We start from the raw sequence: 570,317 nt of genomic DNA, 5'->3' as shown, positions 1-570,317 counted from the left end.
TTGAAAGAGCTATTTCGAAGGTGTGCTATTGCTGCATAGCCAGTGTTAGCATTAGCAGCTGCTTACCTACCGGTCTAGAAAAAATGTTGCCAGTTCAGCATCAAACTTCATCCCTTTACTCACCAACAGCAGTGGAAAGCAATGCTAATGTTAACTCTTGTCTTGTGCTAACCAGCTAGCCCATCTCATCACTTTCTGATTGTGACTCACTGTAGCCTCCAGTCTGTTCTGCAGACATAGCACTGCTCAGAGGGTGTATTGTAACTTCTTGTCTGGTAAACACAAAGACGGCCGAAGCTCTAGTCAAGCAACAATCACCACCACCTACTCCTGATAAGAAACCACGTTCAGCTGCAGAGAAAATCTACAAAAAGGCCCTTTGAATAGTCAAATTCATGCAAACTGTACACAAGAGAAGTTTGTGTCTACACTCCTAAACAAGGCAGCTTAAGACATTCGAGTAACAGAAATTGTGACCCTTACAAAGTTTAAGGGACACCCTCTAAAAAGAGGAATCCCCAGCAGCCCCCCACAGATCAGTGCCAGTTCTCTCGCTGTGGCCAACTGAGGCTTTTCCCATGAAGCAATATTATAGAAGAGATATCTGTAAAAGTACTTCCAGAACACCTGGAGCTAAAAGGCCAGTTATCACTCTTTGTATAAACCCATGCTCATTAAAAGCTCCCCAGGGGCCTTTTAAAACCAAATATACACAAAGTGACCCAGACGGAAACATACAGGGCATCTTCAACACATCAGTGCAACTTTTAATTTGTAAAACCATGCAGGAGCAGCTACAAAAAACACTTCTGAACTGTTTTTGATGAGAAGAAATGCTTGATTTGTTAGTTTTTTCTTGTTGCTCATAAATGAACGCTGGAATGAAAACTTTCCCCTGCGCTGTGACAGCCGAGGCCGTCTGCTTTAATCGATTCCCGTTTCATTCCTCGGATATTTTCCTAATGATAATCATCTGCTGGAGGTTTTAGCTCACCCACATCCGTACATTCCACTACATCACCGAGCGCCTTTGTGTTTCACAGACTCAGCAGCAGGGAGAGTGATGCTGATTGTTTTTTTTTTTTCAAGATGTAGTGAGAAACAGACTGTTCAGGAAAATAAATCCTCTTATATTCTATCATCTCCACTGACCCGGGCCCCCTCACGCACACGCGCACACACACACACACACACACACACACACACACACACACGCACACACACACACACACACACACACACACACACACACACACACTATATCGTCCACTTCCATTTCACAGGTTTCCCATCAGCGAGCTCTAGTTGTAATGAGACAGTCATGAATAAATTAGCATGTCATTGGTGAAAGAAATCACTCAGATTCAGCTGGGCATGGATTCAGGAAATTATGTGAGGCCATGTGCGTGTGTGTGCGTGTGTGTGTGTGTGTGTGTGTGTGTGTGTGTTTGTGTTAGGCAACAAGAACCAAAAAGGACAAATCAGGCAAAGCAAATATGATGAGAACAAGAAAACAGAGGGCTGAATGGATACAGTTACTAAGGAGCAGGTAAACTCAGTAAGCCCCACGCACCTTAGTTACAGTTGCTATGCCCATCAAGATTTCCATTCCATTAATCCACGTTTAGATTTCACTCACTAATCAATACCATCTCCAGCTGATTTATTTATGTTTATGTTTTTTTGTTTCATCATTTTAGGGGTGAAGGCTGCAAATTAGCTTAGCTATCACTGAATCTGCACAGTACCTGTTAATGACACATTCACACATGACATAATGCAAAAATGACAGAGGCAAAAGTTAACATGTCCCAGGCAAAGAGTCAGCGTCCTCACCTGTGGATGATCTATGTAGAAGAGGTGTAAATACAGAGCGCTGCTGTTGTTATTCTTGTACTGCACGCTGCACAAGCTAACGAGTACAGCAGACAAACACGTGGTTTAATCTGTGAGATGCTTCAGGATCTGTGTGTAACTTTGGTCTGTAACCAGAGATTTAACGGTCACATTGGAGTCAGTAAAAGCTAAAAGCAAAATCTATCACTGTTGACTTTAATGAGCGAAGAAAGAGCACCACCTCCTGCTCCTTTATCTGACCAGTAAACCACACACTGGCCTTTTCAGCTGCCTAATTAAACTGATTAACAGTCAAGGAGTCTTAATCACACTGACAGAGGATCTCAGTGTGTGTGTGTTCGTGTGTGTGTGTGTGTGTGTGTGTGTGTCAGTCACTGTATCTGGTTTCATTGACTGTTTGGCTGGCCTGCTTTGACAAGGCGTTACAGGTTAATGCAACACCAGCACCAGTTCATCCCTCACAGCTCTCATCTCGCCTCTGGGTCAATCCTTTGTGAACGAGTGTGTGTGTGTGTGTGTGTGTGACAGAGAGAAACAGATCCTTCACCATATGCAGTGTTTTTTTCAAGCTGTGGGTCTGCACCTGAAGGCGAATCCTGGTATCTGACAGCTCACGTTACCCACAGAGTGACAGATTTGCTGCAGTCTGGTTGTTTACATTAGTTTGGTAATTCACTTATAGTGTGTGAGTATGTTACTGTCACTGATTGCCATCAGTGGAGAATTTCTGTGAAAGCAGTTTTGGTGTGAAATGTCAACTGAAAAAAATCTGTCCATGTTTGTACATTCATGTCCTTTTCTTGTGAAACCACATATTAATGTTGTGCAGGCATGGCCGAATAATCAATCAGCCAAACAAGTCTGAAAATAACATAAACATCTAGATGTTTTGCTCAAGTAAAAGTAGCAATAAGATAGACTCAATAACAAGTTGAAGTCTTGCATTCGACATTATACTTACAGATTTACAAAGTCAACAGAGCAATAGATTTAATGCTGCTCCATACCATAGGTTCACATTAACAGAGCTGTAGTGACATATGTTGGAGGACAGGAACACTGCAGGACAAGAAGGGGCAAATTGCTGTGAACAGACTGTTAACATGATACTTTTTTTTCAATCAATAAAGAAATACAACCCTACATGTAAAAACATCACATATGTTTTATTTGTGGCTGTAACAGAGTGGCATATTTGCTGGGACGTGGTTTCACCTGCACTAACTTTATTTCTGTATCATATGTTCACTCCCTAGTCTGTCACCACATTTTTGCAGCCGCTGGAAACCACTAGCTCTTTACTGGCAATTAGGCTGGAAATTAGTTAGCACTGTAGCACTTCCTGATCCCATGTTTCTGGGTTATTTGAGTGGGTTTTTAGTTAAATGGCTGAAATAAGTTCTGTGGGTAACACAAGCTGAAGACATTTTCACATTTTATTCTACAACATAAAATACATCAGTAAATGCCCAAGTGGTGATTTCTTTATACTTAAAGGTCTGTTAAAAAAGGACAGTTGTTAACAAGTGTCTAAATGAGACTACAGAGGTTTTCAGGGACGTTAAACGTCATCAGTCCAAACATGAAAACGGATCTATTCACTGGTCCACCTTTACAGCTTCATTGTGTTTCTACTCTGTTTCTCACTCTTACAAACTGTTACTAACTTTGTAAGGGGAAAGGCTTTTGGAAAAGAGCTCAGAGCTAAATCAGTTATTGTGTTGGTCACATTCAAATCAGGTGACTGTGGTATAGTTATTGCCAAAAATTAGCTTTTTACCTCTGGTGATTGTATTTGGGCTTCAAACATCAGTGGTGCTCATTTGGCAATTAACCTCTCACATATTACTTAATATAGTTCAATTTACATTTTCTAGAACATCAAAAACCGCTACAGTGTAATTTCTTTTACAGACAAATGGATCTGACGATCAATGGAATCCATCAAAACACACACAAAGCTGCATCAGCCTGATTACAATCAGCTTCAGAAAATCTAACTGTGATGTGCCTCATCATCAATCCTAGATTAAGCCAATTTGTGTGTAAAAAAAAATCTTATCTTGCAGCTTTAGGTTGAGTTTTATCAGAGTGGAAAGTGGTTGTCAGGCTGTATTGGATGCAGCCCTCTCTCCTCCCCTCATCTCTCTTGTTGGTGTTTAGTGCATCAGGCAATGAGGCTGAAAGACCATTAAAACTGCTTTAAAGAAGGTGATGTTTTGGGCCCGCCAGACTTCATTGGCCAGTTCAGCTTTTAGCTGCAAAAAGAAAAACACACAAAGAAACACGTGTGTTTTGACCAAACACACACACACACACACACACACACACACACACACACACACACACACACACACACACACACACACACACACACACACACACACACTGAAGTCTTTGGACTCAAAGGCAAAAGAATCCTGTAAATGTACACACACATAACTGTAAATATGCATAGAATTATTAGTTTTAAATAAAACCTGAACCTGAACGTATTTAATCTTTAGAGGATTAAACACTCCCCACAACCCTTTTGACTGTATTCAGCACAAGTTTAATTAGTTACAATAAATATAAATAAATTTTTGTGGGAGAAAACCAAAAACTTCTCAAATCACTTCAATCAACGAGACCAGACCTTCTCCCCAGGGAAGGGGGATCAAGGTTGCAGAAATAGAAATGAATTCACGGGTTGCTGAAGATATAGAATAACTGGATTGGCACTACAATAGAAGTGTTAAAATGCTAATTCACTAAAAGTACTTTAAGTACCACTTTCTGCAAACTGATGACTGTGCGATTCAAATTTAAAGTTTGGATTCAATGGCAGGCACAGTCTGTAATTCCTTTGTGCTCATTCAAATGTTTCCTAAGGACAGTTGTGTCAAAAGGATTGGGAATCATTATAATATAATGTGACAGATGTCTCCTAAGGAAAAGCAGAAAATTGACAGAGTCATGTAACAATCTGAAACTATGGGTATACAAGGGAAGAAAAAGCTCTGGACATCCTAAGCTCCTGTAAAAGAGCTGCATCTTTTGTTGAAAGTGTGACCACAAAATCGAAAGTCAAGCATTGAGGGGGATGAATGATGAAAGCAGAGAGAGAGTTAAAAAAAATAAAAAACATTAGAGGAGATGTTTCAGCCATGATTCCATGCAGAGCCAAAGGAACAGAGTGAAAGCCATAGAAAGAGACACCACTTTAACAGTGAGTCAGAGAAAATACAGAGAGTGCAGCATTCAGTTCAAAGCAACACAATCACCAATGCGTCAGCCAGAAACTCAGAAAAGCACAGTCTCACTGCAAGCAACAGAGATCAGGGGCTAAATCCAAGATCTAGCAAATAGAATGCAGGCTAAGTGTTGATTCCACGGAGGAAGTACTCTGATGTATAGAAACAATACAAGTGATCATGAAATGATCAACTCTCAAACTTCTGGTACAAATGAATGTGAAGTGTTTGCAACACATCGTCACAAACAATTCATCACGCACAGTTATACTGATTTAAAAAAAATCTAAAGATCCAAATTGCATGTCAGAACAACCAAGGCAACTCTGTATGTTTGTCTGATCAACACAAATTATACAAATCAAAAGCATCCACATCGAGACATTTCCTAGGGTTAGGGCTAGTGCATGCTATTATTTACCACACTACATTTGGGCAGCAAAAGAAAATCATGATTCTTTGACTTTCCAACAATCAACAATTGGACCACAGGTAACATGGGCCAACACAATGAAAAGTGAAATGCACCTTAAACAACACAAGCAAACCCCTGTATAGATACATGAACTTGACTTAGGTAAATACACAAACCTTGAAAGGGCTTTTGACAAACATGCAGGTATATAACTTGAATAAACCCTACCTACTCTATTGAGAATGAAACTTCAGTGAATGGTAAATGGACTGCACTTACGTAGGACTTCTCTAGCCTTAGAAACCACTCAAAGTAGTTCACAAAAATTGCACCATTTACCTATTCACTCACACATACCTACATCACACTCACACTGATGAACAGCTTGGGGTTTAGCATCTCATTCTAGGATTGAACCACTGACCTTCTGATTTGTGGACTACTCTACATCCTGAACCACAGAATCTCAATGGTGATGGTTAATGGTTTTTCTTACTGTCCAATGAAGAATTTTATCCACACCTGCTTTAACCCCAGATGAAGGAAAAATGTAATTTACCTACAATCGTAGGCTCCAAAATTAGTCTCTGTTTAATCTCCACGATCTGGACTCTTACAGTGTCTTACTGAAGCTCAGATACAGCAACAAATGTGACAACTTGAATTCCATTATGTCAGAGTTACTCCTTTATGTGACCACCAGACAAACAGAAGAGCTGCTGAGAGAATCTGCAGAAAACATCTGACAGAGGAAGTCAGAGGGCGAGGCTCTCAGGGGCCAGATGTTGGAGAGAGAGATAACAACAGGTTGTACAAAAAAGCTTATATTCCAATGTAGTGACAGTTATAAGAGGTTGCTTTGACATATACGGATGAAATTGCACTTTGTCACAACAAGGACTGGAAGGATTCAGAACCATGTAGACAGAAATGAATTTCCCAAAGGATTAGAAATGTTATCAGATACGCAGAGGACAATGACATCACTCAGTGTTCGGCTGGAGACAAATCCGGAAACCAACATGAGTTGTTTCACAAGAAGATGGGGAGACGTAATTATATGAAGGCCAGTAAAGTAAGGATTAGGAGCTGCAGTATCAATATACAAAAGGAAATGAAATTCTGTGGAGCTTCAAAGCAAAAGATTTGAGGCAAACTAGTTACAAAAAAATGACTATTTGCTGTGTCAAATATATTTAGATGAATCCGCATGTGAAATATAGTGCTGATGGAAAAACAAAGAATAAAACAGTAAAACATGTTCTATAAAGTTTCAAGTTTTCTGTCAGGTAAGGATTATTAGTGACATATCAGCTGTGCTCACTTTCAGTTTGACCTCCAGATAAACTGGTTTAGATCATCTCGACAACCTGCTGCTGTCTCCAACCTGCCTGAAGACAGACAAATTTCCAATGTCGGAATAAAATCATGAGAGTTTTGTTGAGAGTTGCAGTGCATCACTGTCATCTTGATCGTTTGACGTAAGGTCTTTTTTTCCATCTTGATATTCTAATAAAATCAAACATGTTTAATATCATCTTTTTTTCAGTCTTGGCTCATGCAGAATAGTGATGAATGACACTTTCAAATCGAGTTGATTGTGAGCATAGAGGCGACTGTGGGTAGGGACAAGAATGCAAGTGTTTTGATGTGATGTGGGGGTGGGTCAATGTCATTTATTAATTCTTTTCTTTTTAATACCCCCCACCCAGAGCTGGTCATGACCTCCCTCAGGCCCTAAGCAAAATTCTTGCTTAAGGAGTCCTCCTACCTGACTCGTGATCCATTTAATCATTTACCACTGCCACACAGTCATGCCTGAACCCCCCCCCCAGTGCTCCCAGTAAAGTCCAATGTTGCAGTGGGTGACATGTTCCTTCATTACCATGAGCACACACTCAGTCCCTCCTGCTGGCCCAAATACTCACTACAGCACTAAATGTAGATAAACTGAAACTGAAAATAGTCCCAAGCAAAAACTCTATTTCCTCCTCTTTAGTTGGAAAACTGCAGTGAGCAGCTGTTTGTGGAAATGACCGAGCCTTTTTAAAAACTAAATTATACATTTGTGAGGTGTTTTAAAGATTTACATCTTCAGTAGAAATCAATGGTTTGAATGTTTCGTTTTGGTCATTTTATGAGATTTATTGACTGTAACAAAAGTGTATAACATTGCTACTCTTATTCTTTATTAAGTTCACTTTGTGGACATTTGTGTGATGTGAACAGATGCGACCATATAGACCTGGTTTGATAAAATGGGATCATTTGGTATCTGATCTGAGACAGGCTGCAGGAACGCTTAGAAAATAAATAAATGCAAAATGTAACAGAAAAAGATCTTTCAAAGTGAACTTTTTCAAGTTTTCAAGTCACTACATATTATGTTATGTACTTTTCTGTTTTCTCTTTCTTGGTGCTGCAGTGAATCAGGATCAATAAAGTTTCATCTTATATTTCAAACTTGCAATAACATGTCTTCTCTGACACAAAGGCTTACTTAAAGGCAAGTCAGAGGAGCATGAAGTGAGACACCTTGTCTTACAAGCTGCCTGAAATACCAACCTCCATCCATGCCCCTCTCACATTATCAGTCTGTGTACAATATGTAAGAAGTGGAGAAGCTGAATAAAGCTCTATTTTCTGTTTTGCATTTGCACATGTGATTCACATTTTACAGCTTTGAAGCGTGATGCACTGGCTACGAATCATCTCACTGTGTTTATACTCTCACTGCAGGAAATGAAACTTAAACCGGGGATATGTTCACAACAGAAGCTCTTGGGGCCGAATGAATGTCTGGTAATTTGATATTGTACTGAACAGGTTGAAGAGATACTAGAAAATTGGCCAACAGAGAGTTAATGTTGAAAAATAACCTTCAAAACAAAAATACTCAAAACATAGAAGCAAACGTCCATGTTTGAGAAAATACCTTTAAAGTATGACGTACAAATTGTTGCTAAATACTTTTTCATTATAGATACATGACCTCGGGAGGCTTTTATCTCAACCAATTAGTAGTTTGCTGCTTTGCTGTCATTCAAACACATTAGCATACTGAGAGTAGAATTAAAAAGTGGAGTCAGCTCTCTCTCAGTTGGGGAACTTTTCCCAGGTTGAAGGTTTCTGATGAAGTAAATTTGACAGGCAGTTTCACCTACACACGTTCTGAAAAACAAATTTAGTGGAAGGACTTTCTTCCTGATTGAGTCCCACAGTGTGGAGCCCATGTGGGATTTCCTCCAGTGGAAGTGGCCCTAACATGGAGGATCAATCATACTCAGTGTGTGTGGAGAGTCACGCAAGTCAGCTTTCCTTCAGTAATGAGCTCCCTAATCTGCTCTTCACTGACATGAGCATCTTACTTCCAGTCTCTTGACTTTTTTCTTCTCCCATCTCTTTGTATGTCTCTCACCCATCTTTCATTTCAGTCCCTGCTGTCTCTTTCTTTCCTGCATTGTTGTCTCTTGCTTTTCGCCTGTCTAGACAGATGATTCCAAATGTGCATAAAACTGAGGGTGACACTAACAGAGGACCTGAAAGAAAGAGTAGTTTCCACCAGCAGTGTCTGCATGTGATGATTATACAATTGGACAAGTCCACCATGGCTTATGAAGGGACTGGTTTCAGCAAAAAAATCCACATAGAACAAAAGTAGACTATAGCAAGAATATTTGGCCGAAACTGCTTATTGAGCAAAGGGAGGAAAGTGGAAAAGCTGCCAGAGAGTATTAGCTCGAAAGAACTTTAGTTTGTATTTGTCTCTTTACTATTTAAACATGACAGTGTCACCATGCACAAACCTAGCGCCACAGAGAAATTGTTTTCCCAGTGTAGTGTCGGGCTTGGCAGGCCTGCACAGAGCCCTGACACCAACCCCATCCAAAACCTTTGAGCTAAACTGGACCTTATGGACACAGAGTATTTCAAACAGTGCTTGTCAGATAGTCTCACAATGTTTGAAACCCCCTTTGTGGTGGCTGACTAAGAACAATATGTCTAACTTTTATGTTACTTTCGGAAACCAACAATACAACAATCAGTGATTTGCAGAGTACAAAGTCATGATACCCTCTGAAAATCTTTACTTTTTGTCACACTACATCCCAGAATTCTGACAATGCATTAAAAAGTAATGTGTGAAGTTCCTAGTCTAAAACAATCAGCCCCGTAGATAATGCAATTAACTTGCTCAGGTCAACCAATCAATTTCCAGATCAAACACCAGGCTAATTGCCCAAACTGACCTCAATTGGTTTTGAATACATCAGAATAAAACAAGCTGTTTCTGGAGGATTCCACTACATGGTTTCCCATGGTTGGGAAAGCCCTTTCAAAAGACCCCAGGATAAAGTTGTAGAAAGGCACAAGTTAGGAGAAGGCTTTAGCTATCCCTGTGAGTACCATTCAGAGCATCATTTAGAAGTGGAAAGTGCCCTTACCCAGGGCATCTATCCAGACTGGATATTCAAGCCAAAGACATTGATCAGAGAAGAAGCCAACAGCAACTTTGAAGGAATTAAAAGTCTTTATGGATGGGACTTTATGGATTGTCCATTTTGGACTGAACTCCAAGTTCTTTGTTTGGCAACAACCAAACACAGCACCCCATCCAAAAACCGCTACACCTACTGTGATGCATGGTTGTGCCAAGGTTATGGTTTGGGGGTGGTTCTCTTCAGTGGGGACTGGGCAATTGTTAAGGATTGAAGGGAAAATACATGCTTCCTAGTACACCCAAATTATTGAGGAAAACCTCCTTCCCTCTGCTAGACAGCTGAAGATGGGCATGTTGTTCATCTTCCAACACATCAATGGTCCTAAATATACTGCCAAAAGAACAACACAGTGGATTAAGGATAAGAAAGTTAATATCCTTGAGTGGCCAAATTCAGAACCATGACTTAAATCTGATGGAGTTGAAGAGAACAGTTCATTGCTGGTCACCATGGGATTTGACTGAAGAACAATTCTGCAAGGAAGATTTCACAAAAAATTCCCCAATCTAGGTTTGTTCAGCTAGTACAGCCATATTCAAACTGATTGATGTAGGCCTATGTAATTAAAGCAAAAGACAGCTCTGTGAAGTATTAAACCAGGCGACTGATGACTTTTCCAACCTTGATATTCTAGTTTTTCATTTCTCAATATATTTAGAAATGGCACAGTGGGGTGCCATTGTCAACAGACAGGGGCTCTAGGAGGGCTCTAGTAGTAAAATTGAACCTGAATTGACTTTGCCTGTCATTTGAAAAGGTGCTGCACTGGCTGGCAAATGTAATACGTGCAAGTGCACATTCCTGGTTGTAGCATAAGCACTGTCTTTCTACTCTGTACCTCCCCCTCGCTGGCAGATGTACCACTGTACATTTCATTTTAATGTTTGTGTATAGCCATAACCCTAATTTATGCCAGTGTTGCCATTTATTACTTCTGTTTGGTCGTACCTGCCAAAACTCAACTGGAAACGCAGTCCACCCTTTCATTTCCCCTCTCAGAGTCAACTGATTCAGGTCTGTCAAGGCTGGCACCCGCACAAAGGTTGTACTATCTTAAAATGTGGCTTGATTTTATCACGTCAAAGCCCAGACAACCTGAGAAGGTGAAGACTCCCCTCTTGTCAGCACTTCCAAAGCTGACCAGAAGACAGAATGACAGGCACAATAGCAGTTTTATTATTCGGTTCAATCAATGGGCTTTGGGACGAGCAATAAAAATAAACAGAGTGAAACTAAACTGAAGCCCTTAACTGCATGATATGACATCTAATTAGAATGAACAAAGTGACAGATTGACAGTCCAAAGTGGCAATTTTATTATTCTGTTCAACCAAAGGATGAGAAATGCCAACTTCCAACTCCCCTAACAGGAATATAAGACAATAAAGATAGAAGCCGCTAACACATCTCCACAACCAGACAAAATTGCGCTGGCACTGAAAAGATCTCAGCATCCCACAGACTCGTCTCTTTTGACAGAGACACCAGCAGTGAAATGAAGGCATTTCATGGTACATTGCAGTTGTTTGGAGAAACTCAACCTAAACCCAAACTTTGGCTATTTGCAGCGGTTGAGTGCAGTTTGTTCCTGCAGGATGTTTGCAGTGTTGCTACTTTAAAATAGACATGGACAGAATTTTTACATTTTAAAAAACTGCAACAAAACTTGAAGATATAATAACATGCACCCACGGGATAGAGTGCCACAGGGATGAATCTAAAACCTGGAAATTAGTTAGCATTTTAGCACTTCTGGTTCTCTTCTTCCAAAGTCTCTGGGTTTTTTTTTAAAGTGTTTTTGGTTAGATGACTGAGAAGAGGTCTGTGGTTAACACAAGCTCATGTTTTACTCGATAACATAAAATAAGTCATCTCTTGAAAAGGACAGTGTCTAAATGAGACTACAGTGGTTGTCAGGGATGTCAAACATCATCAGTCTGAACATGGAAACCAATCTACTCCCCAGTTCAGCTTTTCAGCCTTGTTGTGTTTCTATTCGTGCTGTTACAAACTGTTACTAACTTTGTAAAAGGAAAGGCTTTTAGAGAAGAGGTCAGAGAAATTTAGTGGTGGTGATGATGAAGTCATGTGACCGTAGTGTAGCTGGTTTATAGCAAAACATCAGCTTTTTACTTCTATTGATTGTATTGATTATTATTGATTGTACTTCAGAAGTGAAGATTATCCTACTGAATAAAATGTTTGCTTTTTGTCAAGGGAATCATGGTGATGCTAACTTCAGGTTTGGCCTAGAAAAATACATCATCCCTGCAGTGCGCTACTGACATGAACAGAAGTTTGAATGAAAATGTGAGGAGGAGAAAACAGGTGTGTGGTTTGAGAAATGAGGAAGGAAGTACGCTGGTTCCTGACTGTTCCGGTGAAGACCTAGATGGAAACACATCAGCCAAATGCTTGCTCAGATGACCACTACCAGTTTTACCAGAATTATTATGGAAAACAAATATTAACTGCTGTTTCAGTACTATTTCAGGCTTCCCTCTTAAGATGTTTTTTTTCACTTTTTAAATAACTATTTCTGTCATGTATCATGTGTGTAACAAAGTGCAACGCTATGACTTCCAAAAGAGTCTGTCTGAAAAGGTTTGCCATTGTCCCTATATTTTCAAACGTCCCCCATCTCTATATGATGACAAGCTTTTCACTCCACCTGTAAGTGTCGGCGTTGGGAACAGCTGTAAACATTTTTCATCTCTGATGTGGTTGGGAAACGTGTCATATGTGCCAGTTTTTTTGTCCCTCCTGTAACCTGGCCTCTAATTATGTTATCCTTTAAACTGAGATTTGTGGCTGTTCTGATAGCACAGCTCTCTCATTACTTCAGGGCACTGCTGGAGCGGATCTTCACCACCCCTGTCTACATCAAAACCAAAGCATTATACATCACTCATTGCTCGTATCAAATGAGATCAAGGGCAGAATTTGTGTGTGGGAAGGGGTCCAGAGTCTGTCTGGCACAGTGCCGTTTTGTCTCGGATGGGTGGAGGTTCCCCTCCATTTAATGCGACTCATGAATCGTCACATGCTGCTTGTACCGACCAGAGTTGGTGGCTTTTAACATGGAGAGTGGTACTTTATAGAACAAGGTCATATGATATGTCTTTCCTTTTTTATTTAAGTAGACAGTCCATACCCACAGAGTGGAGACATAATGAAATGTCAATCTTATTGCTCTGTCAGCTGACTTTTACTCACTGTGGATGGAGGCATCTGTTAAATGCTTGAAATATGAAATGTAACAAGAGGGAAATGAGCAGGGAGGACATCTGCTCCCTCTATTGGAGCTAATTAGCTATCTTCAGTGGGCCAGTCAGAGGCATTGTTAGAAAAACTGTCCACTAATAGCTTAGAAATCCCACATGCTATCATTGTGTGCTATTTACTTTTTTCTCCACATAATGATGTTTATAATGATACAGTTACCCTGATAATGTGGTAGTGAGTGCTGAAAGCTTTCCAATGCCAGGATTTCAATCTGATCAGTTTAACTGTGATCTGATTGTTCAGGCGACATGACGTGCCTCGTGGCAGTCATACCAGATGTCATATGGTTTGGTGTGGAGTCGAGTCACGAGACTGAGACTCATGAATTTAGTGACTTTGGATTCAACTTGAGAAAATCCAAAAAGAACTAACTTGACTTTCACTTATTCCCCATTTGGATGGAATTGACATCACAAGGGGAGGGGGGAAAAGAAATATTCTTCATCGCTCTATTGCCCCTTGGTAATTTAAGTCTTAATGTGCTGGATGACATTTAACAACCTGTAAACTGCATGATATGGTTTGTAATAGACATGGACATTGATCAAAACGAAAGCCAAAAGAGAAAGAAGAAAACCACATCAGAGGGGTGACAGAGAGTACAAAGGAGGTAAAGATACTACATGGGGTGACTTTCAGTCAAAGGTCATCCTCCACCTGAGATTCATAACTCAGTCAGATTTGAACAGATTCAATAATATAATTTAGTGTGGCTTATATTTCCTGAAGATATCATTGTATTTAAGTATTGTATGACCTGCCTGTGAATCATCAGGTTGTTTGAAAAAATAGAGGGACAGGCAGCTGTTTATAGGGAGATAACTCAGAGATCCACTTTAAAATAGAAGGAAGTCGCTCCAGGTGAAAAATTACCCTCATCACACATGCAGGATTGAATGCCACCACCACAACATTAGATAAATGTAGAATACCGTGTGTTATTGATAACTGAGCACAGTTTAACAATTTCTGTTGTTCTATTCACTAAGTTGGGGCGGCACACAGTGTTCACAGTGAACAGAGTCTTTGCAGATTGAGTCTTTCTTCGACTGACTTGCTCATTCTGTCTTCAGTGTTGGAAACTTAACAGAAAAATCATAGTCCTCTCCAGTATTTGATACCCTGTCAAGTAGTTAAACACACTTGTATATACAGCACAAATTTGTGCTCTATATAAAAAAAAACATGCAATTGAATGAAACAATATGGATTCTTTGATTGCTATAAATAAGTATTTATTTAATTTTAATTTCCTCCTGTTTTTACCTTTGATCGTCCCACAGCCACAAAAATAGCAAACCAGTGGTGACGAGAAGAGAACCATTCACAAGCAAGTATGGGTGTTTTTTTCCCCCTCTTTGTGTAGTGTAAAATAAGAAATAAATGAAAAGTCCTTGGAATGGTAGAGAGCAAGGCATTAACACTGAATCAACTTGTAAGTGCTGTAATTCAGAATCCCCCGTCAGGAAGCCAATTAATCCACCTTCTTTCATGAAGTCATAATGAACTTGTTGTCCACTCCTGCCCCTTAAACAAATTTAAGGCCAGAAACAAAAGATAAAGGTAAAATAACTCTTAAAACTGGACATAACTGGGGCAGAGTAATTTGATGCAATTTTGAAAGAGGTATTCAATGCAAACAGTCCAGCATCAAATAATATGTTTCTCTTTCCAGAAGGATTAATTGCATTTTTGTCGACCCTGGGCTCTAATTGAACATCTCTCTGCAGCTAAATGCATTTGTCTGAAAATTGATTAGACTGAAAACAACTTGTGTTTCTGAATGATATGACAGCAAATGATGCATTCAATTGATTGCAAAAAAAAGGACAGAAAGGAAAAGAAGATGAGGAGGTGGATTATTGAATGAAGGAAGAAAATGACATCTAATTTAATCCACTGTGGAAATAATATTCTCTAGATGGAGATGTGAATGAATGAAAAGGCTCATTTGTTTGATGTGGGGGTACAGAACAACATGAATCACCTGCACAACCCATCCCTCTCACCAGCTCCTCCCAGTCCATGGATATAATTCTGTCCATTAACCATTTACCAAATGAGTCACAAAACCACCACCAGCCCCACATTTATCCGCCTACACATTTCACTGATCCATGAACAATCCAGCAAGTCAGAAATTAGCTGTAGCTCAGAATGAAAACTGCCCTTTAAAGTTCACAAAACACAACTGACAAGAACAATGAGGAAGAAAAATACGCTCCTAATAATTAGCAGTGTCACTCTGTTCGCATTTAATTTAGGAAAATGTAATGATGCTTTTACAGAGTGGGTGAGAAAAATGGGAGTATTGTTTAAACTGAAACAAAAGGGAAAATGATGAAATAGAGAACAGACTTTAAATCTGTTATTTTGGGGGCATTTTTGCCTTCGCATGAAAGTGACAGTGTAGAGGTGACAGAAATGAATACATGCAACAAAGTTCCCCAGCTGGACTCAAGCAATGGACTTTGCACTTACACAGTCAGCACCTTAAACCCCTAATAGCTCCACTGTGTAGAAATCCTGAATCTGCATTTGGATAAAGTCCTATCACACAGATCGACTGGTAAAATATAAGAGATAAACATGGACAAAGTAATTCTGACATCATAAGTGAAGGCCAGTCCAGACAGAGCACCCACTAGATTCCATATGGTGTTCCACAGGGCTCAATACTTGGTCCCCTCTTTTTTTGTTTCTTCACACTTCCCACTCAGCAAAATTATAAAACAACATGGTACCAAAATTAAATGAGGACAAAAGTGAAGTGGTGATTATTGGTGCTGATTGTAAAAGCAGACTCAAACAGAGGTAAAACACCTGAGTGTCGTGTTATCTTACGTTTAAACTTTGGTATCCACAATGACTACATCACTAGGACTTCATCTGCACCAAATAGTGCAAAAGCTAAACCATATCTTCTGCTTTCCTGGTGCAAAATAATTGATTCATGCATTGGTGGTCTCTCATTTAGGCTGTTGTAGTGCTCTTTTTTTGTAAATCAGTGAGCAGACTTCAGCTTATACACATGCAGCTTTCAGTTTTAACAAGCAGGACCCCAAAAGACATCTTATTCTACAGTTGTGACTTTCTACAATCTTCCACCTGTTTCCTCTTCAGCTGTCAGTGTGGCTTACACGATAGTAAACACTACCAACAAAACACACACACATGCACATGCGCATGCACACACACCAAGTTAATGCACAATATCTTATGCTTCAGAATGTGTTATACTGATGAAGACAGGAGGTGAAAAGCTGCAGAGTAAGAAAAATGATGCTATTTAGTCAATTAAACGTGGATGGTTGGTTTACATACTTCCCCCTCCTCCCTTACTCATCTCACTCCTAAAACAGTGGAGCAGGATTGAAGTGATGAAATTAGAAAAGGATACAGGTAATGAAAACAATAATAAAAACGTGGTTTATCACAGGTGGTTTATTCTTTTTTTTTACTGTTTTGAAGGATTAGGCTTAAACATGAATGTTTTCTTTATGAATGCTATTGTCCTTTCAACACAACATCAGTTTTACCAAATAATTTCTAGCCCGTTTCTAAGGTTTGAATCAAATTGCACACTGCACCGTTATTTGCTACATGTCTGGTGAGTCCAACACTGTCTCATAAGGAGAATAACTGTGCTCAAGTTTTTAACGTTTTCAAGTGAGAACTGAGGCATCAATTTCTGTTCTATTTTGATGCAGAAACAGTCATCCCTGTAGCAGAGGACACTTGAGCAAATTGTCTCCCCGAGCTAAAGACTACAGCAGGTGATTTCACTCATTAGCTCCTCTGTGTTCCCCTCTCTGAGTGCTAATCAGTGAAATCACCTGCTATGGTCTGTGGCTCCACAAATGGCCAAATAGGCCTGTGCACGTCCTCTTCAGTGGCTTTCATCTTTCCTTTAATCATACTTCTGTCACAATGTGCTGTGATTTATGTGGCCAGCTTTTAAGACCTGCTTGAGCTTAAAAGAAAATAGTTATAGTTATAGTTTGTGTCAAATTAAACTACACCAAAATGTCCACAGATACTGATGGCTGGGTACACCGAATGTAACACAAGGAAATTCACCAGCTCAACTCCTGGAAATATTTGGTTCCAGTGACTTGGTAATGTTCACTACTCACAAGCTTGCAAGCTAACTGCTTACATGCTAAGCATCCGGGAGCACACTAACAATAGTTAGCTCTCAGAACTCCCTTCTATTTCTGTAAACCAGGCTGTTTACTCCCCTCAAGATTGTACATTATGTCATTCAAACAAAGAGATCAAGAGTAGGGAAAAACTTACCTCTTTACTTAGCAAGCTTATTTGCAGGAAGTGGATTTTCTCACCCCTTTGATTAGAAATGTATTGATTTCATCACAAATGTATCCATTTTAAACGCCTTCAGCGAAGAGTTTATTAGGCTAAGAGAGTGTAAAATATAAAAAAGGACAAAACACTGAGCTCCAGTTCTTAATGGAAATAAATGGACTGTCAGCAGGTGCGAGGCATTATCATCAGTCTCACCTGTGCTCCATCAATCACCTGAGCAGAGTTTGTGTGTGTGTGACAGCCAGTTGGTGGTGTATAACATCCAATTGATCTAAATCTTCACATTTTGACAACTGTAAGTAGCCCTGACCACAAATATAAAACCACACACTCACCTGCCTGTCTGCCTCACACACTCGTCCTCTCACTCTCTTTTTTAGTGACTTGACAGGATTTAGAAGTTGTGATGTCAAGGCAATATGAGTTCAGGTGCACACCAATACATCTCAGGCAGGGACCAGGTGTGTTGCTCAAATTGCTCTATGATATAAATATCAGTTTATTTGATAACAAGCACCTTATAGTCTGTGTTTTATCTGGCCACAGATCTTTCAGCATGGTGGTGTGTCTTCTGAAACATTACGCCAGCTCCTCAAATGCAACATCAGCCTTTGTACATTACAAAAAAATTAGAATTAGTCAGAATTTACAAAATTGTGTAAATCATCCTGGTAAGCATAACAAATATAATAAAGTAAATCCTCAGAAAAATAAATCTCATCTTAAATCATCTTAAACATTTCAGGTTATTGCAAATTAAATCCCATTTTCTGTAAACTGGTGTGTCTACAGTGACCTTAAGATGTTAAATTCTTGCAATTTAAAGGTCCCATAGTTAACACTTGTCCGGTGTTTTATTTGAAGTGTATTTGTGGTTTTAAGTTCCAAAAACTGAATGTAGTTTTTCATCTCCTCTCTCAGGCTCAGCCAGTAGAGGCTCTGAGCCTCTTTTCTGATTGGCTGACTGTTTTCTGAGTGATCAAATAAAAATGTGGCAGGTAAACACTCAGACAAAACAAATCCTGCAAGGTTGGATGGTGGGTCCAGGTGGGCGTGGCTTGGGGCATGGCTGGGGGCAGTGACTGTTTTGTTGTGACATCACAAAGTAATAGAAGTCCTGACGGCTTTTTTTAAGGCTTAGTTTCTGAATACAGGCTGTGTGCCTTTCTCTGTGGACTGAGGCTTTGGTACTTTCACATTATTAATATAGAATCTAGACTTGCTTTATAATAAAAAAAAAACAAACTCATGGACATCTACCTTTATACAATATGGGACCTTTAAAAAAACACAAGCAATGAACAAAACACTATCACTGATTTGGCAACACATACACAGCATTAAGAACCATAAAGAAAATACAAGAAAATACATAAAGAACAGAACACGAACATCTCTTCTCACCTCATGACAATCCATCCAGTAACTGTGACATTTCAGCCTGGACCAAAGTGGCAGACCGACTGACGAACAATTCACCACAGTCGCGTTCCTTAACAACACATTTTTACTCCTGGTATTTACTTTCCAGCTCTGTCACCTTCATCACTTCAACTCACCACTCTGACTTCTGGTGCTAACGGATGGATATTAACTCACAGGTATTTACACACAGCTGTGTATTCAACAGTGTCTGAGATCATGCCAGAGCCAAGTCAACAAAGATCCTCCTCAGCAGCAGCATAGGGAGGTGAAATGGGCACAGATGGTTCTTATGGATGTTTATGCTTCAGATTTGTGGTTAGCCATATTTTAGATGTAATCCAACCCTCATGAATTTATTAGAATATTTGTATGTGTGTGTATGTGTGTGTGTGTGTGTGTGTTCAGCATGAATGAGTCACTGAACGTGTTTGTGTCTGAGTGTTTGTCACTTTATTCATCACAGCTGACAGATGGTCAAGAGTATGAAAAGCTTATCTAAGATGATGCCATTTCATATAAGATAAACACAGATTTATTATATAAGAGTGTGTGTGTGTGTGTGTGTGTGTGTGTGTGTGTGTGTGTGTGTGTGTGTGTGTGTGTGTGTGTGTGTGTGTGTGCGCGTGTGGTGTGTGGGCTGGAGTTACATATCACATGAGGGAGCATCTAGAGAATTTCAGAAACATAGTTAATTTTTTTTTTTTTTTATTCCAAGGGACAGATTAGAAAACCTTAATCATCTTGTATTTCAAGACTTTTATTTATAGTCAATTGACTTTCACATCCATGTAACCAAGACAATAGATAATAGGAAAAACATATCTGATCTATTCCCCCTGTCAAAAACTGTAAACTGTAGCTGAAATAAGAAACAGCCATAAAGAGAAGTGTATATATCTTGTTTCTGTGTGAACAAAATCAATCAATCAGGATGAGGATGAGAAGTGATTCCTGGGTTTTAGGATTCATTTCTGTAGGACTCTATTCTAGTATCTTATTAGAGGAATATTAACTGCCAATAAAATCGTAGATAAAGGATTCATCTTTTATTTTCCTATAAAAAATGCAGAGACGGTGGAAATGCTGCGCAGTGAAATCAACCTCCGCTAATCAGATGTTAGGGAAAAGTGTACGTAGCCTACAAGCTAAAACCCTGGGCAAACTCTGGGCCATGAGTGCATGTTATTAATTGATGACTGTGATGAAATTGTTATCAGCTTCTCTCTTCTCTTCTTCATCATGTTTTTTTTTCAGCTGCACACTCAGAATATTGTGTAGAGAGATTTTAGTACATCACACAAACAAAGAGCAAATATAAAAAGTTGACAAGTGACGGTGCCTTGGCGACATGAAAATGTAATTTCATCTAGAAAGAATAAGACAGAATAAGACTCTTAACGTTCAGTGCAGTCACATGATTGACCTGTCCGCTGATGCTGCACGTCGTTGTGAAGTGTCACCTGGAAGTGTTGACAGACTTCTTCTCTCCCTCCATCCCCCCATCCCACTCTCTCCTGTCTTCATTCATCATTTCACCAATCAGTCTGGAGGCTGTCAGGAGCTGTTCAATAACACACAAATAGAGTCACACACGCTCACGTAAAAGGTACAGAGCTATGGACACACACACTTATAATCCACACACACACACACACACACACACACTTTTGCCATTTTGGCTGCACCTTGGGAACAACGTGTTTGTCTCACAGCCTGGTTTATTGGCACAAACATTGACCGTGTCACAGCAGGGACAGTGGTGACCTGTAATGCACTGGGGCAGGTTGTGTTCAGAAATAAAACTCGCTTGCCTACTCTGTAAGAGGAAATCGTCAACAACAACTAATGGGAGGAAAACTACACACCGTGTGTTGGTTTTATGTCGCACAGCCTCGTATATTCATTGAACACAGCACACAAATTTTAGATCGTTTTGAAATCTGTAAACTAAATGACATTGAAACGATGCATTTTCCCTTTATTTTAAATTGAAAATACAGATAGGGGAGAACCTATGGTTAATTCAACATATTACTTGTGAAATTCATTAATACGTTTCTACAAGTGAAATACAGTGTCAGTGAACAGTTTGCAGACATGTTCAGTACAAGCTCTTTTGGCACATTTCTTAAAAAGATTTCCCCACTTCCTGTCATCTGTTCTCTGTCTGCTCAGGTATACAGTGAGATATTACATTGAGGTGGTACTATGTCTCCCTGAAGAAACAAGCCCCACCAATTAGACAGAGAAATGAGTGCCTGAGAGGTCAAAATCAGGGCAAAAACACCAAAGGGCCTGAAGATGCTTGTTTGAGCTTTTTGGTTTGAGCAGAGGGTAACTGGCAAATATGTCTTTTTTATTAACACACAATTGGACTATAAATGTGGTGGGAGTGAAATTTCCTCAACCTGGTCTCTGATGAATTGCTTTGCCACTTTTCCAAGCACACGTTACTCTGAACACAGCCCTGACGAGCGCACTTCCTCTGCGCCATTTCAATGTGTCGACAGAGGACATGCGAATGGTCTTGTCTTTGTCTGAGGGTGTAGTTCATCAGAAACCTGAACAGGCTGTAGAACCTGGGAAATCCAGTGACAGTGGGGACGGTCTTTGTTACAGAGAGCAGGAAATAAAGTTAATAATCACAGAAGAAGCTGTGTGGAAACAAGCTGCTGTGTGGTTGTTTTCTTCAGGGGAAGCAGATAATAGTTTGTTGGGTGATGGAATGAGCTGCCTTCAGCTTCACTTTATACCAACCAAAGAGAAACACAATACTATGTCTGCTTCTCCTCCATTTCTTTCTCTTAATCTCCCCACTCATCATCTTTTCCCTAATACTTTCCTCACTTTTCCATCACGGCTTTATCTTTCTGTTTTGATTGCTGTTTTCCTTCTTTCTTTCCCCTTCTTTCTTTCCCCTTCTCATCCCTCTTCCTTTCTTCTTTATATTTCCCATTTTCTACTCTTTCATAGTCCTTCCTGCTTCACTTTGACTGACCTGTGCTCACTTTTTCTTCTTTCTCATCGCTGTCACTTTTCTTCTTCCCTTCCTTTTCCCCCATTCCTTGTTTCCTCACCTCCTCCTTCTGCACACTTCATCCTCTTCTCCTTTCTTTATTCTTATTACTTAATCTTTCCAGTTTCTCTGTATATCCCTGACACACTTCATTGCTCATCCATCTTTCCTCTTCCTCTTCCTCCTTTCAGCTCTGTCTTCATGTTGCTGACTTTCTCCTCCATGCGTGTCGAAAACAAGTCACAGTGGGTAAAGTCATTAGACGAGATGGATGTGTTTGGAGGCAGACGAGGAGGCCGTCTGTCCTGGTGACTCAAGGGCCCTCGAGCTAAAACACCAGCACAGCTTGTCCTCCCCATCTTTATCTCTGCAGAGTTCAGCTGTAAACATAACACAATGACACTGAGAGCCCTGTTAAAGACTCCTAGAGGAGACACTGCTCATTACAGCACACAGGAACAAACGTATCTGCAAGTAACTCACAGAGATACTGTCAGAAATGACGGACCAAAAAAATAAATAAATAAAATAAAATAAATAAATAAATAAATGATAACAATAACAATAACAATATGCTGTCCTGACTAAAGGCAGGAAAGAAATTGTTTTCAAGAATCAAGTTAAAGGAGCTATTTCTAAGTTTTCTATGCCGCTGAACGTGGTTTCTTGCCGATCGCATGTGGTGGTGATTGTCACTTGACAAGAGCATCGGCCATCATCACTTTTACACGACAAGAGGTTATAACACGTCCTCTGAGCAGCGATATGTCTTCAGGGTAGATAGGACACTACAGTGACTCGGTATCAGAAAGTGATGAGATGGGCCAGGGCTAGCTGGTTAGCATGCTAACTTCAGTTAGAAGAAAGGATGCGATAGAGACAAGACAGCTGTTGGTGAGTAAAGGAATGAAGTTTGATGCTGAACTTGCAACTTCTAGACTGGTAATCAAATAACTGTTAATGCTAACATTAGCTTTGTAGCAATAGCAAAACTTAAAAATAGCTCCTGTGATGTATCTTTGCGAAAGCAACCACTAAGTCCTTGTCCTTTAATGCACTTACATGAATCTATCTCTATGAAACAGTTCATGAAGGCACTGGCAAACACTTTTGCAGACTTTCTGCAAGGAACTCTATCGAGTTATAAATATCAATCCACCCATTTTCAACCACTTACCGAGCTCTTGGTTGTTGTGGGAGCAGGCTAAATGAGCTGCTCCGCATGTTTTTCTCCCCAGTCATGTCCTTCAGCTCCTCCTAAGGGATCTGGACCTGTTCCCAGTCCAGATGCAATATATGCACTTATTCCAGTATGCTATCGGTCTCCAAGTTGGACGTGTCCAGAATGTGGCAGCAGGGAAGCATCCTGATCACTTCAAGTGGCTGTTTTTGATACAAACAAGCTGCTTCTTCTGGTTATCTGAGCTCCTCACCATTTCCCTTAGGACAGCCCAGATGCCCTGTTCAAGAAAATCAATATATAAACATGCAGTGGAGATAACATAGCCATTCAAAAATACATCAAACTGACTGAGGTTTAAAAGGAAAAAGAAAATACCTTAGTATTCAGTATCAGTGCTGCTTCTTCATATATTAAGTATTAAGTAGTTTTAGTTAAACAAACTACATTTCTCCTTAGCATAGCTTTGCTGCAGTTCAACTTTTCCCATTATAAAGTAATTGGTAGCTTTAAGTAGCTTCCCCAACATTAAAAAGAGACAGACTGACAAGCCACACTTGAAAATGATCACTCTTAATTGAATCTGGATTGATGACGAACCTTTAAAGTTTAAAACTCTTATCATTTTCATAAAATCAACCCCGAATTTTCTCACAGTGTTCATTTATGGTACAATTAGTATTTTTTTCAACATTCAAGTTGCCCTCACATGCAGGAGAGATGTCAGCCTCACTCTTCACTGTTTGCACAGCCGTATCAGAGCCTTTGCTGCTTCAAATTAAAAACATTAAATGGTGAGGCTTTTGTAACCTGACAGCTGACAGACAACACGCTATATTTGATCATCAATGATGCATCCACAACACAAGATCAGGTTTCCTCTTGTTTGTGGATCAGCAGGGAGCAGCACTTGACTATAATAGAAGGATACTCTTTGTCAGTCTATTATTTCATGTGTAAATAAGGGTTGTGTGAAAATTCTGACCCAGTAGTGAGACCTTTTCATCGTCAAGGGAAAAGTATGGACACAACATCAAGGATAGGAGCCAACGCATTCAACATTATGGACAGTGCTGTGCTGGAAGGATGTAGAAATAGAGCAAAGACTCCAGCTGCCTGCTAATGAAGGGCCGTGATGTGAGAAAAGAAACATCAAAATCAGCCGATCGAACTCAGTTAAACACAAAGACAACTTGATACGTTTTACTTATGGATTTAATTACACTCTTGTGTTTTGGGGGAGAGGTTACCTGGCACTCATAGATTTCTATTATAAAATGCATTTTGATCCCTGCACCAACATCCAGTATGCGACGACTAAACATCTTTCATAAGTGAAGTATTTACCAGAGTTTGATTGTTATCAACATTTTCAGTCACAGTTAGTATAACTTTTTGAAAATAATCAATATCTAATTTTCAAGAAACAACCTTTGATTATCCCCAAACCAAAAAGTACTGTTTCTAATTGACTGTTGTGAAAACAGTTTTTGTTTTCATTTGTTACAACTACCACTGAACAATCACAGATGTAAGTTTGTATTATTGAGAAATCTCTCCTTTTTATTCAAGTGCAAAGGACTTAAATGAGAAAGAGTCCTGGACAGCGCTGGATGGAGCTCATCTGAATATATAAATTGAAGGTTTCTAATGAGAGAAGACAACAAACGGAGACAGCCTTTGTTGCAGGAAGTCAGTTTAATAGAAATTTGATAAATGTTTTAAGCTTATAGAGGAATTGTTTCAATCTATATTGATTACTTGTATTCTTTTGCTAACAAATCTTCTGACCAGAGCCAACTGTGAATTGAAGCTACTGAGAAAGCACAGATGATGATTATGTGCCTGGATAATTGTGGACACCCACTCAGAAAGTGGTTATGAATGGAGTAAAAAACAGAGTCACATGCTTTTGGGTGATTTCTATTATAAAATGTTGTGGTGGAAAAAATATCACCCACAAAAGAGGGTCCAAGGTTAAAGATTTATTCCATAGAAGACCTTACTGTCTGCACAGAGTACAAGACTGAAGACCACACGAGGATAAACTCAATATATATCAACAAGCACATACCTCAGGGGCCCTTATCGTGAGAGTGGTCCCTTAATCTTAGTCCCTCAAGCAAATGTTGCCCTTTCAATGTACATCTCCTCCTTTTCTGTTGCTGTATATCTCATGGCCTCAGCCCCCTGATGTCATGCACCTGCCTTTGCCCTAGTCCTCATAAACCACTCACAGGCTCACAGTGTAACTATTGTTTATGCATCTCTTATCTGTTACCTAACTCCGAGAGGTATACTTTGACCTCTGCTCCAACATTCAGTATGTGAGGACTAAAAATCTTTCATAAGTTAAGTATTTAACAGAGTTTGATTCTTCCTGTAAATTTTCACCAGGAGAATGATGGGAAATAATCTAGCAAATAGTGACCATTCATGGTCCCCAGTCATTAAAGAATTTTATCGTCTGAGGCTAAAAACTCATCTTTGTCTTTAGATGTAAGATGAAATCAGACTTGAGTCTTTTAAAGGTTTGGATCAAAGGTGATTTACAGACAATCAATCACACTACCTTGTCACCTGTTTTGTGGTTTACAGATAATAATGAAAGGGATTTCCCTTTATGTACAACAGAAAAGAACAGTTTTGCCTGAACTGTCAGATATACCCCAGCAGTCTGCACCAGTATTGTTATAGCGTGTCAAATGACAAAGAGCCATTGATGAGATCACTGCCAAATCCTAAATCCTGAGTATACATCTTGTCTTTATCCTGTATTTGTATTGCAGAAAATCCTTCTGATCACATAATCCAAAAGATGTTGTTTTTAAAACCACTGAGATGTCGCAACCTGCTCACTTCACCATATCGAAGAACCAAAACCCAGTCATTTCAGTTATTGATTGTCCACCACCAAGGTTAAAGAGACTTCATGTTTTTATACAACCTAATAGAATACAAATGATGAGAGGCTGCCAGGCGAAGCAGTGGAGGATAACTATGGCTCTGCTGAGGTTGGAAGGATCAATTATTCAAAGAGGTGGTGGCTGTGACTTGATTGATGTCTCTTTGATGGTCATAAATGTCAATCATTAGTGGCAGCAAAGTCAAATAAAAGATGTGTTTGAATATAGACATTCATGTGGTCCAGCTCTGCAGTGTAAGACTTCTGTATTTTCTTAAAGATAATGCACAAACTAATTGTGGCAAAAATGAAGAGAAAAAACATCAAGAGATGAAAAAAAAAAAAAAAAAGTTGAATCTCACTTAAACCAGGAACAAAAAATGATGACCAAGTCAAGAAAACGATAAATCTGAACCCAGAGAGGACGAGAGGAGCAACGCCAAAGAGTCTGTGTCCCAGTTGTGTTTATGTGGATTCAGAAATATTGACACCCTGTCATTTTTTGCACATAGATTTAATTGTAAATGATACAGATGCCATTTATTTGCCCATCAATCTACACTCAGTAGCTCATGATTGAGCGTTTCCTCTGGTAGATCTGATCTGTTTCTGTTTGTGTGAAGCTCAGTAAAATTGTGTTAAATTATGATGACGTAGATGTCTCATCTTTTCAGTGTTGTTTTTGCACTTATTGCCCACATCACCCATAACACCTGAAGCCTTATGTGATTTTTTTTAACTTTCTAACCAACTATGACGCAGGATAGAAAATACATATAGCCAAGATGGTTTTTGGTAACACTTTTATTTCTGCGCTCTATAATTTTCTAGTGGGAAGAAACAATGTAATTTGGCAATAATTATAGGAAAAAGAGAAACAATGAAATAAGTGCGTATTATCATCAGAGATTTTATTCTTCACAGTTGATGAATTTTATGTTTTTTTTTGTTATGTTGTGCCCACCTGGTGTGCACTGATTAAAAAATGTCATAAATATTTAATCATAATAAATGAGTTTCAGTACAACGGTCAAGGAGAATGAAATGACTAAAAACTCCCCTGAGAATGATGTGAATGAAATGTTTCTGTGTGAGTGTAGGAGGAGTCGGAGAGCAGGTGGATGTGAAGGTTTCCTCTATGTTTCCAGCGACTGAACATTTTGACCCCGCGGCTCTTCCTCTCCACTGATGTTAAAACTGAAGCTCGGTGCGTTTGCTGACGTTGGTGGGATTAGTGGGAGCAGCCAGAGCGTCAATATGAATCGACTCTGACATCTTGTAAGGTCGTTGCTGCTGTCTGGAAATGGGAGAAGTGGTACATGCAAAAGGTCTCAGTGCAGAGCCCAGAGCTCCCCGGGGCACGGTGGTGAAAAAAAAAAAAGTGCCACAGACAGACATACATATATTCATGACCATACGTGTATTCCCACAAGCCACACATACACTGAAAGAGGACAGACTAAAATGGTACTTCCTCACAAGCAGTTTTTAATTTGAATCCTCACCATCAGATCCATTTATGTTTACTCAACCGCAGCTTGACCGAGCAAATATTTGACTTTATATATTTGTATGCTTAACTGGATTCACACCCGGGAGCTGCTCAGAGTAACCTGTGATCTGTCTGACACAATGTCCATTTAAAAAGAAGCACCTATCTCATTTATAAAGGCAACACCAGGACAGTAGAAACAAAAACGCTATCAAAAGAAAGGAGGCTCAGGTAAAGGACTACTGAAATCAATGTTTAATTAATGTTTAAAAAGATGTTTAAATGTGATTTTATTTTGGTCAACAACAGCTGCTAGGTAGAGAGAAAATAGGATAATAATTCCAACTATCAATCATTTTCAACAAATCTCACATCAGTGAAACTGATCAACAAAGCAAATGTTGCTCATACATTGTCAGAAAAATTACCCTATAAATAGTGTCTGCTTGGACCAGAGAGTAGTGATTGTTGCAGAGGGAAAAATAAGTAATCTTGATTCACATTAACAGCATCTTTGCTGCTACTGCACTGAGTTTAAGACGAGCTGTAAAATAAAAGTGAGGTTATGACAGAAATATGACAGATCATACGGTAAATGCTTTTTTTCTCCCTTATATTAATTTCTGTTTCGTCCTCTCTCTCATTTCACCATCTGTCCTTCCTGAATCACAGATCAGCTGTGGTCAAACTCAGAATGTGATCTTTATCTATTTCATCTTTTAGCTTAAAGGCGCTATATCTAAGTTTCCTCCCAAATGTGGTTTCTTGCCGGGAGCAGGTGGTGGTGATATGGAAATATGTCACAAATGGCACAATGTGGACAGACGTATGGGGCTTTTACATGTGTTTAGATTGGCTGTTAGTTCTTTCCTGAAACACACCTTTGAAGACCAGTAAAGCAAGGTGCAATATAGTATGAATGTAATACTAAGCACAGTTCCATGAGTGTATGGATTCTCCAGGATCTTTATTTGTTCAGACGAGTTTGCATCCACAGTGTTTTTGTTCAAGGTCTCTCATGTGGATGATTATGATGACTGAAGTCTGCTCTGCAGGACAGACTCAGAGAAAGATAGAGGGAGAGAGGGAGAGAGAGAGAGAGAGAGGGCAGGCGGGTGGATTAGCAGAGATGATATTTGGTGATGACTTCGGAGAACAGCTTCAGAGATTGCTCAGTGTGTGAAATACGTAGAATCCAGTTTTCACACCATAGTTGCTCAGTCGTGAATGACAACATGCTGCAGACACAACAGACCACTTAATGATAATAACTCCTAGATTTAAGTGTTGACACACTTTAGTTGCACCAGGAATAGGCTTCACGCTGTGCAGAACAAAACAAGCTGAACTTTACCTCAGACTTTTCCAGACTTCTGGACTTCACCACATGCTTGTATGTATATGAGCAGCACCGCAGACAATGAAATGCAGACAGGTGAACACTACATTCAGATTAATCTGTTTCTGTTTCTGCCCCTTTACGAAGTTCACTCACTCCTGTAGCTTGAAACTTTCCTCCCACAAAGTCAGGTTTCAGGTTTTCATTAAGTGATGATTTCATCTGATGACAATGCAAGAAATGATGACCTGGATGTTTGCTGATCTATAATCATAAGGTTTCACACTGTTCCTTCATGACACACAGACAGGAGCACTACATTTATGTTTTTAACTGAAAAATAAAACACTAGGGAACACTGGGTAAACTGAAGGGGGACACAAGGAAATCCCAGGCAAAACTGAAGAGAACTACACAGGGAAAACAGGAGTACAACAGACAGACTGACAAAGACAACTGGGTTAGGGTTAGGTGAAATACATGAATGCAGGGCAGACAATCACTAGAGAGGGAAACAAGACAAAGACAGGAAGTAAAACTAACATGAGACAGGGGAAGCTACTTCAAAGTAAAACAGGAAATGAACAAATGACCAAAAACAAAGAGTCCCATCAGGGCCAGCGTCTGACCATGACAGTGCCTCTCTGCCACATAAACACTTTTTTAATGTATTATGCAGCCCCTGAATACTTCAACACTCTCGTGCTCATGGTCAGCTCTTGGTCCAGGTCATTGTTATCTCTTGCTTTGACTACTGCAATCCTCTTCTGGCAGGCCTCCCTCTGTGCACAGTGAACCCCCCTACAGATGGTCCATAATGCAGCAGCCTGCCAAAAGGGCACATGTCACTCCGCTACTCATTGACCTACACTGGCTATGCATGGCTGCCCAAATCAAATTCAAGTCACTAATGCTGCCTTCAGAGTGACTTCTGGGTCTGCACCATCTACTTGAACCCAATCATACAGCCTTATGCTCCTTCTCAGCCACTGCGGTATCTGAATGTCGTCTGACATTGCCATCCCTCCACACGAGACAGTCTCGGTCCAGATGGTTCTCATCTGTGGGTCCCCGATGGTGGAATGAGCTACTGAATTCTGTCAGAGCAGGGGTGTCCCTCTCTATTTTCAAGAATATCTTGAAAATTAATTTCTTCTGAGAGCACCACCTTTCCTAAAACCTTAACTTTTCTAAGTAGCACTTACTATTCACTTTTGGTGCACTTCCTTATACAATCTCTTTGCACTCATTAAATAGATGTTGTACTTACACCAAGGTTTCCTACTGCGCTGAAACTTTACTGATGTCCTTCACTTGTAAGTCGCTTTGGATAAAAGCATCTGCTAATTGAGAAAATGTAAATGTAAAAAAAAAAGTTAACTGCATGAAGCACCATCAGTAAATTCACAAGTGGGTACAGAGGACAGATGAATGGATGGATAGATATATGGTCATTGCTGTAAGTAAAACTCAAACTTACAGATGTGCTCACTTTTTCAATTCCCCAGCTTTTAGACCAAAAAGTTAAATCTATAAAACATATCTATATGACTTGAGCAGAAGTCATAACCTCTTCCTGACATTGTAGGAGGCAGAAAGAAGTCAGGACTATAAAGTCAGCATGAACAGGGAAGGTTCGTGACAGCATCCAGAGAAGCTTTTGCACACTGCCATCGAACTGTCACTGTAAAAGCAATTAAAAGACCTCTCTCTGGGACCCCCTGAACCTGAACTATCTCAGTGTAAGTGTTAAATATGTGCATCACAATGTGTTTACGTGACTGAGAGAGACTGCAAGAAGTGTGAGCCAGAATGCAAGTGTGAAAACCAGTGACATGCTGAAGGGTTCATGCTGGGTCAGGATCTTTAATGAGGTCTGATTAACGTCTGTACTACGTAATATGTTGCAGGACACCAGCAGATCTCAGGCCATGTATGCAACTACAGTGCCAGAAGATATATTTTAAAAGTACACATGAAAAAGGGCCAACCAGGAGTAAATATTGGAACAAAACCTCATAATAAAATATCTGTGAAAATTACACCACACTCAAAACACCCAAGAATCCTGATGGGGCTAAAACACCAAGATCCAAAAGGACCAAAAGGGAAAAGCACCTGAGGACTCTGGTCCAAATCAAGGCTAAAACAGTAGAGTATATTGGACCAATCTGAGACTAAACCACCAACAATTTATTTGGTGAATCTTGGATCAAACTGGTTCTAAAACATCAGAGAATGTTGCACTAAATTGGGGCTATGACCTTAGTGTATGTCAAAGCAAACAAGAGCTAAAACCAAAGTGAATATTGGACTAAAACATAGAAGAAATATTGACCAAAACAGGTCTAAAACACCATAGATTACTGCACAAAACTAAAGTTAAAAGGCTAAACCAGGTTTAAGCAATGTATATTGGGCCAAATCAGAGTGATAACACCTGCTAATACTGGGCCAGACTAGGGCTAAAATACAGTGGATACATGACCAAACCAGAGCTAAAAGCAAAGCAAATACTGGACTAAAGAATGGATAAAAGACCAAAGAATATGAGATCATACCATGACTGTTCCAAAGTGAGGCTGAAAAACATGTATGGTGATGCCCAGTGGCGACTCAGTTTCATGGTGTACACACACACACACACACACACACACACACACACACACACACACACACACAGACAAAAATGTACTCTATAAGTGTGTGTAAGTATGTGATCTATAAGGGTATGAGTCTGTGGATCTGTATCAATATCCTGTTCTTCTGTTAAAGCAAACTGTCTGGTGTTGTGATGTAATGAGGCTGCAGTCAGTACAGATGTTTGCATCTGTGCCCTATGAGAGCCAGAGTTGACAGGTTGCCATTAGTTCTGTCAGTGTGGGTACAGCATGACTCCTCTTGGTCTGATGTTGGTTTGGTTGTTGTTTTTGATAAAATATGAAATGGTGATGGAGAATTTCATTTAATCTTGTCCTCTGGCATTTTAAAGTGTAATTACAGTCTCTGTTGTTTATTTCTTTTTATTCTCTGTCTTGTTTTCAGGATCTGGCTTTGAGAAAGTAACCCAGGAGCCATGGTTGTATCGGGGTGAGAAGGCAGGCCATATTTCTTTTGACCATTAGATACAATATGAGATTCGGATATTGCTATGATGTCAGGTTTATTAATGATATTCATTTGGTTATTTGCAATGAAAGCTTGTATGTAAGTTTGTGCATGTTTCAGTATTGCATATCAGAATCTTCACTTTTTAAAAGTTCAATATTTTACACTTTTCCAGTGTTTTTTTATTTTTTATTAAGTGTTGATGTCCATAAGAAGATATGTTTGTAGTTTTAAGAACCAAAATATAGAAATAATTGATCAGTTTCAGTTTCAGAAGACATGGAAATTTCACTTTATACAGTATGGGACCTTTAAGCATATGGCATTAATTCCCCCTCAAACCTTCAGTAAACACAGCTCCTCCTTCATCCACATGACACATCTCCTGCAGGTTATCAGAGCGAGAGAGCTCTCTGACTAATTAATGAAGACAGGGCTTCAAGCTATAGACACACTAAGACAGGGGCTTTAGTTAAAGCCTGGTAATTATAAAATCCACCTGGATCACTGGTTAAACAGATTATCCTCACACCCTTTTGAGCTGAAGGGTTCAATACGCATTCTTTTAAGGTTGGAAAAATGTCATGGTTCCATACGTAGTACATAAATTATCTTTAAACTCCCGATTATGCACTGTTATTGTATTTTACATACTATGTTATCAGATGATAACTAATAGAAATATCAAATATCTAACAAATATTGATATAATCATATATATGCTTGTGTTTTATGCAATTTGTGGTTTATTTTATTTTACTATAATTATGTTGGATTGAATCTGTCACGTTTATGTATTTGTTTTTGCGAATATCTGGACAAGTGTGTTTTATGAGGGTTGATTTTAGAGAAATATGAACAAATGGAGCTTTCATTGGAAATAACCAAATGAATATCTGACATCAGAAATACGAATATCAAACTGGAGGCAAAACTGGAGTCATGAAGTGGGTTCACCTCCCCCACAGTACAATGAAGCTCCTACAAAGTCAAAATGGCAAGAGATGCAAGAGACAAACTCTGGCTCCTCAATAGTTTTATTTGTAATATAATCAACAGAATGTTTTTTTGTTTGTTTGTTAGTTTTTTCTCAAAGTCAAGTATTAACCATTGATCAATGTTTGGATATATACTCTGTGTGATGAAGTTGAGTTGAGTCTGACGACAGACCAGGTGCAAAGAAACAGAGAGGGATTAAGTTCTTACTGCTCATGTTTCCAGTTGCATAATGTTTATGTCTCAGCTGCACTCAGTGCCTCATCTTGAATAATCCAAGTGTGTAGTCTGTTTTTTATTGACTGCACATTTATGACCTGAAAACTCCTCTACTGATTCACAGACACTTTTTTTAAAGTGGCTATGAAGTGTAAATATTATTTCAGTTTGGATGACATTAAAGGTCCCATATCATACACTTCTGTGTTTTATTTGAATGGTTGATATCCATCAGAAGATATATTTGTGGTTTTAAGAACCAAAAACCATCTCATTGCAGTTTTACATCTCCTCTCTTAGGCTTCTCTCTGGAGCTCTAGTAACAACAGGTCAAATTGTGATCAGAGTGATGCAATAAAAATATAGCAGATTTCAGGTAAACACTCAGAGAAACCAGAACTGCAACATTGGATGGTGGATCCAGGTGGGCGGGGCTTGGGGTGTGACTGAGGGTGGTGACTGCTTCATGGTGACATCACAAAGTGACCAAAGTCCTGTCGGCTGGTTTTAAGGCTCAGTTTCTGAATACAGGCTGTGTGCATTTCTCTGTGGACTGAGGCTTTGATACTTTCACAGTATTAATATAGAACCTAGACCTGCTTTATAATCAAAAAACACATGGAGATCTACTTTTATACTCTTTGGGAATTTCCTGCAAACACAGAGAAACACGATCATCCCATTGGAACTGTGTTTGTGTCATCTGATGAATCTAAGTCCACTGCTCCCTCTCTTTTACCTCTGTTTTTGGTCTCCACCACCTCCCTGGAGAAATATGTCTCTTTAGCTGCTGGATGCTCCACTTTCTTCACCAGCTAGTTTCTAACTGTATCTGTCTGCAGTTTGGTTTGGGATTAAATGCTTTAGCATGGAGGATGGCTTTATTTGCTTTTTTTTCCTCCTGTGAAACCTGCAAAAGTCAGAAGTTCGATTATAGTTTGTGAAAAAAAACAAAAGGTCACCAAACCCACAAGGAAACACTGAAGCAAACAGCCTCCGTTCCTCAGGAAAGAGTGTCAACACATGACATTTATTCAGGGCTATCGCCACACTTGTATTTTTCCTATCACAGATGGTGTCCTGAGGAAGAGAAGGCGTTTGAACCGGAGGAGTCAGCCAGGACCGTGGGTTTAAAACATTTTACTTCAGATTTAGAGAATTTCACATGAAGTGAATAATTCATGAGCAACATCTTTAAAGGGTTACTCATTTTGCATGTTGTTCGATAGAACTCAGTGTTGTTTTTTTTTCACTTATCTTCCTTAACATCCTCCTGCAACCAGAATGACGATGTGGTATAATGTATTCAGACCAGCAGGGTGCAGCAGGAAGGTGGACACATCTCTTCAAACTCACAGGTTCAGTTAGAAACCTGTATTATTTGTGTCAGATCTATCTGTAAACCACGTCTCTCTTGTGCAGTGGTTTCATTTCAGACTCTCCATTTCTCCGTTCTCTCAGATGTTCACAAAGGAAAATGTACTTGAATTTACTCAACTTTTTACTCCAGTGAAACCATAAATCTGGATTTTAGCATGAGGACTGGACTGGGCTGCCGCACTGAAGCTCCAAACTGTGCCTGTCGGTGGTTTTCCAGAGGGAAATGTTGCCATCCTCTCACACCAGCTGTCCTATGGTTATAACTAGTCACCCACTGGACACACAGAAGCCTCAGAAGTAAAGAAGTGGTGTAGAGATCCATACAGACTTTATTGACTTGGCAGGCTGCCCGCACCAACAGCCTGCCAAGTTGCTCTGGATTCATTTCAGATGCTGGAATGAGTCAGAAGTTCACAAAAGGCAAAAGATCTACGATCAAACCATACATCACCATTACTACTTAAAATTCCAGCTTAGAAAAATGAATTGCTAATGCTATAATTGAAATGTCGTTACACATCCTACAGCACCTCCCACTGACGCCTGCTGGGATGAAGGTATGTAACATGAAGGCACAGTCGTCTCTTTACTGTAAGTCAACCAATTTGTGCTTGTTTTGCTGTGAAATGTGTTGTATTCTGCCTGTTCCCCTTCTTGCAGAAATAGCTTCTCAGAAAGGCTATTGAAAACCGTAAAGGTGGGAGAGTCAATTTATCGGTGACTGAGTCTAAAGGTAAATAATCTGTAAATCAACGATACTGTTGAACCCGACATTACAGGAAGTCTGAGGCCATTTACACTGAAATAATATCAAGGCAGAGCAGAGCTGGCTGCTGGCACAGGCAGGGTGGGCGAAAACTGAGGGAGCAGTGCAAATGATGAGAGACAGAGAAACAAAGAAGAGGATCAAAGCAGTGAAATGTGCAAATTGTGGAAACACAAAAGCTCCAATCATGTTATCAATAGATATGTTTATAGCCGTTTCCACCAACTCAGACCACCCTGCAAAGAGCAATTTCCATGGTTTGTTGCTTGAGGCACACACACACACACACACACACACACACAAAAAGGCAGTCAGTCAGTTAATATTTACATTCACATTACCGGTTTGGCAGACACTTGTATCCAAAGCAACTTAAAAATAAGGGGCATGACTAAAACTCGGGTTCAGTAGGAAACCTTGACTAAGTACAACATCGACTCAACAAGGTGAAGGGCAAAAAGATCAGATAAAGCAGGCGCTGTTCAGACCTACATTAACATATGTCTTCAGTGATCCAATCACAAGTGTTCAGCTCTAAGCATGTCTGTTCACACCTGCTTTAAAATACGTCTCGAGTGACCACTGGTGATCCGATCTCACTGCCCTGCTTTATATGCAAATAAACAGGTATGTGGTGTTGTTTTTAACCAATCTGACAGACGGGTCCATTGTCAGTGTGTGTGTGTGTGAGTGTGAGTGTGAGAGAGAGAGTGAGAGAGAGGGAGGGGCAAGGAGGGGTTGAGGGAATCAGTGGGCTGGGTTACTATGAAACTGTTTTGGGACTAATCAGACTGTGGCAGAAGACATCAACAGATCACAATTAACACAATTAACACAATTAACACCAGGGTATCAGATTCTTTTTTCCTGTATTTGTTATTCAAGCCATTACCATTTCCTCTAAAAGTGACCTGAATTCTTTTTTGAAGGGAGAATGCAGTATACTGATTGCTTGTTGTTTTTGGTGTTGACAGCTTCCCAGGGTTTAGTGAAGAAAAATAATGTTCAACTCATCGAAGACGCTGAGGAGTGAGAAAAGAGCGTCTCTCAGATTTTTCATTTGCCTCACAGGCGAGGTGCTGCCTCCTCACAATACGTTTAGTTTTATTGCACTGATTGAACTCCATCACGGTGAGGAGCAGCTGCGTCTGTGATGGATGCTACGACAACAGGGAGTTTCACAGTAATGAACAGGTCAAGGTTGTGAGCACGTTTGTGGGTGTGCCGGCGTGTGAAATCTTTACACCATCCACGCCTTAACGTTTTATGAGATCTGTTGCTGTATAATCGGCTGCATTATCAGCATGTAGGTTGAAATCCACCACAATAACCACGTTGTCGTAGCATCAGAGGAATCCTGTGGGAAGATGTAGAGCTGTGTTTATAGGGACAGCATGCTATTACTACACACAGTAGAGATGCATTTCAGATAAATGGTGTACTACTCAAATTGTTTTTGCCTCTTTTTTTACAAAGTTAAAGTGCCATATGTCTTAGCTAGCTTAGCATTTGTTGTTATTTTTGAAGGTCCATATTTACTTATTTAAACTGTTGATATCCATATTTGATATATTGACATATTTGTGGTTTTAAGAACCAAAAACCATCTGAGTGTATTTTACATCTCCTCTCTCAGGCTTCTCTCTGGAGCTTTAGTAACAACATTTAAAAAAAAAAAAAAAAAAAAACAGTCAGCGAATGGCTCTGAGCCTCTCTTCTGATTGGTTGACTGTTTTCTGACTAATGAAATAAAAATATAACAGATTTCAGCTAAACACTCAAAGAAACAAATCCCGCAAGGTTGGATGGTGGGTCCAGGTGAGCAGGGATTGGGGCGTGACTGAAGGCGGTGACTGCTTTGTTGTGACATCACAAAGTTCCAGAAGTCCTGACGGCTCACTTTAAGGCTCAGTTTCTGAATACAGGCTGTTTGCGTTTCTCTGTGGACTGAGGCTTTGATACATTTACAGTATTAATATAGAACCTAGACCTGCTTTATATTATAAAAAACAAATGGACATCTACCTTACTCTCCTTCAGTTTTCATAATTTCCACTCATTAATACCTTGTTTTTCTGGACTCGACCAGTTGTTGCTTCAGGTTCATTTTACATAGTGTAGCTTTAAATAGCTTGTAGTGATTACAGTAATTTATTTTGACATTGATACAGCCGTGTGTAATGACAGCTTTTGTTTGTTCTTTTTTTGTCATGGTTTTCATTGTTTTGGTTTTTTTTTTATCTTTTATTGTGAAAGATTTTAAGACACCTGGTCTTGAAAGGTGACACAACAATAAAATGTACTTCTTTACTCAACAGTTGGCATCACTGTTAACATCAGCTGAGCTATAGTGACATGTATAATCTTTAATTTTTACTGTTGTTTTTGTATCTATACTCTGCTCTAAGACTCTGTGAGTCACAAAGAAACCTGCTGGACCTTATGACCCATAATCCTCCAGTCCCCACACTGTGTTGTCTATTCTGCTCCACTCTATTCTTCTCCTTCACCATTAAAAGCAGATGTATGGAGCAAAAAGGAAGAGAGTTTTATACCTTTTCTGTAAGTGTTGAAGCTTTTGCAGATTCTCACCGACGTGAACAACAGGAGCAGAGTTCAATTAGCATCAAAGCCTTTACACTGTCATGGCTTAGAGGTACATTGTGTACAGACACGCGTGAGCCCCCCTCAAATCGTTAGATGAGGTCTGAGGAGCCGAGCTCAGCAGATGACGAGAACACAAAAGATGTTGATCAAATTTCCTCTCAGGCCTAGAAATAAAAGGAATCAAATTAGACGCCTCCATTACACAGATTGCTCATCCTGGGGACGCACTCTGAAATGTTTGACAATTTGATTAATTAAAATTGGTGTTTTAGCCATTTTAGCCTTTTAGGTGATTCCTATCCAGAGTGACAATGAGTGACAGTGGTATACAAACAAGTCTTTTTTCTGCTCAAAGCTAACTACATATAATTATTTTAATTCTAGTAGCTGATGGATTTTAATGCTTTAGTTCCTATCCATGCTGCTAATTGCGTGTTGTCATCATTGCTGAATGTTTAACGATTTTCTTCTTTTTCTTGCTCCCTTTGGGATTCTTGAATTTATTTGTATTGATTTTCTACTTTTTCACTGAGTAGTTTCCACGTTTCCAGGTTATTATCTGGATGTGCACCAGGTTGTACAAATTCATAGATATCCACACCATAAATATGTCTGATTATTTACATTAAGATCTAAACATTATTTCCTGAGAAATTGATCCTGAATCTGCCCCTTTAACCAGATTGGTGTCTAAAAATAATGGGTTCTTCTCTGGCCTATGCACCACCCCTGCACCAAGTTTGTTGCAAATTGGTTCAACACTTTTTGCATAACCCCACTGACCAAAAAACAAACATGGGTGAAAACAACCTCATATTGGACATAAATACCTCGGAAATCAATGCTGTCTTGTCAGATATGTAACAACAATCAAACTCTGAATGTTCGTCTCAGAGATACAGAATGAGGCATTAAGCTGAACGTGAACTGCTAATTTCTCAGCCAAAATCCATTCAGAAACTAATTTTGGTGATTACTTAAGGAGAAAGTATTTCTACTGTGTCTGACTCAAGGCAGATAGTTCAACCACAGCCCTGAGAGAATCACAGTAAGCAGAATGAAAAACATTGCCAGTACGGCCAACAAAAACACTTCAGACTGTGTGAAGTCTGCACAGCCAAAGGACAATCAGTACACACTAACGGTTTCAAACAGGTGATCTGCCTCCACTGTGACATGAGATTCAGAGTTTACACCGAACAGCTTTAATCATACCGACATGTCTGCCCTGAGAGAACCACACACACACACACACACACACACACACACACACACACACACACACACACACACACACACACACACACACACACACAGTCTGCTAAAACATCACTGATGTACCTGAGGGAGTTCATGTGGCTGGCCAGTTTTTGCAGGAACAGTCAGACAAAGTGATGTATTTCTCACTGCAGCTTGTTGCATGTTGGTGTGAAATGTTGGATTAAAAAGTCCTTTTTCAAACAGCTGAGATGATTTTAAAAATATATAAGAAGAATGTATAAGAAGCTTTGCATTTAGTTGTTCATGCTGTGGAGGGCCTGTTTAAGAGCAACTGTTGAAAATGAGCTACGACCACCAGTTTTGAGAACGGCCATTTTAAAGCAGATCAAATGGTCAGACATGCATAATGGCCCTCTCTTATTAGCAGAAGTGACGTAGTGTGATGCCTCTAGAAGTCTACATGCCCAATAACACCAGCAGGAAAACATAATTTCAAGCCAAAATGAATTACCTTCAACTTTATTTTCTTTTTGCTTGTGGGGGCAAAGTGAATCAGCACAAATCTTTCACCTATAAGTTCAACTTTCTGCAGTTTGATGCATGAATTTGCATCATTGACCAATAACAAACCATCTCGACAGTGCTGACCTTTGAGGAAATGATGAATCCAGAAGTGATCATACCTTATAAGCAATGATGCTCCATCTAGCTTTATATAACCAAAACAAAAAAATGTTGCTTTAGTTTCCAAGCAACAGTGGCAGTTAGTCATCTAGGACAGCTATTGAGGCTGATTAGCATGCACGTGTTCCCCACTGGTTAGCATGTTAGCAGGTATCTCACCAGCTAGGCTTACTTCACTGTCTACCCTGCGAATCAACACATCACCAAACATCCAGCTCAACCTATTTCATGAGGAATAAAATTCTAGTGTGACCAGGGCTTTACACTCTTTCCACACATACAGACAAAGTGGCAACCCACCGTGATCCTACTGTTGATTTGTAAATTGCCATTTTGAAGCCTCGAATTTGTAATTTGGCCATCGCCATCTTCGTTTTTTTGAAGAACCCATATTTGGATGAGAAGATGGAGCTGAGGAGGAGTGAGGGGTGGATCTGACCTGCTCTGTGCTCTATCCTGATTGTCAGGCAGGTCGCTGTGTGTGGTACAGTCTGTCAATCACACGGTAGCCACAACCTAATGCATACCAGTCTATTTTCCTCTAAATGGGACCATCATTTAAAAAATGGACATCATGTTGTATTGAAGAAGACTTAAAACTAGTGTTTGACATCATAAACTCATTAATAAAACCTTTTTTTTTTTTGGTGTTAAATCAAATAAGTAGTGATGACCCAACAGTAGAGTCAAATAAATCATCTTACTACCACTGTCTCATCTGCCAGCTGTCTAATGAGCCAGCGCTTTTGCCTTACAAGCCATCGGCTCTTTCCTGTTTCACATTTGGCTGCATCATTTCCTGACTGTGCATGCATAATTTCCTGCAAATTCCTGCATGAATTTGAATATTGGGCAGGAACAGCAAGGGCTAACAACGATATCTTAAGAGTTAATGTGGAAACGTTGTCCTGGCTACATGACATGACCCTTAGCAAGGTTTCTACACAAACTAAATTAAATCAGATGCAGCTTGGAATCTGGGCACCTTGGGCATCATCTCAGGGTGTTGGGCAACCATGTTTAAATTTATTATCAGGACTGGGTTTTTTGTAATTGCCATAGCCTCAATATTTATTCAGTGAATACCACTACTGAACAGAATATAAAAATGTGCATGTGCTGTGATTTCCCTGCAGCCAGGTTTGATCAAAGAAAATGTGGATATTAGAGACTTGTTTGGTTTAAGCTCTGGGGAACCCCAGTTTGTTTATGTGTGCGCTTAAATCTCCCTCGTCTGCACACGTGGGAGTTAAATTACACATCAGTGAAGCTGAAGTGCTTCATCTTGTAAACTGAAATGAACAAAAGTGCATTTAATTGGCTTTGAGAATGGCTTTAATTGGCATAATTGGTTTGAATCACTGGCTTTGGATAATATAGAGCATACTGTAAACTGCAGCATGTCAAGGCTTCACCTTTAATTTATTATGTGAACACTACACAGTTACTGACAGCTGTAGCTACTCCCAAAAAGTGCATAGTGAAATGTTTAGCCCTGAGCTTAGCCATTCCCTCAGACTCTACATACAGACTAATCCTGCTCTCTCTAACCAGCAGAATAATAATAATCCCACATCTGAGAGGAAACTGGAATGATTGACAACCCAACATGTTCACAGAAGTCATACAGATCACATTTATGTAACTAAACTATGGATTTTGAGTGTAACTCTTTCTCTGAAATATCCTCCTTAAACAGCGATAACTGATATTATACCCTGTAATTACGATTTCCTGATTTGCTGGCAGGTGCATGCAAAACTAAAACAGTAAACCTGGACAAAGTTACAGTCAGTTTAACCACAGATCAATGTGCAAGGTGTATTAAAGGGTTGGTTGTCTAACTGGCCCTTTAATACATGGGTATTGTGGTATCTCACCATCAGTTTTAGTTTTGTTTGCTAAAAAGTCCTCAGGACTAAACTTTAAAGTGCACCGTTTGGAATTGCCTTCCAAAACAAAAGACCCATATGAGCGTTTTCTGATATCGACATTTTCTAGATGGTCCTACATGTGCAGCTAGCATGGGCAGAAATGGACGATGACTCAGTGCAGGAATGAGCTGCTCACACTATATTATGAAGCAATGTATCACATCACAACAGTCACTCCAATCTGTCACTTTCTGAGTCTGTTACAATGCTGTAGATGCTCACACGAGTAAAAGCTTGGCACAAACACTGTTAGCTTTGTTCTGTTTGTCTGAAGACCCCCGCTCATTTCCTTTCCCACTCTCCGCCAACCTGCTCCTCAGCTCTCCTGGGAGCAGTTGAAGGACAGACCTTCTCTGACTCTCTCAGGGTAATATGCATTCATAAAACAAAGCGTTGCACACCCACATCTCCGCTGAAGAGGCCTTTCTCTACGACAGCTGCATCTCAATTGAAATTTCACACCTTTTGGCTTCCATCGAAAGCCCAGGGGGTGATTTGAAATCACTGTTGTTACCAAGAAGACCTTGGAGAGAGAGAGAAAATTAATTATCTCTCAGGCAGGCGGAAAGACTTTGGAGTAATATCATATTTTCCTGCCATTGTGTAAAACAAAATATATTCACATAATTGGTTATCTATTGATAAACATATTCATCTTTAAGCATGTTGCAGTTCAAGTGTACTGAGAGCAAACTACACATCAGCCCCTCCTCTTGGTTCTGTTTTTAGAAAGTCAAAAAAAAAAAAAGAAAAAAGAAAACTGTACCTACCGCAGCTTTAAGATGCTTTAGGGAAACAAGGCTCTGATCCTTTCAGACACTTGGATGTGATTGGCTTCAACATTCAACTGCAATGGTTGCTCCTTGTAAACACTTCAGTTCACCATATTTAGGCTCAAGCCTCCACTGCGGAATCAACCTGAAATATCTGCTGGTGATGTGAACTCCAGAAATCAGCATTTTTTTTACTTTAACTTTAAGTTGGAAGTTGAACTTTTTCTTTCGTGTAAACTGTCTTTTAAAACAACAGAATGAATTCTGATACAAACACCAGCGGCAGTAGAAGTGCTTCGAACACCATCTGTCCTTTTCTCACAGACGTTGCTGTGTTTTTTTTTTTGGTTTTTTTTTTTTATCTCTTCATGATTTCCATTTTCTTATCTTTTGATCCTGCCTCTCAGCTGGTGAGCTCGAGATTAAAGGCCCAACGTCTGAGATATTAAATCTATAGAGGTATATGCAGTATTAGGATTGTACAATAAGGTTTTTATAATGCACTCAGCCAGGTGTATCTCAAGGTAAAAAAGTTCTTTTTATGTCAATGCATCCAAAAGGTACAGATGGGAAAAAACATTGGCTTCCTCTATCAAACATCTGCCCTAAAATAATGATTTGTGCTGAAACAGCTGCAGCAGAGTAATTTAAAGGCTGTGCAATTATGATAGAGACATTTGTCCAAGATCTTATTCATATAATTATTAAAAAGAAACAATGATGTCTTCCTCTCCAGCAGGATGGACTGCAACGGCCTATTATCTTGTTCTGTCTATATTAGATTTCACTATGTTTTTTAAATGATAGTTCTATGTATTTCTATGCCTTACTAACCCCCAAAATTTTATACATGGTTGTTTTATGTCCATGGTTCTTCTTTTCCTGACCTAAATGTGTGACTGACAGGCCGTTATCATAAAATCAAAATAAATAAATAAATAAATAAATAAATAAAATCATCAAAATAATCTGGGAGGCCTGCTGCCGACCACTGCTCTGGAGAAAAACACCCTGCACACCTGAGCAGGTGACCTCGGCTGTTCTTGCTGCGTAGGTTGAAGCTGGCGAGTCCATGCAGGGAATTACACAAGTTCAACAAACTTCATAAAACAAATGAAATCAACCCTCTTTCACCGCGGACTTTTCAGATCATCATGGCAGGAAAAGCACAGGTGCACTGTAATTGGTGCTGTACATGCTGGTTCACTGTCCGCCGATGGAAAAAGCCCCACCCTAACAGATGCAACAAATCTGACAGGAGTGGAAAGAAAATGTCAGTCAAGCTTAGGTTTGGAGGTTTGGTTTAACTAGGCGAAATAAGCAAAAAGCACCTGTGTTGGTAGACCACAGGGGTGTGTGGGTGCTTTAAGCATATTAAGGCCTTTTTATTTGCTTTAAATTGGGTAAAATTGGGAAGCGTTCTATCTTTTTTATTGAGATTTTGCTCTTGCAAATGTTGGTGGACGGCACTGGTTGAAGTTACATGAATTAATTCTTAAGGAAGAGTCACTAAACTGCAAATTGTGCCTTTTATGCTACAACTCACAAGTCTGTTCTCTGCAGTATCTGTAGGCAGGAACAGATTTTGGGTGGTGGCCACAGTCAGAAGTGCAGGTCATGTGACTGACTCAGGGCCAGAACCAGGCGTGCTGTGTCAGCTAACTGAGAATTACTACAGTGACATTTTCCTAAAATATAGACCCTTCAAAGTCAACCGGTGAAACAGCAGAACAGTGTGATAAAATGTGAACAGGAGCTGTGAAAGAGCATCACCTGGCCCGGGCCTGAGGAAAACCAGACGACTGAGATAAAGACAAATTGAGGACCCAGCAGAAGCAAGTCTGTGTATGCACACACACACACACACACACACACACACACACACACACACACACACACACACACACACACACACACTCCAGGTGCTGAGTGTCACTGCTCATATTGACAATGATTGAAGCCTCCTGCTGTACAAATAGACTCCTCCAGTCTTTGTTGTCAAGTAACCAAGAGGTCAAGAACAATCTTCCAAGTGACGTTCAGCTGATTGGTTTCTTCTAAGTTGCACTGTCGAAGAGGTCTCAAGCAAATAAATCAGCCCGAAGCTTTTTTTTGTTTCTGAGACTCTGAAGAACTGACTCTAAGCAGAGAGCCTTTGGCTTTACTGAGCGTGGAGAATATATTTCAAGACTAAAACTTCTCATGTTGTCGTTATGACCTCCAAGCTCTCAGACAACTTTGCTAACCTTACAATTAAATTTTTTTCAAAGCCTTTTTTAACATCTGACCAGGAACAACAGAGTACAACTGGCCTTCCTACAAACTAATGAAATAATGTAAATAAAGCGGATGTGGAGAAGTTTATTTATATATATATATATATATATATATATATATATATATATATATATATATATATATATATATATATATATATATATATATATATATTCTCTTTTCTTTTAGCCTTTTCTATATATATATTCTCTTTTCTTTTAGCCATGATTTAGTCTCTACCAATTCCTGAGGGGAAATATCTGCTTCTTTAGCTGCTAGATGTTTAGGAGCAACGCTGATCAGAGATCAGATGGGTGACTGAAACAAAATGTCCCAGAAATCCAAAACTATCATCCACAGAGCTGCAGAGCTGATGATAATCCGTGGGATTGTCGCTACAAGCAACTCCGTTCACACTACAAGTGTTCATTTACTGATTTGTGCAGCGTGAACAAGTTACAGAAAGTTAAATCAAAAGGGATTAGTGAAAAGTTTTTTAATGGGACTGATTAACATTGTGAAATGTGGCAATTTCTCATGAACAGCTGTATTTATTTGAGTGAAAAACATCTGGCACATGTATCCTAGTGCTGTCAATCACTATATGCCGCCATATAAAATATCTTTTGGAAGCATTCCTCCATCCATCAAGTCCACATACTTGGAGAATCAATGCTGAGGTGCATGTGCTGATTCTACACGTTAGATGCCATTGATTTGTGTTGTCCTTGAGAATCCTGTCCTTATGAAGATCAGCTGGTTATTGTTTTATTGTGGTCTCTTCAGTCAGTACACTCTATGTTGTGTGGCGCTCTGCTTATCTCTTTTACATGTACCTATTTTCTGAGTCTCACGATCAAAGCTGACGATGGTGGCAATGACCTCAGCAAGCGTGACGCAGTCTTGACACAAATGAGAAAATGAGGAAGGGGGTCCGTCTGAGAGTCGAGTCGACCGCTGGGCCCACAGACAGATTGACCTCAATCTGAGAGTAATGGAGAGAAGATTGATGTGAGAGGACGAGCAGAGACTGGGCGACGCTCCTCTGTTACTGTGGGAAAATGACGAAGTCTGATGAACTAATGGAAACACACAACAAATCCTGATAACAAGCGGTAAGCAGGAGATGAGCAGCAGCTGATTTAGAGAGTGCTCGGACACAATGTGTGAGTCAAGCTTACAATGGCTCAAAAAGTGGACACACACAGAAAGATGCTCACATTAGTATATTTGTGAGGACCTCTCCATATGTTCATCTGTCAAAAGCAAATTTCCTAATGCCTGGAGTTTTGATAATTTCCTTCATTTTCCAGCGGGTTTCCATCAATGTAATTTTAGTGACAGCATGAAAAATGGCAGTTTGACATTTTATTTGACAATAATTTAATTTCCTTTCAAAATGGCACAAATAAGTGGTTTCTGATCTGATCTGACATCCCTATCAGCAGGAAGACATTGATTATCAGTGCCTATCATTTTAAAAGGTCCATATTTTACACTTTTTCAGGTGTGTTTTATTTAAAGTGTTGATATCCTTAAGAGGATATAGTTGTGGTTTTATGAACCAAAACCCATCTCAGTGTAGTTTTATATCTCCTCTCTCAGGTTTCTCTCTGGAGCTCCAGTAACAACAGGTCAGTGAACCTCTCTCAGAGCCTTTCCTCTGATTGGCTGGCTGTAGTTTTTAATAAACAAACAGGAAAGGTTGACCCGATAGCTGAGTGGTTAGGGTGCGTACAGTTCAACTCCCGGCCGGTCGCACTTTTTCCTGCATGTCATCATCCTTCTCTCTGTCCCATTTCCTGTCACTCTTTACTGTCCTGTTGAAAAAAGCCTTACATATGTCCCAAAAATAACTAAAATAAAAGAATAAATGAACAGAAGATATTGGTGCATTAGTCTGGGACTATTTTCAGCGGTGGATTCATCTACATTTGGTGTTACAGAGAGTTAACGCCACGTGAAAACAGATGGATGACTTTATTGTGCCAAGTGTGCAGCAGTTAAACTGAGGAGCCAGGCTGATTTAGAAGAAGTTATTCACCACTGCAGTAAAGAGAAAGTCAGCTGTCACCTCGCTTTATGTCAGCCATATTTAAGAACCTTAAATGGTCAGAGCTGTTCACTTATAGGCTCTCAGGGCTAGGAGATCATAAAGGTGATAAAAGGCGCACACAGTTATTCATGAACTTATTCATGACGACATTTAACAGACAATATATATGGACTTTCAGTTTTTAACACTTTGATCCCCGGGGCCCACAACTCCCTTAATAGTTTCAGTATGAAATAAAAGTGGCTTATTGTTGTGTTGCTAACAAGCTGTCCCTGAATGTGTTTGAATGTTTTTGTCCACACATTAGTTCTTGTCCCTGTATTTAAGTGTCCTGAGCATCCTCAGCAGTGAAGGTGGCTTTTAGTGAACAAAAGCCATGGTTCTTATCCTCCATGTATAATAGATGGTGGAGGCAGGTGGTCAGCACTGAAACCCAAACAGCAGGGAGAGACCAGCTGACAACGAGCCAAGGACTGAAATATTTAGTGCTGCTCAGAAACAGTTGTACAAATAAAGACATTTAAGTGCTGCTTAAATAATGTAAAGAGATGATAAGCTGCAGTGAGGAAGAGAAGAGTGGCGGAAGAGCCAGCTGGGATTTTACACACAGTCTGTTCATTTACATACAAATCAGGCTTTACAGATTTGTGATAATAAAGCACACACACACACACACACACACACACACAAAATAATAAGGATGTAGTGGAGGAGCTCTCAAACCCAGTTGAGTTGCAGTCAGGTTCAGTGAGTGAAGACGTCTGTGTTGCCACACTGACCAGGCTATTTGTAAGTTTTCTCTGCTGCTGAATGTGGTTTCTTGCCAGGAACAGGTGGTGGTGACTGTCGCTTGACAAGAGCTTTGGCCATGGGTGCGTTCACAACAAGAGGTTATAATACGTCCTTTGAGCAGTGCTTTGTCTTCAGGGCAGACTGGAGGCTACAGTGAGTCACTATCGGAAAGTAAGACGGGTTGGGGCTAGCTGGTTAGCATGCTAACCTCAAGAGTTAACATTTGTGTTCTTTTCCACCCCTGTAGGCAGCTCTTGGTGTGTAAAGGAATGAAGTTTGATGCTGAACTCACAACACTTCTTCTAGACTGGTAAGTAAACAGCTCTTAATGCTAATGTTGCTATGCAGCAATAGAAAAAAACTTAACTTACAATGATGTGCAGCCAGAATGATTATATCCCAACACTCACAAACAGAGCATTGAGAGTGGACATTTCCTAAAAACCTTGGATTACACTAAATGATTTTTAAATTATTATTTTTTCAGTCATCATTGTGAATACCCACTTATATGCGTCATTCTTTTCTTGATTTTCCTTTAAATGGTGAGGGCATGACCCGCCCTAATCTGCCTCTGAGTACTCATTGCCTTCTGGACAGTAGTTTGAGCACTAAGTGTCTGCAAGAATAGCATGCATTTGTTTTGTCAGAATTTAAAACAAGCTGTTGACTGTAGATCTGCCTCATAAGAGAGGAGTATTTGAAGAATTTCAAGAGGCACAGAAGCTGTAAGTCTGACTGAATCTAAAAGTATGTGTATCTTGCCTGTGTGTTCAGATCTGACTTGGAGGAGAGGATAGCACAGGTTTTACAGTACATTAACTGCCTCTGTGCTGCAGCTCCAACTGCAGAACATGCTGATAAATGGGCCAAATCAACCAGAACTTGTTTTCAGACCCCCTGCGTGCGCCTGTGCCTCTCACCTCTAACAGTACCTTCTCATCTTGTCTCTTCTGTCCTGCCTCCCTCACCTCTGACACCCCTCTCAGAGTTTAATGACCCTTGGGGTTTTACTTCTTTTGTTCTCTTTAGTGTATTATTTTCTAGGTTAATGTAAATCTATATATGTGAATATCAGACTTACAAAACTTGTCTAATCCGCAGGAAAACTCAAGCGTTGGGGAAATGATTCAATCACAGCAATAAAACAAAATCTTTGGGAGGTTTTCCAGGTGGAATCGATTTTCGTTGACGCCTCTTGTGAAAAAAAGAAAGACGTCAAAAGGAAAATAAAGGCAGAAAAACAGTTAGGTGACTCAGAGCATCCTGAATCACTCTCCACAGGTCTCAGATCTTTTGTGCTTTATTACATCCAGTCACTACCCATTTTTTTTGTGCATGTGTGTGTTCATGCCCTGCTGCTGCATGCTTTCTATAATAATCAAAGCCACAATGTGAGTCACACACCAAACAAGCTCAGGTTTTGTGCCTTAGATTTATTTCCAGCTTGTGTGTAAACTGCAGCATTTGACAGAAGTTTACAGATAATCATCACAGGTCCTGCTGGATCCTGACGCCTGACAGCGCCTTCTTCGTTGTGACTTGGAGTTTTACATCATGAAGCTATAGTCAAGGGCACCAGACATTAGACGTGAAATTATTATGTCTAACCATCTTTGCTAGAGATATGTTAGACCACCTCTATCTTTCATCTCCCACTTCAAATCTCTAGGTTGAGTCTGCCATCTCGAGACGTCCTTACTCATGTGACATTGTCCGCCATCCACAACACACACCAACACACCAAGTGTAGTTGCAGTTGGTTATCAGATATTTGTCAATTAAGGGTAATATTGATTTTTATTAACTCTTGTCTGTATCATGTCTTTTCTTCAACTGAAGTTAGCATGCAAAACCAGCTTGCCCCAGCCCATCTTGACACTTTCTGATAACAAGTCACTGTAGCGTCCAATCAGTCCTGAAGACGTAGCGCTTCTCTGAGGGCATATTACAGCCTCTTGTCTTGTGAATGCAACAATGGTCAAAGTTCTTGTCAAGCGATAATCACCACCACCTGCATATTATCTGTGATAACAGCTGAGTTGTAATGGTTAGTACTCGGATTCCATCCTTCACTGTTCACCCCATAAGTGTTAAAATCCTCCAGGTATTGACATTTACAGGTGAAGAGAGGTTTGAGACTGCATCCATAGTTTGGTTATTGAACTGAAGTTATCAGGGTGGTGGTAAGTAATTATTAATTGTATAAATAATTTTAATTAATTCAGAATTATCATTGATAGCAGTTAATCATTAGCCAATAACCAAACCTGCCTCTACCAGCACACAACCTGACCCATCCCTTAGCTATGCTGCTATAGAGCTAAACTGCTGGGGGATTCCCATGATTCACTGGGCGCTCTCTCCCTATTTCTGTCTCTCTCCCCCGCTCTCTCTCAATGACTTCATGCCATTAACTTTGTTTTTTTTTTTTCTCTCCCGTAGTTTTGTGCTTCTCCTCTCTCTCCCTCTCTCTGTCCTCATTCTGCAGGTATCTCTGCCTCGGGAGCAGCAGGATCCAGATCCACCACTACTCATCTTTACTATTACTATTACCTGTCTTTATTATTAATAACGCCATTACCGACACAGCTGTTCCTGGTCTCTCTCTCTTCTCTCCCCTCTCCTCCCCCTCCCCCTCTTTCTATCTTCCCCTAAACCCAACCGGTCGAGGCAGACGGCCGCCCACCCTGAGCCCGGTTCTGTTGGAGGTTTCTTCCTGTTAAAAGGGAGTTTTTCCTCCCCCCTGTCGCCAAGCGCTTGCTCGTTGTGGGAACTGTTGGGTTTTTCTCTGTAACAAAGTAAGGTCTTGACCTTACCCTGTAAAGTGCCTTGAGATAATGTATATTATGATTTGGCGCTATACAAATAAAATTGAATTGAATTGAATTGAACATTAGCCAATATTGAACTTCAGCAGGAGCATGAAACTGGGAGCTTCACACTGTCGCTCAGTTTTGGTAGAAAAATGTTTAGTGAGAGAATGCTAGCACAAGGTCTTTGTGTGCTGTGAGGACATGTTTTATTATGTTTCTTTTTACGTCTTGAGGACTACATGAAGGATTTTCAGTTCTTCAACAAGTAACAGAAATGCTCCATGCATCCACTTTTCTAAAGAACTACTTCACCTTTACTCCTCTTCTAGCCTTTGAAGAGTTTCTCTTAAATGGCCTCTCTGGATTTCAAACTCTTCTAACCATGCAAATGGAGAAACATTCAGTGTGCTGCACAATAAAAAAATATTGTGAAGCTAAAATCCGGTTGTGAAGCCTGGTCAAGGAAAAATACAAAAAAAAAACATGTGTGACTCAGAAGGGTAAACTAACATCTTGTATAATTCTTTATATGCAAAGACAGTTATGTATATAGTGGCTTCTTCAAGGTTTCCAACCCTTTTGTGCTCAAAAGAAGCAAGAAGCTGAATCCGTGAAAATTAAACCCCCGAGCAGCAACAAGTGGGTTTAAGGCCTGACAAAGCCAAGCAAAGTCACTTCAGGTAGTTTTATTCTATTTGAGGATTGACAACAAGCCCACACTTTCCTTTTCTTCATAACAAAGCCTGACGCGTTTCAGTGATTGCACACTCCATTTGTTTAGTAAGGATTACTCAAAGTCAGCTTCAGTCATGAACAAATATGCGATCAGCCATGCCCACTTGTACTAATCAATATGCAACTTCAAATTTTGATGAATACTTGCCCCCAGAACATGCACATCACTTTTGGTGAAATGGGGGATCAGTCCCCCAAGGCTGTTTAATTTGTTGTCACAATCAAAAAAACGTTGCATTAATTTTACTGTTTTGGCTAAAAATCCATTGTGATGGCCTAAATTATCAAAAGAGACTTTTAATAGATTATACCCATGTCCCAGTTCAGGGGCCACAATCTTCTGGAGGCCACAACCTATGAAAGTATGGCCCTTTGTGGACCACAAAGTCTGAAATGAGATGAGACAATCAAGCCTATGGAAGATTTTTGCTTTGCGTCACCAGCTGTTCTCAGACTTACCACTACATTGCAAAGCGCAGCATCTATTGCCTAGCAACCTCGACAAGATGTACGTTTTTTCACAAAAACTTGAGGTTTTAAGGCCTGTGGTTTTAACAGTTGTACCATTGAAACCCAACACTTACATTTAAAAGTGTAATCATCCGGCTGTCTGTGCTTGTTTGCTTTTATTGCTGGCACACAATGAATCTTGGAATAAGTTGGGCCATGAAGGAGCCACCTGTTAGAGCCTCATTACCATACTGCATTTGAAGGAGCCTTCGAAATGGGACGGCCTAGTTGCTGTGACCCAATCGGTCTTCAAATGCAGCCTCAGAAGGATGCGCCCCCAGTATTGGGATGAAGCTTATATTAACTCGTAATTATGTTCTACCCCTACGGGTTTAGAACCCTAATTACTTTATTCTGTAAATGTTCTTTTTTCTACACATGAATAAACAGAGCTGTGGTTAGTGCTGTTATTCTGGCTCCAATGAGTAGCTTGTCTACTCTATAGTACTGTGTAACAATGATGTCAGTGTTGTATTAATACTGCTGTTTCCACAGTGCCCATCAAAGCATCTCCTCTCCTCTGAGTCACATTCAGGTGACAAGATCATCCTTTAATGATGGTGGATCTCAATTGATTGCTTGGTCGCCGACTGGAGGACAGAGGAGCAGTGATGAGAGGAGGCAGAATTAGTTGAATGGGGAGGACTCACCGCTTCCAGCTGCCCGTCACTATTGTGACCTCAGCAACCGAGGGCCACATTATAGCTGTCATGCTTCTTCAGCCCGACAGCCTCAACGGTTTCCGTGGTGACCCTGTCTGAAGAGAGGCCGTCTCAAAACACTAGGAGTGCTATGCTTCTTGAGACTTACCATCATTAAGAAAAGTGGTCTTTGCAGCCCTTCACCTCTGAGGTCATGGACTTCACCACACTGTACCAGCTGTCTGCCGAGCCATTAAAAAGGTCACACTGATTATAGGTTGCATCCTATTTTCAGATGCAGGACATAAACAGGAGACAATATTGTGAAACATCTAAATAGATATAAAACGTATCAGACACAGTAAACCATCTGGTCATACAAGAAACTGACAGTGGAGGGCTGGAGGAGAAGCCATCACAGCTCCATTGATTAAAAAAAAGTTAGAAAATGAGCAAACTGCTTTTTTATTATCACTTCTGTTGTCCAGTCTTTGGGGATTCAACCCATGGCAAAGTTTTTTGTTCAGTATTCCAGATGCTCAATGACTAATTATTTATTTGATAGCATTCAAACCAAGTGATCCCTGCAAAGATTGTTTCAGACGTATGGGGTGTTGATTAAAATAACACTAAGACATCAAATCAAGACTTTTAGTGATTCTCATGTTCATTCTCTAAGTTTCTGGGTAAACACATCAAACCATTCACTTTTCATTCCCTTAGTTTTCAGGCTTTTGGGATTACCATTCCTAGTCAGAACCAGACATCACTCATTGGTTTCCACAGCGCTGTTTTGAAGCTTAGAGTGAGCTGCTCCACCATTGCCATCTGAACAGTGCCTGATTCCATCTAACTCTCCACTAATTCAAAAACGGGCAAAGAGCTGGGGCATGTGTGGATACGAGACTTTGGTGCATGCCAGTTTGTGGCAAGCATACGTTCACCCACCTGTCACAACCCAACCCCATCCCACGCCTTCGCCGCTTCCTCCCATCCAGCGCGGCGGGCGGGGTCCGATAGCTGCGCCTTAAATGGCAGCGGCTGCGGCTGGCTGCCTGTCTGCACTGGAATCACCTCCTCCCCCCTTTACCCCCTCCCCTGGAGCAAATTGTCTTGAGTCACTGTGTTGTAAGATGTGTTTGTTTATATATGCCTATGTTGCTGAGGTTTTTTTCCCGAATCCCACACTGTACCCCCCCCCCCCCCCCCCCCCAGGAGTATAGTTTGGGTTCTGTTATTTTTTCTCCTCTCCTCTCCACTTGTTTTTCCCCATTCCTCCTTTTTAAATGGCGCCGCAGATGGCTGCCTCGGTGTTTTGGTGCGCTCTGCACCATTCACCAGAACAAATTCCTTGTACGTGAAAACATACTTGGCAATAAACCTGATTCTGATTCTGATTCAAAGTGACCACACCCTTAATGATGCATAACTTTAAGCCTTAAAAAAAAATTTGATGGATGAGTTGTATAAAAATTCACCCCCTGTGCAGTTGTCATGTTTTTTGTACCAGGCTGTAAGCATGTTTATTTGTGCTGTAAAGTTGGACATTTTAACATGGGAGTCTATGGGGACGGACTCACTGTTGGAGCCAGACTCTAGTGATCATTAGAGGAACTGCAGTTTTTGGCACATCGTGTTCAGGCTTGAAGAGGAAACACATCAGCAACAGTCTCTGTAAATGGCTGTGTTGATGAATAAACCTGGAGATGCTGTGCAGATTTCTTCACAGACAGCGCTTGACCCATGGATAAATCAATTCATCCTCTCTTTCCATTCATTCACAAGCAACATGTCTGCTATAGTCATTACAAAATGATGTACTTCAGGTTTCCACATCAAACTCAGCCCGAGAAAAGATGCGAACAGAAAGCACGATGTACACTGTACTTAATACATAATGACTGCACACTGGTGAATGTAATGCACGTAATCATTTGCTCTATAGGTTTTCATCACAGTATCATCAGGGTGTATCTCTAGCAGTGGGAACCATCTAAGAGTTTGAGAGACTCTTGAGGATAAATGATCATGGGCTGCATTTTTATTGTGCTTTTATCCAAAGGACTTTGCATCTCATTCACACCCACACTTTTGTTTTGCTCAAGGACACTTAGACATGTGGAGCAGTGGATCAAACCAATAAACATGCAGCCAATGGACAATGGAAGTGATGGAAGCAGCTGAACTACCATTAGCGCCAATGAGAAAAGCCAAGAATCAGCTGTATGAACACTCTGTCATCTCATTGATCCACTGAAGAATTAAAAGCACAACCCTGATAATGTCTGAACTTAAGAAATAAGGTAACTTATGAATTCATGGTGTATTTTAACAATAAATCCACTTTTTGGAGTAAATTATGCAGCACATAGTATAAGTGATGGGAGGCCATCAATTGATCCTAATCCCAGTCTGTACTGGTAGTTATTTGCCTTTGTCCAGAGAAGATAAAAAAAAATTCAGCTTTTTCTAAACCAAAACCAACAAAACTCAGTGACACCAACTGAAACTGCTTCCTGGACTTAAAAACTGAAATCATTTCTCATGTGTGTGGATGGCTTGAAATGGTGACGCTTTTCAGTTTAAAGAACACTTCCTGCACAGATGTTTCACATTTAAAGTTTACAGTTGTTCATAATCACTCTCTTTTCTTATGTGCTGAGTTTCATTAAATATGACTGAGAACAGTTTGTGCCAAAAAGAGCAGCAGAGCAGATTTTTTTTTGACAGCTTATATTTGACAACTTCTGGCGTTTTTATTGTTCAACCCTGAAACCAAACTCTTGGCTATTGCACGTGCATCAAATGTTTTGCATGGAATATATTTACCTGAAAATTAACTAGTGACCTCAGCTGTCAGATAAATGCAACAGAGTCTGAATTGGAGTGAAACATATGTATACAGCAGCATAATATCAAAGTGCATCCCATAATTTTACTTAAGTACAGTCTTTGAATATTTAAAGTTCTGAATTATGAAGAACTTGTTTTCCTCTTATCCACATCTCACTCACTCTTCTCAGTTTCTCTCATCAAGCAGCAGGGACACATCGTAACGCCTGGTGGGCCCTCTCGGCTCCAGCTGTTGCCCCGCAGCTAGAGATGAACACCCAGAAGAAAAGCTTTCATCCTCCCTCTTCTCCTCACCCAGAGAGGTGGAAGGATGTCAGGCTGTGGCAGTCTCAATCAGCTCAAGGATCAGGACTTAAGATCAACAAGAATCTAGTCATTATGCCAGCTATCAGTAAACCCTTTAATACCGCTCCACTAAATGTCAAGCCTCATGACAGCAAACACTTGTTTCTGCCAAAGATTTAATATTAAAAATGATTTAAGTTCCGTTTTAATTAGTGAGTCAAAGAGCACTGATTTATTATAATTCACCTTCACTGGTTTTTCTTTTGACTCTTTCAGCTTTTGATTAACTGGACAGGTTCCTGGCACGTCCTTTACTACTAACATCCATTCTGATTACTAATGATGATTTAATTCTGTCATTTGAAATCCAGTAATGATTCACTCTTATTCACACGGAATCCTCTTGTTAGCCAAAAAAAAGGTCCTTGTTGATATCACAGTATGTTCTCAAGACTGTCCTGTGAAAAACGAGCCCATAGGTCGTCTGTGCAGCAGGTGATTATGACCCAGTGTTATGTTTTGTTGTTAGGTGACATCTAGGGTCAGTTAATTGGAAGCGCACGTCTGTTTGGCGGCTGCTCGGGAGCTGCTGGGAAGCCAGGCTGTGGTTCACACCATTGTTGTGCCAACAAGGTGTTGAAAATAGCACGATTATATTGGTGGATTTATTCAATTAAAGCAGTAGAAATGTACATTATGCTTAACTGACATGCCCATCATATGACAGGCATCAGGAGCGTATCCCCCTCTGGTTTCTATATCCCTGCCTCTGCTGAATTAATGTAAATAATTTTAATAAAATGTATCATCTCCCCTAAAATGATAATGGCGGCAGCAGCTCATATATATGATAGAATAATAATATAAATTGATGTGCTATATATGTATGGTATCCCAAGATATCACATGGTCACAGCAGACTGACAGACTCCAACTCTGTGCCTTGCAAATCATATTTATACTACTTGTTTTGCCAAATACTTGTATGTATGTTTAAGTGTAAATGTAATATCTGGTTTATGCTTTGTGTTAAGTTCCCACTTGTTCCTGCTCAAAACAAGTGGCCAACCCTTATGCTCTGATCTTAAACATGATCATACAGTATGAAAGTAATAGAAATAGTAATAGAAAAATAAGTCTGAGCATTTGGTTATATGTTCAGCATCAACATCTCATAGCTTGAAACATAAAATTAATTAGAGCATTTCGTCATTATGTTGATAGAAAAGCTCATTACATGTCTTAAGTGTATGTGGTGCTCCAGATTAGTAAATAAAAAGCTGCTGCTCTCTCTCCCTCTCTCATATACAGTATGAATATATAAATATAGACACTTTCTGCTGAATGACTGACAGCTGGCTGATAAGCTGTAACAACAGGTCAGCAGGCAGTACGCACACACACACACACACACACACACACACAACAGGCGCTGTTTGATGAGTTGTAATGAGAGTCAGTGCAGTGGCTGCATGTCCACACACACACACACACACACACACACACACACACTTCTATCTTTGTGAGGACACTCATTGACATAATGCATTCCCTAGCCCCTTACCCTAACCTTAACCTAAACCTAATTCTAACCATAACTCTAAAACCAAGACTTAACCCTCAAAATGTGATTTGAAGGTGTCTCCAAAAGTGAGGAGCGGCCAAAATGTCCTCACTCTGTTAGTAAAATACTTTTTTTGGTCCTTACTATGTAGCAAGTACAAGTACACACACACACACACGTTTGATGAGAAATAATGATACATCAATCAAAAGCCCCCCCCTCCTTTCTGTCTTCATTACAATTCTCGTTAATCTGAGTCTCAGCAGCTACTGGATCCTGAGGTCCCATAAAAACCTCATAACAAGCTCTTATACATAATATAGACTTCACCTGGCAGACAGTGCAAGATAATAAAGAATTTACGGGGACACTTATGGGGCACAAAACACTTGGAAGTCTGAGCAGGTATATGACGTTTTCTTCTGCTTGTGTCTCAGTTTCTCTCTTGGAGCTGATTTGGTTTTGTCTTATGGTCCATTAAGTCTCTCGGGGTGTGGCTGCATCGGAGCTGTTCTCACCCTTGTGGTCCTGGTGAGAAGCAGAGCTGAGTGACGACTTTGACAAACTGCAGGACAAACCAGTCTTTATCCTTTAAAATGTGGAGTTAAGATTAATTTATTGCCAATTTATTTAATTAAGTTCCCTTTTATTGAAAAATGAAGTCTTTAATACATCTCAATGTTAAATTCATAATGATACTGAAGATAAAGATACAGAAGGGAAGTGATGAGGAAAAAGTGCACAGTTGACTTTTCCTGAAAAGTAAAACTTTTTTCCTCATAGGTCTTCATTAAGGATGATCATCCTCTGCTGCACACCAAGGGTACATTTTACATTTGCAGCTACAACCCAATTTACACAGATAAAGGAAACTGAACTCTGACCTCAATCACAACATGTAACTCTGCTAGCACCTGCTGATCCTCTAAAACACTTGTGACATCTTATTAACACTTTGCAAATCATGCTGCTGTTGAAAATCAACAAAAGCAGGAAAAGATGAGATTTTTTCCCTTTGCTTTTTTGACCAAATTTTGTTTTGTCCCTATTGTACAATATTTCTTCTTGCCATATGCTCTTCTTGTCTTTTGAAAATATATTGGCTGTCCGGTTGCTATGGAAGCGTAATGCATTCACTTCAAGAAGAAAAAAAAAAAAAAAAAAAAAAAAAAAAAAAAAAATTATATAACCTATCAAGTTTTCTTTAGGATGTCACTGTTACCTGCTTATGTGTTCTTGCAGGAAGAAAAGAAAGCAGCTGGCTTGCAGGTAGGCTACCACAGACAAACCAGTCCTCACCCTGGTGCTATGTGCAATCGGTGTGGTTGCAGACAATAATATGCACAGGGTGTGTGCGCCAGCCTTTACTCTGTTATTATGGAGGTTTGCAAGTGTGAAAAACCAAGGAAAAAGACCTTTTTAAAAACAGATGCTTTTAGTTTAAATCTATTTTTATTATTTAAAAAAAAAAAATTAAATAAAAATAATTTAATGAAATATAAGAAAAGGCAAGACAATGCATTTTAATTAGATGAATAACTTTTTATAATTGCAGCATAGGGATTTGTTCTAGACCTTGGGGACACAAAAAAAAAAAAAAAAAACTTTCAAGCATATCCCACAGCCCTCCTCAGACCTTGACTTGGTGTCTTTTCTAAATACACAACCTTTATTGCACTGCACATGTATTCTAACAAACTAAAACTGTACTTTGACGTAGTACATGGAAAACATAATGATTATTTTTAGACTGACCTTTAGAATCAAGTTTAAAAATCCATTTCAAATGAGATTTTTCATTGAGTTTTTCCTCAGTTCCCTAACGAGCTGATCTGATTATGATCTGACCATCTCTGTCCCAGCACTGGTGGTTATATGAGTATGTGAGGAGGATAATGAGAGCTGCAATCACTTAGTCTGGAAGGAGCAAATTCAGGCTCCACGGGAAGAGGCAACAGCCACACCTGCATGGCAAGTGTGCAACACAGTGAAATGGATTTGCCTGCTCTGAATCTGCCATTGTACAACAGCATTACACACAAATCTCTTCCTTCTTTTAGTGGGGAATCATTTTCTCCAATCCACTGTGTGCTGGGGAAACTACAAGCTGATTAAATTTTGAAATTCATATTAGTTATTAGAAAAGGGAAGGCTCATGTTGTCAGAGATTCATAAAGATAAATTTTATGTTTGTCTGACTGTTTAGTTTTTTTTTTTTAAAGCCTTCCCTATGACTGCTGTACATGAACAGTTTTTAAATGTAGAATTTAAATTTTGTACATAAACAAAAATATATGCCTGAGATTTACAATGAATTAAAAAACACTGAACTATTTTAACATATTTTTTACACATATCCCCAGGCCTGTTTGTCTCATCCCTTGTGGTCCAGGATGCTTTTATCTTGTCCAACTGCAATAAACTGAAAGAAAACATGGATGTTTCCCCCTCTCAGCCACCAGGAGCAGTATTGAGCCCATTCTGACTACTGTAGGTGCACCAGAGAGAGGAGAAATACCACATCAGTTGAAAAAAAAAAAAAATAAAAAATTACTACAAGCCATGAAATGAGGTTAATGTTTTTTGAAAATGTTTAACATATGTCCTGGTATTTTAGAGGATGGATGGATGGATGGATGGATGGATGGATGGATGAAGACTAACAAGCTGGTTTGGAAAATACATGGCATCCTTAACTTCCCCATCTCTGATAAAGAGCTAGCACAAAGCCTAGCTTAGCTTCGCTGTGGGAGACATCAGAGACTGTCCCTAACAATGTTCTCACAGGAACACAAACCAACAAGACTGAGAATCTACAGCTATACTAGCAGACTTATGAGGCTGCACTTTGTCATCATGCTAACAACCTTACAACCATAATGCTAACACGATGTTTTGCTGGTATAATGTTAACCCCGTCAATCATTGTCAGTTTGTACATTTTTTTTGTCATCAAAATTAGTCAGGTAACACTGCAGAGTAATGGGCTTGTCAACTTGTTTTTCTGCCAACTAGTGTTCAGAAAGTCTGTTGAAGTTGCAAGTTAACAACATTTTGATTCTCTAAAAAGAACTCAGCTGAACTGTATATACTCTGACTTAGAGGCCAAAAACCTTGCAAATGACAACTCTCTGCAGTGCACCTCCCCGGGTGGGAAAAAACAAACAAAAAAAAGGTTTTAAATTTTCTAAACAAGATCTTACTGTTGAACAGTGACTAAATTTGTAAGGGTTCCATGTTGGAAAAATAAAGCTCGATACTGAGACCTGAGCATGAAGCAGCAGCTCATATGTTTCTGCTCTGCAACATTTATAAATATCCTGACTCTGTGAATGAATCAGCTCAGCGTCCCAGCAGAAGAGCAAGCAGAATCCATTTTCGTAATTCGAACAAAAAGTACTTTGGTTTCAAAGTACTTTGAGAGTCAAACTCCTCATAACTACTGTCAAATATCTAACAGGCTGACGTTTCCCTCAAGGCTCTAAACTCTCCAAGAGCAAGACAACACCGAGAGATGGAAAATAAAAATGGAATACACCTCCCTCTAATCATGCGTCTGCCTGCTAGCACTCAACCTCCATCACCATCTCCTTCTCTCCTCCCCCTCCAACTAACACAAATTAAAAGCCGTGAGCTGTGGTTTGATCCATCATTACCATAGATTACTCTAACATTAACAGATGCTGCCTCCACAGACTGACTGCCTTTTGCATGCAACATGACACTTGTGTCTTTTATCTCAGACCAACAGACACAGGAGGGCAAGAGAAAACCAAGCTAAATAAAGAGCAGCACTTTAATTATGCCATTTAATGTATGCATAGGAAAAATTAGTGGAAAATTTGATGCTGAAAATGAACTAAGGCACTTTACATAAGTAGTGATTTGTAATGAATTTGAGTGTTATTCCCTCAAGAATTAATTGTCTGCTTAAAATTAGTACAGTCAGTTTTGTAAATCCATTCTGACCTATATACTCAGTGTGGGAGGCTCAGTTCTAATATGCAATTAACAACAAGCAGAAAAGTAGTCAACAACTTTTGTTTTTCTATTACGTTTTTTTTTTTGTTTTTAAACAACCTAACAGAACAGGGTCAGAAAGTAGCCTTTGGAAGTTTAAAGTACCAACATGTTCCACTTTACATTGTGAGTGATCAAAATTTCTGTCATGATCATTTACAAATATCTTGATCAGACATTGGTTGGTTGGTTGGTTGCAAGTTCAACTTGCCCTGTGTCTACTCTCCTGCTGCATCAGTGGAGTGGTCCCATTGAAATGAATGAGGGAAAGATGGGCCCAACAGTGGGGTCTCAAGATGATGACATTTATAGATTCATCACTCGTTCTGTCAACAGAGCAAGAATACTCAACTAATTTCCCTTCGGGGATGAATAAAGTCATCTATCTATCTATCTATCTATCTATCTATCTATCTCCCTCCAAGACTTCCATGAGATTAGCTGTGGCTGATGTGATGATTCCTAATGATTTTGATGACACCATCAGACCTGATGGTCTCCTTTACCAACTCTTTGGTTAATGTGAAGATGCCTTGACAAGTAATGGTTTGCCATGGAATCTGCTTTAGATATTCATGTTCACCAGAGGATGAATCATAAGGATTCTGGTGACCCTCTGACCTTTCCTTCAACACAACCCCTGTGCCAATACTTTCACCTGTACAGAGAAATGCCCAAATGTAACTTCCCAGAGGATGAACTATTCCATTTTGGACAATCTGAGGTTCATGCTATCACAGCTGTTTGATCTAACTATATCCCATATATTTAAATACATGATATTTATCTTCCAAAGGGAAAGATGAATCTCTGTCAACAACCTTCACAACTCTACAATTTTAGTCCGTCTCCTGCAACATGTGGCCACACTTATGATGAAGGCCAATGTGTGTTGCACTCAAGGCTCTGAGAACAGGAAATTAACAGTATGTTTTCTGTCAGACTTTCACATTGTAGGGTACAACACTGCAGGCTCTATGAACTGCTGGCAGGGTTTAAAACTTTTTAGTCTTATCAAAATGGGGTTTATTAAAATTACAGATAAAGAAATACCAATCCTACAGAACCCCAACTGCTGCCACTGTGACCTGGACCCAGATTAAGTGGTGTTTAATAGACAGGCAGAAAAAGTCTTTCCTGTGGCTTCAGTATGACATTATCATTTAAGGGAAAAAAAAAAAAAAAAAAAAAAAAAAAAAAAAAAAAAAAAGCATCAAAAGATGGAAAGGGAGATTTTAAACTTGGAGCACAGTAGCCGAAAGGAGGGAATAATGTTAATAAGAACCAGCATGAAAAACCCAACTGTTGTTCTGGGCCATTTTTTGAAAGAGCCTTTACAGAGGGCCATCATAACGACTTCTAGTCACCACACACAGGCCTGTACCTGCTTCACTCCATGATCTCATTAAAATATTTGTGCCTACTGTGAGATTCAGGTTTGTGATCAGTGAATGTGATCATGAAAAAGGTAAAGCAGAAAAACAGAGGGAGTGAGAGAATAGGGAGATGGAAGGCTTTTGATGTTTCCCAATAAGCATCTTCTTAGTTAAACATAAATAAAAAGGGCCTTTAAGGAGCAGGGTCAGTTTCCAGTGATGTGGTTCAAACCCCTGCTTACCAGGATCACTATTAGATACGAAGATAACACCAGCTTTGATGCAACACCAAACATTCTGCCTTCTTCAATACCAAGGAGTACATCCAATGACAATGTTAATTGTTGTTTTTAAGCAATGCTGGAGGCATGACTACAGGGGCTGCAACACTGGTTAGTCTGTGCACCTTTGGTCAAGACTGAAACATCTCAACAACGTTTGGATGGATTGTTTTTGCATGGTTCCCAGAGGATGAATTGTGACTGGCTTTGATCAACCCCTGACTTGACCTCAAGTACCAGATTCATTTATCAAGTGAAATATCTCAGCATCTACTGGATTGGCGGAAAATCTGTTTGAGATATTTATGGTCTCCAGACAATCTATCCTAGTAATTCTGATGATCTTGTTACGGCTTGTACTTTTGTCAGGATTGGACCCCAGAGCAGATTCAGACACAGACAAGCAGATCAAAGAAAAAGGAAGGTTTATTGTCAGACTTCAGCAGATCTGAGTGGTCAAAGTCTCTTTTCCAGAGATTAAGCTTAGAAGCTGATGATTCCAGCTGGTGAGTGGTGTGGCAGGTAATGGCCGTGGAGTGTGGAGACAGAGGGAGAGTCAGGGTTGCGGGAGCAGGATCGGTTCTAGAGAAAACACAAAGCGAATATCTAAGTTCAAACACAAGGGACCTGCAGTGTTACCACTAAGCAAGCAGAACAATCTGGCAGAGAGTGGGTGATGAACCGGGGGTTTTAAACTGGCTTGATGAATGATGGGGTGCAGGTGTGTCAGGCTGCCAGTGCTGCACCACACCCCTGCTGGAAGGAAACGCACAAGAACACGGGGGAGGAGACAGAGGAAAGACACACAAGCAAACACTGGAGGAAAAACCCAAGCCAGGCTGTAACAGATCTTCTCCTTTTTCATCCAATGGTTAACGTCTGGTGACTATAATATTTGGACCAGGTTAAGAAAAGACATTGGCCTCAGATACTACTAAATGTGAGATATCATTAAATATCAGTCTCCCTATGGCGAGGAGAAAATTGGTGGGAATCACACTAAGGCCAAAATGTGTTCCCTCTATTGTACCTTGTGCTTGGCAAATTTAAAGAAAGGATCCCATCAGTACTTAGCCCACTGCCATGTATCAATGCAGTAGGGAACAGCTCTCTTAACTTCACAGCCACACAGGTTGATGATTTTGTTGATAGTACTGTAGCCTCACTGCGTGCAACTCTAGATACTGTGGCCCCTCTGAGGAAGAAGGTAGTGAGTCAGAGAAGGCTAGCTCCATGGTACAACTCAGAAACACGAGCTTTAAAGCAAAATTCAAGGAAGCTAGAAAGAAGGTGGCGTTCTACTAACCTGGATGAATCTCTAAAGGCTTGGAAAGACAGCCTGTTGGCGTATAAAAAAAGCCTCCGTAAAGCCAGAACATCCTATTATTCATCATTGATAGAAGAAAACAAGAACAATCCCAGGTTTCTGTTCAGCACTGTAGCCAGGCTGACAGACAGCCACAGCTCTGTTGACCCATCTATACCTTTAGCCCTCAGTTGTAATGACTTCATGAGCTTCTTTACAGATAAAATTGTCTCTGTTAGAGAAAAAATTCACCATCTCCTCCCCACAGCTGGTTCAGATGTACTGTCCAGTTCAGCAGCCTCAGAGTCAACTGTAACTGGCTTATATTTTGACTGTTTCTCTCCTGTACATCTCCCTGAGCTCACTTCAACAGTTTATTTATCTAAACCATCATCCTGTCTTCTTGACCCCATTCCAACAAGGTTGTTCAAAGAGGTTTTTCCTTTACTTGACACCTCTATATTAAGTCTGATTAACTTATCTTTATCAACTGGTTATGTACCGCAGGCTTTTAAAGTTGCAGTAATTAAACCTCTACTTAAAAAGCCTACTCTTGATCCTGACGTTTTAGCCAATTATAGACCTATATCCAACCTCCCCTTTATCTCCAAAATCCTTGAGAGGGTCGTTGCAAGCCAGTTATGTGATTACTTGCACAGGAATGGTTTGTTTGAAGACTTTCAGTCAGGTTTTAGAGTCCATCATAGCACAGAAACAGCTCTGGTTAAGGTTACCAATGATCTCCTCATAGCCTCAGACAATGGACTTGTCTCTATACTTGTCCTACTAGATCTTAGTGCCGCATTTGACACCATCGATCATAAGATTTTATTACAGAGACTAGAACATATGGTCGGCATCAAAGGAACCGCACTAAGCTGGTTTAAGTCATATCTGTCAGATAGACTCCAGTTTGTTCATGTTAACAATGACTCCTCTATCATCACAGAAGTCAGTCATGGAGTTCCACAAGGTTCTGTGCTAGGACCAATGCTCTTCAGTCTATATATGCTTCCTCTGGGAAACATTATTAGGAGGCACCAGATGAATTTCCATTGTTACGCAGATGACACCCAGCTGTACTTATCCATGAAGCCAGGTGAGACTAACCAGGTAGCCAAGCTTCAGGTGTGTCTTAAGGACATAAAAATCTGGATGACCAGTAATTTCTTACTCTTAAATTCAGACAAAACTGAAGTTATTGTAATTGGCCCAAAACACCTCAGAGATACACTATGTGATAATATACTGACTCTGGATGACATCACCTTGGCCTCCAGTGCTACAGTCAGAAACCTTGGTGTCATTTTTGACCAGGACTTGTCCTTTACTTCACATATAAAGCAAGTCTCTAGGACAGCCTTCTTCCACCTGCGCAATATTGCTAAAATCAGACCCATTCTATGTCTAAAGGATGCTGAAAAACTAGTTCATGCATTTGTTACCTCAAGACTGGACTACTGTAACTCTTTATTGTCAGGATGTCCCAAAAATTCAGTAAAAAGCCTCCAATTGATCCAGAATGCGGCAGCACGAGTACTGACAGGAACGAGGAAACGAGATCACGTCTCTCCTGTGTTAGCCTCTCTGCATTGGCTCCCTGTAAAATCCAGAATCGAATTTAAAATCCTCCTCCTCACCTACAAAGCCATTAATGGTCAGGCACCATCGTACCTTGGAGAGCTTATAGTTCCCTATTTTCCCAATAGGACACTTCGCTCTCTAAATGCAGGTCAACTTGTGGTTCCCAGAGTTAGTAAGAGTAGAATGGGGGGCAGAGCCTTCAGCTATCAGGCTCCTCTCCTGTGGAACCAGCTCCCAGTGTGGGTTCGGGAGGCAGACACCCTCTCTACCTTTAAGATCAGGCTTAAAACTGTCTTGTTTAGTAAAGCTTATAGTTAGGGCTGGCTCGGGTATGTCCTGACCCATCCCTTAGCTATGCTGCTATAGAGCTAAACTGCTGGGGGATTCCCATGATTCACTGGGCGCTCTCTCCCTATTTCTGTCTCTCTCCCCCGCTCTCTCTCAATGACTTCATGCCATTAACTTTGTTTCCTTTTCTCTCCCGTAGTTTTGTGCTTCTCCTCTCTCTCCCTCTCTCTGTCCTCATTCTGCAGGTATCTCTGCCTCGGGAGCAGCAGGATCCAGATCCACCACTACTCATCTTTACTATTAACCACTGTTACCTGTCATCATTATTATTGATAACACCATTACCTACACAGCTGTTCCTGGTCTCTCTCTCTTCTCTCCCCTCTCCTCCCCCTCCCCCTCTTTCTATCTTCCCCTAAACCCAACCGGTCGAGGCAGACGGCCGCCCACCCTGAGCCCGGTTCTGTTGGAGGTTTCTTCCTGTTAAAAGGGAGTTTTTCCTCCCCCCTGTCGCCAAGCGCTTGCTCGTTGTGGGAACTGTTGGGTTTTTCTCTGTAACAAAGTAAGGTCTTGACCTTACCCTGTAAAGTGCCTTGAGATAATGTATATTATGATTTGGCGCTATACAAATAAAATTGAATTGAATTGAATTGAAACATGTTGAGCCTCCTTCAAAGTTAGGTTCATTTTGTTCTCTAGCTATTCTTTTACCAGGAGGAGAACATCTTGGAGCAACCTTGGGGATGTAGGCTGCTCATTGGAGTAGCCTGTCTTTTTTCCGAAATTATGCTGTGGTTTTGTGTAATTCCACAGTTGCGATTTTGTTACACTTGAAAAACACAAGTCCATTTAAATTAAAACACATTAAAAAACTCTTCCAGTGCACCATGCTTTATTCACCAAAGACCAGAAAGAGTCATATAGCCTTCTCAGGCACCCACTGAGGAATTGCTCCTTTTCGTAGGCCTGTGAATATTCTCATTTGTGCAGGTCATAGTATCTCAAAGGAGTTTTAAATCGAAAGCAACTGGACTTGGTTATTTGTCTAGGAAGACGTTTCACCTCTCATCCAAGAGGCTTCATCAGTTCCTTCTCGCACCTGACCAGGCCGGGACTGGTCCAACTATCTGGTGTGGAGACCCAGGTATTTAACCTCAGGGAGGGGCTTTCACAAGGCTGATGATGTCATTGGTTCCCTTTGTGCTCCATGTGCCAACGACAGTCGTTAGAGTGACTGTCTTGGTGGAGAGTTGGTTTCGACTTCGTTAGAGCCCTATTGTGTTATAACGACAGTCGTTAGAGTGACTGTCTTGGTGGAGAGTTGGTTTCGACTTCATTAGAGCCCTATTGTGTTATAACGACAGTCGTTGGAGTCGTTATAACACGTAGTCGTCAGGTGCGAGAAGGAACTGATGAAGCCTCTTGGATGAGAGGTGAAACGTCTTCCTAGACAAATAACCAAGTCCAGTTGCTTTCGATTTAAAACTCCTCCTTTTCGTATCATATTTGCCTCCCACCAGCGTAACTTGACATTACTGTTACATTTAAGGCTTTACAGCTCCATTTGTTGCAGAGTTGAGAAAATGCACCCTGACCTTTACCCAGTCTTGGCTTGAGGTCGGTGACATGAAGTGGAGAGAAAAGTTTGTTGAGCTTATGTTGCAAAAGCCTGGTGCCAGTCATTCAAGATTTAATCAAACTAACAACTGCAGATCTGTTCTACGTACTCACACTTTGACAGTGCTCACCAATCAAATTAGAGACAGCTGGTGAAAAACATACCTGCTGCGAAGAAAGTTAATTGAGTAAAAAGGGAAGGTCTTCATACATGTGAGCTATAGTGAATGAGAGATGATGTTAAGAATGAGACATTAAGCTTCATTCTGCTTTCCCAGTATCTTTATCATTTTAATAAGATGGTATTTTTTTCATGCAATTAGATTTCCTGTTAGTAGAAGAATGTATGATGGGAGTGAAACAGGCAGGGGAATGGATGATGTGGGCACATCTCTACCAATTAAAGTAATTAAAAAACCACTGAGCATGGGTGTGTTGCAAGTTATTGACTTGGTCTGAGCTTATGGTTGATAGAGAGTGTAAAAAATGTAAAATGACACTGGAAGCTTGGCAAAGACCCTCCCATCAATGTAGTCAGGATAAGGATAAAGCCACTAAAAACTTTTAGTTTAGGAAAATTTGGTTTTTATGTTATAGCAGACAGCATTAACAATGGTGTCTCTCTGGGATCAATAAAGTATGAAACTGTGTCTACTTGGATTACTGCAGTTCCCTCTTTTCTGATTTTCCAAAAAGGGCTGCAGATGTAGTTCGGCATCAGGGGATAAAAAAATAAGTTGTGTCATGCTTTGAAAAGACTTTATTCTCATGTATTAAAAAACTCAAAAAGTTTGTTAACACTCAGCTTCCCCACCCAACAACCTGGAACCAAACAGCTTCAAGACTGAGAAGATGAATTGTATTATTTGTGATTATTCAGTTAAGTCATGTAAAAGTATACTAACTCAGGCTCATTCAACTTACAGCCCCTCCAACACTTACACTGTACATGAATTAAAATGTTGAACAAAGAAAAAAAAATTATAATGCCTATGTAATGATTCTGTCTGGTTTCCACTGATCCTTTCATGGTTTGGAAATTGAGTCTTCTCACTATTTTATGCCTGAAGCTCAGTTTTTACATTGTATGAAATCATATCCACCTAATGAAATATGGGATCGGACTGAACAAAGGGAATGGCAGGCTGACAGATAAATGAAGACCTGCGTGTGTGTGTGTAAAAAAAAAAACAAAAACCCAACAGCCCTGAAAAATTAGCTAGGTAGTGACTGCTAATGGAAGTGCCAGGGACTGCTGTTTCAGCTAGGAAAATGACTGAAGCTGTTTTTGACGTCAGTTAGAAATAAAGGGGGTCTTGTTTCTTGTCTGTCATGAGCCAATGATATGAACTTGTTATGAGGTCGAATGAGGGCCACCAACATTTGAGATTTTCAAGTGGGCCATAAATAAAATGTATTAGAGGTCATACACACACACACACACACACACACACACACACACACACACACACACACACACACACACACAGCAGCCAAAACACAGAATCAAAACAACATCAAAAACTGTCTAATCATTTTGTTGCAATTTGTTGCTGTTCACAAAAAGATAAAAAACACATTACCTTCAGAGGACATTACCTTGCATGTTAATCAACCCACCCACAGTCGCAGCAATGAAATCTGTTCAACTACTCTAGGATTTTATTTTGCCATAATTGTTGTACAGCTGTCTTTGTTATATTAGACACTGGCACTCACACTTAAAAAAAACCCCAAAACACTACAAACACACACACACAAAATACATAACGCGTCCTAAACATACAAAGAGAAAAACTGTCAGATCACGACAGAAAAACTGCAGGCTGTCATTAGTTTTACAAGAGGAACAGAGAGCCTGACAGAAAGCTCAGGGACCCATGAGCACTTTGGCTTCCACAGTCAGAAAAAAAGCATCAAACTGAGAAGGACCAATCAGAAAAGGTCTGAGTAACACAATGAAACAAACGTCGCACAAGAGCCTCCAGTTGGTGTAACGGAAGGAGACAGAGGCACGCAGCTGGATGTCACACAGCTGATGGAGTTAGAGGAAACACTCAGGGTTGTTGATGTCAACACCAATAACATATTTCTCATAAAAGATTTCTGGCTTCTAAACTTTGGTTAAACCTTTCAATCAAATGTAGTTTGAACCAACACATTTTGACTGAATTAATTTTAATCTTCACTGATTTATGTGTTTGCATTAAAAGAAAATAACCCAGTCTCATGTCAGTTTATGTCCAGGTACAAAATTAAATCTCTTGATTTCATGTAACTGGACACAAATTGTACATTTTGACACTCAGCACAACTTCCAGTATGTGCAATAGTAATGAAAATTAATGTTGTGATATTCCTGTACATTTTTTTTCTATTGTTTTACAGCATTTACATTTTTTTGTGTTTCTGTTTAGCAACTGACAGCTTGTGCCACCATGGACCACCATGATTTGATGCCTAATTCCTGTTTTTGGCGTTATTAAAGCTCAGCACAAGGATGAATTTATAGCTCTGACAGCAACAAGAATTTGGCAACCAAAGGATGTAATGAAATTGAAATCTTACAGAAATATCATCATTTCACCAAATCTGGTGAAAACTGTATTAAATAGATCAGAGTAGAGGTGAAACCCCCGTTTTATAAAGTAGATGAGCACAGCCAGGATCACTGCAGCACACACACGCACACACACACACACACACACACACACACACACACACACACACACACACTTAATCACTTGAGGCTGTGTCTTGTTTTCACCTAAAGTGATTCTGTAGAGGCAATTTTGATTCTTTGACACGATGTTGCTCAAAATCAAAGATGGGCGTGTAGACAGGACACACACCCTGGTCTGTTTCTGATTGCAGCCACACCTCTTTATTTAAAATACAATCCATGCTGTGGCTGTTGTGGGTCCTGATGGATTTCTGTGTAATTAATTGAACACTGGTGCAACCTGCAGCTACAGGAGGAAGCCTTCATCCTCATCCTCAGACTGAAAGCAAAAGGCAGATGTTGACCTTTAATGTTGTAAGATTTCTTTGTACCCCCCCCCCAATTCTTCTGAATTTTGCAGGTCTGCGGCCTTGATGTATATTTAAGTGGGCTGGAAAAATACCTTTTCTTCAGTTGTATTTCCCCTTCTTTGGACTGTGTTGCTCAGTTTCTGCTGCTGGTCGGTGTTCTGCAGAGGCCAGGTTTGCAGCCTGGAGTGTTTGGATTGAAAAGGGAGTACAAACCCCTTCAGGCCACGATGCCAGGAGCCTTTAAACCTTTCATTCTTCGTAAGTCTTCAACCACTCCATGTGGGAGGCAGGAGCCTCTGTGGCAGTCACCAGCCTCTATTCATCCTTCGTCTTTCCAGCTCAACCTGTATAGTGGTCCCACACTATGTTATTGCTACTGTTCTGATTTATCCACCCTCGCTCCTGTCTCTACATTTCTGGCCTTGTCCTCTTCATCATCGTTCCTGCTGACACAAACACCTGACATAGAGTCAATCAGCTCACAGCTCCTCTTTTGACCTTGTTGTTGCTGTCAACACCTCTGGTTTGCTTTTGTAAATGGCACGATGAGCAGTGTATATGGTGTGTGTGTGCAGGCAGACTGAGGCAGGGAGGTAAGTCTGCAGATTGAGATTGGCAGGAGACAGGAGCAGAGAGAAAAAAATTAACAGGGCAGAGACAATAGCTGTGTCCCAATTAAGGGGCTGCTCTTTCAAATCGAAGGAGGCCCAACCTATCGCATTGGTAATCAGAATCAGAATCAGAATCAGGTTTATTGCCAAGTATGTTTTCACGTACAAGGAATTTGTTCTGGTGAATGGTGCAGAGCGCACCAAAACACCGAGGCAGCCATCTGCGGCGCCATTTAAAAAGGAGGAATGGGGAAAAACAAGTGGAGAGGAGAGGAGAAAAAATAACAGAACCCAAACTATACTCCTGGGGGGGGGGGGGGGGGGGGGGGGGGGGTACAGTGTGGGATTCGGGAAAAAAACCTCAGCAACATAGGCATATATAAACAAACACATCTTACAACACAGTGACTCAAGACAATTTGCTCCAGGGGAGGGGGTAAAGGGGGGAGGAGGTGATTCCAGTGCAGACAGGCAGCCAGCCGCAGCCGCTGCCATTTAAGGCGCAGCTATCGGACCCCGCCCGCCGCGCTGGATGGGAGGAAGCGGCGAAGGCGTGGGATGGGGTTGGGTTGTGAGTTGCATATGTACATGTAAGAGGTGTCCGTGAATGTGTGTGTGTGCATAGGCCTGGGGAGTCGCTTCGTCTAGTTCACAATCAGTGCCTCAGTTCGCAGGGTGTCATCGCGATAACACAGCAAGTTGCCATGGAGACATCCTTGATCGGTTCCTGGACGGAGTCAACAATCCACAGGTGTCCGTGGAGGAGGGGGGGGGGGGTAGGAGTAGAAGCGTCTCACTGCAGCGATCTCGTGGGGGAGTTGTTCCAGCACCGGCCTTGGCCAAGGCTGGTGCTGCGGGGGCCGGAACGCAGATTAGATTATGATTGTTTGGGTTAGGGCGAGCAGTCGTATTTCAATAGACACGGCTTACTCTGTTAGTCCATTCTGGTCATCTCCATCCATTCTCCTATTCAAGATGAAAGCAAACAGCACCGACAGACAGTATCAAGTATTGGGTACAACTGTTAAAACCAAGGGCCTTAAAACCTCAAAGTTTTGTCAAAAAAAGTTACATGTTGTCAATGTTGATAGGCAACAGGAGCCACGCTTTGTGATGCAATGGTTAGGGTGGTCACAGCTGGTGATGCAAAGTGAAAATCCTCTGTGGAACAGACCGCCTCATTTCAGTTCGGGTTTCATGGTCTATGCCTGGAAGGATGCGAACTTTGAGCTGGGACACAAAAGCTCCCAGATCTGTCTGTTGTTTTCCTGTAGTTTCTCTCCATTTAGCTCTTGTTTGAATTAGATCCATTAAATCTGATGATGAGCGAAACTTTTTCTCAAGTTGAAAATACGAATCAGCTCCCTCAGACACTTCTTTGCTTCAGTCCTTCACTTCACATGCAGTTGTGTAGCCTCTGAAACTGGCGAGTCAGCCACTACAAACTTAAACTGTGCTGCAAAACTTTGTTCAAAGCCACACAACTTCATATTTCTGCAGAGAGATCCCAAAGTTTTCAGAGATGCCAAATATGTCAGGCTGAATTTTGGGGAAATGTGTATAAAATGATGCATAAGACATGCAGAATATTTCCATTTAATAAAAACATGCGTTTTGGGGTTTTTTTTGGGGGGGTGTTGAGAAGACTCCTTGACGATGACAGTGTGTGACTGGGTTTTACTTACTACACTTTCTCCTGTGTATTCTGCAAAGACCTTGGACTCCAAATTAAAAGTTTCATTGTGTTTACGGTGAGTACAGTTAGTAAAAGGCTTCTCATTTTTATTCTCCTTGTGTATCTTTCAAGAGCATTGACATTTTTTCTGAGAAGCTGCTGAAAATGTGAATCAAGTTCAGTTTTTTTTCTATAATATTATGTAATCCTGCCTGTGGAGGCGTCTCTATGAACAGAATGAGTTATGAGTTAACACACTTTAATATTGGGGCCTTTACACTGTCCTTAAAAACCTTTAAAAGTTTGTAACCAGATGCTGGATTGAGGATTTGTTTTGATGAAGAGGCATGAATCATTTCTCTCTGCTGTCCTGACAACACTTCCCATGCTGAGGGAAACCTGCTGATGGAGATTGGTGTTGATGCAGCAGCATTTTGAAAATGAACCAAAGTCCAATAAACAGTTCTTTGGATGGATAGTTTATTGGATGGGAATTGTTCAAAGATGGATGATATGTTATATAGTAATATTAGAGGCCTAGATGTTTTCCTTGAACTCTAACTGCTTGGTTATTTGCACCTTCCAGGGGACAAGATTTCAACTCCACAAAATCACTTAAGTTTTTATTGAATATCAGCATAAAAATTTGGACCTTCAGTTTAAAAATGCACTAGCATCAGTTTAGGTTTGTGTGTGTATATTGTATGTGACCTCTCCAGGTTTGTGCTTCCTTGTTTCCAGCTATCCATCTACCTGTTCAAATAAGCCTCCCTGTTTGCCTCCATCTTTTATTCATACAACAGAACTTTCAGTCCTCCTGAACCAAGCCAGCTGGCCTGCTGCCACAAACCACCACCAGCAGACATGCACTAACTAAAAGACAAGAGTTATATAGGAAAGGTTGGGGAGGGAAAAGAGGGGGAGAAGTGGGAAAGGGCTGATGAACAAAGAGGGCAGACTACTTGAAGACTATGAGTGACACAAACCTGAGACACTCGTTGACAAAATATAAAATGATTAGCGCAAGTCCAGGTTGTCTTCATCCTGTGATTTCAAAATGAATCTCCTGCACTGGGACTGCCTTGTTCGTCTGTTGTCTTCTGTTGTGGTCATTTGCTGCAAACAGCCAGTGATGTAAGGGTTAGTTTGATTTGTTTGTTTTGTTTTTGGGGGAAAGCTCATATTTGCACATCCTCTCTTTTCCTGATCTTTGTCCTGAATGTAGAAAAATGTAAGTCAACGTAATGTCCTCTGAAGTCATGGAGCTATGACTCTGTCTGTGTGTGCATGTGTGCATGTGTGTTTCTGTCATAAACTACCTTTGGGAGCAAAGCTCATAACTGGGGACGGTTTGTCCAATTTGGGACAAAAGGCGTGCTCACAATTGCTTAAAAGATACACTTTAAATTTTCAGTTGTTGATCACCATCTGTCTCTTGACTCTCTTTGCTTTTAAGTCTTCCTGTTGCTATCCAGCTATCCATTATGACACTGAGGTTTATTTACATTTACCAATGAGTACTAAGTTCTAAAATAAAACCCTGAAAGTAAGCCATTCTTCACAGTTGGTCCTTGAGACGCAAAAGTCATTGCAAACAATAATACAAATGCACAGTAAACGAACAAACACAAGCTGTGTTTCCATGAGGGGTGAGTCTAGGACCAGACATTCAGGTGGGCTCAACCCCCTATGACAATGTGACCACAGACTGTACATAAAGATGGATGTGGCCTTTGTGACATCACCCACAGGTTTCTGAAGAGCGGTGTTGCAGCTCAGAGTGGGCTGCTTTACCATCACCATCTTGGCAGTGCCTGACTCCGCCTAACTCCTGGTTAATCCAAAAATGGGCAAAGAGGTGGGGCATGGATCGATCTTAGACTTTCACTCTCAGTTATACATACCGTAGCCTTTGATGTAGGTGAGTTATATAAAAATTCACCCCTGTACAGTTGTCATAAAGGAGGAAAGTAGTTCTAGAGACCAAAACTGTTCTTTTGTGCAAGGCTGTAAACATGTTTATTTCTGCTGTAAAGTTTGGCATTTTAACATGGGAGTTTATGGGGATTGAGTCACTGTTGGAGCCAGACTCTAGTGGCCATTTAAAGAATTGCAGTTTGTAGCACTTTCATGCTGGCTTTATTTTTCACCCCTGAGAGGTTGCTGCTTGAATGTGACATATATGAACTGCCTTGGAAAGGTGTTAAATCACCCATTTCGCAGTTTCATACTAAAATAAGGAATTATACTTTATATTTTCATTAATTTTTGTTGACATTTCAGCAGGTGTGCTGATGTTTCCGAGGTTAAAGATAAGAGATTCACCTCCACCTTAATTCTCAAAATTGTCATTGCAGTTCTGCACTAATATTAAAATCTGCCACTTCTGATACCACATGACAGAATGCCATCACAATGATGGAAGACTTTTAATGGTTGAACACATTCACCCTGTGAAGAGGAGAGAAAGACAGCAATGAGTTGGGAGGTCGGGAGAAAGTGTGTTTCAAGCTGACGTTTGTCTGGATTACAAGTCAGTCCTGAATGACTGGATGTGATTGTGTTTAATTAAAAGCTTTGTCTGCCTGTCAGGTTGGCTGCGTTTTGGCTTGTTGTTCTATTGTTTATGCCAAATCTGAAAACAGCCTACACAATGGAATATGCAGCGAGCTTTCATAGTTTTTAATAAACCTCCGGTCTGCACCTGCAGTGCAACACTGAAAGGTGCCCTCATCATGTCCTTTTTTTACACCCTGATTCGTTGGTGCGTCTTGTTTGCAAAGAGAGACAATAGACTGAATACAGATGAGCAGTGGAGTATAAAACAACTTTTTTTGATTAACTTTTTGAAAAAGCAAGCAATTTTATTCACATGGTAACCATCAGAGAAGGTGGAGGCTACATATGCACTATATAAGTCACGGCAGATGTAGGCCTTATGGAGGACATTATGTCAATAAGTTAATGGTGCTCCACTGTGTTCACCAGCTGCTCTCTCACTGTGTCTGTCAGCTGTTTGCTGCTGAGCAGGTAGTGGACAGAGGCTGCTGCTTGAAAAGGGCTTAATGATAGAGCTGAACTAAATATAAACCCACTTTAAAACCAAAACCAAGAGTTTAAACAGCACCAAAAAAGCCCATTGATCTCAAAGTTTAAATGTTATTTGGCGTCTTCAGTATAAAATCTGGTAAAATCTGCATTTTCTCATGATGCTAGCTGCTTCTCCAGTGTGTTTATTAACCTACTTTTACAAATTGCTTTGCACATTGACTCAATGAGCATCTTAACAAATAGAGATAATCCAGCCGATTGTCCTCCCACCTCAACAGTCACAGCTCCAAATCTATCCTCATCAATCCCCTCATTATCTCCTCTCTGCAACCCAGTCAAGCACAAGCTAATTTAGGAAATGCAACCCCTTTAAATGGCCAATCAACAGGTTGGTTCACTGTAGTGCAGTGGTCCACAGGCCTGCTGACATCTGTCAAGAGACGACGGCTCCTAATTTATTTAACACTTCAGCTTAGTAATGAAATTAAAATCACAGTGTTGGACTATAGGACAAAGTGTCTCTGACACAGGAAAGAGAAATTCATCCCACTCATAACAGACATGATGCCCTCAGACCATAATCGGCATTAAAAGGCACAAGACAGATGTTTTAGAAAACAGATGCAACAGAGAAACAGAAGCACATCAGGTGTTTTTCTCCTCCACTTTTCCCTCTCTCTGACTTTTTCTGCTTCTCTGTGATTCAGTGTAAGACTCAAGAAAAAAAATATTACAAACTGTTCCCTGTTTCAAGCATCAGCTAGTTTCTAGCTGTTTTTTTAAATCTTAACAGGGGGAACCAAAAGAAAATAGCAAGGATGAGTTCTGACAGTTACCATTAACCACCATAGACGTCGTTCTCTTTCCATGACTTCAGACAGTTTCTGTATACACAGTCCAATTATAATGTACCTCAGGTGCAGAATTATTTACATATAAATAAAGATGCTCAAAGGATTCGTTCAGTATCGTAACGATAGAGTGATTTATTTGTATGTGCATTCAGGTGAGTCATTCACCTTCATCAAAATGATCCAAAGAAAATCCAACCGCAAATGTTAATATGCTTTCAAAAACTTTCTACAGTGAACCAGCTGACAAACTCTGTTCCACTGCTTGCATAAAACTGTTTTCTGAGTTCAGTGTCTGGATTCTTTTACAGGATGTGTGTGGGCCAAAAGTGGCAAATCATTGGTTGAAAAATGAAGCCACAACTTTAGTGACAAATACTTAAGTTCCTCAAATGGCCACTTGAGGCTGGCCCCAACAGTGAGTCATAGACTCCCATGTTAAAATGTCCAACTTTACAGCAGAAATAAACATGTTTATACAACAAATGACAACATGCACAGGGGGAGATTTAAAAAATATATATAATTCACCTGTTTAAATTTTATAAAGACTTCTAGTTATGCGTAATTTAGAGTGTGGCTCTTTTGAGTGACCTGTGAGTGAGTGTGAGCTTGGCACAAACCGGCTTGAACTGAAGTCTCGATTCTGCCCACAACCCACCTCTTTAATAATTTTTGGATTATCCAGGAATTAGGCGGAGTCTGGCACTGCCAAGATGGCGACGGAGAAGCAGCTCACTCTGAGCTTCAGAACTGCCTGTCAGAAACCTATAGGTGATATCACGGAGGCCATGCCCATCTTTATGTACAGTTTATGTGCAGACCAAGCAACCAACATAAACAGAGGTAAAGATTAACCCTTTATTTAGACATTGTGGCTAGAATGCATCACAAAGCGCAAGTCATCACAACAACCAGAGCTTGAACTGGAACAAAAGTGATCATGGTACTCTGAACCAGTGGTGGGGTTGATTTATGGCAGCATGAATATGAATATATCAGTCCTAAACCAATCAGACACTTAAATTCTCTGTGTGGTTTAAAGCCTTTGCTTACTTAACAAACCTGCAGCAACAGTCCAAGTTATCTCACTGTATAAACTTTAACTGTTTGGAAATTGAGCCAGTCCATGTACAGAAGATCAATTACCATTGAATCACAGAGCAGTGTGGGAAGATCTGAATAATTAATGAAGGTGCCAGCACTGTGCAGGATTGTGGAGGTCTGTGCTGGCACCTCCTCTGCCAATAAGTTGGTCTGAGCAGAACTCATGTGCCCCAGAATCTGCACATATCACTGCACATGTCCAGGCCAGCCTTTCTGTGTACCGTGTTCAACACGTAACCTCAGCAATTCAACCCACTTGTTGAGCACAGTGCTATTGTGAAAAGAGGTACTGGTAGTTCAATTCTTTGTATAGTGAATTTGTAGAGCAAGGCACTAACTGTTCCAGGTTCAGGCTGACTTCTCCACCCATATTCTGATTGTGTCTGCACTCTTGTTTCTGAAAGTGGTTTTTGATGACAGTGAAGTGAAGTTAGGAGAGTTATGGAGGAACATCCACACTGTTGCTTTCCTTTGATTGCTTCTGCCAATGGTTAATCAAACCACTGAATGGGTCAAATGGTATTACTGCTGATTAGATGGACCTGGCTCGGCCATCTAAAAGACAACATGTCCTCAAACTCACTCGTCATTCACTTTCTCTCCGTTTCTCTGCCCCTGTCTTTCTCTCTCCTCTCTTTTCATCTATCACAGGTTAACTTCATTTTTGCCTGTTGCTTTTCCTTTTTCATTTCTTTTCATTCTATTTCCTTTCTCATCTTCCTCTCATTTGCTTTTCAGTCATCTATCTTGGTCTTTCTTTGGCAATGACAGTGACATTGTCAAACATCCCCTGCTAATGTTCTGCAATACTGATGCATGACATGTACTGTAGGGTTCAGGGTTGGGACAAGATTGTGGTTATGATGAATACACTATGGTTAAGAGTAGGTAAGTAAAAAGCTTGGTTAAGGTCATAGATTGTGATGGCAAACTCTGGTCTATGGAGTGAAAGTCGCATTCACTGGATGCCCATTTACCATCTCAACCTCAGATTAAATGAACCCTGAACCCCTGTCCCTGTGCACGTCTCCAATAATGTATCTGCACAGGATGCATCAGAAGATTTGAGTAACTTTCGGAAATGGACAATCTGACAATCATGCCTACTTTACACAGGGATTGGTCAGGTGAACTTCTCCAATAAACTCTTTTTTTCATTCTTGACATATCTATGTGATTACAATGTCATGATTGTGTCCGAGTAGAGACAGCCTGAAAATGTCCCCGTTTGTATCATTCATCGTGTCTCTACAGCAAAAACCATTTCGCTGCATCTTTGACTGGCCTTTCAGAGCAGCTATAACCACTTTCGCTTTAGACGTGGTTGGACAACACTTTCTACACTCCCTCAGCACAGGAGGTGAGCACAGCCTCCTGGGCTGAAAAATTAACGGTCTCACTGGACATAAATCTTGCATTGCTGAATTAACCAATATTAACATAGTTCTTCAGGGTACTAGGTTGCATTCAGGCTGATTTGAGTCTCAGCCTTTGTGTCCTGTTTGCACCTGCAGCCAATATTTCATTTATTATATTGCAAACATTTGACAGACACTTTTACCCAAAGCATACTATAATGAGAGCACTAAAAACCTGGAAGTGCATCCCTCTCAAACTGAGTGCCACGGTATAAGTGCTTGCAATGTGAGTGTGGTTCTACATTCCTGGGAGACCTCATTTGGGCAAAAATCATATAACCTTTATTGTGTTGTTCTAACCCCCAACCCCCAGGAGGAGGACTTTGACCCAGCAGACAAGCACTGATGGTTGTTTTTGGAGACTGTTGTTTTTGTGCAACAGGTTGAGCAGATATGGAAGGAGCCATCCGTCATAGCTATACCTTTAGCTGCATCATTGTTTTTCACATGGAGTAGAGGTTTTCAATCTGTGAGACACGCCTCCCCAGGATGATGCAGAGCTCATTCAGTTTATTTTTAATGGTACCACTTTGCCAAAAGGTGGCAAACTAAGGACTCCAACTTTGAAAAACCCTGATAGAGTTTAGATGCAGTATTTCCCTTGGTTTATGCAGCCTTAATCCACATCCACATCACCTTGTTTACAGGGATTTGTTTTATCTGTGCAATGTTTACTCATTTACTTCAGCTCATATGGTAATGTAGGAAAAAAATGTCATTCAAGCTGAGGGCAAAATCGTCCCGTGCGGTAGCAAAGTGTGTTTAATAGTAATGAGATTTTAGCAGAGGGGTGAAAAGAGGTAATCAGCCAGGTAAGAAGGTGGAAATTCTTCCTTGCAAGGACACACAAGCAGCTTTAGACTGGCTGCGGCTGAGTGTCCACTTAGGAAATTGTGTGGCAAAGAATTTGACGCAAGTCTATGAACGCTGGAGGTCAGAACCAAAACACTGCTTTGTTTTCAGGAGAGGGAACTACATCCTTGGATAGACTGCAGCAACATTTTCATCACGACAAAGAATAAGAGACTGAGGGCAGTGGAGTCTCCACGAAAAAAGCTCTTATCAGTAAAGTATATGATCCATATTATTTTTGGATAATCACATGATGAGATTTTATTTATCATGTTGTTTCTTGAGGTGCAACATTTTCTTTCTACTCTTTCTGTTTCCTCTGCATCTCTGACTTTCACTCTGTATCTTAATCTTCACTACAAGGCAGCTCGGATGGTTTTTCATATTCTGCTGTGCTGCGGTACATCTCACACTCAAATGCCTGCACTGCTTCACTCGTGCAAACAGACTCATTCAGATTCAATGCACACACACACACACACACGCACACACACACACATGCAAATGTGCTGCAAACTGATAACAGATCCTCTTATTTGTCTTTGTGAGAATGAGTGAGACAAAGAGGGGAAGGGGAAGTTTGAGACACTGAAGTGGAATGAGGGGGAAAAACGTTAAAGACACTGAATAAAAAGGCAGATGGAAAGTGATAATGTGACGGAAATGCAAAGGTAGAGAGAAAGAGAGACAGAGAGAGAGAGGAAAGGAGGAAACGCAGTAAAAGAGGAACTGCTAAAGAGGAAGAAGGAGAGAATGGATGAGAGACAGAAAAAATCTGCAGCTAGTGAGCCTGTTAGTATGTGATACTCATTACAAACCAGACAACAAAAGAGTTAGATGGATGAAAAATGGATAGACAGCCTCGTTATTCTTATAAGTGTGGCAGAAGAAATGCATGTTCTTATCTGCTCTCATGTTCTCAGTCACAGCCGGTCCAAATGTCTGCCTCTTTTATCAGGGAGGCTTTGGCAGCTCACTGTGTGCACCCATGAATCTGATTGGAGGTCTTTAGAGATCCACCTGCCCCAGGACCTGAATCTGAATCTCACCAAGTCTAGATTCTATAAATTGTTTGGATTTCAACAATGACTTTCAGCCATTTATATAAATTTTACTTTTAAGCTTACGTAAACTATTTTAGTGTAGGATATTATTATTATCATTATTATTATTATTGCTCTTTTCCATCATTGCTGTTTGTTGATTGATCAAAATAATTGATAGCTCTTGACGCTGCTGCTGGTGTTTGTACTCTCTCTCCTTGGTCTGTTTGGGTCAACAACATTTTGTATTGAATGTAATTTTTCTTTGAGTCAACTGGGGTCTGGACTGTACGGTCAATGTTCATCGCCATGTGGAAATCCTCCTTCAGTTGTCGTCTGGTGCAGAACAGTGACATCCCCATTCTTAACCCCACCTGTACAGTTTTGATTTGGTTGGTTTATTTTCCCAGTAGGAGAACAGATGTCTGTGATGCCAGCACCCACATGAATCACTGAACACTCTGTAGATGTGGGCAGTGAGACAGAGGTCTGGAATTTTCATCTTAGAGAGAAAATCCCATAATTGTGTTTTAGAGAAACCCACTGAGTTACAGACGCCGGTGGAAGAAAGGCTAACAAGGTTAGGAAATGAGTTTACAGGTCTGTATAGAGAGGAGCAGAGCAGATGTGACATAAAAAAATGTTTTGCATTAATATACAGACACTGATGGGCACTGAGAACGAAAACGAAAAAAAAGTCAGAGGAACGAGAGAGATACAAAAAGGAGATGAAAGGTGAAAGAGACAAATACAGTCTGAATGAAAGTGTGTGGTTCACTGCAGTGATGAGGAATAATCTCCAAGGCCGAAAAAAATGTATTTTTAAAAAAAAAGTGTTAAAAAAAAACAAAATAATCTCCTCACATTCCCTGTCAATGGTCAAAGTGAGAGGTGAAAAAATTCTGAAAGGATTTCTTTTACCACAGAATGAGAGAGCTGGAGAAGAAAAGGAAATCCAGTCAATGTTATCAAAGAGGAGGGAGCAGGAGGAAGGAAGGACAGAGGGAAGAAAGAGAGGGGAAGGAAAGAAGGAAGACAGGATGAGGTAGAACAGGCAACAAAGACGATAAGGAAAAGAAGGAAACAGAAAAGGAAAGGAGAGGAGGGATGAAGGAAAAAAGGAAGACAGGGAAAGGAGAAAGGGAGGAACAGAAAAGGTAAAAAAGAAATAAGAAAGAAAGAAAGATTTCATAAATAATAATAATTTAAACAATTAAAAAAAAAAACCAACAACTTTGGGCTCAGAAATGGACAGAGTACAAGAGTGGCCAAAAGAGAGCAAATGACTGACAGAAACCAAAATGGGGGAAATGAGAGAGGTCCAGCAAGAGGAAGAGGAGGGCTGTGTGAGAGAAGAGGGAAGAGACAGAGAGAGGGTGACACCTGAAGATCAAAATAACCAAAGTCAGTTATTGAAATGAGAGGAAAGCTGCTCACAGTGAGCGGCCGGTGAACTTTTACTTTAAAAAGATCAGCAGACACCCTTACTTACTTTACTTTGAGACAAGATCAGAGCGCTCTCGCTCAGAGAGCCTGTCACAGCGGTGCTGATGGATTAATCCCAGCTTTCTCTGCTAAACACGTCTCTCAACAGGTTTCCTCTGACAATGAGCAACACTGCAGATCCATGACAGACCTGAACAGGAAGTAATAAAACAACTGATTTTCTGGAGCTCTCAGGGCCACAATGTAGATCATCATTGTCATGGTTATAATAATAATAATAATAATAATAATAAACATAGGTTGCATAACAATTAAACATAACTTAGGGTCATATGGGACTTTTTAACTACTGAACACAGAGAGTGGACTCAAATCTGGACTCGAGACACTGTGAAGGTCACAGTCTCTACTTAGAAAATAGGTTCAATCTTACATGTAGGGAAAAGTCAGGTCAGGGTCAGGTAATAACACAGGAGGGCAGGAAGTGCAGGGACCTGGAAACAGACAAGAGGTAAATATCAAAATAAAACAGGAAACACAAATAGAAACATGAGGGAGGAAGATAAGAGGGATGTGACAGTTTTAGTGTCACATCCCCCTAGTGTGAAGAACTTTGTTGTGTGGGTTTAGAAAAGTGCTCTAAAGATTATTGTCATTCTTATACTGATGCTCGTTTTTTACAGTCTTTTGTCAAGAGGAGCTCACAGCACAGTGAAGCAAAGTACAGTATTAAATGTCAATCTGCTGTACTCCAATCAGTATTTTGTTTGTTTGATGTGTGTGTTGTATCATTTTATTTCTCATCTGAAGAGCTCATCTCTCCAGTGACATGGATATAATTACAGCTCAACACTAATTATCCCACAGTGAATGTCAGCATGCTCTCTCCATACCTCCACAGCTGCAGTGGACCTGTCTGCGGTGAACACAGACAAGTGACCAGACGCAGTTGCTTAACTTCTATTAGCATCTGAGTCTTTCCTTTGCATATGACTCCACAGCGATCACAATGCTTCCGGTCAGGACCATTTGAGCATTTTGCAGTTTGTGTTTCTTAGATTTGTGTCCTCACTTTGGTAAATGGACATAAAAATTCAATAAGTCACACCAGGATTGAACACACAACTTCAAAATTTGTCTCAACAGTCTGAACAGGAATCTGAACCAGAGTCTGAGCTCATGGCTCACTGCTGCCACCAGCTGGTCAACAACAGAATACATTTCATACAAATACTGATAATAACTTACAGAGTAATGTACTGATAACAATATGGTGTCATGGTGCTGGCGCTGCTGGTACTTTCAATCATTTTATTATAACTAAGACTACCTCCTCTAGTACTGCTATTACTGTTGTACAGTGTATATCTCTGGGTGGATTTCCTTCTTTGTTTGTTGCCAGAATCCGAGTAGATGTCAGATCCTTTTCAGATCCAGATGAGTTTATTTCACAGTGGTGTTTCACTACAGCCAGTAAGTGAAGGGGAGTTGGTCTTTCATTCCCTATTTTTTAACCCTAACCCTTTTTTTCTGGTTTCTGTATGTGATAAAAGTGTCCTTACTCGTTAATTTGTATATTTGTAAACAAAGTTTTTTTCTAATCTCTCTCTCTCTCTCTCTCTCTCTCTCTCTCTCTCTCTCTCTCTCTCCCTGTCCCTCCCTATCTTTCTATCATTATCTCCTAGTTGCAGGACTTTTTTTTCTTTGCTTCCTCTTCCGTCTGTCGTGCTGCAGATTTTTTCTCCATGCAAAGCTTTGGTAAGTGACAGTTTTCAGTGTATAAATGAGTGTCAGCTGCTCTCTGATCTCTCCCTCAGTTTCACGGGACTGTGAAAAGTAGAGGGTGCACGTGTGTGTGTGTGTGAGAAAAGCTGCTGCTTGTCTAAACAATAGCTCAGCTCAGAGCTAAATGTTAGCCACCATGTTTATCGGCATAGAGAGCAGAGGGAGGGCTGGAGGGGAGGAGGCAGGGGTACTAAGGGACTGTCAATAAATGACTTTCCACATGAAACAGTCTTTTTCATCGCACTAACTTATAACTGATATTTCAAACGTCCCACTCCTGAAGAATCAGCGACTGGAGGAAGTATTCACTCTGTGGACTGCAGTAAAAGTACCAGCACTACATGTATAAATACTTTGTTACCAGTCAAAGTTCTGCCCTGAAAACTGAGTGAAAAGTTCAGAAACATCAGATAATCAGCTAAATCCAGTTAAAGTAAGCGTACACATGGCAGTAAAATATTGTATATTTACTGTGGAGGTACAGGTTACATTTCCTTTTTCTGTTATGATTATGTTTTCAAGGAAAGACCAGACCTTTCAATAAAAAAAGAACACAGAAATGTTCTGTATGTGTCACGCTTCATGTTCATGTTACATACAGTCCCTCTCCCACTGGGCGGGTCCACACTTTCTTTGCTCTGTTCGCTTCAGTGTTTTTGCTGTTTATGTGCTGTTCACCTACATTAAACAAATGTGAGGTCAATGTATTGACAGTTTTACACAGGAAAGCTTCATGTTGATTTGTTTTTCTGTTTATTATATATTATGATTATATGGTGTCTGTGTGTAGCAGGGCTGTTGTGTTGAGCCCATGTTTACCACTGTGGGATATTGAGTAACATTATTCATGATGTCGCACATGTTTTTCATTAGTGATCAGTCTGCTGGGATTTTCAGTGAATGGTTCGGTTTGTTAAAAGCCAGAATAAAATGAGAAACACTCATCATCTGCACTGAGCTTGTGTCCTGTCAATACTTAGAACCCCAAAATGATCCAGTTTACTTTCATTTAAAAGAAGGAAAAACTGCAGAGCTTCACTTTTAAGAGGCTGGAACTATGAAATCTCTGGTGTTCTATATGAAAATGACTGAAACCACTTCAACTCAGTAATAACAAATTGAAGTTGTTTAAGACCTTTAAAATCAAAGATACAAAGTCTTGAAAGAAAAAAAGCCTGCAAAGAAAAGAATTTGAAGGAGGGGTTTCAGGTTTCAGGGGTTTCAAACATCTACAGCGCCTGAGCTTCTGCAGCCAGGAGCCGATGGGCCCTAACAGAAAAAGAATGGCTCCCCTTTGTTGGTGGTCATGACTGAAGAACAGAATGAAGGGTCCTGCTCATGGACTTTCTGTAAGACCCCAACATGACTGTCCCTGTTACGTTTTTATGTACTGAACTGAGCTGTAGCTCATTAAATGATCTGTTAGCACCATCTAGTGGACAGAGAGTAGAACTACACCATCTAATGTGTGATTTTTCTGACACCACCTGAGTTTCTTCCACAGGCTTGACTGGTTTTGATATGGCTCTGATGTTCTGTTTTTTTGTTTTTTTGCGTTGAACTCTGAAGTTCTAAGTTGTGACTCGTCCTCAGATCAAACACACACAGACTCCAGGACTGATGAGGGAGAATGAGCAGCTTCTTCTCTCCAAATGTTTCCTCTACACATGAAGGTGGAAAGTGTCTGTAAGTTGACCTGAAGTCAGTTCAGCAGGTGAGAATCTGTAAATGACAGGATCACTGTGATCACATTATGCTGCATCACGTTTTGACTTGACAGTTGAAATGTTTTTTGATGCTTTACAGGAGTCAAGGATGGAGATTTGATAATAAGACAAGCTTGTCTTTACTGGAGCATTCACAGTTTTGTATATGCACTCTGTGAGGCCTTTTACTATTTAAAGATAAACTTGTTAATGTAAGTGCTCTTTGGTGGAGAAACTGTAGTGGAGATATTTTTACTAAATGCCCTCAAATATATAGAGGATCTAACACATTTTGTAATGACATTTACTGTTCTGATGTAACAGTTGTGCTCTTATAATTTGTTGGATGGATCAGAACTGTGTAAGATTTAAAAGTGAACTTGTTACAAATCCATCAATCAATCAATCAATGAAGTTTTTGCTGTGAAGCTGTGAGGTGGACTGAACTGAGCCAGGGCCGGAATAACAAATTTTAGGGCCCTTGGGTTGGGCCCCTTTCTTTTACAAATTCCTATCATGTACTCCTACAGTGAAATATTACCTGGCTTCACATTTTCTGCATGGATGTTAAGTTGTGTTAATATGATGAAAAACTGCTTAACTTTGGTTTACAATGGGTAAAATTCTCTGGTTAATATAAACACTAAAAGGAAAAATGTTTCTTTATTTTGACTCTTGGCAGGGTGAAATATGGCGACACCTAAAGAGGTTCTCTTGGGAACTTTGGAGGATTTGGGAGCTGAGGACTTCAAAAAATTCAAGTGGTATCTGCAGCAGCAGGAGGTTCTGGAAGGCTTCCCAGCAATCCGCAAGAGTCAACTAGAGAATGCAGACCGGCTGGACACTGTGGATCAGATGTTGAAGACCTACTGTATAAACACTATTAGGGTGTTGAGAATGGTTTTGGGAAAGATAAATAAAAATGACCTAGTAGAGAATTTATCAAACACCAAGACAGAACCTGCAGGTAGGTCATGAACAATGGATATGACCATTCATGAAGTTTTATATTACACAGGCATCCCATGTCATTTTTAGACTTTGAAATTGTAATTTATTTGACAATAACAATGACAGTGACAGTAACAGATATAGTAGAAAGAGTTCCCTTTAATCCGTTTAATTAGTTCTGATCTGAGATTAGGCTCAAGCAATAGGCTGGGTAACCTCAAGGTACAATTTGTATCTTGCAGCATGATACAAACAGTATCTTCAAGGTGGATAATGTTATTTAATTAAAGATAGAAATTTGACACTTATCTGGAAATGTGTTTGATGACTCAAATTGTGATGTCATTTTTATTCATTCAGACATTCTTGCTAAGTGCCAGTATAAACTTAAATCCAACCTGAAGAAGAGGTTTCAATGTGTGTTCGAGGGGATCACTAAAGCAGGAAAGTCAAATCCTCTCCACAAGATCTACACAGAGCTCTACATCATGACAGAAGGAACAGGAGAAGTCAACATGGAACATGAGATCAGACAGATTGAAACAGCATCCTGGCAACCAGGAACTCTAAAAGTATCGATCACATGTGAAGACATCTTTAAAGCCTCACCTGGAAGAGATGAACCAATCAGAAAAGTGATGACAACGGGAGTGGCTGGCATTGGGAAAACAGTCTTAACACAGAAGTTCACTCTGGACTGGGCTGAAGACAAAGCCAACCAGGACATACACTTCACATTTCCTTTCACTTTCAGAGAGCTGAATGTGCTGAAAGAGAAAAAATTCAGCTTGGTGGAACTTGTTCATCACTTCTTCACTGAAACCAAAGAAGCAGGAATCTGCAGGTTTGATCAGTTCCAGGTTTTGTTCATCTTTGACGGTCTGGATGAGTGTCGACTTCCTCTGGACTTCCACAACACTGAGATCCTGACTGATGTTACAGAGTCCACCTCAGTGGATGTGCTGCTGACGAACCTCATCAGGGGGAAACTGCTTCCCTCTGCTCGCCTCTGGATAACCACACGACCTGCAGCAGCCAATCAGATCCCTCCTGAGTGTGTTGACATTGTGACAGAGGTCAGAGGGTTCACTGACCCACAGAAGGAGGAGTACTTCAGGAAGAGGTTCAGAGATGAGGAGCAGGCCAGCAGGATCATCTCCCACATCAAGACATCACGAAGCCTCCACATCATGTGCCACATCCCAGTCTTCTGCTGGATCACTGCGACAGTTTTGGGGGATATGTTGAAAACCAGAGAGGGAGGAGAGCTGCCCAAGACCCTGACTGAGATGTACATCCACTTCCTGGTGGTTCAGTCCAAAGTGAAGAACATCAAGTATGATGGAAGATCTGGGAGAGATCCACACTGGAGTCCAGAGAGCAAGATGATGATTGAGTCTCTGGGAAAACTGGCTTTTGAGCAGCTGCAGAAAGGAAACCTGATCTTCTATGAATCAGACCTGACAGAGTGTGGCATCGATATCAGAGCAGCCTCAGTGTACTCAGGAGTGTTCACAGAAGCTTTTAAAGAGGAGAGAGGGCTGTACCAGGACAAGGTGTTCTGCTTCGTCCATCTGAGTGTTCAGGAGTTTCTGGCTGCTCTTCATGTCCAGCTGACTTTCATCAACTCTGGAGTCAATCTGATGTCGGAAGCATCATGGTGGTCTGTACTATTCAGAGACAAATCCAGATTCACACGTCTTTACCAGATTGTTGTGGACAAGGCCTTACAAAGTCCAAATGGACACCTGGACTTGTTCCTCCGCTTCCTTCTGGGTCTTTCACTGGAGTCCAATCAGAATCTCCTACAAGGCCTGCTGACACAGACAGGAAGTTGCTCAGAGACCAATCAGAAAACAGCTCAATACATCAAGAAGAAGATCAATGAGAATCTGTCTCCAGAGAGAAGCATCAATCTGTTTCATTGTCTGAATGAACTGAATGATCATTCTCTAGTGGAGGAGATCCAACAGTACCTAAGATCAGGACGTCTCTCCACAGATGAATTGTCTCCTGCTCAGTGGTCAGCTCTGGTCTTCATCTTACTGTCATCAGAAAAAGATCTGGATGTGTTTGACCTGAAGAAATACTCTGCTTCAGAGGAGGCTCTTCTGAGGCTGCTGCCAGTGGTCAAAGCCTCCAACAAAGCTCTGTAGGTGCTCATATATCCATCTAGATTAACTGTATTTTCTTCTTTATTCAAGACATTTTTTTAAATTGGTTTCTCTTGTTTTGACAATTCTTCTTCAGAATGAGTGGCTGTAACCTCTCAGAGAGAAGCTGTGAAGTTCTGTCCTCAGTCCTCAGCTCCCAGTCCTCTAGTCTGAGAGAGCTGGACCTGAGTAACAATAACCTGCAGGATTCAGGAGTGGAGTTGTTGTCTCCTGGACTGGAGCGTCCACACTGTGCAATTGAAGTTTTTAGGTTAGTGTTCAACTTTTTTGTATTCATGACTGTGTGAACTGTTATTTACTTGAAATATTTAGTATGTGGATGGTTTGTGTGGTTTTCCTCTTCAGGCTGAGTAGCTGTAACCTCTCAGAGAGAAGCTGTGAAGCTCTGTCCTCAGTCCTCAGCTCCCAGTCCTCTAGTCTGAGAGAGCTGGACCTGAGTAACAATAATCTGCAGGATTCAGGAGTGGAGCTGTTGTTTTCTGGACTGGAGAGTCCACACTGTGCAATTGAAGTTCTTAGGTTAGTGTTCAGCTTTTTTGTATTCATGACTGTGTGAACTGTTATTTACTTGAAATATTTAATATGTGGATGGTTTGTGTGGTATTCCTCTTCAGGCTGAGTAGCTGTAACCTCTCGGAGAGAAGCTGTGAAGCTCTGTCGTCAGTCCTCAGCTCCCATTTCTCTAGTTTAAAAGTGTTGGACCTGAGTGGCAACAACCTGCAGGATTCAGGAGTGAACCTGCTGTCGGCAGGACTTGAGAATCCACAGTGCAGACTGGAATTTCTTAGGTTAGATTTTAGCTGTTTTGTATTTATGACACTCTGACCTTTGTTTTCTTACAATATTCAGTATGTGAATGCTTTTCTCTGGAAAACCTGTTTAGGGTGATTGGATGTAACCTCTCACAGAGAAGCTGCGGAGTGTTGTCCTCAGTCCTCAGCTCCCAGTCCTCTAGTCTGAGAGAGCTGTACCTGAGTGGCAACAGCCTTCAAGATTCAGGAGTAAGGCTGTTGTCTGCTGGACTGGAAAGTTCACACTGTACACTGAAAGATCTTAGGTTAGTGATTAGCTACACTGTATTCATGACTATTCTGTTATTTATTCAAAATAATCAGTGTGTGAATGGCTGGTCTGGCATTCCTCTTCAGGCTGAGTGGCTGTAACCTCTCAGAGAGAAGCTGTGAAGCTCTGTTCTCAGTCCTCAGCTCCCAATCATCTAGTCTTAGAGAGCTGGACCTGAGTAACAATAACCTGCAGGATTCAGGAGTGAAGCTGCTGTCTGCTAAACTTGAGAATCCATTGTGCAGACTGGACGGTCTCAGGTTAGTGTTCAGATGTTTTGCATGTATGACTTACCTGTTGTTTATTAAAAACATGCTGTTTATGAATGTTTTTTCTGGAATTCCTCTTCAGGCTGAGTGGCTGTAACCTCTCACAGAGAAGCTGTGAAGCTCTGTCCTCAGTCCTCAGCTCCCAGTCCTCTAGTCTGAGAGAGCTGGACCTGAGTAACAACAACCTGCAGGATTCAGGAGTCAAGCTGCTGATTGCTGGACTGGAGAGACCAAACTGCACAATGGAAAGTCTCAGGTTAATGTTCACGACTTACTGAGCTGTTATTTACTTTCTTTGAAATACAATGGTAAAAAGCTAGGTGAACCCTTCAATGATCTGGTTTACTGCATTGGTTGGTTATTTAATATATAACAATTAAAATCCTTTTTGTCTTTGTTGAAGACGCTTATGACACATCCACACTACTGGTGAAAAACACAAGTGAGGTCTTGAATATAAACCGGTTGCACCTTTTGTGGCACTAATACCCCAAACAAGCACTTCTAGTAGCTCCTGTTTGAACCTGCGCAGTTTTGGATCATTCTTCATGACAGAAGAGTTAACAGTCTACCACATTCTCAGGATGTCTGATGTGAGCAGGTCCAGTTGGGTTATTCAACAGCATCTCTACTGGGCTGATGTCAGGGCTCTGACTGAGCCACACTTGATGGACTGTCTTTGTTTGCAGAGATTTACTTTGACATTTAGGGTCATTTAGCATCTCCCAGCTTCTACCAAACAGCAAGTGGACAGCAAACCTGATACTGTCCTGTAAGATGCCTTGATGAACTTGGGAATTCATTGTCCCCTTGATGATGGGGAGCTGTCCTGGCCCAAAGGCAGCAAAACCCCAAAACATGATGCTCAGGCAGGCAGTACCTTTCTTACACCACACACAGTGCTGCATGTTCTTACCAAACAACTCAACTTTAGTTTAAATGGTCCTCAAAACATTTTCCAAGTAGTGTTGAGGAGTGACAGGCTGCTCTTTGGCAAACTTCAGGGCTAAGCAATGTTTTGTTTTTTGTTTTTTTTTGGGAAGCAGCAGATTCCTCCGTGGTGTCCATTGCAGGACACAATGTTCCATGCATACTAAGGTTGTTCTTGGTACATTGCAGATGACTTTGTAATCCTTTCAGCTTTATGCAAATCAAAACTTACTCTTGATTGTAAATCTTCTGAGAAATCTTTTTTGTGAAGCATAGAGATTTATGCATTCAGCAGATGTTTCTTGTCAAAGAAGGAAAGATGTGTTTTTGTGAGTCAAAGTAGCCCTAACCCACACCTCTAACCCTGATTCATCCATGTTTGATAACTCCAGACTCCAGTTAGCTTTTGTGAAAGCCATTAGCCAGGTTCACTTACTTTTTCTTGCCACTGTATTCAGTGTTCATTTGTTTTTTTCTGGAATTCCACTACAGACTGAGTGGGTGTAACCTCTCAGAGAGAAGCTCTGAAGCTCTGTCCTCAGTCCTCAGCTTCCAGTCCTCTAGTCTGAAGAAGCTGGACCTGAGTAACAACAACCTGAAGGATTCTGGCGTGAGGAAACTGTCTGCTGGACTGGAGAGTCAATATTGCAGCCTAGAAGCTCTAAGGTCAGGACACATTTTTTGTGAGCAGTCAATTTTTATGATCTTGCATTAAATGTAGTGGTAATATTGTTCTGAAGAGGTTTGCTGACTCAGGAGATTGTCACCAGTTGGTTTGGAACAGACAAACTTGAATTGTTTATATAAAACACAGATTGATCAGTTACTTTTGCTACCTTTACTGAAGTATTTCCTGACATGTAGCAAGTATTATATTTTGCTATATGTCAGGTCATACATCCATAAGAGCCTGACAAACGACAAAGCAAGCATAAAGCTTTGATACCTTTGCCACAAAGTCTTAATACTCTTGCTAATGCAATCACAAGGTGTTGGGACCATCTGGAAACCCTTAAACCTTCGGCGCAAAGAGAGTACATGATATGCATTCAACAAAAACCCAGACTGATCAACTGGTCAAACCTAACACACCAGGAAGCATATTCATCAGGGGTACACGAGCCCTTCACTTGGAGGATTGTCAAAAAAACAGAAAAGGCTTAATTCAATAGTTCAAGTCAAAATTCTGACTATGAGTTTTTATTACCAAAACAAGGCTTTGTTTTTCAGTGTTCTACACTATGGAAACATTAGGGACTTTAAGCAGCAACAGTTGGAGGGACAGCTACAGCATGATGTGATATGACATGGATTCTATCTTGACACTTCCTACCGTTGCAGCCCAACTGTCTACTACAGAAGAATGACCAGTGTAAATGTTATTCTTAAAAAAATATATTCTTATGTATCTGTTGTCTCTTGTCTGTTTTTATGCTATAATCTATAATTTGTGGAACCTTGTAATGGTGTGCTGTCTTGGCCAGGTCTCCCTCGAAAAGGAGATATTAATCTCAGGGGAGTTCCTGGTTAAGTGAAGGTTAAAAAAAGAAAAAACTTCACAACCAGAGTGACAAGGTTTAGGTGCAGGCTGGCAAGGTTTGGATCTTGATATAAAGAGTCAAACATTTTGGTGGAAGAAAATCTTAACCCTAATCCTTAGCGGAGGAATGCTCTCTACTGAGGACTCAACCTCCTTTTGGACACAGCATGACCTTTTGGAAATATGATTTTGTGTACGTGTGTCTCTCGGTGTGTGTGTGTGTTCAGTCTATCAGGCTGTCTGGTCACAGAGGAAGGCTGTGCTTCTCTGGCCTCAGCTCTGAGCTCCAACCCCTCCCATCTGAGAGAACTGGACCTGAGCTACAATCATCCAGGAGACTCAGGAGTGAAGCTGCTGTCTCCTGGACTGGAGGATCCACGCTGGAGACTGGACACTCTCAGGTATGGACAGATGGACAGACAACAACAGCAGCTCTCACACTGTTTCTCTGTCTCTCTGACTAACTCAGGAACTCTGCTTCATGTTTCATGGTGGATATGAGTGAAGGTGGATGAAGTTGATCCTGACTTTGTTTCTTCCTCCAGGGTGGACCATGGTGGACCACAGAGACTGAGACCTGGTCTGAGGAAGTGTGAGTGTGTTTTAACTTTGATCCATGATTCACAGCTGCACATGTTACACTAGCTTTTTACATTTTCTTGACTGAAGTACAAAGATGAATTTCTCCAGAGTTTCATTCAGGATTCATCTTCTGTTTTTGTCAGTGTGGATGGAAAGTTAGAATTTAATCAATCAATTTAAAATCCATAAACACAACTAACTGAACACAGTGATCCAACAAAACTAATCAATACATTTTATTAACAGTGAAGCCAACAGAAAGCTGACTTTTATTTTGGTTTTTTGACTTTTGTTGCCTTCAGGTACTGCTTGTAAGCTTGTATGTCACACATTTTACTGATATAAATTTGTTCAAGAATCCTTCTTTTTCTTTTCTTTTCTTTTCTTTTCTGGATTGATTCAATAAATCAGTGTTGGAAAAGCTACAAGTCATAGACACAACAGGCCATAATTAATATCATACTGATGTTAAAAATGACAGACCTAGGGTCAGAGTTGCCATGGCGCCGCGGATGGCTGCCTCGTGTGTTGGTGCGCACTCTTTTGCCTCATTTTCTTTGTAAATCCAGTTTTCTGCTTTGGTTTCCGGAGCTCTTTCACCAGAGAAGAGCTCATTAACATCAGAGAAACAACTCCAGAGGATTTTTTCCACCTTTCTCGACTCACCTGTGGAATTATTGGACATTTTGGTCAGAGGTCACTGACCGTTGCTCTCGCAGTGAAACGCCGGAGGAGAGGAAAACGTGCTGGTGCGTTTGCGCGTCTCCGCCGGCGCGGACTCCGCACACCGCTCCCAGATATCTCTCTCTCCAAGGTGCGTTCACTGCCCAACAAGCTGGATGAACTTCAGCTACTGGTGCAGAAGAACAGAGACTTTTCTTCATCTGCCGTCCTGTGCTTCACGGAGACGTGGCTGTGTGGATGGTTCCGGACTCTGCGCTGGAGCTGGCCGGCTTCCAGCTCTTCAGAGCGGATCGCGACACAGAGCTGTCCGGCAAAACCAAAGGTGGAGGAATCTGTTTTTATGCAAACAGTGGCTGGTGCAGAGACGTGACAGTGATCCTGCAGCACTGTTCTCCTGACCTGGAGACTTTCATCATAAACTGCAGGCCCTTCTACTCCCCCCGTGAGTTCACCTCATTCATCCTGGTCGGTGTTTACATCCCACCACAGGCCACAGCAGATACTGTGTGTGGAGCGGACCAACCCGGACTCCGTAGTTATTGTCCTTGGTGACTTTAACAAAGGTGACCTCAGCCACGAACTGCCCAAATACAGACAGTTTGTTAATTGCCCGACCAGAGAGGGGAACACTCTGGACCACTGTTACCCCACAATCAGTGGTGCTTATCACGCCGTCCCCCGGGCTGCACTGGGCCACTCTGACCATGTCATGGTCCACCTGATTCCCACATACAGGCAGAAACTAAAACTGTGTAAACCTGTTGTTTACAAGAACCTCCAAGAACCTCCAACTGCACCAATCACCAGAACAAATTCCTTGTATGTGGAAACATACTTGGCAATAAAACTGATTCTGATTCTGATTCTGATATGTGTGATACATCTGGACAAATACCTGACATACTTCATTTTTCACACAAAACTGGTGTTTCTATTAACACAATGTGTGCACGTCACACACACTTCAGACCAGTGTACACATGGTTTTCCAGAGCCAGCTGCAGGTGATCAGGTGGAAATGGAAAATAGGCGCAGAGACTGAATCTTAATAATAAAACATTATTGAAGCTGTTGTCAGTTTCAGAGACGACAGTTTGAGATTTGATGCCAAAGGTGTGAACTTTGTGCTGAATGTGAGCTCTTTGGTGGAGCTAATGACAGTTTCAGAAAGCAGATGGTTCAGAGCTTCTTTGTGCTGCAGTGGAAGATGATGAGCCAGTTTTATTAGTCAGACTTTATTCACTACATGTGTTTATTGATGTGGATCCATCAGTCGTCATCCTCGGGTCCACAGCAGAAAAAAAGCAGAACATTGCTGACATCTTGACTCATGTTCAGTAACTGTTGATGTTGTTAGAACTGGATTGTTGGATTTTCATTTAAATGTAGTCAAACATTATTCACAGTTGAATATGAAATGTACGTTTGAATAATTCACTTTCAGTAATTGTCAGTAAAGTTGTTGATAAATCAACAGATGATAAACTGCAGCTGTGTTGTGTCTTGTTCTCTCCATCAGATGCCTGTGAACTGGAACTGGACACTAACACAGTAAACCTCAAACTGTCTGACAACAACAGGAAGGTGACGTGTAAGAGAGGGTATGTATCCGTCCAGCAAACCACTGTCCGTACCACTCGACCTTTTTGGGTTGTGAAGCCGGACAAGAACCAACAACTCAGAAAGGATGAAAATAAATTTGTAGGGCTGGACTACTGGTCTCAGTTGCTGTGTAGAAATGGTCTGACTGGTCGCTGTTACTGGGAGGTCGAGTGGAGAGGAGATGTTCATATATCAGTGAGTAACAGAGGAATCAGAAGGAAAGGAGCCAGTAATGACTGTGTGTTTGGAAGAAATGATCAGTCCTGGACTCTGAGCTGCTCTGATGTTCTTGGTTACTCTGTCTGGCACAATAACAGACAGAAATCCATCTCCTCCTCCTCTGTCTCTCACAGAGTAGCAGTGTATGTGGACTGTCCTGCTGGCTCTCTGTCCTTCTACAGAGTCTCCTCTGACTCACTGATCCACCTCCACACCTTCAACACCACATTCGCTCGACCTCTGTATCCTGGGTTCTTGTTCTGGTTTGGTTCCTCAGTGTCTCTGTGTGGTCTGTAGGTCTGAGAGTCTCTCCTGTGGACAGAAACTCTGCTGACTGCAGCTCAGCTGCTGAAATCAAAGTTGACTCTGTTCACACTCTCTGCACTGTGAAGCAGATCTGTCTCAGACTCAGACACTAAACATTCATCTGTCTGATTTCATCACTTCAACATGTACAACTGTACATGAACTGTCCACAGAAAAAGAAGGGCCACAGTTACCTGCTGCAGGACACTGGTGGTTCTTCACTCTCTGCATGTTTCCCATTAAAACCAGTTTGACAAACATCATGTGTTTGTGAAACAGCACATTTATTAAAAAGCTGCATCATTCTGTGTTTATACTGCGCTCAGATCAGTGTGTAAATGGACGTCACTGCTCACACAATGAATGCACAGGAAACATTTCTACTGGCAGCAACGTGTTTTTAATTGATTGATTGTTGGAGTCAAAATGTTTTCATGTTCAGTTTGTAAATTCAGGATTTAATAATCCAGGTTGGGATTAAAAATCCCAAACTAAATGGTTTGTAGAAATTATTGATGTTTTACGAGAAGTGGAAATGAAATAAATATATAAATAAATATATCTGGCATCAAACTGTACAGTTTCTCAGTAAAATGTGATGATTAGTGAAAGACTCAGACTCTCCTCCTCTCTCAGAATATATTCTCCATGATACAGATCACAGAGAAAAATCTTCCTCATCAATAAAGAAAGTTGTTTCTTCTTCTTTTATTAATCCGACCTACAGATCCACTGTTTTCAATCTGATGCTGAATCTGAAAAACAATCACATCTAAACCTTGGGAGTGAATCTGTGATTTATCCACTTGGGTCTAAACCTGCGGTGGTGTTGTGATGTTGATTCAGATCAGTCCAGACCAGCAGGTTTCTAATAATGGCCTGTGTCTGTCCTTCAGTGAAGGATGGTCTAGTGCTTTCTGGCTCGTGCCTCCTCACAGTCCTCCCTCCTCAGTCCTCATCCTCAAGCTTTGCTCCTCACAGCAGAGATAAGAGCTTTAGGACGGCCTCCAAGATGTAGGACCAGAATCAGGAGAGAGATATGACAGCTACTACACTCCTCGGCTGTGGGACCTGCTGTGAGGATCTGGAGGGATTTCTCTGAACTTCCTTTTGCTTTTTAAGTATTTATGTGTTTTACTCTCCCAGGCCAGGAGCTATCCTGACTTTCAGCTTCTGAATTAAGTTACCCGAGTTTAGATGATCAGGTATGTAATACACACCTTCCACAAACATGAATATTAGGCTTTGTATCATGTTCACTGGTTTCTGTTTCCTGACAAACTTTCTCTTGTGTAGAAGTGGCAAACAGCTATTGCACTGAATAATAGTAATAATAACAATATGTTTAGTAGTAGTAGTCCATAATGGATATGCATATTGTTTAGTTTTGTCTTAACTTCATTTTCATGATGAAGTGAACACATTCTGGCCTCCCTGAAAGGCCTGTTCCTCCTGTGCCTGCCTGTTTCTGGTGCTATCTCATGGAAATATTCAAGTAAATTTCAAGGTAAGAGAATTGGGATAAAACACAGAGCACATAAACACATCATAGAAATACAAAACAGGAATGAGTTAAAAAAAAAAAAAAGAAAAGGGGGATCAAACAAGAAGAGAGAGAGCGATTTTCAGGAGTGCAATGAAAATATGTTCAGGTTTAAATGAAGTCAAGTTCCTGAGAGGTTTGGTGTCAGATCCAGTGAGGAGGAATGTTTCCAACACTCTCGCCTGCTGTGTCACCACCCTCTGATTTCTGTTCCATCTAGTGGACAGAGAGTAGAACTACATCATCTAGAGTGCAATTTCTCCTATACTGACTGAAGTTCTGCCACAGGTTAGACTGTTGTTGACATTACGCTAATGTTTTTTTATATTTGGAGTCCCAAGGTATGAGAGTATGCCTCGTCCTGGGATCAAACACACACAGACTCCAGGACTGACGAGGGAGAATGAGCAGCTTCTTCTCTCCAAATGTTTCCTCTACACATGAAGGTGGAAAGTGTCTGTAAGTCGACCTGAAGTGAGCTCAGCAGGTGAGAATCTGTTAATGTCTGATGAACAGGATCACTGTGATCACATTGTGTTGTATCACTGTTTGACTGGACAGTGGAAATGTTTCTGTATGATCTGTTTCATTCTTCAGTTTTTAAAGAAGAGTTTTATTCTTCAGAGTTTCCCTCTGAGTTCAAGCAGAGTGGTTTGAGAAGGATTTTCATGTTTTACTGTTGGCAGTTTGATTGTAATCTGAGCTCATATGATCAAGAATTCAGGGCATGTCACAGCTGGTTGGACAGTTTGAATCAACTTGGCTGAGGTACATTTTAACAAACAAACATAACAATCCAGTGAATTCAATTATTTATTTCTTTTTTCTCCCAAATGAAAACTGCCAAAGTGATTACTTAGTACAAAACTGAGGAGAAACATTTATTTCGTAGGGAGACCAGTTTCTTTTTTTTCACAGACATTGGAAAAAGTATGTATCAATGTATCAACTTCATTGATAAGGATAACATGCATCAATATTTAGCCAATCATGGCCAACTGTTCACCTGGGTTGTCAAAGCTATATTTACTGCAATAGATAAAAAATGAATTTTTATACATCTAAAAAAGCATTTGATGCTATTAACCCCAAACTTTTCATACACACACACACACACACACACACAAAACGTATAAACAACACTCTGTGTGGGGAACATGAGAGCCAGACCAAAGCTCAGAGGTGAGATGAGGATCTCTAACTGTCCATGACTCTTCTCCATGTCAGAGCTTAGCTCTCAGATCACTGCTCCATCATTATTTACATTATTCATTGTCACATCTGCCATCAACTACAACTACAGCCAACAAAGAGCGAGCCACTGATTAATCAACTGATCAAATGAGATGAGGTCAGATCTGCTCAAAATTCATCTTTTTTTCAGGTTAAAAGTAGTAAAAGTCTGGTTTTTCACTTGTTTGTATCAGGATGCAGCAGCAAAGACCAGACTTTCGTGAACCAGACTGTGTGTCCATGAAGAGTGAACGGTCTATGGGTCATTCTATTGGATTTAAAGATGGACAACCCGCTGATATAAGGTAAGAATTTAAAACTGAATTGTGTGTTTTGTAATCAGAGTTTCTCTGTGTTTGGTTTTGGCAACCAGGCTGGGAATGTGGGATGTTCGTGCATTTGAGTCCCACTTGTTAAACCATTGGCCGTAAAGGAGAGAAAAACTGCATGGTTAAAATAAAGACTCTCCATCAAAATGTACTAATTCTCAAAAATGTATAAGTTATAGGTCCAGGTGTGGATATAATGGTGATCCAGACCGTGGTCCACCTTTTAGTGACCACAAACATAAAATAATAGCCTGTCATTCTTCCTCTGCTCTTTTCTGTCTCTCTTCATCCGGCTGCATGAATGATGAGGAGTCGTGGCACTACAGCAGGGTGAGTAGTTTTGAAGCAAGATATATGACCTTTATATTTTGACACAGACATCTTCATATCAAAGAGGAGCAGCTCCCTCTCACCTTCAGAGGTTTTTATTCAGTACCGGATGCTGCCCTCTTCTGGGCAACACTCAGATGTAACACACCTCCTCTCTGTCTTCTGCGCTCTGATGTTGCAGGGAAAACAAGGAATCCAGTTATTCAGTTATAAGCCAAAGAAAAAGCTTTTCTTTTTCAATTGTTTGACATTTAATCATGAAACATAAGATGTATAGTTTAAAGGAAATATGTGTGAAATTGTGTATTGTAGGGAGTATAAAATTTTCAGCAGTCAGATCAAAATTGACTTAATTTGTCACATTTGCATCAGGATGCAGCAGCAAAGACCAGACTCTCCTGAACCCAGCTGTGTGTCCATGAAGAGTGACCGGTCTATGGATTGTCCTATTAAATATAAAGTTGGACAACTTGCTGATGGAAGGTAAGAATTTAAAACTAAACTTAGTTATTATCTCATTTGTTTAAGAATAAGAATCATTTCTTGGTCCAGAGCTTCATAGTCGAACGATAAAAAGTTTAATCGTCAACATCACAGTGTCCACCTGTGCAACAGTCACAGTAAAATCAGATCAGAACATAGAAAACAGTGATTTTTTTGTCTTGTCTATTCTATGTTCGTTTTGTCTTGCCGGTTCTTTGTTACAGCAAAATCCATTTCATTAAAACTGCAGACAGTCACAGGTGGGTGGAGCAGCCAACAACTGTACTCAAGTAAAAGTCCTTTGACTTTGTAAAATAAAGTACTCAAGTAAAAGTATTCATCAACATAACTTCTTTAATTCGTGCACAAAGGTGTCAACTGAAAAAAAAAACTCTCAACACACCACTGTCTTGACAGGATTATTACAGCCTAATATATAATACAATTAAATCCATAACAGAAGGCTTTTGAAATAAAGAATAAAGTTCTTCATTTTACAAATGAAAGTGTAGCTTGACTTTACTTGATTTCTTTTGGAACAAAACCATACACACATGCTCCATCTGAATTATTCTTTCAAAGCAGTAACAACACACTGAAAACTTAACACAGGATGCTGCTGTCTTCCCAACTTTGTATATCTTTTGAATTTTGTCACACAGGTTTCACACAACACAAAAATGGAAAATATTCAGAAAAAAACTTGTTTTGCCAGAACAGTAGAACTTCTGTGCCAGAACAGTCTGTGCAGCTGCATCAAAGTCAATGTCTACAATGTCTACATTTTCACATACTAGTGCAGGTCACATGCTGCTTTGTCTGAATGTTTGCATTGGCAATACTGCACAATCTACTCACATTACTCTATTACTCCACATCACAGTGATACTTGCACATATTTATAGTGAAGGCCTTTTCCTCTAACACTGTTCCTCTCAAACTAGCATTTGAAATGTGTGTCCATCTAATGCCAAGTCTTCTTTGTTCTGGACCTCATCCTCTACCATTTCTCACACACACTTTTTGTGTATTGGCAATCGCAAAAAACTGTAATAAGTTGTGACAGACTGGAGTTGTTTTACGTAAAGTTGATGTTATGTCCACAGAGTTCATCAGGAGAGCTCAAGGGTCCACAGTGATCAGTCTGCCCAGCAGCATCAACCAGACCTGGACTCCATATTTATGGTCTGTGCAAGTACAGTTACACTTTTACTAGATTACACTGAGGTGCTAACAGTCTCCATGCTGCTCTGTTTAAGCCAGCAGACCTTCAGACTGACACATCAATCACATGTTGTTTTCTACCAGTTTAAATGAAATGTTCAGTTTATCATTTGTTCCAGCTGCTGGAGGAGAACATTGTCACTTTTGTGAAGAACGAGCTGAAGAGAGTCCAGAGGGTCCTGAGACCAGATTACCCAGAATGCTTAGAGAGTCAGAGGGAGGATGAGGAGGTGCTGGATGGTGAGGATGAAGAGCAGAGGAGCAGCAGAGAGGCATTTCTGAAGATCACACTGAACTTCATGAGGAGAATGAAGCAGGAGGAGCTGGCTGACTGTCTGCAGAGCAGTAAGAGGATTTCTTTAATGATGTAACTTGATGGATAAATTAGACATTTAATGACATCTCAAGAAATGGAGGGGAAAATAGTCATTCTTTAGGGGAATGAAATGATGAAAAAATGAATTTGTTTATTCATTGATCTTGCTTGTTGTTTCTTCATTCAGGAACTAGAGCTGCAGTGTGTAAATATAATCTCCAGTCTAACCTGAAGAAGAAGTTCCAATGTGTGTTTGAGGGGATCGCGAAAGCAGGAAACCCAACCCTTCTGAATCAGATCTACACAGAGCTCTACATCACAGAGGGAGGGACTGGAGAGGTCAATGATGAACATGAGGTCAGACAGATTGAAACAGCTTCCAGGAAACCAGACAGACCAGAAACAACCATCAGACAAGAAGACATCTTTAAAGCCTCACCTGGAAGAGATGAACCAATCAGAACAGTGATGACAAAGGGAGTGGCTGGCATTGGGAAAACAGTCTTAACACAGAAGGTCACTCTGGACTGGGCTGAAGACAAAGCCAACCAGGACATACACTTCACATTTCCTTTCACTTTCAGAGAGCTGAATGTGCTGAAAGAGAAAAAGTTCAGCTTGGTGGAACTTGTTCATCACTTCACTGAAACAAAAGCAGCAGGAATCTGCAGGTTTGATCAGTTCCAGGTTGTCTTCATCTTTGACGGTCTGGATGAGTGTCGACTTCCTCTGGACTTCCACAACACTGAGATTCTGACTGATGTTACAGAGTCCACCTCAGTGGCTGTTCTGCTGATAAACCTCATCAGAGGGAAACTGCTTCCCTCTGCTCGCCTCTGGATAACCACACGACCTGCAGCAGCCAATCAGATCCCTCCTGAGTGTGTTGACATGGTGACAGAGGTCAGAGGGTTCACTGACCCACACAAGGAGGAGTACTTCAGGAAGAGGCTCAGAGATAAGAAGCAGGCCAGGAGGATCATCTCCCACATCAAGACATCACGAAGCCTCCACATCATGTGCCACATCCCAGTCTTCTGCTGGATCACTGCTACAGTTCTGGAGGATGTGTTGAAGACCAGAGAGGGAGGAGAGCTGCCCAAGACCCTGACTGAGATGTACATCCACTTCCTGGTGGTTCAGTCCAAACTGAAGAGCATCAAGTACGATGGAGGAGCTGAGACAGATCCACACTGGAGTCCAGAGAGCAGGAAGATGATTGAGTCTCTGGGAAAACTGGCTTTTGAGCAGCTGCAGAAAGGAAACCTGATCTTCTATGAATCAGACCTGACAGAGTGTGGCATCGATATCAGAGCAGCCTCAGTGTACTCAGGAGTGTTCACACAGATCTTTAAAGAGGAGAGAGGCCTGTACCAAGACAAGGTGTTCTGCTTCGTCCATCTGAGTGTTCAGGAGTTTCTGGCTGCTCTTCATGTCAATCAGACCTTCATCAACTCTGGAGTCAATCTGATGTCAGAGGATCAAACAATATCCTGGTGGACCAAAATGTTAATTGGCAAATCAACACGCTTCTACCAGAGTACTGTGAACAAGGCCTTACAAAGTCCAAATGGACACCTGGACTTGTTCCTCCGCTTCCTCCTGGGTCTTTCACTGGAGACCAATCAGAATCTCCTACGAGGCTTGTGGACACAGACAGGAAGTAGCTCACAGACCAATCAGAAAACAGCTCAATACATCAAGAAGAAGATCAGTGAGAATCTGTCTCCAGAGAAAAGCATCAATCTGTTTCACTGTCTGAATGAACTGAATGATCGTTCTCTAGTGGAGGAGATCCAACAGTCCCTGAGATCAGAACGTCTCTCCACAGATAAACTGTCTCCTGCTCAATGGTCAGCTCTGGTCTTCATCTTACTGTCATCAGAAAAAGATCTGGATGTGTTTGACCTGAAGAAATACTCTGCTTCAGAGGAGGCTCTTCTGAGGCTGCTGCCAGTGGTCAAAGCCTCCAACAAAGCTCTGTAGGTATCAGTCTACATTAACTGTATCTTTTTCTTCAACCAAGACAAAAACTTTTTTTTTTTTGTTTGTTTTGCTGATTCCTCTTCAGACTGAGTGGCTGTAAACTCTCACCGAAAAGCTGTGAAGTTCTGTCCTTAGTCCTCAGCTCCCAGTCTTCTAGTCTGACAGAGCTGGATCTGAGTAACAACAACCTGAATAATTCGGGAATCAAGCTGCTGTCCGCTGGAATAGAGAGTCTACACTGCAGACTCGAAACTCTCAGGTCAATATTCATCTCTTTTTAGTCAAGCTAATCATTGAGGCATACTATACATTTTTTGATGTTGCATTAAATGTAAAAAATTACATTTGCTCTTGTTAATACAACAAAATATGTAATTCTTATATGTTTTATAGGTCTTAAAAAGCATTGAAGGGGCTATTTATAACTTTTCTCTGCTACCAAAGGTGGGTGGTGGTGATTATTGCTTGACAAGAGCTTCAGCCATCATTGAATTTTCAAGACAAAAGGTTATCATATGCCCTCTTAGCAGCACTACATCTTCAGGATAGACTGGTGGCTACAGTGGGTCATTATTGAAAAGTGACAAAATGGGCCAGGTTAGCGTGTTAATTTCATTTGATGATAAGACATGACAAGATTAAATGTTGGCGTTGTTTTTCTTCGTTGGAGACAGCTCTTGGCAAGTAAAGGAATGAAGTTTGATGCTGAACTCACAATGTTTCTTCTAGACAGTAATACGTGAACAGCAGTTGATGCTAACACTGTCTATGTACCAATATCAAAACTTACAAATTGTACATTTTACATTACACATTTTCTGAAGTATCTGTTATCTCAACTTTTATACTTTGTAACATCATTATGGATATTGGATAATGCACTACTCAGTGATCAATTTGTAAAAGCAGGAAGCTCCCAGCACACAGAAAGGATGCTGTTTTATGCAGTGATTGCCCAGTGAGCCCACTTGCCATTTAGGTTGATGGCTTTAAAGAGAAAAACATATGAGTTCTGAGTTTGCCACACCACAGAAAAATGAAAAATGAAACCCCCTGCCAAATTTGAATGGATAAAAATATTGCCAAATATATAAAATTAGGTTTCAAACTTGTTAGAAAATAACCAGTATTATCAACTCTGGAACGTTGGGGGCGTGTCTGCTGGAGGCACTGAAACCACGCCCACCGTCAGGAGAGCTTCTGCATCTCTTCACAGTCTAACAAATTTATGCTGAAAGGAAACATGACTGTGTCCAACAGCTATATTAATTGTACACAGACATACACACACGCATTGTGCATATTTTCACATTACAAATTGCTCTAAATTGTCCGATGCCCTGGACCTTACCTGCATCGGTAAGAGAAATAGCTTATAGGCTATACATGGAGCTAACTTAGCACATTTTCCGCCGGTCAAAATACCTGCTAAGACCCACTAACATCGGACTTTTGTCGGCAGTGATAAAGGGTTTAATCGACATTCACAGCCGGGTTAAATGAATTTGCAGTAGACACGGGCATCTATTGGCTCCTGCTCCCATCGGCTCAATCGGCTCAGATAGGCATTGATGTAAACACAAAACCCTGGTGAACCCGCTAATTTTTGCCTCTTTTCCTGCTGTCATGTCTGTCAGAAGACATAGGCACACACCTGTCACCTGTCTGGCATGGTGCCATTACACCAGAAACTCCACAGCTACACTGATTGTGGGGATGAATGAGTGAGCTGCAGCTCTGAAAGTTTTAAAAACACACAATCACAGATTGAAACATCTCATACGGAGGCTCCGACACTTTGACAGACTTTCACCAGTTTGCAGGGCGGCTAGCAGCTCACTCTCCCTCCGACGCTTCTGTGTGTGCTCTAAGTGCAGAGATGAAATCGTTCCCTGCAGTTGTGTCCTCAGTCCAAACAGAAAGACAAACTCAACTGGCGGAGTGTATCGGATTTTAATACTGGGTTTACCTGTGTTTAAAAAAACCCACTTATACCCGCTAATTTTGGTGGAAAAGGGTATTTGATGAGACGGTGAAGCAAAACTATCCTGGACATGAAAAGAAGGGAAACGTCATGAGTGAATAAAAATGATTATCTCTTCATACATTATTCTCTAATTACTAATAACACCACACTGTTGGTATTGCAGCCTCTAGGAAAGACACATTCTGGGAGGCAAGGCTCAGCTAACCAGCAATAACACTGAGCGGGAGAACCACTGATGCTGGTACACTTCAGACTTTTATACTGTTACAGCTTTAGGGGTGGGATATGCTAAGTGGGGGTCCAAGTGCATCACCACTACCCCGTTTAGGGCCCGCCCAAAAAAATGCTCAACACAAAAATTATGAAACACAGTTTAACGTATAACTGCACAATTCAGTACCACACAAGTTTCACATGTTTTCAGGAATATATCTCCAACATATATACTGATTTTATAAACAAATCTGTGAATTTGCTTTGCAGGATCTTTAAGTATTAGGCATAACTATTTTCTGAAGGAGTTTATGGTGGGTGTGGTCAAACTTTTAGGAGGAGTGCATCAAATTGTAAAAAATGATGTTTCCTGTTGCCCTAAGGCGGGGCTATAAGTATAACTGCATATTGGCATGTAGATGTCTTCAGGCCAAGACTCTTATCAAATATATAAAGTTTGAGCCACTTCTGACAATGTGTGCTGGAGTGAATGTAACTTCCCGTTTTGTGGGGAAACATCGAAATATGTTGTGTGGCCACAGACAGGCTGTTCAACAAAAACTCAAGCTAAGCAATTTAGCAACGTAAAGGTATTTAAGTTAGACTGACCAAATATGATGTCAATTTGATCAATTCTGAAGGAGGAGTTCATTAAAATATGATGCCCGTAAATTGCAGAAACCACACCAAAATTACAGAGAAAATTCAAAATGGCTGACTTTCTCTTGGATTTAGGCTTTGGGTGAAACAATTTTTCCACAACCATGTGCAAGACCCTATAAAATAGGATGATGGGAAACACCACTAAATGCGTGCATGCATGCGTGTGTGTGTGCATGTGTGTGTGTGTTCAGTCTGTCAGGCTGTCTGGTCACAGAGGAAGGCTGTGTTTCTCTGGCCTCAGCTCTGAGCTCCAACCCCTCCCATCTGAGAGAACTGGACCTGAGCTACAATCATCCAGGAGACTCAGGAGTGAAGCTGCTGTCTGCTGGACTGGAGGATCCACACTGGAGACTGGACACTCTCAGGTATGGACAGATGGACAGACAACAGCAGCTCTCACACTGTTTCTCTGTCTCTCTGACTAACTCAGGAACTCTGCTTCATGTTTCATGGTGGATATGAGTGAAGGTGGATGAAGTTGATCCTGACTTTGTTTCTTCCTCCAGGGTGGACCATTACGGACCTGAGTGGATGAGACCTGGTTTTAGGAAGTGTGAGTGTGCTTTAAATTTGATTTATGAGAACACACTAGGTTTTTACATTTTTCACACATAAACTGGTGTTTCTATAAACAGAATGTGTGCACGTCACACACACCTCAGACGAGTGTACACATGGTTTTCTAGAGCCAGCTGCAGGTGATGAAGTGAAATGGAAAATAGGCTGAGTGATTGAAACCTAATAATAAAACATTGTTTGTTGATGTTGTTGTCGTTGATTGTGTGTTTTATCAGTCTCCATAGCGATCTGAGAAATCACCAAACTTAATGACTTTAGCTAAATGTGACCCATCAGTGGACAATTGGGCCCATATGTACAAAAGTAGAGACAAAAAAAACTAGAGCTGAAAATGTATTCATTTGTGCCTTGATTGACTGGACCGTAATGTTGCACTCTTGACAATCAATCAGTTACTCCACATCAGAACATAGTGAAATTGATCTATCGTGGACCTAACTTCTAGTCCATGTATCATGCATAAAAAACACAAGTACTGACAAGTTGGGAGAGAAGAAAAATTAGTCGCTCCAGGTGCCACAAACTGTCTCAGTATTGTTGACTTTTCATTGGGTGGTGCTGCTGCTAGTTCTGCAACCACTAGTGCAGATGGCAGTGTGGATGCCTAAGAGACAGGCCCCAGTACGAGTGGTGACAAAGGTGAATATGAGTCCACTGGGACAGACAGAGGGGAGACAATAGAAAAACAATTGAGTCACATCCAGCACAGCCCTTGGCAACCCCAGTCAAAGCACCAGTGACATGGTTATTAGGTTGTTATGATAAGGCTTATTTGGCAAGCTTGCTTTTTAGCCATATCAGTTGCAAATGAGATAGCTAAAATTTATACAAGTCAGACTTAAGACTAAACACAAGTCAGATCTTTTCTCTGGGTTTAATGAAACAAAAACTACTAAAATTATAAATCTTGGCCCTGTATTTCTCAACCTGCTGTAACTACTGTCTAGTTGAAATTAGCCTGTCAAATACAGTTTTTATTGAAATGGCCTGTAGAGTGATGTTTTGTTGCTCTCAGCATAAGCAGTATCATTGTACTCCATGTTTCTAGCCTAATTCCAGCTATAAAAATTTAAATCGCAGAAGTCCATACAGCCACAATCGTTACCAACCCCCCATCCCTCATGTTCAGTAACTGTTGATGTTGTTATAACTGGATTGTTGGATTTAAATTCAAATGTAATCAAACATTAGTTGACTGATTACAGTTGAATATGAAATGTAAGTTTGAATGATTCACTTTCAGTAATTGTCAGTAAAGTTGTAGATAAATCAACAGATGATAAACTGCAGCTGTGTTGTGTCTTGTTCTCTCCATCAGATGCCTGTGAACTGGAACTGGACTCAAACACAGTAAACAGAAAACTCAAACTGTCTGACAACAACAGGAAGGTGACATTGGTGAGAGAGGATCAGTCATATCCTGATCATCCAGACAGATTTAATGGCTGGTCTCAGCTGCTGTGTAGAAATGGTCTGACTGGTCGCTGTTACTGGGAGGTCGAGTGGAGAGGAGATGTTCATGTATCAGTGAGTTACAGAGAAATCAGAAGGAAAGGAAATGGTGAAGACTGTTTGTTTGGAAGAAATGATCAGTCCTGGAGTCTCATCTGCTCTGATGCTCATAGTTACTCTGTTTGTCACAATAACAGTGTGGCATCCATCTCCTCCTCCTCCTCTGTCTCTCACAGAGTAGCAGTGTATGTGGACTGTCCTGCTGGCACTCTGTCCTTCTACAGAGTCTCCTCTGACTCACTGATCCACCTCCACACCTTCAACACCACATTCACTCAACCTCTGTATCCTGGATTTGGATTCTGCACCAATGGTTCCTCAGTGTCGCTGTGTTCTCTTTAAGAAGGAGAGTCTTTAGAAGTTACAGCAGCAGCTTCAGTCCTGTAGTTTAAATGTTCTTGGTGGACAAGCTGTACGTCTCACAGGAAGTAATAATGATTTCAGTGCTGAACTTGTTGTATACACACTGTAATGACTTTTATACTGAAGTATTTTTGTATCATCCTACATGTTTTTGTGAACAATTGTTTTTTTCTTTATTGCAACCCAGTAGAACTTAGGACATATACATTCTGGTCTTCTGTTTTGTATAAAATCTCACAAGGGGTGTATGGTAGGCCTTATTACACAACTTTTATTACACAAACTGTCCTTATACATTTGTTAGACAAACACACTGTACCCATACACACCATTAACAACATTGTCCTCATACACACTGTAGACAAACACACTGTCCTCATACATGCTGTAGACAATCACAAGGTCAACAACACTGTGTTTATACATATGTTTGTTTACATACTATAGTTTGTCTACATACTGTAGACTCTGGCATGTGAGAACACAGATGCAATAAAATTGTCTTCAACAACTCTTATTTCCTGAAACTAAAACTCCCTAATGATTAAACTGTGACGTCAGAGCTGCTTTGTGATCCAACTGATAAGGATTCTTACTGTCTGATAATGATTGACTTCAGTTGTTCATTCCAAAGGTCAGAACTCCTCCCTGATCAGATATTTCGAATACATTTTCAGTTTGAAGAGGAACACAGAGGGTTGAGACTGTATGTGGATCAGCAGACCTTTGAAAACCTCCTGCTCTCAGTTTCTTGTTTGTTCTGGTTTCCTGGTTGAAGCTGCAGTTTAATTTCACCTTCATTCACCAGCTTCACACAGATTATTTTCACCATCAGAAGGTAATATAACCAAACACTTTTATCATGTTTGTGTCAAACAAACAACAACACAAATAAACTTGTTGTCACAGAGTTTCACTGCTAGTCTTTATTGTTATTAGCATTATTATTATATTATTGTAAACATGTAATATATAAGTAGATATATTTGACATTCCACCTTGAGGCCATTGTGGTCATTTTCAAACAGCACCCTTCCCTGATAAAGGGTTGCAGCACATGGCAAATAAGCTGGATAAAATAATAGAAGAGAATAAACTGATTAGTTTTGTTTAATGTTAACCATCAAAGGAAACTGCTGTTTTTTAATGAAAATGTTGCAGTCAGTAAATCTTGACCATGACAGTTCACTGTTCACATTTCAGAAAAAGAGTGTTGGGTTGTTCACAGGCAATGTGGTTAGTTATTAACAAGCAATAAAAAGTCAGATACAGAGATCGGTTAAAATATTTGTGTGAAAGACGTCTCAGAATTATTGTTGAAATCATCTTTCTGATATTCATTTAACCATGTTGGCAGCAAAATGTTCATACTGAGCATGCCAGTAAAATGTTAATTGACAATGTATTTCAATATGTTTTTCCTATAATATCTTATCATCAAATACAATATCCACCCAAAGCAACTAAAGCACAATAAAAAAATTTTGATTGTTTTTAGAAACTGCCAGCTCTTAGTTAAAGTTCAGGAAAAAGAGTAGTCTCTGTTAAATACACATAACATATATAATGCATTTACATAACTGTCGAAACAAATGAGTAGGGTACAGGCATAACTTGTGGGGGATGGGGTTGTTGAGAAACAAATTGTGAAAAAGATGCTGTGTTCAGGCATCCACATTTAGGGTATGACAAACATTCAAGACAACCAAATTTCACAGTGTTTCACATGTGAATATTACATTTATGATTATGTGACTGGATATGAACCAGGATGATTGGCTACAGAGAACTGTGGTTTCATGTCTTGATTTTTGTAGATTTGACTGTGAAGTGATGAGAGTGTGACAAACAGTTGTTCTCCCCTTCAAAAGACCTTGTCCCAGAAGTGTCTCTGAGACTGGAGTTTCTGTAGTTTATTCTCTTTGTGTCACCTCCCATTATTTCAGAATCAGAATCAGAATCAGTTTTATTGCCAAGTATGTTTCCACATACAAGGAATTTGTTCTGGTGATTGGTGCAGTTGGAGGTTCTTGGAGGTTCTTGTAAACAACAGGTTTACACAGTTTTAGTTTCTGCCTGTATGTGGGAATCAGGTGGACCATGACATGGTCAGAGCGGCCCAGTGCAGCCCGGGGGACGGCGTGATAAGCACCACTGATTGTGGGGTAACAGTGGTCCAGAGTGTTCCCCTCTCTGGTCGGGCAATTAACAAACTGTCTGTATTTGGGCAGTTCGTGGCTGAGGTCACCTTTGTTAAAGTCACCAAGGACAATAACTACGGAGTCCGGGTTGGTCCGCTCCACACACAGTATCTGCTGTGGCCTGTGGTGGGATGTAAACACCGACCAGGATGAATGAGGTGAACTCACGGGGGGAGTAGAAGGGCCTGCAGTTTATGATGAAAGTCTCCAGGTCAGGAGAACAGTGCTGCAGGATCACTGTCACGTCTCTGCACCAGCCACTGTTTGCATAAAAACACATTCCTCCACCTTTGGTTTTGCCGGACAGCTCTGTGTCGCGATCCGCTCTGAAGAGCTGGAAGCCGGCCAGCTCCAGCGCAGAGTCCGGAACCATCCACACAGCCACGTCTCCGTGAAGCACAGGACGGCAGATGAAGAAAAGTCTCTGTTCTTCTGCACCAGTAGCTGAAGTTCATCCAGCTTGTTGGGCAGTGAACGCACCTTGGAGAGAGAGATACCTGGGAGCGGTGTGCGGAGTCCGCGCCGGCGGAGACGCGCAAGCGCACCGGCACGTTTTCCTCTCCTCTGGCGTTTCACTGCGAGAGCAACGGTCAGTGACCTCTGACCAAAATGTCCAATAATTCCACAGGTGAGTCGAGAAAGGTGGAAAAAATCCTCTGGAGTTGTTTCTCTGATGTTAATGAGCTCTTCTCTGGTGAAAGAGCTCCGGAAACCAAAGCAGAAAACTGGATTTACAAAGAAAATGAGGCAAAAGAGTGCACACCAACACACGAGGCAGCCATCCGCGGCGCCATGGCAACATAATAAGCTGTTACAGAATGGAGCTTTCTTAGTGGGTATACAGTGTATACGTGTGTATCATGTGGACTACACCACCGCTCTCTGCCCCAGTTCGCCCCTGGTTAATCCTGTTTATAGGAGATTGAAAATAGCCGCTCCACAGTCAGGATATGAAGTTACAAACTAATAATAAGGGAGATTTTAAAACGGAGGCAGAATTCCAGCTGTGAGCAGCTTTTTTATTTTAAAGCTGTGTGAAAACTGTAATCTCTGTTTCCTGTCTTTACTCGCCTCCTGACCCTGTTCCTCTGCACACCTGTCCTTCATTACCACATTATTATATTCCCCCGATCCCCAACTGCACCAATCACCAGAAAAAAATCCTTGTATGTGAAAACATACTCGGCAATAAAACTGATTCTGATACTGATTCTGATGAGGCCCTGAATATATACACCTGTCCAGTCACATTTCAGACTGTCACTGATGCCATCTGGTGTGAGTGTTCGAGCCTTTGTTTGTTTCTCTGCTTAGTCCTGTGCCTTGTTCTTACACCTCTGTGTGGCCTTATTGAAATAGTTCACCAGTTTTAATGACGTCCAGTTGCCAGTCATGACTCTGCCAGTGTTGTTTGATGTTTCTTATATTGAATTTAATCTATGAGACTTGTATATCTTCATAGTTGTACCTCACATCCACCTTTCTCTGCTGAGCTGATACTCAATACATTAGATGGAATTTGCACCATCTAGTGGACAGACAGTAGAACAATATCATCTGGTCTGGGATTCCCCTGACACAGACTGGGTTTCTCGTTGGCCTGGTTTTGACATCACTGATGTTTAGATAAACTCGTCCTCAGATCAAACACACACAGACTCCAGGACTGACGAGGGAGAATGAGCAGCTGCTTCTCTCCAAATGTTTCCTCGACACATGAAGGTGGAAAGTGTCTGTAAGTCGACCTGAAGTCAGTTCAGCAGGTGAGAATCTGTAAATGTCTGAACAGGATCACTGTGGTCACATTGTGTTGTATCACTGTTTGACTGGACAGTAGAAATGTTTTTGGTGCTGATTGGCTGGTTTAAAGAAAATCTATCTAATGCCTGCAAGTGTAAATATTCTGAAGAATTTCTATCACAGTTAATGTCAATGATTTGAGTGTGATCTGCATCTATTACTGCAGCTGCACTGTAAAAACATGGAGTTCTGTCAGTTTTATCGAGACGAGACTTCCAGACCTCTAAAAGTGTGAGTTCACTGAATGATACTGAACAGTTTGTTCACTTTGTTCATTGTTCTAATCTACGATGAGATTCACTGAGTTAACTCAAGGTTTAAATCAACAGACTTAAACTTGATTTTTGGTTCTGAAACGGCTCCAAATGTGATCATTAGAAATTTAAATTAGACTGAAACAGAAAATGTTTAACTTCAATGAGGTTAGATGATGAAAGTTTGGTTGATTTCCTTAAGCTGTTGTGCGGTGTTTCTGGGAATTGACTACAGTTGAGCTGTAAACTGAGCTCCCATCATAACTGAAAAACATTTCATAACTGGTCTGACAACTTGGATCAACTTGGCTGCAATAAATTTAATTAAGTGTTACTATTAATAGTGTTTACAACCATTTACCATCACAGAGGAAAACCTGTTTCTCAAAGCAAGTTGAACTTAGTTTGGCTCCTTTGGTGTTTCCTGCTTCACTGAGCTGAACACTGGTGATCCTGGATAACTGGTATCCTGCAGCTGGTTATCAACTGGCTCTGTTAACTCTGGGTTTAGTGATCAGGCAGAGTTGTTAATTATATAAACAGAACCATGAATGAAGCACTGAATTTAAATCACTTTAACAGCAAAATAATTTGACTGAGCCATAAAAGCATTTGTTGTTTGTTAGTGAACTGTTCACTAAGTGGCTGCTTAGGGCTCCTCAGCAGTCAGGAGCCCCCAACAAGCTGAAAATGGGAACCATGTTTGGGTTTCTCTCTTCAGTTGAAATCACAGTTTTAGTGCTGACAAGTACAATAAATCCATTGAAGGTCTAAAGCTGCACTGTCTGCTTATGTAGTTGGGATTAACTTTGGGGTCAAGTTTGTGATCATCATAAATAACAATTAAGGAATCATGACAAATTTTGCAGGTGCTCAACCAAAGTTTGATATATAATAAGAAGATTTTGTCAGTCAAACAAATAAATGTTGGTGGGCATAATTTTAAATTATATAAAATACGTTTTGCAGGTGTTACACCAAACAACTGAAATTGTTGAAGCAGCGCTGTTACACAGATATCAGTTCCTGCTCAGGGCCCCAAAAGCCCTGAACCAGATCTGAGGATTTGTACCATGTTAGTGATGGTAATAAGAAACTTATGTACCCCTTGATCATTGTGATTAAGTCTATTCTTATTAAACTGTGCTTTTGGAAACAGTTGTGCGTTGGGTTATTGTATATGGATACTTGGAATAACTTTAGGCAGTGAATAAAGAAGCAGGTTTTCTTCCAATTCATCATTTCTTTTGGCGTCTGTGGGTGTTTGGGAGTCATACACCCACTGTCCACTCATAACACAGATTATTTTTCAGTATAAATTGCTTTCTTGCAAATGTATGTGTGTTTTTAATAATTCAGTGTTTGTACTAATGATGTGTCCCATACACAGTGTTGAGTGTTCGATAAACTACCACAAAATTTAAAATATCTGCATTAAGGATTGTGCTTCATGTAACAGGCCAAAGTATATGACACAATCAACTTACTGACAGAAAGTCAGAGTCAACAAGTCTCTGTGATGAGGAGACACTGAAGATGCAGTGAAGTGTATTTTGTTACAGGCTCAAACACAGAAATTTTCACTAAAATACGGTGGAACAGTATGTAAATATTTGAATCATCACATTTGGTCTCATCAATAATATGATGTGATCCAAACTGCTGCTCTTTCATTGATGGTTTTTAGACTTGGACTCTGAAGTTATGAGAATGTGACTATCACTATTTGACTGGATAGTAGAAATGTATCTTGATGGTGACTGGCTGTTTCCATGTTAAAATATTGTCAGTAATTTTTATCTAATTGACAATGACAGTCACAATTATTTTTTTTGTTAGTGTTTGTTGGAAGAATAAACAGTTGATTCAGTTCAGATCATTAATGAAATATGTAGTTAGAGTCAGAACTGGTCAGACAGCTTGGATCAGCTGTAGGTATTTTCTACAGTGTTTGTGTCATGTTACTGACAGTAATAAGAACTAATGTTTCCTGTTAAGGGTATGCTGTAACTAGAAATTGCATTTCCTGCAGAAAATGCTGTGTGAATGCTACGAGCTGAATGAGATAGCTGAAGCAATGCTAAAGTAGCTGAAGCAATTGTTGAAGCAATGCTGAAGTAGAAAAAAGGCAATAGCTGAAGATCGAAAGCAAACATTGTCAGCTGGAGGCTGAAATGCATGTGATGGCTGAAAAAAGTTGAATTGTTGAAGCAAAATCCTGAATCAGCTAAAGGTTTGAATTTCAGTTGCAGAAAATTAAAAGCAGAAAGTCTTATCTTAAAGCAGAATGGCATGAAATAGTTGAAAAAAGTTGAATTGTTGAAGGAAAAAGTTGAATTGTTGAAGAAAAATCCTGAAAGAGCTCAAAGATTGAATTTATTATCAATTGAAGTGGAAAGAAACAGATTTCAGTTGTGAAATTTTATAATTTTGAATATACAGTATAATTTGAACTGAGCACAATCTGTAGGGCTGTGTGCGATGAGTCAGTATGAGAACAGTATGAGAACTCAAACACGTTGTTGAAAAAGCCGTAAGACAAATAATTTACTGCCAAAAGTGTAATCACAGGGACAATGTAGGAAACTGAGAAGTATGTGTTAAAGTAAAGTGTAAAACACAAAACAAAATTGTATAAAAAATTTACAATATACAGTGAATGTTGTTGAAATGCTGTATGTAGACGTGACGGTCTGTTGGTGACAGAGACTGTGTATCTGTCTCTGTATGTATGTTCTGTCTGTGTGTGTGTGTGTGTGTGTGTGTCTTGGCCTGCTAACGATCAATATCTTACACCTGTGTCTACCTGGAAGACATTGAGCTTACATAGAGATGAGTGAGAATTTGGCTCTCAGATGCGTCTTAATTTATCAACAATGGTACCTCCTATCAGAATACTTTTTAGACCATTGGCAGCAGGAGACTTTGCTGAACTTGTACATGTGGTGTTGGTGTTTCTAGAGTCAAAAAGGTATTGTGTTTAAAAATAAATTGTATTTTTACAGTGAAAAGTGTGGCCAGGAAGACGGGTTGTTTGGATTTTTTTTTTGGTCAATTTTACTCCCTCCTCCACTCCAGCTGTGATGTCACCCACTCAAGCTCTGAACATTCCACATAATACACACCCATTATAAACTCAGAAATTGTCTGAAAAAAGCACAAAACTTAAACAGGCATAAATAAAAAATGGCTGAAGACATCAAAAAGCTGAATACAAGTTAATAGCTGAAAGTTTGCTGAAGTAGTTGAAGTTCAAAGTAGCAGAAGAACTTTTTTTCAACTCACTTCTATGGGAGAAAATTTGCAGAAAAAGTCGAATATTTCTAGAAATATAAATAATATCAAAAAGTTGTACACAAGCAGGAATGTCCTGAATGAACTGAACGTTTTGATATTTGAACAGTTTTTATAGCAGGTCAGATCACATGTTGATGGACAGGACAACGTTACTCATCCACTGTCTTCTTACTGATTTTTTTTTTCTGCTTCTAAGATTTCATCTGGTGACAGTCTGTTCAAAATTCAAATTTTTTCAGGTTAAAACAATTTCATTTGTCACTTCTTTCTTTGTATCAGGATGCAGCAGCAGAGACCAGACTCTCCTGAACCCAGCTGTGTGTCCATGAAGAGTGAACGGTCTATGGGTCATCCTCATAACTTTAATGTTGGACAACCTGCTGATGGAAGGTAAGAAAAACTGCATTACATTATTATTTGTCTTGTCTGAGAAAAGGAATAATCATCATCTTGGTCCAGAAGTTCAAAGTCTGCTGTAGTACTAAACAATAAATAGTCCTATCATCAATATCACAGTGTCCACTTGTACAACAGTCACATTAAAATCAGATCAGAACACATAAATCAGAATGAAAAGTTTTGTTACTCACTTCTCATTAAACTGCAAACAGTCACAAATGTAACCAAACATACAGTCATTAGTACTGTCCAGAAGAGGTTAAAGGAGGCAACAACTGTACTCAAGTAAAAGTTCAGTTGCTTTGTAAAACCAGTACTCAAGTAGAAATAAAGTAGTCGTCAACATAACTCCTTGAGTTGTGTTGAGAAAAATGGTTTCTATTGAAAAATAACAACACTTGAGTTGTTTGTAACTTAGCAAAGAAAACGTCTCAGCACACTACTGTGTTTCCCCTTTTCTTTATTTGATGTGGATATTTTGTTTTTATCAGGATCCAGAGTCCAGACTCTAGTGAACCCAGCTGTGTGTCCATGAAGAGTGACCGGTCTATAAATCACTATATTGACTTTAAAGTTGGACAACCCGCTGATGGAATGTAAGAATTAAAACCTGAACTTCATTATTACTATGAACCATCAGATAGTTCTATGAACAGGCAGCTGCTGCTCTTGCTCCCTACAGACTCAACATTCGTTGGTGACATTTTGAAAACAAAAGAAAAAGTCAGAGGGATGCCAGAGGACATTCGGGCTTTAAACTTGTCAGGTAAGCCTGACTTGTCCTCATCAGTAAGCTGGGCCCTGAGTTCCTGCATAATTGACTACACAGCACCTGAATCTCCAAGATTGTGCTCAGAGATTTTGTCAAGGCTCCTCCGACTTGTCTCTTTGAGATACATGGAACTGGGGTGCCATCAAGAGAAAAGTGGATTTTAACCACATCTCTGTCACCAAGCAGGACCAGAAACCCGGATTTAGCTGGTTTGAAGCGCATCATTGCCCAAGTAATGAGGTTTTTTCCATACCCTGGACGATTGCTCTGCTGCCCACAACTGATAGTGTGGTCACTATGAGGTCATCCATGAAAGTCCTGGTTGGGGGTTGTTGCACAATGTTTTGGTGATAGCGACCCTCTGCACTGTGTCTCAGATTTTAAGCTGAATTAGATGCAACCAGTTGTTCTCCCGTTCTCAAGATAATGTTATATAATATAAAAGATTCTCCCAGAAGTGACTCTGAGACTGAAGTTTCTGTAATTTCTTCAAATTAATGTCTTGGATCTTTCAAGAGGTTCAGTGCAGTCTCCATTGGCTTGTGTGCTATGAACCTATGTGGATTTTTGAGGTCCAAACAAAGCACAACCAGGTTTCCTTTGTTTTCACATCTCTACTTGACTAGCTGGGTGAGTTCACCTGTGTGTTCCAGGTGCTCTGGCATTCTGGGAATCCTGCACTGACTTGTCAATGTGGTAGTTATTGAGGAGGAACTCTGTATACCTCTGTCAATGAGAGCAAAGAGTATCTTCAAATCTAGAAATGAATCTAAACTGATCCACAGTCTTAGAGTTCTTCTCCTCAAGAGTGATGTGACCAGGCATCATTGGCCATTTATGGTCTTTTAGCATCAGACGCCATGAGTGAGGTAACCCAGCTGAATCTAATGAGACCGTCACTTGTGTCCCAAGCATTACCATCCCACAGATCACTCCTTCTCCTTTCAGCATGTCCGGTCTTGGTGGATCACCTCTTTATCTCTGATGTGGTCCTGATGGCTCTAATCCTTGACAACCCTGTGATCCCTGCAGTGTGAATATGCTGCAGATCTACTGGCCATTGAATCCTCTACTTCTCCCCTCTATGTGTAAACAGCTAGCTCTCCATTTCTTTCACTGTCACTGCTCCACCAGCTCCTTATATTTGGCCTCAGGGTCAAAGCTCTGTGATGCTGAGGTCTTCTCTCTGAGGGCTGATCAGGATGGCAGCTGTTTGGATCCACAGGGATGGGCACAGATTGTAACTAAACCAAACAAATCCTGTGAAAACATTCTCATTTCCTTCTTTGTCTTTACTCATGACCGAGTCGTCTCCCAGTCAACTGCCATCCTCATTTCATTACTGGGGAAAATTGATCTCTTCAGTCACCTTTTCATAAGTTCTTTCAAATTGAAGTCATTTACTTTCCTTAAAAGTGATGTTTTCTCCACAGAGTTCATCAGGAGAGCTCAGAGGTCCACAGTGATCAGTCTGTCCAGCAGCATCAACCAGATCTGGACTCCATATTTATGGTCTGAACAAGTACAATCACACCATTACTAGATTACGTTCAGGTCCTAACAGTCTCCATGCTGCTCTGTTTAGACCAGCAGACCTTCAGACTGACACATCAATCACATGTTGTTTTCTACCAGTTTAAATTAAATATTCAGTTTATCATTTGTTCCAGCTGCTGGAGGAGAACATTGTCACTTTTGTGAAGAACGAGCTGAAGAGAGTCCAGAGGATCCTGAGACCAGATTACCCAGAATGCTTAGAGAGTCAGAAGGAGGATGAGGAGGTGTTGTACAGTGAGGATGAAGAGCAGAGAAGGAGCAGCAGAGAGACATTTCTGAAGATCACACTGAACTTCCTGAGGAGAATGAAGCAGGAGGAGCTGGCTGACTGTCTGCAGAGCAGTAAGAGGATTTCTGTAAAGACTTAACATGATGGATAAATGAGACATTTACTGACATCTCAGGAGATGGAGGGAAATATATTATTATACTCATTCTTGAGGGGGATGAAATGTTGAAATATTGACCTTGGGATTTACTTATTTATACATTTGTTGTTTCTTCATTCAGAAAATCATGCTGCAGTTTGTCGACATAAACTCAAATCTAACCTGAAGAAGAAGTTCCAGTGTGTGTTTGAGGGGATCGCTAAAGCAGGAAACCCAACCCTTCTCAATCAGATCTATACAGAGCTCTACATCACAGAGGGAGGGACTGGAGAGGTCAATGATGAACATGAGGTCAGACAGATTGAAACAGCATCCAGGAAACCCGACAGACCAGAAACAACCATCAGACAAGAAGACATCTTTAAAGCCTCACCTGGAAGAGATGAACCAATCAGAACAGTGATGACAAAGGGAGTGGCTGGCATTGGGAAAACAGTCTTAACACAGAAGTTCACTCTGGACTGGGCTGAAGACAAAGCCAACCAGGACATACACTTCACATTTCCTTTCACTTTCAGAGAGCTGAATGTGCTGAAAGAGAAAAAGTTCAGCTTGGTGGAACTTGTTCATCACTTCTTCACTGAAACCAAAGAAGCAGGAATCTGCAGGTTTGATCAGTTCCAGGTTGTGTTCATCTTTGACGGTCTGGATGAGTGTCGACCTCCTCTGGAATTCCACAACACTCAGATCCTGACTGATGTTACAGAGTCCGCCTCAGTGGATGTGCTGCTGACAAACCTCATCAGGGGGAAACTGCTTCCCTCTGCTCACCTCTGGATAACCACACGACCTGCAGCAGCCAATCAGATCCCTGCTGAGTGTGTTGACATGGTGACAGAGGTCAGAGGGTTCACTGACCCACACAAGGAGGAGTACTTCAGGAAGAGATTCAGAGATGAGGAGCAGGCTAGCAAGATCATCTCCCACATCAAGACATCACGAAGCCTCCACATCATGTGCCACATCCCAGTCTTCTGCTGGATCACTGCTACAGTTCTGGAGGATGTGTTGAAATCCAGAGAGGGAGGAGAGCTGCCCAAGACCCTGACTGAGATGTACATCCACTTCCTGGTGGTTCAGTCAAGGCTGAAGAACATCAAGTATGATGGAGGAGCTGAGACAGATCCACACTGGAGTCCAGAGAGCAGGAAGATGATTGAATCTCTGGGAAAACTGGCTTTTGAGCAGCTGCAGAAAGGAAACCTGATCTTCTATGAATCAGACCTGACAGAGTGTGGCATCGATATCAGAGCAGCCTCATTGTACTCAGGAGTGTTCACACAGATATTTAAAGAGGAGAGAGGGCTGTACCAGGACAAGGTGTTCTGCTTCGTCCATCTGAGTGTTCAGGAGTTTCTGGCTGCTCTTCATGTCCATCAGACCTTCATCAACTCTGGAGTCAATCTGCTGTCAGAAGAACAGTCAAGTTCCCAGTGGTCTGCTGTATTTAAAAACAAAACTAAATTATTACACTTCTACCAGAGTGCTGTGGACAAGGCCTTACAAAGTCCAAATGGACATCTGGACTTGTTCCTTCGCTTCCTTCTGGGTCTTTCACTGAAGACCAGTCAGATGCACCTACGAGGCCTGGTGATACGAGGCCTGGTGACGCAGACAGGAAGTAGCTCACAGACCAATCAGAAAACAGTCCAGTACATTAAGAAGAGGATCAGTGAGAATCTGTCTCCAGAGAAAAGCATCAACCTGTTTCACTGTCTGAATGAACTGAATGATCGTTCTCTAGTGGAGGAGATCCAACAGTACCTGAGATCAGGACGTCTCTCCACAGCTGAGCTGTCTCCTGCTCAGTGGTCAGCTCTGGTCTTCATCTTACTGTCATCAGAAAAAGATCTGGATGTGTTTGACCTGAAGAAATACTCTGCTTCAGAGGAGGCTCTTCTGAGGCTGCTGCCAGTGGTCAAAGCTTCAAATAAAGCTCTGTAAGTGCTCATATATCCATCTACATTAACTGTATGTTTTTCTTTTGTTCAGTGATATTTAGTATATATTACACACACACCTCTAGGTTTTATACATTACAGATGGTTATTTTAAATGACACCAACAGTAAAATACTGTAATCCGACAACACCGCCCTGGGAATTTCACCCAAGGAATTATGAACCCTCAATTGATACCAAATATTTCAAAAAGGCATAAAGGTTCATTACACTAAGGAGGCAAGAGACATGGTTCCATCCATAATATGTATTAACAATTTATTAACAATTTATCAACATAGGGATAATCATTAAAACACAATCATTCAGTGGCAGGGTAAATTAATATAACTGGAGCTGGGGCTTACTAGTGGCAGGGTAGGCCCATTGAAACAGGATCACAGGAGAAGTCACCCTAAAGCACACTTGCATACACACCCACACAAGTGGTCAATACCGGGAGACTCAAGACATAGCACACAGGAAGAGGGCTCCACCACCAGAGGAGGACACCAGCCCCACCACCACAGGTGCCCAGCTTCTAAAAGAAACAAAACATAATTAGGGGATTACACTTCCAACACAAAATATAAAAAACATACAGTGGCCAAATGCTGAAACCTGGACAGTGGTTATCAGCAGCTCTAAAAATGGCCTCCTTCCAGTGGTGTAACCAAGGGAAAAAAAGAAAAAAGTCAACTGAAGAAAACAAGAAACTTATGATTACTGCTAAATGGTCAACTCAATTAATAATCAGAATCAGAATCAGAATCAGAATCAGAATCAGGTTTATTGCCAAGTATGTTTTCACGTACAAGGAATTTTTTCTGGTGATTGGTGCAGAGCGCACCAAAACACCAAGGCAGCCATCTGCGGCGCCATTAAATAAAATTTAGTATTTAAACCATATATAACAATACACAAATTAAAGTGAGATGAAAGGATGAAATCCCACATTACAAATCATACATGTAACAAAATAAACTACACAAAACTATTTGTAAATAGACGGCTGTATGACTGCAACTCACAAAATAAACTATACCTATATAAGGCTATTTGGATGGTAGTTGTATTACTGCAACATAAACAACAAATCACATAAATAATACAAACAACATGAAAAATAGACAGGCTGAAACTTAGATACAAAATTCCAAATAAATCAGAACATCGCAAATAGAATCCTGCTCACAATCACATATTTTTCCATTCACACTTAAAACGGGCCCAGGTTAAAAAAAAAAACAAAACACATAGGACATTAAATGATTACAGGCCAAACAACTAAGAGGAAAACAAGCAGAGGCAAAGCAACAACGTCCCTGCTGTGTGCACCACGACAGCAGCCCCCGCTCCAATAAGGCTGCGAACGCCAACAGCAGGCCAGTTCCTATGATGAATAATAAGTCAGATTAACCAAAATAATGAATAAAAGACAATAGAAAACTGATGCCAGAGTAGGCTACATACCAGTCGGGCAGTGTCAGCTCTCACGCGCAGGAAGACAAGGGAATCTGCAGGCCCTAGTCTGCTACAGCAGTCATTACCAGCAGTGATCAGCAGGAAGGTCACTGCTCTGAGCACAGGAAGCAACAGCCAGGAGATCTGCAGTAGTGCAGAAGCAAGGTACAGAGAGTGACCTGCTTTTATACTGTATCCCCTTGTGGTAATTGGCCAATGATCACCAAGCGAAAAGCCGCTACAATAAATCTTTATTCTCTGCTGTATTATTTATTTTTCTACATTTTTACTAATTCCTCTTCAGACTGAGTGGCTGTAACCTCTCAGAGAGAAGCTGTGAAGCTCTTTCTTCAGTCCTCAGCTCCCAGTCCTCTAGTCTGACAGAGCTGGACCTGAGTAACAACAACCTGCAGGATTCAGGAGTGAAGCTGCTGTCTGCTGGACTGAGGAGTCCACACTGTACACTGGAAACTCTCAGGTCAGAATTAATCTCTGTCATTTCAGTCAAGTTAAATATTAAGGCTTTTTTCTTGCATTAAATGTGGTAGTAATATTGTTCTGAAGCGGTTTGTTTGTTCTGGTGGCGACAACATTTATAGGTTGGTGTCAGCTGCATAGCACTGATACATTATTAAACTAGAGTAATGTGAAAGTTTGACATGCAACTAGTGTTAATTTAGAGAGTTTTGCACTAACGATAAGATTCTCTTCTTTTGGTGTGTGTGTGTGTGTGTGTGTGTAGTCTCTCATACTGTCTGGTCACAGAGGAAGGCTGTGCTTCTCTGGCCTCAGCTCTGAGCTCCAACCCCTCCCATCTGAGAGAACTGGACCTGAGCTACAATCATCCAGGAGACTCAGGAGTGAAGCTGCTGTTTGCTGGACTGGAGGATCCACACTGGAGACTGGACACTCTCAGGTATGGACAGAAGGACAGACAACAGCAGCTCTCACACTGTTTCTCTGTCTCTCTGACTAACTCAGGAACTCTGCTTCATGTTTCATGGTGGATATGAGTGAAGGTGGATGAAGTTGATCCTGACTTTGTTTCTTCCTCCAGAATGGACCATGGTGGACCACAGAGACTGAGACCTGGTGTGAGGAAGTGTGAGTGTGTTTTAACTTTGATTCATGATTCTCTGCTGCACATGTTACACGTTACATGTTTCTTGACTGAAGTACAAAGATACATTTCTCCAGAGTTTCATTCAGGATTCAGTTTCTGTTTTTGTCAGCATGGCTGGGAAGATGTTTGAATTCAATCAATCAATTTAAAATCCAGAGAAAAGTTTGAGATTTGATGTCAAAGGTGTGAACTTTGTACTGAATGTGAGCTCTTTGGTGGAGCTAATGACAGTTTCAGAAAGCAGATGGTTCAGAGCTTCTTTGTGCTGCAGTGGAAGATGATGAGCCAGTTTTATTAGTCAGACTTTATTCACTACATGTGTTTATTGATGTGGATCCATCAGCTGTCATCCTCAGGTCCACACCAGAAAAAAAGCACAACATTGCTGACATCTTGACTCATGTTCAGTAACTGTTGATGTTGTTATAACTGGATTGTTGGATTTAAATTAAATGTAATCAAACATTATTCACAGTTGAATATGAAATGTAAGGTTGAATGATTTACTTTCAGGAATTGTCAGTAAAGTTGTTGATAAGTCAACAGATGATAAACTGCTTGTTCTCTCCATCAGATGCCTGTGAACTGGAACTGGACACAAACACAGTAAACAGAAAACTCAAACTGTCTCATAACAACAGGAAGGTGACTCTAGTGACAGAGTATCAGTCATATCCTGATCATCCAGACAGATTTGATAACTGCTGGCAGCTGCTGTGTAGAAATGGTCTGACTGGTCGCTGTTACTGGGAGGTTGAGTGGAGAGGAGAGGTTCATATATCAGTGAGTTACAGAGGAATCAGAAGGAAAGGAGACAGTGATGACTGTGTGTTTGGAAGAAATGATCACTCCTGGAGTCTGAGGTGCTCTGATGCTCACGGTTTCTATGTCTGGCATAATAAAATAGAAACATCTATCTCCTCCTCCTCTGCCTCTCACAGAGTAGCAGTGTATGTGGACTGTCCTGCTGGCACTCTGTCCTTCTACAGAGTCTCCTCTGACTCACTGATCCACCTCCACACCTTCAACACCACATTCACTCAACCTCTGTATCCTGGGCTCTGGATCTTACCTTGTTCCACAGCGTCTCTGTGTGGTCTGCAGGTCTGAGAGTCTCTCATGTGGACAGAAACTCTGCTGACTGCATCTCAGCTGCTGAAATCAAAGTTGACTCTGTTCACCATCACACACTCTGCACTGTGAAGCAGATCTGTCTCAGACTCAGACACTAAACATTCATCTGTCTGATTTCATCACTTTAATCATCAACATTTTAACACTTTTGTAAAATGATTTTCATTCTGTCTGATGATTATTTTTGTCTCCATTCACTCTGCTGTTGTTACTGTCAGGATCCAATGAGCAACATCCAGCTCTGTTCATGCTGTAATAGAATCAAATAGACTTGGAAATCTGTCGCCCTATGGAAGCCCAGCATGACCAAATTTTGTTTTTAAACCATCATCTGAAAACCTCACTTTATTTAGTTATTTACTTTCACTGTGCTTCAGTGGTTCTTGTGCATTTTATCAGAACAGTATCAAGATATAACAGCTAACTTTCTGTTTCCCAGTCCACTTAGTTCATAGTGACACAGGCAGCCTTCACCTGTCATTACAGATACTGTTCATAAATTCATATCAACAATGAGATTTTTTGTGAGTCAGTGTGCAATGATTCATTTGATAAGTGTGAAGTGTATCTATTCTGTGACATGGTGAGTGACAGATGTCAGAAACTCTTTCTGTGTGGATTTTTCCTGGTCCCAGACCACGGGAAAGACGGATGTGGAGAAAGAATTCAAAACTGACTGAAGCTGTGACGGTGAAAATGAACAAACTCACACTTTAAACCTCTAATAAAATTTGAAATTTGTCATATAAATGATTCACTCACACTCTGCTGCATCAGTTTATACAGGAATCGCCAGTTCATTTGTTTCTGTATTGTTTCTCATCATGTCATTGAAGACTAACTTCTCCCTCCTTTAAATCTTGTCATGTCTGACCTCCAGTACTTCTCACCTGGCTGCAGTGATGTAAAGGTGGTCTCCAGGACACTGTGACATCATCACTGGGTGTGGTTACAGGTGGAACAGAGTGTAAACACAGCACTGATGTTCACTTAGTGTTTGAAATCTGAGTGGAGCCAAACATGAAGAATACCACTGTCAGACAGCAGTGAAGCCAGTGGATTATTATTACACTTTCACTTTTCCTCTCTTGGTGTATCTCACTTCCACAGTGCACACTCACTGTACACAGTGTACCAAAGCACTTTTCATAATGTTTTGTGTCTACAATTAGTGTACAACAATGTTTCAAAGATTTACTAGATATTTTTGTTCTGCCTCTGCACCAACGACAGCCAGAGCCGGAGGCATGTTGTTTTCAGGATGTCCATCTGTCTGTATGTCCGTCCATCCCATTCACATGGACACAAAATCTTGGTGGTCAAAGGTCAAATGTTAAGGTCAATGTGATCTGACAAAACACTTTTTAGCCATCACTCAAGACTTCACACAGCAATTATGACAAAATTTCACACAAATGGTTAATGTTTTACACGACTCTTTACGTGACCGTCCCATTCTCATGGACACAATGTCTCAGTAACGCATTCACAGAACTTCTCCAAATTTGGTACAAAAGTTCTCTTGGATTAAAGGACAAACTCATTAGATTGTGGTGGTCAAAGGTCAAAGGTCAAGGTCAGTGTGACCTCACAAAACACTTTTTAGCAATTACTCAAGACTTCTCTAAGAAATTAGGACAATTATGACAAGATCAGTTCAGCATCATCGGCCGCTGTCAGACATCTCTGACCAACAACAGAACTCAGCAGCTTGGTTCATAAAATTCATAAAAAATGTGTGAAATTAACCATTTCACACAAATGTTTAATATTTGATATGAATGTAATCTGACACTCGTCGGAATGGCAGAGGCACACAACCATACACAACACAGTTCTAGTTGAATTTATTACACTGCTGTTTGTGTTTGAAAATTATTTGTGGTATTCTATATGTACATAATTGACCTTTTGATGGTATGAAAACACAGGTTTCATGGGAGCTATAGCTTCAGTAAGACTGGAGTTTTGAGGCTGTTGCTCATATAGATATCTGGGAACAGAGATATTGATAAGGATCAATCTGTGGGGTGAGAGTTCTTGGTTTGGATCCCTGAGCAGAATAAGACTCAAACAAACTGTTATGGTGTAATAAAGATTTATTGTTATTATCAGAAATGAATCAGATGAGTAGAATGTTCTCAGGGAAAAGAAGCAAGCTGGAGTCTGTGGTCTCCAGGGAATGGTGGTAGGTATCCACTGGAGAGTGATGTGGGCCGCAATGGTCCTGCGGCATGAGGAAGGCAGGAGTGGCTGGGGTTGGCGGTGCGGCATGGCTGTGGCAGGTGGGTTGCGTGGCAGGGTGTAGGCAATCAGAACAGGAGCAAGCAGCAGCACTGGAGCTGAAGAAACTCTGGAGCAGGGAGAAACACAGGTGAGCAGTAGTAATCAGGGGAAAACAAAGAGCAACTAGTTGAGGGTTCAAACACTAGTGACTAGAGAGGCCTGAAGTGTTACCACATGGCAAGCAGAACAATCTGGCAGAGAGTGAGTGATAGTGGAATTTTGTTTTGGGCCTATGTCTAACATGTGTAGTACTTATATAACTGGCACTTGACATGTGAAGATGTATGTTTTCTTACATGGCAGCAGGGGGTCTGGCAGACATTCAAGAAGATGCTCCCGATGCATGTTCCCTGATTATTGACCCGTTCATCATCGATAATAAAATTTTCAACTGACCTTTGACCTTCCAGTGTCTACTATATTATTCCAGAGCTATCAAATTCTCTGGCCTCAAATAAGTTATTCTCATCTCCTTAAGAAATCATCCTTACAGTGAGTGAACAACCGAGGCTTTTCAACTGGCTTGATTGAGTGATGAGCTGCAGGTGTGTCCAGCTGCCAGCGCTGCGCCACACCCCTGTTGGAGAGAACACACACGAGCACAGGGGGGAGGAGACATTGGGAAAGACACACAGGGAAACACTGGGGAAAAAAGGCACCAAGCCCAACCAGGATGTAACACGATCATCTCATTGATTTTTAAACAATTGTGAGTCATATGTACTAACTGGGACATTTTACAGTGTGAGAACGTTTACAGTGTGAAACACTTCACTGGACACACTGTAATGGTGATGCTTATTTAAAGTTACCTCAAATCTAATTTTGCAGTTCAGGACTGCTGTTTCTTCTTCCTTACCAGCCAAAACATACAGTGATAGGACATGTCTGCCTGCCTGATTTATCAGTGTAGTCCTAGTTAGGCAAAGAAATCAGGAAAGAAAGCAAGAAAAGGAAAACAAACAAAAATGTAAGAAATCTATCCTCAATAATTGAATCAAAAACAATTTTAACAAATTGTCCACCTCTGCAAAGGCCAAGCTCTGGATTCAAAAGCACCTTTGATGTTTGACTGTTTGCAGAATATTTTCGGATAAAATGCAAGTTAAACCAAGCTGCTGTTTCTCTTGTTGTTAGGACTGCAGATACTGCTGAGCTGATCTTTAACTCATTAGATGTTTAGTTTGCACCATCTAGTGGACAGATAGTAGATCTGCAACATCTGATGTGGTTTCTCTGGCACAGACTGAGTTTCTGACACAGGTTAGACTGGTTTTGACATCACTCTGATGTTTTTTTCATACTTGGACTCTGAAGTTATAAGTTGTGACTCGTCCTCAGATCAAACACACACAGACTCCAGGACTGACGAGGGAGAATGAGCAGCTGCTTCTCTCCAAATGTTTCCTCTACACATGAAGGTGGAAAGTGTCTGTAAGTCGACCTGAAGTCAGTTCAGCAGGTGAGAATCTGTAAATGTCTGAACAGGATCACTGTGGTCACATTGTGTTGTATCACTGTTTGACTGGACAGTAGAAATGTTTTTGGTGCTGATTGGCTGGTTTAAAGAAAATCTATCTAATGCCTGCAAGTGTAAATATTCTGAAGAATTTCTATCACAGTTAATGTCAATGATTTGAGTGTGATGTGCATCTATTACTGCAGCTGCACTGTAAAAACATGGAGTTCTGTCAGTTTTATAAAGATTATACTTCTAGACCTCTAAAAGTGTGAGTTTTCTGAATGATACTGAACAGTTTGTTCACTTTGTTCATTGTTCTAATCTATGATGACACTCACTGAGTTAACTCAAGGTTTTAAAGCAACAGATTTAAACTTGATTTTTTGGTTCTGAAACGGCTCCAAATGTGATCATTAGAAATTTGAACTTGACTGAAACAGAAAATTTGAACTTAAATGAGGTTAAATGATGAAAGTTTGGTTGATTTGCATAAGCTGCAATGCAGTGTTTCTGGGAATCAGCTATAATTGAGCTGTAAAATGAGCTCCCATCATTACTGAAAAATGTTTCATAACTGGTCTGACAACTTGGATTAAGTTGGCTGCAGTGAATTTATTTAAGTGTTACTATTAATAGTGTTTAAAACAACCATTTACCATCACAGAGAAAAACCTGTTTCTCAGCGTGAGTTCAACTTAGTTTAGCTCCTTTGTTGTTTCCTGCTTCACTGAGCTGAACACTGGTGATCCTGGATAACTGGTATCCTGCAGCTGGTTATCAACTGGCTCTGTTAACTCTGGGTTTAGTGATCAGGCAGAGTTGTTAATTATATAAACAGAACCATGAATGAAGCACTGTATTTAAATCAGCACTTTAACAGCAAAATAATTTGACTGATCCATAAAAGCATTTGTTGTTTATTAGTGAACTGTTCACTAAGTGGCTGCTTAGGGCTCCTCAGCAGTCAGGAGCCCCCAGACGAGCTGGAAATGTGAACCATGTTTGAGTTTCTCTCTTCAGTAATTACAGTTTTACTGTGGGCAAGTACAGTAAATCCATTGAAGGTCTAAAGCTGCACTGCCTGTTTATGTTATTGGGATTAATTTGGGGATCAGATCATCATAAATAACAATTAAGGAATCATGACAAAATTTTGCAGGTGCTCAACCAAAGTTTGATATATAATAAGATTTTAGAGACAAATAAATGTTGGTGGGCATAATTTTAAATTATAGAAGATACATTTTGCAGATGCTTCTCCAAATTGATCAATTGCTGAAGCAGCACTGTAACACAGATATCAGTTCCTGTTCAGGGCCCCAAAAGCCCCAAACCAGATCTGCGGATTTGTACCATGTTAGTGATAGTAATGAAAAACTAATGTACCCCTTGATCATTGTATTGATTTAGTCCATTCTTATTACACTGTCCTTTTGGAAACAGCTGGGGGTTGGGTTATTGTGTATATGTGGAATAATTTTAGGCAGTGAATAAAAGAGCAGGTTTTTATTCCGATTCATCTTTTTTTTTTGGCATCTGTGGGTGTTTTGGACTCATACATGTGTTCCATGGGTACATGGCCAAAAAACCTAAACTGCCACAATATATAAAATATCTGCATTAGTTATGAAAGGATTGTGCTTCCTGTTACAGGGCAGAGTATGTGACAATCATCTCACTGACAGAAAGAAAGTCAGAGTCAACAAGTCTCTGTGATGAGGAGACACTGAAGATGCAGTGCAGTGTATTTTGTTACAGGCTCAAACACAGAACTTTTCACTAAAATACAGTAGTACAGTATAAAAACACAGTTTGTTTAATTCCTGATGTGATCCAAATGACTGCTCCATCACTACATCCTTCTGTGCTTTATTCATTGGATGGTCAGTTATCACCATCTAGTGGACAGAGATAAGACGTGCATCATCTGATCTGTGATTTCTCAGAAACTGGGTTACACAGGTTAGACTGGTTTCTAATGACTCATTGATGTTTTTCATACTTGGACTCTGACGTTATGAGGATGTGACTTGTCCTCAGATCAAACACACACAGACTCCAGGACTGACGAGGGAGAATGAGCAGCTTCTTCTCTCCAAATGTTTCCTCTACACATGAAGGTGGAAAGTGTCTGTAAGTCGACCTGAAGTCAGTTCAGCAGGTGAGAATGTGTAAATGTCTGAACAGGATCACTGTGGTCACATTGTATTGTATCACTGTTTGACTGGACAGTAGAAATGTTTCTTGGTGCTGATTGGCTGTTTCAAATATTTGATGCTTTCATGTGAAAATATTATCAGTAATTTCTATATAATTATATGACAATGATTTGTATGTATTATTTATTAGTGCTTGCAGGAAGGATAAACAGCAGTGTGATTCAGTTCAGATTATTAATGAAAAATGTAGTTACAGTCAGAACTGGTCAGACAGCTTGGATCAACGTGACAGTTGATATTCCAGGTATTTTGTGAAATGTCCAAGTCATGTTACTGACAGTGATTAGAACTTATGTGTCCTGTGATATAAATGCTGTTGTAATGAAGCATGTTGTTGTGTCTGTGTGAAGGTGGGGGCTCTGCTATGAACCAGTGTGAGGACAGAGAGGAGGGAGCCCCTCCCTCTAAAACCACTCTGTGTGGGGAACATGAGAGCCAGACCAAAACTCAGAGGTGAGATGAGGATCTCTAACTGTCCATGACTCTTCTCCATGTCAGAGCTCAGCACTCAGATCACTGCTCCATCATTATTCGCACTCACTGCCACATCTGTCATCAACTTCTCTTTTTATTGTCTGTTGATGTTTTTGATTCTCTGCGTTGATTGTGTGTTTCCTGGAGTTGTACAGCATTTTGGTCAGCTGTTTGCTGTTTTTTTAAATGTGCTTTATGAATAAATTTGATTTTGATTTGATTCTCAATAACAGCTTAGAAGAACTAATAATCAACTACTAATTGTCTGAGTGAACAAAGAGGCAACCACTGATTAGTCAACTGATCAACTAAGATCAGGTCAGATTACCTGTTGATGAACAGGAGAACGTTACTCATCCACTGTCTTCTTACTGATTTTCTATCTGCCTCAAACATTTCAACTGCTGACAGTCTGATCAAATTTTTTTCAGGTTAAAACTACTTTTAATTTGTCACTTGTTCGTTTGTATCAGGATGCAGCAGCAGAGACCAGACTCTCCTGAAACCAGCTGTCTGTCCATGAAGAGTGACCAGTCTATGGGTCATCCTGTTGATGGAAGGTAAGAAAAACTGCACTACGTTATTATTTGACTATTCTGAGAAAAGGAATAATCATCATCTTGGTCCAGAGCTTCATAGTGTGTTAGTAGGACGAAACAATAAATCGTCAATATCACAGTGTCCACTTGTACAACAGTCACATTAAAATCAGATCAGAACACATAAATCAAAATGAAAAGATTTGTTACTTACTTCTCATTAAACTGCAAACAGTCACAAATGTAACCGAACATAAAGTCAGTAGTACTGTCCAGAGGTGGTTAAAAGAGGCAACAACTGTAATAAAATAAAAGTACTGTTACTGTGTAAAAACAAGTACTTGATGAAAAGGAAAGTAGTCATTAACATAACTCCCTGGGTTAGAGCAAAATGGTTTCTATTGAGAATAGCAATACTTGAGTGGTATCTTAGTAAAGAAAACCTCTCAGCACACTGCTGTGTTTCCCCTTTTCTTTATTTGATGTGGATATTTTGTTTGTATCAGGATCCAGATGCAGAGTCCAGACTCTCCTGAACCCAGCTGTGTGTCCATGAAGAGTGACTGTTCTGTAAATCACTATATTGACTTTAAAGTTGAACAATCTGCTGATGGAAGGTAAGAATTTAAATCTGAACTTCATTATTATCTGACTCCTGACAAAAGGAATCGTGTCTTGGTCGAGAGCTTCATAGTCTGTTGTTGGACCGAACTACCTACTCAGGCAGCTGCTGTTCTTACTCTCTACCAACTCCATAGTTGTTGGTGACACTGTGGGGGGAAAAAAAGAAAATGTGAGTGAGACATCAGAGGACATTCAGGCTTTAAAATTGTCAGGTAAGCCTGACTTGTCCTCGTCGCTAATCTGGGCCCTGAGTTCCTGAATAATTGACTGAACAGAAGCTATATCTCAAAGACTGTAGTCAGAGATTTCATCAAGCCTCCTGACTCATCTCTCTGAGATACATGGGGCTGGGGTGCCATCAAGAGTAAAGTGGACTTTAAAAACATCTCTGTCACCAAGCAGGACCAGGGATCTGGATTACTCAGCCTTGAAGCTCATCATTGCCTAAGTAATGAGGTTTTCTAAACCCTGGACGATTGCTCTGCTGCCCAGGACTGATGGTGTGGTCACTGTGAGGTCGTCCATGAAAGTCCTGGTTGGGGGTTGTTGCACATTGTTTTGGTGATCATGGTCCTCTGCACTGTGTCTCAGATTTTGAACTGAATTAGATGCAACCAGCTGTTCTCCCCTTCTCAAGATGATGTAATGTATTGTAAAAGATTGTCCCAGAAGTGACTCTGAGACTGTAGTTTCTGTAATTTCTTCATATTAAGGTCTTGGATCTTTCAAGAGGGTCAGTGCAGTCTCCATTGGCTTGTTTGGTATGAACCCATGTGGATTTGTGAGGTCCAAACACAGCACAACCAGGTTTCCTTTGTTCTCACATCTCTACTTGATTAGCTGGGTGAGTTCATCTGTGTGTTCCAGGTGCTCTGGCATTCTGGGAATCCTGCACTGACTTGTCAATGTGGTAGTTATTGAGGAGGAACTCTGTATACCTCTGTCAATGAGAGCAAAGAGTATCTTCAAATCTAGAGATAAATCTAAACTGATCCACAGTCTTAGCGTTCTTCTCCTCAAGAGTGATGTGACCAGGCATCATTGGCCATTTATGGTGTTCTAGCATCAGACACCATTAGTGAGGTAACCCCACTGAATCTATGAGACCGTCACTTGTGTCCCAAGCATTACCATCCCACATCACTCCTTCTTGTCCATCACTGCCTGGAGGCTTTTTCAGTTGGTCCGGTCTTGATGGATCCACTCTTTGTCTCTGATGTGGTCCTGATGCCTGTAATCCCTGACAACATTGTAATCATTGGACTCATTTCTGATGGCGATGAGTCTGCCTACAGGTGGGAGACTGACTGTCTGGTGACCTGATGCAGGCAGAACAACCTAGAGCTAAACGCTCTGAAGACAGTGGAAATGATAGTGGACTTCAGGAAGAGCCCAGCCCCACCCACCCCCATCACCCTGTGCGACTCCCCCGTGGCTACCGTGGAGCATTTCTGCTTCTTGGGTACCACCATCACAGAGGATCTCAAATGGGAGCTGAACATCAGCTCCCTCATCAAAAAAGCTCAGCAGAGGATGTATTTCCTGAGGCAGTTGAAGAAGTTCAACCTGCCAAGGACTATGATGGTGAACTTCTACACCTCCATCATTGAGTCCATCCTCACCTCCTCCATCACCATCTGGTACACTGCTGCCACGGAGAGGGACAATAACAGACTGCAGCGTATCATCCACTCTGCTGAGAAGGTGATTGGCTGCAATCTTCCATCCCTCCAGGACCTGTACGCCTCAAGGACTCTGAGGCGTGCAGGGAAGATTGTAGCTGACTCCTCCCACCCTGGACACAAACTTTTTGTGACACTCCCCTCTGGCAGGAGGCTGCGATCCTTCAGGACCAAAACCTCTCGCCACAAAAATAGCTTCTTCCCATCTGCTATTAGCCTTATCAACAAGGCTAGAGAGCCCCACTGTTGCTGATCCCCCTGATCCTCAATTGCACCAATCACCAGAAAAAAATCCTTGTATGTGAAAACATACTTGGCAATAAAACTGATTCTGATTCTTATTCTGATTCTGATTCTAATCCCTGCAGTCTGAATATGCTACAGATCCGCTGGCCATTGAAGCCTCTACTTCTCCCCTCTATGTGTAAACAGCCAGTTCTCCTTCCACCTCTCTGACACTGCTCCACCAGCTCCTGATATTTGGCCTTAGGGTCAAAGCTCTGTGATGCTGAGGTCTTCTCTCTGAGGGCTGATCAGGATGGCAGCTGGTTGGATCAACAGGGATGGGCACAGATTATTACTTAACCAAACAACTCCTGTGAAACATTTTCATTTCCTCCTTCATCTTGACTCATTACCGAGTCGTCTCCCAGTTAACTGCCATCCTCATTTAATTACTGGGGAAATTTCATTTCATCAGTCACCTTTTAATAAGTTATTTCAAATTGAAGTCATTTACTTTCCTTAAAGTTGGTGTTTTCTCCACAGAGTTCATCAGAAGAGCTCAGAAATCAACAGTGATCAGTCTGCCCAGCAGCATCAACAAGACCTGGACTCCATATTTATGGTCTGTGCAAATACAATCACACCATTATTGGATTACATTCAGGTCCTAACAGTCTCCATGCTGCTCTGTTTAGACCAGCAGACCTTCAGACTGACACATCAATCACATGTTGTTTTCTACCAGTTTAAATGAAATGTTCAGTTTATCATCTCTTCCAGCTGCTGGAGGAGAACATTGTCACTTTTGTGAAGAATGAGCTGAAGAGAGTCCAGAGGGTCCTGATACAAGATTACCCAGAATGCTTAGAGAGTCAGAGGAAGGATGAGGAGATTTTGGGCAGTGAGGATGAAGAGCAAATGAGGAGCAGCAGAGAGTCATTTCTGAAGATCACAATGAACTTCCTGAGGAGAATGAAGCAGAAGGAGCTGGCTGACTGTCTGCAGAGCAGTAAGAGGATTTCTATAAAGATTTAACATGATGGATAAAAGAGGCAGTTACTAATGACTCAATAGGTGGAGGGAATATATTAATATACTCATTCTTTAGGGGGATGAAATGTTAAAATATTGACTTTATAATTTAGTAATTTGTAAATTTGTTATTTCTTCATTTAGAAAGTCATGCAGCAGTTTGTCAACGTAAACTCAAATCGCACCTGAAGAAAAGGTTCCAGTGTGTGTTTGAGGGGATCGCTAAAGCAGGAAACCCAACCCTTCTGAATCAGATCTACACAGAGCTCTACATCACAGAGGGAGGGACTGGAGAGGTCAATGATGAACATGAGGTCAGACACATTGAAACATCATCCAGGAAACCAGACAGACCAGAAACAACCATCAGACAAGAAGACATCTTTAAAGTCTCACCTGGAAGAGATGAACCAATCAGAACAGTGATGACAAAGGGAGTGGCTGGCATTGGGAAAACAGTCTTAACACAGAAGTTCACTCTGGACTGGGCTGAAGACAAAGCCAACCAGGACATACACTTCACATTTCCTTTCACTTTCAGAGAGCTGAATGTGCTGAAAGAGAAAAAGTTCAGCTTGGTGGAACTTGTTCATCATTTCTTCACTGAAACCAAAGAAGCAGGAATCTGCAGGTTTGATCAGTTCCAGGTTGTGTTCATCTTTGACGGTCTGGATGAGTGTCGACTTCCTCTGGACTTCCACAACACTGAGATCCTGACTGATGTTACAGAGTCCACCTCAGTGGATGTGCTCCTGACAAACCTCATCAGGGGGAATCTGCTTCCCTCTGCTCGCCTCTGGATAACCACACGACCTGCAGCAGCCAATCAGATCCCTCCTGAGTGTGTTGACATGGTGACGGAGGTCAGAGGGTTCACTGACCCACAGAAGGAGGAGTACTTCAGGAAGAGATTCAGAAATGAGGAGCAGGCCAGCAGGACTATCTTCCACATCAAGACATCACGAAGACTACACATCATGTGCCGCATCCCAGTCTTCTGCTGGATCACTGCTACAGTTCTGGAGGATGTGTTGAAGACCAGAGAGGGAGGAGAGCTGCCCAAGACCCTGACTCAGATGTACATCCACTTCCTGGTGGTTCAGTCCAAACTGAAGAACATCAAGTATGATGGAGGAGCTGAGACCAGGAAGATGATTGAGTCTCTGGGAAAACTGGCTTTTGAGCAGCTGCAGAAAGGAAACCCGATCTTCTATGAATCAGACCTGACAGAGTGTGGCATCGATATCAGAGCAGCCTCAGTGCACTCAGGAGTGTTCACACAGATCTTTAAAGAGGAGAGAGGGCTGTACCAGGACAAGGAGTTCTGCTTCTTCCATCTAAGTGGTCAGGCATTTCTGGCTGCTCTTCATGTCCATCTGACCTTCATCAATTCTGGAATCAATCTGGTGTCAGGAGAACAGTGGTCTGTTGTATTTAGAAACAAAACTAAATTATCACACTTCTACCAGAGTGCTGTGGACAAGGCCTTACAGAGTCCAAATGGACACCTGGACTTGTTCCTTCGTTTCCTCCTGGGTCTTTCACTGGAGACTAATCAGATTCTCCTACAAGGCCTGCTGTCAAAGACAGGAAGTTGCTCACAGACCAATCAGAAAACAGTCCAGTACATCAAGAAGAAGATCAGTGAGAATCTGTCTCCAGAGAAAAGTATCAATCTGTTTCACTGTCTGAATGAACTGAATGATCGTTCTCTGGTGGAGGAGATCCAACAGTCCCTGAGATCAGAACGTCTCTCCACAGATAAACTTTCTCCTGCTCTATGGTCAGATTTGGTCTCAATCTTACTGTCATCAGAAAAAGATCTGGATGTGTTTGACCTGAAGAAATACTCTGCTTCAGAGGAGGCTCTTCTGAGGCTGCTGCCAGTGGTCAAAGCCTCCAACAAAGCTCTGTAGGTGCTCATATATCCATCTAGATTAGCTGTATCTTCTTTATAACACAAAAACATATTTTTATAATTGGTTTCTTGTGTTTTACTGATTCCTCCTCAGACTGAGTGGCTGTAACCTCTCAGAGATAAGTTGTGAAGCGCTGTCCTCAGTCCTCAGCTCTCAGTCCTCTAGTCTGAGAGAGCTGGACCTGAGTAACAACAACCTGCAGGATTCAGCAGTGATTCTGTCTGCTGGACTGGAGAGTCCACATTGTGCACTTGAAGTTCTCAGGTTAGTGTTTAGCTGTATTGTATTGATGACCCTGAGATTATTTACGTGAAATATTAGGTAATTGTTTGTCATAAATTTCTCTTCAGACTGGGTGGCTGTAACCTCTCAGAGAGAAGCTGTGAAGCTCTGTCCTCAGTTCTCAGCTCCAAGTCCTCTTGTCTGAGAGATCTGGACCTGAGTAACAACGACTTGCAGGATTCGGGAGTGAAGCTGTTGTCTGCTGGACTGGAGAGACAACACTGCAGACTTGAAAAACTCAGGTCAGGGTTAATCTTTTTGTATACATTTCAGTTAAATATTGGTGGTGCTTTGATTTAAAACAGAGAAATTTCCATCCATCCATTTTCTATACCGCTTATCTGCAACCGGGTCACGGTTAGCACAGCTGACTTCAGGCAAGGGCGGGGTACACCCTGGACAGGTCGCCAGTCTATCGCAGGGCCGACACATAGAGACAAACAACCACACACACACTCACTTACACACCTACAGGCAATTTAGAGTCACCAATCAACCTAACAGGCATATCTTTGGACTGTGGGAGGAAGCTGGAGTACCCGGAGGGAACCCACATAGACACAGGGAGAACATGCAAACTCCACACAGAGAGGCTCCAGGCCCAGGGTTCAAACACGGTGATGCAGCTAACCACTGCACCTCTGTGCCGCCCACAGAGAAACTTGACCTGATCATATAAACCACTGATCACAGCTCCTCAAGTATATTAATCTCAACTCAAACGTGTGGTCTAAAGAGAATAATCACCGCAACTAATGAAGTAAATTACAGTTGAATGAAACATAATCAACTGATAAATGAAGAGCTTTATCCTCAGGCTCACCACAAGGCTCCTGCTGGACGTTAAAGTACCAAATTGCATCAACTTTTATTACTAAAACAACCATTTTTATTGTTATAGACATTTTTATAATTATATTGTTACTTTTATTATTTATTATGTAGCTCAAGTACTGTTGTTTGCTTCATGTCGGGTCACTGACATCTGTTAAAGTGTAAAATTAAAATGTCATGAACAAGTCCTGATAAACTGTGTGAGAATGAAACAAAATAAAAGTGATAAATCAGCAGCTGAAGCTGTTTCCAGAAGGGTGACCACCAGCACTCAGCTGACACTCTGTGAAACTACAATGTGTATATGCTTAGTAAGTGACCCAAATCAAATACCTCTTTAGGAGGCAACGTCTACATCAGACAGACAGGTGAGACCTAGACAGATGAATGACTGGCTGCAGTTAAACAGACAAATTTCTTTCCTAACCACTTTTCCTTGACATCGATGGAAAATGTCATGAGGTCAAGGAAAGATGTGAAGATGTGGACTTCAGAAAAGACAAGTACAGTGCTATGGGAATCCAACTGTACTTACACTAACAGGACTGAAACTTTGAAATAATATAACATGGAAGGAATACACAAGCAGAGGAATTTGAGCCAATAAAGTAATAATCAAATAAAAAATGTGAACGTGAGCAAGGGGCCAGAATACATTTAGACCCTAGTAGTTTCCTGCCAAAGGCACTCTTGACCTTTTTTATACCTTTGTTATTTCAGTGCATTCCAACTGGACAGTTTTTTAGAATGCAAATGAATTCTAGTGCAGAGGATAAGCTTGAACACAAAGCAATGGAAAATGACTGAGTACTTCTTGTTCAGAGCCTGTGGAAAGGGAAATTTTGACAGCTACTCAGAGGCAGAATGGAAATAGCCCACCCCCTTAACAAATCAATATGCTTGCCTACACCATGCCCCTGCCTCTCCACTGAGTTCTCTCCCTTAGCTGGAGAAATAAAGAACATTTAAAAAAAAAAAAAAAAAAAGGCACATCCCACAAGCAATCTCACTGCATTAACTGTTCCAACTCTTTGGACTTGGAAATTTTTTTTGCCCCACCTACAGGCAAAAAATACAACATTTACTCCTTCTTAAATTGCAATTCTACTCATCTATATACTGAAATGTCCATGCAGCATGATCTATGTGGGTCAGATCCAACACCCTCTTGGATGAATGTATTCAGTAACAGATTGCTGAACACAAAGCTGCTATTCTGAATCAGAATATGGACTACACAATAGCCAGACACTATGCTCAAGCAAATCATGCATCTACTACATCACTGAAATTTTAGGGTGTGTGTGTGTGTGTGTGTGTGTGTGTGTGTGTGTGTGTGTGTGTGTGTGTGTGTGTGTGTTTTCAGTCTGTCAGGCTGTCTGGTCACAGAGGAAGCCTGTGCTTCTCTGGCCTCAGCTCTCAGCTCCAACCCCTCCCATCTGAGAGAACTGGACCTGAGCTACAATCATCCAGGAGACTCAGGAGTGAAGCTGCTGTCTCCTGGACTGGAGAATCCACGCTGGAGACTGGACACTCTCGGGTATGGACAGATGGACAGACAACAGCAGCTCGCACACTGTTTCTCTGTCTCTCTGACTAACTCAGGAACTCTGCTTCATGTTTCATGGTGGATATGAGTGAAGGTGGATGAAGTTGATCCTGACTTTGTTTCTTCCTCCAGGGTGGACCATGATGGACCACAGAGCCTGAGACCTGGTCTGAGGAAGTGTGAGTGTGTTTTAACTTTGATTCATGATTCACAGCTGCAAATGCTTCACTAGATTTTTACATTTTGACATTTTGACTGAAGTACAAAGATGAATTTCTCCAAGTTTTTATTTAGTATTTAGCTTCCGGTTTTAGTCAGTGTGGCTGGAAAGATGTTAGAATTCAATCAGTCACTTTAAAATCCAGACGGCAGTTTGAGATTTGATGTCAAAGGAACTTTATGTGAACTTTATGCTGAATGTGAGCTCTTTGGTGGAGGTAATGAGAAAGCAGATGATAAACTGCAGCTGTGTTGTGTCTTGTTCTCTCCTTCAGATGCCTGTGAACTGGACCTGGACCCAAATACAGCATACAGACACCTCAACCTCTCTGACAACAACAGGAAGGTGACATATGTGACAGAGTATCAGTCATATCCTGATCATCCAGACAGATTTGACTTCTGGCCTCAGCTGCTGTGTAGAGATGCTCTGACTGGTCGCTGTTACTGGGAGGTCGAGTGGAGAGGAGAAGTCCGTATATCAGTAACTTACAGAGGAATCAGAAGGAAAGGAGCCAGTAAAGACTATGTGTTTGGATGGAATGATCAGTCCTGGAGTCTGAGGTGCTCTAATGTTCATGGTTACTCTGTCTGGCACAATAAAACCAAAACATCCATCACCTTCCCCTCACCCTCCCCCTCCCCCTCCTCCTCCTTCTCCTCCTCCTCGGTCTCTCACAGAGTAGCAGTGTATGTGGACTGTCCTGCTGGCTCTCTGTCCTTCTACAGAGTCTCCTCTGACTCACTGATCCACCTCCACACCTTCAACACCACATCCACTCAACCTCTGTATCCAGCGTTTGGATTTGGTTTCTTCTCACCACGTTCTTCAGTGTCTCTGTGTTCTCTGTAGGAGGGAGAGTCTTTGGAAGTGACAGCAACTTCACTCCTGTGTTATAAATGTTGGTGGTGAACGAATATTGACGCCTCAGAGAAAGTAAAAATGATCACCAAGTACTGAACTTGTGCACACACTGATGATTTATACTCACTTCAGTAAAGTTTTGGAGCATCATCTGCTGCATAAAGTGTCTTTGAAGATGAGCTGGTGTTGGAAACAGGCTGACAACCCAAACCCTCCGTCCACCCCTGCCCATTATTTTTCTTTTAAACATCCATCCTTGGAGAGCAGAGTGGAAGATCAAACGACTGCTACCTCTATCCTCTTACTGACAAAAAGCCTCCTTGTGCCAGATTGAGCCATCCATCCACCGTAGCCCTTCTGTTTTCTGTGTTCAAAGCAGAAGTGTTCAGTAGGTTAAGACAGGAGGAGTCTGTATCATGAACAATAACTGGTGTAATCCAAATGACACTAGAACTTTGTCCTGCTCCTGCTCACCTGGCTTTGAGCATTTGATAACTTCATATCATCCATTCTGCCTTCCCCGTCATCTTCACTGTATGTATACCACCTCAGGCAGATACTGAAGTTGCATGGTGACCTGTGCAGGTCCTGCTGACCTCGTCATGGGGATTTCCCCAGTGTGCTGATGAGTTCACTGCTGAACGTCAGCACATTACATTTCTCACCAGAGGGAGGAGAACTCTGGACTATTGTTAGTCTCCATTTAAGGAGGATTACAAAGCCAGTTGTGTCCCATTGCTCATCAAGCCACATCAGGTGACCACCTTTCTCACACCATAATATAAACAAAGGATGGTACAGGAAAATCTTGTGATGAGAGAGCTCAGTGCTGCTGTCAGAGATGTGGATGAATACAAAGGTGTGTTTTACATGCTGAGACACCCCCACCTCCACCCCCACCCCCAACATACACACTGTAAACAACACTGTCCCCATACACACTGTAGATAAACACTCTGTCCTGACACTCACTGTCTACAACACTGTTCTTATACATATTTTTGTTTACATAATGTAGTTCGATGTCTAATAAAATGAAAACAGTAAGGATCATTTATGCATATCACATCACAGAGGTACAATAGACACCAACCAAAATTTGTTGTAAATAAGAGTCACTGAAGATAAAACTGTCTCATCAGAGCTTTGTGAACCAACTGATAAGGATTCTGACTGTCTGTTAATGATTGACTTCAGCTGTTCATTCCAAAGGTCACAGCTCCTCTCTAATTTCCCTTAATAAATCATCAGTTTGAAGATGAACAGAGAGTTGAGACTGTATGTGGATCAACAGACCTTTTAAAAACCTCCTGCTGTCAGTTACATGTTTGTTCTGGTTTCCTGGTTGAAGCTGCAGTTTAATTTCATCCTTATTTATAAGCTTCATGCAGATTCTTTTCACCATCAGAAGGTAACATAACCAACAGATTTTATCATGTTTGTGTCAGCAGGTGTTAAACTGATCTGATAACAGAGATTTCAAAGGCAATAAAATGCAAAATAATCATAGATGGAATCACCTTGTATCAACATGGCAAATGTGTGAACTAGATAAAATAATAAACATACACCTGTTAGTTCTGTTTAATTTTCACCATTAAAGGAAACTGTTGTATGAATAAAAATATTGCAGTCGGTTAATCTTTTAATCACTATTCTTAGCTAGCAAAGCCATAACAGTTCATTGTTCACATTCCAGAAAAAGAGTGTAGAGTTGTTGTTCCTCCTCTGTCTCTGACAGAGTAGCAGTGTATGTGGACTGTCCTGCTGGCTCTCTGTCCTTCTACAGAGTCTCCTCTGACTCACTGACCCACCTCCACACCTTCAACACCACATTCACTCAACCTCTGTATCCTGGGCTTAGGTTCTGGAGGTTTGAGTCCTCAGTGTCTCTGTGTTCTCTGTAGGAGGGAGAGGAAGTGGAAGTGACATCAGCTTGAGTCCTGTTGTTTAAATGCTGGTGGTGGACGAGGTTCCAAAAGGTCCCCACATAAATCTGAGAGGTTGTCAGATAATTCATGGGGGAGGAAAGAAGAAAAAAGTGTAATCAACAATAAACTACACACTGATTTTATATGAGACATAACTATACACTGACTGTTGTGTAGCTGTACTCAGATCTGTTACTTTGGCAAAAGTAGTAACACTACCATTAATACTAACTTGAGTAAAAGTACAAATGTAAAAACACTCATGCTGACCGAGAGATTCACAGATTTCAGATTCATATACAGTTTTATAATTATAGATGCATTCATGTAAAATGAAATATTAGTTTAATGTTTAATGAAATATTAGTTTACTGTTTAATGTTACAGCAGTTAAAGGTGGAGCTGATTTAATGTCATTATATTCTGCTGAACAGTCTGTGAATCAATAAAGTTTTGTCAAAACCTGTTACAACACCTCATTATTTATCTGTTGATTATATTAAGTACCTTAGATTATCAAGTAAATATGTACAGTAAAATATTTGCCTCTAAAAATAGTCATGTAAAGTATGAACTAGTATAAAGTAGCATAAAATGGAAATACTCAAGTAAAGTACTTCAAAACTCTACTTAAGTACAGTACTTGAGTAAATGTACTTAGTTACTTTTCTGCACTGATTTTGTAGAAATCACATGAAACTACTGCTGCAACCTTTATGATAATCATATGATTATCATGTTTTTTTATTTTACATTTAAAACTGAAATAAAAGTAACTGCACCTGTCAGATAAATGGAGTGCGGTAAAAGTATACCACAGCATAAAACGGAGCTATTCAAGTAAAGTACAAGTACTTCAAAATTCTACTAAACTATTTTTAAACTGAAGACAATTTCAGAGGGAAATGATGATAAAGCGTGATGCTGTCACTTAAGTGATGATGAAGATAAAACTGAACCAACAGCTAAATATAACATTCAGATCCATTAGTTTTTCTGCAGGATTCTTTCAACATTGATCACACTGATCTTTAACTAATAACTGCCCAGGGATCTGAGGCTTCACTCTGCCTCATAACAAACCACCCTGCTCACAATCTAGTGCTGTATGCATGTGGTCCAAACTGCTGCTCTTCCATCACATCTTTTCTGTGCTGAGCTGATTTTTAGCTCATTAGATGGTCAGTTACCACTATATACTGGACAGAGTAGAACTACACCAACTGATGAGCGCTTTCTGTGACATTGACTGTGTTTCTGAAACAGGTTAGACTGGTTTTGGCGTCACTCTGATGGTTTGGATTTGGACTGTCACGTCCTCAGATCAAACTCAGACAGACTCCAGAACTGACGAAGGAGAATGAGCGGCTTGTTCTCTTCAAATGTTTCCTCTTCACAAGAAGGTGAAAAGTGTCTGTAAGTCGACCTGAAGTGAGTTCAGCAGGTGAGAATCCTACCACAGAGATCTGTAAAGATCTGATGAACAGGATCAATTTGACTGCATTGTGTTGTATCACTGCTTGACTGGTAGAAATGTTTCTGGATGATCTGTTTAATTCCTCATTTTTTATAGAAGAGTTTTATTCTTCAGAGTTTTCTTCTGAGATAAAGCAGAGTGGTTTGAGAAGGATTTTCATGTTTTGCTGTTGGCTGCAGCTTGGTTGTAATCTGCGCTCACATGATCAGTGAAGCATTAAGGGAGTGTCAGAACTGGTCGGACAGTTTGAATCAACTTGGCTGAGGCACATTTAACAAACAAACACTGAGACAGACTTGGTTTGACTAAAAGGTCTTTGTCACAGGCCATGTGTCCACTGATACAAATAGAAATGATAAAGTGATTACAATGAAGTCCTTTTTTTTTTTTTTTTTTTTTACTACATGTGGGCCTGAACCTGCCGACAGCTGTTATTGTACCAATAAATATAGAAGGTGTTTAGGAAGTGAAAGTGGATAATAACTTTTCCACTGTCTGTCATGGTGTAAATTAATATGTAATAAAGTAATGATTAAAGGTAAAACTCTAAAAGGTAAGCAGTATATAGATTGAATGAAACTGACTTGAGTTGAGTATTGTATGGGAGTATGGGAGTTTGGTTAAACCACTGACAGATATCTACATTTTTTTCCTTTACAACAGTTACATTTCCTGACCATTTGAAAACTTCCAAAGTGATTCTTTTGTTAAAAGAACTTCACAAAGAGCCAATAAATCGTACATCGTACATAAAGATGTATTAACCTGATTGATTACAGTGTTGCACAGATATTAAGTAGAGCACAAAAAAATGAGTTACCAGTAAATATTTGAAACATGTTTGTTAAAAGAGACATAAATACCCACCTAAAGGATTATTTATGTTTAAAGCATTATGGACAAATTAAAACAATAAATGAATTTGAATTAAAAGTGGTGAACCTATGGAACAACCCTGAGGATGAACACAAAATGTGAAGTAGAATTCAGACAATTAAAGTATTTTTTTAAATTAATACAATAAACTGTCTGTCAAGACCTTCCCTTGTTCGGCTCCAACCCCTTCTCCCAGGTCCTTCTCGTTTCTCCCAGGCCATAGGTTCTCCTCACACATGCCATTCTAATTCTGCCCAGACTTGTCCCCAGACTTTCTTTCTGCTACCGTCCGCTCACCTGTTTTCCATTCTCAGTCATCTAAGACCGAAGGAAGCAGCAGCAGAAAAGACTAGACTCTCCTGAACCCAGCTGTGTGTCCACATAGAGTGAGCAGACTATGGATCGCTTTAATGATGGACAATCTGCTGATGGAAGGTAAGAATTTAGAACTGAACTTTACTATCTGACTCCTGAGAAGAGGAATCATGTCTTGGTCCAGAACCTCATAATCTGCTGTCGGACTGATCCAAGTATCTCTCAGATTGCAGTCAGAAATTTTACCAAGACTGTTTGACTGACTGGTCTCTCTGTGATACATGGGACTCGGGTGCCATCCAGAGAGAAGCGGACTTTAACCACATCTCTGTCACCAAGCAGACCTGGGTTTAGCTGCCTTGGCATAATGAGATTTTCCAAACCGTGGACGATTGCTCCGCTGTCCAGGACTGAAAGTGTGATCATTGTGAGGTTTCACATGAAAGTCCTGGTTGGGGGCTGTTGCACATTGTTTTTTCTAATACTGCTGCGCTCTGTCTGAGCTTTTGCAACTGATTTGGTGCAAATAGTTATTCTCCCCTTGTTGATGCGATAAAAATACATCACAGCAGTGAGGCCTGAAGGTTCTGTAGTTTTTCATATGAAGGTCTTGGATCTTTCAGAAGCTCCAGCATAATCCTCAGTAGATTGTCTGCTATGGACCCATAAGAATTTGTGAGGTCCAGCCACAACACAACCAGGTTTCCTTTGCTCTCACATTTCTCCCTGGTGAGCTGGCTGACCTCACCTGTGTGTTCCAGGTACTCTGGCATTCTGGGAACCTTTCCTGCACTGACGTGTCACTGTAGAAGTTGTTGAAGAGAAACTCTGCAGTCCTCTTTAGATCTCGTGCACTTAGCAGTGAGATGAATCTAGGCAGATCCTTGGTCTTAGAGTTCTTCCTCTGATGAGTGACGTGACCTGGGGTCATCAGGCATTTTTGGTCTTTTCGCGTCAACCACCTTCAACAAGGTGACCCAGCTAAGGCTGAGACCCTGTCTTGTGTTCCAGCATGACCATCCCATAGATCACTCACACATTGCCAACTGGAGGCTTTTTTGGCGTTCTGATCATGATCCCAGTAGGCACTGGACATCAGCATAATGTCCGAAAGACATTGGACTTGTCTAAAGCTTTAACTTTAGACAAATGTTAAATTTTTAGCTGAAAATGAAAATCAGATTGACAATAAAATGCAAGTGCCAACTGACATTGTGACGTTTAAAAGACGTTGGGTTTTGGTAAAGACTATAATGTCGATATCTAATATGTGAAATTGCCATTTTGGTTGTGCAACAACATTGCTTAAAACCAACAAAATAAAATCACCTATTGTCAATATTCTGCATCAAATTAACATTGGTGTTAGACGTTGTCCTGACATTGAATTTTGGTCACCTGGCATCACCAACTACCTTCAACTATATATCGATGTCTAACAACATTTGTGGCCAACTGTGTGGCCCTGATGACTGTAATCCTAGCCAACCCTGTGATCCCTGCAGTGATAATGCTATGCAGATTGAGTGGTCTCCAAAACCTCTACATCTCCCCTCTATGTGTACACAGACAGCTCTGCATCCCTACCTGTGACACTTCTCTACCAGCTCCTGATATTTGACGTCTGTACAGAATCAAAGCTCTACGATGCTGAGGTCATGATTGAAGTCATTCATTTTACTTAAAGTTGATGTTTTCTCCACAGAGGTAATCAGAAGAGCTCAGAGGTCCACAGTGATCAGTCTGCCCAGCAGCATCAACCAGACCTGGATTCCATATTTATGGTCTGTACAAATAAATTCACACATTTACTAGGTTACATTAAGGTCCTAACAGTCTCCATGCTGCTCTGTTTAGACAAGCAGACCTTCAGACTGACACATCAATCACATGTTGTTTTCTACCAGTTTAAATGAAATGTTTAGTTTATCATCTGTTCCAGCTGCTGGAGGAGAACATTGTCACTTTTGTGAAGAACGAGCTGAAGAGAGTCCAGAGGGTCCTGAGACCAGATTACTCAGAATGTTTAGAGAGTCAGAGGGAAGGTGAGGAAGTGGTGGATGGTGAGGATGAAGAGCAGAGGAGCAGCAGAGAGGCGTTTCTGAAGATCACACTGAACTTCATGAGGAGAATGAAGCAGAAGGATCTGGCTGACTCTCTGCAGAGCAGTAAGAGGATTTCTCTATCATTTTAACATGATGGATAAATGAGACATTTACTGACATTTCAAGAGATGAAGGGGAATATATTAATATACTCATTCTATAGTTGGATGAAATGTTGAAATATCAACTTTATAATTGATTAATTGAAGTATTTTGTTGTGTTGGCATTTAGAAAGTCATGCTGCAGTTTGTCAATGTAAACTCAAATCTAACCTGAAGAAGAAGTTCCAGTGTGTGTTTGAGGGGATCGCTAAAACAGGAAACCCAACCCTTCCGAATCAGATCTACGCAGAACTCTACATCACAGTGGGAGGGACTGGAGAGGTCAATGATGAACATGAGGTCAGACACATTGAAACAGCATCCAGGAAACCCGACAGACCAGAAACAACCATCAGACAAGAAGACATCTTTAAAGCTTCATCTGGAAGAGATGAACCAATCAGAACAGTGATGACAAAGGGAGTGGCTGGCATTGGGAAAACAGTCTTAACACAGAAGTTCACTCTGGACTGGGCTGAAGACAAAGCCAACCAGGACATACACTTCACATTTCCTTTCACTTTCAGAGAGCTGAATGTGCTGAAAGAGAAAAAGTTCAGCTTGGTGGAACTTGTTCATCACTTCTTCACTGAAACCAAAGAAGCAGGAATCTGCAGGTTTGATCAGTTCCAGGTTGTGTTCATCTTTGACGGTCTGGATGAGTGTCGACTTCCTCTGGACTTCCACAACACTCAGATCCTGACTGATGTTACAGAGTCCACCTCAGTGCACGTGCTGCTGACAAACCTCATCAGGGGAAAACTGCTTCCCTCTGCTCGCCTCTGGATAACCACACGACCTGCAGCAGCCAATCAGATCCCTCCTGAGTGTGTTGACATGGTGACAGAGGTCAGAGGGTTCACTGACCCACAGAAGGAGGAGTACTTCAGGAAGAGGTTCAGAGATGAGGAGCAGGCCAGCAGGATCATCTCCCACATCAAGACATCACGAAGCCTCCACATCATGTGCCACATCCCAGTCTTCTGCTGGATCACTGCTACAGTTCTGGAGGATGTGTTGAAAGCCAGAGAGGGAGGAGAGCTGCCCAAGACCCTGACTGAGATGTACATCCACTTCCTGGTGGTTCAGTCCAAACTGAAGAAAATCAAGTATGAGGGAGGAGCTGAGACAGATCCACACTGGAGTCCAGAGAGCAGGAAGATGATTAAGTATCTGGGAAAACTGGCTTTTGAGCAGCGGCAGAAAGGAAACTTGATCTTCTATGAATCAGACCTGACAGAGTGTGGCATCGATATCAGAGCAGCCTCAGTGCACTCAGGAGTGTTCACACAGATCTTTAAAGAGGAGAGAGGGCTGTACCAGGACAAGGTGCTCTGCTTCGTCCATCTGAGTGTTCAGGAGTTTCTGGCTGCTCTTCATGTCCATCAGACCTTCATCAACTCTGGAGTCAATCTGATGTCAGAGGAACAAACAGTATCCTGTATGCCTAATGTCTTCAAACTAAAACAAACTAAACTAAAAAATCTCTACCGGAGTGCTGTGGACAAGGCCTTACAGAGTCCAAATGGACACCTGGACTTGTTCCTCTGCTTCCTCCTGGGTCTTTCATTGGAGACCAATCAGAAGCACCTACAAGGTCAAAGATCTGGATGTGTTTGACCTGAAGAAATACTCTGCTTCAGAGGAGGCTCTTCTGAGGCTGCTGCCAGTGGTCAAAGCCTCAAATAAAGCTCTGTAGGTGCTCATATATCCATGTAAATTTACACGATCCTTTTCTTGATTCAAGACAAAAGTAAATTTTTATAATTAGTTTCTTTTGCTTTGCTGATTCATCTTCAGACTGAGTGGCTGTAACCTCACAGAGAGAAGCTGTGAAGCTCTGTCCTCAGTCCTCAGCTCCCAGTCCTCTAGTCTGAGAGAGCTGGACCTGAGTGACAACAACCTGCAGGATTCAGGAGTGAAGCTGCTGTCTGATGGACTGGAGAGTCCACTGTGTAAACTGGAAAGTCTCAGGTTAAGATTTCACTCTAATAACATACCACAAGTGAATCCATCGTAACTTACCTGAAACCAAACATTTGTGTGTGTGTGTGTGTGTGTGTGTGTGTGTGTGTGTGTGTGTGTGTGTGCGTGTGTGTGTGTGTGTGTAGTCTCTCATACTGTCTGGTCACAAAGGAAGGCTGTGCTTCTCTGGCCTCAGCTCTGAGCTCCAACCCCTCCCATCTGAGAGAACTGGACCTGAGCTACAATCATCCAGGAGACGCAGGAGTGAAGCTGCTGTCTGCTGGACTGGAGGATCCACACTGGAGACTGGACACTCTCAGGTATGGACAGATGGACAGACAACAGCAGCTCTCACACTGTTTCTCTGTCTCTCTGACTAACTCAGGAACTCTGCTTCATGTGTCATGGTGGATATGAGTGAAGGTGGATGAAGTTGATCCTGACTTTGTTTCTTCCTCCAGGGTGGACCATGGTGGACCACAGAGACTGAGACGTGACATGAAGAAGTGTGAGTGTGTTTTAACTTTGATTCATGATTCACAGCTGCACATGTTACACTAGATTTTTAAATTTTCTTGACTGAAGTACAAAGATGATGTTAGAATTCACAAAAATCCACAAATATAACAAAATGAACACAGTTATCCAACAAAACTAATCAATGTTGATCAAAGATGAATTTGTCTTCTGTTTGGTTTTTTTTTTGTTGTTGTTGTTTTGTTTGTTTGTTTGCCTTAGTTTTTTGTTGTTTTTTTTTGACTGTCAGTGAATTTATAGAAGAGTTTTGTTGCATTCAGTAGTTAAGTTATGTAAATGACATTTTTAAACAATACTACAGCAGTAAACAGCTATTTTCTATGTAAAGATATCGTGTAGACTGAAGTCCCACTACAAGTCAGTGTTGTAGTCTCAGTTTCTCTGTTCTCTGCTGTGATAACCAGCCTGGGAAAGTGGGATGTTTGTGGATTTGAGTGCGTTTAAAATGTTGGCCTTCCACATGTTTAAACACGCAGGTACCACTCACATGCGAGCTGACACAGTGCAGTATACAGCTTTCAGGTGAAAGCAGCAGCAGTCAGGTGAAGGACACCTTCCAGAATTTCCTCCACTGAAGAAGCTACTTTTTTGTCTAAACAGGCTCTGACAAAGAAAGAGTTAAGACCAGAGCACAGTCAGACTGACCATGGGGAGTAGTAGGCTGATGGATTGTCAAAACATCCAGAAAGTTTTTGCCAGCTCCATCAGTGTCCTTTGTACCACAGTGTTCCCACTGGTCCAAGGCTGAATTTCTTTCCCAGTCAGAAAGCTACAATAGTAGCAGTATTGGCCCCACTGTACTGCATACTGGTTTAACAAAGAGGCCAGAGGTGTGGCCGAAGCCTTTGTTTCGGTCTGAGATGCTGGTGGTTATTTTACAGAACCTTTAAGCTAAAGAAAAAAAAAACAAGAGCATCACAGCTTCTGTTACCTGCGCTACTTGCAGCACGTTTCTGTATTTTCTTGTGTTGTGTGTCTTTGCATGTGTTTACTTTAGTTGCTATATGTTGAATGTGTAAATTCTGTTGTGTCTTGTTCTCTCCATCAGATGCCTGTGAACTGGAACTGGACACAAACACAGTAAACAGAAAACTCCAACTATCTGACAACAACAGGAAGGTGTCTCTAGTGACAGAGTATCAGTCATATCCTGATCATCCAGACAGATTTGACTACTGGCCTCAGCTCCTGTGTAGAGATGGTCTGACTGGTCGTTGTTACTGGGAGGTTGAGTGGAGAGGAGTGGTCTCTATATCAGTGAGTTACAGAGGAATCGGAAGGAAAGGAGACAGTGATGACTGTTTGTTTGGAAGAAATAATCAGTCCTGGAGTCTGATCTGCTCTGATGATGGTTGTTACTCTGTCTGGCACAATGACACAGAAACATCCATCTCCTCCTCCTCTGTCTCTCACAGAGTAGCAGTGTATGTGGACTGTCCTGCTGGCTCTCTGTCCTTCTACAGAGTCTCCTCTGACTCACCTGTCTGTCTCTACACCTTCAACACCACATTCACTCAACCTCTGTATCCTGGGTTCTGGATCGGGTCTGACTCCTCAGTGTCTCTGTGTGGTCTGTAGGTTGAGAGCCTCTCTTGTGGACAGAAACTCTGCTGCTGAAGTCAGTTAGTCAGTCAAGTGACTCTGATTTCAGCTGTGAAGAAGATCTGTCTCAGACTCAGACACTAAACACCTAGAGACAAGTGATTTTTGTTTTATTATTTTTTTTCATTGATGGGGTTAGAGTTAAGAAATTATATACTTTATTTTACATTAAACATTACAGATGTGACAGGTCTGTCTGTTTCTGTGTGTGTCTCTCTCTCTGGAGCTTTCAATTATATAACATGATCTGTAATAGATGGAGCCTTCCAGCTAAAAAGAGCTAAGAACTAAAAACCACTTAATGGGAAAATTTATAATTTATATTTATGAATTATAAATTTACAATTTAAAGTGCAACAAATAGTTAAATGAGTTCATGTCCAGGTGTGACTGGATAAGTGTTTACTGATGGTGCCAACTCTCACAAATGAGCACTGATATGTTAACATACTGGTTGTAAAACACTAAATCATCGTAGCTGGTTTGAACAGTGTTGTGGTCATTTCATCCTTAAAATCTCATTAAGTGCAGATGAAGATCAGAACAATGGAAATAACAACTAAGTGTTTCTTAAAGCTCCAACTACATCTTCTTCCTTTTTCAAACTGTTTTCCTTCAAGATAATTAAAAGTTCAGTTGGATGCAGGTTTTGGAACATAACTGGAATAATTTTAAATCCAATTTCTGAAGCAATAGTCATTAATTAACACGTGGATTTTCCTTTGGACTTTCTAGTACTGTACAACATTCATTGTAATCTGAATCTTTTACCTCTGGTCACAGATTGGTCCTTTAAACAGATCAAAAGGCCCAAAACATGAGTTCAGAGAAGCATAAATTTCATCACCTGGTAAAGTGATCAGTGATCTATTGATTGATGACCATCAATTTAATGACACCACCCCCCCCCCACACACACACACACACACTTGCGAGGAGCTCTGAGTGTGAGCTGAGCCTCTCAGGTTATTTTGGGGGTCAGCTGTCATTTGTCCCGTCAGCATGACCCTCCCCCTACTCTTCCTCCTCTTCCTCCTCCACCTCCTCCTCTTTCCTCCCTTTGCCTCTCTCTGTCTCTTCTTCACCTCCTCTCCTTTACTCCACTGATCCTGGTAAGACTTATTTCACTCTCTGCCCTGTCTGAAATCTCTTGTTTTACTGAAGTGTTTCTTCATGTTTGTAAAACTGTATCTGTAGAGGTGTCACTTTCTCTGTCTCTGTGCTTCGGCTTATTTCTTCAGATTGACTGGTTGGATAAAACACTCATAATTATCTTTTTTTCCCTCCATTTTTCAGGCACTAAATTGGCCTGATAGTTGGTTTTAGTGGATAACTATATGCTACTTTACTCATTTGTTTTACTGTTTGGTATTAATGTCTTAACACTCAATATAGAAACACATGGAAGTTTTCCATGATGGCCGCCATGGCACAATAAGTTGCTTTGTCACTGTCAGTGTCTGTGAATCTGTAAATACTCTGCCATGTCACTGCGTACTAACATTTAAAAGCTGTCAGACTTACTGCAAATTAAAATCATTATTAAAACAAGTGTATTTAAATACTATATTTTTAAAACATTTGATGGTACAGTGTGCAGTGGGTAATGGCAGGAAGGGTTAGGGTTAGAATAAGAGAATATGGACATGACACCAAAATTGTGTCATAAAGATGTTGATTAAATTCACATGAGTGTTTTGTGTGTGAGGTATTTTATTTTTATGATTTTTGTAGAAATTTAGCATCAGATTTTTCCCATTGTTCAATTAGCCACATTTCTGGCCTCTGTTGTGTTGTTGTTGTTGTTTGGGATAAAACTAAATTTTTTGCTTTTGAAAATAGTACCAATCTTTGTTTTTCTTCTTTCCACCTTCCTCAGTCATGAGTCCTCATTGTCTGTTCAGCTATTTCAGATCAACCTGACTATATGTTGTTATTTTGGAAAGTATGGACATAGAGTGGCAGAATACAGTAGATATAAAATATTTATGTTAAACCTAATTTGAAGGATTGTATGATGTGTGTTTAGGGTTTCTTCATAAAACTAGTCAGATATCCTAGAGATAGCTGACAGTAGTGATCCAAAACTGGTGACTGTCACAACCTTTTTAGCATCAGTCCCTCTAGATTAATTTAGTTTTTAGCCTTAGATTAGATTCTGTTATTCGTCTGTTTCTGTGACTGTGATTTGGCATCGTCAGAGATGAGATGAGGTTGTTTTCATGCTTCCATTATTTTGTCCACAGTCTGTTTGATTCAGGGTCTGAACACACGTTTGGATTTTACATATTCGAGTAAAAATATTAGCACGAGTTGTTTATGTAGATGTGGTCAACAGCTTGACATTCAGGGGGTGGGGCTGTGATAACAGCGGGTGGAGCCTAATTGTTGCCAGGGGTGGTGTGGTGTATGATAGACAGCAGGTAAAGGGACAAAGTAGCTGAAGTTACACAAACACAAAGTCATAGTTCCATGGTATGTATAGTATGTGCGTACATACAGTGTGTGTGTGTGTGTGTGTGTGTGTGTGTGTGTATGGCTGAAACAGGCAGTTCTACCATATTTGGATGCTCTCAGAATAGACGGGACCACAACAGGTGTGGTCTGAAGTGTGTGTGTGTGTGTGTATGTGTGTGTGTGTGTGTGTGTGTGTGTGTGAGTGACAGAGAGAGAGTGGGGGTTTGCTGGCTTAGACAGCTAATTTTAACTCGACTGATAATGGTGGTAGCCGTCATTGCAACAGAGCTGTGAGGATAAACAGCCACTGGACACGCTGAATATATTCCACAGGAGATACACACACACACACACACACACACACACACACACACACACACAAAAGCTTCATCCTCTGCAGATTCAGAAATACCTACAGCAACTGCCACTGTGTAATGATCCATAAAGGTTATAAATAAAGGTACAGCCATGATGTTGATAATAACAATCATTTTTTAAGAAGTTTAAGAATTGACTCCATTTTATGATCAACTCAGATTTTCTTGGACATAAAATCAGAAAGGCTGCTGGGAGTCACCTGGGGCCACAGGAGTTTAGAGGCGTAGTATGTTCCTTCATTTAAATCCGTGTCCTTTTAATAACATGGCAGACATGCTGCCCCCCTGCTGTGATCCATCACATCAAACCCGTTTGAATCTGAAGAGATTCCTCTGACTCAGAGTTGAATAAACCCAAACAAACAGACACAAACTTTGGCTAAAAGTAGGTGTTGACAAAATCAAAGAGACAAAATCAAAGTTTCTGTATCTTGAAGATCATGTCAGTCTCTCAGTCCTGTCAGCAAAGAGCCAAACACCAAAAGCACATCCCTTTACATTTCCAGTTCAGCTTCCTTATAAATCTCTCTCTCTCTCCATTATTTCCAGAACACTGAGGATGGAAACGTCAGTGAAAACAGCAAAGGTCCTGGTGTCCCCCCAGTCTGACATGGCGTCCTCCTCACCAGATGATGAGATCACTGAAGGCGAGGTGGCGCCTGCTGCCCGCGGCTCCTCCTCTGACCTCTTTGACCCCATGCTGGAGTTCAGCAGACGGCTGGAGGACATCATCAGTACCCACGGCTCAGCAGCCGGCCTCCTGGACAAACTGGTGGGTCAGCGTTAACGGGAATCAGCGTTAAAAAAAAAGCTGTTGATATATTGAAATGTACACACAAGCAAAGTTTGGTTTTGTTTTGAATGTATCAGAGTGTGGTGGAGGCAGAGACAGAGAAGATGACGCAGGAGGCAAAGGATGATGTCACAGTCACTGTGGAGACAGGTGAGGGTGGAAAATGCAAAGTGTGCTTAGTATAAAAAGAAAAAAAAACAACACTGTTAGTGAGTTTAATTCACTTCACAATAAGTTGTATAGACCTGATGTTTGAGTAACATGGTGTGGCGGCACAAACGTAAACAGTGTCATGATGACTTCATAAGGTCAATTGGGTAAATGCAGTAAATACATGAAACAGTAATAATAAACTGCAGATTTTTTTTTTATTAAAAACAGTGCAGTGTGTTAAAGGTCCCATACAGTATAAAGGTAGATGTCCATGTGTTTGTGATTATAAAGCAGGTCTAGGTTCTATATTAATACTGTGAAAGTATCAAAGCCTCAGTCCACAGAGAAATGCACACAGCCTGTATTCAGAGACTGAGCCTTAAAACCAGCCGTCAGGACTTCTGGAACTTTGTGATGTCACAACAAAGCAGTCATGGCCCAAGCCCCGCCCACCTGGACCCTCCATCCAACCTTATAGGATTTGGTTTCTCTGAGTGGTTACCTGAAATCTGCTATATTTTTATTCAGAAAAGAAGGCTAACAGCCTCTCTTCTGATTGGCTCACTGACTTGTTGTTACTAGAGCTCCAGAGAGGGGCCTGAGAGAGGAGATGTAAAACTACATTGAGGTGGTTTTTGGTTCTTCAAACCACAAATATATCTTTTTATGGATATCAACACTTCAAATAAAACACTGGAAAAGTGTAAAATATGGGACCTTTAATACAGAAGTATTTTTCTACAACAGTTTTGCAGGTCTTGCCTTGACCTCATAGCTTGACATATGTGGGATGAAATATTAGTTATCTATTAATAAATGTATGAAAGCTTAAACAGAAAAATTTAATAGTCTATATAATAATAATAATAATAATAATAATAATTACATATATTACAGAGTAACGAATGAAACATGGTTTTTTATGAGAAATTATTGGTCACTCTATAACATTTTTTTTTTTTTACTTCTGTCTCCGTTCTTCCTCTTTCTCCGCAGACGTCTCTGTTGTCATGCAGAGTCTGAAAAACCTGTCCTCCCCAGAGGAGAAACTGGAAGATGTGGTCAGGAAATATGCTGAACTGGTGAGAATCAGTCTCGTTCTTCAGTTATGACATTTACAATGTGTAATAGAACTCTTTGCCGTCTAGAACAGTGGTTCCCAACCTCTGGTGGTCAGATTTAGGCCACCAACATTTTTGAAATTTTCAAGTGGGCCATGCGTTAGAAAAAGTTAGGAAACGCTCTCCTATGATTACCCACACATATAGTTTCAGCCACATAAACCCTGCTTTCTCTGAGGTGTAGAGACTCCCAAACAAATAATCTTGTCATATATTGTGCTTGTAGCCATAACATAGCAAAAACAAGCCTGTCACCTTCACTTTGTGTGTGTGTGTGTGTGTGTGTGTGTGTGTGTGTGTGTGTGTGTGTGTGTGTGTGTGTGTGTGTGCAGGCAGCCCTGCGGCGCTGTGACGAGAAGAAGCTGTGTGTTCTGCAGCAGAAGTTGTCCGTCCTGCTGGAGGAGAAGCAGCTGCTGCAGGCCGAGCAGCACAGCAGCGTCGCAGCTCGAAGCAAACTGGAGAGTCTGTGCAGAGAGCTGCAGGCTCACTACAGCACGCTGAGGGTATGCACAGAGAGCTGGAGATGCAATGTGGGAAGTTATTTTGCAGTTTGGGGACCAAGAGACTAAAGATATCTGTTGGTGTAAAAATAGATGTAAAATCAGATCCTTGAAATATTGACTCTCCATAATTACCATGGGAAGGAAACGTTCTGCAGGTCATTTTGAAGCCACAACTCATCCCCTTCTCCTTTCCCGTCCCTCCATCCATTGTCCCTATCCTGCCCCCCCCCCCCAGGAGGAGACCCTTCAGCGCTGCAGGGAGGATGAGGAGAAGAGGAAGGAGATCACCAGCCACTTCCAGAAGACACTGACAGAAATCCAGGCTCAGATCGAGCAGCACAGCGCCCGGAACGACAAGCTGTGCCACGAGAACGCCAACCTGACCGACAAACTGGAGAGCCTCATGAACCAGTGTGAGATGAGGGAGGAGGTAAGGTCAAAGGTCAACACATTAGTGTTTTACAGATCATAACAGGCCATTAATAGAAGGTCTGATGGAGAATCAATATCCGAACAACTTTTTGAACAGCAGACCTGATGAGTTTTTAATGAGGCATCAAGATGAAACTGAAGAGATAAAACACATTATGTCTTATTATCTCATGTTATATCTATATTAACACAGGTTACTGAACAACCAGGCAAATACATCTTTAAATCATTAGTAAAGACAGATTTTATAAAAAGTAAAATAATTTGACAATTAAATGACATGTCAAATCAACCAAAAAAATTATACGCAGCTATTGTGATTATTGATTAATCAAATGTGAATTTTTCAGTCATCAGTCACAGTTAACTGAATATGTTTGGGTTTTGTTCTGTAATTGGACAACGGCAACATAATTTGAATGTGCCAGTTTGGGTTTTAGGGAAATGTGATTTCTGCTATTTTCTGACAAAGCATTAAAATCATTTCATTGATAAACTTGTCAATAGATTAATCAGTAAAGAAAGTAACTGTTTCTATTAAACTCAACTCTTTCCACAGAGTTTGGAGAAGATCAACAAGCACCGTGACCTGCAGTACAAGCTGACTGAAGCCAAACTGCAGCAGGCCAATGCTCTGCTGGCTGAGGCTGAGGAGAAACACAAGAGAGAGAAGGAATATGTGAGTAAGAACAAACCGATACGTCCACTGAAAGCATGCAGACATCTCCATCAGTCAGAGTAACTTTTAACAATAACAGAAATTCAGTGACAACAGCAGTCTGTTCAGATTATATCGTTTTTTTTAGTGCACACTGTTATCTTCCACACATAATGACTGTACTTGAATTAAAAAATGTAAAATGTGCAAACATGAGGATGGTTTTTAAAGGTCCCATATTTCAAATTTTTCAGGTGTTTTATTTGATAGGGCCAATTTAAAGTAAACACTCAGAGAAACCTGCAAGGTTGGAAGGTGGGTCCAGGTGGGAGGGGCTTGGGGCATGGCTGAGGGCGGTTTTGTTGTGACATCACAGAGTCACAGAAGTCCTGACAGCTGTTTTTAAGGCTCAGTTTCTGAATAAAGGCTGTGTGCATTTCTCTGTGGACTGAGGCTTTGATACTTTCACAGTATTAATATAGAATCTAGACCTGCTTTATAATCAAAAGAGACATGGAAATCTTACTTTATAAAATATGGGACCTCCAAACATTTCAGTATCTTACTGATTTTTTTAAACATTAATTTAAAGTTTTTCATAAACTGACCTCTTGTAATTGAGGAATATCATGTGATCTTACTGCCTTAATGTAGCAGTCAAAATTTTAAATCATTCATGAATATTATTATCATTAACAATTAATTATTAATTATACATTTTTATTTTTCCTATATTCTGCATTAGATGTGATCTTTATTGGTGTGTTTATCTTCTACAGCTACCTTAATTTCATATAATTTGATATCTGTTGTGATTTGTTTTTATTGATAAACTTATTAATAATTGTGCCTTTTACTGAACTGACTGAAGCTTGTAAGAATTGGAGACTTGATTTTAAAGGTTTTTTTTACACATCTCCCTCCATGTTAAACATTATTTTCAGTCTCAGTAGTGGTAGAAGTCTCATTTTCTTGTAACACATAACAGTAATGCATCAAGGCCACTCAGATTGACTGTGTATTGTCTCTGTCACTGTAGTTGCTTAGGGAGGCTATTGACAAAACAAAGAAATGCTTCGCTATGAAGGAGCAGGAGCTGGCCATGAAGAAGAAGGTAAAGAACCGTCTGTAATGTGTCCCTGTCTGTTCTCTTCTAACCAGTTACTGGTTCAGGCTGCTGAGTGGAAACTGCAGGCTAAGACACTCACAGAGCAGGGGACTGTCATGCAGGCACAGGTGAATATTCACGGACAAAACTGTCATACTGACCAGCAGCACACACCTGTCAGCAGTAGGGCAGATTACTGTACAGTACGTCTTGTAGAAAGACAGGGTCATTCCTCTCAAAATTTTAAACCAGAGAAGAGTAACATGTTTTTAATCTTTAAAAAAATACCTTTTTTGATTATTTAGTTAACTGATTATTTACATTCTTTGTTAATGTACATGAAGACCTAGATACATTTTATAAAGCCTTCCCCACACTGCCAGGAATAAACTTCTAGTCAGAAAATTTATGAGAAAAATCTGCTAGAAGGTCAAATGACAAGACTGTCATGTAAAAACTATGGTGTTTGTAAAATGTGATGCATTGCATTGCACCATCATTAGCAGAATCACTACTTTTCTTTCCATTCCTCTGGACGGTAAATATTGAGCACTACAGAGGAAACATGCATTGATTTCATACACAGCCCTAATATGTGTTTAATTACAAACTGTAACCTGAGCAGGAAGCAGACAACAGGATGCTTCACATTTGAAATGAACCAAGATATTTGTTCTTGAAAAGTCAGGTAGAAACAAGAATTGACTGAACCATCAAGATTTTCCTCTATTTCAATTTTAATGTTTCAAGAGCTTGAAATTAGCTTTAGTGTGATCTCCCTCATTTGTAAATCTGAATGTAAACTCATGCAAGTGTGAATGATTAATAGCCTCCAGCAGTGTAAATGGCTCATAATTAATGGCTGATGCAACTTGTAATTCATCACTTAGAAGCCTGGTCATTATCTGATACCCCACAATTCCCAATATTTAGAGCAAAACAGGTTTTGATTCCTTAATGTATAGTTTTGGACAATGATTTTTCAATGACAGAAACATCACATTTGTTGTCAGTACTTAGCAAATAGTATTGCATCTTTTTTAATTGAAGAAGTAACATTATAATGAGTCATTTTAGGTCTCCAGAATGATCAGAGTGAACTGCAGTGATTTTGCTGGTTTTGTGTTCCTCTTAATTGTCAGTCAGCTTCAAGGAAAATAAAAAATAAAAAATTCAAATTAAAGCTTCCCTGTTGTCATAAAACTGTGACTGGACTGATTTAGTGACAAATTGTTCAAATATTATTAAGTTAATTATTATTATTATTATTAAGTTAATTGATTCATATATTTGATGCTCTATTTAGCCGCTCCTTACTGAAAAGATAGAGAATGGCTGTACTATTTTCAAATCAACCTGATTTGAATATTGTGCTCATGTTTGTCTGCATCTCAGTCTAACTAATTTACCTCTCCATCTGTCCCCAGCTGACCCTCTACGGCCAGAAGTTTGACGAGTTTCAGGCAACACTCGCCAAAAGCAATGAAATCTACGCCCGTTTTAAAAAGGAGATGGATAATGTAGGTGGTGAACATAATTATACATGAAGCCTTATTGGTGTAAATGAGGCTTTCAGGTGCCTTGAGGAATAAATTGCTACTGATGGTTGATTATTAGGAATCCATCTGTGAGAAGTCTGGGTATCCAAATATGGAAAAAGTGTCGAGTGTTCTGTTTGACCAATTCTCTACAATCTTAGAGATTGTGTTTAAACCATTCTGTGTTTCTAGTCCCAACTCTGCAATCATCTGACCTTTTTTAAACACTTCCCCTTTAGATGTCAGCCAAGATGAAGAAGTTGGAGAAAGAGTCAAATCTGTGGAAAACGAGGTTTGAGAACTGCAACAAGGCTCTGACTGACATGATGGAAGAAGTATGTTGATGACATGTCTTTATCAGTCTGAATTCCTGTTAAGCCTTAAGGTTTTGTTGAGTCCTGACAGAACCTGGCCCAGTGTCCCTGAATCTATTAGTCTGAACCAGAAATAGACTGAAATTACAACTCAGCTGAAGACAAAAAGAAAAAAATGTGAATGAACAACATAGTGATAACAAATCTTTGAACTGAACTTAAAATTATTCAAATCAGCAAAGTAATTCGTAATTTCTTCTGTCTTTGCCGAATCATTCATTCTGATTAGAGTGCTGCAGGAATGAGTCCTAAAACCCAGAAATTTGTTAGCATTTTAGCACCTCCAGTTCCTTCGTCCCAAATTCTATGGGTTTTTTAAATTTGTTTTTACTTAGATGACTGAAATAAGATCTGTGGTTAACAATAGCTTAAGACATTTTAGTGTTTTGTTCTATGAAAATAAGTCAGTAAATACCCCAGTCATGATTTCTTTAAGCTTTTATGTCTCTTAAAAAAGGCAGTTTGCTAATGTCGAAGTGGTAGTTGTAAGGTTAGTGGTGACGTCATGTGACCAAAGTGTAGTTCATTAATAGCCTAACATTAGCTTTTTACTTCTGGCAATTGTATTTAGGCTTCAAAAATCATAAAGTGGTGTTCATTTGTAAAGATTATTGTGCTGAACAAAACTTGTGAGTATCATAACATTTTGTTTGCCACAGAGTTTATTATAAATTACGATACAGCAAATACTGAATAATTACTTACTCTTCTGATATTATTCTTATCATATCTCACGCCAACCCTCGTTCTGATTTTCCAGAGATCTGAGAAAAGCAAAGAGTACGACTTGTTTGTCCTGAAGATTCAGAAGCTGGAGAAGCTGTGTCATGTCCTACAGGATGAGAGGAAAGTCCTCTATGCCAAGATCAAAGACGTCCGCCAAACTAACTCAAACATCCCATCAAAGGTTTTCAGCAGCTCTAACGCCTCTGATATAGCCAGCTCAGAGGGTGCTGATAAATGTGATGTTCTGAATCCTGCGGAGGTCCAGGAGCTTGAAGAAGAAGACCCGGTCCTGACAGAGGATATGGCTCGTCTAAGGGAGGAGCAGACCAAACTGCAGGAGTTTGCTGCTTCCTTGTTTACCACACCTGAAGACAATGACGAAGTGAACAATGATGATATAGACCCTGAAGAAGACATGGTGGCTTCTGCGTTTGTCCAGTTCAAAACCAAACCTCAGGTCAAGGAGGAGCCGGTTTCAGTCCCTGAGCAGGTTGTAGAAGTAAAATCAGAGGCAGCAGAAACTGATCCTCCACTGCCAGATAAAACGGAGGAGGTTCAAAAGCCAGAAGCTCAAAAACCTGAGGAGAAGCCTTCTGAAATGATTCAAACAGACCCACAGCCAGAGGCAGTAAAAGTTCAAACACAAGTTGAGGTCAAAGAGGTGCAGCAAGTCAAACCAGAAGAGGAGATCCAGCAGCAGCAGCCGTCTGAACAGGAACCAACACCAGACACTGAGAAAGTTGAGACTGATCCAACAACTGGAATCTTGGAGGAGACTGGTGAGGTGAAACCAGTGGTCCCAGTAGAAGCCGAGAAGCTCCAGCAGCAGCAGCAGCCAGCTGAACCAGTGCAGGTGTCAGAAGAAGCACCAAAAAGCTCAGCCCCACCATCTGAAAACACACCTGAAACAGCTTCCCCCTCCAACGCAGACTCCTCCAAGAAGCAGACACCAAAGAAAAAGAAGAAGAAGGGTGGCAAGAATGCCAGCTAAAGTTTAGGCTATGCAGAGGGTGTGTGTGTGTGTGTGTGTGTGTGTGTTTGTGTGTGTGTGTGGTGTTATTTGGAATAGTGTGTGTGCGTAACTGAAATTATGTGGTGCCTTTGCATCTTTTGCAAAGGTTAAAATCTTTAGTTTGTCCCAGCTGGTGTAGTGGAAGTGCTCTCCCAACATTACCTATAGTTTTAGTATCATCAGATGAGGACAGACAAATAAACCGACTGTATTTTACAGTTTAAATGTCAGAATAAAGATTTAGTTTGGCCTGTCAGGGAGAGTTGAACAACGATGCTGACAGGGATGTTCAGCATTAAAAATAAGTGCCTTAAAGAGAAAATGGTTCTGTCCTGTGTCATGAGCTAGAATCTATGCCAATAGTAAGTTGTGTCTCTTCTACACTAAAACTCACAAAGCATTATGACACCTCTAATAAAGTGATTCATTGACAATTTGAACTTTTTTTGGGTGATTTTTATTTTATTTTTAGCTATTTGTCTGAATGTTTAAATCCAAATTCAGTGTAACAAAAGCTCCACTGGATGGAGCTGCTGTCCTAGGTGAAGGGTTTTACATCTTTTCATTATATTCACATCGCAGTTCAACCTTACAGTCACTAGATGGAGACTGAGTTCTTCATATCACATCTGTATTTAATCAGTAAAAGAGGTTTCTCATTGATTTTGTCATTAAAATGTAGATGCTCTAAATTCCTATTTTTCTTATCAAGGACTCTATTTGCCGATGAGGCTCATGTGATGGCTTCAGAACAGCTACAAAACAGGAAGTGACATTGTCACCAACAACCAGAATCAGAATCGGAAGAATCAGAATCGCCTTTATTGTCATTATACATAGTACAACGAAATTTGAGCGCTGCTCCCTTGGTGCAAAACAATGCTAATTAAATAAGATAAATAAGAACCTAAAGAGAACACAAGAATTTAAAAAAATAGAGGAGGTATAAAAAGGCAAGTGATATGTACAGATATATTTACACGTGGTGTGAATGAAACCCGATTATTGCACATTAGGCCCAGTTTTATTGCACAGGTAATTGGAAGTTATGCAGTGTGAACGACCGGTCATCCGGATTACTTTTTGTCTTTGTTGACTGCAGTGATAGCCCTCGGGAAGAAGCTATCCCTGAGTCTGTTTGCCCTAGTTTTGTGTGACCTGTACCTTCGGCCAGACGGTAACAGGTCAAACAGTTGGTTACCGGGGGGGGAGGGGTCCTTGATGATGTTGCCAGCTCTGCTCAGATAGCGAGAGTTGGCAATGTCCTCCAGGCTGGGCAGAGAGCAGCCAGTGATCTTCTGGGCTGTGCAGACGACCCTCTGTAGTGCTCTCCTGTCAGCTGCTGAGCACCCCGCGTACCACGCTGTGATGCAGTACGCCAGGATGCTCTCTATGGTGGCTCTGTAGAAGGTCACCAGCAGCCTCTCCTCCAGGTTGTTCCTCCTGAGTACTCTCAGGAAGTGGAAGCGCTGCTGGGCCTTCCTCACCACCGCCGAGGTGTTCGCAGTCCAGGAGAGGTTGTCGGATATCTGCACACCCAGGAATCTCATGGTGTGGACTCTTTCCACACAGTCCCCGTGGATGTAAAGTGGGGCCGGGTCCCCTCCGCCCTTCCTGAAGTCCAAGATGAGTTCTTTAGTTTTTGTGGTGTTCAGTTGGAGGTTGTTTGCTGAACACCACGCAGTCAGTCTTTTGACCTCATCTCTGTAGTTGGACTCATCCCCTCCTGAGATGAGTCCAACTACGGTTGTGTCGTCTGCAAACTTTATGAGGGTATTTGAGAGGTGTGTCGGGGAGCAGTCGGATGTGTAGAGAGTGAACAGTAGGGGACTCAGAACACATCCTTGTGGAGAGCTGGTGTTGAGTGTGATGGTGCTGGACAGGTGGGGGCCAAATCTGACAGTCTGTGAGCGGTTTGTCAGGAAGTCCTTAATCCAGAAGCAGATGGGGGTGGAGAGGCCCAGGTGGGACAGTTTCTGGATCAGGATCTCCGGGATGATGTTGTTGAAAGCCGAGCTGAAGTCCAGGAAGAGCATCCTCACGTAGCTGCCCAGGTGGTCCAGATGACTCAGTGCGGTGTGGAGCGCTGTGGTAATAGTGTCCTCGGTGGATCGGTTTGCCCTGTAGGCAAACTGGTGGGGGTCCAGAGTGGGAGGCAGACAAGTCCAGATGTGCTGAGAGACCAGTTTCTCGAAGCACTTCATGACCACAGGCGTAAGTGCAACAGGCCTGTAGTCGTTGGGGCTATCCACTGCTGTCTTCTTGGGGATGGGGATGATGGTGGAGGTCTTGAGGCAGGGTGGAACGATGGCCAAAGACAGGAACAGGTTGAAGATTGTGGTGAACACTCCCGCCAGTTGGTCCGCACACGCTCTAAGCACCTTGCTGGGTACTCCGTCCGGTCCGGGCGCCTTCCTGGGGTCCACTGTCCTAAGCACACGTCTCACTTCCTGCTCCTGAAGTGGCAGTGTGCTAGTGCTGACGGGGGATGGGGGTGATGCGACAGCTGAGGGTCTGACCGCCTCGAAGCGGGCAAAGAACTGGTTCAATTCTTCTGCCAGCGAGGCGTCGGTCCTAGCCGTCGCCTGGTTCTTGCTTCTGTAGTGTAACCAAAGTGTAGGTACCACTTTGCTTGGAAGCAAAAAAGAGAACTTAATCCAGCAGTGGGATAAAATATGGTGGCCATACTGGTCTGTGGAAATGATTCATTTCCTTCCATTTAATGCAGCATTTCGATCTAATTGTTAAGTTTGTCTGGTTAACTCTTATCTGACATTTAGCAAGGAGTTTAAATGTCAATAAATGTACTTTTTCTTGGTGATCATAAAGAAAAGACAATTTTACTTTCTAAGCACTAATCCACAATTATACAGGTTATTACTGCAGTTTTGTCCATATGTCAAATGTTCATTCTGGGCCACTGGTGTGGTTTTATTTCAGGCTATTTTAAGCTGTTGATCTGATCCAAAAAAGGTACTTTATATTAAGTTTAATAGTGGAATAATTTTAAATTTCTTAACAGTGAATGTGCGCAAGGGTCAGAGGTGACTGTTACAAATTGTACCACAGGCTCCAGAAACGGCATGAATAGTAGGGAAATGAAATCAGCTGCTGAGGAGATAAGAAGAAAGAGACATGGATGGGAATAAATCCTCTCTCACTCAGAGACTTCAAAAATTAAGTGTTTCTGAGTTCCACATTTTGTGCAGGAAAATAAAAAGATCGGTATTAGAGAAAAAATAGAAAGAGGAAACAGTTGAGAAGAGAAGGAAAGGATTTTTTTTAATTTCAAGATAAGAGCCAAATAGACAGAGAGGAAGACTAGCGAATAGAGAAAGTGGGATTTGACTTGAGGTAGAAGTGAAGCATTTTGTGTTTCAAACTTGTAAGATAATGAGTCTGTATTGATCTGTGAGCAGGGGCACTTTTTTAATAAGTTAGATGTTAGTTAAGCAATTGTTCTTTTCTTTAAATAGAGTTTAACATGTTGAGATTCATCCAACCAGGATGGGAAATAAACATCAGGTTCTTAGCAAATTTCAGCTGATAAATGAATCTATTTAAAAAAGGAGATTTAGCACAAAACAAATCCCAGTCAGTACAGGCCAATGTCATTTCCACCTTTAAAGATTTGATGTCATTAGGTGTATTTTCATCCAATCATCACCAAATTTGATCCACAAAATATCTAAATACTTTTTAATTTCAATCATATTACATGAACTTCATTAGCCCAGTTGTAAGTGGTCAAATTTCAATTTATTCTTAGTTCTTCAACATTGTTCTGATTCTCCAGCCTTATCCTTTAATCATAAAATTACCAGAATTTAAAAAAAAATAAAATAAAATAAAAACAGGAGATGATTTGTGTCTATAATTATAGCTACAGCTCTGACCTTATGTGGCCCATTTCACATAAAGTGCTAAAATTATTGAATACATTAATGTGACGGGACGGTCAATTCCACAGTTCAAAGTTTTTTCCGAAAGCTTTTGAAGGGTTTTATATTTAAATCCTGGCTATGTAAGTGTTCAGTTAGAAACTGCAGGTGGGAAACGTAAATGAGTGGAATGTATTGTGTATTTGCCCTGAGTCACACACAATCTTGCCTATCTGCAGGAAACATGCATTTGGTTTCTCATGTGCTGCTGGATTAAACTAAACTGAGCTGCATTTTCAGTGACATGAGTCTGAAACACATGGATGTGGGAAATTACACTGACAGACAGACAGAGGAGAGAGCAGTGTTAATGCTCTACCATGCTGACCTGTCTTTAATCATCAAAGTCTTCATTGCATTTGCACACTTATTCTTCTACAGCATCCGCTCTTCCGGCTTCAGTCTTTCCACCAGATGTTGAACCTGCTGAAGAGATTTGCTCCCACTCAGAGAAGAACATTGTTGGAAGGTGTTAGATGGGTTCTAGTTCCGTCAAGTTCTCCCACATCAAACTGGGAGAACCATTTCTTTAGCAACGTGGTTTTGTGCACAGCAACGTCATCATGTCAGGCTTTCAGCAAGGCAAGCTCGACAAATTGGCACCATGAGCCCATAAGTCGTCTGTGCAGCAGGTTATTATGACCCATAGTAACATTTTGTTGCTAGGTGACATCTAGTGGTCGTAGTAATGATGACAGGAACAAAGGGAAAAGTGCGGTGACGTATTTTATAGAGCGACAAAGTCACATTTATGTTGTTTCTATAATCCATGATGATATTATTGTAACCATGACAACAAAGAAGGTCTATCACCATCTTTTCCTAAACATTGCCACTGCACTGCCACTTTGCTGCTGTAACACCGTGAATTTCCCCACTGTGGGACTAATAAAGGCCATCTTATCTTATCTTATCTTATCTTATCTTAAACCTAACCAAGCCATGACCCTTATAATAGTAACCATGGCAACGAAAGTAGGTAGACACAGCTCTGAGTGAGTAAAGGACTGAAGTTTGTTGCTGAACTTCCAATGTTTCTTCTAGACTGGAAAGTAAGCAGTTGTTAATGCTAACAATGGCTATGTAGTAATAGCAAAACTTACAAAGAACACCTTTAATGGCTCTTTGTTCTGTGGACTTTTTTACTTTGGCAGCAAACAAGAACTTGTTGGATACTAAATTATTGTGCATGAGCTCCAAGCGAAACCTGCACAAACAGAACTGATCTAAAAAAATGGTTCACCTCTATAGTGTGTCTGTGATGCTCAGGATTTTAGATATAAAAAAGAAGCAAGGAAAGATATTACAGCAGTTAATCACAAGCTGTTTTGAGACCACAGTTGAGACATACACAGGCTTCTGGGTATTTCTCTCTGACTGCTCCCTTTGTTTTTTAAAATCCTTCTGTGTGCTGCTGCTGCCTGATAAAAATCACCTCCAGCCTGATGACCATGTGAAATTCTCCCAAATTTATAAAACTCTCCTCACAAAAAAAAGGAAAAAAAGGTCACATTTCAGCAACTAAGATGAAAAAAAACATGAAAAAATATTTAATGCATTTCCTCTTTTCTCTGTCAGTTTCATGTACGTGTGGAAAAGAAGCATTTTTACGTTTGTGACATTAATCTTTTATCATCATTCTTCATGTTACTGCACGGCAGAGTTGTGTTTGATGTGGACATGTGTGTGTTGAACGAGAAGATTAGCTCATGTATCACACACATTCACCTCTGTCAGACTCGTGTTTCTGTCTGACAGCTGCTGCACTCCAGAGGAAATCCACATCACTCCAGGGGGTTCGGGGAGTGAGTGTGTGCTCTGCTGTCTTTGTGAGGACCTGATTGAACCAGGATGAGACGTGTTTGACAGCCTGGTCTCTTATGTTTTTGTGTGGCTAATTTTTTCTGCCAATGACATTTATGCTTTTTCCTGTGACAAAGTGCTTGTACCACATGCACAGAGCAGGAGGTGGTTCATGATGGACAGTGGATGTACAAAGTTCAAACTTTAAAGGTCCCATATTGTATAAAGGTAGATGTCCATGTGTTTTTTGATTATAAAGCAGGTCTAGGTTCTATACTAATACTGCGAAAGTATCAAAGCCTCAGTCCACAGAGAAATGCACAAAGCCTGTACTCAGAGACTGAGCCTTAAAACGAGCTGTCAGGACTTCTGTAACTTTGTGATGTCACAACAAAGCAGTCACTGCCCTCAGCCATGCCCCAATTCCCACCCACCTGGACCCACCTTCCAACCTTGCAGGATTTGGTTTCTTTGAGTGTTTACCTGAAATCTGCTATATTTGCATTCAATCACTCAGAAAACAGTCAGCCAATCAGAAGACAAGGTCAGAGCCTCTCTTCTGATTGGCTGACTGACCTGTTGTTACTGGAGCTCCAGAGAGAAGCCTGAGAGATTGGATGTAAAACTACACTGAGATGGTTTTTGGTTCTTAAAACCACAAATATATCTTCTTTATATCTATATATATTAACACTTCAGATAAAACACACATTATCTAATCCAGTTCTTATTTATTTCATGCATCATTTTGATGTAGTGGAGGTTTTTCTGTTTGGTTCAAACCCAGTCCAGACATCTCAAAATAGGAAATCCTTAAACATCTCTCTTCCCACAGAACATCTATCATCGAACTTCATCTCCTGGCAGCTCCTTACAGGTTCTGATTCCTCATGATGTCTCCTAAACATCAACCAGATAATATCCACATTTCTGTCTGGACCAACTGAACCAGTTGCGTTTCCAAGTGTGGTCCAGAGCTAGATACAGGTCTTGGGCTCTGATCCTGGAAGTGTTGGATTTATCTGGGTTAGGGTCTTTTGTTCTGTTTGTGTCAGTGTATAGCTCTCTGTGGGGTTCCTGTTGTTACTGATGCTTTGTGTAATGGTGTTGGCTGTACAGAGCTGCTCACAGCTCAGCGCACAGCCAATGATGTGTGTCAGGACCAGCGAAGAAGAGACGAAGAAATCTGCTGGATGCTGCTGCCTGTAATGAATACTGAGACCACCACTGTGGACACACACACACACACACACACACTCACACATAAAATGAGTCTTACTAAACAATACACAAGCAAATTTTTGAGCAAAAAGAGGGTCATGCTGCCCTGAAGCTGAGTTTTTTTTTCTATCCTAAGATATCAGATTTTATTCTTTGAAACAATGGTTGTTTGATCAGACAGCTGAGTGCAGTTGTAATTTCTGCCTGCCGGACCCTCAGTACAGTCTGACACGCTGCTCGGTCGTGATCACTCCCACTGTGCCCATTATTACCACTTTGGTGTCAGACACTTTAGCTGCGTCCTATTTCAGCAGCCATCCACATTTACAGACCGAATCATCATTACGAGTTGACAAGTTTTTATTCCCAAAGCTCTCGCAGGAGGAGGACGTTCAATTTCAGCCTTCATACGATGCATCATTGGAAAGAATCGGCTCATGAAATGTGACAGAGCTTTTGACGGCCTCTCACATTAACCAGGAGTCGTGTTCAGTCAGTCCTCTCATTAGCTGCTCAATCTCAGGACTCTGAGAACAATCAGGTGCAGGTAGTGACTCGGATTTAAAGCTTTAGAGGAAATCACTCCCACTCTGAGTGGCCTTTTTGCATTTTTATAAAAAAAAAAGATAAAAAGCTGCAAAATCAACTGGTGACACGTGTACTTGCCACGTAGCTGCTGTTTTTTTTTGTTTTGTACTGCATGTTGCATTGAGTCTCTTAAACTTTTCTTTTTGACCTACAAAAAAATAAAAAAGAGACAGAAACCTTCTAGTGGCCGAATGAATTGTGACTCTTGTCCGTTTGGAGCAGAAGTGTCACAGCTGGTGGTGGGAGCACAGGTGAGGAGATCCCCAGCACCACAGGTGTAGTGCTATTTGTTTAAGTACTGGGGCACACCTATGACATTTGTGCACGTGCTCCGTTGTGAAGGTTATGTAACCAAGTGGCAAGTTTACATCAGTCCACTATGATCACATGATCAAATGTTAGATTGTCTTCATGAACAGTTTCATCATGTTGAGCAAATGAAGCCACATTTGAAACATTCGGAAAAAAGCTGCAGTTAAAGTTACATATTTATAATTTTTCCAGAAAATAAAGAAAATGAGATAATAAATAGTGTTTTAAATTTAAATGCAAAATCATGGCACAAAACAAGAGCAAGAGTTTTGTGCCACGTGGGAAAATGTCAAGTCACAAGGTTTTCAGGATCAGATTAATACAAGTCACTCTTTAGTGTCTTTGTTGCAGTGAAAAAAAACATTAACTGCTTTAAACATCTGTCCCACAAATCACTTTCTGAACGAAATTAGGTTTGTCCTCACTGAGAATCATTTAAAGTTTCTACACTGATGTTCAGTGTTTCCTGAAGTAAGGTCTAAAGTTTAGACTTAATGGCTCGGGCCTCACTCACTGGAACAAACCGTAGGTAAGAGTCGAGTCAGCTAAATGACTACATGCTCGTGCTGGAGCTGCGTGCTGTGTGAAATCACTCAGTGTGAACAGTGCTGCAGCAGCAGGAGCAGCTCGCTGCCTGGGAAGCGTTACAGCTGATGCACCTTAACTTTGACTTTGAACGCTCTCCGACAAATCAACACTTTACTTTCACTGCACCTGCACCCGGAAGAATGGGAGCCTTTCTTACAAACACATATAGACATCAGTCTGCTCATTTCTCCTATTTGTCACTTCTACCTGTGCTAGTACAGTTTAGCTCTGGTGGTGCTAATGTCTCTGAATCCCACGAGGTTCACCTTTGTGGTTTTCAGAGAAGTATCTTGACAACTGTCGGATGAATTGCCATGAAATTCGTAACACAGATATTCATGTTCCTCTCAGGATGAATTATGGTGAGCCCCTGATTTTAGGCCTCAGGATTTATCCTAACCTGTCAGGAGCTGCCAGGAGGAGAAGTTCAGAGGTTTAGAGATGGGAAGAGTTTCTTTATTTCTTCTTCTGAGATGCTTGATAAAAACGGGCCTTGGTCTGGATTTGGTGATGGATTTTGTTTTTTGTGCTAATTAGTAAATGTTTGCACGCCAACAAGCAAAACTGGGACAGTGAACATGGGAGGCATCAGCATGTTAGCATCATTAGCTTTTAGCTCAGAGCACCTTTGTGCCTCATTGAGTTGCTAGCATAACTGCAGATTTTTAGTTTGGTGTCTTCATAGTTGAACCACAACACAATAAATCATCCACAAGCACAAACTGTTAATTATTTTCTTTCATCAGAGTTTATTTAAAAAGTAAACTGTCATTTCGTTTCATAGAAGAGTGTGTTTTGCTGTCAGTAAGGATTTACCAGTTCTTGAATTAAAACAGTTGATAAAATAATGAGGTTTTGTTTGTTACTTGTGGTTCATGTTTGTCCTGTTTTACAGTACGGCTTTATCTTTTCAGATGTGCTGCTAAACTTCAGACTCGACAGGCCACTTTCCATTAAATTCACAATTATTCACGTATCATGTTGAGAACAGCATCAGCTACAGCTTCTTTAGCAGCCGAAACAAACAGTGCTCAGGGTCTTTTTCACTGTTGCACTGTGACGACTTATATTATGGTTGAAGGCAGATGTTTCTCTGCTTTATACTGAGTTTTGTTTTTGTTTCACCTCCCAGCATTTTATCCTCTAAAAAACGTCAAGCGTGAGCATGCAGCCTCTCCACTTTATATTGTTTCCTTTTAAAGTTACATGAAAAAAAATACATAAAACATAAATCTGTTGAGGATGCAGCTATCTCACAGGTTTCCTGAGTTTTCCTGCAGGTGAATGTGTGCCTGCCCTTCTTAACATTTGATTGAAATCCATGGAGAAGAAGCAACCGACCCCCCCCCCCCCACCCCCCTCTCATCTCCCCCCACTTTAATAAACTGGTTTACAGGACAGGAGGCACAGAGCCAAAAAACTAATCCCAAATGAGTCTGAAAGCCTCTGCAGACATGAAATCACTGCTTGTTCTGCTGATGAACGAAACAGAGTCTGAGCCAAGTTCAATTTCACTGAGAAGATAAAAGCACTGTCAGATGTGTCCTCCCTTTCTCTATTTTACTTTTACTACTCTATTTTACACCTGTTTTTTTCTCTCTCTCTTCTTTTTGTCACTTTCATTCAATCTCTTCCTCCTCTTCAACCCAGTGAGTTCACTCACTCCTTCCCTGCAAATGGCTCATTATCAGCAGTCAGACAACCTGCAAATTGTACCATTATGTGCAGGTGTGTGTGTGTGTGTGTGTGTGTGTGTTGCAGTCCCACTGAAGCATTTGAAGGACAGTTTTCAGATGGATTTTCCTGCAGTAAAGCGCTGAGTGGGCACAGACAATTTTCTCCTTATTCCTCACTTGTCTTACGTCCTCTCTCCTCCTCCTCCTCCTCCTCCTCCAGCACCATCAGACCTCCTGTAGGAAAACTTACCTGAGAGTGTGGAGACTCAGCTGTGCCCCCGAGCAAGGCATTAACCCCCACTGACCCCACAGAGATGCTGGAGTTTGTATTATTAGATACAGAGAAAACCACAAGCAGCAACACCAACTCGCAGGCAGGATGTCGTCGACATTACAGCCCTATTGTTTTTTTCATTTGCAATATCAAATAATACATTACAACTTACAACTAATTATTAGCTTTCTATTTCCAATGGTCGTGATGTCAGAAAAGCCAGGACAAAATGTGCAACAAAAAGTCTACATTATTATCTTCAACTTAAAATGTTAGCCTTAAAACAAGTTATTATAGGCAAGCAAACTCCGGACCTTTTAGTCTGGCTTTTAATTACATTTTATTTATTTGTCTTTTTATTTATGCATTTTAGGCTGTTTAACTGGAATGTCCTTTTATTCTATGTTTATTGTCTGGAATGTTTTTATTCTAATACCCTATTTTCTATTTCTGGATATTTATTTATTTTATTTCAACCTTTTGTTTCCAGTTTTACTCACGTCAATACATCTTGTCTGTCTCGGTATTTTATTATTTTAACTTTATCATTCTATCTTTTTCTTCATTGTCCCATCTTCAGTGTTTCCTCAATGCAAATCTATGAGATTCATGATAGTGTTTCCTCAGATTGTCAGTTCTGGTTGTTGGGAGGAGAGGGAGGTTGTTTTTATTGCTTTTATTCTGTAAAACCCTTTGTGTTGCACTGTTTGTTTGAAAAGTGCTGTACAAATAAAGTCTGATTGATTGATTGATTGAATGACTGATATATATCTGTGTCTATGAGGAGTCAATATGAAGTGAAAAACAGACATGAGTGTTTAAATGGAGGTTGTGCAGTGTTGGAAATCAGTCACAGGTGTGTGAGTCTGCAGAAACACCTGAACCAACTTATCAACTCAGAGTCATGGCAGTCGGACAGAGGTTAGTGTGTCTGCGTGAGAGTAAAGCTTTGACATATTGTCAGTAAGTTAAGAGATTATTGTACGAAATCCTGGATCTGATCCATTAACAATGTTTTTACCCACAGTACTGACCCTGAAGTTTAGTCAGGTTTAGAGAACTGAAGCTTGGTTTAGGAAATTATGATCGTCATGGTTACAGTCCGGCACAAGAGGCAGACGTGCAACTCACCTTCCTTCACCTCACTTTCCACCCCCTAAAAACATAATTTGCTTTTTGTCCTGTTGTTACTCAATGGACAAACTATGTCTGCTTTGGCACTGAAACTCGGCAACATAAATCATCTAAAAAGGACACAGTGCTTAGAGAAACTGGGCTGGGTGTTCAGAGTGGCCACGTTTTTAATCACTTTATAGGCCTTTTAGAGCCAGTTGTCATATAAAATAAATCATTTAATCAGGGTGTTACGTGCCACGCAGGGGCATAGTGTTTTTTTTGTTGTTTTCCTCCTCCCTCTGTTTCCTGTTTTTCTCCCTCACCTAGTTTCCCTCTAGGTGCTGATGAGATGATTGGATTGCACCTGAGCAGACTGGAGGACGGCCTATTGGTCCCCAGGCGGTCCGAGTGGCCAATCATCTGCCGGGGAGTTGACATAAAGGGGAGCCTGGAGGAGGAGCTCTGTCTCTCATTTTCCCCTGATTGCCCTACCAGACTGCCTGTGTTGTGTCGTGTTGACTACAATTGTTATTTGAAGGTTTGTGTGGGGGAGAAAGTATAGGTAAGTTGGGGGTACCCTTTACATTTTCACCCGTGTTTTTGGTTTAGATCAGATTTGACAGGTTTTCTTTTGTGTATTTTGTTTCAGTCAGCAGTTAGGGGTAGGCCTCATTCTGTTTTATTGGTTTTCATTCCTTTGGCACACCACCTTCGCCTTTCTCCCCCCACATTTGTTAACCCCGCTTGGTGTTTTGTGTTAAAGTTTACATTTGTATAATAAATCATCAAACTACCCTCTGGCTCATTACAAATCCTTGATTGTCCTGTTTACTGTCCCTGTCCACCCCTAGACTACACCAAAGGGACGTAACAAGGGGAAAAAGCAAAGGTTGGTCCACTCTTAAAACAGCATCGGCTCATGTAGATGCCTCTCTGAGTTTACCTTCTAGGAGTTATGACGTGTTGAAGTGAATGTGAGGCAGGTCTTCGGTTTTTGCAGAAGATCAACATCAGTAAAGTGGGCGTCATACCAGACTGTTGCGTCAAAGAGGGAGCTGAGCTGGAAGGCAAAGCTCTTGATTTATCTTACTTATTGTTTGAGCGAGTTTCCTACATAAGGTGGCTGGACTCAGCATTACAGACAGGGTGAGGAGTTCAGTCACTGGGAGGGAGCTCGGAGTAGAGTCGCTGCTCATTCATGTCGAAAGGAGCCAGTTGAGGTGGTTCCGGCATCCTAACCGGATTCCTCTTGTCCATTTGAGGTCTTCTAGGCACAATCCAACTGGAAGGAGGCTCCCAGCAGACCCAGAACATGCTGGAGAGATTATATTTCTCATCTGGCCTAGAAACACCTGAGGATCCCCCAGGAAATGAAGGAATACGTTGCTGAGGAGAGGGACGTCTGGACATCTTTGCTCGCCACCTTTAGGCCAGACCTCAGAAAAGCGGAAGAAAATCCATAAACACAGTTTCAAATCCAGTCTGGGGTCATTTTGAAGAGCATATCATCATCATGACAATACATAGATGTTGTTTCACTAAGTTCCTCATTGAAGCATTATTTTAAAGTCTCATCTCTTTCTATTTTTATATTTCTTTTATCTATTCATGTGTCTTCCCTTGACCTCGTGACTTTTTCCACAGAAATCAAGGAAACTTGGTCATGAAAGGAGATTATTTTGACTTTTCGAACGCAGCCTGGGAGTCAAATGTCCATCAGAGCAAACAGGAGAGAAGTAAATCATGTAGCCTGATGAAAACTGATTCAAATGAAGATCTTCAAAATACAAGAATAAAGAGTTGTTTGTTTTCCCCTGGAGGACGATAATGATCTGTGTCGCGATGATGAAACGCTCAGCTTCACATAGTGAGAAGGTCTCCTCTTTAAACCTCTAACACAAACACAAATGAGGCACACAAAAGAAATGTGTGTGTGTATACACACACACACACACACACACACACACACACACACACACACACACACACACACACACACACACACATAATGACCCATATCATAAATACAATAATCTAATGATGTCCTCAGGCCTCCACAGTCAATCTTTTTTGTGCGGTGAACCACGTCCATCACTGCTGTCTGTTGCCACACCACCATCATCATCATAGATATACCTTTATAAACAATGCCCTCCACACACGCACGTAAACACTGGAGAGACCTTTTTGTAAAAAGATTTTCAATTTACTTCACAATTTACTTTGCATTGAACATGCAAATTGAAGAGCAGATGGTCTTTTCCCTTCACCAGACACACGTCAGGAACAATACAGACTCACAACAAGTTTACGTGCAAACGAAAAAAAACACATTATCATAACAATAAAACCAACCTGGGAATTATTGTTTCTAAGCATGTGTGCCTCTCCGCATTTCTTAAAACAGCCTGGGGGAATCAGTTTACATCCACCATGTGCTGCCTGTGTGTGTGTGTGTGTGTGTGTGTGTGTGTGTGTGTGTGTGTGTGTGTGTGTGTGTGTATACACTTCTGTACTATATTTGTGAGGAACAATTTTTAGAGCTATAGAGGGAGGCCATTTTTCTGGAGAGTGTTGTTTTGGAAAGCGAGGACATCATTGAAGAGAGAGGATATTTTGTTTGGCTCTTACCTCCTCAAAGGGCTGTTTGAGGATAAAGGTGAAGATTAGGTTTAGCTTAGCTAAAAGGCAGCAAAAGGATCAAAATTACTTTAGGTTGTCTTTAACAGGGAATTAAGAAGGAAAATGACTTCAGACCATTTTGGTGGGAGTAAGTAAGTAAGTAAATAGAGTGGCTGGTTTTAATTTGCCAAGGAAGTTTTGGCTGTAATAATGTCCCTCAGTCGACACTGGAACACATTTCATGAAATTTAAAATCAACAATTTTAAAGAGCGAATGAACACCCCTTAAAGACATTTTTGCTTCTCACTTGGCTGCAGTGCTGCAGAAGTGTTCTCCAGTACACCATGACATCACAGGGGGGTTCTGGTTGCAGATGTAACAAAGCCTTAAATGTCCCACACAGTCCAAAGGTAGATTTGCATGTGTTTTTTTTAATATCATTATAAAGCAGGTCTAGGTTCTATATTAATACTGTGAAAGTACCAAAGCCTCAGTCCACAGAGAAATGCACACAGCCTGTATTCAGAAACTCTGCCTTAAAACGAGCCGTCGGTACTTCTGGAACTTTGTGATGTCACAACAAAGCAAAGCAAGGTTTAAAGCCTCTCTCTGATTGGCTCACTGACCTGTTGTTACTAGAGCTCCAGAGAGAAGCCTGAGAGAGGAGATGTAAAATTACACTGAGATGGTTTTTGATTCTTAAAATCACAAATATATCTCCTTATGGATACCAACACTTAAAATAAAACACTGGAGAAAGTATCAATCCTTTACGTTATTCTAAAAAGAAACATTAATCTTGCATTAAAATACAATATTTGGCCCAAGTTTCCTCAATTTGTTGTATTTTAATACATTAGACTACAAGAGCAAATATGTCCATCACCTTCAATCACACTCATAAGCTTAGAATGAGGAATGAGGCCTAGTCTGTAGTTTCAACCCTGTCCCCTAGAGATGACTCTCATAAATTATTCAAATATGTTTTGAGAGAAACATAATGTGACTCAGATTATTCGATTATGATCAACATAAAGAGGAAATGTTTTAATGTTTGCCAAGTTGCAAAATCTTGACACCGAAAACATTCAGTGAAAACATATTTCATATTTGCTTATAGCAACTGAAGCATTATTACACTTGTTCATACTCTGTTATGCCACAGCGAGAAGCATGTTGCATTATTAAGATTTAACCAGAACCACAATCATTCCTCTACATTAATCAAAGGGCTTTTGTTGTCTTAACTCTACCACACATGTGACTCTGGATCTGAACTTCTGACTTGTTCTTTAACTGAAAATAAAATGTACCTCACAAAACTCATTTGTGGTATTTCTAGGAGGAGGTTGAGGAACATATTATGTCAATGGAGGTCCTCACAAGGCAGGTAGAAACTGGTGTGTGTGCGCCTCATTCACATGAATGCAGAGTTAACTGCTTCACTGACCTGGTCCCATCAATACGAAGCTGTCAATATGACTGACTGTTCAGTAGAAAACATTCAACCTCCTGACATGAGCACATTAACACCCCTGCAGGTCCCACAGTCACTCTTCATGTGATCATATGACCAGAGCTCCAGTGACATCAACAGAAAACTCCAAACAGATACATTTTTTTGTGAGCAGCTCCACTCTGTGTTATTGGTCTTTGTCCCATGCAAGTGTCAACAGCCATTATTTTAACCACAGTGAGCTAACACTAAAGTTAACTACGTTAAACATCTTATTTAAATATTGTTTAGTAAAGTTTTTTTTTCTTAATTTTGCCAAAGTGCCAGAAGATTAAATTCTACAAAGACCAAATCTCTTTGCATTAATCAGTGAATTGATGTTATGAGTGACCAAGCGTTAACATTAGCTCTGAGATCAGTGAAGCAGAAAAATAAAGGCTGTTATAAAACTTTAAACAGAGTTCCTCTGCATGATACATTAAAGTGTCTGCCGGCATGTTTGGAAAAGTGACAACATGAATAAACACTGCAACATTATCACAAGTCAAATTTCACTACCATCTCTGAGGATTTAAATTATTTTTTTTTACTGCCCAGCAAAATGAGCTTTAACATAAAACATAGATACAAAGTGAACCTTATATTCATCCTAACAGAAAGAAAATATCCAGGCTGCTGAAAAAATAAAATCAAACAAATATAATTCAAGGTGTGAATCATAGTAAAGTGTGCAGAGAGAGTTGCAATGCATATCTTTCAATCATGACACACATCATCTCCTTTCAAAAGACTCATTTCACTAAACTCCAGAGGTCTTAACTACAAAGCAAGTTCAACACACACAGGATATGTTTTCATTATCCGGTTTCCCTGAACCTAATCAAACGATGGTGGTTATCAGCCCACTGACACAACCCAGAATTTCCTGAGCACGTTCACAGAAAAGAGGCGGGGTTTGCAGCATGTGACCAATCACAAACATGGATAAGTCCACTAGCAACAGAGCAGCAAATTTTCAAATGTAGAGAAAACTATAATATTAGATAAATATTAAGATATTAAACATGATCCAGGCTAAAAGGGAAAGTTGCAGATGCCAAATGCAGGAAGGACAACTGGCAAACAACAGAGCTGATTGGTCAGTAGCTGGATGTATCCCAGTAAGTGAGCCACCATGGTAACCCTGACAACTCAGGCTTAAACCTGAAGTTATTTCACTAACCACAGATCCAGCTTCGTAGTTCAGGCCTCTGGAAGCTGGGCCGTTCATTTGCTCATCTCTCTGTCAACAGCTGAGAAACAAATGCACAGAGAGAAAAATAGAACATAGAACAATGACAGAAAGAGAAAACACCAGATGTGCCAGATGTAGAAATCCTGCATTTATTGCATGAACATCTGCAGCACACATTCATAATAATTTTCAAGGACATTTCCTGGAGAGAAAGATGTAAGCTTTGGCGTTAATTTCCATGGGAGGAAAGCTGTATTCAAACCCAAACTTATATTCAGTCATCATTCACGGATTATTGGGAAACTTAATCCTCTACATATATTGAATTATATAACATTTGTGGATGTCCCGCTGTCCTGCTGTGCACTAATCAAACTCAGTGGTTATTTTAATTGGAATTAATTATGTGTAGGAACTGATTTTATAATTAGTCGCAAATTAACTGGTTCTTTCCAGGAAATACCTTAGGAAATCATTAAGAAGTTGTGGAACCACAGCATAAAAGTAAATCCTAATTTTTATTCCTTTTTTTTTTTTAATTGAACAAATGCAGTGGTAGATATGAGCTACAATAAACTAATCTGGCTGTGATATACTTTACATTATTTAAAACAGGAGTGTCTACAATGTGCAGAATGAACAGGACAATGCGTTAAAGGGGGAACTTGTCAGCTGCCTCATGTTTATTGTTATATGCACTTGTTGTCTGTATATTTCAACTCGTGTCAACATCCAGGCTGTTTCAGCAGGTGATTCTCAGCCTTTATATTTGGACGTAAGAAAGAAAAAAATACAGATTTCAAATACATTCATGCACTTTTGGCATCTTAAATCAAACATACAAAAGGTCTAAAGGCAGAAATTAAAATAATTCAGTGAACGAGATTGTAAATATTCACATTTTCCCTTCGAGGAGGCTTCACTTCAGTCACAAAGTCACAGCCAAACATCATATATCAATAGTTTATCATGGTGGTGCCCACTGACTCATTATAAACTCACATCTGAAACAACAAACAAGTCACATGTCATGCTTTAACAAGTATATTTAATCTTTTTTTAAAGGCGTTAATCATCAAAATAATATGTAAACCAGGCTGCTCCGAACAGCCCACACTCTGCTCTCTGCAGCCCGAGGGGACATCAGGTCTCTGTCACCGTTAAATGAAGTTTGGGGAGCGTGAGAGAAAAAATCAATATCGATCAATACAAGGGGTTGACAGCTTTTTCTCTCCACACAATTTAAGATGCCTGAAGCTTTTTTTCTTGGTGATAGAGACGATATTTAAAGAAGAGGAGATAAATGTTTTCTGATGCTATAGACACAGGAGTCCAGTCAGATAAATGCTTGGCTGCAAAATGCTGCCGATTCACTACACCACAGTAAGTGTTATGTGACTGGGTGTTAGAGGAGGAAGGGGGGGGGCAGTCAAACCTCAATACATTTTAACACAGGCCTAACTGTGTCTCTTAAACTGGGGGAATTTGTTGATACTGATTGTACCAAGCACTTTAATTAAATAATATTCTGTGGTACATTTCTTGCACCTGGTTTTGCAGGAAGTAGTGTGTCCTTCATGTAGACAAGAGAAAGGTCAAGGAGGTGGATCGTTGTTACAGGAGAACAACCGCAATTGTTCCTTCAGCCTAACACTTACTTTTATCTAGTTTATTTGCCATAGTGAGGATCTTTCTCTAACCTCAACCAAACTATGTTTCCATGTGTAGATGTTGCAGAAAGTGTATTTAAAATACTTAAACTATTTAATATTAGGGACTTTTGAAGTATTATTTAAAAATTTTCTTTAAATAGCCCATTGTTTATGGTTTGTGATAGTGTTAACTTGTTAACTCAGAGCTCTTTCAGCAGTCACCGTTGCCTGACTGAATAAAGGAGTGTGTGAATTTAAATAGAAACAAAATACATTTCTGTGGGTGAACATTAACTTCGGCCTGGCCACGTTATTTTTACTACATAAGCAACATTCAACTGTGGCATAATCGTTTCTGACTGGTTTGTTAGCTTGTCTGTTGAAGCGAATCTTAAAACTTTAAAATTTTCAGAGAAGTTTGGTGGAGAGACTCAAGGAACTATTTAAAATATTTCTTGACAATTCCTTTCAGTATTCTTTCAGGAATCTTCTACATCCTTGAGCCAACCACAGATCGGAGCCAATCACCTATCATATTATTGAAATAACACATATAAAGATGTTGTAATATTAACCATTAACCAAGTCCTGAATTTTGCAATCATTAGCACCGAACCCTAATTCAAAGTGTCTGTCCATAATGCTCCAGCCCACACGCAGAGGAGACTTGACTCCAGCTGGCTGATGTGAATAATGTGAATAATTCTTTCAGACGTTTGGTCAGCTCGCCGGCCCACACATGTCCCTGAGAGAGGCTGATTTTGACTGATTTTATTAGAAACTGTGTCTGAAGCGCCTGGAGGAGGGCAGCCTTTTTCCATAGAGTACACTTGAACAAACACATCGAATTTGTGGTTTTACAGGGAGTATCTTGTTGTCAGGTGTAGTTTTGAACAGAGCCAGACTATTTTCCTCAGCTTCCAGCTTTTTTTATGCTAAGATAAGCTAATTGCCTGACTGAAGATGGTGAATAAGTCGGTTTTTCTCTTGGTTTACAGTCAAATGTGGCTTCACTTCTGCGTTATGCCCTGCACCAGCTTTCTGTTTGAGGAAGTAAAGATAACCATTTTCATATCAACATAAATTAAAGGACAATGCCCTTTAAAAGACCTGGTTGTCGAGTTGTATTGTTCATCACAAGTTTCTGATTGCATCTTTATTCAGAGTAGATATGGCTGGCAGAAATTTCTTTCAAAGGCTCAGAGCTCACATTGAGCCTTGTGTCCAAATCTGACCACCTCTCCTGCCACCACCTGTCCAGATGTTTTCTCAAGCTCTGTATTCACCAGCACAGTGAGTGGCAATAGATGTAGATCTGTTTCTAAAAATAATGAAATAGAAGAAAAGAGAAGGTGATAATCCTCAACAAGGTGTGCATTAAAGGATTTAATTTAAGGATTTAAGGAGACAACCACTATTTGCCTTGTGTTGCATGCCTCTGCACAGACTTTAAAGTGGGAGGGAATTATTGGCAACTATTTATTACTATCGGTAAAAATACTAACTGTTCACAGTCATATTGATGGAATATTCAGAGTAACCACGACGTTCCTGGAGAGACGTGTTGCTGTTGTGTGTTTTTGTGTGCATCTGCAGAGATCTCAAATCTTAAACTGAAACTGCTGAACCAAGCTAACTAGCTTGCTCACTAACCAAGCTAGTAAGCAACTGTTACTTCCTGACAGTAAAGCTATGTTAAAGAGCTACTATGACTAGCATGCTCCAGGCTACCAAAATGAATCCGGCCCACACATGGGTCACATGCTCATATTCTTCTAGCCCAGTGTACACCTGGTTCCACAGCCCAAATCTGGCCCATATACAGCATGATTGTCAGATGCTACCTCCTCATCTGGGCCAATTCTGGCACACACACACAGGCAATCTCCAAGCTGTCAGCCAATATCAGAGGATAACAGCCAGAATCTGCCTTCATGTGGAAGTACATGGGCCAGACTTGGGCCGAGATCCCAGGCATGTGTTGGGCCAGAAGTTTCATTTATCTTTTTTAGCTATACTAGTCCACCCACTGGCCCTGTGAGTCGTCCTGTGGATTAATATTGTTGTGTCACTGAGTCATGATTATTTCATTAGTGGCGCCACAAGGAAACAAGAAATATAAAATAATAATAACATTTACTGATACAAGCAGAAAATAAAAGTGAAGCCCAACATGACTCCATCATTTTTTTCCCCTCAGAACAGGCGCTGACATCGTTTTGTGTCTATGCTGATAAACAGACACATGAATGTAAACAGTAGAGAGCGACCGTGGACCTGCCGGGTTACAGGGAGGCAAACAATCAAACTCATGTCCAGACTCAAACAAACCCAGTGTGAACGCAGCCGTAGATTAGTTTGTCTTTGTGGCCAGCGCATGCTTTTACAAGTGATTGAACTTGACCTGAACCACATGTGCGTTAAAGGTTTTAAGTCACTCCCCCACAGCCAATCAGAAACAAGAATTCAGCCAGGTTCCAAGGGAGCAAAAAATAAAAGAAACTTTCAGGTGTCTGCTGTTTGTTTTGCTGTTCCCTGATTGGATGTGATATTTCAGTTTGCACAAGATGCAATTGTTTTTCTTGTTTGGCTAGCTGTCTAATCAGTGGGGATGCAAACCAAACCAAATCATGCTACACAGTGGCTAGCCTGCTCCCCGCTGCTCGCCCCAGAGCTGAAGGAGAAAAGAGGCAGAATTTATCTCTGACAGGCAGCTTCACCCAAAACTCATCATCCACGTTTCTCCACCAGGAACCTTTTTTTTTTTTCCATTCTCATCATCAATGAGGAAAAGCGACATTGTTTCCTGCCCATGACAAAGCTAAGAGCCTGTTTTTGTGCTCAAAGCCCTGTGTGATGAAACTGAACTTTTAGCACAAAAACATTGAGGCAATTTAATTTAATGCTAATAAAAGAGGTTCCCGGTGGACAAGCTTCAGTTTGTCCCTGTTTTTATTCTACCCTTCTTCTTTTCTTCTCCTCAGGTTTCCTCAGTATGTTTGACTTTTTTTATCCTCCCATTTGTTCCCAGTTTTCTTTCTGTCCAGGTCTCTGTCCTGCCCTTACGGACTCTGCTGCTCCATGTTATCGATCAAAGGTTCTTTCTTCAAAAACTGCAGATGTCTGATGGACCTCCACACCCCAACATAGCTGTCACTGAGCGACTGTCCAGGGGTGGTGCTCTCCTTGTGGAGGTGCTCCCTCTGCATCTCCAGCGCCTCTTTTTCTGTCATCACACGAGAATTCACACCCGCTTCTACGTCTCCATGTCCACCATCTCCTGTCCACAACTGTCCGTTAGCCAAACCAGCCGGTGCGGCATCCTCCTTCCCATCACCGCTCAACACTCCCTCTATCTGTGGTTGTCCTGGATCAGATCCAGTGCCAGTAGAGGGCTCGTCACCGTTCAGCGGCGGTTTCTCTTGGTAAGGCTCCCCGGGCAGCGTGCCATCCTTCCCTGCCTCCTCTAGATCCTCATACAAGCTTTTCTTCTTCGTCTCAAAGTATTTGACCACGCAGTAGGTGATGGAGCCAACGGTGTTCACCACCACGCCACCGATAAACAGCCCAGTCGGTGCGACATCGTTGAACGCCAGCATGCCAACAGTGATGGTGGCGATGCTCTTGACCACGCCGACGAAGCTGGTGGTGACTGCAGAGTTGATGTAGGTGCAATGGAGCGTGGTGAAGTTCATAGCGCAGCCAATGAAGATGCAGAAGACGAAGATGACTGTAATGTGGGGGTCGTTCCAGCCCTCATATGACCACATGTTGATGGCGTCCATGGAGATGATGGAGCACACCAGCAGCACCTGGGAAAAACAGTGACACAAAGAAAATGTTAGTAAGGAAAGTAGAGACAAAACTAAAGCTCAGGGAGAGTGAAGGTAGAGAAAGAACAAGGAACAAAAATAAGACAGAGGTGGCGGTAACACGGCAAGATATGCTGCAATGTGCCAACAGAGGCAGAGGCCTGATGGAAAGTGGATGGAAACGATGTTTGATTTAAAAGATAAAAAAATGTTTTTGGAGGAAGGATATGTAATCAACACGTCTGTTAAACCTTAAGGACAAAATGTGCTTTGGTGAGTAACACGCACTGTAAACACAAGAAAACCCCACCGGACAACTTTCAGACAATTGGAGAAAAGGGTCATAAAAAAAGTGGTGAGAGAGGAGGAAGAGAAAAAAGCGAATCAGGAAGTAAATAAAAAGAGTTCAAGTAAATACGAGAGGACAAAAAATGCCAGAAGAAAGCATTAGATTAAGAAAAAACAGACAAAGAAGATAAAGACAGAGAGAAAAAGACGAAGAAAGAACAGAAAGAAAACTGTGAGAAAAACTGACAAGGAAAGAGGATGGAGAGAAAAGAAGAAAAAGAAGAAGTAAAGAGAAAAATCTGATCTTAAAATGAGGCAGAGTTGAAGCTGAAAAAAAGAAAATGAAGTAGAGAAAGAGAGAACAGTAAAAAAAAGAAGACAAAGGGTAGGTAAAGAACAAAGAGAGAGGGCAATGAGGAGATAGAAAGATGTAGAGAGGAAGAAACAACAGAATAGGGAAAGGCAGAGAGAGAAACAATAAAGAAGAGAGCCAAGGGGAAAACAGAAAAAGAAGTATAGCGAAAAGAGAAAAAGAAAATGACAGGACAGGAAAGAAAGGCAAAAGGAGGGAAGGTAAGAAAAGGATAAGAGGTTGACATAGACAACAGTAAAAATTTTACAACAGATGCGAGGAGAAAGAAAGACAAAAAAAACAAAAGAAAAAGAAAGGGAAAAATAAAGAAACAAATTGAAAAAGGTTGAGCAGACAAGGGAAACAAAAAAAACCAACATAAAAGTAGAACTTACCATCAAAAACTCCTCAGTGGGAATCCAAACCCCCAACCCCTCACAATCTTAATGCCTTGCTCAACAATACTCACTGGTGAGGCCATGATGGCGATGGCGTACTGTGCCGTGAGCGGCCCGTACTCGCTGTCCAGACTGGTTTTCTGAATCAGGACCAGGTAGGAGGCGTGGATGATCACGGCCAACACGCCAGTGACGTAACCAAAGGGGTCGCCAGTGAGATCGCCAGCACCTGTGTGGAATAGGGACATTTTAAAACAAAGACAAAAATGAAAAAATAATTATTTTCAGAATGAGAACTCTGAAAAATGGGTTTAAATATGCACTTAGAGTTAAAGCTGCAGGATTGTAGTGCAGGGTAGAGCTAGTTAATCATCATACTATAGTACACTACAGTTATAGTATAATTATAAAAATGGAATTTATTAATGCTATTTGTTCTAACATCCTCATCTTTGGATGGTCACCATAGATAAACAGCTTGGACAAGCATCGCAGAGGTTAGCTTTATACTTTTCAAATTAGATTATGAGGATTTACTGATGTGTTCAGCAAACATGACGCAAGTTGAGTTTGTTTGGTGCCATTGGAGCATAAACTTCCCTAAAGAGAAAGTCTCATCTCTGATATAGTTGCATCATGGTTCCCACATAGGGAAAGTCTGAGTCCATGAAGAGGTATTTCTATAATTTAACCTGCAACTGCTAGAACTAGAACGCTCAGAAGAGCACATACCTCCACCAAGGCCATACTCTTCCACCAGAACTGTATAAAGTTATAAATCTCAACAACATGATTATGTCTGATTTTTTTACATAAAGATCCAAACAGTATTTCCTGACAAACTGATCAAAATGTGAAAAGGAATTATTATTCAAATGATTTTCTATTATTATATTTATTATTTATTTATTTAAAAAAATTCTTGGACCCACCCTTTTAACCAAATCAGCACCAAAATTTAATGAGTTCTTGCCTGGGCTAGACTCCATCCATCCACCAAGATTGGTGCAAATCAGCTCAGTATAAGCCAACAGACACAGGTGAACATAACACCTCTTTGGTGGAGGTAACAAGGCCACGTTACTACTGTAGGTAGCTAACTAGCTGGCCATACTAATGTCAGTAGCTGACAAACATGCTAAAAAAAAAAAGAAAAGACACCATCATCCTCTTTTCACATGCACACCATCTCAACCTGTGGAGGAATCTGAAGACGGACAGACCTGCCATGCCTACATCTGCAAAGCTGGACAATCACTCTTCAGAAACGAGGTTTGGCTAACGAGGCAATTGTGAACATGTGTGTTTCCTTGAAAAAGCACAGTTGTGTTTCATTTGATGTCATTAAAAGCTTTGAGGTTCCCTTTGCCAAACATTTTCTCTAATGGAGATCCAGTGAAAGGTTGGGCTCTGTCATTAAAACATGGATCAGACCAGAGTTGGTCTCCTTTTTCTTGACCTGATTTGTTCCTCAGAAATGTATCAGTCAAAAACAGGAAATGACAAAAACAGAGAATAAAGGAAATGAAGCATGTGGGAGTTTGAAGGTGTGAAAGACGAGGAATCAGGACAGATGATGAATGGAGTTCGAGAATGAAGCAGGAGGAGGTAAAAAGAACATACATATAAATCCTGTGCTGAGTCTGTTTGTAGGCTGGAAACTTAGTCAGCCTGAGAGTGAGACGCAACACACACATCTACTCACACAAAAATACACAACTTCAACTCTAAATCTGTCTGAGTTTCAGATGGAAATGTGGATCAGATCTGGACTCGCATAATCTTGAGACGTGTTGATGTTCATAAAATAGAAAGTATTTATCTGATGGAAAAGTCTCTGAATCTACATTTGAACTCTGAGACACTAAAACTGAAACTAAAGGCAGTAAAAGTAAACATGTCCAATCATGTTTTATGTGGGATCTGATCAAAACGCTGCATAGAATCAATCAGGATCAATCATTTTAATGACTTCCCACATATGAGCTGTGTGGGACTGGATCAGTCACATGACAAATATCAAGAGGACAAAGACGCTGACTGGCTCCAGAGTGTGTTTGTCATGATGACACATCCCTCATTTCTCTCTCTCTCTCTTCCTTCAGCCTCACAGACGTGTCCAGACCCTGTTGTTCTCCACCTGTCCACCACTTCACCGCCCTCTGTCAGTCACCTGCCGCTCCTCTGCACACCTGTCCCTCAGGTGGTAGCTGTCCCTTACTCTGGTATTGCCCCATCTCCCACTCTGCTTCTCTCTCTATTGACTCTTTTACTCTCTTTGTCCCATTCTCATTTTTCCAATCAGTTTCATCTATGATCTATTTCACCTGTCTTTAACTTCCATGAACAAAAATGTGTGTTAAACTGTTTAACTGTTTAATTTCCCTGTTGTAAAAATCATTTTTCCCAGCATTAAATTTTCATCATCCATTTCCTGTTAATGATCCTGAAGTCATAATAAATAAATAAATAAATAAATAAAAAAAAAAAACACAGATTATTAATTTCCTGAATCAATTTCCTCTGCTTCTCAGTGTTTGTCAGGCAGGAAGGGGGTCCAAACATTAAGTGTGAAATGTGCATTTTCTGAATCTAATGGACAGATTCATCATACTGGCTTTAATCTTGATGGTGTAATAATCAACTTTTCTCCTGCGAAAATGGATATTTGCATCTTCCAGGCGTCTTCCATGGATTAATGAAGTGAGGTGATGTCATTTTCAGGATCACACGAAAATATTCTGTTTTAGGAAACTAAAAAAAAAAACTTTTTGTGTGTGTGTGTGTGTGTGTGTGTGCTGCATGTGTATGCTGTGTGTTTACCAGCCAGTGCAGCACCACCGGTGGTGATAAGCACAGCAGTCACCACCCCAATGGACGGCACACCATTCCTCAGCACACACACTCCGATACTGAGCGTGAAGAGCGGCAAGCAGCGTTTGAACACGACATACATGGGCAGGCTGAGGCCACGCAGAGACCACAGAGTGAGAGTGGACTGCAGCGTGGAGAGGATACACACCGAGGCAAACTCCTGCACAGAGAGAGGGAAACACACACACATTCACATTTTGGTCACTTAAGAGGACACTGCATTGCTTTACACTCACTCCCTGTAGGCTTTACTCTATAGGGGTTGTGGTGCTGGGGGTGAGTCCCCACATGGTGCATAAGACAGGTTTTCATGCAACATCTTCACCATGGCAATGCTACAATGCTGATGTTTAACAGGTAATTTTTACCTATAGTCAATACACAACAGCACGGTAGCATGCTAACATTTTCTTGGTTGCTAATTATCCGTAAACTTTTCCTTTAGCACATCAATCAGGTCAACATTTCCTTGAGTTCATGACAGGATACTGTAGCTGTGCATCTACTGACCAATCAGATAAACTTTGAACATTTGTTCATGCAACTTATCTCTCAGGTTTTAGTTTTTAGCGTAAGGCTTATCTTATACTTCAAGTTTTTCAAGAGTGTAACAGCTGTGATGGGGAGAGATGTTCATGGTTGGGGAAAAAAATCACTTCTGCCACTTTACACTCACCTGGCATCATGTTTTCCCCACCAGCAAAGTGGCTAAGAAGATTACCCACCACCCGAGAGGTTTGTACTCCCACCACACTTTACTGTGACACATTTCACACATCCCAGAGAAACTAAAATGTTCAATTTGTGACATGGTTATCCAGGTAGAACAGTCCTAGACCAGGTCTAGGAACCACAGAGCTGTGCGAACCAGAATCCACTCTGCTGTATTTTTTTCTTCTTTTAGGATCTCAGCCAAAGCAGCTTTATGACTAAGCCTGAACATTTTGCAGGTATTTTAAAGTCAAATTTAAATTTCAGTTCTCACTTCTTGAGTAAGGAAAAAACCTGCAATGAAACTGCAGCTAGTATGCATATTTGTGAACATGCAGTATCAATGAAAACTGTATCTACGGTCTGACAAACAATGAATGCATGTCCTTCCTCATAAAACATCTGTAAAGATGAGTTTTAAAATAATGAAGCTCTAGCATAAATTCAATCAGGAAGACCTATCCTCTTGCATGCATATGCTGTATATAATCCTGATTATGGCACACCCCTTCTCACACATTCACTCATTATTCCCTCATTCTTCCGGCCCATGGACGTCATCGTCCTATCAGCTGTTCACAACTAACCAATAGCAGGGCAACACAATTTCTCGTTAGCCTATCGTTTGCTGGCACCCCCTTTTTAAAGATGTTCCTTCTCAGTTTTAGTTTCCTGCTCCTCTGATGTGCGCCCCTCCCCCTCCCCAGTCTCCACCTGGTTCCAGAGTTCATCAGCCATAATCTGTCTCAGAGGGATCTTCAGTCAGAAGGTTCTTTGGCATCTCTACGTCAGGGGTCTCTCAGCCATCCCATCAGCGAGGGATCTTTAACCTTATCAGTTTCGGAGCATTCTCAGCCATCGTCAGCATCAGAGGTTCTTCAGCCATCGTCAGCATCAGAGGGATAGTCAGCCACCACCACGACCAGTGTCTGGTCTCGGGGGGATTATATTCATATACGTACATGTATTATGCTGCCACTCACCCTGAACCTAAAGATCTCCCCCATGAGACCAAGCCCCAAAGTCTATAATTTCAGCTCTATTCATCACGTCTTGTCTAATTAAAATATTTACTTTCACTTCATTCACTTGTCTCTCCTGATAGAAATATGTTTATATTCATGTGTGCCTTGTTGTTGCTGTTTGTTGGTATTTCACTGCCACTGACTCTCAATCAGTGTAAGAGTGTGAAAGAGCAACAGCAGAAATGTCCGCTTACACACAGAGCAGGGACCCGCTCATTAAAAAAAAGTCCTCCACAGCACCTCTAGTGGTCAAAAACTCCACAGGACACCTTTAACTGACACCTGAAAACTGGCGCTGCTGGGATACGCACTGTCAAGCTGTGCTTCGAATGCTCCACAACAGCACAACGACTAGCTTACAAACAGTGATACAACCTTTTCTCCCCTTTATAATGTGTCCATATAACATTAGCTATCAAATGTTAGTAAGTTAATCCTGTTTCTTTACAACACTAAATGTTTGGGAGAATTCACTGCTGTTTGTTTTTTTTTGTTTTTTTTTTTTTAACTCCTGCTGAGTCATTGGCAACTCCTGCACAGCTCCTGGGGGCCTCTAGCTCACATTGGCTGTTTGTCTTTCATGGGTCATGTGGAGGAGATGGAAAATAACCAGCCTGTGAAAAGTCAGAGTGACCGGTGGGCCTGTAATCTCTGCACACCTGATGTTACTCTGTGGCTCCAGTGACAACACCGAGAGCAGAGCACTGGAAACCACAGCTGGTTAACTGGAACTGACTGACTGGCTGTTGGAATTGAAGCAGCATAACTATTCTGATAACACCAATCAGAGTTCAGTACTAACACTGTCAGTCAGCACCAAATATTCCCAGTCCCTGGAGAAAGACAATAGAGAGGGGAAGCCAACATTTCCTCTTACTGACAATAATTTTTTGGCTGTAGTCTTTTTGATGAACAGTCCTGCCAATAACAGACTGCATCAGTCATCCAGCTGCTCAGCCAGTCTGTCGTCAGTTCAGTCAATCAGCCAATTTGCTGTGTAGGTATCAAAACCATCATCTGTTTTTGTTTTTTTTCTTTAAGAATTTCCATGTTTTTCACATGAAATGTACATTATTAATTATTACTAATGCAACAACGTACTGATAGTGTAGAAACCTTTTTATCACTTTTTCCCCTTTGGCACATGAAGGCTTCAGTTTGTGAATCACTTAACTAGTCTGCTGACTGTCTCAGCTGCAGGTTGAAAACAGGAATAAAAAGATCAAAAAGTTAAAAAAAAAAAAAAAAAGACTGCGGGGCATTAAAACCAGCAGGCTTCAACAACTCCTTTTACTTTCATTATTTCTGTATTGTTCAAAAATGAATGTAGATGTGTAGAATTTATTAGATAAAGCTGATTGATATTCAAAAGGGTATTTCAGTTGAGTATACTCCATTTCATTTAAAGACAAATACATCAGCAAGCTATTTCTGGATAATTTCTCTATATATTTTTTAGTATTATGTTGTATTCTTAGCCTGATTTAACATGATTAATCTCAGGGACAAGAGCTGCACTGCAACTACAAGGACTTCAGTTTTGGGAATCACCAAAACCCACTGAAATTTCAGAATCATTCTTGGTCCGTTTTTACCTTGGAGAGCTGAAAGCTGAACGGGGGGATCTTGACCTTCCCCAGCCGCCTGAGGGTCTCCAGAGTGATCGCCGCGGTGCTGCTGGTCAGGAACTGGATGAGCGTCAGGAAGTTGAAGTGATAATTAGTGATGAGGAACTTCAGCAAGATGTTCAGAGAGCCGGAAAAAACGCCGTGCGCAACGGCCACGGAGATACCCAACAGCCGGCTCTTAAACACATCCATGTTGGTCTGCTGGCTGCTGTGCAGAGAGTCAAGCGGGAGCTTAAAGAAGTTCCGGTACGGGTGAACCCCCTCACTGCCCGGCTGGGAGAGGGTTTGTGTCTGGGATGAGGGGGAGGGTTTGGCTTTTACGCACAGCCGCGACGCACTGCTGCTGGACGGAGAAACGGGAGGAAAGGGAGGAAGTGAGGCTGTGAAAAGCACCGGTTAGTAGCGTCTGTGGAGGGAAATGGATCTGCATTCAGGAGCTTTCAGTAAAAAATACATTAAAATGAGATCTGAAGGAAAGGAGGAGCGCTTCGCTTCTGCTGACTCTCCGGTTTTCTTTGTTAAAATTCAGTTCAGTTCAGGACTCCTTTTCCCCGGCTGGGCATAAAAACATTCAAAACCTCTGTCATTTTTCTTTTCGTATTAGTTTCCACTCACACATTAAAGACTTCATCAGTGACTTTTTCTTTGCGCTTCTGTTTCAGGAAGAGAGAAAATCCCTCCTGCTAAACTATCAGAGGGAATAAAAGAGGAGAAGAAGAAGAAGAGGTGAATCCCCTGGACTGAGAGCTGCAGCAGAGCAGCACAGCAGGATGTACAGGAGCGTGTACAGTAGAGGGGAGGTCGTCCTCTGAGAGCTGCCAGTGAAATATGACATTTTGCCGCAGCGCCTCTTGGCTGTGTACCCGGGGGAGGGAGAGAGAGAGAGAGAGAGAGAGAGAGAGAGAGAGAGAGAGAGAGAGAGAGAGAGAGAGAGAGAGAGAGAGAGAGAGAATTGTGTCATTGAGGTTCATTCAACTTTTATTTGTACAGCGTTGCATAATGAGAGTTCACTCTCTTTTGCATCTGCACTGTTTATAAAAGGCCAAAAATACATAGGCGACAGTAGACTTACAAAACTGCAGGGGCAGAGAGGGAAATCTGAAGACTGAAGCCTTGAATGAATCTCTTTAAGAGATCTCAGTCATAGTCAAACAACCAAACAACACAAATAAAGCTGTATCACCAACCACCAGGAAACCAAAAGATTTTTTGTGTACACACCCAAAATAATGGTTGCTGAAAAGGTTGCTGTTCTTCAAGCCTTTTGGTCAAAGTCATAAACCTGGTCTCTTCCGAAAGGACATTCTTCCAATTTTACAACTAAATAGTGAGAGTGAGGATAAGAGACACTGAACCAATGTTAGAGATACACAAATAAGATAGATTTGCTCATACCAATAAAGCAAACTTGAAGAGAGGAAAGAAGAACTGACCAAGTCAGACAAAGTTCCGGTTTTCATACCAGGATTTTTCCAAGGAACCCTCAAGGAAACTTAAAAACCCAACCAGGGTCTACATTTGGTTCTGGGCCCCAAAAAGGTGCAAACAAAGAGGACTATTTGGTTCCTGAAGTATTAAGTCAAAAGTAGATGATGGAGGCGGCCCGGTAGTCGAGTGATTAGGGCGCGTACCATGTTGAGCGCAAGACGCTCTTAGCAGGCAGTCACCGGTTTGACTCCCGACCGGTCCGACCCTTTCCTGCATGGCATTCCCCTCTCTCTACCCCCTTTCCTGTCAGTCTCCACTAAGCTATAATAAAGGCATAAAAAGCCCCCCAAAAAAAAAAAAAATAGATGATGGAGAAAAAGAGGAAGGGTATTTCTCTCCCCTCCTGAAACTGTCTTCAAAGTTGGAATAAGTTGACCTTTGAACTTTAATTATTCTGTATTTCTTAAGTATTTCTACTGTATATGTTGTGAGAAGTTCACAACAGAAAGAAAATCAGTTGGTTTAATAAACCAAAGTGAGATGAAAGGTCAGAGGACCATCAGACCCCCACAGACCACGTCTGTCTACAAAACCACAAACCTCAACCTGGTGATGCTAGAGGAAAAGTCAGAGGATCAGCACAGTCGATGGATTCATCATCAGGGAATCATGAACATCTGGACAAAGACACAGCAAATTACAATAATTGTTTAAACATCTGGATCAAAGTGGCGGGGCGACTGACTGCACGCTGAGTTTCATCCTGCATCATATGGACTACAGCAAAATGCACAACCCCTGCATGTGTCCAGGAAAATGTGCCATTTTTCTGTAGCTCCAGTTGACGTCACCTCCCTGAGCTCCCCCGCTCTCTTCTCACTGTTCAAATTAGTTCAGGTAAAATCTGTTTTATGGGCGTGACAGATAAAGGTTTTATACGATGAAATAAATCAGAAAATTAACAGATACAAGATTAAGCCATCAACAGATTCTGTAACAGCACATTAGCAGAGAGAGGCAGCTGAGAACATTCAGTACAAGTGAAATCAGTTCACATCAACACAGAACATGAGGACGAATGGAGTTTGTTGACAGATATAATTGGATTTTCATTTTCCCTTAATCAATTATTTTCCTCTCAATTAATCAAATAGTCTATAAAATGTCAGAAAATGTCTGATACAATTTTTCCAGGGCCCAAGGTGACATCTTCAAATGTCTTGTTTTGTCAGGACCCGTCAGGAATTCTGGAACTCTGTGATGTCACAACAAAGCAGTCACCACACTCAGTCATGCCCCACGCCCCCGCCCACCATCCAGGTGGGCGGGGGCGTGGGGCAAAAATTTTACCTTGTTCAATAAAGAATTGAAAAAGAAGATCTTCACGCGTCAGCTGTCTTTCTTGAGTTTTAATAAACATTCATGAATGGAGTCACACAAATACAACCGAACAGCAGTACAGTCAGTGAGTGAGTGGCCTGAAGATGTTTCCCACAGTCTTATAGTTCCAAAAACACATTCCACAAAGACAAAATACAACACAATGTCACTGTAACTCACAGTCTCCACAGGGGTCAAATGAGCAGCACTTATCATTAAGAGAGGGGCAAAGGCATCCACATATATTGTCTACATGTGTTCTTCATCAGTTCACACAGAGGTCTCTTACACAACCACAAAAGGTATACATAGGTCACTTCAAAACTTCATCAGAAATAGACACACAGTTTTTGGTTACACAGTTTTGAATAGGCACACATGACTTATATCAAAATTTCCCATTACAATCTCCTATGGATATCAAAACTTAAACACTGGAAAAGTGTAAATTATGGGACCTTTAAGACAGAAGATGTCAAGTCAATTAAAATGTGATTGAAATATTTGAATAAAAGTATTATTCTGAAATCCATCACATGGCCAAAAGTTTGTGGAGATCCAAACAATACAGCTACAAAATATCTAGGTTAAATAAATTGTTGTCCCATGAGGGTGGGGGACTATTTCTTCCTGTAGACACTGTGTTCTGTGGATGTGGACCATCCATGACTGAATTGCCACCATCTAAATTAATTAATCTCCACTATATTGGTGAAATTTCAGAGACAGTCCTCACAATTTGAATCTGTCTAAATGTCCACATGTCACTAAGGAGAAGCCAGAACATTTTCATTTTTATTTCCTGGTGAAGCAAACCTTTAAACCAATCTGACAGGAAAACAGTTGAGCTCCTGGAGCCACTGTCAAGTCCCAAAACACACTGATACAACACCACAGATATAAAGGCCTTTACCCAAACCTCTGCCAATAGCAATACATTTACGGTTCATAAAGCACCAACAGCTCATGTGTATAAATACACACACCTCTGCAGTGAGGCAGTAAAGGCAGCAGTGCAGAAAATAGTGCAGTAAAGCCTTATCTTTATTTACTTCAGTGATGAGTGCCATGCCATGAAATATCATCCTGCACATGAGTATAACAGCCATATGTGATAGCTGAATGTGATGTGGAAGTTTTGTCTCTGTGAGTAAACTGTTTCGATGTTTGTCCTCACGTTGGGGAGCTGGAGAATTTTCTTTTAAATTTCAGTGACTCTCTTCCTCCACCTCCCTCTTCCTCCTCCTTATCAGAAACAGAGACATCACCATCACTCATAACAGGCGTGGAAATGGCTTGGACAATATTTTAATTGAAATATTTCATCAGAAAATCAGCTTCCAGGCCACGGGGGAGGAGGATCCGCCCTTATCGAGCACAGACCATTAGCTTCCAATTAACACGCAGAGACAGAAGAGGACCGAGACGCTTTCAAACACGAGGAGATTAAGACCAGGCCGAGGATTTAGACCCAGACTGTTCTCTGCAGGGACAGAGGGGAAAAAACACCCAGAGCCTGCATCCATTATTCCACAAACTATAGGTAATATAGATTAGGCTGAGTAATTTAACTTAAGACAGAGAATGGAGGAGGCTTGAATCCATTTTAATATGGATTTTCAAATTAATATGTAGCACACAATCATGGTGAGTGAATGAGAAAACACTATAGTGCATCCAGAGATGTGTGCATGTATATGTCATACTCCAACATGCTGCTGGTTTAAATGCTGTGTGCTGATGGATTTTTCTCAGGTGGAGTTAGTTTTGTTATTTTGATCATTTTCTCTTTTCTTTTCTTAACAGTTTAATCAAACTGGAAAAAACTACACAGCTCTTAACTCTTAAAAATCTTGATTTTTTTTTTTTTAAACTACATTACCCATAAGTCCTGCAAGGAGGTGGCAGAAAATTGTTTATGCTATAGATGCCGCAAGACTGAGATCTAAAACCCAGAAATTAGTTTGCATTTTAGAACTTCCTGCTCCTTGTCCTGAAGTTTTTGGTTAGCTGACTGAAATAATGTCTGTGGTTTTCATGTTTTATTCTACATTTGTAAATACCCAGGAAGCAAATGAAAGAAAGGAAGGAAAGGAAGTGGAATGGAGGAGACTTGGAAAGAAGGAAAAGGAAAGAAGGAAAAGGAAAGGTAATGGAAGGAAGGAAGGGCAGGAAATGAAAGAATAGAAAAGCAAGGACAGAGGAAAACAGATGAGTAGACATACTAGGAAAAAATGAAAAACTGTTGGTGAAGATAAAGAAAAAAGCTAAGAAGGGGCATTAAAAGACAGAGGTGGAGGAGTGATGAGGAGCAAAGGATAAAGGAGACAAGGAAAAGGAGGAGTAGGGGACCTGAGTGGACGACTGAAGATGGTGACAGGAAAGAGATAAAAGGAGAGGGAAAAAGAAACGGGTGGAGAAGAGGAGGAGGAGGAGGAGGAGGAGGAGTGGTGTAGAGAATCTGTCTTCATGGGTTTTTTTTTTTTTATATTAGCAGTGAAAGCGAGGGCGGTTTTTCCCTGCAGAGAGATTGGCTGCAGAGAGGAACCCTTCACGCATCATCAGCAGGAGATCTGTGATTGGCTGCTGCAGGGGCGACTCGTCACCATCATCATCATCATCATCCTCATCATCATCAGTGATATTTACAGCCAGACCACATTTCATAGGATCCTCACTGTATGACTGGCTCTAGTTTGTGCCACTTCACACTTCTACTCCACTGCACCTGAAAGCAAATATACTTTTTCTTTTGCAGTTTTAGTTACTTTTATTTTGTAGATTTAAAATATGAATGATTTATTTTGACTCAATCTAAGCCGTCCTGCTGCCTGAAATACTCACTAGTACAGCAAATGTGGATTGATCTGCCACAGAAAATAGACCCTGACAAATGCTCAGTTACTATACAGTATATTCATCTCCAGACATATTTTACATTATGTAAAAATACTCTGCTGTGATTAATATTTTGTTCAACATGGTTTTCCCAAACTTCCCAAGCATATTTTATTTGTTTGTGTTGTTTGTTAGCTTGTAACTGGCAGTGGCTGACACAGTGTTAGTCCTCAGAAGGAGCTGGTGGTCTTAGAGCCAAAAGCCACTGACATGTTAGAGAAGTCATGAACTCACGCTCGGTTGGTCTTTTCATTGAGATTTGTTGGCAGTAGGAAAAATACAGAGTGACGCTTTAAGTAAATAATGATATGCTTATTCAAAATATTAACTGATAAGATGAAGAAAAATGCTCCATATTTATCAATGTTCTCATGTGATATTTTCTACTTTATTGAAGGCACTGCACACACACGTCATAAACGACAACAATATCTAAACTGATGACATTTACACACTGAAATTAGTCACAGTTGACATTTGTTCTCCAGTTTAACTGAGACAAAGAACACGCAGTGTTGACACGGATGTCATGGATCACACTCGGTGTAAAATATCCTGATTTACAACATTAATTCGCAATAAAGTCAACATCACCTGAAAGTGAGACCTGAAGCGTAGCAGATGCTTAATCGGTTTCTGTATTTACTAAAACAAACCAATCAGAGGCTCTATTTACTGATATCACTCACTGTTGCACCATAATGAGAGTAACAAAATTATTGACGTACTTAAATGTAATTGACTGGGACCTCGGTTGTCTTCTAATGCGTCAAATCAAATTCAAGCTCTTACAGTAAATTCGTTTTATTCTTAACTTATGAGATTGAACATTTTGAATTATTTCAGTGTAGAAATAAAATGAAAAGTACATTTTCCAAAGCCTGCTGTTGATAAACCTGTGTGTGTGTGTGTGTGTGTGTGTGTGTGTGTGTGTGTGTGTCTGGGTGCATGTTGGGGGGGGCTTGTATTGCCATCTATGTGAGGACCATGGGGACTTTGGCTGGTCCTCACAACTTCAGGAAACTGTTTGGAGATTAAGACCTGGTTTGGATTAGTGGCTAGGGATTGCATTGAGTCAGTGAGGGTCCTCACGAGTATAGATGGACAAATGTGTGTTCTACGGTGCTGTACTGTGTGCTCCAGCAGTCAGACAGGCAGGTGTGTAGATCTTCACCGTCTCATCCCAGGAACAGTCCACCACCTGCAAACAACACAACATAACACAACACATATTGTCAGAGACGAGGTGGGGTTTGAGTGTTCACTGTGTGTCACTATCAGACAGCTCAGTACTGCAGTACCAGCAAAAGCTGATTGACCCAGAGGCAGAAGACCACCGAGCCAGAAATTTTGCTACTGGGCTGCAAGGAAATGAAATGATGTAGCCATGCTAGCGTTACGGCTCCAGACATGGCATTGTCACTCTGGTCCAAACTCAGTTTCATGGCAACCCATTCAATAGTTTTGTTCAGACATTCATGGTCCTCAGAGGATGAATCCTACTTTTTCTGACTGAACATTGTTTGTAATGTCAGCTAGCATGCTAGCTTCACACATCTATTTAGTGAGGCAGCTGCGGAGGAACAGGATGAGTGCATCTGAAGTAGCAATTAAAAAATCCAGCGCACTGTCTAATTTGCAATAAATTATTTATTTGTAATGTTTTGGTGACAACCAATTGCATCACACCAAGTGCATCAGAAAGTGACAATTAACAAACATCAATTTACTATATAATAGCTTCTGAGGTCATGGGAAGCAGACGAAGATTAGAGACTCTATAGATGGATGAATAAATAGATTTTTGACCTTTTTTTGTTTTTCTTGCTAACAAAACTGAATAGACCACATGATTTTGTTTTTTCATTTTTGTTTCAAATTGAAAAAACTAATAAAATCATGTGAGTTTGGTTTTTGGTTTCAAACCACTATAAAAGGAACTGCCAGAAACATAAAAAGTTTTTACTGTTTTCATTTTAAAAGAGATTTATGATTTTTTTTTTTTTTTGTTTTGAAATCACAAATGAATTGAATTATGGAATATCTGCCCAGGACCGCCCACTGACACACACACACACACACTGTGTAGATGTCGTTATACTCAACACACCTAGTTCATAAGACGTGTTCTCCAAATATATCAGAAATCAAAGGTGTGTGTAATTGTTCTGAGCGATCATACTGGAGGGTGAAAAAGCCGCTCGTCATAGAGAAGGTGGAGGCGCAGTATTGTTTAAATGTGGAGATAACGATGCACATTTTCAGACGGTGTTTCCTGGAAGACATTCATAGTGATGCACTAAGTTGTTGTCAGGAATGTCACAAGAGCTGAGAGAGAAGTTCAAACCCTGGCTTCTTCCTCATCTCATCCCAGCCAACCGCTCACTGAGTGAAGTGGGTGTAAATGTCAGATTGTCTGCTTTGCTTGTTCCACTCTCTTTTCCCCTTTTCTTTTTACTCTGTTTTTCAGTGTGTGGTTTGTCGTGATCAATGAGATGTAAAAACAACACACAAAATCCTGGTGCTTTATGACCACATGGACTGAATGTTCTCTACTGCAGGAGAACAAAAAGTGACTGGGCAGGAGACAAAAAATACACACACACACACACACACACACACACACACACACACACACACACACACACACACACACACACACACACACACACACACACACACACACACACACACACACACAGTTTCTCTGCAGACCAGAGTGAGACCTTGCTTTTTTAACTGCAGTAACACCTGAGTTTCAAACTGAAATGACCTGAACGGTTCTGTGCCTCTGTGCTGCAGGTGGATTGTGGACCGAGAGGACAGACGTTCAGCTCCCTATCTCCTCTGACAAACACTTACATCAAAGTGAAAATTACCTTCCATTACCAAGTCTGGGACAAAGACATTAACAGAGACTTGGCTGACGGAAAAGAATCGGTCTTCTTTCCTTCTTTTTCCTTTTTTTTTCCCAGGAGAGGTCACAAAAGCACAGAACACACCCTTTGGGTATGATTTCCTAAAAGATAGTTTGCATTTGCATTTTCCCTCATTTAGTGTAATTCATCCTCTTGCTTTCATCATTCACCACTAATGTACAGACAACAGACTGACAGTCACCTTTCATCTTGCTTTTGATGTTAAAAAAAAAACTTTTTGTAAAAAACGTATTCATTATCAACAACAAGAATTGGTATAAACTAGCGTTTTATATTTTTACATTTTCTGTATTTTCTGCAGCTCAGTGCCTCCTGTTCAGAGGGTTCCATTGGTTTTTGCACTGCAGATTGTTTTTATGTTGGTGACTGACAGTACAGAACATTCAGTCCATTTGTTCCTGAAGCTTTTATCTCAGTTGAAGTGTGTTTTTAGTTCTAACTGTTGAACACAATTGTTCTCCACAAGCCTTCAGTACACTCACAGGAAAACAGGGGTTTGCAGGCCCATTAACGAATCGTATATGTTTTGGTTTCAGGTACAATATCTGTCTTTACTGACCCAACCCAGCCCACAGATATGCCTTTATACATTTACTGAATAATAGAGACTGAGAGGGGAACATATATATAAAGATGAATGTAGCCTCTGTGGCATCATCTAAAGTTTTCTGAAGAGAGGTTTTGAAGCTCAAAATGGGCTACTTTGCAGTTGCCAACTTGGCACTGCCTATCTCCACCCAACTCCCAGCTCATCCAACAATGGGCAAATGGCCACACCCTCAATTGTGCAGAACTTTAAGCCTTAATAAAAATTTTAACGGATGAGTTATATAAAAATTTACGCCCCATACAGTCATTGTGAAGGAGGAAATTAGCTAACTTTTTGGACCAGGCTGTAACCATGTGTATTTCTGCTGTAAAGTTGGACATTTTAACATAGGTGTCTATGGAGATTGACTCACTGTTGGAGCCAGACTCTAGTGGTCATTAGAAGAACTGCAGTTTTTAAAACTTAAATGTTCAAAATGATCACTGTGGTTATAGTCACAAATACACTGACACCTCCAGCTAGAGTAAATTTTGTTAACAAAAAGCTGATCAAATATATTCACCAACGAACCATTTTTCCATGACACTGTGGAGAAAAAACTGACTTCATTACACAAATACTGTGACGAAATCTTCATAAAGTAATGTCAATAAAAAACAGGGAACTGAACTACAGAGAAAACCTGGAGTTAGCTGATGATGGGGAAAAGTACATGACAGTGACAGCCAGAGCCAGAGGCATATTGTTTTTTCAAAAATCAGATTACAGAGGGATTTTCACAAGTAAGACTGCAATGATTAGTCAGCTATCTGAAAACAATTAAACTACTTGATAATCAATTAATTGTTGATTAATTGCCATTTTTCAAGCAAAAATGTCAAATTCTTCTAGGTTCCAGTGTCTAAACTGAATCTTTAGGTTTTTGACGGTTGGTCCAGACAATAAAAGTGATTTGCTGTCTCAGTTTGAAGTTCAGGGAAACGTGATTTATCCAAATGTGATTTATTCACACAATTGGGGGAAATAATGTGCAGATTATTTAGTAATGAAAGTAATAAACAATTGCAAAACAACAATAATATAAGCAAATAGAAAATTTACAGGCAGAAACTGGAGAAACTCTAGTAAAATTGATAATAAATCTTCCTCAGCAGGTAAAACTCAATAGTCCAGACCATGTGAAGCTCTTTCCTTTCTACACTGTGAAGTTTCAGACGATAAGATGGAGGAGAAAGTCCAGCTGTGTCTCCACCTCCCTCTCTTTACTCTATAATCAGGTGGGATGTGGCTATCATTTGAATGACATGCCTCCGCGGGGACGTGGCTATCATCTGAATGGTACACTATACCCCTGTTATCTCTCCTGGCTGTGGAACACGAGCCGGCTGGTGACTCCAGCCTTTGCTCACAGCTTTCAAAATAAAACACCGGCTCCGCTTCAGTTATTGATGACACACATCCTCGCAGGTGTTAGGACCGGCTTTGTGTTTGGGTGAACAGTGAAGAAGAAGGGACAGCTGCAGCCTGCTGACAGGGGGAAGTGAAATTATAAATACATGATTGATGGTTTGGATCTAAAACAAGAGAAATCCTGGTCCCTTGTGTCATTCTCCAGGTTTTTCCTACTTAGTCAGTTTCATTTGAGTGCGAAGGTCCTTAAATCTGTACTCAGCTCAGCCAATCAGAAATAAGCAGTCAGCTCAGTCAGGAAAATGTATTAACATGTCAGCGGGGGTTGTGCTAAAATTAAATATAATCCATCACTGTGACAGACGTTAAAAATGTGTCACAGTTTATTCTGACATGTCATATTTGGTGACTGGTTTTATATCGACCTGTTCACTACTGCATTTTGTATGTGTGAATTATAAAAGGCTTAATTCCCACAACACTATGGGCTGTGTCACAGTGGCTGCACTCAAGAAAAATCTTAAAAAGACACTGAAAGATTTAAATGGTGTTTTATTCATGCTGGAACAACATCTGTCAGACAGCTGTTTGTGTTAGCGCTCTAGCTGTGGTGCTGAGAACCATTTCACAAAAGCGATTTTGAGCTCTGTTAACACATAGATCGCAGATGGTGGCAGTGTCACATTTCACAAATGATTAATGATTCTATATTGCACATACATTGGCAATAAAGTCCTACAGGCTACTAACATGCTTATGCAATGGTGCTTGCTTTGTTTAGTGTCGAGATTAACAGCAGAGGAAATGATCTCATGTTGCACATTGCAGCGTGTTGACATGACCTGACGCACTTCTTCTCCAAGCCAGTTCAAGCCAAGTCTATGTTGTCTGTGTAACCCAAGATCACGATTTCTCTCACACCTCCACACCCCTGGTCAGTCACCAGGTGCAAATGTTGTACGGTGATTTTCGAAAATCTACAGCTACAGCTCCTGCATCAAGCTCATCACCATCATACAGCAGGAACAGTTTCAAATAGTCAAAATATAGCAGCAGCGTCGGAAAATGAATAATGTAATGTAACCACTTAATGTGGTTGTTGTTTTAGACTGTGGCCCTCAGGTGAGAACTGATCCACCAAAGCTCTCCAAAACATCCTCCATTTTTGTTCTGACCATTGACTGTGACGAACACTAGGTGATGAGTCCCCCAAATTAAATGACTGAATATGTCATTTGCCCTCTTGAATGAAAAAAATAAGTGTTTTCTGCTCTGATATCAGGTTATTAAAGATGTTAATGATAGTTTTATTAGGTTTAGACACAAAATCTAATTGTCTGTAGATAACATTTTGTTGAGCCATCCATGACCTCCTCCCTGTGTGGACTACAAGACTCTTAAACGCCCTCACACTACTCAGTCATAATTCCTACGGCAGATAAATGGCTTTGTAACTCGAACCTAAACGTGTGCTGTTTTGGGGGCAGATGCTGAAATGGCTAATGCTGCTGTTTCTTGGCAGAAAAGTCTCTCAAAAGACTGAGACTGAGCTCTGAGGTCTAAAGAGGTCAGGAAGCTTGAAATAAAGTTCTGGATCAGAGAACAGCGTCTGAAACCCCTTCTCTCCACACCTTTCTCACATCAGAATTTACAAGGCTGCATCCAACAATAACTGTAACTTTACAAAGCAATCTGGCGACCATGCCCACTCGCTGTGATTGGCCTACCATGTGCCATAAGCAGCTAACAGTCTGCAGGTTTTCATTCCCACCGATCACCTCAGCAGGTGAATTCATTGATGAGTTCTAGGTTTTTTGATTGGACACTGCTGGGTCTCTACAACACATGGTTGGCCACTCCTGCTTTACATCCTGCGTTTGGTCTGTACACAAATGCAGCATCATTACACTATCACCCTCCCCCCTGGCCATCGGGCTTCCCTTCTACTCGTTTTGTGCTCCTGATCAGATCTTTGAATTAGTGAGTCAACAAGCTGAACGGCCTTTGAGGGCATGAGTAAGCAAAGTAGTTGTGCAGTGAGTCAGCCATTGAGAAGCGGAATGCCCTTCTTTAATTAACTTGAACAGTCGACCATAATGGAAAACCACGCACACCGGCCAAGACTGCAGCAAAGCACAAAGACAGAGAGAGAGAGAGAGATAAAGAGGGAGAGAGGAATGAGAAGATGTGTAATGGGGAGGGGAGGAGCTGTAGAAAGGAGGAGGAATACAATTTTTAAAAAAGGCCGCAAGACTAAAGGGAATATAAAAGCGAGACAGAACATTCAAAGTCTGACCAATGTTCAGTGTCTTCTTAAATGTCTTTTTAATTTCAAATAATCAGAAAAGGATGAATGAAGCAAAAATAATTAAAACTCCATTAAGCTTGTGGCAGATATGTAGTCTTGTGGGAGAGCGGTCATACAGTACAATACACTCATTATTGCTGGTGAATTGTCATGGTAACAGTGTTAAGTGGCAGCTCCAGGACACTTCCCCGTTAACAATGTACAAAAGGAGCAGTTAGCTTAGGTAAGCAGCAAAAACTATGTTGGTTTCAGATTGATTGGCTTTAATAATAATGACAACTTTTATATTAATATTGATAGAGCACCTTTCAAAAACAAAGTTACAAAGTGCTTTACAATAAAATCTGATAAGGCAAATAAATCAGATCCAAAATATAAACATAACTAGATGAAATAATTTCAGGCAGATGCTATTTACAGCCAGGTGTCCCTTCGCCAACAATGCTATTTACACCCAGGGTGTAAATAGCCAATATGACGAATGAGTGAGGTAAAATAACCACAGTAATTAATCACTGTAATAGAACTATGGTTATAATGAGAATTAAAATCTAAATGCTAATAATAACCACCTGGCATTTTTACAGTGATTTTAGTGTGAAACCATTTAATATCTAGTGGCTATTTACACCTGTGTTTTAGTCTCTCTTGAACCGCTTCAGTGAGTCACATGGGAGAAGTTCTGGTAGAAAGGCTTTCTAACACATGGTAACATCATGAAAGGATCTGTGTTAATCCAATCTGATCTTTTCCTAAAGATAACCAAGTAGTTTTGGTGCCTAGATCGTTTCATGTACTTCAGGTATCACTGTAACCGTGGCAGTTACAAGAAACATTTTTTTTTTTAAATAACCAACCTACAACCTGTGAATACTTGTCATCCTGCATTCCTGTATGATTTATCACCTCATCCTATCTCATTCACACACACACACTCTCACACACACTCTCACACACACACACACACACACACACACACACACACACACACACACACACACACACACACACACACACACACACACACACACACACAAGGCAAAGGTCTTCTATGCCCAGTTTGTGTAAGTGTGTGTGTGGTTTGGCCTGCAGTGCTGTAAAGAGGGGCGATCCATCAGCCACTTCCACGCCTGGATGAGACCAGAGACCACACCAGTAAGGGAGTGTGTGTTGTGTTTATTGAGGGAGAGAGTGAGTGAGAGAGAGAGAAGTGAGGAGGGGGGGGGCAAGTGATTAGTGCAAAAAGTGATTAGAAGAGAGGAGATAAGAGCAAGTTCACACTGATATAAGAGGAAGAAATTAATGCAGAAAGGGTGTTAAGACGAGAAGAAGAGCAGAAACTGGGGTAAGAAAGACCAGAGACGAAGTTAGAGTAGAGACAAAATGAGAACAGAAGTGCGGGCAGGAGGAGAGGAGTTTGATATCTCACAGTGGGATGGATAACGTAGCATCACTGAGTTCATCACTGCAGATTAGCTTGACGTCTGGATTGCTGACCAGGCAGCCATGTTTATGGAAATGATGTGATGTGAGTTCACTGTAAGTTCCTTCAACAAAATACTAATGCAGCACAACATTTTAAATCCTCTACTGTACGTTGGCTTTGTGCAGCTGGACACTCAGCACAGACGCTCTACATTAGAAATATTTTTTTGTGTTCTGAATTTTTAGACTGGGTGCTCCTACATCTAACACTGAAGAGGGTCCTCTGGCAGCCATGGTGGATGTCCCCAGCTCTTCAGAACATTTCAAAAAACATCCATCCATCCATTTTCTTTCACTTATCCAGGGTTACGTTGCGGGGGCAGCAGGGTAATCAGGGCACTCCAGACGTCCCTCTTCCCAGCAACATTTTCCAAAAGCTACTAATCAAATTAAATACAGTGTCAGATAGTTTAGCGTTATCTGGGGGAAGAAAAAGTCAGATTGGAGAAAAAGTGCACCCCTTCTTGCTTCAACTTTAACCTGCTATACAGCAAAGTTATGCACACAGTTCAAGATTATTAGGGATATTCTAGATGCAATCACTTTGAGACTGACCTCCAGTTTAAATGGATTTGATAATCTGAATGGATGGAAACGGTTGGTTTAATTGGAACCTGTCTGATCATATGACTGCTCATATTTCTTGAATCACTGGACTATTTCTTTTTGGTGATATCACCATAATCACAAAAATGAACTTAGTGAGTACAATCTTTGTCTTACTAATGGAAATAGTGATAAAAGCTACAAACCAGACCTGATTTATAATAAGCAGGAATTATCCTTTCAGAAAATACAGTGGTTGGTGTCAATAATGAATCTAGTATAAACCCATATGCTGATGATACTTTAATATATATTTTATGAAACTGCAGTTGCAACACAAACAAAATGAATCTCCACCATAATTTGATCTAACCTTAACAGCTCTGCACAAAACAACAAATTCAACAGTTGCTAATACAGGACACACTGAACATGTTCACATTTACATTATCATTATGCTTTTGGCATCACTAAGGTTGTTGATGCTTTGTTTATAAATCAAAGTAAAGAAATGGCTCTAAAGATGCTAATACTTGACACTACAAGTAATATGGCCTCATGTTGGAGAATTTTCTTCATTTTTCAACACCTTATCTTTCTATATTTTGTCCTCGTGACGACAGAGAGGAGATGGACAGGGCATGCCCTTTCACCTTTTGACTTGAGAAATGTCTGAAAAACTGATTCTAAAAATTTATATTTCAAGTAGGAAGACACAATGTGGCACTGCAACCTTCTGTAGTCAATGGAGACGGTGTGGAAAAGCTTTCTTTTGCAGAACTTGTCTTATTGAAGGTGAAAAGACACACACACACATATACACGTAACCACCCACAGAGAAATGCATGTCCTGGTCAGTGGTGTCCATAGAGAACAAAGAGCTGACTCAGCCAATCACAGTGATGAGGAAGAGACAGTAGATCACAGCTGTCATGGCATATACACACACACACACACACACACGGGACAGTCCCCAGCTACAATTGAAGCAGGGACACTGCCTATGTGTCTCAGACCACAAGAATATGAGGACACCCTGTATTTTTGTCATTCTTATCTAACGTAGTATATTAAATGAAAACTGTTACTTTCTTTCCATATGCATAACATCTTTATAGATTAGAATAAACCAACTCCAAGTGAAGGTAATTCAACAACAACATTCAACACTTGCATTGTTCCTAATAATATGACTGATGATTAATTATTACAGTTTAATTGCTTTCTTTTTTATTATTAATCTAATATCATTGTTAGATACCATTATTAAATGTTTAATCTGTGAAGGAGGAATAATTCTACTACTTTCGGTGTGATTCAGAAGCAGAGATTCCCTGAAGAAACCAAATGGAGTCAAAAAAAAACAGTGGAAAATAAAAAACCAGCCAGAGAGAGAAAGAGAAAAATAAAGATGGAGGGGGTGGAGAGAGAAAGCAGGACAGAAAACAGAGGGGAGATCTGGTCTGTGACGTCTGTGTAAGGGTCCTCAACACTGTCGCAGCTATTTGTGTGAGTGTGTTATTTTACAGCCCGTTTCCTGTAATGACATGTCTGATAACAACACAGCTAACAATACAGCTCATTACTGTTGTTGCTCCTTGTCTCTCTCTCTCTCTCACACACACTCACACACACACACACACACACACACACACACACACACACACACACACACACACACACACACACACACACACACACACACACTCAAACACTGACAATACAGCTCATTATCTGAAACTGCATTATACACATACACACACTGCTCAAACGCTGCCTGTCAGACTGAAAATGGGAACTTTGAGTTGGCAGCCGGGGCAGCTTGGCCTCTGTGATTGGCTGCCGAGGGTAACTGACTGTTTACCTTGACGTTGTGGGTTCAAGCTCCAGCCTGTGAGGCGTTATCTCGTACGCACGTCCACCTTGTCATTGTCTGTGTTCTGGAAAAGTGCTCAATCAGATTTTCCAGTGAGCTATTTTTGGTTCCAAGTGAAAAATCTGATAAAGTTGGATGCTGAGAAAATTAGGTTGTGTCAAGTAGAGGCAGAGGTTAATGTAATGGCAGTTCAAATCTCAGACAATGTGTCAGTTCCTCTCTCAAAAGTTTCTGACTGTCCAACCCTGTGGCTCTAAGCTCCAACTCCAACTGCTTCATATTAAAGATGTAAACCTTTCAAACACCTCACAAATATATAGATAGGCTCAGTGGTTTCTTCAAACAGCTGCTAACTTCAGTTCAGGACATGAGCAAATGAATTTGTGAATTTATTGGGGACTATTTTCAGCAGCGGATTAATCTACGGCAGCAGGACGGTGTATATGGGAGTCAAAATAAACTGTGTGTGTGTTCATGGTGATGAAGGAACAGTGTGTTTCACTGATGTGTTTTTAACAGATTTGGAAACAATGGAGCTCTATGGCTCAGAGGAGTCAGATACATCAGGGTGTATACACACACACACACAGTACTTGTTAGTTTGTGAGGAGACATTCATTGCCAGTTACCAGTTTTGTTGATAATAAATGAATATGTTATTATATTACCTGACTTATCCACTACTAGAAGTTTCAGCACTACAGTTCCTGTCCTCTCCAGTCATTTCTTTGGTTTGTACATTTAAAAAAAAAAAAAACTGCTGTATCATACCAGTGTTTTTAGCCTATCAAATACAACAGTGATGAGCAATCTTTTTGGCATGTGTTCATTTAAATCAAAGCGCTGCCACACACTCCATATGAGCTGTGAGATTGTTTTGATGCAAGCAATCCAGATTGATATTCTGAAACCTTTTCTCCACCATTAAGTTTCATTCACTTTTCCCTGGATATTCACAGGAGGACAAATCCTGATGTTCATATATATTGACCTCTTGACCTAAATAAGACAAACACAATCATTTATAGATGATGTGAAAAAGATAACATAACTTCGTTTGTTTCTTCCATTAAAAAGTTTCTGGTTTGGCAACCGACTCATAACTTGGACGTTGGAGATTCAAATCTCGATCTGCAACACTACAAAGTGTAACTGAAATGTGCAGAGTCCACTGGCTGACTGGAAGGTAGACAATTAATCTCCAAACTAATGGTATGGTTTGGAAAATGGTCAGCAGTGATGTATGCACCATTTGTAGTTAATGGGCTAAAACAAGCAAAGCCACTCTTGTTCTTCTGAGGTGTGTGGCCTGAGAGGCACACCGCCCGTCTAAATTAGCAGAAAAACTGAATTAGACATGAGTGGCCTTTTCAATTCACTGCTTCTTTACTTCGACACATTCGAACACGCTGCTCCCTGACAGCCATGTGTTAGAGTGTGTGCGAGTGTGTGGGAGTTAACTTCAGTCTGCTCGTGTGCAGACAGACTGATGGGTGGTTTCAACAGCTGCAGCAAACACTCATACAGGTAGAAACCAGATGTGGACAAAGTGATTCGATGGTCACTCACACAGTTGGAAAAAAGACAAAGAGGTGAGTACAGAAGGGGGGGGGGTCATCCTAAAGCTGAAAATAGAAGAAATATATATAATTTATATGACTATATGAATGTGTGTGTATGTGCTACCTGGTTGGGGATGTGCAGGTTGAAGTCTAATCCACAGACAAACTCTGAGTGATGTTCCACAGTGTCCAGAAGAGGCTGGTTCCTGCTGTAATCCCAGAACCTACACAAACAACACAAACTAATATTTAACTAACAGCCTTCCAAAAATATATAGACTCTTTCATGTTGACTTTTTGTGATCAGTGCTTTACCACATTGCCCTTCAAGGGTAGTTTAACAAAATTTCATTTATAAAACTACAAAATAAGACAAAAGGCATAATGGCTGCCAAACTGTACTGAATATTTCACCTAATTAAATCGCCTTGGCAGCAGGGATGGAAGGTAATGGTCATCTGTCCAAGTATCCAATGATTTATGTCAATATTAGACAATTCTAATAATATCAGACAGTCAGTTAAGTGTCCTGCAGTTAATGTATTTTTTTAACTGTGATTACAGTGTTTCCCTTTAGAAACTTTTGAAAGTGGTTTGGTTGTTTAATGTTAACCATGTGCCATAACTTTCTCTGACCTTAATCATACTATGCTGGCAATTTGTTGGATTATAGAAAACAAGATAGCAGAAAAAAATTGGCACAGGATGTAGAAAAACCATCTCTGAATGTAATCCAAGGTCCAACACTGACAGTGTCGTCTGAGGATATACTCAGTTTGTCCATCTGTCCATCCAACATTTGATCCAGATCAAAGTATTTATGCATTTGCGTTGGATTTTTCATGGATCCAGAGGAGGAATCCTGAAGTTTTGGTCAGTTTTTAACGTCCTGTCTGGTATTTTGAAAACCAAAGGCTACATTTTAATTTTGCTGTTGATATGCATGGTACCCAGAGGATTTTATGGCTCTAACCTTTGCTCACCACAGCCTTTGCTCTGTTGCTACTTTAAAGTCAAAACTACCATGCAGCAAACAGATTTGCTCAAAAGATATTTCATCATCTACTACAAAAACTGACATGTATTTTGAGGAGCACATTCACACTTTCAAGAGGATGAACCATTTTAATAATAACAATGCTGTGACCTTTCCTCCAGGAGCAAACTTTATATTTTTGGTCCTGCCACAAGTAAGGGTTTAAAAAAATAGAAATTATTAGAATCTTGAATAGGTTGTTCATTTCATCCAATACAAGGATGTTTTCAGTTGCAATGAAAAGTGAACCCTCTCAGGTTCTTACTTGGATGTTTAGTCTTTTTTCCATTTAATGAAAAATATACAAAAATATAAATAAAAAGTCAGACGTCATGTGATATCTGGGCAGTGTCTGACAGCTCAGTGACTGTATGTGGTGAGAAGACACAATGAAGAGAGGAAGCATGCACCTGTCCACAGCGTCCTCTGTAAAACAAACAAAAGCTCACTTTTTCATTACTGTCCAGGATTATAGATCATAGGTTTTGCATGAGCGGGATTTAATACAGAAGAGACAAGAGAGAGATGAGCAAAGGAAAGGAGAGAGACACCCAGAAAAAACAGCTTCAAAGACATGAAGAGGGAGGGATGTAAAGGAGACAGTGATCTACAGAATGAGATTACGAAAACCAAGGATGACAAAGAGAAGTGAGAGGGAAAGGAGAGCACAAGTCTGAGAGAGATGAGAAGTGGAAAGAAAGAGAGGGACAATAAAACACTGGCTCCAAACCTCGAAGAGCAGTGGCCAATCAGACTAATTGAAAGACTGTTTCTCCCTGGTCTTGACAGAGTGGCGTATATGCGTGTGTGTGTGTGTGTGTGTGTGTGTGTTGGCCAAAGCCCTGACGCAGCAAACACTCCCTCCAGACTCATCCACTTTGCAAATGTAATTAAATCATTTTCAGAGGGAACACTTCAGCTCCCATTGGACTCCATTAGGCCTGTATTAATACTGGAGCTGCAACACACACACACAGACACACACACACACACACACACACACACACACACACACACACACACACACACACACACACACACACAGTGAGCAATGGGTGTCTAGGGACAGTCGGCCATTGAGAGATATTATATATTGAGTTAGTTGTTAGTGTAAATCACTGCTCACATACACTTCTCCCTGTGTATACACGTTCATTTGTGTGTGTGTGTGTGTGTGTGTGTGTGTGTGTGTGTGTGTTGTACAATACTGCAGTGCAGACTGATTAATGTTCAGTCCTAATGAGCAGGGTGTGTGTGTGTTTCGTGGAACTGTTGAAGTAAAAAAGTTTGTCTCAAGAAGTTGACCGAGAAGTCGACCAATCACAGTGAAGATCGTTTATGAGATGCGACAAAACGCAGCAGCACTTTGACAAAATTAAACCATCTATTTCCAAGGGGGAGTCGAGTTGTTGCATAACAGCAAAGAGAAGAACCATGAGCAACAGGATTTAGAAGCAGGACAGCTTTTTCTCACTGAGCAACTTAACGTCAAGCAGGGTGTATATTAGATGGATGAGAAGTGTCTTTTCACTGTGGCATCACCATGAAGCTTTCTACTAGATGTCTGATCAAATGTTCGCTTCAGTGTTTCAATGTGAAAAGCAAAGGAGCTGCTGTGGAAAAGACAAATGTCTGAACTATCCAACAAAATCAGTTTTAGATTCCTGCTTCATTTTATGTCCAAAACAATAATCAAAATAGTTGTTAATATGGTAAAAGTGTTTTAAACCTTATTTTGCAACAAAATCACCAAACTTCAAACTGCATTTAGATCTGCACCTGGTCTTGTTAGCCTGAAATAACTGCTAGGGGCTGTTGCCAAGATGGCTGCCGAGGGGCTAGACTTCCCTTTAAGGTCTTTGTTGTCATGACACGACAGTGTGGAGCTCCACTCACTGAGAAAACTACCTCGTGAGGAAAACTGTGAGATGCAGTAAAGCTCGTAAATCAACCTGAAGTTTTTAAGTTTTTTTTGTTTGTTTGTTTGTTTTTTTCAAACTTTCAAGGTCAACAGTACAATTTGGTACAATGAATTTAGCCTGTTAGCATGCTAATATTGGCTAACAATCAGTTACCACAATGTACACCCAAGGCAGATGGGATCGTCATTAGCTTTGGAGATATTTGGCCATAAATCAAAGTATTGTTCACTGGCTGGCTGAGGGCAGTGACTGCTTTATTGTGACATCACAAAATTCCAGAAGTCATGACGGCTCGTTTTAAGGCTCAGTTTCTGAATACAGGCTGTGTTCATTTCTCTGTGGACTAAGGCTTTGATACTTTAACAGTATTAATATAGAACCTAGACCTGCTTTATAATCAAAAACACATGGACATCTACCTTTAGACTATATAGGACCTTTTAGAGGAGCAAAGTTTTCTCTCCTTTTGTCCAACAATGTTGGTCTCTTTGAAGAATGCTGAGCATTAAAGCCTTAAAGATGTGTCTGTGTTTTCAGTCTTACACAAAAATAAACTGTAAAAGTGGGTATCTGCTTAAGGAGAGTGGGAAAAGACCCCAGTGTAACCCCGAAAAAAATCAGTTTTCTTTTTTGTGAATATCTCTATTCTGAGTCATTCCAGGTATCTAAAATGGGGTTCATGTGCTCACTCATGCACAAATATAGGCATGAAGTGAAACACATTCATCACCCACAGCACAGAGCAATGCGTCTGCAGCGTAATGAAGTGCACTGGCAATAAAAAATCTCAACTGAAATGAATGCATTTCTGTCACAGTGGTCCCATTCAGTGCATTAAGAGGCAGGAGTAATATTCCTGCAGCTAAGAGCTGCTGTAGCCTTGATTGGCTTCATAAAATGAGCAACAGCAACGATTTACTGTGATCTGTGGTGAGTCGGCAAATTTAGACTCCAATAACGTGAAAAGACGCAGCGGAAGTGGAAGCAGAGTTTAGGTTTTTTTCTTATTTACTACCTGGGAAATTTGTGTCATGAGCCTCAGGTTCGAAAACACTGCTGAACAGAAACATGGTTGAAAGTGGAGATGAAATGATTCGTGTGCTAATCAATGAGTATAGAGAGAAGCTCACTCTAAGGATCAGTGTCAGGGCTGACGTGTGCATATTTTAATTTTAATTTTAATGCATCAGTATCGACTAAAATAAAGCAAATCACTTCATTCTGCCAGTGTTGCAGAGCTGCTCTGCTCTATGACATCCTACTATGAGCCCTCCTCTGAATATGGAAGTGAAAATTACAGTGTGTGAATGTGAAAAATCTTTTGAGTGCAGTGGTGCAACTCTGAATTCTGACGTCCAGGTTGGCGAAATACATAGATTTGCTAAGCTCCCACTCTAATGCTCTGTTCCATCATCGATTGATGGTTTCAGTCATTTTTTGAGCAAAAATAACAAAAATTTGCTGGTTCTAGTTTGCAAAATAGAGAATTTCATCCTCTTCTCTGTTTAATCTCACTGTAAACTGATGAGCTTTGGGTTTTGGACTGTTTATCAAACAATACAGGACATTTGATACATGATTAAGTTTTACTTGAAAGTTGAAAGATTCTTTTTCAGCTGATTTTTAAACAGAGTATTTTTCAAAAAGCATCAGTGCCTCTCTGAGCTGCGAGGAAACAAGTGTCAGATTCATGTATGACTCAGATTATAGGTTTAGGGGTGTAGATGATGTTAATGTGCGTGTGTGTGTGTGTGTGTGTCTGTAATACCAGATGACAATCCCACTTAGACAAATACACCATGTTATTTGTACAAATGAGGCTTGCACTGTCTTTTGTCCGTAGTTTCCATGGTAGATAATTACTTAGCTTCTATTGTATTTCGTTCTGTGGAACCCTCCATTCACCTGTCAGGTTTGTGTGTGTGTGTGTGTGTGTGTGTTTGTGTGTGTGTACTTGTACTTGCTACATAGTAAGGACCAAAAAAAGTATTTTACTAACAGAGTGAGGACATTTTGGCTACATACTCATTAAGTCACAGCAGAAAGAAAATATACGAGGACAAAAAATAAAGGAAAAAAGAGAAGGCGTAAACAAAACATAAGATACATCAGAAACGAGAAGAGGATGATTTACTCCTCCCATGAACCGATGTCACTGATGCCTTTAATTCAAACAGGAAATTAATGTTAAGAGTGACACAAACACACACAGCAGATGAGGGGAGAACATGTTATCTAAAGCAAACACGAGAGGTCTAACACAACCTCAAAGTCTCTGTTTCACATGAAACACTAATTCTGATTGGGCTTTAAATAAGTGCATTGCCACAGAGAGACAAAGACAACATAAAGTGAATTAAAATGTGACATATATATTCAAAAGTGCTGCAGCAGATGAACATTATGGACACTACTCCTTCACAGTGAAACAGAAAGCAGGGAGAAGTTCAAGGCCAGACCATAGTGGTGTGTGTACATTTGTAGACCATCACTGTTTGCAACACAACTCATTAATCATTGATAAAAAATTTTACCATACAGTGCTGGAGAAATCAGAATAAATACAAATTGAATAATCCATCTTGCTTTTCAGACAAAGTTAATAAGCCCAAACCAAAAGCCAGTCCAGTTTTTAGGGTTTTCTTGAGCCATTTTCATGGAAAATTAACTTGTCTATTATTACAGTTTACAAAAGAAAATGGGAAACGTTTGAAGCGATCGACCTCACAGCAGATCTCAACTTTGCAACCAAAGATCAGCATCTAGATAAACTATTGTTCATCACCAGAGGTCCATGTCTAGTAGAGACAAGAGGGTCTTTTTAGACACTGGTCTTGTATTTGGACGCTGATCTGCATCCAGATGTAGATGATAAACGTCTAAATTTTTTCATTATTGGAGAACATTTAGACAATTGCTTTCTTGCTGTAATTTGTTCATTTGATGGCTTTGTGTGTCACAACTTATTAAATTTACCAGCTCATTAAATGTCACTTTCTCTGGAAAAAACAAAGGATTGAGGTTGGTAAATTATCTAACTCCATTTCAAAATAAATGTCTTTAGCTTCACACCCTGATGAATGCATGCTAATAAAAGTCTACAATTTTCCTGTAAACTAACAGACTCCAACATATTGTGACATCCAGCTGCAGGGAAAAAGACAGAGGATGGTATGCGTCAGTTATAAATGGTCAAAAGTCCCAGAATGCTCCACTCGTCATTGAGATTCAAGACTACGACTGAATAAACAGACTGAGGAGAGAAAGGGAGCGGGCTGGTGAGCGGAAATGAGGGATGAAAAAAGGATTAATAGACTTCTGTGTGTACATGAAGGTTCACATGTGACTATAGAGGAGCGTGTGCCTGAGTGAGCTGTATGTGTGCATTCATGTGTTGTTCTTTGTGTGTGTAGGTGGAGTAGATCAGTATGTGTCCTAAACACACAGGAAGGTCTATAAATGCAGGAGTGTGTGTGGACACACTGAGTTTACACAGTGGAACGGGCTGAACACACAACAGGTGGATGTGAGGACACTCAGATTTAAGATTTAATACATCCTCATGTCTAATTATCTGGATGATTGACAACCGAGAATGTTTTAGTGGTGCTGAGGAGTAATTCAAGAGTTGTTTCAAAACTTAGCAACAAGAGCTCATACATAAACAAGAAATTTTATTTAAATCATTTGGTTAGATGCCTTGACAGTTACTTAATATTACATAAAATAAAATATGTGGCATTTGAGGTATGAAAGATCCCTTCTACTGTTTTTCTCTGTAGATTAAAGGAACAGTTCAACATTTTGGGAAATACACCAATTTGCTTTCTTGCCGAGTTAGATGCGAGGATTGATATTACTCTGATGTTTGTACAATAAATGATGCTACAGCCAGCAGCTGGTTAGCTTAGCTTAGCATAAAGGTAGGTAACAAAATAAAAAAAAACCAAAACCCGCCAGCATCTCTGAAGCTCGTTAATTAACATGTTACTAGAGTGTAAAATGTCCGTTTTTAACAAGGGGCTATGTGACAAGGCCAATACCAGTTGCCAGGCAACCAGTGGCTGTACTAAAGTGACAAATTAACGTTTTTACATTTCAATATTTGTGCAGGTTACATAAACAAGATATATCATGTTTATTACTGAGCTGTGAAGTGCTGGTGGGTAGACGTTGTTGAGCCAGGATAGCTGTCTTTGTGCTAAGCTAAGTTAGCCACCGGCTGGTGGTAGCTTATATTTACTGCACAGACATGAGACTGTTGTTAATCTTTGCATCTAACTCAGATTAGAGATAAAATAATCATGTTTCAAAAATGTTAAACTTTTGCTTTTATGAATTATTACTTAGAAGTGTACATTTTGTGACGTTGGCAGAGCTGCTCTTTGTTTCAGGTGAGGTAGAAAATAAAATATACACTATTTTTCCAGTAAATCAACAAGAAAGCTCCATATTCATGTATTTGAAAATTTCACATTATGTTCAAAATACTTATTTTACTAGTGCACGGTGACATATTCAAGAAGTAGCTTGGTTTGTCAGAACATAAGTCCAAAACACAAAGATGTTCAATTTACAAAGACATAAAAAAGACAAATTTATTTGATTAACAGTTTCAGCACTAGGACTAGGATTTAAAGGAAGTTAAAAACTGCAGAGATGCTCCTTATCAACAGAAGAGACTAATGGTTGACGAGTCTCCTGTTAATGAGGTGATTAAAGCCTCCTGTACCATGCACACACACACAGTCTCAGGCTGGACTCAAGTTAAGAATAGGCAGTAATTATCTTGATGTTTGGACTGGTGTGTTTGGATTATTCAACACAAAGCAAACATACATGATGTGTCTATGGGAGAAAGCACAAACACATGGGACACTAGTGGGTCATTTGTGGTCCTGGCTCAGTACCATTCACAATGTTTTATTAAGATAACATCTGATGAAGTAAACCCACTGACACGGTTTTATCACAGCGGTAATGAATGGATTAAGGATTGTCTCAGAGGATGGGCAGCAGGCAAGTTAATAAAGGAGAAGACTGAGTATAGATTAAATTAAAGAAGCAGTGTCCATACAGTACGATGCTTGAAAAAAGAAAGCTTTAAAACGTTCCCCTGTGTCGACAATGCACTGATTTCCTCATGAAACCCACTTAGACTGAGATGTCAGAGAGAAACTTATATTGTCTTCACCGTTCACATCATCAGGGCAGCTGAGGGCCTGTCAGACCATAGAAAGTTGTTCTAGCCAATGTGTTAGCAAACACTTTCATATTTATACACCCAACAGCTACAGAGTTACATGATGATTCATGTTTATGTCCACCGCATGAATCTAAGTCCTCTGTTCCCTCTCTTTTAGCTCCGTGTTTGGTCTCCACCAGCTCCTGAGGGAAATATCTGGTTCTTTAGCTGCTGAATGCTCCACTATGTTCACCAGCTGCTCTGTAACTGTGTCTGTCTGCTGTTTGCTGCTGAGCAGGAAGTGGACAGAGGCTTTATCAGAGTTTGTTTGATGAATACAGCTGCTGCAGCTGGAAACAGAGACTGAACCAGACAGAAAATGTGATGTAAAACATCAACTGTGAGCTTAAAGAGGCTAAAACACTCTGTACATATCAGTACATTAGTAGAGAAGCAGTGACCTAATGGAGGCATCTTCAGCTTCAGGTTTAAGAAATTTAAAGGTCCCATATTTTATTCTGATCCTCTTCTCTGATTGGCTGAATGTTTTCTGAGTGATTAAAAGAAAAATATAGCAGACTTCAGGTAAACACTCGGACAAACCAAATCCTTCAAGGTTGGATTGTGGGTCCAGGTGGGCGGGGCTTGGGGCAGGACTGAAAGCAGTGACTGCTTTGTTCTGTTGCAAAAGTTCTGACGGCTCGTTTTAAAGCTCAGTCTCTGAATACAGGCTGTGTGGATTTCTCTGTGGACTGAGGCTTTGATACTTTCACAGTATTAATATAATATAGAACCTAGACCTGCTTTATAATCAGAAACACATGGAAATCTCACATCATAAAATATGGGACGTTTAAATGCTAACTGTTCTGTACTGGACAGGTAAAAGGTATGACTATGTGATCAGATGCTGAAACATTTGTATTCAGCAAACTTCCCCTTGCACAAATGAAGGATTAATATTTATTATGTTCCATTTTATGTCAGTTATCTGTTCACTTTGTTTGCAGCCGCTGGGCTTCCTCTTCACCGGAAAACAAAAATAAATGTTGTTTGCTGCATTTCTTATGCGTTTCTGAGAATCATCTCCACAGATGCTGTTTTCATTCCTTAAAAAGGTATCGAAGCAGCCACAGGCAAGAAAGAATCCAGCAGGTGGTGATTCCCCACTGTGTGTGTGTGTGTGTGTGTGTGTGTGTGTGTCTGTATAATGAAATCAGTACTCAGCATAGAGTATTTGAGCCAATAAAAAACTGGATCAATAAAACACAAGGTTTGGCACAGAGCCGGCTCTCACCACATTTATCTTTCAGCCTTCTTTCTCTGCCTTTGGCATTTTATCTCTCTCTCTCTCTCTCTCTCTCTCTCTCTCGCCTGGCATTTATTTCAGCATCATCCATCTTCAAGCTTGTCACTATTCATCCCTCCATCTTTCATTTGGTGTCTCATCGGCAACAGCAGAAGTTGAATTGAGCCATTTAGAAACATTCAGACAAAATGATGGAAAAAAGAGATTTCTCACACAGAAGGTTGAAATATTTGTTTCTGGACCTTAGGGCTGGGAAATAATTTTTTTTCTCTTCTTTAGGCCTGTGAATATTCTCATTTGTCCAGGTCATAGTATCTCAAAGGAGTTTTGAATCGAAAGCAACTGGACTTGGTTATTTGTCTAGGAAGACGTTTCACCTCTCATCCAAGAGACTTCATCAGTTCTTTCTTGCACCTGACCAGGCTGGGACTGGTCAGGTGCGACCAGTTAGGGCCGCTAGATTTAACATGAAACCACCACTGAGAGGGACAGAGAGAAGAAGACACAGGAAGAAGGGATAAGATTAAGAGGCAGCATATTCTCCTAAGAAACACAAAGGCGGCCTTGCTTGAAATTACTGATTTTATTAACTCAGCCGCTGCAGCTCAATAGAGGAAGAGCCCATCTCGTCTCCATCTCCTCCTCCCGCTCTCTCTCCATCTCACACACCAGTTCACTTTATCACACATTATCACAGTGTCCTTTCCCATTACTACTTCTAGGATGACACCATCCATCCACTTTGGGTGGTAATTGAAAGAAAAGGAGGCGTAAGCAGAAAATACGGGACCACATCCACCACTTCAGTCTTTTAACCTCTAGAAAAGTTGGTGTCACACAGTTAAACTCATATGTGAGGTGAGAGAAAAACGCTTTTACAGGTCTCATGAATAAAAAACACGTTACAGGCCATCGAAGTATCACCACCCCCAGAAAAAAAGGTGCTGCCGAGTGAAATCAATATCTGGATCATTTCTTTGAGTGTGTCGCCTTGATGTTTTTTTTTTTGAGAGAGAATAAGCTCTGTGGTGTTTCCTGCTTCAGCCGCGCTGTTTGTGTTTGTGTGCAACCTCCTTCATTTCCATGGCTCATTAATTAACACTTTAAAGGACTAACTGAGGCGCTCATGTTATGACTCTTTTGTTTTTCACTGACATAACACAACCACCAACCAATGACCAAGAAGAAGAAGAGATCATACCTGACAGTGAAGTCGTACGAGCAGGATGCCAACGCCATCCTACTGAACGGAGAAAACTGCAGAGAAAGGAATAAAAACTCAATCAGGAAAAAGACAATGATCAATTATTTCATTTATTTATTTCATTGATCTCAAACTTAAACAAAAAGCAGAAAAAATGATGAAAATCCCTTTAGGTGGATTTGAAGAGCTGAACAGAACTAACTAAATACAACATAAGATATTTAATTATGCACATGAGATGTTAAAGATACTAAGAAATACAACCAAAATTAAGAAAAATAAGAATGCAGAATGCAAACAATGCAGAACCAATCAGCTGACAATGATCATACCAAAGAACAATTTGAAAATTCATCAGATGCCACTGAGATGAATTCAAATTAAATGTAATGACAAGATCTAAAGAACATGTAGGGTGACTTTTAGTATTTGTGCCTCTATTGATTTTTGTGGATCTCAGAAGGCACAAGAGAGGAAGTTATTCTGCAGAAGACCTGCAGCGTTGTTTACAGTCTGCTCTTTCAAAATAAAATAGAAGCACATTTTCAGGGATTCCTGCTAAGCAACACATTTTCATGTGTTCTGAGTCTTTTTGATCTTGTGGAGCAAGAGCTGGAGGTTGTCCCTCATCTTGTTAAAAAAAATTAAAAAAAAAAGTGACAGAGTGAAATACAGCTTCAGGCAGGTTGAGCTGAGTTTTCAGCCTCTTTTCTGCTCAGCAGTTTGAGGAGTGAAAAGAGTCCACAGAGAGTCATTCCACTGCCTGTCAGCTAAGCGCTCTAAAATTAATTTATTCGCTCATTTGTTCCCCCTCTGCGCTTCTAACGGCCTAACCTTTCTCATCAGGTAGATTCAAACTCACTCTCTGCTGTATTTCTCTTTTTCTTTTTTCTCTTTTTTTCTGTCTCTCATTTCCAATTACAGCTGCTTTTTTAACATCATCAGTAAATGTCGTTTGTTAACGAAGCAAAAACAGCAAATACAACCAGACTCTGAGCAGCTGTGATGATGGATGTAGAACAAAATGATCTCGGAGCATATCTGCATTTCTCTGTTAACAACCCTGAGACGGTTCAGCACAGACTTCATCTGGATACATTTCCCTTAATGTTTCATTAGACCACTGTGGCCTCGTAAGGATCCACACCCTCAGTTCATAACACTGTGGTAACACGACGGCATGATCGCGGTTTTTATCTCAGACTCCTTCACTGGCACAGAGAACATTATATAAGTACAAGTCACAATTGTTGTTTAAAATCATTTGCGTAAATCTGTAACTGTGGGCGACCCGATAGCTGAATGGATAGGGCGCGTGCCACATGAGCAAAGATGCTCTTAGCCACTGATGCTCTCAGTCACTGGTTCGATTCCCGACCGGCTCAACTCTTTCCTGCATGTCATTCCTGCTCTCTCTGCTCCTTTCCTGTCACTCTCTACTGTCCTATCAAATAAAGGAACAAAAGAACAAAACATTTCTTTAAAAAAAAAAAAAAAATCGATGACTGTTAACTTGATGACCACAAATACAAGATCCAGGTTAGAAAAAACTTGAAGACAGAGCGGGATCGAAAGTGTCTGACTCTGAGTTTATTTTTATCTCTTCTCTCTTCTTCTGCTGATCATGAATCCCTTCACCTCCCTCTCTGCCCCCTCCAGTAAATCGATACAAGCTGACAGATTTGCAAACAACAAACAAACACAAACACACACACACACAGTTTTAGACCAAGTTCTCTGGATCGATCGGTGTCACCTGTCCTGGAAAAACCCGGCTTGAGCAAAACAGTTCCTTGATTGGGTGAACTCAAGTGAGTGTGTGTGTGTGTGTGTGTGTGTGTATCTGTGCATATTCATGACGCCTGTGTGTGTGAAGTGACGTGTGCCTAATCTGAGTAACTGGGATGTGTTTGGGGACTCCTCTGCAGCTGTCTGTTCTCTCACACACAAACCCACGCATTTCTAATACGTGTGTGTGTGTGTGTGTGTGTGTGTGTGTGTGTGTCGTCTTATTAGGTCCATTTAAGTGGGTGTTTTGATGCTGTCAGTCCCAGCGCTGCATCTCTTGCCTCGTGTGAACACACTGTTGTTACACAACATTTGACGGAGCATGTGGTCGGAAAGGGAAACCAGGCCGCGTGTGTGCGCGTGTGTTTGTTTGTGTGTGTACCTTGACTCTGCGGATGGCGTAGGTGTGGCCTCGCAGCTGACTGACAGGCTGCCGTATGTTCCTCAGGTCCCACACACACACACTGCAGTCCACTGAGCCTGTGGCCACAACGTTCTGCACGCAAACAACAATCCACTTCAGTTAAACGTAATTAACAGCTTATTATAAGAATTATAAGGAAGAATAAAGCTCTCTTTAAACATACAAATAAAGAATGGAATAGGGCTTTTATTTTGAAAAACACTAGTTAACTGTACTTTAAACTACGATAAAATGGCTGGTTAGATGTATTTTATACTAACTGCTAAATACCTGTATTTTAACGCAGAATTGACAGAGTTTAAGAATTGACATAAAGCTTATTAAAAGAGTTTAAGGTAGAATGAAGCTGCTAAAATGTGTTTTAGCTAAAATACCAAAAGATTACAACCAATGAAATTCATATAGTTAAAAATGTCTCTTTAATGCTGACTAAATTCAGTCAGATGCTAAATAAACTGCATCTGTTGGTCTGTGGCTTAAACCAAAATAAGGCAGGATATATGCAATTTAGACTAAAAATGTATTTTCAGCTGAAATAAAGTGAAGCTGGCTATGTGCTCCTGAGATACATGTATTAAGAGTTAAGGTACAGCCCATTTTAACACCATCTACATGAAAAAACAATGATGGTGCAGCATAAGGTGGGCAGTTACCTGGTCATATTTGCACCAATCACAGCTAAGAATCTCAGCCTTGTGCGCTGGGATGGCCAATCGACACACGGCAGCCTTCAAATCCCACACTCTGAGAGTCCCATCACCTGTGAGCAGACAGAGACAGACACAGCAGATTTACCCAGAATTCCCAGTGCAACAACCACAGCTTTGGTGTCAAAGAGAGAAGCAGAAGTGCCTGTTTGGTCATATTTCCGATTTAAACCCAAAGCCAAACATTAATGAGGCTTAGGTTAGGCATTTGGTTGTGATGGTTAAGGTTAGGATACGGGGCTAGGGATAACTTAGGGATACCCAAAAACCAAGAGCCCTCTATACTTGTGGGGACCAAAATGCTGGACCGCACAAGTTTAAATGGCTGTTTGAAGTTTTTGGGTTAGGATTAGAATTAGGTTTATGTTAGGGTTAAGTGTTGTATTATGTCAATGAAGGGTCCCCATGAATTTAGAAAGACAAGGATGTGTGTGCGTGTCTGTGTCCCAATATAATATAGTCTCTCTTGAACCATTCATTCATTCATTCATTTCAGGGACCACTTCATTATGGCATCAACCCAACAAAGTGTGTGTGTGTGTGTGTGTGTGTGTGTGTGTGTGTGTGTGTGGTTGTACTGGGCAGAGGTTGATGGTGTGCCAACACACTGCGACAGTCATCAAGCAGCACCTTTACACACTGTTCTCCTGCCTTCTCCTCCTCATTCATTTCACAGCAGCAGGTTCTGAGTTCTTTATTCAAACGCTACAGTTTTTCCTCCTTTAAGCTAAAGTCACAGTGAAGGGATCAGTCGGCTTCACACCAACCAGCGGTCATTTTATTAACTAAGCGGTCGTTTAATAAACTTGAGTGGAAATAGAAGAGATTAAAAGAGGTCAGAGTATTGAATTCATCTCTTTATGTCCTTTTCTTCTGCAGTGCTTTAATGGCACCAGCTGGAGAACTATCTCAGCTGTGGATGGAAACATGCTTTAATTCACTTTGCCAGTTTTTTTGGTTTTTGGAATTTACCCTAGATTGTTCACATGAAAAAAAAAAAAAGTTACAAAAGAGTTACAAAACTCTCCAGACACAGCCACGCCCCACCTCAGTATTTAGTCCATCTTTATTGATAAAAATAGGATAGACAAAATCCTGTCAACATAATTTCTAGGAAACAAGGTTGGGCAATGGGCAACAATTTTAGTTTTCCATTAATGCTGAAATTGCTGCAAATATTTCACACTGCTGAATTTATAATGACAAGTTTTATGTTTTCATATTTATTTTCTGTTTACAACTCATACTTAATTCATGAATGTGATCAAATCATTTCTGTCTTATCGCCCCTACATTCATCACGGTACGAGTTATTGCAGGGACATTCCACTGATCTGCACTTTAGCATCTTAGTTTTTGCTCGGTGCACCTTATAAACTGTGTGTATAGTCATGATTGTGTGATCCAAAGAACAAGGTGGAGGGATGAGAGTTTGGGACAGCTCTGAGTCACCATCTGGAAACCACAAACAAAATTAATTTGCTCAATAGGATTATGTGACTGGGACTCTGGAATGCTTCTTCTGAAACAAGGCCACCTGAAGTCCCCCCGAGGCTGACGGCAGAGGTAGACCGGCCGGAGCTCAGTGAGAGCGAGGATGGCCCGCACAGTTTAAATAAACAGCTCGAACAAATCCGGACTGTTGGAGGGAACAGATTAAAGAGTACACCGAGGGAGCTTCTTCCTTGGCGTCCCCTCATGTTTACTGACCAGCGGATTAATCCTTTCCTCCCGTTCACCACTGCCTCCTCATCCTCTTTGAGCCCAGCGAGGGATGGAACACACCCTCCCAGCGTCAGTCTCTTCCACGCACATCATCCCACTCTTTATCGATTCTCTCATTACTGATTTAACCCTTCATGTCCCTCTTTTATTTATTTATCCTCCTCCTCTCTTTTTCCCTTTTCCTCACTCCCACAGTCCACCTCTCAGCCATGCATGGAAGCTCCTCTGGCATCAGCAAGTGGAAATGTGCCAACTACGCAGTGTGAGTTTGTGTGTGTTTGCATGAGTGTGTGTATTTGTGTGTGTGTGTGTGTGTGTGTGTGTGTGTGAACAGATGTGTACGTGCATGTGTCACCGTTAACAACAGCAAAACAGTTTAACATTGTGTTTCTTTTGCTGCAGCAACAAAGAGCGTCTGGCTCTCCATGCAAGTGTGTGTGTGTGTGTGTGTTCATTCTGCAGTGCATTAGAAGCTGACTTCTGTAAAAGGGTCTCGCTCTATTACACTTGGTATCTCTGCTGTATCAGCAGGTTCAGCTCGCTCGCTCGCACACACACACACACACACACACACACACACACACACACACACACACACACACACACACACACACACACACACACACACACACACACACACACACACACACCTCCCATATGGAGCCATATGGACTTTCTCACTGATGTGTCACAGCGTCTAAATTGTGGCAATATATAACACACACCTGACCAGTGAACTACTCCTGACACACAGGAAACATTACAGGGCTCATTAGTGTTGTTTCATTTTTTCAAAATTAAAAAGAGTAGTAGTAAAAGTACATTTTATCTCTTTATTTGAGTCTTTATAATTTCTGTTTGATGATTGCTGATATTTTTTCATTTAGTTTTAATATAATCCGTTTGCTGCTAACTGAGCTAGCTATTATATTAGCAGTCTAGCACTAATATGTTGCTAATACAGCTCTTTAAACAACTCTTTTAGTTTTACTTAAAGGTCCCTTAAAATGAGCTGTCAGGACTTCTGTAACTTTGTGATGTCACAACAAAGCAGTCATGCCCCAAGCCCCGCTAGGCTTAACCCTCCATCCAACCTTGCAGGATTTGGTTTCTAGAGTGTTTCCCTGAAATATACTATATTTTTACTTGCTCACTCAGAAAACAGTCAGCCAATCAGGAGAAAGGCTCAGATCCTCTCTTCTGATTGGCTGACTGACCTGTTGTTACTAGAGCTCCAGAAAGAAGCCTGAGAGAGGAGATGTAAAACTACACTGAGATGGTTTTTGGTTCTTAAAACCACAAATGTATCTTTTTATGGATATCAACTCTTCAAATAAAACACAGTATGTGCAGAGCAAATAGTTGAGTGATTAAGGATCTTTGTGCTTTAGTTACTTGCAACTGCTGAAAAAAATCAGATTTGATAAAGGATGCTGATTCATAAGCAGATTTGATGTGGATTTTAAAAATGTTGCTGAAACCCTGTCTTATTTTTCTCAACGACACCTCTCACCCTGCTACATCTCCTTCAGAACTGTTGTGATAAAGAATATTGACTTTGCCTGCTGAACACTGGATGTGACTCAGAGAGTTAAGCCATGAGAAGAAAACACTTCACTGATTGGCTCATATTGATCTGTTCTGACCAATCGAGCGCAGCAGTCATCGTCTACAGCCCCGTACCTTCCTCTGAAAGATGGATGCATTTGCATTTAGTTTTCCAGAGCTGACTGAAACGCAAGAAGCTCTGCTCAAAACATTTGGGAGAGGTGGTGCCCAAAAAATGGCCGATTTCCAAACAACAAATGCATTTGCATTCAAACACATTTTCTTGTTTCAGTAAATTTCCATAGGCAAGGCTGAATGTGATCACAGCGGGCGTGTGGGTGACTGTAGCAAAAAGGGTTTAAATTTAAAAAAAAAAAAAAACAGACAGCTGCAGTCACACAGATTTACATGATTGTTTTCATTGGCCGCTGACACTGAGATCAGCCACCTCCAAAGCTTATCTAAGACACCAGTATCACAGGCCTGAAGAAAGAGGATGGAGACATGAAGACACTGTGCCTCTTTTATTCTGAGATTACTTTTCATTAAAGCTGTGACACTTTCTACAGTGTCCTGATGCAGATGCCTTTCTTTGAGGGGCTTAGATAAGGTTTAGGTCTTTATTCCTTTTGTTCAAAATGCTCTGCCATGATCCTTGATGAGCCGCCTCAAACATGTCTCTGCAGACCTGTTGCTGCACCCACACTTTCTGCTGCCATTCCACATGTTGTTATCGTTTACCGTGTCTGCCTTCCCTCTTCTTCCTCATCTCTTTGCATTTGTAGGTGTTATAATACTGCCCTCATCAGTCCCAGAAGAATCACAGCTCCACTACCTACAACACCTGCCATCCTTTTGGCACAATAATACAGCATCAATCCTTAATCCCAGAACTAACATAAAGGTTGTAACAGGAGATAGAAAAGTCTAGCTGCAGTCTGTGGTGATTTTATGGTTTACAGTTCACTGATGGTCAAGTGAACACAGAGTGAACACAAACCAAAACTCAGAGTCTCCTGTTTGTTAGTTATCAGTTATTGTGCTCATTAACAACAGCCTAATTTCCTCCTAATAATCACTTTTTAATTATATATACAACATGTATGAAAACAGGAATGCGTGCATAGAATCAAAGACACTAAGAGTTGAGCCTCTGAGATGAAAACACTTCGCTGATTGGTTCATATCGATCTGTTCGACCAATGAAGTGCTGCAAGCCATCATCTCCTGGACTGGACTGACTCCTGTGACAGCAGCTCAAACACTGATACAGCTTCTTCCGACACGAGTCGCAACATACGGTTCAGTGGAAAAGTAATTTTACTACAATTCAGCTCAAATTTAGATGAATTTCTCAATGATGGTGATACAAAAAATAAAGATACTTGGAAAGATTAGAAAGTGGCAAGTGGTGATGGCAAAAGAACAGGACAGGACAGGAAAGGAAAGGAAAGGAAAGGAAAGGAAAGGAAAGGAAAGGAAAGGAAAGGAAAGCAAAGGAAAGGAAAGGAAAGAGCTTTGTTGTTGTTTACTGAAGCTCTGATTTGTTGCAGAGCTGAGAGCAAGATGAGCTGGCACCACAAATGACACTGTAGGAGATCTGGAAGGAAGACTGAAGCTTAACACACACACACACACACACACACACACACACACACACACACACACACACACACACACACACACACACACACACACACACACACACACCTCCTGATGATACTGGAGGTGGGGATCTTGTGTGGCACTGAACCAAACTGGGGTGGGGGGTAGAGAGGAGAGAGAAGAAGAGGAGGAGAAACATGAGAAGATGTGAGGAGGAGAAGCAGAGAGGAGCATGGGAAACCCAGATAAGCCTACCGGAATGAGACGCCATCTGCCCCCCTGCCTCCCCCATATGTCCCACTTTCTCCCTCTCTCTCGCTCTGTTTCTCACTTTCTCTCTCTTCAAAGTCAGACACTGGCAGTAGCCTCTCATGCTAAACGCTAAATGCCACCAGAGGGGAGGCCTCCGCGGGGAGATAAGGCAGCAATTCTCCACGCTAACGTACGCTAATGCTAGCTAGCACTGTTTGACAACTCATTATCATCCATCCATCCATCCATTCATCCATAAGACCCACCAGAATAACACATCGCTGGCGCAGTTCACACCACTGAGGGCTGTGTCATGTTTTAGTTTCAGTAAAATAATGTCAGAGCAATAAAAATGTTCTAACATGACACTGTGTGATGCAGTCTCTCTCTCTCTCTCTCTCTCTCTCTCTCTCTCTTATGGTCTGTAGGCTTTTCCAGTTATTATGGAGTTGATAACTGAGTAATGACGTATCACACTGTTTACTCTTGTAACATTCATGTTCATTTAAAAGATAAAACAAGTTCACTTTACGTTAACGACTGTTTGCATAAATCCTATTTTAAATTTTATTTTAAATGTGACCCATTTTGTAATTTTCTTGTAAGTTTTCTCTGCTGCCGAACATGGTTTGTTGCTGGGAGCAGGTGGTGGTGGCTGTCATTTAACAGGAGCTTTGGCCATCGTTGTATTTACAAGACAAGAGGTTATCATACGCCCTCTGAGCAGCGCTACGTCTTCAGGTTAGATTAGAGGCAACAGTGAGTCGCTATCGGAAAATGACCTCTCACATTTTTCACAATGACTGAAGAAATATTTTATTCTAATAGCTCTTATTTCCTGTACAGCTGCAAACATCTTATCCTTAACTTTGTGACAATTCTGTGTCACCAATTTCAGTACAGGACAGAGTACATCCGACTTAAAACTGAAAGACCAAACTCTCCTCAAAAAAATTCTCTCTGAGCCACATTTTATCAATTTCTTTTTTAATTTCTGCACATTTACTGCTGGCTGACTGCATCATTTACACAACTGACTAATATGAAAAATCTAAAAACAGACCTTCGTCGCTTCAGGCTTCTTTCACAGCAGGAGAAGCCCAGATGCATCTAATAACATTAACAATGGCTCAGTTCCAAGTGTCTCAATAAGCCATCGTGCATGGGGCCGTGGGTCTGGGAAAACTAAATGAAATGCAGTCACTATGATTAAAATCAACTGCTGGGGCAAGATGAAAAAAAATCTATTTACCAATATTGATATAACCACTATTGATTCTAAAAACCCTGAGCTGGATCTTTGCATTTGCACCTTTTCTTAGTGAACATGTACACGTGTGTTAAATGATCTGTGTGCTGCTGGTGGTTACTTATTGTAAGTGCTTCAGTTACAGCTGCATGATGGGTAAAATGTCTGCTTTGTGGAAATCCAGTTATTACAATAAGCGCGAAAAGGTTATTTTAGGTTAAACAGTAACGTAGATGGCCTCTGCACACTGATCTGAGTTCAGTTTGTGTCTGATGATGAGACTACGAGGCTACGAGATGTGAGGCCGTGGAAGTGGAGTGAACTGGGTGGATTCTGCTCTATTGAGTGTGTGTGTTGGGGAGTGAACACCAGCCAACAGCTGGTGTCAGGCTGGGGTCCTGTCCACACAAACAGCATCATGACGTATTTTACAGCATTAACTGTACGAAAAAACGCACTGTGCTATTTAAGACTTTTCACTTTGAGGCAACATTTGTTGACAGCTTCGTTGCTGCTCTGGGAAATACAATAACGCTGCATTACATGTTAAATTCTGATGAACGAAAAGACAAAACAAAACATGAGCTCTCCTTCCTCAAATATCAATAAATGATCAGCTTTTAAAGCTGGTCCACGCGGCTCACTGTTGCTCCTTGTGTCGGGGGAAAAAGAAAGAAAAATTGTGATATTGACAATAAGAATGGCAGATCCTAACACCTCTGTTGTTTTTCTCACCTTCCCTCTGCTCTCTGTGGAGAGCAAACAGGTTCGTGCGTGTTAGCAAATTATCACGACTTATTGATTCAGAAAATCTCTGAAGTCGTGTTATAGCAGGACCATCTCTCTCTCCCTCTTTCTATCGATCGCTGCCTTCCTCTCATTACAGCTCTGACCAGGCCTGCAGCAACGCTCTGCTGTCAGACAGGGCCCCTCTATCAGCAGCAGCCCTGAAGAGAGAGGCCCCCCTGTTCAAGCGTGTGCTATCACAGCTGATAGCTCCCAATACGGGCCGTGAAACCTGACTGTGTATCTGTGTGTGTGTGTGTGTGTGTGTGTGTGTGTGTGTGTGTGTGTGTGTGTGTACGACTCTGTGTGTGTGTGTGTGTGTGTGTTTAAGCGTGACAGAGAGAGAATTTCTTAAAGGCCCTTCCTCCTCACTTTATGTCCATCTGTCCATCGTTCTGTCTCACTCTTTTGGTTTTTCTATTCTATGCGTCATATATCCGCTTTTTATTTCCCAAGCTGTTGGACCCCAGTTAAACCTGGTCTTCACATGCGTTCTGTATCTGGATAATTGTCCAACAGTCTTCACATTTACACCTGGTATTAACATCTTGATTTTGCCTTCATTGTGATTGCATCTTGATGTGTTTATAGGGCACCGCTGGTTGCAACAGGCAAGGCTTGCTAGCTAACGTCACTGCTGCCATCTGCAGCTTTTTGCCGATTTTGTTTGAGTTGCAGCAAGAGACGACTCCTGACCTTTGTTGGGTGTTTTTTTCTAAAACATATGATCAGGCTGAATCAGACTGTATTTGTCTCAGGCTGATCCCCTCTAGATGGATTCTACATGCATTTACACCTGGTATTAACATGCATTTTAAATGACCATGATAATGTGTCCGGATACAGTTTGCATTTTGTTGCCAGGTGTAAACTGCTGCTGGAGTAAGTGAGACGCAACATCAAGAAACACACAGGATTTTTTTTTTTTTTTAACAGGTCTTTTCCAGCAGCTCAGTGTAACATCTTTAAATGCCTTGTTTTGTCCGACCAACAGCCTGAAACCCAAAAATATTCTGTTTACCCTCATGTACGACGAAGGAAAAGGACCAAATCTTCACATTCGACAAGCTCGAACAAGCTAGAAGTCAGAACAACGGAAGAATTCTTCAAGATATAGGAAACGAAAAGATGTTAATGTTGGTTTTTCATCATGACGGTTTGTTTTTTTCCTGTTTCTCTAAGTCACGAGTTCAGGGTGAGTTATTTGTGTGGGAGGTTAGTGCAGACTGACTTAATTCATCTACATTTTGTTTGGTGGTTTAGCTGTTTCCACCTGGTGCTGGTCATTCTTGGAAGCAGAGAAAAGTGGAGGGGGGGTGGTTACAGTCCATGTTTTGTCGAAGTTTCCCTGAGGGCAGAACACACATCTTTGATGCTCAGTGAAGTCAACAACAACACAAATGTGACAGCATGTATATGTGTGTTTGGCGATGAACTTTTGACTCTGACGGACGCCTGCTATCAATTATTTAACCAGACACTATCTGGTATCATGGAGCAAACACAAACAAACGCAGGTAGAATTAACAGAATGGATGTTTGTGTTTCAGTGTCCTGCAAAAAAATCATTTGGCTGGTGAGCACTTTAGTCTCAGGCAAACCGTAGACAAACACACTGTGCTGTGCTGTTGCTGGGGGAACAGATAGACGGAGCCAAGGCTCAGCCACACATGCAGCTGGACACGAATACAATTAATCACATTTCAGTGGAATCGGGTCATGATAATACGACGATATGGTTACAAATAAATATGGTTACAAATCAACATGTGAAAAATGATTTGTCTGTTTTAGTACACAACTGAGGGTTTCTTTCTTTAAACCCAAGTTTGATTATTTTAAAAGCACTAAAACAGAAAGTTTAACACTTTCAACACTTCATTCATCTCTCACTCTTCAACTGCTTTCAGTATCTTCGTGTCAACTGACACGTCAACTTCATCTCACATTTCAGACCTATTGTAACATGTGGACTTCATGTGACACTTGAGTTGCTTTCATCACTCACACTTCAGCTGAAACCTCCACTCCTTTCACCATTTACACTTCAAACCAACCGTTTTACATCCATTTAGTGCTTAAAACTCAATTAAACATTCATGTTTTCTGATTTTACGCTTTCAGTAAAAATCATCTGACATTTCCTTTTACCACTTGAGCTGGATTTATAGTTAACACGAGGAGTTAAATTGAGTCCTGCTTTAGATACCTGCAGTTTAGGTTTTAAATTTCTTGTTCAATTTTATAGTTTGACAGTTTGCTTTAATTATATTCCTGCATTAACTACATGTTCACTCATTTATTTTGTGAAACAGATCAACGGTGGGCTGCACATGTACTAATAGAACTGGAGTAATCTCCAGGTAACTTGATGATGTTGTTCTGCCTGGTTTCATTACTGACTCGGAGATACCTGCCGTGTAGTGGATGTTTTCATTCATTTATGCACAAAGAGTGACGAGTGGAAGGAGCAGAGGGTTTGTAGTTGAGATGTCTTTTCTAGGTGTGTGTTACTGAAAGTCTCTCTTAAACTTCTTTCAAGTTGTCTTCACTCCTCTTAATAATCTCTATCAGCATCCGAAACCTGCCAGAGAAAACACAGCAGCTCAAACTGCCCTCACTCGGGATCTGCGCGCAACAGGTCGAAATCAACCTCTGTTCAGCAGCAGCTTCAGTTTTTATGTTTGTTTGCTTGAATCAGTGGCTCCTCCAGAAAAACAACAATGCAGCAACTAAACTGCAGCAAGACTGTGCTCAGTATTTGAAGATTATCTGTCACTTCACATCCTGATTGCAGGACAATTTTGTCGAGGAAAGTCGGAGTGAGCCTTCAGGGGACAGGAAAGGAAAAGAGAAAGAAAGCAGAGCAAAAACAGGAGAAACGACTGAAGTGGACTCAGTTGCACTCTACTGAAGCAGGTGGCACAGACACAGAGAGAGATAAACACAGGGTCATTTATTGCTCTGTTGAATGACTGCAGCTGCAGGTCAGAAGCCAGAGCAGAGCTCCAGACCTTCACCTCAGGCTGCTGCAGTGAACCACTCATCAACTGAGCACAAGAAAAGCACCTCCCTCTTACTTCCAGGTTATTTTCATATTTCATACTTTCTGTAAACGCCTAAACTAGACTCACATGGTTGTATAGTAGCTGTTTGACAAAATTACTGAGAAATAAATTCAACTGTCCTCACACTTTAATGTTTAACAGGTTTGTCAGGAGACAGACCAGCTTGAATCAATATCGCGGCCGCTTTTAAAGGTGCAGTAACGGCTAAAATTAACCTGATCAAATGCTCATCCTTTCTTTCCTGCCACCTCAGCCTGCTATTGTCACAGCGCTTTTCTCCTCTGTGACGGCTGGACATGTCACTGGATATGAAAATGACAGAGCTTCTGAATTCAGACCAGATCCAGGTTGACATAAGACACAGATTATCTCCAAAGATCAGTGCGTGGAGGATTAAGGCAACAAAAATGACAAAAGACTCCTGTGACTGATATGAAAGGACTCTAATCAGGATCAGGGCCAGATAAAACACGATCAGGAGAAGACTAGTTGCACTGTATATACCTGATAAAGACAGTTTGATAAATAAAACAACAGTAAGTGAGACAGTGTGGATGTTTTTGACTTTATTACTACAGGGGCCTGTTCTCCAGTGAGTCGGCTGTGACAGGGGTTTCTGGGCGCAGCGGTGTGTGGCTGTAGCTGTTGGCAGGTTGATGCGTCAGATCAGATGTGAACGTGGAGGTAAAGCAGCTCTAACTGTTTCACGTGGACAGAAATGGTTTTATTATGGAGGTCAGTGCCCAGTAAACCACTTAGCTGCAGAGGTTAGCAGAGCTCCAGAGCCGCACTCGAGGACTTATCTGATCTGAGCTCAGTGTGCTCACAGATCTAATGAGCTCTGTGTCACTGGGCTGAAACGCCACAGATAACACCTCACCTCTGAAATCTGCCATTAAATTACTCTCTGAATTCAAATAAATCTTTATTTGCATCTGTTTTGTTGTGATGCACTGGCTTTTTGAACAAGTGTGTCTATTACTTTTGGATTTATTGCATATTTTATTTTGGTAAAGTTGGTTTGGATTGATAAAGCACAATATTAAGTGTTTTTACATGTTGATATTTTCTGCAACAACAAAAAAATCATTAAAATCTGCAACTTTTTCAAGTATTTAAAGTGTCTGTTACAGAATCTATCATTTGAGAGACTAAAATAATGTGATTATGTGACTTGATGGACAAAAAATGGTTCAGTAATTGATCAACCCTGTCAGTTATGACGAAAAACTTGCAAACACTCATTGTGAACTGTAGTTTGGACTGGGACCTAAGACATCCGGACTCAAATAAGGGAAAATACAATTTTAAGCTTGTAAATGAAAAGATTTGAGGATGTAGAAACAAACTGAGAATGAAAGTTTCATCAATGACGTCTAAGAAAAAAAAAAAAAGCTGCTTCTGTGAACATGTGAAATACCCCTGAGCAACAGGGGCTTAACATCTCCCTGGTTATAAAAGCTCATCAGAGATTTCCGCTCACTCTCACAAACCAATTAACCCAAACTCATTAGCCAACAAGTTTAAGTCAAACTGAACTAAAGACAGCAGCTGCGAGATTTGATTCCAGCTGGTCCGCAATCTGATCAGAGAGCTGACGAAACGCACATCCATCACCGGCTCGGCTCCACCCTTTGATAAAGCCGGTGTGCGCACCCACGCAGACGGATAAGATAATCCCAGCTCTCCCTCCGGGTCCAAACTGATTGTCTTAATGGTCTTCTGAATGACGCTGATTTCTAAAACTCACTTCCTCGACAGAGCGGGAGGAGAGGAGAGGAGGAGCTTCAGCATCACCACTCGCAGGCCGACTTTTCAGTTCAGTACCACTGAAGTGCTGTTTTTTTTTGTTTTTACAGGATGCTCTGAGGACGTTTTTCAACTCTCCTGCAGTGACAGCTGAGTTTTTGAAAACTGAAATTTCAAACACGAGCAGCGCTTGATTAACAAACTTCTTCTGACAAGTTTGCATCCACTGCAGGACCCAGTTCCACCAGCTCCTCATCAGTTCAAACTTCAGTTAGATACAAGTGTTTACTGACAGGAGATTTACTCATCACTAAATCCACACAGGCTCCACTGCACAAACTAGTTCTTACATAGAGACTAGTTACCTGCACCCAGTAATAGGTAATATCGTGAAGATAATACAGTGTTCAGAGCCTTTCTGTTTTAAACAGTGCAGTTTTTCAAGCTTTTACAGCACTGATCACATGACACTACTCAGCCAATCGCTGCGAACCAAGTCAGAGAGTGAGATACACACACAAGGTGAGAGACGACGTGTTGAAGCTGTTCAGTTGTTAAGATGTGAGATGAGGCTTTTAGAGTCAAGAAGAAGAAAAATGGAAATTCAAGCTACACTTGGATTTTTGTAAAACTAAGCACTTTATCATAATTTTTCAAAAGCCCTCTGTAATGTAGTTATTACTTATAACAGCTGTTGTGTTCCTTGAAATAACAAAAGTTAGTCTAGTTATTATTATATTATTATGTAGGTTAGGTCTTATTATCATCATCAACAGTCTGGGCTTTGAATTTAATGGACCCCTGATATAAAATGTGAAATGGCTCAGATATTTGACATTTGTTTGATTTGTTGTTTAAAAAAGACGTGAAGTAAAAACATTTTAAATTAAAATTTGCAAAGATAACACAAATTACAAATAACATCAGATTAAGTAAGAAAATATAAAGTCAGTTAAGTTACAATAATTAGACATGTCTCACTATTTATAAAATGAATATTACTAACTCTGAGACACACGCACACACTTCTCCACAGATACAAATAACACTAAGTTCAACCTGCACTTACCTAGTTTACCTACACACATCTACGTCCTCTTTAAACTCCACACACACCATCACAACACTGTTTCCCTTGTGACCTGAACATCCCACAGTGAACTGACAACGTCACATCCTCTACAGCATCACCTGAACGTGAATGAACTCAACACAACAGAGAACCGCTGGAATAACACAGCAACACCGCCACCTTGTGGTGAGGTTGTGTTTCAGTTTCCCACTCAAAATTATACAGATACTCGCTCCCATCTCATCCCTGCTGACTGTGTGAGGGCTCACCTGAGGCTGAAGCAAAGCACCCTGGGATGTGAGGAGACCAAATGGTGCTGTAGATGACCCCTTCATGACCTCTGAGTGTAGTCAGCGAGTGGCTGAGGGCAGGGTCCCACTGGAGGGAAAAAAAACACACACAAAAAAAGAAAAACATCACTGGCAGAAGAAGGAAAAGAAATGAAATTCACAAAGAAGAAGAGAAACAAACCAGTCTCACCACTTTAGCCGTGTGGTCCCACGATCCAGAGACGACGAGGTTCTCTCCTCTGGTCTGACTCCAGTCTACAGCGTACACCTTCACACACACACACACACACACACATTTGTTCACAGAAGGAATGAAACTTTTTGGCTTTCATAAAGATGCTTTATTTGACTCCTGTGCGCGTGTGTGTTTCATACCTCTTGTGTGTGTTCTTTGGCTACCCTCAGCGGAGCGTTGTGGTTGGTTACATCCCATAGCTGCAGGCTCCCATCTCCACCCCCAGCAACCAAGACGTGTTCATTGGTTTCACTCCACGCCACATCGAACAGACAGTCACTCCACTCCCAGCTGACACACACACACACACACACACACACACACACACACACACACACACACACACACACACACACACACACACACACACACACACCTCTCTACATTATTATATTGACTCACAAATATGGAAGCTTAATGTATGAATCAAATCAAGGCTTACCTTCTCACGAGAGAAACCCCTCTCTCCGTCTCCTCCAGGACCAGGAGTGTCCCACAGCCTGCAAATGTGCACAAAGCACATTCATTTTTTAGGCCAATGTTGTCCAACCTCAGACTTGCAAATGTCAACTACGCAATAAAAAAACACAACATATCTATAATCAGATGACCTGTATGGAAGTAACTGAAGTTGCTGTGTTTATTCAGGTTGTCCCTTAATAACCCTGTGTGTCTCATATTGTATGTATTATGTGTGTGTGAACTACTACAGCTGTACTGACCAGCTAGCCCATAGTACTGGGAGGCAGCGCAGGCCACTCTGTTAGGGATGAACGGAGACACTTCCACAGCGTAGCCGTGACGGGCCGGACTGCGAAACACCTTCATCATCATCATCAGCTGTAACAGCAGCTACCTGCAGCCCCACCGGGCCCCCTGCTGGAAAAACCAGGGACTGTGTTAAAAAGGAGGCTGTTGTGGAGGTTAAGACTAAAAGGAATCGTATCAAAGAGTTATACAAATATATTTGTTCCATTCAAAAGCGTCTGAGCAAGGATCCAACAAGAACTTAAAAATCATCATTAAGGAGATTTTTATAGTTTTGATGTTTCTCTGTGGCTCATATGCATAAAATATGGAAACAACACATTTTGTGAAGATGACCATGGAGGAAAAGCGTGTTTTATTTTTCACTTTTTCTGTGGTTGTATGAAGGAGTATGTAGAAAGTGGCATTAGACAAATATGACAATGCTGAAGTTCCCTGTTTCTTTCAAACACAGGATAAAGGTCTCACACATCTGAGACACTCTGGGTTAATATGATCCAGATTTTATTCACATAGTGGTCTTTGTACCTGGATCTGGACCTGGACTGATAGGGTCTACTTGGGGGGAAAGCTGTAAAATCAATCCTTTTTAATGTTTTCTCACAAATACTAAAGGTTCTACACATGTGAAACCATGTTTTAAACCGTTTTTTACAGTCTTCCTGTTAATGTAGTCTAGATTTGACAAGTCTAGACACAGTGGTCTTTGGTCTGGACCTGGTCTGATGTGGTCCGGTTGGAGGAAAAGCATTTAAATCGACCCCTTTTCCTTGTTTCTATTTCATCAAACATGATAAATGCTTCATGTATCTGTCCTTTAACACATTCAAACCTCTTCTTATAAACCAAAGTATTGCAGAGGTGGAGTTATAACACTGAAGCCGGTCACTGACCGACGGTACTCACAGATAAAAACAACCAGCTTTCACAGTCTAACGTCGCGCCGCCATCTTGAAACATCTGTAAACTGTATAAATCCACCGGTGAGGACGTTTCTCCGGCCCGACAGCTGCTCCTCTCCGCCTCACGGTGCCTACCGAGCCCGCTGCTGTCACCACTTCCGTGTTTTCATCACCTGACCTGCTCACCCGGATGAAACCCGGATGCTGCCGAGGCGCCGCTAGAGGGCGGTGTTTCTAAAACCTGCAGCACAGTTTTAGTCTTTTATTACAACACTTTCTCTATTTTTTTTGTTTTGTTTGTTTTTGTCATTTATCAGCTGCAAACAAACAACAACAATAAATCTGACAATGAATTGATTCAGTCACTGTCTGCATCACATGTCATTTCATCCCTGTTTATAGTCTATAATCATAAATGTATTAGCTTGATGTTCATTTCCTTTTTATTTCCTGCAAATATATAGTTTAAATACTTCTATATGTTCTTTAAGAATAAACCATGAACCTACTATATGGCAGACGTGGGGTCAATCAATATCTCTGATTGGCTTACGTGTCATTTATATGTTTGTTGGAATGAGTGGGTGTGAAGGATGGAGAGAAGACTTGAGCAACTATTGATTATTTTCACCATCAGTGTATCTGCTGATTATAGTCTTGATCTATAAAACATCACAAACTAGTGAAAAATGTTAGATGACATCATGACTTACTTCCTGTAATTTGAGGAGCTAGAGCCGTGATACACTTTGGCTTTTTCTGATTGAAAAATGACTTAAATGATTATCAGTGCAGTTGCCAATTAATTTCCTGTCAATCAGCTGATCAATTAATCAGCTAATTACTAGATATCTGATACTTTGCAGCTGTCTGTAAAGCTCCTGCATGATTTCACGTTTTAATCGTCACATGAATCATGTAATCATGCATTTTCCACACAAAGAAACACTGAAGCCATGTTTACTTCACTTTAATACACAAAAAAAACACAAATTACTGTTACAAGATTTTATCAAAAACAGCACAAAAACACAGAAGAGGAGAACATCAGCTGAAGTATTATAAAAAGGAGATTACATTAATTCTCTGTGGGTGAATTGAAATGTTATTGAAGTCCTCCAGAACATGATCCACGCTGAGTAAAACAGTTTGAGATCACTGGAAATTCGTCGCACCAAACTCTGCCTCGTGAAGAAGCTGCTGTATCTTGGTTCTGATCAACGACTGCTTCTCTGCGCAAAGTCTTCTCATGGCAGGAGCCAAGCTCAGCAGGAAGAGGGTAACATCGTCTCTCTGATCCATGTCCAGGTTTCTCTGAGCCTCCCTGGTCTCCATCCTCCTCAGGTACTCCTCCAGCAGACTGTCGCTGCTCTTCCTCTTTGCTCGAGGAAGTCTGGGAGACACGCTGAACTCTTCCTCCTCCTCGTCTGTTTGGTCTAAAAACTCCCTCGCCACAACTTCCTGCTCTTCTGTTTTCAGCTGGTTCATCCTCGATGTGGCGCTGGGCGGCGGCGGGCTGCAGCGAGCCTGACGCTGCTGGAGCAGCTGCAGGTCAGGCTGCAGGAGCCCAGGGAGCGTCGGCTGATCCGAGGACTGCAAGGAAGAGTGCGAAGAAGCTAAGGACGAAGCCAAAGATGTAACCGACTGCATCATCATCTCAAACAGTTCCTTCATGTTTGCATGTGGGACTTGGTGTGTTTGTATACTGTCGTCTGCAGCAGCAGTGTCTGAGGTCACCTCAACCTTCGCTTCTTTAAGTCTGACGCCGTCTCCGTTGGCAAGAGACGGCCGCTTCCTCTGGATGAACTCTGAGTAGGACGACGATGACGATGATGTTGTTGTTGTCGTCGTTGTTGCGTCTGCTACAGCGATGCCTGAAAAGACACATAAAACACTCACGTTTCATTTCCATCTCATAGCTGTGATCCAGCAGTTAGGAAACCAAGACAAAACCACGGTCCCTGTTCTAAGGGTTCCTTAAAGGTCCCACATAGTACAAAGATAGATGTCCATGTCTTCTGATCAGCCAATCAGAAGAGAGGCTCAGAGCCTTGTGAAATTGTTTCTCTTTGTCACCGTCCTCTGGCATTGTCCTGTCAATATTCAAGTAATTAGTCCAATAAGTCATTTTTTTGCAGTACAAGTTTTTCAATACTAACAATGAAAAAAAGAATTTGCCATCCAGTGGTGTGTCTTATTTTGAAGGAGGCAGATCATTGGTGAAAATTCAACTTTGTATAGTAATTACAAGTTCTAGAAATCTGTCTTTCGATGTTCCCCAGAGTCTTTGCCAAAAGGCATGAGTGAGGGAGTCGCTCTGAGTGCCACACTTTAAACATCAATCTGAGGAGGGATACTCATTAATGACACTGAGGTCATTAAGAGGTGGTTGTACATATTAATGCACTGCAGCACATGCTCTCCCAGTAACACTCACGGCAAATGGAGATGAAGGTTTTATAACCTTGAGGTAAAAATGCAGCTATTTCTTCCACTGTTTAATATTTCAAACCACAACTAACAGGAACAATATCATCCTCAGGATTTGTCCTTTGTGTGACTGTTGTAAAACACTGACATCCTCCTCTGTGCCGTCACTGAGCGTAGGAAGTGTCTCAGTGTTTTCAGCCCCAGGTTCACTCTCAGTCTGATTCCTAAGAGCGGATCTGAGACAGTTAGATAAATATGGACCCTGCTGCTGAATCTAGCCCCCGTATCTAAAACGAGCGTTGCACACAATGGCAGTTTTTTGTTGTTGTTGTTGTTGTAGCTGTTGTTGCAGATGCAGTGGTGAAGTCCCAGCTGTTCACTTTGCACAATAACAGACACAATAGCTATTGTGCCTCTGGGCAGGCTGCACAAAAACAACAGCTCAGCACAGTGAAAAACAGTGAAGAGCAAAGTGAAGCTCATGAAAAGACCAGCAGATTAATACGACACACACTCAGCTGCCTGTTTATTACCGCAGACTTAATCCTGCATCAGCATGGATATAATGATCAGTTTTTAATGTTCAGAGGTGCTGAGTTAACTCTCTGATCAGTCTGGAGGTTGTGTATATCCTGGATGAACTGCCCATAATCTCTACCATCTACTACCACACAATGCATTGTGGGAAAATTGGTCAAAATATCTACTCTCTGAATACCTGCCATTCCAGTACTGCTTATAAAACATCATGCATTAACTTTTTATGACCATTTCACCTCAAGAGCAGATTTGTAAGAATTCAGTAGGAACCTTCAGCTACAACCTACGCTTTGTTGAGTCTGTGCAGTTTTACGGCCTCTGAACTGATCTGTTTTACAGTGATGCTGCTTCTATTTTACTCGTAATCACTTTAAAAACTCTAATAATCTTCTAACAAACGACTGAGTCAGTTTCTTAAAGCTGCAGTGAACTTTTCTAGACAACAAAAAAAACTCCACTACAAACTGAAAACACAAAATCAAGCATATTACTGCTTTAGGAAGTTGTTAGAGAAAATAAAACTGTTAAAAAGTGGAGAAAAACACTGATAATATTCACTTTACATTGATATAAAACAGAGAAAAGCAGCAAACATTCATGTGATAGGCTGGAACCATTAGAGTTTTTGCTTAAAAAATGATTTTTGTCCAGTTATTTTCCATAGTTTTTCATTTGATTATTAATAGGGAAAATATTGATTACTGGACGATGTGACAACTTTCCTCTTTTCCACACAGTTATGAATTAGCCACAAATTATAAATTGTTGTAAATCCTCAGACTAACCAAACTAAATCATTTGTTTTTGTTTCATTATTGATCACAGTCAACTGTGTAGTAATGTGCTGTTATCTGTTTTCATTTAAATATTCTGGATTATTCTTAAACTTTACACAACCTGCTCTGTCAATACTTGAGAAATGGACATCAAGGACTCCGTATAACCTCCATTTTTATCTGAGTGTATTAAACATCCTCGTCTACAAACCGTAATCGTCGTCGTCGCTCCGCGCCTCTGTGGTCGTACTGCAGCCCACCATTTCAGCCGCATGGAGGTGCGAGGGCTGCGGGTCCAGAGCCCAGCCGTTGGTGCCTGCGGCCCTGGCGTCAATGAACGGGTTTAAAAAGGACAAAATTGATGAGTATCTCCACGGCCGGTAGTTAAGGAGCCCGATGCCACTCTCTCGTCTCTCCTTCTCTCGCTGCCTTTCCCTCCTGTGCTGGTCTCTCAGCGTTTTCCACTTCCTCCTGCATTCAGACTCTAAACAACACATGAAGAAAACAATTCACATGACTACATATTCATCAGTAGATTTTGTCTGACAATATTCTTTCTTTATTCCAATCCTTTTTTCTTAATGTCTCCTGCTAAAACATCTTGTGTGTGTAATAAAGAGATTGGTTTTTTGAACGCAGTCCAGTTTAATACTTTTACCTAGTACTCTGTCCGGCTCCCTGTCTCTTTTAGGACAGATTTAAAACTTGTGTTACTGTTTTACAAGGCAATGAACAGTTTTGCATCTTCATACATAGTCAACTCTTTCTCTCTAAGCATCAAATGGACCAAAACTGTGTGACAGCCTGCTCAGAAATATCCACCACGCAACTTCTATTAATATCTCTTACATCTACATCTCTAATCTTGTTTTTAAGTTGTCAGTAGCTTGCCTATTTGACTGAGGCTCACTGAACTATTTTATTTCATTAATTTCTGTATCTATTTTTACACTATTTGATTACATTTCCTTGTTTACTTTGCAAATTTATGATTTGTTTTATGTTTTTTGTTTTTTTGTTTTGGTCCAGACATATTTGACTCATAATGTAATTACATTTACAAGGTAAAAGCATTTTCTTTGGAATTTAAATAACACATTATGGTATTCGAACATCTTATCATTAATAAATATAGAAAAATAACATTTAATCCATTGCACTATTAGTGGTCAAAGGCTCCTGAAAACAGTCCCCATTACTCCAGTGACCTGCAGTTTAGGAAATTACAGACTTTTTTCTATGAAACTACACAGCATTAAACCCTCTATCATGGAGTTTATCATGTTTGAGAGGCTGCAGTTGTGTTGTATTATACTGAAACCTGTTTCTATTATTTTGTCGGTGTGTGCAGGTTAAAAATCAGAAACACTTGTATTTAAAGTGTAATGCAGTTCAGCAGCAGAAAAAACTACATCCTCCATCAGCACCTCTTTCACACAGTGTCAACACAGACTGAACATTATAATCTTCATAAGGGAGGATGTATAACAGGACTGCTGTATCAGACTGGATTAGTTTTGGCTGGGTGTAACTAAGATTTACGCCCTCGGTAGGAACCAATGAGCTCGGAGCTGAGAAGCCACAGGCAGCCGGAGCATATTTAAACATGGACGCTTATTGTTTTGATCTTTTCAACAGGGGATCTGATGAACATTACAATAGATAAAGTGATTTAATCGAGCCTGGCGGCTCGGCCTCATTTTCACCGTGTCTTTTATGTGAGTTATGTGAGCACAGCGGATGTTGTTTGTTGTTCAGCGGCGGAAAACTTGAGCCACTCACCGGGAACACCGACGATCTCCGCGACCTGCCTCCAAGCGTCGCTCCGCATGTTCAGGTCCCTGTAGGTCAGCGAGTTAGTGTCGTAGAGACTCGGGAAGCCGGAGACCGCCATGATGAGTTTATACTCCATGTTTGTTAAAAAAAAACTTCTGTACCTGCCTAAACCAGCTGAGCTAGAGGGAAAAAAAAAAAAAAAAAAAACAACGGTATGATTCAGTTTCCGGTGCGGATGTAAACAAACGCTATTGGCTGCCGTTCCGCGCGTCACAGGTCATTTGCATAAAATCGTGCACAATGTTTTTTTTGTTTTTTCTTACTTTTTTTCCATTATACTATTTGATGTTATATTTGTAAGTTATATATAATAAGTAATTCCTCAACTTTTTATTCATGCATTCAGAAAAAAGTTAGGAATGATAAAAAAATAATAATCTTCAAAATGAGTACATTTGTAAATAGAGATATTTAGTTATCTCATAATTCTGACCTATTATCTTATAACTGTGGTCTAGAAAGTAAGATTCCTTACCTCAAAAAGATTTCACTATTACATGATTTAGCCTGAGAATTTAATTTCGAGGTCCAATGTCATAAATGGTCGCCTACTCCTTTGAAGACAGAGCAGATACAAAGAGGCAGGATGTCTCTTTCAGGCACTGAGTGTGTTATTTACATATTCAGCTGACTGGGCGGTTGGGCAGTTGTGAGCTTTTGTTTGTGTATTGTTTCTTCTGGGCGTGGCCTAGTGCCTCAAGATGTTTGCATAACTTCCTGTCCATACTCTAAGGCACAAAGACACAAGAAGCAGCAGGATGTCAAGAGATTTGAGGATGTAAAGTGGCAACAAGCAGCACAAGAACTGAGGGTTGGGAAAAGTTCATCTTGATGTGAATCTCCTCCACTTTGGTTTGGCTACATCTTAGATTAAACTATGTGAATGCATGTGTATGAATACCTCTGAGAGCAAACACACAGCTGTTCACAGCCGCTCAGTCTCAGCTCTCCTGCTCAGTGCAGCGTTTGCAGCAGATGGTCAACATGAAAAACAGTGATTATTGTAAGACTCACAAGTTCCCTCTAGGGGGCGACATTGCTCCAAAAAGTCCTGAACTCTGCTCCCAAAACTGTTTTAATGATATGATGATGTACAGATGCAGGGAAAGTCTCTTCTCTCTTCACCTATCAGGGGCCAAGATGTTGAAACCCACCAGGCTGAAGAAAGTCTGGCCCACGCTCCTTATCTAAGTCTTAAGCAAACATCAGTGATTGATTGAGGATTGAGTTTCTCAGTAATTTCTAATGATCAGGTTGTATATTCTGTCTCACAGGTGGGTGGTTTAAGAGCTGGATTATTGCCCCTTAGTCCAGGGCCTCAGAAACCTCCAGGCCTACTGTGTGTGTCAAACAATTTGTGTGAATAAAATTTTGCAAGTGAAAATGCACTTTGGGATGAGATAGATAGATAGATAGATAGATAGATAGATAGATAGATAGATAGATAGATAGATAGAGGTCATGTTGTGAAAACTCTTTCTGTCAAAGTCTCATTTTAAGAAAGCCCTCATTTAATTAACTTAGTCCACATCCTTAAATTTATCAAATGATCACACATTCAAACTGGTGATAGATGGTGCTCCAGTGCAGAAAAAGTGTACAAATGGCACAGAGAGTGGGAAGAATGGAGATTTAATAGGTGCCCAGCAGCTCATTTTACCCCCCCCCCCCCCCCCCCCAGTACAGCATCCTAAAAACTTCCCAATGATCCTTGAATTGTGAAAAGTTTAAAACCTTTTGAGATACTGTTCAACATATTTACTAAAACAGACACACACAACATTCCTCAGAAACTATTATAGTCTCAGTATTTGTATGTTAAACTCAGGTTTCTCATGAGAAGTTGACACTTTGTACTGACAGAAAAGTGCAAAAATGTACATCTAAATTTATGCGCAAACACACTTAAGCACATGCAGAGAGCTGGGGAAATCCCTTTAAGTTTCCCAGACTGTTTTCTAGCCTAAATAAAGCAGCAGGGGTCAAAGGTCAGCAAGTCTAAAAATAGAACCACCAGAGGTCAGAGCAGTGAACTGGGCAGCAGCAGGAAATCCTGAAAACACACAGATTCAGACTGAAGAGAAACGTGGACGTAGGGTTCATGATGTCACCCAGAGGTTTGTGAAGAGACAGAAAATACAAATTTCTGCACAGAGGCTGAGAGTGGAACAAAAAAAAAAAACAGCAATAATTGTGTTTGTGAGGCTGAGAGCGTCAATGCAGTAGCAAACTCCGAATAATATGGCAGCAAACAACACTGACAGAGGCAGAGGATTGCACTTTTAACTGGGTTTCAGGTCAGTTCAACAGCTAATGGTACAACTGTTAAAACCAAGGAGAGAAGGTTATGTGATGTGAAGGGTGCTAGGCGACAGGAGCCATGCTTTGGGTTACAACAGTAAGGGAGGGCACAGCTGGTGATGCAAAGCGAAAATCTTCCGTAGGCCAGACCGTCTCATTTCAGTTCGGCTTTCGCAGTCTACGATGTTCAGACCGCGTCCTCAGAAGGATGCGGCCCCTGAATTAGGACACAGCTTGAGAAGTGCGGCCTTCCTTTCCTTGGCAACAAAGCCTCTGACAGATGGATCCTTCATCCTTCTATCCCAAGATTCACTGCATCCCAGTAATGATAATATGGAAGCTAACACCACTGACAGAGAGCCTGAGGATCACACTTTTAAACTGAGTTGGGTGCTGAGTTTCAGCTCAGTTGAACAGCTAAATTTCTTGCTCTATCTTGAGGTTTAACTTTTTGGTGCGATACGGTACAACCACAACCCGAGCTGTCAGTGTTGCTAAGCGACAGGAGCAGTGCTTTGCGTCGCAGCAGTTATGGCAGGCTCCTGAGGCCAGACCATCTTATTTCAGTTTGGCCTTCACGGCCTACGAAGGGTGCAGCCCCTGAACTGGGACACGCTTTGATCTGCCGACTGGAAACACCGAATAACCCAGACTGGAACAGTCGTCAGGTCTGAATCATATTAATAATTGGCTCAATAGTTCTAATGTGTGTCAGACTTAAAAGTTGATTGTGGCTTAAGAACATTATTGCTGCCCCCTCCCGCTCATGCTGCTCTACACCCATAAACAGCTCTGACTGACAAAAAAAAAAAAAAAAATTGCTTTGCTGTGTTTACTCCACAAAACGATGTTTCAGGTTCAAGTTGGTCATTCCAACTATACAGAACAGAGCTGAGGTGAAAAAAGCACAGTACGCAAACAGAGAATGAAGCATGACATCAACCGAAAATGGTCTTTTTGTCTCTTTATTCCTCTGTTTCCTTTTTGCTTGTATCACATTTCTTTCTCTTTGTTTCTCAGTCTCACTTTGTTTCCCATCTTTCCAACATCTCTTGTTTCCTCTCCTCCCTTTTTCATTCTTCCTCAGTTCTTGTTATGCAACAGTGTGGTGGAGGGCGGTCAGCAGACGGCAGCAGCTCTGTGTGTGTGTGTGTGTGTGTGTGTGTGTGTGTGTGTGAGACAGTGAAGTGTGCGCCCCAGGGTGTTGGCAGTATCTTGGGAATGGTGTGATCAGGACACACACACACACACACACACATACTGTACGCAGACACATGCAGCCACAGACAAGGCTGAGAAACGGGTCAGTGTTTGCCAGAGATATCATTACACACACACCCCTCTCTGCTGTTCGGACACACACTCGAACACACAATTCTCATCATACTTTCTGAAACACCTTCTGTGACCTCACTAAACATCATCGTCAACATTTTCCAGCCCACTGACCTTAAAGGAATGGTTCAACGTTTTGGGAAAAAAGCGTATTCACTTTCTGGTGGAGAGTTAGATAAGAAGCCGCCAACAGACGACAATTACGAGACGACCACAAAGAGACACAAACCAAACAGAAAGAGACACAGAAACAACTCCAAAGAAATATAAAATGACCACAACGAGATGCAAAACAAATACAACAACTGCAGCTGTGTCATTTGTCGTCGTTTTGTCGTCAGTTTTGCTCCTAGGTAGAGGGGCAGGGGGCCTTTTACATGTCTGTGTCCAGGGGCCCGCGGTCTCTTCTGTCCACAGCTGTAGGATACTTGAAGTTACAATTATCAGCTATTTATTGATATTATTACATAATAATGTAACTATCAATAATGCAGAGCTGATTATAGCTAAGAACCAGAGCTTTTCTCCCACTGGGCTAGCTGTTTACCCCATTTAGTATTTATGTTAAGCTAAGCTAAGCTAACCGGCTGCTGGTGGCATATTTAACAGACTTTAGCAGAGCTAGCGTGCTAATAAGAGATGAATATTTATGCAGTGTGCAACACTTTGACACCAATTGGCTTTAAATTGTGTGAGAGTTGACGTGATGCCAATAAGCAGCTGTGTTTGCTCCAGCAGGGACAAAGTGCAGGAAACTTTTTTGCAGATACAGATCAGAGGCTGAGTGCACAAGACTCCATCTGATTTTCTACCAAATTAGCTTCAGGCTAAAAGTAAAACTGACCTCACATCAGCTGGGTGGAGCTTCAGAGTGTGTGTGTGTGTGTGTGTATGTTTGTGTGTGTGTGTGTCCACTAGTGTGAGATCTTCTTATGTAAGAAAGGAGTTAATTAATGACATTAAAATGAAGCCAAGCAGACAAGCCAGGATACACACGTCATATTTTCACACATGAACACACACACACACACACACAAACACACACACACACTCAAGAGCACATGATACACAGGTGATACACACACACTCATACACACAGTCAGGTGTCTACATGACCGTCTCATGAAGATTAACAGGAAGGAACGTCAGGAAGGCTGAGAATGTGGGTGTGTGTCTCTACATAACTATACATTGGTGAATAACAGTCAAGAGAGAATTAGTTATTATATTCTCATTAATACCTTTAGATTTGGTTTCATAATAATGCTTATATATGAATATTTGAACAAATGCAGTATTACCCTCTGCTGTATTGTTAATGCACTAATCCAACTTAAATACATGTTTAGTTTCCTTGATTCTTTTTCAAATACATTTTATTAACATCTTTAAAGCGAATTCTAAAAATAAGTATTTTGAAAAAAATTTAAAAGTATGGTTTGTTTGTGGTTTTTATTATGACAGCTCAGTTGAAAATACCAAAATTATAGTTAAAGCAGTCATTAATCATGTCATTTACGTTTAATATCTTACAGAGAAACTAATCCTAATTACGAGTCTTTCCAGTAAACCAGTAGGTCAGGATGTGTTTAAAGCTGTTCAGGACTCTGAGCCTGAGAATCTGACTGCAGAAACCAAACAATCACAGTTGTGCCGCTCGCCGCCTGAATCAACAAACACACCACCAGCTACCCGACGGCCACACACACACACTCTCTCCGACACACACAAACACACTCCAGCCACCATGCACCACTTCCTCGCTTTCTGCTTCTTCAACATCCTCGCACTGCCCTCACGTACAGCTCTCTTCTCCCTGCCACTGACTCTCTATGGCTCTCTCTCTCTCTCTCGCTCTCTCTCTGATTAATTACCACTAAATCACCAGCAGTCACGAAACGACGGGCAGCCTTTCGTTCTACAAGTCCTTCGCTCTCTTCCTCCCTTTCTCCGACTTCCCTCCTTCTTCTGTGGTATTTCAGATGGTCCTCCTCCTCCCTCATTGTTCGGGAATAAGCTGGAGGATTGCTCATTCACTGGCGCTGAACTTGTTTTTCTCCACATTTTATTTATCCAGGGCATGAACGCCCCTCACCACATTCACGCTGTGCTCACACCTGGGAGCTTCCCAGCACAAACAGTCCTCCACCAGGGTTTTATAGTCTGTTAAAACAAAGACGAAATGACACACACAACTAAAATAACGACTAATTGTTCAATAAAATGTTTCATCTACTGTGTGAAGTAACAGTAACTATTATAAAAGAGTCTGCAGCCATGTTAGTGGCTCTGTTAGGCTGTTAGGCTTGGGAACATTTCATCTCAGTCCATCCATTAGATGTTGAGATATTTCAGTCTGAACCAAAGTGGTGGCTGAAAGAACACCCCCAGCCTGCGTTATCTAAGGGACCAGGCCGACAAACAGGCTTCGTTTTTTTTATAAGAGCTAGATTCATTCAAGTCAGAGTGTTTTGTTCTGAGGATTTTCCTGAGGTTTTACAACACGTACAAAGTGGTTTATCTCAAGCAACTGGAAAAGAATCAAAATAAATAAAAATAAAGAAAGAAAACTGAAGAAATAAAGAGTTTTAAAAAAGGAACTAAGGAATCAGCAGTTACCTTATTTTGACTTCCTGATTGTGACAAAATAAAGTCTCAGTAAATTCTGAGGCGCTGTGCACCAGTGGAAGACAGTGTCTATACTGGGCCGTTCCCAATATGAATGTGTTAGAGCGTGTGTGTGTGTGTGTGCGTGTGCGTGTGTTCAGTCAGCTCGACATTGATCCGTGAAAACAGTGTGTGACTGCATTCGACTGGTTTTCCCCCTCAGTCACAACAGAGGCACGAAAGGAAGTGTGTGTGTGTCCGTGTGTGTGTGTGTGTGTTTGCTTTGTATATGCCTCTTAAGGACTGTGTAAATGTGTGTGTGTCCATGGGGGGGTGGAGGTGGGTGCAGACTGTCGAGGATGTGTGTGAGCGTGTGTGTGTGTGTGTGTTGGGAAACATAGCAAAGTTTGCTGATCTTGATAGTACTTAACAAGGGTGGAGGGCTTGAGCCATATCTGTGTGTGTGTGTGTGTGTGTGTGTGTGTGTGTGTGTGTGTGTGTGCATGCGTGTGTGTGTGTGTGTGTGTGTGTGTGCGCGCGCCTGTGTGCATGTGTGTGTGTAGGGGGCTCATATCTTTGGGGACATCGCCTTCAACAACAGAGGGAAGTGGTTCAGAGCGAAGGCCATTGTAGTTGTAATGTTGTGAGTGTGTGTGTGTGTGTGTGTGTGTGTTGGATGCGCACACACACACACTTCATGACACAAATCTAAACTGCAAGAGAAAAAAAATAGAATAAATAGATGTTGAATGTAGCGTGTAACGTCTGTGTGTGTGTGTGTGTGTGTGTGTGTGTGTGTGTGTGTTGTAGATAAGACATCAGTGTGTCTGATCCTTCTTTCTCACTTTCTACAGACATCAGACAACACCAGCGCTTTTCTCTCAGCCGTCTCCATCCATTTAAAGTCTGATTTGTTCGAGTGACTCGGCCGCTTTGTTGCAAATAAAGTTACGTTCATGGAGACACTTGTATTTTTTTAGAGGATTATTTCCTGGCATTTTCCCATTTATTTAACAGTCGACAGTTATAGACAGGAAGCAAAGGCAGAGAGATATATGTCCAACAACAACAGCAATAAATCAAACTGTGGTCATAACATCAGACGAACTGAGAAACTGATGTTAAGAATGGATCTATTTGTAAGTTTTGCCAAAGTTAGCATTAGCAGCTACTTACCAATCTCCCTCCCTGGCTGTCCAACAGTGTAATAAATTATTTTAAAAATGAGGTCCACATTTATTTAAATGTCCAAACTAAATATCAAATTTGTTGTAATTTAGGTGGCACCCTGCAAAATAAGGGAGTGTTATTTATAAAATGTATAATTTCCCAGAAAAATGACGAGTGCCTTGATTTTTTTTCTTAGATTTGCATTTGCCTTGTATGCATGTGTCAGCCTGTGTGTATTCACTGTGGTGTTGTGTGTCTACCCGCATTTGGTTTGGTGTCACGCAAATTTCCTCATGTTTTAATGTGCATATTTTTCATATGTGTGTGTGTGTGATGGGCAGTGACAGGCGTAGGCTCCGCTACAATAAGGGCCTGTGTAGCTGCAGCAGGGGGCAGGAAGCACCGAGAGGGGCAGAAAGAGGGCAGAGAGGGGCATGAAGTCAGGTCAAACACCCTGGGAGAGCAGGCCTGGGAAAGCCACGGGAACAGAGGGGAGGGCGCGGTGGAGAGGAGGAGGGGAGAGAAGCCGCCATGTTGACAGTCAAGTTTAAATCAGAGGATATTTACGAAAGTCAAGGTTCTTAGACTAAGGTCCTGCTTTCAACTGCATGCCTGCTAGGAAGGAGTCAGTCTTCTTAAAGCGGCTATTTGTAAGTTTTAAAATTGCTACATAGCTAACGTTAGCATTAACAGCTGTTTACTTACGGGTCTAGAAGAAACATTGCGAGTTCAGCATCAAACTTCATTGCTTTACTCACCAAGAGCTGTCTCGCCAGTGTTTACTTTTGTCTCTATATGACTTTCTTTTCTTCTACTGAAGTTAGCATGCTAACCAGCTAGCCTCAGCCCATCTCATCACTTTCCAATACCAAGTCACTGGAAGACATTGCAGTGCACAGAGGGTGTGTTATAACCTCGTCTCGTAAACACAACGATGGTCAAAGTTCTCGTCAAGCAACAATCATCACCACACACGCTCCGCAAGAAACCACGTTAGCAACAGAGAAAACTTACAAATAGCCCCTTTACAGATGCTCAATATACTTTAATATATATTAAAATGTTTCAGGGAAACTTTGTTGTCAACACAAAATGAAAAAGTGTGGCTGATTATTGACTTTAATCCTTAATATATTCTGTGGCACGTGCAAATAGCCTTTAAATGAAAAGATGTATCACGATAACGGACAAATAATGTGTTTTGTTGCTTCCCTCCTTTGCTTCCTATTGCCAGAGAGGAACGATGACACTGGATGTTACTAGAAAAGCCCGGATCATGTTTAATGCTGTGGCTTGGCTGAATCTCAGATTTGCGGCCGAGGCTGATCACAGTTTTGCGTTGAATCGGGGAGATAATCTTGGGTAAGCCTCCTCCAGCAGCTTGCGGAGATCAGGTCTGAGGGCGACTATCAGGATGCGTGATCTCAGATGACCGGACCCACTGGTAAACTGCGCTCAACAATGACCGCCTCTCAGCATCGCCAAAGAATAACACTCTTTCACTGCAGAAACACACAATTATCCTTTTCTCTCCTCATCCTCTGGCCTTTCTCCCTCAAACTCTGTCCGTCCTTCCTTCCCTTCTTTCTTCGGTCAGGATGTTAATTCACTTATAGTTCGACTGTACTCACACAGAAATCCCCTTCATTCTCCTCATGAGTGTCAAACACCATCAAAGCTCCTCTGCTGCTCTCTGTTTATTGATGTTGATGGGAAATGAAGAAATGGGACTTTTCTGCTGTTTGTGTCTTCAGGTCCATTCTTATGTTCATCAGCCTTATAGCGTCTTGCTCAAAGGCACATGTGATGGCAGGCATTGAGCTTTGCCTGCTTTTGAATCCAAACTAAAGCAACTAAACCTAAACCGAATGTAAAAATTGAATTCAATTTTTTAAATCTGTTTATACATTTTTGACCAAATGAACCAATTTCCTGTCCAACAAACCCAACTATTTACAAAAATAAAACCTCTCAAAAAGAAAAAAAGAAAAATACTGGGGTTTGGTTTGTGACTTTTTTGCCTGTAAGTGTATCAGGGAGATTTTCTGTCATGGACGTTAGTTGTTCTGCCCAAAAAAGGCAAAATAAAGACACTTCTTCGTTGAACTGCCTCCATCTCTGTTCCAAGAATCCTAAACTCATCATAAGTCCTTTACTGGGAAGTCACTCAGACGTGACTGTGAGTCAGAGAAGTTGACCAAACTTAATCTGAGAGAGAAATCTCTACAAGCATCACTGGAGGAACAGTGAAAGAAGTTGTTCAACACTTTCAGCTGATGCCTTTCGAAGGCTACATCACGCATCACTTTTCATTTACGCCTCACGTCCACACTGCTCCAGAGTTTTCAAACCCCTAAAACTGAGACTTTTGGAAACTCCACTGGCCCCTGTTTTAGTCTGGACAGGCTGAAACGGTGACTTTTGGAAACTATGACACTAACACTTAAGTTTGCCTCCTGATTGGGTCTCATCAGTCACAACGTACCCTTCCCTGATTCAGGGATTCGATGGATAATGCTCCAGGTAGCAGTTAAATTCGCTGCCACTGCCACGGCTGCTTTATACTGGTCTTACTTTCAGCAGCAGTTCGACCTTGTTGTTAGTTGAGGAAAAGAAATCTCTGATCTCGCTTTTACTAATGCTGGCTGCACCGATTAGAAGTCCTGATCTGGTGGATGAACAACGGGAGCAGCACCAACATCAACTTTACTGCTGAAACATGCCAGTTATTTATGATATGAAGAACATTCATTAATTTAATGATAATGATTTAATGACAAATGACAAAACACAAACAATGAACTTGTGTGACCGAGGGATGTTTCTGAGAATTGGAGTTCTGGTCACATTCAAATATTACTGAAGCTGAGGGGACTTTCCCAGCAGCTCTGGTCTGAGGCCACACACACACACGCACACACACACACATGCAGACGTATGGAGATAAAATGCTGGGAGAGTTGGGGGAGTTGGATATCAGCTGATCCTGTGTGAGTGTGTGTTGTGGAGAGTCTAAGATGGGCGACCAGGTCTTTCCCACACCCACTTTCTCTCTTTAGAATGTGTCACAAATGTCAACACACACACACATACACACACACATGCACACACAGACTGCAGCCCCCCCCATCAGTGGAACGTGTGGGGTCAGCAGGCCGCAGTGAGCCAGCTCACGTTCCTGAAGAGGAGAATTCCTGCAGGCAGCAGAACCAGGACTCTGGTGGAACTGGTCTGAGGTCAGTTTACTCAAAGTGAAATCACAGTCACACGTTTTGGCCTCTGTTGAATATTGTTTATAGATTTTAAAAACAACATTTTCATCCACACTTTGAAACACCTGAACAACATCTCTTCTTCTTCTTTTTCTTCTTCTTCTTCTCTTTTTAGTTGGAAAACAACCAACTACATCACAGCCAACATCTAGTGAGTGGTGACGCAGACAGGAGGTTGAATAAATCAAAGATTAACATATCAATATCTAAAATGTGATCCCAGATAAACTTAAAGACAGCAGGGAAATTATCTTTTTGCTTTTTCTTTTGCTTTTTCTTTTTCTTTTGTTACATAGTGAAATTTAGCTCTTTCCTCTTGATATCATCATTGTTATCTTTTCTCCTTATTTCTTTTCTTTATGTTCTTCTCATGTTTTTCTTTTCTTTCTGTATTCTTTGTTGTCTTCTCTTTTATGTGGCTCTTTAAATAAAAATAAGAAAAGAAAAGAAAAGACTGTGGAGATGACTGACTGCATGACTGACACTCATCACATCAGTCAAAGCTTCAGGCGTTGGTTAACACACTTTAACTGCAGCCAGTGTGTGTTGAACTCGAGTTATCTGCTGTTAAATCACAGAAAAAAAAAATTTAGATTTGTTTTAAAGGCTTGATCAATTAGACAAAGGTGCAGCTGACCACAGACGCCCTTTTTCCAGGCGTTACAGTTCTGAACAGTGTGCGTTTGTGCGTGTGTGTGTGTGTGTGTGTGTGCTGTCATATAGGTAGCAGCAGGAATGTGTGTGTGTGTGCTGTGGATCTGATAGAAGTGTTAAAGCCTCCTGAGGTGAGACTAATGCTGAGCAGGAAGTCTGGGAGAACAGAGCAGCTCTCACTGCAGACACCGACTCTCACACATACTGACATGAAGATAGGCGGGGTCCATGACAGGTGGTGAAGATGATGAAGAGCATGAACCTTTTTTTTTTTTTTTTTTGTCATATTTAGTTATGACACAGGAACCACAGTGAATAAATGAAGGAAGGAGCAAAGTTTCTTTTCATGCATGTTGGTCCTATTTTGTAGAAAAGTCCCAAAGAGAATGTGTTAAGATGCGGAGGTTCAGACATGTGGAGCTTTATCAGAACCTTTAACAAGACACAGTGACGGATCCACAGTTCATCAGGATAGATCACAAAATATTCCTCAATATTCCTGTGAAGCTGGTCGAAACCCATGACCTTTATACTGAAAAATCCTTATTCACCTATTTGCTGGGGTCCTTAAAAGTGGCCTTTTAGGGGTCCCTGGACCCCGCTTTGAGGACCTCTGTATATAGGAAGAGGGTAGTCAAAAGGTGTTTCTACGACTTGAAAATATATTCTGTTGTCTCAGAAGAAGCGAGGAAACGCCACAGATCCTCCTTCGATCTGCTCCAGCTCAAATATTCACATTGTCAGTTTGAATTTTCTGTTTTTTAAATTGATGTAAAGTTGCGTTCGTGTGGACGCTCGCTGGTGTGAACGGGAAACACGCTGCTGCTTTACAGTGCTCACTCCGCCGCCCTCCTGCGGATAAATACAGACTTCATAAAAGCTGTTTAATCTGTGTGAATTTCCAGACTGGGTGTTGCCTCTGATAAGTTCAAACCAGACTGAATGTATCAACCCAGGAGGACGACTCTGGGCGAGAGAGATAAGAAAAGACTGAAAGAAATCTGCAGCACCTCTCTCTCTCTCTATCTTTAAATTAAATTAAAATAAAGATTAAAACTGTTATTAAAGTGAGTTTGAATTGAATGAATGACATCAATATCGATCTGTGTGTGTGTATGTGTGTGTGTGTGTGTGTGTGTGTGTGAGAGAGAGAGAGATGTGAAAGTTAAAGTCCAGATTGTGGAACATACCTGTCATCAACTAAACCTCCTCCCATCACACCTTGAAATATAGAGGATACACACACAAACACACACACACACACACTACAGATTCCCAAGGGTTCTCGTACACTGTCGAGTGTGTGTTGACGTGTTTGGAGATTAAGAGGTTCAGGCCTCTCCAATACTTCACTGCTGGGAACTCCTCTTCCTCCTCTTCCTCCTCTTCTTCTTCTTCTTCTTCTTCTTCGTCTTCTTCTTCTTCTTCTTTTCCCTCCCCTTCTTCTTTGTCTTCTTCTTCCTCTTCCTCTTCTTTCTCCACCCCTGAAAAAATAAAGGGTCTGACAACTGCAGTTAAACTGAACTCTTACTTAGAGCAGAGGTGGTGGAAAGGTCAGAGGTCAGCTGAGTGAGGAAACGACTCTCAACACTGAGAACTGATAACAATGACCTTCTTTTTTTGGTGTTGTTTTTGCGTCACGCTCCGAACACTCTCTTTAATATTTTTGTCAACATCTCTGTAATATCAAAGAATGATTATTCTTCAGGAAATTAGTTTGTGCATAGTTTGCTTGACTGCACTGATTAAACTGAGCCACAAACATCACAAGGGCAAAGTCTGCAAAGCTCAGTACGGATCTGAGAATCACCAGACAGCAGGTCCACACTGAGTCCACCTGAAACCAACCAGGCCTGATGACAGCAGTGGAAGTGAAGGGTGGTGAAAAGGCAACACTCTCTCCTATAAGTTGTGTGTCTATACGACTGAACTGAAGCAGGAAACGTAACCTGTGGCTGGGTCATGTTCAGAGGAGGCAACGATTTATCTGAACGAGTGAAGCATGATGTTTAGTAACAGCAGCAGGAGCACACAGGGGAATAACCAGGAGCTGCGACAGTCTGCTGGAGTCACTGTGATACCACTGTTCGGTATCAACGTATTTGCAATTTGCCATATACATAAATTAACAACATATTCTGATCAAAAACATGCAGTTTAAACGGAATTGTTTAGGAGACAGGGTTGTATCCAATAATTAATTTACAGATTAAAAGAACAAAAAAAAAACAGATGCACCAGTTATTTCAATCCCAGCACTGACAAGTGCTTTAAACCTGATCTGTTTCAGCTCCCAGACCAGTTTTTACTCTCTGAGGACGACGTTAATCAACTGGCCACCAACTGTGTAACATGGTCTGGATCTCATCACGTTCTGCAATACATCGCTGCCAAACACATGCACACACACACACACACACACACACACACACACACACACTCCTCTCTCTCCCCTACATCGTGTCCTGATGGGTCAGGTGACAGGAAGGAAGTGGAGTAGCACAGCACCTGCGGGTTGGTAGTACGACGCTCCCAGAGGACGTGTCTGCAGGTTTCCTTCATCACAACAATGGACTATTATATCCTCAAACAACAGACATTCATACAGTCTGTGGGAGTGCATTAAAGGCTGGAGATAAATTTCTCCTAAACCCTCCCCCCCAAACACACACACACACAGACACACACATACAGATAAACACACTCTTATAAGCTCTTATTTTGAAATGCACCTCAATCCTTATTGAGGTGCATTTCCTGATGACATATAGTTCTTTATGTTTGAAGCTGCTGTGATGTGTTTAATATTGAAATCATTCTGTTCCTGATATTAGACATTTAAGATCATATAAATATAATAATATGAAAATAGTGTTCATATCCAGAAGATTCCAATGAGTTCTTTCACTCTGTGCTTGTATTGTGCAGGAAAAAAATGACCTTTTTCTCCTGACAACAGCTACAAGAGCGTTGTCTATTTAAGATCATGGCGCAAGGACTGTTGAAAATACTTCTGAAGAAGGTCTAGAGAGACCAAAATGTTAGGATGATCAATGAATTGTGATGCAGTGGGGAGGATATCTTTCTTTCTTCAAGACTGAGGCGACACTTTCCAACGAACCTGCAGCTACGACACAAGGACGTGTGAATATCTTCGACAAGGAAGTTGTTAAGTAACCAAAATCCAAGGTCTTCCAAATGTCTCATGACAACATTATCATGAGATATAAAATACTGACATAATAGTCATGAGAAAAACTCAGCATCTGTTTAATGTCTGCACAATGTCAGTGAGCCAACGTCAACCTGACTTTCATTTCCAACCAAAATATAACGTCTGTACAACATGAGAGATGACGTGAGTCCCACATCTCTCTGGAGTTACACTGACGTCCAGTGTCTGCTGGGTTTAAAGGAATCATTCTGATGACAGTTCATCCACCACAGAGGGAACCACACACACACACACACACACACACACACACACACACACACACACACACACTGTTACTGTGCAGAAATTCTCTCTGGTTCCCTCTTACTGGAAATAAAATGAAAAGAATGAGATGTTTGGATATTTGTGGTTGTGCTGGTGAAGCTTATATATGTGTGTGTGTGTCTGTGTGTGTGTGTCCTGTGGGAACGCAGGGTGCAGCAGTGTGAGGTCTGAGGCGTCGTAGCGACGGACGGGCGGCGAGCACCGTCTAACTGAGAATAATACACCACTTCCTCCCATTCTCTCTCTCTCTACACACACACACACACACACACACACACAAAAAGCCCAGTCATGTTCTCTTGTTCCAAAAGGATTTCCGACTCACGGCCTGGTGCTCCGGCCCAGCGTTCCCCGAGATATTATCCTACACACACACACACAAATATTCGCCTGTCGAACACTCAGTGTTTCCTGCTATAGGATGGCCCTGCTTGTCCTCCATGACCCCTGACACTAATAAACTCTGATATCATCAACACACTCACACACACAGAAACACACACACATAGACTGGGTTTAAATAACATCATGTTAGCTAGCAGCTAATATTAGCAGCTAGCCTGTGCATGAAAAAGATTTTTTTTTATTTCTTTTAATTAAAAATAAAAACGTCAAAGTTCTAATTAAAAACTGAAGAAACTGAAATGAAATTACATCAGTTTCTGATTTTTGGTCCTGACAGTGAGCGTTCAGGGCAGCAAATGTTCCCGTTCCAGTCTTTTCTTTTTACTGAAGTGGACGTTGTTTAGACGGAGTCACTGTTGTGTTACTGCAATAATCTGAGAGAGAGAGAGAGAGAGAGAGAGAGAGAGAGAGACTGGTGTGTTTTAGTAACAAGGAGAGAAAGAAGAGAAGGAGGAGGAGGAGGAGGAGCTCAGCCAATGAGAGGGTGCTGACAAGTCTATCTGAAGTTATCAGCTGGAAGGAGAGCGCACGGATAAATGGTGGGAAGGTGTGTGTGCGCGCGTGTGTGTGTGTGTGCATAATAATTCCAGCATTAAATCATTGTTGTATTACAAAAAAGATTAGCAGGTGTGAAAAGATAGCCACTTCAGTGTGTGTGTGTGTGTGTGTGTGTGTGTGTGTGTGTGTGTGTGTCCCCTCTCACACGATGATTGGGTTTCAGCGTACACAGCCAGAAACTGTGGGAACGTGTGACACACACACACACACACACACACTGTGTCACATTACTATTTTTGTGTTTCTCTACACTCACACACACACACACACACACACACACAGACGGCAGTGATGTGGGAACGTCGAGCACCAACATCAGCAGTAATGGATGAAACAAAAATAACACGTCAAGTGAAAAATGGCTGCAGACAGATCAGTCTCTGAAAATGTTGCATGAAAAATGTGAGTCAGTCCTCCACTGTGGGCCAGAGCGGTCCCCTCGAGTCCGACACAGAACCGGACCACTGTGGGGAAAGACCGACTCGAGGACTCGCTGTCAGGCCTCTGAGCTCTGGACACTGGGTGTTCAACATGTAACAGTTCTTTTGGCCACCGCTCGATTAATCAGCTTGAGGGGCCGCATCCCCCAGAGGCTGAATTTTAGGACCAATTGCGTCACAGGCTGTCCCATTCCCAAGGCTCCTTCAGATGTGTCCCGGGCTTGGAGCATGGCTGAGGGTGGTGACTGCTTCATGTTGACATCACAAAGTTACAGAAGTCCTGACGGCTCGTTTTAAGGCTCAGTTTCTGAATACAGGCTGTGTGCATTTCTCTGTGGACTGAGGCCTTGATGCTTTCACAGTATTAATATAGAACCTGGACCTGCTTTATAATCAAAAACACATGGACATCTACCTTTAAACTGTATAGGACCTTTAAGATTATGAACGTGTTGCATCATAGGAGTCCAAGTGTAGTAAAAACTGGTGGGCACAGCCTCAGTATAAACTTCATTACCTCAGGGTCATAAACATGACCAGATCTTTAAGTGCCATTAGGTTAGTTTGGGACAGAGTTGACTAGAGGAGACCACAGGTTTACAGGGGAAAGTTTACATTCAGTCAATCGTAGAATAAAGTAGAGCTCAGCTGCTTTAAGTATAGTCGTTGTATAGTATAGAAACAGAGGAGCAGCAGCTGCAGACAGCAGAGATCAGAGCTGATGGAAAAGTTCAAGTCGAGCCTAAAGTTGATGAAAATAGAGGAGAATAAATGTGACATGTTGAATGTTCAGCTCCAGGCTGCAGCCCAGTCTGAAACCTACGGCCTTATATAATGGCTATTTTTTGACTGTAAGAAGTGGCCTCATTCCCATGCACTTGTCTGTCACACACACACACACACACACACACACACACACCGTCTGAACCAGACAGGCGGTATTATCAGGAGAGAAGGACCAGCCCTGCCGAGACTGCTCAAATCTTCCATCTCAAACTTGCGTGTGTGTGTGTGTGTGGCTCCCAGGCTCCGTGGGAAAGCTCCAGCAGCAGAGGAGGAGGAGGAGGAGGAGGAGGAGGACACACCGGTCACCAGTCCAGTCTGCAGGCGCCTCACAGGCCACCTGTCTCGGACTGTTTACCGGACACGCACCGCTGGAAAAACCCGGAGCTGCAGTGAAGTGATTCTACACTTTTTTACACTGAGCATTTTCAGGAGTTTTCCTTTGGCTGACTTCAGAGCGGTTGTTTGCTGGTGTTTGCTGGTGTTTGCTGGGATCATTAATGTCACACTTCTGCAAGAGGAAACTTTAGTGGCTCTAAGTTTTGTTTTCTGGGGAGAAACTTGCGACTTGATCAAGTCCTGGATTAAACAAACCTCCTGTTATATTCCTGTAAGAGCCTGAACTCATCAGTCCCCCTCAGCATTACCCTCACAGCACTTTCATGGTAGTTTGTGGTGGCTCATTAAAAGCTGGGCCTTTAGTTCATTTTACTTTTACTGCCATTTCTTTATTTATTAATTCTCCAGAATATATCATAGGAATCAAAACTATTGTTCAGAGAGGAGGAAACTTTTTTTTGGTTTTTTTGGACTCGACCTCCACACCTCCGCGTCCCGTCCCGGGGACTGACAGCCAGCCCTCCCCGCCGTCGATGCACCATGAAGCGGCCGTGCGAGGACAGCAGCTCGGCGGAGAGTGACGTGGAGGAGACCATCGATGTGGGCAGCGAGAACATGTATCCAGGGTGAGTGAGGAGCAAAGTTTCAGTTTGGTTTCAATAAAAAGCTTCAGTAGCTGATGATTGAATACAAAATATTATAAAATATGTAAGAAAAGGAAACAAGATCCTCAACTTTTTGTTCCTGAACTTTCATTCACTTGAGCAAATTCTTTGAGAAGCTGGACCCAGAGAAAGTCTGACATTATTGACACAAAATAGTTGCATATTAATTTTGTAATAATCATTTCAGATATATTTGTAAAATATACAGTTAGAGTTCAAACCACTCCTGCATCTCATTTCTGAAACTGCAGTTAAAGGTTAAAAAGAATAGAATTAACAATTATATTAATGTTACTAAAACTTTTTACAGCTTTTGTTTAATTAAATATATATAATATATATATATTTATTTTATATATATATTGTAGAACTCAACTTTATAAACCAATTAAGCTGAAATTCAGAATCTGGATGATGCAGAAAGGTCAGAGCAGAGGGCAGCAGTTTGTTATGACTGCTGTTACTGTCAGGGAGTTTAAGGACTAAGTGTCTGGAAAGTGAAATTAAATAAGTCCACCTGAGGAGGGGTCACCTGTCCATCTGTCATGATGTGACCGAACCCCACTCACCTGTTTCTGCAGGTAGAACAAAACAAAAGTGGACCAATGAAAAGCTGATAGAGATTATGAGCTGGTCAGTCAGAAGGAATCAAAACTGTGCAGACGTCAATAGAAAGAACAAATAAAAACAGGACACATTCTGATGATTTTAATACTTAAAAAATCAAATCCAATTGGTCTGATATTACAGTTTTTGTATTTTCATTTCCTTTTCTTGAAAGTTCACTGGCCTTCAACCTGTTAATTATTGACTTCCTACACATCCTACATTTCCCACAATCCATCTCAACAACCTCCATATAAGGGATGTCTTTAACAGACACTGAATAACTTAAATAAAAGTGGCTGCAGTGATGTGACAGTGCTCAGCAAAACTCCTGTACTGAAAATATGAGTCACAGTAAAAATGCATGTGTATTATAGAGAAATGGCCTAGTCGGTGTTATAGATCATATTAGTATAAGTCACATTTTAATTTTCAATTTGACCTTTTTCATATTCTTTTGGGGAGTTTAATCTATATTAATGCATCATATCTTATAAACTCATTATATGGTTTGTCACTAAAATCTTAATTTGAAGTAACAGCTGTTAACTAAATGTAGTGAAGTAAAAACTACAATATGTCACTCTGGTAAGTGAACAACTACAAGTAGAAAGAAGCATAAAGTGGAAACACACAAGTACAAGTCCATTTGAACTGTATGGTAGAAGAACAGCAGTAACACTGAAGGGGGATCTCCTGCAGAATAAATAATGTATAAATGGCTCTTTATGTCTTGGATTTGCAGAAGAATAAATCCATCAGAATAGAAGAGAACTGCTGCAGTAAGTCACACAACATTAGTCTGACGACACTGAAACGTTTCACCGATGATCAGATTCTGTCAGACTCAGCTGCTGGGAACATCTGGATGTGATGTCTGGAATAACCAAAAAATACATTAAAAGACAAGTACTGCTCCAGAAATTCAATATTTGTGTTTTAAAATATTATTTTTCCTGAGGGACATTTTCCCCAAACGACAATAAAACACCACAAATCCCCACATTTAAATGATTGGTCCACTGAATACATTCCTCAGCGGAGAAGTCATGATCTGAATCCCTGTAAGAAGGCATTCAGCTGGACAGACACTGAACTCCTGTATCTTGTCTGGTTGTTCTTCTGTAGCAACCACTTTTAAAACTGTTTAACATTCATGTCATTGTTTTTTCCCAGGCACATGAAGGCATCCTTTATAAGATGCGGGTCGCCGACGACGACCACTCAGGTGATGGCGAGGAAAAAACGCAGAGGGGTAAAGCTTTTGTTTCTATTATTGATGAAGGAGCGTTGAAGTGTGTGTGAGGGTTTTACAGCCCAGAGACAGTTTGTCATCTGTCACCACTCAGATTATTGAGAAGAGACGCAGAGACAGGATCAACAACAGTTTGTCGGAGTTACGGAGACTCGTCCCCACAGCGTTTGAGAAGCAGGTGAGAATCCGTTTGTTTCTTCAGTCAGTGTTAGTCAACCTGTCAGGACGTCTGCACATAACAAGATACAGTGTGTGTGTTTCTAAACACCTGCGTAGCTGTGCCTCTTGTTTCCTGGTTGAGTCTTACCCTCATGCTTCACATTATATATATACAAAAAAAACCAGGAGGCAATGCTGAGGTCAGTGACCTCTCAAGGTCACCGGAGGTCAGAAATAAATTGCCTCCACATCTGAAATACAACTTTCAGGTATGAAGATTTTATTCTGAAACTTTAGTCAAATGAACAGGTTTGCCCCACTGATGATGAGAATTATTTTTTAATATGGATATATATCAGGAAATATTAAACATCATAATAGGATGTTTATCCAATATATACTGTAGTTTGAAAATAATCTGCACATATTGTTTCTGCAGAGCATTTTTTTTATGGACTAGAGGTTCCACACATCTTATGTCAAACCCTTTTTTTTATTTTCTTGCCTCCTGTAAAATTTCTCTTTCATGGTTATCTGCAGCACATAAACCACACTGACGCCTCTGTTAAATGACATTTCATTTCCTCTCTAGCTGAGTGTCTGAGGTCGGGAGGTTTTACAGTTGTCCTGTCTTTGTTTTATCAGGGCTCAGCTAAACTGGAGAAGGCAGAAATCCTGCAGATGACTGTGGACCACCTGAAGATGCTGCAGGCCACAGGAGGGAAAGGTAAACACACCACAGCGCACAGTAACTGCTGCCTGAAGAGGAGTACGTCCCCTAAAACGAGGAACAATCTTTATGTGCTTTGGAGCAGACAGAGATTTCTAAAATCTAAGAGTTTGAAGCAGCTGAGACTCACCGGGCTGAGCTCTGACCAGGTGATGCTGAATCCACAGTTCAGGTGTTTTTCTGCCTGAAAGAAGCAGCAGAAGAAGAAGAAACTGACGCTGACCGTAGGTGCACGTCCAAGGTTTCATGTGCATATGATGCCTGACACACTATGAGCTGAGAAGCAAAGTTTTATGGTGTTAGTAATAAATATTTTTACATCAGACGTTCAGTTTGTGTCCTGAGACCGTTGTTAACAGTTATTTCCTCTCATGCAGCTGCAGAACCTACAGGTTTGTTGGTCATTGTTGTTCTAATGTGCAACTTTAACCACAAGACTCGACGTGTCAGTTTAACTGTTGACAGCACCGCCTGTGTGTGAGTGAGAGACGGGGAGGCGGTGAGTCCATGGGAAAGCACTGCAGGGATAAAAGCACCACTTGTCCCTGAGCAGCGCTGTTTGCTTTCATAAAGCCGGTGGGGAGGGGGCTGTCGGGGGGGGGGGGCAGTGATGGCTGCAGTGTTTGTTTGGGTTTAACAGCAGCAGCAGCAGTGTGTGAAGAGCAGAGACAGAACAAACTGCTGAGCACAGGTTTCTCTCCACACACTGTAGCTCCGCTGACACTGGAGACGCAGGTGAAGTGATGTCACGTCGCTGACAGCTGTTTGTGTTCATCAGCATCAAACGACCAGGACATGATGTGGAGGAGACACACACAGTTATTTAATGCTGAATGAATAAACCTGGAGCAAAGACTTCTTTTATATTAGCTTTTGGTTATTTTTACATTAGCTTTTAATTTTGTATTTTTGTCTGTAAAGCATCTTGTAAACTTGCTTTTATAAATAAAGTTTATTATGTTTTCCTCAGCCTGTCGTTATGGAAACAACATCTCCTTCTGTGTCTGCAGGTTATTTCGACGCCCACACCCTGGCCCTGGACTTCCTGTCTCTGGGTTTCCGGGAGTGTGTGACGGAGGTTTCCCGCTACCTGAGCGCCATGGAGGGCCTGGACTCCAGCGACCCCCTGCGCTCCCGCCTCCTCTCCCACCTGACCTCCTGCGCCTCGCAACGTGACGCCGCCGCTCTGACAGCTGCCTCTCATTCTCCACATCATCACCACCACCACCACCACCACCACCAGCAGCAGCCCCACCCTTTACCTCACCCCTTCCACCCCCATCAGTGGGCGGCAGCAGCTGCCGCAGTCGCCACCGCGGCTGCGTTTCGACACCTGCCAGCCGCCGCCACGCCATATGGACTGAGCGGGCTTCCTGTGTCTCCAGATGCTGGAGGAGGCGGAGCCCCGCAAAGGTTGGCTGAGCTGTCGCAGCGCAGCGTGGCCTCCTCCTATTCCTCCCACGCAGACTCCACCTCATCCTCCTCTCCTTCCTCCTCCTCCTCCTCCTCCTCGTCTCTTGTGCTCCCCTGTGCCCCCACCCCTCTCTCCGCCTCCCTCCTCTCCCTCTCGGCCTCGTTTCCCATCACCCTTCACGGAGGTTTCCCCGTCCTCCCTCCCTCCTCCTTCACCTCCACCGCCACCACCAGTCCTCCCATCTCCTCCTCCTCCTCCTCCTCCTCCTCTTCCTCCCAGACTCCTCACAGCAGCAGCAGTAAACCCTACCGACCGTGGGGCACCGAGGTCGGAGCTTTCTGACTGACTAACCTCTGACCACCTGGAAAAAACACTTTTATCACCAGCCAACAAAACGTGTTCAGGTAACTTGTTAACTTGTTAACTTGTTAACCTCTGACACGTTTTCACCTGCTGATATTAAAACGTAACCACTGCCCAGAGAAAAGAAACGAATCTTTACTGAACTGTTTTAACGTCTTCAGCTGTTGTTTTGTTCCCACATGAGATTTACTCCACTCTTATTAAATGTTTGCTGCCATGAAACTAAAACCTGTACAAACTACATATTTATTTTTGTTTAACTTCGATACGTCTGGTGATATTCTATGTTTTACCTACTGTCAAAAGACCAAAACCAGCACTAAATGTCTCCTGAAAATAGTCCCAAACAAATGCACTATTTCTTTCTGTTTGATAAAAACTACAGTGAGCAGCAGTTTTGGAAATTACTGAGCATTTAAAAAAAAAAGAAAATATACATTTGTGAGTTTTTTTTTAAAGATTTACATCCTCAGTACTGCAGTTTGTAAAAATGTAGAATAACACCAGGTGTATTATTTGAAATCTTCCAACCATGTGACAAAGTGACGAACCAATGACTGTGAGAAGATCAGTCCACTGATGTTTAACCTGACTAACAAGGATGTAATATGTTTGAAAGAAAACCTACTTACAGAGAATAAAATGGGTCCGAACTTTGTCCCAGCAGACAGTTGTGTGTTCAGACTGGTGCAAACTGGGATGAAGATCAACAAAGCAACAATGATGATGGTTCTAATATTGTACTGACTGAAACTCGACCATATTTGATCCACTTTATTTCTATTATCTGTGGTTTTTATTGTAAACTGTCACTGAACTTCCCACCATAAACCCGTGACTCCCTGCGTGCCTTTCTACAAATAAAGATGAAGTAACATTAATGTTGCTGTAATGAAAAGTGTTGTTCTGACAGTTTTTCTTTTTCTCTCTTTTCACCGGGAGCTTAATATTTTTATTCATACATTCAGAGAGTTTGTTTCTCTCAAGTTTCAATCAGGACGAGAGGTTCAATGCCTGAAATGTAAATGATTAAAATGTGTTTGTCAGATGTTTCTCCTTAAAGGAAAAGTGTAACATTTTGGGAGTATGTGACTTAAGCTAGAAGGAGGTTAGCTTAGCTTAGCATAAATTCTGGAAGCAGGGTAAACAGCGAGCCTAGCGATGCCGCTGTTCACCAAAAACCTGTAAAAAACGAATTCATTTTTACATTTGTTTGTTCATGACTTCTTTAGAGCCTTAGAGGTGCTGAGGTGTGTTTTAAAGACGAAGCCAGGCTAGCTGCTTCTCCCCATTTCCACTCATTATGCTAAGCTAAGCTAACCAACTCCATAGTAACACATGGATGTGAAAATGATACCAGTCGCCTTGTCTTAACCCCTCAGCGAGAAAGTGAATTATTCTTTTAACTTCAAATCATTCATATTTTTCTCTGGTATCTTTCTTTCTTTTGGTGGTAGACGCTTTAACCCTTAAACCACCGGACGCCTCATACTTGATATTTTTGCTTTTAATAGATTCTTTCTTTCTTTTCTTTCTACTCATTTCAACTAAAACACGTTGACAGTAAATAATAAGGCCTGACGTTCACAGTGATGGATTAGACAACTGATTAGATATGAGGAAAAATAATGAGTGCAGAGACAGTGATGCCCGCCCTGATAATTGACCTGACTTTTCATTTGATTCCCATTAGTTAGTTTTAAAACACACCTCTTCACTTTTGTTTTAGTCAGAAAACTCCAGGGTTGTGTTGCAGCCTCAGAAACTGAACCCATGGAAACACTGAGGCTCCCTGACTGGGTCTCGCCAGCCTCGACCACCGCGGATCACAACATACAGGTGCCACTGAGCTGGAAGTCTTTGCTAACAGCTGTTCACTGGTGAGGTATTCCAGAGCTTTCTATCCTATCACAAGAACTTCCTCTGCAGCTGGAGTTTGCACAGGTCTAATGTTCAAATGGCCTTTTTTTTCCTGAGCACTTCAAGGACTTCAGAAGTGCTCAGGAAAAAACATGAAAGGGCTGAACAGCTACATTTCCATGACAAACAGGCAAACTCCATCTGAGGAGGAAGCTCATGTGATATGATCAAAAGCTTCAGAACTGCTAAATGGATCTTATGTTTTCAGTGCAGGCTGTTGTTCTCCAGCTCAAATGCTTTAATGTAAAGTATCTGAGTTACACTGCGCACACACACACACACACACACACACACACACACACACTCTCCCCTTCATCTTGCAGTTGATTTACACGCTGAAATCACTGTTGCACCCGTTAAATCCTCCCAGAGAAGAAAACGCCATCATTTCCAGCTGAGCGGAGGATTAGAGGCTGACAGGTCTGGGAACCGCTCTGCGGGCCGTAAATCCGGCCCCGGGCCCTAAATCCGGCCCCGGGCCGCGACACGGTTCTCACGCCGGACGCCGCTTTGAAGTGACCGGCGGGAGAGCGGGTGACATGAGCCGGTCAGTGTTTTACAAAGAGGCGGAGAGAGAAGCAGAGAGAGAGACTGGGGACAGAGAGTGGATGAAGAGACACTGAAGATAGACAGATAGATAGATAGATAGATAGATAGATAGATAGATAGATAGATAGATAGATAGATAGACAGATGACAAGTAAAATCACTTAATAATAAAAATGTGGATTCACTTTTACTGTACACCCAAACACATAGCTGTGCATATATTTAGTTTCCAAATATTAAGAAATATTATATTTGAAATATCCAAATATGAAATAAAATATAAAATGAAATGTTTTTACTTCATATGGAAATTCATATTTCATATGTACATACAAGGTAAAACATATGCAGACCTACATATATGTAAGAAAAAATATGTATGAAACCTATTAGAACAGTTTATACAAATATATATGTTTATGTATTCCTATAGACATATGTTGTGTAAACATAAATATATCCAAACACATCTTTATATATATATAATACAAGTGTATTGTTTTAATAAACTTGCATTTATAAATTAAATATATGTTGTTAACAAATATGGCTGTGGCATATAATAAGATATTTATTTAAATAGTTAATATTTAAAAAATCATTGCATAGATATCTTTTTAATATATGTCGAAATACAAATTTTACTGTTGGTATTTAATATATGGTTTAAACTTATCTTCACATATACACAGGATGTATATATGTGATAACAGTATGATAGCTTATATGGAAACATCACTCTGAATGTATCACATTACTGCCTGGTTAAACACTCATTTGCAAAGATTTGCATGTTGAAGAGTGACTGCTGCTGTTTTTATTACTTTCATTTTCATTTTTAGCATTTTTTCGAGGTCAATACAGAGCGTCTAATGTGACGCAGGTAAAAAAAATATTTTCAGACATGATCTGCTCACCATGGAAACTGTGTCCTAGTTTTATACAGAATGTGTTTTGTTCTAATCTTTGTGGTATTGTGGTTTTTGCAGTTAGAATCCCACAAATCAACATATTTATCAGTGTCTTGCTGACAGAAAATGATACGTAAGCCAAATCTGGGGCCATGATTTTAATACCTATTCAGTTATTTTGTATTTTTTTATTTTTATTATCATCATTTTTCGAACATCTGCCCAAGGCTGTCTCACCATCTGCAATGAATTTTAATTTCTTGCAGCTGTGTGCAGCTTTTCTTATTTCCTTTGTGCAGTGCACTGTGTGTAAATCAACAGAAGACTGGTGAGTGGTGGAGGAAACACTCGTACAGTGCTGCACCAGCTATTACACTGTCAGATTCACAACAGGCAGTTAAAAGAAAAGAAGAATCAAAATCAGTGCAGCAGAGAGATCTGTCAGAAAGCATCCTGAAAGCTGGGACACAGCTTTTCTCATTATTTTGTCTTCTCAGGAAGGCATTTACGTCTACGTATGTTTATTAGTTTTTGACTTGGAAGCTTCACATTTACATATCACACTGGTTTAAACTGCAGCTGCCCCGGGGCCTCAGACCAGCAGGGGCCCCAGTTTAATGTGTGTCAGCTATCTCTAAATTGATTACTTACAATTGGGAGTTTGCAGCATTGGAGTACTCAATCGACTGCATTATTACACAACCTGGGCCTTTCTGGATCTGTGTCAGTAATTTAGGTATTTTTGTCCTGAATAAAGTTCTGACACGCGGTGGTGTTCCAGTGTGGAGGCAGCAGGTTGGAGCAGGTTCATGTGGACATTTTACTGCAGCAGCTGAATACCAGTCATACCTGTGTGCAGTGAGTATACATGTAATACTCAGTGTCACCATATTTTACAGTGCCCAGGCCCCAGAATATTTACTTTTACTTTACTTACTCACTGCCTCTTCTCCAACCAGATCACTGATCCTCTGGTTTTCATGAAGAACCAGAATTTATTAGAATCCGGTGAAGAGGCTTTTAGTTACACATGGGGCATTTTTTCTGATGATTCAGCAGGAAAATCAGCAGGAAAATCAGCAGGATGACTTCTATTCCCTCATTACTTTGTGTTGACTGGACCAGAGTTAATGTCATATTCATGTTCCTGTTCCTCATAAAGCTCCAGAGATAGAGGGTTTGTGATTGTAAAATATTTAATATTTGAACCAAAGAGCGGCACTCTCCAACACTGCAACAGACAGACGACAGATTCAAAGAAAAAGCAGCAGCCGGGGCTTCAGACCAGACCTTCAAATCTGTGACACCAGAAACATCTCTGAGCAACATTAGAAGAAAACAAAATGACCAACAGGAGCTGGATTACAACATAGAAGAAGGTTTATGTGGATATCAAGTGTTTGACATGTTAAAAAAAAAAAGAAAATGTCCTGGATTGTTTCCACAGTTTTTATCCAACAGTAAAATCCTGAGTGTTTCCCACTGTCTCATCTTTAAGGTGACATTAAGGAGACCATGTTGTTTGGACTTAAAATCTCAATCCAGTAGCCGTCAGGGTCCTGAATGAAGGCCAGATCCCTCATCTTACCTGTGGGAGGGCGAGAGAGAAAGAAGAGTGACACATCACATTTATTCCCTGGCCCTCGCCTCAGAACCAGGTCTTAACCCCAGCATGCACTGTTGACCCTGGGAGGGGTGGTCCCCACGGCGGGGCCCACAGAGTCCAGCATCAGCTCCAACCCACAACCTGCTGGTGTCCAGTAAACCCTGAGCTCCACCTCCTGGTGGAAACTGACATCAGCCAAAGGCAGGTTGGTTTTAAAAAGATAAAAACCATGAATCTAAATATGTGTCAGTTTCCATATTTTCAGATCAACAGCGTGTGGGGTTTTTAGAGATTTTTATATTATATTATATTATAATATATTATATTATATATCTGACAGTGCACAAACTTTTCAATTCCAGGAAAAGACTTGAGTTAATTTTCAGACTCTTCCAAACTGGTGTCAAAGTCCAGAGTGGGGGCTTCAGTCTGGACCTGAGCGGAGAGGAGCTCACCTGAGTCTGGCTTCTTGACGAACGTCACTCCTTGCTCTTCAAATAATTTGCAGGCAGTGCAAATATCAGGAACAGCAATACCAATATGACCTGCAACAAGACAGCAGGTTACACCCGAAACGCACACGCACACGCACGCACACACACACAAATTAAAGGATGGTGATGAGATAAAAAAAAAAAATAAACATGATTTAAAAGTTCATTTAAACTTTTATTTGTTTCCTGTCGGTGAAATCTGAATGAACTTTCTTACCAAATCCTCGTGGTTGGTTGTTCCCGTTGTGGTACGACAGATTTTCATCTGACTCTGACCCCCAGTTACTGACAGACACAGAAATAATATTCTTCAAAAAACTTTGTGGACGCCCAAACCGTCCACCCAAATGTGATTAGAGCTCAAACGACAGGTGGGCCAGTTATTAAGGGATGAAATAAGGACTCTGTGTAGGCCAGTCAGGATCTGGGAAAACCAGTTCTCTATGGACCTAGCTTTGTGCCTGGAGGCCATGTTGAAACAGAAAGTGGACACACAGTTGGAACCTCACCTTTCTGCACAAGAACAGCGTAAAAATCATTGTAGGTTGCAATTTCCCTTCACTGGGACTGAGGAGCCAAGAGCAAACCAAGAGCAGCCCCAGATAGTGTCCACAAACTGTACACATTGCATATGAAAAACCTCGGTTTGGGAGCTTCTCTGGTCTTTTAGGGGTGTGTTTGGTGGCATCATACATACTGTGTGAGCTCTATAGTGGCTCGACGAGAGAACGTCCACGCCGTCCTCTCTCTGATGTCGGCTGGGATGTCCAACTTCTCCTCGTAACCCAGGAAGTAGAGGGTGAAACGCATCGAGGGGAAGTCGATTTTCTGCAGCAAACTGGAAACCACACAGGAGCCCAGTGGTCAGTGCTTTTAAAGCCACAGGAAAGACTAATGTGTCTGACTCCCCTCTGAAAGCTGTTCACGGTGAGGTCTGAGAGACACGGTGTCTGGAAAGACGAGTTGCTGCTCAAGTTTTTCTAAAAGTGAGTTTTCAAAGCTCTGAGAGGAACAAAGGAAACTCCATCCAGCGTCTTTGTATGGAGGTGGAGGCAGAAAACCTGTGTGCATGGGTACATACCACTGAAGTGTGGGAGAACTGGTCCTATAATAGTCGACTGTTTGAATTGTTTTCATCTGAGGACTCACGTCATGCCCAGGATCCGAGTGTAGAAGTCCAGAGATCTTGCCGGATCTTTGACCCTCAGCATCGTCTGCTGCATCATGTAGTCCTGCAGAGACCAGAGTCACCACGGAAACAACATCAAACACAGAAAAACAACCTTCAGAGATAATCCAAACACAGGCTTCACCATTTACAGGAACAAGAATTAACTTCCCTTTAACCTGGTTTTAGTTTTCACAGTTCACTGCGTGCACAGAAACTAAGACAATAATCTGAGAGAGTGCAGCCAAACCCTGGAGAAATGTAAAATATCGGACCTTTAACTCGAACATATTTCACAATAAATTACACTATTATCACTTTTTAAAGCGTCAGTTTACCCCAATTACATTTTTTAATATTCTGTTTTTTATGTGCCAGCACCTTCATATCACGGAGGAATTTAATGTGTGTGCTTCAAAAATAAAACATTCAAACATGGCCATGTGACAGTGTGTGTTGTGGATTTCACTGTTAAATCATCCACAAATCATCTGAGCTTTCAGCGCCACAACTAAAATCCTATTCCACTCCAGTGTGCTGGGGTGGAGGCAGAAAGCTCAGAGGTGAGGGTCTGCGTGGCCAGAGATCACTACAAGTAACAAAACGTTTTATGGACTTTGATGAACTGAGACTTTAAATCAGTGGCAGCTTTAAAATTTACACTAAAGCCGTGACTCTGCACAGTTTTCAGCCTGTATTTGAGTGTAAATCCTGTTCTATATCTAATGTTATGTATGTAATAAGACTGCAGATCTCCTCAGAGTGCAGGCGTCTGCAGCTCAACATAAATGTCACGGTATGTGAAGTGTCAGTGTGGCCCACAGGCATCTGCACGCCTGCAGTCGCACACAGATCACAGCCAACAGGTTTGACTGCATTACAGCCTCACCACACAGTCTGCAGCCCCAGCAGTGGGATCAAACAGATCTGATCAAATCAAGTCCACTGTGAATAAAGTTGCTTCATTTAAAAAAAAAAAAAAAAAAATCAAAGGTCACCTTGGTGATGGGGTCTCCTTCTTTACAGGCAGCAGACACGGCCTCGTCCGACAGCCCCCTGCCCTCCATGGCTCACAGATCAGACTGAATGAGCACACACAGGTTCCTCACTTCCCCAGGTCTGTGCTGCCTTCAAGTGCTGCTCGTAGGATCGTGCGTCTCAGATGTTAATATTACACTTGGTTTTTTTTAGTGCTTTTGTACAGAAGAAGAAAGAACGTGGCTTCATTTCAGTAAGGTTTTGGGGACATTACTGTGGTTTGGGTCACTTCAGAAACATAGGTCAGCAAATTGTGTCTCGACTATTCTGAGACTTATTTTTAAATCCCTACATGATGTGACTCCATTATGTATTTCTGATATTTTAGAGATTTTTGTGACTGAGTTCTTCAACATTTTCATGTTGGATTTTTGATGTTTGGATTTTACTTTGTTCATAACTGTTCTCTGCACTTCTCTTATTGTATTTCATGGTATTTAATTAATTAATTTGCACATGAGAAAGTTCTATAGACATAGATTTTACTCACTTACTACTATTATTTATACCATTACTACTAATGCTGCTGCTATAGTATTAGCTCTGGTTTAACTACTGCTACATTTCAAACCTCATTAAAGATACAGTCTCTCGTTAGTAGGGCATCATACACCTTTCCATACACACTTTTTCTGTCCACATACGTTTGGCCAAACTCAAGACTTTTGGTCTTGAGTTTAAAAACATCACCAGCGAGTTGACAGGAAACTTAAACATTGGTTAATGTTTCAGCTCTTTCATCTGTAAATCTTGTTATATTGTTGTGTTTCATTGCTGTTTGACACATCTTCTCTTCATTGCATTGCAGTTTAGATATTTCTGACAGACTCTGAACACAGCATGATGTTTTTTTAAAGGTTGTTGTTTCTGTTTAGGGAGGGGCCACAGGGCAGCCACTGCTGCCTTCAGGTGCCCCCACCTGGGAAGAAATCCAACCAAGCAGCGAGTCAGGCCTGTGGGAGTGGGAGTGAAATTCCTCTCCCACTGCTGCAACCAGCATCCAACACACATCACATTTACATACCTGCTCCACAGAGTCTGGAGGATCTGAACTACATGGAAATACTTCTGTCTCAAAAACAGAGGGAGAGAGTGATGGAAAACAAAACCAATGAAAATTAAAGGAAGTCTGGAAGACAATGTTAATGTCATATAGGAGTTTTTATTGTTTAAGAGGATAATTATGATTAAAAAGTAAAATGTAAAGATGTTTTTGTTTGTTGTTGTAAGGGGTGGTGTTGTGGAGCGGCAGGTCTGAACAGGTTAACCGTGAGACGTTTAGGTGCGGGAGGATGAGTGAGAGAACTGAACACACCCTGACTCTGGATCAGTTTTCAAGCCAACCAATCTCCCTCACACCCTGCGAGTGGCCACAGTAAAAACACACATTACACACATGAAGTGTCTGTTCAACGAGACAAACACAGTTGGCATCAAGACGTTTGTGAGGAGTGTGGAGACCAGTACGCCATGTTCTGTGAATTAATGCAGATTAAAGCCTTTTTGGAGTTGAGCTACTGACTTTTTGTGTATTGCTTTCATCTCAAGACCCGTTAACGTTCATCATTCCCAGTGTGTGATACTCAGATCAAATGGTGGTTTTGAGTGAAACGTCACAACTAATGGATCGATTTCCATGAGATTTGAAATTGTTTGCACATGAATTCCTGGTCGTCTGAGGACGAACTCTGGTCTTTTTAGGTCTAGGTTTAGATCATTTTATTAAGAGTGACCCTGTGTGCAAATTTAGCTTTTAAGCTTTTAAAGTGTTTCAGTTTATGCTGAGTTCCTTTATTTTAAAGTTGTATTTTTAATCCATATTGTTTAAAGTGATTCACACAGAAAACCTCACGTGAAGTCGTCTTATTCCATCACAGAAGAACTGAGGCTGCACCCAACAATTATTTTCATTGATAATTTGTTTACTATCTTTTTGTTCAGTGTTTAAAAGGTCAGAAAATAGCGAAAAACTTCCATCATTATTCCCTGAAGCCCAGTTTTTCCTGTGCTTGGACGAAGTATGAAACCACTATGTATAGTGGGAGTAAACAGGGGCACAGGAGAATGATGCTGATATCAGTGTTTGAAAGTCAAAAACTTTTTTGATCCTAATATTTGGTAATTACAGAGTTGTGACAGATATTTAGTAAGCAGAACATTTTACTGTTGAAGAAGTAAACTTACCAGTTCTGTTTTGGTCAACATGTTTGCTGATGGTAATATTTCCACAATAAGGTAGCACATTTATCAGTGCAACTCTGATTTTAAATCTTTAGAAAGGGAAAAAAGAAAAATGGCAAAATAATCTGTTCAATTTCCTTTTTATGGAAAGAGCAAAAAACATACTAATTCTTCAATACTGAGGAAAAAACGAGCAGAAAACTTCACATTTGTAATTCTGTAGTTTTGGATGCCTCTGCTGGCCACAACCATCAGCAGTGCAGAACTTCACTCAAAAAAATGCCGATTTAAAAAACACAAAATGTTGTAGTTCAAAGTATAAATAACAAAAAAAACAAGAAAATAGTTGAATCAGGTATGAACTCATGTCTGTGCAGACAAGCTTCAATAAATCCTCCAACTACAGAGCAAAACAAGAAGATCATCTACTGAACTTCAACACAAGGTTTATTCTTTTAGGAAAAAAAATCTCACAATTTAGAAGCAGATGAAATGAAATTGTAAAAAGCAACTAAATAATATATATTTTTTTATGTACAAATTCAGTTCAAACTAAAATCAGTTGCTCAAATCCTCCAGTGACATTTTCACCAGACCTTTAAAATTGAACTGATTTCTGTCCGTCAGTTTGAACCAGTTTAAGAAGGAGGGTAATAAGTAGTTGTAGGTGTTTGTCCTGGTTTGTGGAACGAGGGGAAAATCAAACAATAAAAAAAGATGGAAGAAAACCAGGGGAGTGAAACGGTTCAGGCTAAACAAGTGACGGACAGGAGGCTCTCCTCATCATCTCCGAGCTGCCTTGTGGTTCTCCAGCAGCAGGACAACCAGGCGGCTCTTGAGTGTGGACAGTTTCCTGCCGTAGTTCTCCTGCAGGACAGACGTCAGTTTGCAGCGGAGGCTCCGCAGGCTCGGCAGGGCGCCGCAGTCCGGAACGTTCAGCAGCGTGTGGAAGAACTCCAGCCACAAGTCGCTGTGGGGGTTTCTGTGGGACGGAGATAGAGAAGACTTTGTTCCTACTGAAGACGTTAACCCTTAAAAATCACCTCACAAATATATAGATGCAGTTTTTGAAAAGTACATTTTAACAGCAGTTTTCAAACATTAGACTGGAGGAAACGGTGCAAATGTTGGGGACTATTTTCAGCGGCGGATTAGATTTTTAGAATCGTGACCAAGATTAAATGGAACTTTTGTGCTCGCTGGTGGAAAAACTATGTGACTGCATCGCTGTTTCTAATTTATCTCAAACAGATCTTTGTCATTACTTGTTACTCATCTGTTGACATTTACAGAAACACACACGAATCTGCAGAGAGCTAATGCTGGTTAACATACTGGCCAATCACTTATCATGATGGGAGGAGTTACCTTCTAAACACAGCGTTTGACTTCCAGACGCCATCTTCATTGGTGACCTGCATGTACGTCCCAAACAGCATACAGTGCACAGTCCCTGCTATTCCAAAGTAGTCCGTCTGAGAACGCACAGGGAAAGACACAAGACACAGTAAGACCTTTGACATAAAACTGCCTCAAAGTGCGTTAATGAATTTTCTGCCTCCCACATTTCTCTGTTTTTTTTCATCTGAATTTGTTTTTCAGATCATCAGTTTAACACATGTCTCTATAACTGAGTCATGCAACACACTCCTGTGGGTCTTCACCTGATAGTTCCAGGGTTTCCCGCTCAGCATCTCTGTACACTGAAAGCCTGAGGTCAAACACTTGGCGGTGAAAGCAGTGCCTTCTGGGAAAAGCTCCATGTCAATGCTCTGTCCCAGGTCGATGAGGACGAGGCCGTGGTCCACGTTCTCCGCATCGAAACACTTGTTGTCCAGGAACCTGAAACACGGCGACAGTGACGATCACAATGTGTAACCACCTCTGACAAACGTCTAGAGGACATCGTGAAGTATCTGCGACCAAGCTTTTCGCTGTCAGAGGTGAACTTTGTGGTGGTTGATGGTCGTTACCTCTCTCCCAGCAGGAAGTTGTCCGGTTTGATGTCGGCGTGGATGATGTGGACGCTGTGCAGCTGCTCCACCATGTGCAGGATGCAGATGGTGAAGTACATGACGAGCGGCTGAGGCATCACCTTGTCGCTCAGGGTTTTATACATGTTCACTGCGTTCTGAGAGCAGAGTCACAGCGTCAGGGGACGAAGGATAAGATATGAGACCGTGTTTATGTTTATTTGATATTACTGTAACGGGATCCATTCAGGGAACTTCAGGTGATAAACGTACCAGCAGAGTGCCGTAGTTGTGCAGCTCCCCGAGCAGCACGCTTCCGTTGTGGAAGAGGTGAGCTGAGCGGATGTTGCTGTACAGGTGACGGACGTCGGGCTGCAGCCGACCGTCCAGCTGAGTGTTGATGTAGAACTCCCAGGGATTGGCTGGTTTCTGGACCTGCGTTAAACAGGAAGTGTCAGATTTTCAGTTTTCACCCAAACCTTAGTTTTACCCCAGAGCAACAACATTTGTGTTTCACATTTCCACAGGTTTGTGAAGGAAACACTGTGAGACAGAATCACAGAGTTAAGAACAACCGCCACCATCTTACCTTCAAAACCATCCTCTCTGAGGTCATGGGGTCAGTAGCCTGGAACACTGTTGCAAATGCACCTTCACCGAGGATGCAGTCGACTTGTAGGGAAGCCTTTCCTGTTGGAGGCCAAACATCATCAGAGACTTTTATTCACTTCAGCTTAAAGGCTCAGATCCTCTCTTCTGATTGGCTCACTGACAGGTTGTAACTAGAGCTCCAGAGAGAAGCCTGAGAGAGGAGATGTAAAACTACACCGAGATGATTTTTGGTTCTTAAAACCACAAATAAATAAATACACTTCAAATAAAACACTAGAGAAGAGTAAAATATGAGACCTTTAATAAAAGTTGTCAGACTTTGTTGGTTTTGCCCCGTGCTCTGATACTTTGTGAAGTGCATTACCATTAAAGGAAAAGTTTAAATACTTTGTCCTGCCATCACCACGATGTTACCAGGCAACCAGCGCCTGATTCCAGCACATTAAACAACAACTTGTAGTTTTTAGATTTTTGTTTGTGTACATATTAAACAAATGAGATATAACATTAATTAGTGAGACTCATAGGTATATTTATGCTAGCTGTTCCCCTCTGCTTCCAGTCTGTATGTACAGCCAGGATAATAAGTAGATCAACTACTGACCAGACAACAGCCTGGTATCAATCCTCTCATCTACCTCTGATTATAATAATCATGTTACTCAATCAGTGAATCAAATAGAAACGATAACTGCAGCCCTTTTCCTTACCCATGCTGATGGTCATCTTTGGGGTGATGTTGGGTACGTTGCACTGCCAGGTGATGCAGCGGGGGTGAGAGGTGAGAGGCGGGCTGAGCGTCGACAGCAGATCAGAGACCAGCTCGTTATCCCAAGGGTCTGACACCAGCTGGACGGCCCCCGTCCTGGCTGCTCTCAGTGCTGTCACGTTCAGGGACACGTCAGCGCGGGGCGTCAGTCCTCTGTCTGGACTCATCATGGGTTCGTCCACGGTGCTGAACTGCGGCTGCACCGGGCTCATGGGCACATCGGCACAGAGCTGAGGCTGCTCTGGACTCATGGGAACATCCAGGGTTTTGTTGGGAACAGTGTCCACTGTCTTGTGTCGACCGGGACTCAGGAAGGCATCCAGGTCTGGCTCGACTGTAACCTCAGGGCTTCTGATGGCCAGCCAGTCCGGTTTGAGAGCACACTCTGGGCTCATGGGAACATCGTAGGCTGATCTCTGGGCCTGTTCTGGACCCGCAGGTTCGTCCAGAGGATCTTCCAGGATTTTAAAAGGTTCTGTTTTCGGTCTGACTGAACTCTCGGGTTTCTGTGAGATCAGAGAGGCTTGTCTGGGAGGCTGCTCTGGGCTCGTGTACACCTCCCATCCAGGTCCTGTGGTCCTGAGGACGGAGGAGTCCGTGGCACAGAGCGTCTGGTCTCTGAAGGAGAGCACAGCGGGGGGAGGCGGCTGCACCATGGTGATGGAGGAGGCGGTGAGGCAGTGCTGGCCAAGAGCGAGCCCTTCACCGACGATGGTGCCTTGTCTCGCTGAGGAAGGAAGCAGCTGACTGACGGCTGTCTCAGAGAGCTTGTCGTCACATGGACTCTGCTCCATGATGGGGCTGAGGAGAGAGAACATGTCACAGGGTGGACTCAGAGAGGCTCTTCTGAGATAATATTGTACACTTCACATGACCTTTAGATTGTGTAAGGCTTCAACTAAAAATTATTTTCACTGTCACTTAATTGTTTTTGTTCTAAAGTCTTCAAAAAGACCAACTGTCCAAACACAGATATTCAACTTACAATGACATTAAATGGAGAGAAGCAGCAAATCTTCACATCTGAGAGGTTTAAACCAATGAAATATTCAGATTTATGTTTGATAAGATGATTAACCAATCATCAATATTATCGTCTGTTGTTGGATTTGTCGAACAGCCAATCACTTGAAGCTAATCAGTTCAGCAGTAATGTTGTGGACAGTCTACTGACGTAAACGTGAGCAGCATCATGTTTCTGTACACGGTCACCGCCCTCAGCCACGCCCAAGCCCCGCCCACCTGGACCCACCATCCAAATTTGCACTATTTGGTTTCTCTCAGTCTTTACCTGAAATCTGTTATATTTTTATTGGATCATTCAGAAAACAGTCAGCCAATCAGAAGAGAGGCTCAGAGCCCCTTCTGATTGGCTCACCGACCACAAATATATCTTCTTATGGATATCAACACTTCAAATAAAACTCTGGAGAAGTGTCAGGTGGAGAGAAAACCCTGAATACCTGAACAGGCTCTGATTGGTTACCTGAGTTTCTTGGTCTGACGTCTGACAAAAGCATCGTCATCAGCATCACCGGCGTCACAGTTGTTCTCTGGAGGGAGGACAAATGAATCATTCTTGAATAAATCATGTGTTAACAGGATCAGACCATGTGGAGCAGGAAGGCTGAAAATCTGCAGCAGATCGTTGGGTCGGCTGTCGCTGAACACGTCAGGTACCTTGGTCCTGGAAAAAGCTTCCGTTGAAAGGGGTTTTGTGTGTGAACGGCGTGGAGACAAACTGGGCCAGCATGGCGAAGTCCGTGGTGCTGTTGGGACAAGCGGCCAGAGAGTGGAGGGAGTTGTAGCGAGCCCCCCACATGGTGCTCTCATCTGGCATCAGATCTGGAGGAGTGTCCTGATCAGGGAACACAGGCCGGCATCAAAAACACAGCTGACACTGAAAATAACACTTGTCAACCAAACACTGACCCCTGCTGTTACTGAGAAAAAACAAGTTGCTGACATAAAGATAAAAACATTAACATTCAACATTAATACTCTTTTATCCCTGTATTGTATTTTTCTTGGTTGGACAGCAAATGTTCAAAATATTTACGTCTGTCACAACATTGCAAATACAAACTTGGAATTTCTTATTGTGCTCGACATTAAATGCATCTTTACAAAGTGATGTTGGGTTTGCGACCGCTGCAGCATCAGCTGCGACAATACTCACATTAGGTTTGTCTGGCTTAGACACTGGGATTTCAGCCAGAGCTCTGATTGGTTGAGGCTTCTCACCCACAGAGGGAGCAGCAGCACTGAACAAAGACACGGGAACATTATTCACATAAATGTTTATTCTAAGTATTTATTTTATCATAGAGTCACTGAAAAGAATATAAGAAGTCACACTAAATATTTGTATATTACTACAGGAAAATAACTTGAACATTAAGCCTGACAGAATTATAAAATCTTTAGTTTTACAACATATATTCAGGATGTTTATGCTGCGTGTTGCTCTCCGGTGTCTGGAAATCCATATTTACCTGCCGTTTTCTTTGTCGTTGTCGTCCTGGAAGATGGTGAACGGGGCTGCCGGGGGAGGATTTGTGAATGAGGAGGCGCCTCCTTAAAGTCATTGAAAAAAAATTATGTTAATTGGCCGAAAACAGACTAGAACTCAAACAATTTAAGACTGTGAAAAGGTGCTAATATCTATATAAAACCTTTTGGAAAGTGAAAATATTCTTAAAATTTAAATAGGTAAATCAGTGAGTCACACACTGAGGTACACCGATGCAGGCAGGTCAACAGCAGATTTACCATATCTTGGGTATCCGGCATCAAAGTCCTTCTCAGCAGCGTGGGGCACTGACGTGTTGTTGAACGGATCCTCTAAGAGAGTCGGAGCCTGGAACATGTCCATGATCACATCTGGATGATACACAACCAGACTGGATTTTAGTCACTGTCATACAAGTTTAAGAGCAACAGACTTTGGTGCATTAACACCAGGAACTGGACTGATGAGGCACAGTAGACTGTAGGACATCTCTCTGAAGCAGTGTTAGTATTAGGATACATGTGCATTGGAGTGTTTTTATTTATACATTTATAAATGTAAAAATACACAAACAGACGTTTTGTTGAAGTGTGAGTCAAGCGAGAAATACAGAAATAAATAAATCAAATGTAGAAAATAAATAAATGTAGGAATTCAAAATTTAATATATAAATACAGAAATATGATTTTATTACGAAATTTATTTATTTTGCATTTATGTTTATTATTTACTTATTTAAGTATTTAATTTAATATTTTATCATTTATATTATATACTGCATTTGTCCTTCATACCAGAGACTCTTGCTGTTGTTTTGAATCCTAACAGGTGACTAAATTAACAGTGATCAGGAAGAAAATATTTTATATATAAAATATTTTGTGCCATAACACAATCTGTGCATATCTTTTTTATCTTTAACTTCCCCCTGAAATAAAGAAAAACCAAGTATTCAAGGAGTGTAAACCTCTGTTCACCAAAAGCGAAGAGGTGCTCACCCAGTGCTTCCCGTGTGTTGACAGTGGGTGAAGGCAGCACCCTGGATGGTGTGGCCTGAACAAAGCCCAGTGAATTGTTAGGAGTGACGTGAGACAGGTTAACTGTGCCTCCCTGTGACACTGAGGAAAACAACAAAGAGACAGTTTGAAAACATTCACAAGAAGCTGCGATGAGAGGGCTTCTAGTGAACAGCTGCTTCACTCACTGTTGAGTTTCTCCTCCGGCTCTTGGAGCTGACTGACGTCCCTGAGAGAAGAGAAAGAAAATTAAACATTTTCTTTTAAAGTTTTGCTATTTATTGCAGATAGTTTCAGTTTAGTTTTCTGTTTTATTTTACATGGTTTTCAAGTGTCTTTATGCAAACAAAGTCCTGGGTACTCTGAATATCTTTTGTATTTTTACACTTGAAATCATTTGAATACATTTAGAAGCGACTCACTGAGGTGTGGCGCTGTGCTCCTGGGGCTGGCAGCTCTCCCACCTGCTGGGCTGAGCTGCCGCCTCCAGGCAGAAAACATCAGTGTTCACAGCAGAGACGGAGGCGGGGCGGTGGAGCGACAGGTTCATCTGCTTGAAGATCGCAGGCTGCTGAACCGACTGAGGCTGAACCATGGACGTCTGGACGACAGACACTTGGTCTTCCGGTAAATGAACGCTCCTGTCAGCGAGGACAGGGTGATGATGAGATGCCTCTGAGCTCAGAGTGTCTGTGTCAACAGGTCTGATGTGGTTCTGCTGCTGAGGAGGCTCGGGGACGGCGGCGGCCTCTTGGATGAAGGTCGGCTCAGTGTGTAATCTCAAGCCGAGAGAGCGCCTGCTGCTCAGGCGGTTGGAGGGCCGAGGACGTCCAAGAGGCTGCTGGGTGGGGTTAGGGTTCAGGCTGGGGGCCGTTTCTACAACAGGCAGCTGTAACACAGAAAATAACAGCTGGGGTTTCAGTTTGAGTATCTTCTGTGATTTTCTCTCACAACTCTCTAGAGTTCGCTTTTCAAATGTTTGTTTTTGATTACAACGCAATTTCATTTTCCTCCCATGTGGAGGTTGAGTTTGGGTACAACCTGACAGCAGTGACAGCGCTTCATGCAGTCTCACCCTCTGTGACGACGGCTCGCTGGTTAAACCTCCATAGGCCTCCAGACTGTGGTCTAATTTCTCCAACATGGACTCCATGTTGCGGATGCCCTCCTCGTGCTCCCTCAGACACCTCTCCACTTCAAAACAGATTTTATAACAAAGTTAACAACTCACTAAAGACAAGACAGTGTTGCTTCCAGGATTCAGGATCTGTTTTTAAGTCTCAATCATCTCGCAGCACATCATGTTATTTTTCCCTCTGCAGTTGGACTCACTCATCTCTCTGCGCTCCTTTTCCTGCCTCTCCCGGAGCTGACGGAAGTATTTGGCGGCTCGGACCTCCTCAAAGGAGAATTCAGATCCTTCGCAGACCAGTTCGTCCGTCATGTACTCTGACACCATCTGAACGCTGGAGCCTTGACCGGAGGGAATCGCACCTGAGGTCTCAGAGCGGGACACTCTGTGGAGGAGATCATAGATTAGATGAAGATTTAAAATAATAAAATCAAAACAAACCTTGGTTCATATTGGTGACTTTCTACCAATGAATGTGTTTTACTCAACTGCTGCTAACATACACAGTAAAATGTTCCTAACACATGTGGGTTTTTAGACTTCCTTAAGTCCTGCCAAAAAAAGGCCAAGTGTTTGGTCTGGTTTTCCAGAACGGTGAGGGAAGAGGTCCACCTCAAACACAGAGGAAGGATCAGTGTCATCTAGGGCTGAACAATTCATCAAAATATAACCAATAACACAATATGGCCGAGTGCAATATCCTAATCACAGGAGCTGCTTTTTTCTTTTTTTAATAAAGGTAAAATGTGTCACAACATATCTTTATAAAATATAATATAAACGTGCAGTGGTGCTACAGAGATGCCCCAGCCTACAAATCATTCATTCAATCATTTCTGTTTTTTTTTTTTCAGTGGAAATGAAAAAAAAACATTCCTTCTTAAATCATGACTCATATCACAATCTAATTTCTTTTACATACCGTTCATCCCTACTCTCATCACCTTCCTTCAACTCTCAGAGACATTGTAGAGTTTCAATACTTCCAATATGCTTCACTTGCATTTATTTCGTTTTTTTAATTCAGTCATCGTTATGCATTAACGATTATTTTGATAAGTGACTAATTTTCCAGATTAACAGAATAATTGTTTTGTTTGTAAAATCAGAAGATAGTTATCTCCCACAGCCCAAGATGATATCTTGAAATGTCTTGTTTTGTCCGGCCGACAATCTAAATGCAATGATTTTCACGTTTAAATAATGTCTGACAAAGATCAATTAATGGTTGCAGCTGTAGTTACTATAAATGCAACATGGTCACAGACATGACGACTTTTTCTAGGCAGCACTAGTGTGACTGTTAAGGGCAGTTCTTGTTTTGTTATGTTGTGTATTTATCTGTTTCTCTCTTTTTTAAACATCTCCTTTCTAACGCCACCTGCTGGCTGACTGGCAGAGACATGACCTCAACTTACAGGAGACAAACATAAACCAACAGTGGTTTTCACTTACATTATGGTTGTTTTAACTGCAGGTGGTTTGGACAGACAGTCCACAGAGGCCTGCGACAGAGGACAGAGAGTTTCAGTGGGTTTGGAAAGAAAACAAAGACTCACTGAACTATTATTGTGGAAATTCACAAACACTCACACACACCTTGCTCTGAGTGGCAGGCTCTCTGTGGGATGGCATCTGATTGGTTAAATGGGAGTTCTGCAAAGGGTGTCGACCTCCTGCTTTAGAAAAAATAAAAATCAAACAGTTAGAAACTCGCCCACCGTATTAAACAGTTTTTAAAAATAAATAAATAGGCAAGTAAACATTCTCTCACCTGATCCTGGTGGTTGGCTTCTGGTTCTTGTTTGAAACTGCCTGCAGATCAGATTTACTATTTTTAGCAAGTCACTTTAATTTATACTGAACATGTAAAAACAACAGGAGTCCACCCACAGTGCTTCACAATCCCATCAAAGTTACTGCAGATAGGGTAAGATATCATACTAAAGTGTTAAGTCCACACTCAAACAACTATGTAATGTATGTCAGGAGAAAGTTTCAAATAAGACAATAATGTCTGACACTCATATATTTTATATCAGTTTTTCAAATGTAGCTGCACAAAACATTAGTCTAATGAGAATTTGTGCTTAAACCCCCCCCCCCCCCCAAAAAAAAAACCACTCCTCCTCATATTCTGGTACAAAACTCTAATACATTTTTTTAAACAAAAAAAACAAAACTAAAAAAAAAAACACACACAATAAAGTGCAATTGCATTTTTAGCATGAAAAAGATCTGGTCTGTCTGATGTCTGTGCACTCCTGGTGGGGGATATGAAAACAAACCTGGACCATTAAACTGACTCGAGAAGACTACGCTGTGTCCACAGTATCTGGGTCTTTGTTACCTGTACTCGTGGAGAACAGTGTCTGCCGGCTGGGCTTGGTTCTCCATTGCTTTCTGGTACACGGCGTCAGCCTGTTCATTCATGCCCCTCTGCTCAAACTGCTGTGCCCAGGCCACGTAAAGCGCAGCAGTCCTGGTGCCGATGCCCTGACTGAAGATGTGACTGTACAGCGCCACGGGGTCGGAATAATAACTCGCCTGGAAAACAGTAGTTATAATGAAGAAAAACGCACGTGAGGTTTTAGCAGTCTGAATAACAAATGTGCTCTGGTTGTGTAACTCCTGCATGAGTGTCATAGTTTAGACAGACTTACACATTTGATGCAGTAGTTCACATATCTGATGTCATCTGCGTATCGCGCGACATTCAAAAATCTCTGTACAAGAGTGTCGAACACCACTGACATCCCACTGCCACCGTCTGCAGGTAATCTCTGCTCCAGATACTCTACAAACCTACGAGAATATACAAAGAGGCTGCACTCAGTACTCTCTCAGCTGTCAGTCATGCATGTGCTGCTCAAGTGCAACTGCCTGTAGTACTTTTGCACAAAGCAAGTTGGAGCCATAGTGTAACAGAGTATTAATAAAGAAATTCAAGTAACTGGAGAGGAAGCAGTCTGAGGTTGGGCTGCACAATACGCCATGACACGAAGATAATGATACACAAAAAACTCACGTGGTGTAAAAAGATCAACTGTGTTAAGCTTAAACCTTAATATCCTCAATGTTTTGATACAGAGGGTTTGAACCAAGTGAGAGTTAGAGCAATAGCCAGTGAATGTGGGCGTGCTGCTGCTTGACAGCTTTGTTTCCTACAGACAGGAGACAAGTCGCCAGCCCTTATAGAATTAATGGGTAACCACAGCAGGGTTGCTCTAACTATTGATGACTGGGCTGGATATGCTCCAGGCTCCATGTTATGTTTCTGACACTGATGTGCACTGTTTTATAAAACTGTACTTTTTACTCCACTACAACCTATTTACGTACATTTAGAGCTGAAACCACTACCAAAGTGCATGCAAAAATGGATAGATTTCATGTTTTCAGCTGATCAAATGGGATGAGTTGCTACTTTTTCCTGAGAATCATTTAAATAATTACAATTACAAAACTATAGGTTGATGTCACTTTGAGTAAAATAATTCATTTATTATTTGGGCATTTTCCTGATTATACTTGAAATGCAGGACATGTAATTAAGTATTTCCAGCGTGTGGTATTAGTACTTTTACTTGAATAACGTTAGGTTATGGATTTAAAACATTAGCTAGCTAACGCTAACAGTCAACATTAACGCTACTCACTTGTCCCACGGATCCAGAGGGTCGTCTCCTGTGTACGAGCTAAATCTGCTTTCGAAACACCTACGAATGTAAAAGTGTGGACAAATTTAAGGAATGTAGCATCACGTCTGACAGTCTTCTTAACAATCGTGTCTACATTTGTGAAGCCAGGGCGATAGATTGAAGCTAACCGCTAGCTTAACAAGCTAACACCGGGTGAACACTGCTGACTTACTGTAAATACGCGGCGATATCCATGTCGCTTAGAGTTAAGTCCTTTACAAGCAAACAGCAAGTTCTCTCCTGGCTCTATTAATGTAAGTTATTACGTGGTTGGTTAACTTTACAGACACATTTCAGCAGATAAGTTGCATCGCTCGGTTTGTTTGTCTCCTCCGACCTGCTGCTGTTGTTCCTGCTGCGTTTGAATTTTCGCGCTCAGCCAATAGCAACGCCAGCGTTCCACAGCGTGTCGCAAGCCACGCCCCCTGTGTGACGACATATCCGGGTTAGAATAAACACTACACACCATAGACTGTATATAAAAAGCTACACACACACACACACACACACACACACACACACACACACACACACACACACACAGATGGACTAGTTTCAGATTAATCTCGTTTATTCAGAATCATATAAAATATTATCAATTTATGTGAATTTTGTCGTAATTGCTTTGTGAAGACTTGAGTTATTGATTAGTTAGTTAGTCTTATTTAAATAATAAAGCAACTGTAAAATATCAAATACTTGGTCTTGGGGAAAAAAGGGGAGGCGGCTCCAGAGGCTTGACCCCAGGAGGCCCTGTTCCCAGCCATGGAGCTGGACGCCTCTGAGGCATCACACAGGGCTGCTCTCTCCAGGCGGAACATGATCGAGTCCTGATCTCACTGCTCATCCTTCTCACAGAAATGACCTGTTTCATGGGACCACACCACAGCCCGACCCCCAGGGGGCCCTGCGCCCAGGGGGCCCTGCGCCCAGCCATCAGGCTCATTCAGCCTCGTGTGAGGCTGGAGACTTACTCCCCCGACACCTATACAGGCTCAAATTAGGGTCCAAATGATTTTGAGCTTGTAAAGTAATGTTTACAAATAATTCCAACGTTTGTAGTTGTAAATCAAACCTCGTAAACCTGTAAAATGAATCCGCAGGAGAAATGGAAGTTTGTGTATGTGAAAAAAAAAATGTATCCTTTGACAAAGACATTTGTATTTGCTCCAAAGACAGACTCTCTGAATAAAACTACACAAATGGTCAGTGGTGAGGGTTTAACACATAAAAGAAATGCTTTTATAAATGTCTGTGTACAGATAAAAAGCTGAAAACTGTAAAACTCAGCGGGTCACACACAGCAGAGTTTCACAGTTTCCTGCTCTGTATCAGCACAGCTGTTGACAAAACCATTTATTTATTTAGTGTTTTTGTTTCACCTCAACACTGATCATTTGTTCATAGTTTTGAGTCACAAAGTCTTTTTTTTGTAACAAATACAAATGTCTTTGTCAAAAGGAAAAAATAATTTTCCCATGCACAGACTTGACTTTCTCATACAGATTCATTTCACAGGTTTGCAAAGGTTGATTTACAACTACAAATGTTGAAATTATTTGTGAACATCACTTCACAAGTTCAAAATCATTTGGACCCTAATTTGAGCCTATATCGGTATGGGGTGGAGTCAAGAATATGACTTAGCATTTTTGCTGGTTGTGGAGGACGACAAGGTGTGGTACTGGCCCCAGTTGGATTCTGGCATCCCTATGAAAACATACAATGGTAGTGTATTAAATAAAATGACTTTCCATTGCAGGGCAAAGCTGTAGATAAAGTGGTATTTTACACCTTGTAGAGTCTTGGTCAGTAAAGTGATAAATCAAACAGAGTTGTTACTGAGTAGTTCCTCATTAATTAATCATTATATCATCAAATAAGTTCCTTAACAACCAATCAGAGACAGCAAGTTTCCAAACAAGTATATTAACTGTCATCACTAATTTATCAAAAAACCAACATGGATGTGATTACAAAAATGAATACTTGTGTTGAAACTTGCCGTCTCTATTCGTTGTGAAGTAATTCATTGTGATATAATGACAAAGTAATGAGGAGCTACTCTGTAACATCTGTTTGATGCATCACTTTGCTCACTAAAGCTATGCAAGCTGTAAAAAAAAAAAAAGAAAGAAAAAAGTTCCCTTTAGTTTACAACATAGTTCTGTTCTAATGTGTTGTAAATTACCCTCTAAGAACATAATTCTAGTTTTGTCTAATTGATACCAAGTACAGCTTGTTATGTCTTATTAGTGTACAGTGAAAAGTGCAAATAATAATAATAAAAACTAATAATAAATAAATAAATAAATAAAAAGCATTGCACACTATGTGGGAACTTTGAGGACCAAGTTCTACAGTTTTCTCTTTTGCATCTGTACACAGATGTTCACAAAAACTCTGTTGTGAGCTCTAGCTACCATTCAATGTCACCTTTGCTAATTGTGCTAGAACCAGTAAATTCATATTAGTCAATTTCATACTTTTATACTTACAGTGTATGCTCAATGATGTTTCAATGAATGACTGATAAATATTTTATGTTCTTAAGCCCTAAAATATTTGACAGTCAAAAGGAAAGCTGCTTGTAACGTCAGTGTCTCAGTGTGAGAACTTTTATACACAGTTCTCTGCATCTTCACCAGGTTAACAAAAGCACACAGTGTCTTTGTGTAATGTCACCAATAATATCATTTGTTCACAGATTTTAATCCCTCTTTTAAAAAAAAAAAAAAAAATTTAAAAAGTTGTCAAAATGTATGAACTTGAATTTATCATGTAGATTTACTGGGAGTGTAGTCATTATGCCCATGACTTACTATTTCTTGCTGGTTGTGGGGGACCAGGTAAGGTATGGCACTGGCCTGTTGTGGAGTCTGGCATCCCTATGAAAACACATAATAGTAATTGTATCAAATAAAATGACTTTCCACTGTAGGTCAAACAAGGGCATTTTAGCCAGTTCTTCACAATACCATACTGAGAAACATTTATTTTTAATTCAAATTTGTTCAAGCACAGCAAAGGTGACATTTAAAAGTACAGAACAACAGTTTTTAAAGATGTCTGCCTTGGCAAAACAACTTCACACTAAAGTTCTCAGCATAAAAACAAAGAGAGCATCTTAGTCCACCACAGTTGAGAAGTTTTTATTTATGATGTTTTTTTTTTGTGTATTTAATTATTTAACTTCAACTAAAAGTATGATTAGTGTTGTGATTAGCTGTAACAATTTGCAAACTGAAGACAGCCTTGTGCAAGCAGCGTCAAGGCGGCGGAAACATACGAGTTACAGCTTCCGGTCGTGACTTTGACAATAAAATCAGAGCGGAAACACGGTGATGTTATATATTTATCCACTGGCCCACCACTACTTTCACACTGAAGTTAAAACACAGATTGAGCATAACTAGAGTGATATTAATACATTTGTTTGTCTGGGTCCAGAGATTCGGATAAAGCCTGGTCTGACTGGTGTCCCTGTCAAAAAACACTCAACCATGCCCAGTAGGCCCATTATGAGTTTGGGCTTGTGTTCATTTCCCCATGCCAACCCTTTCATTAGATTTAGAGTCAGGTTACATACATAAATTACTATTTTTATTTTATTAACACATTTACACAATGGTACTCATATTGCCATGGACACACAGAGTAAACCAGCAAACATGAAGCGAGAGTCCAGAAAAATATCGGCTGCAAGTGACACAAAATCCATCAACTTCAGCTGCGAGAGAAGGAAAGTTAAAAAGTTAATAAAATGCAGCAAGAATCCATAAACTGCAGTGAAACGTGAAGGTAAAAGACCATCAGCAGCTGAGCATCAAGTTCAAGTTAGTGAAATTCTAATAATAAATATACAGTTTATTCATTTGAAAGTTATTTTGACCAAATAAAAGGTTTGTGTGTCACATATGTAATTCCTGTGCCCAAGGACAAACATGCATCATTATGTCCTAAAGCCAGAAATCGAGAGTGTCCTTAAATCAGGACACTCTGTAGACAACACAAGGGACACTGACTAAGTATCAGTGGTATCATTGGATGTTTCATAAAAATAAATGTCCTAAGTGACAAATAAAACTTATTAACTTTGTATTTTTCTCTCTCTCTAGAGCAGCAGGATCCAGATTTACCACTACCCATCATTACTATTATTACCACTGTTATCTATTATTATTGATAACACCATTACCTATAGTATATACAGCTGTTCCTGGTGTCTCTCTCTCTGTTTCTCTCTCATTCTCTCTCTCTCTCTCTCTCTCTCTCTCCTCCAAACCCCAGCGGTCGAGGCAGACGGCCGCCCACCCTGAGCCCGGTTCTGTTGGAGGTTTCTTCCTGTTAAAGGGGAGTTTTTCCTCCCCCCTGTCACCAAGCACTTGCTCTTTGTGGGAACTGTTTGGGTTTTTCCTCTATAATAAAGTAAGGTCTTGACCTTACCCTGAAAGTGCCTTGAGATGATGTATATTATGATTTGGCACTATATAAATAAAATTTGATTTGATTTAACTGAAATGGTAGAATGGAGGAACTGCATCACTCTTTAATTGAACCCTCCACATAAAGAGCTACTGAGTGTGAATAGTGAACCAATACAGCAGACAAACATACCTTGCAAATGTAGAGTTGCTTGCAAAAATGTTGCTTGCAAAATCTGTTTAAGCTATATTGCCAAAATTACTTTTACCTCACTAACCCCATAACCTACAGTAACTGTGTCACATACTGCCTAACACGTCTAATCCAGATTTTAAATTGTATATTAAGTTTAAGATTTGATGCACTCATTTTGGTGTAAGAAATTACAAATATTTTGCTGCCTCATAACATCGGAGCCCCATGCATTGTTATAGAACATCACACATGTAAAGGTTCTCCCTGTGGTCTCTAACTTTAGGGGGGAGAGTGCTGCATGTTCACAAATATTGACCAAACTGCTCTGGGGCACAGGATTAAGAAAGGGTTGGGTTCTCCTTTAAGAGCACAATCCATGATTATATTATGGTGTGTAGCAGACTAAAATTTAAAAAAGTCTTTATCGAAAATAGTTATAGTTAATCAAATGATCATATAAACTTGAAAATGTTATTTCCCACACGTGTTCTAGGATTACACTGGTCTTGACTTCAAGAATTCAAGATGCAGGAAAGCAGGAGAAACAGTCACTAGGTTCCATTTGAAAGTATTTAATCTTTTACTTGCAGTCAGTCAGGTGTGAGTGGTTACAAGTAAGTGGTTATATTTCTAAAAATGCAAGAAAGCATACATACAGGTCAAATTCTATTATATTATCTAGAATAAAGTAACAAACAATTCTAAATCAAAATCAGTACATCGATACATTCTCACCTTGAATACGTAATAATTTGAGAACAAACCAAGGAGAATAGGTGTACTGCTTCAAAACAAAACAAACATGACTACAATATAATATAATGAAATAAACTACTCACTCAACACACTCAGGAACAAAGGTGAAACAATGGAGGGAACCCGCTCAGCTGAAGGGAAAACGGAGAATGAGCTCCGGACACAGAGCAAAGAAAACTCAAGGCACCTGTGTGAGCTGTGCAGTCAGCTCACCTGTGCAGCTGCTTCTCTTCCACCCAGCAGTCATGTGACTCCACTTCCAACAGGATGGATTATTTAAGTAAACATTTTAAATTAAATGCAGTAATCCAATTTGCATTTTCATTTAAAATGAATGCTCAAACTGAAAAGCTGTTTGACATTTCATCTTCAGAGACCAGCCACAATATTCAAATGCAAACAGCAAACAGCGCCCTCAGTCCATTCATTTACATTCACGTCACTTCCTCGTCACGTGACTCTTTGTGTGCCTGGGGCAGTAGCAGTCTGGATACAACACTGTGTTTTATATCAATACAAGTTGATGAAAATTACCAGACATAAGATTTAAAGAATCTTAAATGTCTCACAATAAGTGATAAGATGCTAAGAAACAGGAGTCTGGTAGTTATTCTGATCCCAGTTCTCAGCAGAGATGCAACCAGCTGTGGGTCTGATTCTCCTCAGCTCAGTCTCCTCCCTCTGTGGCTCCTCCTTGATACCCGACCTAAATGCATTCTTCTTCTCAGTCAGCAGGGCCTTCAGATCTGCATTTTCATGCAGTTCTTGTACTCAAATATTAAATCATGACAACCATATAGTTTGAATAGGTATCTGTGTGTGTGTGTGTGTGCTGTTAAAGCTGAGTGATTTTGCCTCCCAAACCTGGTAACAACTGTTGATGTTCATACCATTTTTTCAAAATATTAAGATGTGTGATTTCTGTGATTACAGGTAACCCACAGACTCAGTCCAAACTAACTGAGCTTCCTTCAAAATTAAGAAAACTATTTTGAGCAAACCTAAAACTCCACCAGGTAAAAAACACTCACCTGCTCTGGACCTGAGAAAAAGCTCTGAAAACAGCAGCTGTGGTCCTCCTGGATTCCAGTGGTGTCCAGTTTTTACAGCAGAAAGGGCATCACAACATCTATTTAACCTCCTCAAAACACCCTGCAGTGTAATCAACTCCTTCACTGTCCATCTGTAGGAATATTATGTACACTTAGACAAGGTTCTCAACTGAGTGAAATGACCTGGCAGCCATGATAAGAGCTGGGCAAATTCTCTTAAGCAGGTTTTCAAAGTCTTAGACTGTGGGCTTCTCATCAGACAAACCTCGGAAAGAAGCACAACCTCCCCCCACCCCAAATGCTGAAGTACTTAAGAAAATGTACTTGGTTACATTCACCCACTAAATCTTGAGGATCATTTTTTTTATTTCAAGATATTCACATACATTACAGTCAGTCTCTGCTTTGTCAGCCATAGTTTTCATTTGTGTTTAGTTCAGGTACAGAAAGGTGAATATGATAGAGCCATGCCAAATTCTCCAACCTGATGGGAGGAACAGAAATAAAATAGGGGAGAGTGCACGTAGTGTAGCAGTTATCAATTATTATAGACCACTTTGCCATTGATCAAGGTCACTGCTGGCCTAACTGTGGTGTGTTACTCAGTCATCAATATACTGAGTAACACGATATACATCATATCATGTATTATAAAAATCCTGCAATAAAGTAATAGATTAAACTGAAGCTACAATCAGCGAAATCAAGATAATGTGATTTCCCTGAAAGGCTCAGATCCAAATAAAAGAGACAGTGAAGTCATATGGTCCTTTATTAATACAACTTCATACTGCCTCGCTCTGCTTAAACCAGCTCAGTAAGATACTGATTTCATATGCCTCATGCACTTAATCCTCCCATGACATTTGATACGTCTTCACCAGATTTTTCAAAAATCCCAAAGCTTCCCACCTTAAGTTATATGACAGTGGGCCAAGGGCGTTAGCAGCTTCCTAAAATACCACACAGAGATTTCTGTCCTCCCGGATGACTGACTGCATCTGGTGCCAAATCATGTTTGTGTGCTCTGAGGAGCCAGAAAAGCAGCGATCAGTAACATCCATCTGGTGCTCCGTCGCTCCAGTTGGTGGGCTATGTGGAGGCACTTTTTCTTGTTATCTCTTCCTCTTTGTTTCTTTACCAAAGTAAACAGGGACTTTTCTTGGCTTTTTGTAGAAACCTCTCCAACTCCTCAGTGAATTCTCGTTTTCTTCAGAGGAGTTCCTGCTGTTCTCAGAGATACCGATTCATTCTTCGCATTTTCATACATGTTATTAAAGCCCCTTTCAAAATGTTAACTATTTTCTTCCCTGCAGTTTCCCAGTAGTATTTATTTCTAAAGCATCTTACTCAGTCCTCCCTGTAGCTGTTTTATTGCAAAGCTCAGATTTACTAAACCTCTAATGCTCAAAAAGAAAGCTCAAAATGCTCAAAAGAACCAACGAAACAGTCAAAAAGTTTTCACTGAGTGAGAAAATAAGACAAATTTATCATTTATGAGCTTTAGTCTAAGCATCTGCCATATTGTTCATTGTACTATATTATATTATATACACAGTATGTTCTAATATATCCAGAAAATAGGGCTGACTGAAATTCACTGAACTGAAAGCAAAAAGAAAACTAACAGAAAGAAATGAAGTAGCAGAGCATACAACTCTATTAAATTATTATACATTGTAATCAGTGACGTATTGTACAAACAGTATGGCTATACTCACCTCTGTCTACTCTTAATAAACCTCAGAGACCTCTGGAGCTCTCCAGAACATTTTAAGTCTGACTCTTCAGTTTTAGAGAAGAAATAAAAGAGGAGAGATTTTTACTTTTATATTTCACTTAAGTGCAAACTTTTAGGTTTAACCTTTTCACTTCATTTATCATTTTTCTGAACCACAGGAGATTCATTCAAACTAGGTCAGTCAAGTTTGAATTTGTACAGATCGTAAGATGAATGTCCTGCCGCTGTTACATACCCAGAAGTGCAACTACAGGACAAACTGTTCAGCCCATTTAAGCCTGTTCAAAGATTAGCATAGATCAGGGCGATAAAAGCCATCCTTCAGCAGGAGTTCATGCAGAGTCTATGGCCTTGAGGGAAGATAACAGACTGTAAAGGCAGCAGGATGTCATATCAGGGTTACAGTAATCTCGATTAGAGTTGACTGTGTGGTTAGTGAGAGTGGTCATAGTTCTGCAGTATTCAGGAGAGAGAGACAATGGAGAGATCATGGCTTTATTTTTTTTTTTTCAGTGCCGACCAAACGTCAGCTGAATGAATCCTTTAAATGTTTTGATTTTTCAGTTTGTGCCACTGTCCAAGTGTTTGAACACAGCACTGCTGGCAGGATGAGAGCTCGGATTAATGTTCAGGAGAATAAGGACAGTGGAAAACATCTGGTTAGTTGTTTTCTTAACTTTGTAAAGAGGGACCCTCACCTCTGCTATCAGGGGATAGATAAGCGATGGTTGATGGTGAGGTTTATAACACTGAAGCATCTCATTTCTTTAACTGTGACATAATATGGATTTTAAATAATTCTTCAAGATAGACAAGACAAAAAAGTATATACAAGTTTCCACTTTTTCTAATATATCAAACGGACAGTAATACACATATCACAGACTCTACAATGTTGTCAACATCACACCTAAAACTTCTTAATCTTGTCACTGCTCTTGTTAAGAATAGTGTTAAGTGAGTAAACAAACTTTAGTCCATTTAATTAATCGATATTTGTGCTACACAGACTGATCAATTCATTTGATGTGAAGCCAACAAGGGAGCACGATTGGAGGGAAAACTGATATTTTTCTTCACCTTGCCCATAAATTGTAAAGATAAAGATATCGTTAACTTACTGTGCTAATAACCAAGATAATTGTTTCTCCCTTGCAGCTGTGGTGCCTTGACCTTTCACACTGATAACCAAAGCGGCGTGATTCCTTACCTTATATTGTGAGAGGTCAAATCAACATGTCAAGGTGTCATATATAAGGTGTTAGAGGAACAGCTTGCCAATTTTGAGACATGTGATTAACATAATGACTGGAAACAGGGGAAACATATTCTGGTTCTGTCCAAAACTAAAGAAATCAACCTGTGAGACAGCAGCACCTCTAAAGTGACTTCCTGGAGTCTTCCTGTCATGAGAGGTTGACAGGCTACATCACATAAGCTCACATAAAACCACAACGTGTTGTTTTCACACTTTTGTTTCTGATCAGATTGAGCAGCGTAGGTATAACGTGTTGGACTGAATTTCAGAGGTGCTGTAGACAGATTTTGTTACACGTGGACAGAACCAGGCTAACTGTTTCCCCGTTTCCAGTGTTTGTGCTAAGCTAAGCTAACCACCCCACTCTTGTCCCTACACTGTGTAAGAGTACTGTATTTCATAATAAAGGACTCCTGAATGAAACATCACTTATGAATTATGCCTTTCTTGAAGAATTAAGATGAATTGGTTTACAACTAGTGTTACCCCTGTGTGTTGCATAATATAACTTTAATCAACTTTAAGGCACAATCCAAACATATACCAGAAAGGATTCGGCCCTGCTATGACTCTCACACCGAGTAACTGATTGTAAAACAGGGAGTAATGTTACCTCAGAAAAGAGAATCAGAATATAAGAAGCTAATATAGCTAATATTCTTTTAGAAATTGTCTATCAACTATTCATTCATCCAACAGTGATAGTTTTCTTAAAGCTGGTAACATTTCAAAGTTACAGATGAAAGCAAACTTGTAATTGAGGCCTTTTGGTTTATCAATGAATTATGTCTGAATATGAATAATCTGAAATTTACAATCAGCAGTAAATCCCTTAAGTAAGTCACTTGTTTATGTGCAGTTGATTTATCCAACTTCTGGATGGTTCTGAGGTAATGAGTTTTAAAGTTTTCCATGGAGTTAAACCAGAAGCAGCCTCTTTGACAGTCTATAAATAGGACCACATTAACCCCTGGAGTTCACTCTCACTTATTATTACCGTAACATTTCATTATGATTTTATCAGTATCATTGCTTCATAATAAAACCTTGTGCTTGTGTCCTTTGGACAAATACGCCAGTCCCTTCCCTCTGCGCAGATTTATGATGTGTATAGTTTACTGGTGTAGCTGATAATGACAAGTATAGACGGCTGACCGCCAGACAGAGAGAGCAGAGAGGAAGGAAGGAGCAGCAGCAAAAAAGATCCATGACAACAAAATTGGACAAAGTCAGAGAAAAGATGGTGCGACAGCTGCTTCTCGTCACACTGCTGGGGCTCACGTGGACAACAGGTCTCTTTAATTTAATGCTCATTTGTCAGTGCTGCAGTTTTTTGGAATTTGTATTGAATTACCTTTCTGAACCGTTCAAAGGATCAAAAACCGTGCTGTGAACTTGTAACTGGTTTTTGAAGATGAAGCTGGATGAGTACAAACTTACAATCATCAGTGGAAGAAACACAATATACTAAAACACATGAAGAAAATTTGAGCTTTGCAACTGACGGCCTTCATCATTTTTTTAATCCATTTTTGATTTGGCATATGATGTTTTTGGATGGTTGGTCGTCTGCATTGAGCTTAAGATGTGATCCGCTCACACTAATTCATTAGTTTACAGTTTGTTATCTCCTCTTGATTTCAGTAACTGGGCTGCCCTGCACTCAGACGTTTCCTTCTGAGCCACCTCCTTCAACTGGTGAGTCCAATAGAGTCCAGATTTATGACACCAAATACAATGGAAATCCATTGAGCTGATTAAACCCAATTCTGTAGAAGACAAGCTTCAGGATTGCAACAAACCCAACAAATGACTCACAAATACAGTAAGAGAACAAGACCATATAATAAATGACCAAGTTTTTGACAAAAGCTTTTTTTCTCTCTCTCTCTCTCTCTCTCTCTCTCAAGTTAACAGTGTTAGGCCCTCAGATGTGGCTGTGTTTTCATCAATTGGACTTCACATGCACAGGTGAGCACAGGTCGCCAGTCAGCTTCAACCATGTTGCTTCACAGTGCAGATACACAATTATACTACTACTGTGTTTTTATCTTTTTCCTGCAGCACTGAGCTGTCCACAGTGGTATCAAGACTCAGAGGTACATTTTCAAACTTTTATTTTATTCTTTGTTCAGATGACACAGGGCCGAAAGCCTTAAGTAATTTTACTTTTTAATTCTTTTTAAAAGTTACTGCACTCTAGAGAAGTCCACTTATTCCTTGCGCTTCCTCTTATTTTTTTTCCCGCTGCCTTCCAACAGACTTAAAGGAAAAACTCCAGTGTCTTTGCTGGTGCTACATAAAAAATTAACTTTGACTAGGCCTCAAGTCTAAATAAACAGAGTAACTCATCCAAAGAGGCTGATATAAGCTTCTATTACACTACTGTGCGCTATCTTTACTACAATGATATCTCAACCGTCTGTGATAATTTGAAACAATGAACCCCAATAAACTTGCCTCACACACCAGACCTGCGGCCCGCTGTCTTTTTAAAGGGAATTCATGAAATAAAAAGTACTGTGTGCGTCATACAGACTGACAAAAAGCAGGAAGGTCATGGTTGTCATCAGGGTGTGCTTTACCTTTTAATTTCTTTTTATTAAAATGTTAATCCAGAATTTCCAGTCTTCTTGAAACACCCACTTTTTAGGGCTGTGACTAACAATGATTCACATTGTTGATGAATCTTCTGATTATTTTCAGGATTATCTAATTGATTGTTATGTCCATAAAATGTGATGAAATTGTGAAAAATACTTAACCTTGTTGAATCAACAAAACCAAAGGAGTTTACACATACAAGAGATAATAAGAGTTAAACTTGTGTTTATTTCTGTCTGTCAGAGCTGATGACCCTGTTCAATCCTGCACTGATCAGTCCTCAGTCAGATGAGTCGAACTTGTACGCCCCTCACTTTGTTCAACAAAGGTACAGACAGAACTTTCTGATACACTCTGCTACCAAAATACACTGGCTGCTTCCAGTGATTTGATTTTTTTCCCCTATACTTCCTGTTCTTAGCACACTGGTGGAGCAGGCAAAAGAGATATCCCTCTCTCTCCTGAGCAACCAGGTAGGCACTTTAGTGTCACATCCTCAAGTGACACTAAAGTGATTTATAATTTTAGGTCAGCCTTTTTTGGCTTGTTAATGGCAAGCATTACTAGCACAGGAAGACCAGGGCATATACAGTATCATGTTTGGGGGTGAGGGAAAACGACCACCAAATATTCTCTGGATCTTCTTTTTTGTTTCAAACAGCTTGGTATCACATTATTTTACAGATTTACAACTGAATACATTCCCAGTAAACTGCTCTTTTTAAACCCAAGGACATATTCACTCATCATTAATCTTATTGCTGGAGAGATTAACATTATGTTTACCTGTAAATAAATTACAGTCTTACACGTTCAGCCTTCCTGTTGTGCACTGACTAAAAGACTCTCTAGGAATTAATCAACTACAATTGTACTAATGTACACTCTCTAACTTCCTAATAATTAGTACCAAATTACAGAAGTGTTCCAGGGAAACAAATTGAAAATGAACAGAAAATAATTCTGATATTACAGACCTGTAAAATAAACAGCACTGAAGTGGTTGATGTTTTTTTTTCTCCCTCCAGGTCACTGATGTGGAGAGAGACTGGAAACTGATGCTTCTCTTTGTTCAGGTGGATCAGCTCTGTGCCTGCAAGCAGCAGCAGGTAAATAGTTAAATGTTATTATGATGCTACAAAATTATTGTCAATAGATATAGATATAGATTTTAGTGGCTGCGTGTGGAGAAGTCCTGAAACACTGCCTTTGTGTGCAGGTTCATTCTGTCATCCAGGCAGTGGTTAAAGAGGTGGATGATGCTCTGCAGCTGCTGCACTCTCAGGTACATTTCACATTATACACAATATATTTTAATTCACTCACTACCACTGTTTTTGCAGCACCGACACATTTTACATTTTGTTTCACATCACTGTGCTGCAGCTAAAGCGAACCATTGTCAGTGTTGCTTTGTGGGATGGAGAGCACAACATTTTCCAGCACAAGTGAGTTCATATTCCCAAATGTTTCTTCATACCTTAGTAAAATAATGACTGTTCTACACAAAGACAGACTGGCCCACCCACTATATTTGTCCTTTAACAGTAAATAATAAGAAGAGGGAAGGGAGATTAAACCTAAAATAAGATGTGAAAAAAAAAGACATTACAGCCATTTTACAGCCTCATCACATGTAAAACATCTATTTAGATTTAGTTGTGTAAAAGTAGCCTAACATTTAACTAAAATGAGATCTAACTTATATAATGTATGAATGTACATTATTAATGTTTACATATAGACATATGCTAATGTGACTTTCAGTTCTCCTTTCAACACAATAATTCACCTGATTCCGTACCAACCTTTTATGGAAAATTTTATATATTATATATATATATATATATACATACACAAACAGAGGTTTGACATGTATTATGATGCTGTATAATGGTTGTAGTGCTTTGTTGTTGCCTTCTTTCACGTACTTTTCAATTCAAATTTTTAACTGTAAAAGTAAAGAGAGTGTCTTACTGACAGGATGTGCCCATGCATGGCAACAAACAGTGAAGGAGAAGCCAGACTTCTGAGGGCCACGCTGACTCAGTCTCTGCAGGTTTGTCCATTATACATCTTCAAATACATGTACAGTATGTAGTTGGGGACATTCAGTCCTTTGGTCACTTTAGCTGCTGTGAAATTTTGACCTGTGGAGGTGGAGTACAAACTAATGAATCCCTGACTTCCTTATTCCTCTCAAACTCCTCTTCCCTGACCAGGAGTCCCTGGATGAGCTTATGGTAAAGAAACACTGGTACGGTGACAGAGACGACTTCGCTGTCACTCTGCAGGACAAACCCTTCATCACAGACCTCTCATCTGTTGCTGTGAGTTACATTCAGCTGATACTCTCGCTTCACCCTCAGTCAGTTATGCTCATCTGCACCATTTTGCCTCCCTAAATCCTTACTGGTACTGAAGCAAGGAGAGATCTGGGTCATTTTCACAATGGACTCAGAAGTCAGTGATTTTCCATCAGTGGAAACGTATAGAAAATAAGCTTTCCTGCACTGTAAATGTGAATATGCCTCAGTCAGACTATTGTGAGTCAAGGTTTTGAAGGGTAGATGTTTTTTTTTCTGTAATACCTTTGACTCCTGATATATGTCCATTAAGAGAAAGATCACCATGGTGAGCGTGATTAGAGCTTCCAGATTGAGTTGTCATGGTAATCTGTCCACAATTATGTTTCCTACAAAGTGTACTTACTGCTGCAGTGTAGTTATAGAAATGTAATTTGAAGGAATAGTAAGAAAAGATGCTGCTGTGCACAGGTGTTACTGATAAAATTAACAATGTTCCCATTGAAGTCACGACAGTGTGACCGTGAACCAGCATGAACAACACCAGGACACTGTAAATGAAGCAGCACATTATTTACACCTGAGCTTTTCCTACTGTGACATGTCAAAATGTCTGTTGTGAAAAAGGCCTATAGGAAAGCTGAGGGTCCATATTTAAAAGACTGGCTCAATTATAATGTTACGTCCCTTTGGTGGAGTCTAGGGGTGAACAGGGACAGTAAACAGGACAATCAAGGATTTGTAATGAGCCAGAGGGTAGTTTGATGATTTATTGTACAAACGTAAAACTTTAACACAAAACGCCAAGCGGGGTTAACAAATGTGGGGGGAGAGAGGTGAAGGTGGTGTGCCAAAGGAATGAAAACCAATAAAACAGAATGAGGCCTACCCCTAACTGCTGACTGAAACAAAATACACAAAAGAAAACCTGTCAAATCTAATCTAAACCAAAAACACGGGGTGGCACCCACCACTAACCTAGTGTTTTTAGACAACACAAAACTACGTGGTGGAAATGTAAAGGGTACCCCCAACTTACCTATCCTTTCTCCCCCACACAAACCTTCAAATAACAATCGTAGTCAACACGACACAACACAGGCAGTCTGGTAGGGCAATCAAGGGAAAATGCGAGAGAGATCTCCTCATCCAGGCTCCCCTTTATGTCAACTCCCTGGCAGATGATTGGCCACTCAGACCGCCTGGGGACCAATAAACTGTCCTTCAGTCTGCTCAGGTGCAATCCAATCATCTCATCAGCACCTAGAGGGAAACTAGGTGAGGGAGAAAAACAGGAAACAGAGGGAGGAGGAAAACAACAACAAAGAAAAAACACTATGCCCCTGCGTGGCACGTAACAATAACTAACAGCACTTTAGGAGTCTATGCTTTGTACATTAAAGGGTAGTTTGGAAGATGGAACCACCTCTCTGGACTAAAAATTAACTCATAATAAGAACCTCCTGTGACCGGAAGAAGTTGTTTTTTTTTCATTCAATTCTAATGATGACTAGGTTTCCCACTTTTATTTTTCCATTTATACTACAAACCAGAACAAACAGGGGGAAGGGAAGCAACATAACACCATTGTAATCAGGCAGTTAATGCCATTTATTTGGAGGAAGATGACTGGATTTAAAAATGTTTGTAAACTTAACACCTCGTTACCTCAGGGTCACAGCAGTTACCTTGCTGGCTAATTAAAATGAAAATGAAAACAGAGCCTGTGCACTAACCTTACCTGTTCAAACAAAAAACAAAAGAGGCAAACACCTCTGTGCTGTTAGGCAATTACACGCATTTGGGCCATGTCCTAAATGCATGTAATGGTGTTCACTATGTGTGTAAAAGGAAATAATCTATGGACACTGCACAGACACAGAGTTGCTGAATGAGTGTCTATTTGATCTATGTTTTCTGCTGAGATTATGCTATTCCAAGACTTCTTGTGACACAATCGTGGTTATGTCTCTGCAGGAAATGAAGATAGACTTTCTTGTCTCTAACATACTGTACAATGCTGTTACTGTTCTTTTTCTTAACAGAGTGGGAAGCCTCTCTCTGAGTCAGAAGCTTCGCAACAAACTGATACACTAATGGTGCAGATGTGGACAAACCTGGTGAGGCCCAAAGCACTCTCCTGCTCTAACTATCTTTCTAATACAGACATACTGTATATAAAAACACACACATACCTACAGAGTCATTGTTCTCTCCGTGGCAAACATGAACACAAAGAGTTTCCTGTCTTTCAGCTGCAGCCCACAGTTGGCCAAGAAAACACAGAGGACAATGGAAAGATCATCGCATTGCCGTGTCCAACGGAGGTGAGAAACCGTTAAAACCCCCACACACGTGTAGACGAGTCAGCTTATCAGTGTGCTATTAAACATACTAGTTGAAAATAATAATTCTGTGCCACACCACTTCTTGATTCTCCTCCTCCTCTCCCCGCTTATCTGTGTCCCTCCCTAAGGACCGACCCTTCCTGAGGACGGAGGGAAACTCTCCATCATATCACCACAGCAGTGTTTCTCCTCTCCTTCATCCAGTGAGTATTGTCTGGTGTCCTGCCAAATGGAGGCTGTGGCAGCTCTGTTTACCACCTGTTTAGTCCTGACTGTGGATGTGCTCTGTGTGTCCGCTCAGTTTACAGGAACAGAGATGCCCTGCGAGGACTTCAGCCCATCAGACTCCACACCCACCTCAGGTATGATGGTTTACGCTTACTTCTCAGGCATTCATCAGGTTCCCGGATGACTTTACACTGGCCAAAAAAAAGTAAAATAATGCTTTATTCATGTGTCATTTTTCATGAATTCTCTTTTTATGTTGCAACACCAGCGCGGTGAAGATGATTGATGAGATACTGTCTTTCTAATTTACTTCAAATATCAGTATACAAGACACATCTTCACACACGAAAATACAATACTAATGTCTCAGAACATCCAAAATCCAGTACTGCACCAACTCATAATCAGTGCCACTATTGGTATTGGTATTGATCTGCCCAATCTCTTGTGCCTCCCTCTGTTTAAAAGTTATGTTTACTGTCACATTTTCTGATATTTCAGATACTACCTTACCATACTTTACATTTATTATAAAGTATTTCTAACACACTATTGGTATATCATTATAAGCAATTTACATGTATGATAAGTGTAATATTGTTGTATAGTTGCTCTGATTGTGATGTGTTGTCAAATTAATGAAGTCATATTATTCTGCTGGGTCTGAGATGTCCTCTGTATTTTCTCAGTCCATGAACTCAGGCCTGGAGATATTAAAGTCGTGGCTGCTGTGGGAGATTCTCTGACAGTGAGTCCTTTAGTCTTTTTTTTTTTTTTTTTTAGATAAATAGAAATAAAAGGTTAGAACAAAATACATGCTATATGATCTATAATGAGTGAATTGAACAAATAGTGGTCCAGTAAAATACTTTAGTGGCTCAAATTAGTGGATAATGTTTTGTACAGTGTGGTGAAGGATTGTCCTTGGACATTTAATATAATAATTGTATATAAATAGTGATTGATACCTGATTGACCAGACAGTTTCTGAACCCAACCACATCCTACTAGATGAAATTTAATTTAATAGCTACTGTAGTTTCTTTAGGACAGAACATTATGTGATTGAGTTTTGTGATGGATTGAATCACATTTTTAATATCTATAGAGTCTGATACTGTATGCAGTTATATATTTGGGGACTGTTATACACTGTAAAAGATTGAGAGCTACAGTACTGTATCATCATGTTGCTACAAAACTGTCCTTTTCTATCTGTCAGGCAGGGAATGGGATTGCATCCAGCCCAACCAATATCCTGGACGTCCTGCGTCAGTACAGAGGTTTATCCTGGAGGTGAGTTCAACACTTTTTAAAAAATACAATTTTTTTTTTTTTTCACAACCATCACACAACATTGCTGGAAAATGCTTATATTTAACCTTTTGCAGTGTTGGTATTAATCTGGCACTACAGCCATCAAATTTAGTTAGGAAGTAATTGAAAGATGTTATTTTCCCCCAGTATTGGTGGAGATGAAAACCTCACCACTGTCACTACTCTGCCCAGTGAGTCTCATTCTTAATAACTTACTACATATAATCAAAAAAAGTAAGTTTGTTAGAGTCATTTTTTTTTTTTTGCATTATTGTCTAACTGTACCTGTTTTTGTTTTTAACAGACATCTTAAAGCATTTCAATCACAACCTGACGGGCTACTCTGTTGGTGTGGGCAAAGAACACACTCCTGAGGCTTTTCTCAACCAGGCTGTGGCAGGAGCCAAAAGCAAGTGAGTTTCAGTAGCTTCTTACTAGTTTTTAATCAAAAAATACCTGCTTTATGTTTTAAGAGTTAAGCAGATTTAACCTCACAACTTAGATACATGCATTTAAGTTGAGAATCTTACACAAATCAATTTCATACATGTTACTATCAAGAGAATATATATATATTCTTAAGTTGCATGATGTCACCTAAACACACATCTTCCTTGTACTATTAAATACAGCTTAGTGAAATTATTCAATGATTTTAGATATAAATAAACCTGTCATATGAATATATACATACCTAATATCTAAAAGGGGGATGGATGTCTCGATGATAGAAAAATGAAAGTTAATTCTTCAACTTGGAAATTGTTGTTTGTCTATATACATTTTGCATTAAGGTCTACTTATTAGCTTTTTCTAGACCTTGATTAAAAATGATGTTATCAATATAAAGTTGTTTTAAAATCAAGTAGTCAGGGCTAAAATATGTTAGTGCTCTTTGTGAATCAGTTACTATAAAAGCTAAAAGCAGAATTTGGATTTATGGTGCATCTTAAAATAAATGTGCTTTTAACATTTCATCGTGATATTTTGTTTATGTTTTGAGGGACTTACCATCACAGGTGCGAGCCCTGGTGGCGAGGATGAAGAGCGACCCTGTAAGTTTAAAGACATTTATTCTTTACTTATTTTTTTAAATTGTCTACTCCACTGTAAAACCCTCCTGTACTTGCATATGTTACATCTGATTTTGATGGTACAAAATGGCAGTAAAATTTCTCCTTTTTCAAAATTTGGAAAATTTAAGAGACACACATATACTATATGTCTATTTGAATTATACTTCAAACAATGACAATCTACTTATGCATAGTGCTGGCAGGAAGAAAAAACATGAAGTATAAATACATCACAGAACCATGTTTCGTCACATATTACACAGACTAAGACTTGTAAAGCAACTACACACCACTCACACTCCCTGACATTCTTCTTTCATGTGCAGAGAATCAATTTTGAAACAGACTGGAAGGTGATCACCGTTTTCATCGGTGGAAATGACGTCTGTGACTACTGCTACAACTCTGTGAGTAGCCTATTAATATTGAGTAATAACTCTTAAGCTACTTTTAGAACAGTCAAAAACACTTTCAAAGACATGACGTGAAAACATTTCATTTTCTTTACAGCTCCTCTATTCTGTGGAGAATTATGTTCATAATGTTCGTGAAAGCCTGGATTATCTACACAAAGAGGTAAAATGAATAAAACAGACTTCATGCTGTGGACATACTGTTACATCAGATATATGTTGGTCTGGTTGATTGTGAGCTGGCGTTAACTGAGCTTGTCCCTGTCAGGTGCCTCGAGCTCTGGTAAACTTAATAGAGCCTCTTCATATTACCCCGCTGAGACAAATGCACATGGATGCTTCACTGAAATGTCCAACTTGGCTGGTAAAGTGAGTAACACTTTTTCTCTCTGCCTTTAAAAAAATGCTCTCGGAGATTTTGAAAATTTAGAAAAATTTGATTTTGGGTTTGAATCCAGCTCATGTGCCCCCATCATGATTCCCTGTTCCCCCAGTTACCATCTGATAAATAATCATTAACACTGATTTAATACCATCTTATCTCTCCTTTGTTAGTATTCTGTGTCCTTGTGTCATCCTGCCAAAGCCCAACTCCAAAGCTCTTCAAATGGTGGAGGACATCAACAGAGGCTATCAGGTAGGAAAGACAGAAGAACTGCAACTGTGATTGGTAAAGTAACAGTCCAATTTTCCCTCAGACACTGACACTCTGTTTTTTTCTTTAAGCGTTTGTTGCATGAGCTTGTGGAGTCAGGCAGGTATGACACTCGCTCAGACTTCACCGTGGTCATCCAGCCTTTCTTCAGAGAAATTGTTGTACCCAGACTGCCGGTCAGTAACAATGAGAACTCTACACAAAGTCTTTACTTGCGGACTGTGCTGAGTCTATGACAACGTGTGCCATCAGTCTAACCTAAGGATTATCACCAGAATCATCACAGGGTCTTTGCTACCGTGTATGCTATTGTTGAGTGTGTTGGCATACAGCATGTAAAACAAGTGTAGGCATTTAATAGTATTATGATTTTGTTGTTAATTTAAAGTCACTGGATTAGCAGTACTTCGGTGTTGGGCCAATGCATCTTTAAACAATGAGGTTACATTGTGTCAGCTGTTCTAGCGATTCTCTCAACATTGCAGGCAAAAGACATTTTTTCCTTTTCTCTTTTTAATTATAACGCTGTGGTAGTTACTGCAGCCTGCAACATAATACAATGGCCAAAAGAGTATTTAATAGTACATGGTATATTTTACTGCTCTGATTGAAAAAATAGTCAACATGGTCCTTAAGGTCTATAGATTTATTGTACCTTTTGCACAGGATGGCCGTCCAGATCGCTCCTTCTTCAGTGCCGACTGTTTCCATCTCAGCCAGAAGGCCCAGACAATGATGGCTCGCTCCCTGTGGAACAACATGGTGAGCATCTGACACACAGTATTTGGTGCATCTGTTGCTTTTTGTGGACCCACTTAACTTAATGTTTTGTCAGTAAATCACTATCCCCTCGAGGATATTGTTCTGGATCAGGAAAAAAGTCCACAAGATTAAAATAAAGAGTAAACTAAAAAAACAGCTAGCTCAGTATCTCAAAGGAGTTTTAAATCGAAAGCAACTGGACTTGGTTATTTGTCTAGGAAGACGTTTCACCTCTCATCCAAGAGGCTTGGCTTGGCTTGGCTTGGCATGCTTCATCATGTCCAGTGTATTATTATTAAAAGTGCTGAATGAAACTCGGCTGTCGCTCTGACTCTTGTTTTCCCAGCTGGAACCTCTGGGCAATAAGACTTACAAACAGAATTTTACTGCAGACGTTGACCTGAAATGTCCTACTAAGGTAATTATACAGATAATCACTACTGTGGATAGTGGAAAATGTGGTATTAAAAGGCATTATGTCTCTTAGTTTCCCTGACTGTGAAGAAACAAAATACTTAAAATGGACTGTAAATGCTTATCTTACTTGAATGTATTTGTCTTTCTATATTTTGAAGCTGTATAGTTGCAGACCGCTGTAAGATAATGTAGGTTGTTCTCTTTTCCCACAGACTTCACCATATATTCGCACCTATAACAACAGCAACTACATATACACTGATCCCTCCCCACCACCTGGACCTATTACAGTAAGCATGTAGTCTCCGTCTGTGCACCTGAGAAGTCATCTAGTAAAAATAAAGACGATATTGTTTAACAACTAAAGATCTGAATGAAGCTAAAATTTCACAGAAACTCAAATAGCAAGGATTAGTTGATTAATTTCTAAGTTTATCGACTGAAAATAAATCACCAACTAATAAATTAAAGTCATTTATCAAGGAAAAAAGTGCAACTTTGCAATATCTTTTTTATTACTTAAATTGAAACTTTGTAATATTTATACTTACTTAAAGATTATTAAGAATTATTAATAAATTAACCCCTTTATTATTAATGAAGGAGTAATGGGAGACTGACAGAGAAATAATTAAGCAATATTAGAAAGAATAAGATTGGTAATCGCAAATTTCTGTCTTTATTTCCTTTTTCTCCAGAACTGGGGAAGTGACTTCTCCTGTGTGGACCTTGTTCCATCTGACAATGTGCCAACCTCAGGTGAGATTACGGTCATCACTTCATTATCAGCAGACAGTTGATATGTGATTTTACATCCTGTTTTAGACAACAAGCTGAAATGAAGACACTGCGGTACACAACTATGCACCAAAATATTCCAGTGACACTGTGAATGGAAGCGCTGAAATTAACTGCACTAATTGTTACCTGCATTGTCTCAATTTCATACAAACAAAAACGTATGCCATCGAGATCATTTAAAAGATGCTTTTATCACACACATGGTTCCTTTAAACTAGTGTGGGAATAATGTTTGTGGTTGACCCTGGTGTCAATAAGTTGAATCTCTTTTATCTGTAGCTCACAAGCTGCGACCAGCAGACATCATGGTTGTAGCAGCTCTGGGAGACTCTTCAACGGTAAGGGTCAAACTAGAAAATCACACATCTTTAAATACCTAAATGAAAAAATACTCTATATGGTTTATTTGTTTCCTTTAGCCCCAACTGTGAACCTGTTGATATCAGTTATACGATGTCATTGAACTATGAACTCTCTAATCAATTTGTTATCAGGCAGATAGGTCGCACCAGTGATCGAGATGTCTTTTATGTTCTGGTGTTTGGTCTTTGATGTGAAAGTTATCTTTGTCTGTGTCTCACTGTCTGCACTACGTATTTTTTCTGTGTCCTCATACTGCACTGTGGTGTGTTTGTTCTCTGCTTGCAGGCAGGCACTGGCGCTAAAGCAAAGAATTTGTTTGACCTCAGTAAAGAATATAAAGGAGTATCGTGGAGGTAAAACACACCTGTAGAGTAAATAAGGGTTACATTAACTGTTAGATTTTACAAACCACACCAATGTTTGCTGGGTTTTTCTTGCAGCATCGGAGGGGATAATGCTCTTGAGACTGTCACAACACTACCAAGTGAGTTTATGCAGCTTGTTTGCCAAAAACAGATTTGTCTGAGTCATTATATCTGACAGAAATGACAATTTCTCCAACCCAATGCTTGGAATTGTAGAATTGCAGAAGAGCATTCATTTTAGTATTAGTATTTGAGGCTGGGAATCTGTTTGATAGTTTCAACCTTAATGTGGACATACATTTTCTAAACACTAAGCCTCATGCAAGAACCACTCATAAGAACAGAATAATCCAGACGTGATTTAAGAATAATTGTCACAGTCACTACTATTCTTTCACGAAGCAAATTCACCAGTGTCCAGACCTGCTGTATGTGCTTTGCTTTCAAAATGTTCTTTTTTTAACCACATTATTGGCAGTTGTAACAATATTGTGTTATTGTTTCAGCTGAAGGTGTGAAATTCCAGTTTTCACTCTTAAATTACATTTTTGTGAGAGAGCCTTGACCACAAATAGCAACAGGTAGCCTTGTAGGGCAATGCATTTTGCTAATGATCTCATAATGAAATCACTCCTACTCGTGTTCAAGTAGCATTCTGACAAGTGTGTGCAGTTAAGAGCGGTTCGGTGACCTGGACTGTGCATGAGCAGGAACTTAAGATAAGAACATGAGAATGTTCTTGCATGAGGCCCAGTGTCTGTTTCTTCAACATCTGACATCCGTATTTGAGAGCTACTAGAACCACAGGGTTCCACTAGAAGCCAGTGGACTGCTAATGTGACAAAAACCTACAGTGCAGTTCTTCTAAGTTGGTTCTTTTCCCTTTCTATCTCCTCAGACATCTTGAGGAAGTTCAACCCCTCTCTAAAGGGCTTCTCTAGAGGTCAGGGGTCAAGAAACAAGGGCTTCAACATGGCTGTACCTGGAGCTAAGACCTCGTGAGCGCACATTTCTTTTAGTTTTTCCACTGAGTAAAACTTTTGAACCTCCCGTTGTTATTTCTCAAATACCTCCTGCCTGGATTTGTTCTGTTACAGAGAAATCCCAGGACAGGTGCAAGCTCTCATCAAGGCCACGAGAGAAAATAAGGTGAGACTTCCCCAAATCTATGACTTATGTAATTCTCTCCATATCAGAGTCAAAAAGTGTTTTTATCTTAATGCTGATGTTCTGTATAAATGTTACACAGGAGGTGAATTTTGAAAAGGACTGGAAACTTGTGACAATATTTGTAGGGGGAAATGATCTTTGCCATTATTGCATAGACCAAGTAAGTCTTCCTTAAAATTCATGTACTATACACAAATACATACATTTCTGTATGTCATTGAACAGGATAAAGAACATGCTTTACATATCTCTGCAGAACAATCTGTCACCTAAGAATTACAGTCACAATCTCATGCTCAGTTTGGACATGCTGTACAAAGAGGTGAGTTATGTTAAAAAAAAAATATTAGAGTTAATCTAATCTTTCTCTGTGAGCATAAGTCAATCATATTTTTCTGCCTGTTCCCTGTCTTTTATCTCTCTGTATCTCTAGGTACCAAGGCTGTTGGTCAATGTTGTGGAGATCATGCAGATATATCCACTGAAAACAGTTACGAAGAACACACTGGGCTGTTCTCTACTGCAGAGGTTTGTTTTGTATTAATCTAGCCAGTTATAGTTATAATGTGTTCAAATAATTTTAAAGAAATCTTGAGGGATAAAATGTTTTTTTTTAAAAATAGAGAAATGGGTTAGTAAAGTGCTAAAGATTAAACTATATAGACTTTATCTTTGTAGTTTGTCTTGATGTTTTTATACTATCAATTATTTTTTTATTTCAAATTTACATACACCAAGATAACAACAGTCCTTACTACTGTTCTCATCTCCAATTGTAATTAATGGGGAAATGTTTAATGGGAAATTTTTTTGCAGGACCAGCTGTCCCTGTGTTATCAACCCATCTGATAACTCCCCAGAACTTGAAGATATAAAACGAATCAATCTTGAGTACCAGGTTAACACTTTTCTAAATATCCAATTTTTAAAAGTGGGGTTTCCTCCTTCATTTCTCTCATTTCTTAATTTTTCAATTTTTTTTCCAAGGCTGAACTCCAGGATCTTATTTCTGGAGATCGTTATGACGGCAAAGAGGATTTTGCTGTTGTCCTTCAACCATTTCTACACAATTCCTTTATCCCTCATATTGGAGTAAGTTATAGACACGAATGTATCACAGCAAGTTTCCACATAGTAATAATGAAATCTAACCAAGCTGAAAATCTGATCTTTTCACCAGAAAGGTGAGGCTGATACGAGTTTCTTCTCTGTCGACTGTTTCCACATCAGTGAGCGAGCTCATGCTGAGATGGCCATTGCTCTCTGGAATAACATGGTGAGCAATGGGCAATAGTGGACCAAACTGAAGCAGACTGACCAGTGTTCACAAGTGTTTTTTGGTTTTACCGAATTTCTCTCTCTATCTCAACAGTTGGAACCTGTAGGCAGGAAACAGGCCTACAACAACTTCACATATGATCGCTCCAAGGTTCACTGTCCCTCTGAGGTATGTGTGGACATTTCTGAAGTCTGGAGCGAAACTCCACTGCTTACAAAATGTTCTTCTTGTATCACGCAACTAGACCCATTTATCTATTATTCAATGTTGAATTTTAAAAATAGATTAGTCTTACTTTTATGGAGACACAATGTGCTCGATTCAATTAATTAGATATAATGAAATAAATAATCCTATGCATGAATACATACAAAAGATTTAATATAACCATGACATGATATAATCCAATAATTTTTTAAAAGCTCAGCAGGATTGTTATGGAAATACATTTCTTTAACTTTTTGTGTTTTTAGTGTGTTGTCTTATATGCTATTTATAGATTGTTTTATTTTGATCCTTCTGTATTTCTGAAGGTTTATGTTTTATGTTGGATTTAGTTTTTTTTTTGGTGGATAAGTGTGTTATGGATAGTTTGTTTTATAAATATATTATGAATTATTTCGAACAAAAACAGCCACTGACCTGAAAAAAAGCAGGATGATATAACATTTCATAAATATCTGCTTGATTTAAAAAAAAATCTTGCTTATATAATTATTTATTTCATAATGTCTTATTTATTTAATATTGCACACCTTAGGCCCAGATATTTGACTCATCATTAATATTCTTTCATACGTTTTTAAGTTAAACATTTTTTATTTTTCCTATAGGCCAGTCCCTTCATTTTCACTAAGATAAACAGCCTCCCAAGTCCACCAGTAACAGTCTCCACCACTGTCGCCACCGCCACCGGCACCACCACCGCCGCCACCACCACAGGCTCCAGTCCTACACCAACCATCCCTGTTCCCAAGTGTCCCTCCTCCATGCCTGTATGGGTACCAGTGGTTGTGGGAATTGTCAGTTTACTGGCTGGCATTACGGTTGCCTGGCTACTTCTCTCCTGCTGTCAACGTCGGAAAAACCGTGGAGAAGAAACAGAGAGAGGAGAACAAATGAATGGAACTAATTTTTAATGCAGTTGTTCTTATTGTCAATGGTATATTTAAGCCTTAAAACTACATCAGGCAATTTTTTGATCACTACGGCAGAAAGCAGACTCCAGAGGTACCACCCAGCAGAAACATAGTTAGGCCATTAGTGTCTTTTTTCTTGCCACCTGTTGAGTGCAAGTCCAGTATTCACTTGCACTTTAGCCATGGTTTAGTCCGACAGTTCTTGGCAAAATTATGTGGGTCTCTTTGTTTTGCCACATGTTTGACTTTCTTCGCCAGCTGCTTGTTTACTGTTGTTCAAGCTAGACAAGCACTGAACAGTCAGCTTGTCTGTGTGGTGGGAGCAAGCTGTTCACTGTTTTATTTGAGCTCAGCACTTATTAAATTATCCAGGTCAAGGACCAACAAACCAAAATAATAAAACCTGCATAGAGCTGCAGAGTGGGATGTAGATTCTTAGTTGGACTGGATCGCTAGTACCCTTTTCACATCATAGGCACTCAAATAATTAAATGCTAGTTTAAAAAAATATGACCAAATGATACTACAGATGTTACATTTTTGTAATTTTTTGTACTGCATAAAAATGTGAAATATGCCATGTGTAATTGGTTGCCCTCAGTGAATCCTGGAAATTTGTACATTTCTCTTTAGTCATTTTTATTTATTGATAAAATAAAATTGCTACAATGATCAAGTTGTAGTTGATGTACTTTTGAAACAAAAGAAAGAAACAAAGAAAAGGGAGTCCTGGTCTATCTCTTGTCTGATAAGCTCCCATCTACATAATCTGTACAGTTATTATGGAACTTTTTCTTTTCTTTTGCTGTAGTGATTGATTGTAGTGATCAGTCAGTCCACTACTTTGGTTCAGACTAAAATATCTCAACAGGTGGATCGATTGCCATTAAATTTGGTACAAAAATTCATGTTCCCCCATTGACTTTAGATCTCCTTATTTTTCATTCGGTGGCACCAGGTGATCAAACTCTTTACTTAGGAAGTGAAATATCTCAACATCTACTTGATCAATTAGCAAAAAAATGTTGTACAGATATATCCTGAGGATGAGTTAGTGATCCCCTGACTTTTCCTACAGCATCATCAAGAGATTTGTGGTTATGAATGTAATCTCTCGACAACTATTGGATGGACATATCATATCATAAATTTACTACATTAGTTTGTTGGGTTACAATGAATGTTAAAGAAAAGCCCCATTCAAACAGCATCCTCATTATAGTATTTGGAAGTCAGTCCTAGGAGCTTTCAGAGTTTAGTGTTAGATGCATATGACATAACCACGACATGCACAGTTTTATTCCCTGTTGAGGACTCTTTACAATGATTTTCAAAAAAGGAAAAATACCAAATGTAATAGGAAAAACAAAGGAGCTAGTCTACTCTAGCAAAAACACAAACGATGTGTGTGGAAGCAGCAAAACAGGGTTACAGCCTAATCTACATTTTTTTTAATTACAATACTACAACTATAGTCAAGCTGGTTATAACCAGCTCTACGCTGCCATACAGAGGCTTTTTCGTTATTTGCAAGTGGACATGGATCAACTGGTGAAGACACTGACTTGTCTGGGATATGCAGCCTTGGCCTCAGTCTTTATATAAAGTATGTAGCCATCAAGTCCATATTTAACACCTCTTTTACATGATTCTTTTTAAAACCAGTTGGCTAAAAATACTAAAAAGCCTGAGACAGCATTTTAAACCAACTTATAAAGATAATGCTAGCTTGGCTGTCATTTGCTGTGCATTTGTCTTCATTAGTTCGATATCAGTTGAATCATCTAGTATGATTTTATATTTAATTTTCATTCTGTTTTACTAGTCTTTCTGTATGAAAATACTTTATTTTGTCTTAATGTAATCTTTTTAATGTAATCTGTTTTTAAAAACAAAAGTAGGGGGGTAAGTAAAATAGAAGCTTTGCAAAAAAAAAAAAAAAAAAAAAAAAAAACAAGTACCACGAAGCTGTAAAATTGTAAATGTACTTTCCACCACCTTGCTTGCCTGGATGGTCCAAAACAGCATCGTCTGTGTGCGCACATGGGAAGGCTGGCACTCCTCTGAGCCTCCAAGTCAAGCGTCAGGGCTCAGGCTGCCCACTCTCTGCCTGCGCGAGTATGAGAAACATGGCGGAAAGCGAGTTGAACGTTGACAGCCTCATCTCTCGATTACTGGAAGGTAGGGGAGCATTGTGATAGACTGTCCTCTCGTGTGCTTCGTCAAGCAGATGATTGGCTCGTACGCACTTGTCTGTAACAAATAACTTTACCACATCTTAAAGATAATTTCGGACATGTTGCGTCCGCGGCTGTCCGTGTCGCTCGCCAGCGACCCGTGAAGCTAACCGTCCGTCAGAGGCTCCCCGCTCCGGGGCAGTGTGACCGTTACTGTGGTGTCACAGTCTGGAGCGGCTAGCGCAGTCTGTGTGGACGCTAGCTAACGTTAGTCTCGACCTATGGTCTCGACACTGCGCGAAAAACAGGAGAGAAAAAACAACCCTTACTGCTGTGTGAGAAACAGAGCTCACTGCGTGAAGTAGAGATGTAACGTCTTTTATGTTATGACCGTGAAACCATCCGAGCAGCACAGGCAGGTCAGTGGCTTCTCTGCTGTTACAGACGGAACGCCATGGAACCGTAAAGAATCGCGCAATGCTATGGTTGCTAAGTAACGTTAACTGCTCGTTGGCATGGCAGGTTGCTAGCGAGTCGGCCGGACACACCCCCTCACGTGGGAGATCACTAAAACCTCCATCACTGAACATGTAAACCTCTACTAATGAACTGTGTCGGATTTAATTACCTTAACATTTATATTGAAGACCAATTCATTTATTAATTAATTTGTTTATTGTATTGTTTATTTTGTGTTATCTAAAACTTATGAAATCTCATTTATTTTCCTCTTATTCCGTGAACTCAAATCACATATAGAGGTAAAATTGAACTGCAAGTCTTTGGTATTTCATATCTGCAAAAGACCTGATGAGATCTATAAAACTTAAAAATTACTAGTACGTGACTGTAAATTTTTCTTTCTTTTTTTTTTTTTTTTTTAATTGAAAACCTATAAATGTTATTACCGCCAAGGAGGTTGTGTTTTCTTCCTTGTCTGTTTGTTGGTTTGTTTGTCAGCAGGATTACGCAAAAAGTACTGAAGGGCTTTGGGACGGGGCCTGGGCCCGGGAAAAACCCATTAAACTTGGGGGGCAGATCCAGTTAAAGGGGCCGATCCAGGCTTTCCTAAACCTACCCAGAGGGAGCATTTTTTGAAACTTTTACCAGTTTTTTTCTTTCCAGAATTTGGTGCAGATCCAGATAATATTCTGTATCTGACACACATGTTTGGCCTTGGTGGAGGCATGCATTCTATTGTGTTCCATTCTAGTTTTATTTATAACTTGAAGGGCACTCAGAGACTGCAGACCTCTGCCAAGGCCATGTCATACAAAATACACTATAGAAAAAAGACATGGGCGAAAACAAAACCTCTTGGCAGGGGTAATTATTTTATTTGTGTTATTTCTATCTGTATTTATTATTATTGTTAGTACAGTATGCATCTTTTTTAAAAGGGGTTTTACTCTTAATTATTGAGTGTTTGTGTTTGATTCTCCCCTTTTTTTCTTTTGCTACCTTGCCATAGTGAGGCTGCCCTTGCAGTTTGAAAATGAATTGTTCAATGAAGTATCTAAAAGGAAAGCAGTATGCAGTTATGGCTAAAGCTAACACATTACTCATCCAGCTTGTTGTTTATTCTTTATACATAAAGCTGTCCTCTAGACTTTGTGTCCTTCCTGGACCCCACCACCCTCGTTCACACACTTCCAGCTGAGCCAACAAGCTGTTCATTCCTGTACTTGCCAGTTCATAACAACCCGTGTTGACTGGAGTAAATGGCATGTCTGGCCAATAGCAAAACAAATGCAATAGTCAGCTCTCTTTAATGGCACACCGTGATGCAAATGTAAACAAAAGGGTAGCTAACCTCAATGCTGAAAGACAAAACACGATTGGAACATGCTATCACCCTCATAATAATTGGCAGGCATTTTAATACAAGTGGAGTTCAGTAGACAAAAACTCAAAAACATTTGTTAACCTCAATAGTGTTTGTAAACATCAGAATGAAATGGGCCTTTATTTTATGATCAACACAGACCTGGCTAGAACACAGACCTTAATTACTTGTTTTGAATGTACTTTTTATAGAATTTGTATGGTCTGAATAGTGCTGATTTAGTCTACAATCAGAAAATGTACCTGTCATTACTGCATGTTGAGTTTCATACATAAATCTGGTGTCTAATACTTACTCATACCTGTTTTAGCATTAGCACATGCTGAGTACTGACCTCTTTGTACCTTTGCCTTGCAGTGAGAGGATGTCGTCCAGGGAAGATCGTACAGATGACAGAGGCTGAGGTGCGGGGGCTCTGCATCAAGTCCAGAGAGATTTTCCTCAGTCAGCCGATCCTGCTAGAACTGGAGGCTCCACTCAAAATCTGTGGTGAGAATATTTATTTATTATTCTTTATAATGTACTTACCACTTACTTACTTACTGACTTATACAGTGGAGAATGTTCTGAAAACTGTGATGTGGGCAAAAAACAAATACAAACAATTAATGTACAACAAAGGTTCTTGGAACAAAGGTTTCCATCAAATAGATTATGGTATATTATTACACTACTGTGATCCAAAAGGGACACAGTTTAAACCCTGAAGCTGAAAGAAAATACAACTTCTATAATGAAATATGTTTAGAAGCAATTTTCATGGCAGTTTTTATGTAATCCATCTTCATTTATTCCCATATGTTTCAAAAACTGTTACAATCATTATCGAAAATGTGATGTCAATCGAACATACAATATAACATAATACCTGAACGTATAATTCCAGGTGATATCCATGGACAGTACACAGACTTGCTGAGGCTATTCGAGTATGGAGGTTTCCCTCCAGAGGCCAACTATCTCTTCCTGGGGGATTATGTGGACAGAGGGAAACAGTCTCTGGAGACCATCTGCCTGCTGCTCGCCTACAAGATCAAATACCCCGAAAATTTCTTCTTGCTCAGGGGGAACCATGAGTGTGCCTCCATCAATCGCATCTACGGCTTCTACGATGAGTGTAAATTGGGAAAACACACCTGTCTGTTGTGATCTGGCTGCATGTGCTTATGATTTACCTTTAAGTCCTGAGTTTTGCATTTGGCCAAGGAGAGCCCTGTCAGCATCTGCAAACATTAAAAATTCTTCCTTAGTCATGAAACTGATAAACTCAATTTATTTTAACGCCCTTTAGTTCCTCTTTTGTAAAGCAGGATCCAAAAAAGCTTTTTCAGAAATGACAAAAAACACAAATTTGAATATAAAAATCCAGTATTATTCAGTTAAAATGCCCATTTACAGTTGTTCTTTGTCTAATTTGTTCTGCCACATTTCTTTATTCTTTACTTCCTCAGGCAAGCGCAGGTTCAACATAAAGCTCTGGAAGACGTTTACAGACTGTTTTAATTGCCTGCCCATCGCTGCGATTATTGATGAGAAGATCTTCTGCTGCCATGGAGGTTTGTCATGTATCTGTTTAGCCAGTAATGTACTCCTTGACAATGGGATATGTTATCAATGTGATAGCAGTGTGCTGCTGAATGTGTTTAAAGAAAGGCTGACGTTTAAAATATAACATTACATTTACACATTTGTCAGGATTTAGTGTTTTACAAGGGGTGTAATATCTTATGTACAAACAACGTTGAATGGTTTAATCATTAGAAAATAATCTTTTTCTATATTACTATGACATAATCAATTAAAATATATGTAAAGTAACTACAGGTGTTGACTGTAATGTTATGCTAACATCATCACATATTATCAGGAGGTTACTAGATGTTCATTTTGCTTTAGGTTTAAGTTCAGTTTATAGTTTTTAATCTTATAGATTTGCTGCAGTGTGTGTCACTTACAAAACAATCACCTGTTCTCCTCAGGGCTCTCGCCTGATCTACAGTCCATGGAACAAATCCGACGCATTATGAGACCCACTGATGTTCCAGACACAGGTCTGTTGTTCTGTGTATTTGCGCTAATGTACAGTCCTGTTCAGCTGATTGCATCCTTAATGTGCTTTCTCCAGGGAAGCGTGACATGCTTAAACTTATCACTGCTAAAGGCATCATAGAATATGCACTTGGAATTAAACAGTTTGCAGATAAGAGACAAAAATAATAAGCCAGTGAGCTATTTCATGTTGAAACTGTGCAGGGATTTACTAATTATGCTATTAATTTTTCCAAAGATGAAATGCTTTTCTGGACCTCGTAGAGCTGGTAGTGCAGAAAAGTTTGTTAGTTGTAGTCCATATTGTAGTCTTAGGGCTTCCCACTATATGAAAATAAATAAAAATGACACCTTTAAGTTCAAGAAAAACTGTTTTTCAAGAAGCCTTTGGTTTAGATGCTTCAGCGTTAGGGTGGTACCTGGAGTTGGTCAACGAGTATCAACAGAAAACACTGGTTTCTATCAGGCACTGATTTCTGACCACTGTGTGTGCCTCTGATTTGTTCCAGGCTTGCTGTGTGACCTGCTGTGGTCAGACCCAGACAAAGACGTCCAGGGGTGGGGGGAGAACGATCGGGGAGTTTCCTTCACCTTCGGGGCCGACGTGGTCAGCAAGTTCCTCAACCGGCACGACCTGGATCTCATCTGCAGAGCACATCAGGTAACACTGCTGCTGCCTTGTGATTCATGATATTCAAAATTCAAAATGATATTGTGGAAAATTCAACTTTTATTTTGTTAAGGCAAGTAAATTGGACCTTTATTTTACAAATTCGCTGAACTTTTAGAATACATTAGCAGCACATACAGAAACATAAATGAAGAAATAGTGTTAATAATCATAGAGTTCAATTTGATTTTTTTGATTATGTGATAAAAGATTCAGTTTTCAGACTTGTACATTTTAATACAGTTTTTAACAGGTACATCAATTAAAGCATTAAAGTGAAGGCAGTTTTCTGTTAATTTAAAATACACAATTGTAATAAAATAACCAGGTAGGAAGGTCGGCTTTGGGGTAATCCAGTGAATTAAATACTTTATCACTTATATTACCATGAGGCAGACCTGCTGGGGTCTAATACAACCAAAGATATTAAAGGAACAGCCACCACTGTGGAAATAGTATAGCAAAAACTCTTCCAGCTGACTTAACTCAAATGCAACATCTTAGCCATAATAGTGCATTATTATGTCAGCTTCTTTTTCACATACAGTATCAGTACCTTGTACTTTTTCCAATGCATGCTTGCTTGGACCTTTGGTAAATTACAATAAAACATAAAAATTAAAATGATTTAATATTCCACTTACAGCTGCAAAAATTATGTTTATTATCTACCTATAAATATATCCAATATTGACTAATCTATCGATCCTTTAAAATGACAGAAAATAGTGAAAAATGTCCATCAAAATTTCCAATTTCCCAAAATCCCCAAGTTGACATATTTAAGTTGTTTTGTCTAACCAACAATCCAAAAAAGATATTCAGATATTCAAATATGAGTAATTGGCTACAAAAGGTTTGCGAAATAATTTTCCTCTAGATATTCCACCAATCATTTCAGCTCTAATCCTTCTACCTACAGGTTGTAGAAGATGGATATGAGTTCTTTGCCAAGCGACAGCTGGTGACGCTGTTTTCGGCCCCCAACTATTGCGGGGAGTTTGACAACGCAGGCGGTATGATGAGTGTTGACGAGTCCCTTATGTGCTCCTTTCAGGTACACAGCTTAGTAGTTTTTTTAGCCGCACATTAATCCTGATTTATGTGCTGTCAATGTATTCATCACTACCATCATCCTGTCTTCCAGATTCTGAAACCGTCAGAAAAAAAGGCAAAGTACCAGTATGGAGGGGTGAATTCAGGACGCCCAGTCACCCCACCTCGCACCACTCAGGCACCTAAGAAGAGGTGAGCGGCTGGCCCTGTCTCTCCTGCTCCTCCCCCAGCTGGTCTCTGGCCCACGTCTCTGCAGGCTGCCTCAAACACTCCAGCCTTCTCTCAGTAAGCTTGTTCATATAAACCGAAATTCTAGGAGTGTATTTTGCTTGTTCTGTGGGTATTTTTATGAACACAAGTGGTATTTTTTTCCATTTTTTGATGCCATGGTATGTATTATCTCAGCTCTCATTTCTACTACTCAGTCCATTCAACAATATTAAAACCAACCCCTCGTGGAATGGACACCAATGTTAAGAAAAGATGCTTCTCTGCCTTTAGATTAACAACTTCCATTGTGATTTTGTGAATGCATGCACAGTTATGAGACTGAGATGGGTCCTTTGACATAGCCAAAGTAAAATCCTCCCAGAAGACAAAACCTTGACTTATCTAATGTCCATGTAATTTACCTAATTACTGCCACTGAGAAAAGGAATAGTTTGACATTTTGGAAAATAAGCTCATTTGTTTTCTCCTCGACTTAAGAATGTTATTCCTCCACATGGAGATATCACTAAAATCCTGAGATTTTGATGATAAAAGTGCAATAAATATCTCTAGAAATCTTGCCACATGCAAGCAAAAACAATTGTAAAGACCAGTAAAGCCTATTTGAATTTTAAAAACCTGTCACAGGCGACTCTTGCTGTACCCTTACTAGGGCATCCATAGATAATAGATTATCTGCATTGGATAAGTGTTTCCAGCCTCAGCTCTCAACATTTTATATCCCTCACATCTCTGAACAAGCATTTGTGAGTGCAGAAGAGCAGAGTTTCCGTTATTGGTATGAAGTAGGGGGGGGAAAGCAATGCAGTAGTGTAAAAGGTTCCTGTTTTTGTTCTGATGTTCAGTATATGTGGAAATGTGGGAACCAAACATCAGTGAACACTTTGAGTTTGTGTCCTTTAGTCTGGTGAGTACAGTTGGTGTATAGAAATGTAGAGATGGATATGCCAATGCAAGAAGAAGAAGGTATATAAAAGAAATGTGAAGAACTGACAAACTGTACAGAACTAAAAAAAACTAGACTAAGTGTTGAAAACTGATGAAGACTAAAAAACTGTTACCAGTATATTCATTTTTACAAATTGAAAAGCTGTGAGTTCTTCCAGCCGTAGATGTCGACCTCTCTCACTGTTGCACTTCATCGCATGACTTTGTAAGGAGGTCAAAATCGTCAAGTCAAGACAATATTGTTTGTTGTTGGCATTTTACTAGTTATATTACATTGTTCCCACTTAGTGGTTATTGAATGAAGTACAGTAATCCATTTCCACTAATCAACATTTAACCTATGTATTTTTACTTATTTCAATCTTGCCTTTTGCCTTGTACATCTATTGGTCTTCAAGTTGGGAACAGTATGTAAAGACGTTTTGAGATTTGTACGAGTTTGTTTCAAACGAGTGAAATAAATGGAAGTGCTGTTGAGTCTGTTTCCTGCTTGTTCCTGGTAAATTCAGTGTCATGTGTTGCTGAAGTACATGAACCAAGATAATTCACTTTGTCCAGTACGAGTCTGAAATCACCATGTTCAATCTTTGACAGGAGAAAAAAAAAAAACGTTTAACAGTATATATACACAAAACATTTACCCGTGGTCTGAATACACAAACAAAGTTGATTTAAGGGAGTTAAAAAAAAATGAAGATTTTATGTAAAAATAGATTTTATAACATTTTCAGACACATAGGACCCTGTCTGTGGATGGATTTTAAACTGTGCTGATTTTTCTGCACCACAGTGAAACATTAGTGTTTTTTCTGATTTAGACACACCTCAATCTGACTTGAGGGCTTGCAGCACTGACTGTGGTACTCTGCTGACGTAGTACTCATGGTTGCGTAGTGTAGCGAGAACACCGGCAGAATTCATGTGCTTCACATTAGCATCATAGCGGTATGCATTGCCATGGATGTCAGTCAGTTTACCTGCAGAAGAAAAGAAGGAGATAATGAGATATTTAACAAATTTATTCAAAGTTTTAAGTTTAACTTACACCAATAAAATATGCTGCTAGTTTGTTTTAAAAGGTTCAAAGTAAAAATAAAATTGAAAATAATAGGAAAAGTTGGTATAGGAGGCCTAAATGACCCAAATACCTCCAACTACATGCAGGATGGCTTCAGGAGCGCAGGTGTCCCACTTCTTGCATCCTGGACTAGCGAAGACATAAGCAGACGCCTTTCCCTCAACAAGCTGGATTATCTGCAGAGAGATGATTGAATAAACAGCTGTTCTTCACTCATCAGCAGGCTCTTTGCTTGGTGTTTTATTAGTGCTATTGTTAAAATGTCTTTGTTCTTGTCATGCAACCCAAGATCTATATATAGTATGCACATATAAAACTGACACAAGGTTCAGTAACATTAAAGCTAAGTCCATTAACACAGTAACATTTTTACAATAATTTGGCAGAAGTACCAAACGTTAGTTAGTTTGCTAACATTTGGTTCTCAAATGTTAAAACTGCGCATCAAAACTGATTCTAACTTCGACGAACCAAAAAATGATTTCGAGTGGACCTGCAGGTCGTGAAAAGTCAGGTCTTCAGAGCATTGACTTTGGTTCCCCCTGCTGTAGGCAATAATATTAGTTTTAAAGCAGATGTTAGAATAAAAGTGGGATGGCTGTGCTAGCACGTTGTTCATGCAGGATTCAGTTTTTTTTTTGCTGTTTTTTCAGTCAGTACCATCAGACCTGTTTTTCTGGGTGCATGTTACATTAATTTAATTAACTATATCATGAGGACTGATTGTTATAAACTCCTGGGAAGTACTGGAAAAAATGTGATCTAAAAATAAATAATTCTAGGCTGTGTTGTCCCTACTGGTTTTCCATCATACTTTCATACTTTGGACAGAATGATTGTCAAACAGGTATTAAATTTCATTCTATGTGGCATTAAAAAAAAGATTGTTTTTAATGTAATGTGGTGAACAATACAGAAACCCTGATTACACATGAATTATCTTTTTTTCTTTTTTTTTTTTTTTTTTTTAAATAGTGACATTTCACACCATCAACACTGATTTTGAGGCATTAAGATGCTGTGGTTGGTTGCTATAAACACAAGAAGAACATCGTGCTGTGAGATTCAGTCATTTGAGGATCAGAAACCTTGAATTCATGCACAAGTAAACTCCACACAGCTTTTGGCTGTACAGGAGACAAGATCAGTGTTCAACCTCTAAATCCGTCTCACCTTATTTCCAGCACCACCCACTCTTATAACTTCATGCGGCTCCATGGCGTCCACGCAGTCTGTGACCACCTTGTTGCTATGGGAACGGGTGGTGGTGACGATTCGTCTATCACCGGGAACTTCTTGCAGCTGAAATCCAAAGGCTCCCAGTCCCAGCATTCCCCACATGGTTCTACCTAAATCTGCTCCTGCTCCAAGCTGACAAAGTCTGAATTAACCAGAGTGTTGGCTTTTAAGAGACAGGCGCAGGACATCATTTAGTTTGGTCTGTACCTGGTAGTTGTAGAAAGGCTGGTTGATGACACCTGCAATTGCTCTTCCTCCATATGCAATACCAATAAGCACTGTCACGTTATCCAGGAGCCCTGAAGTCAGAAAACAACAGGATGTTAGCTGGAGGCCTCTTAACAAAGCCTGCTTTTTTTTTTTACTGTTGGTTTAATCACTAAGCAAACATGAAAAACTGATCTGGCCGACCAAGTCTCAAAAAGGCAATTTCATGCAGAGAACGTGGTGCAGAGTAAATAATATTCAACAACGCCAGGAGTAATCTTTCTATCTGTCACCCATACAGAGAGCTGTGCTGTGAGGCGGAGAGGTGTCCAACACTTTGTGTGGTTTCTGGACCTCAGCTTGGTGATGGAGACACCTCGACGCTGGGGTCAGCAGACAGCGCAAGAGAGAGGAAGAGAGAGAGGGGAGGAGAGGGAGAGAGAGCGAGAGAGGTAGACAGCAGAAGCAGGGATACAAAAAGAAAGAAAAGAAAAAGGTGAAAGTGACAGTAAAGCTATGAGAGCCGAGAGCTAGAAAGCAACCCAACAAACCGATGCGCAGAAAGCTTTTGCAACCAAATAACAAGAAGAACTAAAAAAATTCAAAACAAAAACTTCAGTTTAAGACTATACAACTTTGGTGGTTACGTTTATTCCCAAATATCAAAATATGGTGGAGCTGAAATGATTAGTCAATGAATTAATTTGTCAATCAACAGAAAATTATTCAGCAAACTAGTTTCATAATCAATCATCTAAGTCACTTTAAGAAAAAAAAAGCCAAATATTACTTAGGTCCAGCTTCTCAATTGTGAGAAATTCTGCTTTTTTTGTCTCATAGTAAATTTAATACCTTTGGGTTTTTCCACTGTTGATCGGAGATGTCACACACGGCTTAGAAAAGTGATTTCTATTTTACTAATGTCTGATATTTTATAGGCCAAACACTGAACATCTACCTTGTTCATTATTATTTATTTATTTTCTTCGTTCATTATTTCCTAGCACCTGAATGTCTCTATGGTCAGATGTTACTTTGGTTGCAGTGGCAGTGACGACATGGAGCAAAGTCGGAAAGCTGGTGGAGACACTTGAGTGCTAAATATATTTGTTCAGTGAATTTCTGGTTAGCTCACAATGAAGCCTCAGTGCAGAAGACAAAATGCAAGCAGTTGCAGAGCGCACACTCACACATATTTTATGTGGAGGCAGATTTTTTTGAAGAAACACATTGAAGAGCCTACCTTCAGTATATTCCTTTGTGCCATCAAGAGGATCAACCCACACCACAAGCTGAGATTCAGAAAGACACAAACAGAGGAAATATGTGAACACAGCGACAGTGAACTCCTCAATATGCTAATGTATTAATACAACTGTGCTGCACCATTTTGTAACGTTTATTCAGCTCATTCATTCAGCTATACCTTATTACCATTACTGAGGATGCACAGTGCAATTCTAAATGTACTGGTGGTTACCTCCTCCTCTTTCAGCCCACTATATTCTGCTGGACAGCTCTTCTGGAGGATTTCCTCTGCCTGGCCATTCTCAATGAGGTCGTCCTTTACCTCCTCAAATGGAAGCTCCTGCAGTAACAAGAGAAACATGTCATCTCTTTGTCCTCGCTGTTCATCTAAAGCCTTAAAGCAGAATCATGTGGACACATGAGTTCCCTCACCTCCTCTCCAATGATGGTGATTTTTGGGAAGCGTCTGTACAGTGAAGCACAAATACTCTGCTGTGCTAGTCTGTCGGCCAGTGTCTGCAGATCATTGGCTCCTGCCTGTGCATGGGTGTGGAATCAGAGAGGTTAAAACAATTACAGTGACCTCAGTCTACACTATGAGGCAGGTAGCATTATAGCTTGCAGGTTATATACACATTTGGGATTTAAGGACTAAAAAGAAAAAAGTTTCTACCTTTTCCACAATGCCAAGGTCTCCACTGTGAAGCACCTTCCTCACGATGGACCCGGCCCTCTCAGCCACACAGTAGGCAGAGGCCACCAGCCGCATGACTACCGCAGGACTTGCAGACATTGCTGACAGACAGAGACAGTACAACAAAACACATCACCTTTACCACACCACCATCACCTTTACAGCCTCAATAGCTGATAATGAATGAAAAAATAGCGTCTTCCCTTTTGCAAACAGCCTAATAAAAACCTTCACTTTGTTCACAAATTAACTAAACATAAAAAAAAAAAACTGAGCTGGAGTTTTACAGCAACGATGTTAGCGATGTAAATAAAAACAGTCAGAACGAGCGGTTCAGCTCCGCAGTACCGGCTAACTAGCTAACAGCCGGCTGAATCAGAAATATCACCTCCTGAATGTTGAACTGTCCACTAGAAAATCTCGGAAAGTTGTGCACTGGGGTGAATACTTACTGACTCACACGCAGACAGACAGACAGACAGACAGACGGACGTTTCAGGTAACTTGAAACTGAGTTAAAGAATGCAAAACCTTTGACCCCCAAAGACCCGAAATGCATTGTCAAGATAGTTCCCTACCTACCCGGAGCTAAGTTGTCAGCTAGATAAGATCGCTTGTTCTGACATTTAGCAACATCTGTTAGCTCAGGATGACTTTTACACGCATAAAGGTCTTAAACAGAGGGTGTGTCATGATGTCAGGTGCTAGCTAAACACAGAAACGCTCAAACGAGCCTGAGTCTGAACATCAGTGTAACGAATATAACGGCGTTTAAACAAATGCGGAAGTACACGTGGAGAACCATCCCGCTTCGCCTGTAAGATATCGACTCTTTGTGGAAAAGTCACACAATGGGTCCAAGTGTCCGTCGGGTTTGAAAAGTCCTTTCACACAGATACTTGCTTCACGTTTTGGATCATAAGTTTTCCTCTTAAGCTCAACTCTCTTTTCCCCTGTAACTCTTACTTCAATTGAACATAATGCATGTTCTTGTCAGGTTTCTTTTAAAATACCACTGCCAAACAAGATGGAAAATGTATTACTCTCTAGAGCAGAAGCGCTGGACATTTCAAAATGCCTTATTCAACTTTGAAAGACTTCAAGTAACCAGGATTTTTCTCACATAAATGAGCAGCAGCTTGCCCTTTACGTCTTCTCTGTTGGGATGAAATCTTGTCTTCTCGTTCATATCCCTAAGCACCTGCCCCACATTCTCCATCAACCACACAATGACCAGTGAGGGAAATGTCCACATTACACTGTGAACTAATTGATGGTAATGATTATTGTTAACCTTAAATGACAGGCATTGTGTGTCATTTCTCCAACCTCCTGTGACACTATTCAACTACTTCAAAAGAGAAATAGAAGCAAATGTGAAGTAGACAAATATCAATTTTATGTGTTAAACACAAATACAGTAATAAACTGATGTTACAATTTTAAGTCATTGTACATTTTTTTAAAAAAGTAGCAGTCTGAAAAGAAAAAACAACCCAGATTATTATTTATAAACGTGCATATCACAAGCACTTCATCTATTAGCCAGAGGTCTGTAACCCATCTCTCCCTCGAGCTGCTCTGCAGTGAGAGAGCCCAGAAGAGGCTGACAGTCTGGGTTGAAGACAGAATAAGCGCTCAGTTCTCCAGGCTCACGGGCCGCTGGACTGCGGAGTCCTTCGTAGAGCCAGTAGAAGAGGGAGATGACGAAGAAGGGCAGGCCGAACTCCAGCTCGACAAACAGGCCAAGCAGCACCAGCCACAGCAGCACTTTGAGCAAAGTAAGGTTCGAGATGACAAACTGTTTCGATGACAGCCATCTTCCCAGAGCACTGTCCAGCAGCCAGTCACCGCGGTCCTGCAGGGAAGATGTGGCAGAATTCATGATCTGGCTCAGGGTTCCCCAGCTGGGGGTGAGAAACCCTTAATGACCACAAAATCATTCAAAGGATAGAAAAGAGAGTCAAAACATATTTCTGATTGCTATACAGAGTTTAAAACCTTCACCTCTTCAGCACTGTAAGACTGATAACACTGAATAAACTGTTTAACTGCTAGATCACATAAAACCTGTGACCTCCTGCTTCTTTCCCAAATTATAGGAGAACCTGTGCCTTTCAATAAAGAGTGAAATTGTTATTTGTTAATATGATTGAATTACACACATTTTTGAATCAGTAAATCTACTTGGTACATTTTCAATCAGCAGTGGTGGACAACGACTAACCACAATCTTGATGTAATTATACTTTAAGATGTATAAAATGTGAATAATCAATTATTCGTTTCGTTGTCTACATAAAGGAAATGTTGTACTTTGTGCCTCCCGGTCCTCAGCGACCACCTTTACCCGCCAGCGGTGAGCTTCGGCCCGGCTGTTTCCTGACTGCTGTCCCTCAGGCGTCGACGTTGTTTCGGCCCGAGCAGCTACCGTCGGTTCTCTCTGCTCTGGATCAGCAGCCTGGTCCTTTTTAGCAGCTTTTTCCGCCTGTCGTCGAGCCCTGAAATCGGCAAGCTTCTGCTCCATCGACACTAAATATCCCCAGCCGTCGTCAGGTCAGAAGAACCGCGACAACTCGTTCAAAACTTCTTGATATCAGCTTTGCTTCGGCTAAGCGTAAAAAAAACAATCCAGTCTTTTAACATCGACCGTCTTTCATTTTCACTTACACTTTAACTACATGTTGAAGATAAATTCGCCATGCTATTAGCTTGTTTACCTTCTACGTCAGCGTCTATCGGAAAGAGAGAGAGACGTCATGTCGTAAAAATGTCCTATCTGTCGTAAAACGCTCTCCTCTGTCGTAAAAAGCGTCGTTTTCTAGGAAGAGTTCGCCGCTCTGTTACAAGCTCGGTTGTTTTCATCATCGGTGAGTTTCTAAACCTCTACACTTTAAATGTTTGGTGGTCAGTCGGTCGTTTGATCGGTGTATGTGTTGTTAGAGAGCACCAGTTCCTTATTTACCAGCAGAGGAAGTGAAGGATGAACATTCACGATGTCCAGCTCATCCCCTTCATGCTGCCATGTTATTGTGGAAGACTAGTTCACGTCTGGTTGTGTGGAGTAGAAGTATAAAATCGGATAAGATGAATATACTTCAGTAAAGTAAGAGTACCTCTATTTAAGTACACTACCTGAGTACTTTTAGTAGTTTCAGTATGTCCTCTAATGGCTCTGACGAACAGTCCTGAACGATTAATTGATTTTAAAAATAGTTCTTTGTTATTATTTAGTAGAACATTATTGAAATGATTTAAATGGTTTCAGCCCTACAGCTAAGGTAACTTTTATTTCTTGCAGCACTTTCTTTCAGTCTGGTTTGTCTTGTCCACTGTAAACATCTGCTTGCTGGTGTCTTTCCTCTCCAGACATGGCCTCAGCTCCAGCACAGCAGCCCACCCTGACTGTGGAGCAGACCAGAGGTGAGAAGAGCTGCCTGGGAGCTGTACCAGTTGCTTTTCCTGTAGAAACTTTCCAGTTTTCTCAAGCTTATCGATGGTCACTGTACATGTGTGTTTGTGTGTGGGTGGATGTTTGGACAGGCCTGTTATTGCCAAGCACATTGGGTCTGTATGAACCAAAAGGTGCTATATATTAGGTTGCCTTGCAGTTATACAGTACATGCACGAGGAAGATGCAGGGCACTGATGTTTTTCTTGTTTCACAGTGGTACTGAGTGAGGTGATCCAGGCCTTCTCAGTACCAGAAAACGCTGCTCGCATGGAGGAGGCTCGAGAGAGCGCCTGCAACGACATGGGCAAGATGCTGCAGCTTGTGCTCCCCGTGGCCACCCAGATTCAGCAAGAGGTTATCAAAGCCTACGGATTCAACAACGAGGGGGAGGGTAAGGCAGCATTTTCCAACCCTTATATGTAGATTTAGGCACTCGTTTCTTGACTCACTGCTCATGTGTTATGCATTAAGGACCTTTCAGCATGAATACCATTAGGAGGATTGAGCTTGAGCAACTTTTCAGACCATTAGAGCTGGGCGATATATTTGTATAACACTCATGATTCGAAACTTAATAGCCTCTGAGATTTGCAAATACCGATATAACAATGTATGTTAAATATTTGTTTCTCTAGTCTTACATTTTGCAATATACTTAAATTACATAATTTTCTGTTTCTGTTAAAGCACACTGAAATTAACACAATAGTAATCGTTTTCTTTCTCTTAATGTTTTGTATATGAATACCATCTGAATGTGACGAGTTAACCACACAATATTGTCACATTACATGGAAAAACAGTTTATCTTTAGGGACTGTATTTCCTCAAAATGGCCACAGATAGATATCACAGTTTATCATCTTGGCTCTGCCTCACTTTCAGGTGTCCTAAAATTTGCCAGACTGGTGAAGATGTATGAAACGCAGGACCCTGAAATTGCAGCCATGTCAGCTAAACTGAAGTCTCTGCTCCTGCCACCTCTGTCAACACCACCTATAGGAGGCGCCATTCCAGCTTCATAGGATCTATTTATGTGCATTGGTCAACTGCAAGGTTACGGTCATTTAATGCTTTGGATCTGTGTGGCCATACTGTGTCTCGAAGTTTTGGCAAAGTTAGTTTCAAACTCAATACACTAATGCATTCCAGCAAAGATTAAACACATACCTTATCTTTATTATGGTTTCATTTAAAGCATCCTTGCATAACTTGTTAAATTATTGCATTTGAAATGTTTCAGTATTTATTTCCTATGTTACGTGATTACCATTTTATGTCATTTAACATTAAACATTTCCTTTAATGCCATCTTTTATATAATTCTTTTATACCATTTTTATATTCTGTCAAATGTATCAATGTCATTCTTGTTATATATTAAAATAAAGGTTTTCTGTGAATCTCTGTGTGGTATTAATGAAGGAAAAAACCAAGACCTTACATTATACACAACTTTATTATTGCAATAAGGCTTTGGCAGCAACATCTTCTTTAAAAATATTGAAGCGATTACACACATTTACATATATACATTTACTCAAAGGAAACTTTCCTTACACAGTCTATAGTTTAAGGTTAAAACATCACTATTACAGTATATAAAAACTTGCTTCATTCCACCCCCTCCGTTTGTTTTGTGGTTTTTAGTTTTGTGTGCATGCAGATATGACAGCACTGTATTATAGCAGGAGAGGTTTAGGACTAAAACTAAGTCTATTATTAGCCAAGATAAATGAAACTTAAGTGCCCCAGACTCTGAAACTTGAAAATAAAAAATATCATAAAGTGCTTTTTTTTTTTTTTAAAAGGCAAACGACGTGAAAACCAGTGCACCCAGCACCCAGGAACAAATGTGAAAGTAACTGTTGAGCAGGTGATTAATCTGCTGTACTTAAATATGTTTGTGTCCTGTGCATATTCACCCAGTAGCTTTTGAACCCAGTGTATAATGTACAGTTTGTAAAAAAAAAAAAATAATAAAATAAAAGTATTCCAAGGGCAAAACACAGTTTTGTTTCCATTATCTGGGTGCCAGCCAACAGCCATTTCTGTGTGAGGGAAATTGTATGGATACATAAAATCATATAAAGTCTAATATTGCTGATTCGTTTTAAATCCTGGCTGGTGAGCTCATTATGAATAGAGCTCCCTCTTGTGGTGAACAGTGGTTGAGTTCCTTTGCTCCACTCACAATGATGGAAAAGAACCAAGAGCAAGACAAGAGGAGACAACTTCACATCTCAAAGTGACGGAAAATGCTTTCGATGTAACCCAGTACCCTCTGCCAGTCCGGCCCGTCTGCCTTCAGCATCTCCTCCGCTGTCTGTCACACAGTGAACACGGAAAGATCAAGGTTGTAAGAACGGAGGGCACGATACTGTGAGCAGTACATTTCCTCAGATCAGGCTGTCAAAGAAAACTACTCTTAAACTGTCCACTAATCATAAATCTCAAGTGAGAAAGGTATTTGAAGTTACAGTAAGTGTACTATGCAGAAAGTCTCTCACCAGTGTGGCTGTGATTCCCACGCTCTCTCCTGTCTTAAAAGCAAGGTCCAAATTCTCCTTCTGTAAAAACACAGCATTCAAGTCAGGAAAAGCTTTGGTATCCACAGGTTCACAGTTTTACAGACGTACTTTTCAGGCGATGATTCTGGTAAAGGAACCAAAGAAATCCTGCACAGTCAATCATTTGTCGTCTGTTAATGAAGTTTTGGACCTCAGACCTTCATCAGGTCAAAATTCAGTCTGATGACCACAGGGATATCAATAAAGTGATAGACTGTGTGCCGTTTTATTTTTTCTTTCAGTTCTTCCACAGTCAGATTTTAGGATCCAACACACCTAGAGTGATTTTTGCATCAAGTTATGGATTTTTGAATCTGTGGGCTGGATGGTTAACCTGTAAGCCTAGTTTCATGACTTTAAAGACTATTGATATTTGTACTTTTGTAAATTAATTAAACTTCCATAAATCTGCATATTACATGTTTTTGTTTTTAGAATCACCAGTAGTTTTACCTTGTCTTCTGGGTTGAGGCTGTCATAGGGGATGCGATTTGGTAGATATGTGTGATAAACAGCACAGAACGCCAAACCATCTTCCCAGCTGCTACTGAAGTTAGTGATCTCAATATTCTGTTGTAAAAACACATCACACGATGAGATGGTTTGATTTGTAAAAGGTATTTTTGTTCCCTGTGTGGAATTCAACTTGATTTTACAGATTGTAATTGATTAAAAAAAAAAAAAAATCTCAATAATGTTGAAATGCCACTGCTCTTACTTTATAACCTTGTGTACGACTTTGGCACCAGCGCAGCAAGGAGTTTCTTCTGGAGCCGCCATGACGCCGCAGCAGAGCACTGAAACCATCCCGAGGTCTGGGAAAACAAGAAAACCACAAATCAGTTAACAGACTCTTTTGAGATTATCTTAAGAACATGAGAAATGGTAATAAAAGTAAAACCACATATGAGATTTAAAACAATAGTATGATTTAGTCCAGGAGATATAGAATCATACAAGTTAGTTTAAAGCAAATCTAGACTTAGGAACTGCAAGAAAAGCTTTTTCTGCAGATTTGAATGTGACTTGATGGTTGATTTGAAAATACTACTATAACTTATTCGTGCTAAACATTTATCAATCAGTCTCAGGGGCTGTTGACGTGTCGGTATCAACAAATAAAAGGACCTAGTAGTGACTTACTTGATGGAATCTGAGCTTTGGTCCTCATCCTGTTTTCCTGCAAGACACACAAACGCAGCCACAGTCACACAACTGTATACTTATTAAGATGTTATAAAAAACAATAATGCATTGGCAGGTTTAAAGTCACCTGTGTAAAAGCTGGACCAACTATCCTGCCGCTGTAAAATGCGGTCCATCCGTCTCCCTTTTGTTGGCGCTTCTTTCTGGAAGAAAGTCATTTACAAATAACATCACAAATACATATAAATATGACTTATAATCCTGATAATGTCATAAACATGTTCAGCAACTGTTATACCTTGCATAGCGGCAGTGTTGTGCTTGTGTTCTTTAGGGTCCCATTTTCACTGGAGTCAATCGGGAGGGGGAGACGAGATAAACTCCTAAAAGACAAAAATGTGCATGTTTGGTAATATCTTGATTTAATGTAGTGAGGGTGAACTTTCACGTGGACTCACCAAGATCTTTCAGACAGCATCACAATCCTCCTTGGATCTCTCTGCCCACGTCCCTCTTCTTTCTTTTTCTCCAGTGCAGCTAAACTACGAAGGTATCCCTCTGCTACCCCCTTCCCTGTCAGCTGCATGCTCCCTGAGCCATTTGCCTCCTCAGGATCCTGACCTGCACCTTCAGTTTCCACTTCTTGATTTGCTTCATTCTCCTTCTGCTTTTCCACATTTTTAGCTTCAGTCTCTGCTTCAGCTTCCTCCATAACTTTGTGCATTTCCTTTCCCTGCCTCTCCTCAGGGTCTTGTCTCTCTGCCTGTTTATCACCATCTGTTATGTCTTTCACCCTGCACGTGTTTCTCAGAGCATCCAGCTCAGCTCGCTCCTGCTGCTGCTGCTGGGTGAGTTCAGTTAGTTTGCTGCATACGTCTCTGTGCTCGGCTCTCAGACTCTCCAGCTCTCTGTCCGTCTCCTGCTGTCTGCTGAGGGCCTCAGCAAGCTGCTCCTCCACGGCCCTGTGGTTCTCTTGGAGTAAACCCAGAGCCTGCTCCGACTCGACCCGCAGTCGGTCGGCCACAGACACCGCAACCTGCAGGTCGCACTGGAACTGATGCCACTCCAACCTCTCTGTCTGTGGAGGAGAAAAAAAGAGCACCAAAGGGAAAATAAACACTGCTATCTGAATGTATGAGATGCTATTCCTTAAAGAGGCTCTCAGTGTCCTTCGGAGTCATGGATAATACTGATGCAACTGATCTCTTAATCTGATCTCAATCTAAATACTGTTATAAATTCAATACCCTAAGGCACAAGCAAGTAATCAATATTTTTTCAGCACAGCCTCGGCTATTTGATTAAGTATGCTGCAGTGATGTCATCAGACCAAAAATGCAATGAAAAAAAATGAATTTGACATTTTCAAGATTTCATTAATTTCCCAACACAAAGACGTTTTAACTAAGTATCCTTTGTCTTCAAAGTTGTCAAAATCAAGTTTGTAATGCATAGAAAATAAATGAGGTTCAAGAAATGTTCAGGATCAGGGCTGAGTGCATGTGACATGAACTCACCCTCAGTGTCTCCTTCAGTGTGTCCACCTCCTCAACCAGCTCATCCCTCTCTGTTATCAAACGCCTGAGCAGCTCTGACAAACACAAAAAGCACATAAATATGAGTGACAGTAAAGTCTGACAGCTATAATCAGTAGCTCAATCACCAATTACAGAAGAGCAACACGTCACCACAGGTTTAACAGGTTTGTGTTTGACCCACTAATTTAGTTACAGGTGTGAATTTTACAGGTGAGTCAGACCAGACACTCAGTTCATGAAACTGTACAAGGATCACCATTGTGTTACCTCATTTGGTGAGAGATAGTAACTTAAGATATTTAAATGAAACTCCTCAAGCCACTTTAAGGTGAACAGGGAGAAGCTTTGCTCCTTCAGCAGATGAATGACAAAACGCCCTTTTACTGTCAAACTTCGCACTATTTCGCACAGTGAAGCTCAAATATCAAAGCGAAATAACAATCAGTGAAAATATGTTTTTTAGTGAAGATTGACTTTAAGTAAATCCAAAAAATTAAAAGTTACACTTTTACGCAGAGATCAATAGTTACCATTTACTTAAAAGGAGACACTTCGAAACATTTACTTTAAGTGGGAGCAGGAGACAAACGGTGCTGCTTCTGGAATTTCCTCTGGTCTCAGACAGAGGTCAGCAACAGTTTCCATAAAAGTTAGGTAGGTTACCTTATTTGTACCCATATATAAATTTGATTTGGACTAAAAAGAGTTATCAATCTTACAAATACACATTTAACACACATGACAGGCAACACCACATGCAATAAATAAATAAATAAATAAATAAAAAACACATTGCTTCTATGCATTGTTACCACAACTTATTCATATGAGTGATTTCTGGGTTAGGGTTAGGAAATAAAGCTCTCTTTATACTGTTTTATTCTGCACCTTTTGGACTATGAACCTTCATGCAGAATGAAGAAGCTGAATAAAATAAAAGTAACTTTAAAGAAGCAAAAGAAAACAATGACGGTAGAGGGCCTACCTACAGCTCCTGTTGTAACGTCAGTGTTGGGGTTCAGGCCTAGTGAGGCCCTGTAGTGCTCCATCAGACTGAGTAAAACCAGCGTCATCTCCTCTCCAACTCTCTCTGCTGCAGCCTGCGGCTCCAGTCCGCTATCTCTCTCTTGCCAGCTCTGCTCTGACGGTGATCCCCTGGATGGAGGCAGAGACGCTGGGCTGCCTGGGCTGACCGCTGCCTTCCCGTGTCTCCCTGCTGCATCGCTAACATTTGTCTCTGAGGGGGTGATGCTGTCTACACTTATCACGGCCCATTCTGAGGGAGCAGACGGCTTCTGTGTCCAGTCTGCGACTGGAGTGGTGGTGGAGGGGGTGGTGCTGTCGGCCGGTGGCGTCTGTGCCTTATTACAGGAAGCTGCGGAGGATAAGGCCATGGCAGTCAGCTCTGCCTCTGAGGGCGTGGTAGGAGGCGTGTGGAAGAAATCTAAAGGAGAACCTGAGAGGGGGAAAATTGTAAAACAGAAGGGGAGCAAATGAAAGAGAAAGGCATAGAGGTGAAAGAGAAAAAAACAGATCTGAGCTTTAAATCATCTAATAGAAGTTGAAAAATGTGCTGAATGCAAAGCCCCCCCCCTCTTCTTTCCCTCGATGCAGATGCAAGCACTCGGTGTCCGCTCCCTTATTTACTGTCCTGGGCTGACTGATGCAGCAAAAAGCCTCTCCTGCCAATGTCTTGGCTGGCAAACACACACATACACACTGTTCCCATGTGGCAAGATCCAGGAAGAGAGGCAATTTTACCCTGATCTACCATCAGCTGCTCTCACTCCTACCACCAGGCAATTACATCCATCATCAGCTTTCTGCATACACTTTCATGAATTTAGAGTAATGTTGCTGCATTATTAACAGTTTGGCTTGGTTTCTAGGGAGGGATACAACCTCTAAAGTTTCAGTCATTGACAACTCATGTTAGAACTATGTGGTTTCTGTGTCTGAGGCTGATAGTATCCTGTTTATGGTGTGCACTGATTAACTCATGTAGACCTCGGCAGGCTACAGGGATCTCCACCTGCTTCGACTCAGATCTTTTCATGCTTCCCCTCCTTGTCCTTGTGTTGTACTGCAGATTCTGCAGACTCATCATTTCCCCAGCAGCGGCATTATATAGTCTATTCAGCTACAGCAGTGAAGCTATTCTCATCCTCCGGTTTGAGCCCGCTTCCTGCATACTGACAGCCAAGAGATGAAAGCCAGGAGCAGCATTTTGAACAGCTGCAAGTGAGAATTAACCAGAGCAAGCAACTGACTGAATGTCTTCAGTAAGAAAACAGGACACATGACGCTTCACAAGGCAGTTTCAAACATTAGCCAAATGACAGCTCGGCTGTGATGCTTTGAACCGAATTATACTGGCGGCACAAGACAGAGGCCAAAAGATCTGAGGCTGCTGAATCCAACTTTCACTGAATCCTCTAAGATACAGTTCTTATTCATCACTTCCCATGTGCAAAGAAATGTGTCTGTCATCATGCAGTACCTCACACCAGAATTAGATTTACAAACCGGGTAAATCTATAGAGGATCACTCAATGAAACCCACTTTGTGATTTAGCTTCATACATTTATAAGTTCACATAAAAATTGCAAAAAATAGCATTTTTTAAAATAAAATTTCCTTTATAAAATGCAGACTTAATTTCATGACATGATTTCCAATGCCTCTGCACTATATCAGTGTGTTTTGGGTAAACAAAATGATGTGATAAATGGTATTTGTCTTTGAATCTTCTTGGAATTAGAGGGATGTAATGAAAAAGAAAAACTGCACTCACCACTGTTTCTCAAAAAAATTCAGCTGATACCGTCCTCAGTGTAAATGTACCAATTCAAGACAGTGAGAGAAAAATGGGCATGTGCAGTACAGCAACCTAAAAATAGTGTTTTCAATGCAGGTGATTGTTTTTAAAAAGTAATGAAGACAAAATATTCCATCATTGTAATTCAGAACAAAACAGTTGTTTTTCCCTTTGTGTTGCTGTGATACCTGTAGGGCCGTGGCTGTCTTTGCCAGTATGGTTACCCATGATCCAGCAGTGGTGGGTATCTGGACAGACTATCCCAGTGTCCTTCACTCTGTCCTCTGATTTGTGAAGCCCACTGCTACCTGGGGATGAATATAAATTTTTCATGAGTATGACTCACTGCTGAACTTTTGCTCAGTAGAAAAAAAAGGAATGCAACATGTCAAGAAAAGAGCCTCAAGTCCTTTGCTCAAGGAATCCTTTATGAGTTACACAATATTACAATGGGGTCTTAAAACTGCAGGAATTGCATTTGACTACATTTGTAATTAAAACAAACTACAGCACAAAAACTACAGTGTTAGTTGGGTCCCCTGCCTTAAGTAGCTCACAACAGCTGCCATTAGCCTTCCCATTAAAAATTGCCACAGACGTATTAAAATGATTATATCCTTTCCAAAAGGTGCAGACACCTTCCCCCGCAGTGCTGTGGGGTTATGTCATTTCTAACACATGACCGACTATGGCTACCAAACTCCATTAAATAATCTAGTGATTTAAGGTTGCCATGGTTATAAGTAAGACCCATACATTAAAAGCCATAAGTAAGCTTAGTTAGACATTGGTAGTATCTCCAGACACATTTGGCATGCCCATGATTTCCAATGACGCAGAATTCACAATAATATATATATATATTTTTTTTTTTTTTACAGCTGACTGCAGCCACCGCAGATTATCAGGGAGTATTAAAGGACTGGGCTGACAGGAGAACTAACTCTACAATCTAAACTGCTACTAAATCAATGTGCATCTTGGTGAATGATATGCCGTTTTACACAGGACTTCCAATTAGGATGTAAAACGCTTCGAAAATTTGACAAGCTCAACGTTGCTGTTTTCAACGAGGCAGGGAACTTTAAACTGCCCGTTTGGTGAATGAAGTTTGGAATCACGTTTTAACAAAAATAATTTTTTTTTTTTTGTCTTGGCTGTGAGATAGGTTGCATCTAACTGAGCACACATCGACACCCTGCTGCTTCAGTCACCCGACCTGCTCAGCCTGCCAGCTGGACGCCTTCCAGTCTGGGTCCAAGCTGTGCGGCGGATTTCTTTCCCCGGTCTCTACACCTCCTTGCCGGGAGGTTTCTGCGTCCCGTCTCCCAAATTCACAGCAGGACACGGTTCCAATCACTGACAGTCCTTCTCCTCCGACATCCCATGTTCACCACAGAGAGGCGGCCACCATCTATAACTTGAGTCCACTTCCCGATAATATCCAGCTCTGCTTCTCCTTTAAATCCAATGCGTCAGGACGCGAAGGAGGAAGGAGCGGAGTGTGTGCGCAGCAGCCGCTCGCTGCGGTGCCCGCACAGGTGTTGGCACCGACATCATCTCCAGTTGAATGCAGGTGTGTTCGGCAGCCAGGTAACCCGTGCTGCTGCCCCGCGGCCTCAAGTGTGTCAGGAATGAGTGAACATGTCAATCACGACGAGGGAGGAGAGAACAGCCGCGGGCAAGAGCCAAACGGTGCTGACAATTAATGCGCAATGCACTTGTGCTATTTCACTTAAACAGGCTTCAGTGACTGAAGCAAGATTCGAGTTGAGTGTTTTTAAAACTCACCATTCAAAGGAAAAAGTAACAGTGCCACACTAAAAAATACTCCATGGTGGATTTCGCCAAAGTGGTACTAATTCTGACTGCTTCATAGTTTGGTGCTTAAATCTTTAAGGCATCATTTCTTAGAAGCTGATATCATTTTTGGTATTTAAAATCTTAATCTGAAAGGTAACTGCAAACTACATCAGATGATAAATGTGGTGGAGTAAAAAGTACAATATTTGCCTCAGAAAAGTAGTAGAGTACAAGTATGCAGTAGTGTTACTTTTCACCACTGGAGGTCAGGTAGTGGAGATATATATATATATATATATATATATATATATATATATATATATATATACTGAATGGATTTTAGGTAGCTCAGATGTGAAGAAAACATATAGTTTAAAATCTTTCCTGATCCACATTTTTGCTGTGTTTTCTTCTGGTCAGTCTGACACACCAGGCGGTGAATAGTGGCAGGAGCTGAAAAAGTCTCAGGAGGAAGGCCAAGGAAAAGAGGACGGAGTATGAACACTGTGTTAGTGGAGAGGTGCCTGTGATGCATGTTTTCCCGCAAGTGCAATTAACAAAAAAATATTTAGATGTTGTAGTCTGACCAATGAAGCGTGGATACTAACAAAAGAAAAATGCTGCAGTCAAAAAGACAGAAGAAGAAGAAGACGAAGAAGAAGAAAAAGAAGAAGAAGAAGAAGAAGAAGAAGAAAAAGAAGAAGAAGAAGAAGAAGAAGAAGAGAGGGTCCTGAGCATTATTACGAAGTAATTTGGATGTAGCACCATGGACAGAGCACAGTGAAAAAGATACCTGGTGCCATCTGGTGTCCAAATTCAATACTGCCAGGAATAATAATACAAATAAATAAATAATAATAATCTTAATAATCTTAAGTGTGTCAACATTTATGTTGTTAATAAAATGAAGTGGAATTTTGTGAAGATGTATTTTCTTCAATTTTGCCCAAACAGAAATCAAGCAGTTGATTTGATGTAAGGTTGAATTAAATTACTTTAAGTATGCATTGAATAAAAGGATCCCCGGGCAGAGTAGGGCCCTCGAGCTGGCTGCTTTGTGTGTCTTTGTGATTGTTTGCATCTCTTTTTGGTCACTTTGTGCTGTTTTGTTGTCATTTTGCATTTCTAAGTAGTCATTTTCAGTCTCTTTGTAGTTTTGTGTTTCTTTGTAGTTGTTTTGTGTCATTTTGTGGGTTTTTTGCCTTTCTTCACCTTTTGCATTTTTTTTGTGGTCCTATTGTATTGTTTAACTGAGCTTTGTGACTTTCAAACAAAAAATATTAACAGTCACTTCCTACAGAGGCTCTGTCCCAGGGGCCAAGTGACCTCCCATCCTGTGCCCGGTCCATGATTGCGGGGCATCAGAAAGCTGCAAGTTTGGGCATTCTTCCAAACTCATTATCATTCTCACATTATTCTCTGATCTCTTATCGTTGTTGTCAAGGTTATGTTATCATTGTTTTGTATCATACTGTTTGTGCAGATTGATTTGCACCGGGTAACATCTGTTTGTATCTGCAAAGTGAGCAAAGGTTTAGAAATGAGGCACTTTCCAGCTTCTGGCTGTTTTATGCAACGTATCCTTATAATTTCTCAATGACCTTCCACCTCACTGCTAAATCAATCTCATCATGTTTCTTCCCACTCACTTCATATACCATAAACATTGTCTGCAAAGCTAAAGGCACATCTGCAGTTATTTTCTCCATTTACAAAATAAACTGACAAACTACACCTTAATAATAACTTAGTTTTCTTATCATTTATTAAAACTCAGGGGGTAAAGCAGGAACTTAATGAGTCTTTGGCTCTGAGTGCTGTGCTCTCTTACTCCTCAAGGAGCAAGTGGGTGCAAGTAAAAGACAAGCAGAGAGGTAGGCTACAGTAGACCTGAGAATATGTGAGGATAGATTGTGAAGGTGCAGTCCAGGTGTGACTCACTTCCTGAATCGCAGTTATTTTAACACTTTTTCAGGAGATATGTGCTGAGCTTGTACTTTGCCAGCACACTACTGATCCCCCTCCAGGAGCTGTCCAGTGACACAGCAGTCTACCTACAGTGGCCTGTCATGAAGCTCTGATGAGATGAAGTGCCTCTCCCAGGGTCACTTCAACAGCAGTGTTTGGAAGACAGGGCAGGACACTTTTATCATTCACACCCCCTAAAGAGAAAGTTATTCTGGTAAGATTTTCACTGGTACATTTGCAGTTGCAAGGTCATTCTCAAAATCAGTTTTTGAGAATGACCTTGATTGGAAAGTTTTCTCCTAACTGATACAAAATTATTGTAATTGTTTAAATTATAATTTTATTGATTTTATTGACTTTTTCATTTTTCATTCATTATTTATTGTAAGTGACTTTGTAACTTTGTTTCTGTTAAGTTATGTTATGATTACATAATAAGTAAAATCAAATAAACCGACAGGGTAAAGGATATGAAATTATGTTTTTTTTCTGTTTGTTTGTGTGGGTTTCAGTTCAGGTCATTTTTTTATTTCAACTTCTTTTTTTTCGTTTTCTTTTTCATGTAAAAGCCACGTCTATCCAACCACACCAAAACTGTCCATACCGTGCATTTTAATTTAAAATATTATATCATAATTATGTACATGTAGTGTCATTTATTATCCAAATTTACGACAGATTCCACAGCATTGATAAAAATGAGTGGTTTAACTTTACAACAGCTTTTTCTGTTTCTATTATGTTATTTCTATTAGGTTATATTATACAAGTGCGCTACTGTAGGTGCAGACTTTGTAAAAATGGCGTCTGATATAGGCAGCCTTCAGAAGCGGAGCTGTGCTTTCAGTGACCACAACATCATCAGTGCATTATAAGTCATCTCCACAGAATGAGGTGTGCAGCTGCATCGGGACTTGCGTTGGACAAGAAAACACATACAAGCCGCCTTCATCATGGGAAACTACAGCCACACTGCTGCAGATGTTCCCAGCCAGCAAGGCAATGAACATCTCCATGGATGCCAGGGGACGTGATCGCCTGTCACTTATTTACCCCCCGTTTACTATCGAAGAAGAAGTGACCTTCTCTGAGGCGGAAGATGTCAGCGCTGAAAAAGGTAGGACAGAGGACGCGCAGTGTCGTGTTTGTGCATGAACCGAGCCTGCAGCGCTGCTTGTTAGTGTTGTTGATGGGTAGAATCCCGGACGCACCTACATGAGGTCTGATGGAGGCTTGGATTTTCACCAGCTGAAGCCAGTGTGTCGCACCTGGCCACGCAGACCCAAGGTGCACATTTCAGAAAGCCAGAAGTTCTGCACAGCATAAATGAGCCACTCACTGACTGACTGTCCACTTTGTCCTTGTCTTTCCTGCAACTCACAATCAATAGCACTGAATGATGCATGGTGTGTGTGGGCGAGGTGTTAAGTAACTGTTATGAGTACATGTGTTTGGATGTGGAGGGAAGGCGGGAGTGGGGGGGGGGGGGGGGGGGGGGGGGGGCGTCATTGTGAATGGAGGTGACCCACAGCTTCTTCCCTCAAGTTTCTTCTGTCTGTAAATGCCCACATGTTCCCATTGTGCCGCTCCTCTCTATTCAGTCAATGTGTGAGTGCGTATGTGTGTGTTTGTGCCTGGAGTGACTCAGCTGTATTGTACTCTATCTGTCATCCATCTTTTCATCTGTCACAGGTGTTACCATGGCTACTACAGACTCACTGCTGTCTTTTCTTTGAGAAGGACTCAGGTAAGAGGCGGGAGGGGTGGCTATGTCAAACATAATGAGGGGATGTCATTACATGCTGCATAATGGCTTCATAGTAGCAGGGATATTAGGGAATAACATTGTAATGATGGCAGTTTTTATAACAAGTATGCTCAGCCCATGTTGGCCTGAGGACCATGAAGGATAAGTCTGGTTATATTTTTTGTATCATCAACAAATTTCGCCTGTGAAGCCAAAGTCTGATATATCTCATTCCTATGTTGTAAGAAAACTATTAAAAACACATAAAGAAGAAGTTACATCTTACACTAGTCCTTGATGTTATATTGTGTATTTAAAGCTATCAAACCGATACGATCCAATTTGCACACTTTTCCTATACCTTTGTACACATTTGCACAAGAACACCTTATGGAACTATCACCTGGTATAAATATTTAAATACATGTACCTGTATTCTAGCAGACAAGGACATAATACTAAATATGAACTAATTTTTTGCATAGTCCACCAGTAATTCACTGTTCAGAATATACATAAAACTATACTATGAATGTTAATGATACCAAAATATAACATTGAAAACATAAGCAATACATCAAATACGAATGCATATTCAGTTGGCTCTCACTGTTGTTTTAGGAAATCACTGAGCCTCACTGCATCTTTCACAGAAACAAATAAGTTTGTGACAGTGAACCACTGACATGGTAATAATGTATTATTATTATAAGAGACTAACATCAGATATGTTGACGATAGAAAATATATAAAATAATGCTTTAATGTGATTCTAACTGTGGCTTAAACATCCTTTCATAACTTTTGGTGGCAGCACAGAAAGCTGTAAACACAACATTGACATATTGTAACCTTATAAAGCTGATATGGCAAATGTGTTAGCTGAAATTTGCTTAGTTACTCATTCATCAGACACAGAGCAACATTAGCATTCATTTGGAGCTGTGTCTCTGACCACCCAATGACCTAAGTATCTCCTCCTTTTGACTCTTTTTTGCTTTGCACCAACTCCCACAGTTCCGTTAAGTTCCACTATGTTCACCAGTAGCATCATTTGATGCTGTTGGGTTTATCAGGGCATTTTCATTGTAAACCACTGATGATTGGGGCTAAAGGTAGCAGGACAGAAAACCAAAACAATGAGCTGAAAAACACAAAAACACTTAGATTTGAGTAGAACTGCAGAATCAGTGATCATTTTCTGTACATTCTTCACTATGAGCGACACAACACCTTTCACATTACATGTAGTCATTGTCCACTGTTAATTTAAAAATATTGATAAGTGCGGCTTTAAACCAAAATGCAGTTCAACTGGCCTTTGGATAAGCCCAGTTGTTTGCACTGTCCCCTTACAGTAACACAGATTGACTTGTGCTTTCTGTTATTTTTGCTGAGCATGTTTATATGGTATATGTGATATGACTGCTAAGAAAGTTCACTACTGCCAACTGCATATGCAGGTACAGACAGGGAATCAACCTCAGACAGCGTGGTGGAGGTGTTAGCTGTTGTGATGTGTGGAGAATTTGAGCACAGAGCATAAACGAGATAGTCATTAATTAGTTAAACTCTGCACGACTTCTCCGCTCAGCAGAGGTCAGAGCACAGAGAACCATCCAAGGAAAAAACACTGCAGGGGTCTGCTGCCTTTCTCTTGGCATTTTTTGGGCAGCGTAGATGATCAAATACTGGCTCGCATCAGCACAAACCTCAAATACTATCACTATCCCTATGATGCTTTTGAAGGCAAGGTCCAAGATGAAATCATGAAAGAGTGATCTAAAATTTTAATTTTGTGATTTTTATTTTGTTAGTTTATAAATATCAAAGAGTGAAACAAATGCCCTCTGATGATTTCAACGACATGAGAACAGAATTTGGAGAACACGCTTTGTTGGTTTATAATTCACCAATGAACATTTTGATGTCAGGTTTGACTATTTTTACACCGACTCTTTACCTTTTGTTCTGCCCAATAATACCTCAGGTAGATTTTGAACTTTTAGCCCAACACTAACCGTTAGCTTGTAGTTGCAATGTCACTCCAAATCTTAACATGATCTTTAGATAAAGACTGTTGGATGTCAAGCTTGACAACAGTGATCATATATGTGTTAATCACATTCTGAAAATGTCTTTTTAAGCATTACAGATGAGCTGACAGTGGAGTTTCAGCCCCACCATGCATCAGAGATTATCTGTGAGTTAATCGTGTGTAGGGTCCTACTGTGATTTTACAGGCTTTGTCAGCACAAAGGCTTCTGATGAAGGGAATGTGGATACGGGAAAATCTTTACTTGTTTGATGTGCATAACCTAAAGAATTGTCACAAGTTTTTTTTTCTTTATCAGCCATCTGCAAAACTTGCTCTTGATTACCTTACTCATCATTTTCTCAAGGTTGAGGCACAATGTTAATGACTGTGGAGACCGAATTGTTTTAGGGAAAAGAAAGCAAGCAGGACAAGTAGCAGAAGCAGTGATACTTTTTATGATTTTTTTTGTGCAAGAACTTAAGCTTTAAAAATGAGCACAATGAGTTTTCAAGTGTGTTTATATGGTTTTTAATCTGAGATATGATTTTCACACAAATGAGTAAATCTTTGATATTTCCAGCTCAGTGTTACACCACTAGGTGGAACTGTTTACTTTGATAACATACCCAACTGCTGCTACCACATACAGATGGGTGACAAATTAAAGGAAAAACCTGAATAAATGAGTGGAGCAACATAAAGAATGCAGATGCTTCCACACAGGCGCACTGTGTGGTGCAATGAAGTAATTAACATCTAATCATGCTCTGTGGCAGGTATAAATATACTGAGCAGGTCAAGTTGATTCTGATTTTGTGTCAAGATGTCAAGAGGAAAACATTTAAGTGAGCTTCAGTCACAAAAACTGCTCAACTGGCCTGTGTTTCAATAGGAACAGTGGTCAACAGTGCACATTTGATGAGCATGATGCTTGTGCATTAGTGCGATACGTAAGGAAAAACAGAACACCAGTTCTTCTTCAGGTGACTGAGAATGTCAATACAGGACGTGATCAGACTGTCAGCAGCAACAGTCTGTTGACAATTACATAGAGAGGGATGTTACTGTATAGCACTGCTCTACTGAGAAGCGGCAAAAAGTGATATAGTCAGATGAATCACTCTTCCCCATCGATTTTGATCAGTGGGCGAGGTCATGTGTGGTGTACACCAGCAGAACAGATACAGGCATGAATGCTTGACCCCTACAGTGAGGGGATCCAGTGGCTCTGGTATGCTGTGGGGGGCACATTGCTAAATTAAATTGTTCACATAAGAAGGCTGCATTCATCATTTTCATTGCATTTGGCAATAATGACTTGCTGTACACATTTGTGATGATTCCTACTTGTCCCTGAAGCTGAAAGTGCAGGGTAAATCCAGAGAGCTTTGCTCTGTACATTTAAATCATGTTCAGTTCCATCTAGAGCTTCCCTTTAAGTTGAGCTAATCCAGATTTTTGTGTTCACAATGTACAAGCAAAGTCAGACCCTTTTTTCATTTTGGTTTTATTTTAGATTGGGGAGTCTACAGAATTCTTGCAACAGATTCAAAGATGGCACCCTATTTCAAAACGTTAAAATGTACCTTGGTACACGTTGAAATATCAGGAGGGTTGACTGAACCCATACTGGAAACCTAACAATATAAAATGTAATCAATAAGTATAGTGGAATGCTAGAAAACCAGCATTTCTTTAAGGTGTTGATCTGCTGGTTTGACAGACTATGGAAAATATTTGCTTTAAATACAGAGTTTTAAGAAAACTCAAGAATTTAAATTGTTACAGACTGATCTTGACCGTGGAATTGTTGGAGGACTGTGGGTTGAAAACATTTGTCTCTCTCTAAACGTTTACCTCCACAGAAGAACTGCAAAAAAAAAGGTTAAATAAATGACTCATCACACAATATTACTTTTTCCACTTACCAAAGCATCTAAGTTTGAGCTCTTACAAAGTTTTTCATCGTTGCCTTTTGGCTTTTTGTTTCCGTGTCCCTATTTAAGCGATCCTTTTCTACCTGCATCAGCTATTGCTGATATGTCTTTTTCATCAAGAGAAGGAACACTCACGTCTCTTGAGTAGCACCTCTACTCCTTCAGAATACCAATAAGTCTCACGTTAGTCCTCAAATCAATATGATCCTTTCCAAATCTGTATTTATTCCTCTCTCAGATTGTCTTTCAGCCTTAGAAGCTCTGCTGTGCTGTAGGACAGAGGAGAGGCTGGTGAAGGAGGGAGGACGTGAGGAGAATGTGACGGCGGTCAGGGTAGGAGAAACGTTCTGCTAGTTGGAGGAATTTGTGGTTCTAGTTTTGATGAGAGGTTCAGGACTTCGAAAGGCAGGAAACCTCATCAAGTCTCGACTTGTAATTTGGTTGGATCTGCTGCAGTGCATTTACCTGAAGTGGAACTCTTTGGGATGCTTATGTTGTCCAGCTTTGTTTAACTTTCTCTAAGGATTGTATGCCATTTAAACGCCTGCACATGGTTTGAGAAACGTGTCTGATCTTGGTGACGTCAACAGGGTCTTGACAAGACCAGAAAGCAACTCCCTCCCTTTCGGTAGAAGAAGTGATGTCATCGCAAGGAGAGCGTGAGGTTGGCTGAGGCTTTATTGAGCTTGACGTTTTATTACCAAGAGCACCAGACATATGACCACATCCACCAGTCAATGTGAGGACTCAGAGCAGGAAAACTGAGAGCCAAATAACATGGCAACACATTTATGACTCCTAATAAACCCTCTGAGAGGGAAAAGTGTGAGGCAAAGGCATAAAGACAGAGAAATGCATTTTGAAACCCAGAGGGGAAGAGGGACAGCATGAGTGTGCATGCTGATGGGGATAGGAGCGCGTGGAGCCACAGAGCTGCAGAATCCTGAATCCAGCAGATGGAGACTCCGTGTCCTTGTTTTGCGGTGATCTGTGGGAGCAACATGCAGCTCGCGCTGCTGCCTCGCACTGCTGCAGTGGAGGAGTAAATGCGGAGCTCAACACTGCTCCAGGTGATCCACAGCAGCCCAGCCCGGCAGACTGCTCCCTCCTCAGCCTTCCCTCTCCTCCTCCTCCTCCTTTTCCTCCTCCACCTCCACCTCCTCCTCTTCCACCTCCACCTCCTCTTCCTCCTCCTCCTCCTCCTCTGTCAGTGCTCCATTCCTCTGAGGGCTTTGAAAAAAATAACAAGAAAGGAACAGAAAAACAGAGGAGAAATCCTGCTTTCCCCCTCCGTTCTCAGATGTGAAACACCTCTGCATGACTGTCTGCCACTTCCCTGTCATCGTGTGAAGACGCGCCGCATATGTGCTCCAATGTCTCCGGAACATAGACTCGCTGCAAGGTAAGAAGACATCCAGAAAATCGTTTCTAATCTTCGCAGTACATTTTGAGTGGAACTGTTACGGGCTTGTGGGTGCATGTGTGTGCGTGTGTGAATTTAACAGGTATATGAGAAGTTGCCACAGCAGATTAGGTAATTGGTATTCCTTGCAATGGTTACAAATCAAAAACGCTCTCAGAGACAGATCTTTGTCAGATATGCCAAATACATCTGTCTTCAGTTTTGGAGGAATAGCATCTCTTCTCCCCTTCAATCACAGAGATCCGTGCAGGTGTGTGTGTGTGTGTGTGTGTGTTCATATGTATGTGTGTTTAACAGAATCCAGCAGGGTGGGAAGGATTGCTCCTCAGCCAGGCTTCTTGATGGGCAACAAGGGGATTTTCATCTTGACAGTGTGCTCTCCATCGATCTTCTTATGGACACAAATGTCAGCAGAATTTCAGGCTTTAAATACACAGTCTTCTTTAATGGTACCAATAGTTAATCATTATGTAATCATTTCTATTGATTCGGCTTGGCTGAAAAAAAAAACCTTTTCCTGTCAATTGCTATGTGTGTCTTCATGCCTTATTTGTCATAGACAGAATGAATTCAAGACGAAGAGGTTAAAGAAAGGGGGAGATAAGGATAACAACAGCGAATAGATGGGGATGGGGAGATTTGAGGGGTGGGGGGGCGGGAGAACTTACTCAATCACTCTCTGATCTGAGGAACCTGCTGGCCAACAGCTGAACGGTGCGATCCCTCTCAAATCATTCAATCTTTCAGTCACATGTTAGCTCTGGCAACGCAAAGCTTGAACCTGTAAGTGACCTAATGAGGGTTCATTTGATCACTTTCACCTTCTTCGCACACACACACACACACACACACACACACACACACACACACACATACACACACACCCTTCCCAATGCCATAATAAGAGATGGAGTCTAGCTGGTGCTGCAGCGATATCCAAATCCTGCATTCTGCTGTTTGACAGGGCTTCAGGGCTTTTCTATGTGTGTGTGTGTGTTGAAAGACACACACGTACGTTTAGCTGTTGTATTTATAACCATCTTTGACAGAAAAAAAAAACAAAACACCAACATTTAGCTAAAAATCTGCGTACATTTACACTCAGTCATGTTTGCATACATAACACATAGCATGGGGTATTTTATTCTAAGAAATAACTTTTTTCCCACTGTGATATGCAGCAGAGGACTGACAGCTACTCTTTATAACTGGCAGCATTAATCCTCGTGTCTTGACACATGCAGGCGCGCACACACAAACTGTACATACAGCATTTGCCCTTGCAACAAGCTCCATCTCCTCACACACTGTGCAGCGTGAGCGAGAGGCACGCCTATATGCATACGTACAGGCACATTCAGACAGCTGTGTGGACTGTGTGAATCAGGCTGCTTTCATGTGTAGCAAGGTGTCTGGATGAGGTGATCATTTGTCATTTGTGGCATTGGGATGCAGAGGGGAATCTAAGAGGAGCTGAGTCTCCTAACAGCTCCCAGTTGGATTTTCACTGCTCTGATTCTCAAGCGGATACACTAGCATCCTGGAACGCCTCATTTGTCCGGTTGCCTGTAAAAGGGCTAAAAGCTCCCAACAAGAATAAGAGCATAAGGCCCTACCAGCAGCCCCTAGAGGCTGCAGTGTTTATTACACACAACGGTACGGAAATGTTGACCGGGATGGACAACATACTAAAGATAAAGACAGGTTATACTCATTCAGAACTAGTCCTTAGGACATGCTGTCCAACCAATCAAGTTGTAGCTGCTCTAAATGGCAACATTTAAAGACAGGGTGAAAACCTGGCCGTCACAGAGATGGGAGAGAAGCGATATTGTTAGAATGTGGTGATAATTGTGCACATTTTCTGATGGTCTCTCTTTGAAGACGTTCATACTGCTACACTCAACTGCACACGAAAAGCGACAGAAATAACTGTCAAGAATGAATAAAGAAAGTCAGAGAGAAAAGTTCAAACCCTGACTCCTTTCTCACCTCCACACCGATCACAGCGTGAAGTGGGTGTGAATGTTGGATCGTCTTCTTCAGACAGAAAATCCACCCAGATTTTGATCAGTTCTGATGGACTATACTGCTACAGTGGTTAAGAGAACAGTTTGAAATTTGGGAAATGCTCTTTCTGAGCCAGCAGCCAGTTAGCTTAGCACACAGACTGGAACCAAAGTGTAAAAACAAGTTGTCATTTTACTGGGAGGTTACGTGCTAGACTATTTCTTGGCCAGGACTGGTAACCTCCTTGAGTCTCTGCTGGTTGCCTGGCAACACCTCAGTGTTAGTGCAGATTAAACAAACAAGATATAATGTGTTAACTGGTGAGCTTCAGATGTGCTGATAAATGGATGTTGTTACATTTGGACAGAGCCCAGCTAGCTGTTTCCCCGTTTCCAGTCCTTATGCATCGAGGTGAGAGACATGAGATCAATTTTCTCATCTAAATCCAGACAAGGAAGTGAGTAAGCTTCCCAAAATGTTGGACTATTCCTTTAAAAAACACTCGAGGAAATGATACCTGGATCACCAACTTAAAACGGGTTTATCCCTGGCAGACAGATGGTTCAACCAACATACAAGCTGATCCTCAGGCCCTGCTGCCGGTGGGCTGGTACTGGTTTTGACAGCTGACACATGACAGCTGATTTTGACGGTGGTTCAGTTTCAGAGTGATGAAACATTTTCTGCATGTTCTGTGTGTCCTATTTAGGGAACGGGCGAATCACTCATTTGACACAGTGTATAAAATGACTAATTTGTTTATCTACCCTCTTAGTTTCACTCACAGAGTGTGTGTGTTTGGTTTTAGGATTAGAGCGGCAGTACATCTGGCTGTTGATGGCATCTTTTCTCTTTGTTTTGCAGCAGGGTTTAGAGGTCAGGATGGAATGATTAATCAGCCATTAACTGATGAGCTGATTCATTGTCGGGTGCAGGGCAGGACAACAGTAGAAATACTAGTGAATTCTGTTGAATATCAGAATATATATCGATATGTGTATTATTAATATATATGATAATACACAATCATTTAAATTTATCTTTTATGTTGTCTTATTCATGAAACAGCGGCGTTTCTCACCCATCAGGCGTGAATTTCTGATAAAGGATTTCTTTCTTTCATCTGCACATGATAACCACAGAATCTGGTCTTGTGTTCGTCCCCAAAGCACTACAAATAAAAATTGGCAATTTATTACTTTATTCTGTCTACTGAGCTGCACAAACATGCACTTTCCTCCCAGACTTTTGAATGATTTCAACACTGGAAATAAATCCATTTTTTTCTATGACAGTGAGAAGTAGGGGTGTTCATGACAACCACCACAGGGAATAACACGTTTCCAGGATCCAGCAATTAACTTAAATTTTAGAGAGGATTGGGGTTTTCCTTTCTTTCTAGCGTATCTATTGAGATCTGAAACTGTTACAACTTCACATCTTTTCTCTTTCTTGTCACCATCGTACATCTTGCTAGTGACACCTTGTTATTTTCTCTCACTTCATGTTGTTGTCTACAATAGAGAAGACAGATATTTTATTCAGCACTTTTGTTAAAGACAATACTGGATCATTGCTTTTGCCTTTCAGATCAAATCAAAAATAAAGATTGAGGCTTGTGGTAGCCCTGCTACGCAATGACCAAAAAAGCCTGCTCACTTTATTAGGAACTCCTAGCTAAAACTAATGCAGTCCAATCCAATAGTCCTGCTATACAGTAAATCCTCTTTCATGAAGGTTATAATGTTCAGTTTTTGTTGAAGCAGCCTTGAAGCACTGGTAAATAGGTGTTGATTTATATGATCATTCTGGAGACTTCAGTTTACGATGCTTTCAAACTGCATTCCCTTCCAAAGAGGTGTGTCTGTCCTCATTGATTTCAATGGGGCCAACATTATATAGCACATAGCACCACAGACTACAATTTCCAAAAATGATCATACAGTTGAATCAACACCTCTCTAAAACAGCTTAAAAAACATTCATGTAGGATTTATCGCAGGACTGTTCATTAGTTTTAGCTGCATGTTCCTAATAAACTGCCAACAGAGTGTATTTACAGTTGAAAATACCCAATTTTCCAGTGTTAAAAAACAGTATGTTGATTTATGTCGCTCATTAATCTCCCAACAGGAATTGGGGGCTCTACCTCCTGAGCCAAAGTTGCCCCCACATTTCCTTTACTGTAAATTTGCAGAATTCGAGAATACTCTAAGGGCTAGAGCTGCAATTAATGGTTATTTTCACTCATTTTCACTTTTCAATTAATTACCAGATCATTTCCCTCAATTCATGACTAATCATTTGGTTGAAGTATATTGGTAAAAATTTACAAGAGCCCAAGGTATCTTGTTTCGTCCAATCAATGGTTCAAAAAACAAATACTTTACTTACAATGACATACATCAGAGAAAAGAAATAAATCCTCACATCTGAGGAGCTGGAACCACAGGATATTTTGCATTTTTGCTTGAAAAGTGACTCAATCAGATGTCTTATATTTACTCAGCATTATGTTTCATCTGTTGGATTCTTATCCACAGTATATCATTATTCCTCGATCCGCTGCTGTGGCCGTAGAACCCCCACAAGGATCATTAAAGTTTCATTTCGGCTCTGTTATCTTAATGTTTCCTGGGCACCTGATATGCAGTCCTGTGGCTAAATGAAGAGAAGCTGGATGGAAATAACCAGAATCCTAGTTCCCAGTTCTAATCCCTCGGAGTGGTGCTGAGTACAATACCATGTTAGGTAGTGAGAGAAGCTGTGTGGGTGTATGAGTGAGTAGAGGAGTGAATATGAGTTTGAATATAGAGAGCATTGAGAGGAGTGAGTTGGATATTGGCAACAGAAAGCACGACTGATACAGTTTATTGTTTTGTATTGAGAGCTGGAAACACATACTCCCTTGGCCTCTTTTTACCCAAGTAGATAACTATGAATGAGACATATTTCAGGCGATGTAGTTGAATGTTCTGGAGGATATAAGGCTAAAAAATGGTTTGTGTAAACATTTATATTAAAGGCAAAAAAGGTAGATAGTTTGCACATCAAAGTCCATATGGTACAGGCGCAGGACAAAAATCAATTGCATCACGTGATCCTCTAACTGTAGGTGGAGCTGTCAGTACACACAACCTGTTTTTTAAATGATAGTTAATTGACAAAGACCTTGCACGTCAAAACATTGCATGAATAAAAACTTGGGATCTTGGAAATTTGAGTATATCTGTATAGTGACCACATAACAGGGCATGATGTTGGTATAACAGAGTAGGGGTAGCATTAATGCTTGGCCCCACATAATGTATGTAAGGGAGTTCTGTTGAGTGTCGTCAGCAGATCTGCAGCTGAACCTTGAATTTCTCTTTGGATTGTTAATTTCATGGAAAATGCAAGCGCTCTGTGTCACTAAATATCAGTTTGAAACAATCTCAGTTAAAAGCTTCTCTGCACTTCACTGCATCTTGCAGCATATGACCCACAGTGAGAGCCACTTTGACTCACTCTCAAGCTTTTAGCTCTGTGGGATTTTGAAGCAGCATCAACTGAAATCTCTTAAAAATGCAGCAAATTTATTTGAATTGAATTTTTTTTAATCAGTGCATCATCAGCACTTTGGATCTGAGTCAAGAGTGATGTCCGCTGTCAGTTACTGTACAAAATACAAAGGGTAAAATGGTAAATGTGATGTGCCTGCAGGAAAATCAATGATGAGCAAGCATGAGACTGCATTACCGTGCATGAAAATCATACAGTCTACATTGATCAGCCTGGGGAGAGAATCTCAAACCCTAACCAAAGTGCAATAGGCTGGTTGGAGTATATTGACTACTTTGAGCATGAGGAAACCCCTAATCCAGGTGTGTGTGTTTTTTCTCTGTAAAAAAGCTGTTGCAATTAATAATGGAATCAACCGCCTGGTGTGTGGTGTGGCTTGGCTTCCCTAATGAGGACTGGATTCATCCTCAGTGTCTGACAGTACGCTGAGCTGGATATGCTGCTCTCCAGCCTGTTTCCATGGAGATACTCAAGAGCTGTAGCGTCCCCCCGACCCTCCCACCCCCACTTCTGCTGTACATTCCTCCAAACAGTGCTGCTTCATAAGAGGGATCTGGGCCAGGGTGTGCAAGTATGTGTGTGTGTGTGTGTGTGTGTGTGTGTGTGTGTGGGATACAACAGTGTGTTAGCAGGCACACAAGCACGTATGGTGCCATTGACGGATATGCTTATGCTATTGTGGTAGTATTAAGCTCTATGACTTGGAATGTGCAAGTGTGTGTGTGTGTGTGTGTCTGCAGCTCAGTATCTCCAGTAATGTGATTGTACAGTGTGTAAGTGTGTGTGTTGTACTCCCTCTCCCAGTGTGCCATGCTAGTAGTAGCCGCTAATCTCGAAGCTCTGCTGCAGCGAATGTGCAAGTGTGTATGTGTTCGTGTATGTCACTGAGGGCTATGAAGGCTGAATTATCAGCTGTGCTCTGAGTGGTCATTGACAGAGTGTGTGTGTGTGTGTGTGTGTGTGTGTGTGTGTGTGTGTGTGTGTGTGTGTGTGCGTGCTCAAGCAGTGTATGTGAGATAGTGAGTCAGAGTGACAGAGAGAGTGCGGAGATGACAGAGGTGAGGAGAGTGAGGGCAAAAGAGGTTAGGAAGAGAGAGACAGAAACAGCAGGAGAAAAGACGTGACAATCTAATGAATGCAGGAAACAACTGTTATTTGTAAACTGTGACCGATGTAATCTCATTGAAAAATAATCCTGCTGCATTCTGTGCGCTACATGTGTGCAGTTTCATGTGTGTAGTTGGTGTACATGTTTCCCCCTCGGGCTGTGAAGCCAGGAACAAACTCCTGTGATTCTTGCTTACAAGGTGACAAAGGTGACAAGTGATTCCTGGCCAGACAAAGAGGCCACCACGGGGACGGAGCGTGTCGAAAATAGCTGCAAAAAGGATCTTTCTATCTTGGCAGAATGATGCAGTGCGACCTGAACAGAGAGTCCCTGCTGTATGGAGGCCAGGGCAATCCCTGTAGCAACAGGGTATCTAATCCTGAAGCCCTCCCTGTCAATATACAGCCTGCCTCTGTTTGAAGAGTAGCTCCACCCTTTGATTCATCAACTAAATCTGGAACTTTTTGGCTGTTACTGTCTGGTTTTGTTAGAGGAGCATGGTAATTAAGGTAAGCAATGTGTCAAAATTACAGAGGAACATTTTTCCTTTTTGGCAACCTTTTTAAAATGACATTAATCGTTTTTTTATCACTTGTGGTTAGGAGAGCAAGAACAAACAAGACATGTTAAAACCCGGGTCAAAACCTTGTATATGGTCGGACCACATCATTTGGATTATGCCTAGTGTCAGTCGGTTTCAGCCCTTTATCTGTTTGCTTTTCTCCTACTTTGTGCTCACATATATAGTATCTTTATACAGCTGAATTTCCAATAAAGCTGTTCTCATTTACATGTTTGTCTGTTTCTGTTGTCAGACAATGGAGCAAGTATGAAATAGTGACTGAAACGTAGCCCACTAAGACTACATGTTGACCAGCGGTCACTTCCAAGCCAGTTCCAAGCTGCTGCACTGCTGGTGAAATCCCGATTTTGTAATGCCTTTGTCTGACAAAATCACCAAACACATAAGTTAAAAACAATGGCTGTGCTGTGATTTTGGCCAAATTTATTTGTAAAATGATCACTCAGAGACAAAGTGAGAGTCTCATTCATATCAGCTGCTGTGGCGTCAGCATAGCGAGGTGTGCCTGCGGAGGAAAAGCCTGAGCTTGTGCTTGCAGGGCAATACTGGTGACTGTCTTCTATGGACAGCAGCAAAGGTTTTCTCCAAAAAGTTGCTAGATTTGTTGCTATATGCTTTTTTGAAAAAAAGGTCAGTCAAAGGGTCTGACAAGACACGTTAATCTAGTGACAAAGGCGCTAAATTTGCCACACTGCTTTTTCATGCCAAATCATTTTGAAAACGCAACGACCAATGGGGAAACCAGCACTTGGTGAGCTGACCAATAGTGTAACCTTATCGCTCAGTCATGCAGCATTTGGCTGATCAATGGTGTAACTTCCTCATTTAGGCAGTGACATTCCCGTTTATAGGGCTGGCCTCGCTGTTGTGGTCAGGCCAAAAAAAGAAACACACCATCTGATATGTTATCACCTTATTAAGCTGTTATGAAAAATATAGGGCAGCAACTAACTAATTATTTCAATTACTGATTAATCTGCTAATTTGTCTTCTCAAAAATAGTGAAATATATCCATCTCAAATATTCACATAGAATAAAAAATTGATCAAATCCAAATTGTTGCTGATGAATTTACTGTCAAACAACTAACTGACTAATTGTTACAGCTCTACATGTTCACAAACGGATGCTTAATCACAAATCCAGCACCATTAATGTTCATTTGAAGCTTCTGGTTAAGTCAAATATTCACTCTCCACCACCTCCTGAAAAAAAGATTTCTATCTGTTGTTTGGTGCTGAACAGGTAGTGTACAGTGCAGGTTTTAGAATTTTTTCACAGACAACTAAACAATGACCTGAAACTTGCTATGAAGCTCCTTAAAACTGAGGAGGTCCATCAACTATTAAGACTTATGACCTCTGTGTTTCTAAAATCCTGGCTATACAAAGATCCCTAAATAAACAAAAAACAGACACTAGATGAAATGTAGAATGGATACACAAATTAAATATGTCCTCATTTTTGGCTCTGATTTTATATTTGAAAGTCTTCCCACAGGGGAAAAAAAGAGATCAGAATCAGCTTTATCGACCTATGTAGTTTTAATTGCTATGCCATCATGCATGAAATTGATTTGAGTGTGTGTTCTCCCTAACAGCATCTATAGTGAACATCTCCATAGCTGATAATAGGATATGCTGTGTGCCGGCTTGGCCCGTAGAAAGCAGGGTGGTAGCAGTCATCTCAGTCCATCGCACTCTGGGGAGCGCTTATAGGATCAGTGCTAGTCAAGGCAGGAGAGAAACTCTGTGGGGGTGTGTATGTGTGTGTGGATATTAAGGTTAACATGACCACATGGGCTCGATCCTTCGCTAATGCTCTGGTACCTGCCGTGTGTTAATGGCCAGAGTCTTGTGACTCACACAGGGCGGCGATGCCTGCCAGGTGGTACATGTCCACACAGGGAATTCAGCGTGCTAATACTAATGTGCTAAACCAGCGTCCAGTCAGGCAGGTGGGGGTAGCCTGAGCACTAAGGACAGGATAAAACACCGGCAGGGCACTGCAGCGTGCAGTGGTTGGCTGCTTTCCTCAGCTGAAAGCTCGCATGCTCTCTGTCATGCTCTGCTTCTGTATCATGTACGTAAGCGTGTGAGCACACATGCACAGCTACTGAGACTTCATTCTGCAGGTGTTCAGTTAAAACACCTGTGAAATGCAGGTTTTTGTAAAGAAGAAAAAACTACTGGGTTGACACTCGCTTTCATCTAAATAACTGTTCTCATCCAAACTTAACCACTTCAGTGATAAAGTGGAGCTTTATTCTTGAAAGACTGCTGTCCTGCGTTCACAGGAAGAACACTTCACATTTTTTGGTCTTTGCATAAACAGTGTCCAACTTCTTTTATATTCGATTTCAAACAAAAACTGACTTTCCACGCTTCAACCACTCTTTCAACTTTCAATTCACTTTGGCAAATCCCTAACTAGCCTCTAATCGGAAGGCTCTGCCCACTTGGAAACGGCCAACGCAAGAGGTTTTCATCACTTGACTCTCGCAGGCTGCTGGCATGCAGCACCCGCTGTCTGGCCTGAACAGCAAACCCTTGGCTCATCAGCACAACTTGAGCATGGACGTGGAATATTAATATTGTTAAATATTCCACTCAATAGGGATCCATCAGGCCCCTCCAGGATGGTCCGCAGTTCAGTTTGGAGTCCATCTAATAGTTTGGCTAATTTTCTAATCTTATTAATACTTTTAAGGGGAAACTATTTGAATATAGGACAGAGATTGTTTTTACTGCTAACCTCTTGGACTTTCAGCAATGTGGTGATATAACCATGATATATATATATATATATATATATATACACATTTACCATTTTCTGAACACTACAGTCACAAACAGAGCCTTCACATATATGTGATGCCAGATGACTGAAATCTAACCATTTAGTTTAAGGCCTTTTAGCAGCCTCAACATTCAGCAATCGTTTTAATTGCGTGGGATCAGATAGATCTGTTTGTCACCACAGAGACACGAGAGGCTCTGATGTGTCATGGCATACAAAGGTGACGGGACTGACAACACAGTCTGGCACCCCGCTGCGGTGACAGTTCAATTCAAAACTAATTATGGGAAACTCTGAAGCTTGTCTTGGTGTCTTCAGAGGAGTCTGCATGAGGTGAAAAGTGTTGACATGCACCTTTCAGTGGTTAGGATCATGCTGCAGAATAAGCTTTATCACTTTATTAGTCAAGAGTCACTGTGAAAAGTTGAGAGACTTTTCCTCTAAGCTAAGAAAGCTACCACCAGAGGGCAACTCTCTTCATTTTTCTTGTCAAATTTTACAAAACTTCTCACATAATAGTGAGGAAACAGTATAGATTTAGCCATAGAGAGTATCTGTCTGTCTACAGGGTTTTTAGATTGACTACTTAAGAGACTGGGCATGTGTGCACTGTGCGTCATGCTGTGCGCAGAGAGGAAGGAGAGACAGGTAAAAGCACGCACCTCCTCTGTCAGCCATTATTCTTTCAGCCCATTAAAACCAAAAATCTAAACTTGCTGTTCTCTGGATGAAGACACCATAGGTGTTTTGGTGCAGAATAGCAATATAATCCCATGATCCCATTCAGGATTCTCAGGACTGGTGTAACATGTCGAGTCAGGAAGTGTCACACACAGGCAGTCAGTTTGAAAGCATTTTCTGTCCCTTTCTTCTGTATCGCTACAACAACTCATTCTGACTGAAAGTGAGGCCACAGACAGAGGAGCAGTGTGTTGTCTTTGGTGCGGAGATTGAGATACGCTGATCTGATATCCGGTATCTCAGCCATGAGGTGAAGTTTTTTGGCTGTTTTAGAGGCACTGGCCTTACAGTAAATTAAAAGATATTTCAACAGGTATAGAGATTTATAAATTTGGAAAAAGGGAGCACTGGTATCAGACTGGTACTTGGTCTTGGCAGACACCTGAGCTGATTTATAGAAACTGGTATAAGGTGTGAAAAAGGATCAGTGCATCACTACTATTTATGAAGTAATCCATGATTGAACTCCTGAAAAAAGGAGCAAAACTGAGTTTCTGCCATTCAAACTTTTCACAGTCTTTCCTATAAAATTTATCCACTTGTCACAAAATCTGGCACAAAATATATGTTTTGAGTGTTTCTTGCCAAACTGCGGCAAGGCCAGTTTGAGATACACTGGCGCTACAGTAACATGACAAATTCAGGTATTGATAAAGGCCAGTCAACATGACATCTGACGGGTTGTTCAGCCTTAGAGGAGGTTGGTGCTTTCTGAGTACTTTTAATAATCCCCACCCTAGAAACACAAAGAATGTACAGTGTGTCAGGACAAAACACACACTGATGTCAGACACTATCTGTGTCTACTGCTTTTTGTGGTCTACATTCCAGGCTCAGTTTCTATGGTAGCATTTATTTGTAAGGAGGAAATGAAAATGTAAGAGCAGGTGATTCCTAATAAAATCTTATCTGGATCTGTCATATGAGCTGTTGTTGAATTTTGTTTTCATGAAAAAAGAATACAGCCCTGTGGAATTACACTGCATGCTTCTACTGAAAATCACATTAACCAAATAGTTTGTCTTGTACTTGCTAAAATCATTTGGATGAATGTCTTAATGCCGCGTAGGGTTCTGATTTGCCTCTGTACCCGTTATCCATTCAGGCCGATATCCCTCCACAACGGCAGTGCTACCACCCAAGGCACTCTGAAACCAGGACAAAAGCTTGCTATTGTGCCTGCAGATGGGCATAATAAGAAATATTGCTGTGTGAAATACCCAGTTTGTGCTTGTGTAATCTCCCTCAGCAGCATCTTTATTAAAATATTCCATTGCTGCAGTGTGCTCTTGGTGTCTTAAGTAGAGGCAGCTTCTGTTGAATGTCAGACTGCTTTGACAAACGACACTACAGAGCGAGAACCACCCTGCTTATGTGCGGCAAAACACGGGTGATGGAAACACCCCAGCAGGACATTAAAATGGTTGCAATCAAACAACAAGGTGAAGGAAAAAAAAAGAGGTCAAGCCACTACAAACTTTAAGCTAAAAGTAAATGGGGACTTTGAAAAATGATGTCCAAAATCTCATTGTTTTTATCTAGATAAACTATGTTTTGGCATGTAAAAATACGATGATCTGATAACTTGAATTTACAGATTAAACTCAAATCGTCAGGTAAATAATATCACAATAATACTTTCCAGACATATAGAAATTATTGAGAAAAAAGAAGAGAAAATTTGAGCAATTAAAGTGAACGGTCAATTTTGCTAGTTAAAAGTCAATCAGGGAATTAAAATGACAAAGCACCTTTTCATTCAGTTACAGGTATTGAGATGTAGCCAGCGGCCGTAGCTATCTGAAAATAGCAGTCTGGAGCCTTGTAAGAAAACTCTCAGTTATGAAAAAAGGACAGACTTTTATTTGTGAAGGCAAAGCTAAGGTTCAGTGTTCTTTGGATGAATTTCTATAACCATGAGTGCACATAACTTTTTTGGTCTGGTTCTCATGGGAGCACCTGGAGATGTTGCTTTATGCACCCTTTACACAGCATGGTTATCCTCCAAGCTGTCATCATCACAACCCCCACAGCTGCTCTCCTCACTATCTTCCTCTCTTTCAAACATGGTAGGTGATGATGTCCCTGGTTGAGCCTGCTATCAGCTGTTTGCATCCATAAGTCAACAGCTGGCTCTGTTGTCAGGCAGGATCTGTACTTGCTTTTTATTACTGCTGAAGGACAGTGTAAGGGACAACAGAAGGGCTCTCTGAATGTTGGAGTAACTATCTGGATTGCTTGTTGACCAAGTCATACACAGATGAGGCTGCCAAACATTTTCCTGCTTGGTTTCAATGCTTCCACTCTCTTACTGTGAAGTCTCTGTCAACAGACAAACTGGTTTCTGAAGGATCTTAGTAAGTGTTGCTTGCACTTCTTGAGACCAAGTTGAGGGATCAAAAATTGAAAATTGATCATGACTTGAGGGATCTTCTTTCAAAGTCATGACTTAGACTTCTACTCTTTGGTTCTGTCAGTATCAGCATTTGAAACACTCTCCAGTACTTGCCTTCACTGACAAGCAGAAGTGTCAGATGTACAACAACTACCATGAGCTCATCTTGGAATTAACCAATAGAGAAATTCTCTTGCTGGAACCTGAATAGGTGACCTGTAAAATGTTTTAGTGTCAAGCATGCTGGCTAGGAAATGCCAAAAATGCTCTGTGCAGATATGTGTTAGGTCACTGTCACTTGTAGCCACTGGAATTTGAATGGCAAAAGGGTGATTGGATTTCTTAAACTGGCTGTGCCTGTTATCAATAGTTTGCACTATGTTCATGTGCTTTTTACTCTTCTTGTGCTTTTCAAAAGCTGGATGACTGAAAATTTTTGTCCCTGTATACATGTTTTATCCACAAGATCGGAATTTTCATGGCATATTTTGAAGTACATCTCTGTGCACTCATCATTTGTTTGTAACCAGGCTACCTTCTGCAGCTACTTTCCTGCGAATACACTTCTCCTATGTTCAGGTTCAGTCTGGTGTTTCTTTGAAGGTGGTGGAATACCTAAGTAATTAGTTATTGTGGCTTGCTTTTTGGATATTTTGATGAATGGATGAAAATCCTACATCCAGAGAACAAATGTAAGTTGTCTATCAATAATTCTATTGACCCTCATCGAGGTAATTTTGTACAACATAGGAGCCCAAATCTTCCTTATAGCCTTTTTTAAAAACCTTGGGGTTGATAGAGTTCAGCAAAATGCAAAATTAGGTTCAGTATAAGGTAAAGAAATATCACATGACCTATAAATAGATGACTATTACACATACGGGACTTTTTCTCCCACAAATACGGCAGTGAAGGTGAATAACGCTGACTCACAGCAGGTCAGATGCATGTTGTCATTACCTAATGATTGTCATTACTGGTTTTAGAAGTGCATGAATAAAACTACATGGTGAGAGATCAGCATGGGCTTACACAACAGCCACACGTGTATGTGCGGAAACACACAGGTGGAGACATCAGGTTACATCAAGTGGCTGGGGGGCAGACCGGGGGGGTTGAAGAAGACATACATGATAAGACACTTGTTTTTGGAAAGTGATTAAGAAGTGAGTAAATAAAACTAATAGTCATTTGGTGGCATGACAAACGGTGTTAGCTACCAGCCTGTTTGATGCATTAAATGTATTATTCATACAGTGTGGCTGCTGGGTGCAAGCAAACAGGAGGAGAGAGTCTGGCATCCTGTTTTGCCACAGTCCTGTGAACACTTTACATTTTGATGCTTTTTTGAAGATCTTTTTAATGTAATTTGATGCTGTTAAATTTTTTGTTTTACATTAATACTGTTTATGAATCTTTGGGTACAACAGGCCAGTATTTTGCATAACCTAATTTCTATGCCACACTCAGATGTGAATGTGCCCAACATCATTTAGGAAAATGATGTGTATTGGGCCCTTAAAATCACATAGACAGAAACAATAACAAACTAGTGTGTTACTATAGTCAGGACATGTAACACCAAACAAAAAAAAACATCTGCATTTTGATTTGATTTAAAGGATAAGGCTGGTGTTATTCTATATTTTTCTTACTGTCAGCTAAATGCATGATAAAGCCCATTGGTTCCTACTGAATTTGCAACCTTTAAAAACTGTAGTTTCATTTTCAAAAAAGCAGTGACTAAGAGTTAATCTCCAAATCGCACAAAAATAACTGTTGATCAGCGTCACTGATGCAATGATTATATACTCAGTTCTGAGATCTCTGGCCTTCAAAACACAGTCAGTGGGTTTTGGAACAATAACTCAATGTTGGAGTCCAGTGATGTTGCAGTTACTACTGATCCCCAACAGAGGTCATAAACCATTGAAGCAGTACTGTGTCCATCACTTCTCCGCGAAAAGCATGTAAAGAATAACATATAATATCCTGTTTACTACTGCGTGCAAGATAAAAATGGGGATAGCCCCCAACACACACACATATACTCTCTCTCTCTTTCACTCACACATACACACACACCCACACCTTCCTCATGCCACAACCCTGTGCCCTGTTTTCCATCCTCCTCTCTCTCCATGTAAAGCACTCTTTGCTCTTGCTCACTGCTCACTAAGCTCAGCTAAGTGTTGCTTTGAGATTAATACATGTGAGGTCCGCTCTGCCAGATGATGTAATAATCGTGGTGGTTTGCTGTTGCCTAGAGACAGGGAGACAGTAGAGAAAACACTCAGTCAGGTCTTGCTGTCTCTGTCACCAAGGTCCTCAAGACTGTTTGCGTCAATCACAACAAAAGTGTTTTGGTGTTTGGAGGGAGTATGTCCAAAAGATGAAAAGGAAATGATTTTAACTTTTTTAAAAAAAAAACACAATACAACTGTGTAAGCTGTGTGAGATGAATGAGTATAGAATCTCATTCATTGTCTACTCTGTTCAAAAATGAGATTTTCTAACTATATCACTTTCTTGAACGCACCCCAGTGTGTTGTTGTCTAAACTTGTTATGCCTCATCATTGTTCATAACATTAGTGCTTTGAGGAAACAAAATCTCTGCTAGCAGCAGACTCACTAAACCTTCAGACACCTCCTCTTCTGTTTTCTTCCTCTCACTCTGGTTTCCCAGTGGAGGGCTGAAGGAGAACTCAAAGGGAACTCCAATGCAGGTCGCGATGTATAAATGTATGTGAGTGTGTGTGTGTGTGTGTGCATGTGTGTATGCGTGCGTGTCCACCAGGGAGGGAGGTGGTAACTAAGCCTCTGTTTCTGTAGCAGTGTTGCATTAGATGCATCTCCGTTCTGTTTTTAGCTCAACAGAGCCAAATTCTATGTGCTGGTTGCTATAGCAATAAAGACTTCAACACTGAAACTTTTTTTTGCCTTTAAGATGCATGAAGATGATCTGATATCCTTATTGATTAGCACAAAGATGGAGTCTTGAATTCTGAGATGGATGGCAACAGAAAAGGCTTCTGTCTTCATGTCTGTACTTCTATTTTTATAAATTGTAATTGTCACAAATGCAGGTACTGGGTGGGACTGATATGTCCTAACATAAACTGGTCTCAGGATTTCAATCTAATATTTGTTGCTGCCAAATAAAGCTCATGTTCTTTATTGGATAATTGTGCATTACAACAGAATAAATGTATAAAAACCTAAACGAAGTATATCACATCTCACAGTCAACTTTGAGTTAATTATTATTATTTTGTCACACAACATTGTCGTGAAAGGATGAGCCGGTTAATAGATTAAGAGGAAATTTATTGGCAACAATTTTGGTAATCAATTTATTGTTTAAGTCCTTTTTTAAGTACAAAACTGCAACATCCCCTGGTTCCAGTTTCTCAAATATGAGGATTCCCTATTGTTCTCTTTTTTAATTTATATTAATGTAAATTGAATATATGGCCTGACAAGACATTTAAAGACATGGAGATTTTGAATATTTTCCAACGTTTTAATCGATTAATCAAGAAGAATAATTGATTAAAATAATAGGTAGTGCAGGGCTTGTTTGAGCCCCTGTGCTTGAACTACTAATGATGCTCGTTTGAATGTTAAGAAAGGGGGAGAGAAGGGAAAATACCTCTGTAGCAAAAACAGTATTTGGTCATAGAAACAAACTTTAACCAGCAAACAGCAGAATCGCAACAAGCTTTTTGCGACAAAAGACAGCCATCTTCTCTCCTGGATGAGAATTGATGGGCCATCATTTCACCACCATCTGCTGCCAGTGCTCTCTAAGAGACTGGCTGTGACCTTGGGGAGAGGCCGGCCTGGCTGGGCCAGTCTGCCTGACATAGACGCTTGCTGCCAGCTGTCCATTAGATCTGGAGAAACACTGTGTGATGAGTCAGTGACGCCTCGCCTATGCTGCATCTAGATTTGGCTGCTAGATTGACTATCGTCATGCATTTTTGTATGTATTAGGCTGAGTGCGGCACAGACAACAGGAGATGGAGGAGATTAGCTGTGATCTCGAGTAGACTTTTAGAATTTAGCCATTTTCAATGTGACAGCAGGAAAGTCTGACATTTTTGACACTGTCATGTAAGGAGGAGCTGCACAGCTTTTGAAATCAAAAGTAGAACCTGTCACACTTCTATTTTTTTATTTTCCTCGCACACAAACCCAAAACCCGTCATTGCAAACCGCCACCATAGTTAAACAAGTTACACAGCAGATAGGTAGTGTGAGGACCTCTGTGTTTCATTGCTACATTAAATCAGGAAGCTACCCTTCGACTGCCTGTGTGGCTCTTAAACTGCCACATAACATTGCTCTGAGTGATTGATTTACATCACACTGTGTTTACACAGGTTAGGCTGATTGGTCACACAAGGCTTGCGTCCCGCCTTGACACACTGGAGGTGCAAATAAGTCTTGATTGTTTTTCAAATATGGACACTTTAGAGGAATACTAACTAATCTAGCTACCTCAATTAGACCACTGGGAATTGCTCTAGCCTCTCTCTCCATCCCTGCTTTCACTCTCTTCAGCTAGACCGTCCTGTGCTTGACACAAACAATAAAGTCAATCACATTTGCACAACGGAGGTGAGTAAGGAAGCTAATTACAGCATACATTTAACAGAAACGATCACTGAATAGTTGATATATCACCATCCAAAACTCAGGAATAATGAAATTGCTTTGACAGCCGGTTTTTTTTATTAGTCATTGTAGCTGTGGTGCAATGGTGATTGTTCAGTCTTGGTTGAGTAGTTAAGCCAGTATAGACGGGGGAATTAGTGGTAAAGGGCACTAATTCTTTTTTAGCTTCTCTCTCAAATGGTAGAAATGGTGTCATGAGACGGCTGAATGCCACCTCAAAAGATGACATTTGCTTCTGATCACGATGAGATTTGTTTTTGAGCAAGCCACTGCATGTGTGTGGTAATTATTCTTGCATTCATGAGTCAGTGTATGGGCCTCTGGTTGTATCTACAGTCTGTATATATGTGTGTGTTTTGATTTATTTGCTGCCTGGGGTAAAAATCTCACATTACACAGTAGCTAAAGGCACATTTTACACAGTAGAAGCAGAGACAGTTCTGGGGTTTTTTTTGGCACTGCCAAAAAAACACACATGGCTGCACTGATAGTCCAAGCCCACACAAACAGGTACATGCCATCCCTTTTGCACTTCTCCTCTCCCTTTCTTCTCCTCGCTGTACTGTCCAATCAAGCAGAAACACCTTTAAAACAATAGATGTCACCTTCACAAACAGCTGCATTACGTCAATGGTCTTTTGATCGTGCTGTGTTTAATACCAGTGTCCATCCCTGTTGTCTCAAAGCTTGCAAAGTATCTATTTTTCCCTTCTCGGGGGGGGGGGGACTGCTCTGCTGACAGCCGAGGTCATCACACTTATTTTTATCTGGGCTGGTGCTGTGACAGGCTTGTACTTTCAAAATCCTGAGGATGAAGCCTATAGAAGAGTGAGAGCTAAAAGACACACACACACACACCGCTGCCTGTGTCCTTTGAGGTAAAGGCAATCATATGTGAAACTTTAAATCCAAAGAAGATGCTGTATGATGCTGGAGAAAAAGATGTAACATTTTGTTCTTCTGACGAGTCCTAATATCAGGGCGGAGAGCGAGCATGAAAAGTGGTTGGTCAAAGTTAAAGGCAGTAAGAATAAATGAAGATATGACATACAGAGAGGTGTGTTTGATCATAAATGTCTGTGTCACCCTTTATGGAACATTTAGCATTTTCTTATGGTTCATTAATGTGGCAGACGACTCAGTGAACACCGCAGCAGCATGTGGTTTAATTATCAGGAGGAGCAGCATAATCAGTCAAGATGATTGATTTGGACATGTGCTCCTTTTGCTGTATATATTTGGTACTTGGGAGCTGTAAAATTTACAGTTAATATATTGCTCTAAAATGCTTTGAGATGTATTTATATCTATATATATTTCACCCCTCTCTAAATTTATGGGTGCTTTGTTTTCCTCTTAGTGCAAAAGTGCAAAGTTGTGAACTCTAGTGAACCCTACCTTGCAAACCGTCTCCCACTGACATATCTGGTGTTGCCTGGCAACCACTTAGCATTTTTGTTAAGGATACCCTTATACCTATTTTTAAAAAAAAGGCACGGTGAAGGCTAAGTTCCTTGAACTCCTGCTGTGGGTGTTTGAATACTGAATAGATTGTTTCTCACCAAACACTCAGACGAGCAACACAGCTCTACTCTTGAGCCAACATCCCTGCCCCGGCGTTTCCATGAAGGCTGCAAACCCTTTCTCATTGGCTGCAGAGAGAAGCAATAGAAAACAGAAGATCACTGTTACAGTTATAGATAAACTTTACAAGATCAATAGGCTATAATGTCTTAGGGGTGGTTTGAGAATAGAACGTATACTTCAGTGAAATCAAATGGATGCTGTGTAACTGCGAGGTCATTTGTTTTCTTGACTTGCATTGTTCTTTTTGAGGAGCTTGTTGGAATCGCTGCAGGTTAAAATACAGGATTCATGTATTTCAATACTGTGCAAAAGTTTTAGGTATTGGTCTCAAATTCATTCTGCAGCAGGACAACGACTCCAAATATTCAGCCAGGGTCATAAACAACGTGAGTTGTGGAGCTCACACACTGAGTCCTGATCTCACCATCATGGAGTCAGTCTGGGATAACATGAAGAGAGAAAAAACACTGAGACGGCCCAGATCCACAGAAGAGCTGTGGGAAGTTCTCCAACATGCCTTGAACAACCTACCTGCCAAGTACCTTGAAAGCTGTGCACAAGTGCACTGAGGAGAGTTGGTGCTGTTCTAAAGGCATAGGGTGATCACACCGGCTATTTATTTTAGGATTTTTTTCCTGAACTTTATGTGAACTTAATAGTTAAATAAATAAAACCTTCTCATGGAGTTATTCATAAAAGCATCCTCACTTTACTTTTAGTGCCTAAAACCTTTGCACAGCAGTACGTACTGTGCCACTTCCTGATAAAGAGATGATGAAAGGTACAGTACAGTAGAAATTGCAAACAATAATTTTGACTTTCATAAAATAGATTTAATATTTCATATATATATATATATATATATATATATATATATTTAAATTAAAGTAGCACAGTGAATCCTATTTATTCATTTAATTTTTTTTAATCTTATGAAAGTAACAAGTAATTCAGCCAGAACTCATCACCAGCTGTTTAGATTTGGTCCAAAATAAAATATAGTCTACTGTATTACATCAGTTTGTCAAATACTATTTTATGTAATCAGAATGAGACCACCTACAGTATTCTCATGGCAGGTAACATATGGCTGCCATATTGATAACTTCATTATTTGTCATGAGGAGAATTTGCAAGAAGTCACCATCACAGCCAAATGACATGGTAATGGATGCAGAACAGCAGCTGATCTGCCTGTAACTGTAATTATCTCCACATCCTGCTTTTACTTTCATTAGCAGCCTGTCTCCATAGTGTGCTAACTGTGAGACATCCAAATGAGAACAAATTAATAAGACTCTGGAACTGTCCCAACTCTCTTGGAGGAAATTGTCCGACTTATAGTGGGAAAAGCACGATAACAACAGAAATAGTGAAAAAAATAGTGCTGTGTTACTGTGCTGTGCGGCTCTTCTCTGGAGGAGAAAGATAAGATATGGGAAATTCTTTAATCTGAGGTTTTTGATAGAATTTATTGCTGTGTGTTGCTATTGACAGACGAGAAAATATATAATGTCTGCTAATGTTGCTTGTGTAATTGAATTGCACTTAGGCTTAGAAATATAAAGACATTATTATTAATTGTTATCATGGTCCTGAAAGATGTATGCAAAATTCCTCCCAGTTAGCAGCTTAATTAAAAATCATGAAAGAAAACAAACTTGGGTTTAATACAAGGCGGCTGTATTTTTGCAACGTGTGAAAGAATTTTTCATTTTTCCAGCAACTCGTTACATGTCATAACCTGTAAAACTCACCATTTGCAAGGACATTGTTTATCAAATGGTGCAATTATGGAGGAACAGTTGAGATTGGTCCAGACTTGAACCAAGAGACTTGGCTAATTTGTCTCAATTATGAAATCATTAATGGTTCTTCATCTAAGAAAATGAAGAAACTTAACACTTTAGTTCATCATTGTCTAGACTTTTTGGCTGTCTGTTATACTTTACTGCTCCATCTTTCTACATTCAGGTTCATTGCACAATGCAGGTACGGCATCAGTCTGTCATTTTCAGTCATCTTGTTCCTCTCTGCCCTATTTCCAGAGTTCTTTATCATAAATGAGTTGTAGCAAATCCAGTCATCCCTAGAGTAGAAGTGTGTGAGTGTGTGTGTGTGTAATAAAGTGACAAGTGGGGAGGAAACCAGAGAAATCACTTAGTGATACTTTCTGTGAATAAGTGAGTGTATGCAGTCATAAAGGCAGAGAGAGGAGATTTACCCAATTAAATAGCAGCTGCACTGCCTTATTATGTATGCACACCATGTCCAGCATCCTTGAGTGACTCTGACAAATCACTTTCCCTGTGGTAAAATCAATAAGTGTAGCACACACAACACTTCTGCCCAAAACAAACCTTGATAATGCCCCAGATACGGAAGCTGTGTTCTCTCCCACAGCCTGATATGCACAGTATCAAATGGTACATAGGAGTTTACAGGTCGGTTATTTCTGTAATTAAGTTACTTCTCACCTCACACTACGACGTCAATTAATCATTGAACAGAACATGAGATTCTAGCTGACTGAGGTCAGCATATAAGACTCTGGGGATGTGGTAACATCAGGGGGTTTAAAACAATTTTCAGTCATAATTGAACAAGAAAATGCCATGACACCTGAGAAAGAGTTTAAAGCGGCACTTGGCAATATTTGTATGTCAAAAGACATCTTAGAAACCTGCAGCATAAATCAAAAGTAGAACAGCAACAGAAGAGATGAGGAATGATCAGTAAGACTTGCCAGTGTTATATCTACTGTTTCTCTGTTGTGCCTGCGGCAGTCTTTGGTTTTCTTTTCTTAAAACAAATATAATTACACAGAGGCAGGCATGACCTTTATGTGGACAGACTACATTCTGCTTCTGATACATGCTTGTAGTCTACTTTATCATAAGAAAATAGTTCCACTCGAAACATGTGAAACTCAAATGTCTGCATGACTAGATCCCACTAGGTTTATGTGGGAAAACACATCTCAAAATTTATTTTACTGAGATAGTACACATTAATTATGTACCAGGAATCAATGGAAAGATAGCAACTGAACATCTGACAGTTGTGCTCTCTAAAACACGAGTCAAACTAAAAAAGGGACCCCAATCCTTTATGGCAAATTTTTCAGTGCCTTTTGACTTTAACATTGTTAGACAAGAACACTGATTTACACCTACACACTAACAATCTTACAAGTTCATTGCATATTGTTCTATGTGAGCACAGCATGCAATATATCTGTTACATCAATATATGTTACATCATACACCTGCGAGATGGACGACTGCAAATCATAACTGAAACGCTTCTTGTGTAGACACACCGTTAGTTTGAGTTCAAAACGTTTTTAGCAGGGGAATTACACCAGCTTGGTGCAGGAGTGATATTCTCATTGGCTGATTTGAAAATATGGTGATGTTGTGGTATCCTGGTCCTAAATTTCCAACACTGTAAATTTTGATGCAAACTGTCTTTAGTTGCTGAAACTCTGAATGGGGTGTCAGTGGACCTTCACTCACAGTGTTATCTAGGACCACCATTTAAAAAAAAAGGGCCTTTAGTAGCAGCCAGTCATCTCTCTCTTATCCATTACAAAACTGCCAGGACACTGGTGGAGAGATCACTTGTAAAAGGGGATGACAATCAAAATCCAAATAGATTAATTTATAGTCAGGGTGCGTATTTGGAATGTAGAATGTCAGCTACCACACCTTGTGAGCGCTGAGATTTGTGCACTTTGCTCCATGTGCCTTCATTAATTGAACTGATGCACATTTTTGCATACATTTTCATGTAATACAATAGTTGTTAAGAGTTTATATTATTACTTTGTGTAATGTGACAATAAGTATGTTGGCCCGAAATACTGCCTAATTCATGCACAAATTTGCTTAAGTACTTTAACTTAAATGATCACAGTGCCTTCTGTTATTGGGTAGCACGGTGCAGAATATGTGGAAGTACATGCCACAATAAAACATTGTCCCCAAGACTCTCTCCTCAAGGATCTGCTCTTGTTGACACCACTGCTCCACAGTGGTGAAGCTGTTATTCCGGGGATCACCCAACATCTCAGCATTACACTATGGGAGTCTAGCTGCAGCATCACAATGTCATCACCTATAATGCAACTAGAGGAGGTGTTTCATCCCTCCCCTCCCTCAAAACTCACCACACCACCACCCACTCACTAAAAAAGATTTGATTTTTTTTCCAAGCTCTTGCATCATAGCACTGAGAACACAGACGAAAAAAGAAAACTGTGATCAAACGAACTGAGAGCGAAAAACCCTCCTGAAGCTTTTCTTTGCATTTGTCACATCTGCGGTACTCCTGTCTCTTTTATTTCAGACACAGCTGGGAATAGTGTCATGACAAACAGACAATGCTAATAAATAATCCACAGGCTTCCTTTGTAAATTTACTGGAAAGAGATTGCAATGAAAAAAAAAAAATCAATAATAGATGCTGTGCTGTATCCAGAGTATTTTTCTTTTCTTTTTGTACTATCTACTGCACCATTTTAGACATATCTCACACCAAATAGTCATGAGAAGAAGAAAGAAAGAAAGAAAACGAATTCACATTTTGGTCCACTCTAAGGCTTTTATAAGAATATGTGACATAGTTGAGTAGAAAGACGATATACCCTCTAGATTAATTAGAGGTAACGGAACACTATCAGTGGGGGAGTTCAAGGCTTCCTTCCTGGTTATAGAGTCCCTGGGAAATTGAGTAAAAACTAGCACTGTGCAAGGAAGGCAATAAACATTCTGGCAGCCACCAACACTCTGGAGTCCTGCGGTACATAAGTAGCCGTATGCAGGGTAATTTTCCTAAAATAAGTCTAATGTTACTCTGTCTAACTAATATCCTATTAGGACCAATATAAGCCCGGGACATTAAGGGATTTATGACCATTTATAGATTACTGTCCATTTAAATTCCTTGTAAATCTAATCTAAAAGTAACTCGTAAATCATATTCTTAGAAATAGCAGTGATTATTTGTATTTACATGCAATTTCTTTCTCCTCTTCATCATTTTTATGCATGTCATGCAAAATGGAGGCAGTAGTGTATCCTCTTTTTGATTAACTATAAAGTGATTAATATTAAAATTAGTGATTTTGAACTCTCCAGGACATCTGACACCTCTTTATTAATTTCATTATCTGCTTTAAATGCTTTTTATGGATGCAATTATTATTTTCACTATTGATTAATCTGCTGATTATTTTTGTATTACATTAATTCATCATTTTGTCTATAAAATATTAGCATTAGCCAAAGGTTTCCCAGAGTACAAGGCTGGTACATTGAAATTATTTGTTTCATTTGACCAACAATCCAACAGAATGTTTGCGTTTTTGCTTAAGATGTGACTCAGAAAAATCACCTGCAAAAACAAAGTCATAAGCTACAAATGGACAACACTGTTTCATATTCTTGTTTGATCTGGATACATTCTGGATATGTTTTTGGATACATACATGTCAAATTGAAATTTCGTTGTTGGCAGAAACAGGCTGAAAACAGGTACTGCAGAAGAAGATTTTTCATCAGATTTCAACAGATGCAGATCATTTTTGCTGATCGACTAATCGGTTAATTAACATGTAATTTCAGCTCTAATGTGTTTGTCTAAACACAGAAGTTGAGGGATATTTCATCAGTTACATGAATACTGTTTCCAAGAGTATAAGACTTCAGACAGTCATTTAGGGGCGCTACTGAGGTCTCTGCAGAGAGAAAGACATTTTTAAAGCTATATGGTAAAATACTCTGTAGTTACACTATGACTCATTTACCATACTCTTTTATGCCAGGGGGGTAGACGTTAGCATGTAGCCTACTGTTTAATTGTCTAATACAGCAAAACTCACAGGGGACATTTCAGAGTTGTTAACAGCTGTCTGCTCCTTCAAGCGGAATGGACAGAGTTGAAGATTTAAAGGCACCATGCTGACAGTCGTGCAGGTGTTGCTGTAGTCAAAGGAAGAGAGTCCAGAGGGGATTTACAGTATATCAGAATTCGTCTTCTGCTACTGGCAGGTCGAGACTTCAGCTATAAAAAAACATTATCTCTTACATAACAGAAGAGATGGGCACTGAAGTTTGCAGCTTGCCATTATAACTGAAGCTCTTCTACACCCTCATTAACCCTCATTAATGACTAAGTAGGATGTAATTAATCTGCAGTGAAATTTGCAGCGAAATTGTCACATTTAAGGAGATTTTGAGACTAAATTAAAACTTGAGACTAAGCTTGCACTTGCATTTTGTCTGGATTGTCGGTTGGAGATTTTCTTTACTTGGTTTTGTGAGAATTGGTCTTAAACAGACAATTAACTGGTTTGTTAATTAGGTTTATGTTACCCAGCTGTTAATTACTGACTAATATAGAACAATAATGAGTCTGAGATCCTGCTTGAATGACACATTTAAATATGAGTAAGTGAGGAATGTCAGTGTCACTGTGGTTGAGGAAGGAAGGAAAACAAAATCAAACTTCAGCATCATATTGCTGATGGACATGAACTTAGTTACCTCTTAGAAGTATGCTCTGGACTGTAGCCTGTATTTTTATAGAGATCACAGGTAAATTCAATCAATGCACGAGCTCAGCCTCATACAGAAAATGCATTATTTATCCTCCAGCCTGTCTTTAGATGACACTGCCAATCAATAAATGAGATTCTCTACTGGCAAGCTGTGCACAACAATGCTAAGGACTGCAGAGGCTGACATGCTTATTTAGTTATAAAATAGAAGCAGAGACATCTGGTTTTCTGAAGGCACTGGGTATAATGTAATGTTGCCTTTAGGTTAATGAGAGAATTTACTGTAAAAGAAATACCCAGAGAGGAAAGCACACCTACTGAGCTCATATTTCAGCCCCACAGTAAATGTTGAACAATGAATTAACAAATCAATGAATGGATATGTGAATAATTTAAAAGACTAAATAAATGAATAGACAATAACAACAACACAGAACAATACATTTTCTTTCAGATTAGCACAGCTTGCTTCTAAAGTCCTGGAGCTGTTCTTGTCGACTTGATACTGAGCGACTAAAGTGTAACATCTGTGATCATGGTGGTTATCTTGTTGCCTGAGATTTAGGTTGTGATGAACCATGACTGAAGAAAAACGGTTATGGTGGGTTTGTGAAGGGATTTTCAGCTGTCTGGAGATATTGGGTACCTCTTGCTGCCACCTTGTCTTGGAATTAGGAAATTTGGGCAACAAGGGGGAGCTGAGGTGGAACAATAAAACCCTGTTGAACCCTCACACAGATGTGAATCAGCCTAAAGATCTACCTAATAATATACATAATATAAACTTAATTTGGAAATAACCTTAACTCCAACTCTAAACCCTACACATTACCCTTCAAGATGCACATGAAATTGAAAAAAATAGACACCACGGACTATATTTAGTATGAAATAAGTATCAAGTTAGAATATGTAGAAGTAAATTGGGAGTTGTTCTCGATGACTTCTACACAGTTTGGATTTTGCAACGGTTATGAGAACTGCATTTATAGGCTACTTCCTTAAGCTGACTATGTGTTCTTAGGAGCAGAAGGAGCCCCCCACTAGGTGCTGCTCGGTGGTCTGTAATCCAGGTGAGCTTTAGCCTATATAGTTGTCAGGTCTTGACTTCCTCACCTCTTCTGTCAGGGCAACACCAACAAGGCAAATGTGTCATGTCTGTTGAAAAGTCTCTGTTTATGTCCATGCATATGTGTGTCTCAGGCTTTATGTAAATCAAGGTACAGTACGTTCACTTTTAAGGTCACAGCACAGCATCAGTAATGAATCCTGGGACCTGGTGGCTACAGGTTTCCTTTGGCCAGCTCTCTGACAGTCTGAGTGACAGATGGACCGACGTGGCGGCACAGCACAGCACTGCTTTGTCTCACAGAGCACAGTGCTGAGGTATTGTAAGATGAGGATGTCAGGTTGTCAGAGCATCAAAAGAAATAGAGAGCTCAGGCTTCCTTAGGATTTGGGAATCATTTAGATTTTTTCAATTCTATTTCTGATTGCTTATCAATCGCTGTTCTTCCTTATCCTGATGGCTTCAAGATACAACAACACAAACAAATGTATTAAGGTAGCAGAAAATAATAAATAAATAAATAAAAATAAATAAATGACAGGTGTGTTGGTAATAAAATGAAAATGAAAAAACTAAACAAAAACACAAATAGTCTGTATTTTGCCATGCATATGTTGAAGGTGGTCACTGGTTTACACTACTAAATTGAACACAGTAGCATTAGCAGATTTTGCAGCATTGTGACAATAGAAAAATCTTACACTTCTCATGCTGCAGAAAAAGCATTTTAATGTAATACAGAGTTGCTTGTATGTACTTATTTGGTACATTTATGATATAGCTGTATAGATATAGATATATCTGTTTACATAGATATATAGATATGATATATCTATGGTATGCTCTTTTTTAAACCTTTTTAAAGCCAGTCCAACACTTTGCACTGTATTACACAGGCCTTTACATGGGCATTGACTTGTGTGTACAGCAACCAGGACCAAGGAACAAATCTGTCGACTCAGGGGGTAAAAAAAAATGTCACAATTTTAATTCAAGTTTATTCATTTTTTGCAAGCTTGGTGAAATTAGGCATATTTTTTCCCTCTAAGAAAAGTGGTAACAGATTTATCTAGTTAGTGGATGAAAATTACCCGACTTTGTGACAGTTTTTCTGTTAATTAAAGCAAATGAAATTGAAATGAAGTAAAGAATAAATAAAGACTGCGCTTACACCCTAGACTTGTCATGTTTATATGTTAACCCTTTCATTCTTTAAAGTTAATCAAAATTGTTCCTTTTTTGTCATTCTGTTTGGCTTCACAAAGCAGCCTCTCATCCCTGTCGTTAGATAGGTGGTTGCCACAGCAACAAGCCTTTATCCTACAATCTCTTGAGTGTTAGACAAATAGTGTGCCGTGGCCTGGACATCTAAACAACACCCTGCTGCGACCTCAGTGACCTGAATGAAATCTTTATTCTGAATAATTTATACTAATGAGAACAAAGCAATTTTAAATAAATTAAGCCTGATTGCTAGTGTGAGTGCAAACATTATACACTTTGTCTTTTATTTGATACCAACCAGCTTCACAGGTACACACTACTACAGTGTATTTCTTCCAACAATCCATCTCCTCTGTTCTGAATGCACTAATTTAAAAAGGGGGAGTTATTTTAATACAGTAACTGTAGATGTTAATCTTACTCTCCTGTAATTCTGGAAACAGACAATCTCTTTTTAGGAATTGATTTCAATAGCCTCCCTTTCTATTGTTTACCGTAACAGGCATTGCTTGGTGGGGAATTCCGCTGTTTAGGTTCCTAGCATTAGCTTCTTTACACAGCTTATTGTAAGACGCCTCTCCCAGTTTCTCTCTGCGTCTGCTTAAGCAACGTGCAGGATCGTTTAATCTGTTTTCTGCACAGCCATCAGGAGGAGGGCCTGTCCTCCATATTTCATGTGCATCGCATTTGGTTAGCCATCATTAAAGCCCAACTTTTCACACTGGCTGCTTGGCAATCTGGTGCAGGCTGTACAGGTATTGAGGGAGGAGACACCCCACCCCCCCCCCCTTCATCCCTTCTCTCTCTCTTCCTTTCTCTCACTCTCTGCTGCAGTAGGCTCAAGACAGATGGAGTGGTACATGACAAAACAGCCTAATTAAGAGAGTGGTGCACCTCTGAATTCCCACACGTGGAAACCCTCTCCAGAACCGTGACGGAACATGTTGGCAGCGAGGAAAGAAGAAAAACATTTTTCAGTTTGCATCATCCATCTTTGTCCTCAAAGTGCTAGGCTTTTACTACTAGCTGGAAGCATCGCAAAAGACTGTGTAACAAATAGGCCATTAAAATATGTGCTTTCTATTGCACATCACCTGCAGTCAACACAGAAAGATAACATGAAAATCCTAATGAGCTACATGGCTGAATACATTTACAGGTTGAAGATGATTTAGACATGGATCAAAAAATGGCAAACTGTTAGACCTGCACACTGAGAGAGGTTTCAGTCTGTTTCTGTTTTCAAACAAACAAACAGACAGACAGACAGACAAAACAAAAGAGCTTCTGGGACTTAAGTTATTCCATTAAACAGCTGCTCACTTTGACTTCACTAGATATAATATACAAATTTGTCTTTGCCACCAAAATAAGGTATAAGCATAGGACATTTCATGGGACATTTTAACTTTAACACTTATAAAAACTAGTTCCAAATACTATGCTGCATAACAATAATAATAATAATAATAATGATAATGATAATAATAACACTTTCATCACTTTGTCTTGCTGTGGCTTATGTGTGGGAAGGGACGTGGGATGTGAAAGGGTAACAGAGAGTTACAGGGTTTGTTTCTCTTTTGTCTTTGCATGTGGCTATAAAAGCCAATGTATGACACACAGGGGGGTAGTGTGTTTTTGTACAGATGAACTCGCTGCAGGCCAGGGCAAGCTGCACCATGCTTTGCATATACTGTATACCACTTAAAACAGATGCTTCTAATTCAAGGTGTATGTGTGAGAAATATTGCAAGAGTATTGCCATTCTATCACTGCAGTGAAGCCCCACAAAGTATCTGGTCAGAGCAGGAATTCTGAATTAAACATCTATTAAAACACAGTGAGGATGAGGGGCTGGCTTGTGCTTTAATATTGCATTTGTTGCAGATATGAGGTGCGGTTATCAGGACATTTTTCGGAAGAAGCTAATTTTTCATTCTGCTTCTTCACGCTACCAAAAACATCAAATAGCACAATACATTTGGGATGAGCTTTCCTTTAAAGTGATTTCTTTTTTCTTTTTGTATTTTTGTCTGTGCAGGAAGGATGTTACACCACCTTCAGTGTAATAATAGGAGATCAATGGCATAATGTATTGCAGGAAAAAAATATTAAGTGAATCTGGAAAGGTAGTATTAATCAATACTATTAATTACAGGCTCAATAATCCTGTCTAAACATTACAGCTCCTGGTTACAGCCACGACTTGATAACTTGGTGAACCGAGTCCCTGATTGCCTGTGGTTAACAATAACTCACATCACATGGGTCGCTGCGAGCTGTGTGTGTGTGTGTGTGTGTGTGTGTGTGTGTGTGTGTGTGTGTGTGTGTGTGTGTGTGTGTACTGTATTTGGTTTGCTTTGACTGCAAATTGGGTGTATATTCAGTGACTGTAAAGGATGATGTGGAGGCAGAAAACTACCTGAAGCAACTCAGACTGTGGTTCTTTACCTTCCAGTTTAAAATCAAATTTGTGTAGTTCTTATTGAGATAATTGCCAACACACAAACTCTTAAATATTTGTGTTCTTAACTGGACTGAATGCCAAACTAGCATCTGGGTCAGCAGCTATCCAGTCTGTTGTCATTCGTGGTAGCTATGGTATAAACATACAACATAACAAATGTAGAATACAGCCGTATTCTCGGTGTGGTCATAAATTACAGAACAATATGTTGAGGTAAATGCTTTGTTGGCAGAGGCTTAAACATCCTACGCAAGCAAGATTGCTAAGGGGAGCAGATGTCTCAATATTCAAACTCATACAAGCTGTACAAAGTGAGACTTCAGCAATGGCTGTACCTATGAGTACAGTTTCCATGGAGATGTGTCAACACTTGCTGTAAGACCTAAATGAGCAAAGGCGAGATGCCAAACTTAAGTCTCCTACACCTGGCTTTTAATTTTTTTTTTTTTTTCATAATGTATCATCAGCAGTGATATGAACTGATGAAATTAGGGTACATGATGAAAAGGGGCAGTGCTACTATGGAAGGGTAATACAATTAATTTCTGGTCATCTCACATGGTCACCTCCATGTGCTGTGGAACTCATATAGGAACACTGGCAGTGCATCTGACATAACTAACTAACCAGGTCCTAATTCCTTTTTTCAGAACCAAGTTAATAATTGTGCTCTTCTTTTGAATGTCTTGCAATACAACTTACACATTATCTGTACAATGCTATACACACATCTTTACATGTATGCAGAGTTACACATAAACCCTGAGGGTAGGATATGTTCCAGCTCTATATAGGACCTTATCCTTTGTGATAAATCCAAGTGTGGGAGGCTTTACAGGCTGCTGCACAATGAGCAGTGATGGACTCTAAGCTCCCTATTTGGCGTTTTCTTCTGCTGAAGGGTATAGAGAAGAGACTGAGCCTGTGTCCAGGGTGTGTGGCATCACTACAACATCAGCCAGTGTCTGCCTACTGAAGAGAGAGCAGCAGCAGTGGGTGGGAGTGGGTGGAAAGCAAAAGGTGAAATGCAGCCTCTGCTGCAAAGCTACATCCAATTGAATATGATTTTGTCTCAGTTGCAAGGTCTAACACTCTTTCCATTTATACAGTGTTCACCGCTGCCCCTGTGTCTATGAGCAGAAACATGTTATGACATGTATGTCTAGTAGTGTACTTGCTTTGTTACTTCAGCCTTCAAGACAGTTTCCTCCTGCTGTCCATAGACTCAACATTGACTACATGTTTGAATATCAGTGAGTAACTGTATCAATGCACAGGCAACCTCTCCAAAGTCGCCTGGCTGCCTCACATCCGGTGCATTTTGGGATATGCCCCAGACAACTGTGACTCTGGCTAGCAATTAGGGCCAGGGAAATGAATACATACTATGATAGTGTCAAAAAAAGAAAGGGGTGCTGAATGCTTTCATGATTTCTTTTTGGCAGGTTCTCTTAGCTGTGGGCAGGACACCTCAGGTAGACAGGAATGTTGTGTTAATGGGTTTATTTATGGCAACAGGGAGACCAAATCACAGGATATGAGAACACATTTAAGCAGCTTAACTTGAATAAGACCTGAAAGTACAAAAGGTACAAAAGTACCCAATTATGTTAAAACCACTGCATCAGTCTCACTTCCACACTGTTGTATTCACATTTCCATTTGAAGTTGGTTTATCATCAGGTTTTTTTTCAGATTCATGTTATGACTGGTATCACCTGCAGTTGAGATAGACTAGAACTTGGCCAGGGCTCCATTTACTACAGTTTCAATTCTTTACAATTAAATTTAAAACAAAATTATTTTGCTTGGTTTCAGTCACCAGACCGTGAGAGATTGAGGTTGATAAATGCTGACACTGCCAAAAGATATTCAAATCAACTCCCTTGGTTGTTTTGGTCCTCCTGTATCATTGTAAACATTTAGATAGATTAAATTTGAATCATGGCCATGTCTGATAACTTGACCTCATTTGATTTGCATTGGTTTGGTTTGTTTCCAAATGGACGGTTGGTTATTTTTCTCATCAAATATCTCAGGTCAGTCTTTGATTTAGGGGTCAGGGCTAGGGAACAATCTGGGCAAGTAATAGCGATTGATTAAGGACGGATGTTTTTGCTCAACGCTGATCGATAAATGATCTCAAAGATGTTATTTTTCAACAGTGTGATTCATGCTCCACAGTTTGGCTGCCTGTTGCTCTCTTCTCCCCTGTGGCATTAGCTAGCTATGCATTGGTGTGGAGGAGGAAGGCCTAATTTATTCCAAGTTATGCAACCATCTTGGGAAATGCTGGCCAGGCAGTGACTGTAGCATAGCAGCAGAGCTTTAACTTTGCAGCTAGCAGCACACTGGTTTCCCAGAGAGCAGAACAAGCAGAGAGGCTTCCCCCTGTCTCTCTTTATTCTCTTCCACACTGGCCCAAATCTCTCTCTCCTCAGAGGGTGGCATTTTTGTCAGGAAAAGAATGTTTTACAGGCAGCATCAGGTGCTGACAGAAGCACATTTAAGGTAGCGCCATGCAGCACAATAGCTGTTGCATAAGCTGTGATACAGGAGAGCTCTCATCAATGTTTCATGGGCCTGCAGTGTGCGCTCTTTAAGAGCCAAGGGGGAGGATTTGAATCTTCAGAACCTATTGTCCTACTGAAGAAAAATCACAATTAATCATGACAACCAAAATAATTTTTACTCAGTATGTCAGATACAGCATTCATTGTCCCTTTAATAAAAATGTTTTGTAAAATCTTAGATTTTTGCCCACAATATATTAACTTGAACAGTATGACTTGTATTCGCACCATATCTGCATGTAATCTTCTCAACTGTAAATGTAATCTTCTGAAATATTCCCTTCACCCTAAAAACTTTGTTTCCTCTTGCTCAAAAACCTTTTCAAGAGCCTAATTCTACCCCCACTGAATTTCATCAATCTCTCCCTCTCAATGTGTTCTTTTTTCTCCATTGCTTCTGGTTTCAGTTCTCCTCTCTTACCCCAAGATAATTAGATTATAATGTCAATAGATATACATATGCAAATGTGCATGCTAAGCTTTTGAAACTACATACTTATTCAAGCACAACTGCTCTTTTCCACAAACAACCTTTGGGGTGAAGAGGTTGCTCAAAGGCACCTCAGTGGTTGTAATGATGTTGCATCAAGTACTGCTCTTTCCCCTCCAATTTATTTTTCTAGGGTTTGAACTGGCCTACCTGCAGATTTACAGATAGAATCAAAGCAGAAACGTGGTCAAAAACACTCATTGACAAAGAGAAGATGGGTATATAAATTAATACAAAATCATGTGCCGGTCATGTGAAGAATACAGACTCTGCCAAGTGGGGGCAGATGTGCACATTAATCCAGTCCAGGTAAATTCATGGAGTTTCTCTGGCGACCAGGCCTCAACACTCCTAGGAACATCAACTTATACTATTGAAGAATCAGAGGGAAGAGTCGTGTGGCTACATGGAAGTCTGTTCGAATAAGCACTTGAAAGACTCCACGGTTCACCTCAGGTGGATGAGCTGGAGGCTCAAGGTGCTCCATCGTTGCGTCAGCTCATTGTACAGAGAGTGGGTGGTATTGTCCAAGATAGAGCTAAGAACTCATTCTTCCCTCTGCTGCTTCCTACAGGCTATCCAGACTCAGCCCTATGACACAGCCAGCTTTTTTTTAACCAGTTTGTTGAGCCTGCCGGCATCCCCTGCCTTGATGTCACCTCCCCCGCACATAGAGAACAGTGCACTGGCCACTATGTATTAGTAGAAGTTGCAGAGCAGTCTGTTGCAAATATTGAATGACACGAGCCTACTCAGGCAGACAGTCAGTGTTTGTTTGTGTTATCAGACTAGACGAAGTTGTTATATGATATGAACTCCAATAACTTGACTGCACCATCTTCACATCCTCACTATTGATTGGTGGCATGTGTCACTGGCCTCTTGCTCAGCCAGGAAATATCCTACAGGCTACTTCAGTTCACAAATTTTCAATGTAAAGAGTAGCTTCACATAAGTCTTGAGTTTAACCACAAAATTTTATGGTGTTCTACAATGCAAGGGTTTAAAAGTACAAAGGAGCTGTCAGCTCAACTCCAGCTCATTGACATTCACCTTTGGGACAAAAAAGCTTCCAGAGGATAAAGTTATCCAGAAGTGTTGGGGATGTTACCAGTCAATGGTCCCCAGGCAAAAAGCATCAATCAATTTTCCAAGTCTTGACAGAGTCTGAAGAATGTCTAGAAAGGTTGCTCTAATTTTATGGTGAGCTATTATTACAGTATATGGATCCTTCGTTTGGATTGTGTCGAGTTTAAGTTTTTGATTAAGCACCTACAAAAATACTATCAGCTCCCTCCAGATTTTCTTGATTTTTGGTGAAAAAATTGCTGTTTGTTTGTTAGCCTTGACCAACTGAGTTGTATTGATTTTCAAGACTGTTAGCATGCGGTGAAAATGTAATAATACAAAGCATGTGATATTAAAGATAAGTAACAACATTACATATTAGCAACAGTAAGCCTGGAGTGGCTGAATGTACATATGGATCAAAGGAGGGGCAATGGTAAAGTAATTATAATTACACTGCAGTCATAATGTACCTCTGCTTAATGTTTGATTGACAATATTTAACAACTTGTCAGTTAATTTTCTTCCTTCTGTCTCTCTCTAGAAAATGACTTATGTCAAAATGGCTCTATTTGAATTAAATTGGTTGATAGCTGGAGAGACCAATCTGGGTTGAAAGATTTGCCTCTAAACAGCTAATTATGGGGTAATCAAACCACCTCAAGAGAGTTAATATAATTGGAATCCAGGGGTGACAGTAAAGAGAAAATGGAGATCAGGCTGACAATAATACAGACAGCACTCTGTGGGGGCAAACAGATGTTTTATGTCTTCTGAATGTATACTTAATGTTGCCATGGAGTGATACGTGAATGCTGAATCATTTTTTTTTCCTGAATGGTATAAACAGGGGATTGACACTAAAATATGAACATTTGTACAATATAGTGCAAACTAAATGCATTAGAACTTATTACACTGTTGCACCATCACCTCTGAAACTTTCCAAAATCTGATAATCTTAAAAAAAAAGGTGATAATATATCTATTTCAGGGCTATCGTATTGAATTACACTAAACTGTGGAGATTTTCTTTTCTTTCTTTCAAAAGACCATTGTGGCTGCTAATTTGTAGCTATTTGAAAGTCTAGTAGAACTAGATAAACAGCAATAATAGCTGGAGTACTTAGTGGCCCATAGCATTTAAATAATAATAGTACCAGTGTGCTAGCTGGGCCAAGCCAGTGTAGTTTAGCCCAAGCAGATACAATGTAGATGTCAAGCCTGATTGTATCTGCTCTCTGCGTGGGCAAGGGTAAGATCAAAGTTTAAAGGTGTATTTGGTCAGAGAATGATGTGAAAGCATTTCTGATATACTGTAAGTACTGGCTATTTGTAAGATTAGTGGAGATGGAGAAGCAGAGATGGCAGCTGGGAAGGCGACTTGACTACTGAGCAGGCCATGGCATTTAAACTGCTGAGGAAGACTGTGTGGAGCCGCTTGAAAAACCAATTTCAAGCTACTTGTAACTGAGCAACATCTAGTACTGCGCAAATGATTAAATTTAGAGGAAGGAAAAACAGATTATGGTCTTAAAACAAAAAGGATTGGTTCTTAGATAGGGTTCTTCTCCTGTCAGTCAAGAACCAAAATCTGAGGCTGGAGTGGAAACAGGCCCACAAAAAGTGGACAGTTGTAGCCTGGTCTGCTGAATCTGGATTTATGCTGAGGCAGGCAGAGGGTAGGATCAGAATTTTGCATCAACACCATGAATTCATCAACCCAACCTGCCTTGTGTCAACAGTCCAGTCCAGTGGTGGTGTAATTATGTGGGGAATGTTTTCCTGGGATACTTTTGGACTCTAGATTCGCAACCTGAATGTGCAGCTGACAAACCTGCAGAAATTATGTAATACATTAGTGCCAACATAGAAAAGTAGAGTAACGTTTCAAGTGCTTCGGATATGCCAAATGAGTAAAGGTGATGTAATGGGGAAAAAAGGAAAAACCCCTGAAGAGATAGACTTGGAGATCATGAAGGTTTTTTTTATTATCTATTGAACATCTTGTGGAATCAATGCCACAAAGAGCTGAGGCTGTTTTGACAGCAAATGGAGGCACACTGTCTGAAAACTGCATTGCTATAAGTCTGGAAGTCCGTTTTTGCATTACATTATATTGTAAGTAAGAGATCATGGCATGTGTATGTATGTGAACACTCTCTGTGTGCATTCATTACTATTGTAAGCTCTAATTTAACACATTTTGTTGCCTCAGCAACCGGTCGATGTCATCTACTTCAATGTGGTTCAAAGTGGAGAGATACTGAGAGGGGGCTTAGGGAGACAAGAGAGAGCTATGATGGGTGGAATGAGATAAAGAGAGGAACACAGAAGCATTATTACAACGATTATTACAATCAAGCTAAATGAGACGAGAGACTATATTTACTGCTTCTTTTAGTCATACACAGTGATTTAACGTAAAAATGTACAAACTCTTCTAAATAAAAGCAAAAATTTAATATGAAAATGAATCACAAAAGATGGCTTATTATACTCTATAATGAATAATTGTGGGTTTTAATGTCGTCTACTGTGGTTAAAACAAATTTTTAAGCAAGGCAAAGACATAACTCCAATGAAAACAATAATTGCATCTGCTCAGCAATGTTGTAAAAAAGCTATTGGTAAAAAGCTGCAGCACAACACATTGCACTGACGTATTAATTGTAATTGTATTAATTTTTGAAAGCCTTATTACAAGACATAGTTTAAGTGATAATCAAACTTACAGTTATGCCTGTGTTTGTTTTGTGTCTCCAAGCTGGTACTTAAATTCATCATTTATTTGAACTGTAGAAAACGTGGCGCAATTTGAAATAGTGCACCAACACATACCCACAGTAGCCCACATGGAAAATCAAGTTCAAGTCTCTCTAACACATTACATACTGTATGTTTCTCTTTTCCCTGTTTTTGAGACCAGGATCCACCCCAAACAACCTTGAAAATCCTGTTAGAGTTCCTAGGTTTTCAGCAGTGGTTGCCATGACAACTGTGCATTTTATTTCTGGCTCCTTTGAAATAGTGTGTGAGATCACAGATCCCAAACGTTATGTAAGACGATGTGCACCGTTCCAGACTGGGGTTTCCTGCAGAAAAGAACTTAAAGTAATTAATTGCAGGGGAATGGAAGACACTCAAAGTGCTTCAACATTGTTTCCCTGTTTACCTTGCAGCTTTTATCACATATTTATAAGATTTAGACTGTAACTGTCATGCACAAAGCTAAACATTGCTGGCAGATTTTTAAAATAATGCTGCTCATTTTGTGGTTCTGCCTGTTTTTGATGTCTTCTTGTATCTTGGTAGACCACTGACACAAAAAAACACAAGTCATGATCAAGACTGCATCTCTCAGCATCATTTTTAAGGGTCTTCAAGCCATTGATCCTAAGAAATCTACTGCTGAAGACAAAATTGATCCTTTTTTTTTAACTTCGTCTTTGTGCCCTACTAATTGCTGAGCAAATAACTCACATTTTTGACCTAACTACCTCTACTGGTGTTGTTCCCAGAGCTTGGAAAACTGCTCATGTTGTCTCCTTGCAAAAGGGAGAAGACAGGAGTGATCCAAATATCTATAGACCAAATTAAAATTTCTCACCACAAACTCAGTCTGGCTTCAGGCCTATGCACAGGAAGTTTAGTTGTGAGTGATGTCTTGGATGAGATAAATCATCTTGCTACCATCTTTGTGGACCTCTCCAAGGCATTTAACACCGTTGATCATTCTTCGCTCCTACATATGTAATGTTGGTTTCAGTACAAGTGCTTGTCCATGGTTTACCTGTTTGATTCACAGCATTCAGTGAGCGTGGGAACTACTCTCTCAGAGTTTGTCCCGATAAGTCAGGGTGTTCCACAAGGTTCAGTTCTAGGTCTGGTTCTTGTTACAGTTTACAGTATATTAATTTCATTTTGAACTAAATGCCCTGAACATTTGTATGCAGATGATACAATATTGTATTGTAATGGAAAACCTGCAACATTACTTTAACGTTCTGTGAGCTATACTTTATGATCTTAAACTTGTAATAAATACACATAAATCCAAGTTTATGTTGTCCCCTACAGGCAGAGGTAATGATAGTAAAACTATTCATTTTTCCACTGTACAAGGATCAAGTATTGTGCGTTACAGAATACAGATATCTTGATATTTGGATAGATGACAAATTCACATTCAAATACTGTATCATATAGACAATCTTGTCAAGAAATCAAAACCTGTATAAATAAAGCTTACTTTCCTATGCTTTGTAGGAAAAGGATTGTTGAAGCAGTTATTCTCCCTGTTATGGATTATGCTGATGTGATTTATAGCCATGCCTCTGCCTCCATTCTTAAACCCTTGGATGCTGTTTATCATTCTGTGCTATTACTGGTGACGTCTAAAGTACTCATCATTGCATCCTATATGAAAATGCTGGGTGGTCTTCTCTGTCTGAAAGACATGATAGGCACATGAATTTGTTTGTCTACAAGGCCACTTTGGCCACTGCTCCGGGCCATATCAGACTCAGTCTAATAACTGGCTTTCACTGCAAGTCTGCACAGAGCTGAAATTACACAGCTTCTGTTTGTACCAGTTTTAACTGATTTGTCTTTCATATCTGAATCCTGCATCTTTAATTAACTGTCTTTATATACTTGTTTTGTTTTCTTACCTTGTATGGTTTATTAGTTTGTATCTTTTCAAGTCTTTTAAGTCTAATCAACATCATTGTAAATTAGGGACAGCCCTCAATGATTTTTTTGATTTTAAATGATAAGGACACATGTGAGAGAGGGAGGAAAATAGAAAATAATGGACTGAAAAAATTGAATAATTTTAATGGGATTACAGGACAAACTGGGAAATGTGGCATCAGGTTAGGATTTAAAGTAGCTAATCACAAGTATAGTCAAACACAATCTAACATAATCTATGATTACACAATTTCACTATGCTGCAATTCAGATAAAAAAATTTAAAACCTCTTTTCTCCCAGTCTTCAAGAATATGTTAATAAAGTCAAGAAATGGGATTTCTGACTTCTTGAAATGAAAATTGAAGATCGACATTGGATACTTGAATTCTAACACAACACTTCAAAGAGTTTGCTTATTGAACTGTGGTTTCTGAGTTTCAGAACATTACTGAAAGGCTATTTCCAGCTGCAGACAGACTGAACTCATCCCAATGAGTCAGTATCTCTCAGATATTAATTATAAAACTCTTGCGTTTCCTGCAGACACTTGCATGCAGATTTGTCACAGGAAGTGCAGGTCTGTTATCACAGATTATAGCGCTTACAGTATTAATCAGAGAAACTCTACAATTGTACCATCCTGTAAAACAATACAATCTCCATGATTACAGGCAACACAATAAGAAATTATGCTATCATAATATCATGATGAGTGGAATGAATGGGATTGAATTGACTTGCTAAGTATGCATTTTTAATCTATCTTATTTTTCAATGGTTAATATTAAGTACAATAAATGTTTCTATGAGTTTCCTATGTGCATATTGTTTCAGTATTGTACAATATGAATATAATAGAGAAAATGTCATGGGAGTGTGAGCAGCATTCAACATTGAGCACCTTCGAGAGACAGAGCAAAATGATTTTGGAGGTTATGCTGAACTTTTTAACCCCTCATACAGAAGCAACAAAATTTTCTTTTACAGAAAGTATGTTTGAAGTTGAGCAAAATTTGTTGCTCTTTGTGATCATTGGCCAGTGATATGCAGAGCTCTTTTCAAAATAATTAGGCATATAGCTAATAACAACTGCTGCACCACTGCAGGGCTTGAAAAACAAGTTTTATAAATAAAAAAATATATACTTTTAACACAGATCTGCTCAATATACTGAGAAAATCTGCTTTCTACTACTTACAAGATTGCTGTAGTATGTTTAGGAATCTGCTTTCCAAATGAAGGAATATATTGGATGAGAGTTTTGCTTTTAAAGGGGTAGCCTAATGATTGTGCCTAGTTTAACATAGCTAGTTAGCAATAAATATCTGCAGTATACAGACTTTGTATTTCTGTGTTTTTCCCCTGTGTACAATTATCTTTAACTGTAAAGATAGAAATTAAAACTCTTCTGCAGACATCTACTCTTACAGAAAACAATAAAATCACCTGTGTGCAAAAAATATTCCATTTTAGTATTCAAGTCATCATAGCTCAAAGGAGATAATCAGTAATCTATGACAAATTATACATTGGAAGCACATTCTCTGTCATTGAGCTTTAAACCCCCCAAGCTGTTCTTTTCCAGATGAGATGAGATTTGAGACATAGTGTGTCATTAAATCCAAGTACAAACCTTTTGTCTGTAGAAGAAGAGAAAGAATTTCTACCTGACGTCAAAGAGTCCTGCAGCTCCTGAAAAATACGTCTGTCCACACTATATTAAAAGCAGTACAGGGATTGGTGTCTTGCTTGTCTTTTTTACACTGCAAGTTAACCCACATTTCTGACATCATTAGGGAGTTTGACAACTTTGGTTAACTTCATAGTTCTGTAATTAAGAATTGTCAGAAATCATTATATTTCCATTTGTAATGTAAAAGTCAAATAACTTTGAATAACTCTTTTAATGTGGTCTCTTCTTTGCAAATCCTCACTTCATTATATGTCCCTTGGTGTATACTATGCTGGAAATAAAGTAGGAAGCTGAAATATTTACATACACTTACATGTTCACGCACAAAAACTCTCAGCTTCTCTGAGATAAAGAGATTTCTTGCCATTGAGAATGTTGGATGAATGCAAAGAGTATCCCATGAGAGTATTTATCTGTTATGATGTTACTTGTAAGGACAACCAAAATAGCAATTTCAAATTATGGGGCTTTGGGCTATGAACAGAATAACTTCTCATGCTTGTTCTCTCTCTCTGACTCAATCTTAAATGTCTTTATTTTCTTTTCTATCTTCTTTGCAACAGACCAGAAGTTTTCACCTTGGTCCCCGTCTCGAAAGTTCAATGAAGGCAGACGCCTCCCTCCGGCCAGGAACATGAAGGGCTTATCGGGTAGCCGTTCCCAGCACCAGATCCCTTTACCCCATGGCTTCGACTACGACCCCCATGTCCATGACCTCCATGCACACCATGGCTCTGACTCCCGCCACTCGTCCTACCTGCTCAGCCCCACAGAGAGCTGCCCCATGGACTTCCACCACCGCTACTCACCGCGCAGTTCCATCCACTCTGACTGCATGATGATGTCCCCTGTCATGATGCCCCCAGCAGCTGCATCTGACCACATCTCCAGCAGCACCTTCCCCAGAATGCACTACAGCTCTCAGTATTATGACTCAGCCACACGGGACGACTGCGCTGCCATCACAGTTTCTGCCACCTCCCCAGCTGTTGCTGCTGCTGCAGCCGCAGCGGCTGCCTCCTCCCACCATGCCGGCACCAAAAGCAACCGCCTTCCTGCTAACCTACTAGACCAGTTTGAGAAACAAATGCCACTACACCGAGACGGTTTCCATACATTACAGTATCAGCGCACCTCTACCACCACTGAGCAACGCAGCGAGAGTCCTGGCCGCATCAGACACCTAGTTCATTCTGTCCAGAAGCTCTTCACCAAGTCTCATTCCCTGGAAGGATCATCCAAGATGAATGGCACAAAAGGTGATATTGCAGGAGGTGGAGGAGTAGGGGGTTATCACCATCATAGCCACCACTCCACCAAACATGGTAGCAAGAGGAGCAAGAGCAAAGAACGTAAGCACCGCTCTGGTGGCTGGTGGAGCTCTGATGACAATCTGGATAGTGACAGCACGTACCGCACGCCCAGTGTCATGTCGAGGCACCACGGGGAACATGTCAGCCACTGTTACCCAGATTCCATGCACAGCCACCACTTTGGAGACCTGTCTCTCAAGACCTCCAAGAGTAACAATGATGTCAAGTGCTCAGCCTGCGAGAGCATGGCCATGGCTCCTGAAGGCAAGTTCATGAAGAGGAGCTCCTGGTCGACACTGACAGTCAGCCAGGCAAAAGAGGCCTATAGGAAGTCATCGCTTAATCTAGAGAAACCCATGATGCACATGGACCTCAAACCTTCATCGCGGACATGTCACTACTTGCAGGTGGGTGGTAGTTTACTTTATTTATGTTTAAACCTGCCAGAACATTAACATTTTAAAGTATTTATATATCAAAAGCAACATATGACTATGGCTCTTTATGTTATACTGTATGTGGATGGTAGTCTCAGTGCATGGTCTAAAGCGCACAGTGTAAAGGGCGTGGTGTAAGTGGATTTAGGGCGTGTGCATATCACTTTTGCTTTTTTTTTTTTTGCATTTTAATGGCAGAAACATGCAATAAACCAACCATCTCCCATTCCTTTAAAAGCCATGCGTGCTTGCACCTTGACAGATCGCTATTATGATGGCAGAGTGTTTCACACAGAACTAGATTCTATTTGTGGCGAGTTGATCACGTATTGTAACTGGCCAGTGAGTCCGTCCTGCCACATGCACACAGCAGCTCTGTGCACCCTGATGGGCATAAAAGGGCTGAGCGATCAATGTGCACATCTCTACAAAGAAGCAACAGCACAAATTACAACGTTAGACATTTTTTCTGTTATATTATGAGAAGAGTCAAATAAATTTTGGGTTCATAATGAAACTTTGGTAAGACAAAATTAGCGTAGGTGATGACTGGCAAACACTGTGGTGGATTTACCGCATAGTAAGAAACGACACTTCTCTGCAGAGCCTCAGTTATGTCCAACAGACGTCCATGATGCATGGCAATGTTATGCAACAAACAATATGCCATATAAGATGCTCCGACCTTCTGATGGCTGTATTGTAATCTTCAACCTGACTTATCCAAATATTTGAAGCACATTTTAATCACATTCTGCTTGTGCACATCAGTCAGAGTGTACACACCTTCTGCATTTGCCTATGTAGGCACATATTACTATCTTGATATTGTGCCCTTAAAATAACAGTACTGCACCACTGACTTCAGACTAGGTTTTTGCTGGTCGATCCCGCAATCACTTTCTGCTCACCTCATTTGGAATTTGGAATTTTGACTTTAGTTATTTTTGTTATTTCATGCTCTCAATTGTCAAATGTCAACCATTAACATACAGTAATAGCTTTGCTGTTTGTTCTTAAGTTAAAAATGTAGTCTTCTTTCAAGCTGTTTACTGGGATCCTTGTCATTGTTGAATATCTATCTCTTTAGAAAGGGCTAACACAAAAGACAGTATTTCAAGGCTGAATTTTAGTAGTAGATTGAAAGGGGAGTAAAATGCATAGAAACCCTGAGCATCACCTATCTGAAAATATAACAAACAATAACTGAGATCAATATGCACTCATCCTCATAGAGGCCTTCTGAATAAAATGCAGTGATTGATATATTGATTAGAAATCCTGGCAGGGAAGCCTTTCGGATTCCACCTTTCTTTCTGTTACTCTCTCGAGGGCAATTACAGTGCCCATGAGTGTGAAAAGCCAATATATTTAACCAGCATTCCCTTTTGTGTAGTCACTTCAGGGAGCTATTGTCTGTTGAGACACAGAGATCAATTGAGTGAATTGATGTCATGGTGGAAGACACTGAGAATAAAGGGTTACCTGAGTTAGACCGCAATGTAGAAAAAACACAGGTTTGGTGTTGTAACAAAGAATCTATGTTGTTTGACCAGAGCTGTTGTAGTAGTTTGTGCACTATAACAGACATAAATTATGTAATATACAGTTTCCAGGCCTCTGTCTTTGCTATACAACTGACACAATAAGAGACTGAACCAGATTAGCCACAGGTACTGGCTTCACAAACACAATCAAAAGCCTAGTGTTTGGGGTTTTGGCCATCTTTGATTCTATTTATTTTTTTTTTTACATTGTGCCCTTTTTGGATTGTGCTTGTGCCTCACACAGTCACCAAAGATGCAAACATTTATTGGCCACACTTGCATTTGTACCCAGTTCCAGGAAAATTGAAAACTTAGTTCTAATCATGCACCATCATACATTAGGTTCTAGACGCACTTCTGTCCACGCTTGGAAAGGGAGAAGAGGTTGAATCTTTGCCCAGTGCATGCACTTTGATGCCATGTGGAGTATACAGTTGCACATAGACACACAAACTGCAGTTGTTTTTGTGCCATGGGGACAGACACACTCTGTCAATACAGAGGCTCTTTCAGTGGCATTTGACAAGCTTGTGTGTCAGCAGGCAGAGACCCTGCGGTTACCACATGAACACATTCAGCATGTCCACACTGAGAGCTTTATTCAGTGGAATAAGTGAGGGAAGATCTGTACACAGGCCTTGTGGTCAACACTCTGTGTGTTCATCGGATTTTATCTGTTTGATGTGTCTGGGTCCTTTAGGTGTGTGTTCACTTGTGATGAGGAGGACAGGTCTGCCTTGGGCAAGTTGTTGACATAATCTTGTTTCAGCAGGTGTCAAGTCTATAGGCTAGCCCCCTAAGCTGACAATCCCTGTTGTACGGTGACACTTATGTGAAACACAATGACTGTTTCACGTTGTGAAATAAAGAACTAAACATGATATTGTAAATCTTAACAATCATCATGAAATATCAGACAGACAGAAAAGGACCACAAATGAGGCTTCTAGTGAAGCATAAAGGATGCTGTTATGATTTTTCAGCTAAAAAGAATCATTCATAGGCTTAAATGACTCTAATGAGTATCAATTCAGACATATTGTGTATTGTGACAATGTTTCATGGTGATTTTACAAATTACTACTTGAACTATCATTTCTGATAACTGGCAATTTACATCATATGTAGATTGAATAAATGAATGAAATGAAAAATCTTCTTGAGTCTTAAAAGCAGACTTGTGAAAATATTTTCTTTCTCATTTTTGTATATGTATTGCTTTCTTTCAAATTATATTTAATGTTTCTATGGTTCAATTTGATCAATTATGTAATATCTTCTTTGGCTAACTTGGCCTGGATTCTTGTGTAAGAGAAATACTTGATTTTGACAGGATGAAGCTTGGTAAGAAAGTGAAAATAAAGAATGGTTTGGCATTTTCCCAGGATCTTGAAGCATGTTTTGAAGGTGAGAAACAGTACTGAGTGTGTCATAAGGGCAAACTGTACAAGGTTTAGGCAGCATTCCATAAATCACATTGCTTTAATAAATTATATGTTCTTGCCTCTCCTTGTTTGAAACGTAGCCAGTGCAGCGTTTTCCTTTTAGTGTAGTAATGAAATCTCTCAGGTGATAGCAGGGAATTTGAAAATATTATCTGGGGAGGAACTTTGTTTCCCCTTGATGTCTCCATTAGATCAACTATTGTAACAACCCTAAAGGTTGGGCTAGTGTCCTCCCAATGATACATAGTGGCCATTACAACAAATTATGTCTCTTGGGGCACTTAGAGAATGTGGTATTGTATGCCCAAATCAATCAACAGAAAAAATTTTGGAGACAGATCTGGGTAATAGTCTGCACTCCTGTCAAAGCAGGTTGAACATCCTGCATACACCTGCTTATTCCTGTTACTGTAATATCTATGAGGCTAAACTGTCAAAACCTTACTTCAGAATTCAGGAGACTGATCAATGTACAAATTTGACCACTTTAGCATCCAATAACTAACTGTGTCTGTCCAGTGGAAATTACAGTACATTCATTCTCTTACAAACTATACATGGTTGTACCAGTTCTTACAGTTCTTTTTCCTTGACATACAGTATGTTAACATCTGCTGCATGGTCTCACAAAATATCCTGCTGCAGTAAGAAAATACTTTATCCCAAGGTTATTTTTGCACACAGATTTCTCAGTGTTTAGTAGTAAACTAATGATGGTGTAAAGCTGCTTGTCTGTCTAGCTGCCTCCAAGGCACAGCTGAACATGGTGTAGCATCAAATGAGCACAGAAATAAGGTAATGCTCGTGAGCTAGCACAATGCTTCCATGAGTGATGGCTGCCTTGTTAACCACAGCCTATGACGTAGCCTATGACGTAGATGTATTAGGTGGAAAATGATTATTTTTACTTTATTGCTGTCTTTAAGGCTGATAAATTTAGTTTTATTCCACTCATGTGGGAGGGAATAAATGTATGCATAGCATATTAGCGTGCGTGATAGTTTTACTGATGGGTCTTTGAAGGAAGACATAAGCAAGCAAGCTAATTCTCATGCTACCTTCTCAAGTGGGGCAGGGTTGGAAAGTACTACCTTCTCTTTTTTAAGCAGATGACATGAAAATGACGCCTGATATCTCAACATCTCAACGATGATCACTTATTTTCCTGCTCTACTGCTGCATGCTAAAATGTGCATGCCGTCCAAAAGTTCATTTGTTTTGGATTCAAAGGAGATTTTTAGTAGCATATGGTCTACATGCTTCAGAAGCCTTTCCATCTTGACTACAAAACATTTGGGAAAAACATCTAAGTAAAATACACTAGATTAATGATGGTGGAAAGCAATCTGTGCTATTATTAGCATCTCTGAATCTTTCTGTTTTTTTCCATTTGCCACCTCCCATAGAGAAGAAAAATGCCCATCGTTTTCATGTAAGTGCTTTATGCTGTCTCATCCCTCACCTGTCTGCCCTGCTGAAGCGGGCTGTCAACTCAGAGAGCATAGTGGGTGTTAAAGAAAAGAGAGAGGGGGAGAGATGGCCGACAAGAACAAAAAGTGAGAACATGAGTGTTAGAGAAAGCCTTATTCTACCTCTAGGCAGAAAAAGGGACTATCAGCCACTCTGCTTTCTGTAAAAAAAACAGTTCAGCGACTGTGACAGAGCAACAGCTAGTCTATATGATTGGGTAAAGGGAGTAACTGGCAGAGCATTAAGGACAGCCCTGTGCCTGAGGCTGTTGTTCCAAGAGCTAGGGCTGCCCTCTCCACTGGGACAGCTGTTATAGCTGAACCACACACTGATACAGTGTTGTACTCACTACATGCCTGATCAATATGGTGCCAGACCATGTAGTGTTTGACACATTGCCATAGTAAATCTCCATCATTAGGAGCAAACCGCAGTGTGTTTGTGAGGGGCCCTGATCCCATGAATAACTGGACTTGTCAATATTAGTCACAGTTCAATCTCAGTAAAAACAGGTGAGCTTTAACATGCAGTAAACATGACAATCAAAAATACTGAGGGTAATTGCTTTTAAGGAGTTAAACTGGACGATGATGATGATGATGATATGACATCTTGATTTCTATCACATCAAACTCTTAATTAAAACCTACTCATTTCCAATACATGAGCAGTTGGATATGTGTAGACATTTGTACTCACGGTGTATAATTACGAGCTCATAATCACTTAATCCTGATGCTGTTAAGAACAGTACAGTACAGTGTACAGTTATTAGACTATGAACAATATGAACACAGCTATTTATACTACATGTGATCATGTACGTTGTTGATTATTTCTGTAGTTTTTGATCATATGCTCTTTAGAATTGCTTTTAAGTTCCAGTATGTCATAAACACATTGGGCACTAGCTGTCAGCCAAAAGCTAATCTATGAGTTTGTGTTATATATGTGACACTGTGCCATTAATGACAGTGTGCTGATTTGAAAGTTACAGCTCTAGCCTTAGGGATATGATTGGCAACTTTTGCTGTGCAAGCATAAAAACACACAAACTGCATCACTGCCAATAGTGGGGGAAATTAAATCAATGGTTTTCTTAAAATCATTGAATTAAGGATTCTCAGGCTTTCATTTGAAATGAGAGCTATTCTTTAAGCTTGTTTTACGGTGCCCATTCAACTGGTTTAATGATCCTACAAATGTAAAGTAGCATTGAGTTCCTTCTAGAAATGTGATGAATATCACCCATCCCTTCACCTAAATTTTCACCCAAACTACCAACAGGGACTCTATAAAACATTTATGAAGGGAGGGGTGGATTTTTTAAGTTTCATAGTTTTTGAAATATTGACATCCTGCTGTCATACTGACATGCTTCTTTTGGTAAAATAGTAATATTTGTTATTAGTTATATTTGATAAAATATATACAACTTACATAAAAATCTACAGTTCTTTAAATGATGGACCCACCAGAGGGTCAAGCCCACTGTTAATAGAGTGTCTAGTAACATCTGGTTTAAAGAAAAAAGGAATTTTTCAAAACACTAAAGTGAAAGCATAGTTTTCTTAAAAGAACCTGCAAAAGTATTAGTGTTTTCTTTGATCCAATGTTCTACTTTGATAATTTCCAAGGTGGACTGTGCAAAGAAACCCTAATATCCCATGAAAACATTGCAAAAAAATATTTACGCTACATATGCCTTGCTGCCAAGGTCCTGCTTTTAACCCACAGCACTTTCAATTTATCTCTCTGTTTGCATTAAACCCACAGTACATGACCAATTCCCTCACAGGATGCAACTTGTTATTACCACCCACTAGTCGAAATGGGAGAGAGCTTTCACTTACAGTCCACCACACACTTCCAGCCAGCATCAGGCTAATAAACAGCTGTTATCCAGTTTTTGTGTTTATTCCAGACAAACTGCTGTTGCTGCTTTTGGAACCATAATGCCCACTGCTCTTAGTGCAGTAGAGGATTCTACCGAGAAAGACTGAAGACTGAAAAGCCGACAAAAGGGGTTAAGGACAGCAAATGGAGGAGCTTTAATGAATGGGCACAGCTTGAATCACTGTCATATGAAAACATTGCACACTGTAACTTTAGTGCCTACTAGCAATTACTTTTATCTCTTTTTACTTCTTTAAATCTTCTCCATAGGCTTTATTATTTGTTCTGTCCAACTGCCTTTGCATTTCCCATAAGCCACCCACAGCCACCCATGCCCACACACGTATATGCGCGCGCACACACACACACACACACACACACACACACACACACACACACACGATGCATTATGCCTTTTTATCCTTTTTTTCCTCTGATAAAATGACATGTATATCATTCTCAGTGGCAGACGTTAAGGCCTTAATGTTGACATTTGAAGTACATATTTCAGTAAAGAAGCAAAGCCAAATATATATAATTCTGGTTCTAGTTTTCACTTCATGACCACAAGGAGTCAGTTGTGCCCTAAAATACAAGTGACTTTTTTATTCAATCAACATGAAAAAAGTTTTGGTTTGTAATAGAGTTGTTTTGTTTAAAATCAAATGGTCCTACATTTGCTGCATCGATTTGAACTCTTGACTGTTCTGCCTTCTGACAGTCCAGCCTTTTGTTAAGATGGTGGTATGTGTGTTACTGTAATGTTACTATATGCATGTTATAAAAGCTGAGACTCTGTACACTGTCATTACACTTCATCTGCCACCCTCATTGCACATCTCAGAAGTCGATAAAAGTCTGTGAAATACAGTGAATAACCACAGTATATGTTCGATTCCTGCTCTGTAAAAAATATTTTGCCTTCAGTCACATTGCTTGCTGAATGCTTATCAAATACAATTTCCACACTTCCACACATTTGGCAAATAGTCAGCTACAAAAAGATTAAAATGTGTTCAGAAAATGTAGGTGTGCCTGCTTTACAGCAAGTGTTTCCAACATGATACACACTCTACTAAGGTCCTGCCACTTACAGGCTTCAACATGTGCCATCATGACAGGCAAAACATATGTGTATGCTTTGAACTCAATATTTTTCCATTGTGGGAGTTTTTTAGTCCATTACAAATTGCATACATTTTACACATTCAACACTCAGAGTTTGGACTTAAATAAAATGCTAAACGTACTGCTCTGGGTAGCAAATGAGTAATGATTTCAAATACAATATAAAGAGAGACTGCATCTGAAAGTTTCAGCACCATGGAGAGAGACAGAGACTGTGTTTGAAGTTTTTCAGAACCGTAGGCAGACCACAGTGAGGCAGCTTCTCTGTGGTCCTCTGGGGGCAGCAATGACAGAAATAATGACAGGGAGACACATTATTTCCAAGTCTGTCTGTTTCAATATTCCTGCTAGATACAAAGCATATTAGTCTGTTAATATAGTGGGGTCCAATATTACATTCAATATCAGTATAAAATATATCAAAACCTAAGTAATGCAGTTCAACTGACCTAAAGCTACTTGTTTAACAAGTTTAAAGTTTCTACATGTCTCACCAATAATCTTACAATCAGCAAAAATTAAACTGTTATGTGTTTCACTACTGCATTACAGAAAAAAATAATATGAATACAGTAACATGTTACCTTGTTATGCATTATGTCCTACACTTGAGGTACACAAGTTGTGGCTCTTGCAGACAGCTACTCATTTAGTTCCATAGCTACGCTACATTAATGTACTTATGTTACCTATGTTTACATTATGTTATTATGCAATTTCAATAATTATACAAAGTGCCTGTTTATGGTTGCAGACAGGAACCTAGCTCAGAGAAACCTGTTGCATCTGATTCTCATGAGTGGAGTAAGGTTAAGCACTGAGCTTGTTTAATTTGAGAGCCCAGGCTCAGAGATGAATGAAATAGAGGTGGAGACTGAAACCAGGGATGTGAATCAGCTTAATTTTCTGTTTAGGGAAAAACTAGCCAGAGCTTATCCAACTGCTTGTCTGATACAGTTCTCATACTTGTTGGGCTAATTGGGTCCCATTGTACTTGCAAATAATATCTCTGGAGTGGCTAACTGTACAAGCCTGATATTTTGTTTTTGACAGAGCAACCCACTGCTACATCAGTACTCCATCATTTAACAAGTCACCACAGATACTTGCTCAAGTAACTAAGTAATATCTTGTAGTATTTAATACAGCTGTGTTATCTCCCACAGGTGCCCCAAGACGAATGGAGTGGATACCCAGGCGACAAGGATGAAGAGATTCCGTGTCGGCGGATGCGCAGCAGTAGCTATGTCAAAGCTATGGGAGAGGTGGATGATGAAAGTGGTGACTCTGACACCAGCCCTAAGACCTCCCCACAGAAGGCCATTCGGCCTGATGCGCTTGTCCTCAAATCAGCCATGCAGCGATCCCATTTAGACTCACAAAGGTAAGCCTGGCTACCTATCTTAATATATCCATGCCAAAGGTATATGCAATTTTAATTCATTTCAGAACTTTACCTCAAGAAACTGGCATTCTCTAAAATATATTATTATTCATAGGGATAGCTCAGAAATTGGTGGCTGCTTAAGGGTCAACAAAAACAACTTTTTTTAAAAATAGTTTTTAATTGTTAATTATTACAGGCTTAGATTTGAATTTTGGCCCCAGTAACTGGCAAAGGTAGTGGTAAATGGTACATAGATTCTCTTATTAGGTCAGTGCAAATGATTATGGTTAAGCTTCACAGTGTCACACCTTTGCTCATGCACACCAACACACACTCATACAATTACGGTGGCAGATTAATCATGTAGTTGGTTGACTGGAAACTTGCAAAATTGCCAAAGCTACATCAACATCTTATGAGCCTTTGATCAGCACCCTAATTTAAGTGAGCAAAGATAGTGCATGTCAGGACTGCAGTAAGACCACTGTATTCAAACTACTCCACACACATTTTAAGTACTAACTTTTTGTAATTGACCGGAATACAAATTTGAGAGAAATAAAGAAGAGTTTCATGCACAAATGACTAGCACTTCAACTGCTGACTACATGCTACTATAAATTAATTCATTGTTTTAAGTGGGTGTTCCAAGGAAGAACATTCAAAGTGGTCTGCAAAATCTAAGCCTTGCTGTGAATAGATGTTTTCATTCACAGCCTTTTTGTTTCTTTAAATCTGAACAATTTAAAACTGACTTGTTGCTTTGTCTACGTGCTGTCAATTAGATTTTTGCTCAGCTGCTGTCCTCGAGAGATTTAAATGGTTTTAACATTTTTTGGTGATTCCAAGAGAAGTTGCTTGGCAACAAAATGAGAGGACCAGTTTTAGTTGTTGTGTCTTGCATCATTTTATGCATGCCTGGACAACTGTATTAAGCTGTTAATTAGAGCTGTGCTCTACCAACACAGTACATATAACATTATTAACTTGCTCTTGACCACTGTTGGCTATGTATTCAATCCGTGGCTGTTTCATGAGAGCAGTTAAAGTAGTGCTCTGCTGAGTGTTTCAATACCAAATGGGGTTTGTGTTTGTGACCTTTTCCGTCTGCTAGTTCAATATTTGCCCAACATCTTAAAACAGGCAATGTGCCTCATCTTATCACAGTGTTGTTGACACGTCTGTAGCAAAACTGTCAAATTTATACAATGTCAGTCTCAAGAGAGCAGGCTTAAATGGGCTTACTGGATGGTGAAAATGCTGATAGGTGGAGGGTACAATGTGTTTGATCATCAAGCGTGACTATATCATTTATACTTAAAAATGCTTTTTATTTTGTTGCATTAAAAAAGACAATCATGAAAATATACCCAGTTCCACGTTTATTAGGTACACCTAAATAAAACTTATGTGGTTATAATGCATATATAATATATAATTCAATGCAATATTACACTGCAATAAATCCTACTTACATGAAGTTTATAATGTTCCGTTTTTGTTGAAACTGTCCAAGAGAGGTGTTTGTCGTTGTCTGGTGTTGATTCAACTTTACAGTGATTTTAGAGGCTGTAGTTTGTGCTGCAGTGTTAACTGTGTTGCTGTATAGTAAGAGGTGCTTGTGATATTTACTCTGCACTCATTTATCTGCAACACTGATCAGTGTAAATATACAAATAAAGCAAAAGTCTTTGCAGGGGTAAAGTGAGACTGTGAAATAATAGGGATTAATTATTCAGATGCCTTAAATACAGTGTCACAATATAGTTAGTGACCACAGCATTGTTAATCAATGGATCCCTAACAGTTTTTCAAAAACAACTTTGACTGCTTGGAGTGCTTCATCTTTGTGTAATAATTTCCTAATCATCTCTCTGTGGTGACATGTATCTGTTCCCTAGTGGCTGTTTGTTTTCGAGCAGTGTGGCTTTCAGATGTAGCCAAATACTTTGAACCAGGGGAGGCGTCATGCATCCGTCATCCCTACTGCCACTCAGTGCTCAGTGCTATTTTTGTGACCATCATCTCAGTGGGGTTCTGATCACTTCTGCTTTTGTACACAAACAAATCAGCCCTCTTGTTTTTAGCCTCTAGTGAAGAATGTAATAATCTCTTATTATTGCGGCTCCTAGCTCTCATTGTTTTTCTAATAAGAACCATAGACAAGCTGTACACATTCTCTCTGTAGTTTTGGAATGAGAAGAGTTACTGTTTTTTCATAGGACAGCTAGACTAGAAGCTAACAAGTGTAATGATTGTGTGTAGCATTGTTGATCCCAATAGTTCAGACAGTGTCGTAAGGAGATGACTCATTCAAGTGCTGATATTCACTTTGGAGAGAAATATTCCATCATGAATTATACAAAAAAGAAGATACACCATGCCCATAGGTGCTAACCAGTATATTCATTAAATACAGCATTATCCAGTGTTGTTCCATGTGTGGCTTTTGAATTGTGCAATCGTGTCTATCCCTATCCCCTGTCCTTGTTCAGCCAAGGCTACCACTTGCAAACCACAAGAGATATGCGGCCCCACCCTAGTGTCACGCTGGACCCTGCCACCACCTTTCATCCCCCGCCCTTCCGATCTCGCAACCAGAGCTACATGCGCGCCGTCAGCACCCTCAGTCAGGCTAGCTGCGTCAGCCAGGTGAGTCTCAAACGCGTGCATCGCACAGAGACATGAGACATGAAAGACCGCTTATGTCATATTGTTTTTTATGTAGTAGTTTTGATTAAGAGGGCATTACAGAGATAGATAAAACATCCAGATAAAACATCCACAGTTGTCCATATTGAAGGTCCACAGCTGACTGTTTAGTATACATAGGCCTGTGCTGTCTCAACTGAAGAAATAACTAATTTGTGCAGTTTTGGACTGGAAATTGTTGCTTTAACCAACAGCCTACCTCTGAGTCAGCTCAAGAAACACTCTAATGTTTTTTACAGTTTGCTTTTGTATTTTGTGAAATTGTACATAATTGAGAAACTAAGATATCAGTTTGAGAGTCTGAGAGATCAGAGAGTCTGTATCCTAAAATGGCTGGAACAGGCCACTTTCAAATGATTCATCACTCTCCTGTTGTTGTGTCATGCCAGCTAGTTGGCTAGCTAACAACGCCTAACGCAGCAGTTTGTTTCGGTTAACTGAACTTATTTTTCTCAAATGACAACTAATGTTGAGAAGTAGAGAGTAGAACTAGAGTAACAACAACTTGATGTCTAACCTCACATCATACACCAACCATTTCAGGTATCTCCCTTTTTCATATTCTGCTATGACACTATACAGTTGGATCAATCGTGCAAGTGGGTTTTGGGCCATGGTTGCACAAGACGTACTACAGTAAGAAGATTTGTGACACAACCAGCAGCAAAGCCTCTATATGGAGAGGCAGTAACAGGAGGAGAGATTTGGCCTGAAAGAGCGGTTGTACAATCAGCGTACTCCTGTGGGTGCTAACACCTAGTTAAATAATAATAATGATGACAATAACAGAAGAAGGCTTTCAATAATCGTGATACATAGCTCTTTTCTGTAAGATAATTTAGAATGTTAAACACTGTACTAAGAATAAAGCAAGATTATGTTAATGTAATATTCTGCTACACTGTTTAAAGGAAATCGAGAATATTAATTTTCTCCAACTTTGTTAAGTGTACATGAGTGTACGTAATTGAAATGTTACCAAAAATATACAGCTTACACAGTGAACAGGATATGTGAAGAGGACAGGACACGACAGCATAGAATAGAATTGGGGATAATTACATGACTTTGTAACATGATCTTGACATCAAAAAATGAATTAATCTTGTATCAGCTAGAATAATATTTCTAGTCTTACTAAGATAAAGAACTGAAACTGCAGGGATTTTCCTAGTTTCCATGTAGGAACACACAGTATACAGAACAGTACATCTTTGTTTTGGGGTTTGTGGTAAATGGAATGCTGTATAACACAAACTGAATATCTTTCTGATTGTTTTTTGTTGTCATCTGCCCTTTTTCTCATTTGATCTTGACATTTATTCAGTTTAAGGTCGGAAGTGACAGTGGCATTTCCTTATGCTAACACTCCTTCATATTTGCTGTACAAAGGGGAAGAATCAAAGTGAGAAAGAGAAAGGAAGAGGAAAAATTAAGGACTGCTATTCCTGTTTTTGTCTCTCAGGTGAGTGAGACTGAGATCAATGGCCAGTTTGAGTCAGTTTGCGAGTCCGTTTTTAGTGAAGTAGAATCCCAGGCCATGGAGGCCTTGGACCTGCCTGGTTCGTTCCGCACTCGAAGCCACAGTTACCTCCGTGCAATTCAGGCTGGTTATTCCCAAGATGACGACTGCTTGCCTTCAATGACATCCTCCACTGTCACTTCAACTCTCAGATCCACAACAGGTAAAACAATCCCTCCCCTAAATCAGAGAGGGCTTAGACAACATATCCTCATACATCCTACACATGCGCACAAACTTGACATACCTACATATGTACAGTGGGGAACCCTTGAGCTTCAGAGATGCCGGGCTGAATGATTCCAGTTATTTTCTTTGGAAGCTATGGTGTGCGTGTGTTTGTTTTGCCTCTGCATACTCCCAATTGTTTAGATGGATCTGCTTGTGTGTTACTTTGCACGATTCATGCATCATTAGCCAAGCTTCTGGTTGGTTACTTGTGGTGTTGCCAAGCTGTAGACTAAGATAAGGGTGGGAGGGTTGCATTGTAAACACTATGATGGCAATACGCTCACACCACACAATATCACAACACAGCACAGCCACATCACATGGCATGCCTAAGACAAATAGGCCCTACCCTAAGCATGTTAAACTGTGGTGTTATATATGTGTTGTGCGAAGCGTGTGAGTTACTTAGGAAGGGGTGAAGTCCAAAACGGGCCAGGGGTAGGGGAACGGCAGGTTTCTGACATATTTGTGTTGAGAAGAAACACTGGACAAGCCTTCCGCCTGTCCTCCCCCTGCTCTGTTACACCAACACATTAGCCTATGCTTTGCAACTGACCTTGTAATTGACCTCATATATTAGAAAAAAAACCCACAATCTTGTAACCAATTTAAGGTAAGTCAACAAGCTCTAGAGACTAGAACACATGCGCACACATGTGCTGGTTGCACAAAGGAACTCTCCACTGATGGTATACTCCCAGATTTTGGGAGGTACAACCTTCACCTATTTGCAGTATTGTTGTATTGTGTTGCATGAAACTCAATCTTGTGAGCAACAGTTTCAGTCAAAGTAACTATTAAATTTATATATGATATATGTTATTTATATGTTATTACAGGACTTCTTGAAGTTTTTTAACTAATAGTTTCCAATTGAGCAAACCTAATTTTATTGGTCATATTTTACTGTTAGTTACAGTGGATCCAAACTCACCATATATTGAAACTGATTTTCTAAAATCAGTGTATTTTGCTCTTGACATTATGACACTACATGCTACTTTTTTAATACAAAATGCAAGAATTTCAAGGTTTTGTGCGACACAGTGCGAGTAATGTATCCCTAAAATTAGCATTTCAGGTTCTTTGTGCAAGCAGAGTTTTTCCAGTTACTCCCTCACTAAGTGCATTTGGTGTTTGCCTGCAAGAGTAAAGCTATGAACCCTATTGAAACATTTCTTTGATTACATGCATTTTTAAATATTATGACCTGGATTTTTATTGTTTTTGTATACATTTCTGTCAATTTAATATTGGAGACATTTGCACTTTTACTCATTTTGTGGGCTTTGTTTTCTTGTTCAATCTGGACTTTTGTTTTTGGAATCCTCTCATCTTCAATTGGGTTTCCATCTACAATTCCTTCGATGTGACAGAAGTACTGAGGATAAAGGAGTGTTCTCCAATCCCACCGTCTTATTTGCTGAACTCTATTCATTTAGCTCTCTGCTCCTAATCTGTCAGCTCTGTATGGGCTAAAACAAGCAGTTGACTGTGCAATATGTTGTATGAAGTTGTATTTTGAAGATTGGCATGGTGCTTCAATTACAATATGTCAGATAAGGTTATAGCAACCCAGAAGAAGGGTTCCCTGGATGGTGATTAGTTATATACAATTCTGTCAACTCCCAGTCAAGCCATACTGTAAATAATATTTCTCTTTTGATGTACTCTTTTGACTGTTCTTAGGAAATAGTCACCTAAAAATTAGATAAATTAACTTTTCCAGGCTATCTTGGCTAAGAAAAATATCGATTCCTGGAATCATGTTTTTATGTTAGTAATCAATTCTAGTTTATAATTGAATTGTAAGCGGCTTATGAACCAAACTCCATGTGAGGCTAGTGGGCCCTTGAGTGGGGAAGGGATCCCATTATGCTCCATAGGGCAGACGAGCAGCAAACCCCTCTCCATTTGACCATCCATCTCTTGAAGGATAACCAGGGGGAAAGAACAACTGGAGGCATCAATGATGATTGTTGCAGGTATTTTAATGTTGACACGCATACATATATCTATGTATATGTGTGTTTTTGCACTGCCTTCTCAGTAAAAATAAGAGATACATAGAGTTTATATATATAGTTGGTAGAAATATCTCGTTATGTTATCCTAGAAGCAAACACGGTTTCAAACAACTCACAAAACCTCAGATACTTGGATTTTTTTCTTAGAACCTTACAATCTAATAATAAGTACAGTGGTGGATGTGATGCTGGCTTTTGTGAGTTGTTTACCATGTTTCTATTTTAACTGTTCTTAGACCACATTGTAAGTATAAATGTATGAGAGATGTACTTCCCAAACTCTTCAGAATGTTTTCATATCGCAACCATAAAATAGCACTGAATGTTATCGCATTGCCACTGTCTCCAATCATTTGTGAGAGCAGCATCTGTCTGCTGTACATGTGTGAAGTTTAATTTTTCTTTCCATGAAAATTTTACTTATTTTAAAAAGGCCACATGTGGCAAAGTCTAACCGTTGGCATTGAGTCTGTCAGCTGTCTTTGACTGTGGGATTGCAGCCTCTCCCTGGTGCAGCCCTGAAGGGGGGAGTGACCCCTCCCCTCATTGGGTTACTTACTCCATACTTACTCCATGGTCTGATCAGCCACCTTGGACCTGATATGTTCAATAGGGTTCATATCTGCTTCTTGGCCCAGTGGGTTGTGATTCCTCTACTCCCTTTACATCTTTTCTTTTGCACAAATGGCACAAATTTCAAGTCACTGAAAAACATTTTTATATGTTTTGAGAAAAGGGCTCTCAGAAAATTGATTCATCATATGATAATGACTAATGTATTTCATGTTTAATTCCACTCTTTGCTGTGCTGTGCAGTGAAAAGATGGAAAGAAGCCTTGAGATGACTGAGAAGGCAGTGTAAAAACATTGTGAAAAGCCTACAGTATGTGAGTTTAAAGACAATCATTATAAAGTTAGGCTAAACTCAAAACCTATTTTAAAAAAAAGGTGTATTCTCTGTACTGGCTCAGGCAGTAATATCTATTACTTAAAGCTGACCCTCTATGCCATATTGGATTTTTTGTAATATGTTATACTTGACTTTCACAAACATTTTGTGAATTCTACCAACAATATATTTACATATTAATAAAAAATGAACAGATGGTTTCTTCAAATTTGTAATTTTATGATTTTATGACACTACACAGTTACCTCTTGATTTTGTACACCTTTAGTGCAGACATACTCACATTTGAACAGCACACCAGTATGTGGTGGGTGCCCCTCCCTGAATTAAACCATAAATTATTCAAGCCAAATTGGGAATTATTGGGTCTGATCTTGCATGTCTTTGGAATTATTTGCCACTCACATACTGTATGTTTTCCATAGATATGTGTTTATTTTCTAATTCAGAATCCAAATCAAATCACACTCCAGCTGTTCCTTTCACTTTGAATGTCCTTGTGTTTGCATATTCAAATTTTTCTTCCAGAAGGATATGATGTTGTGGATGGGACCTCTTTACTAAATGACGACATGATAGAGGATGATGACGGTGCTAGCTCCTCTGCCTATGCGGAGCTGGAAAGGCTGGAGAGAGAGACTGCTGCTGCTCGCAGCCAGCACAGTACTAGCTCCACCGTAACAGCCATCTCTGTCCCACCGGCATCCCCACCTTCATACAGGGTCCCTTCTGCCTCACCCATAGCCACCTCTGAGCCGCCAGTCCCTCAGGCCATTCAGGCCTTTAAGGAGTCTGCTAACATGGTTGCTGCCTTCAATATGCAGTGGAAGGATGAAATCTCAGCAATGCGCTATGAGCTGGCAGAGCTGCGTAGAGATGTCTGTGGGGAACTGAAGACTTTCAACAGCAACTTCTTCAACTTTACTCAGTGCTACAACATGTGGACTTTGTGCCGGGAGCCTTGCAGTGACAGCACCACACAAACAGACGACAGAGTGTCCATAGGAATTCAAGCAGGCTCAAGTTGGTCTGTTCGACAGAATACGCAGGACAAGTCAGTGATGTGCCAACCAGAACCAGCACCCTTCAGCATAATGGATTTGATGGACCCACCCAGAATTGAAATTATAGAGGGTACCCCTGAAAGCACGCCAGAAGGGTCAGGCAGCCCTGCCAGCCCACTTCCAATAGAGGACTTTCCATGGGAGATCATCAAGAAGCAAAAGGTCCATAAGCAGCCGGACTCAGGTGGTCACACAGGTGGTCACAGAAGCGCCAGTCTAGAACTGTGGAGCAGAAAGTACACCAGTGGGCCCATGTCATATCTGTCTATGTCATTCTAATCATTCCCATTCTACACATACTGTAAAATGAGATGAGGAAGCCAGGGTAAAAACCTGACATTTACCAAGAAAGGCAGGGAAGTGCTGTTGTTAGATGTCCCTTTACTCTATGCAGACACAGAGTCTGTTATCTCTTGAACAGGTTACCATGTTGTTCAAGCAATCTTTTTAACAAGTGTCTTGCTTAGCCATGGAATAAAATGAGAATGATTATGTTTTACATCAGAATGAGGTGACATAAGAATGTGAGAGAATGCGGCTGATGTTCAGATCCTCAAGTGCCAAAAAGTGCAGCATTATCTTCCCTCCACTGTCTTAAATACCCAACCTTTAGGAAAAGTCAATTACAGTAAATATGATTGGAAATCTAAGGGTGATTTAATGATAAAATTCAGTAATCAGCCATTGCGAGATGAGGCGTACGTTGGTCTGTTCCTGCACATGAATTTGAATAGCTCAAGCTCATGTTCATTCCAGTTTCTCTTCATGTAGAAACATTCTCTTAAGCACCTGAGTATACTGAAAAAATACTGTGAATATCTTTATAACCCTAGTTTTTTAATGAATGCATTAAAGATAAATACATTATTTATGAATATATTGATATATTATTTACTTTTTAGTTATTCTGATCAAAGCATTCCTCTGCCATGGCCTTCATCCATTTTGTAGCCAGTTCCAGTTGAAATGGGCATTCTGAAAATTTCCAATTTACAAACGTTTTCTCAATGGCGAACTTGTAAACCACACAGCATTAAGAGGTAACTGTAATAATTTGATAAACAATGGACAACAATAGTGCTGAGAGCAACTTATAGTAACACCTTTGAAATTTGTAAAAGCCTAATCTACTGGAATATTGTATGGATGACACTGTCTCAAGGATTTATGGACTCAGTTCCTGGCTGATATTGTTTACGATTAATCATTTGTGATTGATTTTAAAGTCTAACAGCATTTGGAGAGAAAAATAGGAAGGGGGATCACACTGATCATGAAGTATGAATGTATTGGCTTCAAATTCATTCCTGCACAAACTGCATTCATGTTCAAACTCTGTATATGTATATAAATGTACCATTTTGTATATAGAGAAACTTATATTCAAAACTTGTACTGTTTGCAGTTATAAACATACTGTGTTGACAGCACTGAGAGGGGTTAAAGTAGTGGTTATGGTTCTAAACCAAACACAGCACTTTTTCCAGTCTTTGAGGTCTGCCTCCATTTATTTCATCATGTTCATCATCCAGCTGTTTGTGCGCCTCATAAGGAAGTTGGTAGTTCATACCAGTGTTTCACCTCTTCTTTTTTGTGCAGTGGTGACTGGAAGTTCTTAAATATTTGGTAGTATCTTACCTATCCATTTCAATTTATTTTAGAGAAAATGGTCTGACAAATACTGATTTGGATTTAGTGTTTTGGTAAATTATCTTTTGAGATTTGGACTAAATTCTACCATATTCACTTTTCTTAAATGCCACATTTCTCTGATAATGGTAGAAATTGCCATGCTGGAAATTGTCATGGTGGTTCATCACTGCTGAAAGATAACAGAGAAACATTGGTCCCTATAAGTAGACAATCAGAGCCACTGAGGGCCTCTACCTCTCCGACATGTCCCCAGAGGTGCAGTACAGTACCACTGAATGTACTAACACCGCCTCACTAGTGATGGCTTAGCTGGGCTCCTGTCAAACCTTAATGGGTGGGAGCCCTCAATCATCTGCTATATTTGGCCAATTGCTCATTTTGTCTGTTACTCATAAAATAATAGTTGCTCATTAGCCACTGGCATTCCCCTAAACCACTCATCCGCTCCATTTTCACATTGTACCAACATGGCGTACCAAAGTTAATAATGAGGCCCAAGGAACTGGGGCCAACAACAAACATCTCCAAGTTTGACAGCACTTATCTCTGGATAATCACTGCAGCACAGGACCATGGGAAGCCTGTATGTATCAGACGCCTGACTGAAATGTGAACCTTGCAAAAGGACTTTTAACAAAGGAGAGGCTACATCTTTCACTTTGTAAAGAGAGTGGATCTACTTCCCCCTTTGCACGACCAAAAGACAATACTTGCAGAAAATGTGTCATTTTGAAAAGATGATATTTATAAAAAGGTTGTACTATAGGTAAGATCAAAATTAAAGCCACAAAAGAAAAGAAAAAAAAGCAGACATTTCTTTTCAGTTATTGCAGTAGCTCCACCCCACACACCTGTTACAGTAACTCGTTAACCCTGAGCTGAAATTCCTTGCTAAAAAATTAATTTGCCTTGAAAATCTAAATCTAAAATCTATATGAGTTACAGAAGAACACTATATTAAGTCATGTTGTGCTGATAATTTTTGACAGCAACTCCATAACTCTGAACTTGAGGTTTTGGTACAAAGAATATAAGGAATAAGCTCAAATGTATTGTTGCCATTCTCCACTATTTGCAATAGAGAATAAGCATTTTTAACTCAATCGAGTGTTTCATTACAGACCAGCCAAAGGCTAGGTTACTGTAAATCATAAATGATTTCAGTGAAAGGCATATGACTGTGACAACATTTAGCCTATAATCATTTTAATATATATAAATATATATATACATATACCGTATATATGAAAAAAAAAACTTTGGAAAGGCTTGTATTCATATTTTTGCTTTTTGAATGATTAAGAGGGGATTGCAATGGCATTCCTTACTTACATCTATTCCCATCATTTGGGGAATGCAAAGTAATTTAAAGGTGCTGAAGACTGGCCAATCATGATGTCTCCAATCTACATTCATTCATTCTATGCAAGTCCTTTGTTCTTTGTTGTATTTTTATGTCATCTAAATATTTGCAGTTATAGATATTAGGTGTTTATGTTAAGCCTTCATGCAAGTCATCAATGTCAGGACTGGAATGATGTTTTCAGAAAATATTGGCGGCTCTTTTAAAAAAAATATATTTATTTTATTTAGTTACCTTTGCATGAGTCACAGGTAGCACAAAAGGTAATTTTCGTGTTTCCTGAAAACAGTTGTTACAGTCACATTTCTCCCATTTGAGCTTATAGGTAACTAAAATCCAAGAGTTTGTTAGTGAGATTCCTGAGATTCCTGCTATGTAGTAGCATCTGTGTGCTGTGTGACATCATACGTAAAAGAAATCATAAGTGCATCACACATTGAAAATCTATTTACTGACTACAGCAGAATTAGAAAACAAAGCCTGTGATAGTATAATTGGAAAAGCTGTACAAATGCTTAACATTCTTCTAAATCTATATCCAATTGAACTGCAAACTAGTGATTGATCGATGCCAGGGAACTCACCCATGCTAAAAATAGATTTAATGAAGTGTTTCATTATCATTTCATCATTTAGCCCAAAGAAACGACCCTTCCCTTAAAACAAGTTGAAATGTAGCAAAAACACAGATATTGATCTAAATATTATTTTAAAAATATATTCATAAAAGCTATACATTAAAAAAAAAAATACAGAAGAAAGACAAAAGGGTATTAACAATTATTTTTTAACCATGTAACCATATTTTGTGTAATGAAATATATAATTATTTGTAAGAAATTCTGAATTGTCTATCTATCTATGTTACAGTATGTAGTCAATAACTCCATGAGTTTTTGTTTACATTTTGTTGTCATCCAGAGATCTGATGCAACAACTGTGCCAACTCTGTTACGTCCAGTTGAGGACAAAGGTTTTTGGATGGAATCTGATCTTGCCTGAAACTGTAACACTGCTTGAATATAAATCCTTTTCTACCCATGTGTTATTTTTCCTGCATTGAGTCAAAGTTTCTTGGAGAAAACATGCCACTCTGTTTTGCATCAATCATGTTGCAATTTTCAGGGATCTCAGACTGCATTGTTAAGTGAATTAGATTTTGTCGAAGTTATAAAGCATCCTTTTGAAAACCATAGTTTAGCCTGCATTTGTTAGTTTATGCTTATTTTGTTAAATGAATGAAACCAATATGTGATACCTTTGTTTTCTTTTTTTTCACTTATTGTGGTGTTTCTTGTGAATTTTCATTTACAACTTTTATTGGCCTTATGTATTTTTCATAAATTGATATAAAACAATGGATTAAAATGTTTATGATGTTTATGTTTATGGTAATTTAAATGGCAAAATGGGGGTCATAGCTTTACAATGGCATCCAAAGATGAAACTGACTTGTAGCATAAATTGTATTTTTGCATCCATAGCAAATAATCTACACACTTTAACACACTGCAAATACACAGCATGGGTCTGGTACAGTGTCTTTCATTTTAACCCTCTCAATATGCCTTGCTTTTTTACCAAGCTTTCCATATTTTTGTTCTTTTTTTTGGGTTTTGTTTTGTTGTTGTTTTGTTTTTTTTTTCCTTTTTCTCCCCCCCCCCCAACCCCCCCCCCACCCCCACCCCCATTTTAGGCGCCCGTAGCTTAGCTGGGGGGCGTAGAGAGTACGGTAGGTCTGGTAGGGAACCGCTTTATTATATATTTTTTCTATGTGTTGTTAATATAAATTTTCATACATTTTGTCTGACTCATTAACATTTTTCACTTGTTAAAAATAAGATATATCATTAGTTGAAAATGCCGTCATACTCACTAAGTATGTTTAATACATTTAAATGTTTTCATCTGTTTACACATTGAATCCAGTGGATTTTTCAAGATTATGTGAAGTGCAAATTAAGTTGAACAAAAGAACCAAAAGTACAAAACTAACACAACTGTTGACGACTGTCCCACATTTTGGCCCAGTGTTACCACACTGGCATTTTTGTGCAATATCTACTGCATTTGAACAGATTAAGACACAAGAGTTACTGTTCCATTTAAAATCTCTTCTGCACAACTGGAACATACCTTAATTGAGACGTGCATAAAGTCTTTTACAAAATCCATAAAATTATTTATTTGCTTTGTTTTTATTTGTTATGTTTAATATTACAGTTCTGTTCAAATTCGTTGGTATTAGTAGTGATTCACCCTCTTGCTTTAACCATTGTATACATCCTCTTCGTTCGTTTCTTTAAGCGGAGAGGGGAATAATCTGCATCGACAATCAGCACACAGCAGTGTGTCTTTATTTTAAATATCCTGGAATGCAGCAAGGCAGGTTATGGCCAACATACCAGCTTTGCTCTTCAAACCACCACAAATCAATGCTGCTTTTACTTGATATTATGAATCAGGTTTTCATACACAAATTGTGGACAAGCCACGTTTGTTGATATGTAAAAAGACCTTTTTGGATCTGTAGTCAAGTCATTTGCCTTTTGGTAGTTGTGATTTTGTAACTGATAGTATTTTTTATTCAGCTTATTCTTGTCACATTAGCTTTACTACTAATTTAATTTTAAAAGTGGTGGGTGATGAATTTGGTATTAACAATTATCACATGGTTGCAGATTCCAGCATACTGGAAAGTGTTATCACTATGTTTCAACTTGTAACTTTAAACTCTTCATCCGGTCTATACAAAATCCTAAATACAATATTTTACTTGTACTTGTAATCAGATACATTGGGTATGTACATATAAGGCAGTTATTATTGGTTCTATTAGTGGCTTTACATTGTTTGTCTAGAACATCCAATTCTCTCAAATACTATGTGCACGGTGTGTGCTAAAATTCTATTTACAAAGGTGCATAATGAAATGTTTATAATCAGCTTTCATTGATGGGCTAGGGTTAGGGTTAGGGTATGAAAAGGTTATGAAACCTAGTTTAATGGCCGCACTAGTAGTCCATGGTCATTTTGTCAGTCTAAAATTTGGTTCAAAGCAAAATATTGAAGCTATTAAAGATTTGTTGATATTCAGATCCTCAAAGGATAAACCTTAAGGTTTTTGGTGAACCCATAACCTTTCCTTTAATGCTACCATCATGCCAAAGTGAACTCCCCAAATGAATGAACTGTTTGCATTTTGGACTTTATTCTAGTTTCCCCCTCAGACCAAAGTGTCATCTTTTTACACACAAAATATTTTTATCTAACAGGCTTGACTAGTGCCACATTCAAGACAAACTTATCTTTTGAACCCAGCTACTGGAAGGGCTCTAACAACAGTAAAATGGTCAATATTTTCTTTGTTTTATCCAACACTTAAAGGGCACAATGAACTTTGGGCTGCTAGCAAGGCATTGTTTTTAGTTACTTTAACCTTTATATATGTATCTGTAAAAGCCAGAGAAAGTAAACTTTTTATGGATTTATTTGGGGCACTAACCACTACGAGAGAGAGAGAGAGAGAGAGAGAGAGAGAGAGAGAGAGAGAGAGAGGTTATTGAAATTATACTTTCAGGCCATTGATTTGTATTGGTTTGTTGTGATATTTCATACATAAAAGGTTAACCCACCTTGCATTCATGGGGGCATCACCACTGTATGTATATATGTATGTGGCTATGAACAACATGCTTGTGTATTGTACAGCTCTTGAAAAAAGGGCTACACAAACCCAGTTTCTAAAATCTGTATATCCAACAGAATCAGCTGGAATTCTTGACCTATACACACCCTCAAGTCCTGCTAGCTGTCCTATGTCAAATCATCCATCCATTCATTAATCCATTTATCTATCCATCCACCCATCTTTGCAAACCATCAGTGCCATAATCCAGCTCAACCCTAAACCTGAGGAAATTTCTTCACAGTGGTTGGGTCAGGTATAGTACCACTGATAGGAAAAAAGAATAAGTTCTCTGTCATCAATGCTCTTTTCGTTTGCAAAGTACAGTGTTGTTTTTACTAAAACACAGTAATTATTTTTGCCTGTGGCAAAATGCTCACTCTAAAGAGATGTAATTTAGATGGACACATGCATTATTCAGGAAAATATAGATTTAGAAAAGAGATTTCTTTGAGAATGTTGGAAAGAAAAGGTCATTTTAGACTATTCCAGTGCCAAAGTAAGATTTACTTTGCACCTGCATCCTCAACAGACATTTTTACAAATGCAATTAAAGATCTATAGTAATCATGTACTGCTATTTTTTAAGGATGTTGTGATGTGCCTAGCAATAAATCTACATTTGCTTCATGAAAAAAGTTGAACTAGGCTACATGCTACATGTATGCAGTTATGTAAAACAGAAACAATGCTTTCAACTTGTTTTTCCATACTTAGTTTGCACTTACTGATCATTGCTCTAATAGCCAGTACACCATGTTGTTACAGAGGGACAATAATGCTCAGACTGTAACTAGGGCAGTAGTTTTTAGGCTTTAAACTACAGTGATTTTGCAGTTTATAAACTTAGATAAAGGAAATATATACTTTTTTAACTAAATGTTTCCATTGTTATTATAATCCGAAGTCAAACAAACAACAGTGTAGCATTAAGACATGAGAGACTTCACATTCACTTTGTTACATCTTCAGCCCCCATGCTCATGTATACAGCTTGTCAGTCATTGCATGTCATTCAGCCACAATCCACCCTGATCTGAGTAAGAACAGCATCTCACCAGCCTCTTTGCCAGTCTGAGTCCACAACTATGGCAAGAATGGCCTCTGGCACAAATGGAGGGAGTCCGACGGAGAGGAGACGCTGTCAGAACTTTTGCAACGATTTTTCTGAAATTTATGTCTCAACCACAAAGGAGCAAAAGGTTTGAGAGGCCTTGTTGAGAAAGCGCAAGTGTGAAAGTCCGTTTTTCTCTGCACCAAAAATATTAACTATTGATGTTGATCACACTTTACATGAAGTACATGTAAGGGCCATATTTTTCATAGTACCCACATAATCAATTGGGAATTTCAACTTAGTAAGTGTGAAACAATATGGGATGATAAATTCATATTTCAGAAATTACCTGTTATTATAATTATATATACACAACCATGTACTTGCACTTCATGTGAAGTATGACTTAAGCTCATGCAACCAAATACAAAGGGATTTAAAGGCAGTGAACTGGTTATAGAAATAAGGGGGTGGTCATACCCCATTCAGTACAAAATTTGAAAAATGAAACTTCAAAAAGCTCCACATGCTGCAGTACAACATGCAATGCTTTTCAATATACTATATTGTTGCATCACCAGAGGCAGTCCATAAGAAAAAAAAAAAAAAGTTGAAAAACATGTTCTTTGTGTGGTTCTCTCAGCATATTTTGTCTGATTTGTCTTATTTGATTTCTTTGTTTCCAACTATCTAAACTTCATTTCTGTCAACCCTACAAAAATGCCACTTGACAGAGACTTAAATTTTCCAATTCAAGGTCATGTTTGTGGCATTTTTCCACAGTTGTAGCATGGCTAATTCAGTAGTTGATTATACTGTCTTGTCGTTGTCTCTTCTTCTAAATCTTTATCTGTACATGGCATTTTTATTGCCCTTATTCTCCAAAAATCCCAAAAAAGCTCTGTGAAACTTCAAGAGACACACTGTACTGCTAAAAAAACCTTTACTAGCAATATTGATTATTTCTTTAGATGATATCCACAGACTGAAAAAAAACATATCATCTCAATGTTAAAAATGTTGATTAGATTGATTTAATTTGGTTTTATTGAATCCTGAATTTGAAAAATTTGATCATTACTTTATTTTCATATTTATGTTGTAATAATTTCTTCTCTGTGTGTTATATGTATGTATAACATCATAAGGTGTAGCTGTCTGTTTTCAGATTCAGATAATGCATGTTATCTCCTGCTTTATGTTTTAGGGCATTACTTACTTACTGATTGAGCCAAGCCTGATAAGTATGGACTGATCTTTAGCTCATGTTACATGTTTAAATAGGGCAATGCAGATGGGCAAAATTCCTAACAACCTTGGCAAATGTTGATTTTTCAAAAGCTTTGTGATTCTGTTGTTGGTTTTATAATGCACTAAGTTTCATAATGCACTAAGACTTGTCAGCTGCATCACATGCAAAATGGAACAAGTGCCAAGTCTAGACAAATAAACTGTCAAATGTTTTTGGCATAAGAACCTTGATATCATACATGTAAACAAGGTTGAGGCAAATCCTGAGATATTGTTGCCTATGAACATTGCCCATCGAGTTGCAAGTTGTGTCAGTGCCATTAGAATGTCTGCATTTTGAGACAGAAACACAGCAAATGCTAAATAATGGGTGATACTCAGAAATCAGCGTCTCGCAACAGCAAGGCCAGCCCTATAATCTTGAATATCTGGGACTGACTGAGTGATAAGAGTTGAGTGATCATTGCTCCACCATTGGTCAGCCAAATTCTCACTGGCCATTGCTTTTTCAAAATGAATTGCATGTTTCTATAAAGGTTATAAAATCAGGATTTTAGCAGTGCAGAGCAGCAGCTTGGATAGTTTACGTGTAGGCTTACTGGGCTGCGTTTCAGTCACTATTTCATACTTGTTCTGTAGTCTGACAACATAAACAGAAAAATATGTAAATGAGAATAGCATTATTGGAAATTTGGCTGTATTGTATTATATTATTAACTGAGCACAGAGAATAGGAAAGAAGCAAACAGATGAAGGCGAAAATGGCCAACACTAGGCGGAATGCAAATACAAGACAATGATGTCAGTTGTTTACCACAACAATTTTCAACAACATCCTTAATTTTGCACATTCCCAACACACAGTCCAGCAACATAGGCTACTAGGTTTTGACCTAGTCTTGTTTTTCTTTATGTGTTGAAGAAGCAAAGCAGTGTTTGAGTTTGTTACAGGTGGACTGTACATGTCACTCACTTATACAGTATGAAACCACTATAGGCCAAACATACTTTCTTTAAGTGAACTCAGTTCTGCACGTCATTGATATGACCCATTTCTACCTCTGCAAATTGAGCATATCTGTGTTTCTCTCTCTCCCTGCCAGTTAGTGATTTACCTAACAAGTGGATAAGCAAGGAGAAAACAACCCGTGAATATTTGTAATGAGCTTAATGTAATGAGACCCTGTGTGCATTAGTGTGTGTGATACCTGTATCTGTCTTTTTCTAACCGGTGCTGCTTGCTCCTTGCAGGGATTCAGTTTCGTCTCCCTACTGCCTGCAGTGTGGACCGCGCTCAGCCACCTCCAGGTACCAACGTCCCCATCTCCTCTCCTTTCCTCCATACTAGCTCTTATCTTTGCAAACTGCTTTTCAGTTGCAGTCATGCATCCATTGGGTTGCAAAGGGGGTCCGGCTAGTTTGGCTAACAAAAAAAAAAAGAAAAAAAAGAAAAAAAGCACAGATAAAAGGTAAATAAAGCTATATGTCTACCTTGTAAAGACGTGGGATACACGTAAGCCCAGTGACTTTTATTTCATGTTTTTTTTTTTTACGTTTAACTTTTATTTTCATATTGCTGAAAATGAGCTGCTGTGAAAACATTTTTTTTTTTTTTTTTAATTAAACATATCCCATGTAGGCCATAAAAAGTTAGTTAGCAGCTTGTGGAGTATGGTGGTGTATTTCGTTAACGTTGGATAGTATCAGTTAGTTTGACTTTGAAAAAATATATAAACCTCCATAAATCTTTTCAAACCACCTTAGCAACATTTCTCTGTCCGCTCCAATTAGCTCAGTTTTTTTTTTAATTATTATTAAACTCCTATAATTTATCCCATATTACAAAATACACCTGAAATACACAGCTTCTGTTTGTCGTTGACGTTACCACCTTAACGTTGGATATTAACGTTAACGGTCGGCTACATTTTTGCATCGTTCCGTATCTCGAAAGGTTAAGTGGCGAAAAATACGTTAATGTAGCAAAAAAAAAATCCATACATACATGTAAAACCACCCCAACAGCACTTCGAGGTACATTTCTAAGGTCGTTATCAAAGAAACACCTTAACTTCTTCATCGTTGGCAGCAGGTTACCGCCTTCTGTTTGCGTTGTTTTGCTGTGGGCAGACGTTGATTGGTTGACGTTAGCTTGGAACGCCAGACATAAAGACGTAACGCAACAGCATCAAAGGCCCAATGGACGTAATTCCACCTGCTATGTTAGACATGTTAGACTGCTATGTTGGTATATAATTTCAACAATGAATTGATTGTCAGTTGTCGTAAATTCATTTACCAACAATGGACTAGTTAAGTAATTGTTTTATTAATGCAGCTCATCAACCGTTCGAGCACACTATTAGTTCACTGTAAGCAGTCATGAAGTTAGAAATGGCGGCAGAAAATAACCAAAATCAGCTAGGAGAGGGAGGAGAATACGTGAAGATAAAGTGTAAGCTGGTTAATTTGTGTTTTGATGCAGAAGCATGTCTCCACTTCTGTGCTGCAGGGTCCCCCGTGTTTACCTGTAGTACCAGTCAACAAATACAACGCTTTTAAGCAGAGCACAATTTTATAGCATGACATTCAGGTCCATTTAGTTTTGGCTGCACCCCCAGTGTGTGGGTCTGTTTACTGAGCTGCCCAGTGCAGCAATAATAAGCCAAACAATCACGTTCAAACACAGCCAGGCACAACTGACTACACAAAGGACATGATACTTCCCTGAAACATAAGAACCAAACCTTCAGCTAAGCCTGTAGCGCTATAAAGCATTTCCTCAACTTGCTTTCTCTAGATTTTCTCTAATATTGATTTAATGTGTTTAGCGGCTTCGACTGTATGTTGAACATTATTTTGCATTTAGTTAAACTGTAGGTCTTACATGGAGGTGGAAAGAGTGGGAACATTTCAAGTTGGCGGAGCAAGTCAGACCTCTTTCTCAGACTGCAGCAGGTCTTGTGTCTGCATGGCAGCAAAGGTTATTGAGGCTATACTGTCAGTTGGATTTCCTCCCTCTTTTACATCTCAATTTCCTGTGTGATTTTTAAATTTTAAGTCTAGAGAGAACAGCTTAAACTTTGAGCATGAGGTACTGATGCTGTTTACCACAATGTTTTAAGGCTTTTTAAGGCTGTTTTTAATTATTATATTATTATCTTTTATTATTTTACAGGATTGGTTTTAGTTATGCATCAGTGTGTAAGCAACATTTTATGTTGCAGCTGGTAGAAGTAGAGCTGATTTTAACTTAGTAGTAGAGAAGCCTATAACAATGCATTCAATTTAACCTCTGAAATGTGGCAAAGTAGAAACATAAATAAGCATAGAATAAAAATGGTAATACTCTAGTAGTATTGTAAATACCACTTGTCCACTTAATTATGGTACTCAAGTAAATATATGTAGCTTCATTCAACCACTGCTTAAATCAACTTCAATAATTGTAATTTGACACTTTGTGGTCTACAATTCTTATTTAGTGACTTCTTCCACCACTTCTAGCAGTTTCAGTTTCAGCTCCAGGTATTATAGGCTCTTAAAAAGTAGAGACAAACAAATTAGACACAAGGAGAAGGACTGTCAAATAACAAGGAAATCCAGTATTGCCCAGATAGAGTCTATAGTCTATAGGAGGACATCTGGTGTCCACTCAACGTTATTGCAATATATTGTGATTTTTCGTTTGTCAGAGTGAGGGGGGCACTTCTCTCAGAAGGCTATGAGGTGGTGATCTGGCAGTCCAGGAGGAATCCGCATGTTAAATGTCCTCACTAAACAACATTAACTTAAGCAAGTAATTGTGTGATTCTACCCTGCCCGTAAATGTAGACGTATGAGGCAACAAATGTGTCCCAAAATGTCAGTCCATTTAGGCAAGCATTAGGTATATGAATGAACTGCAGAGGAGCTGTGTAGTGCTGACTCACCTTACAGTCTGATGATAGACTAATGTAGAGTATTTTTATTTATCATTATCCTATTGTGGGAGTGCAGTCACATTTATTACTTCTGCAAAGGCGGTTATGTGAATGCTCAATTGTTTGTCTGTTTGTTACCACCTTAGTGCACATTCACACTCTGAAGAAGACAAATGAAAACCCTACGGCCTTTACTCCGGCAGCCCACATTTACGGTTTAGAAACAATACATCTCTTGACTCTCTGGTTGCAAACAAAGTATTTTCTCTGCACATTCATGCTGTCAAGGGGAGAAACCCTGCTGTTTGGAGACCTACAGTACATAGCAACAAGAAACATTCAAACTTTATTTGACATATTAGCATTTCCTTGTCATTTAGTTGGTCTGTACATGCCACCATGACATACAACAGAAGATAATAGGCTTTTGCAGTTCAAGTAGGTAACATCTACGATGTCTAACTTCTCCAAAATATACAAGAAACTGAATGAATACATACACATGCATGTCCTGTCCTGTACCTAACATAGATTTTAACTTAGGACCAGAATGGTTGTCTTTTGTTAGAATGTCAGTTTAAAGGAGAAAAACAAGTTGGGCATTATACTCCCAGTTGCCAGTCTATTAGATAATCCTAGCTAACACTAATACCAGTCCTGCAGTAAATCTTACCATCATGAAGGTTAAAAGGTTCAGCTTTTGTTGAAACTGTTTTAAGAAGATGTTGATTCAACTCTGATCATTTTCAGAGGATGTAGTTGGTGGTGCTATTGAACTGTATCACATTATATGGTGCAGAGAGGTGCTTTTGATATTTCGATATAAATGGGGTGAACAAGTTCAACAGCACCATAAACTGCAGTCTCCAAAAAGATCACGCAGCTGAATCAACACCTCTCTGAAGTAGTTTCAAAAAGATTAGGAAAGGAGGCTTTGTTAATATATTTGTTAATATAATGCAATGTGATGTTCATATAATATAATAATATTATTTTCGTCATTACTTCAGTATTGCTGCAGTTTTATAATTAGATTTTTCTGAAAAAAGAAAATACTGTGATTGTTATTTGTTAAACACATTGTGAGTGTGTTTTACAAAAACCACAGACATGGAAATTTTAATTTAACATCTTAATTTAATAATTATAAACAAAATTTAAAAGTAATGCAAGGTAACTGCAGGAAATACAGATACCAGAGTACATCACTCATTTTAGAAACATTTTCAGTTTAGAAACTAAGTCAAATGGGTAGAAATGTGTAAAAATAGAATGTGTGACGTTTCGTACTGCCTGAGTCACTGTGCTCTTTTCATTCTGGTATCCACCCACTGTGTCTTGCAGAACTGCAGCCCCTTCAAGTTGGAAGGAAGTCAAGTCTGTGACTGGATTTAGCTTAACAGACTTCCATGCAGTTTCTTATTTCTAACCTTATTATCTTATTGCATTTGTTACCTGTGATCCAAAGTGGTGTGTGTGTGTGTGTGTGTGTGTGTGTGTGTGTGTGTGTGTGTGTGTGTGTGTGTGTGTGTGTGTGTGTGTGTGTGTGTGTGTGTGTTTGAGAAGACAAAGCACAACAATGTTGCTGTATTCAGGAAGATATTCCGTATCGTGAATATTTAACTGTCAACTGAAATCATGGATGGGAACTGAAAGAGACGTCACAAGTGGATGACTAAAGGACTTGGTGAGAGGCACTGTAGGGATGAATGACTGAATGCTCATGAGGGTCATTAAATACTTGTAAGGAAAATTTAATCCATGATTCACAGTCTCATTTTACTCTGTGATTCATGCAGATTTTTTTTACTTCTTTTATTTTGAGAGAGTTAAATCTTTATTCAGCATAAAAAAATCAAACAAGAAAAACTATTTTGTAGTTATTTCTAAGAATATTAGAAACAAAGGCTGATGGAGCAAATTTACTTACTTTAATGCAATATGTTAAAATAGAAATCTTTTAATTTACTCATGAATTGACTGACTTGATTTCCTTATCTAATTTGAATTGACAGGTAGCATTGTATCTATAACAAATTAAAGTATCTCAATAGTAAATGTAATGGAAAAAAAAAAATAGTGAGCAAGTGAAGTTGGTACATGTCCAATTCTGCTGTGAGGTCCATCTGGATGGATTACCATCAAATTCTCATTTGCACTTGAAAGAGCAAATCTTTCCCATAATCCTTCATTGCACTTTTGCAATAAACACAGACATAATTAACAAAGCTGCTGTTGCTTTTCAGTGTATACTGACATTTCCCTTGCTTTAGGTGCTCTACTGCCTAATCTCTCATCATGCTATGACACTCTTCTATCACACACTGTGTGATACAGGTGTACTGCAGCACTTGGCCCTTGTCAGCTTTTGGCCACATTTTTCATTCTCATGTTTTATTTTACCCTCTACCCTTGTCTTGCCTTGTCCTCGTCCTCTCATCCTGCTTGTGCTATCCAGCGGTATCATATCCTCCCAGTTACAAGAAGACTCCACCTCCTGTGCCCCCGCGCACCACCACCAAGCCTCTTATCTCTGTGACAGCCCAGAGCAGTACAGAGTCCACCCAAGATGCCTACCAGGAGGGCAGGCATCCACGGGGCGGTCTGTGGACCACGGACAGCCTCGGCCGTCCCATCTACAGCTCTACAGACAGCCTGGACAGCACCAAGGCAGTCACCATGGCCATGGAGTCAGCAGCAGGCAAGAGACATGCATCTTTGGGCAGCCACACCTCCGTCCAGACATGCGACAAAGCAGTGCTGGTGTCCAAGGCAGAGGAGTACCTCAAAACCCCACGTTCCTCTATTGGGATACAGGTAACAACATAAGTGTCACTTCCTGGTGCTCTCTCTCCACTCACCACACTCATCACTCAGCCTTCATGCTAATTACACCAACATCCTGTCTTTGTCTGTCTGGTGCTGGCAGCTGAAAGGATAATTCTCTTGTTCTCATTTTGATATTCACATTGTAAATATGTAGAAGAGCTGTCCAGTAGAATCCAGAGTACCAAACCTCCCCAGGCTCTTATTCATGTACATTTTAATCAACCAAATACAATAGAATTTGTCACTATGGATGACTGTGGATGAAAAATGAAAAACAACAACCAGTGGATTATTATTATTATGGAAGATTTATTGCAGGCATACAGACCTCAAACTGGCAAAAAAAAAAAACTACAAGCGTGAAAATTAGTTAATCTTGTCATTTTCAAGATGCTACCAGTTCCCAAATGTACCAGTCTGTGTGAAATACACTACAACATTTTGGAGTCTTGTTGACCTTTACACAACAGGATGTACAATCACCTGGAGAGGACTTATTCAAAGGTACCAGTGGTGAGGAGTAATTTAATAATCTCTCTTCCTCCTGCTGATCTAGTCGGTGATTTGTGTGCCGTATCTCTTGAATACTATTTCACAACCAGCTTAAAACATTCACACCCATACCTGGACAAAGCGCTCTACCACGAGAAAAAGAAGCAGTCTCATTCGGGAGCTCACTGTCTGACTAACTTAGTTTGCTCGTGCCTTTCCTGAAGGTAAGTGTCCGCAGTAGTTAGCCCCAACTGGAGGTAGCTGCCTGTGTGGACCATGCTGTTCCAGCGGGCAATCCATGGCATTGTGTCCAAGAAGCTGTGTCCAGCTGTCAACAATGGACACTGTGCCAGCAGTGAAACAGAAATAAACCTAGGTGATAATTCTGTTGCAAATTTTGTCATACTCCCAAATGAACAGCTCCCCTTGTACCAAAGTCCTTGATACAGTTGATCTTATTCTGGTCCTCAGTCACATCTAACCAACTGAAAACAATGCAGCTGTGCATTTGAGTCTATAGAGATGACAGTTTGAAACCTTGGAAAGCACCGAATCTTATCCCAGGGACCATGTATTGTTCTATATTGATATTACAGGCAGGTCATGTCTCTGATTCATACACCTTCATACCACCCCTCCAGTGGACTGTGAGTGTCAGTTCATTCCTGACTGCCAGCCTCTCTTATGTTCCTTGTTTTAGCAGTTGTAGGTTTGAGCAAGATTTTCTACAGGCCTAGATGTGTCAAATAAGCTGTTTAGTGATTTAAGAATTTTTTGAGCAGACATTTATAGGTGTTGGTTTGTAAAGAGTAGATTTTTGGATATGTTCAGAGCCCCTTTCAAAACCAGCACACCCACCCACCCACTTGTCGCACGCCGCAAGACAAAATTGAAAGCTTGAATTCTGTGTGACAAGTGAAAAATTTCAAACTAAGCAACATGTAACACATTTCTAAATGTCAAGCTGCCCTTTTGAGTAGTAGCAATGTGTCTCTGTGTATTTTCATTTTGAATGATGATCATTTGAAAGTGTGCTGTTGTTTGTATTTACCAGGTGGAAACTGTGACAGACTCTGAGACTGAAAGTAAAGGCCTTCCTCAGTTCCATTCAATAGGGATCCAGGTGGAGGATCAAAAACGGTATGCAGCACAGACACAGCAAGGTTTTCTTTGTTCTCAAGTAAGTACATTTACATTTCATCACTGTCGTTGTTAGGCACGGGCGGTTCAAGCGCTCAAACAGTGTGACCACTGCAGTGCAAGCAGACATGGAGTTGGAGGGCTTCCCCTCCATGGAGGACAAGGGCCTGCAGTTCGGTGGCGCCTTTGGTCGCCACTCTGAGCCCAGCACGCCCACGCAGTATGGGGCCATCCGTACGGTGCGCACACAGGGCCTGTTCAGTTACAGGGAGGACTACCGGCCCTCCAGTGGGCCTTCCAGCCCACAGCCTGAACCCTGGCTGGTTGAACCCAGCCTGGAGAGCACTGAAACAGGCCGCGTGTCCCCCCTTCGGAGGGACGGCAGCTGGTTTATGCAGCTCCTTCACAATGAAACCAAGCGGTTGGAGGGTTGGTGCAAAGAGATGGAGAGAGAGGCAGAGGAACATGACCTGTCAGAGGAGAGTGAGTTCTCTGAGATCAATGCTTTCATGATATGTATTCTATGATAAAGGCTTTTAAAAAAATTTTTTTTTTAGTATATGCAGTATAGCCAAAGAACATTCACAGTATTAGCTGTCATGTTGACTATGAAAACACTGAATCATGACAGGCATTTTGTGAGCAGATTGGGTCCTTGTGAATTCATTGCTCAACATGTTCAACCTTTGCCAAGCTGGCAGTGGTGAAACCAGACTCTCTTTCTTTCTCTGTCGCTTTCTTCTTCCCTCTCTGTGCATGTGTGTTTGTGTCCATCAGTCCTAGGAAAGATCCGGAGTGCAGTGGGAAGTGCTCAGCTACTAATGTCTCAAAAGTTTCAGCAGTTTTACTGGCTATGTCAGCAGAATCTGGTGAGTACTGCGTGTGTTTGTGAACAAGACCACTGTATCGACCTGCATGCTGCCATTATGTTACACGTAAAAACACAAAAGACCAGGGGTAAACTTGCCTTCTCTTTCTCAGAGCTCTGAGTAGGTGCTCGGCCTGACGCTGCACTTGTGCATCTTCCAGAAATAGACCACAGAGATCGATAGTGGAGCAGTCCCTCTGCCGCTATTGACCCTGCAGTAAACGAAAGGGGAATTCCAATAGGAAGCAGCACCAGTGTTGAGGCTTTCCATTAATGCACAGAGGCAGCAGTTTGAATGGGATCTCAGAGTTTGAATAATGGACTGCCACACTGTCTCACTGTTTAGCCCTCATGTCACGTTGACTGGAAACTCATACCTTTTCTAATGCTAACTATCCACAGAGTCAGCATATATTAGAAGATGGTAGTGTCATAAGTGAGAATGTTCCTGCAGATACAGTAGAGAGACGGTGACAGAGACAGGCACTTAATCACACCTCTCTGAAGCGTAGCTAATTTTTTAAATGAAATGCAAAACCTTGTGGAGGTGGTTGAAATCTGCCCGCCCTCTCACTGCCTTGTGTTGATATATATATTTTTTGTGTGTATGTGTGTGTGTGTGTGTGTCTTAAGTGTGTGTGTTGCTCTCTTTTGGATGGATTTGGGCTGCACTCTCTACCTCTCTCTCTGTAGATAATGGGATGATGAATTAAGTCTAACATTGGTAGTGACAAGCCTTAGATTGCCATGAGCCTTCAGACATGTCTGAATGAGAAAACGACTCTGTTTCCCTGCTGGACGGAGGAGGAACTGCACGATGCTCCGGATGTGCTTTGAAGTTTGACGTGATAGAATTTTCCTTGGCCTGAGCTCACACTCATGCTTTGTTTGGTGTCAGTGATAATGTGCACATGGCTATATGTGGCTGCTGAGTTGTCTTTTACACCACAGGAATGCTGCAACTCTGAGCACCAGATTTTTGTCATTTGAATTTCATAGAATAGTGAGAATTTTGCAGTATTACAGTACATTACAATTCAAATTTTCTGCAAAAACTCCTCTGCTGACACACTCAAAGTTGAAGAGTTCATACACACTACATGATGCTTGATTTGATGCTTGTCTCTTTCTTTCTCCCATAATCTTCTCCACTGCATGTGGCAATGAAATGACCTTTGATTATCATTAATCATTGTTGTTGCTACAGCACACAATGGATCACACTTGCTGTGATAAAAAAGGATGCCACTAAAGGCAGTTCAAGGAGGTGCCCAGGAACTGTCAGTTGAGGTTGTGAACCACTGTTGATGCTGTACTGCCACACAGTGGTAGGAATGATGAGGTTCAACTCTAGATGTGACCATGACTGTGTATAAAGTTCGTTTACATCTGTGATCAGTGTTGAGTAACCTTGCACATAACAAAGACGGGAAATTATTTCACTTAAATGCAAAAACCTCATTACATCCTGTACTCCACCATCTCTTCAGGACCCCAGTGCCATGCCCAGACCCACATCTCAGGACCTGGCTGGATTCTGGGACCTCTTGCAGCTTTCCATCGATGACGTCACTGCCAAGTTTGATGAGCTGCAGCAGATCAAGAGCAACCAGTGGCAGCTGGTGGAGAGCCCGGAGAAGAAGGTAACGTCGGTAGCTGTTTTCCCTGGGATCCACACTCTCATAGTAATTAGTCTTAATGGGCTCCAGATGAACGTGCCTGGTTTAGAAGGAAACTACACTGACAACATTTGTGTTCCCGTTTTAGGCTCGTGACCAGCAGGAGGTTAATCATTCTTATCATAACACTGCAGGAACAAGCAGCATCGGTTTAGCTTAGACTTCTAGTGGCATTGTCTAAAAAGTTTATTTTCCAATTTAGATAATCAGCTGTCCCTCTCGTGATATTTGCAGTTGCTATTTACAAGCTTTGCTACATGCAGAGAATTTGTTAGGCCTCAACATACAGAACACATCAAAGCAGGACAGATTAGCTAAGGCACTTTTTTCTTAGGGATGAATTGTACTGTTGTACAGTCATGCATACTGAAGCGAGGATTGTGTCTAGACGGAGCAACTACTATCCTCCATAGCTAGGGTACCCAAGGTCTTATGGATAAGGGGGTAGAGGGAAGCATAAACTTATAAATATTGTTTGAATCTAGTTATTGTCGAGGATGAGCTGAGTAGGGGAAAGCACGAGACACATGTAATATTAATTAGGTAAGAACATGTAACACTGTGGATTTTGGTGTGCGACAGGATCTTCACACATTAATGTTGAGGACAAAGTTTAACCTTATATGGAGTAAGGTGCTGTATAATGTTGCAACCATGTCAGACCTGGGAATATTTACCCATGGTCAGACAAGACATTTTCAGAACTTGGTGTGGCACTGTGTGGACTCACATACTGACTTCGTGCTGCTCATCATTTTCTCCTCTCCAAAGCTTACAATAAATACATCTGCCTGATACATCTGAACTCCTGTTGATCGTCTCTTTTTCCAGCTCACAAATATTTTCCTCAACCCAGAGCTGTCTCAAGACAACGGAAATGTTAACACTTTTCTCTATTGCGTCTTTTCTTCTGCTGAAGTTAGCACGCTAACCAGCTAGCCCCGGCCCAATCTCATCACTTTTTTTCTGATAGCGACTCAATGCAGCCTCCAATCTTCCCTAAAGACATAGTGCTGCTCAGAGGGCATATTAAAACTTCTTATCTTGTAATTGCAACAGTGATAGAAGCTCCCATCAAGTTACAATCACTACCACCTGCTCCTGGCAAGAAATCCTGTTCGCCAGCAGAGCAAACTTACAAATAGCCCCTGTAAATGGGACACTATGGTTTAATAAGTAAGTCTTTCTTTTAAAGCTATAAACATGGTGTCACAGAGTTTGAACGAAGGAACTGGCAGCTACATGTGAAAGTCCAGTAAATATGGATTGATGTTCCTTATTTTATTAGAGCTTTTTAAAACTTGATTTCAGAGTACGTCACAGTTCACAGGACAGGATTTAAAAACATGTTTAGATTGTTAGATGGTGATGTACAAACATCAATGATCAGAAAATAGATATTATAAAGATGTTAAATCATTAATGATATAAAGCCATCTGGTTAAATCATCTATACCCAACAGCTGAAATGAAAGCACATTGGTCAGAGTAGTGCTTGTAGATGAGGGAGGAACATTTGTAAGAAGCACATTTAGATGGTAATGTGTTTTTAGAGATAGACGAGATCCTTCAGGGCACTTGGATAATTATCTTCATGCTACAGTTGTAGTTGTAAGGGAGTTATTTACCTCCAGCAGTTAATAGACACATTGCAAGCTCCATGAAGCTGAGCCCTAACAGTGACACAGATGCTCTGTATTGGGCTTATCTCCTTCAAGGCAGGCACCATTTTACTCTATCACCAGCTTGCCAAGCAATCAGAAGAGCTTGCCTTACATTCAAAAGTTATTGAGTATCAGTCTGTCCAACTTTGTAGGTCATGAGGATGACATTTTAGTGCCTTCCTGGGTAAATTGGATTTTCAAACAGGCGTATTGGTAATATTCTATGTGTCTTTTGTTTTAGCAATAACTGCCTTTGGATCAGATGAGGCAGATCTTGTTTCTAAAATGTCTTTCTACACATGCATGTGTACAGTACAGTGTCTCAGTAATAGCAAGAATCCTGACGATCAAACTCTCATATTGTGGTAGTGAAAATAATTTTCTGTTCTCAGGGGGTCTGTGGCAAAACAAGGCAGAGTGGTCTGGGTCTGTCCATGATATACACAATTACCCAAGATACCAAGAGTCCATATATTAAAGGCTTATAGTCAAATTTAGCCAAAGCTACACGCTGTACAGTGAATAAAACTCCACTTAGTATTTCTTTCATCTGCACTGATTCCACATTCATCATTTTCTGCCTGATTTTTTCTTATGAAATGAAGCTGCTATGGCAGTTTTTCATCTGCTGGTTAATATTTCTTCTTGCTGGTTCTTGTACTGAGCTGAATAAATAGTCTCCCTTGGTATTTCATAATGGGACAATCATCGATTAAACTAAATAAAACAATAGAAAATTACCGTCACTAGAATGAAAAATATTGGTGATGTCAGGTTTTTTTTTTGTGTCCAGAAGGGGAATGTGATCCTGCTTTCTTTCACTTCATAGCTGAGCAGTTATCAAATAATAATTAGATTAACAGGCCTATTCATAATCCATTAAGTTAAAGGTCTTTCAAAATAATTGGTCCATAATTTATATTCATCGACACTCGTAACAATATTTAAGCTGTGGACCATTGATTGAGACACACTGTTGTCTGTAAATCCACTTGTTCTGTGAAGTATGCAGCTATAACAACAACCATTTTTGTTCAATCATGTCATTCTGTCTCCCAAGGAGAGGAAGTGGCCACCACCTCTGCCTAAGCGGCCAGCCAGGGGGCGTGGCGGTGTGATGCGGGAGCGCTCTCTGGACCTTCAGGACCGCCAGCGACAGGAAGCCCGCAGACGCCTCATGGCAGCCAAACGAGCAGCTTCTTTCAGACAGAACTCAGCCACAGAGAGGGCAGACAGCATCGAGATCTACATCCCTGAAGCCCAGACACGGCTTTGAGGTCCACGGATTCATCCTCGGCTCCTCTCGTCCACCTCCACCCAACACCAGCTCGTGGCGTCACATCCAGCCTCCCTCTGCCGTCATCATCTGTCGCTGCTCGTCCACTCTGTCATCATCCGTTGCCATTCTCTGGGTTGTCCCCACTGAAGCTACACTAGGCAGATTTCAGCTGAAAATCCATCCTCCGTAACTGACAAAGTGGCACTGCCATAGGGAAGACCGCCCCATCTTCCCTGAGTGAGATGTCAGGTGTACATGTTACTTTTCCCACAGGAAGTGATAAAAATCAGAAATTTTGATTGAAACCCAAGCTGTCTCCAAAACAGTAAAAACTGGACACACCAGCATCAGACCTTTTCCCTCCTGTCCCTCTGGTATTCTTTTGTTAAAAGTGACCCCAGGCCAGCCTGATTGTTGAACATGCGTGTTTTTATGCAGTTTACTGAGGTGATTTGTGGGTATTTAAGGTGAAAAGGTTGTCATCTACATGTCTCTGTCAGCTGGAGCTGCTAACATGAAGTTGCCTAGTGTAGCTTTAAGCCCACGGGGGACTTTTTCCCACAGATTCTGCACCATGAGAATGAGCTGCTATACCACAAATAAACATTTCACTTGATATTAATTTTAACTACATCAAATGGATTTAGTGTTGTTTGTCACAGCCATTACTGTTAAAACTCCAGTCTTCACCATCATTGCCATTGCCCCATTGTGAGTATGGGTAATGCTGTACTTGCCACATTCAAAGGGAAACACAAAGTGCAACTTTTCTCTCACCAGCAACAATGGTCTTGGGCTAAAGCACCCTGTGCAAAGTTACAGTAAGAGCATAGATTGATGTTTCCCACAGTGCTGTATCTTAGCAAGATGGAAAAACCTCTAAAAAAACATGGAGAAAATGCTGCCCAGTCTTTTTTTATGGAGGTGGGTACGACCTGGTAAAATTGTTGATTTTTTAAAAAAATATTAATTTCCTGCCAAGTGGTTATAAAGTTGGAATGGGTGCAGAGTAAGAAGATGAGTTTGACTGAAGTGCTGCACAACTGTACTACCTGCTATCTATCAATCTAGCTATGTTTCTATCATCCCTCCATCTTTAGCCAGGCATGCTGCAGCTGTTGACCAGTGTTGCTGAATGAGATCTGAAAATAAGGCTAAAAGTCCTCGACCATCATTTCGTCATTTTCACATTTTCATTCATATAAAACCACCCCCTCTTGGCACATTTTTTTTCAGATGTATGTGTTATTTGCTGCTGGATACATTTCCATTGCAGAACAAATATGAATTATTAACAAAAGACAGTTTTGCGCAGCCTGGAAGAGGTGACTGTATCAAACAATGCATTTTGCACCTTATAATATTCATGTTTGTATTTCCAAGGGAAATGTAGTTTATGAAGCTCATGTGATATTGTTGCAGTTGAATTGCAAGGACAGATATGGAAAATTTACTACAGAATTTCATGTTACTCTATATGTCATATAACCTGCACCTTGTGTTGTTTTGTTTTCATTTCTTTCTGGTGGCATTCAGGCCTCTCACAGTTACACTATTGTGATTCTAACACTTTTAATTATACTTAGAGTATCTATCATATGACCAACATCACAATCTACAGTATACATTTAGTATTTATAGTTAAAACAGTTGTGGGTTGATTTGACAGTGCATTTGTCCTGCTGATTAAGGGGCGTTTCTTAACTAACAGAAACCATTTCTCATGACACACTGCATCCAACCTTTTGTTCCAAGTGGCGCATAATGAAAACACTTCTGTTGTTACTTTGATCTGCTCATGTAGTCTAGGAAAGACAGGTGCAAATGACACTTTAACAATATTCAGTTACTATAGTAAATGGTGCTGCTTTTTACTCTAAAACTGTTGTCCTTTACCCAGTCCTATGTGCACGCACACACACACTCAAGGACTTTTTAAACAGAGATTTATTAATATGGTGCCCGTTGTCTCTCCAATGACATGTGGTAGATTGTGACTTTAGGAAAGATCATCTTTGCAATGCTCTTGCCCTCATCCATGAAAATGAGGAGAAGGTTTTGTGGTTTAACTTCCTGAAAAGAGGTCAGGGATATTTATTTATCGAATGGGAGAGATCACAGGCTTTGACATTCCACCAACCTTTAAGTAAAATCTAATATGCCCACCCTGAGCCAAGGGCATACTGCTATAGCTAGCTGAAGTTACATCATTGTACCTTTCCATATTTTATACTTCACCAACAAAGAATCCGTGACATTTGCAATACATGCCCATTTATCCTCATTCGCCAATCAAACCCCAGCTAATTAAAACTAATGTTGATATAGGGCCTCTAGAATTAATTATGCTGCAGTATAGTGTTTAATGTTTCCCATTTTATTGTAGTGAGGGTGGTGCTCACCATTGGAGTACTGTAAACACTTTGGAGAGGCAGTGAGACTTGTCAGGTGGGATTATGATGGGTTTTATTGTACTTGCATTGAGACTAGCATTTATGTGACCTATAAGTGTTTTCCTTTGTGACGTGTGTACATCAGCTATATCTAAAACCCTTACCTTACCAGACGGCCTTAACCAAAATGCTCATGAATGTAGAGCCCCTCACAATGCAAAAAAAAAAGAAAAAAAAAAAAGAAAAGAGAGAGAGAGAGGAGATGAGCAGATGGCCTATAATCCATCTAAATTCAACAGGAAAGAAGTTGGTCCCAAACTTTTATTTTTTTATTTTTTATTTTTTTAAAATCCCATTTCAGTTTTTCTGCTTTATTTGATTGGTGTTAAGATGAAATGGACGCAAAAATAGTAAAAGGCCCACAAGGCACAGATTTGTTGGTGGAAATTCTGTGTTAGTACAGAAGCAAAGGCATTCACACACCGTGCGACAGGTTTTCCTGTGTCACTGAGTGCAGGATCAATCCATACAGGTTCCAAGAAATTACACAATAAATGGATCAGAATAAAGAAATGAGCAATGCTGGCCCATTGATCTTCTATGTCCTTGTAGACCACAATTCAAATTCAGAAGAAACTGGCAATGACCTACATTTCCTGCTCCATTCAGGCTTACATTTACACAGAGTGTTATATACTGCAGTTAGATTGTCATAGAATTAACACCAGTTTACAGTTATAGTATATAATTAATAAAAACAAATGTCCAAGTAATTCAGTTTATTTAAATGTTCACCCCAGTACGAAAGTATTCTCTTGAAGAATCAAGTGCATTAAAGAAACTGATCAGATAGCAAGGGCTTCATTTAAACTTCAATAATTTCTTTAATTAACTAGAAAATACGGTATCTCTATCCATTAAGGGGCTTTACCTCCAACATTGCCACTCCAGTCCTGTCATATTCCAAATGAAAAGGATCCAACAGATCCTTCTTTAAACAAAAACCAAAATTATTTTGAGTCGTCTCAGTTTATTAAGCCTATTCCTCTTCTGGGAATTTCTATGAATTGCAGTGCTTCAATATTTTCTGTTTGAGTATTTCAGTCTTGCACCAAGGACCACCACTTTCCATTTGCAATCTGGTGTAGAGTTGGTGGTATAATGTGTCTCTTAAATTGATATTCTTTATCTATTCAACAGCACTTCTTTCACAGGAGATCTTCTTACCATATTTTTTTATTTTTTATATGTGATGTGCCCATACAGAGAGCGAAAACGCTGTCAGTTTTGAAGCTATTTCACTGGTTCCTCCTTAAGTTTTGCCTTCAGAGGGTCTAACAACAGCTTCTTGGGGTTATGACAAGAGCTGATGGGCTATTTTAACAATCCAGCTGCTCTTCCACCTGACTGAGAGTCATGCAAATCAAGTTGACTTCCTGCAGACTGTATACTGTGATTCCATCATGTGTAGTGCTTGATGATCTGGGACTCATCAGCATCAACCAGGCTTTCCTTTGAGAACTACCTATTCAGACAGGAGGCATTTGTAGGTTCCAGTTTAGATTTTCTGTTGCTAAGAATTTCCTTGCAGGTTTGTTTGAATTGACTTAACTTTCCAACCAGTAGGCATGAGTAAAATATACAAAGTTAAAGCAGTGGTTATAAGTAATGAGGTTGGTTCAGCACATAAAATCCATAAATTACCTTTTGTTAACTTGTCATGTGCCACCTTAAAGGCCTGTCTGAAAGCAAGTAACCCGGGGTGATGAGGATCGACTGGAACCACCTCACAGTCACTGGCTTGAATGAAAAATGATGTCACTTGGGCTGTTTTTGCACCAATCACCAATCAGTGAGGCTGATTTCAGACAACAAAGATGTCCACAAAAGTCACAGGGACACCAGCTGTTGTGAGTCATGTACACTATTACAGTATGTGTGACATGAAACACACACACACACACATAAACACGCATGTCACACCCGAATTCTAGATATGAAGAAAATGTGTTTCCGTGGTATCAAGCGGGGCTAGTCTATAATCATGGTACCATTTTCTTCATTAGCACACCATCTCTGATGAAACGCTACATGTTTTTTCTTTTGCCTCTGTGTCTCTCATTTTATCCCACCCATGCTTCAAGGGGCTTAGGAGTTTGGCAACTATGTACATGACAAATCCTCACGTGCCTTACAGTTTGATTCTCATAGGACTCTGTGAGTGAATGTTTTGGGTTGAGGTATGTGAAAGGACTGCAACACCTCTCAGAGTGCAAGTTTGTCTGTAATACCATTACAAAGGGCTGGAAACTGGGCTGGGTTGGACTGCAGAATTTAAAACTAATTTACTTTATATTTGACTAATTCAAACGTCTTACTGTAATAAACTTCAGCACAATACCGTCCAGAGGATATCAAAGGAGGATTTGGTAACATTTGTTATCCTCTTTTTTCTTTCTTTCCTTTTTTTTGGGTTCAGATCACATAGATTTTCTGCTATGATTCACCATGATGCAGTCACATTTTTGAAATTCAGTTTATCTGTCTACTGCTTATCTCACAGCAGTGGACAAAGGTCCATTAAAAATACAGTGAATTGTAGAAAATCAGTGGATATGACAATGTAAACGCAGCATCTCCAAGTGCATGTCACATCCATTTCAGCAAAGCATAAAAGATCATTTATATATAAGGTCTTTATCTATTTTTTTCCTCCTAGCTGTGATATTGTAATCTCGGGATGTTTTTGCCTTTTTTGGCGTCTACATCTACAGAATCTGGAGACTGACAAAACTTGACCAGCCAAAAAGTGCAATAGTGATTTCATACAACGACAGGCAGGCTCACCTACAGCTATTTACCTCACAGTTTAAGCAAACATGGTATATTAGGAGTAGTTGTAATCTCCACAGGAACACTTTGTCATGCCTGTGTACTATGCAGCGGTACTTCTGTGGGGCTGCAGAGCCTGCAGGCCCAGGTGCAGATCACCTTTCATTTATAGAGCACTGAAAGCACCATGCTCATCGTGCTTTACACTGCAGGAGCAAAAACGTGTGCTGTCATTGTCATCCAATACTCAATCCTATACCGTTCATCTATGATCCCGAAGTTACAATTTGCTTTATGCTGATTTAAAAAAAGTATGAAGTGTAGAGAATGTCAGCTAACTTTCAGTAATACTCTAAGATGATTCACATAGAGTTCCTTTGTCACATTTCCCTGTTTAGTCACTACTTAAGACATCTGTCAATGCCTTGTACAACACACGTCACAGCACCATACTTTAGACTCACATCATTTAATAGTTGTCCTGAAGATAAAACCTCAGAGAAGTCTGTATAGGTGCTGAATCAACCAACTTCTCTCCTTTGCTTCTTTTATTGGTTTATCCTGACAATCAGCACACACCAAAAACATCAAATGTGCACACACGTACACATCCTTACACTACAACAGCACTGTCGTGGTATATCCTCAAGATAGTGCCCTGAGTTCCCCGTCTACGTAACTTGAGGATCTCTTTACAGTCTTTTTAAGTGAGACTCCATTAAATTTTCATTGAAAGCTTTTCTCCTTGTTTCTGATACAGTTGCACTGCAAAGATGTCTTTCTATTGCTTGCTCTCTCTTCTCATGAACCATGTGATTCTTGATGACGTAGATCATCAGTTTTGCCTGTTGTCACACAAGCCAAAAAGCAGTGAAGTGTGTAATCATGGACCATATTTGATGTCATGCTCGCATTAATACTTGGCTGTATGAGTGTATTTGCTCCTCAAGCAATAAGCCTAATTTTAGACGTTTCGGTTTGCTTTTCATCCTGGTCTTTCGACTTCTGACAAAAACGAAGCTGCGGGATGTTACAGCACTGTTTAGGTGGTTGTTGAGCCACTTCAAGGAACTGTTTGACATTTTGGGAAATATGCATAGCCTACTCGCTTTCTTGGAGAGTTTGATAAGTTGATTGATACGACTCTAATATCTTTACATTAAATACAAAGCCACAGCCAGTAGTCAACTAGCTTAGCTTAGCTTAGCTTTGTCCAAATGTAACAAAATCTGCCTAAAATGCATCTCTAAAGTTTTCCAAATGAACACATTATGATGTATATTGTTTGTTAAATCTGTAGAAAAGAACAGGTGGAAAAAAGACAAGTTGTTATTTTATGGGGGGTTTGATACTGGTCTGTTTGTTAGCTAGGCACAGTGAGTAGCTGTTTCCCGCTTTACATACGAAGCTCCAGTCGAGATGTGTAGCTTAGCCATAGAGACTGAAAACAGGGGAAACAACTAATCACATAATAAACAAACCAGCATAAAACCACTTATTGACAGTTTAACACTTGGCCTTTTGTGTGTAATAAACAAACAACATATAACAAGTGAATTTGTGAGATTTAGAGGTGGAGGTTTTGGTTGCCTTTGGGCGGAACCATGCTTCTTATGCTAAGCTAAGCTAGCCATGGCCTGCTGGTTGTAGCTTCATATTTATCATAGAAGCTTAGGGTGGTATCAGCCTTTTTATCTCAGAGAAAGCTAACGAGCATATTTCCAAAAATGCTAAACTGTTTCTTTAAGCAGGTAAACATTTAGCTTTTGGTAAAACAAGAAATTTTTTGAAGTCAGATGTTTATGTTTAAGATTTTCTCACACTTGATTTCTTTAAGTTCTATAATGTTACTTCGGTTGATTTTATTTATCTTATTATTATTATTATTTTCATTTGTGACCTTAGTGCCCATCTATAGCTTTACGGGCCCGAGTCAGTGCGAATCAGTCTACATTGCCACTGTCATAATAAGAAGGGTAGGGTAGAATATACAGGCATTTGTTGTCCACATTGTGTGCCACTGTATAACTGGGAGGAGAACTGTTTCTATACCTGTGCTGTTCTTTTATGTCTCAGTGTTTTATGAGGGGAGAGAGCAGTCACAATTTTGTTTGCCTTTGGTGGAGAAATGTCTTGTGTTGTGGCTGTGGGTAGAAATAACAAAAGGCCTCTTATGGGTTTTGGAATGTGATATGAGAAAAATTTGATAGCATAAAAAGGTTTGTGGTTAGCTTAAAACTATTTTGAATTGTTAGATATATCAATAATGAGGATAAATATAATGCCAAATATTCAGTATTTGTACAGAAATATACATATATAAATATATAATATATGCCTAATTTAAATGGAACTATTTTCCGCTCTTGACCATGTTTTTGTTGTTTAACGTTCCTTTGTCAACATTATTTTATAAGGTCTTCAGATAGCATGCAGGATAGTGAAAATGAATGTATTATTTAGTGTTTCATTGCTGTTCAGTATTACAGCATTCTACAGCTCAGTTTGTGTTTGTAAGATTAATTTAAGCTGAATATTTCATTTCTAGATTTGTTTATCTATAAATGAACTGTAAACTTTCTTTTCTAAATGCAAGGTTTTGAAATGGTTTCAACAATTTATATCATTTTATTATTTTCCCTGCTTTATCAATGTGGTTCAGTATATTTTGCCTCTTCTAAGTACTGCTATCTACCATCTGTTGTAAATAATTATGCAAATTAAACTTTTTAAAGAAAACAGCACAGTTGTGAGAGAGCGCTATAATTTTCTTCATAAGTACCAGGACTTGAGAGGGCTCAACATTGGAGCTGTCATCATACCAGTGTGGGATTTTAGCTGGAAGGCAGGGTTATTTAAGAGGAATTATTTAAACCCAAATCAAGTGTTATTCATTCTCTGAAGTAACCTCTTTATGGGTCTATAAAATAATAAATGGAGAGACATTTGCTTAGGGGTACTATGAAACAAATAAAGCGATCTATTAATTAATAATAGAGGCGGCTGGAACATTTATGAGTCATTGATTGTCCTGAGAGCAAGTAAAAACATGCACCATCTGTACGTGGTGTCCCTCTGGCCTGCTTGATGTTGCTGCAGGTTTTTTTGTTTTCCATAAAATATGTTGACATGTCACAGTAGGAAGAGCACAAATGTAAATAATAAGACGAACGCTGTGTGAACACAGTTTCAGGGACTTGGCTCGCTGTCACTCTGTCATGTCTTACTGAAGCTGGAGTAAAACAGAACCATTGTTAATGTCATTAGCAACAGCTGTGCTTTTCCTTCTGTGACAGGTCGGTATTTCTGCTGTGGGAATGACCTGTTGTATTGTAGTGAACTGGACAGGGCTGTTCAGTCAAACTGAGAGCACTTGGTCCCAGTGCAACCCAAGATTTTATCTTGGACAGCATGTGGCATTAAGTGTCGAGATTATGTTTACATGAACTATTTTATCCCATAAAACATAAACTGCAAAACAAAAAGAGAGACAGGGCGCAGTTGTGAGTGAAGTCTGTAGCCTGGCGCGTGGACATTAGAGGGAGACTGATAACTGATAAGGAAACAAAAACACAACGCATGACGAGTTACCCTCTGAGGGGTCTGATAGATCCTGTAGATCCTCCTTAAGTGCTTGAGGAGCACTGGACCCAGGTGATCCCAGTTTGACTGATGTAACAGCCCCGCCCACCATTTACCCACAAGACCTCAGACCTTCTTTTTGACATGTCATAGCAGGTGTGATTTAAATGAATGATGTTCATATCTGATTCATTTTGCCAGTTTCAGCACAGTGGAATAGTGTCCTACAGCACTTAAGTGGAACTTCAGCCACTGTTAATGTTATTCCTGCTATGACAAATCAAATGTCTTCTGTATAAAAGTTGTATTAAAAGTCACACTCAAGCAGACCAGATCAGAGGACGGCCACAGCTATTAACAGATTAGATTCCCGTTTATTGTCACGGCTACATATTCCATCTTATCTCTTGTTAGGTTGTTGCAGTGGAAGAGGGGGCTACACAGGTGTTGTCAGATATTCTGGCTGATTAGACCTGTTCAGGTTTGAGGTGGGAGATTGTGTATGAGGAGTTTCATTAGATGATAATGGTTTAAATTGTCCTGCCCTCACAGGTGCAACAGGAGAGTGAGGGGAGCAGCCTCTACACGCCCTCATTGTCCTGAGAAAAGCTCTAATCAGGCAGAATAATGGGTGGACGCATCAGAAAAAGAGTGATTACTCACCCATCCCGGCCTCTGAGTCCTTTCCACTTTGTAACTGTAAGCTAACAACAGAACACTTGCAGCAGTTTTAATTAAAGAAGTGGTCTTTATTACAGCAAAGAAGCCAAACATTACAGACAAGAATAATTATGAACCATGAATATCAATTCTATACTCTGACTGGCCTCTCGTCCAGAAACCAGCTTCATTCACTACTCTTCAGGGCCTTTACTTCAGATTTATTAAGGAGGAATTATGGGCATCTTAACAGGATTTGCTCCTCAAGTGTGTAGTGTTTTATTTCTGTTAACACAACAACCTGTCATTGACTGCTTCACTCTTCTCTCTCTGCATGCTGTAAAATGGACAATACCTCTGTCCAACTGGCAAACCTCAGCATCACTCAAGACAATGCATGACCTAACATAGTGTTATGGCCTCTTGATTCTCTTTCCCTTCTTTGGGTCAGACCAGAAATCTGGAGAAATAACAGAAAATTGATGTTCCACCAATAGAATAACGTGGAAACTGTAACGGTTTTTAAACAATATCTGTCAAAATCTTTTGAAGTTGAATCCTCCAGGAATACAATCTCTTACTTTTTATCTACAACAGAACTAATGTTCTGACATTGCATCCATCATCTAAACTTCTACTGTTCATCCAACAATAGAGCCTTTTAGAGCACTCATGATAGTCTATTTACAATAACATCCTTAAGAGTAGGGCATCTCTTGTTCCATCCAAGTGGAACGTCTAACATTTTATTTACAATAAAGATTTTTTTTTTCTCCCCCGAATCAGTTTACGCACAAACGGAAACACATCTGGCATTCAGTAAGCCTGTAAAGCCTCACAAAGAATTCATGAGGCATTCTGATGAATAAACACGCTGAATCATGGTTCAAAAGGTATTCAAAACATTGATCGTCCATGAGAATGCATTCAACAAAGCCCTGGTTTGCGATCTAAGATGCTGTTAAAATACTTGTATTTTTTACATTGTATGTAAATTCAAATGATTAGGCACAATAAATGTTTTTTTTGTTTGTTTCACAGTCCTGCATGTTTTGCTCACTAAGCCTGTTTGCATCACTGAGTCAGTGTGTATTCAGGGATAATGGTGAGCAGGATACGAGGATGAAGATAAACAGCTTATCCCGACTAAGACGTTAAGAGGGATAGGAGCTATTATCCAAAATACTCTGTGCATGTAAACGCACTGATGTTCTACTGACCACAAACAGAGCGATGGGCTTTTACACAACTAAACCACGGTAACATCACAGAGAGATTCATTAAACAAAAACAAGACAATACTACTGAATTCCACCTAAATACTGAAAAGCTACTTCTAATGCTTCAATATACAGCTTCAATCAGGGGTTCTTAAACTCTTCTTCATGGACCCAAATTGAGTAGATGTTGTCTCTCACCTCAGGACCCATTATGGGCTCATTAAATCATACTAATACTCTCAAGACTCCGGAGGAAACAGACCTGCAGCCCATTTTGTGTCCTGACGCGCGGTTTAAGAAACGCTGGTGGAGTAAACATGGAATGAAGAATGATTGTTCTTACAAGCAATGCAAGTAAACAAACAATAAATACAAACAATGTGCTTTATCCATATAGACATATTTACATAAAGTCTTTGGCTTATGAATAAACATCAGCTGCAAAATAAAAGTACAAACAAAGAGAAAAGTGTTGGCCACCAGTGCGCAAAACAAATGAAGCTCGGGGCCAGTTCACTTCCAATTCTCTTCAAACCATAAATGGAAACTGTTCATGAAAGAGCGTTCATTTTTTCTCTAAGGGTCAGCTGATTCCCTCTTACTCAAAATCTGTTTTTATTTTGAAATATATCCCATTTGTGAATTGGCTGAATTGAAAGTGCATTGGGCCCAGCCCTGAAATAAAACATGATTAAGACTCCTCCCACCCTGGACACAAACTCTTTGAGACACTCCCCTCTGGCAGGAGGCTGCGGTCCTTCAGGACCAAAACCTCTCGCCACAAAAATAGCTTCTTCCCATCTGCTATTAGCCTCATCAACAAGGCTAGAGAGCCCCACTGTTGCTGATCAATTGCACCAATCACCAGAAAAAATTCCTTGTATGTGAAAACATACTTGGCAATAAAACTGATTCTGATTCTGATTCTGATTCTGAAGCTAATGTCACATGGTTGAACAAAAATCGGTAAGTGTTCAGTTCGTACAGTTTAGGGTACAAAGACGACTTCAAAACTTCTATCCAGTAGAGCAGTAAATGATAATACAAAAGCAATCAGAGCTCAGAAATCAACTCTGCAGGAAACAGAAACAATGAAACATATCACACTTTTTTTTGAACATATACAATTTAGTGAAAATTCTACACAACATTTTTCAAGTTGTCACTTCATAATATTGTAAAAAAAAAAACAAAAAAACAAAAAGCCTAATACTCCCCATGTAAACTTTCTGTTTTTGTTTCATTGTCAGCCTTGATTCTAAGACACTACTTTATCTAATAAGCAAACTTATATTGACATATTGATTATTTTCTGTCTGACAATCTACAGCATTAACCGATGTAAAATGGGTACAACGTAGCTATTAAATACTCGAATACATAATAATGTCCTGTTCACTGAAATGACCAGAAAAATAACATGAAGACGATGCTGCCGATGTATGGAGTAGAAAACAGAAGCATTCACAGAGTTTGGCCAGGCTGTAACTTTTAAGTTTCTTGTTCTTGTACAAAAGTACCGGCTGCAAATATCCAAACACCACCATGATGAGATGCCCAACACTGTTAAGCAGGAAAGTGGGGGCACTGAAAACTTCAACTTGCAGTTAATCAAAAGCTGTGGTTGCAGCTTGTGAGGGGGGAGGGAGACATCTACAGTGCATATGGGGTACTGCAGCCAAAACAGCATGAGGCATCGAGTCCATGCGAGGGGGGGGGCTGTGGTGAGAGACTAAACATTTAATGGAGCCCGAAACATACAGGGGCCCGCTGGCACTCAAAAAGCTGTACAATAAGCATAAAGGAGTAAAAGGAGTAACATTTCCTCCTCTGCTGCACTCCCAGCAGCTCCTTCTGTTTCCCTTTGTTTAACAACACTGTACGAGGAGGCCGATTTCTCTTGTGCCATTTGTAGGGATGCAAAATGGATGCTACAGAGCGGCCACCACAGAGGGCAGTCGGGACCAAGCGAAAGCAAAGAATCAAACACGAGGGAAGTGAAAAGATGTTCTTCTCCTCCTCCTCCTCCTCTTCACCTCCTCATCTCTCCTTTGTTTAGGAGGACTCGATGAACTCCAGCGCCAGGTCGTAGCAGAACCGATACTGCTCCTGGAAATAAAACATAGACACACAGACTGGACTTCAGATTTGCTTTGTCACATGTTCGTAGTTCAGATCAATGTCACTGAAGAATCTGTTTTAAGATCAATTTTTTTTTTTTATTATTATTTTGATTTTAATTACATATTGTTTAGAGGGTTTAACGCTCCACACTACTTTTACTATTACTTTAGGAAGGTGGGAGAAGTCTGCAGCCATAAGAACGTGCTATGGACAGGAATAAGCTTCCTCCTTCAATTAGGAATCAAATGTCTTTAAACAAAGGGCTAAACAGTGGCTGCTAAACAGTATTCACTATCAGAAGGTAGAGATCTTAATATGCTCTACCTTCCACTTCAAAGCCATTTTCTTTTCTGATATAATTTTTCTTTTGGGCTTGTCTGCTGTGAAAACATCAGTGACAAGCCCATGACCTCTATCTCTGACAAAGTCTGATATGTTGGATATTTCTAAAAAAAATATTTAAATGTTGTCACTAAATCAAACCAAACATTTCTGTTCCTCTCTCACTCCCTCTGTCTGTCCTCCTGTCTAACTCACCGGAGTGTCCACCATGTTAGGTTTGCTGTTCCTCAAGGTCTTCACGGCATGGAAGACGTCAACCACACTCTGCCTCTTGGCCATCTCACACACGATGCTGCTGGCACAGAACACTCCGCTACGCCCGCCTCCGTTTCTACAAATACACACAAATTAATACAGAGATATGTGACAAAATGCACAATTGAATATTTCACTTGCAGTTTTGCCACCTCTCACACACTGATTCTGGCACACACATAACAAACCATCCAGCTTGACAGTACATTTTGTGTGTCATCAGACAAAAAGACCTTGTGGTGAAAGAGAAGTGGGTTTCATGAGTCATTAGCACTTCACCAATCACCAAAGATAATTGTGCCAAGTAAACTGGTACCATTTCTCAAGTGAATACAAGTATTTATCACAGCAGTGCTGGGTCGTCTCGTTAGATGGTTAGACAAATTTAGCAACATTTTTGATTCTGTTAACAAATTAATAGTTTTTTCTACTTTTTTCACAGAGTAAACAGACAGCTCTTCTGTTCCTTACGTAGATGGTAAAAGCTTTTCACAAATACACCTTTGCTTCATGGAAACAGACGAGGGAGCAGAAAGAGTATTAGTCTATTTGTATGTTTGCTGTGTACTCACAGGCAGTGCACTATGGTTCGTCCTTCTCCCTCCTCTCCCTCGCGTTGCCACTGGTCCACCTGGAGGATCAGTTTCAGGAAGGAGCGTTTGGAGGCGGGGACTTCTCTGTGCCCCGCCCATCCCAGGTACTGGAACTGACGCACCATCAGGTAGCCCTCCTGAGGCTGAAACATCGAGCAGCAAACACATTTAGAAGAAATGATTCAGTTTGACTTGTGTTGACCTCAAATCAATCAAAAATGCTGATTTGTGAACCCAATCTAAACATTCTTATTACATATACATATATATATATATATATATATATATATATATATATATACATATATATATATATATATATATATATATATATATATATATATATATATATATATACATATATATATATGTATAATATTCTTGTAGTAATATTTACAATAATAACTATTGCATTAAGACCATGGCAGCAGGAAAATAGAAACACTGGCAGCAGCATCAGTTGTGTAACTGCACAGACACCACAACATAACAACACAATGTCAGTCTACTAACCCTGGTGAGGTTGCAGACTCTGAAGAGTCTACTGATAACATCACAGTCCATGGAGCAGGACATACACTCCACTTGAACTGGGCCGTAACGCAGCATGCCCTCCTCTGGCCAGTACTGAGGACAGCCCTGAGAAGAAACACTTACAGTATTTAGACACAAGACATGAGAAGAACAACATCACACTGAGACAAAGACACAGAGATACAGCAACAGGCAGCGTTTCTGCTGCTATCATTTGTTCTGCAGGTATGGTCAGTACCTATTTGAACCTAAAAGCAGTTTTCCACCCTGGTCCCTTCTCTACTCATATGCTGAGTTTGGTATGAAGTTGATTTTGACTGATATATTAAGCCTTTTATTACAAATTTACAATTACAGTGTGATTTTATTACAGTGCATCTGGACTTGAGTGTAATTCAATTTTTATTCTATAAAGCTGACCACACAAATCATTCCAGTGTGTTTTATTAAAGAGCTTTACCACAGCACCACAGTGTAAAACATTAAAATATGCAATAAATCATGTGCTCCGGCTATATTTAAGAATGATACATATATTTGAGGAGCTCTACTGTTTTGCCCCTCATTCTATTTTTCTGAGTTATTGCTGTTGGAGATATCAGGGCTTGATCCCTGCATTCATTACTGCTCTGTAGGTGTATACTTGTTACATGTTGTTGGGTGAAAAATTACAGCTTTTCAGAATATAGGAAAAAACAGCAACACATCTTTGAAATTATGAATTTATACTAAGACATTAGCAACTTGAATTACCTGAGCCAGGTCAATCTCATTCAGCATCACCAGACTGGTGCATCCATAGTCGTAAACCAGACGCCAAAAGTCTTTGACGGTGTTGGGCAAAGGATGCTGGGTAACGATGAATGCAGCAGGCTGTCTGTAGCTCTGCGGGGAACAGACAGCAAAACTGATATCAGGTCTTTCATTCACAGAGAGGTGTCGTTCCTTTTTTTTTAATCCATCAGTATAAAGAAGGAAGTTTTGCTTTTCATTATACATCCTCCACCTAAACCTCTTTATCCTTATCTTTATTACACCTCTCTGTCTCTCTCTCATACATGCACACACGGCGGGACACAAACAGCCGGGCAGAGCGAGACAGCTTGTGGAACATGACACATTGAGCACGCTGTTCGGTCACATGATCATGCAGTGGGATTATACAATGTGAGGGCGGGGAGCATGCATTACTGCACATATGCACGTACACTATACATACAAGTACATCTACGTCTACGTTCAATAAGATCAGTTATCTTCATGTTCAGTCAATCCAGGAAGTTCAAAGTCAAATGTCTAAAGAGAAAACCCACCCAACGGCTCACACTTTCCTTTGACATAATGAACTGACTGAACTGAAAGTGAACTGAATGAAAATGTGCAGCCAAATATGTGACATGGGTGTAAATGACTACGGTGATTGAGTGTAAACATGAGGGGAGTCTAATGTGAGGGTCGGGGTCAGGTTTAGGATTCAGGGTGCACAGTAAATGGTTTGCTAAACATGAACCTGGTGGCAGAACGACACTGAAGCCATGAAACAAATCCAGTATTGGAGATTTGACATAAAAATCCCATTACCTGGAACTCTTCTGACAGCTTGGTTAGAGAGAGGCCAAAGGTAAGTTTAACTTTGCTAAACTTTCAAAGTGAATTTGAAAAATTGGACAATATTTTTGTCCTCCAACAGCTTTGTTGGAGAGAAGCCAGGTTTCTTTCCACACCATGCATATATTACATTTTGTGTTTCAAACAACATTATGAACTTAAATACCTACAACCCACCCTTACTCTCCCTTCTTTTCCTCCCTCTCCTCTGTTTTTATAAAAACAGAATGGCTAATAAACATTAACTTCTGCTTACGTCTGACAATAACCAGTTATTTCTATCTTACCTTACATTTCCACCTACTAAATGAGTTTGTTTTTCAAGTCATGGCAACATGTTGACAGTGTTAACTGTTGCCAATGTAAGCAATGTTTGGGTGGCGGCCAGAGAAGCTAATGGTCTTTTCAGAACCTGGATTTGTCTCTAGCCTTCTGCTGCTAAAACCACAAACACAGCATCACACAAACAGGGAGGGGAGTCTGTGTGCGTGCGTGTATGTGTGTATGTGTATGTGTGTGTGTGAGTGTTGTAGGTATAAACAGCTGTGGAAAATTGTTTACATGTACATGTGTTTTTCTTCATAATCAGTTGTGTATAACCTCTCAAGAGTCTGTATCATTTTCAACAAATTTGTGACTGCAGTTCGGGACAAAACACATTATACACTTAGTTGTTGGTTTTTTTTTTACTTTTTCACATTGCTCAAACTGTGTTAAAAGCAACACATCGGCTGGTATAAAAGGCTTTTTCCACATGGACTGATCAAAAAGAACACAGGGTGAAATGTCCCAAACTACTCTTGCTTGATGTGTTGAAAATAACACAACCTTATTTTATGTGTGTATGAGTGTGGTATAGACTTACATCCATCAGAGCAGCATTGATGTAATTGCTGCTTTCTCCGTCTATCGTAATGAGAAAGGGCAGGCATCTATCAGGAGGAAGGCCATCCATAAAGCGGTTCTTATCCTGGTTTCTAGGCAACAACGCAATACTGCAGTCTTCAGGCTGGGGCTGCGGGGTCACTGAGTTTAATGTCTGAACAAAGAGAAGGAAGTGTAACAACTTAATAACAGAGCCAAAGAGATTTTAGGTTCCCAAGAAGATGAACATACCGTATATCCTAAAATCATGGTAGAGAAACCACTGTTCGTACACAGATAGCCTCTACTGTAAGTGTAAACATTACACTGCTGAAGAGTTTTTTGAGTTGTTTTTGACTTTTGCTTGTGGGCTGTATCCAGAGGATGATGTTAAAGTTAAGGTTTGAGAATATGAGAAAGTCCAGGACTGGATTAAAAAGCTCAAAACCCCTGCCAGATGCTGTGGATGTAGCCATGCATTGTTGAAGCTATTATTATTTGTGAAACATACTGAGCATATAGATAGAGGTGGATTATGCTGCAGAAGTGGCTCAAGAAGTTTCCATTGACATTTTGATATTTGTTTTGTGCTGTGAAAAGTCTGCTTGTAAATCCATAGGGACTGACCTGAACCACAGTTGCTGTTATTCTTACACTAACTTTTTTAAAGGCGTGTTTCAAACCTCCAGCAGGTAAATTGTCAGATACTCACAATAAAGATTTGTGTCACTTTAAGGGTTGAAGGTAGAGATTATTAGATTAGTTTTTACCTGGAACTCGTCCTTTATATGTGACGAGTTGGTCTGGGAGTCGATGCGGATCAGCTCATAAAAAGCAGCTTTGAACTCGCACACTGGTATGGCTGTTTCTCCACATAGACAGGCCTCTAGTATGGCATCGTGGATGAATATGTACTGCTCCTGAAGACATATAATTCAAGACATATTATCATATCCACACAAGTATTTCACTGCTAGATTAAGATACTGGTAAACAATAAAATACACACAACCGGTCACATGGAAAACACAAACAGCTGTGAAACCGAATGAAAGTGAGTGTGCAGACACTGTGGGTGAGTGAGTGATGGCTGATGGGAGATGGAGCCATGAATGAGATGAGATGGTGACTGTGAAGGTTTGGGTTACTTCACTTCTGAGTCAGTCTGTACAGGAAACTGTGTTTTTGAGCCTTTTAAGCAAATGACTGCAGCTTCGATTCATCATAGAGACAGAGTAAACTATGGTGTGAATGTGCTTTGTTATCTGACTGATGACATAAACTGTGTCTGAGAGTCTGAGATGCAGACTTATATTTTATACATTTCAGATTTAGTGCACTGATTGTATTAAAAAATTCTACAGAATGTGAAAATTATAATAATGATTTCAACATGGACAAAAATAATCCATGAAATAATTAAAGGATCTTGAGATGCAATGAGATCAAATAACAATGCATTTTTGTGTCTTAGTGTCTCCATAGAAACTACTCATAGAAAATATATATTATTAGCATTTTTGTGATAAAGAAATAAATCAGGGGAGAAGAAGATACATAAGAAAAGCAACAAAAGTCTTTGTATGTTTATCTTCTGCCTAAATTGTTCTAAAATTACAGACAATTAACTAACAATCAGAAAACAACTACTGTTACTTCAGTGTAGTATGCATGTGTTTGTATCTGCATGTGCTTGGACTCTTCTTTACTCATTAAGTGTTGACTGAGGATCATGTCAGCTCTGCTGAAACACTGTGGGATGGAGGTGTAATTTTTCATCCCACCACTGGATGTTGCCAAACTAGGATATTTTCAAATGCTTAAAAAAAAAGTGGCTTAATGAATAAGGATGAATTTCACCTTTGTCCAGGTCATGATATTATTCTCACCATGAGATCTATACTACATTAAATTGTGCGTAAGATGTGATTCTGTAGTGGGATGACATGTTTATGAATATGTGGCAGATACATGGCTCAGTGCAGTCACTTCAGCCTGCACCATGCTGATGGCCGAGTCTTACAGTGAGGGTTTACTGAGTATATTCTAAGACGTGGATGCAGATGGAGGATGGGTAATGCAGTCACCTCAGTCTGTACCATGTTGATCCTCCTGGAGCGAAGAGCCTTCACACAGTTGTAGATGTCAACCACTCCTTCTCTCTCTGCCATGTCCAACATGATGTCGATGACTATGAAACATCCTGTGCGCCCTGCTCCAGCACTGCAGACACAGAATACATGTATGACTATGTATGTGTGTATATCTCTGATCTAAAGGCATTATTAATCATATGTGGTAGCATACATATTGGTCTGCATGTACTATATTTATACCTGCAGTGGACCACAATTGGCCCAGCAGAGGGTGGATTGGAGATTTTAACTCTGCGGATGAAGGAAAGAAGTCCTGTGGCGTGGTATGGGACTCCGTGATCAGGCCAGCCTGTGAAGTGGAACTGCTTGACCTCCCGCACCTCGTTGAAACCACGCTGAATGAAGACAAAAAACATCTTTGGGTTACATACATATTTTATTTTGTTGACTCAGTGAATGTAGCTATTAACTGATTGATATACTGCACATCCCACTGCAACCAAGTTTTAATGATGGTTAACAACCACTGAGAATAAACAAATATAGCTAAGAATTTTGCAGTACTGTAAATGGCACACAATAAATAAAAATTGTTCAAATTATATTTAACAGAGACATTATGCCAAACGTAAACTGTGAAAAAGTATCACTCACCCTCTCCAGTGTAAATGTGCGAACCACATATTCAGCAAGAGGTTCAACCTCCACAAAAGTCACCTTGAAGTCTCCGTACACCTCTGCATCGTCTGGCCAATACTTATAGCACTTGACCTGTTGAAAATAAAACTCGAGATTATTATTGAATCAAATACAGTATAAGGATTTTTATTAAAAAAAACGGTTCAAAGTCCTGGATCAAGTGGCAGACATAGCCCTAAATATCACAGATAGCCCTAAACAGCAGGACAGCAGAGGTGTCCCACTAGCTCCTTTGCACCTGTCAACTCATCTACATTTTTTGCAGTAACACAACTTGAACTGACATCAACACTACCAAACAATAAAATGCTTGAAGAGTATTTTGCTGACATGCTGAAGCTACTTTAGAATGTTACATACATTTTCTTGTCTGATGAACATTTCTTTTTTTTTTTTTTTATCTAGACATCCATCTGGTACAAAATGTCAAAGCGTAAGAAAATAAAACTATGAGTGCTGGAGGAGTGTCATGCTCACTTAAAAACAGCAACTTACCCTTCCAACCTCTACCAGATTGGTTACCATGACGATACAGGCAGACTGTTCCTGCCACACCATCCTCCAGAAGTCGTACACTGTCTCATGAACAGGACCTGCACACAGACACACAAAGACGTAAGAAGAAAATAGTGTTATTATTTGTAACACCCTGTTTGACAGCAGCTATGTAGCGTTTGTTCTGGCATGTGATTGGCAGTGTTGTAGTGTTTTACCTTGAGTAGCAATGTAGTGACTTGGTCTCTGGTAGCCCTGAAAACACAACACCATAACACAACAACTCAATATGCATCAAAAGTGTATGTTTCATGTTAAAAAACAGAGACTCTCATCCCACTTGGAAACATCTGCAGTGCAACATTATAAGTGTCAAAACTAAACTTGCTCTGACGAACGAAGCATCTCCACGATGTTTACAGTAAAGTAAAGAGAAATATTCTTTTTGTGGTGACATGTTGAGCTACACTGTATTTTTTTTTAATTTGTTACAGAGTTAGGAAAGTTGGTCCTTTCATCACGGTGATGCGGTTTGACAGCAGTAATACTTGACATTTCTGAATAATCAAAATGAAGCTGCAAAGTTATTCCCATGGTACAGCCCAGCCCAAATCTGCAGATGACTACGCACTGATACCTACGACCTTTACAACAACTGTCATGTGTTCAAAGACCTATGAAAACCACTGAAAGGAATTTCCTGATGGCAATAAGTCAAAAACAGCAAATGTACAGCTCACAGTGAGATGTAAGGAAGACTGAGGGCAGGATGGAGTGAAATATCTCATGCAGCAGAGGCCCCAGCAACTGAAAATGTACATACACCGTGACGCGATGCATGTAAGGACGAGTGTATGAATAGATAGCGTAAGTGAAAAGGTGTAAAAGTTGAGGGGCATGAATGAAAGAATCCACAGTGATACTTACATCCCTGTACAGCCAAATCTATAGCCCAAGCCACAGGCAGAAAGAACGAGTGGAAGAAAGAAAGAAAGAAAGAAAGAAAGATAGAAAGAAAGAAAGCACAACAATGTCAGTGAGTGTCAATCAGAAAAAGAAAAGTTGCATTGACATAATGGGAGTTTAACAGAACATGCAGAAATAAAAAAACCCCAAAACTAAGAAAACGTAGAATTAGACTGAAAAGAAAGGACACTTCCTCATGTTGTGTGACCAACTCACAGCCAAGGCACATTGAGGTATTTCATTAAGCTACAAAATAAAGTATTGTTGCTTAAATTCCAGCTTTCTTTGTCAAGGGACACTACAACTTATGTTCAGTACAGTTCAACCATTTAACTATAGCAATACCATCAGGTGTTGGATGGCTATACCAGGGAGTGTCCAATCTATTTATTCTAATTCTAGCTTAATGTGAGCAATAGCATGCATGTAATAGTTGTAATGGCAGTTAATGATAATATAGAACATGTTATAAGCATACAAGCATTACAAAAAGCACAATTTGAAAGACTAACATGCAGATGATTGTTGCAAAGGTGACAGTGGAGATGACGAAAGATGATAGATGGGTATTTACATGAACTTATGGAGAGACAGTTAAATAAAAGAGATGGCTAATGAATGGTGTGTATATGAAATGAATGAATGGATGGACAGTACAGATAAAAGATGGGTGCACTGAAGTCTACAGTAAATGCAGCAACTTAAAGGAAATGCTCTTATTTGCTAAGAGTTAGATGAGAAGAGAAGACACCACTCTCTTGTCTGTATGTTAAATATGAAACAGCTTATCTTAGCTTAACATAAAGAGTGGAACCAGGGAGAAACAGCTTGTCTGATTCCGTCCAAAGATAAGAAAACCACCAACCAGCATCTCAGAAGCCTACTATTAACATGCTGTATCTTGTTTTTTTTAATCTGAATTGCTAATGCTGGTATTTTTTGGCCATGCACAGTTTATTTCTGGAGTCACATTATTTTGTAGATTAGACAAACAAGATATGAAATGTTAATCAGTGAGCTTTAGAGGTGCTTTGTTACCTTTGGGCCTGAGCCAGACTTTCTGTTTCCCCTGCTGCTTGCTACAGCAGCCAGTTAACTGTCTCTCTAAGAGAGTCCCATTACAATAAAATAACACCTCATCTTAGCAACATATGGTTGTCACTTGCATTTCTTTAAAACTGATGAATAAATGGACAGACTTGGGAGAAGGACAGCAGGACTGACACCTGAGAAAGACACGTGCTGTATGTATGATGTGTTTTCGGGTGGCTGGATGTGTAAGATGGTACGATGGATGACTAGTAGACGCAATAAAGGTATAGAGGCCTGACATACGAGCGAGGGAGTGTGGTTTCGTTGGTTTCGTTGGGAGCCAATAGTAGCATTCGATGCGTTTCCACTTACATCGATGTAGTTGGCGTTGATGTAGTCAGAGGAGGGGTCGTCTTCTATGGGCTGGAGAATAACCCTTGAATGGTCATCTAAAGAAATACACAGGGGAACAGTGTGGGGGAGATGAAGAGCAAAGGAGAAAGCCAAAGAGAGAGAAAGTAACACGGAGAGGAAGGCAAAGAGAAAGATTTGTCAGAGAAAATTATCCTACAACATGGTCATGGTCCAACATTTTCAGGCAATAGTGCAACATAACTAGGACTCTGTGGTCTGCAAGAGTGAACTAAGATCATTAAAGTGTTGCCCAAAGTTTACTCTGCACTTCTGAGTCTCAGGAAATGGCAGCACACAGGGGAGCACTTCAGTTCCTCTGAGCAGAGATTAATGGCTGTTCCAAGGTAAAGGCTGGAAACTAAAGGTGACTGTGCTTGTGCAGTTATTGCACATTGACTGTGGAGCAGCCTCTCACAAATTCTCATAGAAGCCAAATCAGTACACAAGTATCTTTTGTTTTCTTTGGTCTTGTCTTGATTGTATACCTCTAATAATAATAATAATAATAGTAATAGTAATAATAATAATAAATATTGAAATAAAACTTGCTTGCTTACATGCTATTATGTTCCCATAGCGGTTCTTGGTGCGGTTCTGCTCCTTCTTGGCCACATCCCAGGAGGCCGATTGGCCCTCAAAGAAGCTCTGTATCACCAACAACACACGGGAAAAGAGGAAAGAAAATTACACGTCATGGATCCTCAGATAACACTACTGAGGGGAAAGAAGGGCTTAAATTATGTTTTTTCTCTGGTGTTTCTTTTTCATTAGTAGTTAGATAATAGTTAATAGATACTAAAACAAGGGGCAGCCTTAACAAGGGTTTTTGCACTTTGACTGTTTGGTCAATGAGGCAGAAAATGTCCTCAAATGCCCTCAAATGCCCCAGCAATTGAAATATAATGGTAATTTTATCATTTTAACATTAAGCCAAGCATCACAGATTTACACACAATACATTTGTTGAAAAGCCAAATTTACATTTCTAGTACTATTAATATCATTCTTTGCTATTCCTATTGACTGGTAATAAAAGTACTGATATTAATAATCTTACTTCATACTCCTCCTTAAAGCCGTAGCTGTCAGATGTTTTCATTAGGTTGATGTGCTGCAGGAGGTCGGCCACTCGGATAGCAGGGTGGAGCTGTCCTGTCTGATAAGGAGATTCAGTTCCCTCACAGTGATACCGAGGAACATCCAGAAGCCTGCTGTTCTCTGCTGCAGAGCCACTGTGGTTTTCATCTAGAAGAAGGGGGGGAATCAGTTCAGGTTAATTGCTAATTTACCAAACTTTTGACTTGTTTGCTTGATTGTTTATTCATTTACCAACATTGTTCTTTTACAATTAGAGGCTTTCTAAGGCTCTCTGTAAGCTGTAAGTAAAGTACACCTGGTGATGAGTACCCTCGAAATAACACTTGTTTGGTTGGGTACATGGATGTACACATAAGCCTTTTTTTGTCTTCCCAAAATCAGTAAAAGCTTCTGCCGCTGATTTATTATCATAAGAAAATCCTGCATTTTCCCAAAAACCAAACAAACCATTTGTCAGTTTGTTGTCTCTGTTTATACTCACCTGTGATTGGAACTACAAGTCAAAGCAGCAGGAAAAGAAAAGAGCAAAAAGGTTTAGTCAGACTGCAGTTTAAGAGGATTTGTTAGTCTGGCTCTAAACATGGCCACAGGTTTAGTTTGACCACTTTAACCCATCTACAAAGAGCACAAAGGTTTATACATAATGGATGATTTAAAAAAATGTCTCAAAACAATGGAGCATGACCATCACCAACTTAAAATGAGCCCTAAAGTCTACAGCGATGCCCTCTAGTGGTATCATTCACTGGTATTTGCAACTACGTTACTAGTTTCAGTCGCTGCTGCCTCAAATGTCTATTACACTTTACTATTACAAGCTTTCTACACCTTCCATGCCAATTTTAATTGTAAAAGTAATTGGTAAAATTCAATATTAAGAAACATTACCAACATTAACAAAGGAACAGATTTAATTATGAGAATAGCCTTTGGATATAATTAACTTTGCATTTGAGAAATTAGATCATAGGAGAAGTATTTCAGTTACAGGTAATTAAAGGTTCAATTTGTCGCAGAATTTCCAGGTGAAAATTTTTGTGCTGCGGAGGATAATATGAGCTGGCAGTATTAATGTACAGACTGACGGGTAGTATAATGGAGTAGCTTAAGGTTGCAGCACAACTGACTAATTTCATCTTCACCACTGTTTATTAACTGACACTGTTTATTTCATCCAACTGATGCTTTTCTCTGCTCTGAGGACACGTTCGCTCATTAATGATTGTTAAAGGTTTGTTAAGCCCTCGTCAGGCCAATTAACGGTAAACTTGACCCGACACTGCCTCATAATTCGTTACTTCTTGCTACTTCTCCTCGCTCTGTGATGTGATTGGCTGGGACAGATTGTAACTGCAGCCTTCACTCCAAATTAGAGGCTATGAAACAGTTCATTAACACAGTTGTGGATTTTAGAAGCCTTAAGGATATGTTTGAGCTCCACATCAGGCTGCAGTGCCAACACTAGACTAAACTAAAGATAAACACATTGCAGTGCAGCACTGGAGCTGGAGAAACATCCCAACTTGGCAAAACTACAGCTTTCACGATTCAGACACTCAGACTGGGGCATCAGCAACAAAACAAGCCTAGGGAATAACACAGATGGTCGATACTCAAGCAGACTTCTAGATCCAGAGCACAGACAACACGTCTGCCAAAGACACAGAGCTGTAGGCACTAAGTTGTTCACTGTCACTTGATGTCACAGATTTTATCGGCACTCATTTTCATGCGGCAATGTGACAAATTGTCTTCCTCCTTTTAAGCTCCAGTTTCTCTCGTTGGGACAGGAGATGGCACGCCTTAAAACAACTCAAAACTCTGGAAATAATGAGGTCTCTGAGGGAGAATGATGGTAATTACTGTGAATATCAATAACGCTCAGTAGGAAACAGAATCCATGGCTGGGATTGGGAATGAGTGAACCTAGGGAAAACACAGCATGACAGATGAAGTGCTTGGCTGTTGGAGTTGTTCGTACCGGGCTTGTTTTACACAGAAAGTTAGCAGAGAGTGGCAAACAAAGATAAAAGATGAAGACAGAGTTTAGCTATACTTACATATTCTAATCAATTTCATACACATATTGCCTTTGAATCAAATCTTAAATTCCACTTTGTATTTTTGCTGTATTTCTTTTTAATTTTGTTCACTTCAGTTTACTGATTGTAGAGTTAATGCTTCCCTATTTATGGTAACACCTTTCTGTTACCTTTGTTAAATGTTTAGCACTTCTAGTTGTACATAAGGCTGGAACAGCTTGGTACACAAACTTCAAACAGGCCAAACTATCCACCCACACAAACATTAATGTCAGAGGTCAAAGCACGGGACACTACAGGATGTGGTGGAGGCTTTGACCATGTGGGACCTATGTAATGACGCACAGGGACGAACAGGACAGGGCTACAAGCACGGGGATTTCATGACGATGATGGGTGATCACTACAGGGCATTAATTGGTGATAGATGTGATATATCCAACCATGCTAGACATCTCACCTAACACAGCAGTAGGAACCAGAGGATCGTTGGGCACTGTAATAGGACACATGGTCAGGAAACGCTCTCAATTTCAGCATTACTCAAACATAGATGAGGACCCAGAGTGTCTGACCTCTGATGCACTGGACATTCTCCAGTTAAAACCATTCCAAAGTTGTTTCTTTGCTCAGTGTGATAAAAGCATTCATTTTTTAACTTGAGACAAAAATAATTTAAAACCACTTCTTTGCACATCAGACAGGAACATATAACCTTACTGCACTCTGGCTGGTTTTTGTTTCTGATTTTCAAACTGAAAAACTCATCAGGCTGAATCGATTCTTCAGTTGCTATTTCTAGAACTGAGATTATTGGTCGATTAATTGATTTAGATGATCGATAGACTAGTTAATCAGCAGCTGTTCTGATCAGCAACCATTTTGATAAATTATTCATCATTTTATGAATTTTCCAGGCAAAAATATGAAACATAACCTAGTTCCAGCTTCTTGTATGTGAGGATTTGCTGCCTTTCTCTGTTTCATATCATATGGGGCCTGTAGTTGCAGCTTTTGTGTGGAAAACACTTTGCAGCCATTACCACAAGTCGGAACCAATTCTGTGTGAACAGCTGTTGCAGTGATACAGGGATCCTAAAATGATTTGCACAGAATCAGGAGACTTAGAGCTTTCAAACAAAGCGTCATTTGTCAATGTTGTGTAAAGACTGAGTCCAGTACAGAGAACCACACGTAAAGCAGCACTACCAAGGCAAGTATCTATCATGTATCCCATGGGTGGGATGGCATACTTTAAAAGGTTTAAAATGATAAAAATAGTAGTCTTCCTCAAGAACCTACATCTGTTGTTGTAGTTGTGTGAGTCCATAAACGTCACAGCCATCGGGTCTTCACCATGCAGAGTGCTCTGGTCAGCATAGCTGCGGTCCATGGCGTTCACCATGTGTGTCATCTCCTGCCGTGTCGTTCCGATGGCGTCTTTACGTTTTTTAGCCAGTTTCCTGTCAGGGGCAGAAACAGACACAGTCAGGCATCTTAAAAACAAATACACAGAGATCAGCTAGCCTGCAGACCACAGCGCCACTTTGCTTTGTCTTGCATGGAATAAATGTTCAAATCTTCAAGTGTAGTGAATTTGAGCCTTTAGGTCTGTTTTTGGTAACAGTAGCTTGGATGGGGGCTGCAGGCCTCTGATTTAAGATGCAGAGGTTAGAACCAATAAGAAAGAAAACAGGAGAAAAGAAGAAAGGTCGGGAGAAGAGAAAAAGAGAGGAAGGAAAGAGGAGAGAACAAGCAAGGAAGGTAGAGGACAGGCTTGTTTGTAAATGGCAGCATTAAACAGGCTCAGCTATGGGAACAAAGGGAAAATAGCATCTAATTCAGACCAGGGAAGTGGCCTATGACCTACACACAAGTAGCAAAGGGAAAACCTGTTATCAAACTTGGTACCATAGATGAGCTGTCAGATGAAAGTCACCAAGTTTTATTGTAAACTCAATTCTTAGTTGCCTGAAACTCCTGATTTTTGTCATTTAAATGATTTAAATGATTTCTGCTTTATCAGAATCAAAGCTTTCAGTGAGGTTAATAAAAACACAAAGAAAGAAAAACAAAAAGAGAAAAGAAAATCACCACAATATGAAATATTTGGTTTTCATCCGACAGCAAAGATAGGAAAAATCCCATTAAAACAACAGCAGGGGAATGACTTGTGCTCTATAGTAGCCCAGGGGAAACCATTTACTAACCAAAGTACCATCAAAGGAGTAGTAGGACTGGAGGTCATGTCATAAAATCTAAACATCATGGTATCCTTTTCAGGTTTAACTCTCTCAGTGTGTGCAATCCGTAAGATCCCAGGAAAAATCACTGTAGAGGACTTCATATTTCGAGCATGACAGGGCATGCAGGAACAACATGTACCCAGAGCCATAGATATAAATCAGTAAAGACAACATCTCTACCAGTGGACAAACAATCATTGTGTTTTTATGCTCAGGAAAAGTTAGTTCCTTACTTGTTAGCAAATTTCAGTCCAGAATTTCTGGGACACAACATGACTGCAGCTGATGAACCCAGAGGATTGATAAAGAAATCCATTTCTGAAAGTTGCCAAACTGATATAATGTACGGCTCTGACTTTTCCCAGACAGAATGCATGCTGTTTTGTTTTTTTTTTTACCTCTTGACCCCAAAAAACACCAACTCCACCTCTAAGACCGCATATACACACTCACACTCAGTAGGAACATAGATTTAACCGCTGACCAAGTGTAGCTGTTTGTGTGGGTGTTTGTGTGTGTGCTATTGGTTTGTCTAACAGAAAACAGAAGAAGACAGGAGAGAAGTTTAAATTATAAACCACCATATGCTGTGTACTGTACATACTGTACAGAAGGGGGACAAAGAAACATAGATAAACACATGGGTGTGACCAGAACTAGTATGGATCTCTATTTACAGGATTTAAGTACAGATTAGATATTAATGCATTAATAATAATATAATGTTCTGCATGATGAATATTTTTACTTATATATTGTACACATTGCTGGAAATAATTCTGTATTTGGTAAATTTTGAAACTGGTGATGAATCAGTGTCAAAATTAATCTATTATTCTATGTTTTTGTTACTGCTAAATCAAAAGTGCAAGTTTCGGGATCTACTTTGGTCACAGTCAGTGAGAGACAACAGGATGCAGAGCAGAGAGGGAAGTACCCAAAATAAAAGAAAAACCATCATAAGAACTACCAACACAAAATCAGAGACCACGTGTCCCAAAAAGGAAGTCGACTGATTCAGATCCAATGACAGAGGAGACACACTGAGCACGTGTAGCAGAGTTACCATGATACCTGTGACTTGATGGGCGGATGGATGATCACATGACTACATGCACACAAAGAGCTACAAGTCACAAGTGCAGCATTCTTTTTTCAAATAACACGCTTAGGCCTGTGTCGTCCACTTTGTTCTGGTTTATGGCCAACTTTGGCCTTCATGAGCCTGCTTCAGAGCAACTTTGGAGCATGTAGAGGAAACCGGGGCTGAGGTCAATTCACTGTCAGTTCAGTCCCTTTAATAGGAGCTGACATTTAATTTGCTACTGATTCAGCATTCGTTCATTTGCCGTTTTATTTTTAAACAGTAAACCATCAACATTCTCTAGATAAAAAAACATTTTTAATATTTCAAATGAATAAAAATGTTGGAAATAAGGAAAATCCTGAACTGACTGACATGAAAGTGAATTAACCCCCACCCTGGCAAGGCATCAATGAGGATGGCTTTGGCTGGTTGGTCAGAGCTGAAAATGTGTTTTGTCTTGAAAAAAGTATACTGCATCTTTAAAAATAACAACAACTAGCCACTAATAATTCGCCCAATAAGATAACAGCAGCTGGGTGAGCTGATTGTTGATTGATTGTTTACTTACAGGTAATAAGAGTATGAATAGTAGGTCCTCCTGGGGGTTGTGAGCCAATCAGAAAGCAAAGAATGAGACACAAGGGTCATGAATATGCAAATTAGGACAATACTGTCCTGTCCCAACCAGCAACAACAGAAACAGAAGAAAACACCTTTTGATTGCTACAACTTGAGGGTCATGCAAGGGGTTGTTATAATTACTATGGGCCCTGTTTCTTTAGAAAACTCAAGTCTAATGCTAAATAAATACTACAAAACAAGCTACGAGAATTATGAAACTATTACTAAAATAACAACAAACTATCAGTATTAACCTATCAACATGCAGTCTGTCTTTCCTTTACTTCTGGGAGTGCTGTGTTTAAAATAATCATGCAATATTTTTGAGCTGCATTTACTGTAACTGGACAACCCTAATTAGAGATTTAGCCCTAATCACTTTTACTGACACCTAACAGAGCTGAAACAAAGCTATCTGATCTGCAACACCACGCAGCTCGCTTCCTGTAAAGCAAGCATGATGTCATAGCGATGTCATCATGTCCCACTATTTTAAAGATGCAGTATTGTTCAGTTGTAAAGGTTCAATGACAATGAAGATTGATCTCCCCAGAAACCTTTATGGAAAAGAAAACTACTAAGTAATGTAACTTCTTGCTCATGAGGGTGACATAAAACCACAAATCTTTTCATAAGACTCAGAACATTTTCTGAGTCAGAAAAGTTGTATCAGTCATGATACTTTAGCTACAAATCAGTCAAAAAATGTCTGAATGAACTTCTGTTTTTTAACACAGATGATGTCAGAACTCAAAACAATCTGTAACTTCAGAACTCGCTTGAAGTTGCTCAAAGGTAATTTTCCATCTCATGCAGAGATATACAAATATGTTATTTCATCTGGAAACATCTGTCATGATTGATCAATGTTTGTTGCTGCACAATTTCTTATGTTCTCATAAATTAAACAAAAAATCTAACAAAAGTATAATATAAGAACAACATTTTACACAATGTTTTAGCCACCTGAACATAGTAGTGATCAAGTGCTAACATTTATCAGATGTTGCCTTTGGTCCAGATGCATGAATGTGAATTGAACTGGCGAAAGGTTGGTTGCAGAACAACAACAGACACTGAATTCAGCTGAATACAGAGTCGTGCACAACAGTTACCTCCTAAAAATGCATTATCTTTCAATTTGGACCAATTTCCTATTATCAAAAGGCCTAAAATCCTCAAGGGACAGATAATGTTCAGTAAAACATGTTACAGTAATCAGGCCACTGGTTGTCATTAACAATTACACTTTGACACTAAAACGGCAGCACGGAAGCTGGATCACATGAATTCATTACGAGCATTAGAATAAAAATATGCAGGTCAGGGGCTGTAGGAGCAAAGATCTTCAGAGATGAGAGTTCATTACTGATTGTAATTTAATGTCTCTAATTGTTTTTGATTTACTGAGTGAGTCATGATTGGTTGTAACTGAGAGACTGTTTTCCTGGTTGCTCTCTAAAGCCTCTGGCAAGATGCAATACCTCAGTGTTCAGAGGAAATCCTGGACAACATTTCCTGACAGAGACATCTTCTTAAGTTCATGATGATTAAGTTTAATTTCTTGTAACATGTCCAAGTTACATGGTGGTCAATGAACATACCAAACTATTTGAGTCGATGCTTTTTAAATTGTGGTATAAAACACTTGAAATGAATGTATCTGAATTAAAGTCCTAATCATTCTCTTTTTAATGAGACACTTACATTTCTGGATGACCAGATTTTAACTGAAAGGTCATGACAAGAGCCATGTTTAGTAGCAATTAATTACTGCACACAAGCACATTCATGTACAAGAGTTATAAATGTGCATTTTCCTTTAACAGCTTTATAGACAATTCCAATAAGTCACGGCGAACTCCTTTGTGGTGTCTCTGATGATGTTTGTATACTCTTAGATATGGAGGTGCATAAAATAGCTTAATGACACCAAACAACTATTGGGGTTTCAAAGAAAAACAACAGTCATACCAATTTATTATAGAAATAGGACAATACCCCTCATCTTCAACTGTAAAATACTCTCAGATGAAAATGTCATCATAATGTACAGAAATAATTCATGAGAATAAGACTACCATGTTTGTAAAGCTGAGTTATTTTCACACTGTTGTCTGAAAACAGCTTCTAATGCAAAGCAGACCTGTGATTCAGCTGCTGTTTAGAGCTGCAGCTGTGTTTAGCCACCACATGGTGGAGCCCTGTACCAAATGAACACGACAGAGGCCAAAACGTTGCAGTGACACCAGGACCAACTCTGACATCGCTGAACGCTACGAGTAGAGAATGAGAGACAATGATTTTGAAATATTCTGTCAGTCTTCATGTTCACTTTTTTTCTGTCTTTTCTTTTCTCTAAAAAAGGCTGAATTATGCCAGCACAAACCCATTTCAAGTGTGAAGTCTTGTTCAACACATTGCAATAAATGAGAAAGCATTGCTTTTGAATTCTTGTGTGAAGCAAAGGTAATAAAATGCAGGGGGACATGTGTGTGCACCCGTGGCTATAGTTTTCTATTAGATAGTTTTATGCCTGTGATGTGTTTGTGTAACCCACTAATCTCGGAAAGTTACTTGATCTTCTGCTTGAGGATCTGAGGATCACAATGGAGTCAGCTGTTCTGTGTGGTTATTTTGTCTAGTTTGATTCAACAGCTGCAGTGTACAAAAAAAAAAAAAAACATGACCTCAGATCTTTCTTGCACTTAACCACACCACAGCAAGGCAGCGAGGTTTCTCATTTTGGAAAACAAGCTTTCAGCTAATAAGGGCCTTAGAAACAGAGCAACCAGAGCACCAGGAAGTGATCAAACTGGTTCTGAGGGGAGATCAACGTTAATGGTGGATGAATGGAGGATGGTGTTACTACAGCAAATACCAACACACAACAAGAGAATGGATTCAGGTGCACATTTGTGTCTGTGTGTTCTTGCATCTGCATGCGTGTTGGTGTGTACATGAAGTATTGTTCATGTAATATTTGCGCTCTTTGTCGACTCTTCATTAACGCTGCTTTAGTGCTCACGATTAGGTCTTATCACTCACCTCTTCTTGACCAATAGGATGGCTACCAACACCAGCAGAATAAAGACAAGAACACCAGCACTGATCCCAGCGATCTTTACCACCCGATCCGTCTGTTTGGCGGGGTCAGGAATGACTTCTGGCTCCTCTGTAGCACCTACAACATAACGATGATTAAAAAAAACATTACCACTGTGGCTCTAACAGGATATCAGCTCAAACTGCTGGAATTTTAAAGTAATTATTGATTATTCTGTGGTATCAGGAGCGCACAGAATTATCAAATTCACAGGAAAAGGTCCTTATGGATTGTGATTTATAAAAGATTGAAGTTCCCACGAGATGCACAAATGAAAACAACCATTAAATATACCCCATACATGGATATATTTAGGAAATGTTATGTTTATTTTAGACTGCACACTTCAGAGAAAAGCTGCTAAATTACATTAAAGGAACATCTCAGCAGAAACAAATGAAAAATAGCATCATGTATAAATGCTAGAGAAATGTAAAAGAAGAATTAAGGATGTGAAAAGTTGATTTTTTTTCTTTTTTTACAATTTGTGATTCACACTTCCTACTATCTCCCGCCAACCTCTCAGATATTGCTCACTTAAGTACTTAAAGCGTTGCCAGCTTATTGCTCTTGTACTGTTTTTCCTGTGTCCATTGCTGCTAGAAATCTGTCAGCCAATTTCTTTCAAAGCTGCCAGCCATCTGGGGAATACATGTGTATTCAATAACATTCATTTTCCACTAAATTTCTTTTCATTGACAAGCTACATTTTTCTAGCTGTCAATAAGCAGGAGAAACTGAGAGACTGAAAATCAAACATTGACAGTTGAAATGATCCTCAAAAGCTTTATCATCTGGGTTTTCCTATAGCTGAGTTTTTGTCAAGAGCTGCATGATATCAAACAAAGACAAAGCAAAAAGCGATTGTGTTTCTATTCAACCAAACCTTCTGTTTCTGTTCAAATAAAACCATTGAAGTAAACTTTCCAGGAACCCTAAAGCTTAAGCTGAGTAGACCTTCTCCACAATTCTGAAATGTTGCTCCCATGCACAGTCTGAAAACCTGTAACACAAATAATATAGAAATCTCGGCACTATTTTGACGTATTTATGCAACCCTGTGTCACCTCTGGCTGGCAGCGAATGCCGCCTAACAGCCCCAGGGAATTACATTAGGTTTCTCTGAAAAATTTAAGATTTCTTTACAAAATGCCCTCGCATCAGGAAAACGGTGAGTGTGATAAGGAACAAATCCTGATGAGCCATTCAAATAGGAGGGTTTCATCATCCCTGTGCCAGAGATCAGGTAAATATCAAGACTCTAATTATTCCTTGTAAAGAAAAGTCAGACTACTGCTAACACAAATGCCATGGTAACTATCAGTCATGATGCAAATATAGCTGAAAGTCTTGTTTGACGAGCTAATTTGGCTCATTGAAATATTAAGATTAACAGTAAATTCTTCATTATTGCTGAAACAAAAGTGCTTCTACCGACAGTCACCTCTACCAAGCATCTAATAATGGAATAAAGTAAAGTTTGTGTTGATAGGGTGTTTTATAGTAGACGTCTGGGCATAAAGCAGGTGAAGGGTTAGCAACATAAAGAAACTACAGCCAGCTAGCAGCTCTTAGGCTACCTTAGGCGTAGTGAAGCTTTGAGCTAAACGCTAACACACTCACAATGACAAATGACTAGCATGCTGCTTCTTAAGTAGGTACAAGTTTACCATGTTCACCATCTTGGTTCAGCATATTAGCATGCTAACATTTGCTAATTAGCACCAAACACAAAGTATAACAAAGGCAGTCGGGACAAAACCAAACCCAAGCACAAACCAAAGTCACTGTAAAAATATCCCAAAGAAAAATGAATTTTTCAATTTCACATTTCCTTACACACAGCAAATATAAAAACCTGTAAAAAGACAGCAATGGTTTATCAGTCGGAGCTGACAATGTTCCGTTGGCCCTATCATAGAGTGGGGTCAACTGAATTTCAAGCATTTCTACTTCTCATTCATTTTGCTGTATCACCTGGTAGTAAATGTACTGAACCTGTGAACTCTCTGCATATGCCTCCACCTCCAAGAAACCATTAGAAAGAAAAACAGACACTGACTACATATACACGATTAAAGACATGATCAGTTGACTGTGTGTTTTGTGTTGTGTCTTTTCAGCGTATTTCAGGTTAACCTTGGCATCATGCTCTCATAGGGAAATGCTTTTGAATTGCTGCTTGACTGTACATGTCCAGTGTCTCTGCACCCATGTCACTGTATTTTACTCGTCCTCAAACTCATTTCTGTTCCTGATGACTTCAGAGAATTGACTAAATTCCCTGATTTCATCTGTGTGGGATATAATTCACAAATGATGTTTCAGGCAGAGTGCACACTGTGACAGGAGTTTAAAGCCTGTTGATCATGGGCAGAGTCAACAGTCAACAGAGAGAGAGAAAGAGAGAGAGAGAGCATCTGTTTTCATTCTCCTAAGCTCTACTTAGTGATCTGATCTCATAACAGCGAAACAGTTCATACTGCAACGTAAGAACATTATCATGCATTATGATAATCCAAATAATCCAACACAAAGACATTTGCAGTAAACTCAACATAATGCAATACATCTATCAAACAATAATCCACTTCTAAAGCTAAATATCAACAAGATAAACATAATCTCCCTCTCTCTTTTTTATCTCCCTCAATATTTGTGACCTCAACATATTATTTTGTTATAAAATGTTTCTGCCACTTAAGTCTTTGAAATGTCCCCATCCCACCCCATATCATTATGTAACAATATTACACTGGAGCATAATGTAGGCGTCATATCTATATATATATATATAGATATATATATATAGATATATATAATTCTAAATTCCACAGACCAAAATGAACAATCTCTCTCTCAGTACTGTCTGACATCCCTACCTAGCCCTAAGCCCATTAGTTCTCACTGAAGATATAAACATATAAAAACAGGTCATAAATACATAGATTGATTTGGAAAAACAGCTGGTCACTGTAGTTTTGAGTAAATGTTACTCAAACACAAGCAGAAATAGTTGGGGACTACTTTCAACTGCATATTAATACACATTTGGTGTGCTACAGAGTATTTACAGCGGCAGGACGGTGCTGGTGTAATTGTAACTACAGTGTCTGTGTTCATCATAATGAAGGAACATGTTATCTGGCTTCATGAATACAGAAAATACTATATGAATCAAAGATTATTATATACATTTCAATGGGACCTTCATGACCTTTATATTCTTGAAGACAAAGAAATAACATTTTCATGATTTTTTTATGATGACTTAATTCTACTATTAGCTGCTACTTGTGCAAATGTTACTTATAGGGTTAGACAAATGTTATATTACTAATATTAGCTTGTTGCAGATATATCTGTTCAACTGTGGGTGAATAAGTAACAAAAAAAGACTGTGGCACAGAAATTAAAAAATATATGTTTAAGATAATTTAGAAGTAGTATCTCCATTACATAGTTTTTTCAGCACTTAATTGTTTTTTTCATTACCGAAAAGGATATTTATCAATTTTTAAATACGAGTTTATGAGACAAAAAGCTCTAAAACTGTCCTATAACTGTCAGGCCAAGACATTATTTGAAAATTACACAGGAAAGAGGTACCAAACAAGACTTTATATAAAAGAAAAACAAACTTTAGAGGGTCCTGAGTTTGACCTCATAATGTCGGTGGTAGCTCTTAATGTCTGTAAAAATTATCCAGGTCAGTACACTAACACTCACAACTTATCCACACAGCCACAAACACACACACACATACACACACTCCCTGAGGCAGCAATGACAATACACAATAGCCCAGATGACCTAATAGGACCACCATCACTTAATCCTTCCTCCCGGACGCACGGTTGAGTGCACACACACACACACACGCAGACACACACACACATGCAGAGGGACAGATAGCGAAAGGAGGGGACAGTCGTCTGACCTCTCTCTGTCCATTAGTGTCTTTCTCCCCCTTATTAAAAAAATCTGAAATCCTCTCTAAAGTCTTTCAGCTTCACTCAGACCTCCTCAGGCAAGAGGGCCCGAGCGTCATCTCTTTATAGCTGCTTTTGGGTGAAGTAACCACCTGCTCCAGTAACCAACCACCAGCAATTCTTGAAATATGATGACACTGGAAACACAGTAACTTCCCACATTTTCTCTTATTTTAGGGTGGAAACAGGACACCCTACAGGCACAAGAGGGATTGAACCCACACCTTTGATCTGTCCCATGGGATCAGCTTCCATTGAGCCTTCCTGCTTACATGGTCACATTGAACTGTATGACCTAAAAAAATAGGAAGGCCTTGTTTTATGAGCGTGGAAATTTGAATTTAAAAAGCAACTCCATTTATTTTTAACCTGACCCTTGTTTTTAAGTACACGTATGTAATATAGAGCAATACCACATGCTTAAGTATTTATCACCCAAACTAGTTAGGAGGGCCCTCCTTTAGATTGACCTTTATACAAATACACAACTTAATCACTATTATGATTTGTTTCTGTAATCATTTATAGTGCTAAAAATTATGCCATTTTACTGTCTAGTTTTATGATTCTCCAGCAACAGAAGGTTAAAGCAAGGACAATCAGTGGAGCACAAAACTTGTCTTTTCTTAACACTAATACCCATACTGCAGTGGGACTAAGACTGTTGAGTGTAGAGGAAACGACAAAAAAAATTAATTGGCTATTCAAATCCTTTTCAAGCCAAAATGGCAAAAATTTCCAGCTCCTTAAATGTGATAATTTTGCTGCTTTTCTCAGTATAAAAGTATGAAAATCTTTGATTTTTGGACTGATGGCCAAATTAAGCGATCTGAAAATGTCACTATAGAAATGATTAAATTACATTTTTTCCACCCAATTGTCTGACATTTCATTGATAAAACTAATTGAAAAAATGTCCGGCAGGTTAATCGATAATGAAGATAATCAATAGTTTGCTACCACTGTGCTCCGCCTCTTTCATACATTGTTTGCCTTCTAGTTCTGCAGTACTAGTCAAACAAACATTAAAGTGTCCTCACTGCTCTTTGAAGCTTTATGCCATCGGACACACAACTTTACAGGATTGTCGATTTCATTGAAAACTTGGTAATGTATTTTTCTGTTTATCCTTGTTCTTACTCCACACAGCTAAACTCTGATCCTACAGCTGCATTTCGAAAAATCTTTCCCGAAAACAGTGTGTGTGTGCGCGCAGCTGTGTGTGTTTTTATGCGTGTGTGTACTTGTGCGAGGTTGCCCGGGGATTAACTCCACACCATTTAAAACCAGTCTGATAATCTATCAACATATGGCTGCTAGTAAAAACTTGACATTTAGACTCTGCGCTCATACAGGGGCTAAATGTGCACACAAACACACGTAACATGATAAACATGTTTTCTCTCTCTAACATGCACAAATATTATATCATCATTTGTAAAACTCTTAATAGAGAAACAGACTCTTCGCTATCAAACACACACATAATATAATATATAATAATAATAATAATACAATAAAAGATTAAAAACAACATTTAACTGAGCAATTTAACCACAGAGGGTAAGCATAGTTGACCAGATATAAATTATATAAAAATATAGCAAATTTGTACCATTTGAATTGCATCTGATCATCAACTTAACACTGAGATTAGGTCTTTTTATGGTGGGAAGTAGCATCGAGCAGCGTGATCTTACCTTTAGTAGCCAGCCTCAGACACTGCGTCTTTGTTTCCTGAAGAAAAAGACAAAGAGACCAATGAGTCACAAGTCTAAGCACAACACACTATAGCATTATCGCTTTGGATAAAAGTGTCTGCTAAATGACTCAATGTCTAAATGTAAATGTAGCATTAACTAAGAAGCGTCGTGTGCACTTTAAGTTCAGTTCGTATACTTTCAGAAGTCATATCTGCTTGTAGGCAAAAGCTGTAATGTAGCTCAAGTCTAATTAGTGTCTCTTTTAATGTGTGCATACATTATATTTACTCATAGCAGCTAGCAGGTGAGAGCTGTTAGTTCTTTGTGTGTTTAGTGTGTCTTCACATGAACAAATATTTATTTACCCGCTCTGTGCTGCTCACAGCTTGAAGGTAGATGTTGTAGTTCTTCCTTGGAGCCAGAGGAGGATTCCAGAAACCCTGAGGATGAAAAGAAAGTGATCATCACCTTTATATGAGGTGAAACATAGGCTCTGATTTTACTTGTTACCTCTGCTTAAGATGATATGTTTTCTGTCCCTTTGGTTTCTCTGTTTGTTAGCTAGGAGTGTGTCTCAAATATTGTTAAAGGTAAACTTAAACATTTTTGGGAAATACATTAATTGGCTTTCTTGCCAAGAAAGAGAAAGAGGGAGACCACTCTCATATCTGCATGATAAATATGAAACTTTGCCCAGCAGTCGGGTAACTTAGCTTGGCACAAAGACTTTAAGTCTTAAGTCAGTCTAAAGTAAACAAAAACCTCCTACCAGAACAAAGCTAACAAGTTAACATTTTATATCTCATTTGCTGCCCATGTGTAAAATCCAAATTTTAAGAAAGACAATTTACCATTTCTTGTCCAACTCTCTGGATTTCCCACTATTTATTTAACAGATTTCAATTATGTTTGATGAACAGATGGGTCTTCACTATAGAAGAGATTTTTTTGTTCGTGTTTTATTGTTTAGACCCAGAATCCAGAACATTTTGCCATGTTCGCATGAACTACTACACTTGCCTGAATAAAGGACATCTGGCACATGCATACTGTATGTGTTTTCTGTGAGCTCTGTAGTTGTTTATCCACTCCATGACTCTCAGTCATGCAGGTTATCGGATCTCTACGAGCTATATGCTCATATAGCTCGTAGAGATATGACCTCAAGCACCTGGAGTTGCTTGAGGTTCTTGAAGATGTTCCACCCCTTACCTAATAGGTTTCTTCACTTCTAACTGACTAGTGGGTAGCCTCAGCTATTTAACTTCTAATGGGGCTGTTCGCTCCTAGAGAGTCGTTGAAGTCACACGTGAGTTGTTAGGGTCACATAAGTCATGCTGTGGATAGGTGTTAAGTTGCTGCGGTCAACATAAATGGCTTCTTTCACTCCTCTTTCACAACCATCGGCCTTTTCTGACCAAAATGTGATGATCACAGTCCTTAAATGAGTGCCCCTTGTCTTTAGGTCTAGGTGGACCGCTGAGTCCTGATCTGAGGAGCTGAGTTGGCTCTGCTGTGTTGTGTATTCTTTTCTGCACTGAACAGCGTAGACTATACAACTGGGTGTTTTGTCCCTGGGGTGGACAGGCTTCTGCCTCAGAGTGTTATTGGTTTATTGTTGTCTTCCTCTCTGTCTGTTCTCAATAAACGGAACAACACTGTCCTTATGTTGCCAGAGTATGTGAAAAACTCAGGAGGATCTTTAACAAACACCACATCCCTGTGCACTTCAAGCTCAGTAACACTCTGAGGCAGAAGCCTGTCCACCCTAAGGACAAAACACCCAACACCTGGGCATAAGCAGAGCAGTGTGCTACTTAACTTTAGTTAAATTTCACTTTTGCTGCACTACACACAGTAAAGAATATGTGGCTCAGGTAAACAGACTTGCCTGATAGGTCTTGTTGTCTCCCACAGTGAAGGGGAGCGGCTCAGGCAGGTTACTGGGGGACAGCTGGGCAGCATAATAATATGGAGATCCACCGCTAGACGCACTGTGGTAGGAAACTGGAACCTGGGGAAGAGGATTTATATCCATTAAAGGTAATATGTCAATAAATCTGACTGAAAGAGAAAGAAAGCAATGTAAATTCAGCTAAACAGAAGAGCAAATAACAGCTCTGCTTTAAAAGATCAAATGGTATATAGAGCCAAATCTACTGTCAAATGAATCTTATTTTGTAATGAAAATGTATGTTAGCCAACAAATACATGCATAATAGATAGGGTGTAAAACCATGGCTTGTTACATGTATGTAGAACAGATTAATAATCACCTCATAACAGTCAGAGGAAGCTTGGCGTCGTGTCCGCTGAGGATTCACTTCTTCCACCACAATCTGGTACGCACTGTAGACCAGAGACAATGTAGAAAGTAACACACCAGTTTTTTTTCACAAATATGCTCATAGATAAAACAATAGAATTATAAATGTAATATTTCTCAGGTATAATTTCAAAAAGAGGTTGTGTAGCTACGTATCATGTTTATGTGGCTTAGCTGACTTAATCACTGACCTCTGATCTCAAGTTACTCCTAGAAAATAACATGTTTGGCATAAGTACAATAATAACTGCTTGTGCTACAGTGCACATGTTCAAGCTCGACCACTACATTGTTCACGCATACTTACAAGAATAACTACCTGATGCCCTTTGTTTATTTTTATGCCTAAACAGCTGTTTTACATTCAGGAGAAAACTAAGAATCTACAATATGCAACACCAAAGATAAGAAATATGAATTTTAACCAAATGGCGCTGGTGCAACAAAAGCCTAGATTTGGGTATTTAGTGTATACTGTATACATATACACACATATATGTTCACAGGTATGCATGCAGTACCTTATAGGTGCTCCCTTGGCCTGGGCAGGTTTGAGCAGGACGGTGATGGTTGTTGCAGTTTCATTCAGAAAGGCCTCTGACCCATCGTACTCATCTATTGTCGGGGCTGAAGAATGAACATCAGAGTCTGTATTAGTCTACACAGATCACCTTGTGATCTACTGAAATGTGATATTTAAAAAAATTTTTTTTATCATAATAAACATATCAAAACTTATTTTCTACCTGAAATGTTAGTAGTCACGTTGAGCGTAGTTGGAGGACCGAATCCTTTAGAGGTGGATGCTCGTATTGAGAGTTGGTATGTGACACCTGGGTGGAGCTGGGAGAACAGGTGATAGGTGGCGTTTGAAGGCAGAGACACTGTGAGTCCCGGCCGCTGGAGAGGCACCGAAGGGTCAAATGAACGCACGCCGCTGTAGCTGATCTGAGGTGTTGCCGAGAAACAGAAACCAGTTTTTAACATTTTTCCAACTCATCATGTTGCTAGTTTGGTTCCTACTACTGCGACTACTGGTAGTACCTCATACTGTATGATGATTCCATTGGGTTCAGCTGGTTCCTTCCAGTAAAGAAGAATTCTGTCTTCAAATGGAGTAGCTCTTAGTGACTGACTGGGAACTGGACCTGGAACTGTCATCACATACACAGACAAAATTATGCAATGCTAAAGAAATTAACATTAAAATTCCTCAAATGAAAGTAGTAAATACAGAAGGGAATACACACAGACATGACTTGTTGAGGTGCTTTGTGTACCCCAAAGTTATAATTCAAGACCTTTCCTACTGAATCAGATTTACTTTTTTCGCAACTGTTGCAGAAGCTAACATACAAAAAATAGATAAATATTTTTTTTAAAGAAAATAAATAAATGAATAAATAAGTCAGCTTTGATTATCGCACCATCTTCATCAGTTTGTATGATGGTCTCGTCACTCTCTTTCCGTCCCTCTGGATTGGTCAGAATCATCTTCAGGCTGACATTGGTGTAGGGTGGCAGGTTTCCCACCAGGTGGCGTGGAGCTAAGGGAAGGAAAAGAAGAAAAAAAACCCAACAAAAAATCCATAAGTCTTTTGTAAAACAACAGCAATTGACACTTTTTAATGCATCTAAGGCTGCAACTAACAATAATTTTCTATTGATTTAGTTTAAGAACCAAAAACCTTCAGTTTACGATTATATAAAACAGAAAAAGCTTCAAATCCTGACATTGCAGATGCTGTAACCAGAGTCATGTATGCTTGAAATGAATTAGTGAAAGTTATTGACTCAAAACAGTTGCAGCTTAATTTTCTGTCAAATGACTTATCAATAAATTAATTGCTCCAGCTCTAAATGCATTATTAATATTGCTTATGCCAGATCAGTAGTGGAGGGCATTCAGTCATATACAAGATTTCCACCAATATTTGGTTACTAGAACTTGAATATATATGAAATCATCTTGCATATATTTGAAATGTAATTTGATTAATGTGTCTGATGTTAATACATAATCAAATGGCCACTGTTAAAATGAAATAGTTGCTGATATGGGCACTGTTAATCCTACTGAGAATCAACAGTCCACTTACCACCTGAGGGCTCATTGGTGATGAGTATATTTGTTTTATATAGTATTTCAGCATGCACTTGAGGTGTTGGCTTTTTATCCAGACAGTTCTCAGTCACTTTTGTTTTCACTGGTATTTTATACTGTACTACTTTAAAAATCTACCCATAATACAGCCTTTACATATTAAATATTGCTTTCTCCTATAGTGTCATATTCAACACAACAATAAACAGCAAGTCACAGTAACACTGTATCAACAATACTCCTGTACTACCTTTAGGGTCCATATCCAAGCAGTCAGCCTTGCTGTGGTTGTTGGCAGTCATGTAATGGTAACAGATGGTCACGTTAAAGGTGTGACAGCGGGTGATGTTGTAACCCAATGATTCCCAGTCCACCGCTATCAGACGAGACCTGGTCTCAGCAATCTTCAGCCTCTTAGGAGTCCGCATGGGTTCTACAGAAACAGGGAGAGGAACACAGAGAAAAAAGGTCAACCACAAGTGGCAAAGAGCAGTGCAGTCAGGGAAAACAATCAATTCAATTCAATTCAATTCAATTCAATTTTATTTGTATAGCGCCAAATCATAATATACATTATCTCAAGGCACTTTACAGGGCAAGGTCAAGACCTTACTTTGTTACAGAGAAAAACCCAACAGTTCCCACAAAGAGCAAGCGTTTGGCGACATCACCATTTTCTGATGAATTTCCATGGGAAGAGGTTTTAGTGAACTTCAAAAATATCTCCTAAGTTTATCATTTCTGTGCACTTTTGAGTATGGAAAAATGGACTTGTGTGTTTGCCAAATGTGTTGCCAAAAAAAGGCCAAGTATGCTGAGTCAACAGTTTCCCTCAGTAAAACAAGGGTTTTATGAACATCTGTTTCTGCTCCTCACTGCCATTCAACTATTTCTCAAATGCTGTAATTTCTACAAGGCACATATTTGATTTCCATCTTTGATGTGTAATCACAACTGTTATTGTCAATATAATCTACCTTCTCTCCTGCCTGCCTAGAGCTTTAATTACTGTAACTGGCTCATTTAACCGGATCAATAACCCCCCAGACCCCACCCACCTCTACACACACATACGCTCACAGTCACAGGCAAGACTGTGAACACAAAACCAAAACTTTCCCTTTCTGCTCTCTGCCTGCTCATATCAGTTCACTGCATTTTAAGCAATGAATTGTGTGACGAATGTTTCAGTGGTTTTCCCAGCCATTCAACAGTAAGGTTGGACCACCTAGCACAGAAGAGACAGTCCTCTAGCTCTTCTACCTTCTCTGTAGGAAAGCTATTATCTTTTCTGGGCACCAATCGTTGCAGAAGAGCTATTTCTCAAACTCAGGGAACTACTTCTCTAACTAGAACAGATATCGCTCAATCAAGAAAGCTGTTATCACGCCACGGAACATACAGCGCAGCTCCATCCACTACTCACACAGCCGTTACCACTCGATCTACAAGGGTTAAAGCCAGTGCTGTATGGTGACTTTTACAGATAGTCAAAAAGACATGTTTTCAAAATTGGAACTACACTTTGAGGCTATAAAAGTGTAATTTTCTGTCTCGTCAGAGATACTGAATGAAGATTAGTGAGGTTGAGCTGTTTCTGTTTACTTCTATATGTTTCTCGTACGTAATTCTGTTAGAGGAGTAGAGCTGGAAGAAGTATTAAGACCCAAAGATGTTCTATTACTTGCAAGATTTAAAAGGTTACTTGAGTTAAAGTACATATGTTTCATCAGTAAAATGCACATAAGGTATTAAAAGTAATTTTGATATCATGGCTGAAAGGTCAATTGGTTATGATGACAAACAAATGAGTTTGCTCAACCTCAACACAGCCATTACCAAATATGCCTTGATTACCTCTGACACTGATCTTTCTGTGAATCTGTGACTGAGTGACCGGAACAAATTTAATTAAGAGTTTTGTTTGCTGTTCCTCGTCATAAACTGAAAAGTTTTCATCCACAGTAATAATTGTTTTATCACCTGTTGATGTTCTTTCCATTTTCTGTCTCCATCTCTCTGTAACCCTCCTGCTTCCTCGTGTCCTTTCAGGATTTTTTAATAAAAAGCTCACCTTAAATACACATGCACGTCTCTCCCCAAACCCTCCTTGCCTCGTACTCTTGTTTTTCTCTGGGTCTTCCTCTCTCAGAGGAGACAACACAAGGACACAAACTTGTCGCTTCTTCTGACAGCCCATTATCTGCCTGTCACTCACACACACATGAACACAGACTCACAGGCACGGCCATTCTCACAATTGGTTATTACCCAAACACGCACACACACACACATATGCACTTCAGGTTGTGACCGAATCGAGATTAAATCTAAGTGGAGCATGTATAGGTGTGTGTATAAGTGTGTGTGTGTGTTCTTGATAAAACTTCTCATAATATGAATGCATCATCAAGGGCAAACACAACTCTCATACACACTCGCACACAATGAGCTGTAAGCGGAATACAAACATGTCGAAGTCATTCAGATGCAAATCGCTCACTAATAAAAGACACATATAGACATATGAGAGGAAACACAAAAGAGAAAAAAGAGAGGAAGGAAGGTTGTGAAGTCACATGGGAAGGTAATTGTGTGCTGAGCTGCAGCACAAATATTACCGCTCAACTGTGATTGTGTGTGTGTTAATAGCTGAAGGGTCAGAGCATTTCATTTTTGCCTCAACCTGTTATTAGATGGCTGACATTTAAATAGAGCAAGAGAGAAAGAGAGAGAGAGAGAGAGAGAGAGAGAGAGAGAGAGAGAGAGAGAGAGAGAGATCTACTGCATTCTCTGCCTGTCTCTCGTCTCTTTCTGTCTCTTCCTCACTTGTCTTGGTCTCTTCCTCTCTGTCTCTCTCCCTGATCAAATCAATACTTGTGATCCTCACCATAAACCTAGCTATTAGGATGGAAATACACACAAACACACACACACATGCATGCACACTCACACACACTCACACAGTTAGGGCAGTGTAATAAATAGTATTGATTTCAGAGTCTCTTGATGCTAACACTGCTTCACACTGATGGTCCTCAACATAGAATTAAAACGAAATATATGACTAGCTGCCTGTCTCACACACACACACACACACACACAAACAAACACACACACGCACGCACGCACGCACGCACGCACACACACACACACACACACACACACACACACACACACACACACACACACACACACACACACACACACTAACCTGGATTAACACCCCCACCTTCTACCTCTCCTACCCATAGTGTAATGTTGCTTATCTCTGTCTGTTTACTGGGGGGTAGTGAAAGCAGGTAGAACAAGGTAAGAGGAGAAACAATGAAAGCACATGGACAAAAGAAAGAAAGAAAGAAAGAAAGAAAGAAAGAAAGAAAGAAAGAAAGAAAGAAAGGGAGCAAAGAGAGTAGCATAAAAAATGAGTAAAGAAGAGCAGAAAAACAAAGCAATGCCTGTAAAAATGAAACTGGGGCTGGAGGGAGTGAGGGACAGATAAAGGGAGCAGAGAGAGAAACGGGAGAGAAAGATGAGAGAGGAGAAGAGAGAGAGACTGAGAGGAGGAACGGGGAAAGATGATAACTAGTTTGGAACGTGGCCAGAGTCAAGCGGGACCTGGTCCAACGGTAAACCACAGAGGCTGCCTTGTCCTTTTCTCCTCCTCCGGTAGACAGACAAACGGCTGGATTCATGTTGGAACTAAAAGGCTTTGTTCTCCACAGATGGAGCTTTGAAAACAATAACAATACCAATAAACACCAACAATAACACCAAGGACAGCAAGCTTCATATCAGCAGCATCCAGAGGTTGGAATTAAAGAACAGAAAACAAAAGGAAAGGAAATAAACTAAATGAAATAGAACTACGCTAAGGGTGGAAAAAAAAAACCTGTCCCTCAACATGAAGCAGCAGGAAGAGCCAAGAAATATACAGTGAAAGGAGCACAGAGCAGGAAATAGGGAAGCTGAAAGAAAAGCAGAGAAGAAAAGAGGAATGGAAAGGGGAGAGGATAGGAGGGGAGGAAACAGAAAAGGGTGACAGGAGATGCAGCTAAATCCCAGTTAATCTGTCCAATTAGTTCCTGGTAATCCTTCCACTGTCATGAAGAAGACAAATGAAACTCCCTTCATTCATTCTGGATCTATCTCTTATTCCCTCTGCATGTCTCTGCCTCTCTTTGGACCAGATTTAAGTACATGAAAGGTGCAAATTTACGCTGCACCCGGTTTTCAATTTGCACTTGCAAGCTATGTGGAATTTGGCTCTGATTTGCCAATGCAGAGGCTAATTATGAAATCAATAACTTCGGCTGTCTTATACAGCTAAAAAATGGTATCACCATAATTCAGTGTGGGGGATTTGTTTGAAATCAGGCTCAGAAAAAGAAAACAAATTATACCTTGCGAGTGATGATGAGACAGAAATTCTCATGAATAAAACAACATTTCAAAACATCTATATTTACAAAGACAGGCTGGTAAAAGCAATGAGGAGTAATTAAACACATGCCTAAGGATATGAGAAGGAAGCTGAATTATAACAAGACCAGGTCAAAGCCTAGAATATAGCTGGACGGCGCTATTTGCATTCTGCCTGGTGTCAGCCGGTTTCAGCATTTTTGCTTCTCTCCTACTCTCTGTGCTCACATATACAGTGTTTTTATACAGCTGAATTTCCAATAAAGCTGTTCTCCTTTACATGTTTTGTATGAAATAGTGACTGAAACATGGCCCATTAACCAGCAGTCACTTCCAAGCTGCTGCTCTGCTGCTAAAATCTTGATTTTATAACTGAAACATCATCTGACGAAATCACCAAACACACAAGTTAAAGACAATGACTGTTCAGCTATAGTGTATAATATTCACTGGGAAAGAAAGTTAGAAGGTTATTCCCGTGAGATGCCGTGCTCAGAAGTAGCTAAGGTTTGTCCAAAAAGTGCTTTCTTGAAAAACAAACAAAAAAAGTGAAAAGTCGGTGACAAAGACACTAAGCTGACAACACGGCTTGTTTGCCCTAAATCTTTTTGAAAGAGCAACAGCCAATGGGGAAACTCCAACACTTGGCCAGCTGACCAATGGTGTAACTTGATCACTCAGTCACTCATGAACATTCATGTTTCTATGGCTGGCCCAACTGTTGCACATTACAAAATGTCAAATGTCCTTTCAAGGAAAATTATGACAATGTTTTGGCTGCTCTAACGCACAAATTTCCCCGTGGTGGGATCAATAAAGTCCTATCTTATCTTATCTCTCTCTTATGGTTTTCCCCATATCTACAAATCTGCATGTGTCTGTTAAAGGCAGAGAATTATCCATGCAAAAAACACACCCTTGAAAATTATGAGAACAGTTCCCAATTGTAAAGTTGACAGATTCTCAAACACACATACTGGACAGTACTGTGCCTGTAAGTCCACTGGGTGCTATTTCAAGGGCCTGACCCTTAAAGCGTCGTCCTGCTGACTGTGTATGTGTGTATTTTCACATATATAAAGAAGTACATGCAATATATTGTGTGTGATTCCTACAACATCCGCGTTTGTGTGTCTGGAAATGTGAGTTTTGTGATTCCATTCTTCCATTAATCCAAGTGATGCTGAGTTCGTGCAACACAGGAGAAATACTGTGACTCTTCTGAACTGTGTGTGTGTGTGTGTATGTACATTTCTCAATGCCGCTTAGTGTGTCTCTCTTCAGTGTGTGCTCATGCCTGTGTAACTATGGCTTTTGTGTGTGTGTGTGTGTGTGTGTGTGTGTGTGTGTGTGTGTGGTGTATCTAACCTGCCATGACCAAGAGGTTTTCAGCAGAAAATTCAGGATTTGGATTAAAAGCTACTTCATCACCTTCTTCTGTCACACACACACACACACACACACACACACACACACACACACACACACACACACACACACACACACACACATACACACACACACACACACACACACACACACACACACACACACACACACACACACACACATACACACACACACACTAACTCTTCACTTCAAGTTGATTATTTTTCACCCTTCAGACAAGAGCAATAAATCACCACAGAGGAAAAATCCAGAAGAGTGGGGGGAGAAGGAGAGACAGAGGAAGCATGAGAAAGAAGTAGAGATAGAAAAGAGATAAAAAAAAAGTGCAGAGGAAGAGATGAAAAGAAAAGCTATTGGAGAGGAAGAGATGAAATCCTGCCGAGTATCACATGAGTTGCTCTGCAGTGTGTGTGATGTCTGCTCTGTATTTTATCAGCATTATTGGTTTTTAATTAAACTGTGTTTTGTGTGGTGATAGATTGGGTTTATGCCTGGTGTTTGTGCACACATCTCACTGTGTGAGTGTGTGGGCATGTCTTCATTATTTTGTGTTGAACTAAATACTCAGTAAACTACAGGTGGTGGGATCAGACAAACCTAACCAAACAGAAAAAGCAAAGGAATCATTACCATTTAAATAACATTTCTACCCCTTGTGTGTCTGTCTCACTCTCTCAACAAACACACACACACACACACTCATATCTCCAAATGTGCACAGGCATTTGTGCGTGTATGTATGAGTCTGAATGTGAATGACCCAGTCACACTGAAACCAGAAAGAGACAGGTAGGAAGGCATCATTACTTTAATAATAGATTCTGCAAATTACCCCAATGTCTATTGTACATTATTTATAGTATAATTTGAGTAATTATGTCTAATTCATGTAGTATTGTAAACCTAAAATAAAATATGAAGCTACAGCCAATGCCTGGTTATTGTAGCATAAAGACCAGACAGGGGGAAACAGGTCGTCCAAAAGTAACCAAATCCTCCAGCCAGCACCTCTAAAGCTCTGTAATTAACACGTAATATCTTGTTTGTTTACTCTTTACAAGAACCAAAGTGTAAAAACTTCAAGTTGGAGATTTATAGGGGCAGGGGAAATATGTGCTATTTCCTGGCTAGCTGTTGTCACTGAACCTGCCCCTAGTCATGGCGCTGGGCTGTGAGGTGATTTTGGAGTAGTGACCACGCATGATATTCACTGCTACTTTAAGATATTCCGCTTCTTCATGCTATGCATACTGACCAAAAAAGCATTTCCCCATACACTATCATTGAAAAAAGAGTGGCTGTAAACACTGAATACATTTTTTGAGCCTCACAACCACCCTGGAATGAAAAGCGTATTTCCCACAATGGAACAATTCCTTTAAAGCATGCCAAACAGAGCAGAGCGTAGGCTGAGATTATTCAATTTGTTTTCAAGGTAAATTAAGTCTTTTTCCAGATGTGTTGTTAATACATCTGAGCAGGTCTATCTTTGTTTGCTTGTTTGTTTTTAAAAGAAATGAACACGTGTCACTCAATGGTAGCATTACAAAAACTGTTTGAGAAACAGAACTCTGAACTTGAACGTGAAACTAGGTAATTACCAGCACTAACAGTGGGGCTGATGTTGTTTTCACCTCCTGAGTCTCTGTGTGTGTCATCATGGTAAAATGTGGTTCTGGGAACTACCACAGAAGCGGGTTTGAGCTCTCTGGCAGATGTTTATTTGTCTGTGGACAATTATTTCACCACGGCCGAGATCAAGGAGGGGTGTGGTCTGACTCATGAGTACTGAGTACCTTGAGTATCCTGGTTCTGCTCGAGGTTTCTGCCTCTTAAAGGAAGTTTTGTTTGCCACTGTTGCCAAGTGCTTGCTTACATTGGGAACTGCTGAGTGTCTGTAAATAATATTAAAAAGAGTGCCGTCTAGACCTGCTTCATTTGAATTGAAGTGACTTCAGATAACCTCTGTTGTGATTTGGCGCTTTATAAATAAAAACTGACATGGCTACTCATGTAATAATGTAGTAATACCACTGAGTACTCGTGGCCTTAACGTCAACATGTAGACGGGTGTTGTGGCTGGTGTAATCCCATCACACGATGGACTCTAGTTTGTGCATGAGGACATTTGCTGCTCTGTCAGTCCCTGAAATGTTGTTAGAGCACAAATTGCTTAGAAGACCATAAATAATTTAAAATTTTTTCTTTGATACATTAATATTTTCTATTCAGTAGACAAAAACGATTCAGATATACAAAATAAGTTGATGTAATTCTCTAAATTCATGACCCTATGTCCCTGCTGTGGTCTGATACATCAACACATTAAATGTGTTCCTGCGTGAGAGAGGAGAAGAAGATTAATTTCCTCTTCCTGTCAAACAGGAAACTGTTCAATACATGAGTCGCCTCAACAAGTCTATGACTTCCTCTCTGTCAATAAACACAAACAGACACACACACACACACACACACACACACACAAATTTATTCAAACACACACACATACACAGGTTGGCAGACATCATTCAAGCCCCATGGTTATGAGTTTTCATCTCTCTTTCATTTCCATTCTCCAGTTTCATCATTCTCTCGCTCGCTCACCCCGCTCCTATTCTCTCCTCTCTTTCTTTTCCAGCCTTATTGTTTTTCATCATCTCTCCATTGCTCCCTTGTTCGGTTTCTCATTCAAGCTCATTGCTTTTCTTTCTGTCTCTTTCTCTCTCATATCAACCCTCTCTTGCGCACCCTGTCTCTCTCCCTCAGGCTAGCTGTGTTTATATTTCAGTCGTTTATTTCTACAAATGTCAGACAGTGTTACTGCCCTCCGTCTATTGATCCACAGAGAGAGAAAGAGATAGGGAGAGAGAGGTGGGAAGGGGGGGGGCAGTCACAGGGAACAAAGTAGAAAAAGAGGTACAGAGGTAGGGATGGAAGATATGAGAAAAAGGAGGAGCACCAGCGAGAAAGCAGGAATGAGGTGAGAGAAGGGAAAAAAAGCAGGATAAAAAATGAGAAAGGTGGAGAGAGCCTCCAGTATTTTAATCACTCTTTCTCTCAGATCACTGAGCAACCACATACTGACTCAGGCTCTCCCCTCCTTTCTTCTCCAATTCCATCCCTCGCTACATCTCTCCTCTCACTGTCTGCGCAGAGTACAAATATCATTCCACCAACTAAAATATAGATACCAAGATAAAAAGAACAACAGCAGATGGACGGATCGATAGACAATCACACAGGCAGAAAAAGCGGTGTGCACAAGCCGACTCAACTTCACTAAGTTTCCGGCATTTTTTCGTGCAGAATCAAGTTTATCATGTTTTGGGTGGATGTACATCTTTATAATTCACTTTCAGAACAACACATTATACTAAATAGAGCAATGACATATAAGTGATTATACGTCAAACTGATATTAATCATATTCAATTCATCCTGGCTTTATTTGATAACTTTTTGCCTTACAAAACTAATACATTTCCTTATTATGGCCTACCTGCACACTTGGTCCTGGTAATGAGTGGTGGTCCAGGTTTGCCTGTCCCTCCCTCTCCTGGTCTGGTTAGTAAGACTCTGATCTCGTACTCTGTGTCTGGGTCAAGGTGCCATAACTTATAGTTGGGAGAGTTCACAGCGTGAGTCTCTGTCCAGCTGCCTGATGTCATACGGTACTCAACCTGAAAGACAGGAAATCACATATTACATGTTAGAGTTACATTACACAAGTGTTCGATGTTCATTAGAATTCATCTTGAGTCTCAATGTAGATGTTAGATCAAGACTTAAAAACATGACTTGCTTTACCAAGATTAGACACTCTCTATCTAGTTTGAGATTCACATATTGGCTTTCTTGCCAAAAGCAAATGAAAAGACTGATACGACTCCTGTTAGCTTTAGCATATAGAGTGCAATCAGGGAGAAACAGCTCGCCTGGCTTTTGCCAAAGTTTTTTAAAGATCTGCCTACAAGCATCTTTAATTTTACTGATTGAATTTGGTTTGTTTAATCTGTACACGCAGTAACTTTTAACAAGCCACACTAGTTGTTTTTAAGATAAGCTAACCTGGCGATAGCTTAATGCTAACTCCTGACAAGAAAGCGAAAAGGTGTGTTTCCCAAAACGTGTCACACAGAAACCATTTAGTTTTCTTGCTATCCATGAAAAGAATAAAATTCACTGCTGTGGTCATCTCATCAGAGGTTTATTATGTTCTTCCTGTTCACTTTGACGCCACAGTTCACAGTGGCGTCATACTGTGTTGCTACATGTGTAGAAATTATTGCTTAAAACCATTCATTATCTCATATAGAACATACCTCTTTCAGTATGATAGGTCCATCTCCAAATATGGAGTTGGCATTGAGCTGAATCAGTAGGTACGTAGGGCCGACGCCCAGCAGCTGGGGTGGGGCGATGGGGTGCGGAGGCTCTGAGGAGAGAAAACAATGAACGAGATCATAAAAGATGGTTTCAAAGTGCCTCAGAAGATGAATGAAACACACAGAAACAAGGTCACCATATAACAAAGGAGGGTAGTGTCGAAAGGAACAACATACTGTAGTCTCTGTGATACAAAGCCTTGTCAGTATGACAGCTGAATGTGAAATGTCTGACCACAACAAACCAAACAAACTACCAGTAAATAATAAAAACTACACTATACTATACTACTGATCATGCTATTAATATACTATATTATGACCCAAATCATTAGGCAGATCATACTAAGGGGTAACTGCACTCACTCACTGTGATGACAAAGAGTTCAGGTTTCAGTAGATGCTGTTGTTTGAAGTATCTTGTATCTTGTTCTTTATTTTCTTAACAAGTATAGTTCAATAATCCATTCTGTTTATACAGAGCCTTTCAGACACTTCACATAACAAGGTTTACATACGGCTACTTTCATCTAGTATCATCATGGCTTAAAGCCATTATGTTTCACGCACTGATTCACTCTCCTTTGCTGTGTTGTTTGTGTTGTAATGAACTTAATATTAATGCAAACATGCCTTTTCCAGGTGCTTCACATCAAAAGACTTCCACCTTCAAAACACTGGGTGGATTTTAGTGAGAAGCAGCTTCAAAAAGTCTCAACTATAGTGACCAACACTTTGAGTCCCTTTCACATGCTCACACTGATAAAGTAAAATGCTTTTTAATTATTCACCAAAGGTGTCTTTTATGTTAATGTTCATTCAGATAAGACAGGACATTTACGTACTATCATGATATTTTCCTCTGAGGAATTTTGTGAATTTAAAAAGTAATGATATGACAGAAGAAGAGTGAGCACAGGTTTATAAGTGGTGGATTTGAAAACTATTTCTGTTAAAACCATAATTAAGGACCATCCTGGGAATGAGGTGCACTCGCCCCTGCTTGTCCTCTTGTGAACTGTGTAATAAATTTCCTCATAAGTTTCATAATTTATTGTTATTAAACAGGGATTTCTGATAGTGAAGTCCATTGGTGCAGAAGCAGAGAATGATAAACACCAGGTTGACCTCTTGTCCAGGGATGGGACATGGACCAGGAGAGAACCCATTACATTTTGGTGCAGATTCAGGATCTGGACTGATTTTTTATCACTCTCCTGAACACTGAGAGATGGGGCATTTTTCAACATTTTCGTCAATTTCTCAGGCAATAATACATAGATCTTTAGGTAAAAATTCAGACATAATTATGCTGCTTTTTACAGTTTGATGCAGATCCAGATAATAATCCAGATCTGCTGAAAGAAAATGTTTGGCCTTGGCAGTATGCACTCTGCTGAGTGCCATTCTAGTTCAGACATGAGATTAACAGCGCATTTAAGTAATGAGATGCATATCTGAGAGGGGCTTGGATGAGTAATAGCTTGCTAACCACAATATAAATAAGTCTGCATATGGATTTGGACATTTTTTCTGCACATTTTTCTGCAGGATCAGGGGTTTTAACCACAGCAGCTCATATTGCCATTTGGTGAACTGTATGTCTTTCAATATAAAGTCAATTTCACAAGTTTACCTAATTTTTCTCAACCTCATCTGCTTCTCACCTTGTTTTTGATTGGCACAGATTTAGCGAGGGTAACAGTAAAAAATGATCAGCTCTACCTGCTTAGATAAGACTGTATTTTATAAAAAGAGACATTAAAATAGAAACTGCTTTGACTGAATTTGATTGACTGAGCAATGACATTTTAATTTTTCATATCAAACATTGAATACTGCTACTGCCTCATACTGTAGTTTTCATTAGACACGTGCCTTGAAAACTCTGTGAAAAAATACTGTGTTTATATACTTGTACGTAAATGTGATGGATGTGTGATGGTTCAGGGACAGTCAGTCAGATCAGTGCTAACTGTCACACATCTGTGATTGACAAGCCTAAAGCGCAACACGCACTACCTTAACACACTCTGCATCAAAGGTTCATCTACTTGACACATACACACACAGATCAACACATGAATTAATCACATATAATCTCCATACACATGCAAACACACACATACATACATACACTGTGATCCATCTCACAGACAGTAAATCATATAGACTGTATCTCTCTCAGACACATTCTCAAAGACACCGCTCAGAAATGCTGTTATCTGTAAGAAGATAGGAAAAATATGATTTATTTGTAATCCAGCTTCAATCATATCGTATCAAAGTGAGTATTATCTAAACTATATATATATGTGTGTGTGTGTGTGTGTGTGTGTGTGTTACTGTGCACGTTGTTCCATTAATAGTTATATTCTGCATTGCTGTCACCACGTTTTCTCTTTGTGTGGATATGAGTGTTTGTGTTTACATTTCTGTGTGTGTGTGTGTGTGTGTGTGTGTGTGTGTGTGTGTGTGTGTGTGTGTGTGTGTGTGTGTGTGTGTGTTGAATATGGCTGTCAGAGAGGTGCAGACTGGGAAGTGTCTTTTTTAAGAGAAAGATGAAACACTAGTTTGACAGCACATGTGCGTGTACAAACACACACACACACACACACACAGACACACACACACACATATACACACACACACACACACACACACACACACACACACATACACACACACACAAGCGCAGATAGTTGAATTCAGATAATGAATGCTGAAGTGGCTTCAGAAAACCAACGACGTCAACAACATGTCAGCTCGCAATGCCATCAAATAAACAAAATAAACAACTTGATGATTAACAAACAAATAAAAGAAATAAAGCAAAAACTCACAAAGATTTATTCAAGCATAAAAAAAACCAAAAACAGTGGGCTCGCCTGCTTGCAGCCTGCGTGTTAACTTGAATACATGTTTGTGTGTTACTTAAAAACCTACTGAATATCCAAAAGATAAATAATAGACATAAAAATGAAACAGTTAAGAATGTAAGTGGGTCATTATGTGACTCCGGAGAAAAAACAAGAGCTGGAACGGGTTCACGCTTTTGATTTTTCCATCACTTGTCATTTGTACAGTTGACCTAAAAAAAATATAACAAATCATAATGGTGCCGTTTTTGCGATGGGTTTCTTGTCACCATCTTTTTTATTATTAATCACATGTGAACCCTCTCATCATTTCTCACTTTTTGGGTCAAAGCTAAATGATAAAAACAAAACAAATCAACATTGGGAAAAAGTTCAAATGTGTGTGTCGTTTCTGACCTAACCCATCTCCTTGATTAATTTGCTTTCACTGTCACTCGCTTTCTTCAGTGATATTAGCTTTAAAACAAACTCCTGGGGCATCAATACATGATTAAAGATTTATGATGTAGTTAATAAAAAAGATGGAGACAGACAGACCAAATGAAAGGAAGTCGTTGGTGACTGGCGCCCACTAGGCATGTTCTCCTTTGTTGTCCATCGTCAGCAACCTTGTCAATAAAGTTTAGCTTTCACAGACCGCTGCTGACATCACTATGGTACTCACTGGAGGACATCTGACCTCAAGAACTAGAGAGGAGTGTATGAATGTGCAAGTGTGTGTGTGTGTGTGTTGTGTCTGTGTGTGTGTGTGTGTGTGTGTGTGTCTCAGTCATATCAACAGCCAACAGTGGTAGTAGGTTTTCTGTAGTTCTATTACGCCTCAAGCTCCACCTGTCACTGTTACTTAGAGTGAGAGAGAGTGTGTGTTTGTGTGTGTGTGTGTGTGTGTGTGTGTGTGTGTGTGTGTGTGTGTGAGTGTGTGAGGAAGAAAAGGCCAATTTAGAAGTGGACCATTACAGTTTTAAGACAGTTGTATGAATTCCAGTCAGTTGTGTGCTCTCATAAGATGTGTGTTTGTGTGCATGCAGGTGTGTGACAGTAATATTGCAGGAGCTTTTTAGGCCATGGGTTGTGTGTAATACAAGCTGGCATGGTGATGTACTGGTGTGTGTGTGTGTCTCTGTGTGTGTGTGAGATACAAGCTGGCGTGATGATGCACTCTGTCACCGCAGGAACCAGAGGGCAAGGCTTTATTAGAGCTTGGCTCTGACCAAACCACTAGTGACACACACACACACACACACACAGTTAAAGTCCGCCTCTTCATCTCTCTCACACAAAACCATATCTTATATATACCATTTATCTTCAGAGCAGGAATCATTATGGAAAAACAGCTGCAGAGTCTGGCTCTTCAACTTGAGCATTGGCTTTTTTCTATCAAACTAATTCGACGATAATAAAAAATAAAAATAAAAAATAACAGCCAGTTACAGACTTATTGAATATCTTTGGGTTTTGGACTGTTGCTTTGTTGGTAAGACACGGCAAGCAGTTTGAAGACATCACCTTGTGATGCAGTAAACAAATAACTGATAAAAAAGGACAGGGTATTTTCATATTTTTGCTTGGAGAGAAAAGAAATGTCTTCGAGGATGATCTGGGAATCCCATGTCACACCTCTCGTGCTCCCATGATGCACCTCTGTCTACAAAATGTGCTTCCTTTCTCTGATCTTGACAGCTCCAGGACACAGGGGGAGAAGATAATCGCACATCTCTGTCATCTACATGTTATAAATATCAATAGACCAGGCCTGTGTGTACCTGCAGCAAGGCAATCTAACATCACCCGGCGGACCACTTTTCAGGCTTTGAAGATGAAACCTGGGTTACTGCCCTTCTGCCAAACATTTTTAATGTATACAAGTCATATTTTGGCACCTCCCTATGATTCTTTTTTTCCATTTGTCTTCAAAATCCTACCAGATACATGATTCCTCCACTAATATCCCACCCCCCATCTTTCCCCCTCTCTCTTCAATGTATCTATAAATAAATATTAAAATAAGTAAAAACATTAGCAATTCAGCTTAACTCTGTCCATATTCATGGCCGTCAATGTCCTGCAGGAACCTCAAATCTCCAACACGCATACTTTTCAAGAAGTGAAATAAACACATTCCCCGTTTCTTTGATTTCTCTGGCTCTCATTTCCCATCTGATATTTCTAATAAATAAACATGAGGCTCCTCTCCTTCCACATTCATACATGCAGTCCTCATTCTTTTATTGTGATATCTTTCTAACAACCAGACTCTGGATCAATATTCATAATCACCAATATCCCTCAGAACTCCAAAAAAGCGTCTTTTCAAAGATTGTGAAAGTGGCTTTTTTTCTAGCCGATGCCTGGCCATGAAACGCGCTGCGCTCAATGCGTCTTATTGAACCTGAATCTATTTTCATAAATGTAGATTGGTCCTATTCATGTTTAGACACATGTCTCCTGCTGTGCAGATTCCTCATCTCTCTCCTCTTTCCCATCTCACATTCAACAAAAAAAAAGAATAGATGTTCACAATAAATAAACATTAGCCGCTTAATATTCATGCTAACACAGTGAGGTCCCGCAGAGAAAGTGTGTCTCCAAAACCGCCAGATTTTCTTGACCAAAGAAGAAACAAACCTATTCATTCCCAGTGTATGCTGCAAACATGAAACCCTGGCTGTGTTAGTGTCTTGCTCAAGCAACACAGAGAGTTGAACCCCTAAACCGGACAGTGTAAGAGCTCCATTATCTGAGCCACGCTGGCAAATATTCATATTCATGGTTCTCGCTTCTGCTTTGATTTCTCATTTCTTTCTCCTCTGCCATCTCTTATGCAGAATAATAAACATGACTCTGCTCAGCTGTTTACATATTCAGACATATCTCTGATTCTGATATGGATATTCTTGGGATAATGAGCTGACTATTTACATTTAACTTTTCTTCCTCATCTCTACTTCTCTCTCTGCTCACCCCTCCTCTCCGTCTCCCATCTCTCCCCCCTCCCTTCTGTCACTCCCGTATCATTCTTTCTGAATCTCTTTCGCCTTTACCCTCTCCCTCTCTGCCCTCCTCCTCTGTCTCTCTCTCTGGGAGATGAATCGAATATGTAAGCTATTGGATGTGAATGAATAAAGCATCCCGTCTCAAACACACATTGGTGACACCTTATTAACCACATGTCAGCTGCACATGACAGCTGGAGCACACACACACACACACACACACACACACACACACACACACACACACACAATTTCCATTCATACACTCACACACAGCTTATACATTTGCACATAGACACTAGTGTAGCTGGTTCATACCCTCACACAACACACACACACAAGAGGTAAAACACAATGCTGGTATACACACATCTACATACACACACACAACCTCTCCTCATTAGTGTATATTGTGTTACTGACTCATCTTATCAGTCAGACACAGTGAATGTGCATTTGATTGGAAAGACAATTCAAATTCTAAAAGTTACACACAATGCAAAGTTATTCATAGCACAAAATATATTAAAAAAAATAAATAAATAAATAACATAACTTTGGTCACAACAGTTTCATGGAAAGATTCAAATAAACTTTAACCATTCATAACCCTCCTCCTCACTGTGACTGTCCAAGATCGGCTCAGAAACCTGTCAAGCTTTGGATCTATCAACATGTTCAAGTGGTATAAAAGTGGTACTCTGTGGGGTTTGGAAGGTGGTGGTTCTTTACTACATTCTTGTAAATTTTTTTCTAGTGTTTAGTGTTTTAGTTTTATAAGTTATGTTAAATAAGGCCTGTTCATGACAGCACATCTACTACATCGTTTTTGGGAAAGCTGCTCCTGGATGCTATTAGAGTTTATCCATCTTGTTCATTCAACACATAAGCTGTGTCCCAATTCAGGGGGTGCATCATTTGGAGGATGCGGTCTATGAAGGCGTGACCTCTGAAGACCGCATTGACGCAAACACTTTACCAAAATGAGAAGGTCTGGCCTATGGAGGATTTGTTCTATTTGAAGAGTCCACCTTATTCTCTTTTTGAAAAGAGATTCATCACTAACAGACAATGAAGTTTAGGATTGGTTGGGCTGTGAAGGATCCACCTGTTGGGCCCTTCGCGTTGCCTGGGAAATGAAGGACACATTAATGGGCCACGTTCAAAGGAGCCTTGGAAATGGGACAGCCTTGCTGCTCTGCTGTGATACAGTTGGTCTTCAAATGCTGCCATCAAACGATGCCTTTTATCTTGTTAAAGGTGAAACATACTTTTTGAATATTTGGATAATAAAGCATAATTCCAACCTCTGTCTGACTTCATCTACTGTGTAAACCAAGCAGCCAAACAGGTTTCATTTTTTTAGAGTAAATTAACAATCAGTCAATCGGTTGATTGATTGTTGTTTTAAAACAACAGGAGGAAACATTAAAAAGTCAGACAAAGATGATGTTTTAGAACCATGAAACCTATGTTTGCTTAATTAGCTACCTAGCTAGAGCTAATAAAAGCAAAACTGACAGTCACTGGCTTGAAATAAGAAGTCCACTTTTGCTAATGGTTAATCTGGCACTATGCTATGTGATGATATGTGCTGTGAGAAAACAGAAAAGCTTGACAGACACCTTTTTTTTTTTACTTTCCACTAAAAGCTATCTACTAAAGTGGAGAAAATAATCTCTGAAAAATATTAAATATAAACTCAGAGAGGAAAACAGGAAAGAACACATAGTACAGAGTTGACAGCAAATCAATTAGATAACCTTGAAAATATTTTTTTAAATCCTCACCTCTGACGATAAGACCAGCAAAGTTAGACACCCCGGAGCCGCGCTCTGATTGGGTGACGCAGCGGTACAGATCTTGATCCTGATTAGTGACTTCTTTGAGGTGAAAGGAGGCAGCAAATCGTCTGTGGTTGATGTTTTTGGTCTGAGCCACGGGAATATCTTCTCCATTTCTCCTCTGAATCACAGACAGACAAGCGCACAGAGAAGATCAGGTGCTGCAGGGACTGCGGAGAGTTAACTGCCTTGCTCAAGGTCACAAGTCAGCACTGGACCTCACAGGCATGCACACACATTCTCACCCCCCCCCCCCCCCTCCCCTCCCACTACCTCACTGACAGCAGGTTTGTAGGTCATGACTACAATAGAGCCATAATGAAATCAGGAGCTATTAAACTCTTAATCATGTTAGCTGCTAGGATGTATGGCCTGGAGTCACTGTGTGTGTGTGTGTGTGTGTTTGGATGACAACTTATTATTGGACGTACCAGTCCTGAGGGTGGCACATTTAGTACACTGTTTCATCTCTTTGTGTTTGTCTGTTTCTACACCATTCTACTGGGGGCACACGATTATGTGTATATGTATTTCTTTTTTCTATTTGTTTTTATTTATTTGTTAGTTACATGGCACATTAATCAACAACAGGAAGTAAAGGATATGTAAATCTGCAGTCCCTTCAGTCCCTTTTACTGCAAAGATGCAAATATGAAGAGTGTCATATTAAAGGGCAAGTTCCCCCAAGTTACTTAGATATCCGTCTGATATCCTATAAAATGGAAGTGAATTTAATTTAGTTTGAGTTGCTCAAAAAACTGTTTTCATAAAAACTATTAATTTGGTAGAAAGAAGTTCAAATGAAATGAAACACTATTTCTTAAATAAGGTGATGCTCTTTAATTTTGCAAATGTATCTTTTTAATACTATAAGCATAACAAACTCAATTTAAATCACTTCCATTTTGTTTGGGGGGAGGCAGGAATCTAAAAGACACATATCTCAAAACAGCTGACAGCTGTTTTAAATGTACATTTTCAAAGGAAAAATGAAACAGCCTCTGACAACCCAGACAATTTACACTTTTAGTGTACACATTTGAGGTAATGGTTTCTTGTTCATAGCAGTGCACAGAAACATGGTTTGCATTCGTGTGTGAATGTGCATGTGTATAGCTGGTACCTGTAGCCAGAGTTTGTTGTTCGTCGTATCGCGTCCTGTAGCAATACACTGAAACGTGGCGTTTTGTCCGGCGTTCACCTCCACGTCCCCGAGACGCAGAAAATGAGGGGATTTATCTACAGGAAATGTGGTCAAACAAATGAAGGAAATTAGAGTTTACAGAAAGGTTACGTGCCTCTGTGGTTTCAAATGTTTTTGGTTTCATTTCATTTGTCTGTTAAAAGTGTAAATGAGGTGACGGAGCCAGAGGGAGTTAAGGATACAAACAGGTCGGGTTATCACAAACACACCGTATACATTTCGGGACATTTTATAACCTTTGGGAATATGTTCGTTATTACTGCGATTAGATTTTACTGGAGTCAGTTGAAACCAAAACACATTGCTTCATCGCCACTGGAAGGTAACACCAGTGTCACATCCAGTGTATGTCATTCCCGTAGCTTCCGGTTCTTAACTACAATATGAAATAAGGCTTTAAGACCCTGAAGATGCAGTTCAGCTATGACATTTTTATTCTGGGGAGGTGATTGCAATCATAGATAGCAGCTCCTATGGTGAATGAAAAAACACACACACACACTAGCTTGCACACACGCATTCATGCAAGCGCACACACACACACACAAACTTGTGTGTCCAGAAATGCAGCTGTGAGAATGAATGCTTCCACTGTGGAGACTAAGTACTAATTCCTTTTCAAATACTTGCTCCTTCCTATTAGGAGTGCTGCTCCTCTGCCTTTAAAAGACCGGGGCTCTTCTTTTTATATTTCCTCAGATTCTGAGTCGCTTCAGTGACAAAATTAATGTTCAGAAATTTCTTTCAGAGGCATATCGACAGCTTCTGACAGAAACAAGAACAACAGGGATACCAGGACCTCACAAACTGTACAAGGGGACAGTTTATTTCTATGACTTATAATCAATAGAATCTATTAAGAAACAAAATTGTCCTCAAAGATTTCAGTGCTGCTGCGAGACAGATGAGCAGAAGGAGTTGTAATTGCTTCCTTTCAAACATGAGGGCCCTCCAGGAACCGGCCTTATGGCTTTAGATAAGACACTTGTGTTAACAGTAACAGTTTGTCATCACAACTCATTTTTTTGGACCTCTAGCAGTAAGGAAACACTCAAGCAAAGGAGAGAAGAAGACTTGGGACGTAGCAAGAATTTAAAATGGATCGCAGCCCTCATCTCTTTCCTGTCACTATGAGACAAGACAGCTACTGTTCACTGTGTGTGTATGTGTGTGCAACTTGGTGTGTGTGTGTGTGTGTGTGTGTGTGTGTGTGTGTGTGTGTGTGTGTGTGTGTGTGTGTGTGGGTTAAAGAGAGAGAGAAAGAAAGTGCTGAGTGGTCAAAATCTTCTCTCTCCATGATTGCCCTAATACTGTCTCATTTCCCGCTTCACTCTCTCCTATTCCCCCTTTCTCTCCGTTTCTCCTCCTCACAATCTCTCTCTCTCTCTCTCTCTCTCTCTTCCTTTTTATTTCTCTCATTTTTCTCTACGACTTGTCTTTCTCCTCTCGCTGCATCCCTCTTCTCCTGTGTCACCTTCCCACTTATCTATCCATTCAACTGCAACAGAAACCATCCCAGGTACAGTCTAATTAGTGGCCAAAGCTATCAGCGTCTACTCAGCGAACTAGGACTAATTGCTGGCATGCTAATGACTCACCGCATGGGTAGCTGAGCACCTGAATGTCGTCTATGGCGATGAAGCCGGCTTTGCTGTCCGAAACCTCTGCTTCAAATATGACCTGAGAAAAGAGAGAGTAGTTGAATTTGTGTTCTGTGTTTTTTTGTTTGTTTTTTTTTATTCACATTTGTATTTGCAAAGTATTATTAGAAATAACACATAATTAGAAAAAACACAGAAGTGTTTATTAGACAGTCATTTCCCTCATTGCTCTGTAAAAGGAACAGTCTGAGTAGAGAGCACATACAAAGCGTACAAAAACACAAAATACAACAACAGCAAAAATATTGGAAATGCCAGAGGAAACCAAAATTACATAACCATGTTCAGCTTGCAGATCACAAACCCTCTATGTCACTGTTACCACATCATAAACTGAACCTCTGAACTGAGTTTTAGAAGTATTTTAGAAGTAAGCGAGACAGTTGCCAATTAAATTTGCTGTCAAAATGATGGATCCGATCTGAATTGTCACAGAATATTCTGACAGCAACCACTGATGTGCAGAACACTAGTTAAATACAAACTGCCATCCTGACTGCTGCTGGATTTAAACATTCTGGCCAACAAGTCAGGAGGATAAAAGAAAGAGATCATAGTAATCTCCTTTGGCACACATAAAATGTCCACCAAAGAAATGATCATAAGTAATGAAATCCAATGCGGTAAGGTAGAAAATGAAGGGTTAGAGCTTATCTATTTGTTTTTCATTCCCTTCCCATTGCTCCACTTCCTTTTTCTACTTATTCAGCTACATCTGCTTCTTTTCTTGATGCAGCCACATTGTGCCTTCATGGGAACTGCACTATCGTCCATTTTATGGCTGCTAAGAAATGTATTTAAATAACTTGTGGACATTCTTTTTTGATATTTTAGTGGTGTTGGCAATGTAGCTCGGTCAGTCCACTGTATCTGTATCATATCTCAACAACCGTAGTTGGATAGATTGCCATTAAATTTTGTACAAACATTCATATTCCCCAGAGGAGGCTTCACTTTTTCTCTAGTGTGACCAGAATGTCAAAATTTGACTTTGTCCATTTGTTCAAAAACTACTCTCCATTAGCATAATAATAATTTTTTTTTTTTTCTTGGACAACAGCATAATGTGGAATGGGATGATAAGGTTATGGCCCTATGGATTCAATACTTCATTGTGGTTGTTTTTATTGCTAACCTTCTTCTCTAAATCCTACATTTTGAGTAGAGAGTTAATTCTGCATCCAACAGGTGCTTCCATTTACCACCATCTCAGTTCATCGACTCATGTTCTGAATAGAGACAGTTCTCCCCTCTATCCTCATCTATCTCATCTATCTCATCTTCCCTCTCTCCTCCTCGTCCACACGTTGGCCCTCCTAATCCCTCCACTTGTCATCATCCCTCTTTCTAAACATTTCTTTCCACTAATTTCTCTCTTTCTGCCTCTCTCTTGCCGCCTCTGTTTTCTAACAGTGTTTACTCAGAGAGGAGCACTGTAATGAACAGGGGAAGGGGAGGGAGGGGAGCAGGTTGCCATCGAAAAGAGAGACAGAGGGAGAAAGAGAGCGAGGGGGTGAGCAGTTGTTGTCATTCATCACCTGTAAAAGGAAATCTGCCGTGAACTGTTTACCCATAGCTTATCATCCCCTGCTTGTCACACTCTGCCCCTCTCTGTCTCCCTCCCCTACCAATCTATCTCGTCTCTCTTTCCTATCATCTTTCACCCATAGCTCACTGTGGAGCACAGCAGAGAGACATCAGTTGACTTTTAATACCTTAATTTCTGTCTGTCTGTAGACCATCTTCCCCGTCTGTCTGTCTGTCTGCCTCCCCAGTCTGCTGATCACCACTTATCATCATACCCACTTTTGCTTTGGTAGCCGTAACGTGACTTATAATCTCTTCCCCTTTATCTGCTCAAGTGGGATACATGTGCAAATGTATCAATTCACTTTAAATAAAAACGTTTTGCCCTTAATTCAGTGTAAATAACCAGAGGAGTTTTTAAGCCAAGTCTTGAGTCACCTGAAACAAGTCCAAGCCAAGTCTCATGTCATGTTAAATCAGCTTGAGTGTCCGAGACACAAGTCTTCATCAGCAAATGCAAGTCAGTAATGAGTCTTTCGGGTCTCTGAATTCAGAATAATATAATGAAAGGGTATTTGAAAGTTTTCCTTTCAAAGTTTTGGTAATAGTGTTTTTTTTCTTACACAGCTAGAACCAAATCTATTCAATGCATAAGTCTAAAACTAACATTCAAAATTTAAAAGATGACCTATTTGAATGTAGAATTTGGTGTATCGGCTAACAAATCACTTGTTTTTGTTTTCAAATTTCAGCCTTGAGGCAGTGGATTCATAAGTCTCACAGCAGTCAAATCAAAGACCTGAGTCTCATTTTTGTGACCTTTCAAGTCAGGCCTGCAGCTCTGTTAATGATAATGTATTTCTGAAAGATTTCCTCAAAACCTGAGATCATAGAAACATGGATGCTCATTTTGCTGTTTGCTCTATGGATCTACTCATCAGCCACGTGAATTCAACAACTCGTGCATCTGATGGTAGTCACCTCTGAGGAGATAGTTTGTATTGTTCACGCAGGTGTCAAACACTCGCTGACTCACTGGCCTCATCAGTGTTAGGCAGGGTTACTGATAGCTTGTGTTTACAAGTTCTCACATGGACAGAGCAGCTCTGAAACGCTAAAGGCTGAGATCTGACATATCATCACTTCAGCGTAGGGCTGCGTTATAGCAAACATCCTCTTATCAGCCAATCACATACATCACTTTGATGTATGCATGTATGGGCACTGAATCAAAAATGTTAAAGCCTGCAGGGAGGAGATGTTTTTCACTCCATTTTATAGTCTGAATCCTAAGATATGTCAGCTGGGTCCAGGCACCTGCTTGCTCTTTCCAGCAACACAAATACTAAAATTTACAGGAAATATGTTTAATCATGTAGTGTATGAAAAAAAAAACATGCATGCATGCATATATAACAAAGATTTGAGATGCAGGAACCAGCAAATTGTTGGCACATTTTAATCAATACTTATCAAAGAGTTGCCAATAATTGTTATTTGACTAATGAATTAATGGACTAATAGCGGCAGCTCTAGTAAATTAAAAATTTAAATCTGAGATTGGTTAACTGCATTGAGGTTTAGTGATAGTCAAGAAACTCTTACCGGCCTGATGTTGTGTTAATATGAAGTTTTCTATCAAAATAAAGAGGAGCTCAAGACAACAACCTGATTACAAGGTCTGTCTAAATAGTGCTGCATGGGTGTATGTTCATTTACGTAATCATCTATTCTTGTGTAAGGGTGTGTGTGTACTTGCGCTTGTGGACATGTGCCTAGCCCTCCCTTGGCGGAACCAGTCTTATTACAACTCAAGCTAAAGTGCTAACACAGAAACATGTTCCAACATGAAAAAAATTGCTTCATAACTTCAAATCCAATAACCTGTTTCATAGCCTGAAAAACCTACATAAGCCTCAGCAAACCAGGATGATTATGTTCAATTAAAACATGTTGACACACGAGTTTCAGGCTGGTGATCTCCTCCCATAGTCACTGAGGGGGACTGGGCTCCAGATGGGCCATTTGGAGGAAGCTTTCACACTTCGCCTTACAGTAATATTATAAGGTCCCCGGGCTGTGTTTTAACATGATCAGTGTGTGTGTGTGTATGCCTGCGAGGACATTCGGAGACAAGCTATCCAACAACATGCTGACATTTGTCAACACCAGCCAACAAACACACACACAGATCATAGTGACTGACATAAATTGAGAAAGAAGAAGAAGAGATAAACACACATGTTCAGTTTAATGTAATTAATTACACTCCTCCCTACTGCTGTGAACCTTATAATGTTTAACTTAAACAGGTTTTTATTAAAAATATGTAAAGGACATAAAACCACTGACAACCATGTTTGTATCCAGCAGGGTGACACACACCCACACAAGCAAACACACATACACATAAACACACACCCACGTAGTTTTCCTCAGTGTCTTTCTAGCCTAATCGTCACCTCCTGAGCCTCAGTCAACACAAATAAATCAGCCGCCTGCCTCACAGCATGTGCATGTATTTGTATTTTTGTGCGCATTGTGTTTGTGATGTCACATGAACACAACTGGAAGCTAAAGAAATATGCACATGATAATAGAATCATGTATGAACACAGCCGTTAGGTTGTTATTTAGGGAGTTACCTGATATTCATTAGGCCAAAAGGTGGAGACGGCCAGTTCGGCTCTCAGCCAGTCTTTACCTGGACGACAACAACATGACAACGACATTAAAATCACAACAGTGTCAGAATCAGTTAAAAATGAGTGGAGGGCTGAGGCAGTCTTTACCAGTGTAGGAGGTCACGTTCCATATGGGGTTGGCCAAAGGTCCCTTGTTAACCTAGAGATGACAAAACACAGAGTAAAATATCTTGGTCATAAAATATTTCACACAAAAACAAACATAGTAACACAGTAATACATAATAATAATGATGATGTAATACATAATTAGACCCTGTAAGCGTTTTTTTTTTTTTTTTGGCTTTGGTCGGAGGTCAGGCTCCGCTACAGTTCAGACCCTCTGGGCTCAGCACACAATGTCTTTCTCAAGGACACTTCAGCAGGGAAGATGTTTGCAGAAATGTGAGTGTGACCTTAAGTGATCATGTTTATGAGCAGTCAGAACTGGGAAATGGTAAAACCAGTAAAACTGCAATTGTCTGTTAACCTTTACAAGCAAATGCGTTTTCTAACAACTTCCACAAATTGCGAGAGAACTTCAGAGGAGAAGAAGAGGAGGAGAAAAAAGGAGTGTTTTGGAAACAACTAGATGTGGGAGGGAAAGTTTCTCCGTAAGAAAGTATAATTTTAATGTCAATCTAACCAATATAAATAAAAAACATAGTGTATGTTCGCTGTTAAAAATCAATATTTTACTAAAAAATTTACTTTAAATGCTTAATTAGGCATTAATACATTAAGTCTTGCTTAAGTCAAAGCAGTCTTAGCAGTCTATTGAATTCTAGCTGGATTACTTGTGGTGTTTCTTGTGTTTGTTTCATGAAATCCAGACCACATTTCCCATAAACCCTGTTTTGTTTTGTTCAAACTAAAGAGGCTCTTTACCATCTGCCATACAAACAGAAAGATTTAACTCAGCACGTCAACTCTGCTGGAGTTGGTTTTTGGAGTGAAATAATCTTTTGTTTTTACAAAACAGAAGACTGTCCCAGGAAATCACACCCTGCCTCATACAATGTAAATTGCCAAACAGGGGCTGGTAAGTAGGCTTACATTTGGTCTTGTACGCTAATATGCTAACGGTAACAACAGTTTTCTTTTTTTTTTTTTGCTGGACAGGTTAAACCATAAAAATGAATGAGGCTCAGTCCATTAGGACAAATAAACCACTGTATTTCTATTTGGCGCTCAGTACCTTCACCAGGACGTTCAGGGTGCCAGGGCTGGAGCCGTCAGGGCTGGTGAGGAGATAGTTGAAGTCGATACAGTGGGTATCGTTCTCCTTCATGACTGGCAGCTGAAATCTGGCCTTTTCGCCAACATCATACTGAGAGACGTCCACATACATGTAGGAACCTTGAGACGGAGACAAAGACAAGGAGAAGGTCACCAAAGATAAAGAAAAAGAAGCAACATCACATATAATTTAAGGTGGATCAGGTTCACGTTGTTTGTGAATCTGACCTGAATCACAACCTGTTAATTCCTTCATTTTTTTGGCAGCTGTTTGTGCTTGTACACCACATACCAGCTGAAATAGACGGCTTGAACAGACTAGCAATGGTGCCCTCCGAGGAGGTTGTTAGTGTATAGACGCAGTGAGTATTGTGACTGGACTTGTCAAAGAGTAGACTGTGTGCCCACAGCTTGCGACAGATAGCAGCAACAGTTCTGTGAAGTGAGTGAATAAAAGTTTTAAAAAGCTATATACTGTATAGTTGAAACTACATTCCCAGTGTTTTTCTTTTTTACCTAATATTATGTCCATATATTTCCTACATTAACTCCTCATCTTAAGTGGACAACATGTCAGGTCAGTTAATATACTTAAAATCCTCCTTCCTCCTGTGGAAAGGAAAAGAACATCTATCTACTACTACTTTTGTAAATTTGGCTTATGCTTTTTTTTTTTATTGCACATTGGTTTTGGTGTCTTTTGTATTATATCTTGTGATGCTTGTCACTTTACTTTATCTCACTGTACGTCCTGTGGTGAGCAAGTGACAAAATTAAAGTCCTTGAACCTAAATCACAACTTATCCCTCACTGTATCTCTCTGATAGTTTGGCTCCATGAAGAAGTATTACGTGCATATCTGTGTGTGTGTTGTCTCGGGTTTAAGACAGGGCATATTACAGGAGCCAAACTGGGAAACCAGGACATTCTCCTGTAAAAACATTGTGTCCTCAGCTTGAATCACCATCTCACTAAACCACAACTACTGTCAGTACTGGGAATGAAGCAACGACCACCTGATTTCTAGATTTATGATTTAGTGCAGGACACAAACAACTGGAGTCCCTGTTCTCTTCTGCACCTTCCTACCTGGTTTGGCATTTCCTCTTTAACAAACTCACTTTTAAGCAGTGAGTTTCTTGTCATGGAAACAAAAAGCCTTTTTTTCTTTCCTTTTATGTTTGCATGTTTTTACTCCAGTCTGTTTCTCTCTCTCTTCCCCCCACCCCAGCCCCACCCAGTCCGACACATGAAACAAACCCCTGTTCCTGTGACTGTGTCATTTGTTTCTCCTTTCTGATTGCTGGGCTGCTTCTTGGCTTGCCAACAACAAATAAACACAGGAAAGAGAAGAGAAGAGAAGAGAAGAGAAGAGAAGAGAAGAGAAGAGAAGAGAAGAGAAGAGAAGAGAAGAGAAGAGAAGAGAAGAGACGAGAAGAGAAGAGAAGAGGAAAACAACATTTTTATAGTCTTCATTTTATGTGCTTATGAAATCAGACTATTTTCTTTTTTCTCCTCTACTTTTTCCTGTCACCTTTTCTTTATCCCCTCTCTCCTGGTAATCGTGCAGTTTCCAGGTGATAATGATGTGAGCCAATGTGTGAGCACAAAAGCAGAGATACATATCCACAGAATCAAAATTTGTGGAACTTGATTAAAATCATGTAAAGTGGTCAGCTTGCAGTCAAAATGCTTGTGGATACCAGTCCCTGCAGTTTGCATAGGCCCCTTTAACCACACTCAGGTTTTTCCACAGCTTGTAATATGTCATTACCTGCGAGTACCCAGCAATGTGACATGATTAGTTGCATTTTTCACAGCTACCCTCAGGGCAATGTTTTTATGCTTTACTTATTTTGTTTGCATTTTCTTTCTCATTTCTCTGCTGAATTCAAATATAATATCTGTTAGTTTTGTTTTGCTAACACGGTGGGACTGAAATTTTTCATTCCCGACTACACGTTGAGCACTGTACCTTATACCTACAGTGGTTGAGTGCAGGAAATGGAGCTCAACATAATACATAATCTGCCTGTGCTGACAGGACAGTCAGTCAGCCCATCCAGATGTTTCTGTAATCAGCTCAGACCTCAACCAGATGTTGTTCCAATGAAATATGACGAAATGTGATATTTTCCTGCCTGATGTTTAATCTCGCATTAGCTCATCACAAACTAGGAGGAAGTAGCCATGATCGTGTTTAATTCTGTTTGTAGAACAGAAGTGAATTGAGCTAGAGTTGAAACAATACATAGATTAATTTGTTAGTCAATATTTGACAACTGATTAATCACTTAAGTGATTTCTCCAGCAAAAATGCCAAACATATGCTGTTAAGAGCTTCTCAAAAGTAGGTGGAGAAACTTGAATGTTACTGTTTGAGTTCCATAAAGACACAACAATTAAGACTGTTTGTGTGATATTAGCTTATGGACACTGTGTTTGTCTGTACTTGTGACTTAGATTAAAAAAAACAGATCACATTTATGACCAATTACAGAAAAAAAAAACCCAAAAAAAGCTGATTCTGCAATGTGAGGATTTGCTGCTTCACTCTAAGTTGAATAACTTTCAGTTTCAGACTGTTGGTCTGACAAAACACACAATAGGAAGGTGTCCCCTTGGCCTCTGAGAAACTGTGAGGGGATTTTTTTTCAGTATTTTCTGACTATTTATAGGTTATGCAATGAGATAAATCACTGAAATACTAACTGATACATTAATCGTTCATGAAAACAACTGTAGTTGTTAGTTACAGCCCTAAATAGAATAAAATAGAAATAACACAGAATAGGACAGAATTAACACAATACAACACAATATCCATGCTCCAGAAAAACAAATACAGCAGTTCATCCTAACTGGTTAATTCTATTTGCAAATTATACCATACACAACATGCACTATACAATAGGCTGTAGGACAATGGTGATTATCGGTTATTGTTTAGCTAATCTTCTGTGAGAAAACACTTCTCTCTGCAGAATAGAGCAAAACATAACAGGCTTTCAACTGTGCGCGCGCGCACACACACACACACACACACACACACACACACATCTGCCTTTCAGTAATAAACACTTCTAGTGTTCTAGTTATTGGTTTGGCACTTCTTCCCCATTTCTATCTTTACCACGCAACCCCCACTTTAACACACACACACACACACAGAAACACACACACACCAACCCCTGCCACTGGAGTATTACAATGATCCTACTTCCTGGTTCTGAAAGACCCAAAATGACTTATGTTCAAACAGGACTATAGCCAAACAAAGTGGTGCCAGAACTATTCTCTCTCTCTCTCTCTCTCTCTCTCTCTCTCTCTCTCTCTCTCTCTCTCTATCTCTCTCTCTCTATAATCTACATCCATCCAAAATGAACCCAAGATGGATGTCACTCCTGTTTCTTCATTTTTGGCACTGATGCTAAGATGGTGACATGAGAGAAGTGTCTTTAAGATGGCTGCCAAGATGGTGCGCCAGCTAAAAATACTCCCAACAGTCAGAGTCCCAGATATGTCAGAACACACAACATGGAAAAATACCACTTTTACCACTTCAGCTAATCATAACACTGCATGCCGCAAAATTATACCAATTTGATTAGGTGCAGGTAAAAATAAGTGAATAATATTTGGTAAATATGTTCTACAATTCAGTAAAATGCTTCAGTATCAGCCTAGAAGACAGAAAAATAACGACAGCTAATCTGAGACATAAATAGCGTTGGAAAATATGAGTAATAAAAGACTGACAGTACATGAAACTGATACAAGACACATGCTAAGAGAACAGACCTTGTGATGCCAAGAACATCCGACACCTGAAGTCTGCCAGTTTCTAAAATGGCTGAGGTCTTTTGAACTGCCAAAGTCTAAAATGGCCGCTAATAGAATGACGACACAATATAACCATGGGGCTAAAAATACCGCTGTGACAGCCTTAAGACCCAGATATGTCACATAACAACAACAGCAGCAGCGTGGTAGACAGAGGACAGTATTCCTCAGCTAAAAAATAACAGCCTGCTAATGGGACAGTTACAATTTCAGCATTTTATGGTGCTAACCACATTAGGTGTAAAATAGCTAACAACGTCTTGGGAGTTATCATCCCATGACAAAACACTAATAACAGAAGCGTGCAGCTTGTCCAAAATACAGAAACATGGCTCCTCACTGGCTTGAAAAATTATTTAAATGCTTAATTGATTATCAACATTATTTTCTATTAATCGACTCATCAATTTACAGATCGTTCCACCTCTAGAGCTCCACAAACAAACTTATTTGACTCTTCCTGCTCAAGAAACAAGTCTACAATTAATAACACAGAGGGGATATATTTAAATATAATGCAATCCAATACAACTCCCGTGAGGCTTAAAGTTCAAGTCTTGCAGAGATTTGATTTAATGATCATTTTTAGGTCACTGTTTGTGTTGCTGTATCCATCATTATTTGCTCATTATTAAAACATCCAGTGGACAAGGCACCAGCTCTGCTGCAGTTTAAATGCCTTTTTTTCTCATTCTTATTAGACAGTACACAGTGGAAAACAAGAGGAACAAGAGGGAGGCACGGAGAGAATGGCATGCCAAATAGGTTTAGAGTGGTACTGGCTGACAACATTAGGAGTCAAGAGTATCTGCTTTAGTCCACAGAGCCACAGAGCCCCAGCCCATGAATGTTCAACTGGCACAACGTACAATGCCAGCGTAGCATCTAGACCCTGCCATGGTGACTAGTGCCAGCATCAACCCTCAGAGAGATTACATAGAGGAGTTTTATCTCTATTACAAAAACTGCCAAACCATCCCTGCACACTCAATATTGCCTTAAGCACAAACGGCGATTAGCAAATGGGAATCGATGTGGGTTATAAGGAACAAAAGTATAACGGTTGGCTGAACTATCCAATGACTAAAATGATTCTAAGTAAGATGACTCCTTTACTTCTGCCAGTACCTTTGACAATATATGACCCCCGAACTAGTAATTAGCAAAATAAACTGACTCCAAAAGGTCTTTGAGATGCCAAATACTCTTAACAACTCCCTTAAACAAAGGGAAACGGTATCCCTTTGTTTTCAGGGGTCAAAAGCCAAAAAGGTTTAGTGCCATTGCTCTAAATCATGCCATGCCTTCAGGGAAACAGCAGCTAGCCAGACCAAAGTACTTTGAAATTACTGGTGGCTAGGATTGCCTGAGAAAACAACCATTCTAATAATAGACATTACCCACGTGTCCCTGGGCGAGGCATTTAAGCTACCAACTCAGCCCCTCGCCCATTTCCTACATCTCCATCCAAATACAAAACCTAGCCAAGTGTTGTATCTGTAGTCCCCTGCAGCAACCTTGTTTTCCATACACCGCACCGCTGTCTCGCACCCTGCTGGCATTATTAACACATCAAATGTCAGTTCCTTTAGGCAAGGCTCTGAACGCCCCCTCCAGCCAAACCTTTAACCTGCTCTGCCATCCTCGTACCCCTGCTCATTCCACCAGCTTCTACAGGTGTTAATGCTATGCTAATTCCAGACATTACCTCTGCGCTCTTGGGCAAGGTATTTAACCTCTTCGCACTGCCAACTCTGCCCTCCCTGCATAGTGACACCTCTTGGTATTAATAACACTAAATGCTAAGACTTTGGCTTTGTACCGCTGGGCAAGACACCCAACTCTGGTGTCATTGCTTAAATATATGCGAGACCACATGCTCAAGACAGCAACACACATTTTGGGAAGTAAAGTGTGTGTGTGTGTGTCTGTGTGTCTGTATGTTTGTGTGAAAATCGCAAAGAGCTGGTGTTGAACCGAACCTTTTCTCTAAATGTCAGTGAGGCTGGGTTGTCATCATGATAAGCATGAGAGATAAATAACAGCATTACATTGTCATGGTAACAAAGTCATAATCTTCCACAACAGATGAGGAGAAGGGAGGAGAGGAGAGGCAGGGCTGAGAGGAGAGGAGAGGAAAAAAAAGGAAAGAAGTAGAGAGGAGATGGTAGAAGGGGAATGGAAAGGAAAGGAAAGGAAAGGAAAGGAAAGGAAAGGAAAGGAAAGGAAAGGAAAGACAAAAGAAGAGGGCAGAACCAAGACGAGAGGAGAGGAGAGGACAAGAGCAGAGGAAAGGAGGCAAGATGAAAGGACAAGAGAGAAGATGACAAAAAAGGACAAAAAGAGAGCTGGACATAAAAGAAATGATCAAAGTCAAAAGTGTTTGCAGTTGTTACATTTTCATGTGTTTTTTTTCACTGAGGTTAACGTCATAGTTCAGACACCAGACATTTTTACTCTGTGGGTTTAATTTTGTAAAGTCAGTTACCATCTCAACATTGCATAGCTGCTTATTGTTATAACATTTTGCTTTTAACATTGTAAAGTAGGCAACCTTCCCTGTTCCCTGCCATTGATTAATGACCTCATATTCTGTTAATTAGACCCTCAGCCCTGAGGCAGAAAGATTTAATTTCCCCTTCATCATCATCATGGAGGAAAAAAACAACTGATTAGAGAGGAGAGAGGAGAGGAGAGGAGAGGAGAGGAGAGAAGAGGAGAGGAGAGGAGAGGAGAGGAGAGGAGAGGAGAGGAGAGGAGAGGAGAGGAGAGGAGATCTTGTGTTGACATCTTTGCTGGTACTCTTTTACTTGAGTAAAAATGCCAATAAAGAAATTTAATAATACTCAATGTCCTGCTTTCAAACCACTGCTGTAGTTAAAGTGTTAGGATATCATCAGCACAACGTACTTTTAGTATCAAAAATAAAAGTAGGCCTACTTGTTAGTCAGAAGATATGACCCTTGTGACTGGTACATTATTACATATTACATAATTAGACTTTTAATACAGAGTCATCAACTTGCATGAAGCATTTTTATAGCTGTAGCTGGTTGAAGTGGAGCTACTCTATATAGTTATGAATTAATTTATTGTTTTATTTTAGTGCAGGGGATATCTCCAAAGGGTCATAACCTAAATCTAGATGGCAGTAAGATGATTAATGTGGTATAAAAGAAGAAAAAACAAAGTTACAAAAGTCACCTTTTCATTCTGTTAAATTTTGGGCAATTTTAACCTAAATAGTAAATCGTTGTTTAAATGAAGCCATTTAGGAGATTTAGAGGGGAAATGTCTCTATAGTGTAACAGCTGATAGACATATAAAATGTGACAAAAGGCCCCAACTACACAGTGCTTTTTTATGAAGGGCCACAGCAAAGCAAGGGTTAATCTTTATGCCACATGTTTTATGTCAATCTGAAAAGTAACTGCTAGCTATAGCTGTCAAATAAATGTTGGTAAGTGAGTAAGTAAGTACGGTACATTTCTCTGAAATGTGATGAAACAGCAATATAAAGTATTACATGGAAATAGTCAAGTAAAACACCTAACATTTACTTAAATACAGTACTTGACTAAATGTACTTGGCCCACTGTGACGAGCTGAATGTTAGATGGAGAAGAGAAGGTTTGGTGCGTGGGTGGATGACAAAGGAAGGAGAAAGGAAATCAGTCGTTACCTTGTGGAAGGTCTGGTGAGACGTAGGGGACGTCCTGGGTGTTGATGTGTGTCCAGTCAAAGTCGTCATAGGGATCTTGCTGGTAATCACACTGAGAGAAGCCCTCGTCGAATGTACAGCTTCCTGCAAAGAGAAACGCAATAAGAGTTAGATCACCTCAAAGGATCATTGACTGAATTAACTAACTTGAATGATTTTTAATGCAACACAAATCCCTCTCTGTTCTCATCCTGTAAAACTTCTGATTCTTTCCTGTGTGTTGTTTTTCTGTGTGTGTTTGTCTCAGCTCATTAACAAACCACCAGGAGTCTGGGCTCCGACAGTCATCACTCAAGGCCAGTCAGGATCACCTCTGACTCAACCATCAGGGCCTTCAGCTGATCATCTGAGCCCCATCACCACGGCCTCGGGACAAGCATGTGTGAGCTGGCCGCCTGTGGCTCCGCCTAAACAGGAAGTCGCTCTAATACAGAGAGACGCCACTTGTCCCCGGCGGCTAGCTGAACCAATCAACTTGCAATGATATGTGGCTTGTGTTGGCAATATTGCTTATAGGAATAGCATGTTAGCTATGTGATTCACTGACCTAGCAGTGATGTATGGCTTGTGTTAACGAAATGGCTAGGAGAGATGCGGCTAAGAAAAGCCACAGTGGCATCTGATTCAAGTCACTGGTGGTTAGTGGTCACCCAAATGGGTCCTCTGAGCCCTTCTTGACATTGACTAAAGCAGGAGAGGGTGATATGGATAAAGTCTCCTATATATAAGAGTATGCCAGTGATATACAGTATATCACAATGTAATACACTTATATAGCTCACAAATATGTGGCGAAGCTGTTCTGGAAACAAGCACTGGGTAATATTGACAAACTATTTTAACACAAATACATTAACATCAATAAAATAAACATGTTTGGATTACTGTTGGTGCTTTAGGAAACAATTAGACAATAATTTGCAATGTAAATATGATGACCAAACAAGTAAAATCCCCTTCCTCCAGTTGAGTAATAGCATTCGGGCAGGCTCAGAAAATGTTGTTACTTAACTGTAACACAGCCTGAACGACTTTTCTCATTATTGCAACTAACAATTATCTTCACTGTCCATTAACATGACAATTATTTTCTGGATTATTCGGTTATTTGGTTTATAAAATGTGGGGAAAAAAAAAAATGCCCATGACAATTTTCTAAAGCCCAGTTTCACAGCTTCAAAAGCCTTGTGTGGTTCAATCAGCAATCCAAAATGTATTATCATTTTTTTTCATTTAAGCTCTAATTAAAAAGGATGGAAATTAATGGCTCTCACAATAACAATATTAAACTGGCCTAAAACCCAATTCACCCTTAACACAGAAAAAAACACATGCGAATGCATAGTTGAAAGTACATTATTAAATTATTATTATTACTGAGCTTGTTGGCTACATTTACAAAGGAAAACATAGATTAGACCACGAGGACTCAATCAGGACAAAGAACAATATTGAAACTATACACAGCTGAAAAACTAACAAAAAGACTGGCTAAACATGTTCCAGGTTTTTTTTTCCTTTACTATGAAATGAGCAAATTTTCAGGTATTGTGGAGCTTTCTTGGAGAACCTCTAGTTTTCTGGAGAGTTACTAAGAAAAACCACTAAGAAACTGCTAAAAAAGAAGGTGTAGAAGAGCAAGCCACCATGAAACACTATCAGCAACCAGCACTGCAGCAACATAAATCTCCTCGCATTCAGTTGGCTGTGCAGCTTTGCTACGTTTGTCCTAGAGCGAGCTGCGGCGGGTGTGATGGAGAACAGAACGACAGGCCCTCAGATACCCCACTGATCTGAGCTCCCGCTACAGAGGGATACCAAGAGGTGACAGCCGCCGCCAGAGGAGAAACAAGTTAACATCAAACTAAGTGACTGTCTTCGGCTGCCGGCTGTATGGCTGGCTGTGACTCACAGCCTCAGAGATGCACTGGATCACATCCCTCTTGGCGTCATTCTTAAAACCAGCCTCTCTTCGTGCAATTCACTTCACTCCCATTCAATTCAATTAAGTCTCTGTCACAGCAAGTTTACCTCCAGTTATAATGCGAAAAACGCTGGGACACGTAGAGGGCATGAAGTACAGCACGGCAACTTGAATTCTTCCACTCTGAACTATTACATTATAAACTAAACTTGGACGTCCACAATCTAATTTTACTGAGGTCTAACAAATGTGCCAGTGTGTGTGTGTGTGTGTGTGTTTGTGTGTAAAACTCCATGACTTCCTGTCTCCCACAGTGTGTGTGTCAGTTTACATCTTGCTGTCAGGTAGCTCTCTCAGCATGGGTTAAAACAGCAAAGTGTGTAACTCTAGTGTATATGTTTGCATGTGTATATTACATGCTGCATCTACACTCACAGTATACTGTGTGTATATATGTGTGTGCGTATGTGCATGTATAGTCTGTGTGGTTTAGACGCACAGCACCTCATTCACAGTTAGTGGGTTCTTCTAAAAGCTGCCTGCTAGCTGTCACACAGCTTTTTCTTTCATTTGCAAGGACAAGTATATAGTAGGTGTGTTATCTCATATGTCATTAACTGCATGTATACAAAAAGCGCAACCTTATATGTGCAGTCATGGTGAAAAAATCATCTTTTGTCAGCAGGAGAAAAATGTCTTTCCCACTTTCTTACTACAAAAATGTTGATAGAGTGAGAATGAAGTGTCATAATTTCAGCATTAGTGTGTAAACAACTAATTTTTCTACTTTAATTGTAGCTGCCATTGTAGCCAGGAGGCACATCGAGTGCCACGCTGCTGTTAAAATCACAGCTGCCTCCACGTCTGAACAGTGATAGCTTTCATTACCTCATCTACAACTGTTAATTTCAAAGGCGCCAATATTCAGTCACAACCTGTGTACTCCTGGTGGATTGTGGAAGTGACCACTTGCACAGCAGCACTACAGGGTTCTTTGTAAGAGCAGAGCTTTGCTCCAGCTCAAGTGTGTGGGGTTGTTGAGTTGATTCCCAAAACACTCGACCATTCAGACGTCCAGTGACGATGATGTTCAACATGTCAACATGACTGTGTAATTAATACAGTTTAGTTTGGTAACAGTTTGTGATCAGACAAGCCCAGTGCTTGCACCATGTCCAGTGCTGAGTTTGATTGCTAATGTACATGATTAAGCTGGTGATGATTTAAATTGAAATTGTCAGGTGATTGTTGAAAATACAAATCATTCCTTTAAACTCACCTGATTACTTTTAAAATCCACAGTGGCGAATAACTTTTCCTTGCTCACTTTTTGCTGGTGGCTGGAAAATTAAACATTGACAGTAATGATATATTTGTGAATTTTAGTTTAGACTAAAGCCTGAGTGACGCCTATCTTTGTATGTTTACTTTAAGTGATAATCTGTTTGGACGTTGCGTTGACTTACAGAAGCACTTAACCTTGGTTTACCTGCAAAGGCATTTAGTTTGGCCTTGTTTAACCTTGCTGAACATACACTGAGCATACAGAGGCTCTATTTAGTTTCAAAGCTTTTATGCAATTTCTTCCTCTGAGAGCAGTATGCAGTGTACAGCAAAATTGGATTTAAACCCAGTGTGTTTAAAATATGTGCTGTGGGCTTTTAACTGTGTACACAGACACACACCAAGTTCCACTCAGCTCTGATATATTGCCGCAGTAGAGGAGGTATTTTGCCTTGGCTTAGCAGTGAAAAAAAAAACATGTCCTTGTTTTAAATTCTGCTTTCTGCCTGGTTTAAAGGACCATTTCTGAGTCGAAGAGCATGCCTCTCTCTTCATCTGCACACCTCTGATAGACATTCACTTTCAGCTGCTAACATGCCAAACAAAAAGGCTGTGTTCTTGTGCTAGTGTGTGCTGAAAAGGCGGGTGTACGGAAACTAAATATGTGTGCACATACACACAAATACACACACACACACACAAACCTCACGCTTGCTTGCTCAAGTTTCTCAGTTAACAATTTTCTCTTTCCCCAATGTCCTGCCAACTTAAACCAACACACACACACACACACACACACACACACACACACACACACACATCAACAGACACATGGATCTGACAGTAAATATGTGTTGCCAATAATGAGAAGAGCAGACCTTGAACACTTATTTTACCTCTGTTGAAAAGGACTCTGACAGGAGCCCTGTCTTGCCCAAATGTTGTGTGGAGTTCATTTCTCTCAATTTATGGATCTATATTTGTCTGTTATTGCTTAAATATTTGAACTTAAATGTCAACAATCACTGACTTCTGCTCTGAACATCCACAAGATACTAAGCAAGGTTAGCATTCGTTTGGAGTTGTCTTTCTGTCCACTTGATGAGTGCAAGTCCAATATTCTCCCTCCTTTTAGCTCCAATTGTGGTGTCTACCAAATCCTGAGAGAAATATGTGGCTCTTCAGCTGCTAAATGCTCCTCTGTATTCACCAGTTAGTCACCAAAGTTTGTTTGTCTGCTGTTTGGTGCTGCGAAGGTAGCGCACCGTGACTTTTTAGAGCTAAGACAATGAGTTTGAAGATGCTAAAATGCTCCCGAGAGCTGAGAGAATGATAATCATCAGTGGTTTCTGTAATCCCCCTGTCATTATACACACAGTCATTTGATCCATTGTTCTTATAAAAACAGTCATTATAGTAGCATCAAACGTCCCAGAAATACTTAATTTGTGTATTTGTGCTGTGTCTGCCTTCATGTGGTAACTGTATAATATGATTTAACAAATCCCTACAACAGTTTTTAAAGTATATGCATGTGTGTGTGTCCAGATGGGTCATTATTGCCTCCCTCCCCTCCATTCACAAGGACACAGAGAGACAGAGAGAAACCAACTGCATGCTAATCACTTCCTAATCAGCTTCTGTGATTGGCTGCCTCGCTAATGAAATAATGGAGACTCATTTGCATAATAAAATAATTAGAAGGACTTGATAAAGGCTCAAGGGCAGAGAGAGGAAACCACACACACACACACACACACTCGCAGTGACACAGGACCAGCCGCAGTCTTTTCTAAAAGATTGCTGAATGGCATCAGACGCAACATCTGCCGCCGTCACTCAGATTCATTTTGTGGTGATTTGCGCTGACCTCAATCTCCAGGAGGTGAGTCAAACAGAAGTGCTTTGACCGACACTGTTCACAAACATGGGTGCAGACAGGCCTCGGGGGTTCCAAGAGGACCACGTCCATTTCTCAGTTATTAGCTTAGATCAAGATTATTAGTTGGAAACACGGCAAGAATGTGTAACAATAGCTGGTTTGATTAGCTTTCCCTGATCTAACCGATCTGCAGAATAGGCAGTATTAAATCAGATCTACCAGCTAACGCCTGCTCTGATAGAAGTCCCTGGGACACGTTGAAATCAAATGAAGGTCTGAGGTGCTTTTTTGTCTTTCTCTAGACAATTCCAGAACTTATATAATGACAAAGAAACTCCATTAAACCTAAGAAATGGCTGATGATGAAATCAGAGACTGCTAAGTGAGTAGTTGTGAGTAAAATTCTCAAGAAAGCAACATTAGACAAACACAACAGTAGCACATGATGTGAGACCCTGCTGCTAATAACTCATTTTAAATGAAGTTATACATTACCTTAGCTGTCACAGCTGGCTCTGTACTCCAGACTACTCCGCTGTTTGTACATGTTCTGACATTGCTTCATGTGTAGGTAAATATCTAGGGTCTTCGGGGCCACTGAGTATCATTCCTCATTGCCATTAAAGCAAAAGTCTCATTAGCTATTTTTGTTGGACTCAGACCTGCCATTTAATCACATAAATGTTTGATGTCATTGCCAGAAGGGGTTTATCAGTGGTTTCCTCCAAGGACAGTCAGTAAATGCTACTGAGCGCTCAAACAGGCCTTGTGACCCTGGATGCTCATGGCAGCTTGTATTCTATTTAAGAGATGATGAGTTAACGCAAGGAAAATGGCTCAAGGTGACAGTCCTGTGAACTGTGAAATTATAATACAGCAGCAGTATAGTTTGGGAGCAAATGCGGAAATGCAGAGCACTGCGTGTAAGATGCCGGTACAAAATGTGAGATATGAAAGATATGCAAGTTCACCAACTCAAGGTAACCTCAGCGTAACTTTTATGGCGCCCATGTCTGCATGTTTAAGGAAACTTTTTTTCTCATCCACAATACTGTCTCTCTATTTGGGCAAATCAGATGACTAATCATCACATCTTGGCAAGCAAAGGAATCTAAAAGACTAAGACGCACAAATTACATCTCACTCAACCCATGTTCTTTCTTTCCTGTGCAGAGAGCACAGTCCAAACTCTTGTTTCCTCACTTTCTGTCTTTCTCACCACCATGTCTGTCTAGTATTTCTCAGCAGAGCTCTGTTTCAGTCTGCAGGCAGAGATACTATCACCAGAGAGGAGATAAGACAGGATGAGTGAGAGGGGGAGAAACAGATGGAAAGAGTACAAAGCACTGGTGAGAGAGAAGGGAGAAAAAACAGACTGGCAGAAAAGGAAATGGGGAAATTAATTTTGGGGAGATCATAATACGCCTGTTGATTATATGATAAAGTAAATGCATAACATTTTGTCAGTTGTCTTTTGTCTTAGTCTCTATTCCTGTCGCTTTATCATTTATTGGATAAATAGCAAGTTTAATACAGAAAAATATCTATTTAGTTAGGTGACAAAGAGAAGAGAAGAGAAGAGAAGAGAAGAGAAGAGAAGAGAAGAGAAGCTCCGTTTTGCAAATGGAAATCATTTTCAAGGACAATAATTACATTTACATCATTAAAATCCAATTCCAACCACCAGTAATCCTGTTTCCCCTCCAAATCATTCCAATTTTGGCCAAGTCCAGTTAATAATTACGTTTGCTGACCCGGATTTGTAATCACATGAGGCTTTTGTGGGACATTTTATAGCCGTGAATCACTACAACGGTTTTAGTTTTTTGGCTCAAACAAATGAAGAAATATTAAAAGGAGAAGAGGACGAAGGGTGGGAGAGAATTTATGCAAGAATGATGGTATACAGTGACTATTTCCCAAACTATACACTTTCACATTGTATTATATTATACACTGTCCCTTGACTTTGACTCTTTCACTCTGTGCTGTAGTATATTATACTCTGTACTCTGTACTCCTGTGTTTGATGTTTTTAATCTATGTGCATGTGTATCGCTGTGCGGCCCTGATGCCGACCACCTCAAGGACACTAATAAAGTTGTACCTTATCATTTACTTTCTCTGTGTCGCCTCTACTTTTTTGTTCTCTCTCTCTCTCTCTCTGCCCCCGGTTCTCTCTCTCCCTCACTGAGAATAGGTGAAATTAGCCTGAAATGATACAAGGTGACATCAGAGAGGCTGACACACACACACACACACACACACCCACACACAAACTCTCACTCGTCACGCTTCAGTGGCCCTTGCAGCGCAGCGCGACGCCATCAAAGCCAAGACCCATATACACACACCTCGCCTGTTAAACATACACACTAGCATGCGCAATCACACACCCAAATACACATGACTTACACAGCAACACACAAGCACACACAGACACACACACTCAGTGCGGTAGTTTAATTGGAAGTGCTGAAGGCTGAAGAATTTCTCCTTCATCTCACGATGCTGTAATTGAATCTGAGACGTGTGTGCACTTGTGTGTGTGCGTGTGTGTGTGTGTTCAGCTGATTCAGGAGTTTCCATTGACAGTATCAGTAAAACAGAAATGTGTGTTTTTCCCTCTGTAAGGAGCCTTTCTGTCCTTCCATCCCTGACTATCTCCTCCCCTCACCCTGCTCCACTCTCTGGGTTAATGCAGCTTTTCAATTCAAATTCAAACTCAAGCAGTTTTCAAACACCACATTATTTTCCACAAACTGATGATTTTGTTGTACAGGCTCTTCAGTGAAAGGCAGCCATGACCTCCATCTCTGCATACTGGCAGTTCAATGACCGACATGTCTGGATGGAGTCTGTTCTTGGAGGGAGAATAAAACTTTATTTACTGAGCCAACAGTTGAGTCTGAGTTGTGATTCTTTAATATATACTGTTTCCATTAAATAGTGCACTCACTGTACTTTGAGTTCTACTTCTGTGTTTGAAAAACAGTGCAAAATCATGTATTCTTCTGACCTTACATGGAAATTTGCTGTTGAACGAGGCTTTCACAAAGGAGCTTGAATGTAGTGCCAGAACACACATCTCTGTTTGGACAACCGCAAACAAAAAGCACCATGAGTGCACAATGAGGCATGAACGATTTGCTAACGACCTGCCGTCACAGTATCACTGGCGCACAGTACAATAGGGACGGGAGCTGAGCTGTGAGGATCTGTCTTTTGATGCTACAGTGGCTCCTTTTGGAGCAAACCATTTGGTTTCACATGGCAACCTTATCATTAAAAGCTTCAATCTGAAAATGGAAAATATTCTCTCAGTTTTTCCAGGGATGTTGCATCACCTGTGGTCTGGAAAAGCTTATAATGTTGCCTGTTGCGGGACTGGACCACTCTTCATGTGGATAAGAAGACATCAGCTCTGAAAGTGTGGATGCAAGCAGCACATACTTATTTGTGAAGCTGACACAAATGAATTTATGGCGTTTTTCTTTATTGATAAACAACTTAAAAATTGTTGTTGATTAATTTTCTGATGATTAACTGATCAGTTACTCATCTTATCATTTCAGCATTGGCTAGGTATGTAACTGATGTATCAGCTGACATTGGGATCAACTGTATTGATACTGTTGGCTGATGAGTGATATGAAACTGCAGTGCAGAAATAGGTTTGTGGTCATTTAGAAACAGTGCCAACATTACATAGTGATGGTGGCAGTTGATTTTTCTTAATATCTTGCTAAGAAAACAGATAATATAAAGATTGTTTGTGTTACACATTAATCTAAAAAATTGCTGTCAAGTGATGTAGATTTTAAAATTTTTTAAAACTAACATCATCAATGTTAGCATCGGCTTATAAAATGCCTAAGCAATAATCAAGTCATGATTATTTTCATAGGCAATTAGTACTTGATTATTTTGGAATTATTAGATTACACATTAAGTCTGACAGATCAGGAAACAGTGATAAATGTCCCTCACAGTTTCTCAGGATACAAGGTGATGTCTTGACATTGAAACTCAGAAGATGTGCTGTTTACTTCTAGTCTTATATCACTATATATAAACCTGAGGATAACAGCAAATCCTCACATTGTCAGAAGCTGGAACCTGAAATTTGTAAGAATACCTCCAAATGTCTCTAATTCCTCATAGTAGTGACATAAGTAAACAACCTCCATGAGATGCTGTCAATGTAGCACCTGAACACTAAATACTTTGCAGCTCTAAGGGAATATCTGCTTTCTCTAAAGCTCCCTTTATTTTTCTCTTTGGCCACAATGATCAGTACAATGTGTGTCTCTGTGTGTGTGTGTGTGTGTGTGTGTGTGTGTCCAGATAGCTGTTAGCACTGTTAGCAGGGGTCGAAACCTTTCATAAACCCTATCTTTATGACATTCACCTCTCTCCTGTGTTTTCTCTCTCTCCCTCTTACGCTCTCAGTCTATCTCTCCATCGTTAATCTCTATTACTATTCAAATGCTGACATTTAAAGCAACTTCACATGCCGACTGACTGGCTGCCAGATAAGGCAGGAGAATAGAGGACATGAGAGGAGGCGGGGATGGTAGAGAGACGGAGGGGACAGCTTGTCGTTCACAGAGAAAATTGGGAAATCCTCCTAACCTCTCCTTTAACCCCCCCCCCCCCCCCCCCCCCCCCAAACGCCTCCCTGTGTGTCTGTGTGTCAATGAGTTCACCCACATGCCCCGGAGGGAGTCGGATTTCACTCATTCTCAGGGAAGCTGAACCATCCCCTCCTTCTTTTTGTGTGTTTGTTCACCCATTTACCTCTCCCCACACCCACATCTCTGTTTACTGTCTCCCTGTCCACCCCTTTCCCTCTGTCTCTGTCAGTGTGGGATACCATACACTCTGGTTCTGTAGGAGTCCATTTAACAATTCACCATAAAATATATTGTTTTCAGGAGACACTGACACACTTCAACTTTTTGTCGAATGTGACGAGTCAACTTTTCTTTTCTTTTCTGTAGAAACAAGAGCTGAACTGAGACAGACAGAAAATTTTATGGTTGGCAATTAAGTTTTAAGGTGACTCTGGACATCGGTATCCTGTAACATCACCGAAAGACTAACTCATAAACCATCTCCACCATCAGATCCCATGTCAGTATGTGTCATTCTGAATGAGTCAGGGGGGAGTAATTACCGAGCCCTTAGACGGCACTTAGCCCGGCTCAGAGCTGAGAGCACAGCTGGTATTTTCTTTTAAGTAAAATCCCCAAACAACAAGTTTCAACTGGCTGCTTCCCTCCACCCTTCGCCGCACACTTGACCTCAGAAATGCTGACTGGCTGACTCACTCCAGACACTCAGCCTGTGTAAACTTTAACCATAGTATGACTCAAAGAGGGAAAAATCCAGGAAGCAATTAATATTTTATTGATGATCTCCTCGCCAAGCATCCCAACATTATGTGAGTGACATGTAATTTATTGCATGTGAGCGATAACTCTTCTAGGTTTTCCTCCACAGTAGGGCTGTACAATTAATTGAATATTAATCTTGATCATAATGTTGGCTTCTCATAATTTAATAAACATTATCTACTGCAATTCACATTTAAAATGTGTGCTGCTTGGAGAAAACTCTGCTGCATATCAAGTCAAACTAACAGCCAGCTACTGGGTGGCGATCATGATGTTTTGGCTTCAATTAGTCCATCAAAACGGATCATCATCTGTTGCTTGGATGTATTTTCAGTTTAGGGCAAGTCATGTTAGGCAAGAACAAATTATATGCAAGAGAATTAGACATGTTTCTGTGCCACAAAGCAACACAACCTAAAAAAAAAACACCACAAACTACAGTACGATGAAAGCATGCAGGCCAAGAAGAATAATGTCGCTAATAGTGTTAAAGTTCTGGTACAGTTTTATTTATATGTCGCTTTCAGGAGATGCATTGTGAATAAGGACCGGTCTTATTTTGATGCAAAGATTTGTTCATTAGCAGGAATGTAGCACAACACAGAAGTGTCAGCGGTGCTCTGTTTATTTAGATGGGAAAGTGCACTAAAAATCATCAATAAACAATGATCGCAACACTGATCAAAAATAATCCTGATTATCATTTTGACCATAATCATGCTGCTCTACTGTACGGCTCAATGACGCTTTTCAATGAGAACGATTTATACAAAAGGAGCCTGGACTGTAAAGGGATCAGTGCTGGACAGAATAGGGTCAGACCGATTACTCGAGGTTGATAGGCTGCATTTGGGTGGAGCAGTGAGCCCCACACCTGTATGTACCCACATGTCACCCGGTGCCAGAAAAGCTTCTTTACACTGTTACTCTAAACCATTCATCATGTTCCCTGATAGCTAAGTGATAAATAACCAGGAGAATACAATCAAATAATGCTCTATCCATTGTAGAGGATTTGAATGGACCAATCACAGGGCAAGCAGGAGGCAGGTTGTTTCTGAGCCAATCGGGGCACAGCTGAGGTTTTGGACTGAAAAGCAGGTCTGGTGTGGACGAGATAAGAGCAGAACAAACACACATTAAACACCAACCCCCACAGACATGCACACACACCAACAGACACACAAGGTAAGTAAGACCAGATGGAGAAGGGAAGAGAAAAATCTGGGAAAAACAAAAGGCAAAGAGAGTAAAAGAAAAAAAGAGTGAGGACGAAGGGAAGAGTCAGAAAAGTAGAAGAGTGAGAAGAGGAGGAAACCCAACTGTGAGTTAAGAAAAAAATCCCACCCGAGAGCTATAAGCAGGTTAAATCTGAAGCAGCTAGCTTAGCAAGTCAGCACAGGGGCTGGTGACACACTGAACTGCCTGGCTGACTTCTCCAATTGTCCAGCAAGCTGGTTCACAGGCTGGCTGACTGATTTACTGACTGACTGACTGACTGGCGGGTCGGATTTAGTCTATCCCGTGTTTGTGCAGCAGAAGCACTTCAGTTGTTCAGCCTGTCGGACAAAAAGCAGTTCTCCGCACTGACACACAAAGAACAACCTGAAACAGCACTAATACTGGAGAGACCGACAGAGGCAGGGAGAGAAAAGACAGAGACAAACAAATAAACACACATAAAAAAGCCTCTAAAACATCTAACTTCAAAGAGGAATAAAGCGCCTAAAATAACAATTGGAAAATGTTTCTGGGACTTCTGAAACCAATAAAAATCAAATATGAAAAAAATACCCGAAATAGAAAAGAAATAATGTGTCAACGTAGCTCTTTTATCTGTGGTTGTGACACAGTTCTGTCGAACAACAAAAGATACCTAACGATAGCATTTACTGTCCTGGAGGAAATTTACTTTTCACTGGCAGCACAGAAAAAGGGCCATATTACACAGCAGTGGAAATCATAGAGACCCAAACAAAGGGAATAACATACAAGTGGGAATAACACACTAGCAGGCCAGACAACCACCAAAGCTCCTAGTTCTGAGACTGTCTGCAGAGCTGAACACACATTACACATTTCTGTTAGCCTGTCAAGACAGTGGCAGTGCTGAGGGTAAAGACTGGTATGCCTGCAATGATAACAGGTATAAATAAGTATAAAGACCACAGCTGTATGTCAGCAGCCAGGGTCTGCCAAGACCATGTGTATATATGTAAAACTACATACAACAATATTTACAGCTATGTTAACACTGGGATAGGGCTGTTTACATCCAAAGATAGTGTGTTTATTAAAAGGGAATTCTGTTCAATACAACCTGCATGTTGTTTTTGTAGTCCTCCTCTAACATTGCTAACATCTGAGACATGAGCAGGCAGATGAGTCAGAACAAGCATTTCCAGAGTAGCCTTGAAGGAGGGGCTAGCTGCGCCAAAACATGCTGTTGTGACCACAGCCAACCTGGGATAGTGGAGCTTAATCTTCAGTTAAAATGATTGGCTCAGTCTTTATGGTCCAGCTATGACCAACTGTACTTAGCTGCTTAGATAACATGGCTAAACTGTTAGCTTGCTTTGCAACCTGTACGTTTATGGAGGTGATAACCGCACTGACCTGCAGGGCTGTGAAGGTCAACCTGGGTCAGTCTCCTCCCAAAAAGGAAAAAAAAATTAAGTCTTGTCTTGTCTTCAACCTAGAGCTTCTGGTTCAACTTTGACCTTTTGCATGTAGTGTAGTTGTGTTTTCTGCCACATCATTCCTGTGTTCCCGGGTCTCAGTCACGACTGTTTTTGACTATATTATTAAGTTACAGTACGATCAACATTTCTTTTTCAAAATACTGAATATGCGAGATCACAGCGAGATGGGTTAATCACACAAAACAATCAAAAATATAATTAAAAATAATGGCAGGAACTTTGAAGTGGCTGAGAGGAATAAGTGTAATAACTTCAGTTTGATTCGAAGTTCACCCGTGTCGTGAATCAGTCTTCCTGTTTATTGTATAAATGATTGCCAAAACTACAAAAATAAATTCACAGATGTAATAAATCAAAACTTTCCCTCGAGCACAAATTGCATGTGTGTTGAATGTCATGTTGTAATAATTACAACAGCTCTTCTTCAAAGTAACTATAGGAATGTGAACACACCACTACTTTTTCCTGCGTCTTCCCCCTCACAAACGCACAATCAGACACACTAGCCCGGAAACTGGAGAGTACTGCAGAGTGTGCATGAATATGAGTGTGTACGTTGTCACCTTCAGCTGTAAAATGTGGTCAAACGTCACTTATGGGCTGAAAAAAAGAGGGGTGTGAGATAGAGAGAGAGAGAGAGAGAGAGAGAGAGGAAGAAAGAAAGGGCAAAATAAATGCTACAGAGACCTCCACTCCTCCTCCCTTCAGGTTCACATTGTGTGTGTGTGTGTGTGTGTGTGTGTGTGTGTGTGGCAAATGAGTTTTGGGAGTTGTCGTCTCTTTACGACGGCTGTAACTGGCCCGAGGACAGCTGTTATTACACTTTACAACAGGGAAATACTGTATATGAGTGAGTGAGTGTGTGTGTGTGTGTGTGTGTGTGTGTGTGTGTCTGTGTGTCTGTGAGAGAGAGAGTGAGTGTGTGTGTGAACATCAGAAAAAGAAACGGAGAAACATTATGATCATGTCCCAGTACATGTGTCCTTGCGTGAGTTTAATGATAAGGAAAATTAAAGATGTTTTACATGGGCCTCATTTGGAAAATGAGCCGTTTTAGCAAATGGTAGCAATTCACCTTGATTCAATTATTCACTCAAGTCCAGTTCTACAAACTATTATGTTTCTGTGTGTGTATGTTTAAGTATGTGTGTCTTGGAGCTAAGGAGTGGCTCCTGGGAGGGAGAGGCCAGTTACCTCGAGGGGAGTGGTCTTTTAATAGAAATACTGTACGTGTGTTTGCGGTGAGTGTGGTGTATGTGTATGTATGTGTGTGTGTGTCTATTCTTAAATGACAAAGGTTTGAGCAGGAAATGAGAGGAACCAGTTTTTGACTCACATTCAGGTTACAGAGCATTGCCTCAGGCTCTCTCTCTCTCTCTCTCTCTCACACACACACACATAGGTTTGCTCAGCTATCCTTGTTAGGACATTGCATTGATTTCCATTCATTGAGGACAGCCTGACCCGAACTTTAACCATAACCAATTCATGCTTAACTCTAACCTTAACCTAACTACAGTTTACATCTTAACCCTGACCTTAACCAGGACCTCAGAAACGACCTTTTGCCTCATTAGGACCAGGCTTTGGTTCCGGTGAGGACTACTGGTACCAACAAGGTCGGTGTTTACACTGGAAAAAGTCCCAGAGGTAACAAAAAAACACACACACACACACACACACAAAAGACACCAGACACCATTGTTAAACGTGTCCCTCCTCTTTGTCACTGTCTGCACATATTGAGGTCAATAAACAAATATATGGGCTGGTTTCAGGCTTAATGGTCAGAGACATGACTGGAGGGTTGCTGGTTTAAATCCCTGCATCTACACCCACCCACACACACAAAGCACCAAACTATAAGCAGTGGTTGTCTCTCAGTTGTTCAGCACAGAGCAGTCCGTGGTGTTGAGTGAACACCATGACCTCTTGGTCACTGAAACTGTGTCAGTCTTTCTTTAGGAAAAACTCTGAGGCCCTGGATGTCAGAGCGGAGGCTTGTCTTATTTTTTTTGCTGTCAGAAGAAAACTGTTCTACCACAATCGACTATTTCAATGGTCAGAATCTAAAGCAAAGTGAAAATCATCAGTAAAAGCAACACTAAGCTGTAGAGTGCAAAACTGTTGAATGTGATGAATTAATATCATCTATCAAATCTGCATTGCATCTGCATCCTCCACTTTTATTGCTTCCTGGTCCATTAATGTTGTTTTTCTAAAGAAATCAGCATCATTATTTTTACTGCTCTTGCAAATAGAGCTGCAACTAATGATTATTTTCATCCTTGATTAATTTGCCATTTGCTTTTTTGATTAATTGATTTATCATTTGGTCTATTATGATTTCAGAAAATAAAGTCCATAAAGCCAATGGTGATGTCTTCAAATGTCTTTTCTGTCTGAACTGCAACTAGAAAATGGTTGTAATGGTATGAATGGTAGGAAAACTGACTTAATGATTAAGTGATTATCAAAATAGTTGATACATTTTCTTCCAATCTGAAATTAATTAATGGCACTGACTTGCAAATTGGTCATTCTTTAAAAAAAATCTCCCAGAAAGTCCTTGATTCTTCAGACCATTGACCACATTCCCTGCACTGCCTGGAGCCCAACTCAAAACTTTCTATAATTTTCCAGAAACAATGTGTCCAGTGGGGATCAGTGAAACCCATTGTGAAGCCACTTATAGCAGAGACATCCTATGAAAAAAGGGTAGATGTACTTCTATCCTGTCAGTGTTAAACCGATATCATTGTCACTTTTACTCCAGCTGACAGCCAACACTGTCTCCTGTAAGCAGAAAATGTTTCCTGACCTTCACAGAAAGCCTGAACATTGATTTGGGGACTGCCGTGCATGAATGACTCTCTGCCAGCTTTCTGGAAATGGTTGTAGTAAAATGTCAAAAACAGAGGATCTTTTTTTTTTTTTTTTTAAATTGGCAAGTTTGGGGGGGGGGGGGGTATGTCTGAGAATCAAGGATTGTGCCTGGCCTTGACAACATTTTGTGCACTGCAAAATCTTTTGTGCGAATGCAAAACTGAATTTGCAGAACTCTGTTTAAATAAATGTTATGGTGAAGTTATAAGAAATGCCAAGATAAAGAAAACACTTCCTCAAGGATGGCGGCAATGTAGCTGACCCTGAAATGTCCATTTCATGGGGAGTGTCTGGAGACATTTGGAGGGGCCGTGGCCTATTGCTCCAGGGCATCAGACCCTGTTTTATCAAGCATGGACCCACACTAAGACGGACCCTTTAATGACAAAGTCAAGGGAAGAGATATAGAGGAGGGAAATACTGAAGCACATACACAGCCATAACCCAAGATCTAGACACGGACACTGCAGAGGCTACACAAAGGGAGTATTACAAGTCATACTCTTCATAGATTACTTCCATAACATTTCCTTTATGCAGCACAAGAAACCCATAGTACTCTCCCATAGGGGCCATGTTGCAAGCTGTGAGTTGCACGCTTATCATTTTCTTTCCCAGCTGAAATTTACAGATAAATCAGGGACATTTTCTCCTGTAAATGTCATCTTTAACTAAAAAAATGCTATATGACTCCCCCACTAAAATGGTGGGGGAGTCATATAGCATCATACAGATTGTAGAGGACACCAATCCCTGAACATCCTTAATATTCATGTGTTTCCAAGAACAAGAATCAGATTTAATCCCTATTTTCAGTCTTAAAGTGTTCATGTGTGCAAATTTGTTTGCGGTAGGGCTAAATTAATATTCAGGAGGACATGCTGCTAAAATAGTAGCAGTATAGAACCCCTCAGGGATTGATGATGATCACCAACAAAAAGCAGCCAGATTTAAACATTTGCTAGATTCATTATTCAAAAAATAAACACCCCTCTCTCACATGCATCATCAAATCAACAAATTAATTCATAAGCAGCCTGTCAGTTACTGCAAACTGATGCCATGTAATTACTGCACAATTCGTAAATCTGTTTTAGTGTTGCAATGGCGGAAGTCTCCAGCGAGACTGATCAGTTGTTGTTTACCACTGGCAAAGCATGAAGAGGCCACCAGTGATATGTTGCTAAATAAGGATTGCAGTGAGCTACAGTCAAAAGTGAAACTGCAAAGTTGGTGTGCTCTTATGGTCAGTATGGTGAAGCCCTGGATTGAGACATCGGGTTTGGAGCACAATAAACTGCACAATCCTCCAGACAAAACTTGTCTATATTTTTAGCTAAGTCCGGTTTGTTGTCTGCGATTGGTTGACAACATCATGTTTTATGCGTGGGCTTATTTTCCAGTTTACCTGAAGTTGGTTGGAGCAGAGTGACTGTGAAACAAATCAAATACTGTTGGCTTGGAAAGAAACTATCACCTCAGCAGAGGAAGTTGACTTTACATGGGGAAGCATTTTTCCAGATCATGAACACTGTAACATCATTGTGTTACTAAGTGAGCACAGTGACTGGAAAACCTGCTCTCCAGTTGAGACAAAGTTCAGTAGCTGCTTATGACCACCCTCGTGAGTGTTGTCCTATATCTTTTAAACTTTCCCACAGCATTGTCCTTTTTACCCTTGTCTCTGTCTCGCACACACACACACACGCACTCTGTTCTTTATATACATGCACGGGCTTTCACTCCCATTGTGCCACGTTGTGGCCACAATGTGTGCCAAGTAATTAACGCTGTTTGTGTTTGTTCTGTGAACGGTTTGGAACCTTGATAATGAAAAACAAGTGCAGACTAGCTGCATTTTCATTTATCCCATCTATCTATCCTTGTCCGTCTTTCCATCTATCCCTCCTCCTCTCCTCCACCTCTTGATCACTCATCCCTCCCAGGATGACCACTAAACACAGTCACACACAAACACACACTCCATCGCTTTCCTCCTCCTCCTCCTCCTCCTCCTCCTCCTCCTCCCTCCATGTCAGTGGCATCGTTCACAGCAGCCAGGCAGAAAATGCTGGTTCCTCTCTGGTCTGTCGCACAAGGAAACCATTGGTTGTTATACAACAACCCAACAATCACTGCTCTGTTTGGTTGTTGACTTGTGTCTGGGCCGAACACACACACACAAACCCGGTCACTTTCTCTTTCTCTGAAGCGCGTACACACAGGCCAATCCAGAGCGCAGTCTTTTTCTTGCTCATGTTAATGTAAGTAATCAAAGTGGACAAGGGGCTTTGTAATGCTGAGAGTGAGGCACAGGGAGAGAGAGAAAGAGAGAGAGAGAGGGAGGGAGGGATCATCTCCTTTAACTGTCCACTCCTCTCTGCCTCCTGTCCTGCAGGCGAGGGGGAAGGGAGAGAGGGACGAGGAGGAGGAGGAGACGGGAAGACTGATAGTGATACAGGCAGGGGAGAGGGAGGAAATAGAGAAGTGATGAAAGAGAAGATCAAACCAGTTTCCCACTTTACCAGCATTAACAGCCCATTCTGCCCTCGAACTGGGATTTTGTGATCACAACATTTTTGTTTCTTTTCAGAATAAACAAATCCCCTGGCGATGCACAATGTGGACCATTTACCGAACATTTACTCCATAAAACTCCTGAGATGGACTGTAATTTCCCCATATCACTGCACAGTATTACCGCTAAAAGCATCAGCTAGCAGACTGCTGCGGCTCCATCCTTTGATTTACGACAGATCCACATCCATCAGCGAAACACACTGAAGCTGCTTTATAAAACTTGTTCAATAACGACGGATGCAATTTGAGAGAACTTACACACAAACACACACATTTACAGAAGAATTGGACTGCAGAGCGTTTCTGGCAGGTGAGCTCGACCGGCCTGGCTGCTGGTTTTGGACGGCATCATGGCTGCTGCCTCACCAGAAAAAGATGCAACCACAGAATGTGTGTGCGAGAGTGTGTGCGTGTTGTTGTGTGTTATTATGCCATGCCCACAGGAGCAGAAGTCCGTACAATCAGGCCTAAGAAATGTGCGTGTATGTTTCCACATGCCTCTCTGAATGCGTGTGTGTGTGTGTGTGATGCCAAAGGCGTTGTGTAAAATCCACTCAAACAAACAACTTGAAGAGTATAAAACAGCTTCCTTGGACCGAATATGTAGCCATGGGCAATGCGGTGGTGTTTGTGTGTGTGTGTGTGTGTGTGTGTGTGTGTGTGTGTGTGTGTGTGTTGGCCTGAGGCAGTGAGTGTGTGTGTGAGGAGTGGATTGCTTCATGCCTGGATGGACATGAAAGGTAGAAAGAGACAGAGAGAGAGAGCATGCCCACACACACACACACACACACACACACACACACACACACACACACACACACACACACACACACCAAACAGGAAAAGCCTTTTGCCATAATGTTCATGTATGGATGCGTGAACAAACAGACTCCTTTCTGTATGAACCCAGAAGACACAGACACACAAACACACGTTTCTCAGTATTTTCTCAGGCGAGGGGGGTGAGAGGAGACGATTATTCATATTTCCCCCTTTGGGTTTCGATGATTATTTCTGTGGAGATTTCAAGAACAAATAAAACTATTTTTATTATGTGTATCACCATTTCATTATAAGTTATATTTAGGCCAGAAAATTACTATGTTTTTTTGCCCTAATTCATGATCTTAACACACTGTTGTGTTGTGTTTTGGCTTAGTGAGCAGCCATGACAGATGTTTGTGATGCCTACATGAGTGGCAACTGTGAGTGTGATTGATTGTTTTTTATTATGGATGAATCTGAAAAATATCTTTCATGTAGTCCATTATGTCTTTAGTTTGATGTTGTCTGACCAACAAAACAAAAAGGCAGTTAACAATGACATACAATGATGAATGATTTAAATGATCATTATAATAGAATATTTTTTGATTAATCGAGTAATTGTTGCAGAAATAAACGGACTCTGTGGACTCCGCAATCTTTAGAGTGATTTTTTGGATGAATATGGAGAAGAACAATGTGATCTTAAAAATAGCTGGTACCAGAAAAATTTGCTTATTCAAACTCCTCTTGCTGCATTCAAAACCCGAAGTCAAACTAAAACACGCTTCCCTTCGGTCAGATTCACAAAGGCCGGAACCGGTGGAACATCATGTTAACATCAGTGGCCAAGAAAATGTGAAATCACTTTGTGGATTTTTCTTGCCTGTTACAGTAGTCTAGTCTTTCCACCATCAGTGCTTTTAAATGGTAAGAAGTGTTAACTTTGCATTTAAAGTAGGACTAGCCAGTTAGTAGCTGCACCACCTAAGCACTGGGACGATCTGTGTGTATCTCCTCACACTGATCTTTAGAATATTAAATGGGTAAATCTGTCTGTAACAGCAGAAAGGCTGAATGGAGCACATTCCTCTGTACGGAGGCTGATTTCATTATAGATAAATCAGATTCATCTATTCAATCTCTCTTTCCTTCTATCTGTCGCTCCCTTTCCATTTCTCTCCCTTTCTTCCTCTCTGTTTTTCTTTTCCCCAATTCTAGCTCTCTCTCTGTTTCTTTTTAGACCTTTCCCTTTTTTTCGCTGTCTGTCTTTCTCAATATCTGTCATTCCCTATATCGGTCTCATTGTCTCTGTAATATAATGAGTATGCACACAGATGAAGAGGAGGAATGAGAGAAGAGAAGAGAAGAGAAGAGAAGAGAAGAGAAGAGAAGAGAAGAGAAGAGAAGAGAAGAGAAGAGAAGAGAAGAGAAGAGAAGAATAAAAAGCAGTGGCGAGTCCAGAGAAACTGGGGGGAAAAGAGGGGAACAGAAAAAAAGAAGTGCTGCGTTAAAAAGCTGAGTCCACCAGAGCAGTCACAACAAATTCATCTATCTCTCTCTCTCTCTCTCTCTCTCCATTCCTTCTTTCTCTCTCTCCCTCTGATACAAGCTGGCCTCAGTAATACAATAAAGGACTTGGCTCAGCTCTGTACGTCTGCATGCATGAAAGTGTGTGTATGTGTGTGTGTGTGTGTGTGTGTGTGTGTGTGTGTGTGTGTGTGTGTAAGGTAGACGACACCTCTTACTCCCTACTCTCTGTCTCATCATTGCAGCTGTTCCACAGAGGTGTGTTTCAATATATCACCCTGTCACACACACACTCTGTCTCACACACACACACACACTGCTTAATAAGCGGTATTCGGAGCTCCTGGGTTTATAGAAGCTGAAACTGCACTCCTGTACAAAACTGGAGCCTTTCTTTCTTTTTCTTTCTTTCCCTCTTCATATCTTTCTTTCTTCCCTCCCTTCTACCTTCCTTGCTTGAATTCCTTTGTTTCTTACTTGCTCCCATATTTCTTTACCTACTTGCCTTTATTTCTTTAATTTGAAGTGCAGTGCTGTACTTAATTTCTTCTCTTTCCTTTATTCCCCGATCAATTTCTTTTCGTGACCCTCAATTCATCCTGTTTTACTTCATTCATTCTGCAGACAAACATTCAACTCAGTAACCTAAAGCAGGTTGTTGTACAAAAAGATTTAGACTCTCACTAGAACTGAAGCTGCAGAACAAACCAGAGGAAAAAAGAACATTGACTCATGATAAATGAAAAATGCTACAAATTCACTGATGATAGCTTCTCAAATGTGAAGATTTACTGCTTTTCTACATTTTATTTCAATGAAAATGAATTACCTTTGGGTTTTGGGTCCAGCTGCCAAAACGATTGATCAATAATAAAACTGACATGAAATTCCAACCCCAAACATCAATCAAGGAAATCATTTTTTGAATTCTAATAGTTAAGGGACATGATGTTAAATTAACAGTTGACATGAATCAAAATGACCATGTCGAACTGGAGGTGTAAATACTATTTTATACTTTAACTGTCCTCTACAATGACTGGATATCACACTGAATGTGAGAAGTCTGTCAGTCATCCAGTGTTTCTCATATATTGATACAACAGAAAGAAAAACGAAAGACCGAAAAGAGGAAAAGAAAAAGAGGAAAAGGAGCCGGAGGAGGAAAGTGGACACCTGGATAAGTCCTGAGGCTCTGCAGGGAGGAGGGGAGAAATCAAGGAGGAGGGAGGATGGGTGGAGGGATGGGCAGCTTCTTTCAGCTGTTCTCACACACGGGTGTGTATGTGCTGCTGTGTGTGTGTGTGTGAGTGTGTGTCTGTGCGTGTATGGTCCATATGTGCATTAGTGCTGGAGGAGTTGAACAGGGGGTCATACCAGATGGACATACACAGGCACACACACAAATGACAGATTCCACCCAGTGGCATCATGTAGCCACAATTCAGCAGCTCTCCTGCACGCGTGCCTCTCCACACACAGTGTTCTCGCTTTCAGAGCTCCACCATATGAGCAGAAGGGGCTTCTGCTCGAGAGGCTTCCAATTCTGGAAAACGCAACAAAGTTTATCTAAGATTTGTTGCTCTTGCTTTCTGAATTAAATGGGTCCAAATTGTTCTTGTGAAAGGCTGATTTCAGCTGTTTTAATCCTGTTGTTGTCTATCTGTACATCAGAAACAGGTGTTCTGCCTGCGTTTGCAGATGGGAAACACCTGCTGTAACATCACAGGCTGGGATGTGGCCATAAGAGCAACATGCAAAAACGTTCCAACCCATACGGAGCAATGCAGCACAGGTTTATTGTACATTAATTTAATTTTGGACTTGAAAATTATTACTTTGAAAGATTTACTGCTGTAGGGCTTCAACTAGCAACATCAGGAAATACTGAAAAACACCCATCCTACAGCTGTAGGTGATGTCCAATCCAATCCAAAACATTAAAGTATTCAATTCAAAGTATTTTATTAACCAATATATTAAAATGAAACATCAAATGATTAATCAATCATCAAAATTGTCTCTACCAACTGATTTATCAATTCATCAGCTAATCATTGCAGCTCTACTGCTTAATGTCAGCTCATTACATTATGTATAATGGAAACCTAAAATTGGACTTTATGTAGTTCTGCTACTTGTCACAGCTACACAACATCATATTTGTTAAGAGTGAATCCTGCAAAGCTCTCAGAGGCAAATTGTGTCTATTGACCCCAATCAACCTTTCACTCTCAACACACACACACACACACACACACAAACACACTCCACTTAATATCCTCAGCACTCCACTCACCACTCCATTCCTCATCCAGTAAACTAGATGCGTGTGTGTGTGTATGTGTGTGTATGTGTATAAGCTGAGGTGAAAGGTTAAATGATGGCCATTAAGATTCATCTATGAGTTCACTACCGGCAACCCAAATTCCCACTTACACACACATACACACACACACATACAGACAGAGTCAGATGAGTGTGGTCTCTCTGTCAGAGTGCAGCGATTGTCTCTCCTCTTCTGCTTGTCTCTCGCCTGTCATTTAGGCCAATTCAAATCACTGAATGCATAATGAATGGGGTAATTGTAGCTAAAAATCGGAGATCACAACAAGCTACTCGTTCTCCTGCTTCTCATTTGTTGGTTTCACATTCCTGTTTTGTTGAATGGTTTAAGTGAGGGGTGAAGAGCGTGTTTTATAATTCATGCATAAATCACTTTTTGTACAGCTGACCATCTCTTTGTGGATCTGCTGTGACATGCCGTCTAAACGTTTCATCGAATTCACTCTCTCTGCCCTGATGCTGCCTCCTGGGATGAATAAAGGAGAAGAGAGATGCGGAGGAGAGGGTAAGAGAGGGAGGAATAAAGTGATGATTGAAGTCATTCCATCTTCACACCTACAGACTGGAAATCACCAGGCATTTCACTGTGTTTACTGCACAAAAAGTGTGTGTGTGTGTGTGTGTGCGTTTCTTTGTGCCTCTGACTAATTGACTGCCTGAGTAACAAGGAAGTAACTGGCTGACTGACAAACTGTCTCATTTTCTTCATTCTGAACTTTTACACACATACACACACACACACACACACACACACAAACGCACAAAGCATGATGACTGAGTGGACCCTGTGTCAATCCCAGCATGCCTCTCTGCCACGAGGCAGGAGATTCTGTCATCACCACAGTTACTGTCAGGACGCATCCATCGGTAGCCATGGCAACTAATTAAGACCTGCCTGTCAGGCCTGTGGTCTGTGTGCACGTGTGGAAACATCTACAAACGCACAAACACATTCATTTCATTAACTAACTACCATCAACGCACATAGATACACACACACACACACACACACACACTTTCTAGCCCAAGCTACTGCACCTGCCAGTAGGCATCGCATCAGCATACAGTGTATTACTCAACACGACTCACCAGTCATTAGTGACACACACACACACACAACCACTTCACACATTAATGTGAATCCTTAGACTATACCCATGTGTAACTTATTGGTTTCATTTAATTTTCATTGCTCATCAGATATTTAATCAGATAAGTCCTGGCAGTTGTACAAAGATTTTAGTATGCGTGACATTTAATCACAATATTTGGTAGAGTGGACTGATGGTGGAAGAAGAACAGAATTTAGCTTGTTTACTGTTAAAACGAAAGCCGTGTTTTGACAGTGTTATTTACATATGTATAAGTCAATTGTAAGAAAAATAATCAGGTAGTATTTTGATAATTGTTCGATCTTTGAGTCATTTTTTCAAGCAAAGGTGGTAAATGTATGTAAAAATACTGCTTTTCTTTGCCATACATCATTCTGAATATCCTTGGGCTTTGGACATCAAACAAAATAAGTCATCTGAAGAAGTGACCTTGGGCTCTGAGAAATAGCAATGTGCACTGTTTCACTTGGTTTGACATTTCATAAGGTAGAAACCACTCATTAAAAAACTGCATTGATTGATTATGAAGATAAATATATAGATTAAAGTAAAATCTTTAAAAACTATAGCTGTAACAAAAATATAATGAAGTTAAAAGTACACTAAATTACAAGAATCTCATTCTCGTATTTGTACTTAAATACAGTACTTGATGTACTCAGTTGTCACACCACTGCAGCAAATGATTCAATTTCTTAAATTGCTTTCGACGATGATGGACTACTTTCTGTCTGTCACGATAGCTCCCTCAGAAAAAAAAAACCTAATGTATGTTGTTCAGTTAACTAAACAACATTAAAATCATGTTTCAGCCAGTTGCTTTCCATCAAACACACTAATACTAGTGAGCGTCCACATCTGTCCACACCACATTAAGCAGTGATGTGGGCTCACTGACGGAAAGCTGTGCGTATTTGTGTGTGTGTGTGTGTGTGTGTATGGTCAGTAATGAGGTGTGACTAGTGCGTGTCAGTGAAAGTTGAGTGATCGGCATAATGAGCAACAGAACATAGAGGAGAAGAGAGTGCAGACAGGAGGAGAAGAAAGAGAGGAGATGTGCGGGATAGGAGGAGGCGGATGTATTAATTTCTTTTTCATAACGATTGATTACACATCTGAAGGCAGCCTGTGTGACTTTTGATGTTGCTGGATGTATGAACAGACAACTGAAGAATAAGTCAGCAACAACATTGATCATGTAATCTAACAATTAAAGAGCAACTGAACATTACATCCATTTTTAAGTTAATATATTATGTGTATCATCAAATATGACAAATTGATCCTGGTCTCATTTTACTGTTGATTACAACAGAAATTATTTCCCTTTTTCTACAGAAAACCAAGTAATTCTCTTGTATTGACTGCCCCAAAAGTCTGGTACACCATGAATCCTGAATTATGAGGAAATGTCACATTCACCTTCCATTTTTTTAATTTGGGAAGGAGGCGTTAAGTGCTCTTTAGATATGTTTAAATATGATAATTACTGGCTGATTTTGAATGGACGAGGCTAATAGTTCACTTTTGTGTGTGAAGCTCCAAGTAACTATTACCTCAGGCTCCAAGTAACTATTACCTCAGGCTCTTACAACTTGACAATCCTGAATTTGAATTTCTATGATTTATGTCAGCTTTAAAATGTGGGTCATGTGAAAGCTAAGTGGCTTGGTTGACTGAGGTGAAGTCATTTTACCTCTTACTACTTCTCCCTGGTTAAATCTAAACATCTCCAGCCAAAAGCTGAAGAATGTGAAACCGAATCAGGCCCCTGAAAGACAAACAGACTGATTTCACAGCAGAAACCTTCCAATCTCTGCACTGGATTCCAGCCAGTTAGCAATGTCAACACACACACACACACACACACACACACACACGAACAGAGAACAAAGTCCAGTTCTCACGTCTCCATCGTTGTGAATATAGGTTAACAACTTGGATTTGTCCTGTTTGTGTCGGTCAAACTGTAGCCTATCCGTGGCTCCCAATGAAAAGGTGAGCGGTGCTTTCTGGTCTCTTTTCCACAAGGCAGCATTGAGTGAGTCTGAGCATTAAACCCAAACAGGGCACAGGCTGATGGTGAGGAAAAACTCACCTTACAGAGCCAGATCAGACAAAGAAAATCCGGGCCCTGCATCCTATCAGACGAGCATAACTTTCCCTCCCTCCCTCAGTCTCGCTCCTCTGTTGTTATCAGCAGATGTGGAGGAGGTAAGGAATGAAGGAGTGCAGCTGCAAGTGTTTGTTGTGTCAGTCCGCTCCGGTCCGCGCTGTTCTTGCGTAGTTCCTTATCACACTTCAAGCAGCTCTTGCTCCTTCTCCCACACACTTTTCTCTTCCCACTTCTATTCTAAATCATTTACTCCCATTTCATTCTCCTCTTTTTTGTAAAGGATGATAGTCCAAGTCTGTGCCACTCAGGTTAGGGCCTGTAACGCACATCTAAATAGCATCTTATCATGGTTATAAGCCAACTACAGAACATCAGCCTACTCTTTTCTGTTCTACTCTCTTGAATTCTGCTTTATTCTTAAATACCCACTCCTACAGTATATTGAGAGGAAGACCAACACTCACAGAGCTATTTTCTGCTGGATTTACACATCAAATCCAGAAATATATCTCTGTATATCTGTTAGGGCCTCCTCCCATCACAACAAACTGTAACATGGTCAGAAATTGCAACTTTGCAAAGCTAACAGCCATGAAAACAGACTGGTAGCAGCACAGTCCTGGTTGTTGGTGGTGAGACCTCATCAGCAAATTCAATTCCCACGCACAGGGCTCATGGTTTTAAGGAGATCTGATTCGCAGCTACAATTTGTTGACTGCCACAGTTCACAGTCAAATCTTGAAATAAATCTCCTGCACACATACTTTACACATAGATGACAATGCTGCTTTAAATCAGTGTCATAATGTGATTTTCAAATCTACAAATTAACCTTGAAAATAGACATTAGAAGGTGGTTGTGACAACGGCAAAAGCTTTCTAAATCATCTTACTGAAAAAGCCTACAAAAAAGAAAAATGATATTATGGTCCCAAAATACATTAAACTTAAGTACATTAAACCATGCTTCATTATATTGTAATAACACACCAAATTGATCACACAGCAGCCAAGAAAATAGATTTAAAGTTCACTTTAGAAGTCAGGAGAGAGCGTGCTTAACATAACAGAGAGAGTGAAAATAAAAACTTCTGTCTTCTGTCAAGCCCACTCTTTGTTCACAGTGTCATTTAGAAAGAGTTTGGTTTTCTAAATTGTTCTCGCAAGTAGGTGGAGGTTTCACACTGTTCTAGGATGCGTTGGTTGCGAGCAACATCAGGCTGTGCTAACTGTGACTCATGTTCTCGGGAATCCCAGGAGAAAGAGCTGCATGATGAGTGGCACAAAAATCATCCTACAGATCTTTTTAAATTTAGATCAAACAATTTATTTTGCATTGATGAAGTTCAGGATCCAGCTAACCCCCTCCTCATGCAGTTTCCCCCTTTTCCCCCATAAGTTGATTCAAAGTTGTAAAAGTCTTATTTTACAGTTTTTCACATATCCAAGGTTTAGTTCAAGCTCTTTGATAGTTAGACTGAGTTAAATATTCAAACTCATTCCATCAAATCGAAATATTCTACATGTCTTCTGTACCATTTTATGCATTGATGTATTTGGTATCTTTGAAAATGCCAAATATACCTTTGTAAACAATGTTTAGCTCCACAACATGACTTTATAAATCAATTACAATACTAAATCTAATTCCATTTACAATCTCAACACAAGAAATGTAACACAATGAAATGTTGTACATCTTTGTGTGTGTTTTGTATGTATGTGTTTAATATGTGTGCTTTTATTTTTTAATATTCAGTGTAACTGATGAAATCTGGTAGACATGAGTGAGTGAAGTGAAATAATACACCAAAGAGAAGTGTCCACCTACTTACATTATGTAAGTAGAGCTGTTGATAGAACAACAACTCTTCAGCAACTTTAAATGATCACATAAGAGGCCGTCAAAATATTCAGCCTTATCTGTGAGCTGTTGGCTAAGTTATGGGCATGAACAGTGTTGAAATAAAAAGGTGGTTTGAACAATGAGTGGTGCTCCGTCTATGTCATTGTGGGTCCATGTATAATTTAGGGAGACGCAAGTACATCTCAAGTATTTCCAAACAATGCTAACAGCAGATCATTACAGCTGGCTATGCTAGTGGAATGTTAACTTTGTGTTTGGTTTGTGTCTTGGTTTAAAATTAAGAAAATTTACTGTGGCATTTAAAAAACATGTATCAGTCTTTACGACCAACACATAAAGTTGTGTCATTTAAGTCATTTGGATCTGCTGTATGAGAAAGCAGTCCCACAGAATGGATCCCGTAGAATAGACTATATCCTATTATTAGCAACACTAGATAGACTCTCTAATAGCAGATTATTTTGCTATAAGCCAACATGAAATAAAAGCCCTGCCATGACCTGTTTCATTCAGTCCTCACTGATACGCTTTAACGTCAACAGCTCATCATCTTCACCGGTTATAAAATAGTTACCAGCTACAAGCTAGAAGTGAATTCACTAAAACCTGAAGTCACTCTCCGTCTCCTCCTCTACTGCTGCCGCTGCTGCCTCGATTAAAGTCTCTCTCTCCCTCCTCTTTCAATCTCTCTTGCTCTCTTTGGACCACTAACCTTGATTCACTGTTCTACTCGACTCTGCCTCGGGCTGGAACATGCATTTTCGCACACACACACACTAAACACAGACACGTGTGCAGACGGCCACATTTACAAGCAAACACACAGCGGCATACGCTGAACGGGAGGTATACACATGTATTTGACCGTGGTGAAGTAGAAGTGGTTAGTTTGGGGCCAGTGTGAGGGGAAAGTGCGGCTAACCGAAACCACATGTGGCTCACTCGCTCGCTCTCCCTCTCTGTCCAGAGGTATGTGAGTGTATGTGTGTGTGTGTGTGTATGAGGGGGAGGTGTGATACAGAGCAACCAGCAGAAAGAGAGGCACAGTGAGCTCATGGCTTGACTTTACTTTATTTATCCAGGGAACAGTTGAGTTGTACAGACATGCTGTTTTCTTGCCATGCTGCTTTACATTCACATGGGAGCTGCTCTACTGTAACTACACTTTTCTACTGGGGGCAGTGCTGCCAGACCAGTCAGAGGTTAAGTGCTTTGATCAAGGTTACTAATACTATGAACAGTAGATACTAAATCCACTTCAAAGGTAAGAAAATGTTGTTTGTGTGTCAAATAGGACACAACAGTTCCTATAGATCCCAATGTCTGCATCCAAACCATTACACAAAAAGCATTACACACTTCTCATTTTGAATGTAGCTAATCACATCCTCAAGTGAAATATATTTTTGCTTCTTCTAACAGACAACTACAGCAGTAATTTGATTGGGGGGTCACAAATGGCGCCGCTAACCCACAGCTAATGATAATGTCAGGGCCGCTGCATGGACAACCTCAAATGTGAAAATATGTCAGTGAATTCTCCTACATTGCATCATTATCAGCAGTTATGTATGTGCAAAACTCCTGCACCTTTGGATCTTATTCCCATGATTGTGGCATTTCCCGTTTAAGAGATCTGGGCTCTGTCTCACCGAGTCTGCAACATGCACGCCACAATTTGCAACATGACACAATTTCCTGACACGTTTAATCAATTAAAACAAATGCCTCGTGTGTATGTGCGAGTATACCAGAGCCCTGTGGAACTCGCTAATTTAGCTGCAATTTATGAGTAGCAAACATTTGTGAAAGTGCTACCATTTGCAGTGTTAGTGGTGCATGCAAATTGCCCATAGGTTAGCATGCCATTGAATAATTTCAAATAAACTTAAGTTTTACATAAATCATTTCAAACGTTTGTCTCAGGAGTTTAACTGTAAACACAGAAAGTAAACCCACTGCCCATTTTGCATAGGGATCTTATTTCGGGTCGACATGCTAGCAAAAGATAATGGGCAGAGATAGAAGTTGTTTATACCACAAAATATCAACACATTTTTCCTGTTCCTAACTCAACACACAAAGACTGCAGTAGCCGCATTTCAAACCTGTACTTAACTTCACACAGCTCACTTTGTAATGAGGGACTAACCCTGCAAGACAGAGCGACGCTGTGTGTTAAGGTAGTTTTGTGTGCATGTGTGTGTGTGTCTGTGTGTGTCTGTGCGTGTGAGGTTGAGTGTAAGAGACAGTTTATGTCATGGGGAGGCAGCGCTGTATCTGCTAACCGTTACTCCAACAAGACAGCTCGCTAGGCTCACACACTCACACTAACACACACACGCATGAGATGCACACACAGTCACTTCATTTACCTTTGGCCCAATATAGACATAGTGACAGTTAACCTAGCCACTTAATACAAAGAGACAGTTTCTTCTACAAAGACTTATATCAGGGGGGGGGGGGGGGGGGGGGTGTTAGTGTGTGTGTGTGAGTCAGAATAAATCTGGCTGAACTGAAAACAGAGCAGAGAGAAAACACTAACAAAAGCATTCCAGAAAGTGGTTGAGAGAGATAGAGAGAGAGAGGAAAAGAAGGACAGAGAGCGAGAGAGAGACCTTGACGAGAGGCTGTAGGGGGGTGAGGCAGTGACGAAGGGGGTGAGAGTGTTTTGTGCCAGCGCGACACTGTAGAGAAGAATTTGTTCTTCAGTTTTTGAGATACGTGATTGTTTTGTTTGGCGTCTTTATTAACTGATATCACCTGGCACTGGTTGAAATGAATTACAGTAACTCTTGTTACAGTTTTCATTGTGTAATTTTACTGTTGTTCAAGTAGGTTTTGTTAAAGTGTTGCATCAGATACAGAGTGAATATTTTGCATCAGATGAAATCTAGTTTTAGGGCTTCCATAAAATCTATATTGAGATAAATTATTAGATCAACCTTTATAAAGTTACATGATTAGTTTAAAAGATGGGTCATTTGACAAAAAATGATTTGTCAACTGTTGGCGATTTTTCAAGCAAATTGTGTTTGGGTTGTTGGTTGGACAGAACAAGCAACATGAAGATGTTTTGTTTGGATTTTTAAGATCAATAATAGAAATAATCATTATTTTGCGGCTCTAAATCATTTTTGACATCACTTCATGTATTTCTGTCTTCATATTAGCTCATTTCTGATAAACTTGTTGAACTTGTCTGTTGAACTTCTCATTAGTTGCCATTGGTTGTTGTAGCTATTGTCAGTTCTGAGATACTATAGACACTTAAAGATTTTGATATGAGTGAATGTAAGTCGGTAAGAGATTTATAATGGTGGGAATTTCATAAATGTGGTTTATTGTCATGTCAAATATTTCGTTATTTTAAATGACCATGTCGGGCTGACATGTTTATGCACCTATGGTGCTCTCTTTACAATTACAATTTCCACCTTAAACAGAATGCACACATTTTATCCCTGTAATACAACACCATTCAGTCTGGATTAGGGAACATGAAGTCCCACCCTTGTTTTTGTTGTGGGGGAAACTGGAGAAACATGGGAGGAGAGGAGGTGGGATAGAGAAGGGGGAAGAAGGTAGAAAGAAGGGGGGAGGGTTTGATAAACGTTGTGTTGCTTTGTTTGGGTTAGTGGGCCATAAATTCCAAGGAAAGGAAGGGATGGGGATGAGAAGAGGGGAGTAAGATAAAATAACCGTTAGGAGAAGCTTGGAGGGGAGAAAAGGAGGGAGTCGTAGTTGGATATGTTTAGAGAGAAGGGAAGGAGTAGTGAGAGGAGAGGAGAGGAGAGGAGAGGAGAGTTTGTTTGACTAAATTGACTGATTTTACTCGACTCCACCAGACACACTGGAGTCTGCATAGTATCAACATCGCAGGGGAGTGTGTGTGCATCAGTGTGTGTGTAGGGAGTATCAGCTTTACAGAAAAATCAAACACCTTCCCATTAGGAATCTCAGGGCTGCCTCCCAATGAAAACATCACACGTTCTATTTTGGTGTTTTTCTTGGTTCACATGTTGCTCTACAGCTGTGTGTCTGCTGGGAATTTCACTGCACTGCTTTCTTATCACTTCCAGTGGAAAGGACACAGTGTGTGCACCATTTGCAGCTCTCTAATCGGGGCAGCAGAACTCCTGGTCAGGGTTTCCCACAAGCATTTATTCAGTGCTGCTCACTTAAAAGCACAAGAGCCCTGGGGAGTTATGGTCTCAGTAGGTGTTCCAACCCTACAACTATGAAAACCGTGAAAAACTATTGTTTAGTCTCGTGAATGCATAGAAATAAATCTGACTGGCTGGGTGTTTAGGTGGTATGAGGTTGCAGAGCAGCAGGCAGCAATGGCCCCTATGTAAGTTTAAGCTGTTGGTGGTGCTGCGTATTTTAATTTTGACGTAGGCCAGTAACACACTGTGATGTTTACATATCATTTTTGACCTCTTCTTAATCCCTGAGAAGTATGCAGTTCAGCTATAATGTCCCATTTAAGGCTACAAGGCATAACAGAAAAGGCTCACATTTTTGAGGTCTGTCTTTAATACTATATCACAAGCCCATGTGTATTTTTGGTTTCTGTAATCATCCCTCCTCTAATGGCCATGAAGTGTTTCAAGTGCGACTCCAATGGAAGAGATAAGGTGCAAAAATCTACAGTCCTTGTTCTCTGCGAAAACACATTTGAGACCAACTGAAGACAAAATGAGGCTTTATCAGTCGGAATTACACAAATCAAGTGGTTATTTCCCAGAGACACAGTCTTTTCATTTTCCATGGACACTGCTTCTTTGATGAGCCAATGGTGAAGTGATTGTTAGGGACAGGAATTAATAAGATATTGATGCCGATGCCATTATCAAAAATAGGCCTACAGAGGTTTTTAGCATCAACTCAACTGTTTTACTTTTTAAGTCTGAGCACAGCACAGAAAAAAAGTAGGAAACATTTTAACCGCTTCTCGATTCCCATCCCAACCCATCATACCACAAAGGAGGAATTTCGTACTAAAAAGGCTTTGACTTCAGGAGATGACCGCTTGATCTGAATAATCAGACAGCTCAGACTTTTCTTACTCTTCAGACTTTTAGCCCAAAACAGGAACCTCATATTTCTCACTTCTTCTCCGTTAAAATCATGTTTCTTCACAACCAGTCTAAGAATGGGTTTAAGACAGGCTTGAAAAAAGGTGAAAGTATCTTTATATTTGATGATCATCTTTACAGTCACTGTAATCATTCAGTCTATAAAATGTCAGAAAACATTGAAAAATCTCATCATCAGTATCCTTAATTGGCTCATTTCCCCCATAAATTATACCCATACTAGGTTTAAAGTGATTTAGAACCTACAAAAGAAGTCAATCCTTTAAAAAAAACTGTGCCAAGCGATTCATCAATTATCAAATTTGTTGTCAGTTAATTAGCGATCAATCACTTGGGTAACTGACTGTTTCATCACTTTTAATGAAACAGAGGCAAGTTAAACATGATTGCTGGAGGATATTGAATTATTATCAAAGGTTAATAATCCTCATATATTAACTATCTTAAATATTATATATAAATATATATATATATATATATATATATACATACATTAAGTAATTACTCTCATGTGTCTATGTTAAACATGCAATTTAAGTTCTAATATATATGATTTTTCTCAGAGAGTGTTTCAGATATCAAGGCTGAGACGGACCAACCAGAAATCTGACAGACAGACAGATGTTCAACATTTAAATGTCTGTCTCCAAACTCCCACACACCGCCTGTCTGTTAGAGTGATCGACTGTAGGTGGGTATACATGTGTGCGATCGCTGTCAGACTGACCATGTGTCTGCAGTCATCTAGTCATCTGCAGACAGGAGGGACACACACAGGCTGGCTGGCAGCAGGCAGACAGACTGACGGACAAAGATTAGGACGGCAGACAGACAGATGAGAAAAAAAAAACACTGTGTAACATCATTTAAGGGAAAAAGATAGCTCAGGAATATCTGTGAGAAGATTTAAATCTCTGCTCACACAGACAGACGGAGCACCAGCACTGTGGTGATGTGAAGATACATAGTCAGGGATGGAGATGATAATCTTAATGGACTGGTCATCTGTCTGTAAGCCCCTGATTCTCTCTCTCATACACACACACACACACATACACACAAGGGGGTTTATAGATCTCGAAAGCTTTCTATGCTCTTGAACTGAAATCAGCTTTAAGAGCTCAGGAGAGCAGAGTTATCGGAAAGGAATGTAAGGACAGTAAAAATAGTGTCCCTGTCTTTTTGGTGTGAGTTTATACGTACACGGCTGAGAGGGACTGCAGCAGACTGTCCTCTGGGATTTTATCATGAGGCTACACACAGAGATCAGGAATGAGACTTTCTATGGTATACTGCTCACGGATTGCTTATGGCTACGTGTGTGTGTGTTGCAGCTTCATGACGGATGTCTTCTTAACTGTACTAATGTAAACCACTTCAGCCGTTGCCCATAGCTACACACACAGGCACAAAGACACACAAACCTATAAGAGCCCTTTGGCCATGTCTACTGTATATCCAGTCCACCTGGAGTCTAACACAAAGAGGCTCAATCCTACATACAGTACACATGTACACACACATAGACAGAATAGGGGACCCTCATTCCCTTGCCCCTTACCCTAACCTTAACCGTCTGCCTGAATGCCTAACCTTAACCCTTAAAGCCAATTTATACTTCTGCATTGAATCAACACTGCAGTTGTGTACCGTACTAGAAATGTAACAACATATCGTGGTGACGCACACCACAACACAACGTAGCATGTCTCGTCCATGTCCATGTAACCCTCTGCGTGTTTACACTGAACCAAACAAAGCTGGCGTATTGCTAACCTGTGTGTGGTTTTAGATAGCATATATACAGCGTCAGCCTCTGTCCCACCACGCCAGCCCTCCATTTTACACACACGTTGATCCGGCTCTGTGACTACCTCTGCTGCTGGGATAAAGGTGGAACAACAATGCCCCGCCATTTTGTGTTTGTACCATTTATACAAACTGAATAAAGGTGCAACATTCCTGCCTTGAATGGGTTGTGTATTTTTGGGCAGTTTGCCATTGTTAGATAGTAGTAGTGAAGGTAGTGAAGTAGTGTCTTTGGACAGATTTGAAGCTTGGTTTCACTTTAACCAACTGAGCCACCAGAATTACCCAACACGCGTGTATTTCTGTCCTCAGTGGTTTGGCTTGACCCCACTATCATCAAGCATTTCATAAACATGCAGGACAATGCCACCACAGTGTGGCAACAGTGGCAACAGGAAAACTTGGGATTTACTGTTTACGGTTTGTTGTTATATGCAAATTATTGCACTGGACTGTGAATTTGTTTTAAGAGAGTACTGCTGTAACTCCAGCTCCCACTGACTGTTGCATTAGTGAGTTTTGTTTTTTAGCTTTAAGGTTGCTAAGCTAGTGGGTTTTTTTGTTTTCAGTGAGTCTGAAGCTAGTCAGCCCTAGAAGTGTTTTGCAAGTCCAATTTAACCATAAAATGCAGACAGTTTGTGCCACAACATTAACCCTAACCCACAGCATCTCAACTTCTAATCAGGGTTGTTTTTAAATGATTGGATGCCAAGTTCAGATTTTGAAACGTATTTATGTTGTGGGTGTAAAATGAAAAATGAAAACTTAAATACAAGGTTGTTAACAAACCATGAAAACAAGAAGGTGGATCTACACTCTTTTTTGGACTCATGAGCGATTCACAAAAAATCAAGAGAATTACAGAGTTGGCTTCTTCACAGGGTTCAAATCAAGTTTGACTTTGAATTTACAGAAAGCCAAGCGAAATCTGAACCTATCCTTTAAACACCAAACCTTTATTAGTCTCTATCTCATCTACAAGGATCAACTATGAACTAGCAGAGCAATCAGAGTAGTTACAAACACACTTTGTTTCAGGGACATGAGTGAACTGTACTCAGATTAGTGAGAACCATGTTCAAGAACCTGTCCAGCTTAATATGAAATGACAGTATTTATGTCCTGCTGGGCCTTCATTAGGGCTCCATTAGTTTTGTATTAAAAAAAATGTGTTTTCAAGCACACACAAAATAAAAATGTAGAAAAACACTGAGCTTCTTCTTTCAGTTGTTAAAGACTTACTAGAATATGACCTTGGGTAAAATCAATTGAGGGTTTTTATTTCCTATGATTTTGTTTTTTTTTAATAAAGTATAAACACCATATTTGCTCTGACTTTGTCACAGCAAAGCCCTGTGGGACACCAAACAGTTACACAGTGATCTCTCTGTCTGTCTCGGCTGTGTGAAGCGTCTGTGGTGTATTTTACCAACCTGTCACTTTCACAACAAAAAACAACTCCCTCATTAACAGCCAGCCGTCGTGAGTGTTCGTGTGTGTGAAAGAGAGACAGAGAGGGAATAAAGATAGAGGATAGGTGTGAGGGGATGTATGGTGGCTGAAGTGGACACTTACGAGAAGAGAAGAGAAGAGAAGAGAAGAGAAGAGAAGAGAAGAGAAGAGAAGAGAAGAGAAGAGAAGAGAAGAGAAGAGAAGAGCTACTGAAGGAACAAAGTCACTCAGAGCTCCTTCATTAAAGAGCCGTCTTGACTAAACAAACAGCACCTGGAAACTTCAAGCCTCCCAACAGCTGTCTAACTACAGACAGACAGAGACAGACAAAGATGGGACGGGGAACACGCAGACAAATGGCAAATAGATTAACTGACAGCCAGGCTGGCAGACAACAGCAAACCAGTACAAGAGCGCTTCAAATATTTCATCAATTCAATTAGTTTGTCATTGTAGAAATTATTTCTGGGGAGCAAAGTAGCTCCAGACATGACCTGAAAGAACTGAGACCATTTCAACATTGAATCAAATAGTTTCAGCGAGGATCAAATAGTTGAGATTTTTCATACTGTGAAAAAACTGTGCATACTATTCTTAAATACGGGCTTAAAACGGTGTAAAGATTAAGACTTTGTACTGGTGTATCAAGGTGAGATTGCTCATAATCACAGAAACCACTATTAAATGAGCATGAAGTCAAACGGGATGGTTAGTACAGACACATCAGCTAGAAGATGAGATGACAAAACGAACAATTAAACCACTACAACCGTTGTCTACACATTGAAAACAGAACATTAAGTTAATGTGGTGACGTGGCAATAATTATGATGACAACAAAGACTACGACGATGATGATGACGGTGACAGATGAAGCTCAGCTCATTGCTGGCCAGTCATGACTCACCCTTCTCAGCGCGCCCCATGTGAGCTGGGTCCAGTAGAAGCAAAGCAAAGAACAATAAGACAAGAGTTAGATTGGAAAGCATGCACAGACCAACACATACACATAGTGTGCACAAGAGATGCAGTGTGTGTTTTAAGACTCAGCATACCCCACTGTGGATCCACAAGACTAAGTGCACTTAACTGGGATAAGAACATCACATGAAACATGAAATCTTCACATCTTCACATCCGCTTGGCTTGCATAGGGCTAAGTATTGAACCTCCATATTTATTTTGGAACCGATATAAATGTGTCCTCAGCACAACTGCATCTATTGAGAGATGCTTACTTCATCTTTGATGAGACAGGTTGGGATTTAAGTCCTAAATTTGCCAATTTTAGACTGGTTTTATTTAGACAGAGTGTTGAGATTCTTTGTAGTTTATATTTATAGGCTTTTCACTCTGAAAAATTATTGTTTTTAAGGTATCACATGCATTGCCTATATGTGGGATATTAAACTTCAAGCATTACTGGTAAAAATACGAAGCTGCTTAGCTTGAGGGCAAAATATGCATTGTGGTTTGTTGTTTTCTGCAGGCCATTGGCAATAATACACATAGCAGGAAAAAACTTTTCAAACTGTTTTTGTTGGCAGTCATGATATACAGCGCCAATAAAATGGCATTCAACCCCCTTGGACAAGTTCATGCGTTATTGTCTTATCACATTTGCGGTTACATTTGGGAATTCTAACTTGTCCTTAAATAACACTGAAAATAGACTTAATGTACACACGCAGCTCAGCAGCAAGAAAACGAACCAAATGCCTCAGAAATAATCTGAAAAGCAAACACAGAACAATAAACATACAACCTCTCATTTAGCACAAATGCACACAAACTGGTGTTGAGTACTGTGGACAATCTGTTGACTTGCTTCTCTAACACACACTTTAACCTTAAACCAACACATGCTCGACCTCAACCTTTACCCCCTGCCTCACCCTAAATATAATCATTTTCCCAAGACCATCGTCACCTGCCTGCATCTACCAATCTCCCTTAGACACACACACACACACACACACACACACACACAAAATCAAGCCATGTCTCCATTACATACATCATTATCACCCCACACAAGACTACACAACTGGTGCTGAGGCTGCTCACATCTGTGTCTGTGTGAATGTGAGGCAAAGAATGCGTGTGTGTGTATGTGTGTGTGCTTTTGTGTGTGAGTGTGTGTGTGTGTGTGTGTGTGTGTGTGTGTGTGTGTGTGTGTGCGCACTGTAATGTAATTAATCAGCTGAGAGTGTTGATTACTTAATCTGTCATTAGCCAGCCGTGTGTGTAAGAGTGTGTGTGTCTGTGTATGAGTGTGTATGTGAGGTAGCAGTGTGTTTCAAGGCCCCCTTGTACCGACAGCTGTGACCGGAGCCAAACAGGGCAGAGCAGAGATTGATGATACTGGACTAATACCATCATTCATCAGGGATGTGATATTTCAGGGATTCTGGATTTGTTTTGGATGTACTGCCTCGCTTCATTTCCAGTGGGATTGTGCCACCTTCTTGCTTCACTTCCTGCTTGCTGACTGATGATTTACACCCATCATGTACCAGTATCTAAAGGTTAATCCTGACCATAACACCAGGTTTATTCCCATCTGCCTCTTCTTTAAGTACATTTTCAAGCATTAAATTCCTGAATGGAAACACTGCAAATTCATGAAGAGAGGTTGAAATTTGACTTATTAGCTTGACCGAAGTGAAAAGGCTGTGATAAAAAAACGAGAAGCTGATGGATGGCTTCTTCTACTTACAACAAAGCATCCATGTCATGCTGCCATCCACTACTACAAGCCTCTTCTCCATCAGAATACAGTAATGATATAAAGTATAAAATAATGAATAAAAAGAGTTGAGGTTGTTGGGGGGGTATACAGTCAAGATTAATGAATTAACAAATCACAAATACCATCTTACTTGGGAAACAACACTTGAATCAGAGTGCAAAACAAAAGGAAATCTTACTTGTCCATATGCTGAGCCCAAAAACGTGCTATCTCTGTCACCCAGAGACTTAAAACGATTTTTTTTTTTTAATTTAAACTTTACTGCATTAGTTAAAGTGCAACAAAGAGCTGATTCTCAAAAAGTACCTTTCCAAATGCATCAAAGTTGAAAGGGAGTCCTCTTGAATGTGGTCACTGAAACTGACACAGATTCAAGTCCAAAATTCCATAAATTTACCAAAGACTTGAGCCACGTTTTAATAAAGACACGCCTCGTGGTTAGCAAGGCCTCTTGTTACGTGGTACAGCGTGGTGTGTGGAAACCTGAATCACAACCTGTGTCAATCATGTCATGTTCTCACTCTCCCTCACGCCTCTTAACTCTCTGACAGCAGCAAGAGGTTGCGCTGTCGCTATGTGTCGCTAATCCATTTTTCAACACACGGCCTCAAATTCATTCATACACACACACACACACACACATGCTAATGAGGGATTAGCTAATGAATTCTCTCAACAGATTAATTACATTTTATACACACGCTTGTGTGCACGCAGACTTCATCCCCAAACGGCTGAAGAAATGAGCCAGTAATTTCAAAGAGAGGTTTGTTTTTTTTTTTGTTTTTTGTTTTTTTAAATCTATCACTAAATTGAAATCCGCAGAAACAGATTGGCTCTGGGCAAAGTGGCGTTTCATTTGAAGAGAAGACATTAAGATGGATCTGAAGGATGGCGAAGTGAAGCATTACTTTTAACGAGAAAATAAATAAAGTGGCCTTTGATATGGCGCCATTTTACATGGCATGAGTAGAATGAGGCCTTCTCACGTGAATCTAAATGAGAGGCAAGCATTTCACTGTACTCCGGAGGGCTTAAAAGCATCAGCCTCCCTCTGTCTCTCTTTCTCTATAAGTGACAGCAACACACACGACAACACACACTGACACACTCACACTCCCTCCTGCCGTTTTCACAGTCTCTTGAGTGGAGGAGATGCCCATGGCCAAAAAGCAATGGTTGAATTTCTTGCCCCCCCCCCCTTCTCACTATCACTCTCTTTCTCTCGTCTTTCTCCAGGAAAACAGACAATTTTATTTCATCTTCCAAATGGTGCAGAAAAGTAATTATAATTAAAACAACTTGATGCTAATAGTCAAAATACTCAAATAATTTAGAATTATAATTAAACCAACTCAGATTTGGTGCTCGGAAGCAGCGGCAGCCTTCTAATTCGTCTGGAGACACTAATGGAAAACAATTATTTCACTTCATTAAGATTAAAGACGCCGGGAATCTGTGTCACAACTCGATCACAGAGGAGACAGATTTAGAAAGTTGTCAAATTAACATAAAGTCAGTTACTGACTTTATAAAGGCAACGAGACGCATGCTCATTCACAATTATTACACTGACTTTGTAAAAGATAAGCCAAAACAAAACTGCCGCACAACAGCAACTGATAAGAAGAGACGAGAGAGAGACATATTTACATAAATGCCATAATCTGGAGTTTAACTTTCTAAATGGGAAACTGGAAGATAGCCACAGAAATTAGATGATTCAGAGAAAAGACATCTTAAACTCCAAATGACTTTGTAAAGACGTGATGGACAGTTTTCCATCCTTGCCACTGATTTTTCTCGTCCTTGTCTGTGATTTCCAAGTGAAAGGGGAACTGACGCTGCAGGAAAACACACATCTCTCCTGTGATTCTCTCTGATTTTGTTTCATTATTGACCTCTGGTCTAATAATCACCACTTTTTTCTCAGTGGCAGTTCACACTGGCTGTATTAATGATCATTTTATTGGAATTATTTGATAAAAGTGCTGTCAGTGATAGAAATGACTGCTGATCTATAAACTCTACCATGCCCTGCAATCTCTCTGCACTACGGTTGTGTTGTGATTGTGCAATAGATGACAAGATGTTTCCTTAAACTCATTTAGGATTTACAGTATAAACAAAAAAGGGCATGGCTTCCTAGAAAGTGGGTCCTTACGTTGTGATTAAACAATCCCTTTCCCTAATTCAGTAAAGTTACTATTACTATAGCTTGCTTTTAAATATATGTGTATTTATGTATAAATACTTTTTATTCTGCAACACAACTAACTGGAAGTTCTCTTTTTTAACCCCATTCCCAAACTAATGATAGCCCACCTCCCACTCCGCATATCTAGTCACTAGTATTTACTTGCAAATTAACAGCACTCAGATTCCCAAAGAGGCCTCAAAGAAATTCCACACATTTGTTACCCACAGGGCCAAATGGCCACAAGGGACAGGAAGAGGGGGGTAGGTGTGGGGTATAGGGGTGGGGAGGGCATGGTAGAGGGGGCAATAAAACGCTCACAGATGAAGTAGTAATTAATGTGTAATTTCTATGCAAATCATTAACAGGCCTAAGAGAACACTGGAGCAGAAAACGACATTGTTTTACTATTTCTGGTTATTCCCAGCACATAAATGGAGCGTGGTGTGTCCTTTATTACAGCCTTATATGGTTTTAGTGTGATTTTTGGAGGTCAACTTTCAAACAGCTGTGCGCCTCTCTCTCTCTCCCTCTCTCTCTCTCTGTTGGAGTTCAGAGTCAAACAACAGCTGAATGCGGAAATAAAACTCACAGCAGTTACGCAGAGAGAGAGAGAGAGAGAGAGACAGGTAGGGAGAGTTTGCCTGCGCGAAGCCTGAGAGAGTCAGGACTTTGTGTTTCCTCCAGTTCCGATCGGTCCTGCTCCATCCACATTACTGCAGAACAACTGCATCGACGAGTTCGTGTTTAGGGGACTTGGTCCCGGACTGCACCGGGCAGCACTGTTGCAGCTTTTCGTATGTCTGCAGACGAGAGGCAGGGCAGCACACTTTCCAATGCGGGTTACTCTTTAAACTTGCACTAGGGAACAACCTCAAGTCCAGCAGAGGGGGTTTCCATGCACCCCCATAAAAATACGTTTACTTTAATTCCCCCGTCATTTCATTTACTACCTAAAACAATGGTGACGCACACGGTAGCCTGTAGTTTAACTATGACTATTTGAGTTCAGGTTTCGCCCCCTGTACCTTGCAGACGGTCCATAAAATCGCACTTCACATCTTAAACCTTTACAGATTTCACTGATTTACAGCTTATCAAGGGATCAAGGGGTGTTTGGAGGAAAAGTCCTTTGCATTTCTCTCCTCAAGTTACACATTCGCGATGCAAGAACATCATTCCCTCCGTCCATCAGGCGATGTGTTCCCAACATTAGGTTTTACTGCACGCAGCGCGAATAAAGTTGATCATCTGCTTTGCAAAGAGCGGAGAGCTCACGGACCGACCGCTGCCTCACACAAAAGAGCAACAGCCATGGAGACAATACTTTTAACGCATCGAGGATTACAGCATCTAAATAACCAATCACCCTAAACACATGCAAGCACAGCAAAGATTGGAATAAACTCCCTTGAATGGCGCATATCACTGCGCCACACCACAAGAGAATCACAGGATGGAAACAACATAAAGTGCAAGATCATTGTAGTAAACAGATAATATTCCTCATCGCCGTGGCACTGCATGCCCATCGCAGCCTATCAGAGGGCGATCCCCGGTGCACACAGTAACTTTTTCTCCATTCATGCGCTGCACGGCTCCACGGTGGACGACGTTTCTCAACACAAGCTCAGCACTCTCCTCATGATCAGCGGTACTACCCGGTACCCCAGAATAAAAGCCAGACATGTCGCCAGTTGTAGCAGTAAGTGACTGGAGCTTATCTGTGTTTTGTTTTCTTTTGGTCTTCAAATCAGATCAGGTTTTTCTAGATTCGAGCAGAACATCTTGCGATGCTGCGTAAAGACCCAGACATGTCGCAACTTAGTTTGAAACCTTTCCGAGGGGAGCAGGCAGCCTGCGCCGCGGCTCGCTGTCGGTCACTCTGCAGGCACAGCGCGGCCCGACTCCAGGCGAGAGCCGACAGTCTCACCCAGGCTCCAGTATGCTACGGCCCGCGCGCCACGAAAGACAGAAAAAAAAACAATAAATCACGTTTTAACAGTAACTGAGAGCCTCTTCAAACCACGGGAAGTGCATGTCACAAATCCGACGGTGTTTGAAAACAGCCCCAAAGCGGCAAAGCGGGGACGGCGGAACGTTTTCAACACGGAGGTGAACTTTTCCCCCACACCTAAGCACACCTGTCGGGAATCCATGCGCCAACACGGATGGAGACCCGCTAAAGTCAGGACCGGAGTTCCCCCTCACCAAGCGCTACATGTGTCCCGTGCTCCGCGCTTACCTGTGGGCATCTGGCCGGGGGCTGTCGGGAAGAGGAGCAGGAGTCCCACGCAAACCGAGAAAAGTGTATCCATGTTTTAACGTGGCCGTGAGAGAGTCTGGAACAGTTTTCCCCCGGGAAAAAAAGTTTTTTGCTGCTCCTGCGAGTTTCTCCGTCGTCTTCTCCGTCTTCTCTCCCTCTCTCTGTGGTGAGTTATTAGTCCTCCTGCTGCCGTGGACTCAGTCGCTCCATTCTCTCCTCACTCCGAGGCTCGCTTTGCGCTTCCGACGGGCTCCCGTGGACGCTCCACTTCGTTTCACGCACAGTGAAGGAGAGAGAGAGAGAGAGAGAGAGAGGGAGAGAGAGGGAGGGAGAGAGAGAGAGGGAGGGAGAGGGAGGGAGAGGGAGGGAGCGCAGCAGAGAAAGTGCGTGACGTCACAAGGAAGGAGTTTATTTAAAAAAATCATGATTCAAAAGAAAGAGTACAAAGAAAACGGGGATTACTGAATACGTATTGTTTAAAATGTTTGTTTTTTTCTGTAGGTGACTCTTACACTCTTATTGACATGAAAAATACGTTTTTTTCCTCATTAACCTAATCACCACAAGGGCTGGTGGGCAAAGCGGGCAACTGCTCAGGGGCCCCAGACTCCCAAGAGCCCCAAACCTAAGGTTTTCTTCATGTTATTTGGGTCTCCATAATTAGATTAAACACAAATTTGTCACACAATTGCATCAGTGAAGTTTCAAAAGCTAGTTTTAAATTATTTGTTTTGTCAGACCAACAGTCAAAAACACAAAGATGTTGAGTCTACGACCACAGAAACATTCTCCACATGAGATAAAATGCTTGTTTGTAAGGCTGTTCAACAAGATAGTAGATCACAAAGTAAAAATGAAGTTTCACCTTGGCAGCTACAACATTAAACACGTTAAGGCAGCAATAATAATATACAAATTAAATGTATATAATATGATGTATATTGATACATATATATATGACATCCTGGAAGTGGCCTTTCTGTATAATGAGCTACTTTTTTGTTACTTTTTCTGATACTACTTCTGTATTCTTACTAAAGTAAAGTTTTGACTGCAGGGCTTTTACTTGTAATGATGTATTTATACATTGTTGCATGACAACTTTTACTTAAGTGAAGGCTCTGAATACTTCCTCCACCATGTATACATACTTTTTGTCGCTGCTTTGTTATAACACTTTGTAGTTCTTTAATTGTATTGCAGGTTGTACAGTGTATCTAGAGTTGTATATTGTAATAATGAAGCACATCATTTGTTGACATTATATTATGAATTCTAGTTACATTGTAAACCCTGAGCAACCTGCTTTGCCAGTTCTTAGTTATGGTAACGCCAGTAAAGCACATTTGAAGTTGAGAGAAAGACAGCTGAGGCAGATAGGTAAGACGAGAAAGCTGTAAGACTCCCACTCATAGGCTAAATGTAAAATATGTAGTAAAGTGTAGTATAGTGGAGAGATTAGAGATTATTATGTGTAGTTTTTTTCCCATACAATTTACTCATCATTAAGTATTCACTGGTAGACTCAGGTGGTGCTACAACAGGTTATTTTCATGAAGTAAATGTGCAGTAAGCTAACCAGCTAGTTGATAAAATGTCAAAAATGTTGACAAAACTCACTTCATGTTACCAGAGAGCAAAGGGTCGTCTTCAGATTGTTTATTATTGCTGAGAAATTGAGAAATCTGAAACTGCAAATGTAGAACTAAGAAACCATAACTATATACTCTGATATGAAATGCATTCATGCTGATAAACAGTGACTGCTAGTAAAGCAGTATTGTGGAATACAGTGCAGGAAAGAAAACAATAAAAACAACTCATATCTTCCTCATGTCAGGCACACCCAGCTACAAAGGGAGAGGAGAACTCAAGTATGTTACATCATATGACAATGTTTCTGTTTATTTATTTACTTGGATCCCCATGAGCACCACCAAGGTGCTACTCTTCCTGGTCTTCCTTCCTACTCTGTCCATGCTTATTTCTGTAAATTGAACTTATGAACAAAAAGAGGAGCCAGAAAACAGGACAAAAAATCCTTCAAAATACAAAAACCAGAGCAGCAAGGCTTGGATCTGCAACGTCATCATTATATACAGCCAGGAGGTGCTTCCTCTTGATTTACAGCAGACCTTGAGGATGGTCGGTGGACTGCGAACCTAACTGTACTTTTTTATTTGGTGTGAAAACCTTTCTGTCAAAGTGATTTGAATTACCGGAGCCCTCTGGTTGAAGGATGACCTTTACATCCCTTCACTAGAAAATTGGCACACGTTCGCGATTCATTTATTTTTCATTCATTTATCGTTTATGGAGTTAGCTTACAACACTGTTGCCATCGTGCTAGTGCTAGCACCAGTTTATGTATGCTCCCGTTTGAATCAAAAACAGATCATCTGACCACATTTCACCACCTGCAAACAGCGACAGGCCTTCCAAAAAGACAAAATAGATGTTTTGATTTGTTTCACAGCTGAGTTAAAAATATGTGGTGTGGATGGAAATGTTCGAGCGGGGAACAGGTGTGTCTCGCCTCAGTGTGTTTTGCCTCTTTTAGTGCCACCTTGCCAACAAAAAAAAAAAAAAATGTGTGTACAATCTTCTTCCCCAAGTTTCTGGCTGTGGGAGACGAGAATATTCACATAGACAAACTTTGGTCACCGCAGAGACAGTAAATTAATTTCCAGACTTTCACAGTTGCTGCTGCAGGGACTGTTGGTGTGCTGGTAATTACAGGTGTTTTCCTACTGCTCTAATAATAGTCAATGTGACTGCCTGGCCTGGAATTGTAAGTGCCCTGCAAATAAAGCTGGATGTCCTGTCACCAAATATCACTCTGGTGCTTCTACTCTGCTTCAAAATGTGAATTTGCTGTTTGTTACACAGTGTTGGTGCCTTGCCATTATAGACAGCACCGTTGCAGGATTCAGGTTGTTATTTACAGTTATTTCCTCATACACATTGCTGTCATACCATACTTCTGCATGCGCTGACGCCGGCAGCTTTTACATTTGCAACTTTGTGTGCAGAGGGCTTAAATCATCCAAGTATACCTGTACTTTCAACACAAAAATGACTTTGCTTGGGTATATACAGTGAATACAACTCTGTTTAGATAGATAGCAGTTTGTTCAGCGACTTCCTGTCCCTTGCTGACTCAAACGTCTACAGGTTCTGACCAACGACGGTCCTGCCCTTGCAAGCATACAAGGTATTTTTATCTGCTCTCATATGCATCTGTACATATTTCAGAGACAAAACTGGATTTAAAACCTTTTCGAGCAGAGAGGATTCACACTTAATGACGATGGGATGAAAATGTAGATGCACAGATCTTCTATTCAGTGCATCATAAAGTGGATATTGTTCTTGAGATTTTCATGTGGGAACATTTTTTCTCCATTTCTTTCATTTTTTCAGTGGCATTTGTACCAAACATTGTATTTCACAGTATGCATCCAGCTCTGCAGTGATTTCATGATGTTTGTATCTCTCCCACCATTGTTTTTTTTATCCCTCACTTCAAACAAAACTATCATGTTGCAACTCTTATCTAGCTTCAGGTGGCAAAAGCTGACAGAGAAAAATATGGCAGGTAGTCATTGCTTTGTAATAACAGATCTGGTTGACTGAAAGTTAGTCTACACAAAAAAAAAAAATCCCTGTGCTTGAAATGGACAGCAAGCATAAAAAGATTTTTTTTTTCATTTGGAACCACTGGATTGCCGTGTTCAACCCCGATGCAGGTACATTGTTCCTGTGCAGGCAATTTCCAGCAATCTAACCTGTCACAGCACTCGCTGGAATTCACCAGAAGCTCAGTGCAATTCTGAGACCAAATGTGCCATCCAGTGTCTGGTCTAAGGTGGATGGCAGGGTTTTTTACTCCAACCACGTCGCCAAACAAGAACATAAACATCAGACAATTCAGCAAATCTCCAGATTACATTCAGTGATAAATTTTTACATCTAATTTCAACCTCAATTAAATTCAGTACAAATCAAGACAGTATGGGTGAGGCTCGAGAAAAACTGTTTGCAATAAACAAGAAGGCAAATGTTAATCACAGGTGATGATGAAAATTGTATTTAATCCAGATGTCCACACACATACTGTTTGCATCCATACATTTGGGGCTCACTACATTCAAAGTGTCATTTACAATGCACTCCAAAAATACAGTGGATTTTAATCTGTAGGCTGCTTGTCTTATAATGATGGCTAAGTAGAAGTCATATCTTACAATACTACAAATAAATAGACATTAGGATTAGTAAGTATCAACCGTCAGCTGTGATTATGCCTGTAAAACAGAAACACTCAAACTTCTAAACAGCTTTCCCCCTCATTTTGAGCATTCTGTACACATATTACACATCAGCATGTTCAGCGGAGTCTGCTTGTGCTCACAGTGTAAAGACTAGGTGATAGAGGTTGGAGTTTTTCCGATTTTTCGAAGGTCATTTAATGGCTAAAACTTTCCTCTCCTCGAACACACCAGTGAGGTTGCAGTTTTTAGAGATAGGGCTCTAGGTTTCGTGCTATCGACCTGTTGGTCTGTCAGTCTGAACTCTCAGCAACTGCTGGACAGATTGCCATGAAATTTTGCACAGACATTCCCAGATGATGAGTCTCACAGCTTTTGATGCAGCATCACAGGAGTTTACATTTTTCTTTTTTTTTTTAAATTGAAATATCTCAACGACTTTTGAATGGATTGCTGTGAAATTTGGTACATTCATTGTCCCCTGCGGACGAATTGTAATAACTTTGATCCCATGACTTTTCATGTGTTATCATAAGATCAAATGCTTATTTTGTCCGCTTGTTTGGTTTGCAATCTAATAGCCACAAAGCTAATGATGTTAGTAAGTGTTAGCATGCTAACACACTTAACAAAGATGGCGAATATGGTGAGCATTGCACCTGCTAGAGATCGACATATAAATAATATAATGCCAACCTTGTTATTGTCATCTTATTAGCTGTTAACTCAGCACAGCCTCACTGAGCTGCTAGCATGGCTGTAGAGTCTTCGTCTTTTTTTCCCATAAACACAGGTGACACCTCAGATATATAAAGTACCAGTTCCCTCTTTTCCAGCGTCTTCCTGACCACTGATTGACTGACAGCTCTGCAACTCTGTTGTTATTTTACACCCACCTGTTAAGGTAGGACAACTCCTTTCTTCACGGCCTCTCTGCTTTATCGGAAGATATTCAGAAAAAAGTTGAGACTAATCTTCGCTGTTGTCCTCTTGGTTCAGGTAGATTCAGAAGGCTGAATTTTAAAATAAGTAGAAAATGAAAATGTAAAATTCATCAGGCTGCACCTTACACCCCAGCCTGTTCTTTCTGTTGTGGAGAAAATTTTGACTTGTGACATCGTTATAATGTAGTATATGAAATGGTTTTGATAATGAGAAATGTGAAGATGTGTGTGAACAGAATCAGAAATTTGATTTTAACTTTTTTTTTTTTTTTAAGCTACAACCTTCACTTGGTGATGATGAATATGGAGTCCTTCCAATCCTCACAGTCTTTCAATATTTGAGTCACCATGTGAAAAACAAACTTGCTGAATTAAATTATCACACACAGAACCTGACACTGGACGTTCCTGGGATTTTGCCCTCAACAGAGACAAAGTGATGAGATCTAACAAAATCTATAAAAGACAAAAGGCTTTACAGGGAATAATTCATTACCTTAATATGGAAAAAAATCAAAGCAGGAAATACCAAACAAATCAATACATGGCTAAATAAAATGGAGATTCTATTAGAGGAAAGAAATTAGGTTGACAAGAGCAGTGACCAGGCAACCAAAACAATCAGCTAAAAGACACTGAAAATCTCCATATAGCTGAGGTGAACTGCAGAGTTGAGTGACGATAAAGCTCTGTGGATTCCTCACCACAATATTGATACACTGCTGATATACAAATATTGATTCGTGCAGCTTTGGTGAGAGGATGTGTTTGTGTGTGCTGGTGAGCATGTATTATTGAGAATTAATGTGAATTACTGAGGACTGAAATTCACCTCAGCACACCTCACAGGGCCTAGAAACATTTTTGGACAAGGACACAGTACCCTTGTCTAAGTATCATGCCAATTTATGAGGTTTAGTCTGTCCTCTTTAAGGATGTGACGTGAAAAAGACATTGATGAGCCCATTCAAAGGGAACAGTTTATGAACGCCTTTAAAAAGAAAATTCCCTCCTCTACAATTAGCACAGATGTGACCGAGGAGAGCAGGCTGGTTCGGCAGCCCCTCCCGCCTCAGATGAGAATAAAATAAAAGAGAAAAAATGAAATAAATTGAATGTGCAAACAGTTCTGAAGGCCAAAAGCCTGAAAAGCACAGCAAGTAAAAGAAAAAGATGAATAAAATCTAAATAGAAACATAGAGACAGACCAACACTGCCAAACCTCTCCTTCAAAAAAAAGAAAAGAAAAAAGAATAAATAGAAAAATAAACAAAAAGTCCATTGAGCGGGTCAGAAGCAGAAGTCACTTTCTGAAAGTGTACCTTTGAAAAAACTGAATTTCAGAGGAGCTTTCATTCTCAGACATTACAATTTGAGGATTTTTGCTTTTCATAATTCTTATTCAGTCACTTATAACGAGAGCAGAGATTTATTTATTTCATTTTTTAGATATTTCAGCACATCCACATCAAAGCCACTTGTTTATGTGGTGCAAAGCCTATAACTATAACCTACAGGTGCAAGTTTGTTGTGGCAAATCAAAGCCAAGACTCACATCTACATTAGCAAACTGCAGGTCACTATCAAAGCTTCAGGGCGGGAAGCTGCTGTCATGATATCATGACAACTGAACATTTTCCTTTCAAAGCTGTGTCAGTAGTAGTAGTAGTTTGACACATGCAGTATAAATTGTATTATGGTGAAAACCTAATTATAGGCTTAATTATCTGTACTTTCAAGACTCAAGTGAGTGAAGCCTCTTACGTCTAAATCCAAGTCTCAGGTCCTAATTTTTGTGATCTATGTCTGACTCAAGTTGCAGGTCTTAAGTCTGCAGCTCTGGTAATAGTAACCATACAGTTATAAATCAAGTTTTTTTTTAATTTATTCAGCCATTTCTAAGAACAATAAAATATTCTACATGGGAACTGAGGAGGAGAAGAAAGGAGAGAAGAGGAGAGGAGAGGAGAGAATAGTTTCTTTTTGCAGACAGAGTTGGCAAAGCTCCATGTTAACACACATACACAGAGTCAGAGTTTGGTGTCTGTGTGCGAGAGATATGCATGTTCATATTCAGTCTGAAGGTCGCAGCTGTGGTGGGGAACTACTGTGTGTGTGTGTGTGTGCGCGTGAGTATGTGTGTCTATATTTGCAGAAAGACAGATAGGCAGAGAAAGTGTGTGTGCATTATTTCTCTCATGCATACGCAGGTCTGAGGTATGCAGGCCTGGTGTGGGAGTGTGTAAACACACGCGCACAAATATGCACTTTTGCATACTCTGCATACACTTTCTCAACTGACACACAATTATTTAGAAACATACTTGAGGCCAGTTTTTCAGCTCATCATTCAACGCACTGTAACACTGGGTACTGTGCTCACTGGTGTGGACCAGATGTTGCTGAGTTGTCAAACCACTAACAGAAGGAAACTTGCGTCGAAATTCAGCTCGGCCTGAAAAGAGTCTGGTGAAGCCACCGGTTATCTGTCTGTACTTTCATTTCCCTTTAAAGATGGTCGGCGAAATGTTTGAAAGCTATTTTGTAATATCAGAAGGAAGATCATCGCTAGGTCTGTCAACTTGACTGCCTGTCATTCTGTCAACTTATCTGTGAATCAAAGATACAAGGAACAGCTTTGATTCACGGCTTTCTGAGCTGGAAATGTTTTCCACAGTGGCCTATACTAAAACCACAAAACTTAATTTGTGTTAATGTGTATTTTTCATAAAACTTAATTTTTTTCCTGAAGAGCAAAACTGCATTGCCTCAGTTGATGTATACTTACAACAGACCTTCCCGAAAAATAACCGCAGTGCATGATATTGTGGACCAACTTCTAGATAATCAGACACTGAAGTGTGGCCAGCGCGCCTCTCCACATTATGGAGGCCTATTTTTATAGCAAATTTTCTTCCACATTTATATTCTTTGCCTCCCTGCCAACATACATGCATGCCTACAGAAGCTATGCGACGAAATACATGGCCAAGAATGTTAAATTTAACCCAGAACATATAGTCCTTGTTATATTGTTGCTGAAGAAAAGTTGCTTTCCGAAGGAGTGCCACCTCCTCTCATAAGTTCTTATTTGCACTTTTTTCCAACCTGTGTTATCTGTTGTTGTGCAAAATGTTCTAATTTCTTAATCACAGCTTTAATGACTTCACTGCTTCACACATACTATTCCCATCTATGCGAGCCACTCCACTCAGCCAGAGGAAATGGTGTAGCCCACACTTCGACTGTAGCCATTTTTCCTCACATTGCTCACTCTGCTCACAGATTCAGCCAAGGCAGACACAGTTGGCTGTATTTTTGTCCAGCGTCTGGCTTTGCTAAAAGCTGTGACCCTGCTTTAAAGTGATAATCTGCTAAATCAGTCCTCTGTTTTGTTGCAGTTTGCTGTCACTGAGGAGGATTTTTTTTTTGAGTGCAGACCAACATCAGCTGTTTAAAAAAGCAAATATAGGAAATAAAAGCTTTCATGAAATGGCTATGAGTTGCCAAAATTGGATGCTTGTTACTTTAAGAAGTGATATATGTTATTCTACATGGAGTTATTCGGTTGTATAGAAGATTCAGCATTATCAATTCTGTGTATGTGTGTGTGTGTGTGTGTGAGTGCGTTTGTGTGTCTGTGTCTGGTCCATCTTGGCCTATAAGGCTGGCACTGCCCACTTGTCTGATCTGCTGTTACCATGACAATGCCAACCATGCCAGGCCAACACCATATGGTTGCTATGGTAACGTTCCATTTTTTTTGGCCGATGCTGTTGAGCCAGGTGTATCAGCCAGCTGGTAACGACAGGTGGATGGTGGGAGCAAGTGTGTGTGTGTGTGTGTGTGTGTGTGTGTGTGTGTGTGTGTGTGTGAGTGTCTGTGTGTGTTAAGTCTGCTTTAAGGCAGATAAATAAAAGCATGGATCCTCCAGGAGACCAAATAAACCCACAAAGAACAGAAAAGAGAGAAGTGTTTTTACCCACTCCCAAAAATTGATGTCTAGACGCCTCCATTTGTGGAACTCTCCATGGGTTCAGAGCACTTTTACCTTCACTGAGTCCCTCACTCTGAACCATATAGAATCACCTGAAAAGAGCGATTTGTAAGTTTTGGTACTGTTACATCGCGGCTAGCCAACGTTAGCACTGACAGCTGTTTACTTACCAGTCTTGCCGAGAGCTTGGGCCATTGCTGCAGCAGCGCTACTACTTCAGAGCAGTAGGCGAGTAAAGGAATGAAGTCTGACGCTACAAAAACGTTTCCTCCAGACGGGTCAGTACACAACTGCTGATGCTCATGTTGGCTATGTATGTGTAAAACTTCCAAACGGCTCCTTTCAGGGCCTTGACAAACTAAGCTAACAGGTGGCCATCAGAGTTGTCTGGAAAATTAACTTCTGTTTACATTCAGTGTTACTCGCCACAACACGTATCATGTATTACTCCAGCCAAACAAACGTGATAAATGTATTTCCTTCCTCAAATCCCATGCAAAGCCACAGCTATTTGCAAGCTTGTGGTCTTCTTTTTCGCTGCCTCTGTTAACGGATTGCTATGCTGCTTTGCTCGATACCCCCTCCAACTATCCATCAGTGGAACAGCATGAAAGGAGTATCAGGAGCAAGGCAGCGTCCCTGTGCTTGTGCACATGTGTGTGTGTATGTTTGTCTTCAACCAAAATGGTAATCCTGAGTCCAACATTGCTCCTTAGTATCATTAGTGGGGCAATACGACCATGAAGGAACAATTACAGTAAGTCATATAAGAAAGTTTTTGATGGGTGTGTATATTGTCAACAGGGTCAAAAGGACTGCATTCTTAAAATAGATCATTATAACCACTGCATGGCTCCTTGTGCTTCTTAATCAACCAGTTTAGATTCAGCTCAAGATGTTGTAATCACCCTGTTAAACTATGCAATAACTGCTGTAATCAAATGCTCAGAGCCAGACTGAGGCTCTATCCTTTGTATTTATTCTTTTTATTTGACCTACTCCAGTATGGAAACCATTCACATCATCACAGACCTGATTGGTTTAATACAGGAGCAGTAATTATTTAATATTCATAAAAATAAAAACAAAAAGTCCAAATATTTTAAGAAAAAAAGTCACGTTCGAAACATTTTGATTTTATTCTTGTAATATCTAGTTGTTTTATTAGTGGCCCTACTAGCCTACCTATATAAGATATTTTGCAGAAAAATTACAGCGTAAAAAATATATCAGCTTAAATATGTGAAATATCACAACTTTTTTCTAGAAATAACATGAGTTCATTTTAAAAATCTCAGATATTTTCATTTTCTCTACAGTGGCCAGATTCCCTGTCCTCTGTGTATTTTAATTTTTTTTTCCAGCTGTGAACAGAACCGCCTGTCCTTTGTGGGACAGCTCACTCACAAAGTGTTCCTTAATGTCCTTACTGACTTTTTGGGGTACAGTTAAATTAGTCACTTTTTCGATGTCAACACACAACACTGCAAAACCTTTTGAAAAAACGTGTAAAGGAAAAAGAAAAAGTCTTCCTGGTTTGTAATGATTCCATTTTATTTAATTATTTAGTACCATGTTCAGTCTGTTGCAGAGGTGTTACAGTGTAGTATTGATGCTGAACCTCACTAACACTTTTTGAGTGAATGGTGTGACTTCTCCATTATAAAGAATGGGTAAGTCCCAAATTTGGGGTCATAAGGTTTATAATTGACATTCACAGCAGGCGAGAAAGGACAGTGAACATGAAATATTACATCAAGCTTAGGAACCTGTGTAAGAGTTTGCTCTTGCCAGAGGAGAGGTGTGTGTGTGTGTGTGTGTGTGTGTGTGTGTGTGTGTGTGTGTGTGTGTGTGTGTGTGTGTGTGTGTGTGTGTGCACGTCCTTGCTTTTCCCTGTGCATGTGTGTGCTTACATGTACACTATAAGCATCTGTGTTGTTGGTGTGTGCGTCTTTGCCCGTGGAGAGGAGAGGAGGTAAATTCATATCAGAGTGTTTTTGCTACAGGCATGGTAATTATGGCAGTTTTTAATAACTATGCTTTATAATCATTTAGCACTGATGATGCACACGCTCACACACAAACACACACACACACACACATCTCTTGAGGCACTAATGAATTTAGATGTGATAGGCAGTGAAGCTGAACTTAAGGGAGTGGGGCAGAGAGAGATAGATGGATAAAGAGCGAGGAAGGCAGAGAGAAACAGAGACGGGTAAACTTAGTTTTCAGTGTAACAAAAAAAACCAAAACATTTATGCATGAAAATGTTGCACTGCATCAATCATTTTTCTCCTGTGTGTTTGCAGAAAAACCGATCCACCACTGAGTGTGAGCTGATTCTGATGCCATGGGAATGTTCCGAAAAAAATCCAAATATAGACAAATAACTATGGTGAAGTAAGTGTGAGGGTACAAAGTTATTACTGAGAGTAGAGGTGCTTCCTTGTAATTGACAGTTTCAGGCCAAAGTAAATCAAATTTCCTGCAAATTATAAGCCTTCATAAATGGCTGTGCTGCCTATAGACTAATCCACTGGTTCCAAATCCACAGGAAACAAAACAAAGTTCTCAAATGTTTGGGGGGGGGGGGGGGGGTTCACACACAGCTTCATTTTAGTGCATCTCCAGCCAAAAAGGTTGGGAATCCCATTCCCTGTGTGTGTGACTGCAGACGTGGTTCAAAAATGAAAACCATTCCATAGACTGTTACTGTTACTGTGCAGGTTTACAAGTCAGATATCACCACAGTGACTGTGGCTTGTTTACTTCCTCCCTCCCTTCTCTGATGAGTCTACAGCTGGTGGCGTCTCTGTCTGTTTCTCCATTCTGGTCTGTTCAGTTTGAGTAAAGCTTTTTAAATAAATAAACCATCCTCTCGTCTCCTCTCGTCTCCTCTCCTCTCCTCTCGTCTCCTCTTGTCTCCTCTCCTCTCCTCTCCTCTCCTCTCCTCTCCTCTCCTCTCCTCTCCTCTCCTCTCCCATCTTCTCGTCTCCTCTCGTTTCCTCTCGTCTCGTCTCCTCTCCTCTCGTCTCCTCTCCTCTCCTCTCCTCTCCTCTCCTCTCGTCTCCTCTCGTCTCCTCTCCTCTCCTCTCCTCTCCTCTCCTCTCCTCTCCTCTCCTCTCCTCTCGTCTCCTCTCCTCTCCTCTCCTCTCCTCTCCTCTCCTCTCCTCTCCCATCCTCTCCTCTCCTCTCCTCTCCTCTCCTCTCCTCTCCCATCCTCTCCTCTCCTCTCCTCTCCCATCCTCTCCTCTCCTCTCCTCTCCTCTCCTCTCCTCTCCTCTCCTCTCCTCTCGTCTCCTCTCCTCTCCTCTCCTCTCCTCTCCTCTCCCATCCTCTCCTCTCCTCTCCTCTCCTCTCCTCCTCATAGGTTTAGACAGGTACTGAGTGTGGCAGAGCTGAGTGAATTGGTTGCTGAGATGGGTCATTAGCTTTTTGCCCTCGCAATCGATCTGAAGCAGAAGAGATTGGGGGGAGAAAGAGAAAGAGAGCGACAGACGGAGAGAGAGGGAGACAGGAGCACGGTTGTGCCTTGAAATTGAGACAATTGGAGAGAATCAAACACTGAATGGAGTGACCGAAACAGGATTGGCCAGGTTAAATGGATTAAACTGTCTAGAATGCTTTGTTTTAACTTAATGTCACGGGTCCAGTAAGTGGGTCTGATAAGGAGGCCGGTTTGTGTACGGCATAACATTCGGTTTATTTGGGAACACAAAATAGCATGAGTGAGATCCATAAAACCAGCAAAGAGGATTATTTTAGTCTCAGTTATCCAGCTAATCTACTGAGCAGAATTAATGAACTAATTCTAAAGTGGAAATAGTCTGAATCTTACTTTAATTAATTTGTGGAACTGTTGTAATTTTCTTGCCAGTGCATTAATGTGAAACTGTTCAAACTGTGTGCAA

At 40.3% G+C, this 570,317-nt stretch overlaps 18 protein-coding genes and 1 long non-coding RNA gene across 54 annotated transcripts; 9 read left to right on the top strand and 10 right to left on the bottom strand.

The window, feature by feature from the left end:
- The first annotated feature begins 84,395 nt into the window (after positions 1 to 84,395).
- LOC139612402 (NACHT, LRR and PYD domains-containing protein 3-like) lies at positions 84,396 to 110,014 on the top strand. Of its 16 annotated transcripts, XR_011686531.1 has the most exons (17): positions 84,397 to 84,512; positions 86,133 to 86,253; positions 86,928 to 87,212; positions 87,557 to 89,348; positions 89,447 to 89,620; positions 89,716 to 89,889; positions 89,985 to 90,158; positions 90,254 to 90,427; positions 90,519 to 90,692; positions 90,784 to 90,957; positions 92,124 to 92,297; positions 93,399 to 93,572; positions 93,717 to 93,763; positions 95,957 to 96,038; positions 97,711 to 97,769; positions 97,980 to 98,071; positions 98,442 to 98,591. XR_011686531.1 is itself a non-coding variant. In XM_071467950.1 (16 exons), the coding sequence occupies exons 3-15, from the start codon at positions 86,936 to 86,938 to the stop codon at positions 97,739 to 97,741; spliced, it is 3,621 nt and encodes a 1,206-aa protein (XP_071324051.1). In that variant the 5' UTR covers positions 84,397 to 84,512; positions 86,133 to 86,253; positions 86,928 to 86,935; the 3' UTR covers positions 97,742 to 97,769; positions 97,980 to 98,591. The 16 variants fall into 16 exon arrangements, 14 of the variants coding, with proteins under 14 accessions (XP_071324054.1, XP_071324051.1, XP_071324048.1 ...); XR_011686530.1 differs by having other exon boundaries at positions 97,711 to 98,071; XM_071467950.1 differs by having other exon boundaries at positions 97,980 to 98,591.
- A 19,059-nt stretch (positions 110,015 to 129,073) lies between these two features.
- On the top strand, positions 129,074 to 143,491 carry LOC139612404 (NACHT, LRR and PYD domains-containing protein 3-like). The gene is made up of 13 exons (XM_071467955.1): positions 129,074 to 129,403; positions 131,444 to 131,564; positions 131,973 to 132,075; positions 132,570 to 132,656; positions 133,142 to 133,252; positions 135,710 to 135,788; positions 135,947 to 136,175; positions 136,343 to 138,110; positions 138,211 to 138,381; positions 138,468 to 138,641; positions 140,600 to 140,773; positions 140,915 to 140,961; positions 141,277 to 143,491. Exons 3-13 carry the CDS (start codon positions 131,987 to 131,989, stop codon positions 141,852 to 141,854), a joined length of 3,507 nt encoding a protein of 1,168 aa, XP_071324056.1. The 5' UTR covers positions 129,074 to 129,403; positions 131,444 to 131,564; positions 131,973 to 131,986; the 3' UTR covers positions 141,855 to 143,491.
- Positions 143,492 to 145,247: 1,756 nt separating this feature from the next.
- On the top strand, positions 145,248 to 150,292 carry LOC139612376 (protein NLRC3-like). The gene is made up of 5 exons (XM_071467894.1): positions 145,248 to 146,449; positions 146,481 to 146,585; positions 148,171 to 148,249; positions 148,408 to 148,633; positions 148,803 to 150,292. Exons 2-5 carry the CDS (start codon positions 146,548 to 146,550, stop codon positions 150,290 to 150,292), a joined length of 1,833 nt encoding a protein of 610 aa, XP_071323995.1. The 5' UTR covers positions 145,248 to 146,449; positions 146,481 to 146,547.
- Positions 150,293 to 153,727: 3,435 nt separating this feature from the next.
- Positions 153,728 to 164,468, top strand: txlnba (taxilin beta a). 2 transcript variants are annotated; one of them, XM_071467957.1, is made up of 11 exons: positions 153,728 to 153,888; positions 156,160 to 156,382; positions 156,481 to 156,553; positions 157,553 to 157,638; positions 158,010 to 158,180; positions 158,416 to 158,610; positions 159,172 to 159,291; positions 160,310 to 160,384; positions 161,806 to 161,898; positions 162,156 to 162,251; positions 163,051 to 164,468. In XM_071467957.1, the coding sequence occupies exons 2-11, from the start codon at positions 156,170 to 156,172 to the stop codon at positions 164,005 to 164,007; spliced, it is 2,079 nt and encodes a 692-aa protein (XP_071324058.1). In that variant the 5' UTR covers positions 153,728 to 153,888; positions 156,160 to 156,169; the 3' UTR covers positions 164,008 to 164,468. The 2 variants fall into 2 exon arrangements, with proteins under 2 accessions (XP_071324058.1, XP_071324057.1); XM_071467956.1 differs by lacking the exon at positions 160,310 to 160,384 and adding an exon at positions 160,432 to 160,506 and having other exon boundaries at positions 153,730 to 153,888.
- Positions 164,469 to 184,105: 19,637 nt separating this feature from the next.
- slc35d3 (solute carrier family 35 member D3) lies at positions 184,106 to 194,424 on the bottom strand. Its single transcript, XM_071467769.1, has 4 exons — positions 193,568 to 194,424; positions 190,186 to 190,396; positions 187,434 to 187,591; positions 184,106 to 186,324 (listed from the first exon to the last, which is right to left on the bottom strand). The coding sequence occupies exons 1-4, from the start codon at positions 193,790 to 193,792 to the stop codon at positions 185,575 to 185,577; spliced, it is 1,344 nt and encodes a 447-aa protein (XP_071323870.1). The 5' UTR covers positions 193,793 to 194,424; the 3' UTR covers positions 184,106 to 185,574.
- Positions 194,425 to 199,672: 5,248 nt separating this feature from the next.
- pex7 (peroxisomal biogenesis factor 7) lies at positions 199,673 to 240,965 on the bottom strand. 2 transcript variants are annotated; one of them, XM_071467663.1, is made up of 11 exons: positions 240,811 to 240,965; positions 239,859 to 240,015; positions 239,579 to 239,636; positions 239,277 to 239,427; positions 239,092 to 239,169; positions 238,881 to 238,989; positions 225,504 to 225,610; positions 224,809 to 224,922; positions 222,636 to 222,691; positions 212,107 to 212,206; positions 199,673 to 200,507 (listed from the first exon to the last, which is right to left on the bottom strand). In XM_071467663.1, the coding sequence occupies exons 2-11, from the start codon at positions 239,971 to 239,973 to the stop codon at positions 200,424 to 200,426; spliced, it is 972 nt and encodes a 323-aa protein (XP_071323764.1). In that variant the 5' UTR covers positions 239,974 to 240,015; positions 240,811 to 240,965; the 3' UTR covers positions 199,673 to 200,423. The 2 variants fall into 2 exon arrangements, with proteins under 2 accessions (XP_071323764.1, XP_071323763.1); XM_071467662.1 differs by having other exon boundaries at positions 239,859 to 240,012; positions 240,811 to 240,953.
- Positions 240,966 to 241,760: 795 nt separating this feature from the next.
- LOC139612399 (uncharacterized) lies at positions 241,761 to 247,677 on the bottom strand. Of its 2 annotated transcripts, XM_071467937.1 has the most exons (5): positions 246,864 to 247,677; positions 246,335 to 246,507; positions 244,764 to 245,036; positions 242,544 to 242,680; positions 241,761 to 242,399 (listed from the first exon to the last, which is right to left on the bottom strand). In XM_071467937.1, the coding sequence occupies exons 2-5, from the start codon at positions 246,462 to 246,464 to the stop codon at positions 241,962 to 241,964; spliced, it is 978 nt and encodes a 325-aa protein (XP_071324038.1). In that variant the 5' UTR covers positions 246,465 to 246,507; positions 246,864 to 247,677; the 3' UTR covers positions 241,761 to 241,961. The 2 variants fall into 2 exon arrangements, with proteins under 2 accessions (XP_071324038.1, XP_071324037.1); XM_071467936.1 differs by having other exon boundaries at positions 241,761 to 242,680; positions 246,864 to 247,667.
- A 16,045-nt stretch (positions 247,678 to 263,722) lies between these two features.
- Positions 263,723 to 269,824, top strand: hey2 (hes-related family bHLH transcription factor with YRPW motif 2). The gene is made up of 5 exons (XM_071467968.1): positions 263,723 to 264,377; positions 266,199 to 266,277; positions 266,372 to 266,455; positions 267,082 to 267,163; positions 268,177 to 269,824. The coding sequence occupies exons 1-5, from the start codon at positions 264,292 to 264,294 to the stop codon at positions 268,920 to 268,922; spliced, it is 1,077 nt and encodes a 358-aa protein (XP_071324069.1). The 5' UTR covers positions 263,723 to 264,291; the 3' UTR covers positions 268,923 to 269,824.
- Positions 269,825 to 273,501: 3,677 nt separating this feature from the next.
- Positions 273,502 to 276,726, bottom strand: LOC139612392 (lactoylglutathione lyase-like). Its single transcript, XM_071467923.1, has 6 exons — positions 276,590 to 276,726; positions 275,573 to 275,655; positions 275,121 to 275,261; positions 274,641 to 274,708; positions 274,385 to 274,474; positions 273,502 to 273,911 (listed from the first exon to the last, which is right to left on the bottom strand). The coding sequence occupies exons 1-6, from the start codon at positions 276,656 to 276,658 to the stop codon at positions 273,817 to 273,819; spliced, it is 546 nt and encodes a 181-aa protein (XP_071324024.1). The 5' UTR covers positions 276,659 to 276,726; the 3' UTR covers positions 273,502 to 273,816.
- A 2,208-nt stretch (positions 276,727 to 278,934) lies between these two features.
- Positions 278,935 to 290,912, bottom strand: bub1 (BUB1 mitotic checkpoint serine/threonine kinase). 3 transcript variants are annotated; one of them, XM_071467920.1, is made up of 24 exons: positions 290,699 to 290,912; positions 290,485 to 290,544; positions 289,489 to 289,630; positions 289,176 to 289,372; positions 288,600 to 288,640; positions 288,425 to 288,504; positions 288,281 to 288,330; positions 287,026 to 287,210; positions 286,769 to 286,887; positions 286,116 to 286,582; positions 285,882 to 285,922; positions 285,676 to 285,795; positions 284,937 to 285,047; positions 284,660 to 284,741; positions 284,344 to 284,428; positions 283,845 to 284,022; positions 283,651 to 283,717; positions 282,106 to 282,965; positions 281,373 to 281,473; positions 281,057 to 281,218; positions 280,784 to 280,941; positions 280,475 to 280,652; positions 280,179 to 280,285; positions 278,935 to 279,792 (listed from the first exon to the last, which is right to left on the bottom strand). In XM_071467920.1, exons 1-24 carry the CDS (start codon positions 290,719 to 290,721, stop codon positions 279,594 to 279,596), a joined length of 3,813 nt encoding a protein of 1,270 aa, XP_071324021.1. In that variant the 5' UTR covers positions 290,722 to 290,912; the 3' UTR covers positions 278,935 to 279,593. The 3 variants fall into 3 exon arrangements, with proteins under 3 accessions (XP_071324021.1, XP_071324022.1, XP_071324023.1); XM_071467921.1 differs by having other exon boundaries at positions 288,425 to 288,501; XM_071467922.1 differs by lacking the exon at positions 285,676 to 285,795.
- Positions 290,913 to 300,873: 9,961 nt separating this feature from the next.
- LOC139612084 (phospholipase B1, membrane-associated-like) lies at positions 300,874 to 318,406 on the top strand. Its single transcript, XM_071467270.1, has 42 exons — positions 300,874 to 301,245; positions 301,598 to 301,651; positions 301,864 to 301,924; positions 302,018 to 302,052; positions 302,801 to 302,885; positions 302,979 to 303,030; positions 303,586 to 303,666; positions 303,777 to 303,842; positions 303,944 to 304,005; positions 304,541 to 304,616; positions 304,780 to 304,887; positions 306,909 to 306,983; positions 307,119 to 307,190; positions 307,340 to 307,414; positions 307,513 to 307,573; positions 308,129 to 308,187; positions 308,662 to 308,735; positions 308,904 to 308,947; positions 309,061 to 309,169; positions 309,760 to 309,811; positions 310,159 to 310,239; positions 310,343 to 310,408; positions 310,514 to 310,614; positions 310,801 to 310,882; positions 310,972 to 311,076; positions 311,567 to 311,662; positions 312,009 to 312,080; positions 312,292 to 312,369; positions 312,778 to 312,838; positions 313,160 to 313,218; positions 313,529 to 313,596; positions 313,684 to 313,727; positions 314,507 to 314,606; positions 314,706 to 314,757; positions 314,858 to 314,938; positions 315,035 to 315,100; positions 315,212 to 315,306; positions 315,595 to 315,676; positions 315,766 to 315,870; positions 315,959 to 316,054; positions 316,151 to 316,225; positions 316,891 to 318,406. Exons 1-42 carry the CDS (start codon positions 301,161 to 301,163, stop codon positions 317,194 to 317,196), a joined length of 3,357 nt encoding a protein of 1,118 aa, XP_071323371.1. The 5' UTR covers positions 300,874 to 301,160; the 3' UTR covers positions 317,197 to 318,406.
- Positions 309,061 to 321,678, bottom strand: LOC139612090 (uncharacterized). The gene is made up of 3 exons (XR_011686437.1): positions 321,554 to 321,678; positions 311,556 to 311,647; positions 309,061 to 309,809 (listed from the first exon to the last, which is right to left on the bottom strand). It is a non-coding gene; the product is annotated as an uncharacterized lncRNA (long non-coding RNA).
- Positions 319,196 to 326,650, top strand: LOC139612086 (serine/threonine-protein phosphatase PP1-beta catalytic subunit-like). The gene is made up of 8 exons (XM_071467272.1): positions 319,196 to 319,377; positions 321,577 to 321,708; positions 322,106 to 322,336; positions 322,671 to 322,775; positions 323,199 to 323,270; positions 323,778 to 323,929; positions 324,861 to 324,995; positions 325,086 to 326,650. Exons 1-8 carry the CDS (start codon positions 319,317 to 319,319, stop codon positions 325,188 to 325,190), a joined length of 993 nt encoding a protein of 330 aa, XP_071323373.1. The 5' UTR covers positions 319,196 to 319,316; the 3' UTR covers positions 325,191 to 326,650.
- On the bottom strand, positions 323,979 to 331,890 carry bpnt1 (bisphosphate nucleotidase 1). 4 transcript variants are annotated; one of them, XM_071467276.1, is made up of 10 exons: positions 331,763 to 331,890; positions 330,619 to 330,740; positions 330,378 to 330,482; positions 330,178 to 330,285; positions 329,941 to 329,989; positions 328,997 to 329,080; positions 328,698 to 328,789; positions 328,425 to 328,622; positions 327,322 to 327,427; positions 323,979 to 327,150 (listed from the first exon to the last, which is right to left on the bottom strand). In XM_071467276.1, the coding sequence occupies exons 2-10, from the start codon at positions 330,736 to 330,738 to the stop codon at positions 326,999 to 327,001; spliced, it is 1,014 nt and encodes a 337-aa protein (XP_071323377.1). In that variant the 5' UTR covers positions 330,739 to 330,740; positions 331,763 to 331,890; the 3' UTR covers positions 323,979 to 326,998. The 4 variants fall into 4 exon arrangements, with proteins under 4 accessions (XP_071323377.1, XP_071323374.1, XP_071323376.1 ...); XM_071467273.1 differs by lacking the exon at positions 331,763 to 331,890 and adding an exon at positions 331,092 to 331,724; XM_071467275.1 differs by lacking the exon at positions 331,763 to 331,890 and adding an exon at positions 331,028 to 331,055.
- Positions 331,891 to 332,016: 126 nt separating this feature from the next.
- saysd1 (SAYSVFN motif domain containing 1) lies at positions 332,017 to 333,380 on the bottom strand. Of its 2 annotated transcripts, none has more exons than XM_071467279.1 (2): positions 332,990 to 333,380; positions 332,017 to 332,497 (listed from the first exon to the last, which is right to left on the bottom strand). In XM_071467279.1, exons 1-2 carry the CDS (start codon positions 333,164 to 333,166, stop codon positions 332,174 to 332,176), a joined length of 501 nt encoding a protein of 166 aa, XP_071323380.1. In that variant the 5' UTR covers positions 333,167 to 333,380; the 3' UTR covers positions 332,017 to 332,173. The 2 variants fall into 2 exon arrangements, with proteins under 2 accessions (XP_071323380.1, XP_071323379.1); XM_071467278.1 differs by having other exon boundaries at positions 332,984 to 333,379.
- grcc10 (gene rich cluster, C10 gene) lies at positions 333,377 to 335,496 on the top strand. 3 transcript variants are annotated; one of them, XM_071467280.1, is made up of 4 exons: positions 333,377 to 333,509; positions 334,009 to 334,062; positions 334,308 to 334,484; positions 334,979 to 335,496. In XM_071467280.1, exons 2-4 carry the CDS (start codon positions 334,011 to 334,013, stop codon positions 335,116 to 335,118), a joined length of 369 nt encoding a protein of 122 aa, XP_071323381.1. In that variant the 5' UTR covers positions 333,377 to 333,509; positions 334,009 to 334,010; the 3' UTR covers positions 335,119 to 335,496. The 3 variants fall into 3 exon arrangements, with proteins under 3 accessions (XP_071323381.1, XP_071323382.1, XP_071323383.1); XM_071467281.1 differs by having other exon boundaries at positions 333,404 to 333,509; positions 333,941 to 334,062; XM_071467282.1 differs by lacking the exon at positions 333,377 to 333,509 and adding an exon at positions 333,580 to 333,745.
- A 37-nt stretch (positions 335,497 to 335,533) lies between these two features.
- Positions 335,534 to 343,981, bottom strand: LOC139612085 (cytospin-B-like). Its single transcript, XM_071467271.1, has 12 exons — positions 343,958 to 343,981; positions 342,355 to 342,474; positions 340,333 to 340,803; positions 339,327 to 339,400; positions 338,268 to 338,887; positions 338,108 to 338,192; positions 337,937 to 338,012; positions 337,807 to 337,843; positions 337,382 to 337,478; positions 337,117 to 337,233; positions 336,604 to 336,663; positions 335,534 to 336,419 (listed from the first exon to the last, which is right to left on the bottom strand). Exons 2-12 carry the CDS (start codon positions 342,392 to 342,394, stop codon positions 336,330 to 336,332), a joined length of 1,767 nt encoding a protein of 588 aa, XP_071323372.1. The 5' UTR covers positions 342,395 to 342,474; positions 343,958 to 343,981; the 3' UTR covers positions 335,534 to 336,329.
- Positions 343,982 to 346,734: 2,753 nt separating this feature from the next.
- LOC139612333 (disks large-associated protein 2-like) lies at positions 346,735 to 445,203 on the top strand. Its single transcript, XM_071467818.1, has 14 exons — positions 346,735 to 347,054; positions 347,630 to 347,684; positions 352,960 to 353,061; positions 394,958 to 396,114; positions 404,797 to 405,014; positions 407,513 to 407,669; positions 409,195 to 409,414; positions 423,747 to 423,803; positions 428,877 to 429,235; positions 430,794 to 430,879; positions 430,956 to 431,362; positions 431,657 to 431,748; positions 433,238 to 433,390; positions 436,151 to 445,203. Exons 4-14 carry the CDS (start codon positions 395,029 to 395,031, stop codon positions 436,364 to 436,366), a joined length of 3,051 nt encoding a protein of 1,016 aa, XP_071323919.1. The 5' UTR covers positions 346,735 to 347,054; positions 347,630 to 347,684; positions 352,960 to 353,061; positions 394,958 to 395,028; the 3' UTR covers positions 436,367 to 445,203.
- A 2,960-nt stretch (positions 445,204 to 448,163) lies between these two features.
- ptprk (protein tyrosine phosphatase receptor type K) lies at positions 448,164 to 557,476 on the bottom strand. Of its 10 annotated transcripts, none has more exons than XM_071467228.1 (39): positions 557,171 to 557,388; positions 550,884 to 550,907; positions 513,179 to 513,301; positions 505,613 to 505,773; positions 504,524 to 504,575; positions 504,377 to 504,435; positions 500,142 to 500,223; positions 498,463 to 498,578; positions 497,286 to 497,460; positions 489,558 to 489,670; positions 488,735 to 488,915; positions 479,654 to 479,836; positions 478,727 to 478,846; positions 478,344 to 478,453; positions 478,046 to 478,247; positions 477,821 to 477,926; positions 477,250 to 477,322; positions 476,865 to 476,987; positions 475,339 to 475,413; positions 474,971 to 475,007; positions 469,221 to 469,356; positions 466,120 to 466,149; positions 463,521 to 463,681; positions 460,136 to 460,323; positions 459,636 to 459,735; positions 459,037 to 459,113; positions 457,594 to 457,611; positions 456,885 to 456,921; positions 456,667 to 456,764; positions 456,127 to 456,243; positions 455,713 to 455,867; positions 455,464 to 455,599; positions 454,147 to 454,296; positions 453,378 to 453,551; positions 451,658 to 451,789; positions 450,884 to 451,009; positions 450,350 to 450,513; positions 449,718 to 449,853; positions 448,978 to 449,165 (listed from the first exon to the last, which is right to left on the bottom strand). In XM_071467228.1, the coding sequence occupies exons 1-39, from the start codon at positions 557,241 to 557,243 to the stop codon at positions 449,112 to 449,114; spliced, it is 4,377 nt and encodes a 1,458-aa protein (XP_071323329.1). In that variant the 5' UTR covers positions 557,244 to 557,388; the 3' UTR covers positions 448,978 to 449,111. The 10 variants fall into 10 exon arrangements, with proteins under 10 accessions (XP_071323335.1, XP_071323329.1, XP_071323327.1 ...); XM_071467226.1 differs by having other exon boundaries at positions 458,968 to 459,113; positions 459,636 to 459,723; XM_071467229.1 differs by having other exon boundaries at positions 459,636 to 459,723.
- Between the last annotated feature and the right edge of the window lie 12,841 nt (positions 557,477 to 570,317).

Source organism: Trachinotus anak, unplaced genomic scaffold (genome assembly GCF_046630095.1).
Source record: "Trachinotus anak isolate AG129_WGS33_773 ecotype Australia unplaced genomic scaffold, CSIRO_AGI_Tana_v1 ptg000031l, whole genome shotgun sequence".
Taxonomy (NCBI): domain Eukaryota; kingdom Metazoa; phylum Chordata; class Actinopteri; order Carangiformes; family Carangidae; genus Trachinotus; species Trachinotus anak.
Note: the sequence above shows the minus strand (reverse complement) of the source record. Positions and strands in the feature narration are given on the sequence as shown.

Coding starts and splice junctions, on each gene's coding strand:
- bub1 (XM_071467920.1), bottom strand. CDS start 290,721: ATGGATATCGCCGCGTATTTACA. Junction 289,631..290,484: donor CCTCTGGATCCGTGGGACAA/GTGAGTAGCGTT, acceptor ATATTCTCGTAG/GTTTGTAGAGTATCTGGAGC. Junction 285,923..286,115: donor GAGCACAGCGCCACACCTCA/GTGAGTCGCTTC, acceptor CTCTTCTCTCAG/GGACGTCAGTCAGCTCCAAG.
- LOC139612085 (XM_071467271.1), bottom strand. CDS start 342,394: ATGGGTAACCATACTGGCAAAGACAGCCACGGCCCTACAG. Junction 337,844..337,936: donor TTGGTCCAGCTTTTACACAG/GTGACTTTAAAC, acceptor TGTGTCTTGCAG/GAAAACAGGATGAGGACCAA. Junction 337,234..337,381: donor GTCGTACACAAGGTTATAAA/GTAAGAGCAGTG, acceptor TTTTTACAACAG/AATATTGAGATCACTAACTT.
- LOC139612376 (XM_071467894.1), top strand. CDS start 146,548: ATGGATCGCTTTAATGATGGACAATCTGCTGATGGAAG. Junction 148,250..148,407: donor ACCTGGATTCCATATTTATG/GTCTGTACAAAT, acceptor CATCTGTTCCAG/CTGCTGGAGGAGAACATTGT. Junction 148,634..148,802: donor GGCTGACTCTCTGCAGAGCA/GTAAGAGGATTT, acceptor GTTGGCATTTAG/AAAGTCATGCTGCAGTTTGT.
- LOC139612404 (XM_071467955.1), top strand. CDS start 131,987: ATGAACCAGTGTGAGGACAGAGAGGAGGGAGCCCCTCCCTCTAAAACC. Junction 138,111..138,210: donor AAAGCCTCCAACAAAGCTCT/GTAGGTGCTCAT, acceptor ATTCCTCCTCAG/ACTGAGTGGCTGTAACCTCT. Junction 138,382..138,467: donor TGTGCACTTGAAGTTCTCAG/GTTAGTGTTTAG, acceptor ATTTCTCTTCAG/ACTGGGTGGCTGTAACCTCT.
- pex7 (XM_071467663.1), bottom strand. CDS start 239,973: ATGATGATGATGAAGGTGTTTCGCAGTCCGGCCCGTCACGGCTACGCT. Junction 239,170..239,276: donor CCAAAGAACACACACAAGAG/GTATGAAACACA, acceptor GTGTGTGTGAAG/GTGTACGCTGTAGACTGGAG. Junction 238,990..239,091: donor GGGACCACACGGCTAAAGTG/GTGAGACTGGTT, acceptor TTTTCCCTCCAG/TGGGACCCTGCCCTCAGCCA.
- LOC139612399 (XM_071467936.1), bottom strand. CDS start 246,464: ATGGAGTATAAACTCATCATGGCGGTCTCCGGCTTCCCGAGTCTCTAC. Junction 245,037..246,334: donor GGAGATCGTCGGTGTTCCCG/GTGAGTGGCTCA, acceptor TGTGTTGTTTAG/AGTCTGAATGCAGGAGGAAG. Junction 242,681..244,763: donor GAGCGACGACGACGATTACG/GTTTGTAGACGA, acceptor GTGTCTTTTCAG/GCATCGCTGTAGCAGACGCA.
- LOC139612333 (XM_071467818.1), top strand. CDS start 395,029: ATGAAGGGCTTATCGGGTAGCCGTTCCCAGCACCAGATCCCTTTACCC. Junction 396,115..404,796: donor GGACATGTCACTACTTGCAG/GTGGGTGGTAGT, acceptor TATCTCCCACAG/GTGCCCCAAGACGAATGGAG. Junction 431,749..433,237: donor GGCTATGTCAGCAGAATCTG/GTGAGTACTGCG, acceptor CCATCTCTTCAG/GACCCCAGTGCCATGCCCAG.
- LOC139612402 (XM_071467940.1), top strand. CDS start 86,936: ATGGCGACACCTAAAGAGGTTCTCTTGGGAACTTTGGAGGATTTGGGA. Junction 87,213..87,556: donor CACCAAGACAGAACCTGCAG/GTAGGTCATGAA, acceptor TTATTCATTCAG/ACATTCTTGCTAAGTGCCAG. Junction 89,349..89,446: donor AAAGCCTCCAACAAAGCTCT/GTAGGTGCTCAT, acceptor ATTCTTCTTCAG/AATGAGTGGCTGTAACCTCT.
- grcc10 (XM_071467280.1), top strand. CDS start 334,011: ATGGCCTCAGCTCCAGCACAGCAGCCCACCCTGACTGTGGAGCAGACC. Junction 334,063..334,307: donor GACTGTGGAGCAGACCAGAG/GTGAGAAGAGCT, acceptor CTTGTTTCACAG/TGGTACTGAGTGAGGTGATC. Junction 334,485..334,978: donor ATTCAACAACGAGGGGGAGG/GTAAGGCAGCAT, acceptor CCTCACTTTCAG/GTGTCCTAAAATTTGCCAGA.
- slc35d3 (XM_071467769.1), bottom strand. CDS start 193,792: ATGGATGTGTTTAAGAGCCGGCTGTTGGGTATCTCCGTGGCCGTTGCG. Junction 187,592..190,185: donor CGGTGGTGCTGCACTGGCTG/GTAAACACACAG, acceptor TATTCCACACAG/GTGCTGGCGATCTCACTGGC. Junction 186,325..187,433: donor TCGCCATCATGGCCTCACCA/GTGAGTATTGTT, acceptor TGTTTTTCCCAG/GTGCTGCTGGTGTGCTCCAT.
- hey2 (XM_071467968.1), top strand. CDS start 264,292: ATGAAGCGGCCGTGCGAGGACAGCAGCTCGGCGGAGAGTGACGTGGAG. Junction 264,378..266,198: donor AGCGAGAACATGTATCCAGG/GTGAGTGAGGAG, acceptor GTTTTTTCCCAG/GCACATGAAGGCATCCTTTA. Junction 266,278..266,371: donor CGAGGAAAAAACGCAGAGGG/GTAAAGCTTTTG, acceptor GTCACCACTCAG/ATTATTGAGAAGAGACGCAG.
- LOC139612086 (XM_071467272.1), top strand. CDS start 319,317: ATGAGAAACATGGCGGAAAGCGAGTTGAACGTTGACAGCCTCATCTCT. Junction 319,378..321,576: donor CATCTCTCGATTACTGGAAG/GTAGGGGAGCAT, acceptor TTTGCCTTGCAG/TGAGAGGATGTCGTCCAGGG. Junction 321,709..322,105: donor GGCTCCACTCAAAATCTGTG/GTGAGAATATTT, acceptor GTATAATTCCAG/GTGATATCCATGGACAGTAC.
- ptprk (XM_071467226.1), bottom strand. CDS start 557,243: ATGGATACACTTTTCTCGGTTTGCGTGGGACTCCTGCTCCTCTTCCCG. Junction 550,908..557,170: donor CCCCGGCCAGATGCCCACAG/GTAAGCGCGGAG, acceptor TACTGGACCCAG/CTCACATGGGGCGCGCTGAG. Junction 463,682..466,119: donor TATTCATACTCTTATTACCT/GTAAGTAAACAA, acceptor TGCCCCTGACAG/GAAACTGGCTAAAAAACGTA.
- LOC139612084 (XM_071467270.1), top strand. CDS start 301,161: ATGACAACAAAATTGGACAAAGTCAGAGAAAAGATGGTGCGACAGCTG. Junction 303,667..303,776: donor GTGCCTGCAAGCAGCAGCAG/GTAAATAGTTAA, acceptor CTTTGTGTGCAG/GTTCATTCTGTCATCCAGGC. Junction 309,812..310,158: donor CGAGGATGAAGAGCGACCCT/GTAAGTTTAAAG, acceptor TTTCATGTGCAG/AGAATCAATTTTGAAACAGA.
- bpnt1 (XM_071467276.1), bottom strand. CDS start 330,738: ATGTCTGCAAGTCCTGCGGTAGTCATGCGGCTGGTGGCCTCTGCCTAC. Junction 327,428..328,424: donor TGGGTGGTGCTGGAAATAAG/GTGAGACGGATT, acceptor ATCTCTCTGCAG/ATAATCCAGCTTGTTGAGGG. Junction 327,151..327,321: donor CATCCTGCATGTAGTTGGAG/GTATTTGGGTCA, acceptor TTTCTTCTGCAG/GTAAACTGACTGACATCCAT.
- txlnba (XM_071467957.1), top strand. CDS start 156,170: ATGGAAACGTCAGTGAAAACAGCAAAGGTCCTGGTGTCCCCCCAGTCT. Junction 160,385..161,805: donor AGCTGGCCATGAAGAAGAAG/GTAAAGAACCGT, acceptor ATCTGTCCCCAG/CTGACCCTCTACGGCCAGAA. Junction 161,899..162,155: donor TTAAAAAGGAGATGGATAAT/GTAGGTGGTGAA, acceptor CTTCCCCTTTAG/ATGTCAGCCAAGATGAAGAA.
- LOC139612392 (XM_071467923.1), bottom strand. CDS start 276,658: ATGGAGGGCAGGGGGCTGTCGGACGAGGCCGTGTCTGCTGCCTGTAAA. Junction 274,709..275,120: donor GCCACTATAGAGCTCACACA/GTATGTATGATG, acceptor TGTGTCTGTCAG/TAACTGGGGGTCAGAGTCAG. Junction 274,475..274,640: donor CAACCAACCACGAGGATTTG/GTAAGAAAGTTC, acceptor GTCTTGTTGCAG/GTCATATTGGTATTGCTGTT.
- saysd1 (XM_071467278.1), bottom strand. CDS start 333,166: ATGGAGCAGAAGCTTGCCGATTTCAGGGCTCGACGACAGGCGGAAAAA. Junction 332,498..332,983: donor CTCACCGCTGGCGGGTAAAG/GTGGTCGCTGAG, acceptor TCTTCCCTGCAG/GACCGCGGTGACTGGCTGCT.